This window comes from Pecten maximus, chromosome 8 (assembly GCF_902652985.1).
Source record: "Pecten maximus chromosome 8, xPecMax1.1, whole genome shotgun sequence".
Classification (NCBI taxonomy): Eukaryota; Metazoa; Mollusca; class Bivalvia; order Pectinida; family Pectinidae; genus Pecten; species Pecten maximus.
In genome coordinates this window covers 32,670,502-33,167,483 of record NC_047022.1, presented here as the reverse complement: position 1 = coordinate 33,167,483, position 496,982 = coordinate 32,670,502, and the positions used below count along the sequence as shown (strand labels likewise).

Below are 496,982 nucleotides of genomic sequence, written 5' to 3'. Positions count from 1 at the left end.
TTTGTTTACTCGCGGTACAGGTTTTCAATATTTTGTTTACTCGCGGTATAGATTTTCAGTACTGTGTTTACTCGCGGTACAGGTTTTCAGTATTTTGTTTACTCGCGGTAAAGGTTTTCAGTATTTTGTTTACTCGCGGTAAAGGTTTTCAGTATTTTGTTTACTCGCGGTACAGGTTTTCAGTATTTTGTTTACTCGCGGTACAGGTTTTCAGTATTTTGTTTACTCGCGGTACAAGTTTTCAGTATTTTGTTTACTCGCGGGACAGGTTTTCAGTATTTTGTTTACTCGCTGTACAGGTTTTCAGTATTTTGTTTACTCGCTTTTCAGGTTTTCAGTATTTTTTTTACTCGCTGTATAGGATTTCAGTATTTTGTTTACTCCCGGTACAGGTTTTCAGTATTTTATTTACTCGCGGTATAGGTTTTCAGTATTTTGTTTACTCGCTGTACAGTCCTTCAGTATTTTGTTTACTCGTTGTACAGGTTTTCAGTATTTTGTTTACTCGCGGTACAGGTTTTCAGTATTTTGCTTACTCGCGGTACAGGTTTTCAGTATTTTGTTTACTCGCGGTACAGGTTCTCAGTATTTTGTTTACTCGCGGTACAGGTTCTCAGTATTTTGTTTACTCGCCGTACAGTCCTTCAGTATTTTGCTTACTCGCGGTACAGGTTTTCAGTATTTTGTTTACTCGCGGTACAGGTTTTCAGTATTTTGCTTACTCGCGGTACAGGTTTTCAGTGTTTTGTTTACTCGTTGTATATGTTTTCAGTATTTTGTTTACTCGCGGTACAAGTTTTCAGTATTTTGTTTACTTGTTGTACAGGTTCTCAGTATTTTGTTTACTCGCGGTACAGGTTTTCAGTATTTTGTTTACTCGCGGTACAAGTTTTCAGTATTTTGTTTACTCGCGGTACAAGTTTCCAGTATTTTGTTTACTCGCGGTACAGGTTTTCAGTATTTTGTTTACTCGCTGTACAGACCTTCAGTATTTTGTTTACTCGCGGTACAGGTTTTCAGTATTTTGTTTACTCGCGGTACAGGTTTTCAATATTTTGTTTACTCGCGGTATAGATTTTCAGTATTTTGTTTACTCGCGGTAAAGGTTTTCAGTATTTTGTTTACTCGCGGTACAGGTTTTCAGTATTTTGTTTACTCGCGGTACAAGTTTGCAGCATTTTGTTTACTCGCGGTACAGGTTTTCATTATTTTGTTTACTCGCTGTACAGGTCTTCAGTATTTTGTTTACTCGCGGTACAAGTTTGCAGCATTTTGTTTACTCGCGGTACAGGTTTTCATTATTTTGTTTACTCGCTGTACAGGTCTTCAGTATTTTGTTTACTCGCGGTACAAGTTTGCAGCATTTTGTTTACTCGCGGTACAGGTTTTCATTATTTTGTTTACTCGCTGTACAGGCCTTCAGTATTTTGTTTACTCGCGGTACAGGTTTTCAGTATTTTGTTTACTCGCGGTACAGGTTTTCAATATTTTGTTTACTCGCGGTACAGGTTTTTATTATTTTGTTTACTCGCGGTACAGGTTTTCAGTATTTTGTTTACTCGCGGTACAGGTTTGCAGCATTTTGTTTACTCGCGGTACAGGTTTTCAGTATTTTGTTTACTCGCGGTACAGGTTTTCATTATTTTGTTTACTCGCTGTACAGGTTTTCATTATTTTGTTTACTCGCGGTACAGGTTTTCATTATTTTGTTTACTCGCTGTACATGTTTTCAGTATTTTGCTTACTCGCGGTACAGGTTTTCAGTATTTTGTTTACTCGCTGTACAGGTTTTCAGTATTTTGTTTACCCGCTGTACATGTTTTCAGTATTTTGTTTACTCGCTGTACATGTTTTCAGTATTTTGTTTACTCGCTGTACATGTTTTCAGTATTTTGTTTACCCGCTGTACATGTTTTCAGTATTTTGTTTACTCGCTGTACATGTTTTCAGTATTTTGCTTACTCGCGGTACAGGTTTTCAGTATTTTGTTTACCCGCTGTACAGGTTTTCAGTATTTTGTTTACTCGCTGTACATGTTTTCAGTATTTTGCTTACTCGCGGTACAGGTTTTCAGTATTTTGTTTACTCGCTGTACAGGTTTTCAGTATTTTGTTTACCCGCTGTACATGTTTTCAGTATTTTGTTTACTCGCTGTACATGTTTTCAGTATTTTGTTTACCCGCTGTACATGTTTTCAGTATTTTGTTTACTCGTTGTACAGGTTTTCAGTATTTTGTTTACTCGCTGTACAGGTTTTCAGTATTTTGTTTACCCGCTGTACATGTTTTCAGTATTTTGCTTACTCGCGGTACAGGTTTTCAGTATTTTGTTTACTCGCTGTACAGGTTTTCAGTATTTTGTTTACTCGCGTTACAGGTTTTCATTATTTTGTTTACTCGCTGTACAGGTTTTCAGTATTTTGTTTACTCGCGGTACAGGTTTTCATTATTTTGTTTACTCGCTGTACATGTTTTCAGTATTTTGCTTACTCGCAGTACAGGTTTTCAGTATTTTGTTTACTCGCTGTACAGGTTTTCAGTATTTTGTTTACTCGCGGTACAGGTTTTCATTATTTTGTTTACTCGCTGTACAGGTTTTCATTATTTTGTTTACTCGCGGTACAGGTTTTCATTATTTTGTTTACTCGCTGTACATGTTTTCAGTATTTTGCTTACTCGCGGTACAGGTTTTCAGTATTTTGTTTACTCGCGGTACATGTTTTATGTATTTTGTTTAATCGCGGTACAGGTTTTCAGTATTTTGTTTACTCGCGGTACATTTGATAACCAGATTGACGTGTTTGGATTACACAGATGATAAATGCATTACAAAGTGAAATATATTGATCAGGATTTTTCCTTTAACAACAGACATTTCCTATATCTTTAGCTTAAAAATATCGAACTTATCATACGTTTTAACAGGAAGTTGAATTAAGAAATGCATCATTCAACAGATTCGATTGTAATGTTAGATTGGTAAAAACGTTTCCTCCATAACTTAGATCTTGTCCGTAAAACCAAACATAACCACTTACTCTCCCAGCTGTAAACAAACTTTATCAAAATGTAAACGTCAATAAAAACGGACAAAACGCAACATCAGTAATTCTGATACGTATAAACCCAAAGATTGTTGATCGTTCCTTTTGTTAATTACTCAACGAATGTTCCGATTGCCGAAGCTGTCTGTCTGTAATGGTAAAAGGGTTTAATTGGTACCAATGTCGACTGCGACAAACGTATTACGCAATACAACACAAATCGTATCACGTGATAAGAACCAGTCGTCATTGATGCAACTTAGAAAATGTGTGTAATAAAACAATCTTAAAATCCGGTCACGTGATCAAACGGCGTGCGTTGCACACATCAAAGTGCTCCATAATTTACTTTGAATCAAAGAGTTGTTATTCTAAATGAAACACAATGAAAGCGATTGTCCCCTGTCAAGTTAACCTCTTTTGCAATGAAACAAAAATAGCTATTTGAATGAAATTAATTGAAAAAGATTTTTTTTTAATTATAGGATTCACTTTTAATCCTTACATCAGAAAATCTACCAAAAAGATTTAAAAACTTGAAGTGTGCGCAAGCTTGCGCGTGTATCAAAGACGTAGCTGGTGGGTATACGCCTGCGTATCAGTGTATCAAATACTTAACTGGCGTGCAGAAACACGCGCGTGTATAGAAGTAACTAGTGTTTACACGCTTGTGTCCGTGTATCAAAGACGTAACTGGTGTATACAAGCTTGTGTCCGTGTATCAAAGACGTAACTGATGTATACAGTCTTGTGTCCGTGTATCAAAGACGTAACTGGTCTGTACACGCTTGTGTCCGTGTATCAAAGACGTAACTGGTGTGTACAGTATTGTGTCCGTGTATCAAAGACGTAACTGGTATATACACGCTTGTGTCCGTGTATCAAAGACGTAACTGGTGTATACACGCTTGTGTCCGTGTATCAAAGACGTAACTGGTGTGTACAGTACTGTGTCCGTGTATCAAAGACGTAACTGGTGTATACAGTATTGTGTCCGTGTATCAAAGACGTAACTGGTGTATACAGTCTTGTGTCCGTGTATCAAAGACGCAACTGGTGTATACAGTATTGTGTCCGTTGATCAAAGACGTGCTGTGTACACGCTTGTATATCATTCGTTGATCTCTTTCCGTCTGATATCCCTTTTAGATATGAAGCGGACGGATTTCACGGTAAGACTGTATTTTTTGTCTTTACTGAATATATATTACTAACACCATTCCAGGGATGTTCAGCGACCTAGCATAATGTACAGGGATCGTTACCGGACACATCCGAATCACCGACTTTGTCTCCTTTCAAGTGTAGTCCGAATAAACCTGTCAGAACCATGTAAGATTACATCAAAGTGCTCCATAATTTACTTCGAATCAAAGAGTTGTTATTCTAAATGAAACACAATGAAAGCGATTGTCCCCTGTCAAGTTAACCTCTTTTGCAATGAAACAAAAATAGCTATTTGAATGAAATTAATTGAAAAAGATTTTTTTTTAGTTATAGGATTCACTTTTAATCCTTACATCAGAAAATCTACCAAAAAGATTTAAAAACTTGAAGTGTGCGCAAGCTTGCGCATGTTTCAAAGACGTAGCTGGTGGGTATACGCCTGCGTATCAGTGTATCAAATACTTAACTGGCGTGCAGAAACACGCGCGTGTATAGAAGTAACTAGTGTTTACACGTTTGTGTCCGTGTATCAAAGACGTATTCGGTGTATACAAGCTTGTGCCCGTGTATCAAAGACGTAACTGATGTATACAGTATTGTGTCCGTGTATCAAAGACGTAACTGGTGTGTGCACGCTTGTGTCCGTGTATCAAAGACGTAACTGGTGTGTACAGTATTGTGTCCGTGTATCAAAGACGTAACTGATGTATACAGTATTGTGTCCGTGTATCAAAGACGTAACTGGTGTGTGCACGCTTGTGTCCGTGTATCAAAGACGTAACTGGTGTGTACAGTATTGTGTCCGTATATCAAAGACGTAACTGGTGTATACAGTATTGTGTCCGTGTACCAAAGACGTAACTGGTGTGTGCACGCTTGTGTCCGTGTATCAAAGACGTAACTGGTGTATACAGTCTTGTGTCCGTATATCAAAGACGTAACTGGTGTATACAGTCTTGTGTCCGTGTATCAAAGACGTAACTGGTGTATACAGTCTTGTATCCGTGTATCAAAGACGTAACTGATGTATACAGTACTGTGTCCGTGTATCAAAGACGTAACTGATGTATACAGTATTGTGTCCGTATATCAAAGACGTAACTGGTGTATACAGTATTGTGTCCGTGTATCAAAGATGTAACTGGTGTGTACAGTATTGTGTCCGTGTATCAAAGACGTAACTGGTGTATACAAGCTTGTGTCCGTGTATCAAAGACGTAACTGGTGTATACACGCTTGTGTCCGTGTATCAAAGACGTAACTGGTGTATACACGCTTGTGTCCGTGTATCAAAGACGTAACTGGTGTATACACGCTTGTGTCCGTGTATCAAAGACGTAACTGGTGTATACACGCTTGTGTCCGTGTATCAAAGACGTAACTGGTGTATACACGCTTGTGTCCGTGTATCAAAGACGTAACTGGTGTATACACGCTTGTGTCCGTGTATCAAAGACGTAACTGGTGTGTACACGCTTGTGTCCGTGTATCAAAGACGTAACTGGTGTATACAAGCTTGTGTCCGTGTATCAAAGACGTAACTGGTGTATACACGCTTGTGCCCGTGTATCAAAGACGTAACTGGTGTATACAGTATTGTGTCCGTGTATCAAAGACGTAAGTGGTGTATACAAGCTTGTGTCCGTGTATCAAAGACGTAACTGGTGTATACGGTATTGTGTCCGTGTATCAAAGACGTAAATGGTGTGTACAGTATTGTGTCCGTGTATCAAAGACGTAACTGGTGTATACAGTCTTGTGTCCGTGTATCAAAGACGTAACTGGTGTATACAGTATTGTGTCCGTGTATCAAAGACGTAACTGGTGTATACAGTATTGTGCCCGTGTATCAAAGACGTAACTGGTGTATACAGTCTTGTGTCCGTATATCAAAGACGTAACTGGTGTGTACAGTATTGTGTCCGTGTATCAAAGACGTAACTGGTGTGTACAGTATTGTGTCCGTGTATCAAAGACGTAACTGGTGTGTACAGTATTGTGTCCGTGTATCAAAGACGTAACTGGTGTATACAGTCTTGTGTCCGTGTATCAAAGACGTAACTGGTGTATACAGTATTGTGTCCGTGTATCAAAGACGCAACTGGTGTATACAGTATTGTGTCCGTATATCAAAGACGTAACTGGTGTATACAGTATTGTGTCCGTGTATCAAAGACGTAACTGGTGTGTACAGTATTGTGTCCGTGTATCAAAGACGTAACTGGTGTATACAGTCTTGTGTCCGTGTATCAAAGACGTAACTGGTGTATACAGTATTGTGTCCGTATATCAAAGACGTAACTGGTGTGTACAGTATTGTGTCCGTGTATCAAAGACGTATTTGGTGTATACAGTATTGTGTCCGTGTATCAAAGACGTAAGTGGTGTATACACGCTTGTGCCCGTGTATCAAAGACGTTACTGGTGTATACAGTATTGTGTCCGTGTATCAAAGACGTATTTGGTGTATACAGTATTGTGTCCGTGTATCAAAGACGTACCTGGTGTGTACAGTATTGTGTCCGTGTCTCAAAGACGTAACTGGTGTATACAGTATTGTGTCCGTGTATCAAAGACGTAACTGGTGTATACACGCTTGTGTCCGTGTATCAAAGACGTAACTGATGTATACAGTATTGTGTCCGTGTATCAAAGACGTAACTGGTGTATACAGTATTGTGTCCGTGTATCAAAGACGTAACTGGTGTGTACAGTACTGTGTCCGTGTATCAAAGACGTAACTGATGTATACAGTATTGTGTCCGTTATCAAAGACGTAACTGGTGTATACAGTATTGTGTCCGTGTATCAAAGACGTAACTGATGTATACAGTATTGTGTCCGTGTATCAAAGACGTAACTGGTGTATACAAGCTTGTGTCCGTGTATCAAAGACGTAACTGGTGTATACAGTATTGTGTCCATGTATCAAAGACGTAACTGGTGTGTACAGTATTGTGTCCGTGTATCAAAGACGTAACTGGTGTATACAGTATTTTGTCCGTGTATCAAAGACGTAACTGGTGTATACGTGCTTGTGTCCGTGTATCAAAGACGTAACTGGTGTATACAAGCTTGTGTCCGTGTATCAAAGACGTAACTGGTGTATACAGTATTGTGTCCGTATATCAAAGACGTAACTGGTGTATACGTGCTTGTGTCCGTGTATCAAAGACGTAACTGGTGTATACAAGCTTGTGTCCGTGTATCAAAGACGTAACTGGTGTATACAGTATTGTGTCCGTATATCAAAGACGTAACTGGTGTATACAGTATTGTGTCCGTGTATCAAAGACGTAACTGGTGTATACAAGCTTGTGTCCGTGTATCAAAGACGTAACTGGTGTATACAGTATTGTGTCCGTATATCAAAGACGTAACTGATGTATACAGTATTGTGTCCGTGTATCAAAGACGTAACTGGTGTATACAGTATTGTGTCCGTGTATCAAAGACGTAACTGATGTATACAGTCTTGTGTCCGTGTATCAAAGACGTAAATGGTGTGTACAGTATTGTGTCCGTGTATCAAAGACGTTACTGGTGTGTACAGTATTGTGTCCGTGTATCAAAGACGTAACTGGTGTATACAGTATTGTGTCCGTGTATCAAAGACGTTACTGGTGTGTACAGTATTGTGTCCGTATATCAAAGACGTAACTGGTGTATACAGTCTTGTGTCCGTGTATCAAAGACGTAACTGGTGTATACAGTATTGTGTCCGTGTATCAAAGACGCAACTGGTGTATACAGTATTGTGTCCGTATATCAAAGACGTAACTGGTGTATACAGTATTGTGTCCGTGTATCAAAGACGTAACTGGTGTGTACAGTATTGTGTCCGTGTTTCAAAGACGTAACTGGTGTATACAGTCTTGTGTCCGTGTATCAAAGACGTAACTGGTGTATACAGTATTGTGTCCGTGTATCAAAGACGTAACTGGTGTGTACAGTATTGTGTCCGTGTATCAAAGACGTATTTGGTGTATACAGTATTGTGTCCGTGTATCAAAGACGTAAGTGGTGTATACACGCTTGTGCCCGTGTATCAAAGACGTTACTGGTGTATACAGTATTGTGTCCGTGTATCAAAGACGTATTTGGTGTATACAGTATTGTGTCCGTGTATCAAAGACGTAACTGGTGTGTACAGTATTGTGTCCGTGTCTCAAAGACGTAACTGGTGTATACAGTATTGTGTCCGTGTATCAAAGACGTAACTGGTGTATACACGCTTGTGTCCGTGTATCAAAGACGTTACTGATGTATACAGTATTGTGTCCGTGTATCAAAGACGTAACTGGTGTATACAGTATTGTGTCCGTGTATCAAAGACGTAACTGGTGTGTACAGTACTGTGTCCGTGTATCAAAGACGTAACTGATGTATACAGTATTGTGTCCGTTATCAAAGACGTAACTGGTGTATACAGTATTGTGTCCGTGTATCAAAGACGTAACTGATGTATACAGTATTGTGTCCGTGTATCAAAGACGTAACTGGTGTATACAAGCTTGTGTCCGTGTATCAAAGACGTAACTGGTGTATACAGTCTTGTGTCCGTGTATCAAAGACGTAACTGGTGTATACAGTATTGTGTCCGTGTATCAAAGACGTAACTGGTGTATACAGTATTGTGTCCGTGTATCAAAGACGTAACTGGTGTATACAGTCTTGTGTCCGTGTATCAAAGACGTAACTGGTGTGTACAGTATTGTGTCCGTGTATCAAAGACGTAACTGGTGTATACAGTATTGTGTCCGTGTATCAAAGACGTAACTGGTGTGTACAGTATTGTGTCCGTGTATCAAAGACGTAACTGGTGTATACAGTATTGTGTCCGTGTATCAAAGACGTAACTGGTGTATACAGTATTGTGTCCGTGTATCAAAGACGTAACTGGTGTATACAGTATTGTGTCCGTGTATCAAAGACGTAACTGGTGTATACAGTCTTGTGTCCGTGTATCAAAGACGTAACTGATGTATACAGTATTGTGTCCGTTATCAAAGACGTAACTGGTGTATACAGTATTGTGTCCGTGTATCAAAGACGTAACTGGTGTACACAAGCTTGTGTCCGTGTATCAAAGACGTAACTGGTGTGTACAGTATTGTGTCCGTGTATCAAAGACGTAACTGGTGTATACAGTCTTGTGTCCGTGTATCAAAGACGTAACTGATGTATACAAGCTTGTGTCCGTGTATCAAAGACGTAACTGGTGTATACAAGCTTGTGTCCGTGTATCAAAGACGTAACTGGTGTATATAAGCTTGTGTCCGTGTATCAAAAACGCAACTGGTGTATACAGTCTTGTGTCCGTGTATCAAAGACGTAACTGGTGTATACACGCTTGTGTCCATGTATCAAAGACGTAACTGGTGTATACAGTATTGTGTCCGTATATCAAAGACGTAACTGGTGTGTACAGCATTGTGTCCGTTTATCAAAGACGTAACTGGTGTATACGGTATTGTGTCCGTGTATCAAAGACGTAACTGGTGTATAGAGTATTGTGTCCGTGTATCAAAGACGTAACTGGTGTGTACAGTATTGTGTCCGTGTGTCAAAGACGTAACTGGTGTATACAGTATTGTGTCCGTGTATCAAAGACGTAACTGGCGTGTACAGTATTGTGTCCGTGTATCAAAGACGTAACTGGTGTATACACGCTTGTGTCGGTGTATCAAAGACGTAAGTGGTGTATACAGTATTGTGTCCGTGTATCAAAGACGTGCTGTGTACACGCTTGTATATCATTCGTTAATCTCTTTCCGTCTGATATCCCTTTTAGATATGAAGCGGACGGATTTCACGGTAAGATTGTATTTTTTGTCTTTACTGAATATATATTACTAACACCATTCCAGGGATGTTCAGCGACCTAGCATAATGTACAGGGATCGTTACCGGACACATCCGAATCACCGACTTTGTCTCCTTTCAAGTGTAGTCCGAATAAACATGTCAGAACCATGTAAGATTACATCAAAGTGCTCCATAATTTACTTTGAATCAAAGAGTTGTTATTCTAAATAAAACACAATGAAAGCGATTGTCCCCTGTCAAGTTAACCTCTTTTGCAATGAAACAAAAATAGCTATTTGAATGAAATTAATTGAAAAAGATTTTTTTTTTAGTTATAGGATTCACTTTTAATCCTTACATCAGAAAATCTACCAAAAAGATTTAAAACTTGAAGTGTGCGCAAGCTTGCGCATGTTTCAAAGACGTAGCTGGTGGGTATACGCCTGCGTATCAGTGTATCAAATACTTAACTGGCGTGCAGAAACACGCGCGTGTATAGAAGTAACTAGTGTTTACACGTTTGTGTCCGTGTATCAAAGACGTAACTGGTGTGTACAGTCTTGTGTCCGTGTATCAAAGACGTAACTGGTGTATACAGTATTGTGTCCGTGTATCAAAGACGTAACTGGTGTATACAGTATTGTGTCCGTGTATCAAAGACGTATTTGGTGTATACAGTCTTGTGTCCGTATATCAAAGACGTAACTGGTGTATACAGTATTGTGTCTGTGTATCAAAGACGTAACTGGTGTATACAGTATTGTGTCCGTATATCAAAGACGTAACTGGTGTATACAGTATTGTGTCCGTATATCAAAGACGTAACTGGTGTGTACAGTATTGTGTCCGTGTATCAAAGACGTAACTGGTGTGTACAGTATTGTGTCCGTGTATCAAAGACGTAACTGGTGTATACAGTATTGTGTCCGTGTATCAAAGACGTAACTGGTGTGTACAGTATTGTGTCCGTGTATCAAAGACGTAACTGGTGTATACAGTCTTGTGTCCGTGTATCAAAGACGTAACTGGTGTATACAAGCTTGTGTCCGTGTATCAAAGACGTAACTGGTGTATACAGTATTGTGTCCGTGTATCAAAGACGTAACTGGTGTGTACAGTATTGTGTCCGTGTATCAAAGACGTAACTGGTGTATAAACGCTTGTGTCCGTGTATCAAAGACGTAACTGGCGTGTACAGTATTGTGTCCGTGTATCAAAGACGTAACTGGTATGTACAGTATTGTGTCCGTGTATCAAAGACGTAACTGGTGTGTACAGTATTGTGTCCGTGTATCAAAGACGTAACTGGTGTGTACAGTATTGTGTCCGTGTATCAAAGACGTAACTGGTGTATACACGCTTGTGTCCGTGTATCAAAGACGTAACTGGTGTATACAGTATTGTGTCCGTGTATCAAAGACGTAACTGGTGTATACAGTATTGTGTCCGTGTATCAAAGACGTAACTGGTGTATACAGTATTGTGTCCGTGTATCAAAGACGTAGCTGGTCTATACAGTATTGTGTCCGTGTATCAAAGACGTAACTGGTGTACGGTATTGTGTCCGTGTATCAAAGACGTAACTGGTGTGTACAGTATTGTGTCCGTGTATCAAAGACGTAACTGGTGTACGGTATTGTGTCCGTGTATCAAAGACGTAACTGGTGTGTACAGTATTGTGTCCGTGTATCAAAGACGTAACTGGTGTGTACAGTATTGTGTCCGTGTATCAAAGACGTAACTGGTGTGTACAGTATTGTGTCCGTGTATCAAAGACGTAACTGGTGTGTACAGTATTGTGTCCGTGTATCAAAGACGTAACTGGTGTGTACAGTATTGTGTCCGTGTATCAAAGACGTAACTGGTGTATACACGCTTGTGTCCGTGTATCAAAGACGTAACTGGTGTATACAGTATTGTGTCCGTGTATCAAAGACGTAACTGGTGTATACAGTATTGTATCCGTGTATCAAAGACGTAACTGGTGTATACAGTATTGTGTCCGTATATCAAAGACGTAACTGGTGTATACAGTATTGTGTCCGTATATCAAAGACGTAACTGGTGTGTACAATATTGTGTCCGTGTATCAAAGACGTAACTGGTGTGTACAGTATTGTGTCCGTGTATCAAAGACGTAACTGGTGTATACAGTCTTGTGTCCGTGTATCAAAGACGTAACAGGTGTGTACAGTATTGTGTCCGTGTATCAAAGACGTAACTGGTGTATACAGTATTGTGTCCGTGTATCAAAGACGTAACTGGTGTATACAGTCTTGTGTCCGTGTATCAAAGACGTAACTGGTGTATACAGTCTTGTGTCCGTGTATCAAAGACGTAACTGGTGTATACAAGCTTGTGTCCGTGTATCAAAGACGTAACTGGTGTATACAAGCTTGTGTCCGTGTATCAAAGACGTAACTGGTGTATATAAGCTTGTGTCCGTGTATCAAAGACGCAACTGGTGTATACAGTCTTGTGTCCGTGTATCAAAGACGTAACTGGTGTATACACGCTTGTGTCCATGTATCAAAGACGTAACTGGTGTATACAGTATTGTGTCCGTGTATCAAAGACGTAACTGGTGTGTACAGTATTGTGTCCGTGTATCAAAGACGTAACTGGTGTATACAGTATTGTGTCCGTGTATCAAAGACGTAACTGGTGTATACAGTATTGTGTCCGTGTATCAAAGACGTAACTGGTGTATACAGTATTGTGTCCGTGTATCAAAGACGTAACTGGTGTATACGGTATTGTGTCCGTGTATCAAAGACGTAACTGGTGTATACAGTATTGTGTCCGTGTATCAAAGACGTAACTGGTGTGTACAAGCTTGTGTCCTTGTATTAAAGACGTAACTGGTGTGTACAGTCTTGTGTCCGTATACCAAAGACGTAACTGGTGTATACAGTATTGTGTCCGTATACCAAAGACGTAACTGATGTATACAGTATTGTGTCCGTGTATCAAAGACGTAACTGATGTATACAGTATTGTGTCCGTGTATACCAAAGACGTAACTGGTGTATACAGTATTGTGTCCGTATACCAAAGACGTAACTGGTGTGTACAGTCTTGTGTCCGTGTATCAAAGACGTAACTGGTGTGTACAGTCTTGTGTCCGTATACCAAAGACGTAACTGGTGTATACAGTATTGTGTCCGTGTATCAAAGACGTAACTGATGTATACAGTATTGTGTCCGTGTATCAAAGACGTAACTGGTCTGTACACGCTTGTGTCCGTGTATCAAAGACGTAACTGGTGTATACGGTATTGTGTTCGTGTATCAAAGACGTAACTGGTGTGTACAGTCTTGTGTCCGTGTATCAAAGACGTAACTGGTGTGTACAGTCTTGTGTCCGTATACCAAAGACGTAACTGGTGTATACAGTATTGTGTCCGTGTATCAAAGACGTAACTGATGTGTACAGTATTGTGTCCGTGTATCAAAGATGTAACTGATGTATACAGTATTGTGTCCGTGTACCAAAGACGTGCTGTGTACACGCTTGTGTATCATTCGTTGATTTCTTTCCGTCTGATATCCCTTTTAGATATGAAGCGGACGGATTTCACGGTAAGACTGTATTTTTTGTCTTTATTGAATATATATTGCTAACACCATTCCAGGGATGTTCAGCGACCTAGCATAATGTACAGGGATCGTTACCGGACACATCCGAATCACCGACTTTGTCTCCTTTCAAGTGTAGTCCGAATAAACATGTCAGAACCATGTAAGATTACATCAAAGTGCTCCATAATTTACTTTGAATCAAAGAGTTGTTATTCTAAATGAAACACAATGAAAGCGATTGTCCCCGGTCAAGTTAACCTCTTTTGCAATGAAACAAAAATAGCTATTTGAATGAAATTAATTGAAAAAGATTTTTTTTTAATTATAGGATTCACTTTTAATCCTTACATCAGAAAATCTACCAAAAAGATTAAAAAAACTTGAAGTGTGCGCAAGCTTGCGCGTGTTTCAAAGACGTAGCTGGTGTGTATACGCCTGCGTATCAGTGTATCAATACTTAACTGGCGTGCAGAAACACGCGCGTGTATAGAAGTAACTAGTGTTTACACGTTTGTGTCCGTGTATCAAAGACGTATTTGGTGTATACAGTATTGTGTCCGTGTATCAAAGACGTAACTGGTGTATACAGTATTGTGTCCGTATATCAAAGACGTAACTGGTGTATTCAGTATTGTGTCCGTGTATCAAAGACGTAACTGGTGTATACAGTATTGTGTCCGTGTATCAAAGACGTAACTGATGTATGCAGTATTGTGTCCGTGTATCAAAGACGTAACTGGTGTATACAGTATTGTGTCCGTATATCAAAGACGTAACTGATGTATACAGTATTGTGTCCGTGTATCAAAGACGTAACTGGTGTATACGGTATTGTGTCCGTGTATCAAAGACGTAACTGGTGTATACGGTATTGTGTCCGTGTATCAAAGACGTAACTGGTGTATACGGTATTGTGTTCGTGTATCAAAGACGTAAATGTTGTGTACACGCTTGTGTCCGTGTATCAAAGACGTAACTGGTGTATACAGTATTGTGTCCGTGTATCAAAGACGTAACTGGTGTGTACAGTATTGTGTCCATGTATCAAAGACGTAACTGGTGTATACAGTCTTGTGTCCGTATATCAAAGACGTAACTGGTGTGTACAGTATTGTGTCCGTGTATCAAAGACGTAACTGGTGTATTCAGTATTGTGTCCGTGTATCAAAGACGTAACTGATGTATACAGTATTGTGTCCGTGTATCAAAGACGTAACTGGTGTATTCAGTATTGTGTCCGTGTATCAAAGACGTAACTGGTGTGTACAGTATTGTGTCCGTGTATCAAAGACGTAACTGGTGTATACAGTATTGTGTCCGTGTATCAAAGACGTAACTGGTGTATACAGTATTGTGTCCGTGTATCAAAGACGTAACTGGTGTGTACAGTATTGTGTCCGTGTATCAAAGACGTAACTGGTGTATTCAGTATTGTGTCCGTGTATCAAAGACGTAACTGGTGTATACAGTATTGTGTCCGTGTATCAAAGACGTAACTGGTGTGTACAGTATTGTGTCCGTGTATCAAAGATGTAACTGGTGTATACACGCTTGTGTCCGTGTATCAAAGACGTAACTGGTGTATACAGTATTGTGTCCGTGTATCAAAGACGTAACTGGTCTATACAGTATTGTGTCCGTGTATCAAAGACGTAACTGGTGTGTACAGTATTGTGTCCGTGTATCAAAGACGTAACTGGTGTGTACAGTATTGTGTCCGTGTATCAAAGACGTAACTTGTGTGTACACGCTTGTGTCCATGTATCAAAGACGTAGCTGGTGTGTACAGTATTGTGTCCGTGTATCAAAGACGTAACTGGTGTATTTAAGCATTAAACTGTCTTTTTATGGAATATATGGTCTATATAGACCATATAATCCATAAAAAGACAGTTTAATGCTTATATTTACGTTTTCCATATTAGTTTCTTTTCGATTTCAACTTTAATTTTCATTATAATTTGAAATCTGAACTTTACCGACGTTTCCACTGTCAGAGGTCAACAAATTGAACAGCCTATTGTGATTCACGTGCTGATTGGCAATTTTTTTTTTTTTAAATAGTGCGTGGAAATCATTAAAAAAACAATGAAAACATCATCAGATATTTAAATAACAATATCAATAATATTGGTAGTCAGTATTTCAGAATATACGGGTGAATTATTCAGTTTGTTAACGATTTCGGATTTTTTTTTTAAATTTACCATCCGGAACAATTATGCGGATGGAAATTTCACCCGTCACCACGCGCACGCAACGGCTGACAGCATTGACAGAGTTTAGCTATGAAAGTTGAATGTGCAGTGGGAGAAAGTGGAATTCGCCAAAAAACCAGATGTAAACATGTTCTTTGATTGCATGGAAACCTGATTACAGTTTATAGTAGCTACAACAGCACCGGTGTCAGGGATACGACCAATGAGAGAAGTGACAGTGGCCGAGGGAGTTAGACGAGCTTCAGCGACAACGTTGCTTGTGACGGGTACCATGGCTGTTTCAAGTTTAGGATGCGTTAGACACGATAATGCACCACTTGATGTTTTCTTTTGTGAAGAAGAAACTGTTCTATTGTACGACCGGAGAGAAGCCTCGTTCTTATGATTTGACATAAACACGATGTGTCGGGTTTCAAATTTTTTGTCATTCAAACACTGGATGGCGGTGGCGCGCAAACAATGTGGTGTGTACTGATTTTCCACTCTGGCCCCGGAACAAATATCTGTCAACATATGTGTTTATTAAATCTTGTTTTATTTCCATTTTCGTGATTGTTAACCATTCTTACCTTTATTTTCGTTTTACATTTTAAGATTTGTTTTCTGGTCTCGTACTCTATCCGATAGCATGATGAGCAATGATAATATGCCATTTGTTTACATTGGTTGCAAGTAGTTCCGGGGGATCCCATCCGTAAATCCAGTCGCGTATGAATAACACCCGAATGCACGATTTGGGTGTCAGTTATGCATAGAATGGTGTCACGCTTTGGGTGTCAGTTATACTCTCATAGACTGCAAATTTGTTTAGTTTGTTTATATCATAGCTTTGCCATCCAAATGTAAATATACAGTATTGTGTCCGTGTATCAAAGACGTAACTGATGTGTACAGTATTGTGTCCGTGTATCAAAGACGTAACTGGTGTGTACAGTATTGTGTCCGTGTATCAAAGACGTAACTGGTGTGTACAGTATTGTGTCCGTGTATCAAAGACGTAACTGATGTGTACAGTATTGTGTCCGTGTATTAAAGACGTAACTGATGTGTACAGTATTGTGTCCGTGTATCAAAGACGTAACTGGTGTATACAGTATTGTGTCCATGTATCAAAGACGTAACTGATGTGTACAGTATTGTGTCCGTGTATCAAAGACGTAACTGGTGTATACAGTATTGTGTCCGTGTATCAAAGACGTAACTGGAGTATACACGCTTGTGTCCGTGTATCAAAGACGCAACTGGTGTATTCAGTATTGTGTCCGTGTATCAAAGACGTGCTGTGTACACGCTTGTGTATCATTCGTTGATTTCTTTCCGTCTGATATCCCTTTTAGATATGAAGCGGACGGATTTCACGGTAAGACTGTATTTTTTGTCTTCACTGAATATATATTACTAACACCATTCCAGGGATGTTCAGCGACCTAGCATAATGTACAGGGATCGTTACCGGACACATCCGAATCACCGACTTTGTCTCCTTTCAAGTGTAGTCCGAATAAACATGTCAGAATCATGGAAGATTACAGAGCTGTAATACAGTAAATTACCTTTTCTCAGTAGTAATATTTAAGCGTTCATTACGTATAGCAAAATATTTGTAACAGAGGTCATCGTTTTAAACCCCTGGTAGCTAACTAGCTAACGAGGGAAATTTCCACTAGCTTGGCTGAATCGGTATTAAAGTAAGCCGTTATTATTAACTTGGGTCAGGAATTGGTTACAAAGAGGTCAAGCACGCATTGAATAACAGTTTATTCTACAACTCGGATGTGGTCAAATTAACAGCATAACGACAATTCAGACGTGGTCATCAGACATCATGGAAAAGGACTTTTCTAAGTTGTTATGACATGTGCCAATTCCGTTTGAATATTTCAAATAAAACATGATTAGACCAAACAGACAAATCGGATGTTGTAAAAACGACATCATAACCGACAATTCAAACGTAATAGAACGGACAGTAAATGGTCAACTCAGACGTAATAGCACGGACAGTAAATGGTCAACTCGGACGTAACACACGCGACATAACGGTCGACTTGGACGTGGTAATACCGACGACATATCGGCCGTCTCGGCCGTCGTAACACAGACGACATATCGGCCATCTCGGACTTGGTTACATCGACGACATAACGGCAGACTCGAACGTGGTAACATCGACGACATATCGGCCCTCTCGGACGTGGTAACACCGACGACATAACGGCCGTCTCGGACGTCGTAACACAGACGACATAACGGCCGACTCGAACGTGGTAACACAGACGACATAACGGCCGACTGGAACGTGGTAACACAGACGACATAACGGCCGACTCGAACGTGGTAACACAAGCGATATAACGGTCAATTTTTACGCGGTGACACCGAGTATATTACGGCCGACTCGGACGTGGTAGCACCGACGACGTAACAACCGACTCGGTCGTGGTCACGCAGAGAATGTAACGGCCGACTCGGACGTGGTGACACCGACGACATAAAGGCCGACTTGAACGTGGTACACTGAGATATAACGGTCGTCTCGTCTGTTACCCACAACATGATATGGACGTGGTAACACCGAGAATATAACGGCCAGCTCGGGCGTTGTACCACGCGCGATATACCGGCCGACTCGGTTGGTAACGCGTGTTGAAACTGATATCAAAATAGACAACTAGGACGTGTCATATTCAACACTTCAAAGATAGTGGCGATACACTAGGATTTCTCCCGAGTGCCTACAATATTTACCGGGAAACTATACCTCACTTGTAATCATTGTCGCTCCGGTCTGTGTTAAGCCAGTTTCCCTTTTTCATTGGACATGCAGCACGTGCTTGCCTTTCCAATGCGGGGTTTAACGTTAATAGTCATCATATAGCTCGGGGACGTTTCTTTGACCAGGCATAGGTATAGTAGGGCCCCCTTTATTGTGGACTCGCCATCTTGTGTCATTTTCTTGTTTCACTCTGACTATCATGCCATAGCTATGTGATTTGTATTTTGATGGTAAACTTTGTATGTATTGGAGGTATAACAGTGAGTCATATAAGGCTTGTTGACACACATTTCAAAAGTTGTCAAACTAAACTGGGTTCACTGTATAGTTCCCTTGTGGTTCTACTAAAAATTTGGACATACTTAGTCCATTGCTTACGAGCTGATTTTTCACTTTTATTTTACCTAACATAATCTTACCTATTTTACAAACTTATATCTTAGTCTTTTGATCAATTGATATCATTCAAAGCAAGCTTTTGATACAGATTCAACTCTGCTCCTTGTAATTTTCCAATATAATCTTGACGTCATTAATCATTCGATTTCCCTTTGTAAACACATAAGGATTATCCTTATCTACTTCTCATAGTGCTCGTTCAAATAAAACGTCAGTGTGGACAAGATCAAGTCAAAGTTATTTGTTAGGTCTGTGTAGTTATTGCACTTACTTGTGTCGACAGAACCTATAACTCTACTTCCTGAATTCTACTTACATTTGTAGGTCTGTAGATCAAGAATTGAAGCTATTGAATACTTCCATATACGACATAGCGTGATTTTCTTCCCGACCCCACAGAATTGTATATAGTAAAACCGATTACATCTAGGAATTGTTAGACTGCTACTATCGTCTTATTGAAATAAATATTTAATGCCTTTGAAAATTGCACCTCGGAGAATATTGCCGTGGTAGGACGGAAACAATAACGGCACGCGTAGATGTACACAAGCTTCTGTGCAACATAGCAATTTAGAAAAAAAAAATGAATTTTACGTCTTTTACCAACACAAACGCAATTCACAACAACAACAACAACACACAGTTTGATGTTTCGTCCCCATGATTATCTTTAATTATCTTAACGTAGCTAAAAAAAAAAAACACTCGAACTTAATTCCTGCGTATGACTTGGTTTAGACGGTCCCCTGTCCATTTCAAGGATATGTCTAAATAAATGTCGCATTCAGACGGGCAATAATTTACAAAAACTAAGGGATGATGGTCAGTCTAAAACCACAGGGTCATTTGCCCACCTGTAATTTACAAAAACTAAGGGATGATGGTCAGTCTAATACCACAGGGTCATTTGCCCACCTGTACCGAAGTCCACCAACCACAGGAGTTCCCACCTGTATCAAACTCCTTAGGTTATTTATATTTGATGTATAGATCTGAAAAGGTGAGCTGATCAATGTACATGAGCAGTATAGTATGACAAGCATATGGCTTATTAAATTAACAACTAAATCAAAGTTTGTATATCTAACCATGTGACGTAGGTAAACTCACGCGCAGGCCATACCGCCCACCACGCACTCGGTACTTACTTTGTTTACTCTGGATCCTAGATTATACATAACCATTTATTTGTATGTAGACCTAAGTGCTGAGGTAAAGCTATACGATCCTTTGATTCGTGTGTAGGCGGAGACGGGAATCTTCATGGAGTCAGGAAAATGTTGTTTTTTTCTCTCTCTAGATAAGGAGCTGTATGTCCGGGTAGATTTGGTGAGATGACCGTGTTAAATTGTTAAAATTGAGTCCTTCTAGTGTCGCTGTGTTTTTCATTATATATTTATTTATTTATTTTCTACAGACCTGATTTACATAAGTCGTAGTATAGTTTGAGCTTTATCTTACAGAACTTAAGTCGTAATTTTGAGTAGATAATCTCGGGACAGTTTCACTCCTTGACACCTTATCGATGTTGTAATGTGGGGGTTGGTTTCGGTACACTTGATGCTGCCATTCAGGAACTTAAAAAAACACGTGCAGTATTTAGGCAAGGGAGATAGCTTGCCCCGAAGAGAATTTCTTCTCGGTCGCTTTGACATAAATGTCAAATGACAAATGGATAAGAAACACATTTGTTGGTCCTTGCAAAATATGCTTCACAAGGAGAACACAAACAGTAAAAAATCCCGTTATGTTTAACACTCTTGCTAACAAGGATAGAAATACTTGACCACTAGGTGGCGCCAGCGATTAGTCCAGAGCCAGTAGCCCTTTTCAATTTTCAATTCAATTCAATTCAATTTATTTCTCTTTAACCATACATAACAGTACAGAGAAAACATATTTACACAATACAAAAGTTATATACAGTTGTTCAGCCAGTGTATAAAGTATGCACACGCAGACTGTATCAATTAGTTTATCAAAACATCTGATATTTAACCATATCGTTACGCATGATACCATTTTATATAATTTCAAATCAACAAAACGAAAAAGATCAAGTCAAGATGAACATGATGTGTAACATCATGCTATGGAGGACACATTGCTAAAGATAATACTAATGAATTTACAGAGTTTTTTCAATGTATTTACGTGGTTTGAGTTCATAAGATCTCTAAATTTTAATATGTTCGGCCTTGTATAATAATATTTATTTAGATATAATTTTCTATGCGCAACTAATGACTGGCATTCTAGCAGATAATGGAATTCATCTCCTATTTGTTGACTATTACAAAAAGTACATATTCTTTCGTGGCGTTCAATATTATTCCACCTTCCAGTTTCAATAATCAGTCTATGATTTGTAGTTCTGAACTTACAAAAAGTATTTCTTTCTTTATCTGTAAGAACGTCTAGATAGCATTCAAAACCAAATTTGTTTTTAAAAATTCTGTAACAACCAGACTTAGAAGAATTAAATACATCATTATCCCACTGCTGTATAAACTGATCATGGAGTGTTTGTTTTACATATGACTTTATCCAAGAAGTATCTAATTCCTGGATATACTGGATATTCCACACATAGCTAATACCACATTCATCTAATAATTGTTGTATATAACGTATATAGGGAACATTATTATTACGGTATTGGTTTAGACATAACAGTTTATAAGTTATTACATTTAGTTTGTTTTCTTTTGAATTAATCAATTGAGACCAATAGGTCAACATTCTCGTCTTAACTGAGATATTCAAAGGATAAGCTCCAAGTTCACCATAAACCATAGACGTTGGTGTACTTCGTTTGACCCCTAATAATAACTTACAAAACTTTAAGTGCGCTCTCTCAATGACTTGTAGATTTGTAAAACCCCAAATCTCACATCCGTATAACAATATAGGTTTTACAATTTTATCATACAGATCATATATACACTGAACAGATAGGTTATATAACCTTCCTTTCTTTAAAACATCATACATAGCAATTGTTGCTTTTTTAACATTGTAATTTTTAGCTTCATTAAAAGAACCTGTGCGTGAAAAAACAGTGCCCAGGTATGAAAAACTTTGGACAATTTCTATGTCTTCAGTATCAAATTTGAATTGTAATCTGTTATTTAGACGACCTTTACTGAATATCATACATTTTGTTTTCTCACTGTTAACTTTCAGTCTCCATATTTTACAATATTCACTAAAAACATTTAGCTGCATTTGCAGGTCTTCTGGGGTGTCAGAAAATAAGATTGTATCGTCAGCATACAACAAAATAAATAGTTTAATATACATATGTAAATCAACTTCAAGTTGGTTTGTCAGGCACTGTAAACCGGTAACATTATTTCTAGTCATAAACTCCTCAAGGTCATTCAAATATAAACTAAATAAAAAAGGAGACAAGTTTTCCCCTTGCCTCAATCCATTATTGCATGCGAAGAATGCAGAATTCTGACCATTAAATGATATGTTAGATTTAATACCTTGATACATATTGTAAATAATTGTATACATTTTGCCATTTATATGATTTAACAACATTTTGTTCCACAGACCATTTCTCCAAACTTTGTCAAAGGCCTTTTCAAAATCAATGAAAATACAGTACAGCTTCTTTTTCATCATATTAGTAAGACTAATTAGGGAATACAGCACAAAAATATTATCTATAGTTGAATACTTCTTGCGAAATCCAGCTTGGTTTTCACATATTAGATTAACTTCGTCGGAATACTTTAATAGTCTTGCATTTAAAATACTTGTGAATAGTTTGCCGATGCAACTTACAATAGTAATCGGCCTATAATTTTTAGGGTCTGAGGGAGAACCCTTATTTTTATAAATAGGTACAATAGAGCCTCGAAGCCAGCTTTCAGGGATTTTCCCTGTGCTAAAAATAACATCAAATAATATAACATAGAGATCAATCATTTTAGAGGACGAATATTTAATATATTCATTAATGATGAGATCATCCGAGCAAGCCTTATTGTTTTTCAGTAGCTTAATAGCATGTTCCACCTCCTCTCTGGTTATATTACTATTTAATACCTTAGAGTACTTTAAAAAGTAACTCAATTAAATTCCATTGCGATAATTTATTTGTCACTACCCACCAATTAACTCAAAATTGACAGTCATGAGGAGAGTACAGCCCTATAATTACATTATGCTGGATTCACGAAAGTAAATCAAAGGAAATAACTCGAATTCGACAACAATTAATACCTTAAGAAAATCATCATATTCACGTCAAAGTGTCGTATGTTAATGGGGCACGTCAATGTAGTTATAAAGGATGTATGATTATTACGCCAGACTGAATGGCCATCCGCGACAGATTGGCCTTGGGGGTTCTTTGTTTTACACCCCTAATATACAGGACACATGACAATAAACAAGTCTGTTAGAGATTTAGTTATATGTGATATTAATTGATCTCTGTGAGGTGTAGAATTGGTTTGGTGATTTATGAGAATCCTTTCTAATTATCAGGTTTCATCTTTATGCGGGCAACTTAATTTATCTGCTGCCGTTTTCCAGGTCTCGCAGCAAATACGGAAGTGATCTGATCACACATCACATCCAAGAGTCCCCTAATAGTTTTAACTGTCAGAAATAATCACATAAATCATAAACCACGCAGGTTCAGATTATTTGATTTAATTTCTGATTGGTTAATAGTTAGGGTAGTTAGGGATTACAAACGGCTCACTGCTACTAAAATTGACGTCTTAATAGACGCAACAGAATTTGAAGTTACAACTTCCTAGCACAATATATCCCAATCAAAAGTGGCGCCCCCTTGTGGTGTAAAAAGACAGTCTCGTATTAATACCAAAATGAATTATAAAAACACTATTGACGGCTAAACAATATCTGACTAAGCCGAATTTATTGAGAATTAATTAAAATTCTTCCTTACTATTTTTATGTAGTAACCCTGCAGTCTTGTGATTACCGCCTTACAGACAAACGAACAGACAGTAAACATTAGACATGCGGAGTTTATTGTTTATTCCGCGAATACAGATAAAATGCCGATGCCTTTCGAGGATGGTGTGTGTTTACGACTGTTCTCTACCACTACTTCTATCACAGGAAATCACTTGAATTTAAAACACCAAGGTTTGAAAACATCGTTCTGTATAATTCACTCTTTGCATATACAGCGTTTCCAACTGGTGAAAATAATACACAACACGACTTAGCCGAAGGGGGACACATTGAGAAATCCGGAAAGACCCATCCAATCTCTGGCATCGAAAGGATATGATCAAGGCCTAGTGGTCAACTATCACCGTAGTGTAAGGGTATCAACAAGGCCTAGTGGTCAACTATCACCGTAGTGTAAGGGTATCAACAAGACCTAGTGGTCAACTATCACCGTAGTGTGAGGGTATCAACAAGACCTAGTGGTCAACTATCACCGTAGTGTGAGGGTATCAACAAGGCCTAGTGGTCAACTATCACCGTAGTGTAAGGGTATCAACAAGACCTAGTGGTCAACTATCACCGTAGTGTAAGGGTATCAACAAGGTCTAGTGGTCAACTATCACCGTAGTGTAAGGGTATCAACAAGGTCTAGTGGTCAACTATCACCGTAGTGTAAGGGTATCAACAAGACCTAGTGGTCAACTATCACCGTAGTGTAAGGGTATCAACAAGACCTAGTGGTCAACTATCACCGTAGTGTGAGGGTATTAACAAGGCCTAGTGGTCAACTATCACCGTAGTGTAAGGGTATTAACAAGGCCTAGTGGTCAACTATCACCGTAGTGTAAGGGTATCAACAAGGTCTAGTGGTCAACTATCACCGTAGTGTAAGGGTATCAACAAGGCCTAGTGGTCAACTATCACCGTAGTGTAAGGGTATTAACAAGGCCTAGTGGTCAACTATCACCGTAGTGTAAGGGTATCAACAAGGCCTAGTGGTCAACTATCACCGTAGTGTAAGGGTATCAACAAGACCTAGTGGTCAACTATCACCGTAGTGTAAGGGTATTAACAAGGCCTAGTGGTCAACTATCACCGTAGTGTAAGTGTATCAACAAGGCCTAGTGGTCAACTATCACCGTAGTGTGAGGTATTAACAAGGCCTAGTGGTCAACTATCACCGTAGTGTGAGGGGATCAACAAGGTCAAGTGGTCAACTATCACCGTAGTGTGAGGTATTAACAAGGCCTAGTGGTCAACTATCACCGTAGTGTAAGGGTATCAACAAGGCCTAGTGGTCAACTATCACCGTAGTGTAAGGGTATCAACAAGGTCCTAGTGGTCAACTATCACCGTAGTGTAAGGGTATCAACAAGGCCTAGTGGTCAACTATCACCGTAGTGTAAGGGTATCAACAAGGCCTAGTGGTCAACTATCACCGTAGTGTAAGGGTATCAACAAGGTCTAGTGGTCAACTATCACCGTAGTGTAAGGGTATCAACAAGGTCTAGTGGTCAACTATCACCGTAGTGTAAGGGTATCAACAAGACCTAGTGGTCAACTATCACCGTAGTGTAAGGGTATCAACAAGGCCTAGTGGTCAACTATCACCGTAGTGTAAGGGTATCAACAAGGCCTAGTGGTCAACTATCACCGTAGTGTAAGGGTTATCAACAAGATCTAGTGGTCAACTATCACCGTAGTGTAAGGGTATCAACAAGGCCTAGTGGTCAACTATCACCGTAGTGTAAGGGTATCAACAAGGCCTAGTGGTCAACTATCACCGTAGTGTAAGGGTATCAACAAGGTCTAGTGGTCAACTATCACCGTAGTGTAAGGGTATCAACAAGGCCTAGTGGTCAACTATCACCGTAGTGTAAGGGTATCAACAAGGCCTAGTGGTCAACTATCACCGTAGTGTAAGGGTATCAACAAGGCCTAGTGGTCAACTATCACCGTAGTGTAAGGGTATTAACAAGGTCTAGTGGTCAACTATCACCGTAGTGTGAGGGTATCAACAAGGCCTAGTGGTCAACTATCACCGTAGTGTAAGGGTATCAACAAGGCCTAGTGGTCAACTATCACCGTAGTGTGAGGGTATCAACAAGGCCTAGTGGTCAACTATCACCGTAGTGTAAGGGTATCAACAAGACCTAGTGGTCAACTATCACCGTAGTGTGAGGGTATCAACAAGGTCTAGTGGTCAACTATCACCGTAGTGTAAGGGTATCAACAAGGCCTAGTGGTCAACTATCACCGTAGTGTAGAGGGTATTCAACAAGGCCTAGTGGTCAACTATCACCGTAGTGTAAGGGTATCAACAAGACCTAGTGGTCAACTATCACCGTAGTGTGAGGGTATCAACAAGGCCTAGTGGTCAACTATCACCGTAGTGTAAGGGTATCAACAAGGCCTAGTGGTCAACTATCACCGTAGTGTAAGGGTATCAACAAGGCCTAGTGGTCAACTATCACCGTAGTGTAAGGGTATCAACAAGGTCTAGTGGTCAACTATCACCGTAGTGTAAGGGTATTAACAAGGCCTAGTGGTCAACTATCACCGTAGTGTGAGGGTATCAACAAGGCCTAGTGGTCAACTATCACCGTAGTGTGAGGGTATCAACAAGGCCTAGTGGTCAACTATCACCGTAGTGTAAGGGTATCAACAAGGCCTAGTGGTCAACTATCACCGTAGTGTAGGGTATCAACAAGGCCTAGTGGTCAACTATCACCGTAGTGTAAGGGTATCAACAAGGCCTAGTGGTCAACTATCACCGTAGTGTGAGGGTATCAACAAGGCCTAGTGGTCAACTATCACCGTAGTGTAAGTGTATCAACAAGGCCTAGTGGTCAACTATCACCGTAGTGTGAGGGCATCAACAAGGCCTAGTGGTCAACTATCACCGTAGTGTAAGTGTATCAACAAGGCCTAGTGGTCAACTATCACCGTAGTGTAAGGGTATCAACAAGGCCTAGTGGTCAACTATCACCGTAGTGTAAGTGTATCAACAAGGCCTAGTGGTCAACTATCACCGTAGTGTAAGTGTATCAACAAGGCCTAGTGGTCAACTATCACCGTAGTGTGAGGGTATTAACAAGACCTGGTGGTCAACTATCACCGTAGTGTAAGGGTATCAACAAGGCCTAGTGATCAACTATCACCGTAGTGTAAGGGTATCAACAAGGCCTAGTGGTCAACTATCACCGTAGTGTAAGGGTATCAACAAGGCCTAGTGGTCAACTATCACCGTAGTGTGAGGGTAACAACAAGGTCTGGTGGTCAACTATCACCGTAGTGTAAGGGTTTTAACAAGGCCTAGTGGTCAACTATCACCGTAGTGTAAGGGTATCAACAAGGTCTAGTGGTCAACTATCACCATAGTGTAAGGGTATCAACAAGACCTAGTGGTCAACTATCACCGTAGTGTAAGGGTATCAACAAGGTCTAGTGGTCAACTATCACCGTAGTGTAAGGGTATCAACAAGGCCTAGTGGTCAACTATCACCGTAGTGTAAGGTATCAACAAGACCTAGTGGTCAACTATCACCGTAGTGTGAGGGTATCAACAAGGCCTAGTGGTCAACTATCACCGTAGTGTAAGGGTATCAACAAGGCCTAGTGGTCAACTATCACCGTAGTGTAAGGGTATCAACAAGACCTAGTGGTCAACTATCACCGTAGTGTAAGGGTATCAACAAGACCTAGTGGTCAACTATCACCGTAGTGTAAGGGTATCAACAAGGCCTAGTGGTCGACTATCACCGTAGTGTAAGGGTATCAACAAGGCCTAGTGGTCAACAAGACCTAGTGGTCAACTATCACCGTAGTGTTAGTGTATCAACAAGGCCTAGTGGTCAACTATCACCGTAGTGTAGTGTATCAACAAGGCCTAGTGGTCAACAAGGCCTAGTGGTCGACTATCACCGTAGTGTAAGGGTATCAACAAGGCCTAGTGGTCAACTATCACCGTAGTGTAAGGGTATCAACAAGACCTAGTGGTCAACTATCACCGTAGTGTGAGGGTATCAACAAGGTCTAGTGGTCAACTATCACCGTAGTGTAAGGGTATCAACAAGACCTAGTGGTCAACTATCACCGTAGTGTAAGGGTATCAACAAGGCCTAGTGGTCAACTATCACCGTAGTGTGAGGGTAACAACAAGGTCTGGTGGTCAACTATCACCGTAGTGTAAGGGTTTTAACAAGGCCTAGTGGTCAACTATCACCGTAGTGTAAGGGTATCAACAAGGTCTAGTGGTCAACTATCACCATAGTGTAAGGGTATCAACAAGACCTAGTGGTCAACTATCACCGTAGTGTAAGGGTATCAACAAGACCTAGTGGTCAACTATCACCGTAGTGTAAGGGTATCAACAAGGCCTAGTGGTCGACTATCACCGTAGTGTAAGGGTATCAACAAGGCCTAGTGGTCAACAAGACCTAGTGGTCAACTATCACCGTAGTGTTAGTGTATCAACAAGGCCTAGTGGTCAACTATCACCGTAGTGTAGTGTATCAACAAGGCCTAGTGGTCAACAAGGCCTAGTGGTCGACTATCACCGTAGTGTAAGGGTATCAACAAGGCCTAGTGGTCAACTATCACCGTAGTGTAAGGGTATCAACAAGACCTAGTGGTCAACTATCACCGTAGTGTGAGGGTATCAACAAGGTCTAGTGGTCAACTATCACCGTAGTGTAAGGGTATCAACAAGACCTAGTGGTCAACTATCACCGTAGTGTAAGGGTATCAACAAGGTCTAGTGGTCAACTATCACCGTAGTGTAAGGTATCAACAAGACCTAGTGGTCGACTATCACCGTAGTGTAAGGGTATCAACAAGACCTAGTGGTCAACTATCACCGTAGTGTAAGGGTATCAACAAGGTCTAGTGGTCAACTATCACCGTAGTGTAAGGTATCAACAAGACCTAGTGGTCAACTATCACCATAGTGTAAGGGTATCAACAAGACCTAGTGGTCAACTATCACCGTAGTGTAAGGGTATTAACAAGGCCTAGTGGTCAACTATCACCGTAGTGTGAGGGTATCAACAAGGTCTAGGTGGTCAACTATCACCGTAGTGTAAGGGTTTAACAAGGCCTAGTGGTCAACTATCACCGTAGTGTAAGGGTATTAACAAGGCCTAGTGGTCAACTATCACCGTAGTGTGAGGGTATCAACAAGGCCTAGTGGTCAACTATCACCGTAGTGTGAGGGTATTAACAAGGCCTAGTGGTCAACTATCACCGTAGTGTAAGGGTATTAACAAGGCCTAGTGGTCAACTATCACCGTAGTGTGAGGGTATCAACAAGGTCTAGTGGTCAACTATCACCGTAGTGTAAGGGTATCAACAAGGCCTAGTGGTCAACTATCACCGTAGTGTAAGGGTATCAACAAGGCCTAGTGGTCAACTATCACCGTAGTGTGAGGGTATCAACAAGACCTAGTGGTCAACTATCACCGTAGTGTAAGGGTATCAACAAGGCCTAGTGGTCAACTATCACCGTAGTGTGAGGGTATCAACAAGACCTAGTGGTCAACTATCACCGTAGTGTAAGGGTATCAACAAGGCCTAGTGGTCAACTATCACCGTAGTGTGAGGGTATCAACAAGGCCTAGTGGTCAACTATCACCGTAGTGTAAGGGTATCAACAAGGCCTAGTGGTCAACTATCACCGTAGTGTGAGGGTATCAACAAGACCTAGTGGTCAACTATCACCGTAGTGTAAGGGTATCAACAAGGCCTAGTGGTCAACTATCACCGTAGTGTAAGGGTATCAACAAGGCCTAGTGGTCAACTATCACCGTAGTGTGAGGGTATCAACAAGACCTAGTGGTCAACTATCACCGTAGTGTGAGGGTATCAACAAGACCTAGTGGTCAACTATCACCGTAGTGTGAGGGTATCAACAAGGTCTAGTGGTCAACTATCACCGTAGTGTAAGGGTATCAACAAGGCCTAGTGGTCAACTATCACCGTAGTGTAAGGGTATTAACAAGACCTAGTGGTCAACTATCACCGTAGTGTAAGGGTATCAACAAGACCTAGTGGTCAACTATCACCGTGCTGTTAGGGTATGAACAAGACTCTTTCGATAATGTTGATAATTATTTGATTTCTAATTCCGCTAGGTGGCGCTAGGTTTGTGATAATGTTGATTATTTTATCAGACATCAGACCCTGCTAGGTGGCACTTTCTCAGATGTTTTCACGTGGTCATCTTTCAGAGTACAAACATTTCCATTTGTTTATCTTGTTCTGCATGATATCAAGTTCTAACCTAAATCTTCTGTCGTATTCATACTATACATAGTACATTATCTCTTAACGCAACAAATACTATCTACTGAAAATACTTTAAGGTTTGAGAGAAAAAATAAGCTTAATTTGATTTAAATATATTCTATTGTAAAATTTTATATACAAGGGAAATGGGCACAAGTTATCAAACTTATGTTAAGCCCTTTCCCTATATAATTTTACAACACATACATTCATTTATACAAGATGCCATATATTTACATATTTGAGAGAGAGGTTTTATTTAAATATAAATAATGATATAAATAATATTCATGGATGATTATAGATTATCAAATGAATAAACAATTCAAATAACCTATTCCGATGCTGATAACAGTGCTTATCTAAGGGGCATATGAACGGATTTTCCCAGATATTAATAATCCATGTTGATAGACGATTTCACACCATCATTCAGCGTTTAAGCAGGTAATTATGAGGGGGGAATATATGCCTCACTAACTTAGTAGGTAAAAATGACCGATATATCGTTATCTTTCCTGGTTCAAAACTTCAAATTTATTTTGATCTATAAGCAAAGTTTTGATATAATAGGTATCTTAAACAATAGTTGGTGATGTCCTTTATGCATAAGCGGCCTTCAGCTGACGATTCCATTGGCCAAATTATATTTTCTTAATTGCTCATGTTCTAACCTGTCACTTCAACGATAAAATAGAGATTGATCCCAAAATAAGCCGATTCTTAACTGATTATAGAAGTAGAACATGCTTTTTATTCTCCGTTATCATTTACATGTTCTTTTAATACACTCTTCAACTTGTGTTAACTCCAATGCTTCATTGTGCGTGCGTGCGTGCGTGCGTGCGTGCGTGCGTGTTTTTCTTTTTAGTCGGATTTGACAATTTCCTCGGGCGATCCGACATCCAATATAAAACTCCAAATTAAGAAGATGCCAATTGCAGTAATTTATGTATATTTATATATAGATCATGCATTTTTGATGCAGATATTCGAAAAGACATTTTATAATCGATCAAAATCATTCGTAGACGAGCGATGATTCATTGGCAGGTAATTCACCGAAATGAGACAGTGTCCATAGAGACGATATGGGTGATCTTTTTCGTATTGGTAGTTGCAATTGATGGTTAGTTAAGTGCCAAAATTCAGCGTACCAATATATCTCAAAGCTCGGTATAACCCGTCGTAACGTCCGGATCCCGGGTATACTATTTTCCCGTTTTATTATTATGTAACCAATTTTGATTTCAGTTTGTGTTCTTTGTTAAACATATGGACTTCAAGTCGCGTGACGCCGCTCAGTGGAACGCAAATAAACTGTCATAGATCTAGGCAAATGCAGAAAATTGAAATTAAGTAATAGATACGCTTGTCGTGTGTTGTGGTGTTATGCTATTAACGAGTAAATATCATGTGTATATGGTACATGTATATGGTCGTTCAACACAGGTAATGATAAAATATTTCCACATGAAACAAAATAAAATTCGCCAGTCTAGACATATTCATAAGATAGCGGTAATGGGGTTATATTCCTCCGCATTAACAAATAGTACACATTCGTCATCTTTCTATGATAAGAATTAAGATGGACTCTCGCGTGAGTTTATGGACACGTGGCACGACCTAACCCGTGGGGATATCGATTTTCACACATCAAAATAAAATCTGTCTGGGGTTAAACTAACCCTAAAACCGAAAACAGCCCGGACCTCGCTAACAAAGTGATAACAGTATCATTTGATGGGACAGATTTTATATGATGTATGCTGCGATAGATGTTAAGGAATAAGGGGAGAGTTGGTTGGTGTTATGATTCCATGTAGACGATACACGGGATGATAAGATTGGTAATCTCAGCGTCCACACTTGAATTGCGATATACAGTATAAAATATGACTACGTATACAAGCTCTAGGTATATGGGGTTTTAGATATTTTTACTTTACACAATTAGAGTCCAATCATGTGTTTCGATTGCCAAACCCTGGATATTCTCAGTTTCGTTTTACTGTACTGGTATATAAAGAAAACAACAACAAAAACATCTCGGCAAAAGTCCCTTGTGACGAGATTTGGGTCACGTGATTAGCTATGGTGGTAGCTTTGAAGTTCTCTGAAAACGAGATGGCAAAGTATGCGGACGGATATATTTAGTGAACAATGACCAGTGAGTAATATATGTATGTAAGCTTATAAAATGTTATCTTACCTTTTAATTGATGTATACCTTTTATGTGTCAGATTGAGGGGAAATGGAGTAAATGTTGTTCAAACGCCGACCTGAGGGTAGGTCAGAAAAATTGCTCATTTTCTGTATGTAGGAAGTTCTGACGTATCTACGTAGTAAGATCGTCAGAAAATTCGGACTACCATTACTCCTGTGTTAAAATGCAGCCCAGTTCACATGACGTCACTTCCGTCAGCGTCAAAAAAATGTTTGGCAATGCGTTGCGGGTGAATCAAACCTAGCAAGGATTTCGACTTAGAACAGTCGCGTAAATATGACGTCATTTTGGTGCTTTGTATTACACGTCACTTTGAATGCAAATCAAGCACTGCAATGAAATCGATTTCACATGTGCCGTTCTTTCAATTGAGCAAACAGGGGAATAGCTAAACTTAAACTACAGATTTAGCAAAAAGAAAGTGAAGTTAAACGTATCTTAATGTAAATATAGCAATTAAACGCTTGTTAGATTGTATTTATTGTCAGTATCAATGCAATCTGGGTGACAGATAAATATTCATGACGCCCTTTCGTCTTTCTATTTATCTGTCACCCAGATTGCATTGATCTTGCCAATAAATACAATATACCAAACGTTTAATTGTTAAATAAATCACAATTCTGGTGCAATGGAACAGAAGTAACTTGACGACCAATTGGTAATATGTAATATGCTAGCTATGGGTCTTCATTTTGACATTTAATATGTTAAGCTACTTTCAGCAAAGCATGCCTAAAATGCAGGAGAACACAGAAAGCTCATGTGGATCAGAGATATTGCACAAAATAGCCATGCCGTTATACTCACAAGTGTATATAGTAGGTAGTGCGAGCGTTTGTTTGACCAGATTCGACTTTATAAAAACATAAACATCGATTATCTTCAGAACAGTGATGTATAGGCTGTAAACTATCACTGGATTTGGTATATTTATAAACCTTAATCTCTGTCAGATATTAACCATATCAGACGCACACAATAAAATATGGAACATAATTGCTAAGACACAACCTGTAAAAAACAGACAAGGAAATGGATATTGGCGTAGGGGTAGATACATAACTTATCTTTATAAAGCACATTACTGAGATTAATAAGGCTAACCAAATTTTTGGACTTTTAAGAAGAACAATTTAGTTTCATGGATAATAAAACTTTCCTTTTACATGACAAAAGTTGGTACGATCACAGTTGGATTAAGCTAGTTCTGTCTGGGCTCCGTGGAAGGCAAAAGATATTGATAAATTAGAGGCAATACAACGAAGATCAACCAAATGTTTACCAGGAATGAGCGACCTATCATATACCGAAAGGCTTAGGAAATTGAAATTCCAACTTTATCATACAGACGGATTAGAGGAGACATGATCGAACTCTACAAATTGTTAAGCGACATTTATCACAAAGAATCCTGCAGTTTCATAAAACTATGGAAAGGCGTCAGAATACGGCACAGCGGCCGAGAAATCCCTAGGATGTTATTTCCACAACAACCAAGGACAACGCTGAGCAGCAAAACCTTCGGCATCATGAGTGTAAAAATATAGAACAGTCTTCCGGAAGATGTTGTAACTGCTGAGAATATAAACCCTTTCAAAAATAGACTATAAATATATCACAGAATGATGTCACATATCGAGGTTCTACTGTTGATATCAATTATTATTTCCCATGCCGTTATTTAGACTAGAGACAGTTAATACAGAAATCAACGTGGAATACGATCAGAAGCCCAGGGACAGTATACTGAAGGATTGCATTGGCAGGATTTGAAGAGAAATTGATTTCGCATTCACGTCAATTCGAAGAAAAATAAAATATTTTCCAGATTCTAGATTTATATATAGAAATGAATCATTATTGATAAAAAAAAAAACTCTTGAAAGTCAATCTTGGTGTGGACATTTGAAACACGTCATCATATCTGGTGTGCACGTGGGAAACGTCATCTCTCCCATTCTAGACATGTGAAAAACGTCATCAATTATGGTCTTGGTAAATGAAACACACCATCTCTTCAGATGTTGTCATGCAAAAAAAAAAAAAAAAAAACTCAATCCCTTCCAGTTTGAGCATGTGAAAAACACCAATCTTTGCTGTGTGGACATGTGAAACTCTTCATCCCTTCCTGTTTGCACGGACACGTGAGAAAATCCCAATCTGGACATGTGAATTCCGTCATCAATCCTTGCCTTGAAAAAACATAACACGCCATCTCTCCCGATCTCGACATGTACTTTTAGTACGGACAAGTGGAACACGCAATATTGTATCTGGTTTGGAGTCATTTCACCTCTCCTTGTTTAGACACACGAACAAGTATTGATAACATGTTTGTCGAAAGTGTAGCTGATGCTATTCCGTCACGAATACGATTTCCAAACGCAGAATCGAATGCGAAAACAATATTTACATTTAAAAGAACAACTACTTTAAGCTATTTAGCGTCTAACTATGTCAATTAGACCAGCGCTCGATAAGCCTTTCTTTTGTCCTTATTTACACAGGGCATGTGGTGTACATCGCCCTGAGCAGGTTTGTTTTGGCTAGTCCCGACAAAGCTTTACAGAACTGCTCGACCCGACCAACGTATTACATTTATCAAAAATAGACTAGAGACGGCAGTGTGTCTCTCTCATCCTAACACACTAGTATAATATCAAATAGTTAGGGTATTTTTGAACATACAGGGAACAGATTATTGAATTCCCCCCGAACAATGTTTCCGGCTCCGTTTAACTGGTGCGCAATGAGTCTGGTGTAATGGAAATCGATAATTACAGCAACATTGTCAGTATCCTTTACTATTTAACATTAATTTTTAACGCCGACAAACAAATGATACATACATCTGGGATGCTCCTGAATCCAACCGGTGCCAACGCTTTTCACTGACTGCCATTTTGTCTGACAATCTCGCCTCCAGTAACAAAGAGCAACATCCGGTAATCGACAAATACAGGATAATCAGCATTTACAAATAATGGTAATTTAAAGCAAATTAATGAATGCAAACGAACGCTCTCCAACTATATTGATTAATGTTTTAATGTTGACCATATATCACAGCCATTGTGATGAAACCATTGTAAGCTTCTTCTAGCTTCTCGGTATTGGTATTGAATGTAAAGACATGAAATGTTATGTAATTAGTCAGTGTTCTGTCGGCGTTAATTAGTTACTGGTTATAATTATCACCTACATAGCTCCAACTATAGCTAGGTTTTGACTCACTGACTATAATCGATATTCTGTCGGCGTTCGTTGGTTACTGGTTTACCACCTACATGACTCCACCTATAACTAGATTTCGTCTCACCGACTAAAGTCAATGTTCTGTTGCGTTAGTTAGGTACCGGTTTTACCACCTACATGACTCCACCTATAACTAGGTTTTATCTCACTGACTATTGCCCGTGTTCTGTCGGCTTTAGTTAGTTACTGGTTTACCACCTACATGACTACGCCTATTGCTAGATTTTGTTTCACTGACTATAGTCAGTGTTCTATAGTTACTGGGTTTCCACCTACATGACTCCATCTAAAGTTCAAGTTCTATTGCTATATTTCGTCCCACGACTATATTCAATGTCCTGTTGGTGTTACTGATAGTCTACAGACTCCTAAATAAGAGATACATCAGAATGTAATGTTTTATATATCATTTAATAAAACTCAGCGTATATTTTTTTTTAATTATGTCACATAGATTATAATTTTGAGTTGGGAAAACTGGAGTCATTTTTAACGAAAGTCGCATCGGTTGTGATTAAAACAAAGGATTGTACAGGAGACACACAAGACATCGGCACCTTTTACTGCTAATTGACAGTTAGATACATCAGGGGCATAAATAATTAACCTGCATCGTATAGCTGTTTCGTCCTTCTAGGACTCGTCAGTGCACAAGGTTTTATTACATAGGAGGCAACAAACGTCACTAATATTCAATAAATAATCTTCAATATTTTATTTCGAAAGAACAATACATAGGTATATTCTTAGCTCTGTCACTATTTAAATGAATTAGTTTTTTCTTCACGGGAGTCTCTTTTTTTCAATACTTTTCAATCTGCTTATCAGTGTACATCTTTCCATGCCATGTTCATCTCCCTAAATGTATTACATGTCGAGTTTGACAAGTGGCCAATCATATTCGCAACAAAGTGACTCGGTAACGCTGACTGGTCGAGCTATAGTGTTGTGACGGCGACAGCTATTTCTCCTACACATTGCATGTAGTATGTTAAAGTGGATCTCGACGTTTTATCTGACTTATGTTTATCTGATGCGGTAATATCACAAAAAAGAATGACGTCACATGGAGTTTGAGATGCCCGGATGATTGATGTACGGCACAGAGCCCGGAGTTAGACCACCGTCCCCGGCACGATCTTTAAGTTTGATGTAAAATATGGTAAATAATGAGTTATGTGTTGGAGGCAATATCCACTGATAGATGGCTGTTGGATAGTACGACACCGATAATATCTAAATGTTTACGTCGATCTCGTTCCCTATATTCCATGTACTTTAACAGGCATCATTGGCCCTTATTCAATGATATTGCTGCTGAACATTGAAAACTTTTATAAGAGAAGTGTAGCAGGCCGGGTTTTAAGTGTAAATACTGTACATAGTTGTATGGTCGCATTCTAGCTTCGGGCTAGGGGGAATTTCCCTTTAGCTCAGTCGGTAGAACTGCGGACCAGTTAGCCGTGGGTCGCGGGTTCGATCCCGGCTGGCTGCACACTACTACTCCTTGAACTTTTACATTGGTGCCGCAGACCACTCCAAGTGAAAGCAAGAGGCTTCCTTGGAGAGAGAACCTGGGTTGGTGTGTTCGGGGGCGAACACGTTTGAAGGAGGGAGTAGTGTAGCAGGCCGGATTTTAATTGTAAATCTAGCTTCAGGCTAGGGGGGATAGTTCCCGTAAGCTCAGTCGGTAGAGCGGCGGACCATTAAGCCTTGGGTCGCGGGTTCGATCCCGGCTGGCTGCATACTACTACTCCTTGAACTTTTACAGCTGTATACCACAGCTGTCTGTGTGAGATGTATACCATATCTGTCTGTATGAGATGTATACCATATCTGTCTGTGTGAGATGTATACCATATCTGTCTGTGTGAGATGTATACCATAGCTGTCTGTGTGAGATGTATACCATATCTGTCTGTATGAGATGTATACCATATCTGTCTGTGTGAGATGTATACCATATCTGTCTGTGTGAGATGTATACCATATCTGTTTGTGTGAGATGTATACCATATCTGTCTGTGTGAGATGTATACCATAGCTGTCTGTATGAGATGTATACCATATCTGTTTGTGTGAGATGTATACCATATCTGTCTGTGTGAGATGTATACCATATCTGTCTGTATGAGATGTATACCATAGCTGTTTGTATGAGATGTATACCATATCTGTTTGTGTGAGATGTATACCATAGCTGTTTGTATGAGATGTATACCATATCTGTCTGTGTGAGATGTATACCATATCTGTCTGTGTGAGATGTATACCATATCTGTCTGTATGAGATGTATACCATAGCTGTTTGTATGAGATGTATACCATAGCTGTTTGTATGAGATGTATACCATATCTGTCTGTGTGAGATGTATACCATATCTGTCTGTGTGAGATGTTTACCATATCTGTCTGTATGAGATGTATACCATATCTGTCTGTGAGAGATGTATACCATATCTGTTTGTGTGAGATGTATACCATAGCTGTCTGTGTGAGATGTATACCATAGCTGTCTGTGTGAGATGTATACCATATCTGTCTGTGTGAGATGTATACCATATCTGTTTGTGTGAGATGTATACCATATCTGCCTGTGTGAGATGTATACCATATCTGTTTGTATGAAATGTATACCATAGCTGTTTGTATGAGATGTATACCATATCTGTTTGTATGAGATGTATACCATATCTGTTTTTGTGAGATGTATACCATATCTGTCTGTGTGAGATGTATACCATATCTGTATGTGTGAGATGTATACCATATCTGTCTGTGTGAGATGTATACCATATCTGTCTGTATGAGATGTATACCATATCTGTCTGTGTGAGATGTATACCATATCTGTCTGTGTGAGATGTATACCATATCTGTCTGTGTGAGATGTATACCATAGCTGTCTGTGTGAGATGTATACCATAGCTGTTTGTGTGAGATGTATACCATAGCTGTTTGTATGAGATGTATATCATATCTGTCTGTGTGAGATGTATACCATAGCTGTCTGTGAGAGATGGGATTCCAGTGTCGATGCGTGCTACTTCTGAACGATGTTTGTCCAATGTTAACAATTGAAACTGACAACAAGCAATAATCGCCTAAGACATGTTTTCTTTCTCCTTTTTCATTTAATGTTATTCTACATTGTCTAATACACAGAATTGAAGTTTAATATCATCAGAGATCATTTGTATGATATGGAAGATATGATTGGATGATAACTGGTGTTACACAGTCCATCACGATCTTATCATTCGCTCAGTATTGCAACCAATCGCGAAGCGTGTTCGACAATTATCCAGGGCGTCCGCGTGACGTCATATCTAGTAACAATGAATACCGAGCTCCCTCGAGTTTTATTTTATTATTTATAACAGCCATTCATAACTCAATCTAAAGATACTTTCTGTAAATAACATAGCCCACACACCACTTGATATCGTATTAGGATATCCATCTTTCATATAAAATTTTGAAAAGCCGAAATACAAGGCCAAATTCAATTACTTATCCCATAAATGCACCACGAAATTGAAATATGATTTGAAATGATGCCCGTATTTCATTAAATTTTATTATTATTCATTAAAGGGCTCCGTGGAATTTAATTACCGTATGATAAAGCTTTTTAAAAGTCAGCAGAATAATTAATCTCCATTAATACTGAAGTTTATTTGTTTATTTATTCGTTTATTTATTTTTGATTTTCGTTATATAATTTCACAACGTCTGGGGCATTTGGATCTCGATCTGATGAGATTGTTCGACACTAGGATTTTTAAAGATGAAATCCGACCTTTATAGACGAGCTTATTACAGAAACTACAACAGAAGGCCCACAACAGAAGGAACTTTGTTCAAGTAGAGTCCATTACGCGAGCTGATGAAAGTCTTCGGGAAGCCAGTACGCCGAGAGTTCTTCTGTCAACAAAGGCCAAGACCAGGATAGGGGCCTGGAACATTAGAGCCCAATACGAGACCCGGAAAACAGCGCAAGTACATAGAGAAATGCACAGGTACAACTTCTATCAAGACTGTCCAGTGGAGATACCATTTTCTCTTACCCTGGACAGGGATATCCGCAGTTTTATCGGGGTGAGATTTTCTTATCTCACCATAGGGAAAAGACAGGCTACATGTGCTCTTTGAACGTTTTCTTGTTCTCGATAGGGTGACGTCACTATGACCTGACCCGGAACGTTTGAATGTTAAATATCAATATTATTCACAAAAGAAATTAAAATAAGATTGATTATCACAGTTAACTGAGTGTTTGGTGTCCTTTTTGACAAACTAATTAGAACTATATTGTGTATGAAATCAACATCGTAAGGTGTAAAGCGTCTGCTGCAGCCTTATTACAACAGTCATCCTCCGTCCACGTGCTGTTGTTTACATACGTTTGGATTTGGTTCACACTTCGATTGTAAAAACAGGATAAGAGAAACATAATCATTCGTCTCTTTTTGGGATGAGATAGGGGGATCTCAACCCTCGGGGAGGGATAGTTAAGTTCCCAAACACTCGGCAAGCCTCGTGCTGACTGACCAAACTCTTACACTCGGGTTGAGATATCCCTGCCCACGGAACAGACCCGTGATAGATTCTATTAATCTACTCTGGACAGGAAGAAGGCCAGCCACACACACACGGAGTAGCGTTGCTGATGACAACTGAGGTAAACGCTGCTGTCCTGGGAACCTGTGTCGCCAAGGAAGGGTAGGAAGGTCACCAACATTCAGTGCTACGCTCCAACAAACGCAGCCATGGCAGGAGACAAAGGTGAGGTTTATTATTAACTGCAGACAGCCATCGACAGAGCACCGAGGAGAGACATGAAGATCGTAATGGGTGGACATGAATGCAAAGGTAGGAGGAGACAACTCTGATAAAAAATGATTATAGATAAAAACGGTGTGTGAAAACAGAACAAGAGCGGGGAGTTTTCAACGACTTGGCCATTGGATACACAGTCTTTCCGCACAAAAAGATCCACAAAACAACATGGATTTCCCACGATATACGAACAGAAAATCAGATTGACCACATCACAAAGAGTGGCTATCACCAGACACATGGAACCTTATCACAAGTAGGAAAGAGCCGAAGGGGAAGACCAACCTGACTCAGAATCTAGAAGAGAAACAGCAAATACAGACACTCTACAGGGAGACAAACAACCAAGTGAAGAAGAAAGCAAGACGTGACAAGCGAGCCTTCATCCATGAGCTTACAGAAGAAACCGAAACAACAGCAGGGAAGAAAGACATGAAGAGACTCTACGAACTCACAAGAGCACTATTAGGAAAAACAAGCAATCCCACTCGTCCTGTCATGGACGAGAACGGTCGGTGAGATCATCACAAGAGGAGAAGCACAAAGAGTAAGATGGCCTGAGCACATCAAGGAGATCCTGAACAGACCATTATGTCCAATATAAATATCCAAATAAAGTTTAAAATCAATGTTTCTTTCCAATGATGAATGAAACATACCACAAAAAGTGCTATAAAGACCTAGTGATAACATGGAGGTGATGTCGAACTCGTCCCAGTCCGGAATTCAGACAACTCGACATCCCGCTTCTTGATGTTTTATTTTAGATGGAGAATTAAACTGAACTTGCCTAACATATAAGGATATATAATTCAATAGATTCAACGAACTGATAGTATTTACATGCTTGAGATGAAGCACAACGCGTCTGTGTTACGTTCCAAAAGTTTATAGTTTCCTTTAATTACCGAGTTGGACAATTCGTCCAACGTTCGCGACGGTGTCAGAATAAACGTAAAATAAGCACATAAAGCTGTGATTTTGACATTTCTATCATGCATACGTATTTTTATGTAAACGGACTATTTGGTACCATGAATCCTTGGTAAATCCAGATGGCAGTAAAACATTCCTTAGCTCATCCACTAACAATATGCCTATAGAAGTAGTATTGAGTAACAATGCTTAAGTTTATAGCCAAATGTTGAAGCTACACTTTGCCTTCCAAAATCAATTTGCGGGAAAAGATATGTTCTCAACTGACTCAAGGGACCGTAGTCGTTACGAACTGAACGTGTCGTACCTATCAGAGGGACTTCCGGTGGGGTATGGTGGACTGTTTACGTCATCTTCCCACAATTCAATTTTACTGACATCAACCACTCGATTGTGATCACCATCTGCTGAGAAAACAAATTAGATTTTTTGATCTCGGATTTACATCCATATTCAATAAAGTTTTCTGTAACAATATACAGATCCTGTTTCATCCTGACCTTAAGGTCTGTACAATTGTCTGATACCATTGTCGCGGATGTCTTTGAAGAATAAAGAAAAACAGTATATAACACAATGAACACCGTTCGCTGTCTCAGCCAAAACGACTAAAACAAATAACTGATTGTGTATCTAGAATTGACATCTATGCCCCCAGACCGAAGGACCAAACTACAAGTTATAAGTAACTGTTAGCTAGAAATGACCTTTGGCGCTCGCGTCTCTGATCTTCAGATATGAAACTAACACAGTCGTCAACAATAGAACTTGTTTTGATTCCAATTATTAAACTCCTCTAAATATATTGAGCGATGGTCATTTAGACGGATACCATCAGCGATGTCTAGTTTAGCAGACCTTAATCCCAAATATCGGCGCTGTTTCTGTTATTTTTATCATCTCTGAGTCTAGCGGGTATTTACACTTATTTCTTATTCAGAAGGAATACATGTTTTGTAAAATAGTTTTATGTCTCAGAGGACGAAATTACTTTTGTTTCAAATCATACATGTAGTATGTTATCCTTATGTCAAATTATACATGTATGTATAATATCCTGATGTCAAATTATACATGTATGTATAATATCCTTATGTCAAATTATACATGTATGTACAGTATCCTTATGTCAAATTATACATGTATGTATAGTATCCTTATGTCAAATTATACATGTATGTAAAGTATCCATATGTCAAATTATACATGTATGTATAGTATCCATATGTCAAATTATACATGTATGTATAGTATCCATATGTCAAATTATACATGTATGTATAGTATCCATATGTCAAATTATATATGTATGTATAGTATCTGTATGTCAAATTATACATGTATGCATAGTATCCATATGTCAAATTATACATGTATGTATAGTATCTGTATGTCAAATTATACATGTATGTATAGTATCCATACGTCAAATTATACATGTATGTATAGTATCCTTATGTCAAATTATACATGTATGTATAGTATCTGTATGTCAAATTATACATGTATGTATAGTATCTGTATGTCAAATTATACATGTATGTACAATATCCTTATGTCAAATTATACATGTATGTATAGTATCCTTATATCAAATTATACATGTATGTAAAGTATCCTTACATCAAATTATACATGTATGTATAGTATCCTTATGTCAAATTATACATGTATGTATAGTATCCATAAGTCAAATTATACAGGTATGTATAATATCCTTATGTCAAATTATACATGTATGTAAAGTATCCTTACATCAAATTATACATGTATGTAAAGTATCCTTATGTCAAATTATACATGTATGTATAGTATCCTTACATCAAATTATACATGTATGTATAGTATCCTTACATCAAATTATACATGTATGTAAAGTATCCTTATGTCAAATTATACATGTATGTATAGTATCCTTATGTCAAATTATACATGTATGTATAGTATCTGTATGTCAAATTATACATGTATGTATAGTATCTGTATGTCAAATTATACATGTATGTATAGTATCCTTACATCAAATTATACATGTATGTAAAGTATCCTTATGTCAAATTATACATGTATGTATAGTATCCTTACATCAAATTATACATGTATGTATAGTATCTGTATGTCAAATTATACATGTATGTATAGTATCCTTATGTCAAATTATACATGTATGTATAGTATCCTTATGTCAAATTATACATGTATGTATAGTATCCTTATGTCAAATTATACATGTATGTATAGTATCCTTACGTCAAATTATACATGTATGTATAGTATCCTTATGTCAAATGATACAGGTATGTATAATATCCTTATGTCAAATTATACATGTATGTATAGTATCCTTATGTCAAATTATACATGTATGTATAGTATCCATATGTCAAATTATACAGGTATGTATAGTATCCTTATGTCAAATTATACATGTATGTATAGTATCTGTATGTCAAATTATACATGTATGTATAGTGTCCTTACATCAAATTATACATGTATGTATAGTATCCTTATGTCAAATTATACATGTATGTAAAGTATCCTTATGTCAAATTATACATGTATGTAAAGTATCCTTATGTCAAATTATACATGTAGTATGTTATCCTGATGTCAAATTATACAGGTATGTATATTATCCGTATGTCAAATTATACATGTATGTAAAGTATCCTTATGTCAAATTATACATGTATGTATAGTATCCTTATGTCAAATTATACATGTATGTATAGTATCCTTACATCAAATTATACATGTATGTAAAGTATCCTTATGTCAAATTATACATGTATGTAAAGTATCCTTACATCAAATTATACATGTATGTAAAGTATCCTTATGTCAAATTATACATGTATAGTATCCTTATGTCAAATTATACATGTATGTAAAAGTATCCTTATGTCAAGTTATACATGTATGTACAGTATCCTTACATCAAATTATACATGTAGTATGTTATCCTTATGTCAAATTATACATGTATGTATAGTATCTGTATGTCAAATTATACATGTATGTATAGTATCCTTATGTCAAATTATACATGGATGTATAGTATCCTTATGTCAAATTATACATGTATGTATATTATCCTAATGTCAAATTATACATGTATGTATGTTATCCTTATGCCAAATTATACATGTATGTATATTATCCTTAGGTCAAATTATACATGTATGTATGTTATACTTATGCCAAATTATACATGTATGTATAGTATCCTTATATCAAATTATACATGTATGTAAAGTATCCTTACATCAAATTATACATGTATGTATAGTATCCTTATGTCAAATTATACATGTATGTATAGTATCCATAAGTCAAATTATACAGGTATGTATAATATCCTTATGTCAAATTATACATGTATGTATAGTATCCTTACATCAAATTATACATGTATGTATATTATCCTAATGTCAAATTTTATATGTATGTACAGCATCCTTACATTAAAGTATACATTTGTGAATATTACCCTACACTTACTACTAAGTATATGTAGATATTTTTTCCTGTTTTAATAGTCTGTTTGAAGCCTGATATACCCATTTATCAGCGTATCATTCCATTAGTGACTGAAATTGTACGATAGAATTAACATGTAACACTTGTTTGCTTAACGTTATTGAATTATTGTGTGTCGCAATAAATATCATAATTATTAGATGAGAAAATATCGACCCTTTTTTTCATGCCAGTTTAATTACCTTACATTTACATTATAAATCCAGACAGACTATCGAAATAATTCGAATGAGAGTTAACAATAAAAACAAAAATATTCAAATTAACACACAAAAAAACCCATTAAAAACGTTTTTAAAATGCATCACAAGTCTTTTTAACGTAAACCTAAAACATGATCTGGGAACCATCCAATGGATAGTTAATGTGTTTTACTGTGTAACAGGATGTTTACTAAGGTCTGGAGAAATTACCACCTCTGATTGATCATCCACTCATTAACAAAACATCGACACTTGTAAGATTCACACAGCATATATATGTAGCTAATCTCGTCATAATCGGAAGCGGTTTATTATGGTAAACTTTAGGAGTGATGGGATTATGGGGAGCGGAGACATTTGTCAGACACTTGGTCCATTATCGTTACAACCAACGGGTATATATTTACCCTGGACAAACCAATTAACATTGTTTTATAAACATCAATAACATCGGCCGATACCTAGCCTTATGAGACACATTCTATAAATGTTAGTTTGGTTTTTACGTCCCCTCAATATATCTCCTTGATTTGTTTGAATGTGATTCCTATCACAATGTGTGTTTTGTAATTAGTGTGTATGCTGTAATGTTGACTATTCTACCACCAAGAACTTGATGGTTAGCCATACATGTACATGTCCTTACCCAGTATAGCGTTTAGTAAATAAGCAAGTGATCCTTCATTGCCTTATACCGCATTAAGTAGATAAGCACGTGATCTGTCTATACCTGAATAAGTAAAAAAATCGTATTACCTGTTCTGCATTAACGATGCATATCATTTGTTAATTATCACGTGTATGCAAATCAGTAGCTAGAGCCAGGACAGTCTACACAATTGTTCCCAGTGTTCTCTGTGCTAAAAGGAAAATGGGGCATACTATCTATATCAGCTGTATGCCATGCACACAAGCTTTGAAACTTGCATTTCTATAGTGGTTGATATCGGCCATGTCGCAATGTCGCACTGACGCCCCCGTCAAGAAAAGAGCCATTGCGACATGCGAAGAGAGACAGTGCGTCATACGATGAGCGACAATGAACCGTGCGACAAAAGTACGCCGACATCGCGACAAAAGCACCTCACAAATGCGACAGGGCGACAGTTATATGTGACACTGTCGTGTAATTTTGTCGCTTTTCGCAGGGCGCACAATCGATATTCGCTTGGCGGGGGCGCCATGTGCGACATATCCGAAATCAGCCATACATTTCAGATGTCCATACCTTTTTATCGTTTTCCCAGCTTTGGGTTAGAATAACCTAAGTGATATCATCTAACCATTTTAATAACATAATAAATTATCTGAGTGATAGTCACGTGAATGGACACCACCCCACATGTACAGCTTGCCTTATTGTTTATGTTCGCAAAAATATGCAAGGTGGCGTTTAACTCACATCATCAACACCTCATCATCACATCGACATTTACTACGGACGTGCGGACTATTAGAAAGTGATCGGAACTCTTCATCATCCCCTACACTGAATCCATAATACTCTCAAATTATCCTAAATATGCGTGTCGCGGGATTTAAAACAGTCGCCATTGGATCATATACAAATAAATGCTTCTCTTTCTGTAGATACCTTCTAATCGTTTGTAAACAAAAGAGAATGGACATCAATAGCATGTGACATTTGTTTCATCCAATCAGTGAGATTGTAACATTAAACGTTCGGTGTATTCTCGTGGTGGAGGACCGAGCCAACACAGTGTCTATAGGGGAAGGATGCGATGACGCATATCAATGAGGAATGGTTTTGTACCAGTATTTCACGTGCTCTCGCGCCAGTTCAATTCTGTATTATATGATTACTTGCCGTTTGTCTGTTTGTACAGAGCTTACACATAAATGAAACACAGAATATACACCAATCAGCAGATTTACATTTCCGGAATGATTACAATGCAAACATTTATCGATATAAGAAACATGTATTTTGTTCGATACAATATTACCTTCCATATTTTGAACCACAAAATGACAGTATCAATACTCGCAACCCAGGTGTGGTGCGTTTGTCAAACAGGAAGACGACTTCGCCGTTTTGATTACAAAATACAATTACATGTACCTCTAAAATGAATAATAAATGTACTTTACAAAGCTAAAGTTGTCCATAAATCTGAATTATAATGACTTTAGGGATCCGAAATCTCGACATAATTATGTGTTTGCGACTTACGGTGGTCCGATATGTAAAAAGTCTCAACTTCCGGAGGTCCAATATACATGTGTGTTTGCGACTTCCGGAGGTCCGATATACATGTGTGTTTGCGACTTTCGGAAGTCTGGTATACATGTGTGTTTGCGACTTTCGGAGGTCTGGTATACATGTGTGTTTGCGACTTTCGGAGGTCTGGTATACATATGTGTTTGCGACTTTCGGAGGTCTGGTATACATATGTATTTGCGACTTTCGGAGGGTCAATTTACGTATGTGGTTGCGACTAACGGAAACCCGATGTACATAGGTGTTTGCGACTTACGGAGGTTGGATATACATATGTGCGAATTGTAACTTTCGGATATCCGATATCTATGTAGTCGCGACTTACGGAGGTCCGATATAGATAAGTGTTTGCGACTTTCGGAGGTTCGACATACATATGTGTTTGCGACATTGCGACTTACGGAGGTCCGATATACGTATGTGGTTGCGACTAACAGTGGCCCGATATACATGTGATTGCGACTTACGGAGGTCCGATATACGTATGTGGTTGCGACTAACAGTGGACCGATATACATGTGATTGCGACTTACGGAGGTCCGATATACATGTACGTATGTAGCTGCTACTTATGGAGGCCCGATATACGTTTGTGGTTGTCCGCTTACGGAGGTCCGATATACCTATGTGTTTGCGACTAACAGGGGCCCGATATACATTTATTGTTGCGACTTATGTGGTCCGATATGTATGCAGGCGCAAATTCCGGAGGTCCGATATGCGTAAGGGGTGGCTACTTCCGCTGGTCTGATATACGTATGAGGTCGCGACCTCCGCTGGTCTGATATACGTATGAGGTCGCGACTTCCGCTGGTCTGATATACGTATGAGGTCGCGACTTCCGCTGGTCTGATATACGTATGAGGTCGCGACTTCCGCTGGTCTGATATACGTATGAGGTCGCTACTTCCGCTGGTCTGATATACGTATGAGGTCGCGACTTCCGCTGGTCTGATATATGTATGAGGTCGCGACTTCCGCCGGTCTGATATACCTATGAGGTCGCGACTTCCGTTGGCCCATTATGCGTATGAGGTCGCGAGTTCCGGGGGTCCGATATTCATATGCGGCTCCGACAAGAAAATGTTAGTTCTTTGGTTAATTATAAGTAAACTTTATGGGCGATTTACGGAGATGGTTAAGTTTTAACATATTTTATTGTCTTACGACAAAGAGATTGGACACACGTTATTTCATCCCTCCCTAAAAGTAGTAATCGAACCTCGCTTAACATTGTCGTTGTCGCCCGATCACGTCGCTCCAACACATCCCTAGTCTACGGTTAAACTGTAAGACAGACTGCTAGATTTCAGAACGAGACACTTCCTTTGATGCACAAGATTACTTCTGATAATATGTGTCAGAAATAAAATAGCCAGGGTCAGTACGGCTATGTTCCCTGATAAATACTCGGTTTTACCTGGCCGTTTACTATGTTTACACCCATTGAGATATAATGACACTGACATGTCGGCCGAGGGGGCAGGGGAGGAGAAGATAATTGATGGGATTGGTCGGTAATTGATGGAGGTCACGTTTAGTCACCCCTCCCCTTGCTACAAAGGCTGACGTACAGTGGCCATTACTGTCTGATATACCGGATAACGGAGATATACAATCAATAAAAGTATCCAACACTAATTTGTTCTCCAAATTAGCGGACTATTTTCCTGGCTCGGAAGCTTTGATTCAAATAACTCACATAAAATGTAAGCCTTCAATTTCCTTGAAACAAAACTTGATTATTTGTGGCCAAATTATACTGGTTTGGATTTTCATAATTTCGCTTGAGATATTTTCGTTATTTAGTTCTGTCTCTTATAATTAATACGACGACAAAACATACATCAGGCCATATTCGGTACAGAAAAAAAAGGAAAATATTAAATGAAATAGGAATTCATTTTAACCAGACTGGTTGGTGGGAACCTGTTGAGACTTTGGACTTCTCTGACCGTCTCCATGACAATAGATAACCCAGTACTGACTCGGGGTTTTGTCTGATTTGTTTCCTCGTCGGTGTGCCTGCTTGGTCGACAGGAACGGATGGAGAGTAGAGCTTGGGTGTAACAAATGGTATTGTATTAAAGATTTATTGAAGTATGTAGGTTCCCCTTTTCTGGGTTGCAGAAGAAATCTAGTAGTTACTGTTTTCCCCTTAAAAACATTGAGTGTCCAACATAACCAGTACTGTATCCCACGGTGGTGTATGGTAAATATCGGATTTTATTTATACCTGTATATCGGTCATAACTCATGGCAAGTCTAAAACATTCCCTGGTAAAGACGCATGTGGTCATTGATTGGTCAGAAAAGCGAAAGATCGCTCGTGTTTTGCTATCTCCGCTGATTTATATCCGGATATAAATGGCCGAAATGGTCAGATTTATAAATACACCTAAAATCTAATCGGACCATCCAAGATGCAGATTGTACATATGTACATCCAAATACCATTAAGATAGATAGTCTGTAAGTTTCAAACGTGTTCCAGACATGATAGCGGTATATATAGTGTCATTAAATTATCATCAATGAGTGAAACGGTCAGCTTTATCAGCAACCGAAGCTTGAAGATAACATTGGCATGCATGATAAAGGTCAAAGGGCACATAAACCTAAATGTCATACAGTATTTATTTATCATAAGGTAATGTATCATCTCACAAAGGTCAGATGTCATCCTCACAAAAGTCACCTGTCATCCACATAAAGGTCACCTGTCATCCACATAAAGGTCACCTGTCATCCACATAAAGGTCATGTGTCATCTTCATAACGGTCAGATGTCACTCACATAAAGGTAACCTGTCATCCACGTAAAGGTCACCTGTCATCCACATAAAGGTCACCTGTCATCCTTATAAAGGCCATGTATCATCTTCATAACGGTCAGATGTCACCCACATAAAGGTAACCTGTCATCCACATTAAGGTCACCTGTCATCCTTATAAAGGTCACCTGTCATCCACATTAAGGTCACCTGTCATCCTTATTAAGGTCATGTGTCATCTTCATAACGGTCAGATGCCATCCCCACCAAAGTCACCTGTCATCCTCATAAAGGCCAGATGACATCCTCATTAATGTCATGTATCATTCTCACAAAGGTCCAATGTCATACTTATAAAGGTAAGATGGTTTGCTGTCATAATGGCCGCGTTTCATTCTCATAATAATCATATAGATCGTTCTCATAAAGACCAGATGATTCATCCTGATAAAGGTCAAATGGTTCGTTCTCGTAAAGACAAGATGTCATTCACATATTTGCAATATGTCAATCTCACAAATAAATTAAAATTCTCATAAAGGTAATATGTCATTCTCATTAGGTGAGATAACATAAAAGTCAGATCTCATTCTCACAGGTCAAACGCTATTCTCACAAGGTTCAAGTTTCATTCTCATAAAGATAAGATATAATACTCACAAAGGTCAGATGTCATTCTCATAAAGGTCAGATGTCATTCTCGTAAATGTCAAATGTCCTTTTCTCGTAGGTCAGATGTCATCCTCATAAAGGTCAGATGTCATTTACACTAAGGTCAGATAACATTATCGTAAAGGTCAGATGTCATTTACACAAAGGTCAGAGAGAAGTCTCGTAAAGGTAAGATGTCATTCTGAATAAATACATCATGATTAAAGGAAAATATACATTAATACAAGAATTACACGTAATTAAATGACACGTCTGTCCCGCTTTGCTAGCAAAGTAAGTTTTAAGAAAACACCAAAATTCACTAAAATTTCAGAAATTAAAAAAAAACAAAAAAACAACAAAAAACAACAAACAAATACAAAAAAACAAACAAACAAAAAAACACACACACACAAACAAATCCACTTAATAGTGTGAAAGCATCCTGTTACGTCACAGACATGTGTAAATCTTGATCTATTGTAAAACAAGTATAAAGTACAAAATTCTGAATATGTCCTTTTTACCACCCCCCCCCCCCCCCCCCCCCCCCCCCCCCCCCCCCCCCCCCCCCCCCCACACACACACACAAAAATGAATAGATCAATAAATAAATAAACCAATCTTTCTGAAAAGTGAGAAGAAGAAAATACATCCGATTTTAATGGAATTAATTCCAACTCGGCTATAAACTAATTTGTAAATCAATTGTAGAGGCAATAGAGATTATGTATATATATATTATCAACCCAAAAATACAGTAAAAAATTGTGTAATCGTTAGGGCGTGTTGAGATGTCCATACTGTAAAATACAACTGTATATTCAAGTTTATTTGAAATAGAATTTATATTTTTTTTTTAGAAGCTGAGCTAAACACAAATTCCCAGCATCCCTAATTTCTAGAGTCATTAGACCACGAAATCTGGATGATAGTCCTCTAAATGAAAGTTGTGTTGAGGTGCCCACTATGTGATCTCTGTCTGTCTGTCTGTCTGTCTGTCTGTCAGTCAGTCAGTCAGTCAGTCAGTCACGCAACAGTTGTCCGGACAACTCCTTCTAAAGTACTACTCCGATTTTAACGAAACTTGGTATACATGATCAGTATAACATGTAGTTGTGCATTCCACTTTTTTTTCGAAAAACCATTTTTCAAAATGGCCGCCGGCTTCTTATTGGTTGAGGCTTGTCCGGACAACTTCTCCTAAAGTACTACTCTGATTTTAACGAAACTTGGTATACATGATCAGTATAACATGTAGTAGTGCATCCCACATTCTTTTTCCAAAAACCATTTTTCAAAATGGCGACCGGCTTCTTATTGGTTGAGGCTTGTCCGGACAGCTCCTCCTAAAGTGCTACTCCTATTTTAACGAAACTTGGTATACATGATCAGTATAACATGAAGTTGTGCATCCCACTTTTTTCAAAAATCTATTTTTCAAAATGGCCACCGGCTTTTCATTGGTTCAGGCTTGTCCGGACAACTCCTCCTGAAATACTGCTCCGATTTTAACGAAACTTGGTATACATGATCAGTATAATATGTAGTTAAAAAAATGGGAAATAAATAGGTGCACTCCTAGCTCAGGCAGGGGACTTTGTATTGCTGTTGCAATACTATCCATCCTTGTTGAAGTTGGACTTCAAAGTGAAATGTTGACGATGACGACGGCGGCAGAAGAGTAACGCCGTAGTCTCTCTTCGCGACCTCGACGCAGGTGAGAGAAAATACATAGCATGTAAAACGTATCCGTGTTATATATATACTGTACAAATTATCTAGATGTTATATAATAAACGTATCCGTGTTATAAATATACTGTACAAATTATCTCGATGTTATATAATAAACGTATGGATCCGTGTTATAAATATACTGTACAAATTATCTAGATGTTATATAATAAACGTATGGATCCGTGTTATAAATATACTGTACAAATTATCTAGATGTTATATAATAAACGTATCCGTGTTATATATATACTGTACAAATTATCTAGATGTTATACAATAAACGTATCCGTGTTATAAATATACTGTACAAATTATCTAAATGTTATATAATAAACGTATCCGTGTTACAAATTATCTAGATGTTATATAATAAACATATCCATGTTGTCCATAGACTAACACTAAATATACTGTACAAATTATCTAGATGTTATACAATAAACGTATCCGTGTTATAAATATACTGAACAAATTATCTAGATGTTATATAATAAACGTATCCGTGTTACAAATTATCTAGATGTTATATAATAAACGTATCCGTGTTATAAATATACTGTACAAATTATCTAGATGTTATATAATAAACGTATCCGTGTTATATATATACTGTACAAATTATCTAGATGTTATACAATAAACGTATGGATCCGTGTTATAAATATACTGTACAAATTATCTAGATGTTATATAATAAACGTATGTATCCGTGTTATATATATACTGTACAAATTATCTAGATGTTATATAATAAACGTATCCATGTTATATATATACTGTACAAATTATCTAGATGTTATATAATAAACGTATCTGTGTTATATATATACTGTACAAATTATCTAGATGTTATATAATAAACGTATCCGTGTTATAAATATACTGTACAAATTATCTAGATGTTATATAATAAACGTATCCGTGTTATACATATACTGTACAAATTATCTAGATGTTATATAATAAACGTATCCGTGTTATATATGTACTGTACAAATTATCTAGATGTTATATAATAAACGTATCCGTGTTATATATGTACTGTACAAATTATCTAGATGTTATATAATAAACGTATCCGTGTTATATATATACTGTACAAATTATCTAGATGTTATATAATAAACGTATCCGTGTTATAGATATACTGTACAAATTATCTAGATGTTATACAATAAACGTATCCGTGTTATAAATACACTGTACAAATTATCTAGATGTTATATAATAAACGTATCCGTGTTATATATGTACTGTACAAATTATCTAGATGTTATATAATAAACGTATCCGTGTTATAGATATACTGTACAAATTATCTAGATGTTATATAATAAACGTATCCGTGTTATAGATATACTGTACAAATTATCTAGATGTTATACAATAAACATATCCGTGTTATATATATACTGTACAAATTATCTAGATGTTATATAAACGTATCCGTGTTATAAATATACTGTACAAATTATCTAGATGTTATATAAACGTATCCGTGTTATAAATATACTGTACAAATTATCTAGATGTTATATAATAAACGTATCCGTGTTATATATATACTGTACAAATTATCTAGATGTTATATAATAAACGTATCCGTGTTATAAATATACTGTACAAATTATCTAGATGTTATATAATAAACGTATCCATGTTATATATATACTGTACAAATTATCTAGATGTTATATAATAAACGTATCCATGTTATATATATACTGTACAAATTATCTAGATGTTATATAATAAACGTATCCGTGTTATAAATATACTGTACAAATTATCTAGATGTTATATAATAAACGTATCCGTGTTATAAATATACTGAACAAATTATCTAGATGTTATACAATAAACGTATCCGTGTTATATATATACTGTACAAATTATCTAGATGTTATACAATAAACGTATCCTTGTTATAAATATACTGTACAAATTATCTAGATGTTATATAATAAACGTATCCGTGTTATAAATATACTGTACAAATTATCTAGATGTTATATAATAAACGTATCCGTGTTATAAATATACTGAACAAATTATCTAGATGTTATACAATAAACGTATCCGTGTTATATATATACTGTACAAATTATCTAGATGTTATACAATAAACGTATCCTTGTTATAAATATACTGTACAAATTATCTAGATGTTATATAATAAACGTTTCCGTGTTATAAATATGCTGAACAAATTATCTAGATGTTATACAATAAACGTATCCTTGTTATAAATATACTGTACAAATTATCTAGATGTTATATAATAAACGTATCCGTGTTATATATATACTGTACAAATTATCTAGATGTTATATAATAAACGTATCCGTGTTATAAATATACTGTACAAATTATCTAGATGTTATACAATAAACGTATCCGTGTTATAAATATACTGTACAAATTATCTAGATGTTATATAATAAACGTATCCATGTTATATATATACTGAACAAATTATCTAGATGTTATATAATAAACGTATCCATATTATATATATACTGTACAAATTATCTAGATGTTATACAATAAACGTATCCATGTTATATATATACTGAACAAATTATCTAGATGTTATATAATAAACGTATCCATATTATATATATACTGTACAAATTATCTAGATGTTATATAATAAATGTATCCGTGTTATAAATATACTGAACAAATTATCTAGATGTTATATAATAAACGTATCCGTGTTACAAATTATCTAGATGTTATATAATAAACGTATCCGTGTTATAAATATACTGTACAAATTATCTAGATGTTATATAATAAACGTATCCGTGTTATATATATACTGTACAAATTATCTAGATGTTATATAATAAACGTATCCGTGTTATATATATACTGTACAAATTATCTAGATGTTATATAATAAACGTATCCATGTTATATATATACTGAACAAATTATCTAGATGTTATATAATAAACGTATCCATATTATATATATACTGTACAAATTATCTAGATGTTATACAATAAACGTATCCATGTTATATATATACTGAACAAATTATCTAGATGTTATATAATAAACGTATCCATATTATATATATACTGTACAAATTATCTAGATGTTATATAATAAACGTATGGATCCGTGTTATAAATATACTGTACAAATGATCTAGATGTTATATAATAAACGTATCCGTGTTATAAATATACTGTACAAATTATCTAGATGTTATACAATAAACGTATCCATGTTATAAATATACTGTACAAATTATCTAGATGTTATATAATAAAGACTTATTCTGAAAACAAATTCTTCTTCATTTCCGACTTAAAATTGCAAAACAAACCGGTTTTGGACAGTCAGTAATTGCTATGAATTCTTCCATTAATGAGGCATTCCAATAAAACAGTTTTTATCTATTTGACCATAAAAACCGGCGGGAATGAAATGTTTCTCATGTTATAACAAATCCATCTACACTCCAGGCTAGATATAGCTTAAAATGTATATACATTTCAGAATACGAAAAACTATCCAATTCTATTCGAGTTTGATTGAATTGGTGTATTTTACTCAGCTGGTCAAAGGGAGATAACTGTACTGGAGAGTAACAAACGGTAACATCTGAAATCGTACCTATGATAGATGATTTTTTTTTTAATCCAAAACAATTTTGTAACTGAAATAACTGCTATTTAAATCTGGACCAAGTCTTATTTCGTGTCTTTTTACAGTGGGGGCAAACATATCTCTCCCCCCCCCCCCCCCCCCCCCCCCCAAACATATCTCCCCCATTTCATAATGAGAGCAAGACAGAAACACAACATGGATAAGAATGCGCGGTTTTAACGTGAATAGAGTGATATAATTACCGACAGGTACGAGTAGGAAACACCGTATAACATGAAACGGCACTGGCAGCTGTTGTCGACAAATTAGCAGCATATAGGGTTCGCTTTAGATACACATTCTATCAGATTTGAAAAGTTAAAAACCTGTCAATTATTAAGGAAAAATAATAAGTTTTTAAAATGAATACATATTTTAGGTAAATTTTCCCTTTTTTCGGAGGAGGAAATTTTTTGTTATAGCCTTAAAAATGGAAAAAAAATTATTTATACTTTGAAGTATGTTGACAGATAAGCTATCTACCGTAATATTTTGTTCATGATGCAATGAAATACAGTGTCGCAATGCTGACTTGAAAAGTGTGAAATATCCACTTCTGTCGTGGGCTGTATTATTGTATTATATATCCATATATACGTGTACCATTTTCGCAGACTAATTGTCATTTTCTGCTCAACTATTGTGTTATCAAAGATAGATATAACATTTAGTCACTAAAACACATAAAACATTGTGATATATACGTCTATGATTATATGTATATGTTCAATATAACAGGTTTTTTCTCCATTTTTCTGAATAAATCCTTTAATTGATGAAATATTCATCAGCTGTTTGGGTAGTCATTTTCGCATCACTAAAATTTAGATATATATGTTTTAATTTTCACAAATAAATCATCTCAATGATGAATTATTTCCCTATTGTATCTTAATTTTTTCAAGACCTGATATCCATCAATTAGGTATTATTAGTATCGCCCAGCTAAAATGGTCAAAATTGCAGAATAATAGACAAATCACCGAGTTTTAGACAGCAAAGAGAGAATTAGACCGTATTCATCTTTTTTTTTAGACATTGAGGGAAATAATAGTGCCTGTTATAACCAGAGACATATATACATATATATATGTCTTTGTTATAACTTACAACATTTTAGACACTGAAAACGATCTTAGTGCCTATCACAATATTCTACAAAATTCGGCTTGAAGGCAAAAAACTAATCTTTGAATTTCATAATTTGGTATGTTTGTGAAAAAATAGTCTGTGCTGTGCTAAATTAGTGCTTATTTGGTAAAATTGGTGAAAAATTCTAAATTAGGAGAACATATGAAAAAACTAGGACATTCGTGTCTCCCAGTGAGGTACATTGACCGTGAACAAATTTTTTCCGCGAAACAAAAACTTAAGGGCAATGAACATAAAACGTTGATTGTTGAATCCCTCACAAAAAAAAGACAAACTGTTGTGAACGAATTGAATAAGCTGAGACATGCAGGTAAAATCAATTCATTTTGGACTCGAGACGGCCGAATATTTGCAAAAAAATCACAAGAAGACAGGAAATTCATGATTGTGTCATTGAAAGACATAGGTGAACTTCTACCCGGCTATGAATACGTCCCACACCGTCCAAATTAGTAGATGATGTCTTGTCACCAACTAACAATTGCTACTTTATTCAATTGAAATATGCATGGTGTTTATAAAACTAAATAATTATGCTATTTTAGCTGTTACACGTACAATGTATAACTATATTCCCATGTTTGAAGTGTGAGCGAATGTACACGTGAACACTTTTGAAGTCATGTTATTTTACAAAACCATACACGTGGTTAGACTACAAATGCTTCTTTCGGGCCTGAGTGACCCCTCGATGACCCTGTAATTTCGCATGATAGAAATGTCGAGGGGTGTCTTGCTCTCTCTCACTCTCTCTCGTGGACCTACACACTATTCATATATGGAGCCGTCAAATAGTTTGCTCCCCTACGTATAACTTGTTGTAGACTCTCCTATTCTATTTGCATATGAGTTGAACGATTCGACACACGCTCGCTGATCACCAGTCTCTTCAACACTAATAATTCTAAATGATAAGTTACAATCATATTCTTTGGTTCAATAGTACACTATATGATGCTATATCGACTACGTTCATGAAAAGAACATTATCATTTGTAATTTCAAAAAAAACATTCCTCATAAACAATGGTTGACGTTCCTATACAGATGTACTTTTATAAACTTTATTGTGCTAAATCTATCACTGCTCAAGTCACTGGAATTTCACGAGGAAGGAGAGATACATTGTACAGTTTATCTAAGTGTACAATTATTATATGTTTTTTTTTTTTTTTTTTTTTATTTAATTTTACGAACAAAGAATATTCCTCGTAATTTTAAGTCCTTCAATAATCAACTGTAATGAATTCAATCTACAACACGGACAGTGTAAGTGTACATTACCTACATTAGCTAGATGCTAGGTGTGTAGATACCTTTTATAAATTTATAAATTATGTTGTAATAAATTTATCCCTGTTCAAGTCACTCGAACTTCACGAGGAAGGAGAGATACACTGTACAGTTTATTCAAGTGTACAATTATTATATGCATTTTTGTTTGATATTTTTTCTACATCTTGCCTTATATGTTATCTTCTGGATATACATGTACGAGTTTCTGCTTATCTCTTGTGCAAATATTTACTGCGAGGTATGTTGGTATTATTATAATTATAAGCAGTGAGTCGTGTTAGCTTTGAATATATGTGTATAATATGTGTGTGTGGCAAAGACTGTTTTCTTTTCTATAGTAAGCATGAAAAATTTGTAGAGCGCGTGCATGTGAAATTTGTAGGGCGCGTGCGCAATGACGGAGCTGATTTAGTGGTGTGTGCGCAGTGAGGTGTGTTTGCAACTTGCCTGTGTGTATGTGTGTGGCAAATACGATGTATTCATATAGTATGCATGTGGGTTCCAGCGTACTTGTGTACTAAGTGTGTAGATATGTACTGATGAGTGTATGTACCATTTAACATTATTCTTGTTCTCTTTATCTCTTGAAAATATCAGTGTTCATTTATTTTTATTATTGTAAGCATCTCCGATCTTCACTTTCTCTCGATCAATTAGTTATGTCATTACATACTTCTGTTCCATTTTCTATATTTCTTCTCGCTTTATCCTTACTTGTATCATCTTTCTTTCTCTTTTATCTATCTGTCTACTGTTTACTAAACTTTGACCTTGACCGAAACCAATATGTATATTCAAGAGCCGTTTTCTTTCTCGGAATAGTTTATAATGCTATTATTGTGAATGTTTCCGATGGGATCACTGTGCGGTTGACTAATTTTGATAATGGTTAGAAGGTGATATATCCGCAATTTGGCACAGAGTTTCTATCGGAAGTTTTTACAATGTAGCTTATGGGGGACTAATTTTTAAGAAGATTCATTTTAAAGGTCACATCAGTGCTAAATTTTTTTTAGATATTTTATCTAGTTTGATAGCAAGTTTGATATCCTTCGTCTTTATGTGCATACAGTCACAATTTGACAACATATTTTATTACAATATTTTATTATTACTGTTGATATTGGACATGGATATAGAATCAAACCCTGGTCCCGCGGAAAATGAATTGTCTATATTTCATTTAAATACTAGGAGTATAAGAAACAAATTGGAATACATTGAAAATATAGCAGATGAATTTGATATCTTGTGCTTTACCGAAACCCATTTAGATCACCATGTACCATTTTCTGAATTAACTATACCGGGTTTTATGGAGCCGTTTCGAAAAGATAGAAATTTCTCAGGTGGAGGTTTATTAGTATATTATTCTGATTCGTTGAAATGTATTCGAAGATACGATCTTGAATTTGTACATGGAGAAAATATTTGGATACAAATCGAAATGGACAGGCAAATTTCATTACTGTGTACTTTATATCGACCGGAAGGTTCATGTCATCCTTTTTGGGAAAATTTTAAATATTCTATTGAGAAGGCCTTAGAAATTACAACGAATGTGGTAATTGTTGGAGATATAAATGTTGATTTTTTAACCATATCGCATAACCATATTTTAAATCAAATTATGTTGGAAATGGACTTAACCAATGTTATTAATGAACCCACTAGACACGGATTGACGAGACATAGTTTATTGGACCCTATTTTATTGAGTGATAATTCTAGATGTACAGATTCTCATGTTATTAAGATAGATCGTAATATAAGTGATCATGACGGATGTGTAGTATTTCTGTCTATACCCATTAGTCTATCCCGTAACTATACCCGTCAAGTTTGGTCATATAAAAATGCAGATTTTAATAAGTTAAATAATTTGATTAATACTTTTGATTGGGAAACATTTTTCCAAAATTTTGATTCTGTTGATATCGCCAGTGTTAGATTCACTGAACAGTTTTTATCATATGCTTCGGAATGTATACCAAAAAAATCAGTTGTTATTAGACCACAAGATAAACTATGGATGAATTCAGAACTCAGGAAAGCTATGCGGCTACGAGATAGACTCCGTAAAGTATTCAAGCGTGTTAAGTCCATTTCCAATCTAACAAAATATAAACAACAAAGAAATAAGGTCAATAATATGAAAAAGCATGCAAGGGAGTTGTTTTATGATAAAGTTGGGGACATTATTGATAAGCTTGACACTAGTAACCCTAAATCTTATTGGAGACTTGTTCGTAAATTATATAAACAATCTGAGTCGCTGGAAGTTATTCCACCACTTACGAACCCAGATAGTGGAAATATTGAACTTGGTGATATCGAAAAAGCCAATATTTTGAATAACTATTTTTGTTCTATTTCAACAATTAATGATAGGGAGGTTCCATTACCAAATTTTAATCTTAGAACTAATTCTTTCCTTGACTCCGTTGTAGTCAGATCCGACGAAGTTTGCGATATTCTGAAAATTCTTAAACTAGGGAAAGCATCTGGTCATGATACCATAAGTCACCATATGTTAAAATTTACTGCAAATTCCATATGTAAACCTTTGTCAATTTTGTTTAATATGTCTTTTAATCAAAAAAGTTTTCCTGAAATCTGGAAGAAAGGCGTTGTACTTCCCCTTTTCAAAAAGGGTGATAGACATTTAGTGTCCAATTATCGACCAATTACTCTTCTGTCTTGTATCGGTAAAGTTTTTGAAAGAGTTGTTTTTAAACACATTTACAATTATTTTCATGAAAACTCCCTTTTCTATGAAAAACAGTCTGGTTTCATGTCATGTCACTCTACAGTGCACCAACTTATCGAAATTTACCACAATATTTGTTGTTCACTAGAGGAAAAAAAAACACGCATGTCTTATCTTTTGCGACATCTCCAAAGCGTTTGACCGTGTATGGCACAAGGGTTTGTTAATTAAATTAGAAGCATATGTTATTAGGGGTGATCTTCTAGAGTGGTTAAAAAATTATATTTCTGATCGTCAACAACAAGTTATAGTTAAAAATGTGTACTCCAATACAGGTTACACGACTGCTGGCGTACCACAGGGAAGCGTTTTGGGACCCCTTTTGTTTTTAATATATATAAATGATATTGTTGATAATATGAATAGTATATCTCGTTTATTTGCTGATGACACTTCGTTAATGTATTCTTCATCATCTCTTTTAGACATTCAAAGATCTCTTAATAATGACTTGCAAAAACTCAATAAATGGTCTCAAGACTGGCTCACTAAATTTAACCCACAAAAAACTGATGTATTGCTAATAACAAATTCAAAAAATATTCCACCCTTGAACCTCACTTTTGGAGAAGAAACTTTGAAACTAGTTAGTAACCATAGACATTTAGGTGTGACTTTCAGTTCGGATGCAAAGTGGTCCCTGCACATAGCAGAAATAATAAAAACATGTATGAAAAAAGTATCGGTGTTAAGGAAATTCAAATTTTTGTTGAGTAGAAAAACTTTATTACGAATTTATAGAGTATTTGTGTTGCCTGTATTGGAATATGCTTGTGAGGTATGGGATGGTTGTTCTCTGGCAGATGTAAATAAACTAGAACAAGTTCAACTTGAGGCAGCAAGAGTCATTACCGGCATGCCATCTTTCTCTAGCAAACAATCTCTATATAAAGAATCCCAGCTCCAACCTTTATCTGAAAGAAGAAAGTTCCGTAAACTTTCAATGATGTATAAACTCCACAATGATTTAACTCCTTCCTATTTCAGCAATCTTCTTCCTCCAAGAGTAGGTGAACGTAATTCGTATAATGTTAGAAATAAAGAAAACTATACCGTTCCAAATTTTCGATTGTCTACTTCTTATGAATCCTTTATCCCATCTTCTGTTAGGTTATGGAATAATTTACCTATTGATATCAGAGAACAGCCATCCATTAGTAGATTTAAATCCAAAATAGAAAACAATCGTGATATATTACCTATTTATTATCTAACTGGAAATAGAAAATTAAATGTTTTACACACAAGGTTAAGACATGTTTGTAGTAGCTTAAACTATGATTTGTATAGAGTAAATATAATTAATGATACAACCTGTGCATGTGGTAATGAGTGTGAAAACGTGTATCATTATTTTTTTGATTGTATATTGTACAGAAGAGAGCGTGAAACTTTATTTGATAATCTCTCCCGCTATTGTAATGTGACTCTTAATGTTATTCTCTGGGGTTCTCCTAAACTATCTGATGAACAAAATGGCTATATTTTTCAATATGTTCAAAATTTTATTAAATCCAGTAATCGATTTTAGGTCATCTCTCTCTCTCTCTCTCTCTCTCTCTCTCTCTCTCTCTCTCTCTCTCTCTCTCTCTCTCTCTCTCTCGCTCTCTCTCTCTCTTTAAATTAACTGGCATTAACATATTTACTTTTCATTCTGTCCCTCATCTCTGTCTTTTCTTACATCATATACAAATTTTATATACTGTATTATATTGTAAATTCATATTATGTACATAATGATTATTGGAAGAAGGCGTTTTAAGTTGCGATAACTTGTGTCCTATTCCTGTTGTTATATTTAACAATAAAACTATGTTTAAATCAAAAGGAAATGCAAACGAACGCTGACTACAAAGCTCAAAAATGTTGAAGTGTTAGTCTAGGGATGTTGTAACTGTTACAGCGGATATTTTCTTAAGACTATCAATAGTCGGCGATCCTAATTAAGAAGTTGAAAGAAATATTAATGAAAGGTGGTTATTTATATAAAAATTGTTACATCTTCAATATAACAAATCTAATAACTAAAAAAAAAATCATCTTCCCAAGCGGGGAATCGAACCCCGGCCGCCGCGGTGAGAGCGCGGAATCCTAACCACTAGACCACTTGGGACATATCATACACTGCGAAATATTTTATATATATTCTATGTTAAAAGCATATGAAGTATTAGTAGTTTTAGTACAGTATTTAAACACATGGCATTTTTATTCATGCATTAGCTTTATAAGATATTGCTATATATAACTGTTCAATTTAAGCATTATCCACACGGTCTTTTTTTTTCCCCTTCCTCTTCTCAAAGATCGTCTTTGCGTTTGAATGTGAAGAGTTTCTCAAGCTTGTTTTAAACACAGCCGTTATTTTCATTATGGTCGCAGATGACAGCAGAATAATTTCAAAGTCGAAAGTGAGATCATTTCTAATCCAGGAAATGTCGAAATGGCGTATAAATGTACCAAGACATTGAATTAACAATGTCGGGTATATTTCAGGACAATTGTCAGTGGCTTTCCGTCACAGAAGAAACGCTGTTTCTGCACGACGGACTGATCAGGGTCACAGATTTGGTCGAACTTCCTCGTGATGTAAATAGTTCCTCAGAGGGTGACAATGAAGTCGTAACGTTTGATTTGAAGACACCGAAAGAATTAAGTGATAGATTACTAGCTGTATGTGGGACACAGAATAATGCTTACTCTAGATTGTTAGAGTATCGTTTGAATGCACTGAGGGGCTATTGGAATGCGCAAAGGCAGGTGTTGATCGACGAACAACAAGACAGGGATAGCTCCACGCATGAGGAAACAATAGCCCTGTTGAAGAAGCAGGGTATTTTCAAAGATCCAGAACAGGCTTCATTTTCAACACGAATCAGCGTTCTTTTAGTAATTCCACTTTTACAGTCTCAAAGTAGAGTTGATCCGAATTTGTGCGGAGTCACAGCAGAACTGCTCTTAAATTGTCTCAGAGATTGTGCCCCACTAACTTTGTTTAAGGAACCAGGAGATTGCTTGAGAGGTCTTGAAAATCTGCTCTGCACTTGGCTAGGAGAAGACACTAATGATGCTGACAATAAACAGTTGGTTAAAGATGCTTTTCAGCGTAAAAATACAGCTGCAGCACTTGTTGCGCTTGCATGTGCAAGGTATGTAAAAAATCTACAAATCTGAACCATAGAAGTGGACAAATATGAATTATCACTTAGTTAGAAATTGTAAGACATAGTGATCACTGGTATAGTTATTTTAGCACAATGTCTTTTCACACCAAAATCTTTATATCTCTCAAATGTTTTTTTGTTTATACGTATACCAAACCCTTTTCTGCAATGACTAATTATAATGATAAAGTGCCATTTTGCTTTGATATATCTATTCTTCCTAATGAGTATTAGTTGCTACATGTCAGTTTGATAACTAAAAAAAATGATTACTCAGTCACAATTCAATGTCAAATTTTATTAGAAACAACAGTGCGTGCAAGTATAATGTGGTTTTCAGGAGAAAGAATGATGATTTAAATATATCTTTACTATAGTTACATTTGTAATAGGAGTGGAAAAATGCACGGCCAGACCGGGGTTCGAACCCGGGACCTCCGAACACTAGTTGGATGCTCTACCGATTGAGCTACCTGGTCGCCGATGATCGACCCAGTCCAGTTCCGCTACATTCTTCCCTCCCTTTTTTTAAGTCTTCGGCCCCGAAGACTTCACAACCCAGGTTCGGGTATCCCATTGTCAAGTATTCACCTCACTTGAAACAAGGTTTGGTCACAGGCACCAAATGTAATAGGAGTGGAAAAATGCACGGCCAGACCGGGGTTCAAACCCAGGGCCTCTGAACACTAGCCGGATGCTCTACCGATTGAGCTACCTGGTCGCCGATGATCGGCCCGGTCCAGTTCCGCTACACATATACTACATACTGTATCTAATGCAGTGGAATTTTCTTAATATTTACATATTTACATAATTATCTACACTATTAAAAATGAATTAATAATCATTAATTATGTTACTTGTTGGTCAATGTCACATTCTACATGTATAAAAAATTTCTCAACATCTAGATGGTTTTGGTTTGGTTTATTTTGTTTAACGTCCTATTATATTAACAGCTAAGGTCTAGATGGAATGTTCCATAGTTTTCATTTGTTATTTTTATTGGATTTATTTCTCTTTCATCATCATATGATTATTTTGTAAATGAACTTGTCTGTTAATTGATAATTAAATAACCTATCCTGAATTTCTGATATTCTCTATTTTTCTGGCCTCATCATCAATAAATGAAACATATATTCATAATAATCAATTATGGATACAGTATTTAGTACTATTTACATCCTTCCTTAGTAAATACAGGGTAGGTTGAGAATTTCCTTGGAAAGTAGAGACAGTTTAGGAGAACTGTATATTTAATTATTGAGGGCATATGCCACTGCACTCTTTTGGAGCATAAATTTTGGGTTTTGGTATATATATCTAATTGATATCTGCACCTCTTTCAATTGTTCGAAACAACTTTTGTTTGAACAGTTTTTGTTCAGTGTACTGGATGCAAATATTATGATATGCCTCCTAGATTGATCAGTCTTCATTTTATAATGCAGAGGTCACCTAAAGACGTTTATACACACGGTGCACCTGCTTCAGTCGTTGTCTGACCTGGACAGTTTACCTGTCGTGGACATCCTCACACGATTGCTGGAGACTGAGGGTGGCCAGACACAGCCTACAGCCATCCTTGGCACTAAACATGTCCTGTGTTGGGGCTTTGAGGACTTACTAGGGGGGGCTGATAAGGAGGCGACCAATGGCAACAAGGATACTAAAGGTCAGTTAGAAATCTGGTCACTAATGTAGATAGTTGATTGAGTGTCTATTTGTTTTTTGTACAGTTTGATTTGTTGTTCCTTATACCATATTACATATTTTACACATATAATGATAGTTATGACAGCTTTGTGTGATAAAAACAGGGTCATTATAAGATAGATATACTACTTTCACATACACATGTATTTGATTTTTAAAAAAATAGAAAGATTGACATCATTCAATGAGTTGTTGAAAATGAAACTTTTTTTTTCATCTAAATATTAAGCTGTGAAATTCTCACCAAATGATATCCTGCCTATTCATTGATATCATAAAACCAGGATTTAAAGTATGTTTTCATCTGAGAGTTGCAGGTGTAATGTCTCATGTAGTTTATGAATCACGCGTGATTGGTAAAAAAATATTCTTCTTGATCCTTCACCTCATCAGGACTGAAGCCATATAAAAATCTATTGCTGTGCTTTTTCACTACTGTATGCTGAGTCTGTCGCAAGGTTAGAAGCAACAAGCCATTGGCATCCATATGACTTGTATAGAAATGTGACTGACATTTTGGTTGCAGTGTAAAGAAAATATACCTTTTATTTTACTGTCACAACAAAACTTGGTTGATGTATTGACATCTGCATGACAAACACCATTCAGGAAGATTATTTGATACACCAAAATTTTTCTTGAATAAGAAGCTGTTTTGAGCTGTTGGATTGGCCATGTCACTGACATATATATGGCCCATTGAAAATATTGAGGATATTATCGGGCAACACATTAGAAATGTCTAAATATTGCAACATAACATGTACACATAACACTTTACCTATTCTGTTTGGATCTCTTACCTAAAACATTATACCTGGGATGTTAGTAAGAGCTGAATTTTGAATTGATTTTATATTTTACAAAACATCTTGAATTACCTTTAAGAATATTATCAATGCTCTTGTACAATCTATCAGATGACAGAATAACCATTCTTTAAAATATTTTACAGCATCCTGAATGTGTAACTCTTTAGAAAGGTATTTAGATAGTGTATAGCCTTAAGTAACTTTGTCTCTTATCTCATTACAGACAGTGATGTTGGCCGCAGCATCACTTGTGATGGTGTGTTTCTGTACACAACTAATTCACAGGGTAAAGGCTTGGCCAAGATGGGAACAGGACTTCACGGCTCGCTAAGGTATCTACTCCTACAGGCAGCTTAGGCCTTTTGAATTTTATTCTTTTGATGAATTAAGAGGTTAGATATTGATATGTAATTTGCAAACTTGTTAAAAGTTAATGGCAGAATTTGAAGTGTTTATCCCCCCCCATTTTTTTTTTAATATCACAAAATATTTTGCTTGTCCCACCAAAAAACATTCAAAATCAAATCATTTCTTATTATCTCTAATGAGCTTGTTCCTGCTTCTTTCAGTTTTTGTCAGATAAAATGTCTGAAGAAATGAGCAATCAACCCCATTGATCATCATATCTTCTATGGAATATAAATATGTTTTGTGCATGTGAAATTATTATCAATTATCATAAATAGGATCCACTGTGCAATATTGAATACCATTGTGGTTTGTTTGAAGGGGATATGTGTATGCTAGAAATGCTGAATTAGGCCCGGGGAAGGTTGCCTTTGGTAATGGTGCACTACTATACAGACCACAGTCTTTTGACCAGGAGGCAAATCTCACAAACATGTGTCAGCTCATCGACATCAATACCTTACAGGTAAACTGGTTATATATCTAAATATTCGTTAGCATCCAGAATAATTCTTACAGGTAAACTAGCTACATCTTATTACTCGATAACATAATTTACTTTGATACATGTATTAAGGCTGATTATACATGTGCTATATGTGCTCAGTTACATGTATTAAGGCTGATTATACATGTGCTATATTTACTTTGATACATGTATTAAAGCTGATTATGCATATGCTATATTTGTTTTGTCATGTATTAAAGCTGATTATACATGTGCTATATTTGCTTTGTTACAAGCATTAAAGCTAATTATACATGTGCTATATATTTGCTATGTTACATGTATTAAAGCTGATTATACATGTGCTATATTTACTTTGTTACAAGCATTAAAGCTGATTATACATGTGCTATATTTACTTTGATACATGTATTAAGCTAATTATACATGTGCTATATTTGTATTGTTACAAGCATTAAGGCTAATTATACATGTGCTATATTTGCTTTGTTACATGTATTAAAGCTAATTATACATGTGCTATATTTGCTTTGTTACATGTATTAAAGCTGATTATACATGTGCTATATTTGCTTTGTTACATGTATTAAAGCTAATTATACATGTGCTATATTTACTTTGTTACATGTATTAAAGCTAATTATACATGTGCTATATTTGCTCTGTTACATGTATTAAAGCTGATTATACATGTGCTATATTTACTTTGTTACATGTATTAAAGCTAATTATACATGTGCTATATTTGCTCTGTTACATGTATTAAAGCTGATTATACATGTGCTATATTTGCTCTGTTACATGTATTAAAGCTAATTATACATGTGCTATATTTGCTCTGTTACATGTATTAAAGCTAATTATACATGTGCTATATTTGCTCTGTTACATGCATTAAAGCTGATTATACATGTGCTATATTTACTAGTGTGTGAAGACGATTCCTAAACCTGAAGAGTGCCTCCATGAGGGACCACAGACTACTATAGGATTTTGTAGTGATGCCACCTACTTCTACTGGCTATGGTGTCCTGGCCTCGCCTCTGACAAAAGTGTGAAAGGACTCAACGTGTATCTAGATGTCTTCTCACATCAGGTATATCTATATATTGCCTCCATGTTATTTGTCCCCTACCAGTGAAACAGGGGGAACTATATAGGTTTCCTCCCTATCTGTCTGTCTGTCCATTTACTCAGTTTTCTGTAATTTTCTCAGCCATGCTTCAAGGTATTTCGGTGAAAGTTAGTATGTAACTTCAGCATGAGTAGCTACAGATCAAGTTTGCGTTTCAGCGATTTTGGGTCAATGTCAAGGTCACTGTCACTGGGACAGGTACTACAGGTACTTTTTAGCCCACCATCATCAGATGGTGGGCTATTCAAATCGCCCTGCGTCCGTGGTCCGTCGTCCGTCCGTCCCTCCGTCCGTCCGTCCGTCCCTCCGTCCGTCCGTCCGTAAACAATTCTTGTTATCGCTAATCCTCAGAGAGTACTGAAGGGATCTTTCCCAAATTTCATATGTGGGTTCCCCTTGGTGCCTAGTTATGCATATTGCATTTTGAGACCAATCGGAAAACAACATGGCCGACAGGCAGCCATCTTGGATTTTGACAATTGAAGTTTGTTATCGCTATTTCTGAGAAAGCACTGAAGGGATCTTTCTCAAATTTCATATGTAGGCTTCCCTTGGTGCCTAGTTATGCATATTGCATTTTGAGACCAATCGGAAAACAACATGGCCGACAGGCAGCCATCTTGGATTTTGATAATTGAAGTTTGTTATCGCTATTTCTGAGAAAGTACTGAAGGGATCTTTCTCAAATTTCATATGTAGGCTTCCCTTGGTGCCTAGTTATGCATATTGCATTTTGAGACCAATCGAAAAACAACATGGCCGACAGGCAACCATCTTGGATTTTGATAATTGAAGTTTGTTATTGCTATTTCTGAGAAAGTACTGAAGGGATCTTTCTCAAATTTCATATGTAGGTTCCCCTTGGTGCCTAGTTATGCATATTGCATTTTGAGACCAATCGGAAAACAACATGGCCGACAGGCAGCCATCTTGGATTTTGACAATTGAAGTTTGTTATCGCTATTTCTGAGAAAGTACTGAAGGGATCTTTCTCAAATTTCATATGTAGATTCCTCTTGGTGCCTAGTTATGCATATTGCATTTTGAGACCAATCGGAAAACAACATGGCCGACAGGCAGCCATCTTGGATTTTGATAATTGAAGTTTGTTATCGCTATTTCTGAGAAATTACTGAAGGGATCTTTCTCAAATTTCATATGTAGACTCCCCTTGGTGATTAGTTATGCATATTGCATTTTGAGACCAATCGGAAAACAACATGGCCGACAGGCAGCCATCTTGGATTTTGACAATTGAAGTTTGTTATCGCTATTTCTCAGAAAGTACTGAAGGGATCTTTCTGAAATTTCATATGTAGGTTCCCCTCTGTGCCTAGTTATGCATATTGCATTTTGAGACTATTCGGAAAACAACATGGCCGACAGGCAGCCATCTTGGATTTTGACAATTGAAGATTGTTATCGCTATTTATCAGAAATTGCTGAAAGGATCTTTCTCAAATTTCATATGTAGATTCCTCTTGGTGCCTAGTTATACATATTGGATTTTGAGACCAGTCAGAAAACAACCTGGCTGACAGGCAGCCATCTTGTATTTTGAAAATTGAAGTTTGTTATCGCTATTGTACAGAAGGTACTGAAGGGATCTTTCTCAAATTTCATATGTAGGTTCCCCTTGGTCCCTGGTATTGCATTTTGGGACCAATCGGAAAACAACATGGCCGACAGACAGCCATTATCGCTAAATCTTAAATTTTATATATAGGTTCCCCTTGTTTGAAAAGTACTAGATCTAGAGGGCTGTTTCTGAATTTACACAGATTAGTAAGACTTAGAAGAAGGGAAAAGTAGAGAAAAGATCAATCTGACATTGAACCTATAAAGATCATTCAATGGTGGGCGCCAAGATCCCTCTGGGATCTCTTGTTTAAAATCCCATTTAACTGTAAGTGTATGTTTATCATCAGTCTGTTTTCTGGAATGCATTGAATATATATATAGGGGTCTAGTAAGTAATAATGACAATATGGTCCAATATAGGTACTGGATCCTAACAAACAGATGTTTTCTTGATGCGTATTACTAGAAATAGATAAGTCATGTAGTATTAACGACAGTGCAGACAGGTAAATTGTCCAATTATAGACTCATTTATTTATTTATTTTATAGTTCTATGTGGTGTGAAAATGCAACTCTCTTTCAAATCAACCGCCCTTTTTGTAGTTTACACCTGCTTTCTTACTGGAGGAAACGAATAATCTGTATTGGACGAGTCATCTGGAACATCCTGGCCCAAAAATAAGCCTTTTTCGACCATTCTCTGCATTAACTTTTAATGTTATGCTGTTCTATTTAAACACGTTTGAATTACTTCAAAATGTATTCAATTTACTTTCACCATTTTTAGTCAGGTACAGTCAAACCTGCTCTAACGACCCCCTGTATATAACGACTGCCTGTCTATAACGACCAGTTTTAAGATTCCCCGTGAGATTTTACTATATAACGACCCTCTGTATAGCGACTACCTGTCTAATGTGGCTAACGACCGGTGATTTCGGAACGGCAGTCGCTAATTTGTTTTCTATAGCGACCGATTTCTGTCAGCCATCTTCTGCTCTCGGCAGTCATCCCTCATAAAATCCCCGGAAAATTCAGACACATCGACCCTGGCTTGATTATACAAACAAAGGACCACCACAACCCTGGCCTGAGTATATAAACAAAAGACCCCTACCACCTGTTAGACTATAATTACTGTAGCTGCCCTGGCCTGGGGCTCGGTAAGAGAGGAGTCGGGTCACCATGCGTGTCGGTATTACATTATAACTGTGCACAGGTGGCTTCATTTGACACGGTCAGTTAATTTTGTGATTACAGCTAGGATACATCACTTCAATAACAAACACTGGTCATATCTGTCAACAAGATTTACTCACATGAAAGCCAATAATGCCTTTCTTAATCGTAGCTGTCGGTACTAGCGTTGGTACTGCCGCCATCTTTAATTAGTCAATACTAATAAAAAGTCGTAAACTGACACAAATATCCGGATTTCAATTTGGGTCAGAAAAAAAAAATGGTTTTAAGAAGTAAGACTATAACACAAAATAATTAGTAGTAACACAAATATAATTAATTAATTAATTATTGTGTATTCTTTTTCTTTATTTATGAAAGAAAGGGAGATAATTTGATAGATACATATAGCATTATTTCAGAACAAAATATTTTAAAAAAATTATCCATAAGACCATTTTGAGTTATATTTTGTGTTTGGGTCCACAAATCATTAAATATTAAACCCTTCAGATTTATAAAGTTTATGCATTTATTTAACTTCTGACTGGTCTTCTGAATGCCCTGTTCAATGACAATTTATTTATGGCAGGTTTAAGTAAATTGGTTGGTGCAATAATTTTGACCTGTCTATAAAGGCAACCTGTCTATAGTGACCGTTTTTCTGCCTCCCCTTGGGCGGTCGCTATAGACAGGTTTGACTGTATATTGGAATTTAATCACACTGATTGCCTCCCAAAATTGTCAATTTTGACTGAGTTTTGTTGGACGAAATGAACCAACGGAGGCAATAAACAAAATACATTTTCTTCATAGCACACACTGTCATTACATTGCTGGGCTGTTACTTTTTAAACCTTTCATTAGGCCATTTATACCATCTGTATATCACCTTAGATGTTTTCTAATACAAGAGGTCTTTGGCAAATGAATTATCGACTGAAGGGAACATTAACACAAACATACCAACATTGCTCGTTGATTATCTACTAAACTTGTGTAACTGTGTATGTTCTATGTCTGTATGTGATTGTTTGTAATTCACTTGTGTCTTGATAAAGGGGAAGATTGCCAAAAAAATTCCAACAATTTACTTGTCTGTACTGTCGTTATTACTACATGACCAATTATATCATATACAGTCAAACCTCCTTAACTGGAACTCATCGGGATCGTGAAAAAACTTCGAGTTATCCGAGTCTTCAAGTTAACTGAGTTTCAAGGTAGACTTGTTGGTACATTTGTATATATATATATCTTTTAAAAAAATCCTTAACAGAAACACGCCCATTTGATTTCACATAATAATAATAATAAAATCGTATTTATTATTTATACTAAAAATGATATTTCTAATAAATAAATTATAATTCATTTAATATTGTCTTATCGTTTTAAAATCAAGTATTTTTTGGGAGTCGTGGCCGACATGTCATTTCTAAGTGAGTGAAAGACGAGAAGATTACCACACAATTTCAGCACTTTAATATCTATTTGAATGATTTCTATCGTGGTACATAAATGCTATTATTGTTAAACATCATAAAAAACCAACATACGAAGTCTGCGGCAAATAATACATACACAAATGTATCGGCAAAGGCCACGTGTTGACAAGTGGAGTAGCATCCAGAAATACACAGTGTGTAAGTACACGTCAATCTTTTACAACAATCATGGATAGAGTTGAGTCACATAAATATGATCCAATAGTTTTAAAACCATAAACTTAAATCACTTATCATAGTTCGATCAGAAACGAAGTCCTGGAAATAATTTACGCGTTACCCGGCCATGGTTGTGATTTCAGGTGCGTCGGATAAGTTCCGCCCGATCACACATGGTGATCCAGACAATTTGACAGCGTAGTGAGCTTGGGTATATTTATCACACTACTTTAATCATCAAAGGGCTTATGTAAGTGCTGTTTGTCAACATCCATACTGTTGGATCTTAATAAAGACAGGTTTTACAGTAACAAGTCGGGTATGTTTGATGTAATTTAATAATAAACTGAAATAAAAACGGGGTATTTCCCGTGCTCGAAATTGTAAACAATTTAACGAGACGTACAATGAGAATTTTGTTGACACATTCTGTTTGAACATGAAAATAATGTTTTCACCTTCAGGATAACTGGTACATTTTACATAGGTTTTATAATATCGGGACCAACATTTTACTTCGGGATAGCCGAGTTTTTCGAATTATTTTTAGTTTTTATTACTAAGAAAAAGAAGGATTTTCTGCCGGGACCAGAGTAATACTGCGAGTTAAACAGGGTCTTCGAGTTATCCCAGTTCGTGTTAACGAAGTTTGACTGTCTATATATTAACAGCTATATGTCCTTTGTTTATCACTATTTTTTTCCATATTCGTTGGATGTATGAGTTTCAGTTTCAACACGATGTTGGTCGGGTGTTGCTGTAACTCCTTGTCTTTGTTTATTAGTCAGAGGAGGAGAGCATCAAGCTATTACAACCTCGAGTGATTCTGCAAAAGAAGGATGAAACTAGTGCGAAATCCATAAATGAGACACTGCTGTCCCGATTACGTCCCTTTAGAGGGAACTCTTCAGCTGCCACTCTTGTAGCACTCACAGGAGGGGATTCCACACCTGGACGAAAAGATGATTGTAAGTGTTTTAAGAATCTATGAGTAGAAAATTAAGAAGTGTAATTGGTTGCACACAGTATTTGCAGTTGAAATTGGAGATAATTTTATATGTGTCATGTCTGAGGAAGTATACAGCTTGTGATGTTCAACATTGTATATTGTGTAGCTACGTTGATGGTGGGTAGCACCTCGTGTGGAGTGTCTATGAAGAGTTTAGTGAAGGCCCCAGTCTACTGTGATGGAAGTACGTTGGTAGTGCTCACGCCCATGTCTGGAACAGGTGGTAACAGCTCTGCCTCCCGCTCTCTGTTTGGTACTGGAGGCAATCTCTCAGGATTTAGGTGTAAGTGTTTTTAATAGGTGTTCTATTATCTATTATTAATTTCAACATAATCAATTTACATAATATGAATAATCATCCTTATCTTATTGAAAGTTAATATAATTTCAAGTTCTCTTTATAGTGATATATATTTTCTAAATATAGGTCCATTTGTATTCATAATACTAACATTGCTACTTACCTAATTTACATTATAATGACTTTGAACATACAGATTTGGAATTCATTAATTAATTGATTAATCTATATAATAACGTATTTGAAGTTTTTGGAAAATACTGAATGGTATTGTCCTTATTTGAGGAATTTGAGTATGATGTATCCCCTATACCTTTGAAAGGTCTCTTTCAAAAACAGCTGACAGCAACCCTGGTAATGTTAAAGTCATCTATGGTTTAATTTAGTTTGCTGTTTTTATTGTAGTGTTGGCGAGTAACATGTGTTTCAACGTGAAGGATGGTCAGTTTAACACAAGGATAGACCTGAGTGATGCTCCGACCTGTTCCCTTGGAAGAGGTGCTCCCTTGGCTGGTCTTGGTAAGGCATCGTGACTGGTGTGATGGTGGAAAGGTTCTGTTCAATATTTTTATCTTAAGAAATAATTGATAAACTGAATCAGATATATTGTGTATAAACACTTTTTATTAATCTTTTTTCCAAAAAAATAAATAAATTATGTCTTGTCTTTTTCATGTCAAAATAAATGTAATGTGAATGACACTTGCCTGTTGAGTCAATGACTGGATTTGATCAGAAGGTCTTGTATCAAATATTATTTCATTTTGAACATAACATTTTTACAACACAGTTGTGATTTTAATGAGGTTTTCATTAAGAAGTATTTTCCTTCAGGTCTTTGTTTTGATGTAACCAACAACTCTATATGGATGTCCAGTAATGATTGGGTTGATCAATTCTACAACCACGGCCACCAGGCACCTCACCACATCAACCGCCGTCTCAAAATATCTCCACCTGGTCCCCTCCAGTCAGACGGTAAGTAAATTCCCCCACACTCTATCAACAACGGTAAGTAAATTCTCCCACACTCTATCAACAACGGTAAGTAAATTCCCCCACACTCTATCAACAACGGTAAGTAAATTCCCCCACACTCTATCAACAACGGTAAGTAAATTCTCCCACACTCTATCAACAACGGTTTCGAGATATCTCCCTCCAGTCAGACGGTAAGTAGATTCTCCCACACTCTATCAACAACGGTTTCGAGATATCTCCCTCCAGTCAGATGGTAAGTAGATTCTCCCACACTCTATCAACAACGGTTTCGAGATATCTCCCTCCAGTCAGACGGTAAGTAGATTCTCCCACACTCTATCAACAACGGTAAGTAAATTCTCCCACACTCTATCAACAACGGTTTCGAGATATCTCCCTACAGTCAGACGGTAAGTAGATTCTCTCACACTCTATCAACAATGGTTTCAATATGTGTCCCTACAGTCAGATGGTAAGTAGATTCTCCCACACTCTATCAACATCGGTTTCAATATATCTCCCTCCAGTCAGATGGTAAGTAGATTCTCCCACACACTATCAACAACGGTTTCGAGATATCTCCCTCCAGTCAGATGGTAAGTAGATTCCCGTACATTCTATCAACAACGGTTTCGAGATATCTCTCCTTGTTTCATTCAATTCATATGACATATCACCAAACTCCCTGCCTACAGACAATCAGATGTCAGAAACTCATTGTTAAATTAATAAATGCATGAAGAAATATCTGTACATAATAAATATCTTGGAAACTCATTGATATGAACTTTCTTCTCCACCCTAGATCTGTATCTGTTACCAGTAATGTATACTTGTATATTTTCCTTTACAGGAAACAACATAGAGACAGAGGTAGTAATCAAACACATCCTGCACCACGTAGGGAGTATGTGTCTTCATCAAATCAACAACGACCTGCTCCACACTCCACTCGGCTCATACATCCTCCAGCAGCACCCTGCTGATCTAACACACATGACTCGTATCTGTCACATCCTACAGCGCTCCATAGAGAGAAAAGATAGCCAGGTCGTCATCTGTACTCTCATCATACTACAGGTAAATAATTCAGGGTCATTCACGTACCTGAAGGGCAGAAGACAAACACAGTTTCAGTGCATGTTTACAGACTTTCTACACTACACAAAACATTTCAAGGTCAATCGGCACATATTTTTCAGGAAATGTTACAATATTTTAAAGTGAGAAATAGAGACATTTAATTTTTGTTTATTGTTTATGACACTCTGAAGCTGTATATTTTGAGGTCTACTTGTTATATACCCCATGTATTGTACTGGGTTGCCTGAGAAGCAAAATTAATTTTCAAGATGTTCATTGAAATTACTGAAGACAAGTTAATTTTCAAGATATTCATTAAAATTACTGAAGCCAAGTAATTTTCAAGATGTTTATTGAAATTTCTGAAGTCAAAGTTAATTTTTTCGAGATGTTGTATTGTTGCAGTTAATATTCAAGATCAGCATGTTCAAGAGGGAGAGAGAAGGAGAGGTACAGCTACTACAGAAAGCCAGGTATGTGTTTGGGCAATTTTGTATCAAGTTACAAAAATAATATTTACATAAAGAAATTAAAGTTAAACTAGAAAAGGTCATTTTGAAAGAAAATAAGGATGTTATCACAAAACATCTCTCAGCAACTGATGCTTGTTTTTGTTACAGCTCTTTAGTGTGGCACCTATTGACAGACTACCCACATTTATGTCCGGACGACCCAAGACTGACTGCTGTCCAGAACGAGGCATGTCAAGTCTTAACTTCCGGACTACATGTCCTCTACCCGGAACCTGATGACAAAAACAAGCTCCTCTTCCAGCTTCTGTCAGATGGTAACTATGTCCTCTGTTTCTGATGAATTGATCAGATTCCTTATATCGGGGTGATTAAATTATTATAAGAAATAAAGAACTTATTGAAGACTATTCCCTCATCATTCATTGATGAATGCAAAATAGAAATTAATTGCAGGATATATGTTAAATTGTAAATACAGGTATTATCAACAATCTGTATGATGGCGTAGAAATATGTGGTAAACTATTTTTTTGTTAAGCTAAATGTGATAAGATATATTTAACTAAAGCTACAACATTTGATTGTACAGGTGGTCAAAACCAGTCACTGGAAAAGTTGAGGAATATGATCCTGATTGACCTATCAGAAAAGCTTCGTGCCCAGTCTCTGTCACGGGACGAGATGAAGTATGTCCGACTGAAGGATGACCTTGTCAACTACATCCTGAAGACAGCGGTCAAGGAATCATGTGTGCTGTTACAGGACTCGCTGACGCTGGACAAAGCCCAGTTTGAGGTCCTCCAAGCCTCTGTCCCAGTAAGGACCCATATCATTCTGCTGTTGGCCATTTGGTTAAGGGAACGATATCAAATACATTTGATAAATATAGTCCAGAACTGTTACTTTTCTCCTAGAGGCTGCTTATACTACCATTGAACAGGAAATATCTATTTTATTATTTGACAAATAGAAAATAACATTCTTATTGGTCATTTATAAAATGTTTACTCTGGTATAAACATGTTATCATATTGATAGAATCCCCCAAGGAAAAAGAAGGTGAAATATGGTTATGGTTGTGTAATAGCCTGGTTGAATTGTGTTATTGTAAACTGTAGAGGGTGTCAACAGTGTATATGTGTCGGATGTACTGTGAGATACCTTAGGCTAACAGGGCTCAAAGTGGCACCTTAAATTCACCATTGGCAACCAGTTTTTAACCTATAATGCGCCTGTATGGCCACTAAAAAAAAACTATGTAAATTTGCGATTTGGTTAATCTTTTAAAGGTTGCAGTCAATGCTAAAATGACGTTCATAATGGAAAAAGTTACAGAGAGATGTTATATTGATCTAAAGAATTAAGATTTTTTTTTTAATTCAAGACAACTATATAGGCCAGGCGACTAACTTTTCCAATTGACACCTAGATTTTATGACTTGGTAGCCAAATAGGCCACCTGGTAAAAATATCCACTTTGAGCCCTGTAAAGGAAATTATAAATGGCATGATTTTTATCATTCCTCAGTTGTCATATTGTATTTTTTTGACAGAATTTTTTGAAGCCTGAAATGTGACGGATTGTAAAGAATATTTTTGTTAATTTTTGACTTGTTGCATTTTTATAGCATGCTTCGTCCTGCCTACGTTTTATGATGGCACTGCAGTCACACCTTCTTCGTGAAGTGGTTCTCCTGAAATCTCCAGATAACGGAGAGGAGAGTCAGGCGGAGTACGAGGCAGAACTCAGGGTAGGTTTCTTCTCCGGTTGTGTGTATACAAAGTTTTACTTCCGGTATTGCGCATCGGAAATCTTTATAATTTTACACGCAAGAAAATCTTATCCTCTGGTTTGTTAATCTATTATAACTAAAATTTACTATATTCGTGATTTTGTAAGCTTTTTACATCGTTTTTATTAGAATATAAGTAACATTTTCTATGTCTCGTAGTCCCGCGATTTATGATCCCTTCGATCCTCTCGGACTTTTTCATACTGCGTAGCGATGTAAACAAATGGTGGCCCAGTTGTGTTTTCCCCTGAGACACAACAAAATTTTCGATAGGGTAAGGAACATCCAATCATTTTGAATCAAACCAAAATTCTAGTATGTACATTGAAATCCCAGATAAACGTTCACTTTCAAAAATTCTGCATTACTGTACAGACCACGTAGGTTGCTGCTTTGAAAGTCGGCAGCTTCAAAACTCTACCTCTCCCACCCACCCTTTATTATAATTCTCTTATGTTGGAAAATGTCAGTTATTTGTATCTGTAGAGTAGATTAATGTGTGTTATGTAGAAGTAGACTTTTTGAACTACAATATAAAAGTATTGAAAAATGTTAATGAATTTATAGTATATATTATGAAAAGCCGAATACACGTAAATGTGTTTCTGACATCCATTATCCTTTTGTTTTATTTGCATTTTATGAACTTTTTAACTTGAAGAACTTATCCTGAAGAATTGAAATGAGCAAGAAGTTATCATTATTATTTAATAAGTGGTAGTAATTATTTATTTTTTTGATTTATGGTCGATTTTTATGAACATCTGTCGTACCATGTAAATCATGCCGATCTGTTGAACAAAGTCTGGTCGCTGTCGGTTCGGTAACTCGTCGTTCCGTTACAAAATGTCTGGTATTCATGTACATCAAATAGTGAACATTTGAATTGTAAATAGATAAAAAAAAATCATAGATTTCCTGAAAAAATCTCTTTCCGATAATTAAAACAAGCGGATCAGATTGGCTGCAGATGACGACCTCCGATCTAGGTTATTACCTAACCTGAATAATGTGTAGTGATCTCAATTATAGGCGCAATCATATGCTACAGAACGTACAGCGTAAATCCTTTGTGTTTACCTCATTATAATATGAAATGCGCGTCACAACTCTTGGTCAGTTAAATAAATAATTCATGTTTTTCATTTCTTCATTGAAATTGATTTTGAGATTGAATAATTATTCTTGCCTTTGTCACCGGGGTGTGGAAATAATACCAGAGACACAGAGGTTGTTCGTTTGATGGTTTAATCAGGTCCTGAAACCTACAAAGACGAGACAAACATTTACTCACAAAGTCTTCCAAATCGAACACACTCACCCAGTCTCGAACGCGAGTTCCACACACCATTCACCATTACTACTATGTCAACTTACCAGGCTTCTATATGGCGACAAATTCAGCTCGGTCATCTCACGATGACCAATGTGAGTGCTTTGCGCTGCTGGACCGCTTGCGCCGACCTCCAGCAATGGAATGATAGCTATAGGTAGAGAGATAGAAAGCCAGAAGGTTGTCAGGTGTCACTTCATCACTATCGCTTGTGCCACTAGTTTGCCTTTTAAAAAAGACGTAATTTTTCTAGCAGACGTATTTTCTACCATGACTAGACCATTCTGACAGATGCTTGTAACATTAGGGCTTCCAGCAAGTTTCAAACGTTTATGTGAATGTGCACAGGAGGACAAGTCCAACAAACATTTTTTCATATTTGACAAGTTACGATGTTGCGATGGCCAAAACCTTGATGATGTGTAAATATAAACACCTGCATTTTTTCACAAACAGCACTTATTTATTATTTTGTTATGATAGTTACATTTTGTATTCGACGAATCCACTCGCTGAAAAAAACAAGTGCATATTATTTCTACTCGCTAATCTCGGAATTCAGCTCGCAAATAGCGAGTAATTAAGCGTTAAATTTGAGGCCTGTCCCCGTAAAATTACGTTTTTCCGGTAGTGTGCTATTCCCGTAAAATTAAGATTTAGTCCCTCCATAGTCGAATCCCCACCTGAAGTAATCAATTTTGTAAAAAATAGTTAAAAATTACATTAAAAACTTACATTTGAAGTAAGTTTAGATTCCTATCTGCGTACACACTATACAAGAAAAACAAACTCGTAATCACAAGTGAGAAATACGGTCGTTTGTTTGGGAAACATGGTATTTGGGAGTATGTGGCTTTAATGTTAAGGCTTTCATTTATGGAGGGCCATGTACTTCAGGTTTGTAATCAATTAGCTGCCTTGAATTTGCCATAGATTATCTCCCTTGAATATTTCCAATATTACTTTTAGTGTTTTCAACAATGAAAGAAGTGGCAAATTAAAGTTGTTTGTTGTTTTAATTTCATTCTATATTTGATTTGTTAAAATTTTGTCACTAAATCAAATCCTTGAAGGATGGCAGAATTTCATGAATTTCTCTTTGTTATTTTTTGTTTACATGTTTTCATTTTGATCAAGTGCTTATTCAAATGGTCAAATCAATAATAAAAATGTAAAAAACCTGAACTCTCACACTCAGTGTGTTACAGGGATGCATCTGAATAATTTAAAACAATAAAATAATTGGAGTATAAAAATAAGTTAAATCTCAAACAATTCAGCACTGGCAGGTACCGAGGATGAAACAATGCAGCAGCTCTAGGGTTAATTGATATTATTTCTGTATCAATAATTAAAATGTACTGGATATAATTTGGGCCTAAAATGAAATGAAATATACTATTGAAATTATTTCTGTATCGATGATTAAAAATGTACTGGACATAATTTGGGCCAGAAGTGAAATGAACTATACTATTGATATTATTTCTGTATCGATAATTAAGATGTACTGGACATAATTAGGGCCAGAAGTGAAATGAACTATACTATTGATATTATTTCTGTATAGATAATTAAGATGTACTGGACACAATTTGGGCCAGAAGTGAAATGAACTAAACTATTGATATTATTTCTGTATCGATAATTAAGATGTACTGGACATAATTTGGGTCTGAAGTGAAATGAAATATACAGTTTTGTTTTATCATTTGTTATTTGCATTTCTAGGAGTTGCAGATGATGATAATTACACTGGCATCTAACATTTTTGATGGATCGTGTCAGGTAAGAGTCTAACCTAGTAATTAGCTGTATATAAAAACCGGTTTTCCTAGATCTGAGTGGAAGATAATTTTGACACAAAACAAACTGAGAAATCTAACATGCAACTAAACTTTAATGCTATTCTCTCTAACTCAAAATCGATTAAACGGGGGCAAAACTTGAACAAAGATTTAGATGGAGAACCTTGAAAACAGGTGTTTGAGGTGAGATCTGCATGTGCTAATATTACCTACAATTTAAATGTTAACCTCGTACAGGTGTTGGAGGTGCTGCTTGACACCTGTAACTCCATCATCACGCAGTACAAAGATGACTTGGAGTGTCGGCTTCAGGGATTGGAACGTATCTCCAAGGCAACTATCCTCGGACACCTCCTGCCTGTCCTCTTAACCACGATGACACACTCTAATCTACGTTGGCTGTCCCTGGCTGACACACTCATGCCCAAACTTGTTCACCTGGTTGTACTGACCAGCCAGGTAAAAACATCTGACTCTGTATTATGTTAGTGGTATTGCACTGTTGAGATGACCCCTCCTGTATTATGTTAGTGGTATTGCACTGTTGAGATGACCCCTTCTGATACTTTAAGGATTATTTTACATGCCCTCACCAATTGATAGGGGCGTTAGCGTGGGTACTTGTTCGTTCTTGTCCATGTTTATGTCTTCACTCTAGCAAATTCATTTCTTTGTGATTTTCATTAAACTTGATACAGTTTTAGGGTCAAGATTACTTAAAATATAATGAAAATAGTCATCAAAATTAATGCTTGATAGCTAGACCATTCACGTCTTACATCTAACATTTTCTTGTTTAACCAAATGTTAGTATTGTATCTTTAATTCAATATTTTGTTAGATCAATTTGGATGTAAAGATTTCTGTTATTTGCCCTGCAGGCGGCCTTACTGCTGAAAAGTCAGGTCCAGGCTGTCATACAAGAGGAGATGGATATGGATTCAGATATGGAAGTCATCGATCTGATTGGTCAGCCTATCAATATCATTGTGTAAGTCATCAATCTAATTGGTCAGCCTATCAATATCATTGTGTAAGTCATCAATCTGATTGGTCAGCTTATCAATATTCCTGTGTAAGTCATCAATCTTGATTGGTCAGACTATCAATATCATTGTGTAAGTCATCAATCTTGATTGGTCAGATTATCAATATCATTGTGTAAGTCATCAATCTGATTGGTCAGCCTATCAATATCCATTTGTTAGTCATCAATCTGATTGGTCAGCCTATCAATATTCCTGTGTAAGTCATCAATCTGATTGGTCAGCCTATCAATATTCCTGTGTAAGTCACCAATCTGATTGGTCGGCCTATCAATATTCCTGTGTAAGTCATCAATCTGATTGGTCAGCCTATCAATACATGGCTTTTTCTCCTGGCTTTTTGGGGCCGTTAATGGGCCCCATTCCCAATTGAAATTATTTTATATTTAAGCCAAATTCCCAAAATTTGCTGTTTCCTCCTGAAAAAATCTTTCCCAATTCATCAATTTTCTTCCCAAAATGAGACAAAAAGGTCCCTTCCTAAACCAATGAGAAAATTGCCCTGCAATATAAATGTGTTCATTCTGATTAGTCAGCCTATCAGTGTCACCGTTACAGTCATTTTGATCAACATTGATATACAGTCAAACCTGCTCTAACGACCGCCTGTCTATAACGACCGATTTTAAGATTTCCCATGAGATTTTACTATATAGCAACCCTCTGTATAATGACCACCTGTCTAATGTGACTAACGACCGGTGATTTTGGAATGACGGTCGCTCGTTTGTTTTCTATAGCAACTGATTTCTGTCAGCCATCTTCTGCTCTCGGCAGTCATCCCTCATAAAATCCCTGGAAAATTCAGACACTTTGACCCTAGCCTGATTATATCAGCAAAAGGCCCCCACAACCCTTACCTGATTAAACAAAAGACCCCTACCACCTGTTAGCCTATAATTACTGTAGCTGCCTTAGCCTGGGGCTCAATGAGAGGAGTCGGGTCACCATGCGTGTCAGTGTGTTACATTACAACTGTGCATAGGTGGCTTTCATTTGACACGGTCAGTTTATTCTGTGATTACAGCTAGGATACATGACTTCAAGGACAAACACTGGTCATATCTGTCAACAAGATTTACTCACATGAAAGTCAATAATGCCTTTCTTAATTGTAGCTGTCAGTAGGAGCGTTTGTACTGCCGCCATCTTTAATTAGTCAATACTAATAAAAAGTCGTAAACTGCCACTAATATCCGGATTTCAATTAGGGGTCAAATAAAAAAATCTTTTGGTTTTAAGAAGTTAGTTTATGTCACAAAATTATTAGTAGTAACACAAATATAATTGATTAATTATTGTGTTTTCTTTTTTTTTTAATTGAAGAAAGAAAGGAAGATAATTTGATAAATACATTTAGCATTATTTCTGAACAAAATATTTGAAAAAGTATCCATAAGACCATTTTGTGTGAATATGTTTAGTTTGTTCTGAAAGCTTTATTATAAATGTTCTGCTATGAATACACAGAAATGAGCTGAAAGACAAGGAAGAGCAGGGTTTTCTGGCCGGCCTTAAGATCCCTGCTCCCTGGGCGTCAGGCAAGGCTCTGGAGAGTATCCACCCTGTCCGGGACAACTACAAGTTTAAAGAGACTGTCCATATCCCTGGGGCTCGCTGTCTCTATTTGAGGTTTGACCCACGATGCTCATCGCAATATGATTACGACAAGGTAATCCCTCTTGAATAAATGTTGAAAATTGAAAAGAGTATTTTAAAGAAAAAATTATCAACATGATATATTTTCAGATATTTTCAACTGGTGTCTTTGCAAAATTTTAAATTGTCAACTTCAGGAAACATATCACTGTCTTTAGGTATTTGATTTTCAACATTATTTTTTTTCTTTGGAATATGAATTGGTCTAACAGTACCATTATGATAAGAAAAACAATCTTTGAAATGCCAAATCTGATAGATTATTTGCTGTTTTAAAGCTTGTACTGTATGCTGGATCAACCACCAGTGCTAAAAAGGTGGCCGAGTATGGAGGAAATACATTTGGCTTTGGCAGCAGAAGTGTGCTGGGATCTGGCTGGCCCAAAGACCTGGTTAAGGTAGAAATATTCCAAACATAGGGACGAGATTTTCAAAACCATACCCTTTAAACATTCCAGTATAATTCTCTTCCTCCCAACTCTCCTCTAATATGTCTGAAACTGTTGTTGTCAACTGATTTCAGTCTAATTAAATTGTACACTTAATATTTCTTCATCTTATATCTTTATATATTAGTGAAATGTTTGTGTTTGTTAATACTTGCATACTTGTTCATACACTCAACACAATTTTCTGTGTGTTTTAAGCACATGGACATCTCAGTGTTGTTTGATGACAAAAGCAAATTTTAACATATGTAATGAGCCTTCTATTCTGCTGTCTGCAAAATGAAATAAACATTTATAGCATTGGGAAATAAGTTGTCGGTGGCCTCATATACATCATACTGTTGCAGATTGACGGTGACAGTGTAACATTCTCGTTTGAGATGCGCAGCGGCCGTGAACACAACACTCCAGATAAAGCTATGTGGGGATTCCATGTTACGGTTCGGGCCCAGGAGTCGACGGAGGAGGTGTCCAATGGTCTCCCCTTCTTGGCAGACTTGGCCCTCGGCCTGTCTGTACTGGCCTGTACCATGCTACAGCTGTTATACCACGGACCAGAGACATCCCGTGAGGAGGGAAGCTGTGCTCACCTACTCAAATCCAAGTTCCTACAGAGGTCTGATTTAGATTCCATATCTGCCACATGTAAAGAATTTGATAACCGAAGTGTGAACCATTTGATAAAAGAAAATGATATAAACTCTGCTTTCTTTTATAAAAGTTAAATGAATGTGTTTCTGGAAATAGTTCTTCATCTCTACAATAAATATTCTGTAAAATCCATAACTGGTATAAACAATTCAGTATTTGTGGTATTTGGACACTTTCTCTTTGAAGCGCTAATTGATCTTGGTCACTAATATGTTTGTTCCTGTTGTTAATTTGCATCCAGTGTGAAATCTTTACTCAGTATAAAGTGACATGTTTGGATTGTGTTTGTGTGCTTCACATTGCTTTTTATTATGGTAGTGAGATTAATATATGCTGGCTTGTAATAAGTCAATATAGACTTGTGTCATCTTCATTAGTGCATATCTCAACATCATTATATAAATAGGTCATTAAATCTAACTCAATTCAAATCACCACAATAATATTTCTTCGAAAAAGTAAATGATAGGGTTTATTACCTTTGTTTCCAATACATCAGTGTTTTGTATTTATGCACACATTGATTACAGGTGCGTGTGGCGGTCCCCCTCTGTAATGACACTGTCCCCCTCCACCTCCCCTCAGGAGGCAGATACACAGTCCCCTCTCCCCAGGGTCAGACTTCCTTCCGAGGTCCTACATGGCTTCCGCAAACTCTCCAAGCGTCAGAAGGTGCCACTCAGACAAAGTATAAGGTAAGCTAGTCAATGACCAAATATTCTTCAGTAGCTGTTTGTTATACAAACTTACATGCTGCAAACATTTACTGGGTAATCACATTGTCCAGACTTTCAAAGACAACAAACTGTAGTTTGATATAATCAGTTAAAATTTTTGTTCTAACAGAATTTTTTTTTAAATTTATTGAGAAAATGTAAAAACAAATTAAATCTCTAAAATCTGATTCCCAATATTGAAATCAGTGATGAGAACTGGTTGAGAAAAGTTACTTGACCCCTCAGGGAGATCCTACAGCCAGAGGAGCTAGAGGAGAGGATTGTGTCAACTGTGATAAAACATCTCTCACTGGAGGATACTGTACACCACCTCATGTCCGAGGAACGAGAACACTCGGACGAGTTCTCCCTACTCTGTGTAGTGGTGGAGGAAGTGTATCGCCGATTCAACACTCTTATGAGGCAGCTACAGGTAAAATACACAATAAGCAGGAATCTACAGATGAAATATCCATTAGTAAGAGAGAGAGAGGTAAACATATCCAGTCTGGTGGATATACCAAAAGTATTGACCTTTCTAACTGTAAATCAGTACTGATAATCAAACGTAAAAACCAAGTCATTAATATATATGTTAATTCCATTGTATAACAATGACTTTGACAGTATGTGTGGTGACTGTTTTAGGGTCTGGCTGACCTGGAACAGAGATGGTACAATGAGGTACAGGAACATAAGGCCGACAGCCAGCAGGCTCCTCCATTCTTCCATGATTATCATCTACAGGAGGTTGGTGGCTATAACAGAATAATCAAATATCTTTTTATTAACTTGAGTAACCATGTCAACATAAGGAACAACTGCAACAAAAGTTACAATTTCGAATCTAAGTAACCATAACAATACTTGTCATAAAGTTCTTAGTTAGGTTTGGGAGCCTTTCTGATCCATTTGGTAGCCATAGCAGCACAAATAACCATAGCAACGTTGGTGTCTATAGCATCTCTAGTAGCCATAGCAACTCAAGTTATTATAATTGCAGTTTAAGGTACCTTTTATAAGTCAATATATATAAGACAAAACGTTGAACAACTTATTTAAATAAATCAGATTCTGTGTTCAGAATACAAACATCAAGTGTTAACAACTTACAGGGTAATATTAAGGAGCTGAACATGCTGTGCTTTGTCAAGGATGTCCTGTTAGATCCTGCTGAGGTAGAGGAGGCCATGAAAATGTTACGGTAAGTCTGAACTGGTTGAGACAGATCATTCTTTGTGGAACTGAAAAATGAATTGAATTTTTTACAGATTCAGAGTTCTTAAATGTCAGTTAGCAGTGATGTAGGGAGTTCAATTTTGTTGACATTCCTCTAGAGAGTATTATCAATTTGATATTTTAGTTCAAAATTTGATGTTTATTGATAGGTCCAAATTTGATGTTTATTGATGGGTCCAAATTTGATGTTTATTGATAGGTCCAAATTTGATGTTTATTGATAGGTCCAAATTTGATGAAGATGTAAGATCAAATGAGGTCGTCGCCAAAGAGATGTGTATGGTACGAACAAAGCACATTGTAAAGGGTATTCTATCCCGACTTGATCTGTTATTACAAGTGACCATTACCCCACACTACAGCGATATGATGACAAGGACTGTGTCTCACTACTCAGAACTGCCACAGACAGGTAGGTACTAATGTTATCTACTTACCAAATCTTACAGACAAAACAAGCAGCTTATGTAGCCGTTGTCACCTGTTCTCACCTCGGAAGTAAGTGTCGTCCCTTATTACAGCTGTATGAAGTAAGTGTCGTCCCTTATTATACCTCTGCAACGAAGTTAGGGGGGTATACTGGAATCAGGTTGTCCGTCCGTCTGTCTGTAGACGCATTTTGTCCGGATGCGGATTGCTATGGCAACTGGTCACTATAAACAGGTTTTCTGATAAGAACCATAACTTTAAGTTTGTCCGGACAACTCCTCCTAAACCGAAGGGCCGATTTCAATGAAACTTCATACAAATATGGAGGACCATGTGTAGATGTGCATGCCACTTTCTTTTTCTCAAAATTATGGTTGCTTTGGCAACTGGTCACTATAAGCAGGTTTTCCGATAAGAACCATAACTTTAAGTTTGTCCGGACAACTCCTCCTAAACCGAAGGGCCGATTTCAATGAAACTTCACACATATATAGAGGACAATGTGTAGATGTGCAACTCACTTTCTTTTTCTCAAAATTATGGTTGCTATGGCAACTGGTCACTATAAACAGGTTTTCCGATAAGAACCATAACTTTATGTTGTCTGGACAACTCCTCCTAAACCGAAGGGCCGATTTCAAGGAAACTTAACACAAATATAGAGGACCATGTGTAAATGTACATGCCACTTTCGTTTTCTCAAAATTATGGTTGCTATGGCAACTGGTCACTATATTACTGGGTTGTCTTAGTTGGCCTCTAATTAACAGTTCCAATTCACTATTGACTTGTGCAGATTTGGGGGGGGGGGTATTAGTCAGCCATCCTGGCGACAGTTCTAGTTACAGCTGTATGAAGTAGGTGTCCTCCCTTATTACAGCTGTATGAAGTAAGCGTCGTCCCTTATTACAGCTGTATGAAGTAAGCGTCGTCCCTTATTACAGTTGTATGAAGTAAGTGTGGCCTCTTATTACAGCTGTATGAAGTAAGCGTCGTCCCTTATTACAGCTGTATGAAGTAAGTGTCGTCCCTCATTACAGCTGTATGAAGTAAGTGTCGTCCCTTATTACAGCTGTATGAAGTAAGTGTCGTCCCTTATTACAGCTGTATGAAGTAAGTGTCGTCCCTTATTACAGCTGTATGAAGTAAGTGTCCTGCCTTATTACAGCTGTATGATGTAAGTGTCGTCCCTTATTACAGCTGTATGAAGTAAGTGTCCTCCGGCCCTTATTACTGTTGTATGAAGTAAGTGTCCTCCCTTATTACAGCTGTATGAAGTAAGTGTTGTCCCTTATTACAGCTGTATGAAGTAAGTGTCGTCCCTTATTACAGTTGTATGAAGTAAGCGTCGTCCCTTATTACAGCTGTATGAAGTAAGCGTCGTCCCTTATTACTGCTGTATGAAGTAAGTGTCCTCCCTTATTACTGCTGTATGAAGTAAGTGTCGTCCCTTATTACAGCTGTATGATGTAAGTGTCGTCCCTTATTACAGCTGTATGAAGTAAGTGTCCTCCGGCCCTTATTACTGTTGTATGAAGTAAGTGTCCTCCCTTATTACAGCTGTATGAAGTAAGTGTCGTCCCTTATTACAGCTGTATGAAGTAAGCGTCGTCCCTTATTACATCTGTATGAAGTAAGCGTCGTCCCTTATTACAGCTGTATGAAGTAAGCGTCGTCCCTCATTACATCTGTATGAAGTAAGCGTCGTCCCTTATAACAGCTGTATGAAGTAAGCGTCGTCCCTTATTACATCTGTATGAAGTAAGCGTCGTCCCTTATTACAGCTGTATGAAGTAAGCGTCGTCCCTTATTACAGCTGACAAAACTATAGCCAGGTGTTAAAACAGGCACACCTTAAGACTGATCCTCATCTGATACATATATATATATAGGTAAGGTTTTATGAGTCCCTTATTACAGCTGTATGAAGTAAGTGTCGTCCCTTATTACAGCTGTATGAAGTAAGTGTCGTCCCTTATTACAGCTGTATTAAGTAAGTGTCGTCCCTTATTACAGCTGTATGAAGTAAGTGTCGTCCCTCATTACAGCTGTATGAAGTAAGCGTCGTCCCTTATTACAGCTGTATGAAGTAAGTGTCGTCCCTTATTACAGCTGTATGAAGTAAGTGTCGTCCCTTATTACAGCTGTATGAAGTAAGTGTCGTCCCTCATTACAGCTGTATGAAGTAAGCGTCGTCCCTTATTACAGCTGTATGAAGTAAGCGTCGTCCCTTATTACAGCTGTATGAAGTAAGTGTCGTCCCTTATTACAGCTGTATGAAGTAAGTTTCCTTTCTTATTACAGCTGTATGAAGTAAGTTTCCTTTCTTATTACAGCTGTATGAAGTAAGTGTCGTCCCTTATTACAGCTGTGGTTTTAACTTTCATATTGAAGGAAAGTTAAGTTACAAATTTCAATGAAAGTGTGCAACTATTTGTTGTGAATTTCAGGTGGTTCCGTTAGGTCGGATACTGACATGGCACAGCCAGTCCATGTGTTATCAAGGAGTATGTCCGCTCCCACTGGTGTAGAGAGTATTTATGATGAATTTGTACTCGACATTCTTAAGATACGCAGGTAAGTTTTCATTTTGAATGGGAATAAATGAAGTAACCTTTGTCTCCAAGAACTACTTTTTTTCCATTTTGCCAATATCAGAGGAAATTTGACTTTATCCTAATATACCCACACAGATGATATACCAGTTACTAATATTAGCTTTTAAGTAAATGCTTTGACTGTGATGTTTGATTCACACTTCAGCAGAAAGCGCCATGGCCAGAGAAAAGGTCCAGCATCCGTACTGCAGGAACTTGTGGAGGATGATAACAAGGACATCCCACCACATGTGGTACTAGTGGATCAACTCTTCTCTTTTATAGGCAGTGACCCAGAGAAGGCTGTAAGTATCAAAATCAAACTGGGCTTTGTAGGTTTCATTTATACACAACATACAAGAAAAGTCATAGATAAAATTCGAATATGATTTATTACTTTTAGATTTCTCAGCAACATGAATTACAATCTTAATTTTGGCTCTTCTTGGGGGCTACTCACCATGTTGTATACATTTACTAAAATACAACCATAACTTCATATTAAAAACACATGATCCAATTAATTAATTTTGATATAACCTGTAAAGGTAGTTATTATCTGAATGGGGAAAAAGAATTCCCTGGAATTCTAATGGCCATTGAACAAGGCAAATCTCCACTAAGTAAGGTAACCTGGAACAGGTTACATAACTAAGCCCTGGAACAGGGTAAATCTCAACTAAGGGAGGTTACCTGGAACAGGTTACATTAAACTAAGCCCTGGAACAGGGTAAATCTCTAAGGAAGGTAACCTGGAACAGGTTATGTAATGAAAACCCTGGAACAGGGTAAATCTCAAATTAAGGGAGGTAACCTGGAACAGGTTACATAACTAAGCCCTGGAACAGGGTACATCTCAACTAAGTAAGGTAACCTGGAACAGGTTACATAACTAAGCCCTGGAACAGGGTAAATCTCAACTAAGGGAGGTTACCTGGAACAGGTTACATTAAACTAAGCCCTGGAACAGGGTAAATCTCTAAGGAAGGTAACCTGGAACAGGTTATGTAATGAAAACCCTGGAACAGGGTAAATCTCAAATTAAGGGAGGTAACCTGGAACAGGTTACATAACTAAGCCCTGGAACAGGGTACATCTCAACTAAGGGAGGTAACCTGGAACAGGTTATATAACTAAGCCCTGGAACAGGGTACATCTCAACTAAGGGAGGTAACCTGGAACAGGTTACATAACTAAACCCTGGAACAGGGTAAAGGAACTGGATGGTTATATATATATACTACAAAACTACAACAAAATAAACTAAAGCCGCAAGCTACTAGTGACTAGAATAGGTTGAAACAAAACATAATAAACCTGAACACAAACATAATATGTGGTGAGTAGCCCATATAACTGCATGTGTTAAACGAAACAAAAACATCAAACTAAGATAGAGATCCAACAATGACCTCAAACATAAAATCAATTACTATATGATTACAATTCTATGTTAAAAGTTACATGTTTACACCTGATCAAGATTTATTAAATACATGACTATATATATTGCTACCCTATGGTGATGACCTGGGGATGGTGGGTGGGTACGATTCAACGACAAATGTAATGCTTGTATAAATTTCACGTGCTGTCCCTTTTACAATTCCAATTTTAACTGTTCTATTATATTTACTTGGCTCTCATTGGTTGATTCTGGTCACGTGTTACCTACTTCTCTACTAAATTTGCATATGCGCAAGATGTAAACAAACCACTGTCTATTCATCAAGTAAGCCACTATTTATTTTCTAATATACTTGATCAGACTGATAGAGAATTTGATAATAAAATAACCTGTTAGTGGATAACCAGTAGCTAGCAATATATATATATATGTTGTGTATAAACTCAAATTAACCAAATTTCCATTTTATACACAACATACAAGAAAAGTCATAGATAAAATTTGAATATGATTTATTACTTTTAGATTTCTCAGCAACATGAATTACAATCTTAATTTTGGCTCTTCTTGGGGGCTACTCACCATGTTGTATACATTTACTAACATATAACCATAACTTCATATTAAAAACACATGATCAAATTAATTAATTTTGATATAACCTGTAAAGGTAGTTATTATCTGAATGGGGAAAAAGAATTCCCTGGAATTCTAATGGCCAAACGAATGAATTGTGCTGTGTGTGTATAGCAACAATGAATGAGAGCCCCAAGAAGATTTTCATTTACCTCAGGGTTGCATTTAGCTCAACATCTCAGAAATTTTAATTACTACTGTAACAGCAGCCAACCTTGGTATCAAGTTAGCTCACAGGGTGAACAACTTGAATCCTATGACAAATATTTAGAATTGGAATATTTAGATTGTAATTTTGGGTTTATGAAACATGAAATTTTTTTTTTATATGCTTTCACAAAATGTCAAATTGACTCTTAATTTCTTACTCACCTTCATTAAATAGTGTACTTCAACATACAATTTCACAGAACTCTAAAACTTGCTTCCATGCATATTTCCTTTTGTATCCAAAGTTTTGGCTTATTTAGGTTTTTTGAAGTGGCTAACACTATGTACCAGTGCAAATATTATATAAGTGTAAGGTGAAAACGGGTGAAAACAAGTAACCTTTAATTGAGGTGAAACAAAATTCAGGATGAATTACATATTTTACATCATGTATCAATTTGTTAAGATTTCATCTGTCAGCTATAATTCATCACTAGGTTATTGATAATGGAGCCCCACTCGATTTGCACTCTTCTCAGAAGAGAAGCCTTCTAAGAAAATCGCATTCCCTTATATGTAAATCGAATAAACCGGTAGAATATAACCCAAAACAAACAAGTTTTTAAGTTTTCTCAGACACTATGACACAAACATGTGCATGTATGTGTCATAAATCCTTCTCTAGTGAAACTCATCACTCGCACACTTAAACATGGTCGCCGCTATCTTGGAAGATAAATCTTCCAGCTTCGAGACGGAAGAGGAAGAAGAGCTACAAATCGAGTGGCAGGAAGATATATTCTAGAAGGAGAAGAGAGCAAATCAAGTGGGGCTTGTGTTTAATATATACTCAAAGTAAGTCTGTTTGGCCTATACAGATTTCCAGTAAGGACTTCCTGTCGGCAGCACAGACACGCTGGCGCCGAGGGAACACACGTAAACAGGCACTTGTTCATATGAAGGAGTTACTGACAGCTGCATCACGTGTAGGGAGGGGCCACACACCTTGTGGCCGCTGTCACAGCTGTTTTACAACACGGACCATGGTATGTCTGTCCATAGAATATGTGGTAAATTATTTAATAAGCATTGTGGGGGACATATCCATTCGATCATTATTTTATATTTCTCAGACTAAACATAGAATAAGAAATAAAAAAGTAATCTTTTTTTACAAACCAGAATTTATTTGCAGTTTTATATTAGTTAATATTGTTCTGTTATTTGTAATGAGCAAATTTAACAGAACGGAGAAGTTTAAAGTTAGTGTTATTGAAGTAAAATGAACTGATTGTGTTGTCATACACTCAACATCAAATAAACATCGGAGAGTTTGTGCTGACAGTGTTGAAGAGCTGACCTGTGGCGGGATGGTGAATCAGGTGAGAGAAGCCTTTGCGGAGACCATGACGTCTGTGGTACAGTTGGCCGCACGCTATCCTATAGCCTGCTGTAACAGTATCGGACTGCTCTGTATCATACCCTACACCAGGTCTGTAACTGTCATGCTAAATCACTTATATTTTGTAAATTATGAGATAATCAAATTTGAATTTTAAATTGATTTTAAATTTTAGAAGGTATTTTTAAAATCTTGCAGATGTTTGTACAGATACATTTAAACATCTAGCTTGTATCAAAATCCTCCCTTAACAGAGATTTAAAGCATAATTTTAAAAATCAGAAATTCCAAAAATTGATACTTTATAAACTTAAGGTAATTTTTTATGAGCTTATCTGCTGTGTAGTGTGAATTGAAAATGATAATCATATCATGCCGAAGGTGAATGAGAACTTGTACATTTATGCGAATTATCTTGTTCTAGGGCAGAGGAGAAGTGTCTGGTGCGATCTGGGTTGGTCCATCTGTTAGACAAACTGTGTAGCTTAGCCAATCATAGGACAGATAGCTCCAACACAGAGACTCAATCAACCAATCAGAAAGTGTCTGCCATGGCATGGGCAGGCTTTCAGGTCCTTGCCAACCGCTGTGTCATGTGGGAAACAGAGGATGGTAAGTGTTATGATAGGAAGACAAAGGAATGTCTTGATAGATGGGATAAGATCTTAGGCAAGTGTAAGGTATGATATTTAGCTGTTCTAATCAACAACTGCAGCAGTGAAAACAGGATTCGACTTATGTTTTTACATTTGTTCTTCCACATTGTAGCAGTGAGAATATAGATAGTAAATCTATCTGTCATGAAGACATTCTGTTAAGTAAATCTATCTGTGATGAAGACATTCTGTTAAGTAAATCTATCTGTGATGAAAACATTCTGTTAAGTAAATCTATCTGTGATGAAGACATTCTGTTAAGTAAATCTATCTGTGATGAAGACATTCTGTTAAGTAAATCTATCTGTGATGAAGACATTCTGTTAAGTATTTGTCACTGTTTAGGTTTACACCTAGAGCAGTTGGAACACTCGGGTCTAGCTCGCCAGGTATCTGTGTTGCTCACCAACCACCTAGCCCGTGCCACGGAATGTATTGGCAATGAGGCTGCAGGAACAGAGGCCCTACAGGACGTGCTCAGTCTCCTCAACAACCTGTCTCGTAGTCGGATGGGACGAGCAATCCTCAGTCAGCCAGCATGTGTCTCCAAACTCCTCTCCTTGCTGCTTGACCAGAGGTAGGATTGACAATGCATTTTCAGATGGATTAGTTATCTTGTCACCATGTAATATTTACAGATTAAACAACAAGTCCAGATGTATTTTATAATAACAAAATATAACTTAACTGTCACTGTACCAATCTTGTTGTCTTAGTTTATATTTTTGTATTTCCTTGTACATCAAGGAAAGAAATGTATCGAATAGAAACCATACCGTATGATATGAATAGTTTTGACTAAGTCAATATTGTATACAAACTTATCTCACTTTGGTGTTCATGTGACCATGCAACTATCTGCTTTGTGAATATATATATATTCAGTCAATAAACCATCTATTGTAGACCGTCACCGAAGCTAGTGCTAATCATACTACAGCTGTGCCGTGTGGCATTACCTCTGATGAGTACACTGGACTGTGAGACAGTAGAACTGCCGGCCTGGGGTCAACATCTCTACTCCAGCCACTGGAGCACAGCCAAATCCATCTCAGATCCTCCAGCTAAGATTGTCAGCCTCCTGCTGGCCAAACTCGGAGACTTTCTTGTCCCAGGTATAGTAGTTCTGTCAAATAGGAGGTTTTCAGCCTCCTGCTGGTCAAATTCGGAGACTTTCTTGTCCCAGGTATAGTAGAACTGTCAAATAGGAGGTTGTCAGCCTCCTGCTGGCCAAACTCAGAGACTTTCTTGTCCCATGTATAGTAGAACTGTCAAATAGGAGGTTGTCAGCCTCCTGCTGGCCGAACTCGGAGACTTTCTTGTCCCAGGTATAGTAGAACTGTCAAATAGGAGGTTGTCAGCCTCCTGCTGGCCAAACTCAGAGACTTTCTTGTCCCATGTATAGTAGAACTGTCAAATAGGAGGTTGTCAGCCTCCTTCTGGCCAAACTCGGAGACTTTCTTGTCCCAGGTATAGTAGTTCTGTCAAATAGGAGGTTGTCAGCCTCCTGCTGGCCAAACTCGGAGACTTTCTTGTCCCAGGTATAGTAGTTCTGTCAAATAGGAGGTTTTCAGCCTCCTGCTGGCCAAACTCGGAGACTTTCTTGTCCCAGGTATAGTAGAACTGTCAAATAGGAGGTTGTCAGCCTCCTGCTGGCCATACTCGGAGACTTTCTTGTCCCAGGTATAGTAGAACTGTCAAATAGGAGATTGCAGATCATGGCATGAAGGTGATATCATTAAAAGAAACCTTTCCATCTTGTTTGAAATTCAGGTTTTATTATAATAGTAATACTATGTACATGTAGTAATGGAATATTATTATAAAAAAAATATATAAAGTTTTGCTGATAATTAGAAAAAGTTTAAAGGATAGCTCAAAGTTTGTATGTGGATAAAAGGTAACTTACAGTAGAAAAGAATGAACATGTTTAATCAGAAGAAACCATTATAAAATAAATCAAGTCTTGACAGTGTCAACATTTTATACAATTATATATAATTTTGGAAATAATTAACTGTATTTTCTTGACTTGTTCGGTGCTCAGGTGACCATGCGACTATCTGTAGTCGACGCCCATCCACAGACAACCTCCATCGCGGAGCATCTAATGGGGGACTGGACAAGGACAAAGTGGAGGACAGTGATATACAGGCTGGTAGACTGTCAGTATTTATACACAAACGAGAGGACCAACTGTCTCACGAGGTCATACAGCCTCTTCTTAGGTAGGTCATGTCGTTAATGCCTTGCTTCATGTAGGTCAATGTCATACAGCCTCTTCTCAGGTAGGTCATGTCGTTAAAACCTTGCTTCATGTAGGTCAATGTCATACAGCCTCTTCTTAGGTAGGTCATGTCGTTAAAGCCTTGCTTCATGTAGGTCAATGTCATACAGCCTCTTCTTAGGTAGGTCATGTCCTTAAAGCCTTGCTTCATGTAGGTCAATGTCATACAGCCTCTTCTCAGGTAGGTCTTAACCTTAATGCCTTGCTTCATGTAGGTCAATGTCATACAGCCTCTTCTCAGGTAGGTCTTAACCTTAATGCCTTGCTTCATGTAGGTCAATGTCATACAGCCTCTTCTCAGGTAGGTCTTAACCTTAATGCCTTGCTTCATGTAGGTCAATGTCATACAGCCTATCCTTCGGTAGGTCATGACCTTAAAGCCTTGCTTCTAGCAGGTCAAGGTCATGCAACCTATTGGTATTTCTGATAGTGCAAGATCATACATTGTCTCCCCAGACTCACAATCTTTGGTCATACTGTGGCTTTATTAAGTAAGTATATCATACTTTAGCAGTTATCAGACACAGTGAGGATAGCAGACAAACAAGATACAAAAATGGACAGATAAAAACTGATCAGACATTTCTCTCTAACTCAATGTTTACTTTTTATCTTTTTCAGCTCGGACAATCGTCCATTCAGAATAGGGGGCACTGCCAACATGGAGAGGGTCGTACGAATGGACAGAGAAATGACAAAGGTCGGTCAATACAGCTTCCCTCCATCCATTATTAGACAGCAGTACAATCCTTTACACCAAGTTACATGTACAGATCATTTTGGTTAATACTAAATATACCTGGCTTATAATGAACTTTATATGAGATGGTGACTGACACCCATCTAAGTATCTAATGTGGTCAAATCAGTACCCTTGACCAACTAACCACGTCATGTAGATGAGATCTGTCAAATGCTTAGAAAAAACTTATAACTATAAACTTATAAACAATAAGAAATACAGTGATGATACATGGTGAATCACTTAATATCTAATTTCAATAATAAGTATATGTTCATCTGTACAATTTTATGCTCATCTTATTTTTTACTCTCTAAATGTAAATGTAGTTTTTAGCTCACCTGGACCGAAGGTCCGGTGAGCTTATGCCATGGCGCGGCGTCCGTCGTCCGTCGTCCGTCCGTCCGTCCGTCAACATTTGCTTCAAATCGCTACTAGTCAAAAAGTTCTTATTGGATTTTGACCAAATTTGGCCAGAAACATCCTTGGCATAATGGGAACAGATTTTGCATAAATAGTGACTCTGACCCCTGAGGGGCCAAAGGGGCAGGGCCCAATAGGGGAAATAGAGGTAATTCCTCTAAATCTCTACTTGTCATAAAGTTATGAATGGATTTGAACCCAATTTGGTCAGAAACATCCTTGGGGGAAGGGAAACAGATTTTGCATAAATAGTGATTGTGACCCCCGAGGGGCCAAAGGGGCGGGGCCAAATATGGGAAATAGAGGTAATTCCTCTGAATCTCTACTTGTCATAAAGTTATGAATGGATTTGAAGCCAATTTGGTCAGAAACATCCTTGGGGGAAGGGGAACAGATTTTGCATAAATGGTGGCTCTGACCCCGGAGGGGCCAAATGGGTGGGGCCTAATAAGGGAAATAGAGGTAATTCCTTTAAATTGCTACTAGTCATAAAGTTATGAATGGATTTGAACCCAATTTGGTCCGAAACATCCTTGGGGGAAGAAGAACAGATTTTGCATAAATGGTGACTCTGACCCTAAAGGGGCCAAAAGGGCGGGGCCCAGTGGGGGAAATAGAGGTAATTCCTTTGAATCGCTACTAGTCATCAAGTTATGAATGGATTTTGACCAAATTTGGTCAGAAACAGGGGAACAGATTTTGCATAAATGGTGACTCTGACCCCCGAAGGGCCAAAGGGGCGGGGCCCAATAGGTGAAATAGAGGTCATTCCTTTAAATCGTTACTAGTCTAAAAGTGATGAATGCATGTTCTATAAACAATTCTTGAGGTCTTTCAGACCTTTGAGAGTCTGGACTTCATTAATCTTTAAAGCAGTTCAGATTCCCACACTATAACCATATATAGCATTGTTAGAGTTTTACAAATAAAACAAATTGAATATGAACATTATTTCGACATTTGGTCTAATCCAACCAGGTGAGCGATACAGGCCCCATGGGCCTCTTGTTGTTGATTTGAAATGTAGGTCTATTAAAACAGGTGAACTGGGCTGGCCTAAAAATTCCTATATTCTTTGTCCTTAAGAAGCTAATGCTATACATCTCTAATCAATGTTACTCTTTTTATACTCTATAGTATGGAAAGGCAGAGGTGACTACAGAAGATGCTGGTAGTGCCTTGAAGAAGGCAGCCAAGTGGGCCCAGATGGGGCTGGTCGTGTCAACGGGGCCCCCCATAGATACACAGCAGCCAGAACCACCCACAGGGGACAAGAAAAAGACAGCCTTCGAAGTTGTGTGTAGGGAGAGGAACTCTGAACTAGCAAGGTACTATTAAAGTGCATAGGGAAGGATTTGTGATGTTACACAAGAGGTACTTTTAGTGAGAAAGATGAAAATTTTACTGGTTCAAATTTCATTTTAAATATTGAAATTCATAAAATTCACTTGATTGTTGTGACAGAACTGATCCGGTAAGACCATTTATCAGTGGACATGTTGCCAACAGTATGGCTGCAGAAGTGATAGCTCTCCTACACGGTTTACTGACCGCCCCTGAGACTAACACAGCCCAGTCCTGGGCCGAGGCCGTACAAAGGGTATGTATTGCTTCACACAGGTAAGATTTGAGTTCAATTGTACAACTGGATTTGTACTGACAGATAATGATTCAAAGCAGCAAGATAAACTAGTATTCTGATTCTTGTTTCACTTCGATATATCAAATTATTGCTTATAAAGCATAAAGCTTAACACAGTTTTAATAGCAATTTTTGTGATCATTTAGTCTGAATGTAGAATGCTTTTAGTGTCTTGTTTTCTCCTTTAAATGCAAATGACTATGAAGTATAATCATTGTATTTTTGAATGAGAAAAGATTTCTTGATATGGCTGTGTTTGTGTGACAACAGGTGTTGAACAACTCACTGACATGCCTGCCTCTACTGTATTCTGGACTGGATGCCCTCAGCTCCCCCCGGACCAGTTGTAAACAGCTTATGTCTATGGCTAAACTGGCCAATGCTGCGCTGTGTGCACTTGGTGGTTTCAAGGAGATAATAAAACCAGGCTGTAATGCCAAGGTGAGGTGTAAACTGTTAGACTGCTGCTCTTCTACATAAATCTCTCCCTCACTGCTACTAGCAACAAAGCCATTTTCACATTTGCTTCCATGTTTTCCAAGTTTTGGTCTCTGTACACGTCACTGCATCTTATGATTAATTCACACTAAGAGCCATTGCTAAAGAATAATGAAGCATCCTTTGTCAGTTGATTTTTGTCGGTAATTATTTGGTTCCGGGGGCTCTTGGGATTGGAATCTATAGGACAAACCGTTACCTATTGTGGCAAATTCCGTTCTCCGATGGATTGGATGTATCCATGATTGTAAATTTTAACTATTGCCATCACTATTGATACTGTTGTTAGATATGGTATACATTTTTAACGTCAGGGTGCCTTTGGCACCTGCCGTTATAGGCGTGGTGGGAAAATGTTGTTACTGACAGATCTGTTCCGGCTAACTATTCCTCTTTTCTGTCATACAAATGATATACATCCGCAGCCTAATATAGTTCCTATTTTGATAACAATTATTGACACAATTTAAGTGATGTAAACCGTGTTTACTGCAATTATTTAAAAATGAAATGTGAATGTTTGGTGTTCTAGACTATTTTAGAGTATAAATATTAACCTTTTTCTTCGTCAGTATATGCAATTTTGTTGGCGTAGGATTACGTAGTTCTGTCTCGATACTGCCTTGAAAATGAAAGTAGAAAAATCAGTTTGATCGTCGTGGAAATTTACATGCATTCACAGAGAAGCTATCCACATCTGTTCATCCTGAGTTCATATGCAGGAACATTTGATAGCTTAAAACCAATCCTATTTACGTAGTCAAATGCACCCGAGCATTCCACGAGATAACTTCAGCTGTCACGTGACTCATCACTAGTCAGCCAAAATGGCAGTTATGTCTAATGTAACTAAACCAACGACTGTTCGCAGTTTCATATTCATTTGTATGTCGCTAGAATACGCAAGAAATATGACCAGGAATTGAGGGCAAGTTGTAACAAACTACATTGCCGTTTTTCGTGAGGATTTTATTAAATAAGGTTATTATTTGTTGTTTGAAAAGAATCTAATGATTATGATTCGTGACTGATCATGATGTACTGGCGTCGGTGTCAAAACTAGATATGTCTCGTCGGACAACGCGACCGCAGTTTTCTATCGGAGTGAAAATGTGTTACTACGGGTCATAAAATAGATGTTTGATAGGCCTTATTAATAACTTATAGTATAAATAAAATAAAAAAAACTTCGGCTGTGTACATCTTGGATTTTATCTTTAGTTGTAGTTACTTGAACAACATGTTCTGTTAATAGACCGATTTTGTCGTTCAGTTGATTCTTTTTTTCAAAGTTTACAAGCAGCTTTACTGATTCAGGAGTATATCAATAATTTTCCACAAGCATTAAAGAAATGAGGAAAGAACTATACTCAGCTATTGTAAAGTTGTCAGCTGATATTATATGTTATACATGTTTTCTTGAATATATATAGAACAGGAATACCAGGGCCAGATGAAGACATTTCATCTGATACAAATGTAACTGTCTGACTATAAAATCCAATTTTAAATTTCTTATAATATGACCTCAGACCCTGACGTTTCTCAGGGCCTTTGGCCCTTTGATTGTTCTGGTTTTGGTAACATACAACATGTCCACATCCGATACCAGTAATTTTTCTTGGTGATCATTACATGTAACTGCTATGATCTGTATAGGTGGTCGGAGCAGGTATCCACAACACTACAGGCACTGTACTGAGTGTGTCAGAACAGACTGGTATGGCCACCCTACAGCTGGACACAGACTCTAACCTCATGTATACACCTCGCTACAGCGACACCATACAGGTCCCTGTCACACGACTACAGCCAATCAGAAATGAGGTAAGGGCATTTTACTTATCTAAACAGAAGCAGTATTTGAAATTATAATTATAGGATAAGTATTTAGGAACAAAGCTTCGATATTCCCAAAAGAAATCTATGAAAAAAATGATGTCAATAATATTTTGTAGTTTGTAGGAAGTTAGAACCATTAAGATAACTTTTGACATTTTCCAGATCTACACTTCCCATCAAGTTCCTGTAACAGAAGCAGTTGTCATGGCAATCAAAGCCATTTTACTGCCACAGGACGACAACCAATCCCTGATGCAGCAGTCACTGCCCATCAATGGAGATGGAAATAGCCTGAACAATGAGACATGTCGTGTGGTGGCCGAGCTACAGACACGGGCATGTATGGTGCTGGCTTCCTACCTACAAGACATTGACTTCACAAAGGAGTTTATACAACACTGTGGCTCTACCATAGATGTGCTGAAGTCTCTAGCCAAGGACTGTAGTACAGGTAGGTGTTCTACCCATAGGGATCTTATAATGGATCTCCTATTGAAAGGTATCCCTCCCCCAAACAGAGACCTGCCACTGATAGGAACACCACTGGTAGGAAGACTTCACATACTAATGGATACTCATCTCATACCATACTCCACTTATATGTGGAATCCCTGGGTTTAGGTGACTAATGGATACTCATCTCATACCATACTCCACTTATATGTGGAATCCCTGGGTTTAGGTGACTAATGGATACTCATCTCATACCATACTCCACTTATATGCGGAATCCCTGGGTTTAGGTGACTAATGGATACTCATCTCATACCATACTCCACTTATATGTGGAATCCCTGGGTTTAGGTGACTAATGGATACTCATCTCATACCATACTCCACTTATATGCGGAATCCCTGGGTTTAGGTGACTAATGGATACTCATCTCATACCATACTCCACTTATATGTGGAATCCCTTGGTTTAGGTGACTAATGGATACTCATCTCATACCATACTCCACTTATATGCGGAATCCCTGGGTTTAGGTAACTAATGGATACTCATCTCATACCATACTCCACTTATATGCGGAATCCCTGGGTTTAGGTGACTAATGGATACTCATCTCATACCATACGCCACTTATATGCGGAATCCCTGGGTTTAGGTGACTAATGGATACTCATCTCATACCATACGCCACTTATATGCGGAATCCCTGGGTTTAGGTGACTAATGGATACTCATCTCATACCATACGCCACTTATATGCGGAATCCCTGGGTTTAGGTGACTAATGGATACTCATCTCATACCATACTTCACTTATATGTGGAATCCCTGGGTTTAGGTGACTAATGGATACTCATCTCATACCATACTCCACTTATATGCGGAATCCCTGGGTTTAGGTGGTCATATAGCTTGTTGCAAAATGTTGGTTCTCATCTCAGTAGTTTTGGCAGGAATATGAATATAATCAATGTATAAGTGATGTTTCCAGGTGAAAGACCTTAAGTGAAGGAGTGCCAGTGTACACATTTGAGGCTACTTGATGCAGACTGTTAAACAGAAATATTTTTTTTTTTAAATGCTGTAATTATATTGTTTGATCAGGTGATCGACTTCCTGTGATAGAGTCCCACTGTACACGTTTGAGGCTCCTTTACCGCGACTGTGCCAAACCTCCACCACCACCAAGTAAGGTGGACACTAGAACTGTAAGTGTTTGAGAAATTAAATAATTCACATCATATACAACAGCAGCAGTCAATTTTGGTCAACTAGCTAGGTCCCTCAGATCCTCTGGGATATTTGGTTGACACTCCATATGTCCAGCAAAGCTAATTATTATATACCAATGCAATGTAGATCAATATCTGTACGAATTCCTGGCACAGATCATTATTTTGAAGCAAAATTTCTAGTGTGGTTGATGTTGTAAGTTTTGTTATTATCGAATTTTTAGTTTGAATTCTCAGTACAAAAGACTTTGAAACAAATAGGGGGATATTATAATCTCAGTGAGAGGTGAACAGGAATCCTAGGGTGACAATATTTAGTCTGTAGCATGCTGAAATGAACACTTATCAATTTGTATTCAAAGGAATGGAAGTGATACACTTTAAAGTGGGCTAATATACATGTGTTGAGAATTTAAAAGCCTGTAGTGTTAGATTCTAATCCTGAAAACAAATCTCCTAATTTTTTGTATTTGATATGTTACCATTCATTACCTTATGCTACCATGTTTTACTTTGCAGAACAAAGAAATGATGTGGGATGCAGTGAGGACCTACCCTCCTGTCCGAGCATGTGTCTTTTCCTCTGGGATGACTGGTATCACCTTCCTGGGCGACCCTAACACAGGCAGTGGACTACCAAGGGGCACACTGCTGTATGCTAATCTGCCCATCCCCCTGCAGGTAACTTATTCATGCTTAAAATCCTATTGAATTTTCAATGCACTGTTAGCTTCATTTGAAAAATACTTTAGTTCACTGCCTTACTTTGATGTGTGTCTGTTACTAGGCACCAGCCTTTTACTGGGAGTTGGAGGTATGTTCCTTTGGTGACAGCCAGGAGGAAGGAGGGGCTATTATATCATTTGGATTCGCTCCCTCTGCAGAGAAGAAGGATGGTGCATGGACAAATCCTGTTGGTACCTGTCTCTGTCTCAAGTAAGAATCCACATCTTTTTGTGTTCGGTCATACAGTAGTTACTGATGTCATAATAAACAATTACACATATTTAAGTTAGGTACATCAGTTTGAGAAACTTTCTTTAAATTGTTAAATAAATCACTCCTATTTTCATCTCTATAATTCGTTTTGTCCTAGTTAGTCAGTGAACTATGAATGATGTTTCCCCATGAGGTGAAAGGCCACATATGATTAATGAATTGTTTTCATTGATTCCACAGTAACGGTAAGGCTGTACACTACAATGGTGCTAGTCTACTTCAATGGAGGAGTGTTCGACTGGATGTTTTCCTCAATGCCGGAGACATTGCAGGAATTGGCTGGGAGAGAACTGGTGATGCTCCTGCCCATGGGCAGACTCCCCGGGGACGAGTTTACTTCACACACAATGGTCAACGTCTGACTGCCTTCATGGACGACGTGTCTGGGGCTATGTATCCTGTTGTACATATACAGAAGAAGGTTAGTCTTGTGTTATAGGGGATAGAATATAGCTTTATACAATCATCACTTTAATGTAAATGACCTGCTGGTAATTGATACAGTTAGGTCAGGGGTCGACATTAACTTTTTTCTGCACTTGTCCCTTCGGACTAGTGATAAGATAAATTCACTTGTCCGAATGACATAAGCACTTGTCCTACATGTGTTTCTACTTTCCGTCTGTTATGTGTAAACAGTGAGATGATTTATTATAAAGTAGAGGTAAGCACTGCAAGCCACAATTTCGACTCATAATAATTACTTACAACAATAAAACAGCAAGAAAATATTATTACAAGTTATTTAAGTTTTACTAAACCATCCTTTTTTTACCTAAAAGCAGATGAATGAAGTACTTTAAAATAATTAACTTTCATGAAGAACTGTTCGACTAAACTATAAACAAACTTGCTACTGTGAAAACATTAAAACATGTCACCGTTTTCTAGGGCACGGCAGTCTGCTTCATTTGTAGCCTCCTTAATTTTATCAAAACTGATTCATTTTTATTACAATTCCAGCAGACGGTATCTGTCGTAGTATCAAAGCTCTCACATGTACAGCATTCGCATGCGTTTCAAACATACTAGTGATACCGATTACATGTTTTCGAGAGCCCTCTGAAGTCTACCATCATTTCTATGTAGTTCCAAATGAAGCTTTAATAAGCATGATCAACTCACTTCCGTTCGATGGTTAACACAATTTAAAGGAGTTTTTACTCATTTTACAGTGAGTATTGAATCAGTTTTGACTTCAGAATATAGCATAAATAAAACACAAAGATAGATTTGTTACTTGTCCCGTCGTCTGGTACCGGACAATCGGACAAGCGTTAATGTCGACCCCTGTAGGTTTACATAAAATTATTTACTGTGGTTCATACATAAGAATGTGGTGCCCTCAAAACTTACCTTGTCCATCTGGCTCGGCTGGTTCTATTTCTGCGTAATAAAATTTATGAAATTGTCATTTGATTTCTTTCAGAATTAACTTAAAACTGATCATATGTCCTGGTCTGCTATGGTTGGTGATTCTGGAAGTTAAATGTTCTTGTTCCATGTAACCCTGTTAAATACTACAGCTGCAATATACCACTCGGCTAGAGAGATCTTCTCTTTAGCTCGATTGCTAGAGGGTTAGACTAGTAATCCAGAGGTCCCGGGTGTGATCTCTAGTGGAGGCAGTGATTTCAATTTATCATGCACACTGTTACATGAACAAATACACTGCTACATATAATGGATTTAAAATCATAACTTGTAGATTAATATATGAAAGTGTTTATTTTCTGCACTGAAATTTTCCAGAAATGTTGAATTTGCACTATTTTAATATGGTATACTGATAGGCTTATCAAAGTTGGTCCTAGGCCAAGAAAACTTATTAATTAGTGATTAAGTGGTACATAAAAATATAAAACATGTTATCATTTATCTGTGTAATTACCAGAATACCAGAATTCGTGCCAATTTTGGAGCGCGACCATTTGCTTTCGCTGAGGGCCAACAGCACAGGGATGCTGCTGATGCTGCTGATGATTTAACAAGAGAGATGAGGGAAAGCTTTGGACATCTGCCATTCCACTCTGCTTCTGACAGTGAGAGTGATAGCAGTCTCCCCAACACTCCTGAAGCCACTACGGCAGAGGTGGTTAAATCACCGACCGGCCCACCTTCCAAGACGGCTGTCATACCTAAACCTCAGAAAGGTAATCATTTTTCCCTAACTCAGTTGGTTAAAAAGTTCATTCATTTTAAGAAATGAAGTATTTTTGAAGTTTTTTTAAAATATGCGTTTAACAAAAAATACCGTTTTTCACATATACTCATTCCTCTAACAGAAAAAAAATTATGTGGTGTAATTGTGTTAATATTACTTGTCAGTGAGGAGAATGAAAAACAAAAATAAGACTTTCGAGTGGTGTTTGAAAGTTTAGGTTCATTAGGACTGTTATCAGACAAAAAACATAATCAGTGTAAAATATAATAAAAATCCTATATGACTTGTAGAGTATGAGCCCGAAGGTTGTCTGCAGTACAAGTTATTTAGTAGCTATGACACCTTTGTGACGACGGGTCCAGACCAGCGAGCTAACCCCGCCCCCCAGGATGATGAGTCAGATGACGATGTTGTGGAGGATGATCAGGGGTCTGAGGATCACTATGCTCTCCTTGTCAAGGCCTGGGAACAGAAAGTTTTCCCTGTCATACGACGACGCTTCAGAAATGAGGCTGAACGCAAAGATGGATTGGAACAAATCAGAGGAGCTCTACAGTTAGGTAGGTTGTCACAGAGAATGTACAGAATGTATCAGAGGAACTCTACAGTTAGGTAGGTTGTCACAGAGAATGTACAGGATATATCAGAGGAGCCCTACAGTTAGGTAGGTTGTCATGGAGAATGTACAGGATATATCAGAGGAGCCCTACAGTTAGGTAGGTTGTCACGGAGAATGTACAGGATATATCAGAGGAGCCCTACAGTTAGGTAGGTTGTCACAGAGAATGTACAGAATATATCAGAGGAACTCTACAGTTAGGTAGGTTGTCACAGAGAATGTACAGAATATATCAGAGGAGCTCTACAGTTAGGTAGGTTGTCACAGAGAATGTACAGAATATATCAGAGGAGCCCTACAGTTAGGTAGGTTGTCACAGAGAATGTACAGGATATATCAGAGGAACTCTACAGTTAGGTAGGTTGTCACAGAGAATGTACAGGATATATCAGAGGAGCCCTACAGTTAGGTAGGGTGTCACGGAGAATGTACAGGATATATCAGAGGAGCCCTACAGTTAGGTAGGTTGTCACAGAGAATGTACAGAATATATCAGAGGAACTGTACAGTTAGGTAGGTTGTCACAGAGAATGTACAGGATATATCAGAGGAGCCGTACAGTAGGTAGGTTGTCACAGAGAATGTACAGGATATATCAGAGGAGCCCTACAGTTAGGTAGGTTGTCACAGAGAATGTACAGAATATATCAGAGGAACTCTACAGTTAGGTAGGTTGTCACAGAGAATGTACAGGATATATCAGAGGAACCCTACAGTTAGGTAGGTTGTCACAGAGAATGTACAGAATATATCAGAGGAGCCCTACAGTTAGGTAGGTTGTCACAGAGAATGTACAGAATATATCAGAGGAGCCCTACAGTTAGGTAGGTTGTCATGGAGAATGTACAGGATATATCAGAGGAGCCCTACAGTTTGGTAGGTTGTCACAGAGAATGTACAGGATATATCAGAGGAGCTCTACAGTTAGGTAGGTTGTCACAGAGAATGTACAGAATATATCAGAGGAGCCGTACAGTTAGGTAAGTTGTCACAGAGAATGTACAGGATATATCAGAGGAACTCTACAGTTAGGTAGGTTGTCACAGAGAATGTACAGGATATATCAGAGGAGCTCTACAGTTAGGTAGGTTGTCACAGAGAATGTACAGAATATATCAGAGGAACTCTACAGTTAGGTAGGTTGTCACAGAGAATGTACAGGATATATCAGAGGAGCTCTACAGTTAGGTAGGTTGTCACAGAGAATGTACAGAATATATCAGAGGAGCTCTACAGTTAGGTAGGTTGTCATGGAGAATGTACAGGATATATCAGAGGAACTCTACAGTTAGGTAGGTTGTCACAGAGAATGTACAGGATATATCAGAGGAGCTCTACAGTTAGGTAGGTTGTCATTGAGAATGTACAGAATATATCAGAGGAGCCCTACAGTTAGGTAGGTTGTCACAGAGAATGTACAGGATATATCAGAGGAACTCTACAGTTAGGTAGGTTGTCACAGAGAATGTACAGGATATATCAGAGGAACTCTACAGTTAGGTAGGTTGTCACAGAGAATGTACAGGATATATCAGAGGAGCTCTACAGTTAGGTAGGTTGTCACAGAGAATGTACAGGATATATCAGAGGAACTCTACAGTTAGGTAGGTTGTCACAGAGAATGTACAGGATATATCAGAGGAGCCCTACGTTTTAGTTTACATAGGTTTGTCTTTGTGTGTGTAGGTATGACTGACATAGCACGACAGACTGTGGAGTTTCTGTATGAGGAGAACGGTGGGATCCCACGGGACCTACACTTGCCGACAATTGACGACATCAAGGAAGACTTGGCTAAGTTCACCATAGAGCGAGTTAAGAAGGGGACTGCCGTAGTGATTAGAAACACTGCAGAAACAAGTACAGCTGGAACCACTGTCCTTCCAAAGTTCGCCGTGAGGAGTATGTTGAGAACATTTGGCCTCACCGGTACTGTGCTGGATGTAGATAACGTAAGTTAATCGTATTAAGTCTTTGGGTGGCACAGGAAACTTCTTTTCAACAAAATGTTAGTTTCAATTCTCATACACATGTCAAAAGTTTGGAGAAAATAATTATAATATTACTGTATGAAAAAGGTACAGAATCTTTCTGAAATATTCTTATAAGAGAATGTATGAAAATATTGAATTGCAGCCAGGAGATGTTACATTTGTACTCTACATATACTGCTTATATATGTTAAGTGTGTATTAAAGAAGGATTGGCATTGTTTTGTTTAAGTAGATACACTGAGTGATCAAAAAGGGTTATAATTTCACCCCAGTGGTTCTCTTGATAAGCATTAAAAGAATCCAAAACATCCTTTATTGAACTTACTTATAGAGAAGAGAGCATACCTAACATAACAGAGTGATCCCTTGTTGTTATTTTCAGTCTAATGAGCTTGTACAGGTAGAGACATATCTGAGGAGTGAGGGAGTACTTGTACGTTTCTGGTATCCAATAGACATGCTAGAGCGCCCCGCCCAGGGGCTGCGTCGCTCCACCATCACTGGGGGCCAGATAATGGACACTAGTAATGTACACATCCACAAGGAACTGCTGCGGAGTGAGTCTGTACTGGTACGCATGTATTGTAGGACTGCTCTTCTCAAACTCATTGATCACTGTAACTCCCCCGCCATGGAACTTGGGTCCTGTTCAGCCAGTCTAGGGTCGGGAATGGCAGCGAGTGCTGCTCTGTTACAGCAGCTGGACATTGAGAATCTCCAGCTACTGTCCAATGAACTGCTGTGTCCTCCCCAACCCCACGGTACTATCAAGGCCTCCTCCCTCACCATGGCATCCTCACTCCAACAGTGTCTCTCCAGTCAGTCATGCCTGCTTACTCGCCTTCTCTACCGAGACGAAGATAAACTCAAGCGTGAGCTTGCTGTGGCCATTGCTCGGGCAGCCAATCAGGGTGAAGATTATCTCATAGAACTTACCAATCAGCTCTGCTTGTGCTTACAGGTAAATTGTGATTATATGTTATTTTTGATTTTGTGTTGATAATTAAAAGTAACAACATTAAACATTTGACATATAAATAAATGAAAGACCTATTAGATATTGATGAATTATGACATATTGTTTACAGACATCCCCAGAAATGTTCCCATATGAAGAATACACTGTCAGTGAGGCCAAGGTCAACACTGATATCGACTTTCCTGGGGCGGCTTGTCTGGTAGTGTCTTGTAAGACTGATCTCAAAGCTACAAAGAAGGAGTAAGTACAACTCATACTCGGGTTCTGATTGTCTAAATTCAATTGTCCATGTAAAATTATAAAACAAAATATTCAAATAGGTAGATGATTATTACTGATGTTGAATTTTCCTTCCTTACACAAATTTCATCCGTCCAATTAAAATTACATAATATTAAAGTTAAAAATGATTTGATGATCTTTTGACAGATTGAATCAAAGCTGTATTTAGGGTTACTCAAAGCATTTAGAAATTTGTCTTAAACACTTGATAACAATATATTTATGATGCTTTTTTCTAAATTATAATGGAAACTTTCTAAAATATTGTAGAGAGCCACTTTTGTATAGTAAACAGACTGATGCAAATCAATAATAGAATGTGAAGAAATGACATAATAAAATTTTTGTACTTTTTTCAGTACGTCTCTATACAAATCTCCCTGGGCGAGAGTGTTTTCCTACACGGGTCATCGGGTCAAGAAAACAGGTCAGGCCACCAAACAGGAAGTGGTCAGTTACCCAAGAGACACATCGTCCACCAGCAATCAAAACGAACAATACACACCAGCTATTGTGCCATGTGACCATATACATCTGAGAGTAGGAGTTTCCCCACCCCCAGGGGTACTGCTTACAATCCATGCCCTGCCCCCACAGTTCCTGCTGGCAGTGGCCTACATAGAGACCCTGATATCAGACCGGTATGGTTGTGGGACTCAGAGTTGTGGGGCACAAGACAGTGAGTCGCCTGAGGTTAGTAACAAATCTCTGGCAGGCAAGGATATGCATGAGAGTATGTGGAGTGTGGACAATATTGTGATAACTCCCACAGTGTTCAGGCATATCATAGAGCTTGTGTGTCGCCACCTGTGGACAAGTAACATCCCAGCACTGATCAAGGAGTACATGTTCCACTTACTGGCTCAGTCTCTTCGTATCCTTCACTACAGTGAGGGCACCAATGGATGCTTCCTCCCCACACCCCACCCTCACCTCAACCCTACTCAAGGGGTACTGGTTCAGCTTCAGGCAGAGCTTCAGCGATTGTACGAGGAGGAGACTAAAGGCTGGCCTTCTGCCACACACTCCAGTGGGCAGGGCATTGGCATTGGTGTCAGTGATAAAGGTCGCTTCTCGACTTACTTTCAGGGTTTATTAGAGGTCAATCTTGCCATAGCAGAGGTTAAACACAAAGACAATCCAAGGTCAGCATTTGGTCCCTCATCATCATCAACAGAGGCTGGAGCATCTAGCTCACTGCATTCTCTAGGTAGTCCTACTTCATCAGCCAAGAAGAAGAAGTTGAAGGCCAAGCGAGATAAGGAGCGAGGAGGTGCAGTGCCAAAGAGGACAGGAGGAAGTCCTCGGGTTAGTGAAAGTGACATTTCGACACCAAGTACCAGTGGATCCTCTCTGTCTACTACCGAGTCCTCTTCCTCCACTAGTACTGCTTCTGTCACACCCAGTACCAGTGGAGGAAGTCAGTCGGTCAACAAACCAGAGGACATGTTGTGGTTCCATCGTGCTCTGACTGTCTCTCAGATCCTCCGTTGTCTTGCCTTCAGGGAAAATCATGGTGAGGGTGCCCTGGCTGCGGCAGTGTCTGATGCTGCCCAGGTCCTGAATTCTCCTTCTGCCCACAACCGTCTCCTAGTCATCACTGGCATCAATAGTGAGGTGGATTCTGAGGTTATCAAATGTGCTATACGCCGGGCAAGTAAACCCAGTGGAGGTATTTATAAGGATGAAATTTTCTTACCTAAAGGACGTCCTGGTAGGAAGATTTCTGATGCTGAGTCTCTACCTGGTGCAAGTGATTCCTCCAACCAGACAAAGGAGGAAGATAAGACAGAAAAGGCAGAGACTTCAGTAAAAGAGGGAAGCAATATAAAAACTGACCAGGTACGAGGGTATGCGGTAATTAGTGTATTGTCTCGAGCAAAGGTGGAGGTGGTCCAGAAGGCCCTACTTAAGTGCAAGTCTCTGGTAGTGGCTACACTTCCAGACCAGGAGGATGTACAAGATATACCTGAAGAGATTCTATCAGTAGACACTGTGAATGCCTCCCTCCTGGCTGAGCGGGATGGCAACGACGCCTTGGAACACTATCTACAGTATATGTTCTTTAACAGTGAGGACCAGAAGGAGATTTCTGATGCAGCTACTCTCGCTCTGATAGAGATCTTCCACAGTTGTTTTATCATGGAACAAAAACATGGTACTGGGGAATACAAACAAGAGTCTGGCTTTCATCTGTCTTGGCAAAGACCAGATTTTACAGAATATGCCTGAGAACCTACTCTGTGTCTTCTTTAATCACATCAAACCACCAAAGAAATCCCTTCCTGAACAGGTGATGCAGGTGCTACGTCGCTATGGCATGATGAAATCTCCGGACAAAGAAATGTAAGTTTACAAATTATTTCAAACTTTTCATTTATAACTTGAGTAATTCAGTTGATGATAAAGGACAGCCTAGAAAGTTAACAAAACTATCCTCCCTGGGCTGTGAGCTAACCAGCCACACATGTCTTCTCTGTGAGATAGATGATGCCCTATTATAAGATCCAAGGGTTCTAAGTTTTACCTTGCCTTGGGTAGTAGGAATTATACTCATAGCCATACATTTTATGTTTGTCGTAAAGAGGTGATACTAAAACAGAACATCTACACATGTAAAGACAACTACCTATGAACCCAAACTGAGCTTAAACAAATAATGACACCTACTAAAGGTTAATATTTAATCTGGATTTTTTTTTTATTTCAAGACATAACTCATTTGAGGACCAAAAGGAAGTTAATGAAAGCTAGATATGTGTAACTCTGGTAAATACTAGCCGCAATATACCGCTCGGCTAGAGAGATCTTCTCTTTAGCTCGATCGGTTGAGCGTAAGACTAGTAAGCCAGAGGTCCCGGGTTCGATCCCTAGCGGAGGCAGTGATTTAAATTTAATTAATCATGCACTCTGTTACATTGGTGCCCATGTAACAGAGCGCCTGATTAATTAAAGAGAAGATCTCTCTAGCCGAGCGGTATATTGCGGCTAGTTTTTACCAGGGTTACATATGTAACCAGCAGAATATAATATGTTATCTTCAGAACTTGAAAATAATTGAAGGGTTACGAATTTCATTTTTTCTGGAAAAATTATCAACACACTCTTTCTACTGTAACAGTAACTGTAATTCTAAAAGGAAAGCTATGTTTAAATGATCTTTTTATAACACAATGTTTCATTGCCAGGTCTCCTGACAAGAATGGAAAAGGAAAGTCAGCCAAGAAATCTCCTCGCTCTTCAAAAGAGAAGCTGGTGATGGGGGTTGTTGAAAAGTGAGTACATTGTTTACTGGACAGATAGTAATGCCCGTATCAGTTTCATTACCAGTACTGCCTCAACATGCCTGAAATGTTTCCCAAAGTGGTACTGGCTTTTCTGCAAATAAATTAAAATTCATATCCTTGTTGTTTTAATTTGTAATACAATGTAGTTCTTTAAGTTGTTTTCATTTGACAAATTTCAGGCCAAGTCACCACAAGGACAGAAAAAGTAAGGGGAAAGATGGGCCAGAGAAATCTGCTAAGGATGCGGGGTCATCAGACTCGGCTGCCAGGGGTAGCAAGGTTTGTATAATAAGCCAATAAGGCTCCCAACCCTTTCCTATTTTATTCATTTCAATCATTTTGCTTTACTGTTTATTGTCAATTGAAAAAAGTGAATATGACATGGTAAAATAGATTTCATTCACCAGTATGACGTTTTATTTCAAAACATAGAGAAACAGGTCTTACAGCAGTCCTTTATTGAGATACATTGGAACCTCTATAAACCGAACATGCATGGGACATGGATATTTGTTCGGTTTACAGAGGGTTCGGTTTGGAGAAGTTGATAGAAAAATGACTGGTCAAATTCTGGATATAATTGGCCGGGACAATATTTTACACATCGAATAATATGAAAGGGTGTGAAGATATTTTGTTTCAATATTAATTACAATTAATCAGTTGATACTGGTCGTATTTCTGACATAGATATTGTCTAAAAAAACCATCACGGGCTTCATTTACGACCATGCAAAAACAACCCCCTTTGGGCCTCATTTAAATTAGATGCGAAACTCGCGATAGGGCTTCTACCTCTACTTGCATTGAGAAGGTTAACAAACCGCCGTGCTTCAATGAAGTGTGGCATTGTTTCATAATTGTCGTGTTTATTACCCCTCGGGGTATATATTGGATACCTGTACAAATCACCTACCGTATTTGACCTAATAAGGGCGCCCGCCTTAATAAGGGCGCCCCTACCTTTTTTCAAGGAAATAAATCTTTGACTGAGTGTCAAAATGGTGTTCAAAAGTAATAATTCATGTGAAATGTTTTGCTTCTTATGTGTTCAGTTTTCTTCAGCAAATTAAGGAACTGGAACACATGTTTTCGCCACATTTTGTGTATTCCTACAGGCTACAGATGACATGTCAGTGCAAAGAGCACCCAAAACTAACACACATACAAATAATAACTTACCATCTTTATTTGAAGATAAAGTAAAAGACTTCATTCTTGTTGATAAATAACTTTTGTTCAGAACAGAAAGCTAGTAAAAGACATTGTAAATCAATTATTAGGTCAAAGAAAACGATGTCTGATATGATCTGGGAAATCACCTGTTACTATAAATAGAACACAAAAGAGTTCCATTTGAACATCAATGGTGGACCACACGTTCTCTGGTCTAAAGATCAGCTGGCATGGTTTACAAGTTTACAGGAGTATTCAAGTGATGTTTAAGCTTAATATATGATAATGAATAGATATCTTCATCTGGAATATTTTTATGACTGAATATTTTACCGTTTCCACAACCTTGGGTATTCTGCTATAAGGTATAGTCTGTTTCATAAAACTTCAGAATAACTAATCTTAATAAGGGCGCCCCCACTGTCAATTACCTGCGCCCTTATTAGGTCAAATACGGTACATGTATACGCAGATCCCGAGACAATTAGGCTTCATACAATACCTGTCACAGGTGTTGTTTCACCGTTGACTGGCCTGACCTTGTGTCATAATTGCTCAGGTAAGGCCAGTTTTCAGAAGTAATTTTTTGTATGTTTTAACAGGAACCGGACACAAAATCAGTCCGGTGTTCGGAATTCAGTGGGATCGGTATTTGGAAGTTTTTTAATACTATAATAAGGGAAGGACCAATTCCGTACAATGACAATTTGTTCGGTATTCATAGGTGTTTGGTTTTTAGAAGGTTCGGTTTTCAGAAGTTGCACTGTAGTATGATTAAAGCTTGGTTTAATTTCAAGTCATTAATGACAATCGTGTTATAAACTTATATCTTGTTCTGTAGCCATGGTTACATGACGACTCTAAGTATCTGACATTAGACGGCTTCCTCCAGTACGTCCTAGAGATAGCCAAACAGGATGTCCGAGCTGTCTGGAGGGCATTCTTGTCTTGTGGATTTGATCTCAACTTTGAAAGGTACATTAAACATTGTATTTACATACTTGTCTTTCAGATTTATAGAAATAAACTTCCACAAATTAACATCAACCATAGTTCCTTTTAATCAATAGGAAAACCTTTATCCATTTCAAAAGTATAAACTATGACAGCACTTTGTACATTTATAGCAGCAGATCTGGATTCTGTCTAAGGATGAATACCTCAATCAGAAAGTGTTTTGTTATGACAATAAACAATAAGATAAATTTCTAATTGGGCTTAATGCTTCTTCCAACTTTAATGCTTTTAAACTTAACAGCTTCTGACTCACATATCAGCAGTATGGTGTGTATATACTGGTGTATATTGAGCTGGATATCAACTATTTAACATTGATCCCTGTACAGATGTGCCTGCCTAAACACTAGCTGGTGTATATTGTATATAGTGATGTTTATATAAGCAAGAGAACTGAAATTTTTAAATATTTTTATATCAATCTCTGTACAGGTGTGCCTGCCTAAACACTAGCTGGTGTACAGTGTATATTGTATATAGTGATATATATATTTAAGTGAGAGAACTAATATTTTTTATTAATCTCTGGACAGGTGTGCCTGCCTAAACACTAGCTGGTGTATATTGTATATAGTGATGTATATATTTAAGTGAGAGAACTAATATTTTTTATATCAATCTCTGGACAGGTGTGCCTGCCTAGATACTAGCTGGTGTACAGTGTATATTGTATATAGTGATGTATATATAAGCGAGAGAACTAATATTTTTTATTAATCTCTGGACAGGTGTGCCTGCCTAGATACTAGCCAGGCCCAGCAGATGGCCTCTCAGTGGTCACTAGACATGGATGCGTCCCTGGTGCAGTACATCAACGCCTTCTGTAGGAAACTCTCGGTAGCACCCTCTCGTCTACATCCTCACGAAGTACAGTTATCAGAGTCTGATCTCAGTAGTGGCATGTATAGCTGTCTCCAAGGTATGTAAAATACTGTCCATATCCATATCTGATTATATAACAATGTAGACATAATTATGCAGTTAAATGCTGGTGGATTAATTAAAAAAAAATATAATATGTACTTAAATACTTTGTTATACTGGTATCGTAATGAAGGTAAAAATTAGATAAAAATCTAGAGTCCTTCCCATCGATGAGGGAGAAAAATATCCATGTGGTACTTTTTAGGCTGTAGAAATTTTTAAGATTTGACGGAGTGAAATCATGCATATTGGTACTATTGATACAATTTTTATTCTAATATTATCTTATTTTATGGATGCAGCTGTGCTTATATGAAAATATTTTGCACTATTCATATAGTCAAAACAAGCCGTAAACAATCCTTTGTTACAGGCGTTCCAGTAGAGAGTATTCGACTCAGGTTTGCTCTACTACAGTCCCTAAACAACACTCTGGAGACCTTCTTCCTTCCCTTGGTTGACCTCCGACCTGCTAACACCTGTAACCGCAGTACTGCTGCTCTCCTCTCCAAGGTCAGACACCTCATATTCTATGACTCCAAGGTCAACCTGATAAACCGCGTCCTAAATGCCACAACACAAAGGAAGCCTGATCAGGCGGCACCAGAAATTGTACTGGACCCCCTGGAAACATTCAGTGGTAGGAATTGACAGAGATAACAAAAGTGTAGAATCCAATTTATTAATTCTTAATATCTAAAATTACACACATTGATTTTGTTCTGTGTATTTTACTGAATTTCATTATTCTGTAAATGTTCATATTTAGCAGTAACAATACAGTAACTGAATGAATTAGCACTTTCATGCGAAAAGCATTCTGCTAAATAATTATTATGCTAATTACACATTCAATACACTATTTCTATAATACAAAAAATAATGTGTGTGCCAATTCTTCATTGCAATAATCTGTTAGATTCTAGTAATGTAGCGAATTTGGGTATGTCAGAATTACATTCTAGTAATGTAGAAAATTAGGGTGTGTCAGATTTACATTCTAGTAATGTAGAAAATTAGGGTGTGTCAGAATTAGATTCAAGTAATGTAGAAAATTAGGGTGTGTCAGAATTACATTCTAGTGATGTAGAAAATTAGGGTGTGTCAGAATTACATTCAAGTAATGTAGAAAATTAGGGTGTGTCAGAATTAGATTCTAGGAATGTCAGTAGAAAATTAGGGTGTGTCAGAATTAGATTCTAGTAATGTAGAGAATTTGGGTGTGTCAGAATTAGATTCTAGTAATGTCAGTAGAGAGTTTGGGTGTGTCAGAATTAGATTCTAGTAATGTAGAAAATTAGGGTGTGTCAGAATTAGATTCTAGTATTGTAGAAAATTAGGGTGTGTCAGAATTAGTATGTTTACAGAATATTAGTTTGTCGACATGTTCAATGAGAGGAGCATTCTTACCTTGATATTCGTACATTACAATGTCATTGTATTGCTGTATGATTTCAGGCGAGGAGAAGACATCTCTGTCTACATGGCTGTGTCAGGCCTTCAGACAACTATCCTCTGTACCATCTAGTCAGTTCTGTGTAAGGCTGGCCTGCGGGGGAGATCCCACCTATTCCTTCAATGTGAGGCTCACCGGGGAGGAGGTACATGGAACAAGTAAGTCAAAGTATTGTGGTATTTCCTTGCTTGACATCAACAGTTACAGATTTTCCTGTTCTAATCTGTAACCCAGGAGTTCAGTTAATTTTCATATCTCTCATTGAGAAAGGTAACTCTGATATGAGGAAATGATCTCCAACTGCAAGATGAAAAGTGTTTTGTGACTATGGATTGTTAAAGATATCTTGTAAATGAGGTGTTAAAGATATCTTGTAAATGAGGCTAGAAAGAGGTTTGTGATTGAGATTAGTAATAGAATTTGTTTCCCCTTTGAGGGTAAGATATATAGGGACTTCAGTGTTCAGGGCAAGATAGAAAAAAAGACGAAAAATGGCAACATGGAGAAAAAAGGGGCATCACATGACAAGCATGTTTTAATCTGGTGTGATTTTTTTTCTACCCAAATTAAGCTTGTCAACAAAGGATGTTCTGCAAAGATTGAAATTCCCTAATGCCACTCTCAAGAGTATCATAAGAGCACAGAATTGATTTTTGCCTCATCTTGAGGTGTTATATCAGTGGATTGGTTTACCCTCACCTTGAGGTGTTATATCAATGGATTGGTTTACTGTCACCTTGAGGTGTTAAATCAGTGGATTGGTTTACCCTCACCTTGAGGTGTTATATCAGTGGATTGGTTTACCCTCACCTTGAGGTGTTATATCAATGGATTGGTTTACCGTCACCTTGAGGTGTTAAATCAGTGGATTGGTTTACCCTCACCTTGAGGTGTTATATCAGTGGATTGGTTTACCCATACCCTCACCTTGAGGTGTTATATCAGTGGATTGGTTTACACATACCCTCACCTTGAGTTGTTATATCAGTGGATTGGTTTACCCATACCCTCACCTTGAGGTGTTATATCAGTGGATTGGTTTACCCATACCCTCACCTTGAGGTCTTATATCAGTGGATTGGTTTACCCTCACCTTGAGGTGTTATATCAGTGGATTGGTTTACCCATACCCTCACCTTGAGGTGTTATATCAGTGGATTGGTTTACCCATACCCTCACCTTGAGGTGTTATATCAGTGGATTGGTTTTACCCTCACCTTGAGGTGTTATATCAGTGGATTGGTTTACCCATACCCTCACCTTGAGGTGTTATATCAGTGGATTGGTTTACCCTCACCTTGAGGTGTTATATCAGTGGATTGGTTTACCCTCACCTTGAGGTGTTACCCATACCCTCATCTTGAGGTGTTATATCAGAGGATTGGTTTACCCATACCCTCACCTTGAGGTGTTATATCAGTGGATTGGTTTACCCATACCCTCATTTTGAGGTGTTATATCAGTGGATTGGTTTTACCCTCACCTTGAGGTGTTATATCAGTGGATTGGTTTACACATACCCTCATTTTGAGGTGTTATATCAGTGGATTGGTTTTACCCTCACCTTGAGGTGTTATATCAGTGGATTGGTTTACCCATACCCTAACCTTGAGGTGTTATATCAGTGGATTGGTTTTACCCTCACCTTGAGGTGTTATATCAGTGGATTGGTTTACCAATACCCTCACCTTGAGGTGTTATATCAGTGGATTGGTTTTACCCTCACCTTGAGGTGTTATATCAGTGGATTGGTTTACCCTCAACTTGAGGTGTTATATCAGTGGATTGGTTTACCCATACCCTCACCTTGAGGTGTAATATCAGAGGATTGGTTTACCCATACCCTCACCTTGAGGTGTTATATCAGTGGATTGGTTTACCCTCACCTTGAGGTGTTATATCAGTGGATTGGTTTACCCTCAACTTGAGGTGTTATATCAGTGGATTGGTTTACCCATACCCTCACCTTGAGGTGTAATATCAGAGGATTGGTTTACCCATACCCTCACCTTGAGGTGTTATATCAGTGGATTGGTTTACCCATACCCTCACCTTGAGGTGTTATATCAGTGGATTGGTTTACCCATACCCTCACCTTGAGGTGTTATATCAGTGGATTGGTTTACCCATACCCTCACCTTGAGTTGTTATATCAGTGGATTGGTTTACCCATACCCTCATTTTGAGGTGTTATATCAGTGGATAGGTTTACCCATACCCTCATCTTGAGGTGTTATATCAGTGGATAGGTTTACCCATACCCTCATCTTAATGTGTTATATCGGTGGATTTGTTTACCCATACCCTCACCTTGAGGTGTTATATCAGTGGATTGGTTTACCCATACCCTCACCTTGAGGTGTTATATCAGTGGATTGGTTTACCCATACCCTCACCTTGAGGTGTTATATCAGTGGATTGGTTTACCAATACCCTCACCTTGGGGTGTTATATCAGTGGATTGGTTTACCCTCACCTTGAGGTGTTATATCAGTGGATTGGTTTACCCTCACCTTGGGGTGTTATATCAGTGGATTGGTTTACCCATACCCACACCTTGAGGTGTTATATCAGTGAATTGGTTTACCCTCACCTTGAGGTGTTATATCAGTGGATTTGTTTACCCTCACCTTGAGGTGTTATATCAGTGGATTGGTTTTACCCTCACCTTGAGGTGTTATATCAGTGGATTGGTTTACCCATACCCTCACCTTGAGGTGTTATATCAGTGAATTTGTTTACCCTCACCTTGAGTTGTTATGTCAATGACTTGGTTTACCCATACCCTCACCTTGAGGTGTTATATCAGTGGATTGGTTTACCCATACCCTCACCTTGAGGTGTTATATCAGTGGATTGGTTTACCCATACCCTCACCTTGAGGTGTTATATCAGTGGATTGGTTTACCCATACCCTCACCTTGAGGTGTTATATCAGTGGATTGGTTTACCCATACCCTCACCTTGAGGTGTTATATCAGTGAATTGGTTTACCCTCACCTTGAGGTGTTATATCAGTGGATTTGTTTACCCTCACCTTGAGGTGTTATATCAGTGGATTGGTTTTACCCATACCCTCACCTTGAGGTGTTATATCAGTGGATTGGTTTACCCATACCCTCACCTTGAGGTGTTATATCAGTGGATTGGTTTACCCATACCCTCACCTTGAGGTGTTATATCAGTGGATTGGTTTTACCCATACCCTCACCTTGAGGTGTTATATCAGTGGATTGGTTTACCCATACCCTCACCTTGAGGTGTTATATCAGTGGATTGGTTTACCCATACCCTCACCTTGAGGTGTTATATCAGTGGATTGGTTTTACCCTCACCTTGAGGTGTTATATCTGTGGATTGGTTTACCCAGCCTGCAGAGTACCTGTGACTGTGAGGTGAGAAATCCTGTCAGAGTACCTGTGACTTTGCGGTGAGAAAGCCAATCAGAGTACCTGTGAGGTGAGTAAGCTGGTCTGAGTACCTGAGACTGTGAGGTGAGGAAGCCTGTCAGAGTACCTTTGACTCTGAGGTAAGAAGGCTTGTCAGAGTAGCTGTGAGGTGAGAAAGCTGGTCTGAGTACCTGTGACTGTGAGGTGAGAAAGCCTGTTGGAGTACCTGTGAGGTGAGAAAGCTGGTCTGAGTACCTGTGACTGCGAGGTGAGTAAGCTGATCTGAGTACCTGTTGCTGTGAGATGAGATATCCTGTCAGAGTACCTGTGAGGTGAGAAAGCTGGTCTGAGTACCTGTGACTGCGAGGTGAGTAAGCTGATCTGAGTACCTGTTGCTGTGAGATGAGATATCCTGTCAGAGTACCTGTGAGGTGAGAAAGCCTGTCAGAGTACCTGTGAGGTGAGAAAGCCTGTCGGAGTACCTGTGAATGTGAGGTGAGAAAGCCTGTCAGAGTACCTGTGAGGTGAGAAAGCCTGTCAGAGTACCTGTGAAGTGAGAAAGCCTGTCTGAGTACCTGTGACTGCGAGGTGAGAAAGCCTGTCAGAGTACCTGTGACTGTGAGGTGAGAAAGCCTGTCAGAGTACCTGTGACTGTGATTTGAGAAAGCTTGTCAGAGTACTCTGCTTGACTGTTTACACTTTGTTTTCAGGTGGGTCGTTCCGTCAGTTCCTGTCTCAGGTAGCAAAAGAATTACAAGGCTCACTGGTCCGGATGCTGGTGCCATGTAGTAGCAGTAACAACATGGGCAAACATATCCTTAAACCTGGCCCTATGACATTCCCAGAGGAGCGCCTTCTACAGTTCTTCGGACAGGTAGCACTTTGACTTATTGCTTTACATAATAACAGGCTTTTAGTTCAATTAGTCTTTAATGATAGACTGAGTTAATGAAACATGAAAGCTGACCCAGGGATGCTGGAATGAAATGTAAATTTAATAATATAAATATATATTTTTGGGTTTTTGCCATTAAAAAGATTTAAATCGATATGTCACAAATGTTTTGACATACTAGATATGGATATGCATCAAGTATAATTGTATTTGCAGTTACTTGGGATCACAATGAGGGCTGACATCCCCCTAGGAATGGACCTACTGAGTTGTTTCTGGAAGGTATTGGTGGGAGTAAACCTTGATCCAGTCACTGACCTCCAAGAAGCTGACCAAATAACCTACAACTATGTCAAGAAAATAGAAATGGTAAAATCATTTTCTGAACAATTATCACCATGTATATAATAAAAAAATGAAAAGGTTTCACAACTTTCATTCAACACAATCATTGCCTCTATTATATATGTTTTTTTTAGATGGAAATGATCTATTTAAATGCTAACACATTCACTATTCCTTCCATTTGAAATGATAATACAATGTATTTCTTAAAAAATTGAATATTCAAAGTTTTGAATGTGATTTCAACAGAGTTTACAGATATCTCAAAAAAAATTGTTAGTGATTTCAAGGCAGTTGAAGATGTAAGTAAAACTTCCAGATCTGGAGACTGATATCTGTTACAATCTTTTTCAACATGTAGTGCGAGTCTGAATCTGAACTCCAGACCTTGTGTGCAGATGTCTACCCAAGGTTTGTGTTCAACTCTCTGACAGGAGATGAGGTGGAGCTGGTGTCCAGGGGTAACAATATCATTGTATGGTAAGTGTGGGAGGTCAAGATATGATCTGTGGAGGTCAATATCGGATCTGACAGTAATATAAGAAATCAGTTTACAAAGGTTCTTATAAAGAAATATATATAGTATATAGTTTATAGTATCCTATATTAAATGCAATATACCTGTATGAAATGGAGAAAACATTGATAGAATTGAGAACACAATGTGTTATTTGTGTGTTATGTAGCTGGGAGAACAGACAGGAGTACTTGGATGCTATCCGATGCCTGAGGATGCAGGAGCTACAGTGTGATGAGAGAGTGCTTGCCCTCCACTGTGGTCTGGCCTCACTCATCCCTATACAGTTGGTTGCCCTCCTGTCTCCCCTCGATATGGAGATTCGTACCTGTGGAATGCCAGCTGTCGACCTCGACTTCCTCAAGGTAAAGTTCCTTCAGAAAGATCCATCTTTAATAAAATGCTTTGCCAATCATACCACAAATAATCTTCAGAATATTTACTCATATTTTGTTGAATTACTCTGATGATATTGTTGTCCCTAGGCTCACACGATGTACCAGGTTGGACTCATGGAGACAGACACCCATATAGAGTACTTTTGGAACACCCTGGAGGGTCTTAGTCCTGACGACCTGTGTCGCTTCATCAAGTTTGCATGCAACCAGGAAAGGATTCCCCAGACATGTCCCTGTAAAGAGGGTGGAGCCGACTCCACACATGTACCTCCATATCCTATGAAGATTGCTCCTCCAGATGGAGCAGGTATGTGTAACATTGAGTTGGTACCCTGATGAATGTATTCACGGGTGGTCGGGTGGCACAGTTTGCCTTTCACCAAGCTGAGGTGCCGGTTCACCTACCTAACCACGTGGGTTTTCTTCGGGTACTCCAGTTTCCTCCAACAGCAAGATTGTGACATGATTGTGCAAGCATGGTTTTCCTAACAACACCTATTTCAAACTTCTTCTCAAATTCCATCAGTGGGATTCAGAAATGATCCTGAGATAGTCTTGATCAAGTGTTGCTATTTTTCGGGTTGATCCAAATTCCAAGATGGCCACCATGGCCAACAGTGCCACTATACTCACTACAGAGAATGCATACTACAATAGTATAAGGATCTTTAATTTAGAGTCAGATGACCGTTAAGGCCCTTGGGCCTCTTGTCTAGCTAATTTAACAGTTTTTCTTTTCAAACAGTGTGATGTATGTACCTTTAAATTAATTGAAACCTTAGCCTGCCTTTGTGAAAATTCCTGTTTTAATAGAAAATACACCAGATGAAGTATAAAAATTAGCCAACTTCTAACATTACTTATACCTTCAAGAATGTACATACCGTATTTGACCTAATAAAGGTGCCTGTCCAAATAAGGGCGCCCCTACCTTTTTTCAAGGAAATACGTCTTTGACTGAGTGTCAAAATGGTGTTCAAAAGTAATAATTCATGTGAAATATTTTGCTACTTTAGGTGTTCAATTTTCTTCAGCAAATTCAGTAACTGGAACACATGTTTTCGCCACATTTTGTGTATTTCTACAGGCTACAGATGACATGTCAGTGCAAAGAGCACCCAAAACTAAACACACACACAAATAATAACTTACCATCTTTACTTCAAGATAAAGTAAAGACTTCATTCTTGTTGATAAATAACGTTTGTTCAGAACAGAAAGCTAGTAAAAGACATTGTAAATCAATTATTAGGTCAAAGAAAACGATGTCTGATATGATCTAGGAAATCACCTGTTTCTATAAATAGAACACAAAATAGTTCCATTTGAACATCAATGGTGGAACACACGTTCTCTGGTCTAAAGATCAGCTGGCATGGTTTACAAGTTTACAAAAGTATTCAAGTGATGTTTAAGCTTAATATATGATAATGAATAGATATCTTCATCTGGAATATTTTTATGACTGAATATTTTACCGTTTCCACAACCTTGGGTATTCTGCTATAAGGTACATAGTCTGTTTCATAAAACTTCAGAATAACTAATCTTAATAAGGGCGCCCCCACTGTCAATTACCCGCACCCTGCGCCCTTATTAGGTCAAATACGATATTAAAAACTCTTTCCTTTGTGTTGTAGGTTCACCAGACTCGCGCTACATACGAGTGGAGACATGTATGTTTATGATCAAACTACCCCAGTATTCCTCACAAGAAATCATGACACAGAGATTATTGTATGCGATAAACTGTCGCGAGGACCCACTCAGTGGTTGACCCCCTCCCACCCACACTTAGCTGCTAACATGTTATTTATTGTATGGTAGAATGTGCTATAGATACCCTGTTTGTATAGGTGTTTTATATAGAGGCGTGTATATCTGTTTCCTGAGAAATGTTGTAATACATATTTTATGAGAGTAATTAACATGAAATGGATAATTTCTGTCGGAGGAGAAAATGTTGGCATTCAGTGTTAACCACTGGTATGTTGAAAGTGATGATGAGAAAATATTTGTGTATGTAGGAAGTGATGACAAGATCTGTGTATGAAGAAAGTGATTACAAGACAGTGTACATCTTGTACTAACTGGTATATGAAAATTAAATGTTTGTTATGTGATGCAACATGTGCTGCAGATTGAAATGTATGACTGTGAGAATAAACTTGACCACTCAAAGTGGAGGCATTTAAAAGATGAGTCACGGAGACACAATGTGTCATTCTGTTACAGAATTATGTGGACATGTATGACAATAGCATTTTTTCTTACATTTCTTTTTATGCTTTAAACTGCTGTTTGTTATAAATATTTTGTTTGTTCTTGCTTTATTTGACTTTATTATTCTAAGACACTGGAATGTGAACTATTCCAGACTTTAAATATTTAAGATATGTATGTGCATTTAAAAATGGAAAAACATTCAATCATAATTCCTGTTCCCCGAGATCAAAACATTTGTACTCTAGATCACACCTGAATTTCTGGACTAATAAAGACTTCTATCAGAAGAACTGGACCCACTAGTCTGGTTTTCAAATTGTAAAAAATGTTAAAACACCACAATGTGTTAAAACAGTTATACAAATTCTTGTTTTAATCATTTTCTTGTTTCTTGAATTGAAATCCGGCTTTATTAGTCCTAGAAATCTGTGATTAAATTGATATTAAAGTGCAAGATCTGTAGTGATACATTGGTGGATTACTACCCGTTATAACCGTTACCGCGACGACTTATAATTAATATTAAGTAATAAGGAAGCTTTCTGTTTATCAAATAGAAGATGTACTCCATTAAAGAAGGCTACATGTCAGGTGCTGTGATTGTGAAAAACATAAATATTAAAGGAAAACATTTGTTTTAAATAAAACATGTCCGGTAATATTAACAGGAAACGTGATATATTAATGCTATTAATTTGTAATTTTGTATTGTTCCTGGTAAAATCAGTCACAATAGATTATAATACCTAACTCTTGGGATTTCACTCTATAACAACCTGTGTATAAACACTTGTGATGATTACACTCCATAACAGCCGTGTAATAACACTTGTGATGATTACACTCTATAACAGCCGTGTAATAACACTTGTGAGGATTACACTCCATAACAGCCCGTGTAATAACACTTGTGATGATTACACTCCATAACAGCCCGTGTAATAACACTTGTGATGATTACACTCCATAACAGCCCGTGTAATAACACTTGTGATGATTACACTCCATAACAATCCGTGTAATAACACTTGTGAGGATTACACTCCATAACAGCCCGTGTAATAACACTTGTGATGATTACACTCCATAACAGCCCGTGTAATAACACTTGTGATGATTACACTCCATAACAGTCTGTGTAATAACACTTGTGAGGATTACACTCCATAACAGCCTGTGTATTAACACTTGTCACGATTACACTCCATAACAGCCCGTGTAATAACACTTGTGATGATTACACTCCATAACAGCCTGTGTATTAACACTTGTGATGATTACACTCCATAACAGCCATGTATTAACACTTGTGATGATTACACTCCATAACAGCCCGTGTATAACACTTGTGATGATTACACTCCATAACAGCCCGTGTATTAACACTTGTGATGATTACACTCCATAACAGCCTGTGTATTACACTTGTGATGATTACACTCCATAACAGCCTGTGTATTAACACTTGTGATGATTACACTCCATAACAGCCTGTGTATTAACACTTGTGATGATTACACTCCATAACAGCCCGTGTATTAACACTTGTGATGATTACACTCCATAACAGCCTGTGTATTAACACTTGTGATGATTACACTCCATAACAGCCTGTGTATTACACTTGTGATGATTACACTCCATAACAGCCGTGTATTACACTTGTGATGATTACACTCCATAACAGCCCGTGTATAACACTTGTGAGGATTACACTCCATAACAGCCTGTGTATTAACACTTGTCACGATTACACTCCATAACAGCCTGTGTATTAACACTTGTGATGATTACACTCCATAACAGCCGTGTATTACACTTGTGATGATTACACTCCATAACAGCCCGTGTATTACACTTGTGATGATTACACTCCATAACAGCCTGTGTATTACACTTGTGAGGATTACACTTTTCATAACAGTCTGTGTATTACACTTGTGAGGATTACACTACATAACAGCCGTGTTTTAATACTTGTGATGATTACACTCCATAACAGCCCGTGTATTAACACTTGTGATGATTACACTCCATAACAGCCCGTGTATTACACTTGTGATGATTACACTCCATAACAGCCCGTGTATTAACACTTGTGATGATTACACTCCATAACAGCCCGTGTATTAACACTTGTGATGATTACACTCCATAACAGCCCGTGTATTAACACTTGTGATGATTACACTCCATAACAGCCTGTGTATTAACACTTGTGATGATTACACTCCATAACAGTCTGTGTAATAACACTTGTGATGATTACACTCCATAACAGCCTGTGTAATAACACTTGTGAGGATTACACTCCATAACAGCCTGCACAAAGATAATACATAACGGTGTGGTTTATGTCAAAAATGGTGTACCATATATATGTATATGAATTTAATCGAAATAAGATATTAAATTAGGTATAAGAATCTTAAACCAATTGGCCATATGGAATGTAAACAACTTGTTCAATACTTTCATATGCCACTTGTCTAAAGGTTCATGGCAAATCAAATTACTACATTTGTTAAATTCCATGCGACATAACCACTCGAGTAAAAGCCTCTATACCCATATTAAGTATGTTTTGTATATATAGTACAAAAATTACTCGAGTGTTTTACCAACTCATTATGATGTTTATGTAGTGAGTAAGGACTTTATTGGGCTATTAGAAGTCTATGTATACAAGACTTATAAACAAGATAAATATCATTTTTTCTAATTCAATGTTGACATTACGAGACTCCTGTATGGGACTGACTGACCATTACAATTGGACATTCTGTTATAAGATGATTAAACCTGGTGTATTACTAAAAAATTAGTCCGCTTACTATTGGGCAAATATGTTTATTAATGTATTATTTATTAAGTCACAGAATGTCATGTGATCTGACCTCGGCCTGTTCAACTGAAAGGATATATCAACATAATTAAACCATTACCCTGAGTGGGAAGACATACTTCCTAAACTTTGTGCTATTTATAAGGTTTATTTTGGGCCCAGTGCTGTAGTTTATTAATTTGGTTGGCTGAACACAATAGTATGTTGTGATGTGGTTGATTGAACACAAAGGTATGTTGTATTATATCATTAGACGTATATTATGATTAGTTCTGTGTTCACACATTATGGTGTTGTGAAATATTAAGAATTATACTGATATGTTAGAATTAATTTATTTGTATAATAAATTCAGTGAAGGGAGATCACTCTATTTATATTACATTATTTGCATTATTATGAAGTTGTTTGCACTGCCAAGTTGGCATTGCTGTGGAAGTTAAAAGTAAGATGGGGTTAGCACTAAGCACCAATATTTTATTTAGACGTTACTGTTAAAAACACCTTTTTTTTTTTTTTATTGAATTTGACAATTGGTGTTATAAAAAGTATTTTATTTGAGTTATCTCTTCAACTTATCTTTACATGACTTCTGATGTCCTAATTTAATGCCCAGATGAATTATGTTCTGTATACCTTCAATGCTAAGTAAATACAGTATTACATTGTGAATACCTCAAAGTGTCTGCAGTGCATCATGTTTACATAAAGATCTTTGTTATTTTTTATTAAGACATTTTTGACTAGACTCAAATTTCCTTTTCTTAAAAAACATGTCAAAGAGCATACAGAACATAACTCACATGGGATTGCATTTACATTTCTTGCTCATGATTGCATTTACAAGCTTTGCATTTCTATGATATGTATACACATAATTTCACTTCAACAGATTATTTTGATATTCGGGGAAGCAACCAAAAGTCAGTTGTCTTTACTGATATCGGGAGACAGTCTGACAACCCAAAATCAGTTGTTTTTACCGATATCAAGGGAGATGACTGCAGATCACTTTTTTTTCATTGGTATTAGGGGAGGTTACTATAGATCAGTTGTCTTAACTGGTATTGAGAGATAACTACTGATCAGTTTTCTTTCTGATATCAGAAGAGGTAACAATATATCAGTTGTCTTTACTGGTATGAGGGGAGATAACTACTGATCAGTATCTTTCTTATATCAGGGGAGGTAACTACATATAAGTTTCATTATCAGTATAAAGGGAGGTAACTACAGGTCGATTTTCTTTCTGATATGGGGGGTGTAAGTTTACAGGTCAGTGAACTTTCTGATATAAGGGGAGGTAACTAAATGTCAGCTTCATTTATCAGTATAAGGGGAGGTAGCAACATTGAAGTTTTCTTTCTGATACTACATATCAGTTTTCTTCATTGGTATCGGGAAGTAACTACGGATCAGTTTTCTTTTCTGATATTGGGGAGATTACTACTGATCAGTTTTCTTTACCAATATCAGGGGAGGTAACTAGACGGTATTTAATTTCTGTCTTTTATACCTGTACTTTAACTCCCAAATTATTGTTGTCATTGTAATGCATTGCCATTATCAAAAGGTATTAAATATCTTACAACTTGTATAATTGTTTATATTTTATTCCAACATTCTATTATTGTGTTTTAATATATTGATACCTCCAGCAATCCCATTAAACAAATTGTAAATACATAGTGTTTATTTTACAGGCTTTAAACATGTTCCTCCAGCAGACATATGCAAAAATACAAATCACGACAAATAACATAGGTTAAGTACGTCGCCTTGTTTTACTTCTATAACAGGTCCTATTCTTCAGTGTATATATAATTTACAGGGGCTTTCATTTTTAGAGCAAAATCATTCCATTCTTAAATGATTTCTGGCTAAAAAGTTATTAGGCAGAATATGTTGTGGGAGCCTATATCTATATTTTCTTATTCACACAGCTTTGTGTGATCCTGAGGTAATGTTAACAGATAGCTATCAAACTATATACAGTCAACCTCTATTTACGACTGGACCCAACATATGAATAACTTACACAATGAATTGTTTAAAACCGTTGTCAACAGTTGTATGGTTAATCTGGTAACCTACAATATTTGTCCGTGACTACGGACAATCCTTCAGTTGTAAACATTGAGATTTCAGTCTGTCTTACTACAATTTCATGTCCCTGTCAATATCGACAATCCTTTGTTGTAAACATTGAGATTTCAGTCTGTCTTACTACAATTTCATGTCCCTGTCAATATCGACAATCCTTCTGTTGTAAACATTGAGATTTCAGTCTGTCTTACTACAATTTCATTAGAACGAATATTCATGCCCTGCGTACACTGCTCTCGGTCCGACGATGACCATCTGTCAGAAATTGTCCGTCCGTCATCCAGAGCTACGTTATCGCAGCTACAATTTCATGTCCTGACTACTGACAATCCTGTTGTAAACATAGAGAGTACAATCTATCTTGATATCGTCCTGTTAGTGTAAAATTTCCTGTCGACTAGTGGTAGGGCAAGTTTGAGTCTTAGTTTTCCATTTCTCCTTTCTGTTACAGATTTGTTAAGATTAAGACGCTATGTTGGAGCAGTATAGCTTAGGTTAATTTTCTTCTGAATCTGAAGATATTATTGAAGAGGATCACTGTAATTTCGCCTTGTAGCAATTCCGCTTTGGTCTTCTGGAATTATGAAACTCTCCCCTTACTTTGAATATGTGTTCAACAGTACATGTAAGTACAAATTAACCTTCAGAACTGACAATACAATATAGATTGAAAAACACAAACACAAGACTATTTTGAGGTAATTTAATCATATGAAAGTATAGTGTGACATCATCAGACAGAAGATAAACAATGATGGGTCCCGTCTTTTACAACAACAGGAATGGTGGAAATTGGTCCGAAGGTTTTGGTGTAAACACAGGGAAAGGCTTGTTGTATACAATGATCATGGTGCCTCTTGGGTCTTCAACATAAGACAAGAAAATACACTGACTAAATACATGTAGCGAGTGTCTAATGTATTTAGATCTATACACAACAGTGGTATTTATCTGACAATGTAATTCTAGTGTTAAACAATACACATGTAAATCAATGCACCAGTACACATACGAAGTGTGATATACATGACATTAATGTATACCATATCTAACATATATACATGTTTCTAATGTCACTGGTACCTAGTGTGTAATGTCATTAATGTCATCATAAATGACACACATCTGAAGATGTCTTTGGTAGTGTATACCGTACGTGAAGTACAGGCTACACATCTGAAGATGTTTGGGGTACTGTATACTGTATGTGAGGTACAGGCTACAAATCTGAAGATGTTTGGGGTATGTAAGATACAGTTTAAAGATCTAAAGAGGCCTGGGGTACTTAGTTCGTCAATGTGACTATAAATGATGTTAACTGCCACAGGGTATGTAATATATCACATGTCAACTGATGAACAATTCATTATTCTAATCTTCTTTTGTCGGAACCAATTCTTTTCTCACAGTTTGAAATTTATATATCTTAATAAATATGAGATATCAGTATGCATCCTTATCGTAAAATTAAAGGCACAATCAATGTCTGACTTCCCAGACTTGAGAGTTGTAGGACAACATGATACAGGTAAGCATGTGAGCTAGTGAAAACAAGTGCAATCAATGATTGCTAAAGCTCACCGGCGGTAGCAATCACACCATGCATTCATTTTTTATGTATGTATAAGCATGTCATTTTGAAATTGTATGTCACATAATATCGCTCCTAGACCTCTAATGGATGTATAAACCAAATAAGAAGGGTGTGGACTTACAAGCTTTCCAAAAGCTAGCCAAAAAAATTAAGTCCACTAAGTTGAACTTAGAAGCTTTCTAAAAACTGATCCCAAAAACTTTAAAGTGGATTTTGGTGCTAAGTTTAAAGTGAATTTTGGTGCTAAAAAAGTTAAGTCCACAAAATGGTAAAATACGACAATATCACTATTTTTTTCAGCATGATTTTGCCATAACATCATTTCTAGACCTCTAATGAATGTATAAACCAAATTAGAAGGGTGTGAGTTGTATACTTTTGGACTTAGAAGCTTTCCAAAAACTGATCCCAAAAACTTCAAAGTGGGGTGGGACGCCGACGCCGAAGCCGCGGGTACAGCATTAGCTCACGGTTACTCGTAACCGGTGAGGTAAAAATGAAAGATTTCCAAACCACCTTAGATATTCACGTAAGTAGATCTACATACAGTAATATAAGTATTTACTCTTCAAGATTGTGTCGGAAACAAACAAAACAAATAGCTGCTAAAAGTGCTGCATCATTAATAGTGCAGTGATATATTTTGTGAGTAATTACAAATAAAATATCCTTAACTGTTGTGTCAGATTTTCATCATTTCCATAAAAGATCTTGCTGTTCAAAAGTTTCAAATGCACCAAAATATTTTAAGATTTTCTCCAAGAGGGTCTATTTCACTACCAAAGCCTCTATCCCCTCAGATTTCCTTCCAAACAACCCCTCTATTTGATGAAGAATAATGATAACTGGCCTCATTTCATTCTCAAAGAACTAGAATTGGGTTTATTAACTCACGAATTTGAGTCTAACCATGAAAGGCTTCCAATGCAAATGCGAACACAAAAGTTAATTTATACAAGAAAATGAAACAAAAATTATCCTAGATAACACAACATCGACTTGGTTACTATAAACTTGATACACGACGACAAGCCATAATGGTCTCAATGATGATATGGAGTATATATAGTGATAATAGTACGGTTTATAAACAGTTGTGATACTTTGACATCACAACCGACAGGTCACTGGGTATATATAGATCAGGATAGAGAACTGTGATCCCTAGGAAGATTCTCTACAAAAGCAAGTACTTTATCATGTCTTATTCTACCCAGTTGAAAACCAAACATATCTGTTAAGGTGGACCATGGTGATTTACACTTTAAAGATTTCTAAGCTGCATATTATATATAGTCTCAACGGATGTTATCAGAATATTTCTAAGAATATTTCTAATCTGTTTAAATATGCCGCATGGGAACATCAGGTTTTTCTTGTCAAAATATGATGAAGACTGCCACATTGCAACACCAGTTTGTCCAGATCCGTTGTGGATATCAAATGGTAACACTAATTTGACCAATCAGTTGATGATGCCACATGACAACACCAGTTTGTCCAGACCTGTCGATGCCACATGACAACACCAGTTTGTCCAGACCTGTTGATGCCACATGACAACACCAGTTTGTCCAGACCTGTTGATGCCACATGACAACACCAGTTTGTCCAGACCTGCTGATGCCACATGACATCAGTTTGACCACATCAGTCAAGATCTGTTGATGCCATAAAGAAGTTGAAATTAGCAGGTACAGCAAATGACCGTCTGCTTGACAGGTGGCTTTAAGAAAGGCAGCAAGAGACACCACATGTGGTGATGCGGAGGTGATAAAACATGTGGCAGTTCTATCCTTCATAGGAAGCTATAATAATAGATAAATGCAGTTGTACAGTAGTCGGACACATACAGTATTATACAGCAAATCCAGTAACAAAATATCACAGTATTGTACGATAACAGAACGACAACAGCAGTATCATTACATACCAGTAGCAATCGCTTATCTTCTCTATATTGATAATATGATTGTTAGGTGTTCTCAAAATGTCTTCTAACCATATGTACAGTAAAATAAATGACACAATCAATCTAATGAATTTTAATTTATAAAATTCGTTTTATAAATCATTTGTAAGAAAATCATTAACATGTTGGACATGTAACATCAGAATCCTGATTTATGCCCTGGACAACTGATGTCAATTTTGGCCTGAAGTTTTAAAGGAGGCTATATTCAAAGGTATAGTCTAACAAAACATTAAAGAATATTGAGAAAGCCAAATTGAATGCAGTGTTTGTTATTTAAAAGTATCAGGTTAATATTCAATCATAAGCCATCTTAACTAGGACGTGTTTAGGTACCCACAGGTTGGCTTGGTGGTACAGTGGTAAATTTACTCGCCAGCAAGGCAACTGGGTTTGATTTTTAGATCAGATGTTGGAAGTAATGGAGGGAACCTCCATGACTCCTCACATGTTTCCATCAAAGAGTGATAAGTATAAGATGATATGGATAAATTGTTCTGTTGTAAAGTTTCTAGTTTAGATTTACAAAACAGTGAGTCTGGTCAGACCTATCAAGAAGATCAGAAGTTAGTGGTTTACATATTCATTTACAATGATAGTTACGAATCACAAAGTGTATAATAATATATTACAACTTGGTATTTACAAACAATAATACATAAAGCTAGGTACTTAGAATACTGCAGTAACAACTACCCACTGTATAAAATCAACCCATACATAGTACATGTACTACATTATACTCTTAAACAACATTACATAATACAAAGCATAGCTATATGTAACAAAGTATTACATTGTATATAGTATGCTCTGTCATAACTGATACAGTGTATCACATAGTATAAAATACAATGTTTCACACTTGCTACAGTGTATTACATTGTATATAGTAAACTGTGTCATACCTGTTACAGTGTATTACATTGTATATAGTACTTTGTGAGACACCTGTTAGTGTATAACATTGTATATAGTACTTTGTGAGACACCTGTTACAGTGTATAACATTGTATATTACAGTGTATAACATTGTATACAGTACTTTGTGAGACACCTGTTACAGTGTATAACATTGTATATAGTACTTTGTGAGACACCTGTTACAGTGTACATGTATAACATTGTACATTACAGTGTATAACATTGTATACAGTACTTTGTGAGACACTGTTACAGTGTATAACATTGTATATTACAGTGTATAACATTGTATACAGTACTTTGTGAGACACTGTTCGTGTATAACATTGTATATTAGTGTATTACATTGTATATAGTACTTTGTGAGACACCTGTTACAGTGTATAACATTGTATATTACAGTGTATTACATTGTATATTACAGTGTATTACATTGTATATAGTACTTTGTGAGAAACCTGTTACAGTGTATTACATTGTATATAGTACTTTGTGAGACACCTGTTACAGTGTATTACATTGCAGTCTTGAATAGTATTGATTGAATACACTATCACACACCAACAGTGTAAGCATTTTATGCTTAAACAATGGTACATTTACAATACAATACATTCCACACATTTATCATGCCATATCATACTGTATTTTACATAAGCCACACAGTATTTATAATGTTTTCACATTGTATCAATATGTGAAATGTTTTCCCATATTATACATTGTATCAATTTGTAATGTTTCCCATAAAATTAACCTTAAAACAAGGTTAAAACTGTATAATAAATAGGCTACATTAACATGACCCTTATGAACAGTACACATACTTTCTTGGGTATATCATTTCATAGTCTACTAAAACAGAATCATAGACTTCATCATTCTGATCAGTCATCTAGATCAGCCAGAATTCCAAAGCCTGAAATGATTGTTTGATGTTTAGAGGACACATCTCTGTATACTATTATCACGTTTCCTTGTACATTATATAGGAAGGCTATCACAAGTTCCATTATCCTCATTTTCATGGTACAGAGATCTTGATCATATATAGGCACATTCAAACAGGTTTCTCGCTTCTTACTGTTTGTTTCACGAATCTGTCATATGAAACAAAACTGCATAATTAATTATTGGTCAAAGACAAGTGATTGACAGTACACAAAGCATAAGCTTGTATTCCTCCCTATTCCAGGAGAGCTAGTGTGTTATTACAAAGCATGCAGGTCAAGCTGTAGAGGTGAGGAACACATAATCCTGTTAACTAAAGAACACCTACTTTACAACTGTAATATATTAATTTTGTATGATGTGTCAATCTTATTGATTTATAACTCATAACTCATGATCAATATACTCTGTCAGTATTAACCATTTAACATTACAGTATTGATCAAAACGTTTTTTCGTACTTTAACTTTATTGATCAACTCCAGGTCTTTATACATTATATGGCAGATGTTCACACAGTGACCTTCATTTTAAACATGTTGATGAAATGATTTACATTTAAAAAAAATATCAATAACTAAAGCTACTTTTAATTGGAAAATAAAGCACCAATTATATCAATATTACAATAGCACTGTATAATGTCTTGCGCATTGCCTGCTGAGCACCAGAAAGCCGACAAAGATCAAAATGCCCTATTTTTAAAAAGTAAAATATACATATACTTAGTTGATAGCCTTTCCGACTGATATATATCTAGTAACTTGAATAGTATGTAGTTTCATCCCTATCAGCTTACCTGTATACCTGGCTACCAATACCTGATACCTGATAAATAAAAGCGAGAATTGTGAGAAGTTTTAAGCTTGATGAGTTACGATATTATGTTGTATGACTAGTATGTTATTTGTTTGTAAAAGCTGGAAATTAGTTTATCATATAACTGTCATGTTCTACCATTTAATACGGCTAAGTCATAAATATTGTTAAAGGCAATTGTGTAATAATACCTATTGTGATGTCATAAATAATTCATGACATCACAATAATCCTTTGACATCACACAATTTTGTCTCTGCAGAGGAAAGCAAACGGTTGAAGCTCGACTCTCTTATACAGAAATTAATTTGACAGTTTTCACATTTACACATTAACAGAACCTTACACTCATGACTATGTCATACGGAATTTATTACCATAAATGAGTTCCATAATTTAGTATGTCACAAGTCTTAAAATATAATTTGCATAAATATGAGTTAAGTGATAAACAGAATCTTACACTCGTAGTTATGTAATAGAGAATTTATCAAACTCATTCTTATAGTATATGCCATTCACCTGAAAGCTCATTACATACCAAATTATTAAACTTGTTACATATAAAGTATGTATATGCCACTTGCCTGAAGGCTCATTACATACCAAATTATTAAACTTGTTAAATAAATTTGATATGACATAGCTACGAGTGTAAGATCCTTTATTACACCTACTACTGTGCTATTTTTGTAATGTAGATACACAGTACTGTAAGGTCATGGTTACATACACCCACGTGAAAGAAGTATTGTAGAGAGCCCCTAGGGGACATTTATTAATGATTTTGACATATAGATTACAGGCAATACGCAAGAAATTAAGATAATGACTATTTGTACTAAGCTTTTTCAAATATTATATTACCAAATGCATTTAGAGTTAACTAATTTTAGCTCACAAATCAATAAATACATTTTTATACTAGAACTATACGTAAAGGTAACATTATGTCTCTAGTACATTTCATACTTTGGCCTTTGTTTAGAGATGACATTGTCTGAGATCAGCATGTATAATGGTATATGTTCCTACATCCACAGTTATAGGACTCTGTCTGCTTACTATCTTGTTAACCTCAAACCATATTTTGAAATTCAGTTTTCTGATAAATACACCTGGAAGTTTTGTGTATCAGTATATTAACTGAGCATTTCAAAATTCTATAGAGCATATTTCATAAACACTTAATATATTTTTATAGTCATGAAAATAAAGTTTTCATATCTGCAAAACTAATATAGACCAAGTCTGGAACTCATAGGACAGAGAGCCTCATTGTTTATGAAATACATGAATTGTTTAGCCTGTCTCTAGTGTGTCCTTTCCTATTGCAGAGTTATCTTCTCTTGTGAGCAAGTAGAGATTGTAAGGTCATTAGTTTGTACGAGAAAATTACATTTTTTCTCACAAATTCATGACGGTACTCTCACAAACAAATGACCTAACAATCAATACCAGTTCACAAGAGCAGATAACTCTGCATAGGGAAAAGATGAAATAACACACACATCCCATCCCAGTCCCATCCAATTTAATACTTTAGCTATATAATATATAAATATAAAAGTGCCCTAAATTAAGTACAATAATATTATAGCACTGTATCTTTTGGATAGACTTTATGATTTGAGGAATGCAGGATTAAAGTGGTCTAATGGTGAGGGATTCCAGTAACACAACCAGCAAAGGCAGGGTATTCTACATTTAACATGCTTCTCCACAGTATAAGTAAGCACCACAACAACACATTTACTAGTCCCCTCCCTTCTTCCATATTGCACTCAAGTAAGTGTTTATTAACATTTTACAATATATCTTTCTTCATTATTCAGACAACTTACATGCTACAGTTAAGTTTATTTTTATCTATCAGTGTATACAGATACAAGTTTTATATTTTTGTAGCAAAATGAAGATAATATAAATATTGCCCTACATATCTAGCCGTTCTGTAGGTGTAAAAAGGCCACAATTTCATTAAAATTCAAAGGCTTTTCTAAAGAAGTATATCTACATACCGGACAAAACACTATCATAGAGCTCCTAGTAAAAAGTATATCCAAATGTTACCAGTAATCACTGTGAACACTTCCTGCAGCTGAAATTGTTTTTTGTTATGTTTCAATCAAATTCAAATTATGCAAATTCCTAATAAGACTTACTACTTTTACCCATGTTATCATACATATTAAGTCCCTCAGAAAAAAAAGAAAAAAGTCCCTCAGTGAAGGACCTCCCAGTAAAAGTGTAATAAAACTTTCCATGTATACCGTATAAGTAGCAACATAAATATAGGGAAAGCAAGCGTGCACCAGTACAATGTAAGTAATATGCTCTAGATTCTAGTCAAGCTTATTAGCTACTGTTTGTATAACAATTTTGATGCCATCAGATTTAAGCATCTTTTCGAAGTCAAACAGATGAGCATGATGATAAATTTGGCACCGATACTACTATTATAGAGAAACTGATATAAGAGCAGTCATAGTTTAGGATAATATTTATTGTTCTTGGCATGAAAAGCACTACATCTGTTAATTAGAATATACACCTACAGTACTTTGTTTTATCGGGGTATAACAAACTAGTGATATGTGTGAGGATAGATAACTAGATATGGCGAGGGATATGTAAACTTCGACAGAAAGTCCTTTACTACAATACCTTTTTATATCCAAATGGATGATCAGTGAAAATAATGAAATATAACTTACCAGGTGTATGATAACACAATATTTTTTTTCCCCTTTTAATTCAAGTAAAAGTGAAAATGTTTGAAGTGTTATAATATTCAAAGAGTGATTAAATCTATTTGACATCGTTAGTAATTCATACTATTTTATAAATCATAAACATGGGTTGAATTGAAACTTTGATTTAACTTTTTTGACAATATCTATCTATCTTAGAAAATCAAATTAAATTTTTTTTGATAATTGTTTACTTTCACAGTTTGATATCATGCAGAAAACATAAACAGCACTTATAAGGTCATGAAAGGTCACAAAAGGTCACAGGGATCACTGACACAACGGAAATTTATCACAAATAATGTAATTACATCTAGATCTCGCACAGGAACACATGATTCATTACAAAATCAAAAAAATAAAGTCAGCTTTCTTCAGACGTAATCAATTTTTTCAGTGATATGACATAAAAATATACAATAATTCATTTCATGATTCACAATAATATAATTAAAATCACATGTATTAGTGTCAATGACAGCATCAGCTATAACCATCATGTCTACAATAACAGGCAAACAATTATAGCACCTACAAGCAGCATTCACATCCTCTATTAACACCTTCATCTAAATCCAACCAATCACGACCTTTCTTATTGTTTAAACCAACTAATGAAAGCCCTTGTTACATCCATTGATTCAATAGTACTAAGAGTTTTATTGGTTGGTTTCAGATCTACAACTTTGCACATCAATGCAACTAAGAACAACACTGACCTTGGAAAATATAACTGGTTTTAAAGGGAAATTTTCGATTCAAATGACAAACAACTAAAATCTTTTGCTATGAAGAATGATTACTCTTTGTTCATGGAATGTTAAATTATTCTATCAAATTTATAGTTGTTGCTTTCTGTATTTAGAAACAACAAATTTATCCACAATTACAGGGGCTTTCATGTAATCTTGGCTACAATGAAATAAAACAAGAGGCCCATGGGCCTTAACGGTCACCTGAAATTTGAAATATTTCAGTTAATTTAATTGACCTTTTTTAGCCCTGCCCATCAGCCCCTAGGGGTCAGTCAGGGCCAACATGTGTATACCATTAAGCTGTCATCCAATGCTGATAATGTTAAGAAGATTAGAATGAATTTCAATAGAAATCAAACAAATCATAGTCAAAAATGTGATTTCCCTATATAAACTTTCGTAAAATTTACCCCCTCCCAAGGGGCAAACTTGTGATCCCAGGGTCATGAAATTCATAAATTTAGTAAAGCACCATAAGACTCTTCCATCTATGAAGAGTATTTGATTCCATCATATCTGAGAGTAGAGAAGAAGATTTTTGAAGTTTTAGTCAATTTGACCCTTTTTAGCCCTGCCCCTCAGGCCCCTGGGGTTAAGGGGTTTTGGAGAAGAAGTTGAAAATGTAAATTGTTTACGGACGGACGACGACGGACAACAGGCGATTAGAATAGGTCACTTGAGATTTGTCTCAGGTGATCTAAAAATGTCTTTATTTGCTCTTACCCTTAATACCTCCACTTGCTAACACCGAGTTCTGAGCTAGTTATCCTATGTATATTATTTAAGTTTGGAGCTCAGAAGGTGGAATGGTCAATCAAAAATCTGTGGAAAGATAATAGAGGATCAAAAATTTGAGCTTGATGAAAACATTTAGCGATATTGAATCACAGCAGGTCGGCAGCTCAAATCTTACATGTAAATGTACCAGAAGAAAAAAAATCAAGGTTAAAATCTGACCTGAAAGGTCAAGGTCACATTTGAGCTCAATTGAAAGTTTTAAATGGCATAGTTGTTGTATAAAAATGCTAGTCAACCAAACACAAAAGGTTTGATCAATGAGCATTAAGCTCACAACAAATGTGAGAATGGGAGCTCTCCCTAAGCTCAGCGTAAATGTTTCCTGAGAGGAATGATAGCATCAAAACCTCGTCATATAATACACCGGCGGTGAATCTTACCACACCTCTACACAGTACACAAGGGTAACAACATGTCCAAGCCAACACTGTTATCAGGAGATGTGTATTCTCATGATGTATATAAAACAGGTCCCTCCAGGTAATTGTCACTTCATCACACTGGCCACACGTGGCAAAATCCAAGGAGAAATTGTAGTTTTATCATACTGCCCCTGGTGGTGAAGTTTGAGGATGTGAATGACTGACAAGCCACTATCATGTCTTTCTAGATTTTGACTTGCTGCGGCCTGTGTCCTTAGCCTTGTCCTTAGCTCTTCGTCTCTGGACCTGTTTCTGATGCTCCTTCTCCATATCTCGCTCATTAATGTTTAGTCTCAGAGTCTAGGAAGAAATCAATGTAAATGGCTTGTGTAGCTCAACATTAATGTCAGATGTTGTAAAATGTATTAATTATTTTGTATTTCTGTGATAAAACTTCGCATAATAAAGCAAGGTAGAAAAACTGTTTTTCCATTGAAATCTCTCTCTTTGGTTTCTTTATTTGCCTCTCCTCTACTTTTTATATAAACCAATCCCATACTTACTTCCTGTATGCCCTCCCATACTTACTTCCTGTATAAGTCCCTCCCATACTTACTTCCCGTATGCCCTCCCATACTTACTTCCTGTATAAGTCCCTCATACTTACTTCCTGTATAAGTCCCTCCCATACTTACTTCCTGTATAAGTCCCTCCCATACTTACTTCCTGTATAAGTCCCTCCCATACTTACTTCCTGTATGCCCTCCCATACTTACTTCCTGTATAAGTCCCTCCCATACTTACTTCCTGTATAAGTCCCTCCCATACTTACTTCCTGTGTAAGTCCCTCCCATACTTACTTCCTGTGTAAGTCCCTCCCATACTTACTTCCTGTATAAGTCCCTCCCATACTTACTTCCTGTATAAGTCCCTCCCATACGTACTTCCTGTATAAGTCCCTCCCATACTTACTTCCTGTCTGCCCTCCCATACTTACTTCCTGTATAAGTCCCTCCCATACTTACTTCCTGTATAAGTCCCTCCCATACTTACTTCCTGTATAAGTCCCTCCCATACTTACTTCCTGTGTAAGTCCCTCCCATACTTACTTCCTGTATAAGTCCCTCCCATACTTACTTCCTGTATAAGTCCCTCCCATACTTACTTCCTGTATAAGTCCCTCCCATACTTACTTCCTGTGTAAGTCCCTCCCATACTTACTTCCTGTATAAGTCCCTCCCATACTTACTTCCTGTATAAGTCCCTCCCATATTTACTTCCTGTATAAGTCCCTCCCATACTTACTTCCTGTATAAGTCCCTCCCAGACTTACTTCCTGTATAAGTCCCTCCCATACTTACTTCCTGTACAAGTCCCTCAAATACTTACTTCCTGTATAAGCCCCTCCTCTTCGTGTAGGTGAAGTGGAAGCCGACGGAGGGCCTCCAGTGTTTCATAGAGTGAAGGACACTTAGATAGCGTGCCAGGTTCTCCGAGGGAGATCCTAATTAAGACCAAAGCCACACGGAACAACACCTTCACACCTGGGTACAAACATCACAAAGACAATCAAAATTGGATACAAACATCAAAAGGATGTATCATTAATGATGGCTGACCTTTTATAAATACCTCCACAAATCTAATTTTGTTAACCCTCAATGCTCCATTAATTACTCACAGTTCTGTTACTACAATGCTCCATTAATTACTCACAGTACTGTTACTACTATGTGATGTTGATAATAACAAGACATCCTCAAGAGGAACCTTTGTAACCACCATTAAAGGTTACATGATCCAATAATCATTTTCTTTCATCTTCAAAGTATAGTTTTGATTTCTGAGACCTTTGCTTCCATCATTTGATACCAGAGGTCAAAAGATATGCAATGTGACCTATATATGACCTTGAGATTTCACATCATGACCGTGACCTTATAACAATAGACCATGATACAACTTTTTGTTGATCAACACCAGATCTAAGTTTTATCCTAACAGCATTTCATCCATAACTATTTTATCTTTATCCTAGCATAGATATCATTGCTGTTGGCCTCACCTTCACAGAAGAACACATCCCACACGCGAAGCACACTGGACCAGGGAAGTGTTCGGGTGAACACACACATAAACCACTCTGTCATATAAAGGATTGGGTACACATCCTGTTTCTTCTGCAATTACACAAGCAAAACATCATCTTTATCCAGGGAACTGAACATCTTATGTACTAAATGTTTATATATTGTAGAAAATGTTCTCTTCCTGGGAACATCACATATTACTTACTAAATGTTTAAATATCGTAGGTGATGTTTACTAAATGTTTATATATAGTAGGCGATGTTCTCTTCCTGGGAACATCACACATTACTTACTAAATGTTTATATATCGTAGGCGATGTTCTCTTCCAAGGATACAGCACACATTACTTACTAAATGTTTATATATCGTAGGTGATGTTTACTAAATGTTTATATATCATAGGCGATGTTCTCTTCCTGGGAACATAACACATTACTTACTAAATGTTTATATATCGTAGGTGATGTTTACTAAATGTTTATATATCATAGGTGATGTTCTCTTCCAGGGAACTGAACACATTACTTACTAAATGTTTATATATCGTCGGTGATGTCCTCTTCACGAGTCCAAACAGCACATCCCCATCTACTTGTACAGCTTCCTGTAAATAAAGACAACTAGTTAATTAAAATCTACCCTGATAACAAGTAGAATTCAAGTTAAAAGTTACTCATAAAATATAATTTTTCAGAATCTTAATCGGTAAATTACTATTTTCCTCTGTTTTAGATAAAACAAATTAACTATCCCGCATATAGTATACATAATAAAGATTTCAACTTCTAATACACTTCATTTATTATATTATTACAAATCCTGTCTAAGTTGGACATGTTAAGGTTAATTTTATAACATAAAGGAACTAAAACAACTGAAGCGACTGAAAAGTATCGACATTTTAAAGAAATTTGAACATACAGTCATCTGATTAAGTAATCAGTCATTATATCAGAAATGCCATCTGATTATAACTGGAAGTCAATTATGGATTTTCCACATACATGTATGTCCTTTCACTTAGCCATAACCAGGTGAGTAAATTACTGTTTACTGACCAGTCCAGGACTGTAGTAACCAGGTGAGGTAATTACTGTATACTGACCAGTCCAGGACTGTAGTAACCAGGTGAGGTAATTACTGTATACTGACCAGTCCAGGACTGTTGTAACCAGGTGAGGTAATTACTGTATACTGACCAGTCCAGGACTGTTGTAACCCGGTGAGGTAATTACTGTATACTGACCAGTCCAGGACTGTAGTAACCAGGTGAGGTAATTACTGTATACTGACCAGTCCATGACTGTAGTAACCAGGTGAGGTAATTACTGTATACTGACCAGTCCATGACTGTAGTAACCAGGTGAGGTAATTACTGTATACTGACCAGTCCAGGACTGTTGTAACCAGGTGAGGTAATTACTGTGTACTGACCAGTCCAGGTGAGGTATTACTATATACTGACCAGTCCATGACTGTAGTAACCAGGTGAGATAATTACTGTATACTGACCAGTCCAGGACTGTAGTAACCAGGTGAGGTAATTACTGTATACTGACCAGTCCAGGTGAGGTAATTACTGTATACTGACCAGTCCAGGTGAGGTAATTACTGTATACTGACCAGTCCAGGACTGTAGTAACCAGGTGAGGTAATTACTGTATACTGACCAGTCCAGGACTGTAGTAACCAGGTGAGGTAATTACTGTATACTGACCAGTCCAGGACTGTAGTAACCAGGTGAGGTAATTACTGTATACTGACCAGTCCAGGTGAGGTAATTACTGTATACTGACCAGTCCAGGTGAGGTAATTACTGTATACTGACCAGTCCAGGTGAGGTAATTACTGTATACTGACCAGTCCAGGACTGTTGTAACCAGGTGAGGTAATTACTGCATACTGACCAGTCCAAGACTGTAGTAACCAGGCAAGGTAATTACTGTATACTGACCAGTCCAGGACTGTAGTAACCAGGCGAGGTAATAACTGTATACTGACCAGTCCAGGACTGTAGTAACCAGGTGAGGTAATTACTGTATACTGACCAGTCCAGGACTGTGGTAACCAGGTGAGGTAATTACTGTATACTGACCAGTCCAGGACTGTAGTAACCAGGTGAGGTAATTACTGTATACTGACCAGTCCAGGACTGTAGTAACCAGGTGAGGTAATTACTGTATACTGACTAGTCCAGGTGAGGTAATTACTGTATACTGACTAGTCCAGGTGAGGTAATTACTGTATACTGACCAGTCCAGGACTGTAGTAACCAGGTGAGGTAATTACTATATACTGACCAGTCCAGGACTGTGGTAACCAGGTGAGGTAATTACTGTATACTGACCAGTCCAGGACTGTAGTAACCAGGTGAGGTAATTACTGTATACTGACCAGTCCAGGACTGTAGTAACCAGGTGAGGTAATTACTGTATACTGACCAGTCCAGGTGAGGTAATTACTGTATACTGACCAGTCCAGGTGAGGTAATTACTGTATACTGACCAGTCCAGGACTGTAGTAACCAGGTGAGGTAATTACTGTATACTGACCAGTCCAGGACTGTTGTAACCAGGTGAGATAATTACTGTATACTAACCAGTCCAGGACTGTAGTAACCAGGTGAGTTAATTACTATATACTGACCAGTCCATGACTGTAGTAACCAGGTAGGTACTTCTCACAGATGGACACCAGACACCAGAAGGCCTGTTCTGCAGGCATGTGCATCAGTAGAACTGCCGCGATGGGTGCCTGTGCCTGACAGTATCCATCTTTTGGGTTGTGGATGGTGTACGCCTTCAGGATCTTAAACAAATCTTCTTGGCTGTGAAAGTACAACAAAGCAAAATTACATTTCATAAAGGTACATGTTTACATTGTAAATCATAATCTCAAACCTCCTGTCTGCAAAGGTAAATCATGGCAAAATTAAAAGTCATACAGGTATACAGTATATGTAAACCTAGGGTTCAACAGGTATACAGTGTATGTAAACCTAGGGTTCAACAGGTATACAGTGTATGTAAACTTAGGGTTCAACAGGTATATAGTGTATGTAAACCTAGGGTTCAACAGGTATATAGTGTATGTAAACCTAGGGTTCAACAGGTATACAGTGTATGTAAACCTAGGGTTCAACAGGTATACAGTGTATGTAAATCTAGGGTTCAACAGGTATACAGTATATGTAAACCTAGGGTTCAACAGGTATACAGTGTATGTAAACCTTGGGTTCAACAGGTATAAAATGTATGTAAACCTAGGGTTCAACAGGTATACAGTGTATGTAAACCTAGGGTTCAACAGGTATACAGTGTATGTAAACCTAGGGTTCAACAGGTATACAATGTATGTAAACTTAGGGTTCAACAGGTATACAGTGTATGTAAACCTAGGGTTCAACAGGTATACAGTATATGTAAACCTAGGGTTCAACAGGTATACAGTGTATGTAAACCTAGGGTTCAACAGGTATACAATGTATGTAAACCTAGGGTTCAACAGGTATACAGTATATGTAAACCTAAAGTTTAACATGATAAAATCATATACAGTGGAACTTCGTTAACTCGGAACTTGGAAAACTCGAATACCCCGCTTAACTCGAAGTACTTTGTCAGTCCCGGCCAGATTCTCTCTTTATCCTAGTAAAAATCAAAGTACTCAAAGTACTGGAAGGCTAAACATGTTGATAAAGAATATACAGTGCATAAAATCTTTGATAAGTTTCAAACATTTGCTAAGCAATAAAATGAAAATGCCATCTCATCATAGTATTTGCTTTTTCAGATATAAACTTAATACTACACTTATTGAAAATTTACATAACATATATGGGATGCAGATTATTCTTGTTCTATAAGACATAATCCAGATATATCATCACAGAATTATGCAAATGCATTGTATTATATTAAGCTACGTATGACAAACATACTGAAACACAACAAACAGTTGTTTCCTAATATTTATTGTTTCATGTTTGACAAGAAAACTAAGTTATGGTCTGATGCAAAAAGAACATTTGGCACAACATTATTCTTGGCCATCTTCTAATAAAATTTCATTAAGAATATAATATATATATTTCTTATTTTAATACATCATGGCATAAGCTTCGAAACTGACGCTGTAAATCTTACCAACAATATACAAAGTTTTTCATCCACACTAAAGTAAAAGACTTTAATCTTTGAAAACAAGAATCTGACCTGTCAACATTGATATTTTAATGAATTTCCTTTGACATTTAATCTATCTTACTGAATCTTCCAACCAATCAGAGGGCAGTATTTATTTGGTATCCCTAATTCAACTTCATACTTGTGAACCGATTTCAATGAAACTTCACAAAATTATATTATATATGTGTTTATGTGACCTTTATTTTCAATATTTTGGTTGCCATCGTAACTGGTCATTATGAACATGTGTTTCAAGTAGACATTTTTTCAACATCTCAACTTCTGTTTGAAGATATCGCCACTAGAAACCTACCGATTATATTATATGCTATTAATATAAGTGTTTAATAGATTAATTACTGGTAAACAAATTGTCTGTGGAATCTTATAACAACAACTCTTGGTCATAAAAAGTACTGCTTTACTTACATCAGACGGTCGCCGATAATAATTACACACTACAGTCAACAATTCATCTACCCACTCGCTCTAGCGAAACTGATTAAATCTCTGACATCTCTGGTACTTGGCTGATGTTTGTACAGGTGTAGAAATGAAACAGTTACCGCTGCCTATTAAATCTTTAAACGACTGAAACAATAGCGTAATAACTTCTGAGGTGTTCAGAGTACGTCTGTATAACAGTAACATTTTAGGGGCCGCGGTGGCCAAGTGGTTAAGGTGTCCCGACACTTTAACACTAGCCCTCCACCTCTTGGTTGCGAATTCGAAACCTACGTGGGGCAGTTGCCAGGTACTGACCGTAGGCTGGTGGTTTTTCACCGGGTACTCCGGCTTTCCTAAACCTCCAAAACCTGGCACGTCCTTAAATGACCCTGGCTGTTAATAGGACGTTAAACAAAAACAAACCAAAATGTCTGTATAAACTGTCACCGCTGTCTATTAAATCGGATAACGTGCAAACTCAGTAACAGTAACATTTTATACGCACATGCGCAGCTCAACTTCCTGTGCTAATACACACGGAAATGGTGTGGTTAATGGTAAAATGTAAGTAGACCTGTCAAACAGTATTATTATTATATCATTATATATATAATTATTGAAGTGACTAAGTGAAAGAAACTCTATCATGACTGTCTATCGGCAAAACTACACAAAATACGAGAGACAGAAGGAAATATTACATATACATGTACATGTATTGACCAGTCTTTACACTAAACTGATGAGTGACAGAGCGGAGTTATAATGATCATACAAAAAATGACAACTCGCTTAATTCGAACACTCAGATAACTCGAAGTTTTCTCGTGGTCTCGTCGAGTTCGAGTTAACGAAGTTCCACTGTACATGTACTTCATACAGGTATACAGTGTATGTAAATCAGAATCTCAAACCATTTCTCCTGTCACAGAAGGAACACAATTTATAATATCAGAATTCCTGTCACAGAAGGAACACAATTTATAATATCAGAATTCCTGTCACAGAAGGAACACAATTTATAATATCAGAATTCCTGTCACAGAAGGAACACAATTTATAATATCAGAATTCCTGTCACAGAAGGAACACAATTTATAATATCAGAATTCCTGTCACAGAAGGAACACAATTTATAATATCAGAATTCAAGAGATATGCAATGTAAGTAAATCAGTATTTGTCCAGGTGTAACGCAGGTAAATCTTTATCTTTTACCTATAAAAACACTTAAGATCTGTTGATCAATATTATGTGTAACAAGAGCACTGCAAACAGATACATTACCTGTCTGACCCTATCCAATGATTTCAAGTTCATGGTAATATGAAATGTAGGACAAATTCAGCATCTGCAACCTTGATTACCTGACCCATGTAAAGACTTGACCCAAATATTCTTGGACTTGGTTAAAATTGTACCAAAAAAGTAAAGTAAAAAATGGGTAAGAATATTGATGCAGACACTATACCATAGGAACATAATACATGCATCAAATTTCAATTTGATGTATATAATAACACTCAGGTAAACCATTACTTTGTCAAGGTGGGACACTCAGGTAAACCATTACTTTGTCAAGGTGGGACACTCAGGTAAACCATTACTTTGTCAAGGTGCGACACTCAGGTAAACCATTGCTTTGTCAAGGTGGGACCCTCAGGTAAACCATTACTTTGTCGAGGTGGGACACTCAGGTAAACCATTACTTTGTCAAGGTGGGACCCTCAGGTAAACCATTACTTTGTTGAGGTGGGACACTCAGGTAAACCATTACTTTGTCAAGGTGGGACACTCAGGTAAACCATTACTTTGTCAAGGTGCGACACTCAGGTAAACCATTGCTTTGTCAAGGTGGGACACTCAGGTAAACCATTACTTTGTCAAGGTGCGACACTCAGGTAAACCATTACTTTGTCAAGGTGGGACTCTCAGGTAAACCATTACCTTGTCAAGGTGGGACACTCAGGTAAACCATTGCTTTGTCAAGGTGGGACACTCAGGTAAACCATTACTTTGTCAAGGTGCGACACTCAGGTAAACCATTACTCTTTCAAGGTACAACACAAAGATAATTTTTTATATTGTCCACATGTGTAAAACATGAAAACCGTCACAAGTCAATGTGACTGGCATAACTGAAAAAATAAGAAACATCCTCCAACCATTATCAAATATTCTGGTGATGGACACAATCCTCCGGTAGGATAGCAGTTATAGCTAGCGTTTTACTGGTGGAACATTGTACTAACCCATATCCATCTTTACTTTTGAACATCTCGTGTAGGGGAAACTGTCGATGAAGGTCTTTTTTGATGTCATCCATCCACTTAGGATCTCCCGACTGTTGTAGATAATTCTGTGGACACAAAAAACTTAACACTGTAGACACTATTTATAATAAATATTTATAGATAATTGCCATTGGCATTAAATACATGGAGCAGGAGGTCTCACATAACTTGTCACACAATAACACTGCAAAATAAAAATCTAGCAAACAACGAAATATTAAAATGGCAGTAAGTTGTCTAGATATCTTACTGAAGCTGCATAAAAAAGTACATCTTTAAAATTATGAAATGACAATTTTGTTATTTGTTAAAACATTTTGTGCATTTATGTTATAGATTTTTTAATACCTTTATTTACTATGTCAATTTCCTCAACAAGATATGAGTTATATATGAATATGTTCTGGTACAGACAGCATTAGTATCAGCGTGATAGAGGAACACCCTTTACTACCCGGCACATACCGGTATTAGCATTTCTACCTGGCCTGATTGTACTTGTTTAAATCAAGCGTGACTGTGGGAACATCTATACAACATGTCCCATGTATTTTAACACTTTTCTGACTGAGAATGTAATGAGTTGGTATATAGGACGTCAAGGTGTGATCACACATATGCAGCGGTACATGTATGCAGATTATCTACTAGTCTCTATACTGGTATACATGTATGGACAGAACAGCTCTATAGGTAAATAATATAGGTAATGAAATCTCCACACCAGTGGATGTGTCACCTGTGTAGCTAATGACAGAGAGATTATAAGATACAGTTACAATCTCAGGAAAATGTTGTCTTTTTAAAATATAAGAAATATAGATTACCATAGATTATGGATTGATGCCATTTTGTTCTGTGTGTTAGCACACATGGAGAAATAAACTGGAGCTTCATGAAGCTTAATATGGACATAATATTGTAATAGAAGACCATGTCAGATGTGTTACTATGTAATGGACTTCAGCTTGGATTACAATGATTTCTGAATTTAAAAATTTCTTTTGTGAATGATATGTCTTGCTGATATTTGTAGGAATTTCAGGCATTAAAAACAATAAGTTAGGTTCTCAATACCAGTTTTGCAAATCCTAAAAAATCCACAAATATGAGTTCAGGGATGCAATGACTGTGTTCCTATTTTAAAAGGGTACTATATATTATCTATTGACATCTAATAATAATTAGCCTAGAAAGCTAACATATACACTTTGAATAAAAGTAGGGAGGACTTTGGCATTTGAAAGCATTTTTATTGCTCCGCAAAATATATTGATATAACCAGGATTATAATGTCAGATATAAACTGTAGAATATTGTCAGATATAAACTGTAGAATATTGTGAGATATAAAGTGTAGAATATTGTGAGATATAAACTGTAGAATATTGTGAGATATAAACTGAAGAATATTGTGAGATATAAACTGTAGAATATTGTGAGATATAAACTGTAGGATATTGTGAGATATATACTGTAGAATATTGTGAGATATAAACTGTAGAATATTGTGAGATATATACTGTAGAATATTGTCAGATAAAAACTGTAGAATATTGTGAGATATAAACTGTAAAATATTGTAAGATATCAACTGTAGAATATTGTGAGATATAAACTGTAGAATATTGTGAGATATATACTGTAGAATATTGTCAGATAAAAACTGTAGAATATTGTGAGATATAAACTGTAAAATATTGTGAGATATATACTGTAGAATATTGTGAGATATAAACTGTAGAATATTGTGAGATATAAACTGTAGAATATTGTCAGATATAAAGTGTAGAATATTGTGAGATATAAACTGTAGAATATTGTGAGATATAAACTGTAAAATATTGTGAGATATATACTGTAGAATATTGTGAGATAAAAACTGTAGAATATTGTGAGATATATACTGTAGAATATTGTCAGATAAAAACTGTAAAATATTGTGAGATATAAACTGTAGAATATTGTGAGATTAAACTCTAGAATATTGTGAGATATAAACTGTAGAATATTGTGAGATATAAACTGTAGAATATTATGAGATATAAACTGTAGAATATTGTCAGATATAAACTGTAAAATATTGTGAGATATAAACAGTAGAATATTGTGAGATATAAACTGTAGAATATTGTGAGATATAAACTGTGGAATATTGTCAGATATAAACTGTAGCAGATATAAACTGTAGAATATTGTGAGATATAAAGTGTAGAATATTGTGAGATATAAACTGTAGAATATTGTGAGATATAAACTGTAGAATATTGTGAGATATATACTGTAGAATATTGTCAGATAAAAACTGTAGAATATTGTGAGATATAAACTGTAGAATATTGTGAGATATATACTGTAGAATATTGTGAGATATAAACTGTAGAATATTGTGAGATATATACTGTAGAATATTGTCAGATAAAAACTGTAGAATATTGTGAGATATAAACTGTAAAATATTGTAAGATATAAACTGTAGAATATTGTGAGATATAAACTGTAGAATATTGTGAGATATATACTGTAGAATATTGTCAGATAAAAACTGTAGAATATTGTGAGATATAAACTGTAAAATATTGTGAGATATAAACTGTAGAATATTGTGAGATATAAACTGTAGAATATTGTGAGATATAAACTGTAGAATATTGTGAGATATAAACTGTAAAATATTATCAGATATAAACTGTAGAATATTGTGAGATATAAACTGTAAAATATTGTCAGATATAAACTGTAGAATATTGTGAGATATAAAGTGTAGAATATTGTGAGATATAAACGGTAAAATATTGTGAGATATAAACGGTAAAATATTGTGAGATATAAAGTGTAGAATATTGTGAGATATAAACTGTAGAATATTGTGAGATATAAACGGTAAAATATGGTGAGATATAAACGGTAAAATATTGTGAGATATAAACTGTAGAATATTGTGAGATATCAACTGTAGAATATTGTGAGATATAAACTGTAAAATATTGTGAGATATAAACTGTAGAATATTATGAGATATAAACTGTAGAATATTGTGAGATATAAACGGTAAAATATTGTGAGATATAAACTGTAAAATATTGTCAGATATAAACTGTAGAATATTGTGAGATATAAACTGTAGAATATTGTGAGATATAAACGGTAAAATATTGTGAGATACAAGGGCCCAATGGGCCCAAATCGCTCACCTGCAATGCAGTGATCTTTTCATATATGGATCCTGCAGTTATTTGAAAGCATGCTACAGGACCAATATAATGTCTCTCTGCACTTTGGCTTTTCACTTAAAGTCATTTAAAGATTTAAGCATACTTGATCGACGTGACCTTGAATGCAAGTCAGGGTCATTCATTTGAACAAACTTGGTAGCCCTTTACCCCAGCATGCTACAGACACAATATTAACTCCATGGGACTCTTGGTTATTGAGAAGAAGTCGTGTCAAGATTTTAGCCTTTTTGACTCCTGTGACCTTGAATGAAGGTCAAGGTCATTCATTTGAACAAACTTGCGAGCCCTTCACCCCAGCATGCTACAGGCCAAATATTAGGTCTCTGGGACTGTTGGTAATTGAGAAGAAGTTGTTAAAATTTTTAGCCTTTTTGACTCCTGTGACCTTGAATGAAGGTCAAGGTCATTCAATTGAACAAACTTGCGAGCCCTTCACCCCAGCATGCTACAGGCCAAATATTAGGTCTCTGGGACTGTTGGTTATTGAGAAGAAGTCGTTTTAAAATGTTAGCCTTTTTGACTCCAGTGACCTTGAATGAAGGTCAAGGTCATTCATTTGAACAAACTTGGTAGCCCTTTACCCCAGCATGCTACAGGCCAAATATTAGGTCTCTGGGACTGTTGGTTATTGAGAAGAAGTCGTTTAAAGATTTTAGCCTTTTTGACTCCTGTGACCTTGAATGAAGGTCAAGGTCATTCATTTGAACAAATTTGGTAGCCCTTTACCGCAGCATGCTACAAACCCAATATCAACTCCCTGGGACTTTTGGTTATTGAGAAGAAGTCGTTTAAAGATTTTAGCCTGTTTGGTCCCTGTGACATTGAATGAAGGTCAAGGTCATTCATTTGAACAAACTAGGTAGCCCTTCACCCCAGCATGCTACAGACCCAATACCAACTCCCTGGGACTGTTGGTTATTGAGAAGAAGTCGTTTAAAGATTTTAGCCTTTTTGACTCCTGTGACCTTGAATAAAGATCAAGGTCATTCATTTGAACAAACTTGGTAGCCCTTTACCCCAGCATACTACAGACCCAATATCAACTCCCTGGGCCTCTTGGTTATTGAGAAGAAGTCGTTTAAAGATTTCAGCCTTTTTGACTCCTGTGACCTTGAATGAAGATCAAGGTCATTCATTTGAACAAACTTGGGAGCCCTTTACCCCAGCATGCTACAGACCCAATATCAACTCCCTGGGCCTCTTGGTTATTGAGAAGAAGTCATTTAAAGATTTTAGCCTTTTTGACTCCTGTGACCTTGAATGAAGGTCAAGGTCATTCATTTGAACAAACTTGGGAGCCCTTCATCCTAGCATGCTGCAGGCCAAATATTAGGTCTCTGGATCTGTTGGTTATTGAGAAGAAGTCGTTTAAAGATTTTAGCCTTTTTGACTCCTGTGACCTTGAATGAAGGTCAAGGTCATTCATTTGAACAAACTTGGGAGCCCTTCATCCTAGCATGCTGCAGGCCAAATATTAGGTCTCTGGATCTGTTGGTTATTGAGAAGAAGTCGTTTAAAGATTTTAGCCTTTTTGACTCCTGTGACCTTGAATGAAGGTCAAGGTCATTCATTTGAACAAACTTGGTAGACCTTCACCCCAGCATGCTACAGACCCAATATCAAGTCCCTGGGTCTTTTGGCTATTTAGAAGAAGTCGTTTATTTTTTTTTAGCATATTTGACCCCTGTGACCTTGAATGAAAGTCAAGGTCATTCATTTGAACAAACTTGGTAGCCCTTCACCCCAGCATGCTACAGACCTAATATCAACTCCCTGGGACTCTTGGTTATTGAGAAGAAGTCGTTTAAAGATTTTAGCCTTTTTGACCCCTGTGACCTTGAATGAAGGTCAACGTTCTTCATTTGAACAAACTTGGTAGCCCTTCACCCCAGCATGCTACAGGCCCAATATTAGGTCTCTGGGCCTTTTGGTTATTGAGAAGAAGTTGCTTGAATGGAAAAGTTGACGCCGGACGGACGGCCGGACGGCCGGACGGCCGGACGGACGACGGACGCCGCGCCACGGCATAAGCTCACTTGCCCTTCGGGCAGGTGAGCTAATAAACGGTAAAATATTGTGAGATATAAACTGTAGAATATTGTGAGATATAAACTGTAGAATATTGTGAGATATAAACGGTAAAATATTGAGAGATATAAACTGTAGAATATTGTGAGATATAAAATATAAACGGTAAAATATTGTGAGATATAAACTGTAGAATATTGTGAGATATAAACTGTAAAATATTGTGAGATATAAACTAGAATATTGTGAGATATAAACTGTAAAATATTGTGAGATATAAACTGTAGAATATTGTGAGATATAAACTGTAGAATATTGTGAGATATAAACGGTAAAATATTGTGAGATATAAACTGTAGAATATTGTGAGATATAAACTGTAGAATATTGTGAGATATAAACTGTAGAATATTATAAGATATAAACTGTAGAATATTGTGAGATATAAACTGTAGAATATTGTGAGATATAAACGGTAAAATATTGTGAGATATAAACTGTAGAATATTGTGAGATATAAACTTTAGAATATTGTGAGATATAAACTGTAGAATATTGTGAGATATAAACTGTAGAATATTATAAGATATAAACTGTAGAATATTGTGAGATATAAACTGTAGAATATTGTGAGATATAAACGGTAAAATATTGTGAGATATAAACTGTAGAATATTGTGAGATATAAATTTTAGAATATTGTGAGATATAAACTGTAGAATATTGTGAGATATAAACGGTAAAATATTGTGAGATATAAACTGTAGAATATTGTGAGATATAAACTGTAGAATATTGTGAGATATAAACTCTAGAATATTGTGAGATATAAACTGTAGAATATTGTGAGATATAAACGGTAAAATATTGAGAGATATAAACTGTAGAATATTGTGAGATATAAAATATAAACGGTAAAATATTGTGAGATATAAACTGTAGAATATTGTGAGATATAAACTGTAAAATATTGTGAGATATAAACTAGAATATTGTGAGATATAAACTGTAAAATATTGTGAGATATAAACTGTAGAATATTGTGAGATATAAACTGTAGAATATTGTGAGATATAAACGGTAAAATATTGTGAGATATAAACTGTAGAATATTGTGAGATATAAACTGTAGAATATTGTGAGATATAAACTGTAGAATATTATAAGATATAAACTGTAGAATATTGTGAGATATAAACTGTAGAATATTGTGAGATATAAACGGTAAAATATTGTGAGATATAAACTGTAGAATATTGTGAGATATAAACTGTAGAATATTGTGAGATATAAACGGTAAAATATTGTGAGATATAAACTGTAGAATATTGTGAGATATAAACTGTAGAATATTGTGAGATATAAACGGTAAAATATTGTGAGATATAAACTGTAGAATATTGTGAGATATAAACTCTAGAATATTGTGAGATATAAACTGTAGAATATTGTGAGATATAAACGGTAAAATATTGTGAGATATAAACTGTAGAATATTGTGAGATATAAACTGTAGAATATTGTGAGATATAAACTGTAGAATATTGTGAGATATAAACTGTAGAATATTGTGAGATAAAAACTGTAAAATATTGTCAGATATAAACTGTAAAATATTGTGAGATAAAAACTGTAAAATATTGTCAGATATAAACTGTAGAATATTGTGAGATATAAACGGTAAAATATTACATTATAAATTTGACTATCCTTAACTCCGGCTCAGAAGATTACAATTTCTGTTGATATGATGGCCATATGTACATGTTGATTAGGAAAACCTTTCAACACTCAGACTCAAAATTAATCTCCAGCAAGCAATTTTAGTAAGGAACACCTCTATATGAGGGCACTTATATTAATTTACTACTCAAATAATGACAACTTATATAATTAGAATACAACAACTAAGAATACAATATGGAAAATAATGATAATTGATTTTGATGTGTTTCCATTTCAGGTATCACACAAAGCTATGCTGTATTTATATATGGAAACACTTCTATATAAAGACAATAAATGAAAGACAACTAATCAGACTTGAATTTATAGCCAACTTTATCTTCCAATGCTATGTTTTATATAATACAGCCACCTTTATCTTCAAATGCTATGTTTTATATAATATATTTCATTATGTTTTTACAAATGAAATGTCAGAAATAATCTACTTAGATATAAACAAACTTCATAATTTTGCCAAGTTTCTAATCTGTCTATAAAGACTATTTTGACATCTCTCTTGGGTGGTTGTTATAGACATCGACAGGTTTGACTGTACATATAGTGTCTCCCATCCTAAAGATATCCTATTTTATAAATAGAACAAAATGTATATTTTATGACACATCAGGTAATAAACACAAAATTTGCCCTTGGTCATGCTTTTGAAATTGTTTGATATATTACATGTAAAAATAAATTTAAAGGTAAGTGCATACCAATAATTCCTTATGTCGGGGTAGAATTTACAGGTAAGTGCATACCAATAATTCCTGATAAGACCCAGTGACAACTGTCTGTACAGTATACATCCCTACTGACAAGACCCAGTGACAACTATCTGTACAGTATACATCCCTACTGACAAGACCCAGTGACAACTGTCTGTACAGTATACATCCCTACTGATAAGACCCAGTGACAACTGTCTGTACAGTATACATCCCTATTGATAAGACCCAGTGACAACTGTCTGTACAATATACATCCCTTCTGATAAGACCCAGTGACAACTGTCTGTACAGTATATATCCCTACTGATAAGATCCAGTGACAACTGTCCGTACAGTATAATTATCCCTACTGATAAGAACCAGTGACAACTGTCTGTACAGTATACATCCCTAATGACAAGACCCAGTGACAACTGTCTGTCGATATACATCCCTACTGATAAGACCCAGTGACAACTGTCTGTACAGTATACATCCCAACTGATAAGACTTAGTGACAACTGTCTGTACAGTATACATCCCCATTGATAAGACCCAGTGACAACTGTCTGTACAGTATACATCCCCATTGATAAGACCCAGTGACAACTGTCTGTACAGTATACATCCCAACTGATAAAACCCAGTGACAACTGTCCGTACAGTATACATCCCAACTGATAAGACCCAGTGACAACTGTCTGTACAGTATATATCCCTACTGATAAGACCCAGTGACAACTGTCTGTACAGTATACATCCCTATTGATAAGACCCAGTGACAACTGTCTGTACAGTATATATCCCTACTGATAAGACCCAGTGACAACTGTCTGTACAGTATATATCCCAACTGATAAGACTCAGTGACAACTGTCTGTACAGTATCCCTACTGATAAGACTCAGTGACAACTGTCTGTACAGTATCCCTACTGATAAGACCCAGTGACAACTGTCTGTGCAGTATCCCTACTGATAAGACCCAGTGACAACTGTCTATACAGTATCCCTACTGATAAGACTCAGTGACAACTGTCTGTACAGTATCCCTACTGATAAGATCCAGTGACAACTGCCTGTACAGTATCCCTACTGATAAGACCCAGTGACAACTGTCTATACAGTATCCCTACTGATAAGGCCCAGTGACAACTGTCTGTGCAGTATATATCCCTACTGACAAGACCCAGTGACAACTGTCTGTACAGTATACATCCCAACTGATAAGACCCAGTGACAACTGTCTGTACAGTATACATCCCTACTGATAAGACCCAGTGACAACTGTCTGTACAGTATACATCCCTACTGATAAGACCCAGTGACAACTGTCTGTACAGTATACATTCCTACTGATAAGACCCAGTGACACCTGTCCGTACAGTATAATTATCCCTACTGATAAGACCCAGTGACAACTGTCTGTACAGTATACATCCCTACTGTCAAGACCCAGTGACAACTGTCTGTACAGTATACATCCCTACTGATAAGACCCAGTGACAACTGTCTGTACAGTATACATCCCTACTGATAAGACCCAGTGACAACTATCTGTACAGTATACTATACATCCCCATTGATAAGGCCCAGTGACAACTGTCTGTACAGTATACATCCCCACTGATAAGACCCAGTGACAACTGTCTGTACAGTATACATTCCTACTGATAAGGCCCAGTGACAACTGTCTGTACAGTATACATCCCTACTGATAAGACCCAGTGACAACTGTCTGTACAGTATACATTCCTACTGATAAGACCCAGTGACAACTATCTGTACAGTATACTATACATCCCCATTGATAAGGCCCAGTGACAACTGTCTGTACAGTATACATCCCTACTGATAAGACCCAGTGACAACTGTCTGTACAGTATATATCCCTACTGATAAGACCCAGTGACAACTGTCTGTACAGTATACATCCCTACTGATAAGACCCAGTGACAACTGTCTGTACAGTATACTATACATCCCCATTGATAAGACCCAGTGACAACTGTCTGTACAGTATACTATACATCCCCATTGATAAGACCCAGTGACAACTGTCTGTACAGTATATATCCCAACTGATAAGACCCAGTGACAACTGTCTGTACAGTATACTATACATCCCCATTGATAAGACCCAGTGACAACTGTCTGTACAGTATACTATACATCCCCATTGATAAGACCCAGTGACAACTGTCTGTACAGTATACATCCCTACTGATAAGACCCAGTGACAACTGTCTGTACAGTATATATCCCTACTGATAAGACCCAGTGACAACTGTCTGTACAGTATACATCCCCATTGATAAGATCCAGTGACAACTGTCTGTACAGTATACATCCCAACTGATAAGACCCAGTGACAACTGTCTGTACAGTATATATCTCTACTGATAAGACCCAGTGACAACTGTCTGTACAGTATCCCTACTGATAAGACCCAGTGACAACTGTCTGTACAGTATACATCCCTATTGATAAGACCCAGTGACAACTGTCTGTACAGTATACATCCCAACTGATAAGACCCAGTGACAACTGTCTGTACAGTATACATCCGAACTGATAAGACCCAGTGACAACTGTCCGTACAGTATACATCCCAACTGATAAGACCCAGTGACAACTGTCCGTACAGTTTACATCCCAACTGATAAGACCCAGTGACAACTGTCTGTACAGTATACATCCCTACTGATAAGACCCAGTGACAACTGTCTGTACAGTATACATCCCAACTGATAAGACCCAGTGACAACTGTCCGTACAGTATACATCCCAACTGATAAGACCCAGTGACAACTGTCCGTACAGTATACATCCCAACTGATAAGACCCAGTGACAACTATCTGTACAGTATACATCCCAACTGATAAGACCCAGTGACAACTGTCTGTACAGTATACCTCCCTACTAATAAGACCCAGTGACAACTGTCTGTACAGTATATATCCCCACTGATAAGACCCAGTGACAACTGTCTGTACAGTATACGTCCCAACTGATAAGACCCAGTGACAACTGTCTGTACAGTATATATCCCCACTGATAAGCCCCAGTGACAACTGTCTGTACAGTATACATCCCAACTGATAAGACCCAGTGACAACTGTCCGTACAGTATACATCCCAACTGATAAGACCCAGTGACAACTGTCCGTACAGTATACATCCCAACTGATAAGACCCAGTGACAACTGTCTGTACAGTATACATCCCAACTGATAAGACCCAGTGACAACTGTCTGTACAGTATACCTCCCTACTGATAAGACCCAGTGACAACTGTCTGTACAGTATATATCCCCACTGATAAGACCCAGTGACAACTGTCTGTACAGTATACATCCCAAATGATAAGACCCAGTGACAACTGTCTGTACAGTATATATCCCCACTGATAAGACCCAGTGACAACTGTCTGTACAGTATACATCCCCACTGATAAGACCCAGTGACAACTGTCTGTACAGTATACATCCCCATTGATTAGACCCAGTGACAACTGTCTGTACAGTATACATCCCTACTGATAAGACCCAGTGACAACTGTCCGTACAGTATACATCCCAACTGATAAGACCCAGTGACAACTGTCTGTACCGTATATATCCCTACTGATAAGGCCCAGTGACAACTGTCTGTACAGTATACATCCCCACTGATAAGACCCAGTGACAACTGTCTGTACAGTATACATCCCTACTGGTAAGACCCAGTGACAACTGTCTGTACAGTATATATCCCTACTGATAAGGCCCAGTGACAACTGTCTGTACAGTATACATCCCCACTGATAAGACCCAGTGACAACTGTCTGTACAGTATACATCCCTACTGATAAGACCCAGTGACAACTGTCTGTACAGTATCCCTACTGATAAGACCCAGTGACAACTGTCTGTACAGTATACATCCCCACTGATAAGACCCAGTGACAACTGTCTGTACAGTATACATCCCTACTGATAAGACCCAGTGACAACTGTCTGTACAGTATATATCCCTACTGATAAGGCCCAGTGACAACTGTCTGTACAGTATACATCCCCACTGATAAGACCCAGTGACAACTGTCTGTACAGTATACATCCCTATTGATAAGACCCAGTGACAACTGTCTGTACAGTATATATCCCTACTGATAAGACCCAGTGACAACTGTCTGTACAGTATACATCCCTACTGATAAGACCCAGTGACAACTGTCTGTACAGTATACATCCCTATTGATAAGACCCAGTGACAACTGTCTGTACAGTATTATATCCCTACTGATTAAGACCCAGTGACAACTGTCTGTACAGTATAATTATCCCTACTGATAAGACCCAGTGACAACTGTCTGTACAGTATCCCTACTGATAAGACCCAGTGACAACTGTCTATACTGTACTGTACACAAACTCATTGATCCTCCAGTTACGTCACCAGTAAAACACTTGCTACATGTAATATTTAGACGCACGGGACACAAGAGACAGATTATACCCTCCACACAATAATACAGGGTTTCATAATCTTATCTAGGAATGGAGAGTCATAAGGTGTCACCGGGCTGTAGTGTATTGAGGGCCACCTACCACAGGCCACTGATCTCTTAGGCAAAAACACATCAACTTGTTGTAATTAACTTTGGTATAAACTTTTTGTTATGAAATACACATTCTGACTTTGAGAATTAAATGGTTGTAGACCATCAACAAACAGAGCATTTTAGATATCATTTATCTGGGGACAAATTTAATTAATAAAATGTTTATTCAACATTGTCAGGATCCCGGCTATGCCATTCCTCTGAGGCCGAAGAGCTGGATATTGTAACCACCTGTACTCTCCACACTACATATGAGTCACAAGTCCAAATCTGACACATGTGATTTGAATTTGTACAAACATAAGAAGCAGTATGGGTCATCAAATAACATATAGTACTTCAGTAAGGTGTCTGTACCACAATGGAACAGGTGGCTCAGTAAAGAAAAGAAACAGACTTACTCCATTTTTACTGATAGATTAAACAACTGTTTACTTTTAAAGGAATTTTCAGAAATTATATATACGTGTATCTTTTGATAGCTACTGACAAAATAACGAAACTCAAGAAATGTCCATTTAAAAAATTATCCAAATCTATATAATTAAAAGTTGATTATTTCCTGTCTAGTCTTATGATGGCCTTGATATTGGAGGTCAATGACATCAGTGATTAATCTTTAAAGTTTGTTCTAGAATTGCTTAAATATAATTATTTTGGTAATTCAATATTTCAACACTACAGATTAACAACCACTGCCTTCTCAGTAAAGTCACTGACCTGAGATCATGAGTAACTCTGCCTCCAAAATAACACTCCAAAGTAAATGTGTTATCATTTCCTTGGAATTCTGCCATTAAACAAGACAAGACCTGATACTTTTGGCATTACAGAAATAATATTTCTTTTATTGAAACATCTATTGATTTTACAAAACAGCAGTAAGTTATGTATGTATCAAGGTTATAGAAGTGTCTGCCATTTTCCCCAGTCACAAGGGAAGCTACAGCAATGACCTTCACAAAATCTGGTCTAATTCCATTGTAGTCACTGATTGACCAAAGGTTTACCACATCTAACCCTGATGACTTTGAAAACAGGTCAAGGTCATTGATAAGAGGAAATGTTGTATCAGTCCATAGCAGGTACCTACAGGTTTAAGACCAGTACCCTGGCCTTTTAGAACTTGAGAATAATACTTTCAAATTAACTTTTAACTAATTGACCCCTGTTACCTTGTGAATAGGTAACGGTCATTTAAACAAGGAAACTATATACCAATCTGTCCAAGGTACATGCTAGCAAATATCAGGCCATTGGGTCTTTTAGAACTTAAGAAGATCGATCCTCAAAGTTTTCAATATACTTGACCCCTGTTACCTTGAAAATGGGTCAAGATCATTGGGATGAGGAAATTTCATAGCACTCCCTAGCAGGTACTTACTGGCCAAACATGAGTATCTAGAGTTTTTAAAAAGATGGGCAGAAGGTTCACTAAGAATTTTTAATTATTTGACCTCTGTGACCTTGAAAATATGTCCAGTTCATTAGTATGAGGAAATTCATAGCACTCCACAGCAGGTACTTACTGGCCACAAATGAGCACGCCGTGTCTTTAAGAACATTAGCAGCAGATTCACAAAGTATGTTGAAAATAGGTCAAGGTAATTTATATGAGGAAACATTATACCACTCTTTCCTAGATACCTGCTGGCATAGTATCAGGCCTCACGGTCTCCTGGAACTTAAGAAGAAGATTCTTGAAGTTCTTTACATACTTGACCCCTGTGACCTTAGAAATAGGTCAAGGTAATTTATATAAGGAAACTGTAATGTACTCTTCCCCCTGTACCTCCTGGTAAATTATCAGTTCTCAGTTGCTTATAGTTTACTAGAAGAAGTTAAAAGTTGATGAATGAAAGGACGAACAACCGACGCCCACTCATGTACCATACCATAAGCTCAGTGGCACTTTGTGCTATGAGAGCTAAAAATCTGCAGTTTATTTAAATAACTTTCTTTAATCTGTTTTTGGCCCTGCACTTGCTAAAAATGCGATGATGCATGCAGCTGTTTGTAATCACTATATATACACCTACACATCAACATATAAAGTGCATATTTTATGTAACTTTCGACCTTCAAACATACAGAAATGAAATGATTTTCGGCAAGGTAAAAATACGGTCTGAGATAAATGTGTTGAGAAACCAAGGAAAGTTAAAATGAACACACCACTGTCATACATGAACCCAGTTTATGATTGTTGGTTTCAGTCACAAAATACTACCGTTTTCTTTTTTTAAATCAAAATGAAACAGAATGTTTATGAACAGTGCATAGTTCAGTCACTTAAAAACCTACCAAATATTGAAAACAAAGTTAATTCCTATCTAATTACTTTTAATAACGATACAGGTACAGGAAGTGCTGCATTCTAGAGGGTGTATCAATATTTAAATAAAGGCGCATCTTTAATGACATATCTAAAGGTAAACATGTTTCTACCCTAATTTTAAAAGAGAGTTGGTGGCAGATGTTTTATGAAGAACAAGAGGCCCATGGGTTTTAAGTGTTATCTGACTTTAAAGCCTCTCTATATTTTTTTTCGTAGCAAAAAATTATGACAAAGATATGTTGAAAGATAGAATATGCATAGTGTATACCCTAATGATGACATTATGTGAGAATCAATACTGTATTTTTTCATACTTGCAATTAAAACTAGGAAACTATCCATTGATTAAGGGGAATCTCTGATGTGGTGCTCCACTCTCTATATGTAAATGAGCCAAGGAAAATATGTCATACATGCATGTGAAATCTGGTTTGTTTTGAAGAATGGTGAAGTGGCCATCAAAGACATGCACCAGAGGCCAAACGTTGATCAGACTGGTTGATGCCGAGAAGGCAAATAAAAGTGGACAATAACACATCATCACCTACGACATACAGTCAACTTGAGTCAGTCAGACAAAATAAAAGATAGATTAAACAAAAAAAAAAAGCCACCATGAATTGGCAGTGAATCTTCTCAGCATATGATGAACAAACCCATGTTTTTCTGTTGGGTCATGGTCTATTTTTAGATCTTAATCAAAGCCCTGAGAAACATCAGGGTCTGAGGTCATATAATAATAAATCTAAAATTTGATTTTATAGTCAGACAGCTACATTTTTATAAGATGAAATGTCTTAATCTGGTTATTCCTATTCTATACATATTCAAGAAAACATGTATAACATATATTTATCTGCTGATAACTTTCCAATAGCTGAGTATAGTTCTTTCCCTATTTCTTTAATGCTTGTGGAAAATTATTGATATACTTCTGAATCAGTAAAGCTGCTTGTAAACTTGAAAAAAAAATCAACTGAAAGACAAATCGGTCTATCAACAGTTACATGTACAACAAGAGATAAAATCCAAGATGTACACAGCCTAAGTCTTTTTTATTTATACTATAAGATGTTAATTAGGCCTAGCAAGCATCTATTTTATGACCCCTAGTTACATCGAAAATGCAAATATTTTACCTCCCGTAGAAAACTGTGGTTGCGCTGTCGGTCACGCTGTCCGACGAGACATATATAGGCCTACAGTTTTGACAAAGACTCCAGTACATATCAGTCACTGGTCATAATCGTTAGATTCCTTTCAAATAAACAAATAATAATCTTATTTGATAAAATCCTCATGAAAAACGGCAATGTAGTTGGTTACAACTTGCCTTTAATTCCTGTTGATATTTGTTGCATATTCTAGTGACATACAAATAAATATGAAACTCCAAACGGTCTCTGGTTTAGTTACATTAGACATAACCGCCATTTTGGCCGATTAGTGATGATCACGTGATTAGTCACGTGACAGCTGAAGTTATTCCGTGGAATGTTTGGCTGCAAAGCTATTTATAGAATTGTAAACACTACGTAAAGACGGTTGGTTTTAGGCTTATATGAAATGTTCATGCATATGAACTCAGGATGACCATATGAGTCCAAGACATGTGGACAGTTTCTCTGTGGACGCATGTAAATTTCCACGACGATCAAACTGAATTTTTTTCTTTCATTTTCGAGGCAGGATTGAGACAGAACTAAGTAATCCTACGCCAACAAAATTGTATATACTGGTGAGGAATTGTTTACATTTATAATCTAAAATAGTCTAGAACACCAAACATTCATATTTCATTTTAAATAATTGCAGTAAACACGGGAACCCTCAGTTAAATCGTGTCAATAATTGCTGTCAAAATAAGAACTATATTAGGCTGCAATGTATATCATTTGTGTATTACAGAAAAGAGAAGTTGTTAGCCGGAAACAAAAGTGTGACTAACAAAATTTACCCACCACGACTATAACGGCAGGTGCCAAAGGCATCCTGACGTTAATTACATACATAGCTTATGAATTGTTGACGTAACTGAGCAGATATAATGGAAATAGATAAAGATATAACTATAGAAAATTATGAAGTCTTGATTAATGAAGTTCTATATTTACAAAGAAAAAACATAGAGAGATTTAACAGACCACAGTACTATTGTAGTATACATATTCAGTAGCAGTACAGTGGTATTGACAACAATTTGTATGTTGGCCATGACAGCCATCTTGGATTACTGACCCATATGCTACTGAGCAAACAGAAAAATAACAACACTTGGTCAGAAACATCTCAGGATAATTTCCTAAAAGCTGAATCCCAGGGGTGGAACTTGAGACAAAGTCTAAAATAGGGGTTGTTCAGCAGTTATGGCTGCTATGTCGAATCTTTTAAGATTCCAAACAAGAGATCCCAGAGGGATCTTGGCACCCACCAATGAATGATCTTTATAGGTTCCATGTCAATTTTAGCAAGATCCCTTCAGTACCTTCTGTAGCAATAACAAACTTCAATGGTCAAAATCAAAGATGGCTGCCTGTCGGCCATGTTGTTTTCCGACTGGTCCTAAAATGCAATATGCATAACTAGGGACCAAGGAGAACCTACATATGCAATTTTATAAAGATTCCTTCAGTACTTTTTGAGAAATAGCGATAACAAAATTCAATTGTCAAAATCCAAGATAGCTGCCTGTCGGCCATGTTGTTTTCTGACTGGTCCTAAAATGCAATATGCATTACTAGGGATCAAGGGGAACCTACAGATGAAATTTCAGAAAGATCCATTCAGTACTTTTTGAGAAATAGCGATAACAAAATTCAATTGTCAAAATCCAAGATGGCTGCCTGTCGGCCATGTTGTTTTCCGACTGGTCCCAAAATGCAATATGCATAACAAGGGATCAAGGGGAACCTACATATGAAATTTAGAAAGATCCCTTCAGTCCTTTCTGGGAAATAGCGATAACAAGAATTGTTTATGGAGGGACAGATGGAGGGACGGACCACGGACCACGGACGCAAGGCGATTTGAATAGCCCACCATCTGATGATGGTGGGCTAAAAATAACAACACTTTGTTGGCTTCCCTTCCTTAACATTCCCACCCATTCCCAGCTCAATGGCACCTGCGGAACTGGAGAAGAAGCTTAAAATGTGTTTTTCAAGATGGCAACCATAGCTATTGGATCAACCCGGAAAACAGCAACACTTGGTCAGGACCATCTCAATTCCAGGAATGTTCGAATCCCATTTGCAAAGAGGTTTTACATGTTAAAAGTTTAAGGACGGCATATTGCACGAGGTGGATGACGTTGAACGAAGCATGATGGCTATCAGTCTGGAGTTAAGTTTTCAAAGTTTTCATAGGGCTCAGTAACAGAAAGTTGTGGTTCTTCGCAGATCTTTACTATTTGTGAATGGATGTTAATAGGTGTGGCCGTTATGTATGATTATGTTTAGCCTGATAAGAACATGCTTCTGATACCATATTTCTCAGACAATAAGCCCCTGTCTAGTAAGAAGCCCACCCTTATATTTCACAGATTCGTAGAAATGCCAATACATGTAATGTCATTGTTTTGTAATGTACAGCCCTCGTTTGAGTCAGAGATGAAGCATTGGTCCCCTGGGCATATTACAGGATAAATATAACAAATAATCTGCTTATCAAATTATTACCAATGTAGAGAAGTAGATGGATTTCTTGGTGGAGTTCTGAAGCATCCTCCTTTTGAGGATTTACCATACAACTGATATACAGTGGTCCCCCTATTTACGACCACTCCCAAAAACGGGAAATGTACTTTGGTATCCCTCTCGTGAACGACCAAGATTTTTGCAACGTTTCATTAAGACATTCAAATTATAGAATAATTAATAATAAAAGCATGTAACGTCCAGCTCATTGAAATTCATGGACCCAGGTAAAATTTGACACATTGGATTGACAGGTTGTTTACACTGCGATAGCCAGCTAGTGAGCTGTTTTGTCCACCAATGTTTTTACAAACAAGATAGTTACTCCTACCTTTTGTAGACAAATGGTTTGTTGTGATTTTCACAAATTTAATATATTGTGGAATTTGTAGACGATGTATCCATTAAACAAAGCTATTATTAAATTGTACGTACAACGTAGGCCTACAGTATACGACAATGTGATGAAATTCCATTAGAGTGACCTCCCTACCCTGTTACCTGTATGCGTGCGCATCGTTGTCGGTAATGAAAACAATTTATTACAAAGATGGCTGAACATCCTCAGCAGCCAGCAAGAAACGAAATTTTTTTACACTTAAACAAAAGATCGGTGTTTTAGAAATGATTCACAATGGTGGTAATGCAAGAAAGATTGCATCGGAACCAATGTCGGTAAAACGCCGAGGTCAGATCCCGAGCTTGGATTACTTTTTATTTTCTCTTCAACGGCTTAAATAATCCAAGGGTTCTGATGTTAATTGTATCTACGTAGTAAGATCGTCAGAAAATTCGGACTTACAATAACATATTAAAGTATTTTTTTCTATAACTAGTTTTGTTGTTGCTTTTCAGCTATTCGTACCTGCAAATTTTCTGTATTTTAACATTAGAGATCGACGTTTTTCAGGGATTAGGGGGGTAATTTTGTGTATCCTGCACTCAAGCGTGCCTATTTACGTTTTTTGTTATTATTCGAGATATAACGTTACACTTTAATTTTGTGAAATAATTTACACATGCAACAAGTAAACCAAATTCAAAACATTACTGACAGAGAACATTGAAAAACACATTTCAACTTAACCAGAGACTTGTATATTACAAGTCTCTGACTTAACACAATGAATTGTCTATGTATATAATGTAATATGTAGTAGCTTGTGTGATCATTGACCTCACTGACATCACTCAGATGACAAAACTCTCAACAAGGACCACCCCCGTTATAAGACCACCTGATGCCTGTCCCATAGGTGGTCTCATAAGAGGGGGACCACTGTACTGTTATTTTTCTGTGTAGTTGATCAACATATAGAAGATCAATAACAAATCACAGGTGAGAATAACAAATCACAGGTGAGAATAATACCTTGCTTGCTATGGTAAGAACATATTTAACCTCTGTAAGGATATTTTTAATTCCAGAAATTCAAAAATAACTTTTCAATTGTAATGTCAGTTCATAATTGAAGAACAATATGCAAATTTTGATTATTTTTTTCCGGTGAGATATCAGAGCCAGCATCATGTTCTGTCTGGGTATAAGGCGTCTTGATAGACACTGCTAATTACTGTCAAATACATTACAAATGTTCTACTGTATCCAGGGTTGCGGATCGGTAACAAGACAGATATAGGTTCCACTGTCCAGGGTTGCGGATTGGTAACTAGACAGATATAGGTTTTACTGTATCCAGGGTTGTGGATTGGTAACTAGACAGATACAGGTTCTACTGTATCCAGGGTTGTGGATTGGTAACTAGACAGATACAGGTTCTATTGTCCAGGGCTGTGGATTGGTAACTAGACAGATATAGGTTTTACTGTATCCAGGGTTGTGGATTGGTAACTAGACAGATACAGGTTCTACTGTATCCAGGCTTGTGGATTGGTAACTAGACAGATATAGGTTCTATTGTCCAGGGCTGTGGATTGGTAACTAGACAGATATAGGTTCTACTGTATCCAGGGTTGTGGATTGGTAACTAGACAGATTATGGTTTTACTGTATCCAGGCTTGTGGATTGGTAACTAGACAGATATAGGTTCTACTGTAGCCAGGCTTGTGGATTGGTAACTAGACAGATACAGTTTCTACTGTATCCAGGCTTGTGGATTGGTAACTAGACAGATATAAGTTCTACTGTAGCCAGGCTTGTGGATTGGTGACTAGACAGATTATGGTTCAAGCTGTGTGTAATTTTTCACAAAATCTGTGTTATAGTCTTTTCAGAACATGCATGGTTTCTATAAGGGTTTTAGCATATACTTCAAATTAATTTGACTGTGTTAATTAATTGAACAATGGTAACATTTTATGTTTAGCTGGGGTTTGAGCTTAACTTTTCTCCAAGTACATGTATGTCAAATCTGGTATATACTTATATCTATGCATGGGCATCCGATCATATTTCAGATTTTGCAATTTTGTCGTTTTTTTGCCACAACTATATTTCGGTGTGTCGAAATTTGGTTTTTCTGTCAACCATGTGTAAATTTTTGGTGTATTCTGACGTTTTTGTTGCAATATTGACTTCTGCCATCTGAGCTGAAGATAAAATTGTTTTGCCCAGCTGGGTGCCGTTGAAGTTTTTATCGTTGTCCCATGGCGTTACTTTTTGAAGTCATAGGGTTTTACAGACCGTGATATCTACTGTAACCCATACAAATGACTAACCTGATTTTTATAATACAAAAAGCTAGAAACCTTGCAAACTTACCTGAGCCACGTACATTTGAGAAGCATGGTACTCAATTTACATGTTTACACAATCATCATTTAAAATGAAAGTTAACAAAGTACAAACATTATTAACACAAATTTTAGGAACCATACCTTGATTAAAGAATGAAAAAACGGCACATTCTATGCAAATACACTGATGGAAAGTGCTCTTGTTTTCACAGAATTAAAGCCACATTACCTAACTATAGCTACTGATTCAGAAAACGGTGCTGGAATATTTGGCATTTTGATACCGATGACTTTATAATCAAGGGGTCCAACGTGTTTGGTATGATGAGCGCGTATTTTGGTATGAGAAGATCAATATGGCTGACAAACACCGCTTCAGACCCCGACCGGTGAGTACAAAATCCTTGATATTTCGTTAACATAGAATATGACAGATTAATGGAGATTGCGTTTCGGTGACAAAATGTTTGCAGTTTCCAATCATGTATGATATATTTGCTGACAGTATATGGTTTAGAAGTTATTGAGCAGTTAACGTGATATTTTGAGACAAAAATCAACACCTCGCACCTATTTTCCACTAGATTGAATAGCATTGTAGCACATATAATCAACTACTATCACTATCGAACCATAATCAAGCCAATTTGACTCGCTATATAAGTTGCAACTTGTACATTCTGATGACATCACATTGTTTACAGATCCCGCGTTGTGTCTGCACTGCCTGACACAAAGGCTTCTTTCTGTGTTTTTTTAGTGTATTTGTTGGTTTTCTTATATTTCAATTGATTAGGTATAGTAAAACAACCTCAATCAATATGAGGTCTGAATGTAGTTTTAAGAAAAAATGGCATGTTACGAATAAGACTTCAACTTTCACTTTGTCAGTGCATTCGTGATCGCAGCTTGGATCGGCTGTCATGTCAACGAGGAGAATGGTGATTTTACCACAGTGTTGAATCTACAAACTTGCATGTACAACCAAAAACTTCTAACTTCATGTATACCTTATGTCTTTAGAAATCATCTGTACATAATTAATTGAATTAATCCATTGCATTCGCCTATCAACGTCTGTTCGTTTCTATATCTTAAAACACTGAAAAGTTCCAATAATGAAGCATGAACATTAACACTTGCTCTATAAATTGTCCTAGAGCACCAGACTACCCAAAATCAATACTTATGATAAGATAAGAGCGTGAAGGTATTTGTACGAGAACAACAAAAAGTGCTGTACATTCTTACGAAAATGGCAAATATCGTCAAAATTATTACCAGTTTATAACGCCGTTATGTAACTGTACATGAATAAATAGAAGAATGTTCAGCACTTTTTCTCGGTTTCTAAGTACGATGAACAAGTGTGTCATGTTTGTTTGTACGGCAAAATACGTTAGTCAGGTGCTCTGGTCATATTTACCTACTAAGTGTTAATGTAGTCCTTCGCTGCGGTCACGTGACCATGCGAGAACACGAGGACCGACGAAAACATCCCGATAAGGACGTTGGACACTTAACATTAAAATCCAGTTGAGAAAACAAACAGAACTTACAGGGAAATTTAATAATAAATAATGAATTTATCTAAAAACAACAATTTTTGTCAAGTCAAGGGCTGTGGGCATGTAAATGGTTGTGGACAAGTAAAGGGTTGTGGGCAAATCAAGGGTTGTGGATTGTGGGCAAGTCAAGGGTTGTGGGCAAATCAAAGGTTGTGGGCATGTCAAGGGTTGTGGGCAAATCAAAGGTTGTGGGCATGTCAAGGGTTGTGGGCAAGTCAAGGGTTGTGAGCAAATCAAGGGTCGTGGATTGTGGGCAAATCAAAGCCAAAGGTTGTGGGCAAATCAAAGGTTGTGGGCATGTCAAGGATTGTGGTCAAGTCAAGGGTTGTGAGCAAATCAAGGGTTGTAGGCATGTCAAGAGTTGTGGGTTTATATTCCATGAGAATTGCACACTACTTGCTTACAGTTATACATGACTTAAAGTTTAAATGTAATAACTGCATCTTTCAGGAGTCAAATGGAGTAGCTTCCAAAACCATGTGATATTATTGATCAGATTATCAATGTAGCTTCCAATATATTTTCATTTTTTATTTTTATATTATAGAGCAGGTTATCAAAATTGCTTCTTATGTCAGTTAACATGGACACAAAGTTGTGTTAACATTTGTCACTTGTTAACGAACTTTCTGATAACTATAAAAGATATAACAGCATAATCTATGTAGACTGTCGAGACCTGTTATGTTATTAACCCAAAAGCAGTAAAGCCTATCATAGTTAGGTGATCATCTAAGTGTCAACAGGGTTATTTTTAGTATGTTGATGGAGTAGCTTGGGCAATTAATGTAGACCTGAAATAGGCTAAATACAAAGAGTCACTAGTCAAAATCTGAAGCATCGTCTTGAAGAGTATTTGATGCCTTTTTCTCCAATTAAAGGATGTCAGTAATGGAAAATATAGTCTTACCTCAAACCTGCCTTTGTTATTCTCCATGAGGAACCTACTACCACACAGGTACTGCCAAGCTCTGGAGCGTAGTGAGGGGGGAATGCCTTTACGACATCTTTCTTTTATCTATAATATTGAAGAGAGGATTTCACAAATTATGATTTCTTCAATTGTCTCATTAAAACAATATTTCTTATTGTTTATCAGAGCTGGTAAGTTTTCAGAATGCTTTTCCTGTAGGACTCGATCCAATCTTGAGTATACCCACTACATATAATTTTGGAAATGGTGTTCTGGACTTGAAAAAAATCCTTAAAAAATTACTGGGCTAATTAAACAAGAACATACATTGTATTTTTTATGATAAGTATTAACTCATAAGACCACATATATAAAAAATACATTACATATCGGTATTTGACAGTGTTTTTGACTCCAGAAAATTAATTTTTGGATACTTCAGATTCTAACAAAGACAATTTGACTTCTAATTTTGCTAAATGACAAGGGTCAACAGAAAGCCATACAGCTACCAGTCATTCAAAGCCATTTGTCTTTTGTACCAAAAAAAAAAGCATTGATGAAAAGCTTTAAAACCGAGAATTCAAATGAGAGTAAGGTTAAGGCTGTTTACAAAGTACAGTATATATATATATATGAAATGATGACATTACTACGAACATCAGGCAATGTATGTAGAATTTGATGCATGATTTTACCAGGTACATACCTTTTTAAACCGCTTACTCATCCATTTCTCCCAATTTTCAAACATATCTAACCATTTCAGTTCTCGTTTTCTTAAAATTTCTGGTGGCAATCGCCTTTCACTGAAAATAATGAATGAATATCACAATAAGCAATGTATACAAACAAAATATCCCCACTCAGTTAAGCTATTTATGTGACAAAATTGATGTACCGGTATTCATTTTCATTTTTATGTAATATATTCCAGAGTAAATTATCGATTGGGCACAAACGGGAGAAACACAAAATAATTGAATTCTAAGACATAACAAAAAAAATAAAATAATAATAATCTTTAATACTGGTATACATGTTCTTCAGTCAGGTGAGAGGCACAGGCAAATTATATAAATCTAAAGACACTGAAGTCCTGGAGTCTTGCTTTTCCTGTACATGTGCAGTGGTTAACGTTCTTCCCTAAATTTTGAAACCTGATCATGCTTATATACATGTTATAATATCTTGGAGTAACATGACTTAACAGCATTTTGAAAAGATAATATGTTTAGGATTTAAATTTGTCTGAAAAAAAGCCCACAAGTTTGGTTTGATCATGAGCCTCTTGGCTCAATTACAAAAAAAAATGTATTAGAACATAAAACTATGAAAAGAAAAAATACTAACTGAATGATAACAATCTAAACATAGCTAAGTACCATGGACAACAGACAGGACATATCACTATCAGTATATTTGTTTTAGAACATAATACTAATATGAACATTCAACGTTCTGCTACAGTGACATACTCATCAGGATCCGTGTATTGAGAGCCACCAATGAAACCATAACGATCAACATGGCTCATTGCATTTCCATTTTGTTTACTGGAGCCGGGACTGGGTTGTACATGATTTTCCTCCACTGGGGCAGTGGCCTGGCTCATGGCAGCGTCCTCATCTTCATCATCAGAGTAATAACGGCCCGGGTCAGCATTTGCCATGACGCCGATTTAAAAACTCATTCAAAGAAAGCGTACACCATTGACATCAAAATATGGACACATAAAAGGTAATTTTGTACTCATTAGTCATGTTCACCATTACAAGTATTTTCGCTTTTCATCATAACAGAAAAAAGTATCAAAGCTGTCTTGATCATGATTTCTCAGGTCAGTGGCTAGATATCCAGAGGAATGTTGAGGAACGGATCTAGGTTAACATACGGTCACATGGTCAACTATCTTCGTAAATAATCATCAGAGTGGACATATGTATTTATCGTCTGACAATTCACATATCGTTTCATATAATCCATTTCTGACAGATTTCCTGGGAGGTTCTTCTTCTTTTCCGGAAGAAGCAGTCCAGATTCCGGAAGTTTACCATTTTTTGGTAGCGCATGCCCAGTAATATGAAACCATCGAATTTTATGTCAAAATTACATAATCAATCATCAAATTGTAACTTAATTTGTCTTAGATTTCAAGAAAATATCCATAATCAATTGGGCAATAAAATTTTATTTTTCTCATTTTGCTTTTCTGCATAACACGTTTGCGGTGTTGCGGCAGGTTCGTGTGTGATGACCACCGAACCTAATTACATCGCATGACAAATTAAGGGCTCGCTGCAAAAAGTAGTTCATAGATTTAGCCCAATCATTTGTTTTATTTTGTCTATTTACATGTAGATACTACAATTCAAATCAAATATCATTATGATGTTAATATTTTTTAAAACAAAATCCTGTAATATATGAAATTTATCTCATTTCCTGTGTTGAAAAATAGTCCCCGTCTCCTCCGGTAGGATATCACAGCGCCTTCTACATTCTGAAGTAGGACCGTGAATACTGAAAAATCGACGTTTTAACCATCGTTCGAGTGAATTGAACATTTGTTTTGTTGTTCAGGACAAACATCAGATAGGAAACAAAACGTTTGCCGTAACGGTGTCAGTATGACCCGCACCTGATCAACTTTATTCACTCTCAAACATTCTTGACAGCCTGTCCTCCAAAGGCTACATGATGAGTACACAGAAGAAAAATAAGCGAGGGCAAACCCCTGGTGCAGCAAGGTTTGTAGATAATTGTTGTTTATTGGAACGATTTCTCCGCATTCTTTTCACAAAATGCTAAGTTTCCCCATTGTCGGAAATGCTCACGCGGTTGATCGAACATGTTTAGACACAAATTCTCGGAAGTTCATTTCAGGTGAATTTTTAGATCGGGGTCGAGATGATGCACCATGATGGGGTTTACCAAAATCTGTGAGGCACAGGAAGCTGATATTCCTCACTCATTATAGCATGTTTTATGAGTAGGCTATAACTTATTTGCATTTATCAGTTTTACACGGTTTTTTACCTTTCTTTTTTGCGCGTTTGTAGTGCTGACATGACGATCATTTATATCGTGTAGATGAAGCATTTTCATTGCTACTTTTGATAGTGTCATCAGTGTCCAGGATGTCTTGCTGCTAACATTTTCCAGTCCTTACATTCTATTGCTATGTATTATTTTCATTTATTTCAGTGAGTTATGTTTTTGGAGTAATTAACAATTCACTTTAGACGTGTGCACAAACATACAAAATGTAGTAGCTTTGTTTTTATAATGCTATTGTCAGGTTCTAGATTCAAATATCAGGTCTATAATATGGGAAGTTGTCACAAGACCACCAATTGGGAAATATTTCAGGCAGCATTCAACAGCTTTAGGAATTTTGATTGGTGGTTAACCGATATGCAAAGCAGGTATTGAGTAAAGACAAGTTTTCAATTGATAACTCAATTTTAACGACAGCTTAAAAATGTTTAACCTTATGGAGTAAATAGTACCTATGCATAGACAGTTTCTATTAATAAAAAAAAGAAACAGACAAATTTGTGCAATCAAATTAATGTCAGTTGATATGCCAGCCGAAGGTGGAAAACAAGTCTGTTTGATGTCAGAGTATTATTAACCAATCTTCGTAACCGAAGGAAAATGCAAGGCCGTCAGACTCAAATTCTAGACCACCATTATTACTATGCCTCTAACTGTATAAAAAACTATAGACATCATGTATTAGAGTATTTTGTCTGGTTCATCTGTTGTCCATGTTATTTTACTTGGTGGGATGTCCTGCTGGTTGTCTTTGGCCGTATGTTCAGTGAGGTAGCACTTTAAAAGTTGGTATTTGTTGCTCGTTATCACACGAAGACAGGCACAAACTACCCCAGCCTCCAAAAACGCACTCGCCTCTCTCAATTTTTCGAATGACAGATGACCTGATGTGACCCAAAAGTTGGAAATAAGGCACAAAAAGAAGAACGTCTGCCAAACAATTTAAACCAATACAAGTACAGTGGAACTTCGTTAACTCAAACTCGGAAAACTTGAATACCCCGCTTTCTTAGTAAAGAAAGCTCGAAAAACTTGGATAATACGGAGTGAAAATTTGGTCCCAACAATAAAAATCCTATTTGAAATGATCGAATAACTCGAAGTATAATTATCGTCGATCGGTGGTAAACGTAGACATTTTTAGCCCACCATCATCAGATGGTGGGCTATTCAAATCGCCCTGCGTCCGTGGTCCGTCGTCCGTCCCTCCGTCCGTCCCTCCGTCCGTAAACAATTCTTGTTATCGCTATTTCTCAGAAAGTATTGAAGGGATCTTTCTCAAATTTCATATATAGGTTCCCCTTGGTGCCTAGTTATGCATATTGCATTTTGAGACCAATCGGAAAACAACATGGCCGACAGGCAGCCATCTTGGATTTTGACAATTGAAGTTTGTTATCGCTATTTCTCAGAAAGTGCCGAAGGGATCTTTCTCAAATTTCATATGTAGGTTCCCCTTGGTGCCTAGTTATGCATATTGCATTTTGAGACTAATCGGAAAACAACATGGCCGACAGGCAGCAATCTTGGATTTTGACAATTGAAGTTTGTTATCGCTATTTCTCAGGAACTAATGAAGGGATCTTTCTCAAATTTCATATGTAGGTTCCCCTCGGTGCCTAGTTATGCATAACGCATTTTGAGACCAATCGGAAAACAACATGGCCGACAGGCAGCCATCTTGGATTTTGACAATTGAAGTTTGTTATCGCTATTTCTCAGAAAGCACTGAAGGGATCTATCTCAAATTTCATATGTAGGTTCCTCTTGGTGCCTAGTTATGCATATTGCATTTTGAGACCAATCGGAAAACAACATGGCCGACAGGCAGCCATCTTGGATTTTGACAATTGGAAGTTTGTTATCGCTATTTCTCAGAAGGTAATGAAGGGATCTTTCTGAAATGTCATATGTAGGTTCCCCTCGGTGCCTAGTTATGCATATTGCATTTTGAGAATAATCGGAAAACAAAATGGTCGACAGGCAGCCATCTTGGATTTTGACAATTGAAGTTTGTTATCGCTATTTCTCTGAAACCAATGAAGGGATTTTTCTCAAATTTCATATATAGGTTCCCCTTGGTGCCTAGTTATGTATATTGCATTTTGAGACCAATCGGAAAACAACATAGCCGACAGGCAGCCATCTTGGATTTCGACAATTGAAGTTTGTTATCGCTATTTCTCAGAAAGCACTCAAGGGATCTTTCTCAAATTTCATATGTAGGTTCCCCTCAGTTCCTAGTTATGCATATTGCATTTTGAGACTAATCGGAAAACAACATGGCCAACAGGTAGCCATCTTAGATTTTGACAATTGAAGTTTGTTATCGCTATTTCTCAGAAACTAATGAAGGGATCTTTCTCAAATTTCATATATAGGTTCCCCTTGGTGCCTAGTTATGCATATTGCATTTTGAGACCAATCGGAAAACAACATGGCCGACAGGCAGCCATCTTGTATTTTGACAATTGAAGTTTGTTAACGCTATTTTACAGAAGGTACTGAAGGGATCTTTCTCAAATTTCATATGTAGGTTCCCCTTGGTCCCTGGTGTTGCATTTTGCAACCAATCCGAAAGCAACATGGCCGACAAACAGCCATTATCGCTAAATCTTAAATTTTACATATAGGTTCCCCTTGTTTGAAAAGTACTAGAGGGCTGTTTCTGAATTTACACAGATTAGTAAGACTTAGAGGAACGGAAAAGTAGAGAAAAGATCAATCTGACATGGAACCTATAAAGATCATTCAATGGTGGGCGCCAAGATCCCTCTGGGATCTCTTGTTTAAGAGCTAAATTCTGTTTGTAATACTGAACATATCGGCACTACTAACCTACATGCTATTAAAAGTGTTTCATAAATTCATAAAAGAAATTGTCGGTTGTATCTTATAACAACAAGTCTTGGTGATAAAAAGTACTGCTTTACTTACATCAGGTAATTTCCTAAGGCGGTCGCCGATATTAGTACACACAATAGTCAACAACTCATCTACCCGCTCGCTAAAGCGGAACTAATCTCTGACACACCGGTAGATCTACCCGGCTGATGTTTTTACAGGTGAAGAAATGAAACGGTCATTGGCGCCTATTACATTTTTTTAAACTGCTGAAATAATAGCGTAATTACTGCCGAGGTGTTCAGAGTACAACTGTAACGGTCAGTGCTGTCTATTAAATCGGATAAAACACCAACTCAGTTACAGTAACATTTTATACGCACATGCGCAGCCCAACTTCCGGTGCTAATACACATGGATACGGCGTGGTTATCAATAAAAAGTAAGTAGGCCGATCAAACAGTATTTTATATGTCCAATAAAAGGTAATGGTTCTGTTACGTTTTGCATGCAATCTGTGTTAAACTTAAACGTTTATTTGATTTGACATGAATAACTTGTTATTTTGTCGAATTCCGTTTGTTTTATCGTTTACCTTTTGCAAACATGACTTGCACATCAGAACGTTATTGAAGTGACTAAGTGAAACTTTATCGTGACTGTATATCGGCAAAACTACACCAAATTACAAGTGACATAACAAAACATTACATATATATTTACATGTATTGACCAGTCTTCACACTAAACTGATGAGCGACAGAGCGAAGTTATAATGATTATATAATGTTGACAAATATTGACCAAACGTTTCACCAAAAATGATAACTCGCTTAGTTCGAACACTCGGATAACTCGAAGTTTTTTCGTGGTCCCGTCGACTTCGAGTTAACGAAGTTCCACTGTAGTTTCAATAGTTTCAACCTTCTGCTTCCGAGTAAAATTTTATCTCTTGTTCAACCAGATATTGTTCCTGCTTCAGCAGTTTTACTAGTGAGCCTGTCTCCTATTAATTACACAGGTCAACTGGCCAAGGGGGGTCATGGGAACAAGCAGTCAAGCTTGACATATGGATTATAATCAAACATCGCTAATTAATTAACACGTTGAGGATGATGGAACTCAATTCAGTAAGCTTTAGGCACTTCCTTATAAATTATAATATTGTAAAATGTAGTTCATACATGTATGTTAACTCTAGTCAAGTTCACATAACTTATTAGCTCACCTAGTCCGAAGAACCAAGGTGAGCTTATGCCATACCGTGTCGTCCGTCCGTCCGTCAACAATTGACTTCTTCTTCATAACCACAGATTGGAATTTGACAAAATTTGGTCAAAAGCATCCCTATGGGGTGGGGACTCAAAATTGTACAAATGGTGAGGCTGACCCCACCCCCCTCCCCCCCAGGGGTCTTAGGGGCGGGGACAAAAGGGGTCAATTTGGCTAAATTGATATAAACGACTTCTCCTCAATGGATATTGCTCATATTTGCCTGGTAGCATCCCCTTGGGGTAGGGATCAAAATTGTACAAATGTTGGGGCTGATCCCCTGGGGGGGCTAAGGGACGGGGCCAAACAGTGTCAATTTGGCTAAATTGATATAAACAACTTCTTCTCTGAAACTAAGCAATGGATATCACTCATATTTGCCTGGTAGCACCCCCATGGGATAAGGATTTAAAATTGTACAAATGACGGGGCTAAAAGGGGCCAGTTTGGCTAAATTGATATAAACAACTTCTCTGATGAAACTAAGCAATGGATAGTGCTCATATTTGCCTGGTAGCATCCCCTTGGGGTAGGGATTCAAAATTGTACAAATGGAGGGGCTGAGGGACGGGGCCAAACAGTGTCAATTTGGCTAAATTGATATAAACGACTTCTCCTCTGAAACTAAGCAATGGATATTGCTCATATTTGCCTGGTAGCATCCCCTTGGGGTAGGGATTCAAAATTGTACAAATGGTGGGGCTGAGGGACGGGGCCAAACATTGTCAATTTGGCTAAATTGATATAAACAACTTCCTCTCTGAAACTAAGCAATGGACATCGCTCATATTTGCCTGGTAGCATCCCCTTGGGGTAGGGATTCAAAATTGTACAAATGGTGGGGCTGAGAATCGGGGCCAAACATTGTCAATTTGGCTAAATTGATATAAACAACTTCTCCTCTGAAACTAAGCAATGGATATCGCTCATATTCGCCTGGTAGCATCCTCTTGAGGTAGGGATTAAAAATTGTACAAATGTTGGGGCTGACCCCCCAGGGGGCTGAGGGGCGGCCCAAACAGTGTCAATTTGGCTAAATTGATATAAACAACTTCTTCTCTGAAACTAAACAATGGATATCGCTTATATTTGCCTGATAGCACCCCCATGGGATAAGGATTTAAAATTGTACAAATAGCGAGGGCTGAGGGGCGGGGCTAAAAGGGGCCAGTTTGGCTAAATGGATATAAACAACTTCTCCTCTGAAACTAAGCAATGGATATTGCTCATATTCGCCTGGTAGCATCCTCTTGAGGTAGGGATTAAAAATTGTACAATTGTTGGGGCTGACCCCCCAGGGGGGTGACAGGCGGCCCAAACAGGGTCAATTTGGCTAAATTGATATAAACAACTTCTTCTCTGAAACTAAGCAATGGATAACGCTCATATTCGCCTGGTAGCATCCCCTTGGGGTAGGGATTCAAATTGTACAAATGTTGGGGCTGGACCCCCGGGGGGCTGAGGGGCAGGGCCAAACAGGTTCAATTTGGCTAAATTGATATAAACAACTTCTTCTCTGAAACTTAGCAATAGATATCGCTCATATTCGCCTGGTAGCATCCCCTTGGGGTAGGGATTCAAAATTGTACAAATTTTGGGGCTGACCCCCAGGGGGGCTGAGGGATGGGGCCAAACGGGGTCAATTTGGGTAAATTGATATAAACAACTTCTTCTCTGAAACTAAGCAATGGATAACGTTCATATTCGCCTTGTAGCATCCCCTTGGGGTAGGGATTCAAAATAGTGCAAATGTTGGGGCTGACCCCCCGTAGGGCTGAGGGGCGGGGCCAAACGGGGTCAATTTGGCTAAATTAATATAAACAACTTCTCTGAAACTAAGCAGTGGATATCGCTGATATTCGTCTGGTAGCACACCCTTGGGGTAGGGATTCAAAATTGTACAAATGGTGGGGCTGACACCCCGGGGGCTGAGGGGCGGGGCCAAAACGGATCAATTTGGCCAAATTGACATTTTTAGAATTTCAATAAAAGCAATGTTCATGTACCCATATAAAATGCTTATGATATATTGACATAGCAATACCAGTGACAAATATACTTAAGCATCATTCTTGTTTCATATCTCATGAAACCAGGTGAGCGATACAGGCCCTCTGGGCATCTTGTTGTTTTCATATTTGCCGCCAAAGTGTAACATGAATGATTTACGCTTCCCACCCTGTCTAGCACTGCAGAGGTCATGTACATGAAAGGTTATTCAGGTTAACAACAAAATGGCTGCCAGCTGTGTTGGCATGCTGCAAACTAGCCTGCTTACGATATCATTCTTGCACTACATGCCTTAGTCGTGCGTCAAATTAAATTTTGCTGCGTCATTGGTCGACACGGCATATTTGAAAGCAGACACGTTGATGTTCTGACCTAATTTTATCAGCATATTATATATCACCTATTTTTACAGTAGTGCTTTCGTAAACGCAACAGGTTAAAATTGCTTTCAATGCATTAAATATAATAATATAGCGATAGTTTCTGATTCAAATAAAAAATATAACCATGTGGAGACTAGATACTGTACAAATGTTAATTTAACTTTGGTGTCATAAATGAAACGTGTACTGTACTGTTTTGGGGTCTATAGCTACGAATTGCCCAAGCGGCTTTGCGCAATAACCATCATAATTATCGCGAAATGAAGAACGTTTAATGATCAATTAACATTGAATTAAATAAAATACTATCATTTTACTTATTTATAAATGTGCCATTGTTACATATCAGATTTACATTGAATGTGTTTGTGTCTAATGATTTTACTCTGTCAAGATTTTCGGCGATATCGTCTCGTATAGTTCGAACTCGCGCTTATTTTCTGAAGCATAATTTCGAATAATTCGAACAGGTTCGTCAATATTTATTTAATTTTGTTCGTTCTAACCGGAAGTTTACCGTATATTAAATATAACAAATATAACATGTTTATACTGTATACTAACTAGGATGTTACCAATAGCCAAATACTGCTTAGGTTTGATGATAAACCGAGTTCAAAAAATTGCATCTGGGTACGTATACCTGTCAAATTGGGAAACCACATGTCAACAATCCAAATGGTGAAAAAGAATACAATGTCTCAGTTATGTATTTCATTTTCACTTGCCGATGATATGCTTTATCAATCTCTTTACAGCATAGTTATATAAATTCTAATTTCTTAAACCATATTTGAAAGCTTTCACAAGGTATAGATAACACAAGAGGCAGTCCGAAAGAGATAATGCCATGCTTCTTGCTGTGCATGTGTAGTCAACATTTACACATGTTATAAGCCACCAAAGTTAACAGTACCACAATGTTTTGAACAAATTTTATGTATAGTTTAAAGTTACATGGGTTCGATTAATGCTAGGAAAAGAATACAATTACCACCAATGAAGTGTGGTTAAAATATGTTGATTTTATAACCTCTTTTCTGAGAGGTACATGTCTTGTACCGGGGTACAGGTCAGGTGTTAAATTTGGGTACCCAGGGTGAAATTCCTTACTTGTGACAGCCCCACTACTAACTAGGTAAATAATTTGTTTCATCCATATATGTTTTTTGCATTTTGTAGGGGTGGAAGACAAAGAAGTGGATTTGACAAGAACATCATTGTAAGTTTTTTCTTGTTCAGAACATGCAACTTGAATGCTATTTTATAATTGTATTGTGTTAATAGCACATGTTCACAATAGAGCAATCCAGAAATCTTTTCTTAGCTCTTCATAAGACCATGCCAATCTATGGATGTGGGATTATATATATTAGTGTATTAGTACTAGTAGTATTACATGTTTGCCAGCAGTACTAGTCCAATCCTGATTCATCGTCATCTCTTCATTGATTTCATTTATAAACAGATTTATCATACAGAAATTAATCATATATGACATTATTTCCTTTGAAAGTAAATGGGAGCATGGACATTTCTGGGCTTTTTCTCACTGGTTTGGGAAAGGACCTTTTTGTCTCATTTTGGGAAGTAAATTGGTGAATTGGGAAAGATTTTTTCAGGAGTTAACTGCAAATTTTGGGAATTTGGCTTAAATATGAAATAATTTCAATTGGGAATGGGGCCCATTAACGGCACCAAAAAGCCCTCAGAAAAGCCCTGCATTTATAGATCAAAATTTTCTTCTATCAATTGTTAAGATAATGATAAAAAAATACATACAGGTTACATATTGCATGTTGAAATATGGTTGTGTTCAGCTTTTCTTGAAAAGACTATGGTTAACTGTTCATTGATTTCTATGCACGATTTTCTTGCATGTTTCTAAATTGCTCTTCAACATTGTTAAAAGTCTAATCAGATTTAAATTGTTTTTGTTATATTGAATCTGGAAACATTACAGTATTAATTTTAGGATTTGGTGACCAATTTTGCACAAATATCCAAATTGAAAAACAGAAAGAAACCATAAATTAATTTATAGAATAGGCTGAAAACTGGCATTGAACACAAAATTAGGTGGAAGATGTTTTTTGTAAATTTCCCTAAATTAGGTTCTAGGAGACTTAAAAATACTGTATGTACCGTATTTGACCTAATAAGGGCGCAGGGCATGGGTAATTGGCAGTGGGGGTGTCCTTATTAAGATTAGTTATTCTGAAGTTTATGAAACAGACTATACCTTATAGCAGAATACCCAAGGCTGTGGAAACGGTAAAATATTCAGTCATAAAAATATTCCAGATGAAGATATCTATTCATTATCATATATTAAGCTTAAACATGACTTGAATATTCCTGTAAACTTGTAAACCATACCAGCTGATCTTCAGACCAGAGAATGTGTGTTCCACCATTAATGTTCAAATGAAACTCTTTTGTGTTCTATTCATAGACACAGGTGATTTCCCAGATCATATCAGACATCGTTTTCTTTGACCTGATAATTGATTAACGATGTCTTTTACTAGCTTTCTGTTCTGAACAAAAGTTATTTATCAACAAGAATGAAGTCTTTTACTTTATCTTCAAATAAAGATGGTAAGTTATTATTTGTATGTGTGTTTAGTTTCATGTCTCTTTGCATTGACATGTCATCTGTAGGAATAGACAAAATGTGGCGAAAACTTGTGTTCCAGTTACTTAATTTGCTGAAGAAAATTGAACACATAAAGTAGCAAAACATTTCACATGAATTATTACTTTTGAACACCATTTTGACACTCAGTCAAAGATTTATTGCCTTAAAAAAAGGTAGGGGCGCCCTTATTAGGTCAAATACGGTATATGATGAAGATATGGGGAAATAACCCATGCTGATTTAGCAATGAAATCAGATTGTAACTTCAACTTCATTTAATCCTTTTCAATGATGAAAGATAAATGTAACGAACAATAAAAACTCCATCAAGAATGGATGTAGATAGATTTTATTGGCCCTGTAATGTTTATGCCAAGATTGCTAGAGTGATCAGCTGTGTATATGCAATACTTTCAAAAGTATGAGTAATAGTTTGCTAACTTCACTCCTACACAACTCCTGTATTCCCTGTGAATCAAGGTATGTAGTACAAAATGTTGGTGCTGTTATAGTTCAAAAACAGGGTCACCCAATGTGATCACTGTTTAACTAAGTCAGAATCATCTTACTCATAACATTGAAGGTCAACTTGGAAAGGTATAATCATTTACCTTGGAAAAGTGTAAAGTCTTGACAGTGACAAACCCATATATAGGCTGTCATATTATATTGACAGAAATAATGTACTGACCCATCATGGAGGGGGGGGGGGGGCTAACTTTGTTTGGAAACTAGTTACTATTAAACAAATTAATTAACACATGATCAAAACTATTGGAAATATTGTGTTCTATACTGAGGATATAAAGCTCTGTGTGGTGTGTAACCTACATGTTTAGCCAGTGTATTGATCAGGAGAAAACACTACTGTGCAGAGACTTAGACCCATGTGATTGTGCTGTGTGTCAGACATGGGGCCACTGCGACCATGTGCAGAAGGACAGCATTGTTGATTGTATATGAACAAAAATCAATGATTGTCAAGTTGCCATGATATTCCACAAGTCCCTTCTGACATGCTATCAAGTCAAATCTGGACGTCTGGGAATTCCACTCTATGTTATCATACTCTAACAAAGAGTGAAAATTAAACAGGAATGTTGTTTCCTTATCTTGCATAACCTGAGCTCAATTATGTGACTTTGACAATCAAAATTCAGATTTCAACTTTGAAAAAGCTTTTATTTGCCATTCATATGCCATTCATATGTATCAACTGGTCATATTTCTGTTGTCAGTAAGTCATGTCTTGTATCATCAAAAATCAATGATTTATAAAGGAACTATGCAATGATATCAGCAGTATTACTGTTCATTTGTAAAAGACAAACATAGCTCACTTGTTCATACTCATAGGATATAATATATATATAGTTAGCTTCTTGCATGATTTGTGTTTCTTCTTTTTTTTATTTTGACAGATTAGCTTATTTCTAAAAATTAGATAAAAAATAGTAATTACATTTGTATAATAATTTTACATTAATAAATATTTATTATTGTTACTTTCTGGTCAAAGTCCTGAGTTTAATAGTGTGTCTTGGAAAAAGATTCTTAAACAGGTACATAGTAAATTGAAAAAGAAAAAAAATCAGCTCTTTTTTGTATGTCATTACCAAAAAGCACATTATGAATTTGGAGGATAGTCATTTTTTCATGCAGTGCATTTCTCAATTTTAGTCGAGGCTCAATGTTTGGTCCAGGATCATATCGCACATAGGGTTTGTTTTACTGTAATTCAATGCAGGAAAATACAATAAAAGTTCATTGTAAATTCTACGATAACTTACTTGAATGATAAGTTATGCGTGTCAAGGCAAGCTTAAAGAAAACTAAGTGACTTTTATTAGCTAGAAAATCTTCATTAGAAGAAAAAGGTAGTGTACATGTGTTAAAATGCTTTTTTCAAATAAGGCAGATCAATTTCATCCAATATTTAAGACATAGAAATGAGTATAATTATTATATTAGAATTGGACATAAAGGATTAAAATATAGGCATTGCCTGTTAGGTAATCCATTTGTATTACTTAATGGAATAAAATATGTTCTTTAAAAAAAAGGATTTAAATGTAATTGATGGCAAATTGATATAGGCAATGTTACTTTGCTTGAAATTTAGACCAACATGTAAGATATTAAGTTTTGTGATGTTTACTTCTGAGAATTTGACACTTAAGATTTAAATCAAATTTGTTACACATCACACTTAAGTGGTATAAATAGGGAGGATCACTCAGAAAAGGAAATTTTAACATTACATTCACACATTTAATGGAGTATAGTTATTTTGAGTCAATTTGATATCATGCGTAAGGAGTCCTGGGCTTACAAGTCATTTTTAGCTCACCTGCCTGAAGGGCAAGTGAGCTTATGCCGTGGTGTGGCGTCGGCCGTCCATCCGGCGTCAACTTTTCATTTAACAACTTCTTCTCAATAACCAAGAGGCCCAGGGACTTGATATTGGGCCTGTAGCATGCTGGGGTGAAGGGCTACCAAGTTGGTTCAAATAAATGATCTTTACCTCCATTCAAGGTCACATGGGTCAAATAGGCTTAAATCTATAAACAATAATTTTGCGATAGCCAAGATTCTCTGAAACCTGATATTAGGCAAATATTATGCTGGAATGAAAGACTAGAAAATTTATTGATATGAAAAACCCAGCATACACTGATATTTGAATAAAGAGGTAATCAGCATAGTATGTGTAGAAATGACGTCAATCAACTTCAAAGTTGCGGTAGAGCCAGGTGTTCGATACAGGCCTATTGGGCCTCTTGTTAGGTATGTGCTAGTATAGATAGTGTTCAGTTATTCATATGATAATGAAGGTGCATGTTTTACTTCATAACATGAAAAAATTCATAAAACAATGACGGGTCAACTTGTCATGTGGTTGCATGTATAATACCGGTTATGTCATTGTCGATAGATGTTAGACATTGGTACACAAATATGTGAGAAACACACACAAAATTTAATCCTTGAAATACTAAAGGATCAAGATAAAAGTCAGAATTCCTATATTTGTAAATAATACATATTGATTGTACCAGTTGTGTGTAGGGATAGCTGACATCAGCATTATCTGATGTTATTATTGTCAGCCTGTCTATGTACATGCACACTGATGCCAGTTGCTATCCCGATGTTGACTATCCAAAGAAACCACATGCTTTACACTATTTTTGGAAACTAGTACTATAATTATTTATACCCCAATAAAACACGCTTATTTGATTTTTGGTACTGTTGCTGATATTCATGATGTAGTTGCTGTTGTAACCTGATCCAGTTAATATCAGCATGCTGTAATTTTGGTGAACATTGTTCATTTTGTTTTACGATCAGTAGACATGCCAGTCCACATTAGCTTTAACATTGACTGTCAGAAGTGTTCATTTATCATCATAATACTGCAATGGATTATTATCAATTGATTTACTATTTCTGAAACATGTATATATTGCAGATATGCAGTTGATGCATTTGAAATAGTAAATAAAACCAGAGTATGATATTGTGTGAGCAGTGTATAGCCAATGTGTTATAACCCACTGGTAGAGTTGCTCAAGATCTGTGCATGCCGGCTTGACAGCCATTCCTGGCAAACTGTCAAGTCTGTATCAGCCCAGGCCAAGGAGATCTGCTTGAATACATTTTAAATGCATTGAGTTGTGAAAAGACTATTATATATATAATGCTATATATATACAGAAAGCAGATGAAAGTAGCCAAAAAGTTGATTTTGTTATCTTAGGTCAGGGAGCCAGTATCACGAACAATGACCAGAGGGAAACAGGCCGATGAGGTAATGATCTTGTAACTTGTATGCATTGCTATATATATATACCAATGTGTTGCTGTTCTTCATGTCAGATTTACCAATACCAATATTAAATCTTGGTTTTATGTCATCCAACATCAAAACAAAAATTTCAAGATTAAAAATGGCATTAATACCAAAAATAACATGAAAAAAAATCTTGTCTGGAAATTAAAAAGTTATTGAAATTTGAAAAAAGGATCTTGTTGAAAGTAGAGCTATCTGCTGTACAATGTAGGTGTTGTGTACTATAACTATTGTCTGACATGAAGGACTAACTATAGGTTATTCTGCAAAGTAGGGTATATGTTGTGGTGCCTCCAACATGATTAACATGCCAATGACAGAAGAAGTCGCAACTTCAAACACCACAGGAGGGTGTAGGTAATCACTCTGTTCATGTATATTTGTTTCTTTTCAGACGAATGAAGGTGTTTTTGCCAACCATAGGTTTACCCATTTTACAACATCATTAATTGTAAGTATTCTTGACTGATAATCACTTTTCCCAGCACCTGTTCCTCTTTCTGTTACATAATGAGAATTTCTAATCATGAAATATAGGGCAAGCAAACCTGTACTTGGTAACATACATTGCATTTGATCACCAGTCAGATAAAATACTAGTCACTACATATAATGGAATTTCATACAGAATCACCAGTCTTTATTGATCCAAAGATAATATGCAGTCCCTGACATCTAAAAATAGATGGAGTAATTTTCAAACCAGGAAGAATTGACTGAAGCAAAACAAATATATTAAAATCTACTTTGGAGGAGAATATTTTATGTTTAATAAGGTATTCATATGTGATCTACACTAGAATAAAGATCCACATAAAGCAGTTAGTAAAGACATTACAAACGTTATATGAGGATGGACATGTTAATCTTCCTTCCCACATTGATATCAAACTAGACAAAAAGTAAAGCTGATCTACTTAGATCACTTCAAGGTAAAAAGACAATCTGGATTCGAGAAATAACAAACATGTGTTTTACTCTTTGGTGTGATGAAATATGTCTTTGAGAGCCTGTAACAAGTATTTGCAATAGTGGAAGATGTCTTGGTAGACTGTATTTTAAATATTCACGGTAGTAAAGGATATCACTGGTGGTCTGCAATCCATCGTTAGACAGAACAAATATGCACAGACTTTTAACTCTTAAATTGGTCTGTCTTTATTCATTGAACAAAAACCAATAGTGTTTTACTGGGCACTACCACCACCAGCAGTACAATATTGTGATAGGAAAAATCCATATTGTGTTATGTTGATGAAGACATGTAGTATGCCTGTGTGTAGAGCTAGCATTGATCTGAGAGTTTATGGGGGAAAGTATATAGATGGCGTTGTAAGACCGGTGTGTGTGCCCACATCTGTTGTACAACAGGTGTACCCATAGACCTCAGCCACCATACTACACTATATCTCTCGTTCAGTTGGTTGTAATTTAGATATATGTAGAGTATTGCCATTTCTTTGTATTGAGGATCATAGACACCATAGTGAAAAACTGAAAGGAGTTTGACAGCATATGAGTTGATTGGGCTTCACTTTGCTAAGGATTCAAGAGTTCTAGATATAGATATAACATTTTGGTGAGAACCGAGATATACTTTTCTCTTTCTTAATTAAGATAATTGCTCTGTGACATTTACTATAGTTGTATGACATCACATCAACAATGCATCATGACTATGTTATGTCAACATTGCACATAAACTAAGCCAAGAGGACAAGTGGAAAAGACTCATTCACCTCATTAGTTTAGTAGGATGGGGAAACATGATTTTTTTTAAAAATTTTCAGATTGATAATGGGCAGCATATCCAATTGAAATTATTTTATCTTTTAAGCCAAATTCACCAAAAAAAACAGCAGTTTATTTCTGACAATTTCCTTCCCAATTCACTACTTTTCTTTTAAAAATTGGGCAAAAAAGACCCTTCCTAATCGAGTGAAAAAAATCTGGGAGTGCATCTCAGCCAGAAGGGAGTATTTTCAAGTTAACAAACATGACCTCTATCATTTCCAAGGAAATAAAAAAAATCCATATCAAGTTATTATTTTATATAACATATCATTGTCAATATTTCATGGTCAGACAAGTAAACGGGCTGTACCTCCATCTTAATTATTAGGACTTAAGCACTAAAACCTTTCTGTTGGACAACATTGTCCATAGATAAGGGGTTAGGAGACCTGTTTCCTTATCAAAAAAGTTGTTAATCAAATTGATCACTGACATTCGTTTCAAGATATTAAAAAATCTTCATAGAATTTTGTGGTTTTGGTATATTATATTCTAAAACCACAAAAGTCAATCAAGGTAAAATAGGTCTCCTCAATTCTAGTACGTTAGGAACCTAAAAATTCTAATTTGTGTCCTGATGAAGCCTCAAAAAGGCGAAACCGGGAGACCAATAAAGATGAACCATTGAGGTCTCCTTTGCCTGTTGTGATTGACCCTACCTACTTTGCATTATACCTTACTTCAATCACCCTGCATATCTCCGGATATCCAGCTCAGGGACCCAGGAACCCAGTACTCCAGCCACTAATAAACTCACTGGCGTTGGCTCTATACCCCTTTTCAAAAGATTTTTATATATCTTTAAATGAACATCGGTGATTAATTTTATTATTTATGCGTATTATGATTTTAATGTTACCTTTGTTTATCATGCCTAATTATGTAGTCAAACATAAATACCAAATTCATCAAAATAATTCTACAAACCCGCTAAAAACATGTGTTCAGGTGATTATCTAATTATAAATCATCATAAAATCTATCATAAAATGAAGGAAGGGCTGGGTGTATTACAAACCTGGTTTGTGGTTCTTTAAAACTGTTAGATTTCTGTTTCTAATATGCATGCTGACGACAGCAATCACTTTATATAAAAAAAAATGTCAATCCTTTCAGAATGGAAATAAACACAGCGTTAGATTTTTTCATGATTTACATATATCATACATTAACAGTCATCACAAAATACATTCAATTTGATGGTTGAACTGTGCAGTTGTGAAATTTTATTATTATTCCTGTCTGGAGATACAGATTAAGTTGAACAGCACTGGTTGCTTCTTGTTAAAAACTTGGATTCTATTGATTTATGATAACATCTGATGACCTTACATCCGGATGTAGACATGTGTTGGGAGGAGAATGTCTAGGAAGAGATAATAAAAGAGAAAATCCCCAAGCAGTATTTGTGTTTGGTTTATAGAATTCTCAATAGTCCTGTATTTGCTAATTACATCCAGTCTCTGCTGCTTCAAGGAGGAGGACTACTTGCGTACATGTTCTGCACCCATTTCACAGCAAACAAAAACTTTACATTAGGGATGTTCTGCATTATGATATGCAATCTTACAAAGGAAGATATTTAAAAAAAAAAAAAAATGAATTGAAAAAACAGATGTTTGAAATATAACATGCCATATGTCTTATGAGACAAAAAGGAATAGTATGAATATTTTTTTAAAGAAAGGTATTGACAATGTAGTATGAAGGAAACATGCTTTTAAAGCTTATAACTACTAAATGGACAGGCTTTTAAAATCACCAAGGACTGACTGAATCCAATGTATTCAGTGAAACTACAAATGTTGGGGATGTGATGAGGACAGATGTCCTCCAAATAATGATTATTTTGATTGATAGCCATTGTCTAGGTACTGTGATGTTAGCTATAAAGTCATATCCTATGAACCACACAACACAAACAGCAACAGTTGTTGTGGGGTTTATAGACTTAATGCACTGGTTGTTCTGGGAAAGCCCCTCTCCTGTCTGCTTTGTGGGACAGACAGGTAGTACACTGTTTATCTTTTATCTACACAAGCCTTATAGACACCACATCTTGCACAGACAAAATCTCCCATAGTCCAATCATAACATATACAACGCAAAATCCCTGTTACTTCGCAATAGTAGAAAGTTATTGGCAGGCCATTTTTGGGCTGGCTCCCCTCCAGGACTAATTGTGATGTATGTAATATTGGCAGTCTGATGCTATCAGTCCAGTTTTCAAACCAACTTTATTATGAATGGAGGAACAGTATTATGACTTTCTATTGTTCTGCAGACTGGTGAAATTCTGACATCTACACCCCAGTTTTTATTAGGGATCAGTGGTTTTTGTTATATGTCTGATCCATTTATCAAGTTTACTAATATATGCCATTGACATTAATGTTTACCAGTCTCTGTATAGGAATGATTGCAACAACTTTATCTCTATCACAGGGTTGTGTTGTACGGTTACAAGTGAAAAATGGAGGCATTTATGAAGGCATTCTGAAAACTTTTAGTCCAAAGGTAAGTACTTCATTTTTTCTGAAGTGTGAACTCTGTTCTAGATAAAAATAAATGAGATAAGACAGGTACTGGTAGTATTTATAGGTGAAAGTTGAGACACTTGTGCAATATGCCATGTATTGGTGTATAATGATTTCATCAAGTGTTTATCATTTAATGGGGCAGTGGTATGTGTTATGTTTACAGCCATAATGTACAGTTAATGTGTGCTTGGTTCTCCAATAGCATATGGAGCTAACTAATTAGCATGCTCCACATAGCAAAGGTACATCCTATCCAGATCTAGCTTCACATGTCTAGTGTCTTTATACATTGTAGACGACCCTGTTTTTGTTTGGTATTTCAACATAATGCTAAATGTGTATCAGTAGTTGAGACAATATTATCTAGCTGATACCAGAGATTTCAAGATCATGGGGGGAAAAAACCCATAAAATTCCCAGTCTGTTTTATGGTATATGACACAAAGTTGTGCTGCATGAATATTCATGATGTACAACAAGATGTGCTTTGCTTCAAGGTAATTGATTTGCATTACCTCTTTTGAATTGTTGATGATAGTGCTCTGCAACTTCTTTGATATTGATCCTTTATATTTGTTTTCTGAGATAGCATGAGAGATAAAATTATAAAAAGAAAATCTCTGGTGATGTCTGATACTTTATATATATTAGTCTGTAATCCCCTACTGGTGAACCCGGGGGACTACAGGTTTCTTCTCCGTCCGCTAGTTCATGTGTACATAACACCTAACGTTTGTTGGTGCTCTAGCAACTTTATTCCTTCAGGGTTTTTGATCAAACTTCATACAATGATATAAAGGATCATAATATCTCCGACAAGTTCGAGTTGCAGGGTTTTTGGGTCAAACAATTTCAGTTACTATTCATATTTGAAAACACATGATTTCTACTGAGTGGATAACAAAACTTCTTATGATTGTTTTTAACAAAATAAGTTTGTGATATAAAATACTTCAGTATGTATATATATATATATATATAATTAAAAATATATAATGTCCTTGTGATGGATATACATAGTAATAATAAAAAAAAAAAACACAAACCAGAAATTCACACTAGCGCTTTCACATGCTTTGAGAGCAAGCTCTTCAGGTGTAATGAAAGGATTCACATGCTATATAACCATGACACACAGTGATGACGTCACAAATAAATCCTTTCATTACACCTGAAGAGCTTGCTCTCAAAGCATGTGAAAGCACTAGTGTGAATTTCTGGTTTGTGTTTTTTATTATTATTACTATATATATATATATACCCAAAAAAACAAAATAAGTTTGTGATATAAAATACTTCAGTATATATATATACCACAAAATTTTGCTGTAATTTATTAAAAGAACACTAACTCCCAGAGAATTGAGTATTATAAATTTGTACCAACCTGTTACATTCTAAAATGTGACTGTTCTATTCCTTGGGTATGAATTCAGTGAGAGAATAATTTCTGTTGTATGGGCATCTGGACCTAATGTTTCAAGAATGCCTGGTGGACTGTCAGGAGTGAGTGATTTGCCACACTGCTGTCCATTGTTGTGTATTGTTTGTTAGTGGTGACGGCTATTCCTCCATCAGTGGCAGATGCTGCTACTACCTGCTGCATTCTTATTGCAGTCAGCTTATCTACTACTATCATGATGAAGATATCCTGTAACATAAGAAAATGTGTAACATTCAGGATACATTTGAACCTGACTGATTAGAATATTTTCATTCTAAACAAGTAAAGTTTCAGTGCTAATTTTCATTCTAAACAAGTAAAGTTTCAGTGCTAGCATGAATAAGTTTACAGGATGCGAGTTTCTTAAGTTTGGAACGAAGCCAACTAAACTGATATGAAAGTTTGGATTGATGCTCACCCGCTGATGTAATGTTTGTTTTCAGATGGATGTTGTACTGGAGATGGCCCACAAGTGTGAAGACCTCGGAAATAACAATCAGAATGCTGTATCTAGTGTACCCTCGCGGGAACGACTTATAGAGAAAATACTTTTTAGTGTTGGAGACATTTTAACTATTTGTGCTATGGATGTGGATATGGAGTATTCCGTGAAAGGTACCACCCATGATGACAATCTAGGTTGTGTTGGTATCCTGTTACATTTGGTCTCTTCCACCCAGTCATTTCATAATGGCTTCTCCCAGTCATTTCATAATGGCTTCTACACCAGCCTAATCACATCAGATGTGTTCCAGCTGCAATCAGATATCAGTTTTGCATCACTTTAACTTAGATTAAGTCCGTAATCTTGGACTTGGTCTTGAGAAATCAGTTTGATGCATAAATAAAGAATTTGTGTCAAGACCTGAGATTCTGAATATAAAATAAACTGAAGTTTTATGTATGATTAATTGTTTAATGATGTACACATTACTTCAAATGTGATCTGCAGACTATCTCAAGTATGTAAAACAAAAGATTTTCAAAAGTTTTGTTCACAAAACATATCTAGGTATTTTCTCGGCTTTTGAAATTCTTATTTAATTTGAACTTTTTTAATTGATTGTTAATTTATAATATTAGATTACACACAACAACATATAATGCAAACTATCATATAACTTGTTTTACAGATGCATTTACAGACAGTGCCATCAGTAAACACAATGGACAGACGGGAGAAAGTCCTCTACGTGAACTACAGCCCTGGGAGGGTGAGGACGGTGAAGAACTTGGGGGTCTAGAAGGTGGCGACCCAGCAGTAAGTCATTCTTCATGTAGATTGTGATAGGGAATAAATAAGCAGTCCTATGCCTGAGGAACTTTGAGGGGTCTCTAGGTTAGAGATATTATGACTGACCTGTACAATCTCTGACCTATAGTCATTATTGACAAATCTCTTGATTACCTGTTCTGGGTATTAATAAATCTTTGATAACCTGTACTTGGTAATTAGTGATTCTGCCTGACCTATTCTTCCTATTGATAATCCTGTCTGACCTGTATATGGTATTGGTAATCTTGTCTGACCTGTATTTGGTATTGGTAATCCTGTCTGACCTGTATTTGGTATTGGTAATCCTGTCTGACCAGTATTTGGTATTGGTAATATCCTGACTGACCAGTACTTGGTATTGGCAATCTTGTCTGACCAGTACTTGGTATTGGTAATCTAGTCTGACCTATATTTGGTATTGGTATTCCTGTCTGACCTGTATTTGGTATTGGTAATCTTGTCTGACCTATACTTGATATTGGTATTCCTGTCTGACCTGTATTTGGTATTGGTAATCTTGTCTGACCAGTACTTGGTATTGGTAATCTTGTCTGACCTGTATTTGGTATTGGTAATCCTGTCTGACCTGTATTTGGTATTGGTAATCTTGTCTGACCTGTACTTGGTATTGGTAATCCTGTCTGACCTGTATTTGGTATTGGTAATCTTGTCTGACCTGTACTTGGTATTGGTAATCCTGTCTGACCAGTACTTGGTATTGGTATTCCTGTCTGACCTGTACTTGGTATTGGTAATATCCTGACTGACCAGTACTTGGTATTGGTAATATCCTGACTGACCAGTACTTGGTATTGATAATATCCTGTCTGACCAGTACTTGGTATTGGTAATCCTGTCTGACCAGTACTTGGTATTGGTAAATCTGTGTGACCTATACTTGGTATTGGTAATCCTGTCTGACCAGTACTTGATATTGACAAACCTGTCCGACCAGTACTTGGTATTGACAATCCTGTCTCACCTATACTTGGTATTGGTAATCCTGACTGACCTATACATGATATTGACAATCCTGAATGACCTGCTCTTGGTATTGGTGATATCCTGTCCAATGTATTCAGTATTGGTAATTCTGTGATAACCTTTAGTCGATATTGATTAATTTGTCTGTCCAGACTTCAACTAAGCTATATATTTATATATATATATATATATTTATGTATTATCTTCAAATCCCCTCTGATTTATTTTACAGAATGGCTGGGATGCAAATGAAATGTTTAGAACCAATGCAGAGCAGTTTAATGTCAAGTCAACTTATGATGATACATTAAAAATGTACACGTAAGTAACATGGAATGATTCAGTATCTCAGGATATCATTTTAAAAATATGATTATTCCTATAAGCCAATTTGATCTAGGTGAGAAAAAAAGTTCATGATCCCCAAGAAACGAGAGACCAATTTTTTTCATTAACAGTAGCTACATGTTACAAGGTGTGACGGCATAACCTTAACTCTTTACGTACTCATTCAAAGTTCGCCGTCACTACCGGAAGTGAATGCTGGGTAGGTCCTTTGTGTATTGAAGCATATGGCTATCACATCAAACGTCGATAAAACTATTTTGTACTGTTGTGTGATGCTTAATATTAAATGAAGTTTATCGTATGGAACGAGTACTGGGTACGGAAACTCTTTTACCCAATTTTTCCTTTGAAATACGACTAAATCACCAGGCAGAATCGCAGGAAATGACGTGTCGCATGTGTGCAAGTAATCACGCAGCCAAAATTTCATTTTTTAGTTGTGTAAAAATATTTTACGTATTTCTTATTTATTTTGATGATAAACGTTACTCAATTATATATATTCTATCGTTTTTAATAGTTTTATTGTGTTGAACACCTCCAAAATCTCCCAGAAAACGAAAGTAAATTTGAGGCCGCCATTTTGTAGCTATGTAAACAACATGGCAAAAACCGGCGGAATTCTTTGAAATAGACAATCTTAACGCTGAATATGCTTCTGGTACATAAAATAATTCATCCATACAATATTTACATTGCTTATTATTTCTAAAAAAAACATCATTTCCGTGTCAATTCCTTCATATGACTATGCTGAACCAGCAAGTAATATCAACATCTTTCACGATGTTTTCCGACGATTTAAGTCATCACAAAGGATGGAAGGCATGTTAATTGCGACGTGTGTAGTCATCATGAAGGATACAAGAGCACGTTTTTGTGACGTGTGTCGTCGCCGTGAGTACGGAAAGAGTTAACTGTTCATTTTGCCACTCCAAACACTTGAAGGACTTTTTCTGATTTTCTGTCTTCGTTTATGTGAGAGTCATATTTCCCACTACTCAAATACCTTCCTTCACACCTCAAAAAATCTCTTGTGGCTTTCATTACTCTGGTACTCATGATAAATATGATACAGTGATATATTTTTTTCTCAGTTTTATGCATGTTAACTTTCTTTTTCAGGACCCCACTTGACAAGACAGATTCTACGGAGTACAAAGCGCGAGAAGAAAAAGCAGCAAAAATAGCATCTGAGATTGAAAAAAGTGATCAGTACAAGATTAGAAACGCATTAGAAAATGGTGATGAAATGAACGAGGAGGATAAATTTAGTTCTGTGAAACGGACACAAGATAATAACTCTTCCCAGTCTGGAAAGTGAGTAACCACATAAAGCTGGTTCCACTGTACACCGTATATAGGCTAACTAAAGCCTCAGTGTAGTTGTGTGATCATGTGTTGATGGTCTGTGTGACTGCCCAAAGGGGTCATTCTATCATTTGGATTTACATGATTTAAGCCAGCTCTACACAAACAGGAAATTTTCTATATTTATTCATAGTTTAACATCATTGATAACTAATTATTTTGCTATATGACATTTACTGTTCTGTTTTCAGTACTTTTTATGTCAAAGATATATTACAGATTTTACCTTCTAAGTTTGAATTACTATTTTTTCATGCACTTGCACTGTTTCATAGACATAAAGAATGAGTAAAGATTCATCAACCTTCTAACAATTGTATGCTGATAACAAAGCCTTCTTTACAGATATATACCTCCAAATAAACGAAGTCAACATCCACACCCGCCCAACAGGAATATACCAAGAGGAACAGTACAAAATCACCAATACCACAGCTTGCCAAACCGAGGAGGGGCACCACTACCACAAAGGATAACGTCTCCTCCTCAAACTGTACCAGTGCATAATCCTCCTCCACCAGTGATAGAAGAAACTAAACATAATCATATAGGTAAGAACCAGCATTACTCCAAGGAATGGCCATCACAATCTTTACTTTGGCTCTAGTAGTAAGGAAAGATAACATCAACTTTCATTGGTCGAGTAGTGAATGACTTCGCTTTGTTATGATAGATATTTACAGCCTTTAATACCCACCTACTGCACAAGCAGTCTCTTTATCATCAGTGTTATATAGTCATAATTATTTATAGATTGTGCAGAAACTATTAAATTATCTTTGCATTGGACATAACTTTTTATAGATTGTGCAGAAACTATTTAATTATCTTTGCATTGGATATAACTTTTACATTTTCAAATACATTACGGTAATACTGTAAAAGTACTTTATATAGCACACTTAAATTTGAGCACATATCTGAATTTTAGCAGATTAGCGCATTAATGAATTGGCAAGCAAAATTATTGTAATAAAAACAACATATTGAATGTGCTATTAGCACAATCATAATGTAGTGTTATGCCTCTTGCATGAAAATCGCTAAAATAAGATTACCAATAAAATGTGTACGTGTACTGTACTTCATGTTCTTTCAAACAGTTTTTATGAAATCTTCGTACACATCATCAGTATTTCAGGTATATGCACAATTGCAATTAATTTTTCATTCTAAAACTACCAACACAAAAATGTATTATTAATAATCTGCAATATATGTCTGAATAGAAAAAGAAGAAAATAGATGGGGAGATAACTCAGAACAGTCTACAAAAGCTAGTCCAGTCCCGGAATCAATAGATAAACAAGATAGACAACAACCACCACCTGTACATACATCACCAGTGTCAAACAAAGTAGACCGGAGGAACTCCACTCCTAAAGGTAAATAATGGACAAGTTACGGTATAGACTGGAGACTGATAGAGTTACAAAGTAGACAGGAGGGACTCCACTCCTAATAGTTACAGTACAGACAGGAGACTGTCAGAGTTACAAAGTAGACAGGAGGGGACTCCACTCCTAATAGTTACAGTACAGACAGGAGACTGTCAGAGTTACAAAGTAGACAGGGGGGACTCCACTCCTAATAGTTACAGTACAGACAGGAGACTGTCAGAGTTACAAAGTAGACAGGAGGGACTCCACTCCTAATAGTTACAGTACAGACAGGAGACTGTCAGAGTTACAAAGTAGACAGGAGGGACGCCACTCCTAATAGTTACAGTACAGACAGGAGACTGATAGAGTTACAAAGTAGACAGGGGGGACTCCACTCTTAATAGTTACAGTACAGACAGGAGACTGTCAGAGTTACAAAGTAGACAGGGGGGACTCCACTCCTAATAGTTACAGTACAGACAGGAGACTGTCAGAGTTACAAAGTAGACAGGAGGGACTCCACTCCTAATAGTTACAGTACAGACAGGAGACTGATAGAGTTACAAAGTAGACAGGGGGGACGCCACTCCTAATAGTTACAGTACAGACAGGAGACTGTCAGAGTTACAAAGTAGACAGGGGGGACGCCACTCCTAATAGTTACAGTACAGACAGGAGACTGTCAGAGTTACAAAGTAGACAGGAGGGACTCCACTCCTAATAGTTACAGTACAGACAGGAGACTGATAGAGTTACAAAGTAGACAGGGGGGGACTCCACTCCTAATAGTTACAGTACAGACAGGAGACTGATAGAGTTACAAAGTAGACAGGAGGGACGCCACTCCTAATAGTTACAGTACAGACAGGAGACTGATAGAGTTACAAAGTAGACAGGAGGGACTCCACTCCTAATAGTTACAGTACAGACAGGAGACTGTCAGAGTTACAAAGTAGACAGGAGGGACTCCACTCCTAGTAGTTACAGTACAGACAGGAGACTGATAGAGTTACAAAGTAGACAGGAGGGACTCCACTCCTAATAGTTACAGTACAGACAGGAGACTGATAGAGTTACAAAGTAGACAGGAGGGACGCCACTCCTAATAGTTACAGTACAGACAGGAGACTGATAGAGTTACAAAGTAGACAGGGGGGACTCCACTCCTAATAGTTACAGTACAGACAGGAGACTGTCAGAGTTACAAAGTAGACAGGAGGGACTCCACTCCTAATAGTTACAGTACAGACAGGAGACTGTCAGAGTTACAAAGTAGACAGGAGGGACGCCACTCCTAATAGTTACAGTACAGACAGGAGACTGATAGAGTTACAAAGTAGACAGGGGGGACTCCACTCTTAATAGTTACAGTACAGACAGGAGACTGATAGAGTTACAAAGTAGACAGGGGGGACTCCACTCCTAATAGTTACAGTACAGACAGGAGATTACTATTCGTGCTAAATGCATGCTCTGGCTTATGTTGTCCAGAGATGAAAACAAAGCTGTTTGGTAACAATAGGTCTTTTAACCTCAGATGACTTTAGTTATACACAAGTACTTCAAATTATAATTATGATTCTATGTTGAAATCTTACGATCATTTCATGATTTGCTTTTTTCCGAAGTCATTATGAAATATTGACCAGTTTGTTTTATTACTTTGATGAAGGAATCCTAATATTAAACTTTACAGAACTAGCCATACTTTAAAGTGGAACATTTTAGTTTGAAGTGCACATGTAAACAGTAGGTGTATTGTTGTATATTAAGGTGTATTTACTATTTAGGCTATATATATTGATGTTTTAAATCCCTTTTAATGTTTTACTGTTTCTGTTTACAGCAAGGGATGCTATAATTGAAGAATTGAAAGGTTTTAAGAAACAATTTAAGGTGAGTGAAACTAAAGAAAACTTAATTTGATTAAAAATATACACATGAAGTAGAATTGATATGACTAGGGCTGGATTAAATCTAAATATTCTTTACTAGACGTCAGCTATGGCCCTGTGTGATGATAATTGCAGATTTCTTTTCTTGTTTGTGCAGTGTCAAGACAAATTTCTGACAAAAACAAAATGTATCTGAAAACTGTATAATATTTTATGGTAGTTACTTGGCAAGCATGATAAAAGCAAACAGATATAAACTACCTTAATATATGTTATCCTTTCCTATTTTCTGATACCACTGATACTGTAAAATGGGATGTTATTGCAGATTAATCAGTGTTCTTGATATATTGGTAGTAAAAAAAAAATAAAAAAATCCAAGCTTCACTGAATGTAATAGGCATGTCTTATATATATTGACAGTACTGTATATCAAACATTACCAAAAAAAAAAATGGATTTAGTGATTATTATCATTGTTTTAACTTTTAACACAAAATAGTTAGAGGAATCAAAGGATAGAGAAGATGTGAAAGAAAATCAAGAAGTGTCAACAGAAGTGGCTCCAGAAAAACTAGAAGATAGCACAACACATGAACCTGACAAACAGGAGGAGAAAAAGAAAGATACTAGTGAAATATCTAATGAGTATGTATTGTACTAGAGCAGTTGTGTTAATCAGAGGGTTTTTACAGCCTCAAACTCTAAAAAAGTAAATCTGGATTTGCTGTAATCTGAACACCTGTCAGTTTAATCTAAACAAAAACTAACCTACTGAATAATATCTACTCTTATGTTTAATGTGAAGTAATACAATATCTACTGGTAAGATTGCTGAATATCCACTGGCGTAAAGTTTAAAGTAATTTTTAGCTTGTAGAATTTTACCTGTTGAAGCGAGTAGCATTTGTATCAGCAAAGTACAGTTGAATTTTTTTCTGTTTAAAAAAAAGTATGTTTTTTCTTTGTCTTTGTAGTCTTGTGAAAAAGTCAGAACTCAATCCACTAGCTCAAGTTTTCCAACCAGTAAGTACCAAAATTAGGTCTATAAAAGTGAATGTTGTAACATTTTCAACACTAACGTCCGGTATTACATGTTGTATAATTATCAGAAGATAAAAAAAAAACACTAAAGGGTTTGAATCTGTCTTACATTAAGGCCGGATTTCATAGTTACAAAAAAAATGATTAAATTTTGTGAAAATTTGTGTCTGTGAACTTGTATTTGATACAGAAACAGATCCGCCAACAGATCCCGACGCCACCGCGGCCTCACACCCAAAGCCCCATGGCTATGCCAGCTGCCATGCAAACTGCCCACACTGGTATGTTCCATCAGCAACAGCAGCCAACATTCATGTTGCCACCAGCAGTGGTCTCTATGCCAACACAGGCGCCAACATCGTCACCACAGCTTCGGCCAGCAAAACGAGGTATGTCAAACCACATAAGTCTGAATGTGACCGGAAGTGTTCATATGATGCCATGTCATGTATGGAAGGACATCTATAGTATTTTTCTAATGGTGCTTAATGAATATATTGCTTAATTATTTATGTCAACATTTGTGTATGCTTTTGAATTAACATAAAAACCAGTTATACTCATTACACAAATTCATTAGAAATATGCTTGTATCTTGTGCTTTTGTTTACGGGGCATTACTAGTGTAAGGAAGAAGATTTATAAGTTAGAAACTCGAGTAATGCACGGCCGAGTATCAGTGCTACGTGATTTTTCAGAAACTGTTACTGTTTCAGGACGAGATATTCCCCCAGGTGAGATAACAGACACATGTGTTTTTGGCGTGATTGATATTGTATAATTGAGTGCCTAATGTTCATTTCCTAATGTGTGGTTTTCAAATCTCTGTAGTAGAAGCGACTGAATTTGGGGTTTTCTAACCCAACAATGCCAGGTATGGCTATTGCCCTTCCCCCACTGAAGAAATACCATTTTTACTGTAAATAAGTTTGAATCTTAAGATATTTACATTGCTGATTTTGTTAACTGTCTTAACCACAGGTATTGCACTACAGATATTGCACACCAATTTTACACTGATAGATATATAATTTTACTGTCTCCTAGTGATAACAATTAATTTCACTTCTTTAATATGCCCCTGTCCTGTCGATCACACTAAATAGACATTGTATTCAGGTGTTTCACAGTCTTAAGGATACCAGTTATTTTCACATCCGCTTTTCACTAATCAGGACTAGAATGATCTCTCAAAAACAAGTAGCCAAATACAGCTAATGATTATATTGCGAAGTTGTCCTTGAGCCAAAAATATACAGACAGAGTTCTTAGTGACACTCTGTGTTCAGCTCCATTTCCCTGAAAGCAGACATAAGGCACAGATGCTACACAAACTTTATTGAGTTTTTGTTTTACTTGTCATTTGGTAATTATTGTCATTTATCTTTGATTTGTACCTGTAATATCTTTATACAGATCAGGTTAGCTTATTGTTGTCTATATACATTCAACACTGCAGAAAAAATTCTTGGGATGATCAGGTTATACCATAATTGTCCGTTTCAGTAACTTTTGTTGAAGCAAAAATTCTGCTATGAAATAGGTTGTTGAGTGTTGCAATCACACTTTCGTTTTAGACATTGAGATAGATATAGGATTCCTATAACTATTCATTTCAGTAACAAATCATTTCAGATCAAAGAGTATGGAATTTGATTTGCATTCTTTAAATGTGCGCTACATTATCTAATTCATCAGCTCATTTGGTCTGAATGACCTGTGAGCTTATCCTTGTGTTCTTTTATCGAGTTCGTACCAGCTGTACAAGATCGGTACGGTATCATATAATGGAATGCAATTGAATCTCCTAAGTTCCCAAGATGGCAGCCATAGCTCGCTTCGAACATAAAAACGATCATTTTCCTTTTTTACAGCATAAAGGATGTAAAAGCAATACTTAAATAGTTTCATCAAACACTGATATATATAATTCTTAATATTTCATTGCAAATGGAGTCCCCATCTCGTTTTTAACAAAAAGTACACTGAATTACAAGCGCAGAATCACAGTTCTGCCATCTTGGATCCAAGTGGTACATTTGAAAAAATAATGCATTAGAATAGGTTCGGTTCTGCTGGTACAGCGTGTTCCGTTATGAGTACAACAGATTGGTAAAGGTACAACTAGTACGAACCTGATAAAGGAGCACACGGTATGTCATGGTTGGACATCTGTCGTCCATCTATCAACTTTTCCTAAAAATTAACATTTCAATGGATTTTTAGGTCATCTGACCCAAAGGGTCAGGATGACCTATAGTCATCGTGCTTCGTCCGTCGTCGTCCGCCGTCCGCCGTGCGCCGTGCGCCGTCCGTAAACTTTTTCTTTCAAAACGCTACTCCTCCTTAACGCTTGGGTGGATTACTTCCAAATTTGGTTTGAAGCATCATTGGGGGAGGGCAATCATATTTTATATAAATGAGGCTGGTCTGACCCCTGGGGCCAGAAGGGCGGGGCCCCAAAAAGGGAACTTAGGTGAATATTGCTATAAAATCCTACTCCTCCTTTACCCTTGGGTGGATTACAACTAAATTTGGTGTGAAACATCATTGGGGGAGGGCGGTCATATTTTATATAAATGAAGTTGGTGTGACCCCTGGGGCCTGAGGGGCGGGGCCCCAAAAGGGGAACTTTGATGAAATTTTGCTATAAAATCCTACTCCTCCTTAACCCTTTAGTGGATTTCAACCAGATATGTTGTGAAACATCATTTGGGGAGGGCGGTCATATTTTTAGCCCACCATCATCAGATGGTGGGCTATTCAAATCGCCCTGCGTCCGTGGTCCGTCGTCCGTCCGTCCGTCCGTCCCTCCGTCCGTCCGTCCCTCCGTCCGTCCGTAAACAATTCTTGTTATCGCTAATCCTCAGAAAGTACTGAAGGGATCTTTCTCAAATTTCATATGTGGGTTCCCCTTGGTGCCTAGTTATGCATATTGCATTTTGAGACCAATCGGAAAACAACATGGCCGACAGGCAGCCATCTTGGATTTTGACAATTGAAGTTTGTTATCGCTATTTCTGAGAAAGTGCTGAAGAGATCTTTCTCAAATTTCATATGTAGGCTCCCCTTGGGGCCTAGTTATGCATATTGCATTTTGAGACCAATCGGAAAACAACATGGCCGACAGGCAGCCATCTTGGATTTTGACAATTGAAGTTTGTTATCGCTATTTCTGAGAAAGTACTGAAGGGATCTTTCTCAAATTTCATATGTAGGCTCCCCTTGGTGCCTAGTTATGCATATTGCATTTTGAGACCAATCGGAAAACAACATGGCCGATAGGCAGCCATCTTGGATTTTGATAATTGAAGTTTGTTATCGCTATTTCTGAGAAAGTACTGAAGGGATCTTTCTCAAATTTCATATGTAGGCTCCCCCTGGTGCCTAGCTATGCATATTACATTTTGAGACCAATCGGAAAACAACATGGCCAACAGGCAGCCATCTTGGATTTTGATAATTGAAATTTGTTATCGCTATTTCTGAGAAAGTACTGAAGGGATCTTTCTCAAATTTCATATATAGGTTCCCCATGGTGCCTAGTTATGCAAATTGCATTTTGAGACCAATCGGAAAACAACATGGCCGACAGGCAGCCATCTTGGATTTTGACAATTGAAGTTTGTTATCGCTATTTCTGAGAAAGTACTGAAGGGATCTTTCTCAAATTTCATATGTAGATTCCCCTTGGTGCCTAGTTATGCATATTGCATTTTGAGACCAATCGGAAAACAACATGGCCGACAGGCAGCCATCTTGGATTTTGACAATTGAAGTTTGTTTTCGCTATTTCTGAGAAAGTTATGAAGGGATCTTTCTCAAATTTCATATGTATGTTTCCCTTGGTGCCTAGTTATGCATATTGCATTTTGAGACCTATCGGAAAACAACATGGCCGACAGGCAGCCATCTTGGATTTTGACAATTGAAGTTTAATATCGCTATTTCTGAGAAAGTACTGAAGGGATCTTTCTCAAATTTCATATGTAGATTTCCCTTGGTGCCTAGTTATGCATATTGCATATTGAGACCGATTGGAAAACAAACATGGCCGACAGGCAGCCATCTTGGATTTTGACAATTGAAGTTTGTTATCGCTATTTCTGAGAAAGTACTGAAGGGATCTTTCTCAAATTTCATATCTAGGTTCCCCTTGGTGCCTAGTTATGCATATTACATTTTGAGACCTATCAGAAAACAACATGGCCGACAGGCAGCCATCTTAGATTTTGACAATTGAAGTTTGTTATCGCTATTTCTCAGAAAGTACTGAAGGGATCTTTCTCAAATTTTCGTATTTAGGTCCAATTGAAGTTTGTTATCGCTATTTTACAGAAGGTGCTGAAGGGATCTTTCTCAAATTTCATATGTAGGTTCCCCTTGGTCCCTGGTGTTGCATTTTGGGACCAATCCGAAAACAACAGACAGCCATTATCGCAAAATCTTAAATTTTATATATAGGTTCCCCTTGTTTGAAAAGTACTAGAGGGCTGTTTCTGAATTTACACAGATTAGTAAGACTTAGAGGAAGGGAAAAGTAGAGAAAAGATCAATCTGACATGGAACCTATAAAGATCATTCAATGGTGGGCGCCAAGATCCCTCTGGGATCTCTTGTATATAAATGAGGCTGGTGTGACCACTAGGGCCTGAGGGGCGGGGCCCCAAATGGGGAACTTTGATGAAATTTTGCTATAAAATCCTACTCCTCCTTAACCCTTTAGTGGATTTCAACCAGATATGTTGTGAAATATCATTTGGGGAGGGCGGTCATATTTTATATAAATGAGGCTAGTGTGACCCCTGGGGCCTGAGGGGTGGGGCCCCAAATGGGGAACTTTGATGAAATTTTGCTATAAAATCCTACTCCTCCTTAACCCTTTAGTAGATTTCAACCAGATATGTTGTGAAACATCATTGGGGGAGGGTGGTCATATTTTATATAAATGAGGCTGGTGTGAGCCCTGGGGCCAGAGTGACGGGCCCAAAAAAGGGAACTTTGATGAAATTTTGCTGTAAAATCCTACTCGTCCTTAACCCTTTGGTGGATTTCAACCAGATATTGTGTGAAACATCATTGGTGGAGGGTGGTCATATTTTATATAAATGAGGCTGGTGTGGCCCCTGGGGCCAGAGGGGCGGGGCCCCAAAAGGGGAACTTTGATGAAATTTTGCTATAAAATCCTACTCCTCCTAACACCCATAGTGAATTATTACCAAATTTGGTGTGAAACATCATTGGAGGAGGACAATCATATTTTATATAAATGAGGCTGGTTTGACCCCTAGGGCCAGAGGGGCGGGGCCCCAAAAGGGGAACTTTGGTGAATTTTTGCTATAAATCCTACTTCTCTCTAACCCTTGGGTGGATTAATACGAAATATGGTGTGAAACATCCTTTGGGAAGGGTGGTCATATTTTATATAAACGAGGCTAGTGTGACCCCTGGGGCCTGAGGGGCAGGGCCCCAAAAGGGGAACTTTGGTGAATATTTGCTGTTAAATCCTAATCCTCCCTAACCTTTTGGTGGATTACAACCAAATTTGATGTGAAACATAAGGTGACGGCAATCATATTTTTTAATGAGACAGGTTTGACCCCTGGGGAAAAAAGATGGGGCAAAAGGAGCGCTTAGGTTAAACATTTCTTAAAAATGCAATTCCTCCTTAATGCCTGAATTGATTACAACCATATTTAGTATGAAACATCATTGGGGAAAGGCAATCCTAATTGATATAAATGAGTCTTGTCTGACCCATTGGGACAGAGGGGCATGCCCCAAAAATGGGAACTTGGCTAAAATTTTGCTTTATGATGCTGCTCTTCCTGGACAAGCTAAATGGATAAAAACCAAATTTGATCTAAAACATAACTGGCTGCGATAAATAATTTATGGTAATAATGCTGGATTGGGGTGTGTGTCCCTGCTGTAAGTGTAAGTGTTTGTCAGATGACCGTTAAGGCCCATGGGCCTCTTGTTACCAAATTTGGTCTGAAGCATCCTTGGGTAAAGAGGAACAAATTTGGTATAAACAGTGGGCAATCCCCCATCCTCAAAATCCTTTCTCGGTAGTCACAACAGGATTTTTGTCTAAAGTTGGTGCATTATAGCATCTTTGGCAAAAGGGAATGAATTTTGTTTAAAATGTGGGTCTGACCTCCCTAGCAACTAACTTGTTTGAAATTTATCTTCTGTAGAAATGTGAAGTGTATTGTTATAATCACTGAAATATTTAGGTTAGTGATACAGGCACTGAGGGCCTCCTGAATGAGTGACTTCAACTAGATAGAAATATTATACATATACTGTTTACATGTAGTAATTTTTGATGAAGTTCTAGAAAAAAACTTGTCTCCCATGCTTTCACATTGCAAAATGATGAGGCTTTTTAGCTCACCTGGACCGAAGGTCCGGTGAGCTTATGCCATGGTGCAGCGTCCGTCGTCCGTCGTCATTTGCTTCAAATCGCTACTAGTCATCAAGTTCTTATTGGATTTTGACCAAATTTGGTCAGAAACATCCTTGGCAGTAGGGGATCAGATTTTGCATAAATGGTGACTCTGAACCCCAAGGGGCCTGAGGGGCGGGGCCCAATAGGGGAAATTGAGGCAATTCCTTTAAATCGCTACTAGTCATAAAGTTATGAATGGATTTGAACCCAATTTGGTCAGAAACATCCTTGGGGGAAGGGGAACAGATTTTGCATAAATGGTGACTCTGACCCCCAAGGGGCCAAAGGGGCGGGGCCCATTAGGAGAAATAGAGGTAATTCCTTCAAATCACTACTAGTCATAAAGTTATGAATGGATTTGAACCCGATTTGGTCAGAAACATTCTTTGGGGAAGGGGAACAGATTTTGCAGAAATGGTGACTCTGACCCCCAAGGGGCCTGAGGGGCAGGGCCCAATAGGGGAAATTAAGGCAATTCCTTTAAATCGCTACTAGTCATAAAGTTATGAATGGATTTGAACCCAATTTGGTCAGAAACATCCTTTGGGGAAGGGGAACAGATTTTGCATAAATGGTGACTCTGACCCCCAAGGGGCCAAAGGGGCGGGGCCTAATGGGGAAATAGAGGTAATTCCTTCAAATCGCTACTAGTCATAAAGTTATGAATGGATTTGAACCCAATTTGGTCAGAAACATCCTTTGGGGAAGGGGAACAGATTTTGCATAAATGGTGACTCTGACCCCCAAGGGGCCTGAGGGGCAGGGCCCAATAGGGGAAATTGAGGCAATTCCTTTAAATTGCTACTAGTCATAAAGTTATGAATGGATTTGAACCCAATTTGGTCAGAAACATCCTTTGGGGAAGGGGAACAGATTTTGCATAAATGGTGACTCTGACCCCCAAGGGGCCAAAGGGGCGGGGCCTAATGGGGAAATAGAGGTAATTCCTTCAAATCGCTACTAGTCATAAAGTTATGAATGGATTTGAACCCAATTTGGTCAGAAACATCCTTTGGGGAAGGGGAACAGATTTTGCATAAATGTTTACTCTGACCCCCAAGGGGCCAAAAGGGTGGGGCCCATTAGGAGAAATAGAGGTAATTCCTTCAAATCGCTACTAGTCCTAAAGTTATGAATGGATTTGAACCCAATTTGGTCAGAAACATCCTTCAGGGAAGGGGAACAGATTTTGCATAAATGGTGACTCTGACCCCCAAGGGGCCAAAGGGGCGGGGCCTAATGGGGAAATAGAGGTAATTCCTTCAAATCGCTACTAGTCATAAAGTTATGAATGGATTTGAACCCAATTTGGTCAGAAACATTCTTGGGGGAAGGGGAACAGATTTTGCATAAATGGTGACTCTGACCCCCAAGGGGCCTGAGGGGCGGGGCCCAATAGGGGAAATTGAGGCAATTCCTTTAAATCGCTACTTGTCATAAAGTTATGAATGGATTTGAACCCAATTTGGTCAGAAACATCCTTTGGGGATGGGGAATAGATTTTGCATAAATGGTGACTCTGACCCCCAAGGGGCCAAAGGGGCGGGGCCTAATGGGGAAATAGAGGTAATTCCTTCAAATCGCTACTTGTCATTAAGTTATGAATGGATTTGAACCCAATTTAGTCAGAAGCATTCTTGGGGGAAGGGGAACAGATTTTGCATAAATGGTGACTCTGACCCCCAAGGGGCCAAAGGGGCGGGGCCCCATATGGGAAATAGAGGTAATTCCTTTAAATCACTACTAGTCATAAAGTTATAAATGCATGTTGTAAACTCAGAGAGTCTGGACTTCATTATTTCTTTAAAGCAGTTGGGATCCCCACGCTATAACCATAAATAGCATTGTTTGAGGTTAACAAACAAAAGGAATTGAACATGAACATTATTTTGACATTTGGTCAAATCCAACCAGGTGAGCGATACAGGCCCCATGTGCCTCTTGTTCTGTCTTCTGATTAAGAGGCATTGAGGAAACTTGAATGATTCTGCTCTGCTACTTTGGGCCTCCATCTTCTGTTTTCTCTGTTCTTTTCAAATTGTTTCTCCCTTGGGACCTCTAGTTAACATTTTTATCAGAATAATATGGCCCGATGGAAGTTTCATGCAAACTGCCCTGATTTATCAATGAGATAGCTCTTGATAAGTGGCACCATCCTTTGGATATTGTCTTGATAAGTGGCACCATCCTTTGGATATTGTCTTGATATCACATTGGTTGTTGTGAAGATGCAAAATTTGGAACAGAGTAAACCAGAAAAGGGAGTTAAATTGTTTTTTTTTTTATCTTTTCAGCTGTTGTGTCAATTCAAGGTCACAGACCAGACATTTCTGCTGCCCAGGCAACAGGACAACCACTTTTGGCGGCTCATTCAGTCCATACACCTCACCCACAGTTCATCCTACAGATGCCTCCGAGCATGCTTTCTCAACACACAGGCTACCCCATTAGTCAGGTCAGTATCAAAACTCATCAGTCTAGTCGGCCAGTTCATCTTGGATGGCTGTGTTCATGCTATCGATCGCATTTAGTGAAATGTAATCACTAAATATAAAAATATAATTCAGCATTTTTACAACTTTTGCAAAACTGTTTTTAACCTAAGAAACAATCTAGACTGCAAATATATTCCTTTGTCTTTATTACGATGCTGTTGCAAATTAATTATCTTGCGATCGTACGGAAGCTGAAGTACTTAATGTAGTCCGATTCATTTGAGCATTTGTTTGATGGGTAATGCTCTGAAAAGTGTCTAGATAACTCGGGCAAAAATGCAACAGCTGTAACATCATATGTAGGTGTAAATATGCACTAAGGTGAGCAAATGTATTTAAATTCTGGCTTGCATTCCTAACCATACATTAATGTATTTGTTTAACTAAGAAGATATTCTTGTTTTTCTTGTAGGTGATGCAAATGCCATCAACGACATCAGCAGCACCCCCTCGTATGGTGACGCCCACATCACTACCCATGGTGCCTACCTCCCACCCGGGGGCCATCGACCACAACAGCGTGTCACACTCAGGGGGTGGAGGGGGGCACATATTTAGTAAGTCTCACTCGGGGCAGAGTGGAGGCCATATATATAGTAAGTCAAACCAGGGTGGAATCTTATATACTGTGAAGTGGATGAATTTCTGCAGGTTGAAATTTTGGTAGATTCAAAATTTACTTTCACTGAAGTTAACATGTTTTTGGATGAATGTAGAAAATTGAGCATTATAAAATTATCTAGTGTGATTATATTAAAACTTCCTGAATGAAATAAAAACACTTCACAGTATTTATACATTGCTAGCTAGATTAACTATATACCACCCCAGTCCTATTTGTTATTTATTCCATAGTGAAGCATCTGTCGTCTTCCAGCTTCTTATGGGACCAGGGTATCATTTCACAAAGCTTTGTAACTTATGAACGTTCGTAAATATTTACAAAAAAGTTATGCAAAACTTACGAGGTTCATAAGTCCGTTTCACAAAGGTTTTGTAACTTTTTTCGTATCTTAAGTCAAAATTGTACTTTCTACCGGTAAAAATATACCACTCTCTAACTTTGAGGTAAAAAAGGATGACACTTTTGAGGTGAAAATTGTACGCCGCTCCTATTGCAGAGTCCCGTACACAGACTATGAACTTTATTTTGTTCTATCAAAGTAACCGTATTATTGAGAGAAGATAAACATTTCTATAAAATTCCAATATGATGTTGTTTGTCATGCGGTAAAACAAACAGTAGCAATGCGATTTTCCCAGATTTTGCTCACTGCTCACAGATATATGTAATGCTCTTAAAATAGACTAACTGTTGGCACAGTCTGCAAATATGCGTACAATTAGTTGCATGACAAGGAGTATTTTGCCGGCATCCTTCCTCAACATTCAAACTCGATTTCTGCCTGGAAACAATCGCTCACAAGGCATAGCCGTTCTCTTATGCTAATTTGTAATTGAGTACTACGTCATTTTTTGTTCAAAAGGGCATGCTTGCATACGATTTAAAATTCCCAAGTTTCGTAAGTTATAAAATTTTTGTGAAACTCTTAGTAATTTGTAAATATGACTTACACAAAATGTGTAAGTTATGAAGCTTTGTGAAACGATACCCATATTTGGCTGGTATCGGGGATAAAGTTCTGGATGAATAAAATGAGTCCAGTCTGTCTTTAAGTCATTCAGTCCTAGAGTAAGGTTATCTAAATTCTGTAGCAGGATAGGATGTGTATTTACTAAAATTACTAAAAATTACCTTTTAAGTTTCAACTGGCCCTTGATTATAAGAATTCATAGAATTTTCAACAAGTAATATTCAGTTGTAGAAAAATGGTATTTAGTCTTCAGCTATAGTTTCCTACATAATTATAGTCATTTAGCCTTGATCACTTTTGAATTTTATTTGTAAGCAGTTGTAAATATAACAGATGAGCGATGCAGGTTTATTGGGCCTCTTGTTAAATATGTTTGTAATATTGGCCAAAACTCTTCAGATTATGAAATCGTATTGCCATAATTTTTGTCTTAAGTTTCAGATTTCCATTAATACGACAAGACAGAAAACAATTGGAAATAATTATCAAAGTAACATTTGTTAATATGATCCCTTTTCATGGAGTTGTATCTTAATTATCGTGAATTGTATCTTAATGGCTTACATCAACTGTTTTCTGTCATTACCATGTTGTTATATTTATACATACTTTTATTACAGTGAACCCACCTACAGGGCCAGTACCAGCACACATTCATCAGTTTTCACACACACAGCATCCACAGCCTGCACACATGGGGCCGCAGCAGAACCAGCCTGGTGGTCAGATGAACCCTCAGTCAAACACCCATCATCCGGCACCCAGCCCGGTCCAACAACAGGGTCCAACGGGCCAATCACACAACCAAGGACACCCGCCTTCCTCAGGCACCCCCCAACCTCACCCTAACTATCCACAGATGGGAATCCAACACCCTCCACTGCAGGCTAGCCCCCACAATCCCACCTCCCCTCAGACCATGCACACGATGCCACATGCACCATACCACTACCCCCACACGGCAAATGCACATGCCCAGCAGAACAATCAGCCGTATGGACTAAACCAAGGCCATAATTCTGGTAATTCCTCCCACAACATGCCCGGTCAGTCACCTCACATGCACAGTCAGGCCCAAATCGTGATGATGCCAAACCCACAAGTACAACAGAACTCCCAACAGCCTCAGCAACAGGCACATGGCCACCAGTTCCAGCAGCATGCAGTGCCACATCACATGGCAGGTCAGTTTTCATGAGACTTGTTGTTACAAAAAAACACACCTGTGAATCAGATTTTTGTCACCCAAGTCCTTATATTATTAGCTCACCTGGTCCGAAGGACCAAGGTGAGCTTATGCCATACCGTTGCGTCCGTCGTCCGTCCGCCTGTCATCCGTCCGTCAACAATTGACTTCTTCATAACCACACATCAGAATTTGACCAAATTTGGTCAGAAGCATCCCTATGGGTAGGGGACTCAGAATTGTACAAATGATGGGGCTGACCCCCTGGGGGCCTCTGGGGCGGGGCCAAAAGGGGTCATTTTTGCGCTATTGATATAAACGACTTATTCTCTGAAACCAAGCAATGGCTATCACTCATATTTGCCTGGTAGCATCACTATGGGGTGGGGATTCAAAATTGTACAAATGATGGGGCTGACCCCCCAGCATCTTCGCTAGCCAAGGCTTCTGATTACGTTACACTCCACGAACCCTTGGCGGTGACAGCAATGCCTGTCACTCATATTTGCCTGGTAGCATCACTATGGGGTTGGGATTTAAAATTGTACAAATGATGGGACTAACCCCCCAAGGGCGTGAGGGGCGGGGCCAAATGTGGTCTATCGGGCTATATTCATATAATTGACTTCTTCTCTGGAACCAAACAATGGATATCTCATATTTTACTGGTAGCATCACCTTGGGGTAGGAATTCGAAATTGTACAAATGACGGGGCTGACCCCCTGGGGTCTGAGGGGCGGGGCCAAAAGGGGTCAGTTTTACAGAATTGATATAAACGACTTCTGCTCTGAAACTAAGCAATGGATATCACTCATATTTACCTGGTAGCATCCCTATGGAGTGAGGATTCAAAATTGTACAAATGGTGAGGCTGAGGGGCGGGGCCAAGAGGGGTTAATTTGGCTGAATTGATATGAACAACTTCTTCTTTGAAACTAAGCAAGAGATATCGCTCATATTTGCCTGGTAGCATCCTTTTGGGTAGGGATTCAAAATTTTATAAAGGAAGGAACTGACCCTCACTACCCCTGGGGTGCAGAAGGCGGGGTCAAAAGGGGTCAATTGGTTTAAACAACTTCTTTTCTGAAACTAAGCAATGGATATCACTCACATTTGTGTGGTAGCATCCCTATGGGGTTGTGCCAAAAGTTAATTTTATTACATGGATTAATGCATTTTTTGACATCAAATCCTTACCTACCCATATAAAATGCCTATGATATATTGACATAGCAATACCAGTGACAAATATACTTAATCATCATTCTTGTTTCATATCTCATGAAATCCAGGTGAGCGATACAGGCCCTCTGGGCCTCTTGTTATTAATGGGGTTTTATTTTTTTTTTACAGTAAACATTGTAAAGTTCCTTCTACCCCTATTTGCCTCAAAGCAGTACTTGTCTCGAAAATGTCAAATAACATCAGCGAATATGTTTTTGAAATAAATAGCAACTATATTTAGTGACTGCATTCTTCAAGTCTTGATCAATATTAACAAAATTACTTTCACTTTCATAATTGCTGTTTTGATACAAATACATTGTTGTGAAGTAAATTTTTCTGTTAACATGGTGATATTTGTTCTGAACAGGACAAGCAGGACACATGAATTACCAAGCCGCAGGGATGCCAACCATGCAGGCCAATAACCACACAAACTTACATCAACAGATACCGCCCTTTGTCCCTCAAGGTAGGTTCCCCATCCCCACACATATCTACCAACAATCAGATTCAGGGAATACTAGTGTCTAAAAGCCTCATGTGAAACTACAGCTCCTCAAAATTAGGATAAGCTATATTGAAATCATGAAGTATCTAATGATTATAAAAGATAATTTGCATGTCATAACCTTGAAGTCGAGACTCATCAAGAAACCATTTTAAGAAATAGGAAATTATGTTAAGGATTTTTCTTCTTTTTTCTTTTTTCCTGAAAGATAGTTTATATTTGAGATTTGAATGCTGCAATGTTAGCAGAGAAACTTTTGATAACATGTTAAGTAGTAGGATTAACAGTAGAAGTACACTGGAGGACCTCTATGAGTTTTGACACCAGGCCTGTTGACATCATACACAATCTGTATTTAATGCCGCCGCTCTTTTTGAAATAAATTGTAGTACCGGTACACCTGGCAAGAAAGGCATGGATATACAAAGCCGGTAAATTGTTACTGCATCATCATTTATCATGAAATGTATGGAAACCTGTACTGCAGTAAAACACTTCCATACTTTTCATTGTTGAACCTGTTTGGACACGCTGCTCCCCCTCAGAATGTTCTCTACTAATACTAGGCTATTTTGTACGTGGTGTGTGTTATGGCTGAGTGATGCCATTTTAGTATAAAACAAACTATGGTTTCATTTGATATATGTGATCGATGATGAGTTTTGAAAACAATCTAAAGAAAGGAATTAAGAATTGATATGGTATTGCTTATGTTTATCTGATCTATGTCATTTATGTTTGTGATTTCTTCATATCTTGGATGATAACAATTTGTACATATCTGAATCTTTGGGAACAGTTTTTGTCCACAAGTTTTATGAAAGGCATTCTTGATTATCACTTAGTCTTATGGGAAAGTCATGTTTTTCAATTGTTAAGTAGATTTATTTGAAGCCTAATTGGATAGTGTTATTGTCTAGTGTATGTTGCCCCATCGTCAGTGACAAGCTGATAGAGGTCCTTGAGTGAAACTTTGAACCAGCATGCTCCCCACAAACAGTAGTCGCCCGACTCATTACCTTATCACCAAGTTCTGCAAGTTACTGCATGCTTGTTGAATCTGACCTGCACATAACAGGTCAAGTTGCATGGAATTAGGGTGGTTTACTCCACTCAAACATTTGTCAAAATCTTTATATTGATAGAAAATTACATGTTTTATATTTGTATATCTTCATATATTTTTACATTATATATTTTGTTACTGACAATTAACCACAACTTCTAAAATTTTCACCATACATAATGAACTCGCATTAAGGAGAGAAAAAAGGAACTTTCAAAACATTTCAGCTGTTGTATTACAAGTAGAAAATTTATCCAAACTTGAAGATTTTATAGAACAAAGGGGTAGTAACTCCACCTAGACAAGTAGGAGTGTATAATCATACACTGTAGTTGGTCACTTTATTGCTATATAGTTAGCTTGTGTATATTTCAGTGATGCGCTATATCAGTATCGGACAATAGAATATATAAAAGTATTCATGCAATACATCATAATTTGCATGGCAGATAAGTACATGCTTCATTGGTGCATGTAGTAGGCTACATATTATTTTGACCATAATAAATCATTTTAGGATATCCAACATCAACTGTATTATTTGCTCTACATTGAAACATTTCTGTAGTCAACATGATGCCTGCTTGGCTACAAGATTTATAATTAATGGTGTTTTAAAACCTGCTTAAGATAACTTTGCTATTATGTTTTATTGCTTTGTCAGATTTCTTGAGTATTCAAACAACTGCTATAATGTCAATAATGCCAGGCATTATTTTTATTTTTTTTTATTCTGATGACAATTGTGTTCACTTTGCAGCTTCTCTTAAATTTACTTACTCCACAGAAATACTCAAATCTCTCATCGACATGTCTGTCAAATGTATTTCTCCTAGTTGACATTATCATACTGAAAAAAATTCCCCTTTCTCCTGGTTGATATTATCATTCTGAAAAAAATTCCCATCAAAACATTGACTATAGTTTAATGTGGAACTCTTAAACATGCTTTTGCATGGAAGATGCATTTCCCATTTGCATGTTAAGTTATATAGGTAATCAGTTATTTTGTCCCTTTGTCTCTTACCATTGCATGTCGTCTATGATAGCACTTTATTATCATGGAAATCTATAAAATTATAAAGATGTAAGACTAGTAAATAGTTTATCTATTCAATAGAATTTAAATGTACTTGCTGTCTTACTGGACATCAAAATAGAAGCGATTATGAGACCTGAGATTAGGAATGATTATTCTGTTTGAGTTAATGCAGATATTACTGATATGAGAGAAGAAGAAGTGTTTCTGTGGAGTTTATTTTTTTTATCCTGCCCATTTTACTCGGGGCTCACCAAGGCATTCCGTTGCCAGAGTAAGCCCTGTATTGTTTCTTGCCTGTATCTATGCCTGCTTCCTTTGTTTTGCAGTTCATTCACAGGGAGGTCCCCCAGGTCCTGTACAGTCCTATCCACAAAACCATTAAACAGGACCATTTAATAGTGTGTTAATTTGTGTGTAAGTACCCAGTAACAGCATGATCTGGCTTGTGCTTGATGTTGTCATGTCTAATGGAACCTTGCTACACTCTGTCCACAGCATTTTTACAGTTTTCTGTAAAAATGTTGATTGTATTATAGAGCATATTAATGATGAATTATGTAATATTTTTATCAATAACAGGTTTGTGTGTGTCCCCCCCCCCCCCCCCCCCCCCCCCCCCCCCAGATGAAAAATTGTTATGTTTACCTAGAATAAATTCTTTGTCCCAAATTAATGATAAATTGTAAACTTTGTTAAGAACAAATTCTGTGTCCCTAATTGATGATATTGTGAAGTTATACCTGTAAAAAACTTTATTGAAATAAGATATTCAGGCCAATTGTTTATCAACCATACTTCCCATTAAAGCTAATAAAAACACTAAACTCAAAGAAAAGAAACAGCCTGAACTTTAAAGCAATATTACGCAAGAGTTAGGATTTCATATGATGAAATGAAATTGTGATCCAAGCAGAAACTATATAGTGAACAGCATACACAATCGTATATTTACCCAGTAGACTTCACATATACAGTAAAACTCAGATAAGTCGAAGTCGACGGGACCAAGCAAAATATTCTACTTATCCGATGGTTCGACTTATCCGTGTCCGATTGAATATGGAGACAAAATATACGAGTACCATCAGCTATATGCCGAACACATGCTTGATAATATGGTCGAAAATAAGCAATAAATAATAACAAAGAAATTAATTGTACAAAAATGATAACAATTATTCGTTTATATGTATATATTGTACTCACATTATTTCTCTTAAAATCCGTTTATATTGTTTTACAATTAAACAATAAACAGTTCAAGAAAATTTGATCAACAGTACGCGTGCAGATTTTGTAAAAGGTGAAGGCCGCGATCAGTATTTATCGGCTGCATGATTATGCATTGCCATGATGTTTTGTACAGATTAAAACAATCCCGCATACTATTATTGTTACTATCGCATCGGTGTATTCAGAATTTAGGCATAGATAAATAAATCAATGACAGTATTTTTACTGTGCATTTTTCGGGTGCAAGATACATTTTGTATGTAATTTATCGTTTATTTTTTCCTTAAATTTTTTGGCGGATATGTGTAACAAAACAGTAAACAGAACACAGTAGGTCATGATGTTATGGTTTGTAGACTAAAACGTGTACATTTTATTCTAAGTTATGTATACCCTAACGTTCTACTTTACCTGTATAAACAATAGGATGATGTGCGACCGACAGTCGGAAACTAACAATAGGCTCTGATAACACTGTTACGGCTGATCGGTCACACTTGGTCAATCAGGCCGATGTCAGCAAATTTTACCTGAGAAAGCATGACGCCTTTGATGTTTGACACAAAAATAGAAATTTTGGTATAGTTTAGAAGGGAGGGACCACAAAATATATTCGACACAACCGCAGTGTTCGAATCATCCGTGTTTAATTTACTAAGATAAAGAAGGGAAAAAATCGGGACCGAACGAAACATTCGACTCATCCGATGTATTTGATTCAAGCGTGTTAGACACAAGTGAGTTTTACTGTACATGTAATCAGTGATCCAATGACCCTTCAGTTCCAGTTTTCCCAATACACTTATGTGGATATGCAATATTATAAAGATATAACATAGAGACAGGATTTTAGTGCAACATATTCTGAGTGTAATGACAATAGTTAGTATTAGATTTTAGTAAATAGGACCTTCAGTGTTTAGCACAAGATTTAAGGGAAATAGTAATGTGTAATGATTTTGTTATCACTGTGAGTTTGTGTCTATAAGACATTCCCATGTAGTAACCTTTATGTTTAATAACACTGTTTAGAAACAATCATTAATCTAGTTCAACCATTTCCATTTAAAACCATTAACCACATTTTAGTTAAAAAGTTTTTAAAAAATAATATGTAGTTACTTGTTTAGGGTTGAGCCATCTATATTTATTAACACATTTAATGATACAGTATCTTGTCTTACCAAGAAAGCCTTGTCTGAAAAATTATCTGAACCAAGAGAAAAAGATAAATAACAAGAATGTGATATAGTAATTGTATCTTTCCTACCCTTTTCTATAACCACCAAATTAAAATAAATTTCTGATATTGAATAAATAAGATCTGCACAAGGTTAGGTATAACACTTGTTTATTTTGTTACTGGATTAAATATGTTGATAAAATGCATGCCATTCGATAGTAGAAAGTAGATAGTGGTTCAATGTTTCATTTCTGTAGATTCACACATGTCTAACAAGTATCTTTCAGCTTGAGAAATCAAAATTTTTTAGAAATGTGTTGCAATAACATCTGGAAACAAATTGAGAACTGCAGAGGATGCCCCAAGTACCGTATATGACCTAATAAGGGCGCAGGGCGCGGGTAATTGACAGTGGGGGTGCCCTTATTAAGATTTGTTATTCTGAAGTTTTATGAAACAGACTATACCTTATAGCAGAATACCCAAGGCTGTGGAAGGTAAAATATTCCAGATGAAGATATTTATTCATTATCATATATTAAGCTTAAACACCACTTGAATATTCCTGTAAACTTGTAAACCATGCCATCTGTTCTTTAGACCAGAGAACATGTGTTCCACCATTTATGTTCAAATGGAACTCTTTTGTGTTCTATTTATAGACACAGGTGATTTCTCAGATCATATCAGACATCGTTTTCTTTGACCTAATAATTGATTTACAATGTCTTTTACTAGCTTTCTGTTCTGAACAACAGTTTGTTAATAACAACAATGAAGTCTTTTACTTTATCTTCAAATAAAGATTTGAAGTTACTTGTATACACGTGTGTTTAGTTTCGAGTGCACTTTGCACCGACATCTGTAGGAAGACAAAATTTGGTGAAAACTTGTGTTCCAGTGACTTAATTTGCTGAAGAAAATTGAACACATGAATTACTACTTTTGAACCCCATTTTAACACTAGGTCAAAGTTTTTTTCCTTGGAAAAAGGTAGGGGCACACTTATTAGGGCAGACGCCCTTATTAGGTCATATACAGTACATATAGATTTTGCTTGTTGCTTCATTCAGAAAAAAACTAAATCAAGATTGTTATTGATTGTAAGAGGACCAAGAATTTGAGAAGACCTAAATGTTTTAAGAACAGATATATACTATAAAAACAGAAGTTTATGGAGTGCCCTAATATGTTATGTCTATGTATTTAATATGTTATGTCTGTATTTATCAGTGTTGTAGTTTTGCACTTGTCAAAATAAAGTTATAAAGGAATGCTATTACAGAAGATATACATGTTGTAATGATGAAACCAACTTGTGTGTTGTAGGTGTGACGACGTTGACACGGCTGTAATGTGACCAAGTGTCCCCCGGGGACAGACTGACCACATCGTGAAGCCAGTAGCGTACACAAGATAGATATAAAGCCATGTGCAAAATGGCTGTACAGCTCCGATCATTGTGAGGGAGCATAAAGACAACAATGATTGCAGGCCGACAGAGCCAGATCATGGTTATACAGCCCATCGTGGTACACAGCTGGCCAGCTGTGACAAATTCAAAGGATATGATGGAGTTAACGACAAACCTGTGGACAATAAAAAACTGCCTATTGCAGAAAGTAAATTTTAACAGGAATCGGAGGCGACTTTTTGTAGGCAATAAAAAAAAAAGACTTAAAAAACTAAAAGAAAAAAAACTTTAAAAAAAGACCAAAAAAAAGACTTAAAAAAAATAATAAAAAAAGAAACCTATCTTGATGTGTTGATTTTTCTGTCGAGAAATATGAAATTTTAAGAGAAGAATGACCTGTCACTTAGTACATTGAAAGTCTTGTCTTGATGAGTTTTTGTCAGTTGTAATGAATAAATCCCATTTCCACACAGCAACTGCAAATTAGGGCTATATCAGTATAATGTATATCCTACAGGAGGACTCTGGAAATAAAGATAAATATGTACAAGAGTAAATGTGGCCAGTAATATAGCACTATTGCATTAAATATCTTTGGTTAGTTAGGGACAGCAAGTTCAGTGTTACACTTAACAGGTCATTCATTTTTGTACATTCTAGAAGAGGAAAGGTACTAATACAAAGAGAGATGATTTCAGTACGTATAGCGTACTTGATTCAAATTACATGACTTTTAATACAGGGCATACAGGTTTTGTACACAACAGATTTCAATAGATTGGTTACCGCTGTAGGAAGGAATTCAAATATAGGGAGAAATTCAAGCAGATCTTAAAATATGAAAAGTGACAAAAGATGTCGGCTTTAATTCACGAAATAACACATGCTGACCATCTGATGTCCATCTGATGTCGCATATGAAGTATGTATTGTATAACCAGTACAAATCACAACACTACAAATTATATATTTATTTTTTCAAAGGTACATGTTCCTATTGCATACAAAGTATGGTATATATAAATAAAAATATACATAAGTGTATATAGAGAGCTCAAAAATGCTTCTAAAGAAATGCTTAAAAAGAAAAAAAAACAAAAACATCTTCATTCAACATAATTAACAAAACACTTGGAATAAAAGATATGTTCAATTAGCTCCTCCTGAACTTGCAAACATTTTCAGAAATACATTGTACATCGCTGCTTATCACCGATTTATTCACGTTCCTTGCATCAGTATTTTTTGCCTATAAACCCAAAAACAGCATAAGTCTGAAATGTACAGTTCCTGCTTTCAGTAAACCTTTACCACAATACATAACCTCCTTTTGATATGTCTGAAATACACAATTCATGCTTTCAGTAAACCTTTACCACACTACCACAACCTCCTTTTGATATACATTGTATCTACATCACAGTAAGTCTGAAATACACAATTCATGCTCTGGAAATCTTATGGTATGGACAAAGTCACGAGGTAAATACTGTAATATAAACCAACTCTAATGTTTGTGAAGGTTTAAAAAGGCCCTATATTACCAGTACTTCTTGCTTCGTAATACATGCACAATGTTTATAACATCAGATGGAAATTCCTGAGTAACTAAAATTTAAACAATTGCATGCTTTACAAATATAACTATGCTATTCTTAAATTAATTGCCCTCAATATATTTCGTAATATATAAGTCTGATTTCCATGTAATCATTCATGCATTACAATATTGTGTCTGATCTTCATCTAAGCATTCAGGCATTACAATATTTTGGAAGAAAAGTTACAGGTAGCAACACATGGTGACAATAAAAAACAACAACAGATGTTGAATTCAATTCTTTAAACTGAAGTTAACAAAGGGAGATAATTTTGAAAACTTAAAATATGAAATTGCTTCTGCAAAAAAGCAGCTAAAGTTGTGCCTTATTGCGGTCTACCTTGAAGGCACTTACATAACCATGGCTACTGGAATCATGAACATGGATGGTATTGCTTATTACATTGCAAATACAAAAAATATACATATATAAAAAAAATATTGCTTCTTCAAAATGTGGGCAAAATTCAGCTGAACTAGTCCTTTTACTGGTAGGTTAAATTTATTGAGCCATTTGTTTGTTAAGCCACTACATATCGTGTTGGTACTGTTGTTTTTGAACTGAGTAAATATAAGCATTAAACTGTCTTTTGGTGTCTGGTCGATATAGATGCCAGAGCTTTGCAAACAAATGTCATATTGTGCACTAGCACAATATGACACGTTTGTTTGCAAAAAAGACAGTTTAATGCTTATTAGCTCACCTGGTCCAAAGGACCAAGGTGAGCTTATGCCATACCGTGGCGTCGGGCGTCCGTCCGTCCATCAACACAATTGACTTCTTCTTGTGAACCACTGATCAGAATTTAACCAAATTTGGTAGGAAGCATCCCTAGGTGGGTGGGATTCAAATTTATACATATGATGGGGCTGACCCCCCAGGGGCCTTAGGGGCAGGGGCCAAAAGGGGTCCATTTGGCAATATTGATATTAACGACTTCTTCTCTGGACCTAAGCAATGTATGACATTGATATTTAAGTGGTAGCATCACTAGGTGGCTGGGATTAAAATTTATACAAATGATGAAGCTGACCCTGCAGGGGCCTGAGGGCGGGGCCAAAAGGGGTCCATTTTGCAATATTGATATTAACAACTTCTTCTCTGGACCTAAGCAATGCATGACATTGGTATTTCTAGCAGTAGCATCCCTAGGTAGGTGGGATTAAAATTTATACATGATGGGGCTGAATCCCCTAGGGGCCTGAAGGGCGGGGCAAAAGGGATTAATTTGACTATATTGCTATAAAGGACTTATTGCATTTTTGAAACAATTAAGATCAAAAGATGAACACAATCCTGATGTAAAAATAAGCCCAGGGGTCTTTCCCCACCCCAAGGGACTTAATTGGTGTCTTTAAACACAATCATGTTGAATCTTGACTTCGTTTCTAGATTATATCTTTGAAGCAGTTGAGATCTTCAGCCCATAATCATACATTTACAATGTAGCATTGTTAGACATTAACAAATACATTTGTATAACATGAACATTATTTTTGTTTGCTCAAATAAACCAAGTGAGCAATACAGGCCCTCTGGGCCTCTTGTATTTACATTCTCGACATATTTTTTTGTTATTTTTGAAAATAAAAATTGAGTTAGCATAAAAAATGGTTATATTCAGCGACTTTGTCAATGGGGTTCGACAAATGGAACAGCCTATTTTTTCAAAATTCATTTGTCAGGTGCAGATTAGCAAACAAAAAAGTGCATTGAAATAATACGGGAAAAAAAACAGTCTGTTCCATTCTTTTAATTATTTGTGTAACAATATTGTATAAAATTTCTTTTTGATACTTTTTAATTAACATAGAAAAACGACGTAGTTCTAGGCTTTTTTTACATGATGATGAGGCATGATTGTTAACGTTAGTTACAAGTAGTTCCGGTAGGGTGAATATATTCATGCGCGGCATGGATTGATGTCACGTTTTGGGTGTCAATTATGCTGCACATAGACTGCAAATCCTTTTACTTAGTTTATATCTTGGCTTTGCCACTAAAATGTAAATATGTATAAGTAAACAGTGTCTTGAACTTGAACTGGAAGGAAATATTCCTATAGCTAGAGAGCTTTGATAATTTTACAATTTTTCAAGAACTTCATCAAAATTCCCCTGACAGGTGACCAAATCTATGCCACATGAACTTCTTAAAATGTTTTAAATGAATGAACTACTGGACTCTAAGAAAATTGCAGGATTGTTTTGGCCGTCAAATTTGACAGGAGTATGATGGTATGGCGCCATAAATTGACCCTGTAATGAAAGGTGAGAATTATAGCATGCCACCTTCTTGTAAGGTGATGCAAATCTTCTTTCATGGCATTCGAACGGCACTTATTGTTCTACCCCATGTTACTCTTCGTTACATAGATGTGAAACAATTGTACAAGGTCTGATTTAAGAAATATTACAGTGATGGTCAAGGGGAGAAAGTCGTGTAACTTCCAGTGATGGTCAAGGGGAGAAAGTCATGTACCTTCCAGTGATGGTCAAGGGGAGAAAGTCGTGTAACTTCCAGTGATGGTCAAGGGGAGAAAGTCGTGTAACTTCCAGTGATGGTCAAGGAGAAACTGTTTTTAGCTCACCGGTTTTTGGGATCAGTTTTTGGAAAGCTTCCAAGTCGAAAAGTATACACCTTACACCCTTCTAATTTGGTTTATACATTCATTAGAGGTCTAGGAGTGATGTTACGGCAAAATCATGCAGAAAGAATTTGTGATTTTTTCGCTTTTTACCATTTTGTGGACTTTGGCACCACAAAAGCCACTTTTAACAGATTTTGGGGTAAGTTTTGGAAAGCTTGTAAATCCACACCCTTTTTATTTGGTTTATATTTTCATTAGAGGTCTAGGAGTGATATTATGTAACATACAATTTCAAAATGAATACATAGTATGATTGCTGCCACCGGTGAGCTTTCGCAATCATTGATTTCACTTGTCTAACATCAAATGATGGTCATGTAATGTCCAGCTATGGTCAAAGACAAGTAATGTCCAGCTATGGTCAAAGACACACTGTCATGTAAGGTCAAGGAGAGATTGTCATGTAACATGCAGCTATTGTCAAGGAGAGACTTGTATAACTTTCAGTTATGGTCAAGGAGAGACTCGTGTGATGTCCAGCTATAGTAAAGGCGAAACATCTGTAACGTACAGCAAGGTCAAGGAGATTGCCATTGAACGTCCAGCTGTGGTCAAGGAGATACTGTGATATAACATCCAGCAGAGGTTGAAGAAAGACTTCTGTGATGTCCAGCAAATCCAAAAAAAGATTTGTCATGTTATGTCCAGCGAAGTTTTAAGGAGGGACTGTCGTAAAACGTCCAGCTATTTTTAAGGAGGGACTGTCGTATAACGACTTTACGTCCAGCAATTTTTAAGGAGGGACTTTTACAGTATATACATCCAGAAATAGGCAAGGAAAGTAACGTCCAGTGATGCTGGTTGCCATGAATCATTGATTCAACATTACACATACTATGCAGTTTCCACTTGCAAGTTTCTAGGGTCCACACCATCCTTTAAGATCTTCAGTGAGAAGTCCACAGTTTCGTAGCCCTGTGTAAGTCGACTAAGTGACACCACATCTATATGTTTATCCAGGTAAGACAGAAGAGTCGTCTCTGTTATTCCACCACTTGCCTCCACAATCAAGTTTGGGAACTTCTCCTTTAGCTGTTTGGCTGCAGAAGGTATGGCCTTCAATAATGAAATGGGAATATATGTAGGTATTATCAAGGTAAGGCTACTTAATTATGTACCATTAATGTAGATAGTTAAATAATACTGTGCGACAGGAAATGATTGTGTAATTGTATTCTGCAGTTTTGAGGTTTCATTAGTTTCATGCATGATACAAGATTTTGTAGATACTTCATAAAAAACAAACAATGATCCAGTATGCACACCAATACTTGAGCTATTAGGATACATGTATTATAAAAGAAAAAAATATATATATCAGGATGTATTATAAAAGGGAAAAAAATTATATATCAATACATACACCATTGATTATAAATCAAAGTTGTTATGTTGTGCTTACATCACTTCTCAAAATATGCATAAAATGGCACCCATGCTATAGAAATATGTATATCTTAAATTGGGGGGGGGGGGGGGCATGTCCAGAAAATATTATATATAATTGGTACATACAATAATAGAGGCAGAGCATGATAGTATTTCTTTGGGAGGCAATTGATTACTTTCTGCAATATTCACTTGATTTTTAAATTCAAATGTTGTAGAGATGGATGATCGTAATAGTTTAATGTATGTATCTTTTGGTCTATATCAAAATATACAATATAACAGATAATAATAGTTACTCTTTATCGGAGATGTAGCATCTTGAAACTTTCCTTTGAAAAAATTGTAAAAGTAACAAACAAAAAAGTTTTTTATTAGGGTTTCATCTAAACGTGGCTGCTAATCTTCCAGTTTCATGATAATTTTTTTACTACCAAATGAGAGCCTACCTCTGGAGAGAAGTTATCCAGCATCACAACATCACTTCCAGCCTCTGCAGCTTCTACTGCATCCTTGACTGATCGACACTCAACCTCCACTTTTGTGGAGAATCCCCCGACAACACGAGCATCACTCACAGCCTGAAAACAAAAGACAAATGTAATCTACCAAAACGGTATTACAAATTTGATTATGACCTTAGACATACCAATGGGTATATGTAGGCATTGGTAAATTTGCTTGTACGTTTACATAATATGTAGTAAACAAAGATTCAGGGGAAATAATCCTGTCAAAAATCTGCTTCTTTAATCCAGTCATTCCACTAACTGGCCATGGATCAGAGGTGGCTGGATTAATTGGAGTGGGGCTTGGTAGCTAATTCTGGTGGTTTGAAATTATATGTTTATGTATATATATATCCTTGATATCAAGAGATATTGGTATAAACCCAAAGACAACTGATATCTGACTAACAACACTACCTTTGGTCACTTTCTCATTTATACTTGATACCACATACTTACAGTATCCTACTCTCCCTCAAATACCCTTTGATTAACTATAACGGAACTGGACTGGGATGAACGGCGGCGACTAGGTAGCTCAATGGGTAGAGCATCCCTTATCGTAAACCTAAGCCACTGATAGCTGTACATACATGTTTCATCACTGGCATTGTAATTGTTAATTGTAACAGACTCAAACGATTGAATGCAATGATCATTCACACACCCATACTTGAACACGGGATCTTTAGACATATTCTGGAACTAATTGAGCAACTTGGCCGCCAGCAATCAAAGAGACCAAGTATCGCTACATTATCAATAAGCTAATTTGAACAAACTCTTGCTTGTGAATAACCTCTACCTTTGTTATGTTTCCTGCAGTCCATATATGGTTGTCTTTTAGCATTATCATTGAAGATAAGTCATACCGATGTGTAGACACTCCCCCAACTAGAAGAGAATATTTTTCCACTAGTCGAAAGCCAGGTGTTGTTTTCCGTGTTCCTGCGATTTCTCCAGACCATCCTGCAGTTTCTGCAATCTTACGCATTCGTCTTGCAGCACTGGCAATACCACTTGCTCTGGACAGGCAGTTGAGGGCCACTCTTTCTCCCAACAAGAGTTGTCTCACCTTGCCCGTTACAGTGGCCACTCTGCTTACCGGTTCCACATAGTCACCCTCCTGGCTGCTCCAGGTCACAGTGCAGTCAAGCTCCTTAAACAATGCATCAAAGAAAGGTTTACCAGCTAGGACCCCGGCACTTTTCACTAACAATACTGCAGTCTCCTCCTTCTCGCCAACCACAAATCCCCCATAGTCAAAATTAGGGGCGTCTTCCTTCAGCCACTCTCGAACCATGTGCTGTAGGGTTACCGGGTGGAGAATGTGGGCCAGGTTAGGTCTGTAGATTCCATTTAAAACGGAATCTGCAGCTGACATGGTACTTAACTATTTCAAAATCTCTAAATCACCATATAAGTAAAGGATGTAGGTCTATTATACAAGGACAGTTGTAGCAACCGCATGGAAAGTGATCAGAATGTTTACCAATTTCGGTTTTCGGAATGTTTCTAAACTGTTCACTCTTTTGCATTGAACCAATACATTTAACTGAATATGAAAAACTGCGAAACGAAATTTAATGTAAAAAATTTATTTCATACGCATATTAATAAGATTATCTTATCTAAATTAATATTCATGAAAATTGTTGAAAAATTTCGCCTGTTAAGCCGAAGTGTTTTAACCTGTTCCATTTAAGAGTCATTATGTTTCCACATAATGTTATACCTTATTTATCTATTATGTTAACAATACCTCATAATCTGCAGTAATGTAAAAAAAATCTGACTATTTAAGCCTATGCTCTCTATTTGACGTTTTATCATTTAAAGATTAAAATGAAACTGAAGCCTGTCAAAAGAAAACATAGGCCTAATTGCTAGGTCTTTGGTTTTGAGATGCCCCCTCAATTTCAACCGGAAGCAGGTCGAGTTTATTTCCTGAATAGTCACCATTTTGGATGGTGTGCGGCTGGTCGATGGAAACAGGAAGAAGGTAAGCCCTGGTAGGGACATTTAAACGGGACATGAAGAATTGTTGACAACGACTTATTTTGATTCCTTATGCTCCGTGTGTACATTTTGGATTTTCTTAGCCTGGAAGCATTGTTCGCTGTTGGAAACGAAAGTAGGTTTGAGAAGGCGGGGTCCTCTCTGAACTCGATCTCCTTTCGTAGCGGTCACTGTACGAGATAATGTATATTGTGTCATAGATGTCCATTGCCAGAAGACAGTGATACATACACCTCTGCATTACCATGTGTTGAAATCCTGGATATATATAAAATAGCAAGTTGGCGTACTTTATCTTCACAACTGACAAGTACCCTAACAGTGCTTGTAATTTAAAACTGAACAATAAATATAAACAACCCTTTTATTACTATCTAGCATAGAACACAAACATGTTTAGTTTTATGAAAAAAGATAAAGACCAGAAAGATAAAGAGAAAAGGGAGAAAGATGACAAAAAGAAAGAAAAGAAAGACAAAAAGGACAAGGAGAAGAAAGGTAAAGAAAGAGAGCCAATGACACAAGATGATTTGAAACGACTTGATGAGGTAAAGAAAGGTGTTTTCCGGAGATTTAGTGACCGAGATCGTTCAAGGAAATCTGGCAGTGTTAAGGGGGCAACTTCTCCTGATGGTGTGCCCAGAGATAGCAGTGACAGCAGTCTGAGCTCAGGACGGCCAAGTCCAGTACGAGAGATACCACCCAAGGATAGAAAATTTGACATTCGTGACTTAAATAAACCAGAGCGAGTACCAAGTAAAGGTGCAGCAGATAAACCTAAACCTTCACCAAAACCAAGGAGTATCTTAAAGCCCAAACATTCTGGGCCTATAGCAGAGGATATAGATAGCTCAATCATATTAAAAGAAAATACAAGATTGAATCAGCTGACAGCACATATCGTAAACAACGGCAATGAACAGACTTATGAAAATGTACCCGTTCAGGAACCACCTAAAGAACCAGAAAAGTCCTATAAATCCAAGCTAAGACTGCCTTCTATAATTCCTCCTCAGCCCCCGAGAATCCGGGAGCTAGTTCTTAAGAGACAGCCTGCTGGAGATTTCGGATTTACTCTCAGAAAGGCTGTGCTGGTAGATAAAGGAGGGGGTGACAACCAGGAAACGAGACACACCGTTATTTTCGCTGAGCCTGGGAGTGGTGTGCGTAACTTACAAACAGGACTTATCCCGGGAGACAAACTCATTGAGGTCAATGGCACTAATGTTGAAAACACTAGCCGAGAAGAAATTGTTGAGTTGATTAAATCATCGGATGAGTCTCTATCAGTCAAGGTACAGCCAATCCAGGAACTGATCGAGCTCAGTGTCCGTCCAGCGCCTGATGGTGGGACAATCGAGGTACAGGATGAAGTGATCAAAGGAGGGACACTGAAGAGAAGTGGCAGCTTTCGACATAAGAAAGGGGTGAGTACATTCTTAAAACCCTTCAGACGAGAACTTTCAACCAGGCCCTGAATTATCCTCGCTGTAAAGATGCCCAGGTTTTATTTACATGAGTCCATTTGATAGTTTTATGATTGAATTAATGCATAACATGTTGCCTTGGTGCTGCACGACCCTGTCCTAACAATACAGAATGACATCACAGTAACAATATTTGATCTGATGAGATCAATATCACGGTAAGATTACATTGAGCTACCTACGATACAAAACTATTGATTATGACGTGATGACCAGGTGTCACAAGCTGTCGACCAGGTATAGACACAGCCAGAGATATTCATATAAACAGTACTGCTAGGGTGTACCAAGTGATAAACATTGTAATAAATTAAATAATGTGTAACTAAATTGGTTAAAAGCTTTCAGGCTTACTGAGTTGACAAACAAATGGGATACTTATATCATTAAGAGTTACTTAGTAGGGCAGAGTTGTTGAATTTATGGTCAAGGCTTTTTCTGCTGGCATTCCCAATTGAAGTTATTTCATATTTAAGCGAAAATTCCCCAAATTTGCATTTTACTCCAGAAAAAAATCTTTCCCAATTCACCTATTTCCTTTCCAAAATGAGACAAAAAGGCCCCATCCAAACCAGTAAGAAAAAAGCCTTGATAGTACTATAGAACAACACTTGTCATGGATTTTTTTTCACATTATACAATATTAGGTACCATTTCTTCTTTCCTGAAGTTTAGAATAAGATTTATTTACAGTGAGAATCAACAAAAGGAACTAAACCAGTAAATGTTTGTTAACCAAAGTTTTGACTGACCATCGTATGAATAAAACAGGAAGTAGTTAAGAAGAGAAGCAAGCTATAACAGTTATTCATCAGTTGCCTGTTAATTGTCCATAGCATAAATACCAGGAAATAATGTTCTTATCACAACATTGATTTCTTGTCTAGATCTAATTTCCTTAATTCAGCCACCAAGACAGAGTATTTTGAAGTGATATATCACATAGAATGTGCATTAAGACCGTGATGTTAATGATTTATACTGGTCTTACCAGATTCTGTAGAATAGTTTTTACATTGATTAGTCACCTGTTGAATCTTTTATAATGAAATTACATCGCTTCTTCAAGAATTTGGAGCAGTTTACTGATTTTTTTTTTACTAATATGAGAAATATCTTGCATGAAATTTTCAAAGTTTTACAGTGTAACTCCATTGTACTGTGTTGAAGCAGTAAATTAGTAGGGTAGGATAAAATGTTGATGTAGGAACTAGAAGTTTATCAGTACACATGTACCTAACATATACTGTAGTTGATAAGGATTTACGATATACTACCACATAAAATCCTCTTTGTAATGGTTAAAGTTGTGGGTTATTTTGGGTGTGTGTTAGACGCCATGTTTATGATGTATCTGTAATATTTATATGACTGCTATATAAATAGACAGCATATCATTGAGCCTCCAGATCAAAACAGACACTGACATCAGAGTGATAAAAATAAAACTATTTATTGACTTGAATGTTAGATACCAGCCACAGGTTCACTGGGAGAGTTGATGATCAGATCAGGGAGTGAGGTTTGGTATATAAAGTCTGTTGAGTGTAATGACACTGGAAGTGGAATGGTATCCTATTGATATTTTATTTAGCTTTGTTGGTTATAACTAATTTTCTCTCTTGATATCAACTAGCAATGGGAATCGGATGAGATTTTTGTAATCCAATAATGAGAACAATTGGATGACCTCTTCCGATCAACTATCGATTATAATCAAATTTTGCTACCTGATTGTAAATTTTGTGAAAACTATTCTTAGGTTAAATACAACATTTATGTACTATTATTTCTGTTTGTTTTATCATAATCAAGAAGTAAAAGAACTGTTGATCCCAAAGTAATGCCAATCTTTCAAAGAACTTGTACCAGGATGATCATGCAAATTGTTGCCGTTTGGACAGTTCGGGTCAGTTGATATGCTTGAATGCTATATAGGGTAGGCTGCTATTAAAGTGTCTGCAAGGCCCCATCACATGATAAGTTATGAAGAAACCAAACGACTTAGAGCGATTCTAGAATATGGAAAAATTCAGGATGATTTTTAACTGTTAAATTAGTGTATTTTATGATTGATGTTGCTAGAATTATTACCAGTTAATTAATTTTGACTCATAATTGATGATCGGCCAACAAATGATAGCAACATCTAATTTTTTATATAAAGTGTTACAAATATTTGGTAAGGAAAGAAATTAGTCTTCCCTTTCCATAGATGAATTTGTAAATGTTACTGATTGTAACAAACTTATCATGTAGAGTGATTGTCTAAAGTTCTTTTAAAGTGACAGATTGTAACCAATTTTATTTATTACTCTTTATAAAGGACACTCATACAACTGAGCCATGGAGATTAAATGGATTCAGGTGACTGTTGAGACTTTATCCTCAATGAAAACATTCTTCAAATTGATATACACAATATAGGATATGTGTAAAAATCTGTTCAAACAGTGATCAGTGTTATAGGTATGTAGTAATGTTCAATGATTCATCTTATTGGATTTTGGCAATTTTCTGGTATCTGTTCCACAGAAACAATCGCTATCAAAGTCCTTCTATAATTCAGACATGGACATTTATTGCCAAATGATATTAGGTAGATACTGTTCCCACCCAGATTGCAATATATAGTCCTTTAAATACACATATATAGTATTTACTGTCCAAATATATGTGTCCCTATCTGGCTCATATCATCAGTGATAGTATTTTCACACTTTTATTATTTCAGCCCTAGGGAACCATCTCCAAACACGATCACCTATTAGTGGTGTGGTCATTATTGAATGACCACCCTATATAGTGATGTCGGCCTCGAGGGGTCAACACTGACAGAGCCATAAAGTGGTCTGGGGTCCTGTCATTACTTACACCTCTAGGTAACTCTGTACTTTAGACGTCTAGTGGATGGTTTCACTACCCAGTCAGCTATACCCAGAAACAGCTAGAACAAAATCTTACTCAGATATATATGGTATAACTGTGAGAATATTATCATTGAAGACCGACAGAATATGTTAATTAAACAAGGGGCTACTGATACAATTACACGGGGCAGTTACTTATTAAAGGGAGGTAACTATACATAACCAGAAGTTACCATAGCTATTAAATCATCATTGTCTGAAGAAACAAGAAGCTTTAATTCAAACCATCTTTAAGTTGCCATACAGTTTACATTGGAAATCACGATCAGAAAGATGCTATAATCATTTGAATGCTTAGGCACGTTGGAATGTTCCAAGTCAATCACTAGTTTTGGCTGTTGACCAGCTTGTTATGATTTTTTAGCAGTTTTCCTGGGAAATAGTCAAACACATTTAATTACTTTTACATGGAGAGTCAAGTAGCAAAAATAAAACAGTTTGACAGTGGACGTCAGTTGACCTGATAAGAGGGAAGTCATTCTTTCATTGTAGATAATATTACTTATTAAAGGGAGATAACTGATAAGATAGGATATTACACTGTTATTATGTACAGAAAGAAGCTATAACACTGTACACCATGTATTGTAACATGCACTGCGTCACCTTGCCAGCAGATAATTGTCTCAGGTTTGGCAGTTGAACTGTTGAGTGTAGCCTGAGGGTGCTGTAATAAACAGGGACATCAGGACAGTTACAATTGTTACAACATAAAAGCTGTATGTTTGTGTTGCCTACTCTACAATTTCTCTGTAAAATGACAGACCTCCTCCCACACTTAAAACAAAATTAGATAGATTTAATGAGCATTTTGAACTAAGTGTACCATAACCTCAAATGCACATCTGTGTGTGGATGTTAGTCATGGAGTGCCAGGGAGATCCTGGGTGATCTATTTATAGAACATTGGTGTCAAAACCAGATGGATCTAAATGTAGATCTCAACATGTCAGCAACTCACAGAAAAATACTGATTCTAGAAGATGTTCTGTCTTTTAGTTCATATCCTTGTTTTTGAAACATGTGCAAACAATTTATTTCTAAAAAAAAGTTTTAATTGAATAATTTGGTATACGTAATTTGTTGATCAATACCAGCCAAGAAGATCTATTAATTTCAATGGAGAATGGTGTACTGGCTAAAGATTGAGTCGAGGTTAGATCTGAATTGCTAAACCGCTGTTGAGGTTATCTATCATAGGGTTTGGTGGTGACTCATTCACAATTTGTTACATCCAATGAAGAATGGAGCATGCTCCATAGTTACAACATGCTCTGTCATCTCTAGTGTAAAAATAATAGCTACTTATTGTCATTTCAGCTAGATTTGGTTTGTTTTTGTTTAACGTCCTATTAACAGCCAGGGTCATTTAAGGACGTGCCAGGTTTTGGAGGTGGAGGAAAGCCGGAGTACCCGGAGAAAAACCACCGGCCTACGGTCAGTACCTGGCAACTGCCCCACGTAGGTTTCGAACTCGCAACCCAGAGGTGGAGGGCTAGTGTTAAAGTGTCGGGACACATTAACCACTCGGCCACCGCGGCCCCCATTTTTCAGCTAGAGGAGAGGGAGATAAATATATAGTCAGTGTGAAACTACAAAATAAATCACATACCAGAGATTAGATGAAGATGTAACATGCTAGAATTGTATCTCAGTATTTCAAAAATAAAGAATAGTAATAGTGGATCTCTGAAATTTTCACATACATGTAATAATACTAGTGGTAGGCGGATTGAAAATTAGTCAAGGGGAAAAAAATCAGATCATCGATGACAATTTTTCATGTTTTTTGTAATGTTACCGAACCAAAAAGTAGTTTATCTGATATTTCATTGGTTGTTTACAAGCCATTAATTAAGATTTAAATAAATCAACAAACGTTAAATGCTATGTTAGTGATCAGTACTACCGGTTACAATATTGATAACAAAGGCTATGACGTATAATAAATTTACTTGAGATGTACATACATTTTTTACAAAAGGGCAATTCTGTGCTAAATTTAGAAAACTTGATTATAATCGATAATTGCCAGTCAATTTCAAGTTTCCACTTATCAATTCTTAAAGTGAAACCGATTACCATCACTAAATGATACAGTGATGATAGGTAATTGTGTTTTGATAGCTGTTTGTGTCATATATGTGATTCCATGTATGAAACATATCGCAGCTGTTTGTGTCATATATGTGATTCCATGTATGAAACATATCGCAGCTGTTTGTGTCATATATGTGATTCCATGTATGAAACATATCGCAGCTGTTTGTGTCATATGTGATTCCATGTATGAAACCTATTGCCCTATATAATATTTAGAATGTTTGTGACATTCTGATTGAGAAAAATCATCAAACTATGTCGGTCATGTCATGCTTTGGAGCAATGTTGACACTTACTACAGATGGATATCTCCACCCTTCCAATTTTGCACTTAATTGACATGTTTCATCAGTTGTTTAGATGTTGTCCATTTGTACAACCTAGTAAACAATGGATACTACTTCACATATCAATGTTGCTTTGCCGAGATTCTGAATGCATTGCATCAATATGAAGACTGAATATTTTTTTTAAAGGGAAATCACCTTTAGTCAGAAATAAACGTTCCAAGTTAGAGGGAAACATGTCTGAAGGAGATATCTTATAGGAGGTTATTATTTGGTTGTGGTTCTGAATTGCAGTGCAATGTAAAAAACTGAAATAATATGTACATTTGAAAGTGTCCTGTATCATCAATCACACTATCATAACTATAGCTACACTAATTATAACGCCATCATCACTGCAAGGCTAACTGCCAGTAAGACTAATTAGCTATTAACAGCTGGCTGCCAATAGTCTATGCTAGACGAGAATGTTATACAGATGACTACAAGTCTTGGTCGAGACAGGTTCGCCTGAGATGACCCAGGTCACCTCGACCTGCCTGTCAACAGGAGATAAATTGCCAATATGCAGCGTTGCTAATGTGTACATATGGTTGACAAGCCATTATGACCTAAATTTTGTCATAGCTGTCGTCTGGCCAAGTAGACTGATTATCATGTGACTTAGACTTTTAATTATCATTCATAATTAACTTGTGTTCATACCTTAAGGTAGAATTTCTGTTGAGAAATCAGCTTGTATCAGAATCTATCATTTAAAGTGTCAATATTCTCTAACACCATAGGGCCCCTTCTCATAATAATCTATATGCCAAGCCTTTTGCAATTTAAAGTAAGCTTTTTTTTCATTCAATGAATGATGTAAGAGTTTTTCTCATTGGTGTGAACCTTTCCTCATTGGTGTCTATATACCGATAAGCGATTATCGGTGTAATCTGTTTCCTAAATAACTTAAATTGGATCAATTGCTGGAAAAACAGTCCGTTTTCTGTTCCCAGTATCCCTATGTCGAGTCCAATGTAAACACATGGAAATACATGATTGCAATTTGTTGAGATGATTCATGATCGCCGCTCCTTAACTCTATGTGCATATAAAGGTTTTCACATTTTGTGACACAAAGCGTTTTTAACATTTAAAACCTGGTTCAATCACTAAGCAATGAAATATTTCCCTGACATGCTCATGCTGTAGTATACAAAATTTCAATTTTTCTAAAATGTTACATAATTATGTGTGTAACATGAGTCATAACTTGAAATCTGCATTGGAACTCTTCATTCATCGGAGGAAAGAAACTAGAAACCTGTTGTAAATAGGCCTCTACAGTTCATGGGCAGGGTCACGTCAATGATAAAATAATGGATTAGATTTAAGTTTGAGGTTATAAATGACCACCAGAAAAAACAAGTTGGTAGATCAGCTGCTGATGGTCCCTTGGAATGTGGTCAGATCAGTATATAATGGTGTAAGAATCCTCCCCTCACCCTCTTCCCCATGTTTTCTTCCACAAGCTTATTATGTCACGGAATACTGACAATACATTGGTAACATAAATCATTTTGAATGAGAGGTTGCAAATGATGTTTTTCCATTAACAACCATATCTGTTGTTATGCTGTAAAAATGTTACTGATAACAATTTATAGTAACTAGAGGAAGCTGAATAAGGGACCTGAACTCCGGTTGGTACCGGACAATGAACCAGACCCCTAGATATCATCAACCTTATCACCTAACACTAGAATCTCCACACGTGTCTTATGGTTGATAAACCATACACCTTGAAACAGATAAATAAAGGGGAACAGATAAAACACTACATTCAATAGGGCATTTCCTTCCGACATTCCACAGATAGCCTCGTCAGTCCCTGTATACTAACTGTGGGATAACCTCATGTCCTCTATATAATGTTTGTAAATAAAGTCTTCCCAATATTATCTAGACCCTATTTGTAAACCTCTGTACTTATGTAGGGTGTAATGTTTGTTTTTGTTTTAATCCTTTTTGATAAAGAGGGGGAGGTATAGCAGTTTTAAGATTTGGTTTGTTTTTGTTTAACGTCCTATTAACAGCCAGGGTCATTTAAGGACGTGCCAGGATTTAGAGGTGGAGGAAAGCCGGAGTACCCGGAGAAAAACCACCGGCCTACGGTCAGTACCTGGCAACTGCCCCACATAGGTTTCGAACTCGCAACCCAGAGGTGGAGGGCTAGTGTTAAAGTGTCGGGACACCTTAACCACTCGGCCACCGCGGCAGTTTTAAGGAAACTGTTTTATGATTTTAAACAAAGCTTCAGGAATAAGTTAAACCTGTACTTTACTACTCATCCGTCTGTGTGACTGAAGAACCTATTACACATTTTGTCCATTTGATCCTATTGTAATTAGCTGATCCCAATTCAATAAATGATGAACTAACTGATTGAACCAGTAAAATTCTCACACATCCTGTCACCAACATTATTGTACCAGATGCTGGTCTGGATCTACTCTCAGAATACCCTTTGTCTCCTTCTTCCATAACTCACCAATACAAGGGTGTATACAGGTATACAAAAAAAATAATACTTTCCACTAACATGCTAGACAAAAATAAGGAAGGCAGGCGGGGAAATCTTACATTTTCCAGATAGTTTTTACTAAGGTTATAATTATAGACAAGGAATTTTGATTTTAATAGTCCTTCCTAGATATTTGCCAAAAAAAACTTCAGGGTTGGCACAAAAATATAGGATCAATAGGTTAGTGGAAACAGGCCTAATGTTGTATCCTATAGGATCGATAGGTTAGTGGAAACAGGCCTAATGTTGATCCTATAGGATCGATAGGTTAGTGGAAACAGGCCTAATGTTGTATCCTATAGGATGGATAGGTTAGTGGAAACAGGCCTAATGTTGTATCCTATAGTGTATGATGTCTACACATCCACTCCCTGAACCCTCCCCTACTCCTGCTTCCAAAACCACTGAGCCATGGGTCTCCCATCAGTCTCCATCAGGACTGCTGACAGGCCTCCATCATACGATCTGTATCAGTGTCAGCACCTGTTAATCTCATCAAACTGACAATATTTGCTGTACCCATGGTGATCAGACTGATAAAACAGTGTGTAAATCTTCTATAATGGTTGTCAATTTTGCCAATACATTGAAAACCAACTGTTGTAACATAAAGATATTTAATGGTAGGAAAAATGGACTTATCATACTTCATGTGTGTCATTTGGTTGATTGGAAGTTTGTGATATTTGTGATAGTCTATAGATGCCTGGAGTGTGAGATAAGTTTGTGATATTTGTGATAGTCTATAGATGTCTGGAGTGTGAGATAAGTTTGTGATATTTGTGATAGTCTATAGATACCTGGAGTGTGAGATAAGTTTGTGATATTTGTGATAGTCTATAGATGCCTGGAGTGTGAGATAAGTTCCCTTGTTTATAGTTTATGGGGGAGATCACATTGAAGTAGCAATCAACATCAGAGTTTACAGGTAGGATAGACACCAGCCGGTGCATTTATTGTCAGGGACAAGTTATATTTACCCAAAGCTACCAGTTAGAGCATCAGTGCCTACATTTGCTGGCTTTACTAGCCCCCTATAGCTAGCTACCAGTGACATGTGTTGCTTTAGCAGAACCTAATACCTAGTATGCTTGTTTTTTCAGATTTTTTACAGAAACTTCTAAATCATTATGTACATAACCATGATAACTGGAGTGTCTCATTTATGACCACTTATAAAATGTTCAATCTTTTTAAGATAGTTTAAAAGAAATTAATATGTCTACAAAATTGAAATGTATCTTTATTGAAAATCCCACGAATATGGAAATTTTCTTTTTTCTTTTCTTTCATGAACAAAAATGACAATTCATGAGATATGTAATGTCTACAAGTTAAACAAATGTAATTGACAGAGATCATTAATTTCAAAATGATTTAAATTAAACAAAAGTATACCAAAATAAACCAATGTCTAGCAATAAGTCCACCATACTTGTTTGCAGTTTGGTAGAAATACTAACATATGCTACATAGAATTTTCTCTCCTGCGACATAAGTCCACCTTACCTCAAGTTGGAGTGTTGACCCCCTAGTGTTTGTTTGTATACACATGTAACACATGATCAACTGCATTTATTTCAAAGCTTCTGTTCGGGATCGAACCAAGGACCTCTGGCTTATTAGTCTCACATTAAATGGATCAAGCTAAAGAGAAGTTCTCTCTAGCCGAGCACTATATTAAACTGGGACAAGTATTTACCAGGATCACAAAAGCATCATTCTTGTATTTCAAATATTCAACTTGATAACAAGAGCTGTTAATAGAAAATTGAAATATTTCATACAAACTTTTACTGGTATGTAAAGAGCACCTTATCGTTATCTGGTGGTAATCTTATGTGATATAGGGATAAAGCTAAGGGATTGGATTTATATACCCGTGATATACATCTCTACTTTCTGATTATGGCCCTGATCTGTTAAAACATGGGGTGGCCTTAATTCTAAGTAAAATATGTTGTTTGTCATGTTGAATTGTTAAGTTGTTTAGCGTCCTTGTCCGTAACTCTAAAGTTTCCTTAATTAACTTACCTAATTGTTGAAAGTTGTTTTCTTAATTTTTCAACTAAAAGGGAAAAAATCTTAATGTTATGAACAAGTCAAGTTAATGTTTGATGCAAGAGCATGTTTGCAGTATAAAAATTGTCAGCTGTTAGAATCATGCTCATTCAGGTGTACATGTAGGATAGAAATATTACATAGAGGGGTCATCTCAAAAACAAACTTTAGACACTTGAAACACGAAGTGGGATTACAGCTTCTTGTGAGAAGAACATACTCAAATACTTTACTCTTCAAATTGTTTGCTAAGTGTTTTCATTGAAAACGAAAAAGTGAGTTTAAGTGGTTGAATTACAAGGGGAGTGAAGCATGGCAAATTTTCTGTTTTTACTGCCTGAAGGTCTGTAAGTTAGTAGGATGATGATGTAGACAGATCTAGACATTCCTGTCATTGTGATGTCACACACAGATAGGTAGTGTATCTAACTCTCAGTGACTACATTACTGACAGAGGTATTATAGTTTGAGTGTTGACAGTTACAGATAGACATCTCAACCCTTCCAATTTGGTACTATTTCATCATCAGTTTAGATGTTGTCCATTCGAACAGCTTGGTAGACTGGAGTCATTCAGAAGACTGGCATCTCAATAAAATCTAATAAAATAGAGTTTTGGTGTCTTAATGAAGTCTGAATTTAAGATTTATTTTTGCTGAGAAAGTTAGATTATCTTTAAATCCTGTCAGCATGTATCAATGGCTCTGTAGTTCAGAAATATTCAGAGTGGTAGAGATACATCCTACCTACTATACATTGGTTAGGACATTATAGATATACATTTATCTTTGAAGCAAAGGAATGTTAGCTATTTTTTGTAATGTATATATAACTATATTATGTTACCAGAGACCATAGAAAGGTGAGCTTGTTTTCTCTGCAGGTAACCTGCTACCTGTTACTACAGACATGATCACTGTAAACTTTTTATAACTGTGACAGGGTTAGATTGAAATGGAAGATATTCTTTCAGGAAGTTTAGGTTGTCTCTTAGCTCAAATAGGTTACCAGCCATGGATTTTAGGTAATTTGAAATAAGTGTGTGTTTTGGGAGACATTGATTCCTTCCAAAATAGCATACCTTGAAGTTTTGCAAGATTGGCAAGAAAATGGAAATATTTCCGTCAATGATCATTCCATTCTGGTTGGATTAGTATATAAAATAGTCTCGCTATGGCCTTATTAATGGAAACCAATTGTTACCTGGTCTTAAAACAATACTAATTGTACCAGGTTTTGTAAACAATACTAAAAGTTTGAGCATGTGTATAACCTAAACCATATGTAATCTACCATGTATCAGTTATACAACAATACACATCATGTTTACCTGTTGTTCGTCATTGTTTCCCATTGTAAACAAACACAGCGACATGCCTGATGGTACAATGAGGTCACGCCCAGGTGGGCAGCATCATGGTGGATTATCTCCCTTTGTCCCCTGTTAGTCATTAGTTAATATGGTGGAACAAACTACCTGTTGACCTGACAGGTCTTTTGATTTATGGCGTATTGACCGAGAAGAATTAAGATGACATGTGTTGTGGTGAATTTAAACTGTTGTAAAAATCTATAATGACAAACATTTCTGGCCTAAGGTGACCATGTACTAGTTACAACTGGAACAAACTTTTAAATTTCACACATCACAGTTTACAAATAATTGTCCTTAAGCAACCAATTGTCTATCAGGTGGGAGACACAGTAGTTTGTATATCACATTATTTCAGGCCATCGCTATATCAAAATAGAAAATTTCCGTTTCATGTAAAACTATGCATAATTCTTTCTAAATAAATGTAGAACAAAGCATTTTTACTTCGGTACTAACATTTTATCAATAATTTATCAAATTGTTCACTGATTTCCGTGGGTAAATACCTGGAAAATAGTATAAAAATCACAACACGTAAGTCCAAAACCTCGATGACAAACTGCTGATTATGTTTTAAAACTTTGTGGCCTTTTAAATCCTGACATGAAATTGTTCCATATAAGAATTATGAACAACTTCTTGTCATCCTGTTATTTTATCTTGTTTGGAGCTCTTCACTCAGATCTCAACCAATCTATATGGAAAGTGTTGTCTACACTGGCGTAGCTGTAGGGTCATTTCAAGACTCTGATACAATAGGTATAAAAGTGTTGATAGAGTTATCACCCTTTGTGCAGTGTCGTGTATGCTATATCAATTGTTGTTTTAAATCCTCTGTGGCTTCCTTACAAAGGATTATTCTCCTTTTCTGCTTTCACTTGAAATTATTTTTGAAGACTTGATACTATAGTCTGTATTTTCTCTTGACAGACAGTAGAACAGCTTTTCATATTGAATCATGATGTGCTGGGTTTGGTAATTTGTTTATTTAGGGAAAGTTTGTACGGACATTTGTCCGATATTATCCAAGCCACATGCTAGTGGTTTTATTAGTAAACTTCAAATTTCATGGTAGTTTTAACTTGAACATTTCTATGATTTGTTAATTCGTGCCAGATGTCTCTGATTTAATGGAGAGATTCACATTATTCTACACATGGTGGTGATGTCATAGGTCAAAGGTCATGCTCAAGTTCACAAGGTCATTTGTCTTTCCCCACTGCACAATGGTGTAATTGTGGAGTACTTGAACCAAATCACTGTCATATACACTGAACATCCTAGTCTGGTCACATCTTAGTCCCAGTCCTATTTGTGTATTTACTGACGGTGTAAATAACATATCCAGAAACGCATGGAGCGATTTTGTTCCCTGAGCAACATTTATTCTTCTCATGGAGTATATTATAACAAGTTAAATTTACCTTGATGTGTGTATTGTGAATTATCAGACTACAGTTAGGTGTATACATTGTAAATTAGATATATGTATAAAGTCTCTAAAAACTTAACATATCAATTACACAACCTTGTCATAATACTTCAGTAAAAAAGTTTTAAATAAATTTTCATGTAATCTTTATCACTCAAAATAATTCCTTAAAAAGTACACAGAATTTCCATTAAACGTGGTTCTTTTTATGTGAATATACATTGTTTGCCAAAAAACAAGATGTCTAAAGATAATTTTATTATTAAAGTTTATATCCTGTTCTGTTAAACATTGGCTTTTAAAGCTTCAGATTAAATACAGGAAGTGGTCTACAGAAAGGTGTTTGATGGGAAATAGAGAGATTCATTTAGAGCTATGGGAGATGACCTTGACACTGCCCTTGTGAAGAACATGACCTTGATCCTGCCCTTGTTAAGGATAGAAAGGCTTGATCCTGACTTACTTTAACAGGAATCCCTGATTAAGGAAGTGCAGACGAATTACATGTGATTACTAAGCCTGTGATGTAGTGTGACTTTATGTATGTGTAACATCAGAGGTTATAATTAAGTGTGAAGACTCCCCCTCCCCCTAAAATTGGGCTGTTATAAAAACTCTACGTCTATGATGGGGTAAAATTTGTGTCAGACACAGTTGTCTCCCTGTTCAATTTAACCTTCTGTTTTGGACAAAAATAGAATGAGGTAAAAAAAAAAGCTCGGTTCTACAGTGGTAGTGATTATCTGGTTTATGTGCCTACACCTCGGAGGACCAGAATAGCAGATAGTGGCCCATTTATATTTCTTCTCCACGCCTAGGTGAGATGTCTGACAAATACAAAATTCCTACTGAATAGCTCACACAAATGATGATGTGTTTCCTGAAATAACAGACAAGATTCTAGGTCTTAGTTCATCAGGGCCTGTTAAAGTGACAGTCATCCCCCATAACACATGTACTACAAGGAAACATCCAACTGTTGAAGTTTGCTGTCAAGGTCGTGTATTCAAGGTCAAAACTTATCCAGTGATGTGGGGAAGATGATTTATTTTGGCGGGGGTTCAGACTGTCTGTAACTCTGAGCTGCTGAGATGGGCCACATGGCTGCCACAATTTATCTGCAAATAATACTACAAATATTTAATGGGCGGTGAAGTGTGGGGAAGAAGTGCCGCCTCTGATAGACATACAGATGATACACCAAACTAATAGGATATAATATCTCTTAGGTTATTCTTAGATGTTCTTAAATGTACTTAATTAGGTTATTCTTAGATGTTCTTAAATGTACTTAATTAGTGTAGTTATATACTAGCTTTTGATGACACATCAACAGTGAAGAAATATGAAAGTTCTAATCTCTTGTTTAAGTTTTATTTGTAATGTATACAATATAGAGTACCCTTACTGGAGTAACTCATTATTTGGGGTGTACCAACCCCTTACTGGAGTAATTCAATATTTGGGGTGTACCAACCCCTTACTGGAGTAATTCAATATTTGGGGTGTACCAACCCCTTACTGGAGTAACTCATTATTTGGGGTGTACCAACCCCTTACTGGAGTAATTCAATATTTGGGGTGTACCAACCCCTTACTGGAGTAACTCATTATTTGGGGTGTACCAACCCCTTACTGGAGTAACTCATTATTTGGGGTGTACCAACCCCTTACTGGAGTAACTCATTATTTGGGGTGTACCAACCCCTTACTGGAGTAATTCAATATTTGGGGTGTACCAACCCCTTACTGGAGTAATTCAATATTTGGGGTGTACCAACCCCTTACTGGAGTAACTCATTATTTGGGGTGTACCAACCCCTTACTGGAGTAACTCATTATTTGGGGTGTACCAACCCCTTACTGGAGTAATTCAATATTTGGGGTGTACCAACCCCTTACTGGAGTAAATCATTATTTGGGGTATACCAACCCCTTACTGGAGTAACTCATTATTTGGGGTATACCAACCCCTTACTGGAGTAACTCATTGTTTGGGTGTATGTAATATACAGTACCAGCCCCTTACAGGATTGCACTCTTTATATATAAGTTGTATATAAGATTATTCACCATATTTTATGCTAAACTTCTACTTCACAGTGATGTACTCCTAGAAGTACAGAGATTATGACATGCCTGCAAAAACTTGGCCCGAAGAGATGTTTTTTGTGTAGGAAATAATAAACATCAAAACTTTAGATGATAAAATGTCAGTAAAGACAATTTATATATAACAGCAGTAAGAGACACAGCATGAAAGGCAAAGGCTGGATTGAAGTTTGGGAAGTTTTGGCCCCTCCCCAGGATTGATACAGTAATACCTAAGGACTGTATGATTGATTAGAGTTTATTCTATTGGTACAACAAAGACTGCATGTGGTACAGTCGGTGGTATGGAGCCTGCTGCTGGACCAAAGCTATTACCAGTGTACAGGGATGTTCTAACATGATGACTTTAACATATTTCATGTCTACCAAGCTATTTATTACAGTGATATGCTGTTCATTGAGTACTGAGAGCTGTTAAGGGGATGTCTCAAAACTAAATTTCAGGAATTTTACAGTCTGGTACTGCATAGATCCTGTAGAATTTTGACATGATTTATCACAATTACAGTCATTTAACCTTTAGGCTTTATCAAAATTTCTGCTTATAATAAAGTTAATTAAACCCCGTAATTGGCCCAAATCTGCTTTATTTTAAAATCCTGTGACATTTTTGGATACAACAAAATAATTCCTCCGGTCCAAGGATATTTGTTATGAGAAAAGTTTTATTGTATACACATTTTTCTCTTGGCATTTTGTTGAGAAACAAACCCAGTGTGTTTCCCCGACTCCAACCACTGAACAGGCATATTTTGGGAACAAAACAAAGTCATGTGACATGCATTTAGTTGGAAACCTGATTAAAATTTTCTACTATTCATCAGACTAAGATGGGAGTTATTTTGATCTGTTCATCATCAGAAAACAAGAGACAAGGTTTTGGTGATAACTAATGTTATAACTTTCGAGTAATTTAAGGTTTAAAATTATGATAAATCGTCACCAAATCTCAAGGGATTCAGTAATGGGTATTTTTGACATCATTTGAGATAGACTGACTTTGACTGTTATACACTGATGAAAGGGAATGACCTATGACTTTGACTGTTATACACTGATGATAGGGAATGACCTATGACTTTGAGCTAGCTACATATCCCGTGGCGCGCGGTAGCGCACCTCGGAGGATATGTAGCTAGCTACTGGTATTCATAGCCGCAATGAAAATTTAAAAAATCTATTCAATTCATATATTTACATAACCTTGATTTAAAAAATTTATATCGAGAAAACGTGAAATTTTATTAAAAGAAAAATTTGTCATGTATACGACGAAACGCCAAATTATTAGAACAGCCGGGAGATCCCGCCTATGCACCACACCATTGTTTTAATGTCGTTCCGCATTTTCCGGTCTTTTTTGTTTAATTTTGTATAAAAAAAAAAAAAGAAGTATTAAAGTAAAAATAATATTAAATACAATCATTCAATTCAAATCATATTTATTTTATGTGAACAAATTGCAACAAAAACACAATATTTTAATAATTGAAAGGCGGACTATTTTTTTGATGGCATATTAATATGACCCGATTAATCAGGTGATTTGCACGAGAGACAATGTTTTCATACAGTTTTCATAGTGTATTCATGGTCATATGTTTGTTGTTTTCACTTGGTATGTTCATATCAGCAAACCACATTAGGAATGTAAATATACACTGATGAAAGGGAATGACCTATGAGAGATCAATTATTTTGTTTCTGTGGTTTTAAATTTACTCAAATAACGTGATTTCTAATTAATTCCTATTTGTCTAAAATAAGTTTCTGCTCTCTAGGTAGTTTTATCAGTGCAGACATTTTCTGCACTCTTGGGTTTTATCAATGAAAGGGAAATAACTCCTTGATATTTGTTACATTCTGTTCCAACTTAGTCCTTTATAGAGGGGAGGTAACTCTGCTTGTCCTCGCCAGTACTGTTAACTCCAGATCTATATTAAGTTCAATCTTGATAACCTTTATGTTTTTATTAAAACAAAAATCACCCACTCACAGTATGTGTATCTCAGTTTTCTTGACATTCTTCTTTACCTTGTTTAAATTCAGAAAGAACAATTATGGAAAAGTATTTTTAATGTTTGGTTTGTGCAAAAAAAAATGGTTATTTAGCCCAGGGACTCCAAGACTTAGTCAATGAAACAAAAGGAAGTAAATGTATAATATGATGGTGTAGATGTAAAAATAAATGGTGGTGTCAAAATGACATTGATATAAGTGAATAGCCAATGTAGGGACCAGTCACTTCTCTAACATTGACTTAGGGACCAGTCACTACACTGACATTGACTTAGGGACCAGTCACTACTCTAACATCGACTTAGGGACCAGTCACTACTCTGACATTGACTTAGGGACCAGTCACTGCTCTGACATTGACTTCGGGACCAGTCACTACTCTTAACATCGACTTAGGGACCAGTCACTACTCTGACATCGACTTAGGGACCGGTCACTACTCTAACATTGACTTAGGGACTGGTCACTACTCTAACATCAACTTAGGAACCAGTCACTACTCTGACATCGACTTAGGGACCAGTCACTACTCTAACATCGACTTAGGGACCGGTCACTACTCTAACATCTACTTAGGGACCAGTCACTACTCTAACATCGTAGGGACCAGTCACTACTCTAACATCGACTTAGGGACCGGTCACTACTCTAACATCTACTTAGGGACCAGTCACTACTCTAACATCGACTTAGGGACCGGTCACTACTCTGACATCGACTTAGGGACTGGTCACTACTCTAACATTGACTAGGGACCGGTCATGACTTAGGGACCGGTCACTACTCTTACATCGACTTAGGGACCAGTCACTACTCTGACATTGACTTAGGGACCAGTCAATACTCTGACATCGACTTAGGGACCAGTCACTACTCTGGACATCGACTTAGGGACCAGTCACTACTCTGACATTGACTTAGGGACCAGTCACTACTCTGGACATCGACTTAGGGACCAGTCACTACTCTGGACATCGACTTAGGGACCAGTCACTACTCTAACATTTATCATACCTAGTATAATGTTCACGTTTACCTTAATACCAACCATCCAACTCCATTAATACCGTAATATGTGAATTATGCACACGGCTTTTAGTTTAAATGTTTTTGGCTATGTAAATTTGACATTTAATTAACATAAGCACTACAGAGCATTACCTGTGGTAGAGCATGGTATGCCGTTCATACAGTAAACCTGACATCATATGATTTATCTCCTAGGAATTGAGTTCTTTGATTATAGAAGCAGGACGATTTACACCACATTAGCATGAGAGGTTAAGGTGTACTGCTATACCTGTTCAGTTTACCTCTGATTGAAGAGCACTCAATCATAACTGATCCATTCATAACTGAATATTATTGATGAAATAAATGCAGATCACATAACTGAAAACATTCACCAGACAAGGATATGATGGTGAAGGAATGAACAAGAAACAACGGGTATGTTATTATGTTTTTAACGAAGAGTATCAAAGATTTACAAGTGATTTGCATGAACAGCCTTTTTACAAAAAACAACGAGATTACAAATACTTATTTAATGACAAGGTTCAAAGACATGTTATGTTCTGTAACAGTCATTTCGTCATGACTCTTTTACAGATAACCTTGTGAGTCAAAACTTAACTGTCAGATAACCTTGTGAGTCAAAACTTAACTGTCAGATAACCTTGTAAGTCAAAACTTAACTGTCAGGTAACCTTGTTAGTTAAAACTTAACTGTCAGATAACCTTGTAAGTTAAAACTTAACTGTCAGACCTTGTTAGTCAAAACTTAACTGTCAGATAACCTTGTAAGTCAAAACTTAACTGTCAGATAACCTTGTTAGTTAAAACTTAACTGTCAGATAACCTTGTTAGTCAAAACTTAACTGTCAGATAACCCTGTAAGTCAAAATTTAACTGTCAGGTAATCTTGTTAACCTTGTAAGTCACCTGTTAACCTTGTAAGTTACCTGTTAACCTTGTAAGTTACCTGTTAACCTTGTAAGTCACCTGTTAACCTTGTAAGTCACATGTTAACCTTGTAAGTCACCTGTTAACCTTGTAAGTCACCTGTTAACCTTGTAAGTTACCTGTTTCACCCTTCTTCTACTTCTAGAAAGTTTTGGTGTACAATGAAATACATAGGATATGATAGCAGGAATTACAGAGGTCAAAGTTCACTGTTTAAATCTAATTTCAGCATACATCACTACCACATATATTTCTAATATGTTCAATATTTATAAATGTATAGTCAATGTGAATGAGCTGTTCTCTCTTTTATTGTAATGGACCTGTCCAGAATGAATGGCAGGAGAGCTTATTGGTAAATTTGAGGGGTTAAAGGTGACAGGTGTACAGGGCAGATGATAAGTGTATTGTAATTGATCAGAATGGGTTTGTGTGTTTGTGTAGATATCCTTGAGTAGGGAGAATTATTGAATTCCGACCCAATCTGGTCGCCAAATTATCTCATTCTTATGTATTTAAGCTGAAGGAACTTTAAATAGCTCATGTAAGTGACTATGTATATAATTAAACCCTTACATATGCCTGATACAACACCATTGGCCCATTGAATGTCATCACTGATTCTGTCCCTTGAGTATTGTAAAGGAAACATAGAGGGGTTTCCATAATTCCTTAATAAGGGTTGGCTTTGTGTTCCCTCTATGAGAACTGGGAGTGACACACATTGATATCGTAGACCAGGAAATCTTTAGAGTACTTGTGAATAGCTTTCCTCTACACTTTAAAGCGGTTGACATGCAACATTTAGATTTTTTCTCAAACAGGTTTGACTTCTAGTCTACCTGTTGATAGAGTTCCCTTGAACGGAATGAGATCAAGTTTCACTGCTTTTTGCGTTTTCATTTGCACCAAGATACTCTCGGTGACAATGATGTAAAAGTATTGACATCAAAATGGCGAAAGTTTCATAAGATTTCTGGTAAATAAGACTAGCAGTTTTAGATATTATATACTGAAAGAAACTCTTCATAGCCTTAACATGCCTCGTACAATTATCCAAAATAGCCAAATTTGTGTGTCTGCCTAACAAAAGAGTAGCGTCTGTTAAGTCTCGCTCACATCATAGTCAATATGAATAGCATTAAAGTGTTACTTTGTCACTAGAATCCTGTCACTAAGATTTTGACATTTGGACCAAAACATTGTTTCAGGATGAGTTTAGTCTGGATTAATTTTCATGTGGAAACTTTGGTCAAGGTCAGAGCCTAGGTGATATTTAACAGTGTGTCATGCATTGTGATTAAAAATTAAATACTTTACTCAAAAGAGTAGAAATATTATCACAATGTCCCAAAGCAAATCTACAGAATGTTTTTCTTCATTAGAAAAGAGAACCTGTTTTGTATTAAGTTGAACCTGGTCATTGAACAACTCAAATGAGACATAGAATTTTATTTGTTTAGAATCTTATGAGATCTATTGTAATGAAAAGTGGAATACAGTGTCAAACAGACATACAAATACCACAGCCGTAACATGGAAATCTTTGGCCTGTAAACAGACAGACATATAATTCTGTGTTAACATTTTTAGCCTGGTAAACAGAAGGCACCTGTTTTTCATTTTCAAATTCTTTATTATTCCTGAGCCCCATTGTTGGACTGTCTCACCTAACCTGGAATTTAACATACATAAGAAGAGAAATACCTGGACTAATAGTGGTGTTTATCTTGTGTTATTTTCTACAGACAGGCATTATAACCAGATACAAGCTTCAGCACACATTTTTGTTTTGAGAAAATTGTAGTTTGAGCCGAGTTGGGCTGCCTGGAGACAGGTTGGGGTAGTATATATATATTGTATCCTTACATATGTTTTATACTTGTTGTATATATTTGCCATGGGGCGGTGATAATTTAAAAAAGGCTATGTTTAAGATGGAATTTATGGCTTTGATAAGGGAAGGAGAACAGGATGGGTGACGACAATGATGGGGCAGTGAGCTGTGAAGGGAATCGTACAGGTACACACATAGTAGTGGTGTGGTGGTGTCGTGTCACAGAGAGAGTGATCCACCTACCCCGCAGTACTTCTGACCACTGCAGCACTCCCAGTGGTCAAAACCTGTCCAGCCTGTAGGACCTATTGGACTGGACACTCCTCTGAAGACCGATCAGGTGTTACAGCGATACAGGATGTGTACAGGGAGGTTGAATCAGCTGACTGTATCCCCCACCTGTTGACACCTGTAATTCTATATCACAGTCTCCATGGTCAATGCCATCACTAAATCACTATCACTGGACCAGATTATTCCACTTTGAAGACGGTAATTCATACTTTCCAGCGAAATATTTTTTGTGTGTGTTCCGCAGAATTGAAGGTGACCGGGTAATGACAATGCTGGGTGCATATGGATAGGAAGTTAAATATAAATATTCATTGGAGGACAATTAGCTGACAGGTAAGGTAATAGGAATACCTGTACTGCTATAGATTGGATAAAGTTACCTTTAATGAGGCCCTGTATATACAAGAGAGACACTTCATCTAGAACATAGCCTGGTGACCAGTGTAAGATTCAGGCCACATATCGACAGATTATCCTCTTTAACCTGGACCATTGTCCAGAGCCAGGGATGTTGGTTCACCTTACAGTGTCTAATGGTCCTAAGCCCCCAGATGGAACGAGAGTTTTCTTCGTGACAGCCGATCAACCGGAATGTTCCACAAACTGATCTCTGAGTGTGTATTTACTCTGTAACCTGTGTCGGTCAGTTTGTATCACACAACCTAATCTCCTCTTTGGGAACTTGAGATGTTAAAGCGGTGTGGGAGATCTTTTTGTGGACAAAGTTACTCCGATGTTCCAGTTATCTTGTCATCTTACAGGAAGGGGAAAGTGGAAGGTCATGGCAATGAATAACTATATGATCAGACAAACTTTGTTTTAAAGTGAAGAATTTGTTTAAAGTTGATTTGACGGTCAGGAAACCACACATTCATGTTGTTTTGAGTTTGGAACTGAAGGAAGTGTTTACTCACTGTTAGGTAGGTTGTCTGGTTAGAGGCTGTGTTGACTTGTATGTTGATAGTCTGCCCAATTTGAGAGACGTTTCGAATTTAATGAGTGGTATATGTTACACACACATGGAAGTGGAAGGGTTTCGGAACGGCATCTGCAGCATCTGATCGCCTCAGAGATAAACAGCCCTATTGGAAATGAAAGTTTAAAACATCTTGAGAGTTTTGCGTTTTCGAATGTTTCAGATATCAGTTTGTTCTGGATGTATTCTTGGTGAATTGATTTTAATGTCACGATTGATGTGAAGTGAAAGTTTAAATCCGTCTGGAGTACTGCTTCATCCCTGGAAAAGTTATCTTTTATTCAATGGAAGTTTATTTATGAAAATGTGAAATGTGATCACTTGAGGGTTTTTTTCGTAATCACAAGCAAAATTTTATCTTTATTCTGCATAGGCCAGTGATATCAAAGCCTACAAGTGAAATGGTATTGAAAACCCGTTTGATAAAAAGGAGTTTTATAAACTATGAGGTTGTATGATAGTGTATTTATAATGAGATCTGGGATGGTACATATGTGGTGACCGAAGACAACACAGTTTTAAGAGATAGCCGCTGGGAATACTTGGAATAATTAATGCGTTCCACATTCGTACACATATTGTTTTATAAATTTGAAATGAATTCCATCTAAAGAGAATCAGGGAATGCCTTCAGTGAAGTGAATCTGACCATGGCAACAACTCTCACTCGTAAATTTAGCCCGAGGCAGAAGACAAATCCAGCAAATTTGAATCACACCAAGCGATTACGACGGGTGAGTAACATTTTTATCCCAGGTCAGACCTGACCTCATCAGTGACACAATGAATCCTAGTGTTCTCTACTCATCATCATACCTGGCCAGTTTCACCTTGTCAGTTTTACCTGGTCAGTTTCACCTGCCCTGTTTTACCTGGTTAGTTACACCTGGGGCTTATGTGTAATATGACATTAATGGGGCAGCATTGTCAGCTTCTGGTAGTGGTATAGATATGATAGATATTTACCATTGTACACATTATTATATCTGGTAGTGGTATAGATATTTACCATTGTACACATTATTATATCTGGTAGTGGTATAGATATGGTAGATATTTACCATTGTACACATTATTATATCTGGTAGTGGTATAGATATTTACCATTGTACACATTATTATATCTGGTAGTGGTATAGATATTTACCATTGTACACATTATTGTTGGGTTTTACATAAGCACATATAGAAATAAACAGCCTATCACTATTGCTCTTCAATCAAATTACCTACATATGTAATATCATGTTCCTACAATAAGCTCACCCCTCGGAGTCCGAGTCCCTTATTACAGGATGAATACTGTATTAGGTTTAATTGTTACTAAAAGTGGGTACAATATGTAACAAGAAATGTTAACAATGTTTTAAACCTGTTGTGGCTGTTACATCATTACCACCTGTAATGTGTTATAACAGACAGGTTACCAGTGTTTTATCAGTTACAACAGAACTGTGTAGCTTTCACCACAACTATATCTGTTAATCATCACTTATGTTGCTTCAGAATTCAGTTTCTATATATAAATGTTAAACACAAGTTTTTGTGAAACAATTCAAATTACCTTTGAGGATGCCCTTCACACTGATAAATAAACAGCTTTGTAATTGTAAACAGAGATGTGACCTACTCATGGGTTCTGTAATTACTTAATTAATTACAGGTATGAGTGGCCAGTAGGTGCTCTATTAGTACAGCTACAGTATCTGATAGGACTGAGATTGTTTGGGGATAACAGCAATGTGTTCTGTGTGTGTTTTAGTTGTCTATGTAGGTGTTCTCCAGTGTATCCTGTGTGTGTTTTAGTTGTCTATGTAGAGGTGTTCCCCAGTGTATCCTGTGTGTGTTTTAGTTGTCTTTGTAGAGGTGTTCTCCAGTGTGTCCTGTGTGTGTTTTAGTTGTCTATGTAGAGGTGTTCCCCAGTGTGTCCTGTGTGTGTTTTAGTTGTCTATGTAGGTGTTCCCCAGTGTGTCCTGTGTGTGTTTTAGTTGTCTATGTAGAGGTGTTCTCCAGTGTATCCTGTGTGTGTTTTAGTTGTCTTTGTAGAGGTGTTCTCCAGTGTGTTCTGTGTGTGTTTTAGTTGTCTATGTAGAGGTGTTCCCCAGTGTATCCTGGTGTGTTTTAGTTGTCTATGTAGAGGTGTTCTCCAGTGTATCCTGTGTGTGTTTTAGTTGTCTATGTAGAGGTGTTCCCCAGTGTATCCTGTGTGTGTTTTAGTTGTCTATGTAGAGGTGTTCTCCAGTGTATCCTGTGTGTGTTTTAGTTGTCTATGTAGAGGTGTTCCCCAGTGTGTCCTGTGTGTGTTTTAGTTGTCTATGTAGAGGTGTTCTCCAGTGTATCCTGTGTGTGTTTTAGTTGTCTATGTAGGTGTTCCCCAGTGTATCCTGTGTGTGTTTTAGTTGTCTATGAAGGTGTTCCCCAGTGTATCCTGTGTGTGTTTTAGTTGTCTATGTAGAAGTGTTCCCCAGTGTGTCCTGTGTGTTTTAGTTGTCTATGTAGAGGTGTTCCCCAGTGTATCCTGTGTGTGTTTTAGTTGTCTATGTAGGTGTTCCCCAGTGTATCCTGTGTGTGTTTTAGTTGTCTATGTAGAGGTGTTCCCCAGTGTATCCTGTGTGTGTTTTAGTTGTCTATGTAGGTGTTCCCCAGTGTATCCTGTGTGTGTTTTAGTTGTCTATGTAGAGGTGTTCCCCAGTGTATCCTGGTGTGTTTTAGTTGTCTATGTAGAGGTGTTCTCCAGTGTATCCTGTGTGTGTTTTAGTTGTCTATGTAGAGGTGTTCTCCAGTGTATCCTGTGTGTGTTTTAGTTGTCTATGTAGAGGTGTTCTCCAGTGTGTCCTGTGTGTGTTTTAGTTGTCTATGTAGAGGTGTTCCCCAGTGTATCCTGTGTGTGTTTTAGTTGTCTATGTAGAGGTGTTCTCCAGTGTATCCTGTGTGTGTTTTAGTTGTCTATGTAGAGGTGTTCCCCAGTGTGTCCTGTGTGTGTTTTAGTTGTCTATGTAGAGGTGTTCTCCAGTGTATCCTGTGTGTGTTTTAGTTGTCTATGTAGGTGTTCCCCAGTGTATCCTGTGTGTGTTTTAGTTGTCTATGAAGGTGTTCCCCAGTGTATCCTGTGTGTGTTTTAGTTGTCTATGTAGAAGTGTTCCCCAGTGTGTCCTGTGTGTTTTAGTTGTCTATGTAGGTGTTCCCCAGTGTGTCCTGTGTGTGTTTTAGTTGTCTATGTAGAGGTGTTCTCCAGTGTATCCTGTGTGTGTTTTAGTTGTCTATGTAGAGGTGTTCCCCAGTGTGTTCTGTGTGTGTTTTAGTTGTCTATGTAGAGGTGTTCCCCAGTGTATCCTGTGTGTGTTTTAGTTGTCTATGTAGGTGTTCCCCAGTGTATCCTGTGTGTGTTTTAGTTGTCTATGTAGAGGTGTTCCCCAGTGTATCCTGTGTGTGTTTTAGTTGTCTATGTAGAGGTGTTCCCCAGTGTATCCTGTGTGTGTTTTAGTTGTCTATGTAGAGGTGTTCCCCAGTGTATCCTGTGTGTGTTTTAGTTGTCTATGTAGAGGTGTTCCCCAGTGTGTCCTGTGTGTGTTTTAGTTGTCTATGTGGAGGTGTTCCCCAGTGTATCCTGTGTGTGTTTTAGTTGTCTATGTAGGTGTTCCCCAGTGTATCCTGTGTGTGTTTTAGTTGTCTATGTAGAGGTGTTCTCCAGTGTGTCCTGTGCGTGTATATGTAGAGGTGTTCTCCAGTGTGTCCTGTGTGTGTTTTAGTTGTCTATGTAGAGGTGTTCTCCAGTGTGTCCTGTGTGTGTTTTAGTTGTCTATGTAGAGGTGTTCTCCAGTGTGTTCTGTGTGTGTTTTAGTTGTCTATATAGAGGTGTTCTCCAGTGTGTTCTGTGTGTGTTTTAGTTGTCTATGTAGAGGTGTTCTCCAGTGTGTCCTGTGTGTGTTTTAGTTGTCTATGTAGAGGTGTTCCCCAGTGTATCCTGTGTGTGTTTTAGTTGTCTATGTAGAGGTGTTCCCCAGTGTGTTCTGTGTGTGTTTTAGTTGTCTATGTAGAGGTGTTCTCCAGTGTGTCCTGTGTGTGTTTTAGTTGTCTATGTAGAGGTGTTCTCCAGTGTGTCCTGTGTGTGTTTTAGTTGTCTATGTAGAGGTGTTCCCCAGTGTGTCCTGTGTGTGTTTTAGTTGTCTATGTAGAGGTGTTCCCCAGTGTGTCCTGTGTGTGTTTTAGTTGTCTATGTGTAGAGGTACATTGTGTTTTGTTTCAGTTTCAGGTTTCCAGATTTAGTTTAAATTAGAGAATATAGAACCAGGAAATTATTTATGTTAGTTCCATATAATTAACCTCAGGTCTTTTATACTGTCTTACATAATCTAACCTAACACATGTTGTAAGGAAGAAATGTTGATAGAGTAGGAGACTGTAGGACTGTCACATTATGTGGAAATTGTAATTAGAGACAGTACCATATTGCAATAATTTTTATGAAGCTCATTATTGTTGTTTCCGTGAGATGTTTCCTATACAGTATTATAGGGTCCCTAAGATATGTATACAACAGGCTGCTACTAGAAGTGACAGGAATCTGCAGAAATTGCATGCATAATGGTTCATCAGTTTCATTAAATGTTAAACCTTTATGACTTGTAATATCAAAAGTTATACTTCACAGTTAGGTTGTACTTCTCTCAAGCCACAAATTATAAGAGACTGTGGTCAGTTAGGTTGTATTTTCCTAAGTCACAAATTATAAAATACGGTAGTCAGTAAGGTTGTACTTCTCTCAAGCTAATAAGACACTGGTCAGTTATTCTCTCAAGCCACTAAGACACTGGTCAGTTATTCTCTCAAGCCACTAAGACACTGGTCAGTTATTCTCTCAAGCCAATAAGACACTGGTCAGTTATTCTCTCAAGCCACTAAGACACTGGTCAGTTATTCTCTCAAGCCAATAAGACACTGGTCAGTTATTCTCTCAAGCCAATAAGACACTGGTCAGTTATTCTCTCAAGCCAATAAGACACTGGTCAGTTATTAGGTCATCTGACCCAAAGGGTCAGGATGACCTATAGTCATCGTGCTTCGTCCGTCGTCGTCCGCCGTCCGCCGTGCGCCGTGCGCCGTCCGTAAACTTTTTCTTTCAAAACGCTACTCCTCCTTAACGCTTGGGTGGATTACTTCCAAATTTGGTTTGAAGCATCATTGGGAGAGGGCAATCATATTTTATATAAATGAGGCTGGTCTGACCCCTGGGGCCAGAAGGGCGGGGCCCCAAAAAGGGAACTTAGGTGAATATTACTATAAAATCCTACTCCTGCTTTACCCTTGGGTGGATTACAACTAAATTTGGTGTGAAACATCATTGGGGGAGGGCGGTCATATTTTATATAAATGAAGTTGGTGTGACCCCTGGGGCCTGAGGGGCGGGGCCCCAAATGGGGAACTTTGATGAAATTTTGCTATAAAATCCTACTCCTCCTTAACCCTTTGGTGGATTTCAACCAGATATTGTGTGAAACATCATTTGGGGAGGGTGATCATATTTTATATAAATGAGGCTGGTGTGACCCCTAGGGCCTGAGGGGTGGGGCCCCAAATGGGGAACTTTGATGAAATTTTGCTATAAAATCCTACTCCTCCTTAACCCTTTAGTGGATTTCAACCAGATATGTTGTGAAACATCATTTGGGGAGGGCAGTCATATTTTATATAAATGAGGCTAGTGTGACCCCTGGGGCCTGATGGGCGGGGCCCCAAATGGGGAACTTTGATGAAATTTTGCTATAAAATCCTACTCCTCCTTAACCCTTTAGTGGATTTCAACCAGATATGTTGTGAAACATCATTTGGGGAGGGCGGTCATATTTTATTTAAATGAGGCTGGTTTGACCCCTAGGGCCAGAGGTGCGGGGCCCCAAAAGGGCAACTTTGATGAAATTTTGCTTTAAAATACTACTCCTCCAAAACCCAAAAGTAGATTATTACAAAATTTGGTGTGGAACATCGTTGGAGGAGGACAATCATATTTTATATAAACGAGGCTGGTCTGACCCCAGGGGCCAGAGGGGCCGGGCCCCAAATAGGGAACTTTGGTGGATATTTGCTATAAAATCCTACTCCCCCTTTACCCTTTGGTGGATTTCAACAAGATATGGTGTGAAACATCATTGGGGGAGGGTGGTCATATTTTATATAAATGAGGCTGGTGTGGCCCCTGGGGCTAGAAGGGCAGGGCCCCAAAAGGGGAACTTTGATGAAATTTTGCTTCAAAATACTACTCCTCCTAACCCCCATAGTGAATTATTACCAAATTTGGTGTGAAACATCATTGGAGGAGGACAATCATATCTTATATAAATGAGGCTGGTTTGACCCCTAGGGCCAGAGGGACGGGGCCCCAAAAGGGGAATTTTGGTGAATTTTTGCTATAAATCCTACTTCTCTCTAACCCTTGGGTGGATTAATACGAAATATGGTGTGAAACATCCTTTGGGAAGGGTGGTCATATTTTATATAAGCGAGGCTAGTGTGACCCCCGGGGCCTGAGGGGCAGGGCCCCAAAAGGGGAACTTTGGTGAATATTTGCTGTTAAATCCTAATCCTCCCTAACCTTTTGGTGGATTACAACCTAATTTGATGTGAAACATAAGGTGACGGCAATCATATTTTTTAATGAGACAGGTCTGACCCCTGGGGAAAAAAAGATGGGGCAAAAGGAGCGCTTAGGTTAAACATTTCTTAAAAATGCAATTCCTCCTTAATGCCTTAATTGATTACAACCATATTTAGTATGAAACATCATTGGGGAAAGGCAATCCTAATTGATATAAATGAGTCTTGTCTGACCCATTGAGACAGAGGGGCATGCCCCAAAAATGGGAACTTGGCTAAAATTTTGTTTTATGATGCTGCTCTTCCTGCACAAGCTAAATGGATAAAAACCAAATTTGATCTAAAACATAACTGGCTGAGATAAATAATTTATGGTAATAATGCTGGATTGAGGGGTGTGTCCCTGCTGTAAGTGTAAGTGTTTGTCAGATGACCGTTAAGGCCCATGGGCCTCTTGTTCTCTCAAGCCACTAAGTTACAGTGAATTAAGAATAGAAAGGGTGCTTTATTTCACAACAGTATTATTTTCCAAGCCACTGTCTCTTAAAGGCAGGAGGAAAATTGCAGGCGCACTTCTTAAGCAACTGTCAAGATATAATCTTCTAAATAAAACTGGTTTGAAGATTACAGATTGAAACACCTCTATTGGAACACCCTTACCTATCGTCTCTATTGGAACACCCTTACCTATCGTCTCTATTGGAACACCCTTACCTATCGTCTCTATTGGAACACCCTTACCTATCGTCTCTATTGGAACACCCTTACCTATCGTCTCTATTGGAACACCCTTACCTATCGCCTCTATTGGAACACCCTTACCTATCGTCTCTATTGGAACACCCTTACCTATCGTCTCTATTGGAACACCCTTACCTATCGTCTCTATTGGAACACCCTTACCTATCGTCTCTATTGGAACACCCTTACCTATCGTCTCTATTGGAACACCCTTACCTATCGTCTCTATTGGAACACCCTTACCTATCGTCTCTATTGGAACACCCTTACCTATCGTCTCTATTGGAACACCCTTACCTATCGTCTCTATTGGAACACCCTTACCTATCGTCCATCAGCTGGTTTGTATCTGATTGTACACAAGGGGGCACAAGTGCTATGAATTGCTTCTCAACAGCTTATGAACCTAGATGATTTGGATAACAAGGGCTCCTCAAGATCAACAAGAGTCTACATGATCAGGATGCTAGAGGTCTTCTCAATGTTTGTTCACAGCACACTTAATAACATGTCTTTTTTGTTGGAGATTTTATAGTTAATTTCAAGATAAAAATTCTTAAGATTTTGCTGGATCATTTCATACATGTGCCTGACTTAGAATTATTGGTAATATCAGATCGGGGGCCACATAAATCTGGATTAATGTGGTTTGCCTTTTCAGCATATTTCATACCATAAAAGGTTCATTAACTACAATCCATTGTTATACAAATTCAAGTCATGATCTATGACGGAATTATCACATAGGTTGGATTAATTAACATATTTTAATAAATTGTTTTATTATCTTAATTGAATGTACCTGTATCTTTGGGAATGATAATCTTAATGAGATTCCACTTTTTAACATAACCATAAATCAGAGTGGTGGTAAATTGTTGTTACTGAGTTGTAAAATACAGATTAGGGATTTTAATTTGTTTCCAATGTACCTTTGCCTTGGTCTATGTGAACTTGATTACAGGGTTGAATAGGACACTGAGAAACCTGATATACTACAAAACAGTGGGCACTAGATCTTCATAATAAACTGTTAAAATACATAGCACCCTGATACAGCAAGACTGTTATATAAAAGTTATATTTGATCAATTTGGTGAACAGTTTATACTATTTTGACAATAATGGAGTAGTACACAGTGACCTAATCGTGTTTGATCTCTGGGATGACCTGGTCCATCCCCCGATGTAAAAGGAATGTCAGACATCTGTTGGTCCTGATAAGTTAATCCCCCATCAGTAACTTACAGTCAAATCATAAGACAAGCGTGACCTGGTTTTTTTTCTTGTTCACAATAAAAACAAATTGTTGTGTCAATTTAATGTTGATCTATCATCATGCGTAGGAACTAAAGAGGAGATTCTTGTACAGGTGTAAACACATGTGTACAGGTGTGTACAGACTGACAATTATCTACGGGTATAAACACATGTGTACAGGTGTGTAAAGACTGACAATTATCTACGGGTATAAACACATGTGTACAGGTGTGTACAGACTAATGAGTATATCGTCGTTGTATTAAAACAAATATAATTAGCTCCTGTACATCACACACCAGTCCTCAGCTCCTGTACATCACACACCAGTCCTCAGCTCCTGTACATCACACACCAGTCCTCAGCTCCTGTACACCACACACCAGTCCTCAGCTCCTGTACATCACACACCAGTCCTCAGCTCCTGTACATCACACACCAGTCCTCAGCTCCTGTACATCACACGCCAGTCCTCAGCTCCTGTACATCACACACCAGTCTTCAGCTCCTGTACACCACACACCAGTCCTCAGCTCCTGTACATCACACACCAGTCCTCAGCCCCTGTACATCACACACCAGTCCTCAGCTCCTGTACATCACACACCAGTCCTCAGCTCCTGTACATCACACACCAGTCCTCAGCTCCTGTACATCACACACCAGTCCTCGGCTCCTGTACATCACACACCAGTCCTCAGCTCCTGTACATCACACACCAGTCCTCAGCTCCTGTACATCACACACCAGTCCTCAGCTCCTGTACATCACACACCAGTCCTCAGCTCCTGTACATCACACACCAGTCCTCAGCTCCTGTACACCACACACCAGTCCTCAGCTCCTGTACACCACACACCAGTCCTCAGCTCCTGTACATCACACACCAGTCCTCAGCTCCTGTACACCACACACCAGTCCTCAGCTCCTGTACATCACACACCAGTCCTCAGCCCCTGTACACCACACACCAGTCCTCAGCTCCTGTACATCACACACCAGTCCTCAGCTCCTGTACATCACACACCAGTCCTCAGCTCCTGTACATCACACACCAGTCCTCAGCTCCTGTACATCACACGTCAGTCCTCAGCTCCTGTACATGAAACACCAGTCCTCAGCTCCTGTACATCACACACCAGTCCTCAGCTCCTGTACATCACACACCAGTCCTCAGCTCCTGTACATCAAACGTCAGTCCTCAGCTCCTGTACATCACACACCAGTCCTCAGCTCCTGTACATCACACACCAGTCCTCAGCTCCTGTACATCACACACCATTCCTCGGCTCCTGTACATCACACACCAGTCCTCGGCTCCTGTACATCACACACCAGTCCTCGGCTCCTGTACATCACACACCAGTCCTCGGCTCCTGTACATCACACACCAGTCCTCAGCTCCTGTACATCACACGCCAGTCCTCAGCTCCTGTACATCACACGCCAGTCCTCAGCTCCTGTACATCACACGCCAGTCCTCAGCTCCTGTACATCACACGCCAGTCCTCAGCTCCTGTACATCACACACCAGTCCTCAGCCCCTGTACATCACACACCAGTCCTCAGCTCCTGTACATCACACGTCAGTCCTCAGCTCCTGTACACCACACGCCAGTCCTCGGCTCCTGTACATCACACGTCAGTCCTCATCTCCTGTACATCACACACCAGTCCTCGGCTCCTGTACATCACACACCAGTCCTCAGCTCCTGTACATCAAACGTCAGTCCTCAGCTCCTGTACATCACACACCAGTCCTCGGCTCCTGTACATCACACACCAGTCCTCAGCTCCTGTACACCACACACCAGTCCTCAGCTCCTGTACATCACACACCAGTCCTCAGCTCCTGTACATCACACACCAGTCCTCAGCTCCTGTACATCACACACCAGTCCTCGGCTCCTGTACATCACACACCAGTCCTCAGCTCCTGTACATCACACACCAGTCCTCAGCTCCTGTACATCACACATCAGTCCTCGGCTCCTGTACATCACACACCAGTCCTCAGCTCCTGTACACCACACACCAGTCCTCGGCTCCTGTACACCACACACCAGTCCTCAGCTCCTGTACATCACACACCAGTCCTCAGCTCCTGTACATCACACACCAGTCCTCAGCTCCTGTACATCACACACCAGTCCTCAGCTCCTGTACACCACACACCAGTCCTCAGCTCATGTACATCAAACGTCAGTCCTCAGCTCCTGTACATCACACACCAGTCCTCAGCTCCTGTACATCACACACCAGTCCTCAGCCCCTGTACATCACACACCAGTCCTCAGCTCCTGTATATTTTATCATATGTCAGTCCTCATATGTTAAAGAGTCTCCCTGAACATTCTATTCTGCTCTCTGCAAAATGTGTTTCATATATTTTAACATGATGATTTGACCTTAGAATAATAAAATCAGCCAATCTCAACAATTAGATCTTTACTGAAAAGGAACAGAGGCCAAAACATATATTCTATACTTAATGAATATTTCAATAGGTTTAGAATCTGTTGATTGAACTGCTTTTTTGAATCAAATATCCTTGAATCTTTAATAAGTTTATCGATTCTACCCAAATGTTGAAGAACCAGGAATGAAGAGACTAGAATTGTTAGTAGGTCGATATAAAGATCTACCTGAGTAACTCCCCCTATAATCAAGTTTTTACCGACCAATAAATCTGCTTGTATGGTTTATGAGGGGGTGTTATAGTCAAGTGTTTTGTCACTTTATTTAGTTACCCTTGCTGACCCACTTCTGTGTGTGGTCAGTCCCCGAAAATACCAAACATACACTGGCCTGCTGGACAGGGACAGAAAGGCAGTGACCAAACCCAGGAGGGGGCGTGTAGACATTGTCGACCTCGATGGGGGCGTATATTGGCAGAAGGTCTCTCATGTTGGTAGAGGGTTTTACAAACTTAAGCACATGTAAAAACAGTGACCTTGCTCCTGAGAGAATCTGTGTTAGGTAAACGTTTCCATTGATAGGCACAATGAGGGGACTGGTCTGATATTGATACTTGGTACAGTATCGTATGTCCCCAGTATAGGGAAGGACATAACTAGGCGCACCTGACCCGTGTGACAGGTAAAAAAGTCTTCCTACTTACCATTGTGTACAGGTATAGATAAAACTATCCGATTGCTTTGCAAGCTACTGGTCGGGTCAGAGAGACATTCTGATTGTCACTGCTGCATACTCCGTGATACTCATAGGCCAACCTCACCTGGAGTGGATGTTTGGACGATTTCATTGACAAGTTTGGTGTTAGCTGATTTTGGAAGTGGTTTTTATTTACCATTAATCCCAGCAGAAAGTTTGTGTACACAGTCCTGTTCTAATCCACATGAATTGAAGGGTAGAGCCTTGGCCAGGCAGGTAAAACAACATGGAACACGTACCTACATATTCATGCACAATCTTAACTCACCTGGAGCTGATTTACATAGGTTTTTAATTACAGGACATGGTTTGATGTCGTTAGTGGCCAGATAGCTTGGTATGATGCTGGTCCTATCATTGATATCACCAAAACTACTTGTCAGTTTGAGATAGACACCTGCCAGTCCTACCTGTAACGAGTATTGTGTACAGACAGGTAAATAATATACCTGTAGATGTTAATTTGTTGAGATGGATAGACTATCATTTGTACCTGAGTGTTATACCATGGCAGATTATCAGTTTGTGGAGTCCTCTTAATGCAAAGGATTATCTTACCTTGAGAATTTTTACCTGCCAAGGATTATTCTAATGGAGTGTAGTGTTGTAAGTGAAAGCATTCGTGGGTGATTTCTCGGAGCTTTGGAGTTTATAAATGATTGTGTTTCGTGTGTGTAATGTATATGTTAAAGATGGAGAATGGCAGATTGTAGTCAAACAAACACTGCTGCACATTGTTATCCACATTAGGCCTTAGAACCACACAGGTTCAGTTTGTGACTGTGCATGTTGGTTCAAAAACAGCGGGAGCACACTTGGGGCAAATTATCATGGAAGGAGAACGATCGTCTCCTAGAGGTGGTACCTCTATCCCCCAAGCCAGGTTTGGGAGACGTCGGTCAAGTCTGGATGACAAGGCAGGCTCTGATAATCATCGTTCATCAAATCGAAATTCTCAATCTACGGCATTGAAGAGACGTGGGAGTAATGCAGAACTTAAGACCACACAGAAAGTTAGGGCAGAACGTGAGTCTGGTACAGACATTCGTAAACTCCAACGAAAACGAAATTCTTCAGGAGAAAAATCAGGAAACCCCCAGGCTTTGCCAAGACGTGGCAGTGTTCTGGAGTTGGAACGGGTCATAGAAATCACTAAAATAGAGGAAGGCCTGGACCTACAACAGGTAATGTCAGGCCACTGTAATGTTGACGACACTTTCTCTAGCAACACACATATTGTTGTAAGGTTTCACGGAGTTAACTTCTGAAATTTTAGCATTTTTTGAGAAATTCAAACATGGATAGAAATTAATTTTTTCCCTAGCAATTGTTATGATAGCTTCTTTCATGAAATGTCACTCTTTTTGAGCATTTTAGAAATAATGTTAGATGAAAATCTTTTGAATGAAGAGATTTCTGCAGTAAGGTACCTACAACATGTTGATGGGTTTGTGGTGTGTCAATAGTATATAACTACATAATCATATGAAGCTCACAGAAAGGACAGTCTTATGTACATTAATTTTAATGATGTAGTATGTTAAAGAAACATCTGTACTTTCTCACTATACATATAGAGATTCCAGGGAGTTGGCAGGTCAATGGGTTCGTTAGCGACCTGTTTGTGGTTTAGTTTGAATGCTACCTGCGTGACAGTGTGTGTTTCACTAGTTGTTATTATGTGTGGTAAGAACAGGTAATTGTCAGGCCTCACAGACGGAGACAGAAGGAGGACCGTCATTGTCATGGTCATCACACGCGGGGGATTTTGTAGGTCAGCCTTTCCGAATGCCTTCACCAAATACAAAATGGAATCTTTGTGGGATAGAAAATTTAATCGGTGATCTGAGGGGCTGATATAGGCACAGTACCTACATTGTTATACCTACTGAGGTCATAGAAGCTGTAGGTTACATACCATTTTACCTACAACACAATGGGATCAAATGTTGCCTGTATACTTAAAAATAATAGAAGGAGATTAATTAATGGGGTTTGCTTGAGATGAATGCTGAGTAGGAAGAAATCTATGTGACTAGACTGTTTACATTCAATCGAGGAATCAAAACTGTCTTATAAGTGACCAATCATGTGACAGCTAAACTTTTTATTGACCGAGATTCTGTGAGAGAATTTTAGACATTCTCCACGAGGCAGAATTAACAGTCTTACTCACTTGATATACATCAATCACTGTAATGTAATTTAATGCTAAAATTATCTGTGATACATGTACTATGATAACCTGTTTTGTGTATACACTAATATAAATAAAGATGTGTGTCCTTGAGCAGTGTACATCAGATCACCATTCAAGGTTGATCCTAATACCTTGTGTAATAAGAACAGGTAAATTATTTTACTTTAATCACGTTTTAGGGCATTTACTTTGTATTACAACAATAAGAATCAGGTAAATTGTTTTACTGAGTCAAAACAGGTATGAATGCTTTGTGTTAGAATAAGATGTTTTAGAATAAGAACCAGATAAATTGTTTTACCTGAGTCAAAGCACATATGAATACCATGTGTTATCATAAGAACTATAGGTAAATTGTATTACCCGAGTCAAAGCTAGTACAGATTGATACTTCAGACTTTTCTAACCAGATAATGGGGATAGTCATCTGACATGATAGCAATATGGATACTCTTTGGAGGCAATCAATGAAAATAGGAAACAGTGTTAAGGAGCTCACTGATAACACAATGAAGATAGACTTTGGTGTCAGACCTGTGTAGTTTACAGTGTTTGAACTATTACAGGCACAAATTATGTTCAGCATTCAGATTTGGGGAAAGTTACTATAATGAGGACTGATATACATGTTGTATGGCCCCAATATATCATGTGGTCCCTGAAGGACCTATATACATGTTGTATGGCCCCAATATATCATGTGGTCCCTAAAGGACCTATATACATGTTGTATGGCCCCAATATATCATGTGGTCCCTAGAGGACCTTTATACATGATGTATGGCCCCAATATATCATGTGATCCATATAGAGGACCTATATACATGTTGTATGGCCCCAATATATCATGTGATCCATATAGAGGACTTATATACATGTTGTATGGACCCAATATATCATGTGATCCATATAGAGGACCTATATACATGCTGTATGGCCCCAATATATTATGTGGTCCCCAGAGGACCAGCTATATACCTGTTGTGTGACCCCTATAGTACCTATAACATGTTGTGTGGCCCCTATAGTACCTATAACATGTTGTGTGACCCCTATAGTACCTATGACATGTTGTGTGACCCCTATAGTACCTATAACATGTTGTGTGGCCCCTATAGTACATATAACATGTTGTGTGGCTCCTATAGTACCTATGACATGTTGTGTGACCCCTATAGTACCTATAACATGTTGTGGGGCCCCTATAGTACCTATAACATGTTGTGTGACCCCTATAGTACCTATAACATGTTGTGTGGCCCCTATAGTACATATAACATGTTGTGTGGCCCCTATAGTACCTATAACATGTTGTGTGACCCCTATAGTACCTATAACATGTTGTGTGACCCCTATAGTACCTATAACATGTTGTGGGGCCCCTATAGTACCTATAACATGTTGTGTGGCCCCTATAGTACCTATAACATGTTGTGTGACCCCCTATAGTACCTATGACATGTTGTGTGACCCCTATAGTACCTATAACATGTTGTGTGACCCCTATAGTACCTATGACATGTTGTGTGGCCCCTATAGTACCTATAACATGTTGTGTGACCCCTATAGTACCTATAACATGTTGTGTGACCCCTATAGTACCTATAACATGTTGTGTGACCCCTATAGTACCTATAACATGTTGTGTGGCCCCTATAGTACCTATAACATGTTGTGTGACCCCTATAGTACCTATGACATGTTGTGTGGCCCCTATAGTACCTATAACATGTTGTGTGGCCCCTATAGTACCTATAACATGTTGTGTGACCCCCTATAGTACCTATAACATGTTGTGTGACCCCCTATAGTACCTATAACATGTTGTGTGACCCCTATAGTACCTATAACATGTTGTGTGGCCCCTATAGTACCTATAACATGTTGTGTGACCCCCTATAGTACCTATAACATGTTGTGTGACCCCCTATAGTACCTATAACATGTTGTGTGACCCCTATAGTACCTATAACATGTTGTGTGACCCCTATAGTACCTATAACATGTTGTGTGACCCCTATAGTACATATAACATGTTGTGTGACCCCTATAGTACCTATAACATGTTGTGTGACCCCTATAGTACCTATAACATGTTGTGTGGCCCCTATAGTACCTATAACATGTTGTGTGACCCCCTATAGTACCTATAACATGTTGTGTGACCCCTATAGTACCTATAACATGTTGTGTGACCCCTATAGTACCTATAACATGTTGTGTGACCCCTATAGTACCTATAACATGTTGTGTGACTCCTATAGTACCTATAACATGTTGTGTGACCCCTATAGTACCTATAACATGTTGTGTGGCCCCTATAGTACCTATAACATGTTGTGTGACCCCCTATAGTACCTATAACATGTTGTGTGACCCCCTATAGTACCTATAACATGTTGTGTGACCCCTATAGTACCTATAACATGTTGTGTGACCCCTATAGTACCTATAACATGTTGTGTGACCCCTATAGTACATATAACATGTTGTGTGACCCCTATAGTACCTATAACATGTTGTGTGACCCCTATAGTACCTATAACATGTTGTGTGGCCCCTATAGTACCTATAACATGTTGTGTGACCCCCTATAGTACCTATAACATGTTGTGTGACCCCTATAGTACCTATAACATGTTGTGTGACCCCTATAGTACCTATAACATGTTGTGTGACTCCTATAGTACCTATAACATGTTGTGTGGCCCCTATGGTACCTATAACATGTTGTGTGACCCCCTATCCTACCTATAACATGTTGTGTGACTCCTATAGTACCTATAACATGTTGTGTGACCCCTATGGTACCTATAACATGTTGTGGGACCCCTATAGTACATATAACATGTTGTGTGACCCCTATAGTACCTATAACATGTTGTGTGATCCCTATAGTACATATAACATGTTGTGGGACCCCTATAGTACCTATGACATGTTGTGTGGCCCCTATAGTACCTACAACATGTTGTGTGACCCCTATGGTACCTATGACATGTTGTGTGGCCCCTATAGTACCTATAACATGTTGTGTGACCCCTATAGTACCTACAACATGTTGTGTGACCCCTATAGTACCTATACCATGTTGTGTGGCCCCTATAGTACCTATACCATGTTGTGTGGCCCCTATAGTACCTATAACATGTTGTGTGACCCCTATAGTACCTATGACATGTTGTGTGGCCCCTTTAGTACCTATGACATGTTGTGTGACTCCTATATGTCGTGTGGCCTATACAACACCCCTCTGTATATGTTCGGTATGTTGTATGTGTGAAGATGGCCGATAGCCGTCCATTCATTGTTACCAACAATTAAATCGCTGTACAGGCCATTGTGTTTCGCATTGTTGTCACCCTGAGATCGGTAGACAATCCGTGCAAAACATTTGGCAAAAATTCCATAGTTATGTCTGCCCGTGTTAACATATAACAGTTGATGTTGGTATTGTACTAGGACACTGGTGCACACAGGTACGTGTTACCACCGGCAAATTGAGTGATTGTCCAGTTAACACTCATTAAGGGATTAACGCCGGCTAATCCTCAATGTCCAGTATAGAAGCTTCATTGGACTGGTGCCTTAACCAGTAATTGGACGGTATAATTAGGTGTGATTGTAGTGTTTGGATTAGCCTTGGATTACCGGCACTGGACATGTCACATGGACATTCTCAACGCCAACATCGGCCAATCAAACACATCTCATTTCGTAAAAACCAGGTAGGTTCCAAGCTTAGTCATACCTGTAAAGTAACGATCGTGTTTCACCTGTACAGGTTTTCGTTGTAATCATTTCACACCTGAAGTGCACAGGTAAATTGGGAATCGAGTTACATCTGTACCTTTTGATAATAGGTAAAACTGACATCCAAATTGGATGTAGTCATGTTAAAAATTGGACCAGTTTAAAAAAAAATGACTTTATATGTGAAGAATTACATTTAGTGGTGTCAATATCTAGACTATAAGTAGAGGTTAAAGCCTGATGATGGCCTCCTCCCAGGTAGGAAATATCACAGGGTGATCTGTTATATTATTACCCTATAGGTGAGAGTTGATTGCTGAAACTTTATAGTCAGTAACTTTTCTTCGCCTGTAATAAATCACCTGGGACATTTTAATACTGTAGAAATCAACTAATTGTGCTGATCGTAGGACCATTCAATAACATTATGTTTACACAGGGAGGGCAGTTTGCCAAAACAGTGTGGTTTTATCCATGTGTACAGGAGTACTACGGCTTGTCAGGTAGCACTCCAGCACTCTACCTGGAATCTCTGCAAGTCCCATATCACCAAACTGGTATTTTACTATATTGTAGTGTCAGGTTATCCTAAATCTGGAATCCAGTACACAAATCAAAGTTCTCTTTGGTGTTGGATATATAAAAATCCATGCATGTCAAGTCAAACAAATGGTTGTGAATCAGATATGGAAGCAAGCTGGGGCTATTACATTGATAGGTCGGGTGTACAATGTGTCAAATCAAATAGGGCCAGTCCTATACAGGAATCGCCAGGATCAGATATGTCAGGTCAAAGGTCCTATGGCACCATATGCAAGGTTTTTGGGTACACCTAAATTCTTTCATTGGAAAAGTAGGTCAATACCAATATTTGCTTTGAGTTGTCTTTATAAGGTTGCAAACATGCTTTGAATATCACTATAAATGACAACCTGTCAACAATTGACACATACTGTAGATTTGAACTTTGGTTATAGCCTTCTTTATTTATAAAATTTGTTCGCACGATCTAAGGTCTACTTTCACTTTACAAGCAGATGTTATAGTAGAGGTCTACTTTCACTTTACTAGCATAAGTTATGGTAGAGGTCTACTTTCACTTTACTAGCATTTAAGTATTGTTAGTCAACAGAAGTTTGATTGCTATAGCTGGTGGAGTGTAATGTTGATGGCATTTGGTATACATAGTTAGAATACATGGAAAGTGTCAACTAGTTAGAATACCTGGAGAGATAAAAGGAACTCCATTATTTTAGACTTGGGTTACAAACACTACATGCCTGCTACATGCAATTCCACTTGAGTGAAAATACAGGTACCAGCCTGCATATAATCAATAAAAAATACCCTACAGGTATGTTAGCCATGTCTCTGCAAGTAACACTTTAGAATTGATATCTTTTTATTTACTTCAAGTGCTTTCAGTCCTTTGTAGATTTTACGAACAGCTAGAATGCCTATATCCTGTTATACTGTTACCTGTAGGTTGTGTAATATGACAAGTTAATGTGATATGGCATGTCATTTGTACACCTGTCTGTAATGGACCCTATGTATCTTGACATGTAGGTAGGATTTGTCACTGTATACATTACAAGGAATGTGTCGGTATAATAGCTCATCCTAAAATGCATTTCTAAAATTATTCTGTTTCTTGGTTATTAATTATGTGAGTGTTATATACATATACATTTTTCGAAGTGAAATGGTAAAAAATATCACTAAAAAATTCCAGTAATTACAACTAGGGATGTTTATAATACAGACAGAAGCCAAAAGTTCATAGATTAACATTACGTGAAAACTTTCGGCAATAGCCTCTGCTGTTTCATGTTTTTAACGTCAGGATGCCTTTGGCACCTGCAGTTATAGTCGTGGTGGGAAAATGTTGTTAGTGACACTTTTGTTTCCGGCTAACAATTCCTCTTTTCTGTCATACAAATGATATACATCCGCAGCCTAATATAGTTCCTATTTTGATAGCAATTATTGACACGATTTAACTGATTTAAACCGTGTTTACTACAATTATTTAAAACGAAATATGAATGTTATGTGTTCTAGACTACTTTAGAGTATAAATATAAACATTTTCCTCGTCAGTATATGCAATTTTGTTGGCGTAGGATTACATAGTTCTGTCTCAATCCTGCCTTGAAAACGAAAGTAAAAAATTAGTTTGATCGTCGTGAAAATTTACATGCATTCACAGAGAAACTATCCACATGTCTTAGACTCATATGTTCATCCTGAGTTCATATGCAGGAACATTTCATATAAGCCTAAAACCAACCCTATTTTACGTAGTGAAATGCAGCCGAGCATTCCACGAGATAACTTCCGGTTATGTCTACAGTAATGTAACTAAACCAACGACAGTTCACAGTTTCATATTCATTTGTATGTCGCTAGAATACGCAAGAAATATCACCAGGAATGGAAGGCAAGTTGAAACAAACTACATTGCCGTTTTGCGTGAGGATTTTATTAAATAAGGTTATTATTTGTTTATTTGAAAAGAATCTAATGATTATGATCCGTGACTGATGTACTGGCGTCGATGTCAAAACTAGATACATATGTATGTCTCGTCGGATAACGCGACGGCAATTTTCTATCGGAGTTAAAATATGTTACTAGGGGTCATGTTTGCTAGGCCTAATTAACATCTTATAGTATAAATAAAATAAAAAAAACTTAGGCTGTGTACATCTTGGATTTTATCTTTGGTTGTACAACAATAATATTGTTCCGTTAATAGACCGATTTGTCGTTCAGAAGTTGATTTTTTTTCAAAGTTTACAAGCAGCTTTACTGATTCAGGAGTATATCAGTAATCTTCCACAAGCATTAAAGAAATAGGGAAAGAACTATACTCAGCTATTGGAAAGTTGTCAGCAGATAAATATGTTATACATGTTTTCTTGAATACATAGAAAAGGAATAACCAGATTAACATATTTCATCTGATAAGGAATAACCAGATTAACATATTTCATCTGATACAAATGTAACTGTCTGACTATAAAATCCATTTTTAAATTTCTTATTATATGACCTCAGACCCTGATGTTTCTCGGGGCCTTTGGCCCTTTGATTTCCATTTGCCGAAAACTGAAGTTGGTAAACCTGTTTTGGAACCAGGCCTACATTCAGCAATAAGCCCTTAAATCCCTTTATTCCCTACAAGGAGTGGGGGGCTTATTTCTGGTCAAGTATGGTATAGTCCTTAACCAAAAAGATAGCACAATTTGTATGGATAAGCTAAACAAACAATAACAATTCTTGTAGGAACTGGTAAAAACGATACAAAAATTGAACCCATGGCTTGGAAGTACCCAGTTCTCTTAGTTTGGCCATTAAGAAGCATGCTCCATAATCTGAGTGACAGAGACACTATTAGTTCTAAACACAAGCCACCAACCCTGTAAATGACAGTTCCACATAGTCATAAGACAGAGGAGTGTTTTACATGTACCTGTTGTGAGTAATGGACATTGCTGTGATGTCAGTATATGTCAGACAGTCATAATAACAGTTTGGTGCTCCTTTTTGTTGAAAGTCTACTTTTAAAAAAAACTTAAGGACAAGTCAGGTGTAAAATTTAAAAGACGTTTTATTGTCAATATCTAATTTAATTTGGTAAATATGTTTGTTCTATGTTCTTCTCAGTAAATTAGAATTTTATCTGATAAATATGGTTTAAAATGGTGTATTTACTGGGACTGGTCAACAGGTGTATCACAATATGACTAATTTTATAAATAAAGCTAGGCCTAATGGCTGATGTCTATTGTAAACAGGAAAAGTTGACCACTAATGATACAAGCTTCACTGACCTGATGGCAGATATGCATTTCAAATAAGGAAGCTTTGACCAGTGGTGGATGTGTATTTATAAACAAGTAAAAGAGCTTGACCAGTGGTAGATGTGTATTGTGTCTACCTGAGTGAATTAAGCCATTTATAGCCTGGAGATGACCATTTTTTCCCCCCCTTTTTTTTTTTAAAAAAAAAAAAGGGGGGAAAAAAAATTAAAAAAAGAAAAAAATTTGGGGGGGGGAAAAAAAAAAAAAAAAAAAGGGGGGGGAAAAAAAAATTTTTTTTATTCAAAGGCCCCAAAAAATTGGGGAAAATTTTTTTTTGAAAAAAGGCCCAAAGAAAAAAAATTTTTTAAATTTTAAAATTTTGTTTTTAAAACCCTTTTTGGGGTTTTTTTTAAAAATTTTAAAAAATTGAAAGGGGAAAAAAAAGGATTTAAAATTTTTAAATATTTTTTTTTTTAAATTATTTAAAAATTTAAAACTTAAATTTTAAAAATTTTTTTTAAAACTACTTTTTTTTGGGGTTTTTTTGTTTCCCCTTTAAATTTTTGGGGTTTTTTTTTTTTTCCCCCTTCCCTTTTTTTTTCCCGGCCTTTCCTTTCCCTTTTAACCCCCAAATTCCCTAAAACTTTCCTGAGGGGATAGTTTTCAAAAGGGACGACCATTGTTTTTGGAAAATTTTAAAAACAATAAAACTTGAAGGAATGGTATTTTTACCGAAATTCCATCCCTTGGAATACCATGTTCCTGCTGGGCAAAGAGTCTATAATGGGCCCCCAACACATGTTCTACGCCCACCTAAATTGGCACCACATGTAAAGCCCCAAAGGGGTCTTCCTGTGTTAGGGAAATGTTGGGGCCAAATCCCACCATAAAAGGGGGGGTCTGTTTACTTTTAAATTAGGGACAATCCACCAAAAATTTAGGAGTTTTTTTTATTTTTTATTGTGGAAAAGTTTTTTTGTTTTCAGTAATTTTTTTATGTTGTTTAAATGGTTTATTATGGAAAAAGGGTTACATTTTATGTTAGCTATGGTGATGTTTTTAACAAAATTTTTTACTTTTTAGTTGTTCAACTATGGTTTAAATAGGTTAGTTTGCCCTGTGGTGATTTTTGAAAATTAAAAACTGAGGGTTTTAATTGAGGTTCCAACTGAGGAAGTTATTTAACAAATGGTTACAGTTGGTGCAACTATTTCCGGGTGTTGTTCAACGGGATTTTTAAAGTTAGGCCAACGGGTACTTGATATTCAGATGATGGTTACAATTTGAGTGTTCGACTGGGTTTTACATTAGGGGGGTCGACGATGTGATAGTGGAGTGTTTTCCGACGATGTTATAGTGGAGTGTTAGAATGGTTTAATTTGAGGTTCAACTGATGGTTCATTGAGTTTTTCGACTGATGGTTATGGAGGTTCAACTGAGGGGTTACGTTGAGTTTTTTCAGATGAGGGTTATATTGATGTTCAGATGATGGTGCAGGGAGTATTCGATGAGGGTTCGTTGAGGTTAACTGACGGTTAAGTTGAGTTTCAATTGAGGTTAAGTTGGGGTTTTCAATGATGGTTACAGTGGGGTTCAGACTGATGGTTATTTGGGGGTTCGACTGATGGAAGTTGGGGGTTTCAGATGAGGGTTACAGTTGGTGTTCAGATGAGGGGTTAATTGAGGTTCGCTGTGTTAATTTGATTTTTTCAAATGATGGTAATTTGGGGGTTCAGATGATGGTTACAGTGATTTTCAGACTGGGTTAATTGAGTTTTCAACGATGGTGAGTTAGTTTTTCAGAGGGTTTACATTGAGTGTTCAGATGATGGTCAAGTTCAGTGTCGGAGTTAATTAGTTTAAGATGGAAAGTTTCAGCTATTGGAAAGTTGTCAGCAGATAAATATGTTATACATGTTTTCTTGAATACATAGAAAAGGAATAACCAGATTAACATATTTCATCTGATACAAATGTAACTGTCTGACTATAAAATCCATTTTTAAATTTCTTATTATATGACCTCAGACCCTGATGTTTCTCGGGGCCTTTGGCCCTTTGATTTCCATTTGCCGAAAACTGAAGTTGGTAAACCTGTTTTGGAACCAGGCCTACATTCAGCAATAAGCCCTTAAATCCCTTTATTCCCTACAAGGAGTGGGGGGCTTATTTCTGGTCAAGTATGGTATAGTCCTTAACCAAAAAGATAGCACAATTTGTATGGATAAGCTAAACAAACAATAACAATTCTTGTAGGAACTGGTAAAAACGATACAAAAATTGAACCCATGGCTTGGAAGTACCCAGTTCTCTTAGTTTGGCCATTAAGAAGCATGCTCCATAATCTGAGTGACAGAGACACTATTAGTTCTAAACACAAGCCACCAACCCTGTAAATGACAGTTCCACATAGTCATAAGACAGAGGAGTGTTTTACATGTACCTGTTGTGAGTAATGGACATTGCTGTGATGTCAGTATATGTCAGACAGTCATAATAACAGTTTGGTGCTCCTTTTTGTTGAAAGTCTGCTTTTAAAAAAAACTTAAGGACAGGTCAGGTGTAAAATTTAAAAGACGTTTTATTGTCAATATCTAATTTAATTTGGTAAATATGTTTGTTCTATGTTCTTCTCAGTAAATTAGAATTTTATCTGATAAATATGGTTTAAAATGGTGTATTTACTGGGACTGGTCAACAGGTGTATCACAATATGACTAATTTTATAAATAAAGCTAGGCCTAATGGCTGATGTCTATTGTAAACAGGAAAAGTTGACCACTAATGATACAAGCTTCACTGACCTGATGGCAGATATGCATTTCAAATAAGGAAGCTTTGACCAGTGGTGGATGTGTATTTATAAACAAGTAAAAGAGCTTGACCAGTGGTAGATGTGTATTGTGTCTACCTGAGTGAATTAAGCCATTTATAGCCTGGAGATGACCACTGTCCTGACTGGACTAATAGAGTCTATAATGACCCATCCATCAACAGGTGTGTCTATCTGTCCATTCCTATCTGGTCAGCCATCAGTGTAAACAGTCTACCACACTGGTCATCTCCTGACTGATGTCCAGGGAATGATTAGTGGACAGTACACTCCACCATATAGGAGTTGGTCTAGTTACTATAGATATTAGTGGACACTACACTCCACCATATAGGAGTAGGTCTAGTTACTATAGAGATTAGTGGACACAAAACTCCACCATATAGGAGTAGGTCTAGTTACTATAGATATTAGTGGACACTACACTCCACCATATAGGAGTTGGTCTAGTTACTATAGATATTAGTGGACACAAAACTCCACCATATAGGAGTAGGTCTAGTTACTGTAGAGATTAGTGGACAGTACACTCCACCATATAGGAGTAGGTCTAGTTACTATAGAGATTAGTGGACACAAAACTCCACCATATAGGAGTAGGTCTAGTTACTGTAGAGATTAGTGGACACAAAACTCCACCATATAAGAGTAGGTCTAGTTACTGTAGAGATTAGTGGACACAAAACTCAACCATATAGGAGTAGGTCTAGTTACTGTAGATATTAGTGGACACAAAACTCCACCATATAGGAGTAGGTCTAGTTACTATAGAGATTAGTGGACACAACTCCACCATATAGGAGTAGGTCTAGTTACTAAAGAGATTAGTGGACACAAAACTCCACCATATAGGAGTAGGTCTAGTTACTGTAGAGATTAGTGGACATAACACTCCACCATATAGGAGTAGGTCTAGTTACTGTAGAGATTAGTGGACACAAATCTCCACCATATAAGAGTAGGTCTAGTTACTATAGAGATTAATGGACACTACACTCCACCATATAGGAGTAGGTCTAGTTACTGTAGAGATTAGTGGACATTACACTCCACCATATAGGAGTAGGTCTAGTTACTATAGAGATTAGTGGACACTACACTCCACCATATAGGAGTAGGTCTAGTTACTGTAGAGATTAGTGGACATTACACTCCACCATATAGGAGTAGGTCTAGTTACTGTAGAGATTAGTGGACACAAAACTCCACCATATAGGAGTAGGTCTAGTTACTATAGAGATTAGTGGACACTACACTCCACCATATAGGAGTAGGTCTAGTTACTATAGAGATTAGTGAACACAAAACTCCACCATATAGGAGTAGGTCTAGTTACTATAGAGATTAATGGACACTACACTCCACCATATAGGAGTAGGTCTAGTTACTATAGAGATTAATGGACACTACACTCCACCATATAGGAGTAGGTCTAGTTACTGTAGAGATTAGTGGACACAAAACTCCACCATATAGGAGTAGGTCTAGTTACTGTAGAGATTAGTGGACACAAAACTCCACCATATAGGAGTAGGTCTAGTTACTATAGAGATTAGTGGACACTACACTCCACCATATAGGAGTAGGTCTAGTTACTATAGAGATTAATGGACACAAAACTCCACCATATAGGAGTAGGTCTAGTTACTGTAGAGATTAGTGGACACTACACTCCACCATATAGGAGTAGGTCTAGTTACTGTAGAGATTAGTGGACATAACACTCCACCATACAGGAGTAGGTCTAGTTACTGTAGAGATTAGTGGACACAACTCCACCATATAGGAGTAGGTCTAGTTACTGTAGATATTAGTGGACACTACACTCCACCATATAGGAGTAGGTCTAGTTACTATAGAGATTAGTGGACAGTACACTCCACCATATAGGAGTAGGTCTAGTTACTGTAGATATTAGTGGACACTACACTCCACCATATAGGAGTAGGTCTAGTTACTGTAGATATTAGTGGACACTACACTCCACCATATAGGAGTAGGTCTAGTTACTATAGAGATTAGTGGACACAAAACTCGACCATATAGGAGTAGGTCTAGTTACTGTAGAGATTAGTGGACACAAAACTCCACCATATAGGAGTAGGTCTAGTTACTGTAGATATTAGTGGACACTACACTCCACCATATAGGAGTAGGTCTAGTTACTATAGAGATTAGTGGACACAAAACTCCACCATATAGGAGTAGGTCTAGTTACTGTAGAGATTAGTGGACACAAAACTCCACCATATAGGAGTAGGTCTAGTTACTATAGAGATTAATGGACACTACACTCCACCATATAGGAGTAGGTCTAGTTACTGTAGAGATTAGTGGACACAAAACTCCACCATATAGGAGTAGGTCTAGTTACTATAGATATTAGTGGACACTACACTCCACCATATAGGAGTAGGTCTAGTTACTGTAGAGATTAGTGGACACACAGTTGGGTATTTCAGACTGATGGTTACAGTTGAGTGTTCAGACTGATGGTTACAGTTGAGTGTTCAGACTGATGGTTACAGTTGAGTGTTCAGACTGATGGTTATAGTTGAGTGTTCAGACTGATGGTTATAGTTGAGTGTTCAGACTGATGGTTATAGTTGAGTGTTCAGACTGATGGTTATAGTTGAGTGATCAGACTGATGGTTATAGTGGAGTGTTCAGACTGATGGTTACAGTTGAGTGTTCAGACTGATGGTTACAGTGGGGTGTTCAGACTGATGGTTACAGTGGGGTGTTCAGACTGATGGTTACAGTTGAGTGTTCAGACTGATGGTGACAGTTGAGTGTTCAGACTGATGGGTACAGTTGAGTGTTCAGACTGATGGTTACAGTTGAGTGTTCAGACTGACTGGGTACAGTTGAGTGTTCAGACTACTTGGTACAGTTGAGTGTTCAGACTACTGGGTACAGTTGAGTGTTCAGACTGATGGTTACAGTTGAGTGTTCAGACTGATGGTTACATTTGAGTGTTCAGACTGATGGTTACAGTTGAGTGTTCAGACTGACTGGGTACAGTTGAGTGTTCAGACTACTTGGTACAGTTGAGTGTTCAGACTGACTGGGTACAGTTGAGTGTTCAGACTGATGGTTACAGTTGAGTGTTCAGACTGATGGTTACAGTTGAGTGTTCAGACTGATGGTTACAGTTGAGTGTTCAGACTGATGGTTACAGTTGAGTGTTCAGACTGATGGTTACAGTGGAGTGTTCAGACTGATGGTTACAGTTGAGTGTTCAGACTGATGGTTACAGTTGAGTGTTCAGACTGATGGTTACAGTTGAGTGTTCAGACTGATGGTTACAGTTGAGTGTTCAGACTGATGGTTACAGTTGAGTGTTCAGACTGATGGTTACAGTTGAGTGTTCAGACTGATGGTTACAGTTGAGTGTTCAGACTGATGGTTACAGTTGAGTGTTCAGACTGATGGTTACAGTTGAGTGTTCAGACTGATGGTTACAGTTGAGTGTTCAGACTGATGGTTACAGTTGAGTGTTCAGACTGATGGTTACAGTTGAGTGTTCAGACTGATGGTTACAGTTGAGTGTTCAGACTGATGGTTACAGTTGAGTGTTCAGACTGATGGTTACAGTGGAGTGTTCAGACTGATGGTTACAGTTGAGTGTTCAGACTGATGGTTACAGTTGAGTGTTCAGACTGATGGTTACAGTTGAGTGTTCAGACTGATGGTTACAGTTGAGTGTTCAGACTGATGGGTACAGTTGAGTGTTCAGACTGATAGTCGTTGTTGTTAGGTCAGTTCTTTATGTACTACCATAAAAGAAAAAGATACTATCACATTTTCGGTAGATGACTTAAAGATAGCTGTTTATTTATGTGGTAAATCACCATGAACTCTGTTGGTAGTAATTGTTATCCTTATTTTAACCTTCTCTGAACTAACAAGTTGTATATACTTAGCACTCTACTGGTTGGTTAGACAAACTAAGTAATGCTGCCTTCTACTGGTTAGTATAATAGATAACTCTTTCAAAAAAGACAGTGCTGCCCTCTAGCTGTTAGTAAGGAGATATTTAAACTGGTCTCTGCTGATTTGTTAGAAAACTTTGTCAAAGTAGATAGTGATATCCTCCAGTAGTTGATTAACTGACAAACCAAATAGTGACACCGAGGGGTACCCCCAGCAATTAATTAAATGTTAAACTAGATAGTGCTGCTCTCTAGTGGTTGATGTAATTGATTGTCAAACTAGATAGTGCTGCCCTCTAGTGGTTGATGTAATTGATTGTCAAACAAGATAGTGCTGCCCTCTAGGTGTTGATTTAATTGTCAAAGTATATAGTGCTGCCCTCTGGTGGTTGATTCAATTAACTTTCATAGCAGATAGTGCTGCCCTCTAGTGGTTTAATTAACTGTCAAACTAGATAGTGCTGTCCTCTAGTGGTTTAATTAATTGTCAAAGTAGATAGTGCTGCCCTCTAGTGGTTAGTCAAGATATTTTTTTCAAACTGTATATTGCTGTCAATTAGTGGTTAATTCAAGCTTCTGTTTACAAACTATAATGCTGGGTTTAATAGAAAACTTTATAGCTTAACAGTAACATAAAAATAAGGAGACTGAATCTTGTTTACATTGTTTGGTTTGGAAGTGAAATTTTCAGAGTAATTTTGACAATAAATGTCAATCAGTATTGCCTGACATTTATGGTAAGCTGTCGGTCTGAGTGACATTGTGTGTCAGTATACCTTGAACAGGTGAACCTGAATAGGTAAATGACAGTTGTATGTAAATGAGATATTGAAAGGTATTTTGTGATCTTCTATGAAACGTCCTAGCTCCAAGGAATTTATTTTTTCATTCAATCAGAAAATTTAAAATTGTGATATCTTCAGGGTGTTATTTTAACTATGATGGTAAAGATATTTATGGATCATAAAAAATTGCTTTGAATTATACATGACCAAGCAGTTCATTGTTGTATATAAATTACATATATCATATTGAAGGTTAGGGTTCTCACCTTCAGATGAGATCAAACTTATGTGGTGTCTGTGTATCCTCTGACCCTGCTGCCCTGTGTTACCTGTAGAAGTGGTTAAGTTTACATTAGTGTTCTGTGTATCCTGTGACCCTAATGACCTAGTTATCTGGTGTCTGTGTATTCTGTGACCCCTCTACCATGTGCTTCCAGCAGATATGGTGCATTAGCATGTCTCTGTAAAAGCCCATTATTTACAAAAGACACATCCATATAGTCTCTAACCACTCAATCCTCTCCATTTTACCAGGCAATTGTTTGTCTCAGTCAATTATGATGTAGATGGCAAATGTTTCAGAAAAGCCAGAGGTAGTTTGTATTGACACTACCAGACATTACAACCTTACACGGGTGTTATATAGTGTTAGCATAGGTAAGCCTGACGTTATAGAGTTTTAGGAATGCTTATGTTTCCTCTCTATAATAAACAAAATTAAGACCAATACTAAAGTGGTGAATTTAATAAAAAAAATGTATTAAATCTGGATGGAAAAAAATGCCAATTTTTATACCCCGCCATGAAATGGGGAGGCATATACATACAGTGTTACCCATGTCTGTTCCGTCCAGTTGTAATATATCTAGCTAATCTCACGAACTGCTGATGCGATCCTCACCAAACTGTGTTTGTGGGTGTTAAGTGGCATTAGGTTCATTTATGTCTCACAGACATTTTCTAGTTTTTTCAATCATTTACATATAATTATGTATGTAGTGAAACAATCTTGGTTAAAAGACTAATGATTACATTGTCAGATCAGTGACGAAAGGAACTTTTTATATATTTCAATTAGCACTGCACCCATCCTCTTTTACTGAAAAAAAAAATTGAGGTGCACTAATAGGGACAGGTGTCCTTATTAGGTCGAATATGGTATATTGAATAACAATTATTAGGTCACGGGGCCCAATCTTAGTATTCTGTGGAACCCTAGAGCACCTGTAGGTTTATCCCTGTGTTCCAAGGACAAGATAAATGAAAATTACCATTAAAAATGTTGCTTAAAACTGTATTGTTTGCTGGGACATCATAGACTAGTTCCGTAATCTTAAAGGGACGTAATCTTACAGGTAGCACAGTGAATATAAATGAGCTATCTTATCTGCCCCCATCTCAATTGAGATGTCTTTTATCAAACATGTCAATTTCACCTGATAGCAAGACAGTGTAGCTATGTTATCCCTCCCACAACATTTGGGCATTCCAGTCAACAGGGGAGATTACTCTGATTGTATAACTAGGTATTAGATAGGTCGATGGTTACCTGTGGTATGATATAACGGTAACGAGAGGTAGGTAGGTAATTACAGGAGCGACCCTGATAACCAGGTTACTGAACATTACCCTGATATAACAGTCCAAGTATTAACACCAATACATACTTGGGTTGTGTTTGGTGTAGGCTAATGTGTATCAGCGGACCGGGATTCTGTCAGACGGTCTACTTACACAGTGTACCTACCCAGTACAGGACATAAATATCACCAATAGTATTCAAGTCTACTCACAAGGTACGTTGTGAGGTTTGAGAGGTTGAAACCTCAAAACAAGGCTTTATTGATTGGTTTTAATTCTTAGACAGATACAAAAAATAATTCAAATCTCAAAACTGAAAAAAATATTCAAATCTCAAAACTGAGGTAATATGTAAGTTGTCTCTCTTTAATAGGTCTAGAGTTTCCTATATAAATCAAAATGTGACCTTTTACCATCAGAATCTATGCCCATTGAACCTGGGGTCCAATGGTATGGAACAATCAAAAGTCATCTGGGTGGGGAAAAGCACCATTTACTGACATATTCCGTGACTTTCAGCATTAAAGACCAGTTGTCAAAGCCACACAAAACTGAGTTATATTTTACAAGAGTGTTTTGTGTTGGGGTTATTTGTGAGTTGGGAAATCTCCAGAATGATTGTAAACATCAATCACTACATTGTATTAGGTAAAGCTATAAAAAAACATTAGTTATGGCCCTCTGTTTGTAAGTTTACCAACAATTAAGACTTTAGTTGTTAATAGTTCTGTAGATATTGTTACTTCAAGAGTATCATTTCTCTACAGTCCTGCTGCTCAAATCCTTCTGTTTTTTGCAAAATTTTAAAAACCTCTAGACCCAGATAAATATACATTATACGGTAGGTATAGATCGCTTATATATTTCAAATGTGTGACCAAAGATGATCAGAGATGACCATAGCCTGACAAGTTTTATTGACAGCAACAAACATATATATATATATACATGTATAAATGATATCTAAGCTATTGTATTATCCAAGAAGATATGTATTTCCTTATCAATCCTGTCTCATGTTTTCCTAACTTTTTTTGTTTACCATGGAGAATTTCAGTTAGACATTAGCAATTGTCATGATCTGGCCGACTGAGAAATCGTGCTGTACACAGGGGACAGGCAGCAAGTCATTTACTGTTTTAAAATTAATCAAGTTCATTACAAAAATAATGGAGAGAAATACTACAAATAAATATTGATTATATTTTGGTTATATTTTGTTTTGTAGGCACGGTCAGAAACTGAGGTCCAGTCTGAGAAAGCATGGCTGGAAGCAGAGAAGATATGGCTTGTCCACAAGGGAGGTTTCGCCTCAGCCTGTGTTCTACGTGCCAATGGCATGTCCACCCTCCCAGAGGGGCGTGCTCGTATCAAGCTGGACCATGGGGGTGACATCCTTGAAGTAGATGAGGATGATGTTGAAAAGGTAGGTATATTTAAACAAATTTACAGAGACTGTTCTCGTGAGTGTCATTAGTGGTGGTATTTGAATTTCTTATCTTTATTGTACAGCTCTAAGCCTTTGGTAGATTCATTATGTCTAAGGATTTTACTTGCATAATAATGAACTTTAACTTGGTATTATCAAAAATACAATAGGAATACATAATTGTGGATATTTGCATGCTCACCTACCTGTGTATCTCGATATCTGTATTGTATGGTGTGTTGTATGTGTGGGTGTCTTATGTTATATTACTTACCAGTCAATGTCAAATAGATGGACAAAACAATCACCCCAGTCCTGACCCCCACCTTGACCCCTGTGATAGTGATGGCATTTACCTGTCAATGTCTGTCAATAGACACCTGTATCAATCAGTGTGTCAATGTTATGGAAGGTCAGCTATACCAGAGTCGCACCTCGGATACCATGAACCAATGTTACAGTTAAGGAAATGAAAGTTAGTCTTGTTGATGATTGCTTCATTTTATTTACAACAGTTGAATTATTAAATTATCTAAATGGGTCTGCTAGTAATTGTCTAAATTCAAGAACTAGGAATGGTGTTGAGCTTGTGATTTATGTATAGTGACCCTGACCGTTTCAGGCAAACCCTCCACAATTTGACCGAGCAGAAGACCTAGCATCCTTACGTTACCTGAATGAGTCCAGTGCCCTGCACAGTTTCCGTCAGAGGTATGGAGGAAACCTCATTCACACGTACGCTGGACAGTGTATGATTGTGGTGAATCCCATGCATCCTATGGCCATCTACTCTGAGAAGGTGAGTGAAAAGTTCTGGTATATTCAACAGACATCTCTGAAAGATAAAACAGAAAATAGTGTATTGCATAGTTACTGGGTACTTAGGTCCAGAGCTACAAATTAAAAAAAAAAAAAAAAAAAAAATTTTTACCACGGTATTGGGAAACATTAAAAAAACAAAGATGAAGGTTACATTGAAAGTCAAATGTACTCTCAGTAAATAGAATAGCTACAGTGTCACTAATGATTTTCAATACCTAAGATATCATTTTGATGGTAGTATGTACATCCTCTGTGTTTATCCTCGTTAACAGGTAATACAGGTATTCCGTGGATGTAAACAGGAAGACATGCCTCCCCACATCTATGCCACTGGACAAATTGCTTACCGTGAGATGCTCAACTCTCGTAACGACCAGTCGATTGTGTTCATGGGGCGCAGTGGTAGTGGAAAAACTACTAATGGCCGACATGTCCTTCACTACCTAGTGGCCTCGGCCGGGAGTGTCAATAACATCCTGACAGGTAGGTTTTGTAGAGGAGATATATCTACATAAAGACTATTGTGAAAATCTTAATAGCCTAATGTAACGGGAAAGGGGAGACAATCAGCATGGATTGTTCAGTTTAGCGAGCTTTGTTTGAAAAGAAAAAAAAATGCCTTCTAACTATCTCAGCTGAAAATGTCAAAGAAAGGCTGTAAGAGATTAAGGGGAGACAACTCAACACAGACTGGGCTGGTTTTTCCCCTCAATGCTGTCACAATAAGGTGTTATAGATGGTAGGGGAGACATTCAGTACTTATACTACCTCTAACCTACAGGTGAATTAGGGATAGTTTAGGATAGAAACCAGTAATAGATTTATTATATGAACTTGTGTCCAAAGTCAAACAATAGACTTCTTCCTGATATTTGAAAAGATACGGTTTCTCTGTTTCCCAGTGGATAAGTTACATGCTGTGTCAACCCTGCTGGAAGCCTTTGGTAACAGTCGAACTATACTTAATACAAATGCCAGTCGGTATGCCCAACTGACCACACTAGACTTTGACCATTCCGGACAGATCACATCAGGCTCTGTACAGGTAAGTACAGACATAAGCCTTCTTCCTATTTTGATTTATTTTTGTGCTTACAAAACTGTACGTTACACAGTGTTAGATGGTGTTTCCCCATGTGTAGCATATAAACGTTATATCTTCTTCAGTGTGAAATGTAGTATCTATTATTTCATTCGCAAAAATTTGAAGTAGAGAATGGTTATTAAATGTTCTATGAATATTGAGTTTCTAATTGAGGCGATGGATTTGTTTGTTTGTAGATATTTTTGTTTGAGAAGACACGGGTGGTGCGTCGCCCTGAGGGGGAGCCCAGTTTCCATGTATTCTATCAGATGTTGGCAGGGATCGACTCAACACTGAGGTAAGAACACTCAGTGACACACACTTGAGTCAATAGACTGGACAATGAGATAAGACCACTCAGTGACACACTTTTGAGTCAATAGACTGGACAATGAGGTAGCTCAGTGACACACATTTGAGTCAATAGACTGGACAATGAGATGAAACCACTCAGTGACACACTTTTGAGTCAATAGACTGGACAATGAGATGAAACCACTCAGTGACACACTTTTGAGTCAATAGACTCAACTTTGTTTTAGCTTAAATTTTAGTTAATGTTTGTGAATATCAATATTTAATGTAGATTTGTGTATGTGTAAAGGGGAGACATAGAGGATATCTAACAGTGTTTTCAGTAATACCAAATATATTTCACGAGTGGGGCTAATACTTTGATATTTTTCACGAGTGCACAGCACTCGTGAAAAATATCAAAATATTAGCCACACGAGTGAAATATATTTGGTATTACTGAAGACACTGTTAGATATTCTGTTTATTACATTTTTTATCAACGAAAAACCTACCCGGTATGCTAACTAGGCCTACAGCGAATGTTTGCATACAAAAAAAAGTAGTTCTCCCTGTCCAGGTGCTGACATATATGTCGGGCTTTCTGATTGGTCAATTATTGTGGTATTTTCTAATCATTAATTTGATTGGTCAAATCAGCAAAAGTGATATTTTTCACTAGTGAAAAATATGATATTCTTCACTAGTGAAAAATATCACTTTTATAGAATGAATAATTTTTGATATTTCACTGGTAAAAATGTAATAAAATCATGTTTCTTTTACAGAAATGACCTACAGTTGAACTCGCTGAATGAACCAAACCTATTCATGACGCCGTTACAAAGGGTATGCTATTTCATACAAAATTTAATCCTATAATAAAAATACTAGAAAACAGTATAGTTATCTTTTTACATGCTTTCAATTCTTGTTTTCAAAATAATTAAAGATTTTTGTAATATTATAATATTTTGAAGCCATCAAAAATTTGAACCCAGATTCTGTGGTTTTGGTATTATATATTTTTATTGCATTTGACTTCAATATGATCTTCACTAATGATAAAAAATGATGGGATGAAAGGAAAGAGATCAAATTTTTATTGATTATCATGAAAATATGTTATAAACAGTCAGAGGATCGACAGCGAGCCTCAAGTGCGTGGGCCAAAATCTACAATGCGATGGACCTAGTGGGCATCAGTGATGAGGAGAGGAAAGCTTTGTGTTTTGTACTAGCAGCTATATACCACCTGGGTGTGGCCGGGGCTGTTCGGGGTACGTATGACACACTACATACCACCTGGGTGTGACCTGGGCTGTTCGGGGTACGTATGACATGCTATATACCACCTGGTTGTGGCCGGGGCTGTTCGGGGTACGTATGACACACTACATACCACCTGGGTGTGGCCGGGGCTGTTCGGGGTACGTATGACACACTATATACCACCTGGGTGTGGCCGGGGCTGTTCGGGTTACGTATGACACACTATATACCACCTGGGTGTGGCCGGGGCTGTTCGGGGTACGTATGACACACTACATACCACCTGGGTGTGGCCGGGGCTGTTCGGGTTACGTATGACACGCTATATACCACCTGGGTGTGGCCGGGGCTGTTCGGGGTACGTATAACACTATATACCACCTGGGTGTGGCCGGGACTGTTCGGGGTACGTATGACACACTATATACCACCTGGGTGTGGCCGGGGCTGTTCGGGGTAGGTATGACACGCTATATACCACCTGGGTGTGGCCGGGGCTGTTCGGGGTAGGTATGACACACTATATACCACCTGGGTGTGGCCGGGGCTGTTCGGGGTACGTATGACAAGCTATATACCACCTGGGTGTGGCCGGGGCTGTTCGGGGTACGTATGACACACTATATACCACCTGGGTGTGGCCGGGGCTATTCGGGGTACGTATGACACACTACATACCACCTGGGTGTGGCTGGGGCTGTTCGGGGTACGTATGACACGCTATATACCATCTGGTTGTGGCCGGGGCTGTTCGGGTACGTATGACACACTATATACCACCTGGGTGTGGCCGGGGCTGTTCGGGGTACGTATGACACGCTATATACCACCTGGGTGTGGCCGGGGCTGTTCGGGGTACGTATGACAAGCTATATACCACCTGGGTGTGGCCGGGGCTGTTCGGGGTACGTATGACATGCTATATACCACCTGGGTGTGGCCGGGGCTGTTCGGGGTACGTATGACACACTACATACCACCTGGGTGTGGCCGGGGCTGTTCGGGGTACGTATGACACGCTATATACCACCTGGTTGTGGCCGGGGCTGTTCGGGGTACGTATGACACACTATATACCACCTGGGTGTGGCCGGGGCTGTTCGGGGTACGTATGACACACTATATACCACCTGGGTGTGGCCGGGGCTGTTCAGGGTACGTATGACACGCTACATACCACCTGGGTGTGGCCGGGGCTGTTCGGGGTACGTATGACACACTACATACCACCTGGGTGTGGCCGGGGCTGTTTGGGGTACGTATGACACGCTATATACCACCTGGGTGTGGCTGGGGCTGTTTGGGGTACGTATGACACACTATATACCACCTGGGTGTGGCCGGGGCTGTTCGGGGTACGTATGACACACTATATACCACCTGGGTGTGGCCTGGGCTGTTCAGGGTACGTATGACACACTATATACCACCTGGGTGTGGCCGGGGCTGTTCGGGGTACGTATGACACACTACATACCACCTGGGTGTGGCCGGGGCTGTTTGGGGTACGTATGACACACTATATACCACCTGGGTGTGGCTGGGGCTGTTCGGGGTAGGTATGACACACTATATACTACCTGGGTGTGGCCAGGGCTGTTCGGGGTACGTATGACGCTATATACCACCTGGGTGTGGCCGGGGCTGTTCGGGGTACGTATGACACACTATATACCACCTGGGTGTGGCCGTGACTGTTCAGGTAACGTATGACACACTATATACCACCTGGGTGTGGCCGGGGCTGTTTGGGGTACGTATGACACACTATATACCACCTGGGTGTGGCCGGGGCTGTTCGGGGTACGTATGACACACTATATACCACCTGGGTGTGGCCGGGGCTGTTTGGGGTACGTATGACACACTATATACCACCTGGGTGTGGCCGGGGCTGTTTGGGGTACGTATGACACACTATATACCACCTGGGTGTGGCCGGGGCTGTTCGGGGTACGTATGACACACTACATACCACCTGGTTGTGGCCGGGGCTGTTCGGGGTACGTATGACACACTATATACCACCTGGGTGTGGCCGTGACTGTTCAGGTAACGTATGACACGCTATATACTACCTGGGTGTGGCCGGGGCTGTTCGGGGTATGTATGACACGCTATATACTACCTGGGTGTGGCCAGGGCTGTTCGGGGTATGTATGACACACTACACTTACGTCCATTCAATAGGTGTGACCGGGCTGTTTGGGATATGTATGACACAACACTAGCACCCATTCAATGGGTGGGACTTCCTTACAACATTAGTATCAGTCTACAAGTATATAGTTTTAGGATTTAGTATAAATGATAAAACACATTGATAGGCTCAGCTAATTTACTGAGACCAGATGTGTCGCATGCATATATCAAAATAAACATTGTCTGGAAGCTAAGGAGTTCTTTAAAACATTTTTCTAGCACTTGATACCAAAAATCTTGGATGTATTTTTATCAGTTTGATAAAAGCGTCGAAGATAAACACATCAATGATGCTTTCTTGAAGTGTTCTGCTCACATCTTTTTAGGATATTTTCAAAAAGTGTTGTAAGAATGATGTCAATGTCCTTCCACTATTTAAAATGTTACGTTTTTTTCAGGCCAGAACAACAAACCCCAGTTTGCTCGACCGGCAGCTGCCCAGAAGGCTGCTGCATTGCTAGGGTTACCCGTAGAGGAGCTCTCTAGACAAATCTTTGCAAGTGCTGGATCAGGGACACTAACACGCAACTCCTCTGTCAGGTATGTCAGTATATTCTTCAGACTGAAGATTTTGTACACGTTTAAACTCCATTTGTAGACACATGACCTATGTGTTGTTCTCCTTAAATGCCTAAGCTTACATATCCATGGTACAAAAAGTAAAAGGTCAAGGTTACGATGGTATTTAGTGATATTTAAGTGATTCAAAGATAGAAGCTCAAGGTCATGAAGATTTAATATCATATTCTTGGTTATCATGTCTATCTAATTTTGCTTTTTGAAGTACTTAATTTAACCTGTAGTTTGTGATCATATAACTTTACAGAAACAGCCCAGCTGACAAAGGGGCCAGCGAGGCTCACCAGAGTGCCATGGATGCTCTTGAAGGCTTTGTCATTGGTCTCTACTCCGACGTGTTCAATGCACTAGTATCTCTTATTAACAGGTAGGTCATGGTTACTATGTAATCTTTATATACAGCTGTAAGGTCTCTAACTAAATCAGAGTTATCTCTCTTTGATTGAGTAGAGAGAATCTGTCACAGAGTTGAATGATCTTATTATCCATTACAATATCTGTCATCAATCTGAAACAGAGTTTTTTGTGTGTTGCCAGATCTCTGTCATCTACGTACCGGACAACGGCATCCATAACCTTGGTGGATACACCTGGGTTTCAAAATCCTACCACCTGTGGACGTCAATCAGGCGCGACTTTCGAGGATCTCTGTCATAACTACACTCAAGAACGTCTTCAGCTGCTATTCCATGATCTCACATTTACCATACAGCAAGATAGGTATAGCCAGGTAAGTTGATCAGGGTAACTAAGGTGTAAAAGGTAAATTAGGTGTTAAAGGTAAATTAGGTGTTAAAGGTAAATTAGTTGTTAAAGGTAAATTAGGTGTTACAGAATGACAGGTATAGCCAAGTAAAATAATCAGGTTAATTAGGTGTTACTGAAGGACAGGTATAGCCAAGTAAAATAATCAGGTAAATTAGGTGTTCAAGGTAAATTAGGTGTTACTGATTGACAGGTATAGCCAAGTAAAATAATCAGGTATATTAGCTGTTAATGGTAAATTAGGTGTTAAAGGTAAATTAGGTGTTACTGAATGACAGGTATAGCCAAGTAAAATAATCAGGTAAATTAGGTGTTTAAGGTAAATTAGGTGTTACTGAATGACAGGTATAGCCAAGTAAAATAATCAGGTAAATTAGGTGTTAAAGGTAAATTAGGTGTTACTGATTGACAGGTATAGCCAGGTTAGTCACAGTGTTAATCAGGTTAGTCAGTGTTAATCAGGTTAGTCACAGTGTTAATCAGGTTAGTCACAGCGTTAATCAGATTTGTCACAGTGTTAATTAGGTTAGTCAGTGTTAATCAGGTTAGTCACAGTGTTAATCAGGTTAGTCAGTGTTAATTAGGTTAGTCACAGTGTTAATCAGGTTTGTCACAGTGTTAATTAGGTTAGTCACAGTGTTAATCAGGTTAGTCACAGTGTTAATCAGGTTAGTCAGTGTTAATTAGGTTAGTCACAGTGTTAATCAGGTTAGTCAGTGTTACCTTTATGGTAATCATGTCAGTCAGGTGTAAATTTAGTAATCAATACAAGTAACTCAGGTATGAATCTGTCAAACAAACTGATCATGATGGCCTAAATCACTTTGTTAATATCTTGAACTGATGATGCTGAACCAAAGCTTCTACTTTATCAAAGACTTACCTGTATGTATGTATTTTGCAGAACCAAACTTCAGATGTAATTTCAGCACCAATAAACTTACTACATGTTTTATGGTGAAACAGTATCATAAAGATATAGACTATCAGTACAAACCTATATATTGATGGCCAATATTCACAGATTCTTTATTACGATTTAGTACTGATGAATTTATGTTTTACTACTACAGGAAAACATTGACTGTGATTTTGAGTTTGTGACGACCAGTCCTGCAGCCATGGTGTCTCTGATAGACAGACAGGCCCAACAGTTACTGGTAAGTAAGAGGGGAGGAGGAGAAGTAGGATAAGAAAGTCAGCTCCCGGGAGAGGTTTAGAATGAAGTTAATTACTGGGGAGGTGAAGAAGGGCAGGCATCTATGGAAGGCTTGATAGAGAGACAGCCTGTTGTTATAGGAGATTATTGAAGGTTTTTTTTTTTTTTTTTTTGTATGTTTGAATATAATTTTTAGATTTGAGCAAATTATGCATATATAAATTTGTACAGAATATTATACACAAATTCTATATTTATGAAGATCATAGCTTCCCCCTGAAGTTTCCTTGAAATATTTGCTAGATCAGCTGTTGCCATAGATACAGCTGCGATTGTTTACATATTTACACTGTTTATCAGCTGTTGCCATGGATACAGCTGCGATTGTTTACATATTTACACTGTATATCAGCTGTTGCCATAGATACAGCTGTGTGATTGTTTACATATTTACACTGTATATCAGCTGTTGCCATAGATACAGCTGTGGTTGTTTAGATATTTACACTGTAGAACCACTGTTGCCATGGATACAGCTGTATGGTTGTTAACATATTTCCCTGTAGAACAGCAGTTGCCATGGATACAGCTGTTATAGATACTGTAGAGTCCTTTTCTATCTTCTGCCTTTATCGCTCTCAGATTTTTAGCCCACCATCATCAGATGGTGGGCTATTCAAATCGCCCTGCGTCCGTGGTCCGTCGTCCGTCCGTCCCTCCGTCCGTCCCTCCGTCCGTAAACAATTCTTGTTATCGCTATTTCTCAGAAAGTACTGAAGGGATCTTTCTCAAATTTCATATGTAGGTTCCCCTTGGTGCCTAGTTATGCATATTGCATTTTGAGACCAATCGGAAAACAACATGGCCGACAGGCAGCCATCTTGGATTTTGACAATTGAAGTTTGTTATCGCTATTTCTGAGAAAGTACTGAAGGGATCTTTCTCAAATTTCATATGAAGGTTCCCCTTGGTGTCTAGTTATGCATATTGCATTTTGAGACCAATTGGATAACAACATGGCCGACAGGCAGCCATCTTGGATTTTGACAATTGAAGTTTGTTATCGCTATTTCTCAGAAAGTACTGAAGGGATCTTTCTCAAATTTCATATGTAGGTTTCCCTTGGTGCCTAGTTATGCATATTGCATTTTGAGACCAATCTGAAAATAACATGGCCGACAGGCAGCCATCTTGGATTTTGACAATTGAAGTTTGTTATCGCTATTTCTGAGAAAGTACTGAAGGGATCTTTCTCAAATTTCATATGAAGGTTCCCCTTGGTGCCTAGTTATGCATATTGCGTTTTGAGACCAATCGGAAAACAACATGGCCAACAGGCAGCCATCTTGGATTTTGACAATTGAAGTTTGTTATCGCTATTTCTGAAAAAGTACTGAAGGGATCTTCCTCAAATTTCACATGTAGGTTCCCCTTGGTGCCTAGTTATGCATATTGCGTTTTGAGACCAATCTGAAAACAACATGGCCGACAGGCAGCCATCTTAGATTTTGACAATTGAAGTTTGTTATCACTATTTCTGAAAAAGTACTGAAGGGATCTTCCTCAAATTTCACATGTAGGTTCCCCTTGGTGCCTAGTTATGCATATTGCGTTTTGAGACCAATCTGAAAACAACATGGCCGACAGGCAGCCATCTTGGATTTTGACAATTGAAGTTTGTTATCGCTATTTCTGAGAAAGTACTAAAGGGATCTTTCTCATATTTCATATGGAGGTTCCCCTTGGTGCCTCATTATGCTTATTGCATTTTGAGATCAATTGGAAAACAATATGGCAGACAGACCGCCATCTTGGATTTTGACAATTTAAGTTTGTTATCTCTATTTCTCAAAGTACTGAAGGGATCTTTCTCAAATTTCATGTGTAGGTTCCCCTTGGTCCCTTGTATTGCATTTTTGGACCAGTCTGTCCTGAAAACAATCTGGCAAACAAACAGCCATTATCGTTAAATCTCAAATTTCTTATATAGCTAGGATTCCCTTGTTTGAAAAGTACTGGAGGGATGTCTCAATTTGCACAGATTAGTAAAAGGAAGGGAAAAATAGAGAGAAGATAAATCTGACATAGAACCTATAAAGATCATTCAATGGTGGGCGCCAAGATCCCTCTGGGATCTCTTGTTCATAAATGTTGTCGGCTTTGTTTTTAGTCTAAAAAAATATTAAACCTGTTAAAGGACTTTATCCGCAGGTGTAAACTGTGAAAGGCTGTTTAATTTCCTAAATGAGAGATAAACTTGTATGATCACACTAACTATAATGTAATTTAGTGTAGTCTCATTTAATGAATGAGAATTTAACATGTTGATAAGGTAGTATAAATGTTTAGGTAAGCTATTTATCTTGTTATTACACAAAGTTCATTTTGAAATCATGCTTAATTGATATTAACTGTATTATTACTTTATGAAATTTTTTCAGAAAATGAATTGGGTATAGATTTTTATTGATAACTTTGCTTTGCTGGAAATTATCTTCCATTTTCATACTTCATAAATATGTTATGCAGGACAGCAAGCTTTTTATTAAAAAAAACTTTTTTCAACAGTTTACAACTTCATGCCATTTCTTGCTACTGGTATATTTTCTACTAAACAGGATATAACATTCTTCTTTTGTTTAAATCTTCATTTTAATATTTAACCCACTTCATTTGATTTCCCACTCTTTGGAACTATTCAACCAATCTGCATAAGTCTTACTATCCCTCATTTATTCTACAAGTCAGCCTGTCTATTGTATATTAATTTTCTGACTGTCAAAGGATTGTAAATCCTCTACACTATGTATGCTATCAGAATAAATTTATGTAACTGTATGCATCTTTTACCTGAGAAATAAAGGGATTCAGGCAAACAGGCTGGTTGAATTATGTCAAAAATTTTTGATTTTAATAACTGGTTGGATTTCCATTGATACTCAAAACCTGGGAAAGAGAATTGAGTGGGTTAGGCCTAATGAAATTTCCCTACGGCATAATAAATGGTTGCTTTTTCTAATTTATTTTTTTATATATACAGTAAAACACGTTTATAGCGAATCTCTGGGGACCAAGGAAATTAGTTTGTTATAAGCAAAGTTCACTATACCTGTATAACGATATTTGGAAAAAAATCATGCAAAATTTGCTATAGGAAAAATCAATACCACTAACGATAGACTTATTTCTAGATAATATTATAGAAATAAACAGCTATAAACTTCAGTCTACAAATTTTCATGGGTAGCACTTCGATGACGTTTCCTGCTTGGTGATGAATTCTTGGCTGAGTATTGCTTAAACATTTCAGTGCAATTTTTCAAAATGGTACTAAGTGATGTGGCTGGACTTAAGCCCGAATTCCATTCTCTTGACAAATAATTTGATATTTTGTCTCAAGTGTAACGCCTTTCTCTTACGAGATGGCGACGACGAAGCCATTTCCGTAATGAACATAACTAGAATGGAACATAATTTGTTCATTTGATGAAAAAGTTCAGTAACTCAAAAGACTATTAATAGAACACCAGGTACGTATAACAACTACTGAATCTTACCTGTGTTGGACACTTAGCTGGACATGGATACGACTCACTATTGTGTAAGTAGTCGGGCTTCACTCATGTTTGGCGATTGCCTGAGGCCAATATGTTATATGGTTACAATAATTAGCGTTGATATTTACCTGAGCGGCCCTAGGAAATGCTTCGCTATAGGCATTAATTTGTTATGTGAAATTCGTTACATATTTGCAATTTTACATACATATAATAGGGCACCTGGTGGGGAATGAAAAACATGACGTTATAGCCTTGTGTGTTCGTTATAAACATGTTTTACTGTATTCATGAAGCAAATTGTTTGAACAAAAGTTTGTATTTGTAATTGTTTGTATTTTGTCCTAAAGCCTCACGGGCGTCCCAGTGCCACTAAGCACCATAGTGGCTCAGCCCACCACCACCACAGTGGCACATCCCATCACAGTGGTGGCCATCACGGTGGCACAACCACTGTCGGTGACATCAGTAAAGCTGAGCACGCCCACTCAGTCGCAGACGAGGTATCCATGGTGATTTCTTTGGTTTAGGTTTTTGATTTGCTTTGTTACCTGTAGTTATGTTGTAGCCTTGTCCAGTTTGTCAAACAAGTCTTTTAATTTCTTCTTGTCTTCTCTAAATAAAAAATTCTTTCTGAAAAAAATCTACTGGGACATTACAAATGAAAACACTATCTTATAAATGGATGTGTTGATTTCAATTCTCTGATCAAACTTGCTTTTTTTTAGTGGGTTTTTAAAGCAAGCATGGATTTAGTGTCTATTATTGGGACAAAAAGTATCTTGCTTAATGAACTAATTAATGGAAATTCAAATAATATTTTTTTATATTGAAACATGAAACATATATATACAGGTATATATATTATATATATAGCTTAATGATTTAATATAAGGCTTCCTGATGCCTGTAAACATGGCTGATGACACAACTGGTCAGAACTGAGAAAATTCAACACAATCCTGATTCATTCTATGAAATCTTATGATGCATATCATATTTTCCACCCTAGTTTGGTAATAAATGTGTATCTTATTTGAAAAAGTGTTTATCACAAAATAAAGTCTGATAAAAAGTAAAAAATATATGTTTACAAGATGAATAGAATGGATCATGATACTAGAGATGGCACGGAACTAAAGCCAAGGATATTAACCAAAGGAAAGGTTTCAATATGGATGCCAAGTGTTTTGGGGGAAAGTGTGGAAAGTCATTTTGTCATTTAGTGAACTAGTTTCCACAATTAGCTGTATATTCACTGTTTTCTCTTGTAGGGAATTATCAGCATGTCTCATAAATTTTAGTTCACAATCTTATTTTCAAACTCATTCTTCACGTCACAGGCAAAACAAAATTTCTATTCAAAATTACCACCCAAAACCCTTTTACACATTTCACACTTCACCAGTGCTGTTGCTTACAAAATGGAAACTTATAAAAGTGTCGTCAAAAAGAGGCTAGCTATGGTCAGGTTTCCTAGGTGATGGTTAACATTGTTTAAAAAGGCTTTACGTCCATTGTGTATGATCATCTTAGCCTGGATATCCAATATTTGTGATTGTCCTGGCCCTCAGAATCCTATATTTGTGGATAATGAAGTTTGTGTTTGATGTCCTGGTAATGGTTAAAAAGGAAAGCAAAGCTCCTGTAACCAAGATGGCATTGGGCACACTAACAACTAATATATATACTCAGAAGAAAGTGTGCTGCTAGTTCATGCCAACAAATGTATGTGGTAGAAACAAATCAGGTGGAGTTGATGTTTGTCCTGTCTTGTGATTGGTACAGACAAATCAGGGGGTGGGGTTGATATGTGTCCTGTCTTGTGATTGGTACAGACAAATCAGGGGGTGGGGGTTGATCTGTGTTCTGTCTTGTGATTGGTACTGACAAATCAGGGGGTGGGGTTGATATGTGTTCTGTCTTGTGATTGGTACAGATAAATCAGGGTGTGTGGTTGATATGTGTCCTGTCTTGTGATTGGTACAAACAATTCAGGGAGTGTGGTTGATATGTGTCCTGTCTTGTCATTGGTACAGACATATCAGTAGGTGGGGTCGATGTTTGTCATGTCTTTGTTTGGTACAGGCATATCAGGGGTGGGGTTGATATGTGTCCTGTCTTGTGATTGGTACAAACAATTCAGGGAGTGTGGTTGATATGTGTCCTGTCTTGTCATTGGTACAGACAAATCAGGGGGTGTGGTTGATATGCATCCTGTCTTGTGATTGGTACAAACAATTCAGGGAGTGTGGTTGATATGTGTCCTGTCTTGTGATTGGTACAGACAAATCAGAGGGTGGGGTTGATATGCATCCTGTCTTGTGATTGGTACAAACAATTCAGGGAGTGTGGTTGATATGTGTCCTGTCTTGTGATTGGTACAAACAATTCAGGGAGTGTGGTTGATATGTGTCCTGTCTTGTCATTGGTACAGACAAATCAGGGGGTGTGGTTGATATGCATCCTGTCTTGTGATTGGTACAAACAATTCAGGGAGTGTGGTTGATATGTGTCCTGTCTTGTGATTGGTACAGACAAATCAGAGGGTGGGGTTGATATGCATCCTGTCTTGTGATTGGTACAAACAATTCAGGGAGTGTGGTTGATATGTGTCCTGTCTTGTGATTGGTACAAACAATTCAGGGAGTGTGGTTGATATGTGTCCTGTCTTGTCATTGGTACAGACAAATCAGGGGGTGTGGTTGATATGCATCCTGTCTTGTGATTGGTACAAACAATTCAGGGAGTGTGGTTGATATGTGTCCTGTCTTGTGATTGGTACAGACATATCAGTAGGTGGGGTTGATGTTTGTCATGTTCTACAATTGATGGAATGCTTTGATATATCTGGTTATCTGTAACAGTTTGCTTCCTATTAGAAATTGCTTTTGTTTGCTGCCTATTTTCTAGCTAAATGACTTATTTGTGGTAAATTACATGCATTAAAAAAGTTTTGCATGAAGCTTTATATAATAGTTATTATTTATGTTATTTGTTTAACATGAAAATCTTCCTTTAAAGTATTAGGATAGTTTTTCCTAAAGTTAAAACATTTATTTTGAATGATTGTTGATCCACTGTGTTATGTAGAATTAGTGCTGCCTTCTGTAACTTCAAATTTTACCTTTTCCTACCTGTCAGTACAATGTTCCTATATTGTTATACATACTAAATACAACGCCCCAATTACGAATTTCAGTCTGGATTACCTCTCCTTAATAATCTCTGTTTCAGCGAACCTCCTCTCAAGATCTCAAAGATGCTGATAAAAAAGGGTTGCTATGGATACTAGATGAAGAAGCTATCTTCCCTGGAGCGACAGAAGATTCTTTCATGGACAGGTTCTTCAAAAACCATGGCGAACAAAAAGTCAGAAGTAAGAAAATCCTTATCTTTTCATTAATTACATGGTAGATTTATTTGATAGAACTTATGTCATTATTTTTATCAAATAAATAAATTTCAGTATCTTTTGTATTGTCACACAGTGCATAAAGCTACTTTGTTTTTTCTGTCTTTTGCAGGAGACAGCCTTCTGAGGAAAGCATCATCACTAGGGAACACCTTCATTTTGAACCATTTCCAGGGTACCAACCCAGTACAGTACAACGCCAGTGGCTGGCTCAAAGTTTGTCGGGAGAACCCACAGATTAAAGTGGCAACCCAGGTCCTACAAGACTCCAAAAAGTAGGTCATACCTATCCCATCATGCATCTCAACTCTTTCTGCCCTTAACAGATATTTGTACTGTACAGTTATAAGAAATATAAGAAGTTCCATATCTGCATACAATTTTATTTCTTGGTAAATTCGGTTATATAGTGAATAAGTATTGTTGTAGGTCACTTTGGATTTTCGAAACGAATAATTTTGACACTAATGCACAAGGAGGTTGATGGGCAAAATCTTTCACTTATTCAGATTCCTCTGAGAAATTACTATTCAGGTTGAAATAGGATCATATCGGGGCCAGATCAAACTGTTTGTTAATAAAACCTGCAGGCCTTATTTGTGTAATAATGTTCTCATAACAACAAAGAATTGGTAAACACCAGAAAAGTACATGTCATAAATCACATTTGTTGGTAATTCTACTGAACACCAATAGATATGAATGGGCTTAGTACTAGGAATGGACAAAGTAATAGTTACCCAGGTAACCAGCCCGTAGTATCCAATATACAAATCTAACTTAATCAGTTATCTTGGTATAGATATCTGATGATGAATTTAAATATCTTGGTATATCTGGTGATGAATTTAGATATCTTGGTATATCAGGTGATAAATTTCAATGTCTTAGTATAGATATCTGATGATGAATTTAAATATCTTGGTATATCTGATGATGAATTAAAATGTTTTGATATAGATACCTTATGATGAATTAAATGTCTTGGTATAGATATCTGATGATGAATTTAAATATCTTGGTATAGATATCTGATGCTGAATTTAAATGTATTTTCAGACAAAGTATAAACCAACTGTTTAACAATGTGAAGGCCCCCGTGGCTGGCATGGTGAGCGGATCTATTGTAGGAATGGAAGGCACCACTTCCTTACGACGTGTTGGCAGCATGAGGAGAACGTTCATGTCTGGCACGGCCGGGATTAAGAAACGCTCTCTTTGTCTCCAGGTCAAGTTCCAAGTGGTGAGTATTAGAGGGAGAATGACGTTTCTGTAAATGTAGCATATTGTTAATGTTGTGATGCTTTACTGAACTTTTACAAACAGACAGGTTGTAACTAACATTGTCATAACCATCTTTCCTCTCAGGACTCCATCGTCGAGACAATCAGAAAGACCAAATGTCACTTTGTCCACAACATCCTGCCACAGCACAACGCAGGCCTGTGGGAGCTGAAACCTCTCCCCTCACCCACTGATAAACCTGGCACTCCAGACGAGATTCTCATGAATGTACCACTGGTACGAAGTCAGATCAGGGGCAGCGAAGTGCTTGACTCAGTCAGGATATACAGACAAGGTAAGGGGTCAAATGTCATTCTGAAAACTTTGTGATTAAAGGTTGATAAGGTTTTAGGTTAATGGAAGATCTCATATACTAAAGTCCAAACCAAAGTCACAAGGGCATGGAGCTAGAGAGCATAGGTTGCATGGACATGGATAACAAGAGCAAAGGTCACAAAAAACATAGGTCACAAGCTAAAAGTCACGAGGGAAAAGGTCTCAAAAACATAGGTCACAAATCAAAGGTCATAAGAGATAAGGTGAAGAAAACATAATTTTAAATTACAATTGCCAAGGTCATAAGAGAATAGGTCACAAAATCACAGGTAGAAGTCAAAGGAAAGATATAAGATAAATAAAAACCATAATTAAAAACCAAAGGTCAAAAGAGAAAAGGTCACCAGAGCATTTGTCTACATGAGTAAAGGTTAGAAAATAGCAATGCAGTGCATTTCTGGTGAATATGGTCAGATGTTACAATATGTTGTGAAAACCAGTAATCTGGTGAATATGATCAGATGTTACAATATGTTTTGATAAAACCACTTCTCCGTAGAGTCAGATATCACCATATAAACATGTTTGGTGGTATTAGTGGTCCGTAGAGTCAGATATCACCATATAAACATGTTTGGTGGTATTAGTGGTCCGTAGAGTCAGATATCACCATATAAACATGTTTGGTGGTATTAGTGGTCCGTAGAGTCAGATATCACCATATAAACATGTTTGGTGGTATTAGTGGTCCGTAGAGTCAGATATCACCCTGTAAACATGTTTGGTGGTATTAGTGGTCCGTAGAGTCAGATATCACCATATAAACATGTTTGGTGGTATTAGTGGTCCGTAGAGTCAGATATCACCCTGTAAACATGTTTGGTGGTATTAGTGGTCCGTAGAGTCAGATATCACCATATAAACATGTTTGGTGGTATTAGTGGTCCGTAGAGTCAGATATCACCATATAAACATGTTTGGTGGTATTAGTGGTCCATAGAGTCAGATATCACCATATAAACATGTTTGGTGGTATTAGTGGTCCGTAGAGTCAGATATCACCATATAAACATGTTTGGTGGTATTAGTGGTCCGTAGAGTCAGATATCACCATATAAACATGTTTGGTGGTATTAGTGGTCCGTAGAGTCAGATATCACCATATAAACATGTTTGGTGGTATTAGTGGTCCGTAGAGTTAGATATCTCCATATAAACATGTTTGGTGGTATTAGTGGTCCGTAGAGTCAGATATCACCATATAAACATGTTTGGTGGTATTAGTGGTCCGTAGAGTCAGATATCACCATATAAACGTGTTTGGTAGTATTAGTGGTCCGTAGAGTCAGATATCACGATATAAACATGTTTGGTGGTATTTTTTTAGGATTCCCGGACTCTATGAGGATGTCAGAATTCCGTCACAGATTTGAGGGTCTTCTCAACCCGACGAGTCGTCCAGCACCTGACATGGAGGAGAAATTGGTATGTATAGCAAAACACTCATACGTCTTCAGACATGGTATGTATAGCAAAAACCTCATAGGTCTTCAGACATGGTATGTATAGCGAAACGCTCATACGTCTTCAGACATGGTATGTATAGCCAAACGCTCATACGTCTTCAGACATGGTATGTATAGCCAAACGCTCATACGTCTTCAGACAGTGACTGTAAAAACTAGTAATCACAGAAACAAATATAAAGCTGAACTTAACAGCACAGGAAGGATGTTACTATTAGTTTAGTTACCTGTCATATTACATAAGAGATGAATTTCTAAGTAGTGGGCACTCCACATGGAATTTCTTAGTTATCATTCCACAAAAATTAACAAACAAAAAAAATGAAATACAAAATTTCAAAAATCCTTCAAGTGTAAGCACCAATAGAATTTCAAAACTGAATCTTGTTTTCTTCTAGAGATAAATATTCTACATGTTTGCTGATTTTCAATCTTTAAAACCTAATTAATAGTTTTAATAGTTTGTCCTAGTTTCCATACAGACAGTTGATTACAGTTATCAGTTCTGACAGGGGTAACCTACATGCCAATATGTCAGCATTGATTAGATCCAGGAGAATGTTAAATTGATAATTACAATTCGACATCCTGTTTGTACATTTATATTACATAGTCTAGGTTGATATGGAAGCATGTGGGTTTGTGGCAGGCAGAGTTTTTATTACCTTGTTCAAAAATAACAGATAATTGTATATAATGTAATTACCTCATTGGAATACGGAAGTTATCAAAATGCGAAATTCTATTTAATGGGGGATTAGGGGTACAGGGTTGCTAAGCAGTAATGTAGGTGTCTCACAGGGTCTGTCTGTTTTCTGGATGCTAAATAGAAGATGATGGTCACAAAAGGCTCACACTTGGTGTGTGGGTTGCCCTAAAAGGGACAGAACCCCATGGACTAAGAGCATGTTTCAAAAAAAAAAAACAAGGTCAATTGCTCGAAATAAAGTTTCAAGTTTTGCTTATCAGAATGGAAAGTTGAGAATGAAATTTGGGTCAAGATCACCATCCCACTAAAGTTCAAAGTTCAAGGTTATTGTTACTGAAAAAGAATGTGTTGATTATGATAAGTTCAAAGCCTAACGTCATATAGCTAGGGGGGGGGGGGGGGGGGGGGGGGGGGCTCTCACATTCATTGATTGTGTATATATAATCATCCATATGGTGATTCTGACATTTTAAGTAGAAAACATCTAGCAGTACATGTGTGTTTATTTTGCTGTTGTACTTTTCACAGGCAGTGAATACGATTCTGGATCACCTGGAAATAGAGAAACTCAACTACAGAGTTGGACTTAGCCAGGTAGGATTTCACTTTACATGTTGTCATTAAGACAGGTAGCCAGGTAGGATTTCACTTTACATATTGTCATTAAGACAGGTAGCCAGGTAGGATTTCACTTTACATGTTGTCACTAAGACAGGTAGCCAGGTAGGATTTCACTTTACATGTTGTCACTAAGACAGGCAGCCAGGTAGGATTTCACTTTACATGTTGTCACTAAGACAGGTAGCCAGGTAGGATTTCACTTTACATGTTGTCACTAAGACAGGTAGCCAGGTAGGATTTCACTTTACATGTTGTCACTAAGACAGGTAGCCAGGTAGGATTTCACTTTACATGTTGTCATTTAAGACAGGTAGCCAGGTAGGATTTCACTTTACATGTTGTCACTAAGACAGGTAGCCAGGTAGGATTTCACTTTACATGTTGTCACTAAGACAGGTAGCCAGGTAGGATTTCACTTTACATGTTGTCACTAAGACAGGTAGCCAGGTAGGATTTCACTTTACATGTTGTCACTAAGACAGGTAGCCAGGTAGGATTTCACTTTACATGTTGTCATTTAAGACAGGTAGCCAGGTAGGATTTCACTTTACATGTTGTCATTTAAGACAGGTTAGTCTTTTTCCCACCCTATGCATTCTCACTTTAGACAAGTATGACTTTTTAGGTCATCTGAGCAAAGCTCAGTGACCTTTTCCAATCCGGCTTTGTCCGTCGTCATCTGTCATCCATAATTAGCTAACATTTTCACATCTTCAACTTCTCAAAAATGATGACGGTGAAATTTTCAAGCTGAATTGAAGAATTAATAAACCATAGTACATTGGCTAAGTGTAGTCGGATCACAAACATACCCTTTTACTTTTCAACTGTAAAATCACGTACTAGGCTTAGCATTTTCAATTAAAAAACGATACGAAGTTATTTTTAAAAATTTAAAAAAAATAAAGCAAATTTGTTACTGCCAAAAGGTCACGGGTCAAATAATGAAAAAATAAGAACAATTAAATTCTTTAAAATAGTTTATTATGCCTAGGTCAAATGTTTTTCTGCCTAAATTCAAAATTTTATTATTCTTTCATTATACATATACACTTGATAATTAGCACATCTTCAGCATGAGTTTCTTGCTGCAATAGTTATGCTAATAGTTGACCTTTACCTACATAGTTCAAGGTCACAGTAATCAAATGTATAGCATATGAAAGCAACAAAGTTCCACTGTATTGTAAATACATAAAAGATAGTTATATGTTTGACTCAGGTGACAGTTAAGGCCCATGGGCCTCTTGTCATCTTACAAATTATTATTGTCAGTTTAGCCAGGTAAGACTTTAGGCTTTTCAACTAGTCTAAATATCTCCTGAAACAGAATGAAGCATGTTGCTGATACCTTATAAAGCTAACCAGCCATCTGAAGATGATACCTTTAAGCTAACCACACATCTGTAGATGGTACCTTATAAAGCTAACCACACATCTGTAGATGGTACCTTATAAAGCTAACCACACATCTGTAGATGGTACCTTATAAAGCTAACCACACATCTGTAGATGGTACCTTATAAAGCTAACCACACATCTGTAGATGGTACCTTATACAGCTAACCACACATCTGTAGATGGTACCTTATAAAGCTAACCACACATCTGTAGATGGTACCTTATAAAGCTAACCAGACATCTGTAGATGGTACCTTATAAAGCTAACCAGACATCTGTAGATGGTACCTTATAAAACTAACCACACATCTGTAGATGGTACCTTATAAAACTAACCACACATCTGTAGATGGTACATTATACAGCTAACCACACATCTGTAGATGTTACCTTATAAAGCTAACCACACATCTGTAGATGGTACCTTATAAAGCTAACCACACATCTGTAGATGGTACCTTATAAAGCTAACCACACATCTGTAGATGGTACCTTATAAAGCTAACCTTATAAAGCTAACCACACATCTGTAGATGGTACCTTATATACCTTATAAAGCTAACCACACATCTGTAGATGGTACCTTATAAAGCTAACCTTATAAAGCTAACCACACATCTGTAGATGGTACCTTATATACCTTATAAAGCTAACCAGACATCTGTAGATGATACCTTATAAAGGTTACCACACATCTGTAGATGGTACCTTATAAAGGTTACCACACATCTGTAGATGGTACCTTATAAAGCTAACCAGACATCTGTAGATGGTACCTTATAAAGCTAACCACACATCTGTAGATGGTACCTTATAAAGCTAACCACACATCTGTAGATGGTACCTTATAAAGCTAACCAGACATCTGTAGATGGTACCTTATAAAGCTAACCACACATCTGTAGATGGTACCTTATAAAGCTAACCAGACATCTGTAGATGGTACCTTATAAAGCTAACCACACATCTGTAGATGGTACCTTATAAAGGTTACCACACATCTGTAGATGGTACCTTATAAAGCTAACCAGACATCTGTAGATGGTACCTTATAAAGCTAACCACACATCTGTAGATGGTACCTTATAAAGCTAACCTTATAAAGCTAACCACACATCTGTAGATGGTACCTTATAAAGCTAACCACACATCTGTAGATGGTACCTTATAAAGCTAACCTTATAAAGCTAACCACACATCTGTAGATGGTACCTTATAAAGCTAACCACACATCTGTAGATCATACAGAACTCACCTTGTGGAGGAGTCGGCCATCACTGCCCCAATGTTACATTCAGCCTCTGTGACAGGATCACTGCGTCTCTGTCTAAAGATCATTCTAGTTACCTAGGCGAATTTCCTCTGTTGTAAATCTCCACACATTGTGCAGCACCTGCATTCCATACATACCATACATACCAGTCCTAGGTACCTCTCAAATTCTCCTCAAACTTAAGTAGCTGACGGCTTCATTAATCAACAGATTAGGCTTCTTACTTTAAAAACCATTTATGCTGAATAATGAACATTTCTAATCTCTTGAAAGAATTCATTTTCTTACCTTAGGTTAAGGTACTTTTATAACTAGCCCTCCACCTCTTGGATGCGAGTACGAAACCCACATTGGGTAGTTGCCTGGTACTGACCATAGGCTGGTGGTTTTTCTCTGGGAACTCAGGATTTCCTCCACCTCCAAAACCAGGCACGTCCTTAAAAAACACTGGCTGTTAATAGGACGTTAAAAAAAAGAACTAACCTTTGGTTTTGGGATAATGTTAATGAGGAAAAGTAAGGACTCCTGTCAACTTAGAAGTGTAAATGTTATAACCTGATGGTATGGAATTGTTTTCTTTTCATTAATTAAGATAAGACAATAAGAGGTAGTTTTTGATGTTCTTTAGTTTCCACCCTTGAATCTCCAATGACTTGTCAGATCAGTCCTGTTGCCCTGTAGTGAAGTATGATACCATAAAACCAGTTATTTTCTTTGGGTTGATATTTTCACTATTTCACCGGCCTTTGTCGTGAACGCGAACATTTTATCCAGGAAATGATAAGAAACAGGTCAATATTATTCACGAAATAAACTGCAATTAAGACTGTTGTCATTTTGTACTGTGATAAGTAAGCAACTGAGATAAGGGCATGCCAAGGCATGTTGTCTGTATTGTGACGGGAACCATACTGTCCACTACATACTAGGCTTTGTGATGTAATGATATAACAACCAGAAGCTAGTGACATAATACACACAAGTTAGGAACATAATACACACAAGTAAGTGACATAATACACACAAGTTAGTGACATAATACACACAAGTTAGTGACATAATACACTCAAAGGGATTGAGATAATAGTCTCTTTAATTTACACCTATAGATTACCTACTCCTTTAACTCTTTCCGTACTTTGTCTTCTTTCCGGATTCCGTACCAGAAGTAGTAAATAGGCTCACCCCCAGATGTTTAAACAAAATGGCAGACTATATGTGCATTTTTGGTGTGTTGTTTTTTCATATAGAAACATAAAGGTTAGTGTTATCTTTGTTCATGATTAAGAAATATTTAACTAAATAAGATCTAGATGTCAGATTGAACACTCTGAAACGTCCTAGACAGTGATATCTAAAATGCAAATGTAGCAAGCCGCCATATTGTTTACATTAACAACATATTGAGAAAATATCACCTATTGCTCTAACGGAAAAACTTGTTACCCAAACAAAATAAAAACGAATTTGTCAACAAAAATGTTTGTTTCAAAAGTTTTGACCACCTTTTATATGTCATTACATCGGATGATTGTATATGTTGGGTGATGGCTTCAACAAATCAACACTTCAATAACGTCAACTAAGCCTGTCCACTATAGTCGACAGCGGGGAAGAGGGAACACATTTTTATGTCGACTATAGTCGACAACGGTACTGAAAGAGTTAAGAGTCAGTATTGATAATGTCTTCGTACCTTTATCTTTAAGTTGATGCCTTGGTTTGTACATTATGTCCTGTACTTTCTCTGACCTTTGACCTGGCCTCAGAAATATGACAATTACATTATCATTACAAGGTTATGGTATTAGTAGCTCTGTACCTCCAGTACTTTGACTACATAGTGGTACTTCAGACAACATGGAAACCTCGGATACCTCCATAAATCTGTAGCTAGGAGCACTTATTTAAGTCAGTATGCTGAGCTTTATTGTGGGTAGTGTTAGCCTTGTGGTATAGTTTAGGACTCCCATGACCCCCTTTAGTAATTGACCATAACTGTATATATAACTGATAAATTCCTAGCCTGACGTAGGTAGTCTGTGGTAGGCCAGCTTCCTCACCATTCAGAAAATTAACATCTGCACACAAAACATTCATTTTGGAGGTCTGATTAAGAAGGGTCCCGACAGTTACAGTTTACAGAGGCAGATTACACCTGTATACCAGGTATGTGTAGTAAGTGTCAATACATGGGTATTCAGGGTTTGTAATAGGAGTGACATCTTTTATCTACCTAATATCTGTTTGTATGTCTGTCAGTATATCTGTCTAGATTTTATATTTTACCTGTCTAACTGTATACCTATACATCTGTTTGCTTATCTACATATCTACCTGTATACCTGTATACCTATCTACCTGTATACCTGTCTACCTGTATACCTAAATTACCTGTATACCTAAATTACCTGTCTACCTGTTTGCCTGTATACCTGTATACCTGTATACCTATCTACCTGCATACCTGTCTACCTGTATACCTAAATCACCTGACTACCTGTATACCTGTTTGCCTGTCTATCTGAATACCTATACACCTGTTTACTTATCAACCTGTATACCTGTTTACCTGTTTGCCTGTATACCTGTATACCTATCTACCTGTATACCTGTTTACCTGTTTACCTGTATACCTGTATACCTATCTACCTGTATACCTGTTTACCTGTATACCTATCTACCTGTATACCTGTCTACCTGTATACCTGTATGCCTATCTACCTGTATACCTGTTTGCCTGTAGACCTGTATACCTGTCTACTTGAATGCCTGTCTACTTGAATACCTGTTTATTTATCTACCTGAACCTGTATACCTGTCAATCTAAATAACTGTCTAATTGAATACCTGTCTACCTATATACCTGTATACCTATCTACCTATCTACCTGTATACCTGTATACCTGTTTGCCTGTATACCTGTATACCTGTCTACTTGAATGCCTGTCTTCTTGAATACCTGTTTATTTATCTACCTGAACCTGTATACCTGTCAATCTAAATACCTGTCTACTTGAATACCTGTCTACCTATTTACCTCAAATGTATGGCTCAAAGCAGGTTGCAATATACTTATCTGTTGATGATCATATGTATGTTTTTGCTGCTGGTTTTAATCACTGTACGGTATATATAGGGAGTAGGCCTGATGATGATCCAGGAGATACACCAACTAATGTCTCATTATATAGAGAGGTGACTTCAGTCAGGGTGGAGTCTAACAACCACCTCTGTTGATAAAATGGAATTACATTGTTATCTTAGGCAACTAATAATGCTGCATTCTAAACCTGTGTGGAATATTAGTCGTAAAACTTGTTTGATTTTCCCAAGAGCAATATGAAGCCACTTTGATCTGATGCTGTTACTTCTCTTCAGTGTGTTTCTGTAATTCACAGTTTCCATCCTGGTAAAGGGCTTCCATAAATTCATTTAAAAACCATTTACATCTGGTTGTGTACAGGAAACAAACACTGCTATGATCAGAAGGGAAGGATTACATGTGTAGAATCTTATACTTTATCATAATACAAATATGTATATACCTGTACAATAGTTGTGGAAGGTTTCCTAACAAACAAGCTGTTGTGTGCTCTAGTTATGATAACCTTACAGATGTATTTATATACAAAAATCAATGTTTGCTTCAATGTTGAGATAGCTTACCATTTCCTCCAGTTACCAGCCAGGCTAGATATACTCAGTAAATACACCCAACCGTCTCTAGATTCCAGCCGCTACCCCCAGGAACTAGCTAGATCGGATACATACACTCGACCCTCCCCTCCCCTCCCCCAGATAACTAACTAGACTAGATATACACTAGCTCTGCCTGTCTTCTCTTCTTCCCTTCCTCCTATCTTCTAGCTGGACCGAATACATACACTCCACCTTCTCCCTACTACACCCCTTACCGCCCAGGTATCTAGCTGGACCAGATATATACATTCCACCCTCTCCCTACCCCCAGGTATCTACCTAGACCATGCACCCTCTCCCTACCCCCAGGTATATACCTAGACCATCCACCCTCTCCCTACCCCCCAGGTATATACCTAGACCATCCACCCTCTCCCTACCCCCAGGTATATACCTAGACCATCCACCCTCTCCCTACCCCCAGGTATATACCTAGACCATCCACCCTCTCCCTACCCCCAGGTATATACCTAGAACATCCACCCTCTCCCTACCCCCAGGTATATACCTAGAACATCCACCCTCTCCCTACCCCCAGGTATATACCTAGAACATCCACCCTCTCCCTACCCCCAGGTATATACCTAGACCATCCACCCTCTCCCTACCCCCAGGTATATACCTAGACCATCCACCCTCTCCCTACCCCCAGGTATATACCTAGAACATCCATCCTCTCCCTACCCCCAGGTATCTACCTAGACCATCCACCCTCTCCCTACCCCCAGGTATCTACCTAGACCATCCACCCTCTCCCTACCCCCAGGTATATACCTAGAACATCCACCCTCTCCCTACCCCCAGGTATATACCTAGAACATCCACCCTCTCCCTACCCCCAGGTATATACCTAGACCATCCACCCTCTCCCTACCCCCAGGTATCTACCTAGACCATCCACCCTCTCCCTACCCCAGCCCCTACCCCCAGGGAACTAGCTAGACTAGATACACTCCACCCTCTCCCTACCCACCCCCATCCCCCTGATATCTAGCTAGACCGGATACATACACTACACCCTCTCCTTTACCCCACCCCCTACCCCTAATGAACTAGATAGACTTGATACACTACACCCTCTCCCTACCCCAGCCCCTACCCCCAGGTATCTGCCTAGACCATCCACCCTCTCCTTTACCCCACCCCTATCCCCAGGGAACTAGCTAGACTAGATACACTCCATCCCATCCTTACCCCACCCCTACCCCCAGGGAACTAGCTAGACTAGATACACTACACCCTCTCCCTACCCCAGCCCCTACCCCCAGGTATCTGCCTAGACCATCCACCCTCTCCTTTACCCCACCCCTTACCCCCAGGAAACTAGCTAGACTATATACACTCCATCCCCTCCTTACCCCACCCCAACCCCCAGGAAACTAGCTAGACTATATACACTCCATCCCCTCCTTACCCACCCCCTACCTCCAGGGAACTAGCTAGACTAGATACACTCCATCCCATCCTTACCCCAGCCCCTACCCCCAGGGAACTAGCTAGACTATATACACTCCATCCCCTCCTTACCCCACCCCTATCCCCAGGGAACTAGCTAGACTAGATACACTCCATCCCATCCTTACCCCACCCCTACCCCCAGGGAACTAGCTAGACTAGATACACTCCACCCTCTCCCTACCCACCCCCCATCCCCCTGATATCTAGCTAGACCGGATACATACACTACACCCTCTCCTTTACCCCACCCCCTACCCCTAATGAACTAGATAGACTTGATACACTACACCCCTCTCCCTACCCCAGCCCCTACCCCCAGGTATCTGCCTAGACCATCCACCCTCTCCTTTACCCCACCCCTATCCCCAGGGAACTAGCTAGACTAGATACACTCCATCCCATCCTTACCCCCCCCCCTATCCCCAGGGAACTAGCTAGACCATATACACTCCATCCCCTCCTTACCCACCCCCTACCCCCAGGGAACTAGCTAGACTAGATACACTCCATCCCATCCTTACCCCACCCCAACCTCCAGGGAACTTGCTAGACTAGATACACTCCATCCCCTCCTTACCCCACCCCTTACCCCCAGGAAACTAGCTAGACTATATACACTCCATCCCCTCCTTACCCCACCCCAACCCCCAGGAAACTAGCTAGACTATATACACTCCATCCCCTCCTTACCCACCCCCTACCTCCAGGGAACTAGCTAGACTAGATACACTCCATCCCATCCTTACCCCAGCCCCTACCCCCAGGGAACTAGCTAGACTATATACACTCCATCCCCTCCTTACCCCACCCCTATCCCCAGGGAACTAGCTAGACTAGATACACTCCATCCCATCCTTACCCCACCCCTACCCCCAGGGAACTAGCTAGACTAGATACACTCCACCCTCTCCCTACCCACCCCCATCCCCCTGATATCTAGCTAGACCGGATACATACACTACACCCTCTCCTTTACCCCACCCCCTACCCCTAATGAACTAGATAGACTTGATACACTACACCCTCTCCCTACCCCAGCCCCTACCCCCAGGTATCTGCCTAGACCATCCACCCTCTCCTTTACCCCACCCCTATCCCCAGGGAACTAGCTAGACTAGATACACTCCATCCCATCCTTACCCCACCCCTATCCCCAGGGAACTAGCTAGACCATATACACTCCATCCCCTCCTTACCCACCCCCTACCCCCAGGGAACTAGCTAGACTAGATACACTCCATCCCATCCTTACCCCACCCCAACCTCCAGGGAACTAGCTAGACTAGATACACTCCATCCCCTCCTTACCCCACCCCTTACCCCCAGGAAACTAGCTAGACTATATACACTCCATCCCCTCCTTACCCCACCCCAACCCCCAGGAAACTAGCTAGACTATATACACTCCATCCCCTCCTTACCCACCCCCTACCTCCAGGGAACTAGCTAGACTAGATACACTCCATCCCATCCTTACCCCAGCCCCTACCCCCAGGGAACTAGCTAGACTATATACACTCCATCCCCTCCTTACCCCACCCCCTATCCCCAGGGAACTAGCTAGACTAGATACACTCCATCCCATCCTTACCCCACCCCCTACCCCCAGGGAACTAGCTAGACTAGATACACTCCATCCCCTCCTTACCCCACCCCCTACCCCCAGGGAACTAGCTAGACTAGATACACTCAATCCCCTCCTTACCCCACCCCCTACCCCCAGGGAACTAGCTAGACACTATATACTCTCTAGCTCCCTCTGTTCCCTTCCTACCATCTTCCCCAACCCCCTCCCCAGGTAAATAACTACACTCTCTGCTATCTTCCTCCTTTTAGACTGGTCGTTCCCCAACCCCCTCCCCAGGTAAATAACTACACTCTCTGCTATCTTCCTCCTTTTAGACTGGTCGTAATGTTAAGCTTCCGATACTGTTCCAGACTGTAGTGTCAAATGCTTTATTTCTAAATCTATATTAGTCTCTTTGTTATACCCCACCATAAAGTGGGGGGTGGGTGGGGGGGGGGCATATAATGTTACCCATGTTTGTCGCGTCCTGGTCGTGTCGTGTCCCAATGCAATGTAACTAGCTTATCTCAGGAACTGCTGATGCGATCCTCACCAAACTGTGTTTTTGGGGTGTCAAGTGGCAGTGGAGGCATTTATGTCTTACAGTCATTTTCTAGATATATTTGATGTTTCCTAATTCGGATGTGTCTTTGTTGTTAAACTGTAATGTTTTTATTATCATTTTTCTTTTCATGTTTGTAACATTCTTTATTGTACAGCTGTTTATTTCCACAATCATTCTGTTATCTTGTTTCTGTTTTATTGCTTCCCTTTAAATTGACAATACAGTTTTATCACTTGGAATCCTTAGGGATCAAATGTTGTTATTCCTGTGAAGAAAATTGTCCATTTTTGTCCATATTTTATGAAAAATAAACATTAGAAAACTTCAAAGATGGTTGATTTTCACCAGGCCTTTTTTTGAAACAATAAAACCAGAAAAAACACTCTGGGACATTAATTGGACAATCGGAGCAGTCTGAGAGGTGAGAAGAAATACAGTCAATCTGACTCGAGGCATTGAAAGGCTTAAAATTAAGCCTATTGCAAGGTCTGCCAAGTTTTGTGGACTGGTTAACTTTATACAAACTTGCTGTGTCAGGGCGATGGTTTGAAACTCCCCTGGAGGTGGTCCATCTTCTATCTCTGTTATAACATCTGTCACAGCACACCTATCAGCTATATATTAAAATGGAGAACTGACCATATTTGTTAATTATATTCAGATTTAGAATTATGGGACGTGTTGTTGATTTTATGCCCCCGACATAAAATTGGGGGTGCATATAGTATCACCCATGTCCGTCCCATCTTGTCGCGCCGCCTTGCGTTCCATATCCCATCCCGATGTAATGTAACTAGCTAATCTCAAGAACTGCCTCACCAAACTGTGTTTCAGGGTGTCAAGTGGCAACAAGGGCATTTATGTCTTACAGACATTTTCTAGTTTTTACAATTTTTAGACAATATGAGGATATACACCATTTTATTTTAAGAAGTTTTGAAACTTGGAACATCTGAGATTATCACAAGAACAGTTACTGAAATGTCCTATACACCAGCATGGTAAACAACTAAATGTTTAGATTGTTTTGGTCGATAAGTGACAACCTCCACAGCTGTTGGGGATGTTACCATACATACAACACATAGGGGTTTGGTTTTCTATTGTTTAATGTCCTATCAACAGCCATGGTCGACACATACGGGAGTTATCGGGAGTTATCGTCCTAGCTGGTACAGAGACCTGTTATATACAGATCCTACTTGATGTGGAATACTTCCCATTCCCCTCACATATCACATAAGGATTGAAGCCATCGTCTCATTATTATTGTCAATGTCACTGTCATGGATATCACTTCAGAGAATGGGTAAACTGGCTATAAAAAATAAGGTAATCATACATACATACATACACACATACATACATGTACATAATGTGCTAATATCGAATGTAGCATTGGCGAGTTATTGGTGACTGGAGGCATTAAAACTGGTACATTATTAATGACACAACACAGTTAGATGTTTTAGTAAGCCTACAGAGAGGTCAATGTCAAAATAAGAAAGGATTTACTGTTTACACAGTCAATAAATTGATTTTTGAACTGTTGAAGTAGCAGACGGCAGGTAGTGCTGACTGCTGGTGAGATAACAGAGTAAGGATCTACCCCTGAAGAATTGTCTGGTCAATACTAATTGGTATCATTGTTTTAAATTACAGGTGTTCTTCCGAGCAGGTGCTCTCAACCAGTTAGAGGCTGCCCGGGATGAGAAGATAACCGGGACGGTGATTGGGCTGCAGGCTTGTTGTCGTGGCTACCTCGGCAGGAAGTACTTAGAAAAGTTACGGGTAAGTACACTCACCATGCTGATTAAGACCTGTTGTGTTAATTTGTTAGATTCTTAGAATTTCACGCCTGACATTTCATATAGAAGATTGATTCAATTATATATGTATAAATATGACTGTCAGGTCTGAAGTGGATTTGTATCAGTGAGTCCCTGATCTCTGTTTTGCCAAGAGTGGTATATCAATATAGCACTTTTTTTTCTTTTCTTTTTTGTGTGTTTTTGTGGGGTTGATATGTGGTTTTAATTCTGACATTGCAGTAAGATTCTGGTCTTTAATGACATTCTGACATTGCAGTAAGATTCTGGTCTTTTATAACTTTCTGACATTGTAGTAAGATGCTGGTCTTTAATGACTTTCTGACATTGCAGTAAGATTCTGGTCTTTTATGACATTCTGACATTGCAGTAAGATTCTGATCTTTTATAACTTTCTGACATTGCAGTAAGATTCTGATCTTTTATGACATTCTGACATTGCAGTAAGATTCTGGTCTTTTATAACTTTCTGACATTGTAGTAAGATGCTGGTCTTTAATGACTTTCTGACATTGCAGTAAGATTCTGGTCTTTAATGACATTCTGACATTGCAGTAAGATTCTGGTCTTTTATAACATTCTGACATTGCAGTAAGATTCTGGTCTTTAATGACATTCTGATATTCAGTTATGTGAGGGTTTGGAAGAAATTTATTTGTCATTCAATTTGTTGATAGTTAACAATGTGATAATGTATTGATATGCGTTATTAATGGTACATTGTGGTATGACAAGACTCTTCAGCATTAAATAGCCACCATAGTGTGTGCTAAGATTTGACTAAATATACAGATTCACCTTTAGTTCACACTGGAGAAGTTCATTGTTAGGGGACATGATAAATGGTATTATCTTTTCATGGTTTTACTTTTTTAGTCTTAGATGCAATTTATACTGATGTTAGTGAGATAAAAAGATCTGCTTCTTTTTTCTTTTTTCTTTCTTCTTTTTTTTTTTTGCATATTTCCCTGTAGCTGTTGAATTGTAAATTTTCACTTCAGGAAAACAAAACTTAGCCACTGCCAAGCGATTGATGTGATATCCACAAAATTATTTATCTTTCTGCCTAGCAGCTTATTTATTACGTGTGGTTATTTTTGTCTGTTTAAAAAAATGTTTATTAAAGATAAAATCTTTTTTCCTGATAGGTAAAACACATTGCCATTAGCTGTATCCAAAAGAATATACGGAAGTTGATGCTGATCCGTGATTGGCCGTGGTGGAGGTTATACACAAAGGTCAAGCCTCTATTGGATGTACATAGGACGGAGGAAGAGCTCAAATCAAGGGAGGTCAGTATCACCAAGCTTATTATTAATTCATTATTTGTGTATTTGGACCGAGACCACAATTAGCTTCACTATATGTTTCATTGTAACATTAAAATTCATAATAAATTCCCAAAATCTCATATTCAACTTTCCATCTCACCTGGCCAAGACAAACATCTGAGAAGCAAAATATAAAAGTTTCAATACAGCATGTTGGGTATTTTGTGGAGATAACTGTCAGTTAACATGTGTCACCAAAGTGGATTATTTACATCCAGGTTGCGGGTAGAGGTAAAATCAGGACTTTTCACACAAGATCCTGGCACACAAAATACATGATCAATATTAATATTTTACATCACATAATCTAGCTTGACATTTTTACTATAAATCTACATTAAATTCATAGACAAAAATCAAGTTCACAGAGGCGTTTGATTTATTTTTCTGAAATACATACATTTTTAAGGGGACTTCATTTGTGTGGTCTGAACCTGGAAGTAGATAATTGTGGTCTCAGTCCTATTATATGAGATGTAGAGAAAGAGCTCCAACCAAGGGAGGTAATGTCGAAAAAAATATATTATCTTTATTTGTTAAGTGTATAAAAACAGGAATTGGACATTTGAGTGATTCAGACTGGGGAGGATATCTGTGAAATAGGGTTAGGTGAATTTCACCTGTTGCTGGTATTTACTCAGATACAAAGGAACTGGAGTTGTCTTCACTTATAACTAGCCAAATACAGTCTGTAGATAAAACATTGTAAGTTTAATAATGTAAATACAAAATTCTCCTACAATATGTTAATATTTATAGTACATTTAGAATGATAATGATAATACTCCATTGTCACCGTTTGATTTGAAAATAAGAGATCAAAATTTGAATATTCCAACTATATATTAATCATATCTATAAAGAATACAGAAAGACTGTGAAATACTGATAATTTCGGAATTACATGTTTATTTGTGTACAGATTTGTAAATACTGATGTCTACACCTAAATGTACTGTGATGGTGTTGACATGTTTATTGGGAGATTCAATTTTTGTTTAGTTATGATTTAACGTCCTTTCAACATTTGAGGTGATGTAAATAAGACTAGGACAGATTGTCAGTGACAGCTGTGTTAAACTGTGTAACACAGGGGGAAAGTGTGTCAGAGAAAACACATGGTGCAGCTTTCAACATCAATTACTTACAGTATCACAGGGATGATTTTTTTAAACTTTTATGAGAATATTTTAGAATCTGAAACTTTTTAGGATTTTTCTGTAAAGAAATGCTTGTCTATGTGCTGAGTATTTGGACAGGACGGTGTAATTGTTGATGGTGTCTAACTCTGCTGTGTCTGTACATTGTTTGGACATGACGGTGTAATTGTTGATGGTGTCTAACTCTGCTGTGTCTGAACATTGTTTGGAGAGGACGGTGTAATCATTGATGGTGTCTAACTCTGCTGTGTCTGTACATTGTTTGGAGAGGACGGTGTAATCATTGATGGTGTCTAACTCTGCCATGTCTGTACTTGTGTCTGAACATTGTTTGGACAGGACGGTGTAATAGTTGATGGTGTCTAACTCTGCTGTGTCTGTACATTGTTTGGACAGGACTGTGTAATCATTGATGGTGTCTAACTCTGCTGTGTCTGTACATTGTTTGGACATGACGGTGTAATAGTTGATGGTGTCTAACTCTGCTGTGTCTGTACATTGTTTGGACATGACGGTGTAATTGTTGATGCTGTCTAACTCTGCTGTGTCTCTACATTGTTTGGACATGACGGTGTAATTGTTGATGCTGTCTAACTCTGCTGTGTCTGTAATCGTGTCTGAACATTAATCTGATAGTACAGTAACTATAGGGAAAGGTAGGTTGACCAGGAAGCGTGGGACCATGTATATATGTAGGAAGTGACTTCCCTCTGACTAGTTATCAATACACATGTCAATAACTGTATAATTATAACATCCATGTAGATAACAAATATGTATATATGTACATTTGTTTTACAGAAATAGATTTAAAGGTTGACGATTCCTGAAACAGAATTATAGAATATATTGACTGTTTCTGAGACAGATTTATGGATTTGCCATTTCTTCAACAGATCTGTAAGTGGCCATTTCTGTGACAGATCTGTAGATTGACCTTTCTGTGACAGATCTGTAGATGAACCGTATCTGTTATGGCGATCTTTGTGTTCCCTAACCGTCAGTGTCATTGTGTTTTCCAGTATGAACTGGAGCAAATGAAGACTAAGTTGGAGAGGATCGAGCGAGAGAGGAATGAATACAAACAGCAGAGTGAGAAACTGGAAAACAGGGTAAGTATCAGACCAACAGCTTTATGTATATTTACCCAATGGTTGAAATTCTTTCCTGTTCCATATTTCTATTCAGGATTTCAGTTCTGTATTGCTGAACAAGCTTTGTAGCACTAACTTCCACTATTCCCTTTCCGAGTACCAGGTATTTTCCTACAATTTTGTAACTGAGTCCAGGGTCCATTGAATGTGAGAATTTCTATGTGACAAAATGTGTTATTGGGAAAATAATAAAATAGTGAAATTCATACAAATTTCAGTTTTTTAGGTCACCTGAGACAGCGTCCGTAAACAATTTACATTTTCAACTTCTTCTCCAAAACTGCTGCACCAAATTCAATGAAATTTGGCAGAAAGCTTCTATGGGTAAAGGTCAACCAAAATTGTGAATTATATGGTCCCCATCCCCCAGGGGCCTGAGGGATGGGGCCAAAAAGGGTCAAATTGACTAAAACTTCAAAAATCTTCTCCTCTACTCCAAGATATGGTGGAATCTGACATTCTTCATAGATGGAAGGATCTTAAGGTGCTTTACCAAAATTGTGAATTTCATAACCCTAGGGTCTCATGTTTGCCCCTGGGGAGGGGGTAAACTTTACTATAGTTTATATAGGGAAATCACATTTTTGACAATTAAACTTAACTATAGTTTATATAGGGAAATCACATTTTTGACAATTATTTGTTGGATTTCTATTAGTATTCATTCTAACTTGGTTAACATTATCAGTGTAGGATGACTGTTTGTTGGTATGCACATTTTAGGCCTGACTGACCCCCAGGGCCTGAGGGATGGGGCCAAAAAGGGTCAAATTGACTAAAACTTCAAAAATCTTCTTCTCTACTCTCAGATATGGTGGTATCAAACATTCTTCATAGATGGAAGGGTCTAAAGGTGCTTTACCAAAATTGTGAATTTTATGACCCTGGGGTCAAATGTTTGCCCCTTGGGAGGGGGTAAATTTTACTATAGTTTATAAAGGGATATCACATTTTTGACAATTGTTTGTTGGATTTCCATTGGAATTCATTCTACCTTGGTTAACATTATCAGCATGGGATGAAAGCTTAATGTTATGCACGTGTTGGCCCTGACTGACCCCTTTAACTGAAAAGATGGGTTGGGCCAAAAAGGGTCAATTAAATGAACTGAAATTATTCAAATCTCAGATGCCCATGGGCCTCTTGTCTTTGATGAATATTGCCTTTATATTATTTTGATTTCATTTTGTTATCTATAGCTGTTTTTTATTTTTCAAAAGTACCTTAATATAGGTCTTTGCAGATAAAACTTACTTAATGATTCAAAATGACTTCAAAATTGGGAATTTTTCAGTGGCAAATTGGGAATTTTTACAAGATTCTTATAGGGGAATGGGTCCTTTTAACGGACCATGTTTCTATTGTAGGACAATCCCTGAGTACACACATCCTTCCCTGATTTCTGTTTCCCTTTCTCTGGGAACACAGACATCCTTCCCTGATTTCTGTTTCCCTTTCTCTGGGAACACAGACATCCTTCCCTGATTTCCGTTTCCATTTCTCTGGGAACACAGACATCCTTCCCTGATTTCTGTAACCCTTTCTCTGGGAACACAGACATCCTTCCCTGATTTCCGTTTCCTTGTCTCTGGGAACACAGACATCCTTCCCTGATTTCTGTTTCCATTTCTCTGGGAACACAGACATCCTTCCCTGATTTCTGTTTCCTTGTCTCTGGGAACACAGACATCCTTCCCTGATTTCTGTTTCCTTGTCTCTGGGAACACAGACATCCTTCCCTGATTTCTGTTTCCCTTTCTCTGGGAACACAGTAGTGATGGGACATCGGTTGAAAATCTGTTTCGATTATCGGATCGCATCGGATAGGACAACCGATGTAGTCAACCGATTAATAATCGGTTAAATCACAAGTGTTTTGTTTCAGTTATTAATCATCACTTTGTTATGTAATGTGTATCAATAATTATCTTTTGTAAGTGTAATTATTCCTATTTCTTAGTTGATGGTGCACATGAATGTATGATTGAATGATTAAGACAGTTACAACTGTACTTTTGGTCAACAGCTATGACTTAAAAAATAGATATTAATGATCCAAGAAGAATGAAGTCCAGTAAAAGTATCTGGATTTCACAGATTTGTTTATAAAACATGAAATTGTCCATGATTATATACTTTTGTTAATAAATTGACATTTTCATTTTCTACATGGTCTTTGTAACTTTTGTTCGTTGAATTCTAGATGCAAAAGTAGTAGAATACAATATGAGCAGGTACACATATAAAATCAAGTATTACAAAAGAGCAATGATGCGATGCCATAGAGCTTATATCCCATTGAATATGCATTGATGGATATTGCCATTATTTGCATTGGATATTTACATTGTAATTGTACCAGACTACCAGTGTTGTTTTTTTTGTTTTTTTTCATTAATCATGCATGAAAATGCAATTATTAGCGCTTTTAATTTGTCTACCAATGGCCAAATAGTTGGGACTTCCAAAGTTTCAGAAACCTATTTATGAGAAAAAATATAACTAGCAAAGTTTTATTCAACAGATTAAGTAACAACTAATTAACAAATCCACTTTCTTTGATTTAACAAAAATGTAAATTGGAAACATAACTTATAATTAACAGTTCAGTGAATAAATGTTAATTTCAAATATTGTGGTAAACCATAAATTTATCTATTAATATTACAGTATGCAATTACAAAATATAAATAAAAATGTGCTTCTTTGTAGAATGTAGATTGTGTATTGCCTATTGCGAGATTATATAAGTATGCAGGGATTGAGCAATGTGGCTGGACTGTTTCCCTTATACCTAGCAGAAACATACCTCATTACTCAGCTAATATATATAAAATATGCTAAAACTTATCATGAAGGAACCAAATGATTCCTCCAGGGCTACTTATTATCGAAAATAATAAACAGATGGAGTCATTTTATAAGTCTTTCACTATCTAATACTATCAAATACCGAAATGTAGCTACTTGTATTTTTGTAACATTTCTTACAAAGGCGGCAAACAGCGACCGTCATGTCAAGGTTTTTTCTAGAAGGACCCCATTCTTTTTTTTATTTTGCGGAATGCATATATATTCCATACTTTTGACTTTGCCTTTCCAACCCCGGGTGGTCGAATTATAAGCTCTGTATCAGTATCCGTTGTAGTGGCAATTGCAACGGAGTCGTCGACGACGAGGCAGCCGTCCGCCATCTTTATTCTAAGGTTATAACATTAGAGTGACTTCCCTTGATTCGGGCGCGTTCGATGATCGATTCTTGAAAAACGGAAATCGATGGTCGAAATCGAAGGTGCATTCGATTCGTCAACCGATTATAATCGATGATCGGCGCACCACTAGAACACAGACATCCTTCCCTGATTTCTGTTTCCCTTTCTCTGGGAACACAGACATCCTTCCCAGATTTCTGTTTCCTTTTCTCTGGGAACACAGACATCCTTCCCTGATTTCTGTTTCCCTTTCTTTGGGAACACAGACATCCTTCCCTGATTTCTGTTTCCTTTTCTCTGGGAACACAGACATCCTTCCCTGATTTCTGTTTCCTTGTCTCTGGGAACACAGACATCCTTCCCTGATTTATGTTTCCCTTTCTCTGGGAACACAGACATCCTTCCCTGATTTCTGTTTCCCTTTCTTTGGGAACACAGACATCCTTCCCTGATTTCTGTTTCCTTTTCTCTGGGAACACAGACATCCTTCCCTGATTTCTGTTTCCTTGTCTCTGGGAACACAGACATCCTTCCCTGATTTCTGTTTCCCTTTCTCGGGGAACACAGACATCCTTCCCTGATTTCTGTTTCCTTTTCTCTGGGAACACAGACATCCTTCCCTGATTTCTGTTTCCTTTTCTCTGGGAACACAGACATCCTTCCCTGATTTCTGTTTCCTGTCTCTGGGAACACAGACATCCTTCCCTGATTTCTGTTTCCTGTCACTGGGAACACAGACATCCTTCCCTGATGGTATCCGCACTTTATCCCTTAGAGTCTCACGCTCTGTTATGGTTTTACTAAAATTTATATTTACTTTGCATGCAATTATTTAACAGATGTTTCTATTGGTCAACTGCATTATAGTGGTGAGATTTATCTGTTGGTCAGTTGTCCACTATGTCCCCAGGCTAATCTGTACCTCAATCATACTTGATGATACCAATCTTCCTTAGTCTTTCTTTACAGCAACAGTTTCCTGTCTTTTCTTTTACATCATATATTATCTCATGACATTTTCACTTTGTCTGACTATAAAACATACTGCCTTCACACTGTTCCATACCCATCAAAAAGGACCACCTTTCTCATAAGACTTCTATAGACATATTTTCTTAGTACCTTTCAGATGTCCAGGTTTTGAGTCTTTAAGATGGCTATATTTTCTGAGAATCTTTAAGATGGCTATATTTTCTGAAAATCTCTTAAGATCCTTATATTTCCTGAGAATCTTTAAGATGTATATGTTATCAGAGAATCTTTAAGATGCCCATTTTTTCTGAGAATCTTTAAGATACCCATATTTTCTGAGAGTCTTTAAGATGAATTTGATTTCATTCCACAATATGGCGGGGGCTGCGGTGGCCGAGTGGTTAAGGTGTCCCGACACTTTATCACTAGCCCTCCACCTCTGGGTTGTGAGTTCGAAACCTACGTGGGGCAGTTGCCAGGTACTGACTGTAGGCCGTTGGTTTTTCTCCGGGTACTCCGGCTTTCCTCCACCTCCAAACCTGGCACGTCCTTAAATGACCCTGGCTGTTAATGGGACGTTAAACAAAAACAAACCAAACCAAAATCCACAATATGGTATAGGTTGAAATATCTACAGGGAATAGTCATTGAGATATAAGAAGGAATAGTACAAGGCTTTGAAGGTAGTCTATTGTACAAACTTTTTCACCATATATCTAAATTACAATTTTTTGTTTTTATCTGGACTGCTTTTAAATGCCTTATTTCCTTTTCCCTGCCATTATGGATTTGAGCCGGGCTTCACTCTTTAAAACAAATCAGTCATATTATATTGCACAGCTGTATATACAGTACATTGGATATAAATTTGACAGACCTATAATCCGACATGCTCTTGTAATACAATTCCTTGTGTATGTACAGCCATATGTGTGTACTAGCCCTTTCCCCATCACAAGGTACATCCATTGTTTATAAACGAGGACAGGCCAGACGCCCCAGGTACAAACAATATTGAGGTTAATGGTTCCTTGATTCTTTACTTTATTCATCAGGACAGGGTTATTGTTTACAATGTGACTTTTACCCTGCCTGATGTATCTACCATACCCTCATGATAGATTGCTACAGCCATCCTTTGGTTTGTCCCACACCAAGCTAGCTTCCTCAACATCCCCTTAATAGCCAGCTGCCTCAACCCTCAGTGTGGCCCACCCCCTTAGTAGCCAGTTTCCTTAACCCTCAGTGTGCCCCATCCCCTTAATAGCCAGCTCCCTTAACCCTCAATGAACCACCCCCTTAATAGCCAGCTCCCTTAACCCTAAATGTGCCCCACCCCATTAATAGCCAGCTTCCTCAACCCTCAATGCGCCCCACCCCCTTTATAGCTAGCTTCCTCAACATCCCCTTAATAGCCAGCTCCCTTAACCCTAAATGTGCCCCACCCCATAAATAGCCAGCTTCCTCAACCCTCAATGCGCCCCATCCCCTTTATAGCCAGCTTCCTCAACCCTCAATGCGCCCCACCCCCTTAATAGCCAGTTTTCTCAACCCTCAATGTGCCCCACCCCCTTAATAACCAGCTTCCTCAAACCTCCATGTGCCCCACCCCCTTAATAGCCAGCTTCCTCAAACCTCAATGTGCCCCACCCCCTTAATAGCCAACTTCCACAACCCTCAATGTGTCCCACCCCTTAATAGCCAACTTCCTCAACCCTCAGTGTGCCCCACCCCCTTAATAGCCAACTTCCTCAACCCTCAGTGTGCCCCAACCCCTTAATAGCCAACTTCCTCAACCCTCAGTGTGCCCCACCCCCTTAATAGCCAACTTCCTCAACCCTCATTGCGCCCAACCCCCTTAATAGCCAACTTCCTCAACCCTCAATGTGTCCCACCCCTTAATAGCCAGCTGCCTCAACCCTCCATGTGCCCCACCCCCTTAATAGCCAACTTCCTCAACCCTCAGTGTACCCCACCCCCTTAATAGCCAACTTCCTCAACCCTCAGTGTGCCCCACCCCCTTAATAGCCAACTTCCTCAACCCTCATTGCGCCCAACCCCCTTAATAGCCAACTTCCTCAACCCTCAATGTGTCCCACCCCTTAATAGCCAGCTGACTCAACCCTCCATGTGCCCCACCCCCTTAATAGCCAACTTCCTCAACCCTCAGTGTACCCCACCCCCTTAATAGCCAACTTCCACAACCCTCAGTGTACCCCACCCCCTTAATAGACAGCTTCCTCAACCCTCAGTGTGGCCCACCCCCTTAGTAGCCAGTTTCCTTAACCCTCAGTGTGCCCCATCCCCTTAATAGCCAGCTCCCTTAACCCTCAATGCACCACCCCCTTAATAGCCAGCTTCCTCAACCCTCAGTGTACCCCACCCCCTTAATAGCCAGCTTCCTCAACCCTCAGTGTACCCCACCCCCTTAAAAACCAGCTGCCTCAACCCTCAGTGTACCCCACCCCCTTAATAGCCAACTTCCTCAACCCTCAGTGTGCCCCAACCCCTTAATAGCCAACTTCCTCAACCCTCAGTGTGCCCCACCCCCTTAATAGCCAACTTCCTCAACCGTCATTGCGCCCAACCCCCTTAATAGCCAACTTCCTCAACCCTCAATGTGTCCCACCCCTTAATAGCCAGCTGCCTCAACCCTCCATGTGCCCCACCCCCTTAATAGCCAACTTCCTCAACCCTCAGTGTACCCCACCCCCTTAATAGCCAACTTCCTCAACCGTCATTGCGCCCAACCCCCTTAATAGCCAACTTCCTCAACCCTCAATGTGTCCCACCCCTTAATAGCCAGCTGCCTCAACCCTCCATGTGCCCCACCCCCTTAATAGCCAACTTCCTCAACCCTCAGTGTACCCCACCCCCTTAATAGCCAGCTGCCTCAACCCTCAATGTGCCCCACCCCTTAATAGCCAGCTTCCTCAACCCTCAGTGTGGCCCACCCCCTTAGTAGCCAGTTTCCTTAACCCTCAGTGTGCCCCATCCCCTTAATAGCCAGCTCCCTTAACCCTCAATGCACCACCCCCTTAATAGCCAACTTCCTCAACCCTCAGTGCGCCCCACCCCCTTAATAGCCAGGTTCCTAAACCCTCAGTGTGTCCCACCCCCTAAAAAACCAGCTTCCTCAACCCTCAGTGTGCCCCACCCCCTTAATATCCTTTTTCCTCAACCCTCAGTGTGCCCCTCTCCCTTTCAGCCAGCTTTCTTAAACCTCAGTGTGCCCCTCCCCTTGATGCCCAACAAACTTCCTCAAACCTGGGTTAAGCCCACCCCATCCTATATCTAGCTTCCTCAAACCTGGGTCTTGGCCAAGCGTTCCAATATCCAGCTTCCTCAGACCTGGGTCTAGCCCACCCCATCCTATAACTAGCTTCCTCAAACCTGGGTCTAGACCACCCCATTCTATATCCAGCTTCCTCAAACCTTGGTCTAGCCCACCCCATTCTATATCCAGCTTCCTCAAACCTTGGTCTAGCCCACCCCATTCTATATCCAGCTTCCTCAAACCTTGGTCTAGCCCACCCCATTCTATATCCAGCTTCCTCAGACCTGGGTCTAGCCCACCCCATTCTATATCCAGCTTCCTCAGACCTGGGTCTAGCCCACCCCATCCTATAACTGGCTTCCTAAAACCTTGGTCTAGCCCACCCCATTCTATATCCAGCTTCCTCAGTGAAATATCAAAAATTATTCATTCTATAAAAGTGATATTTTTCACTAGTGAAGAATAATTATCATATTGAAAAATATCACTTTTGCTGATTTGACCAATCAAATTAAAGATTAGAAAATACCAAAATAATTGACCAATCAGAAAGCCCGACATATATGTCAGCACCTGGACAGGGGAAACTACTTTTTTTGTTTACAAATTATCGCTGTAGTCCTAGTTAGCATACGGGGTAGGTTTTTTGTTGATAAAAAATGTAATAAACAGAATATCTAACAGTGTCTTCAGTAAAACCAAATATATTTCACTCGTGTGGCTAATATTTTGATATTTTTCACTCGTGCTGCGCACTCGTGAAAAATATCAAAATATTAGCCCCACTCATGAAATATATTTGGTATTACTGAAGACACTGTTAGATATCCTCTATATCTTTTTTTATCTGTCTGTAGCTTGCTGAGGCGACAGCAGACCTAGCGGAGGAACATTCAGCATCCACACAATCCTCAGAAATGTTGGAGGCTGAGACATCGGAGAGGATGAGGCTGGAGAAAGACCTCAAAGATCTACAGGTATGTCTCATATATAGGTGTGTTCCCAAGGGTGATTGCTGGGTGTATAGGTAGGGTCGATGGTATACAGGTGTGTCAAAGGTGTACAGGTGTGGCAAATGTATACAGGTGTGTCAAAGGTGTACAGGTGTGTCATAGGTGTGTCAAAGATGTACAGGTGTGTCAAATGTATACAGGTGTGTCAAAGGTGTACAGGTGTGTCATAGGTTTGTCAAAGATGTCCAGATGTGTCATAGGTGTGTCAAAGATGTCCAGATGTGTCATAGGTGTGTCAAAGATGTCCAGATGTGTCATAGGTGTGTCAAAGATGTTCAGATGTGTCATAGGTGTGTCAAAGATGTCCAGATGTCTCAAAGATGTTCAGATGTCTCAAAGGTGTCCAGATGTCTCAAAGGTGTACAGGTGTATCAAAGATGTCCAGATCAAAGATGTTCAGCTGTCTCAAAGGTGTCCAGATGTCTCAAAGGTGTACATGTGTGTCAAAGGTGTACATGTGTGTCAAAGGTGTACAGGTGTGTCAAAGGTGTACAGGTGTGTCAAAGGTGTACAGATGTGTCAAAGGTGTATAGGTGTGTCAAAGATGTCCAGATGTCTCAAAGATATTCAGATGTGTCAAAGGTGTCCAGATGTCTCAAACGTGTCCAGATGTCTCATAGGTGTACAGGTGTGTCGAAGGTGTACATCAGCATGTATAGGTGTGTTAAATTGCATCAGATGTGTACAAGTGTGTCAATAATTTCAGTGTAAAAAGTACAAAGGTGTCCCAATGTGAACATTTATCTGTATAAAGATACATAATTAATTCTAAACTAAGCATTCCTGTGATTATGTTGGATATAAACAATAGCTGAGAATCTGTTTGAAGAGGATCTGATATCTAAAATACAAACCCAGTGAGTCACTGCAATATTTCTACTTATAGTCCAAGTACACAGTGTTGAAGCGGCACGGGGAAAAGATTGAGATGGAGCTCACCCAGGTCCACCTGTGGCAGGCTCAGTCGCTGGACGGGGAGATGGATGGGGAGGACATGGATGGTAAGTAAAGGTGTCCGGGGTGTGGTGCAAGGTGTGTCTGGGGAGGGGCAAGGTGTGTCTGGGGTGTTGAACAAGGTGTGTCTGGGGTGTTGAACAAGGTGTGTCTGGGGTGTTGAACAAGGTGTGTCTGGGGTGTTGAACAAGGTGTGTCTGGGGTGTTGAACAAGGTGTGTCCGGGGTGTGGTACAAGGGGTGTGGGACTAGGTGTGTCTGGGGTGTGGAACAAGGTGTGTCCGGGGTGTGGTACAAGGGGTGTGGGACTAGGTGTGTCTGGGGTGTGGAACAAGGTGTGTCCGGGGTGTTGAACAAGGTGTGTCCGGGGTGTGGTACAAGGGGTGTGGGACTAGGTGTGTCTGGGGTGTGGAACAAGGTGTGTCCGGGGTGTGGTACAAGGGGTGTGGGACTAGGTGTGTCTGGGGTGTTGAACAAGGTGTGTCCGGGGTGTGGTACAAGGGGTGTGGGACTAGGTGTGTCTGGGGTGTGGAACAAGGTGTGTCCGGGGTGTTGAACAAGGTGTGTCCGGGGTGTGGTACAAGGGGTGTGGGACTAGGTGTGTCTGGGGTGTGGAACAAGGTGTGTCTGGGGTGTTGAACAAGGTGTGTCCGGGGTGTGGTACAAGGGGTGTGGGACTAGGTGTGTCTGGGGTGTGGGACTAGGTGTGTCTGGGGTGTGGAACAAGGTGTGTCCGGGGTGTGGTACAAGGGGTGTGGGACTAGGTGTGTCTGGGGTGTGGGACTAGGTGTGTCTGGGGTGTTGAACAAGGTGTGTCCGGGGTGTGGTACAAGGGGTGTGGGACTAGGTGTGTCTGGGGTGTGGGACTAGGTGTGTCTGGGGTGTGGAACAAGGTGTGTCCGGGGTGTGGTACAAGGGGTGTGGGACTAGGTGTGTCTGGGGTGTGGAACAAGGTGTGTCCGGGGTGTTGAACAAGGTGTGTCCGGGGTGTGGTACAAGGGGTGTGGGACTAGGTGTGTCTGGGGTGTTGAACAAGGTGTGTCTGGGGTGTTGAACAAGGTGTGTCCGGGGTGTGGTACAAGGGGTGTGGGACTAGGTGTGTCTGGGGTGTGGAACAAGGTGTGTCTGGGGTGTGGGACTAGGTGTGTCTGGGGTGTGGTACAAGGGGTGTGGGACTAGGTGTGTCTGGGGTGTGGGACAAGGTTTGTCTGGGGTGTGGGACTAGGTGTGTCTGGGGTGTGGAACAAGGTGTGTCTTGGGTGTGGGACTAGGTGTGTCTGGGGTGTGGGACTAGGTGTGTCTGGGGTGTGGGACTTGGTGTGTCTGGGGTGTGGACTAGGTGTGTCTGGGGTGTGGGACTTGGTGTGTCTGGGGTGTGGACTAGGTGTGTCTGGGGTGTGGGACTAGGTGTGTCTGGGGTGTGGGACTAGGTGTGTCTGGGGTGTGGACTAGGTGTGTCTCGGGTGTGGTACTAGGTGTGTCTGGGGTGTGGGACTAGGTGTGTCTGGGACTAGATGTGTCTTGGGTGTGGGACAAGGTGTGTCTAGGTAGGGGTGTGTTGGTTGGGGTAATGGGTGTGTGTCTGAGACTGAGAGAGTGGCTGGATGGGTAGGGGGTGTCTGGATGGGCAGGTTGTTTGTGTATGAGGAAGTGTAGAGGTTGAGTAGAGTGCATTTGTATGGGTTGGGGAAGGGGTACTCAGGTAGGGCAAGATGTGTGTTCAGGGTAGGGCAGTAAAATATGTCTAGTGGCAGAGCAGGGTGTATGTGTAAGGGGCAGGGGAGGGACGGTTGGGTAGGGATAGATATGTGTCCAGGTAGGACAGGTTGTGTGTCAGGGTAGGACTGGTAGTGTGTTTAAAGAAGGACAGTTGTATGCGTCACGGCAGGACAGGTAGTGTATTTAAGGTAGGACAGTTGTATTTGTCAGGGTATCAGGTGTGTCTGGGCCAGGGTATTAGTTGTGTCTTGGCAGGGTATTAGGTGTGTCTGGGCCGGGTTATTAGGTGTGTCTGGGCCGGCCAGGGTATTAGGTGTGTCTGGGCCAGGGTATCAGGTGTGTCTGGGCCTGGGTATTGGGTGTGTCTGGGCCAGGGTATTAGGTGTGTCTGGGCCAGGGTATTAGGTGTGTATCGGCCAGGGAATTGGGTGTGTCATGGCCAGGGTATTGGGTGTGTCTGGGCCTGGGTATTGGGTGTGTCTGGGCTAGGATATTGGGTGTGTCTGGGCCAGGGTATTAGGTGTGTCTGGGCCAGGGTATTAGGTGTGTCTTGGCCGGGTTATTAGGTGTGTCTGGGCTAGGATATTGGGTGTGTCTGGGCCAGGGTATTAGGTGTGTCTGGGCCAGGGTATTAGGTGTGTCTGGGCCGGGTTATTAGGTGTGTCTGGGCCAGGGTATTAGGTGTGACTGGGCCAGAGTATTAGGTGTGTCTGGGCCAGGGTATTAGGTGTGTCTGGGCCAGGGTATTAGGTGTGTATTGGCCGGGGTATTAGGTGTGTCTGGGCCAGGGTATTAGGTGTGTCTGGGCCAGAGTATTTGGTGTGTCTGGGCGGCCAGAGTATTTGGTGTGTCTGGGCCTGGTTATTAGGTGTGTCTGGGCCAGGGTATTAGGTGTGTCTGGGTCAGGGTATTAGGTGTGTCTGGGCCAGGGTATTAGGTGTGTCTGGGCCAGGGTATTAGGTGTGTCTGGGCCAGGGTATTAGGTGTGTCTGGGCCAGAGTATTAGGTGTGTCTGGGCCAGAGTATTAGGTGTGTCTGGGCCAGGGTATTAGATGTTTCTGGGCCTGGGTATTGGGTGTGTCTGGGCCAGGGTATTAGGTGTGTCTGGGCCAGGGTATTTGGTGTGTCTGGGCCGGGTTATTAGGTGTGTCTGGGCCGGGTTATTGGGTGTGTCTGGGCCAGGGTATTGGGTGTGTCTGGGCCAGGGTATTAGGTGTGTCTGGGCCAGGGTATTAGGTGTGTCTGGGTCAGGGTATTAGGTGTGTCTGGGCCAGGGTATTAGGTGTGTCTGGGCCAGGGTATTAGGTGTGTCTGGGCCAGGGTATTAGGTGTGTCTGGGCCAGAGTATTAGGTGTGTCTGGGCCAGGGTATTAGGTGTGTCTGGGCCGGGTTATTAGGTGTGTCTGGGCCTGGGTATTAGGTGTGTCTGGGCCTGGGTATTAGGTGTGTCTGGGCCAGGGTATTAGGTGTGTCTGGGCCTGGGTATTAGGTGTGTCTGGGCCTGGGTATTAGGTGTGTCTGGGCCAGGGTATTAGGTGTGTCTGGGCCGGGGTATTAGGTGTGTCTGGGCCGGGTTATTGGGTGTGTCTGGGCCGGGTATTGGGTGTGTCTGGGCCAGGGTATTAGGTGTGTCTGGGCCAGGGTATTAGGTGTGTCTGGGCCAGGGTATTAGGTGTGTCTGGGTCAGGGTATTAGGTGTGTCTGGGTCAGGGTATTAGGTGTGTCTGGGCCAGGGTATTAGGTGTGTCTGGGCCAGGGTAATAGGTGTGTCTGGGTCAGGGTATCAGGTGTGTCTGGGCCAGGGTATCAGGTGTGTCTGGGACAGGGTATTAGGTGTGTCTGGGTCAGGGTATTAGGTGTGTCTGGGCCTGGGTATTAGGTGTGTCTGGGCCAGGGTATTAGGTGTGTCTGGGCCAGGGTATTAGGTGTGTCTGGGCCAGGGTATTTGGTGTGTCTGGGCCAGGGTATTAGGTGTGTCTGGGCCAGGGTATTAGGTGTGTCTGGGCCAGGGTATTAGGTGTGTCTGGGCCAGGGTATTAGGTGTGTCTGGGCCTGGGTATTGGGTGTGTCTGGGCTAGGATATTGGGTGTGTCTGGGCCAGGGTATTAGGTGTGTCTGGGCCGGGTTATTAGGTGTGTCTGGGCCGGGGTATTAGGTGTGTCTGGGCCTGGGTATTAGGTGTGTCTGGGCCGGGGTATTGGGTGTGTCTGGGCCAGGTTATTAGGTGTGTCTGGGCCGGGGTATCGGGTGTGTCTGGGCCAGGTTATTAGGTGTGTCTGGGCCAGGGTATCAGGTGTGTCTGGGCCAGGGTATTGGGTGTGTCTGGGCCTGGGTATTAGGTGTGTCTTGGCCAGGTTATTAGGTGTGTCTAGGCCAGGGTATTAGGTGTGTCTGGGCCAGGGTATTAGGTGTGTCAGGGCCAGGGTATTAGGTGTGTCTTGGCCAGGGTATTAGGTGTGTCTGGGCCAGGGTATTAGGTGTGTCTGGGCCAGGGTATTAGGTGTGTCTGGGCCAGGGTAATAGGTGTGTCTGGGCGAGGGTATTAGGTGTGTCTTGGACCCTGTTTGTAACACTGATTTCTATGGATTTCTATAGGTGATGGTTCTATCTACAAAGAGAGGTATGAGAGAATTGTCCGAGAACTCAATTTCACCAAGAAACGCATGAGTAAGGAGCATGAGGACGAGATGGAGCTGGAACACAATGCTAGGAAAGCTCTGGAGAAGAGGGTGAGTTATATTTACTTATAGATATAGGTACTGTTTGTATAAGGACCGAAATACTGTGGCCAAGTCTGCCAGTACAAGTCAATCCTGGTAAAGGGGATTGAATGTAAGATGTGTTAAGAGTCATTAGTTTCCATGTCTGGGCAACACAAATTATTAAGTATAGAATAGTAAGGTGTCTTATTAATGAAACAGCCCTTCATTACTTCCTAAATATGATGCCCCTATAGGTTATTACTGTAGTGTAAACCTCAGTATACATCCTCTTAAATGAATCCCAGGTATAGTTAGTTCGCATTTACCCTTAACTTTAACAAACATCACATACTTGATATGTAAGGTTGCATACATTCTTAACCTTATTCAAATCACAGGTTTAATGTGTAAGGTAGGATACATCCTTAACTCTAATACACATCACAGGTTTAATGTGTAAGGTAGGATACATCCTTAACTCTAATACACATCACAGGTTTGATGTTTAAGGTAGGATACATCCTTAACTCTAGTACACATCACAGGTTTAATGTGTAAGGTAGGATATATCCTTAACTCTAATACACATCCCAGGTTTAATGTGTAAGGTAGGATACATCCTTAACTCTAGTACACATCACAGGTTTAATGTGTAAGGTAGGATATATCCTTAACTCTAATACACATCACAGGTTTGATGTGTAAGGTAGGATACATCCTTAACTCTAGTACACATCACAGGTTTAATGTGTAAGGTAGGATATATCCTTAACTCTAATACACATCACATGTTTGATGTGTAAGGTAGGATACATCCTTAACTCTAGTACACATCACATGTTTGATGTGTAAGGTAGGATATATCCTTAACTCTAATACACATCACATGTTTGATGTGTAAGGTAGGATACATCCTTAACTCTAATACACATCACAGGTTTAATGTGTAAGGTAGGATACATCCTTAACTCTAGTACACATCACAGGTTTAATGTGTAAGGTAGGATATATCCTTAACTCTAATACACATCACAGGTTTAATATGTAAGGTAGGATACATCCTTAACTCTAGTACACATCACAGGTTTAATGTGTAAGGTAGGATATATCCTTAACTCTAATACACATCACAGGTTTAATGTGTAAGGTAGGATACATCCTTAACTCTAGTACACATCACAGGTTTAATGTGTAAGGTAGGATACATCCTTAACTCTAATACACATCACATGTTTGATGTGTAAGGTAGGATACATCCTTAACTCTAATACACATCACAGGTTTAATGTGTAAGGTAGGATACATCCTTAACTCTAATACACATCACAGGTTTAATGTGTAAGGTAGGATATATCCTTAACTCTAGTACACATCACAGGTTTAAATGTGTAAGGTAGGATATATCCTTAACTCTAATACCCATCACATGTTTAATGTGTAAGGTAGGATACATCCTTAACTTTAGTACACATCACAGATACAAAATATAAGGTAAAAAGTGATGACAAAATGTTTCAGTCCTGATATATTCAACCCATGTTTTATACTTGTTGTAGTCAGTTCAGGTGAGTCTTGACAAAGGTCAGAGTAGCTGCCCACATGGTCACCAGGTGTCGCTGCAAAATCATGCAAATACACAGGGTCAAATATTACAATTCCACTGCCAGGGCAAGCATCACTTACTGGCCACAGATAGGGTTGAGAGGTGGCACACACTGCATGTTACTGTAGTCTGCTTGTACTTTATATGTGGTATGGGCTGGGAGATTACGTCATTAACACTAGGGACCTAAAGATGATGTCATTTTTCCTAGCCTTCTCATATTTGTGATTTGTGTGTCTCTGTAATTGATTGACTGTATACAGAGAAGATGGGTAAGATTGTAATGTTTGGATGTTCTTTGTAATGTTAGGATGTCCATCATAATGTTAGGATGTCCATTGTAATGTTAGGATGTCCATTGTATTGTTAGGATGTCTGTTGTTATGTTAGGATGCCCATTGTTATGTTAGGATGTATATTGTATTGTTAGGATGTCCATTGTTATGTTAGGATGTCCATTGTTATGTTAGGATGTCCATTGTTATGTTAGGATGTCCATTGTTATGTTAGGATGTCCATTGTAATGTTAGGATGTACATTGTAATGTTAGGATGTACATTGTAATGTTAGGATGTCCATTGCAATGTCAGGATGTCCATTGTTATGTTAGGATGTCCATTGTTATGTTAGGATGTACATTGTTATGTTAGGATGTCCATTGTAATGTTATGATATCCATTGTAATGTAAGGATGTCCATTGTAATGTTAGGATGTACATTGTTATGTTAGGATGTCCATTGTTATGTTAGGATGTCCATTGTAATGTTAGGATGTCCATTGTAATGTTAGGATGTCCATTGTAATGTAAGGATGTCCATTGTTATGTTAGGACGTCCATTGTTATGTTAGGATGTCCATTGTAATGTTAGGATGTCCATTGTAATGTTAGGATGTCCGTAGTAATGTTAGGATGTCCATTATTATGTTAGGATGTCCATTGTTATGTTAGGATGTCCATTGTAATGTTAGGATGTCCATTGTTATGTTAGGATGTCCATTGTAATGTTAGGATGTACATTGTTATGTTAGGATGTCCATTGTTATGTTAGGATGTCCATTGTAATGTTAGGATGTACATTGTAATGTTAGGATGTCCATTGTTATGTTAGGACGTCCATTGTTATGTTAGGATGTCCATTGTAATGTTAGGATGTCCATTGTAATGTTAGGATGCCCATTGTAATGTTAGGATGTACATTGTAATGTTAGGATGTCCATTGTTATGTTAGGACGTCCATTGTAATGTCAGGACGTCCATTGTAATGTCAGGATGTCCATTTTTATGTCAGGATGTCCATTGTAATGTTAGGATGTCCATTGTAATGTTAGGATGTCCATTGTAATGTTAGGACGTCCATTGTAATGTTAGGATGTCCATTGTTATGTCAGGATGTACATTGTTATGTTAGGATGTCCATTGTTATGTTAGAATGTCCATTGTAATGTTAGGATGTACATCGTAATGTTAGGATGTCCATTGTTATGTAAGGATGTACATTGTAATGTTAGGACGTCCATTGTTATGTTAGGATGTCCATTGTTATGTTAGGATGTCCATTGTAATTTTAGGATGTCCATTGTAATGTTAGGATGTCCATTGTAATGTTAGGATGTCCATTGTTATGTTAGGATGTCTATTGTTATGTTAGGATGTACATTGTAATGTTAGGATGTACATTGTTATGTTAGGACGTCCATTGTAATGTTAGGATGTCCATTGTTATGTTAGGACGTCCATTGTAATGTTAGGATGTCCATCATAATGTTAGGATATCTATTGTTATGTTAGAATGTCCATTGTAATGTTAGGATGTATATTGTAATGTTAGGATGTCCATTGTAATGTTAGGATGTCCATTGTTATGTTAGGATGTCCATTGTTATGTTAGGACGTCCATTGTTATGTTAGAATGTCCATTGTTATGTTAGGATGTCCATTGTTATGTTAGGATGTCCATCATAATGTTAGGATATCTATTGTTATGTTATAATGTCCATCATAATGTTAGGATATCTATTGTTATATTAGAATGTCCATTGTAATGTTAGGATGTCCATTGTTATGTTAGGATGTCCATTGTTATGTTAGGATGTCTATTGTTATGTTAGGACGTCCATTGTAATGTTAGGATTTCCATAGTAATGTTAGGACGTCCATTGTAATGTTAGGATGTCCATAGTACTTCTCTAATAACCTATCACTAAATGTACTTACAAGCTGTGTGCTGCATGCCTTATAGTCCTAACTAATACATCACGGGTAACAGATGATAAACAGGCCCATTGGGACTGTTGTGTTGGTACTATCAGTATGTTTTATATGCCCTCACAATGAATTAAACTATTGGAAGTAACAGATGTTCCCCTCGACTGTCCGTCACCAATTTTGGCAAAAAAGTTTTGCAGAGTTCGCCATGTACTCATTAATAGAGATAGGATGTTGATTTTAACGTGAAAGTTCTTTCAAGGTCATTCATCAACGCCATGCAGTGAAATTGGATTTTTTTTTTTTTTTTTTCAAATTTTCGCATTTTTCAGATTTTAAAATTAATTAAGCATTTACGTGGCTCTGTTTCCATCAAAGCCAGAGATGAAGGAGCATACATGTTTCACAAATATATTTCTAATTTTTTTTGGCATATTTTGACATGTATGTAATTAGTTATAGGAAGTAGCTGTGAATGTTCCTGCTTAGTGTGACATACTCCATCATTGCAGTTTTTAACACTACACATACCATCATTGCTCTTTGTTTCAAAGCTTTTTAACATCTGCGGGATTTTCCGGTCAGAAAATTTCCCACACTTTTGAAGAAAACAACAGTTTATAGCAATAAAAGTCTATCTGATTTAAACCGTGGTTTACAGTAAAGAATTGCATCTGGTAGTTGTATTTTGTGAATTATTTACTGTGCAGCAAGGATGTGACTTTATCCTGTAGTGAGGTTCCTGTAAATTATAAAAAAGACCTGAGATTCACAATAATGCTAACACTGAAGTGAGAGATGCTCCACATGTCTAAAAGCTGTGGCATACAGTTGATATCAAAACTGGCTACTTACCAGGCGTCAGACATGATGGATAGCTACGAATATGAGTTATGATATATTAAGGAAACTGCTATATATACCCACACTTCTAGATGATATTGTGATTATTTTGGTAATATGCACCAGTGAACTGTTCAATTTAATATGTAACACTTACTCTACACTTACGTACATTGTAGAGTTATCAGGAAGTCGAGACAGAATCGGTGTTAGTAACCAGGTTCATTCTGTAAAATAATTACGTTCAGTTAAATGGTTTGTACTGGTCAACCTTTTAAATTTAATCAGCAGTACTTGAAATGAACTCTAAACTAAAGATTTCTTTGCATATTTGTTTTTTGTTTCCTTAAATTGTGTAGGCGTAGCAAGTTGTCAGTGTTGATCCAGAAAACTGACGGCTTTATCTGATTAGATAATGAATGCTGATTGTGGTAATGAATGCCACTATGGTGTCATCAGTAGGAGCTCCCTTCTCCACAGCTGACCCCAGATAACAGGAACTGCTTTGTAAACTTAAAGGTCACAGGTCATCAAACCTCAGTTTGTTATTGTTATGTCAACACCAGTTAGGTTCACCCAGGTGTATCTGTTCATCCAGGTGTATCTGTTCACCCATGTTTGTTTGTCAAGGTATATCAATTCACCCATGTGTGTCATTCAACTCGGGTATGAGAGTTAACCCATGTGTATCAGTTCACCCAGGCATGATAGTCCACCCAGGTGTGTCAGTCCACCAGGTGTGTTAGTCTACCCAGGCATGAGAGTTCACACAGGTGTGTCAGTCCACACAGGCATAAGAGTTCACCCAGGTGTGTCAGTTCACCCAGGCATGATAGTCCACCCAGGTGTGTCAGTCCACCCAGGCATGAGAGTTCACCCAGGTGTGTCGGTTCACCCAGGCATGAGAGTTCACCCAGGTGTGTCAGTCCACCCAGGCATGAGAGTTCACCCAGGTGTGTCAGTCCACCCAGGCATGAGAGTTCACCCAGGTGTGTCAGTTCACCCAGGCATGAGAGTTCACCAGGTGTGTCAGTTCACTCTGGTGTATTCACCCAGGTGTGTCGGTTCACTGATCTGTGATCAACTCCTCAGCCAGAGGATCTTGTGATGTGTCTATTCACTAATGAATCTGACACATAGGAGATAATTTCCTTCTGTAAATCAATCATCTAGTCTAAAGAGGAAGTAATTATGTCTGCCCCTCCCTATCATCATCTGCTACTCTCAGTGTGGGCTGATTACACACACCTGCAGTCAAAACTTTTCAGTAAGAATGAAAGTCAGCAAACTTATATATAGGTACTTACTGACAAATGATACAGGTTAATGATTCCAAAAACTGGTGTCTGAGGTATAATCTTAAGATCAGAAAACATTGCCAAATCTTGAAACTTTCATCAGTGCTACTGGTGACATGCTTAAGGTCATTACAAAAGAATAAAGATTGAAGTTGATAAGGTCGCTAGTCCACAGCATAAGTCTGGTGCTTTTTGTCTGACCCCAGGTGCACTAATTGTGCAGGTGTACCTGACCTAACGAGATGTGGACAGGTGTGGCCTGGGGATGTTTGCTGACAGTTACGTACACAAGTATTAGTGTCTCAGGAGAAAGTGAAGAATTAAGTAATCAAAAGATGTAGTCTCCTCCAGGCTGTCCTTCTTATATCACCAATGACAGAACCCATAGGGGCCAGTTAGGGGAAGTCAACAAAATTAATTAGGGATTTGATAATTAAAAACTTGTTCAAAATGACATATCAAAGAAAATCTCACATTAGAAAACAAAAGAAAAATTCTAAAACATATTTAATAAGATTATTATTTAACTAACATCAAATGTTATCAAAAGAAATAAATGTTTAATTCCCAGCTCAGTACAAGTACATGAAAGTCCCCTTGGGTGGGCCTCAGTATTGTACCTGGTTTACACACTAGTGGTAGAGCACCAGATCTGATCGGATGTAGTTATTGAGAGGAAAAGGAACTTGGGTGAACTGTGAAGGATTGTAACTGTCAAAGATGAAGGACGAAGTTAAGCTTGAGAAACAGGTATTGGTAATAATGTGATTACTTCTTCATACCCAGAAAAAATTAACTTTGAATAGTTTGTTTTGGAATTATGATGATATTTGACTTCTAAGTTGTTGTTTTTAGTTGAGATTTTTTTCATATGCAGTAAGACCCAACTTCTATATCAATGTTTTCAGGAGAGATATGTTATATTTCCTGTACAACCAGACTTTAGCTCCATGTCTTTACTGAAGATATTTTCCATTTCCTGTACAACAGGACTTGTGACTTAATGTACTAGAAATATTTTCCATTTCCTGTACTACCTGACTCTTCATTACAATATGAAATCTGACTTCTAAATTCAATAGAAATATCTATTTTGTTTTTAAGAAAATATTTTTCATTCCTTAATTCTAAATTGATTTCTTTGGTAGAGATATTTTTTGTTCTCTATTTAGAAGAAATTTTTCATAAGACCGACTTCTGAGTTGTATATTTTCTTAGCTACCTACATGTACAAAAGACCAGAAAGTTTATATAGATCTATTGTGACTTTGAAAGAGAAGATTACGTGAGATCTGTAGGATACAACATGTAGGGGTTTAGTACAGCTGTAAGTGCTGACTTATTGATATAAGGTGTGGAGAACATCTATATATTGATATAGCTATTTATACCAAACCAATTCATCACCAATACACAGCCCACAAGTCTCCCTACCTATACAAACCTTGTCACACTTCTGATATGTTGTCTGCTGTAGTTTTTACATACATGTACATTGGAGTGTTCAAATGTCAACCAGCTTAACCATCTTATTTAAATAGCACATTAAGGTTTGGATCTTATTAATTATTTTAATTTAACATATCTAATTGTCTTATTAAATTAAAACAGGATTGGTCTGTAAGGTTTGACTTCAGCTTATTAGCAACTTCTTACAATCTTATGCATATATTTTTAAAGTTCTATTCAATATTTTTACAACTCGTTGACATACATTGAAAAATTAGCTGTGTAGTAAAGTAAAGAATGTCAGAGAGAGTATTTCCTATTTGGCTGGGTATATTTATAAAGACCATTTAAACCTATTCTGAATGAAATTTACATGGCTATATCTTAATTATACCACACTGTCAGCTGTTACATTGTTATCTAAATGGCTAAATACAACATGTGATTGAGTAGCTATGTAATCTATAGTATAGAATGTCTCAGACAAACTCTGATAGTCAGACATATAATGGAAAAGGCATTTAGCTCACTAATGGGACAGTATGATTGGTTTATCAGGCTCGGTTTAATATGGAAGTGTATCAAAAGTAAGAAAGTGTAGTATAAAGTGAGAAAGTGTAGCAAAGTAAGGAAGTGTAGCAAAGTAAGAAAGTGTAGCAAAGTAAGGAAGTGTAGCAAAGTAAGGAAGTGTAGTGAAGTAAGGAAGTGTAGCAAAGTAAGGAAGTGTAGCAAAGTGAGGAAGTATAGTGAAGTGAGGAAGTGTAGCAAAGTAAGGAAGTGTAGCAAAGTGAGGAAGTGTAGTGAAGTAAGGAAGTGTAGCAAAGTAAGGAAGTGTAGCAAAGTAAGAAAGTGTAGCAAAGTAAGGAAGTGTAGCAAAGTAAGGAAGTGTAGTGAAGTAAGGAAGTGTAGTAAAGTGAGGAAGTGTAGCAAAGTGAGGAAGTTTAGTGAAGTGAGGAAGTGTAGTGAAGTAAGGAAGTATAGTGAAGTAAGGAAGTGTAGTGAAGTAAGGAAGTGTAGTGAAGTGAGAAAGTATAGTGAAGTAAGGAAGTGTAGTGAAGTGAGAAAGTGTAGTGAAGTAAGGAAGTATAGTGAAGTAAGGAAGTGTAGTGAAGTAAGGAAGTGTAGTGAAGTAAGGAAGTGTAGTGAAGTGAGAAAGTATAGTGAAGTAAGGAAGTGTAGTGAAGTGAGAAAGTGTAGTGAAGTAAGGAAGTATAGTGAAGTAAGGAAGTGTAGTGAAGTAAGGAAGTGTAGTGAAGTAAGGAGGTGTAGTGAAGTGAGAAAGTATAGTGAAGTAAGGAAGTATAGTGAAGTAAGGAAGTGTAGCAAAGTAAGGAAGTATAGTGAAGTAAGGAAGTATAGTGAAGTAAGGAAGTGTAGTGAAGTAAGGAAGTGTAGTGAAGTGAGAAAGTATAGTGAAGTAAGGAAGTGTAGTGAAGTGAGAAAGTGTAGTGAAGTAAGGAGGTGTAGTGAAGTGAGAAAGTATAGTGAAGTAAGGAAGTATAGTGAAGTAAGGAAGTGTAGCAAAGTAAGGAAGTATAGTGAAGTAAGGAAGTGTAGTGAAGTGAGAAAGTGTAGTAAAGTAAGAAAGTGTAGTGAAGTAAGGAAGTGTAGTGAAGTGAGAAAGTGTAGTAAAGTAAGGAAGTGTAGTGAAGTAAGGAAGTATAGTGAAGTAAGGAAGTATAGTGAAGTGAGGAAGTGTATCAAAGTAAGAAAGTATAGTGAAGTAAGGAAGTGTAGTGAAGTGAGAAAGTGTAGTAAAGTAAGGAAGTGTAGTGAAGTAAGGAAGTATAGTGAAGTAAGGAAGTATAGTGAAGTAAGGAAGTGTAGTGAAGTAAGGAAGTGTAGTAAAGTAAGGAAGTGTAGCAAAGTGAGGAGGTGTAGTGAAGTAAGGAAGTGTAGTGAAGTAAGGAAGTATAGTGAAGTAAGGAAGTATAGTGAAGTAAGGAAGTATAGTGAAGTAAGGAAGTGTAGTGAAGTAAGGAAGTGTAGTGAAGTAAGGAAGTATAGTGAAGTAAGGAAGTATAGTGAAGTAAGGAAGTATAGTGAAGTAAGGAAGTGTAGCAAAGTAAGGAAGTATAGTGAAGTAAGGAAGTATAGTGAAGTAAGGAAGTGTAGCAAAGTAAGGAAGTATAGTGAAGTAAGGAGGTGTAGTGAAGTGAGAAAGTGTAAGGTCATGACCAGACGGCATGGTTACTGATGATTTAGGTGTGTATACTACAGCAGATGCTGTATCTTCCATGACCAGCCTGAGGCATATCTGAAAATCATGTTTTAATCTGACATGTACATTCTGTACAATTAAGATTTATTTAACTGTGTCCTATCAATTAGAACCAGACTGCACCAAGCTATAAACACTTGAGGGAGAGATGCTACTGTACTTAGGTTATAACTAGCCTCCTGTGGAGGTAATGGAGAAGTTTACACAAGGTTATCAGACAGATATACAGAATGTTTAAATGATTAAGTCATTGAATAGAAAACCTTGTATAAAATGTATTCTCATATATTTCATCCATTTTGAAATTGAATATTGATATTTGTTTTAATTGCTGTTGCAATAAAAAAAATTGTGAGTTTGAAGCAGTTAAATTTAAACATTGTATACTTGGACTGGGAAAGAGGAGCATATTTATTGCAAGTGTCTGTCTAGTTTCTGTAGTAAACTTCCCCTTCTCGTCAGACATCAGACAGAATTAAAGGTTCCGGTCTCCATCAGCTTCTCATAGTGTTATTGTGACTGATGTCGGCCATGTGTGATTTCATACTTCACTACAGTTTTATACCGACAGATTCTGATCCTTTCACTGTCTATTTAACCTTGTTAGTGGTACACTACTCTTACCGATGTGGACCAGCAGGTTTTTGACCATGAGGTGGACAAGCAGGGTTTTGACCATGAGAACAGGTTATTTTGCTATTCCCTAAGTGGTCAATTATCAACTGTTCATGGTTTATAAATTTGACATGTTTTATTGGTTGACACATATTTATGTTAAATTGACAGAAATATTTATATATCATTTAAATACCATTATATACAATTTATGTAGTTTTATTTCAAATAATGACCAAACCCTAGCCCTACTTCAGTATTCTATAGAAAAGCACTACAGAACAGAAAGTTTAATAAAGATTTTCCATTATAGCAAGGGGCCGCCGTGGCCGAGTGTTTAAGGTGTCCCGGCACATTATCACTAGCCCTCCACCTGTGAGTCACAAGTTTGAAACCCACAGTGGGACAGTTGCCTGGTACTGACCGTAGGACAGTGGTTCTTCAATTTAAGGAGCATTGTTGGTGTCTGGGAACAATTAAATCACTTGAATGATTCCTGTAAATCTGAAGCTCCCTAGGTTCCTGTAAAACTTGAGCTCCCTAGGTTCCTGTAAATCTGGAGCTCCCTAGGTTTCAGTAAATCTAAAGCTCCCTAGGATCCCGTAAATCATAATCTTTCCAGGTTCCTATAAATCTGGAGCTCCCTAGGTTCCTGTAAATCTAAAGCTCCCTAGGTTTCAGTAAATTTAAAGCTTCCTAGGATCCTGTAAATCTAAAGCTCCCTAGGTTCTGTAAATCTAAAGCTCCCTAGGTTCCTGTAAATCTAAAGCTCCCTAGGTTCCTGTAAATCTAAAGCTCCCTAGGTTCCTGTCAATCTGGAGCTCCCTAGGTTCCTGTAAATCTGGAGCTCCCTAGGTTCCTGTAAATCTAAAGCTCCCTAGGTTCCTGTAAATCTGCAGCTCCCTAGGTTCCTGTAAATCTAAAGCTCCCTAGGTTCCTGTAAATCTAAAGCTCCCTAGGTTCCTGTCAATCTGGAGCTCCCTAGGTTCCTGTAAATCTGGAGCTCCCTAGGTTCCTGTAAATCTAAAGCTCCCTAGGTTCCTGTAAATCTAAAGCTCCCTAGGTTCCTGTAAATCTAAAGCTCCCTAGGTTCCTGTCAATCTGGAGCTCCCTAGGTTCCTGTCAATCTGGAGCTCCCTAGGTTCCTGTAAATCTAAAGCTCCCTAGGTTCCTGTAAATCTGGAACTCCCTAGGTTCCTGTAAATCTGAAGCTTCCTAGGTTTCAGTAAATCTAAAGCTCCCTAGGTTCCTGTAAATCTGGAGCTCCCTAGGTTTCAGTAAATCTAAAGCTCCCTAGGATCCCGTAAATCATAATCTTTCCAGGTTCCTATAAATCTGGAGCTCCCTAGGTTCCTGTAAATCTAAAGCTCCCTAGGTTTCAGTAAATTTAAAGCTTCCTAGGATCCTGTAAATCTAAAGCTCCCTAGGTTCTGTAAATCTAAAGCTCCCTAGGTTCCTGTAAATCTAAAGCTCCCTAGGTTCCTGTAAATCTAAAGCTCCCTAGGTTCCTGTCAATCTGGAGCTCCCTAGGTTCCTGTAAATCTGGAGCTCCCTAGGTTCCTGTAAATCTAAAGCTCCCTAGGTTCCTGTCAATCTGGAGCTCCCTAGGTTCCTGTAAATCTGGAGCTCCCTAGTTCCAGTGTTCTTATAACCATCTGTTAGGAAAATCATCCAGCCTCACAAGGTTATATTCCAATTTATAAAAAAAAATGAGACAAAGTTTCTGGACTTTTTCAGTCTGGCTGTTGTTTCTTTATAGATTTAAATTGATCTTATGGTAAAATTGCTGAATAGCAAGCATCTTCTTTTAAATCCCATCATTAATGTAATCAGTTGAAGATGTTTTTAATGAAAATCATGTGTTTATGTAAATGTTATCTTAAATTGTGTGGAGTTTATTGTTTTAAATCAACAGTTTCCAAATTAAAAATTTTTTAATACTGTATATAATATAATATCATATCTTTGTAATCTAACTTTGATTAAGAAGTTAGAACCTTATTCCGTAGTCTGTGATAATGTAGGAAATGTCTGATGGGATACGGTCGACATTAAATGTGTTATATGGTGAAGGTGAGGAGTGATTTCTACCGTTAATCTGTATGTAGCCATACCTTGATCAATAACATGTGTAGCCTGTAGCAGGGGAAATGAAAGTAAAATTGTCAAAGTGCCCAATGGCTGGAGAGGTTCATTAGACTGCAGATCACAGGAATTCAGTATTACCAAAAGACTGTTAAATGTTAAGGCGGTATACAGTGAGGCTTAATCAAAGATCGTAAGACAAACATGTAAACATGTAAAACATGTAAACAAAAGGTTATACAATTATGTTGGTACACAGAGCAACTTACAGATCACAGGAAATAGGTAGAAATAAAACTTAACAAGAGGTAACGGTTCTCGACTTGTTGTAGTACAGAAAAGGTAACGGTTCTCCACTCCTTGTAGTACAGAATAGGTAACAATTCTCCACTCCTTGTAGTACAGAATAGGTAACGGTACTCCACTCCTTGTAGTACAGAATAGGTAATGGTACTCCACTCCTTGTAGTACAGAATAGGTAACAATTCTCCACTCCTTGTAGTACAGAATAGGTAACTGTTCTCCACTCCTTGTAGTACAGAATAGGTAACGGTTCTCCACTCCTTGTAGTACAGAATAGGTAACGGTACTCCACTCCTTGTAGTACAGAATAGGTAACGATACTCCACTCCTTGTAGTACAGAATAGGTAACGGTTCTCCACTCCTTGTAGTACAGAATAGGTAATGGTTCTCCACTCCTTGTAGTACAGAATAGGTAACGGTTCTCCACTCCTTGTAGTACAGAATAGGTAACGGTACTCCACTCCTTGTAGTACAGAATAGGTAACGGTTCTCCACTCCTTGTAGTACAGAATAGGTAACGGTTCTCGACTCCTTGTAGTACAGAATAGGTAACGGTTCTCGACTCCTTGTAGTACAGAATAGGTAACGGTACTCCACTCCTTGTAGTACAGAATAGGTAACGGTACTCCACTCCTTATAGTACAGAATAGGTAACGGTACTCCACTCCTTGTAGTACAGAATAGGTAACTGTACTCCACTCCTTGTAGTACAGAATAGGTAACGGTACTCCACTCCTTGTAGTACAGAATAGGTAACAGTTATCCACTCCTTGTAGTACAGAATAGGTAACGGTTCTCCACTCCTTGTAGTACAGAATAGGTAACGTTTCTCAACTCCTTGTAGTACAGAATAGGTAACGGTACTCCACTCCTTGTAGTACAGAATAGGTAATGGTTCTCCACTCCTTGTAGTACAGAATAGGTAACGGTTATCCACTCCTTGTAGTACAGAATAGGTAACGGTTCTCCACTCCTTGTAGTACAGAATAGGTAACGGTACTCCACTCCTTGTAGTACAGAATAGGTAACGATACTCCACTCCTTGTAGTACAGAATAGGTAACGGTTCTCCACTCCTTGTAGTACAGAATAGGTAATGGTTCTCCACTCCTTGTAGTACAGAATAGGTAACGGTTCTCCACTCCTTGTAGTACAGAATAGGTAACGGTACTCCACTCCTTGTAGTACAGAATAGGTAACGGTTATCCACTCCTTGTAGTACAGAATAGGTAACGGTTCTCGACTCCTTGTAGTACAGAATAGGTAACGGTTCTCGACTCCTTGTAGTACAGAATAGGTAACGGTACTCCACTCCTTGTAGTACAGAATAGGTAACGGTACTCCACTCCTTGTAGTACAGAATAGGTAACGGTTCCTCACTCCTTGTAGTACAGAATAGGTAACGGTACTCCACTCCTTGTAGTACAGAATAGGTAACGGTACTCCACTCCTTGTAGTACAGAATAGGTAACAGTTATCCACTCCTTGTAGTACAGAATAGGTAACGGTACTCCACTCCTTGTAGTACAGAATAGGTAACGGTACTCCACTCCTTGTAGTACAGAATAGGTAACGGTTCTCCACTCCTTGTAGTACAGAATAGGTAACGGTACTCCACTCCTTGTAGTACAGAATAGGTAACGGTACTCCACTCCTTGTAGTACAGAATAGGTAACGATACTCCACTCCTTGTAGTACAGAATAGGTAACGGTACTCCACTCCTTGTAGTACAGAATAGGTACAGCATAGGCCAAGATACCTTCAATATCACAGGGTTCTGTAATAATGTCAGCACCCACCTCTAATGTCACAGGACTTTGTAATAATGTCAGCGACCTCCTCCAGTATCACAGGGTTCTGTAATAAGTAAACTATTAGATTGTTTACATAACAGTGTGTTGGCTATAGTGGTAACATCAGTCCTGTTGCCTGTACGGAGACTTTTCCAGTAGTACCTCTCAACTAGCTTTATATAGGATGGAGTTGATATCAAGGTCAGCTTCTGGCTGAAACTGAATTTAATTACATATAGGGGACAGGTATATACTGTCTAATGGAAATGGGCATGTCTATATAGGGGGAGGTATGTGTGTGCCATTCCTGTCATCTCTATTAGAGAAAATTGTTGACTTATAATGAAATATTTAAAATGCAATGCATTGATAGAGAAATGGTTATTATGTATTGATTAAAAACACATTTTCCTACATTTTCCAACACATAAAGTTGTTAATATTCATCAGGGTATAGACTCTTCCTCATGATGATATTGACCTGGATTACTTAAGCTGTCTAAATTTAAAATCTGAATCAACTGATTATGTATACTCGGTAATCTTTCAAACATTTACAGGTAGTAATTTTTATGGAATTTGAAATATTGTATAGGATCTAGTTGATATTTGATTATGGCTAATTCAACATCTACCATCTGTTGATATTGTTGGAAATGATCACTTGTAACCACATTCCATGATTTTTTTAAAGTTTTTAAAAGCATGCAGATCTCAATATGTTAAAATTGTTGCCTAAGTTTGTAGAATATTGTACAAAACTATGATCTAGGTCTGTTTGAGCTTGTATGTAGTAATCTTGATCTTTCTAATGCTTGTATATTAAAGTTCTTGATCTCTAATATATTCTTTTGTGTCTCTCAAAGCATGTTCAGTTGACATCTGACCTTTCAGCCTGTATTTCCATGTCAGTATCTGAACTACATTGTAGTTCAATTAATTCTTATTTCAAAACATCTTAGAATATAATTTGTGTTTCATTTTGTGTCAGGTCCATGAGGCACTTGAGGATGGGGAAGATCTGAGAAGACAGCTCACTGCAGCTAAGAAGAAGTCCTCCAGACTGGCCACAGAGATGCAGGACATAAAGCTCCATCTGGAGGAGCAGATTACCAGAAACAATGAACTGGAGCGGAAACAGCGCAGGTAATGTCAAGGTCATGTGTGATGTAAGGTAGGATCAAGGTCATGTGTACTGTACAGGTTAAGTCAAGGTCATGTGTGATGTAAGGTAGGATCAAGGTCATGTGTACTGTACAGGTTAGGTCAAGGTCATGTGTGATGTAAGGTAGGATCAAGGTCATGTGTACTCTACAGGTAAGGTCAAGGTCATGTAAGGTAGAATCAATGTCATATGTACTGTACAGGTAAAGTCAAGGTCATGTGTACTGTATAGGTAAGGTCAAGGTCATGTGTGATGTAAGGTAGGATCAAGGTCATGTGTACTGTACAGGTAAAGTCAAGGTCATGTGTACTGTACAGGTAAGGTCAAGGCAATGTGTGATGTAAGGTAGGATCAAGGTCTTGTGTACTGTACAGGTTAGGTCAAGGTCATGTGTAATGTACAGGTAAGTTCAAGGTAATAATTTCCCAAAGACGAAAATATTAGTGTTGTACAGACTGGATTTTTGTAGCCTCCACTACATCTGTGTGAGAACTCACACACTTTGCTTTTATTAACAGTGTTGACAGTTGCTGGCTAGTTTTCACTAAAGTTATTGGTTTTATGACTTTATTATAGCAGTATATGTTTTTGTTTGACAGGTTTGACACAGAACTGAGTAAGGCTAGTGATGAAGGGAAGGATGAGCGGACCAGTCGGGAGAAGTTACAGCGCGAGAAGGATCAATTGACCACAGAACTGTACACCAAAGATCAGGATATAGAGGTCAGTTTAAGGTCAAATTAGGACACTAAGGGTCAGGATATAGAGGTCAGTTTAAGGTCAAATTAGGACACTGAGGGTCAGGATATAGAGGTCAGTTTAAGGTCAAACTAGGACACTAAGGGTCAGGATATAGAGGTCAGTTTAAGGTCAAATTAGGACACTGAGGGTCAGGATATAGAGGTCAGTTTAAGGTCAAATTAGGACACTAAGGATCACCTCTGTAAATAGGGAGGTATATAAAATACATATCTAGGGTATCACCTCTGTAAATAGGAAGGTATATAAAATACATATCTATCATATCACCTCTGTAAATAGGGAGGTATATAAAATACATATATATCATATCACCTCTGTAAATAGGAAGGTATATAAAATACATATATATCATATCACCTCTGTAAATAGGGAGGTATATAAAATACATATATATGGTCTTTTGGATCAATTAGTCAAGAAGATTTCAGTACGTATATCATTTCTTTGCAATACAGAGACTTCGACATGATCTGGAGTCACAGACACAAAAGGCATCTCGCTTGGACCGTGAGCTGATGGATATTAGCCTTACAAGTACCAAGGGCACAGACAAGGAGGTAGGAAAAAAGGCACCAGGAATGTCTGGATAATGAAACTCATTAAAATATGTGAAATTTGTTATGTGAAACCTTTGGTAACCCATGTCATGTAAAACTTGTACAGTAAACCAAAAAATGTGTAATGTGATATTTGTTTGTTGTGATTTTATTCAAATTCAACAATATATGTATAAATGTATTGGAATTGGATTTTTTTTTATAAAACACAGTTTAATAATTTCTATACATCAATCTAATTTTAGTTTCTACAAGCTTCTGTTAGATAAATAATGTGAGCCTCTATCATTGTGTTGTAACGTTCTGATCAATATGATTTTTTTCGTCCATTGAAGGTGATGTCCCTAAAGAAAAGTAAACACGAGCTTGAGATGAAGGTCAAGGACCAAGAGGAAGAGCTTGATGACCAGGCTGGCCAGATACAGCAACTAGAACAGGTAACCATAGCAGCTCTTTTTCATGATAGCTTCACCTCAGAAACTTTAAAATTGAATGGTAACATTTGGTGAATTTCGAAGCGATGGCAAGAAATTGATAATTTATGTGAAATATATAAAAATATTTATCACTGCTGTGCCCTGTTGCTTTAACCAGTGTTTTTGTTTTCGAACACAGACCAAGACAAGGCTTGAGATGAATCTGGAACGATTACGTCAGACACACATGAAGGAATTGGAGGAGAAGGAGGAGGAAATGCAAGAAAACAGATACGCTACGCAGAAAAAGGTCAGCTATTATCATCGTCATGGCAAATCCTTGATGAAGAATGAATGTATGTCAAACAGAAACCTATGAGTTATAATAGTCATTAGGGATTACATGAGGAAGGATAAAGGACAGGAAAATAGTGTGGAGTAAACAAATGGATTTACCCTTTTGATAAATTAATGTTTGTATGAAATGATTTTATCTGTGTTACTTTCCCTACAGTTAAAACATATGGAGAACCAAATGGAGGAAGAATACGAGGACAAGAAACGACTACAAGCTGAAAAACGGGACATTGAAAGACAGCTACAGGAGATTAATGCTAACAGATCTCACCATGACAAAGGTCAGAGTTCATATAGGGACAAAAGGTCAAATGATGAAAGGTCACATAATGAAAAAAGTCATATGGTACACAGCCACAATAAATGGTAGTTAAGTAGGGTCAAAGGTCAGATGTTATGATAGTATATGTTGCACTAGGAGAAAGGTCACTGAAGTACAAAGGTCGGTATCAGACATCCTATAAATATCACATAGAGTTAAATCTGTCGTATGTGACCTTCCAAGGGAGGCAATAAAAAGGTCACATGACAAATGGTCTCTTAACCCAGGTTCAGGTAAATGGTATTAGTAAATAATATTGGGAGGAGAAAAAATACTCACGTGGACAATGAGAGGGAGTCACTCAATTCAGGTGGTCCCCAAGGCAGGTTTCATGTTACATGTAGCAACAAAAACATATTTACAGAGGCTAAACATTTAAATCATCAATTTCATGTCACAATAGCTTGTTCTACAGCACACTGTGTTTGATAATCTGACTGATCATTGTACAGTCAACACACACAACTCAGAACACACTGTTACTGTATTTCATTCTCTCTAGAAATATGATAGTGTAGCCATTTATTTAATTGTAGATGGAGAGAAGCGTCTGAGACTTGAGCTAAGGAAAACCAAGGCCTTGCTCAGAGATGCTGAAACTGTCCTTCAGAAGATGAGAGGCTCGGAGGGAACTAAGGCCATCATCAAACAACTGAGGAACAGGGTAGGTACAGGAATAGATTTAACACTGAGATGTTTACAATTTAGAGTAACATTGTAAAAAGTCAAAGCCATGATCACAAGGTCTACATTTTTAAATTAGATTCAAGATTGTACATTTTCTAGTTTTTATTTCAAATCAATAAGGTAAGGGGGTATGGGGTATACTGGAATCAGGGTGTGTTACCCAGCATTAAGGTAAGGGTGTATGGGGTATACTGGAATCGGGGTGTGTTACCCAGCAATAAGGTAAGGGTGTATGGGGTATACTGGAATCAGGGTGTGTTACCCAGCAATAAGGTAAGGGGGTATGGGGTATACTGGAATCGGGGTGTGTTACCCAGCATTAAGGTAAGGGGGTATGGGGTATACTGGAATCGGAGTGTTACCCAGCATTAAGGTAAGTGTGTATGGGGTATACTGGAATCGGGGTGTGTTACCCAGCATTAAGGTAAGGGTGTATGGGGTATACTGGAATCGGGGTGTGTTACCCAGCAATAAGGTAAGGGGGTATGGGGTATACTGGAATCGGAGTGTTACCCAGCATTAAGGTAAGGATGTATGGGGTATACTGGAATCGGGGTGTGTTACCCAGCATTAAGGTAAGGGTGTATGGGGTATACTGGAATCGGGGTGTGTTACCCAGCAATAAGGTAAGGGGGTATGGGGAATACTGGAATCAGGGTGTGTTACCCAGCATTAAGGTAAGGGTGTATGGGGTATACTGGAATCGGAGTGTTACCCAGCATTAAGGTAAGGGGGTATGGGGTATACTGGAATCGGGGTGTGTTACCCAGCATTAAGGTAAGGGTGTATGGGGTATACTGGAATCGGGGTGTGTTACCCAGCATTAAGGTAAGGGTGTATGGGGTATACTGGAATCGGGGTGTGTTACCCAGCAATAAGGTAAGGGGGTATGGGGAATACTGGAATCAGGGTGTGTTACCCAGCATTAAGGTAAGGGTGTATGGGGTATACTGGAATCGGAGTGTTACCCAGCAATAAGGTAAGGGTGTATGGGGTATACTGGAATCGGGGTGTGTTACCCAGCATTAAGGTAAGGGTGTATGGGGTATACTGGAATCGGGGTGTGTTACCCAGCAATAAGGTAAGGGGGTATGGGGAATACTGGAATCAGGGTGTGTTACCCAGCATTAAGGTAAGGGTGTATGGGGTATACTGGAATCGGGGTGTGTTACCCAGCAATAAGGTAAGGGGGTATGGGGTATACTGGAATCAGGGTGTGTTACCCAGCATTAAGGTAAGGGTGTATGGGGTATACTGGAATCGGGGTGTGTTACCCAGCATTAAGGTAAGGGGGTATGGGGTATACTGGAATCGGGGTGTGTTACCCAGCATTAAGGTAAGGGGGTATGGGGTATACTGGAATCAGGGTGTGTTACCCAGCATTAAGGTAAGGGTGTATGGGGTATACTGGAATCGGGGTGTGTTACCCAGCATTAAGGTAAGGGGGTATGGGGTATACTGGAATCGGGGTGTGTTACCCAGCATTAAGGTAAGGGGGTATGGGGTATACTGGAATCAGGGTGTGTTACCCAGCATTAAGGTAAGGGGGTATGGGGTATACTGGAATCGGGGTGTGTTACCCAGCATTAAGGTAAGGGTGTATGGGGTATACTGGAATCGGGGTGTGTTACCCAGCATTAAGGTAAGGGTGTATGGGGTATACTGGAATCGGGTAGTGTTACCCAGCAATAAGGTAAGGGTGTATGGGGTATACTGGAATCGGGGTGTGTTACCCAGCATTAAGGTAAGGGGGTTGGAGGAATACTGGAATCAGTGTGTCCTTCTTTTTGTGGACAGAAGTTTATCCACAGTAATATCTCTTCAATTTTTCTGGAATTTCTGCCCTATTAGTAATTTTGATATATACCTACAAACTATTGTTGTTGTTGGGGACACCAATTTGTTTATTTATACATCAGTTATTTTCAATAAACAGCTTGAGGATTCAGAGTTTTCTGCAGCGACAGCCATCAAAGCCAAAAAGACAATGGAACTAGAGATACAGGATCTACAACAACAACTAGACGATCTGTTTAAATCTAAATCAGAGGTAATAATACCCCAAATTATCTGAGGTTTACATCAGTTTTCATACCCAACATTTGATCAACAGTTTGTTTGTTTAATGTATGGTTTGGTTTGTTTGTCCTCGTTACTTACAAAAGTTATCTATGACCCTGATATAATGTATTTTGTTGATCCTCATCATACTTACAAACGTTATGTATGACCACGATATAATGTATTTTGTTGATCCTCATCATACTTACGAACGTTATGTATGACCACGATATAATGTATTTTGTTGATCCTCATCATACTTACAAACATTACCTAGCTCAGGTTTCATCAACATTCCTTAACTTAAGGAAATTCTTTGAGTTAAAATTTTCCATAAATTGGAAAGCATTACAGGATTTAAGGGAAAAATCTTGGTTGTATTGACCAATCTACCCTCAACAGTGATATATTTTGTTGTATTGACCAAATTACCTTTGACAGGGATATAGTTTGTGGTATTGACCAATCTACCCTCAACAGGGATATAGTTTGTGGTATTGACCAAATTACCTTTGACAGGGTTATAGTTTGTTGTATTAACCAATCTACCTTTGACAGGGATATAGATTGTTGTATTGACCAAATTACCTTTGACAGGGATATAGTTTGTTGTATTAACCAATCTACCTTTGACAGGGTTATAGTTTGTTGTATTGACCAAATTACCTTTGACAGGTATATATTTTGTTGTATTTACCAAATTACCTTTGACAGGGATATAGTTTGTTGTATTGACCAAATTACCTTTGACAGGGATATAGTTTGTTGTATTTACCAAATTAACTTCGACAGGGATATAGTTTGTTGTATTGACCAAATTACCTTTGACAGGGAGACAACAAAGCCATGGTGTTAATGCGTGAGAAGTCCGACTTACAGAGCCAACTAGAGGAAAACGAAGAAGACATGAATGAGATAATGAAAAAATACAAAGCTGTGGTCCACCAAGTAAGTCTGTTAATACACCCAATAGGTCATTAAATATCGGGCTGTAGTACACCAAGTAAGTCATATTTACGGAGTTATCTACTGTATATTTACATCATTCTATCAGAAGTTAGTCTGCCAAATTATCAAATTATCCTTCAAACATATTTGAATTAAACCAGCAATATCACTTTAAGTTCCAAGAATATTTATTTCCTAAATTCAAAATTCTAAAAGATACAGACCTGATGAATGAGATATACGTATTCTGTCCAAATTATGTCATTTCAGTCAGATTATGATATTGATTTGTTTGTTTTTATTCCTTTAGAATTCCATTTGTTGTTCTGTTTTCAGCAATCGGTAGACCAGGTAACAATATCTGACCAGCTTCAACAGATCGATGAACTGACGACAGACAAGGACAAGTTAAGGCAGGAGGTAAGTCGCATGTCCAGTTCAACAGAGTTATCTCCCCTGAATAATATAAGAATTGTTGAGAAACTTGACAAAAATAGATTAAACAACTCATATTAATAAGATTTTGTTGACTAGCTAATTTACAATTTTATAATGACATGTACCCGTATTTGTTGAATACCATTAAAGACATTAAATGGTTTTTATCATGTTTATTGTAACACATGACATGACATTTGACATTTTTAGCCCACCATCATCAGATGGTGGGCTATTCAAATCGCCCTGCGTCCGTGGTCCGTGGTCCGTCCGTCCGTCCGTAAACAATTCTTGTTATCGCTATTTCTCGGAAAGTACTGAAGGGATCTTTCTCAAATTTTATATGTAGGTTCCCCTTGGTACCTAGTTATGCATATTGCATTTTGAGACCAATCGGAAAACAACATGGCCGACAGGCAGCCATCTTGGATTTTGACAATTGAAGTTTGTTATCGCTAATTCTCGGAAAGCACTGAAGGGATCTTTCCCAAATTTCATATGTAGGTTCCCCCTGGTGCCTAGTTATGCATATTGCATTTTGAGACCAATCAGAAAACAACATGGCCGACAGTCAGCCATCTTGGATTTTGACAATTGAAGTTTGTTATCGCTATTTCTCAGAAAGTACTGAAGGGATCTTTCTCAAATTTCATATTTAGGTTCCCCTTGATGCTTTGTTATGCATATTGCATTTTGAGACTAATCGGAAAACAACATGGCCGACAGGCAGCCATCTTGGATTTCGACAATTGAAGTTTGTTATCGCTATTTCTAAGAAACTAATGAAGGGATCTTACTGAAATTTCATATTTAGGTTCCCCTTGATGCTTAGTTATGCATATTGCATTTTGAGACCAATCAGAAAACAACATGGCCGACAGGCAGCCATCTTGGATTTCGACAATTGAAGTTTGTTATCGCTATTTCTAAGAAACTAATGAAGGGATCTTACTGAAATTTCATATGTAGGTTCCCCGCGGTGTCTAGTTATGCATATTGCATTTTGAGACCAATCAGAAAACAACATGGCCGACAGGCAGCCATCTTGGATTTTGACAATTGAAGTTTGTTATCGCTATTTCTGAGAAAGTACTGAAAGGATCTTTCTCAAATTTCATATGTAGGTTCCCCTCGGTGCTTAGTTATGCATATTGCATTTTGAGACTGATCGGAAAACAACATGGCTGACAGGCAGCCATCTTGGATTTCGACAATTGAAATTTGTTATCGCTATTTCTAAGAAACTAATGAAGGGATATTCCTGAAATTCATATGTAGGTTCCCCCTGGTGTCTATTTATGCATATTGCATTTTGAGACCAATCGGAAAACAACATGGCCGACAGGCAGCCATCTTGGATTTTGACAATTGAAGTTTGTTATCGCTATTCCTCAGAAAGTACTGAAGGGATCTTTCTCAAATTTCATATTTAGGTTCCCCTTGATGCTAAGTTATGCATATTGGATTTTGAGACTAATCGGAAAACAACATGGCCGACAGGCAGCCATCTTGGATTTCGACAATTGAAGTTTGTTATCGCTATTTCTGAGAAAGCACTGAAGGGATCTTTCTCAAATTTCATAAGTAGGTTCCTCTTGGTGCCTATTTATGCATATTGCATTTTGAGACCAATCGGAAAACAACATGGCCGACAGGCAGCCATCTTGGATTTTGACAATTGAAGTTTGTTATCGCATTTCTCAGAAAGTAATGAAGGGATCTTTCTCAAATTTCATATGTAGGTTCCCCTTGGTACCTAGTTATGCATATTGCATTTTGAGACCAATCGGAAAACAACATGGCCGACAGGCAGCCATCTTGGATTTTGACAATTGAAGTTTGTTATCGCATTTCTCAGAAAGTAATGAAGGGATCTTTCTCAAATTTCATATGTAGGTTCCCCTTGGTACCTAGTTATGCATATTGCATTTTGAGACCAATCGGAAAACAACATGGCCGACAGGCAGCCATCTTGGATTTTGACAATTGAAGTTATCGCTAATTCTCATAAAGCACTGAAGGGATCTTTCTCAAATTTCATATGTAGGTTCCCCTCAGTGCCTAGTTTTGCATATTGGGACCAATCCAAAAACAACATGGTCGACAGACAGCCATTATCGCTAAATCTTAAATTTTATATATAGGTTCCCCTTGTTTGAAAAGTACTAGCTATAGAGGGCTGTATCTGAATTTACACAGATTAGTAAGACTTAGAGGAAGGGAAAAGTAGAGAAAAGATCAATCTGACATGGAACCTATGAAGATCATTCAATGGTGGGCGCCAAGATCCCTCTGGGATCTCTTGTTTGTATCACGTTTTGTGTGTCACATGACATGACATTTGACATGATTTTTTTTGTATCACATGTTTTGTGTGTCACATGACGTGACATTTGACATGATTTTTGTATCACATGTTTTGTGTGTCACATGACGTGACATTTAACATGATTTGTGTATGACATTATGAGTTTGCTGTATCACTTAACATGACATGATTGTTGTGTACTAGGTGACAGAACTCCAGATGAAGGTCCAGACCCTTGAGGAGACGAGTGTGGATAAGAACACAGTACAACGGTTGGAGAGTAAAATACGTGACCTTGAAAATAGACTCGACCTTGAACAGACCACTAAACACAGGATTGAGGTGAGCACCTAGCAATGGTTTTATCAATCATGAGTCATTTTATGGATGAAGAATTTTTTATTTGAAACTGAAAAACAAAAATCAAGATGTCTCTCATACCGTATACACACATTGTATGTGTAGGTAACAGGGGGGGTGTGTTGTATCATACCGTATACACACATTGTATGTGTAGGTAACAGGGGACGTGTGTTGTATCATACCGTATACACACATTGTATGTGTAGGTAACAGGGGATGTGTGTTGTATCATACCGTATACACACATTGTATGTGTAGGTAACGGGGGATGTGTGGTGTATCATACCGTATACACACATTGTATGTGTAGGTAACGGGGGATGTGTGGTGTATCATACCATACACACATTGTATGTGTAGTTAACAGGGGATGTGTGTTGTATCATACCGTATACACACATTGTATGTGTAGGTAACGGGGGATGTGTGTTGTATCATACCGTATACACACATTGTATGTGTAGGTAACAGGGGATGTGTGTTGTATCATACCGTATACACACATTGTATGTGTAGGTAACAGGGGACGTGTGTTGTATCATACCGTATACACACATTGTATGTGTAGGTAACAGGGGATGTGTGTTGTATCATACCGTATACACACATTGTATGTGTAGGTAACGGGGGATGTGTGGTGTATCATACCGTATACACACATTGTATGTGTAGGTAACGGGGGATGTGTGGTGTATCATACCATACACACATTGTATGTGTAGTTAACAGGGGATGTGTGTTGTATCATACCGTATACACACATTGTATGTGTAGGTAACGGGGGATGTGTGTTGTATCATACCGTATACACACATTGTATGTGTAGGTAACAGGGGATGTGTGTTGTATCATACCGTATACACACATTGTATGTGTAGGTAACGGGGGATGTGTGGTGTATCATACCGTATACACACATTGTATGTGTAGGTAACAGGGGATGTGTGTTGTATCATACCGTATACACACATTGTATGTGTAGGTAACAGGAGATGTGTGTTGTATCATACCGTATACACACATTGTATGTGTAGGTAACGGGGGATGTGTGTTGTATCATACCGTATACACACATTGTATGTGTAGGTAACAGGGGACGTGTGTTGTATCATACCGTATACACACATTGTATGTGTGGTTAACAGGGGATGTGTGTTGTATCATACCGTATACACACATTGTATGTGTAGGTAACAGGGGATGTGTGTTGTATCATACCGTATACACACATTGTATGTGTAGGTAACAGGGGACGTGTGTTGTATCATACCGTATACACACATTGTATGTGTGGTTAACAGGGGATGTGTGTTGTATCATACCGTATACACACATTGTATGTGTAGGTAACGGGGGATGTGTGTTGTATCATACCGTATACACACATTGTATGTGTAGGTAACAGGGGATGTGTGTTGTATCATACCGTATACACACATTGTATGTGTAGGTAACTGGGGATGTGTGTTGTATCATACCGTATACACATTGTATGTGTAGGTAACGGGGGATGTGTGTTGTATCATACTGTATACACATTGTATGTGTAGGTAACGGGGGATGTGTGTTGTATCATACTGTATACACATTGTATGTGTAGGTAACGGGGGATGTGTGTTGTATCATACCGTATACACACATTGTATGTGTAGGTAACAGAGGATGTGTGTTGTATCATACTGTATACACATTGTATGTGTAGGTAACGGGGGATGTGTGTCGTATCATACCGTATACACACATTGTATGTGTAGGTAACGGGGGATGTGTGTCATATCATACCGTATACACACATTGTATGTGTAGGTAACGGGGGATGTGTGCCGTATCATACCGTATACACACATTGTATGTGTAGGTAACGGGGGATGTGTGTTGTATCATACTGTATACACATTGTATGTGTAGGTAACAGGGGACGTGTGTTGTATCATACCGTATACACACATTGTATGTGTAGGTAACGGGGGATGTGTGTTGTATCATACCGTATACACACATTGTATGTGTAGGTAACAGATGATGTGTGTTGTATGATAAACAATGTGTTTGTGTGAGGCAGTGTGATGAATTAGGTGTAAAGGATGAATAAACAGAACAGGTTGTTATAGCAAAGTGATTCAAAGGATTTCTTGTTTTAATCTGAATCATTACATAGTTAAATTTTCGTAATACAAACAAATGAATAAACCTAAGTGTACTCTAGTCATTCTGTATTCTATCCCTGTATCTGTGTTATTTCCACTGGTCTTTCTTACAACCAATTACAAAATAGTAAGTCTGAAAATTCCATTACATCTACTCGAAATGAAATGTACATAAAGTATATGACCTTGACCTTCAGGTTCAACTCAACCGAACTAAAGAGTCCCTGGATAAATCAAATGAGGACAAGAGAGTTTCATCTGCGACAAAACAACAGTTGGACGAAAATCTGAAAAGAACCCAACGCCAGCTTCGTGACCAACGAGAGGAGTTTTCTGATGCTCAGAAACGCGAATTAGAGAGCACACAAAAAAGCAAGGAACTGGAGAATAAGGTGACTGAGTTAGAATCTGACTACGAACAAAACCAGTCTGACCTAAAGTTAGCCTTCAAGAGGATATCAGATCTACAGGCTGCTTTGGAGGAGGACCTGGACAGTGGTGACAGTCTTCTGGGATCTGATGAGGAGTAAGTTGGGGAATTAGGTCCTCAGGGCCTCAGAGACTAAATCCTATATTTTAATATATCATTAGAAATAACACCACCTTGTGACATGAAGGTCACTGCGACCTACAGTTTCTACTGCAGGTTCTCTCTATTTCCACCAAAGCAGGGATATGTAAATGTATTTGAAGTATGTACTTGTTTGATAATTGGAAAATTTTGTTTTTATAGCGAGGATTCTGATGCTGATTCTGATCTGGATTCCATGTATTTAACCAATCATAGACCTCCTTCATTAATACGTCACCATGGTATCGGCAGTCCACGTTCCAGTTCTCATTCCGCAGCCAGTAGTATAGGCAGTCCCAGATCACCTAGTGTTTCTGAATCATCAAGTAAGTTCTCCTGAAGAATTTATAAGTCATGTGTTTCTAATACTTAAATTGACCATCAAGATGACTCACATAAAATAGTTATCGTGTTCTTCAGAAATGAACCACATATGCATGCTTGCAATTCCCGAGGGAGGGAGAGCCCCTTTATTTTAACCTAATCCCCTAAAGAGGGAGATCGGGACCCTTTATTTTACCCAAATCCCTTACAGAGGGAAGGGTCCCTTTATTTTACCATGGCAAATCCCCTAGGGAGGGAGAGTCCTTTATTTTACCGAAATCCCCTACAGAGGGAGGGTCCCTTCATTTTACCCAAATCCCCTAGGGAGGGAGAGTCCCTTTATTTTACCTAATATCGACACATTAAATATGAGTGACATCTTTTTTATTGCATGTCATTCAAAAAAAAAATGTCAGAAAAAAAGGCAGATTTGTTGAATCAAGGTATTAGAAGTAGTTTGTCAAAATGAGGTCTATACATTTTTTTTTTTTTTTTCTTAAAGTTGAAATTTTGAGCACCAGCAATTTCCCAAATGGAAATTCCAAAAGATTGGCAGTCTGCATGTTCATGAAGAGTTCAGATAAAATTGTATTATTTTTAGTTCTTTTGTAGTTTCCCAAGTTTTGATTAATAAAACCACTTTTGTTTGTTTCCAGGTCACGCGTGACATTAACTAAGAAATGTCCGAGGGCTATGTGCAAACCTACCAGCTTCACCTCAGCTTGTGTGAAGTGGAAGATGTTAAAGGTCAGCATAGGTCAGAGGTCAATCACCTCAAGGTCACCTGCTTGTGGATTTATTTCCTGACCTTGACATGGAAAAATGGCTACTTAACTGTGATATAGAGTTGGTGATTGGGCAGGCAGATCTTACCTGTCTCAAGTGGAAAGATTCCTGCTCCAGCTCATCTGACAGGAAATTATGTGTGATACAGAATCAGCTCCGTGATTGGTTCTACCTGCCAGCGTCTTGACCAATGAGTGATGCATGGATTTGTTTTAGTTCCAGGACAGTATTTAAATACCGAAATAGTGGACAATTCTCTGGATCATTTCTGGACAGTGTTCACCTACCTGGATACATTTTGTTTATGTGGCAGCAAATTAGCTGGATATGGAGTTTAGCAGGACAGTTACTATACCACACATGATATGGAGAGAAACTCCATTTCTGACTGTATAACCGCAGCCACGTGGTCAATGTCATTCTTACAAAATGTCTTATTAACTGTGTGGTCTGTGATCAGGTTCTACAAAAAACATATCTCTCGAACACTGCCAGACATGACTTCAATATTATCTACTGTAGGCAATATTAAAGATATGGGCAGGATTAAAAAAAAACAGGAAGGAAGGAAAAAATGAAATACTTAACTTGAGTTCCAGGATTCGTCCATCTTAATCTATGTATAGAGGTTTCACTTCAAACACTTGAATAATCAATTTTACCAGTAATTTAAACATTAACTGAATATTTAATATTAATGAGGGACTTCTACATTGTGACTGTGTGCCTTCCTCACCACAGACACGTATCTCCCTTAAGGCTATAGCAGTGTAATGCGAGATTTGATCGGGCTGACTTCCCACAAGTTTGATTTTCCTGCATAAAACAAATGTGTTGACAGAAAAGATAACTAGGGAGATATCGTATCTACCATCCATTTCGCCAAATATGATAATTGTGTTATTTTGATCTCCGTTACATTGTGATGTGTAATAAGAATTTCTGGACTCCAAGAGTCTGTCTGTGACTGTTTAATGTCGGATAAAATGCAACTGTTGCCAACAGGAACAGGTTTATCCATACTGCTGCCGACAGTCATGTGAAAGTGCTATATGTAGATTTAGGTTGTAGATGAGTTGGGACCAATCTGTTTCCTAAACTTCTCATCTCTTGCATGTGTTAGTTAGATAGTTCTGTGTTTCACTTTCAACCAGTTTCAAGTTAATTTATAAAAGAATGTTTCTATAGATTTACGCTCTATATATCTGTGTTCATTAAGAACACTAATCCAATTAATCAAATGTAGCTGAAAGTGAACTAATTATTTTTTTGTAGTTATATATAAAATATTATAAAGTTTGTGTGTTTGTTGACATAAATCTGTTGTATGGTGTGTACTAGGTATAATGTATTAATATGTACCAGTGTTTAGATACTACCACTTACCTATGACCTGTATCAAAATTTTCCTACTGCCAATCTCAACACAAGCCTGATATCTACATAACAAAGTAACAATTTGAGTGAAGGCCTTTAAGTCTGATTCTTAGGTCCGTGAAGTTTATCATTCCCTCAGCTCCAGAAGGTGTTTTGTTGAGCATTGTTGATACCAAAACCGGTCCAGGAAAAAAAATCAGATTTAATGACTGTTTTTTTCTTGGTCATTCAGATGTTTGACGCTGTCCCCTTAATAGATGCTTGATAATAACATCTTCATCAATGAAATGTTTGTATTGTTACTGTAATTTCATTGCGTCACAGAATGACAATAAAATGGTACAAAAGATATAGTGAATTAACCAGATTTTCTATAAATATTATAAAAGATAATATATTTTTAGTAGAAATTAAAATATTTTATTCTGTTTAATAAGTAATCATCATCTAATCACACAGCATATTGATTTTAATTGAAATATATTGTTGTAAAATATGGCAAAGGATTTTATCCAATTTGTTTCGATATTGCTGTTATGTTCATCTGTTATTCAATATAAAATTTAATGTTAGATTATCAAGTTTTTAATGTATTCTAGCTTTACAAGGATAGTAATGTTGCTGAATAATGGTGGCTATATACAGAGATTATATTGTCAATAATATTCTATTATATATCAATCTATATGAATAAGGACATACATTTATTCTTTACACCTCAGTTTAGTGTAATTGTGGATGAAATGCATAGGTTTAAACGATGCTGCAGTTGTCTCCCTTACATTGTTTAAGGGATGATTTTTCAATTGCTAGCATATAATATGAATAACCCTAAAATAATGTTTTAATAATTCAAATTGCTCGTGCTTTTGAATTCAAACAAATAATGTGTTATATTGATAACAACAATCCAGTTAGTATTATTAGATGTAAAAGATATGAATATTGATTCCAGTAAAATCAGCCAATCAAAAAACCACTATCTTATTATTATGTCAAATAAAGAGACGTTTGATTGGCTGGTATTGTAGAATGTGTACCTTTACCATCACTGACACAAAGTGTTAGACACTACAGGGATTAATGTATTGATTCATTTATCATCATTCATATGTGTTCAAATCAGACACGACTCTCACACATTCTGTTTAAATCTCATCATCTTTCATCTAATTATCAGATGTAAATTGTTTTTTAAAGTTAATTATTTGATATGCATTTAAATAAAACATAAAATACTGAACATGATGTTGGTTTTTGTATGTAGAGCAGCTGAATGACTGGGGAAAGATGACTTCTAGCCAGATCTTTGATTCACTGACAGTCTGTGTTTGTCTAATGACTGATGTTGGTCAATACTATAAATAGTATAAGATTTACACTCTGACCATGTTACATCTGATCATATATGACACACTTGTTTATGCACAAGGAACAGGAAGTTTGAGTATAGAACATCAACGTTAGATGGGATAAGACATTCCCCTGGTTAGATATACTTTTTAAATTGGTAAGGCATTACCACCTTAAACAACTGGGTTTGAATTAGAGAACATTTCATATCAGAAAGCCAGGTTTTTGTCCAGAAAATTCTATCGGACACGGCTAAGCTTTTGTCCAGAACATTCTGTCGGAAACAGCCAGGTTTTTGTCCAGAACATTCTGTCTGAAACCGCAAGACTTTGTCAAGAAAATTTTTTCGGAAACAGTCGGGCTTTTGTCCAGAACATTCTATCAGACACAGCCAGGCTTTTTTCCAAAACATTCTATCGGAAACGGCCAGGCTTTTGTCCAGAACATTCTATTGGAAACAGCCAGGCTTTTTGTCCAGAACATTCTGTTGGAAACAGCCAGGCTTTTGTCCAGAACATGGTATCGGAAACAGTAAGGCTTTTGTCTAGAACATTGTATCTGAAACGGCCAGGCTTTTGTCCAGAACATTCCAAAGGAAACAGTCAGGCATTTGTCCAGGTTATTCTTTCGGAAAACGGCCAGGCTTTTGTCCAGAACATTCTAAAGGAAACACTCAGGCTTTTGTCCAGAACATTCTAAAGGAAACACTCAGGCTTTTGTCCAGAGTATTCAATCGGAAACAACCAGGCAACAGCCAGGCTTTAGACCCGAATATTCTATCGGAAACAGCCAGGCTTTTGTCCAGAACATTCTATCAGAAATCACCAGGCTTTTGTCCAGAACATTCCATCGGAAACAACCAGGCTTTTGTCCAGAACATTCTATGGGAAACATTCAGGCTTTTGTCCAGAACATTTTATGGAAACAGCAAGGCTTTTGTCCTGAAAATTTTAACGGAAATAGCCAGGCTTTTGTCCGGAAAAATTTAACGGAAATAGCCAGGCTTTTGTCCAGAACATTTTAACGGATACAGCAAGGCTTTTGTCCAGAACATTCTATCGGAAACAGCCAGGCTTTCGTCCAGGTCATTCTATCGGAAACAGCTAGGCTCTTTCATGAGCAGCCAGGCTTTCGTCAAGAGAATTCTATGATCAACAGCGTGGAATTAATTTACCAAATTCTAAAACAATCGTGCTTTCTTCGTGAAAATTCTATGATAAACAGCTACGATTTCGTCCCGAGAACTATTTTCCATTTCGTTTAGGAATTTCTTTTGACAAAAAACAAGGGCAGTCTTTGATAAACGCGTACGGTTAACAGGTTTTTTTCAAGAGAAATTTATGATATATTGCGAGTTTTATTAGTCCCCTGCCGTTTGAAAAACGGGGGGACTATAGGTTTACCCTCCGTCCGTCCGACTGTCTGTCACGCAATAGTTGTCCGGACAACTCCTCCTAAAGCACTGCTCCGATTTTAATGAAACTTGGTATACATGATCAGTATAACATGTAGTTGTGCATCCCACTTTTTTTTTTTCGAAAAACCAATTTTCAAAATGGCCGCCGACTTCTCATTGGTTGAGACTTGTCCGGACAACTCCTCCTAAAGTACTACTCCGATTTTAACGGAACTTGGTATACATGATCAGTATAACATGTAGTTGTGCATCCCACATTTTTTTTTTTCGAAAAACCAATTTTCAAAATGGCCGCCGACTTCTCATTGGTTGAGACTTGTCCGGACAACTCCTCCTAAAGTACTACTCCGATTTTAACGAAACTTGGTATACATGATCAGTATAACATGTAGTTGTGCATCCCACAATTTTTTTTTTCGAAAAACCAATTTTCAAAATGGCCGCCGACTTCTCATTGGTTGAGACTTGTCCGGACAACTCCTTCTAAAGTATTACTCCGATTTTAATGAAACTTGGTATACATGATCAGTATAACATGTAGTTGTGCATCCCACATTTTTTTTTTTCAAAAATACATTTTTCAAAATGGCTGCCGGCTTCTCATTGGTTGAGGCTTGTCCGGACAACTTCTCCTAAAGTACTACTCCGATTTTAACGAAACTTGGTATACATGATCAGTATAACATGTAGTTGTGCATCCCACATTTTTTTTTTTCAAAAATTCATTTTTCAAAATGGATGCTGGCTTCTCATTGGTTGAGGCTTGTCCGGACAACTCCTCCTAAAGTACTACTCCGATTTTGACGAAACTTGGTATTCATGATCAGTATAACATGCAGTTTTGCATCCTACATTTTTTTTTTCGAAAAACCAATTTTCAAAATGGCTGCCGACTTCTCATTGGTTGAGGCGTGTCCGGACAATCCTAAAGTACTACTCCAATTTTAACGAAACTTGGTATACGTGATCAGTATAACACGTAGCTTAAAAAATGGAAAATAAATAGTTGCACTCCTGGTTCAGGCAGGGGACTTTGTATTGCTGTTGCAATACTATCCATCCTTGTTTGTCAAGGAAGTGCTATCAGAATAATTAACGTTTTCACCAAGGAGTGATTATAATAAACAGTCAGACTTTTGTAATGGGAATTCTATGACAAATAGATAAGATTCCAGTAAAGCCAATGTATAACACACAACTATGTCAGTTTTCATAAAGGAAATTCTTTCGATTAAAAACCAACAGGCTTACGTCAATGATAAACTGCCAGGCTTCGTCGAGGATATACACAGGTTTTCATCAAATAGCCTGATTTTCATGAAGGAAAGATTATGATAAACAACCATGCTGTCTTTAAGGAAAGACCGATAAACAAACAAGGTTTTCGCCAAGGAAAGTCTTTTGATAAATAGCTAGTGTTCGAATATATCTACGATTAACAGCCAGGTTTGTCATCAAGTCGGCTTTCATCAAGGAATTTACATATTGTATCTGATAAGCAGGCTCTCACCGAGGAAACTTTGTGATAAACTGCAATAAACAGGGAAAGTCCTCGTTCCAAATCATCTTTTTCTCAATGAAAAAGTCAAGTTGCAGTTTAAAAAAATATAACTTGATGTTTGTCCAACATCCCTTTCTGATATTGCAAATTGTGTGTCTCCGATTCCGCGATTTTACCTTCATTTCTGACTGACTAATTACAGTAATCACAAGAAACCAGAGGTTCATTTACATTGTATTCATCTGAGATACAGTAATACCCCTTTAGTGCGAGTGTCCGTTACAAGGTTTCTAAAACCGGTTTCCTATTTAAAAGGCATCACTTTAATAGTCCCTTAATGGTTTCTGTGGTTTCCATAGCATCAACTGGGTTGACTTGGAATTAACCAGCACAATCTCGGTGAAGCAATGGCGAGTCTACTATCATTCATTGTTATTCAATCTCGGTGAAGTAATAAAAATGGCAAATGGAAAACAGTAGTCGTTTCAAGATGGACAGAGCACTTTAAAGATGTGTTCGATAGAGAGGACCAGACGAATCCTGTAACGGACCAGAGTGAAGTAGATTTAGATGAAATGATGGAGGATATCTCGGTAAACAAACCATCAATAGAAGAAAAGTACGAACAACCATTGGAAAGTAATCGGGAATCGATCCCATCACTGCAGTTTTCTGGACCAAGATGCATGATATGCTGGAAGCGATATGGAAAGAAGACAAAGTCCCAGATAGTTTGACGACTTATCACCAAGCTGGCAAAGAAGTGGATTCTTAAGGAATGTAAAAATTGTGGAGGAATCACACTGTTTTCTGTAGTGAAAAACTACTGGGAAGGAGCGTTCTTGACCAGATAAGAGGGTAGGGGTTCGATTACTTCGATAACAGGCTAAGGAAGGGTATGAACGAAGGGACACCACAGAACAGGTCTTTATACCTCAGAATATCATAGAGCAAGTAAACAAGTGCCAAGAAATACTATATATAAACTTTAAAAACTAAGAAAAGGCTTCCAACTCCATCAAAGATGAAAGCCAGTGGACCATCATGAGAAAGGGAGTATGGAATACTGGACAAAATTGTAAAGAGTAGTGATGTATTCGGTTATCAGTGTTTTGTATAAGGCCAAGGGGAAGTGAAAAAGTAAAGCAGGAATGCAATATGCCCCTTCATTTCAACATATTTTATTGACATTCGATGGTATAAGTCAAAAGGATAGAATAACAGGCCAAGTTCTCTCCTTAGGTGGCAAGTGGATAGCATAAATATAAATATTAGACATATAAATTTACTATGAAATAAAAAATTACATGAATAACAAACATTTAAGGGGGTAACTCAAACATAAACATTCACACATCATTCATACATTTTGATTATACATACAATATTTAATATAAACTATATCTACAATAATTAGTTATTGACAGGCATTGACCAAAAATTCATGTGCATTTATGCATAGGTCGTGCTTGTCAAAAATGTAAGAGAAATTGTCAGAAAAATTACTATCAAGCATATTTTTTTAACAGATGCTATACTTCACATATATACAACAGGCTGAGCATACTCAGCTGATGATACATGTGACCAATGAGGATGGAGGGATCTTTCAGAACATTTTATATGTATGCTTATGTCCTGGCTTATAGTTTCCATTTTTATGGATTGGTTGATGAGAAAAGCAGCTGGCAATGTCGAGAACGTCATCAGACGGAGATCAACATAAAGATGGACGATCTAGACTTTGCAGATATCCTATTCTCCTCATCCAAACAACAAATACAGGACAAAACAAGTCTAGACGCAAGAAGAGTGTGACTTAATATCAATATCTTGAAAACTAGAGTGATGAGGATAAATGCAGGAAATCAATACAAAATTAAAACAAGAATGTGAGAAAAGGCAACCGATTAGAAAGAGCACATCCGAGACCATTGAGCGAGAAGATAAAGTGGCATTGATTGATAGGACACATTATGGGGCATTTGGTTTGGTTTATTTTGTTCAACGTCCTTCTAACAGCCAGGGTCATTAAAGGACGTGCCAGGTTTTGGAGGTGGGGGAAAGCCGGAGAACTCGGAAAAACACCACCGACCTACGGTCAGTAACAGGCAACTGCTCCATATATGTTTCGAACTCGCTCCCCAGGGATGGAGGGCTGGTGATAAAGTGTCGAGATACTTTAACCACTCGACCACCGCGGCCCCTATGAGGAAAAATAAGAACATTGCCTGCTATGTGGCTATGATATAGACCTGGGAACCGGAAAAGGAGACGGCCAGAGACGATGTGGAGACGAACGGTGGAGAAAGAGAGGAAAGAATCGGGTAAGGCGTTATAAAGAATGAAATGAGGACAGTGACAACAGATATGGAAAAGCTCTTTAAAAGCTTTATGGGTCTCAACAATCTAATTAAAATCTAGATTGTAATTATCACTACATTACATGACCATCTAACGATATCGCATAAGGGGTCACGTCAGGATGACCTTTGTGATCTTAATATTTCACTTTTAGGTCGAATTGACAATTTTTCAAAGTCATCGATCACACCAATTCGTCAGACCAGGCGTCTGAAGGTAACCATTTCGGTACAACATAAATATTACTATATGCTTTGTTTGCCGAAATGCAAGTCATATACGGAATTCACTTCCAAGATTCTGTGAGTAGTAATTTGATTAGTTAATCCAAAAGGTCATCCTGACGTGACCCATTATACGATGTTGTTAGATGTCTATGTAACGTAGTTAGAATGACCATCTAGATTTTAATTAGATAAGGACAAATTGGACTTGTTGCAGGTAACTTTGATCATCAAAACTGATGAAATTTCACGTGTACATTAAAGAATTGAAAAACCAAAATAGACATAGCATTTTATTAGAACATACGTACATGGACTGGACATGATAATATATACAATATAAAATCAGAGCAATCATATCATAATAGTATATAATAATTATCATTATTTATTATGATATAAGTTACATGATAGTGATGAGAATTTGATACTAAATCGCATGACGATGGTGATAGTTGTGCCAATATATTCATTATATAAGCGGGGTGAAAATGTTAAAAACTTCTTTCGAGTTATAGTCAAGAGCAACAGAATTTATATATATTTATTCTCATTTTTTACGATTGGCGCAGACCTATCTTTAATCAGTTACATGTTGAGATAGTTGGCTTTTAACTTTGATACTGCACAAACTTTATTTCTTCGTGTTAATTCAGGAAAATCTTTCCAGTTGCAAAGTGGTTTAAAAGGCCTCGTATCTCTTTTCTCATACATATTGCATCACTCCTACGATAAATTTCGTTTGTCAGACAATAATTTGGGATTCATTCCATTCTCCGCCGTCCTCGTCCATAGTTTCTTTGAATTAGAAATTATTTGAAAATTACTAATTTCTCAGCTACTGGCTACTTTTGAATGAATCCTTTATTTTTGAGATGCTTTGTAAGAAACTCATCGTATGTAACGAATCCGTCTCTATCCGCATCAGTTTCTTCTATTGCCTTTGTCATCGCTTCGTCCACTTCAAATCCCATGACCAGTAGCCTTCTTTTGATCTTTGACTTTGAAACCTTCCCTTCGTTAGTGTCATCAAAGTTTCCAAAAATAACTCGCAGTTTGCTCGTTCTGGATAAATTAAAACAGATATTTTAACTTCTATATTCATCGACCTATGTAGCTGTAGTCTATTGAACATGATCATTTAATTTTATAGTAGCGACCTCCAGAAGGTATAGATGAAGTATTCGACAGAATTATGAAGTAGGCTGGAGTCATATTTCGTTTTTTTCCCCTTAAACTAAATATTCAGATACATTTTTGTATATGAACTCATACCTTAGCGAAAAGAGAGAAGAAAAAAAAAGAATTGTCTTAAGCGTCCATACGATACAAGTTTATGGTAAGTTCTTAAATACATGTACAGTCATACTTCACAAAGATTTCCTCGTTGGATTTCACGGCTTCGACATATTCCTCCTCGGAGAGTGTATCTTCTCTTTCCTTGTTCATTCCTTTCAGCAGCATCTGAATAGACATGCAACGATCATTTTATTAATATTTTGTCCAAAAACCGACTCGAGCCTGTAAAGGTCGCCGATAGAAACCACATAAAGAATACCCATTTGCGTTTTGAAATGTCTACAGACTCTTCCCTTCAGTAATATTTATGGAAAGTTATAAATACCTCTATAGGAACATAATCAAATATATGTTAACAAAGACATTTTACGAATAACAAATGAATTGGTAAAAGTATGATGATAAACTAATGATAAATACCCTGCAGTATAAACATGTATATCAACTTAATTGTTGATTAGTATACATTATGATATTCCTTCTAAATGCACCGCAGTATAAACATGTATATCACCTTAATTGTTATTTAGTATACATTATGATATTCCTTATAAATACACCGCAGTATAAACATGTATATCAACTTAATTGTTATTTAGTATACATTATGATATTCCTTATAAATACACCGCAGTATAAACATGTATATCAACTTAATTGTTAATTAGTATACATTATGATATTCCTTATAAATACACCGCAGTATAAACATGTATATCAACTTAATTGTTAATTAGTATACATTATGATATTCCTTATAAATACACCGCAGTATAAACATGTATATCAACTTAATTGTTAATTACTATACATCATGATATTCCTAATAAATACACTACGGTACAAAATGTATATAATATATATATCATCAATGTACTCGTACTAAATACACTACAGTATATATATACATGTATCAACTAAATTAGTAAATGTTATACATTACTGTATTGTAATAAATTCACTGCAGTATACATAAACGTTCTACAAATGTTATCGCTGTAAAAAAAAACAAGCAATGTTAAAGTCTTAGTTGATATTCAGTAAAGCAGAAACGTAGACATAGTTCTCCTACCGCAGTTGAGCTTTCATATTTAATATCAATTTAACAAACAGTTAAACGTTATCCCTGTATATGGCAAGATAGTTTTTAAATTTCTACCATACATTTTTACTTTATTTCCATTTCCCGATTTTCCTATAGGACGAAATTCATGTGTTGAATTTTTTTTTTTTCTGTTATATAGAATATTTTACATATCGTCCTTGTGATGACTTATATTTTGTGTGATATATTTACATTTGCTCCGCATTTCCCCATTGACACAATGCTAAGAGGCAGTCGCCACCATACGCCTATAACACCCAGTGCCTCTGCAGGCTATAACACCCAGTGGGTCATGTGACATTAGAAAATGCGGGATTTTTTTTTGTTGGTTCAGCTTTTTTTCAAAGTTGACGGAAATGGTAAGACAATGTAAATATAAAGTGTAAGTATTGAACAGTGGTTTTAGTGGGCAAATGTAGCATGGGAACCCTAACGGGGTTCCCATGCCATTTGCCCACCATACATCTTGCTGTCATATCGACAATAACAACATTAAAACCACTGTTCATTGTTTAAATAATCTCTGTCAAGTGCGTGTTATGCCTTATATAGAATATTTTACACATCGTCCATGTGATTTTGTGTTGCACGTGATTGACCACTTGTGATGTCTGGATATAATCTCTATCATGCGCGTTGATATACCCTACATAGATTAACTGATTACTTGTTATATATGTATCACGTGAAAACATTACTTATCTTAATCTTCGCCTTTACAAATCCATTTAATTTTCCAAAAGAAAACCTTATAAAATTATTTCCAGAAGGATTCAGTATACCCTACACATGACGATAACAATATACAGGATAGATACAGTTTATGACAGACGAGAAAATACGTCATGAATTAAGGATTGTAAAAATATTCAAGGGAAACGCAGAAAAACGAAAGTGCAATAAGGTCAATATAATGTTGCTTGGAATAGCCAGGGGGGAGGGGGGGGGGGGGGGATGGAGGCAAAACAAAAACAAAAAACAAAAAATGAGAAGGGATAACAGACGAAAAGAGAAAATGACAATTCTGCAAATTATAACCTCCCACCCAATATAAACTAATATGCCAAGAACGGGAATTTGGATTTGGTTACACATATTCATTATTTGATTGCATTTGAATTGTCTAGTAATATCACTAATTTTATAGCAGGCTTCCGGTGTGAAAACGAAAAATTCAAAGAGGCAAAGCGACTAAGTTAATAAATTATCAACAGTCCAATTACGGGATGAAAAATCAACCGTGTTTATCTGAACATAAATCTTAATTATTATTTAAATTTGGTATTTAACCAATTTAATCATATTGTGTTACTAGTAATACTGCTTTCTGAATAACTGAACTGAAATATTTAATACCTAAATCCGGTAAATTGTATTTAAGAGAAACTATTACACCCTAAAAGTGCATAAAGATGCAGAGTGAACAACTTTTGGTACGAGACACAAAGCCTCATTTAGGTGCACCCGTGCCCCAAATATGAAGTGCGTGTGTAAAGAATTGTAGGAAATAGAGCTCGACAACATTTTTCTTTGATGTAGGTCAATGGGCACAATACAGGTGTGAGTGACCTACTTTTTGTACGTATTCGTGAACGTTTAAGTCGAGATTGTTAATCCTAACTTCCAAACTGGAACTCCCCGTAATCCAGAGGAATACAGAGGTGAACAGTTATTAGATATTATGGGTACATAGAGGTGAAAAGTGATTAGATATTATGGGTATAAAGAGGAGAACAGTTATTAGATATTATGGGTACATAGAGGTGAAGGTTATTGTATAGTATGGGTACATAGAGGTGAACAGTTATTATATATTATGGGTACAAAGAGGTGAGCAGTTATTAGATAGTATGGATACATAGAGGTTAACAGTTATTAGATATTATGGATACATAGAGGTGAACAGTTATTAGATATTATGGATACATAGAGGTGAACAGTTATTAGATATTATAAACAAAGAGGTGAACAGTTATTAGATATTATGGGTACATAGAGGTGAACAGTTATTAGATATTATGGGTACATAGAGGTGAACAGTTATTATATATTATGGGTATATAGAGATGAACAGTTATTAGATATTATGGGTACAAAGAGGTGAACAGTTATTAGATATTATGGGTACAAAGAGGTGAACAGTTATTAGATATTATGGGTACAAAGAGGTGAACAGTTATTAGATATTATGGGTACATAGAGGTGACCAGTTATTAGAATGTAAAGTACTCATTACTTGATATGCAAGAAAATAGAGTATGAAAGGAAAACAACTCGAAGGAATGAAAGCTACAAACAATACAGATACATGTTTGATACTTTCTAGGGCAATATTAACTATTAAAAAGCATGGCAGATTTCAGAGAAGACAGTGTACAACAAATATATTCATGTACGATTTCCAAGTCGTTTAGAATATGTAGAATGCGTGGCACCCACAAAATACCTCTACTTAAAATATTAAGAAAATAAGAAAAAACTGAAATATGTAGACATGCGATTAATAAAAGCAATAGTTTTTTTAAATTTCTATAGCAACATGTAATACACAAATGTAACATGTATAATCATTTTCTTTTGCTTGCCAGTGTTTCAGTTAAGTTCTAGTAAAGTAGAAATTCCCTACAGTCCCGGGTACATAAAACACGTTGTATATGTTTTCTTCAAGATATACATCTTAAGTGAAACACATGTGCCCAGAAGATTTTATGATAAAATGTACATAAATAAATTTCAGAATGTTGAAAAAGAAATGCATTTCATCAATTTTTTTCACTTAACTACTGTAAACTAACTTATTATCACGTGCGATTATTTTTGCGTAATTTGCTAGCGATTAAAATTCGCGCAATAGTTTCAATAACAGGTACAGTAGGCCTTTTATGACTGTAAATTGCGAAATTTAATCGCCGCAAAAAAGGCATTAAAGACAAAATGAAGTCGCCGCGAAAATAAGTTGTTTTACAGTAAGAAATAATATAGAATGCCAATATGTATGATGAAGTATTGTTGTTATGTTGTTCAGTAAACTGAAGCAAGCATTGATGCTTAACACAACAGCGATGTTCATAAAAGTATTGCCACACGCCAGTCAAAACCTGTATACACATATAAATACACGGTACACCGATAACAGGGAGAAATACAACACCAATTTACTTCTTATCAACACAACAGGCAAGTTATGATGCAAATGTTCACACTTGAGAACATATACATATACACGAGGCATGTTAATAGTTCTGTCAATACTACCTCAGTCTGTGCTTCATCGCCTCCGAAACCAAGAGCCAGAAGTAGGTTTGTCAACTGTCCTGTTGACAATAGTCCGTCATTGTCTGTGTCCATAAGTTTAAACTCTGTTTGTAGGTAGCGATCATCTCCTTCCCAGCCTCTGTAGTATATACACACACACACATATATATATATAACATGTACACGTATATCAAAATAGCAAGTTAGCTTTCTATTTAGACTCACGTATCTTATATACATTTATAGGTCAATAAAACGACGGTGTTTACAGATATCACGCCAGTAATGGACTTGAAAATGGATCTGTTACAAGTATCAGACACCTGTTTCATGAACGGTTCTCAACTTAGAAAAATCCCCTATTAACTTTCCTTGAATTCTACATTGCTTTACTATGGACATTTTTCAGCTAGGGACTTTTCTTAAATTGATAAGGAATATATTGATGAAACTGGGGTCTGGTTCACTTCTTGTATGATAATGCTTTCGGCAATTACACATTTATTCAAAATCACTTCAGGGTAGGAATATTTAACAACAAATATGCTAAAACATACGTTACCAATTCATGGTTACGAAAGAGCATGGTTCTATGAAATAATAGCTCCCCTGTATGTGTAACGCTAGAGTACACAGATATACTGATGCAGGCCTGTCGACCAGGACTTGTTTACAGTGGGTGTACGTTTGGTAAACATAACCTGATGTGACCTAACAGATGCTTCAATCACAATCTCAATATATTAGTTATATTCCCTCATACTCAAACGTGTTCATGTCCTAAAGATTGTATAGCTTACCCCGACTTCTTTGGCATGAAGTTCCCCATATCGTCCTCCTCTCCTCTTCCTCTCGGATATAAATATAATGCACTCTGCTCTGGATCACATCCAAAACTCTCCGTTCACCCTCCGAGCACACACACACATAGATATAACAATTTCTTGTTATTATGAATATTCATTCAAGCGATGCGTACTGTGTATTCAAACGACTTAAGATATCTATGTCTGGTCGATCAATGGGTCAACTATTTATAGAGCTTACCTTAACCTGGTCACATACCTATCAAGGCTGTTTTAAAAGTTTAAAAAGAATTTAAAAACATATCCACCATCATAATACATCTGTTGCTCGTTTGATTGACCTGTTAATCGATGGTGTTGATAGGCGTGTCTTCTGTGTAAATAGGTTTTTATTTTTCATCTTAAAGGCTATAATAGCATAACTATATATCGTATTTGCTGTTAAGCAGTTCTCCGTTTAAGGTTGATCCAGGTAATTAGTTGTTTTACTGTTTCTGTACCTAGGAAAAATTATCAGTGTCAGTAATTCCCAAAGAGCCCATTATCATTCAGTCACACTAGCCTGAATTCATGATTCCGCGACTTTCGTTTAATTGGGCAGATTGAATTAATGTTTCCATGACTTGAGTTTAATTAAACATCTTGAATTCATGCTTACGTGACATTAGTTTAATCAAGCATCTTGAATTCACTATTCCATGACTTTCGTTGAATTAAGCAGCTGGAATTCATGATTCCTTGACGTTCGTTTATCAAGCAGCTGGAATTTATGCTCCAATGACTTTTATGGTTTAATGAAGCAGCTTGAACGCATTATTCCATGATTTTGGTTAATTAAACAGCTTGAATTCATGATTCCATGACTTTAGTTTAATTGAACACCTTGAATTCATGATTCCATGTCTTAAAGCTTATTTAAGCAGCTTAATTCGTGATTCCATGACTTTGGTTAATTAAACCGCTTGAATTCATTATTCCATGACTTTAGTTTAATTAAGCAGCTTAATTCATGATTTCATGGTTTTGGTTAATTAAACAGCTTGAATCCATGCATGATTCCATGACTTCGGTATAATTAAGCAGTTGAATTCATGATTCCATGATCTTAGTTTATTTCAACAGGCTTGGTTCACGATTCCATGGCTTTAGTTTAATTAAGCAGCTTAATTCGTGATTCCATGACTTTGATTTAATTCAGCAGCTTACATCAAACTCCTTAAATTAGTAGCCGATTCCAGAAACTGATATTGCACCATGCGGCTGTTCTGTGCTTTCAGGACTCTTCAGTGATGCTAGAGGCCAGAAGTAGGAAATCCAGAAGGGGAGTTTGGAAAACCAAAACCAAAAGAAGTATTAGAAAAAAGAAGGAGGCGTGCACTTGTGTCGTCAAAAGAAATAGCAACATGACAATAATTGAAAACGTTTGATGAACTGAATATCGAATGTCTATTTCCAGATAGTTCATTAAATGAATGTATAATTCTTGTTGTTAAGGCGACCACGTTATCAAAATACATGTATATGAAAGTGGAGGACTTGACAAGGTCTTTGTTTCCTGTCTGGAAGAGTTCCCAGATGATGAAAAGTCTCTTATGAAAAGAAAAACAAGTCAGTTGACAGAATTTTTATCCATGACAATGTCACTCCAGCAGCATTCGTACAGCATCTTCTTGGAAACTTGTGTCTCCTTCATCTTTCTTGTAAAAGGAAGCATCCAGAAGGACGATATCGAACATTCATTTCAGTATGCGGCATGGAGTGTTCAGAGTTAGAAGTCAAGTCATTTGATAAAAGAAACATTTCAAAAGAAAATATGTTCAATTTGATCAAAGAATCAAAACAACATCACGCCTGAAATCCAGTTTCACAAAACTTTGTATAGCTACCAACCTAAACAGACAAAAGCTTGAGAGGGCATCTACAGTTGAGTAAGTATGTCATGAGCGTTGTTTGTTGTTCTACATGCCACGTTTATGGCATACTCTATACAGGTATCCAATAATAGTATAGATAGAGGGACAAATCGACATACGAAGGGTTCAAACATCACTGAGGAGCCCTATAGAAGAACGAAGCACCTTTATGATGCCGTCTTATATATACTCATTCGGCATTTCATCTGTTACTTATCATACGAATGTTAAAATGCTATTAACCAGTGTGTTGCACAATTATTAATTAGGAATCTTGTGTGATTGCATGACCTAATACTTCAGCATCATCGGCCCCAAGTGGAAATCGCACTATCGCTTATTTTCATTCTCGCTACTAGCGAAAATCGCACTTCATCCTCGGCTCCAGGTGAAAATCGCACTATCACTTATCATTATCACAAAAACACTGAAAGAACATAATTAGCTGTTGTTCCATTCTTAGAACGCTTTAATGTTCAAGTCTTGTTCCGAAATAAAATTTACTTAAGAGTTAATGCTTAAAATTCACAAAGGTGTTTAGTCCCTTTATATGGTATTAGTGAATAGCTATATTGTCAATATTTTACTTTTACATGTGGAAAACCCGAAAAATGAAGATGGGCTTAAAAAAATGTTAAAATATACATGATCAATTCAGCAATTTTAGATATCGGTTGAAGAACATGAAAACGCGACTATGTATTGTGGAGCGGTGTCACTGTTCATGGATCAAGTGGGTATAGACACTTTCGCTGCCGACACCATCACAAACTCGTGTCGATCATCTAATGGTAAATCATCATGCTTCAAACTATTTCTAGTATCATGGTCTGCCCATTTTCCCTTTGAAGTTGCACTGCTTGTACAATACATCTCAATACCCAGTTAAGAGGGGGAGCTTAGCTGTCCAATAGCTTCCCGTACTCGAAAGCTGTTGTACACTAACTCCCCAAGTTGGGTATACAACAACTTATGATTTTTCTAAGTGACTGGACTGTTTAAGGCCGTGCTTGTTGCAATCTGATTAACATCCTATCTTTATCTGTGTTCCCGTCCCGTAGACCGAAATATCTCGTCCAACACTCGATTAAAGCATTCATGCTGAAAAGGGAATATAGAATAGCGCCATAACGTGTCAACGGTGATGCTAGGAACCAGAAATATGGAAATCTATAATCACTGTGGAGTTCGAAAGACTATTCGGAAAAAACCATGATTCCGTATAAGGCTAAGTGTATCAGTGAAATTATTAGCACGGGTAAATTGGATCTAAATTTGCCAAGTTCTCAATTTCACTTTCACATCTACCGATGACGAGCTTTCACTTGGTGACAAATTAAACTAACTACTGTGTGATATGTAAGCAGACGTTATCTTGTATGATATGCCTACTGGTCCCATTGTCACCATCCTAGTTCTCCATTTGAAAACTTGACTTAATCGGCTTTGTCCAAGACTTGCATAGTGGGTGTGCCGATGAAGCAGAAGACGATTATCCTTCCAGAACGCAGTCTTATTATTCTTGGTACAATTTCAAAGGTTTCCATGCCAATCAATTAAAATTGGATGTTCATACGGAGTTTACGGAGTGTATAATGAACATCTAGTTTTAATTTGGATGCATGCAAATCCATACTTTTGCTCCTATTTTCTCACCGTTTTACCGATTCTTAGTTATGAGATAAGTATGCTTTGATTATTATGTCATCACTCTGTTGTTTCAGTTAATTTAGAAATATTTAATATAATGAAATCGGTTTCTGAGCAGGCAACAAATAAGACTTCTATATGTTTGACCTCCACGTAGGCAAAATGACCTACCGGTATTTGGACTTCCATATTTCCCTTTGGGGCTTGATCTTTCTTTAGAACTTTCCCTATCCTCTATGCATGCTTCCTTCCGAAAACTTCCAATTGCCATGCAATTCCTTGCGAGGTGCTGTTAACAGACATTTAAATATAAGTCTTATCACTTATGGATGCTTTCTTCCAAATTTTGATTTGAACTTGATCTGTAGCTTCTTGTGAAGTGTTGTTTAAAGGCACATGGTCAAATTACTCCTTTGGTCCAACTTGATGTACCACAATGGGAGGTAGTTTGTTCCATAACTTCAGCTGCGCAATCTTTCTTTTTAATATGGTTGAAATGTGTACACTAGTTTATGATGAGACAGTGTGAGGCAGTTAGACTTTATTTTTTTTACAACAATTGCGAAACAAGGTATATTAACTTTTATTAATCATGCTTGTTGGCCTGGATGGAAGCTTGCAAGGGGTCTTACGGTGGGAGGAAACTAGAGTACACGGGGAAAACCCATGTGGTCGGGCAGGTGACCCATACCTTTTCACATCCGATCGGGGAATCGAACCCCGGTCGCCTAGGTGAAAGGCAAGTGTGTTACCACTGTGCCACCTGACCACCCAGATTTCGTTTGAACAATCTGAATTCCACATCTCCTAAGAAGCAGTACTATCACACCAATTCTGTCCAAATGCCTGCTGGGAGGTTATCTACATAGATTTTATTTATGAAAGTTTGAATTGTCATTTCATTACAAAACTGACAAATCTATTCTAATATGAAAAGTAATTTCAGAGAGATAATTTTCACATGTACGGTCTATTTGGTCTCTTGTCACTTTTCACTCTGCCCACCTGTCTTCTGGGGTATCGGAGAAACCCATCATGAAAGACTGCTTACTGCCTCAGTATTCGGTTATAATCCATTTTTAAAAGTAAAGTTGGTGGATGCTGCATAGTAATAAACCTAACTAAGCCTTTTGTTCAGGTGAGTAAATAATTCTTAAAAATTAACGTATCCTTTATTTAGGCCAATAAGGTTGCCAATTTTATTGGACCACTATATATATATATATATAGCAAACTTTAAAAAGTTGATGTATTCATTTAGCAGGTTATCCTTCAATACAGGCTCTGTTTACAAAAGGTTAGCTTCATCAGCTAGAAAAGAGTGTTCTCTTTACATAGGTAATTTAAAACGTACAATGTGTAGTTCTAGAGCAGATTTACTCAGGTAGTTGTTTTCTTTTAAGCTATACAATTCAACTGAAAAACCAAGAACAGCAAATACTTTTATCTTTGTTTATTTGAGATGAATTCTACATCCTCTTCCTCATAGCGAGGCTCTGAAGGGCTATCCCAGAATTCTTCAGGAGCATTTCGGAGTTTGTTGGCAGGAAAACTGTGAATGGCAGTATCGTTAAAAATGTCTGTGAACTTGAAGGTCGTGGGTAAGGGTACCTCTGTACAGTAGGGGTACAACTGTATCTGGTGAAGGAATACAATTTTCTTTATTTCATTAAGATCAACACAAAAAAACTGAAGTCAAAATTAATAGATCTCTACCTAGTTCTTTCCCTTTGGTCAGTAGAGCGTAAGGTAGCAGACCACAGTAGGATAGCCTGCCCATGGGTATTTTTTGTTTGTTATGCAGATAACATAAATGTACACTATAATTTGAATATTCATTATGAAGTATTATAAATACAGGCTTCACATTTGATAACAAAAAATGGGTTAGAGAATATAAATTTCCGGATTTTCCGAAAGTGTTTACACAGTAAATTCAGATTTTCCTGCAGCAAAAATTGTAGTGCAAGATAGCAGAAAATCCTAATGATGAACATATGTCTAAACAAGATTAATTCTGTGTTTGAGATAGAGATATTTAATTTTAAATAGGTTTCAGAAAAAAAATGTAACTAAATTTGGGATACTGTATTTTCATTCCTTATGTCTCTCTTAACACTGCCTCACTTTTGACCTTTAGTTGACCAGTTGCCCCTGTGAGGGTAGGCTTTGGTTCTGTCTCCTGGTTCAGGCATACTAGAGTCTAGAATAAATGGAGGTTTGCTGGTTCTGCTAATGGTCAGCTTTTTTGCTGAGTGGGACTACTGGTTTGCTTGAATGCAGAGAAAGTATAAAAGTTTTTCTCAGTTTGGGAAAAATTTGAAATTGTTTTTCAAGTAAATCTACCAAAAATTGTATCACTTTATTATCTAAACTGTAAATCAATGTACTCTTTAATTAAGGTTACAATACAAGCGTTTTCTAAAGTCAAATGATGCAAAAGCACCCCAGACAATGTCCTGACTGAAAAATAAAATTGATACAAAATAGGATATATGGTTAATTTTAAGAGTAATTGAACCAGATCTTAATAAAGAAAAAAAAAATACATGGGGCTCTAGAGTTTAAATGAGAAACCACACTGACATAGTGACATGATATGTATAACTGAAACCAAAATCGAAGTTGAGCTGTTTTGTAAACAGAACTGGAATCAGTTCCCGGCAGTTTGAAGTTTAGAAGGATACACGTTGAATATAGCCACCAGTTTTCTCCAGAAGTCTGCTTGGAGTGCTAAAAATGGAAAGAAAGAACTTTGTAGTAGTATTTTCAAAACACTAAGCTCTTTCTAATTCACCAAAATAGAAGAATTATGAGAACAGGATACCACCAAATTCTTATCTCTTTATTGAAATGCTCTTCAAACACTTTGACGAAATAAGGACTGCTTAATAAAATTCATCTTACTTGTCAATGATGCTGGTAAAACTGTTGCCAATGACAACCATGTTGGATAAGTGCTGTCTGCTCCAGTTAGCCCAAAGGAGATTGTTACATAGACTCTTTCCACAGTGAGGCATGTAAAACAGTGTCCTCGTATCCAGGGAGCATGGCCGCTTACCCTCCTATGGACATAACATCATATATTGATACAGGGCAGATACTCAAACATTTACTGGGTATCTACCAGTACATGGCACTTGGTAGCTAGTACTTCAAAGATAAAGATAAAATGTATATACAAACACCTACCCTCCTGTGGACAAAACCTCACAAATCAGTATAATACTAGGGAGCTTGCACTTCAGAGGCAAAACAAATAGAAATTCATCTGATACCTTAGTACATCACTCATCTGTTCAGAGATGAGGAAAACATATTGAATGATTTATGACATGTCTACTAGTACAGTGTATTTATTCAGGAAGTATCTTTTGGTAAGAGTCAATAGTCTGCTGATATTTAAAGCCCTCTTGACTCTTAAATTGACATCACATGACTGCTAGGACAAAACTGACTAACAAAGTAGGAAATTTAAGACTTGACCAGATGACTCAAACCAAGGCAATTAACAACCAATCACAATGCTGTAACAGATCAATCAGAGCATGGCAGCAAGACACTAACCAATCAAAGTGTTACAGGATACTGACCAATCAGAGCATGGAAACAAAACATTGATCAATGAGAGCATGACAACATAATACAGACCAATCAGAGCATGGCAGCAAGATACTAGCCAATCAATGTTTTACAAGATACTGACCAATCAGAGCAATGCAACAAAATACAAACCATTCAAAGCATGACAAAAAAGAACTGATCAATCACAGAGTGACACCAGAAGAAAATTTGAAAAGCTAGAAATTGAGATGTAAATATTAGTAAACCACTTACTTCATTTTTGTCAATCACATGGAAACCAAGATTATTTAGGATATGTTTTTCCTCATCCCTGAACTTTGGATCATACAGGAGGCACTCCCTGGCATTTATCTGTGGATTGTAAGGACATGAGATGTTAATACAGTAACATCCACCAGAAATCTATAAAAAAATATCTGAACACTGCACTAACATACTCGGGTACAAGAATGGCAATTACCAGAACCAGTAAAGAAGATGTTTGTCAGTCTCATAAGTTAGATGAAAGAAAATTATGCCTTTATTGTAATCAAGATTAATGATAATTTTATTAGTTACTAAAAAAAAAAGAGAAGAAAACTGATTTGTCATACATTTATTGAACAGAATATAATTGTTATTGAAATAATTACTTTGTCACAGTTATTATTATTATACACTTTGCTGAATAGACATATTGATTACAAATCAATAAAATCAATTAAAGAAGACAATGGTGGTCTATAATACATTTTGAGAAGTACCCCAATCAACATAATTCTGAAATGTACCTTGAGATGTTCCCTCAGCGCCATTAGAAGACAAAGTTGGTATCTTGCTATAACACATTCTGAGAAATTTCCCAGTCCATAACAGATTGCCTGAAACAGTAGCCCTCCAGTGTTTTTGTCACCTTCTTCATCGTGAATCACCTTTCCAATCAAATCTGTATACAAGACTTAGAATGAATCTGCTGTTTATCTTCCACTATTTAGATTAATAAATTTTGGACAGACCCAAATGATGCCTGGGGCAGCTAGCTATATATATATAGTCCTATGGCTTTTTTCAGTAACAACAGCTATAATCATCTTGACCATGTAGAATGAATTTGAAACAGAAATGATACAATTCAATACCGAAATGCCACAGATTTATCAAGTCTGTAGCTTCATGAAGTCACAAATCAATTGAAATATCAGGATGCATTACTTACCTTGAACAGATGAATAAAAGTCTGAGCTTGTCAAATCATACCTACAAAACAAAGATATCATGATCAATTATCATGACTTACAAATCGCTTGAGTATGTTGCAGTTATTACTCCCTTCTTATATTTAATTATTTATTCTAACTGCCTGGCATACCTATAGGGTATCCATACTCAACGCGAAGTACCACACCGAGAAAACCCACTGATTTCCAGCTGACGTTGGCTCCTTTCTCCTCCTTTATGTATTGAATAAGCCATATTGAGGTAGTTGAATGCTTAATCATTTTGCTGTTGTTCACATGGTCCGACAACAATGACGAACAAATCATTATTGCCAGCTAAGAAAATTTTGTTAAAAATATGATATCCATCTGTGGATCTGACTTTCCATGCATATGGTCTTAGTGAGAACTTAGCACTTCATTTCAGTTTTTATTCCCTCACTAATATTGCAATAACATTTGCAGGTGGAAATACAAAATTGTATACACTGGGTACTTACAGTGTCCTACCACAGAACCAAATACTCAAACAAATGAATGCATTTATTAACATTAAGATGCCATACACACACTGGTAAAGGGATGTAAAAGAGTGAATAATATTTGCAGAATCAATGTGGTTGTAAAGATGGTAAGTAAATTTAGTAGTCTAGGGACATTTCGCCCTTGGTTCACAGCAACTTCTTCTGGTTTTAAATTTAATTGTGGGCATTAAAGATTGGTATATCCGCCATTCTGTGTGGTTATTCATGGTCATGATGTCACGAGACATTCAGAAATGTGCATAGGCCTGTCACTTTCATCTTAGTTTAAACAGTATTTTATTCAAAATATGGCAGTGACAAAATAATACAAAAACAACAAAAAGGATTCGAAAACAAGTACAAAAGTACTTATATCAATTCGTCTCCTTAGAATCTTGACCCTTTGTCACCATTGTTGACTATAGAATGTGAGTTGGGGAACCATGCACAGTCCTGGGTTGGAATCATATAACTGCTGATGCTTTTCCCTTTACCTGTGTAGTATAGAGCCACAAAGACAGACTTTAAGTCTTTGGAAATATTTTTATCCATATTGTATATGTTACATTCCTGCAATATGCTATGTGGATTTAAGATATAATTCATATGAGCTGATAATAGGCCTACAGCTTTTTTTGTGACAACAATGAAATAATTCAACATCACAGTTTTTTAGGCCTTCAGTCTATAATCTATAATATAAGCTGATGTTTAAATAACACAGGGCATTGAGAATTCATGAGTCTAAATGTGTCTTGACTTTCCTAGTGTGTATTTTTTATTACAGAATTCTAATAAACTAGTCCCTAAAAGATTGAAAATGTTCTATATATATTTTTTCAATAGTACGATAGGTCCAAATACACTCTGTCGGTAGACTATAAACTGTGGTTTTCATACTGCAAGACCCTGTTGAAATTTCCCCGTCATATTACCTTGATTCTGTAATTTTCCGCAAGGTGTTTGCAATATCTATCTCCTGGTTTGATTGTGTGCCTGGATCCGGTAATGCGTCAGTATTATACGATGTCTTTACTTTTCTGGACCTCTTTGATTTCACAACTTGGAACCCGTCTGTCATTTTCACTAGTGAAAAATCAGTGCGGCAATACTAAACGTTGAAACGGAAGGTCGTCAAATAAAATTGGAAAATGGGTTGCATATTAATTGAAGTATTTTAAATAAGATAGTACTTTGTCAAATTCAATTGATATTATACAGATACAATCGAAAATGAAATTTACGAGAGAAAATATATCAGTCATCTTTTATTAAAATCGAAATAATCACCTCTCGGAAATGTGTTAGGCCTATCCGCTTTCCGTTTTTAAATTTAGTCATATTTTCAATATGTCAGCCTCCATGGTGAAGAACGAGAGCAGACGAAGTCGTTTGGAATAACTAGCGTTATCTTAATTTACTTATTGTGACAACGATAAATTTAGGTGAAAAATATACCAGTTCACAAACAATGAATTCGAATTGGCTGAAATTTACCAAAATAAGTAAACAAATAGCAAATAGTCACCAAGTCAATTTTCACGTTGGGAAGAGTCTAAATTGTGACGGTCTACGGACCGTAAAGTTGAGGCGTGTGGTTGTGACGGGTTTAGGGATTGTGTCTTGTCTTGGTGTTGGATCCAGACATGTGTGGGATAGAATTATCAAAGGCCAATGTGGAATCGGCACAATCAATGGAGAAGGTACACGTCATTTTAAAGATTTTCTTTTTTCAAAACCACTGAAAATCATCAAAATGATGTAAGAATAGGGCTTTCTCCGACATAATGTGAAGTCATGATCTAAAACAGTCAAATCAATTACACAAATCACATTGCTACGACCACAATTAGAGTATGCATCATCTGCCTTGGATCCACACAAACAAGTACTATACACGTGACCAACTTGAACAAATCCAACGCAAAGCAGTTCGCTATATCTTTAACATACACTGACAGATCTCCAGGCACCTTCAACAACATGTTAAAATCATCGAACTTGGATTCTTTAGAAATAAGACATACGATAGCTCGTCCTACGCTCTTGTGAAACAGGAGAGGAGAAAATGTAGCGGCCAGACCAGGGTTCGAACCCGGGACTTCCAAACATTAGCCCGATGCTCTACCAATTGAGATAACTGGTCACCGATGATCGACCCAGTCCAGTCCCGCTACACTTGCACAAAATTAAATGCTCCGAAATGTCTATTAACAGAACATATTTTGACACAATCTGACAGAAGAACATGAGGGTCATATTAATTCAAACAAATACAATCGCTTACATATCCTTTTACATACTTTCCACGCAGCATCATTGGCTGGAATAACCTAACCACCAACACAGCTGCTTACAACACTCTCATTTTTTTTAAAAACCAGAGTAGTTAAACATGTTCACCAGCTTCCATAACAATTCACAACAACCATCCTCTTCTTTCAAATTGTACATGTTGAATTTTTTATATGCAATAAAAAAAATTCCCCTAAAAAATGTCAATATATACATTTATTGCATTTTTGCCAGTGAAATATAGAGATTTATCAAACTAATAAAACTTATATTTTCACTGCAGCGATGAGCAGTGAAAATATAAGATTTGCAGTGAAAATATAAGTTTTGCAGTGAAAATATAAGTTTTCCATTTTTGACAAATCAGAGCGGACCTTTGTATTCACCTCGTTGAAACTTGCCGATTTTTTCAATCAAAGCGGAGATAGATAAATTGGTTATTTTGCTGTATTTCTAAAATATTCTGACTAGTTATTGACAAAATACTCACTTGGCGTTAGCTATTCATGCACAGATTCTCCTTTAACAGCAGAAAATGCTTAAATTGCATTGATCAGTCCTTTCAAAATGGCGCCGTCAAGTTGACGTGGGGTGACATCACAAAGAGATGACGTCATTACTGATTCCCGCACTTTTTGACTATTTATTTTTTGATGTTTTTAATTTTGTTTTTAAGTTTATGAAATGCAATAAACAGAAAATTGAATGGTTTCCCTTTAAATATAACATATATTTCACTCGTATGACAGAATATTTCAATATTTTTCACTCGTGCTTCGCACTCGTGAAAATATCAATATTCTGTCATACTCGTGAAATATATGTTATATTAAACGGGAAACCATTCAATATCCTCTATATACTTTTTCTGCATTGCGCCCAGGAGGGATGTTACACACTCTTTTTTAAGAGTCTATTCCCTAAACAGAAGAAGAAAAATAAGACCTGCTACAGTGACAATCATAACTCTTTTGGTTATAATTTCCCCACCAGGAACTAGGGGAGGGGACTATAGTTTTGTGTTATGCCCTTCCTTCCACATGTCATCTTTTCTGGGCTCCCTCTACATAGCTAGAAACTGCACTTCATGCTTGGAGCATAGGCTCACCTAGGGTAGGCAGTGTGTCATGTATCAAAATTAGGTCACTTTGACCTACATTTTAACATTTGCCCTACATCAAAAAAAAATTGTTCAGGCTCTATCTCCTAAACTACTTGATACTGAAACTTTATACTTGTTCATTGGCATTATAATTTCACATCTGATGAGGGTGGGGACTGCAAATCAACTAAATTGTCTAGTTATAAACAACTTTTTGTAGTTTTTATGCTGTGGTGCAGCATCCATGTGTCATTACGTCTGTTTGTCTGGTGTCAACGTTTCCATTAACACAATTAGCCTCTTCTCAATAAGCAAGTGTCTTGAATTCATCATTACTGGGCCTGCATGAGTAGCATGCTTGGATAAAGGGCTATCAAGTTTGTTCAAAATGAACGACCTTGGCTTGTTTTCAAGATTACAGGGGTTAACTGTGTTATAGTCTAATCAACTTCTTCCCAATAACCATATTATATGTTTTTTGGTATTCAGACTCTCGGACCAAGATTCTGGAAATCTCATGAAAACTGGGGTACATGTAGTACCGAATAGTATAAAAGAAACTGGTTGGTTTGGCTTTTACAAAGTCTGTCACTCAGCTGATGGTGAATGGTTCTTTAGCTCAATTGGTAGGGTTAGGAATTATCAAGTTGGAGACCTTCATTCAATTCCTGCAGGAATTCCTTTTTTTCCTGATCTTTGCTCCTTTCTTTTGTAAGACGAAATAATAACAACCAGACAGGGACTGGAACCTCCAAACTTCATACTAAACAGATCTAGATGCTCTAACTGTTTGAGATGCATGCCCTCTTTTATTAAATATTTTATTTTTTACTCTTCAACAAAGTCTTTGACCCCCACAGACTTGCACAAGACCATCTGTGGGTATACTTACATTTAGTTGGTTGTCATATGTCCAGGGAGGAAAAACGACCAGTTAGGGACTGGAACCTGGGACATTCAAACTCTAGATGGACCATTTGTACTATACCTGGCCACGGCATTCAGCCGAGTTTAGTGCACACATTTGGTACTACATGTATTAGTGTTGACTGTTCCAAGTGTATTAAATAGGAGATTGTGAGGCTTTACTTTTACTGAATGAAGAACTTGGATTGTGGTTATTTTTAGGGTGAAGAAGAGTGTATTAGTGTTAGTTGAGAACACAGGTCACTTTATTAACCATGGCTACATGTAGTTGTGATTTCCTGTTAGCTGGAGGTAGGGCATCCACTTGTAGAGATTAAGACCTGTAGGGTCAATATTATTGGTCAATATTGTTCATTACTCATTTCAGTTACAGTACGACCCAGTGACATCCAAATGTACTTGTGTGTAATTATAATATCATATTTGTTTATTACCATATCCTTCCTGCTATAAGCTTAGGGCCATGCAACTAAAATTTTGACTCACAGTAGATGGGCTTTTTGCAGGACTGTAGTAGTACATATGCAAGCCTATATTTCATGAACTGCAATATTAATACAAATGCAGAACGTATATGTTGGCTTTTTGCTATGCAGACTTATAGGATGTTTATAAGCTAGTCTAATTTGACTCTGTTTCAACATCAAAGTTTTCTTTAGATTACCCTGATAAATTATAAACATGTTAAAATTGTTAAGATATTAGAGAGATTTACTAGATTTTCTGACATTGATAACCATGGAATATAATGTCACACTCAGCCCAACCCTTAATTTGTTCTGCTGTTTGTTATTGAGGAACATGTAACATAAATAAGCTCTCCCCAAACGTTAATACTAAACTTCATACTGTGAGAGAGGGATAATTAGAGGGTAAATACAGTATTCTTTCCGTGAGATTCCAGAGTGAAAACTGACGTTATGTCATAGAGAATTCTAATTGGTAGTAGTCCTGTCTCTTTTTTAGCATGATTTAAATAACTTAAATTTGTTTTAGGCTTTGAAGGTATTCCCTGTAAGGTAGCTGGTCTTATTCCAAGGGGAGATAATCCTGGAGAATTGCAGCTCAAAGATTACATGTCCGTCCAAGAGCAGCGCATCATGTCCCAGGGTTGTGCATACGCACTTGCTGCTGTTGAGGAGGCACTTACAGATGCAGGATGGAAACCCAAATCTGAGGATGAAAAAAATTCTACTGGTACGCTTAATTTACTGCTTAGTATCAAATAAATCAAGTGAGGCCACTGTGAAATCTTTGAAATCATAATAATTCAGATGTCTCTGAATTCACCCAAAAATGTCATTGTCAGCAATATCCTTGCTTTATGAAATATCAATAGAACAATATCTCTATAAAACCTGAAGCATATTTATACCAATGGTACGCAGTGCGATGTATCACATTTACATCTATATCAAACGTCGAACAATTAAATAAAAATCTGTTAAACTAGTCAGGGGAGATAATTATCATGTCATACCAGTACCCGTATGGAAATATTTGATCTTTTCATCTGTCATCCCTTAAGTTTATCTATTCATTGTTTTGTGCTTTCCAGGGGTTGCTATAGGTATGGGAATGGTAGGCATGGAGGAGATGTTCAACACTGGCCTCGCACTACGGGATAGGGGTTATACTCGGGTCAGTCCATACTTCATGCCAAAAATTCTCATCAACATGACAGCAGGCAACATCAGTGTCAAACATAGCTTACAGGTAAGTAGTGTGATCTGTGTGGCCATCAGTTATAGTAATGTAAATGCTAGATCTGGTCATCTGATACTCAAATATCGTCACGTCATGTTCGGTTCTTGTCATGTGATAGCTAGATTTAGTCATGTGATTGAAAACTGTGGTCATGTTGAACATAGTCTTTCAACCAGTTCTTTTTTTACTAAACTTTTGAGACATCATCTTTACCCAAGGCCAGTTCTACCTAAGTAGTTCTATTTCTCAATAAGTATTAAGACTTGCCTAAAATACCATGTACTGTAAAAGTGGATATTTTCGCGTGTGAAAATTTTCGCTAAGCCAGCTTCCAAAGTGTTCGCGGTGTGGATATTTTCGCGCCGTCAAGATATTTTTGCGCTAACTTGTATCTTTTATATTTAGTATTTTTATGTGTTAATATATTCGCGTGTGAAAATTTTCGCGGAGATTTACTGATAGCGAAATAAACGAAAATTTCCACACCGCGAATATTTCCACTTTTACAGTATATGCTTCATTAATCCTTTTGTGCCGTGTTTTCTGACTTATGAACATCATTGTGATATTGTTATTGCTGAGAATATATACTGAAAACATCCCTTCTTCCTGTTCTGTACTCCAGGGCCCTAATCATGCTGTGTCCACTGCCTGTACCACAGGACTACATGCTGTAGGGGATGCCTTCAGGTTTATTCAGCGTGGGGATGCCAAAGTGATGGTAGCTGGTGGATCGGAGGAGAGTCCCAACCCTATGTCTGTGGCTGGCTTCTCCAGGATGAGGGCACTAAGTACAAAATTCAATGATAGTCCTCAGAAGGCCTCCAGGCCATTCGACAAAGACAGGGATGGATTTGTTATGTCAGAGGGATCGGGCATCTTGGTGTTGGAGGAGCTTGAACATGCATTGGATAGAGGGGCAGACATATACGCAGAAGTTTTAGGTTATGGTCTGTCAGGTGATGCAAATCACATGACCGCTCCACAGGAGGATGGTTCTGGGGCCTACAGGTGTATGAAAGCAGCCCTAAATGATGCTCAATTCTCTGAGACAGACATTGGGTATATAAATGCTCATGCAACCTCGACACCATTGGGTGATTTGGCAGAGAGCAGGGCCATCTGGCGGCTGTTTGGAGAGAAAAATCCGGATGTTTTGGTGTCCTCTACTAAAGGTGCTACTGGACATTTGTTAGGTAGTGCAGGCAGTGTGGAAGCCATATTTGCTGTAATGGCCTGTTATAGTAGGAAAATACCCGCCACATTAAATCTGTGTGAATCAGACATTGACCTTCCACTGAAGTATGTTAGTCAGAACTCTGTAGATTGGCCATCAGGGTCAGCAAGACGTTTAGCTCTCACAAACTCTTTTGGATTTGGAGGTACAAATGGCAGTTTGTGCATAGGAAGTTTTCATCAGGGCTAATTTAGTATATGATATCTGTAGAGAACTACATTGAGTGTCAATATATGGTTACTGTTATATTTTATACATCCTTATTGTAAGGATAATAAATATTCCAACACTATTCTGCTTTATTAGGAGAGCTAAATTATAAGGCATTATCTATACATGGTCATTGAAATTACAAATAGTTTTCATTTTTCATTCAGACAAATATCCCATATGGAAGTTTGGTATTAACTAAATTGACTGGTTGTCAAGGTGATACTAGATGATGTCAACAAACTGGTCATGAGTGTCCAATGAAAAGATGGCTGTTAACAAGACATAAATATCATAAGTTTAGACATTTTTGTGGACTTTCCATAATTTTACATTTATAAACAGATAACCAAAACTAACAATTAATTTCACAATTTATTCCATGGGTACAACAAGTTATTTGGCATCAATATGAATATATAAAAAGTTATCACATTGAAAGCATATCTAAGCAGTGTATCACAGATCTTTATGTATATCACAACATTATAAAAATATAGTTTCATTGGAATCATTCTGTGGAAATGACTTGTGAAATTAAGCACTGATAGCATGTGGTCAAAGGGCATTATAGTATACACTAGTTACCGATAGATACCAGGGCATTATAGTATACACTAGTTACCGATAGATCCCAGGTAGTGATATATCCTACACTTACAATCTTCAATAGACATTGATTTAACAGTTATTCTATCCAAGAAATTACAATATTCTAATTTCCTAAGACATAGAATTTTTTAGCAATATGCTATTCTGGTAATATTGTTTTATTCTAGTTTTTCTCTTAAACATATGTTCAAAATCTCCACACAACTTCTATAGAGTTTTTGAAATAACAGTAACATAAGCATGTTTGATATGTTTTCAGCAGTAAACATGTAACAAACTACTCCTGTCTGATACTAGTTCTTCATCCTTGATAACAGAACATAGGATTCAATGTTGTGTTAGTTTTTTGAGTTTTGTCAGTTTTGGTGACACATTGTGATAATGAGACATATGAAGATTTATAAAAATCATAACCAGACATAACAAACAATAGAAATGTATCACGACTGTAGGTAAGTCTTTGTTTAAGCTAATACTGGGGGAAAACTTATACATATACTTTCCAAATAGTCAACAGAATTGCACAAACCTACCAGAATTGAAGTGCAAATACAATGTTTGATGAAGGATATAACAGAAGAACTTATGGGAAATGACAGACACAAATACTTCAACTAATTCACCCATACTTAACGGTACAGAAACATAGCCAATATCACAACATATTAAAATATCACATTGTATAAATATTATTGAGTAAACAAACATGTTAATTAGACCAAACAGTTATCTTAGTTCCTCAATAGTTTCCACTGAAGGTTGATGTTTAAATATCTACAAGGATATTGAGATAAAATCTTTCTAAACTTGTCTATGACTTTTTGAATGTATAAGAATATGTGGATGGCTCATCCAGTTTTCTTTGAAACCACTTTCTCTAGATTGCAGATTCTCACCAATGAGATAATAATTTATTTCAAATTAAAGTTCCCTTGCTCTGACAGTCTAATTAAAGTTCCCTTACTCCAACAGTCTTGTGACAGTCTTGCTTTGTGTAAACTTTATAGAGGTTTTAGTCTATGTGATCCTTAGTAAGTTACACCTGTTGCTGTTGTTGAAGAGCCCTGTTTTTCTCTTCCTCCTCCTTGAGTGAGTCATGTGCAGTACGCCAGTGATGGAGTTTGATGGATATCTGAACCTCGAGGGGAGGAGGTGGGGCTGGCTCATCTCCCTCCTCGTCTACAGTAGTAGGGGCTGCTTTAGCTCCCTTCCCTTTGTCGCCCTTCTTGTCATCCTTGCCACCCTTGGCCGCACTACTCTTCCTGCTCTCTGTCAACAAGATAAATTCACTTTTTTGTAGTTTATGAATGGGAAGTTATTTTTCTGTAATAAAGCCTGTGATAAGCTGCTAAACATACAAGTTATAGGCCAGTGTTATATGTAGACTGGCAGTATACACCTCCACAATTCCATATGTCATTACCATTACAGAAACTGACACTATGGACAGCTGACAGGTAGACTGAATATTCAGTTTTCGAGATCATTCTAGTTGGTGGAGTGTCTGTTTATCATCCTACTGTAATATTATCTGAGGCCATACCTTTCCCTCCTTTCCCCTCATCTTTCTTCCTTGGTGATCCTGGCTTCTTTTTGTCATCCTTTTTACCAGCCTGAATCGAGAAAGGATAAAGTAAGTACAGAAGGACATCTATACAAATGTCCAAAGTATTACAATTATAGCTACAGGTACTACACAGATCTACAGACAGTCCAGGACTGATCAAAGCATCAGACATAATGAGTATTGATCCTACCCACAGATTGTCCATAAGATGATACATTGATTACGAATATTCCTTAATAACATGGATATGTTTATTTGCATGGTCTTCCCTGAAAACGTCTTTAAACAATGTAAAGGAAATATATATCTATATTCTGGATCTTTTGAACTTAAAGATGTTTGACTCATTACCTATATTTCACACATTGAATATTTAATGTCAGATTTAGTGGTGATGCAGTAGTAGTGTATTATACATTTATTCTTACCCGGTACATGCGTTTCACATATGTCCACATGCATGCAACATTTTGTTTAGAGCTAAATAATTAGATTCTATCACGTATTTCACAGTGATTTAAAAATAAAAGCCATCATTATTAATAGCCAAATCTTTGAGTTAAATCATCTTGATCAAAGCATTATATTTAGCTACATATTCTGTTCTCAATAAATGTTTCAAACTTGTCCCGTATTGTAATCATAGATACATTGATTTAAACTAAACGATGCATTTCTGATAAAATTATTGAAGTTTTCTTAGGTAATTATATTAAAAAGAATGGCAACTTAACAAAGAAAAACTGAACAATGTAATGAAGGTTGGTATAGTATGACCAGAGAAAGTTAATGACGGATGACTAGTGAAAGTACTCTATCACCTTCTAATAATAGAGTAACTAGAACACAGGTCAGAAACAGTCCACATGTGTCCTAACATAATCACTAATTAGATGCTACAACGGGATGATTTTGGATGTAATATATACTTTTTATTTCCCAGTTCTATTTTTAAAAACAATCTTAACTTTAAAACTCCTATGTACAGCTAAAACCTTTATTTTACAACAACTTCAACCTCTATTACATACAGTAACAGTGCTTCAGAGGTTTTGAACTCCTGGATTCTGAGAATTTCCAGAACGAGTGTGTATGGACAGACTGATAGACCAAATGCCTCCTATACAATACTGTACAGGGCACCAGCATCTCTGATGTGGGGTCTGTAGTTATAAGAATCACACAAGATATAAAAAGTGGCAGGTCCACAACAGAATATATACATTCACACAATAAATATACAATAAAAAGTCAGTATAATGCTGACATAAGCAAATATGTGTCCTGCGAAAACTGCAATACAACTGGTGTTGTAAATATGAAATGAATCGACACTCAGAATATTTAATATACATCGTATAGTAGGGTGTTCATGCAACATTATCACACTGTAGACAAAGCTTGTTTGGTAGTGGGTTAGCCGCCGTATCTACTCATGTTACTATAATACAGATCATACTTCCTCATCACTCATCGATTCATCTATCTCCTCCTCATCCTCCTCCTCTTCCTTCAAAGGCAAATGTCATAACACAAAACAGAATAATCACATCTGATGTTAACAACATCAATGATGGCACAATATATTATTTTGGGATAAATTGTTTTGACCTTTATGCCTTTTTTCGCTGGAGTTATCTCCCCTTGATATTACTCCCCTTTCCCGCTGAGTTGCTGCCATGCTTCCAATTGCACACCACTGGGTGCTAACACAGTCCTACCATTTTTTTACATTGGAAATTGGAAAAAGTGTTCTGATAAGTATTCTCTTGCTTTCTGTGTCATGATTACCACTTACCTTCAAGTCAGTTTGTCCACTATTTTAAATCAAAACATCAAATTCTTACATTCAGTAATTTTATTTTCTTCTTATAATTATGAAACAAGTTTTATCAAATGATATCAATTATTTGCTGAGGCTGGTGGAATAAATACAGAGGAGTCTTAATTTAGGAAAAAATTGTGTTACCTGGAGAAAACCCATGTGGCCAGGTAAGTGACCCAAATATCTTTACCTGAACCTTGTTTGATTGGAGAATCAAACCCTGGTCACTTTGGTGTGTTATTCACTGTCACCCAATCAAAAATATATATCAGTAGTAATAGTTGTACAGTGTAATGTTAAATGATGATGATGATGATGATGATGATGATGATGATGATGATGGTGATGATGATGATGTTATATATATATGTGAAATGTAATCTGTGTATTGTTATAATCGTGTATTATATTGAAAATCTTGAAAAATAATGAAAAACAAAAATGTTTAATTTACCAGAGGACAAAAAATCTATATCAGCATATCACTAGCAAGTCATACACTCTGATGATGTAAGTACTATTGGTAAAATTTTTAATGGCGGAGTTACTACAATGTATATGGTATGAAATGTTCATGGTATATCACCATTCTGTGGTTTTTGCCGTGGCTGATAAAGAACCATGAAAATAATGACAAAAAATTAGACAAAATTTTAGACACCTACATGGGGTACCATGGAATTTTGAGCCATGACATAGAAGTATTTCTTGTTACCCAGGATATACAATATTGCCTTAAGCATTCTGGCACCTACCATTTTGATGCTCGATTTTCTTATTTTATCTTAATCAATGCTTGTGGTTTTATCGGTAGAGCCATCGTATACCAATGAGGTACCTACCTTTTTGTCTGTGTCAACACTTTTGACAGTGGAGGCAGCCTCTATACCACCCTGTGTGTAGACCGCAGTCATTTGATATTCTCCCTCCAGGAACTCCTCCAGAGGCTGATGCCATGTGGCCAGTGTTGTGTATGTGGGGGGCATACGTTTCATCTCAATCTCTGGCTCCTTCTTCCCTTTCTTCTTCTTGTCATCCTTACCACCTCCTCCCTGATAGTCAAAACTCAAAGTTATCATACAGCTATGTCACCATTTTGCATTAAGGTCTCTCATTCCTGACATTAGCCTGGATTGTATTCACAGGGCTGTAGATACATTCTAGGTCACATGACAATAATTACATTTTGGAGCCATATAGACATGTGGACACTTTTCATGGTCACACAGGTAAGACATATTGCAGCTTTCCATCAATCATATTGTTGGTGATGATTTTCACAACTTCTTCAAGTACCACCATTTATCAGAAACACCTTTTTAATGACGAAATTAGACAAATTAAGAAAATTGTATAGCAGTCTATAAAATTGAAATCTAAACACTATAGTTTTCAGATTGTATTTATTTAATTGTAAATAGAAGTCATTCTATTTATCTGTCATCTGGATTGCATTCATATTGACAATGAATACCGCCCAATTTTAATGTAAACAGGTAGGCTATACTGTATAAGCTAGCTGTGATAAAGTCGGTCTGGATGATGGAAGATTTCTCACAAATGGTCGTGGTCTGCTGGAGAGTATTGAAGGCAGAGATTGAATATTGGTTCTATATGTGTAAGCTTGTATACTAAATTGTTTTTGTAAATGTACATGTATACCAGGTCCAATAACCTGTAATTAGTATGTAATTAATAAAGCAAATGGTAAATAAACCCATCATCACATTTCAACATTAACATCAGAGGTTACCTACCCATTGTAGCCATTATTTCCGATTAGTTAATCTTTAATATCAGTATTTCTACATGTTATACACTTACTAAAGACATATATCACAAAGGTTTATTTGACTACTAATTAACTATGTGAAATACCTATATTATATTGATAAACAGAATCTTACACTTTGGGTGTCTCAATCTGTTCTGACATGATAAAAAGAATATTCTACTGAATCATTGTTGTATGATAAATAGAATCTTATACTTTTAATGTTGACTTAATGCAGTGTCCTCTGATAAGTAGATCCTTGTATACTTATAATTTGGTTTGTAACATACAAAACAACTAAGTGTAATGCAGTAATAATTCTAAAGCAGTCAGTTGATATTTTTGCAGTCTCCTTGACCTTTGACTGACCTATGACCTCTGTCTTACTTTAGCTTTGTCATCCTTTTTATCCTTTTTCTTGTCTTTTTCCTTGTCTTTTTCCTTTTTGGTGGGTGTGCTACACTGTGAATCTTCTTTAGGGAAGCACATCACCTGTAATGGCAGAATGTTAGCTAGCTCACGCCACACCTCGGCCTCCACAACACACCCTCCATCCTACCCTGATCACGTCCTTTAGGTAACAAATGTGCTCTGTATTCTGACAATGCATTCTTGACAAAATTCCCTATTTTGGACATTGTTTCTAAAAACTTTCTTAAAACTTCATCAGTCCACCTGATAGAGCATGGACATTGTAATGTACATATCAATTTTGCCAATAGGAGGTAACAAATATATAGAAATAATTTTCTGAGGCTTCAGTTATTTGATATGCTTCATCTCCTATGAACATTCCAAAAAGGTGGCAAGTACAGGAATGAGTGCTATAATTAAATACTCAAATATTGGTAATAACCTGTGACCTGATCAGGATATGGTATTGTAGGGTCACTAAATATGTAGCAATAAAATATTATATACCATCTTAGCTGCCAAAGTCCCAGACATTCAACAGAAAATTTCTGAAAAATAAGTACAGTAAGCAAATGCCAACAGACTTCTGTGTACACTTCATTGTAAATTGGAGAAAAATTACAACTACATGTATTTGGTTTAGATATACATTTGATCATTTAGGATGGTGGTAAAACATTTCTACAGATTTGGAAATGTTTTTACAACACCACAAACTGTCACACGTTTAAGTACACTGACAAAAATAAGTTTTTTTTCCCCTACCAATGATAGGAAGCAACAGAAGTAGGTTGGTACCAATTAATATATCTATCATAGCTACAGCGTGTAGATCAGCCCAGAATGCTGAATGATTAATACAAGCACAATAAGCAACATCTAAACAAAAATACCACATTAATGACAAACAAATGTTAATTGTATCAACTCATGGCCACCACAGAAAATGTCCACACCAGTCTGTCACTTCTAAATAAGGCCAAAAATGTCCACACAACTTAGTCATTTCTAAAACAAAATAAAGCCAGATCTCCATGGAAACATAACCTTTTTAGCAGACGATGCTGACTTCTGTGACTGGGAAACAGGGGTACCCACAGGGGATTGTGGGAAAAGTTCCGTCTGCAAGCGACAAGACATACACACTATGTTCAGCAATGTATACAATGTACAACCCCTCTCCAACAAAGGAGAGGTCAGAGGGCACTGCCATAAAGGTCAAGGACATGTTATCAATCATATTTATCAAGGACCTGGCCATGAAACAAGTAGGATTCAAATGATTCAAATTCAAGATAGGATTAATGTAACTGTTGTATGAACATAATCTGAAACAAAAATGTATGAATTGGAAAAATGTGATTTGAAAAAAAGCTGGATTAATTGATCAAACTTTTGAATTCTACAATGACACAAACACCTTGAATGTATTCACTAAAGACATGACAAACTGAACGAAGAATTTATTTAATTGTGTAAAGATTATAATGACCTTGAACTTGAAACATATCCTGGCAGACTAGCAGTTTAAATTAGAGTTGACAATTGGTCTATATATAAACAATAACAAGCTAGCCTCCTCTTCAACAGTAGTATAACAAACCTTATTCCTTATTTACATGTAACAGACATCTCACCTTGATCAGGTTCTTTGGTTCTTTTTTAAATGTTTCATCACCACACCCATAAAAATACATGAGACAATGCCTTCCTTAGAAGAAAGCTGTCATTTATTTAATTGAAAAAAAAAGTACTTTGAATGAAATAGTTTGCAAAGGCAAATTTTTTAACAAATCAATGTCTTTATTTTGCAAATACAGTCAAACCTGTCTATTAAGATCATTCAAAAAGCAGTGAAAATTGACCTTTATAGGCAGGGCGCCTTTATATAGAGGTTCAAATACAATTTATCATCTTATCTCAGGGACAATAATAGATGGACTTTATAGGCAGGTTTTGTTATACAGAGGTAGTCTTATGGCAGACTTGACTACTAAAATCAAAGGTGCAATAGGTAGGAAACAATAAAAGTATCAGACTTAAATAGTCAAACCTAATACATTTTACAAATAGGTGAAAACTTCAGACAGAATGTATGAAATAAAAGGTGCATTCAATTTGATTCAAGAACCTGCTATGAAACAATGTTTTCTACAGCAGACACTGAAACTAAAGTTAAAACAGAAAATCAAAATAAACAGATTAATTCAAAACAAACCTAGCAGACCATGGGCTGTACAGCTAAACTGGTTTTTATAACTAGTGGGCCATAGGCCTGAATAGCTCACTTGTGTTTACAACTAGCACAACATGGGTCTGAAAGATCCTTAGGATCTTGTGAACATTAGATGTTTCTACTAGCATTGTGCTGGCAGATATAGATTTTCACAATTAAACCCACTTGACCCAGTTATCACTCCATCTCTGGAATGATCTTTTACAACTTACTGCCAATGTTTCTATAGGACTTTTGTTTCATGGAGCCTCTGCCTTTATATAAATATCACTGCAGATGCTTGAACTATAATTGAAGCGGATTTATAGTTTTGCATAAAAATCTTAAGGAAAAGTTAATGTTTTGTATCAATTTGAATAAAAATCTGCTCAACAGTTACATGTATTTTGAATTTCAAAATAAATTTAAGAAAAACAATTTATCCTAATCACTGCTGTTGATCTGAATATGTCTGAGGTATAAATGTGAAGGTCACCTAGTCACACATGTGACCTGAGCCTTTTCAGATTTGATTTGAGAATCGTACCAGTGAATGTTAAATGCACTAACCTCTGGACCAACTGACCAATGAACAAACAGGAAATATTTGACTAATGACTCGGTATCATGGCAACAAGTTACATTCCCAGTGATGTAACAAAAACTAAAAATATTTCTACGATAAATCTAATAGTGAGCCACAGGCTATACAATCTAGAGGTGAGCCACACAAACAAGAACCTTTCTGCTGCCTGAGGATTGGAGTGAGGGCCGTGACCCCCGGGAATTTCGGGAGCTCCGTGACCCTCGGGATGATGCTGACCCGGGGAAATTTGGGGACAGAACTGGCTCTAATAAGGTCTGAAAAGTAATGCTGTATTTAACACAAAACACTGACAACACTTTACTGTTATAACAATTACAGGTGTGACAACACAACATTTACAGGTGTAACAATAGAACAATACAGGTGTGACAACACAACATTAACATATGTGACAACACAACAATTACAGGTGTGACAACACAACATTTAAAGGTTCATGTGACAACATTCACAGATGTGACAACACAACAATTACAGGTGTGACAACACAACATTAACATATGTGACAACACAACATTTACAGATGTGACAACATAACATTTACAGGTGTGACAACACAACATTTACAGGTGTGACAACACAACATGTAAAGGTTCATGTGACAACATTCACAGATGTGACAACACAACAATTTCAGGTGTGACAACACAACATTTACAGGTGTGACAACACAACATTTAAAGGTTCATGTGACAACATTCACAGATGTGACAACACAACAATTTCAGGTGTGACAACACAACATTAACAGATGTGACAATACAATATTTACAGGTTCATGTGACAACATTCACAGATGTGACAACAAAATATTAACAGGTTTGATAACAGAACTTTTACAGGTAAAATAACACATGGTCGGTTTAGGCTGAAGAATGAAATTTTGGTAGAAATTTTCATAATTTACAGCAACTGAGTGACATTCACTATCTTTATAATAAATGTGACTAACTCAATTTCACAAAATTGAAACAATTTACAGTAACTGAGTCACATTAACTATCTTTACAATAAATGTGACTGACTTAATTCCATAGAAATTATCACAATATACAGTAAGTAACTTAAATTCACTAATCTGCTACCAAAAGTTGTAATTTGACATCATATGTTTAAGCAATTATGTGTTTTTTTAATATTGTACAGTATACCATTGGACTGAAACCCTTTTACCTACCATTTCCTCCACAACAGAGAACTGCATTCCCTGTTTGAAGAAGTTGCGGAGGTCAAGAAGTTCATCCCGGACAACAAGCTGTGAGGCGTCAAGCTCCACCTCTTCTGCCCAAGTGGTGCCCCCTAGTTTAATGGCTTCCAGTTGGAGTTCTTGTGTCTCCTCCTCCACCTGCTCCTGTTCTTCCCTTTTGGGTGTTGAGGACTTTGCCGGCGATAGCTTCTCCTGCTCCGTAGCTACAAAGTCATACAGCAGCAGATTCAAGGGAAATAACTCATAGCACTACAACTTTAAATCAGATTGAAATCTAAGGCTATGAATCAATGAATTAGCATAGAATTCCAAAAAATTTCTGACCTCTATGTAATGAACACTCTACTAATCCATGTGAACTATAACCTACTGACCCTGTAACCCATAACTACTGACCCCTGTAACCTGTAACTTAACTGACCCCGTGTCACCCGTAACTACTGACCCCTGTAACCCGTAACTACTGACCCTTGTCACCCTGTAACTATCAACCCTTGTCACATACAACCTACTCATTCCTTTATTGCCTATAACTTACAGACCTATGTGACCTATAACTTAAAGTGATTTTTATCTGAAGAGTTTCACCCCTATAACCCCTATATGACCTTTGACCTACGAAATGTGTGACCTCTACCCAACCTTTGTGTTTATTCAACTGACCTGTCTCTGTGGGATCTCTTGCTATGACAACTTCAGGCTCGGCTGTGAAGTTCACATTTTTAGCAGCCTCAGCTGGTGTGGAATTTTCCTCTGGATCGTCAGACATAAGGGCACTGATCTGTAAGTACCAGTAGTGGTATAGACATAGGTCCTAAACAGGTACTCCCACACGGTGGATATACATCAGGTAGTTCGGTACTAGCATACTACATGTACTCGTTGATATAATGTGAAAATGTATTTTGTACGAAAGATAATTACTTTGGTACTAATGAACTAACATTGATATATAGCCTGGTAACATCTATCTGGTAACATCTATATATAGAGCCTGGTAACATCTATCAGGTAATATTTATATATAGTCCAGTAACATTGATATATAGCCTGGTTACATCTATACATAGTCTGGTAACATTGATACATAGCCTGGTAACATCTATATGTAGCCTGGTAACATCTATATATAGCCTGGTAACATCTATATGTAGCCTGGTAACATCTATACATAGTCTGGTAACATTTATATATAGCCTGGTATCATCTACATGTAGCCTGGTAACATCTATGTATAGTCTGGTAACATTGATACATAGCCTGGTAACATCTATATATAGACTGGTAACATCTATATATAGCCTGGTAACATCTATACATAGTCTGGTAACATCTATACATAGTCTGGTAACATTTATATATAGCCTGGTATCATCTACATGTAGCCTGGTAACATCTATATATAGTCTGGTAACATTGATACATAGCCTGGTAACATCTATATATAGACTGGTAACATCTATATATAGCCTGGTAACATCTATATGTAGCCTGGTAACATCTATACATAGTCTGGTAACATCTATATATAGCCTGGTAACATCTATATATAGCCTTGTAACATCTATACATAGTCTGGTAACATTGATATATAGCCTGGTAACATCTATATATAGCCTGGTAACATCTATATTTGGTCTGGTAAAATCTATATATAGCCTTGTAACATCTATATATAATTATAATCTGGTAACATCTATATATAGTCTGATAACATCTTTATTTAGTCTGGTAACATCTATATATAGTCTGTAACATCTGTATAATATAGTCTGGTAACATCTATATATAGACTGGTAACATCTATATATAGTCTCGTAACATCTTTATTTAGCCTGGTAACATCTACATATAGTCTGGTAACATCTGTATTTAGTCTGGTAACATCTATATATAGTCTGGTAACATTGATATTTAGCCTGGTTACATCTATATATAGCTTTGTAACATCTATACATAGTCTGGTAACATCTTTATTTAGACTGGTAACATCTATATATAGTCTGGTAACATTGATATATAGCCTTGTTACATCTATATATAGCCTGGTAACACCTATATATAGCCTGATAACATCTACATGTAGTCTGGTAACATATATGTATAGTCTGGTAACATCTATATATAGCCTGGTAACATCTATTTATACATGTAGTCTGGTAACATCTGCATATAGTCCGGTATCTAAGAGTTTAATTTCTTATTAAACATGTCATTCATAGGTTCCATATGAAATTAATAAACAAATTCAATAACACATGAACAGGGGTATGTATCATAGGTGTCAGTTATTCTATGTAGCTACAAAAGACAGATTTACAAAGATGTTTTCCCTTTATTGGGTGAGTATTGATGGAACATACACTACCGAGACACAATGGTGTTAAGAATAAAGGATCTCACATGGGTGGCTATGTTATATGGAATTTAATGAATGAGACATATCAAATTATTTAACAAGTTTAATAAATTCCATATAACATAACCACAAGTGTAAGATTCTATTTATCACATAACTTGTATAGATATCTATAAGAATAGAAGTAAAAACATTCAAATTCTTTACAGGCCAATTTTGATGAGGATGTGGTATGATCTTCTCTGCACAGAGGATTGTACAATATCACAAATTCATTAAACATCATAATGTATTTGTGGCATCACAAAAGTTTTAATAGTGTTGTCTTATGATATTGACATGGCCCTATGAATGGTAGAATGCGCCTCAGTTATGTGATAATATGTGTGCTATCTTTTTTATAGAATCACAAATATATCACAACGCATTGATATATGGTACATACAGCTTGGTACTAATGTACTAATATCAGGGAAATAAATGAATGATAATATTGGTAATAATCTTGATATCAAGTGTAACATTTTTGTCATAATCAAATATTTGATGAAAAGTATGTATCAAGATACAAACAAGGTGTGGAAAGATAAAAATAAGCATAAAAACAAGAGAGTATCTACTAGATAAACAGCTAGACCACTGATGTAAAGTGTACTCTCATCAAACTAATTGACAGCTGATAAACAGTCTGAAATGTACCATAGATAAACAGATAGACAGCTGATATACAGTGTAAAGTGTACCCTAGATAAACAGCTAGACAGCTGATGTACAGTGTAAAGTGTATCCTAGATAAACAGATAGACAGCTGATGTACAGTGTAAAGTGTACCCTAGATAAACAGCTAGACAGCTGATGTACAGTGTAAAGTGTATCCTAGATAAACAGCTAGACAGCTGATGTGGTGTAAATTGTACCCTAGATAAACAGATAGACAGCTAATGTACAGTGTAAAGTGTATCCTAGATAAACAGCTATACAGCTAATGTACAGTGTAAAGTGTACCCTAGATAAACAGTTAGACAGCTGATGTACAGTGTAAAGTGTACCCTAGATAAACAGACAGACAGCTGATGTACAGTGTAAAGTGTACCCTAGATAAGAAGATAGACAGCTGATGTACAGTGTAAAGTGTACTCTGGATAAACAGATAGACAGCTGATGTACAGTGTAAAGTGTACCCTAGATAAACAGACAGCTGATGTACAGTGTAAAGTGTACCCTAGATAAACAGACAGACAGCTGATGTACAGTGTAAAGTGTACCCTAGATAAACAGACAGACAGCTAATGTACAGTGTAAAGTGTACCCTAGATAAACAGATAGACAGCTGATGTACAGTGTAAAGTGTACCCTAGATAAACAGTATGACAGCTGATGTACAGTTGTAAATGTACCCTAGATAAGAGATAGACAGCTGATGTACAGTGTAAAGTGTACCCTAGATAAACAGCTAGACAGCTGATGTACAGTGTAAAGTGTACCCTAGATAAACAGCTAGTACAGTGATGTACAGTGTAAAGTGTACCCTAGATAAACGAAGAGCTGATGTACAGTGTAAAGTGTACCCTAGATAAACAGATAGACAGCTGATGTACAGTGTAAAGTGTACCCTAGATAAACAGTAGACAGTGATGTACGTGTAAAGTGTACCCTGATAAACAGCTAGACAGCTATGTACAGTGTAAAGTGTACCCTAGATAAACAGATAGACAGCTGATGTACAGTGTAAAGTGTACCCTAGATAAACAGATAGACAGCTGATGTACAGTGTAAAGTGTACCCTAGATAAACAGATAGACAGCTGATGTACAGTGTAAAGTGTACCCTAGATAAACAGTCAGACAGCTGATGTACAGTGTAAAGTGTACCCTAGATAAACAGATAGACAGCTGATGTACAGTGTAAAGTGTACCCTAGATAAACAGATAGACAGCTGATGTACAGTGTAAAGTGTACCCTAGATAAACAGATAGACAGCTGATGTACAGTGTAAAGTGTACCCTAGATAAACAGATAGACAGCTGATGTACAGTGTAAAGTATACCCTAGATAAACAGACAGACAGCTGATGTACAGTGTAAAGTGTACCCTACATAAACAGATAGACAGCTGATATACAGTGTAAAGTGTACCCTAGATAAAAAGCTAGACAGCTGATGTACAGTGTAAAGTGTACCCTAGATAAACAGATAGACAGCTGATATACAGTGTAAAGTGTACCCTAGATAAACAGTCAGACAGCTGATGTACAGTGTAAAGTGTACCCTAGATAAACCGATAGACAGCTGATGTACAGTGTAAAGTGTTCCCTAGATAAACAGATAGACAGCTGATGTACAGTGTAAAGTATACCCTAGATAAACAATCAGACAGCTGATGTACAGTGTAAAGTGTACCCTAGATAAACCGATAGACAGCTGATGTACAGTGTAAAGTGTACCCTAGATAAACAGATAGACAGCTGATGTACAGTGTAAAGTGTACCCTAGATAAACAGATAGACAGCTGATATACAGTGTAAAGTGTACCCTAGATAAACAGATAGACAGCTGATGTACAGTGTAAAGTGTACCCTAGATAAACAGTCAGACAGCTGATGTACAGTGTAAAGTGTACCCTAGATAAACAGATAGACAGCTGATGTACAGTGTAAAGTGTACCCTAGATAAACAGATAGACAGCTGATATACAGTGTAAAGTGTACCCTAGATAAACAGATAGACAGCTGATGTACAGTGTAAAGTGTACCCTAGATAAACAGTCAGACAGCTGATGTACAGTGTAAAGTGTACCCTAGATAAACAGATAGACAGCTGATGTACAGTGTAAAGTGTACCCTAGATAAACAGATAGACAGCTGATGTACAGTGTAAAGTGTACCCTAGATAAACCGATAGACAGCTGATGTACAGTGTAAAGTGTACCCTAGATAAACAGTCAGACAGCTGATGTACAGTGTAAAGTGTACCCTAGATAAACAGATAGACAGCTGATGTACAGTGTAAAGTGTACCCTAGATAAACCGATAGACAGCTGATGTACAGTGTAAAGTGTACCCTAGATAAACAGTCAGACAGCTGATGTACAGTGTAAAGTGTACCCTAGATAAACAGATAGACAGCTGATGTACAGTGTAAAGTGTACCCTAGATAAACCGATAGACAGCTGATGTACAGTGTAAAGTGTACCCTAGATAAACAAATAGACAGCTGATGTACAGTGTAAAGTGTACCCTAGATAAACAGACAGACAGCTGATGTACAGTGTAAAGTGTACCCTAGATAAACAGATAGACAGCTGATGTACAGTGTAAAGTGTACCCTGGATAAACAGATAAACAACTGATGTACAGTGTAAAGTGTACCGTAGATAAACAGCTAGACAGCTGATGTGGTGTAAAGTGTACCCTGGATAAACAGACAGACAGCTGATGTACAGTGTAAAGTGTACCCTAGATAAATAGATAGACAGCTAATGTACAGTGTAAAGTGTACCCTAGATAAACAGCTAGACAGCTAATGTACAGTGTAAAGTGTACCCTAGGTAAACAGATAGACAGCTGATGTGGTGTAAAGTGTACCCTGGATAAACAGACAGACAGCTGATGTACAGTGTAAAGTGTACCCTAGATAAACAGATAGACAGCTAATGTACAGTGTAAAGTGTACCCTAGATAAACAGATAAACAACTGATGTACAGTGTAAAGTGTACCGTAGATAAACAGCTAGACAGCTGATGTGGTGTAAAGTGTACCCTGGATAAACAGACAGACAGCTGATGTACAGTGTAAAGTGTACCCTAGATAAACAGATAGACAGCTAATGTACAGTGTAAAGTGTACCCTAGATAAACAGCTAGACAGCTAATGTACAGTGTAAAGTGTACCCTAGGTAAACAGATAGCTAATGTACAGTGTAAAGTGTACCCTGGATAAACAGACAGACAGCTGATGTACAGTGTAAAGTGTACCCTAGATAAACAGCTATACAGCTGATGTACAGTGTAAAGTGTACCCTAGATAAACAGCTAGACAGCTGATGTGGTGTAAAGTGTACCCTGGATAAACAGACAGACAGCTGATGTACAGTGTAAAGTGTACCCTAGATAAACAGATAGACAGCTAATGTACAGTGTAAAGTGTACCCTAGATAAACAGCTAGACAGCTGATGTACAGTGTAAAGTGTACCCTAGATAAACAGACAGCTGATGTACAGTGTAAAGTGTACCCTAGATAAACAGATAGACAGCCAATGTACAGTGTAAAGTGTACCCTAGATAAAGGGATAGACAGCTGATGTACAGTGTAAAGTGTACCCTAGATAAACAGATAGACAGCTGATGTACAGTGTAAAGTGTACCCTAGATAAACAGATAGACAGCTGATGTACAGTGTAAAGTGTACCCTAGATAAACAGTCAGACAGCTGATGTACAGTGTAAAGTGTACCCTAGATAAACAGATAGACAGCTGATGTACAGTGTAAAGTGTACCCTAGATAAACAGATAGACAGCTGATGTACAGTGTAAAGTGTATCCTAGATAAACAGACAGACAGCTGATGTAGTGTAAAGTATACCCTAGATAAACAGTCAGACAGCTGATGTACAGTGTAAAGTGTACCCTAGATAAACAGATAGACAGCTGATGTACAGTGTAAAGTGTACCCTAGATAAACAGCTGATGTACAGTGTAAAGTGTACCCTAGATAAACAGATAGACAGCTGATGTACAGTGTAAAGTGTATCCTAGATAAACAGACAGACAGCTGATGTACAGTGTAAAGTATACCCTAGATAAACAAATAGACAGCTAATGTACAGTTTAAAGTGTACCCTAGATAAACAGATAGACAGCTGATGTACAGTGTAAAGTGTACCCTAGATAAACAGATAGACAGCTGATGTACAGTGTAAAGTGTACCCTAGATAAACAGATAGACAGCCAATGTACAGTGTAAAGTGTACCCTAGATAAACAGATAGACAGCTGATGTACAGTGTAAAGTATATCTAGATTACTCCTATAACATAAGAAGGCGTTGGTCGGCCAATTTATTTGTCTATTTTTCCACGGTATTGTGTAGACTGCGACAAGGCAACTGTTAAAAGTATCTCTCCATGTTGAACCTCTAACATTGAAGGAGTCACCCTAGATACCAGGAGCTAGGTTTACATCATCAAGGATCAAAGGTCAGAGTTCAACAAAATGTTTAAAATTTGTAACAGTGCTGAAAATGAGCAGGTAGTCAATTATATTGACTCTGAACTGAAAAAAAACAGGTTGGGTTTATTTTTTAGCCATGCTGAGATATGAACAAAAATGGGATGAGGGAAGAAGTGGAGGGATGGATGGATAGTGGATATTTTTACTGAATATCTATTCAATTATCTTCTGGATTGAGTTTATTAACTTTCATTCATGCATAACAAACAAATGATTTATAAAAGTATGGGGACTGCGTTACAAACTCTGGTGGAAATAAATGGCATCCTCATAACTCTACAAATTTTTATTGTATCAGCATAAAGCTCTCTCTCAAAGAAAAAAAAGCAGCACTTTAAAGATACTTGATATACAAATGTATCTGCTTTGAATTGGTATTAAAACTACATTGCGTTAGAAGCTGACTAGAAAATGTGATAATTAAAAATAGAAAAAAAATCAAAAAAAAAAAAAAATAAGTGTAAAAATATGTGCAAAAGAATTAAAACAGTGAATTAGGATGATTACCAATTTTTTCCCCTGAAATCAAATCCACAAAAAATGTGATTTTGAGTACACAGATGTGATGGGTCATTGTAACAAAGTTATCATAGGTATACCAGGTGACTTTTCATTTAAGATTTCTCAATAGCTTTTTTATCATAGATGTATCCAAGTTCCTTTTTCTTAACATAATTATATATTAAATATTACATGAATCAGAAAAATGTTCAAAACAACATTTTTTAAGTGTTTGAAAAAATCATTTATCAGAAATGTATCATGATCAATCAAAGAAAGTTTATTGTTTTCTAAAATAGGAAATGATGAAACACCACACAGAGGAAATGAAACACTCAACAATGAAGGGAAAGTTTTACCCTTTGGCGAGCTTTTTTCTACAAAGCAAATTCATCAAAAACAATAAAATCCAAAATCCAGAAAAGACATTATGCACACTGATACAGAGTCTTTAGTGTAAAGTTAGACTACATTTTCTCTGATTAATTATCTTATAAACACGCCAACAGTTTCTCAGATTAATAATCTTATAAACACGGCAACATTTTCTCTGATTAATTATCTTATAAACACGCCAACAGTTTCTAAGATTAATAATCTTATAAACACAGCAACATTTTCTCAGATTAATATACTTGTCCCTTCTCCCAGTTATTGGGGATATTACTGATATTTTTTATTTGAATTATATATATATTGTTATCAGAATTTTTTACTAATCATTATATATAAGAAAACAAAATAAATGACTCCAACAGAAAAATAAAAAGTTCAAAATAATGGTATTTCGAGCTTATAGATTTTCAAATAGAGGTCTATTTTTAATTATTTATTTTTTTAATTTATGAATATTACAATAATATAGTTACAATGTATTTACAATAAATAAGTTATTAATTTAAAACCTATCTGCACATAAGGAAGATTCCTTTTCGTACCACTACTTTTAAAGCATTAGAAGTAACCCAGAACACACAAATTTGTTAATCAGGTTTTCCTTGTTGTTAATATTTAACTGACAAATAAAACACCCAACAGCAGTCTGCATGCCCCATTCTGTAAATTCTAAAACTATACAACATTTACTTGTCAGGATTAAAAAGCCTTTAGTTTTCTGGTTCACCCACATTGACACAACAGAGACTTTTCAAACAAACCTCATCGAAGAAAAAATTATCAGCATCAGGACTTCTCCATGCCTGGTTAAAAGTTTGTTGTTTTATAGGACAATTAGGAAATCAAGTCATCCAAGGTATACAATAAGTAGATATAAAATTGTCATGTCATACACAGTTAAGATAGAGACATTGAAATTGTATACCTATGTTTACGTTTTTGTTCATAAATTTCATGAATTTTGTGTCACAATGACTATTTCACTTCAACTGGATAGGAATTAACCAGTGAAGAGTTTTTCAGTGTTAAAGCAGTTTGATTTTATGACATTAATATCAAAAACTGGGCTGGATTTTGATACCTATCTGACTTCATAATTTGCCTTAAAAATTCTATATTATATTATTCATGATTTTAATATCTTTATTACAGCCTAAGGTCGATAAAACATTCCATGTCTGTTGTGTCTGTTCAGTATCAGAATTCTTACTGACTAGCCACTTACCGCTTCTTCTGAATAGACAGATTGTTCCTCGCCAGGAAGGGGAGATAACTCTACAATTTCATCGTGGGAAATCTCCAGGACATCCCCCTTGCCTGCAGTATCATGCAAAAACATAAATTGCACATAGTATTTCCTCTCAATGACTGGGAACTCGGGCTGTTCTTCAGGGTTCTGTCAAGAAAAAATTTCATAAGGCAATGTTAAATTTGAGAACATGGAATACCTGAACAAGTGGTGGTAACTTTATAGAATACACCATAATTATGTAAGTGTGACAAGATCGCTGATTTGGAGGGCTGATTTGGAGGGGCTGATTTTGAGGGCCGATTTGGAGGGCTGATTTGAAGGGCCGATTTGGAGGGGCTGATTTGGAGGGGCCGATTTGGAGGGGCCGATTTGGAGGGGCCGATTTGGAGAGGCCGATTTGGAGGGGCCGATTTGGCGGGGCTTACTTGGAGGACTGAATTGGAAGAGCAAATTTGGAGGGCTGATTTGGAGGGCTGATTTGAAAGAGCAAATTTGGAGGGCTGATTTGGAAGAGCAAATTTGGAGGGCTGATTTGGAAGAGCAAATTTGGAGGGCTGATTTGGAAGAGCTAATTTGGAGGGCTGATTTGGAAGAGCTAATTTTGAGGGCTGATTTGGAGGGCTGATTTGGAAGAGCTAATTTGGAGGGCTGATTTTGAGCACTGATTTGGAGGGATTAATTTAGAAGGGCTGATTTGAAAGGCTGATTTAGAGAGCAGATTTGTAGGGTTGACTTAGAGGGCTGATGTGAAACTGCACCATCCAAAGATAAGCAAGAGGGTACACACAAAGTTTAGCAATGATGAGTGAAAGAGTCTGAAACAAGCTCCACACAAAGTGACACAGATAGATGGACAGACCAAAGGATGGAGTGCTAAACAATAGCCTATCTGGTATTACAAGTACGAGACTAAGACCCCAAAACTAACTAAGGCATATGGTACATATAAATAGATAAGCATGTATACATTAAGAGAACTATATTATCATTGTCACAAGTACCATGGGGTGGACCAATATAAGTCCATCCTATACCAACAGAAATGCATTATTGCATCAAGTGAATACAAATAGTGAAATGCAAGAATGATTGTCTAATCCAAATACCACTATAAGTACTATTTTAAGTAAGATAAAAGTCTACAAAGTTTGAAAGAGACTAGTTGAAAACCAAGGGTGAGGATCTACAGAGATAAATGTGTAAGGGGCAATAACTCTGTCAATGATAGCTAAATCAAAATACCATTCAGGGAAAGACAACTACATATCATGATGATAAAGCATACTAAGTTTCAATGATATTGATTGAAAATTTGAGCTTTTCTAGGACTAATAACCTGATGATCTCCTACTGTAAACTGACCTTGACCTTTTCTAGGACTAATAACCTGATGATCTCCTGCTGTATACTGACCTTGACCTTTTCTTGGACTAATAACCTGATGATCTCCTGCTGTATACTGACCTTGACCTTTTCTAGGACTAATAACCTGATGATCTCCTACTGTATACTGACCTTGACCTTTTCTTGGACTAATAACCTGATGATCTCCTGCTATATACTGACCTTGATGTTTTCTAGGACTAATAACCTGATGATCTCCTGCTATATACTGACCTTGACGTTTTCTAGGACTAATAACCTGATGATCTCTTGCTGTATACTGACCTTGACCTTTTTAGGACTAATAAACTACCTTGACCTTTTTCAGGGCTAATCACTTGAAGATCTCCTGCTGTATACTGACCTTGACCTTTTCAAGACTAATTACCTGACTATCTCCCACTGTATACTGACCTTGACCTTTTCTAGTACTACCCTGATAATTCTACACTGTTATTGATCTTGACCTCCCCTGAGTCTAATAACTTTGGTTATCTTCTACTGTATCTACTGTATTCTAGACTTATTTACATACTGACCTTGACCTCTTCTGGGACTGGCAGACCTTTGATATAGCTGACCTGTAGTGTGACCTTAGCTTCATCAAGAATGTACTCTAAAACATGCCAAATACACATAAAAATGGCAGGAAAAGTACAACCGTTAATTTAACACAGATAAATAGGATAAACAGCAATATTTATAAAAGAGATACAAACAACCTTAACAAAATACAGATCATCATTATACACTACCTAATGACGATATGACAGTGGCCGGTAAGGGGTCATGTTCAGCTTACCTAAATACTTACCATACAATGGTATATTTTTAGCCAATCAAAAAGCGTCTCTTATATGCTTGTTTGGCAGTGTGCACAAACTGAACAGGCTATCAAAATGGCATTGAAAATGTTTGTTTCTTCATTTCCTTCCAAGGCACTATCCATTACAATAATGAACAAGAGGCCCATGAGCCTTAACGGTCACCTGATTGATGAATATATTTAAGCACAATTGGTCCCTGTGACCTTGAATCAAGGTCAATGTTATCCATTTGAACAAACTGGATAGCTCTTCATCTAAGCATGCTACATACCTAATATTGGGTCTCTGGGCCTTTTAGTTATCAAGAAGAAGTCATTTAAAGATTTTAGCATATTTGATCCCTGTGACCTTGAATGAAGATCAAGGTCATCCATTTTAACAACTTGGTAGCCCTTCATCCCAGCATGCTACAAACCTAATATTGGGTCTCTGGGCCTGTTGGTAATTGAGAAGAAGTTGAAAAAGTAAATTGTTTACGATGCACAACGCATGACGCCAGACAAAAGATGATTGCAATAGGTCAACTGAGACTTCGTCTTGGGTGACCTAAAAATAAAAAAAATATGCATCCTTTGTCCACTAAATATGTCAGTTTAGACATGGAGTGGTCGGCGCCGGACACAACATCTTAATTTGGTTGACATTAGGGACTCTCATATAAACCCCTAATTGCCCCTGCTAAAAATAGTAATAGTGACCTTGACATTAACCCAAAAACCATGAAACTCATACTGAAGTTACATACCAACTTTCATCAACATACATTGAAGCATGGCTGAGAAAGCCAGAAAACTGAGTGTACGGAGGATGGATGGACGGGGAGGAAACCTATATTACCCCTGTTTCACCGGTAGGGGACTATTAAACGGTGAGGTTGCCGAGGGAAAGTAGATTCAGGCAGTAGCCAGTTGTGCTATAATTGGTTGGTTGAAAGGTCATCTGAACATGAACCCTAAATAGCCACAATCAGATCATCTTTATTTACTGTATATATACACTGTATATGAATACCAATCAAGCAGACAGATCAATGATGGTCACACAGATAAATACCACTACTAATGCAAATACTGTTATCACACAAATACCAAAACTTTGTCAAATGTCTGACAAAGACTAAATAAATATGAAGCATATGATATTACATTCCACAAAGATTTTGTTGAATAAATGCAAGTATAAGCTGTTTCCTTTAGTAAAGAACACTACATAGAGATCTTTATTCAGTTCCTTTTATTGGTCATGAAATTAATTGGAGAAAGTATCTTATTATATTATATCTTAGTGAGCTCAAGTTTACCTCTCCTCTTGGCCAGGCCTTTGTAGTGGTGACGTTCGTCTGCTGATATCATGATGTCATCAAGAACACTCAGTTTCCTCATGCTGTCAATTGTGTAGCCGCGGTAACCAGCAATCAACTGTTTAGAAACAAGAGGCCCATGGGGCCTGTATCGCTCACCTGGTTGGATTAGACCAAATGTTGAAATAATGTTCATATTCAAGTTGTTTTATTTGTAAAATTCTAACAATGCTATATATGGTTATAGTGTGGGAATCCCAACTGCTTTAAAGATTAATGAAGTCCAGACTCTCTAAGGTCTGATAAGATATCTCTGACCAACTTGGGTTCAAATCCATTCATAACTTTATGACAAGTAGCGATTTAAAGGAATTACCTTAATTTCCCCTATTGGGCCCCGCCCCTTTGGCCCCTCGGGGGTCAGAGCCACCATTTATGCAAAATCTTTTCCCCCTTCCCCCAAGGATGTTTCTGACCAAATTGGGTTCAAATCCATTCATAACTTTATGACTAGTAGAGATTTAGAGGAATTACCTCTATTTCCCATATCTGGCCCCGCCCCTTTGGCCCCTCGGGGGTCAGAATCACCATTTATGCAAAATCTGTTCCCCTTCCCCCAAGGATGTTTCTGACCAAATTGGGTTCAAATCCATTCATAACTTTATGACTAGTAGTGATTTAAAGGAATTACCTCTATTACCCCTATTGGGCCCCGCCCCTTTGGCCCCTCGGGGGTCAGAGCCACCATTTATGCAAAATCTTTTCCCCCTCCCCCCAAGGATGTTTCTGACCAAATTGGGTTCAAATCCATTCATAACTTTATGACTAGTAGAGATTTAGAGGAATTACCTCTATTTCCCATATCTGGCCCCGCCCCTTTGGCCCCTCGGGAGTCAGAGCCACCATTTATGCAAAATCTTTTCCCCTTCCCCCAAGGAGGTTTCTGACCAAATTGGGTTCAAATCCATTCATAACTTTATGACTAGTAGCGATTTAAAGGAATTGCCTCTATTTCCCCTATTGGGCCCCGCCCCTTTGGCCCCTCGGGGGTCAGAGCCACCATTTATGCAAAATCTCTTCCCCTTCCCCCAAGGATGTTTCTGACCAAATTGGGTTGAAATCCATTCATAACTTTATGACAAGTAGCGATTTAAAGGAATTACCTTAATTTCCCCTATTGGGCCCCGCCCCTTTGGCCCCTCGGGAGTCAGAGCCACCATTTATGCAAAATCTTTTCCCCTTCCCCCAAGGAGGTTTCTGACCAAATTGGGTTCAAATCCATTCATAACTTTATGACAAGTAGAGATTTAGAGGAATTACCTCTATTTCCCATATTTGGCCCCGCCCCTTTGGCCCCTCGGGGGTCAGAATCACCATTTATGCAAAATCTTTTCCCCTTCCCCCAAGGATGTTTCTGACCAAATTGGGTTGAAATCCATTCATAACTTTATGACAAGTAGCGATTTAAAGGAATTACCTCTATTTCCCCTATTGGGCCCCGCCCCTTTGGCCCCTCGGGGGTCAGAGCCACCATTTATGCAAAATCTGTTCCCATTCTGCCAAGGATGTTTCTGGCCAAATTTGGTCAAAATCCAATAAGAACTTTATGACTAGTAGCGATTTGAAGCAAATGTTGACGGACGGACGGACGGACGGACGGACGACGGACGACGGACGACGGACGGACGGACGACGGACGCTGCGCCATGGCATAAGCTCACCGGACCTTCGGTCCAGGTGAGCTAAAAACCACAATAGATTTAGACAAATTTATCCTGAAAAAAAAATTAGTGGGTAACCCTGTCAATAGCCTATACACTTACAATGTAGTACCCTGTAAATAATATACTTACCAACAGTGGGTAACCCTGTCAATAGCCTATACACTTACAATTTAGTACCCTGTAAATAATATACTTACCGACAGTGGGTAACCCTGTCAATAGCCTATACACTTACAATGTAGTACCCTGTAAATAATATACTTCCCAACAGTGGGTTACCCTATCAATAGTCTATACACTTACAATGTAGTACCCTGTAAATAATATACTTACCGACAGTGGGTAACCCTGTCAATAGTCTATACACTTACAATACCAACAGTGGGTAACCCTGTCAATAGTCTATACACTTACAATGTAGTACCCTGTAAATAATATACTTACCAACAGTGGGTAACCCTGTCAATAGCCTATACACTTACAATGTAGTACCCTGTAAATAATATACTTACCGACAGTGGGTAACCCTGTCAATAGTCTATACACTTACAATACCAACAGTGGGTAACCCTGTCAATAGTCTATACACTTACAATGTAGTACCCTGTAAATAATATACTTACCGACAGTGGGTAACCCTGTCAATAGTCTATACACTTACAATGTAGTACCCTGTAAATAATATACTTACCGACAGTGGGTTACCCTGTCAATAGTCTATACACTTACAATGTAGTACCCTGTAAATAATATACTTACCGACAGTGGGTTACCCTGTCAATAGTCTATACACTTACAATGTAGTACCCTGTAAATAATATACTTACCGACAGTGGGTAACCCTGTCAATAGCCTATACACTTACAATGTAGTACCCTGTAAATAATATACTTACCGACAGTGGGTTACCCTGCAGTATGAGGTTCCGTAGCTTTGGTAGTGTGCCTAGTTTCCGTACTACGTCTAGAAGGTCAGTGAGATTATTGTGGCTTAGGTCTAGAGACAACAGCTGAGGCCTGAAATACAACAAATATATATAGGTGTCATATCAAGTGAAAATCAAAATTCAGCAAAAATAGTCAATACAAAAAGTACTAAAAAAATAAATTTAATGATATGGAATAAATCTGCGGTCATAAATTTCCAATCTAGTGTTAAATTTTCACATGACATATTGCTGCTTGTTATTCAACATTGTTTATCTTTTATTCAAAATATAAAATACATGATGTCATGGTAGTGTATGACATTTTCTATAAATGTAAGATATTTTGTTGAAGCTCATCAGCTGACTAACTAGTACTCCTCTGTCAGGTTGTCTCCCTTGAAGGATCTTTTGTTGAAGCCTAGTTGACTTACCAGTAATCCCCTGTGAGGTAGTCTCCCATGAAGGATATTTTTTTGAAGCCTAGTTGACTTACCAGTAATCCCCTGTGAGGTAGTCTCCCATGAAGGATATTTTGTTGAAGCCTAGTTGACTTACCTGTAATCCCCTGTGAGGTAGTCTCCCTTGAAGGATATTTTATTGAAGCCTAGTTGACTTACCAGTAATCCCCTGTGAGGCAGTCTCCAGTGAAGGATATTTTGTTGAAACCTAGTTGACTTACCAGTAATCCCCTGTGAGGTAGTCTCCCTTGAAGGATCTTTTTGTTGAAGCCTAGTTGACTCACCAGTAATCCCCTGTGAGGTAGTGTCCCATGAAGGATATTTTATTGAACCCTAGTTGACTCACCAGTAATCCCCTGTGAGGTAGTCTCCAGTGAAGGATATTTTGTTGAAGCCTAGTTGACTTACCTGTAATCCCCTGTGAGGTAGTGTCCCATGAAGGATATTTTATTGAAGCCTAGTTGACTCACCAGTAATCCCCTGTGAGGCAGTCTCCAGTGAAGGATATTTTGTTGAAGCCTAGTTGACTTACCAGTAATCCCCTGTGAGGTAATGTCCCATGAAGGATATTTTATTGAAGCCTAGTTGACTTACCTGTAATCCCCTGTGAGGTAGTCTCCCATGAAGGATATTTTATTGAAGCCTAGTTGACTTACCTGTAATCCCCTGTGAGGTAATGTCCCATGAAGGATATTTTGTTGAAGCCTAGTTGACTTAAATTACCAGTAATCCCCTGTCAGGTTGTCTCCCATGAAGGATATTTTATTGAAGCCTAGTTGACTTACCTGTAATCCCCTGTGAGGTAGTCTCCCATGAAGGATATTTTATTGAAGCCTAGTTGACTTACCTGTAATCCCCTGTGAGGTAGTCTCCCTTGAAGGATATTTTGTTGAAGCCTAGTTGACTTACCTGTAATCCCCTGTGAGGTAGTCTCCCATGAAGGATATTTTATTGAAGCCTAGTTGACTTACCTGTAATCCCCTGTGAGGTAGTCTCCCATGAAGGATATTTTATTGAAGCCTAGTTGACTTACCTGTAATCCCCTGTGAGGTAGTGTCCCATGAAGGATATTTTATTGAAGCCTAGTTGACTTACCAGTAATCCCCTGTGAGGTAGTGTCCCATGAAGGATATTTTATTGAAGCCTAGTTGACTTACCAGTAATCCCCTGTCAGGTTGTCTCCCATGAAGGATATTTTATTGAAGCCTAGTTGACTTAAATTACCAGTAATCCCTTGTGAGGTAGTGTCCCATGAAGGATATTTTGTTGAAGCCTAGTTGACTTACCAGTAATCCCCTGTGAGGTAGTGTCCCATGAAGGATATTTTATTGAAGCCTAGTTGACTTACCAGTAATCCCCTGTCAGGTTGTCTCCCATGAAGGATATTTTATTGAAGCCTAGTTGACTTACCAGTAATCCCCTGTGAGGTAGTGTCCCATGAAGGATATTTTGTTGAAGCCTAGTTGACTTACCTGTAATCCCCTGTGAGGTAGTCTCCAGTGAAGGATATTTTGTTGAAGCCTAGTTGACTTACCAATAATCACCTGTGGGGTAGTCTCCCATGAAGGATATTTTGTTGAAGCCTAGTTGACCTACCAGTAATCCCCTGTGAGGTAATGTCCCATGAAGGATATTTTATTGAAGCCTAGTTGACTTACCAGTAATCCCCTGTGAGGTAATGTCCCATGAAGGATATTTTGTTGAAGCCTAGTTGACTTACCAGTAATCCCCTGTGAGGTAGTGTCCCATGAAGGATATTTTATTGAAGCCTAGTTGACTTACCAGTAATCCCCTGTGAGGTAGTCTCCCATGAAGGATATTTTATTGAAGCCTAGTTGACTTACCAGTAATCACCTGTGAGGTAGTCTCCCATGAAGGATATTTTATTGAAGCCTAGTTGACTTACCAGTAATCCCCTGTGAGGTAGTCTCCCATGAAGGATATTTTATTGAAGCCTAGTTGACTTACCAGTAATCCCCTGTGAGGTAGTCTCCCATGAAGGATATTTTATTGAAGCCTAGGCCTAAATGTATCATTGACTGAGGTGGTCGCACACACAGAGCAGACAAATCGCTGATCTTGTTCGCACATAACTCCAATACCTAGCAGTGGAAAGGTTCATATATGGTCACACGTCACAGATATGACCAAACATATAAAATACATGTACACGTATGTAATCTGGTATTTATTTCAAATTCTGTTGTTATCCTGTTGTAATTGAACTTATGACAAATGAGAAATTATGAATTGATAGTTTCTTCTTAGACACCCCCTCAGCAAAATTGGCTAGAAATTTTTGTTCTTTTCCTTAAAGTTTAATAAAATAATTATCTGAAAAGTTTGTACATAAGGAACTGTTTATATTCATGTACATGATTAGATGTTAGCCAATGAAAACCAGCTGTTACCTTAAGGTTAGGTGGCAGGTTTTTAGAGTTGACAGTAACAAGATGGTTAGCACTTAGTGTGAGCTCGTTTAAATTCCTGAAGCGTAGTAAATCACCATCAACTTCTGTCACACCTTTATCTACAATTCTTAATGTCTGAAAATGATTCATGATGAAGCTGTCATCTAGAAGCCATGGGGATTTAACAGCTATTTCTCGTAACCCTTTAGCCTCAGAACTCCAGCTGTAGTCCAGGTGCCATGGCGAGTATTTTGAGCCAACATATTCCTCAAGGGTCTCAGTTTTCTCATTCTGAGCACCATAATCTGTAAATTTAACAATACATTTCATTTTTATGCATTTAAATTTATTACAGCATATTATTCTCATTACACTGTCTCATACATACAATTTGATAAATGTGTAATTTCTAACATCATGATGGGAATAGTTTTCTAAAATAGTCCCAAAAATCATCTTGGAATTTTTTTTACAATAGAGGCCTCTTAGTGGCAAAATATAAATTTGTGGAAGATAGCATGATTAACGACCAAAATGCTGCTTCAAAATGTAACCTAAAATCTGGAAGGAGAATATATCCCATTAAGTATTTGAATTCAAAACAAAACAATTACAACAGGTAATTTAAATCTTTAAACCTTTGGATCAACAACACATAGTGTATATGACACATTGTGTTAATATTTAGATATATAACATAGTAACACAAATGATGAAGGAAGACAACTTTATGTGTCCTACACTGAATGGGCCACCATGCCAACTCATGATCTACAGCACCTATTTGCTTTGTGTAGGAGATTTTATATTTACATTCATCATCACATTGTCTCTTTAATGTTAAGATAATAAAGTGCAGAGTAAAAAATACCTTTCAGAGTGATAGAATACTTGGAATCCACATTTTCACTCGCTTTTAGCTGCTGAATACTTTTTGCTTTTGTTTCCCTCTGAAAAACAAAAAGCACTTATAAAGATATAGAATACTATAATAGATCATCCTAATTTATGTAGTTTGTTCTAAAACCTTTTAGATTTACCATACCAATCTTTAACTTGTTCTACAAGGCCTTTTACACAAGCTATGTTTCAACATGTACTTGATGTTTATGCTAAATATTAGGAATGACTGAGCATAGAGTTTACTATATATAGACTATGCAATTGTACTGACTGGGTAAATTTGAGTGTTAGCAGAGCATGCTTAATGTGCGGGGATTGAGCTCAGACAAGGCTAGGAGAGTAGTTTGCCATTTCACTAGACTGTAATAAGTGTTCTGGGACATTATTACTTTACATAAAAATCAATGTCACACTTCCTTACATCAGGAATTTGGTACAGTCATGCACTACACATTGTATAGCATCATTATTTAACATGTACAACATGAACTCAAACTCAGAAGCCGTCCAGTAATAATACAGCAACATGCTTACTGGTAAATGGAAAGTTTGACAGTGGTGCTCCCAACAATGGAAAATGAGACATACACAGTTATAATTACCACATGAGGGAACAACACCAATTTAAGGCATACAAATTTATTTATTTGGTCATCGCAATTAAAAGAGATGCCTAACTTTTTATGTTTTGAATATGAAAATTCAGTTTACAATGGTGAACCTCGTAGTTACATATACTGTAGTACTCTGGTGTCATTGTTGTTAGTGTACCAGGAGAAAGATAAAAAATATAGCGGCCAGACTGGGGTTCAAACTTGGGACCCTCTGAACTCTACAGACAGACACTCTACCAACCGAGCTACCTGGTCACCAATGATCGACCTTGTCCAGTTCTGCTACATTTCTCTCTCCTTTTCCCAAGTGATCAACCCAAATTCCTTAAATTTGGGTATCCCCTTGCTAAACATACTTATAATGCTTTAAACAACGGTTTGCAAGCTTGCCAATTTTGTAACAGGAGAAAGAGAAAATGTAGCGGCTAGACTTGTGTTTTAACATGGGAACACACCGAACTCTAGATGGACACTCTACCAACTGAGCTATCTGGTCGTCGATGATCGAACCAGTCCAGTTTCATTACATATGCATAGTATTTAACTGAAAGACAAAGTAAATATAAATGATAGTATCATTGAAGAAACCATAAGTAACTGTTGAATACAGCTTAATCATTTGTTTACAAATGACTTAACAAAAAACACTCATCATTCTTTGACCATTTTTCATTAACCGTGAAAATTGGGAAAGCGCCGCCGTGACATTAGGGGGACATGGCATTCTGTGCTGATTCTCCAGTATGAAACTGCCTGTTCTCAGAGTAAAAATAAGTGCATTATTACCCAATTTCCAGCTCCACAGGGAAATTCCTTTAAGCAAAGAGTTCTTAATTGCTTTTGAAAGGCAGCATACGCTGGAAAAGTGTCTATCTCCATCATTTTCAACTTATTATCATTTTTACGTTCGCTGAAATGAATGTTTTGGCAACACGGCCGCCATATTGACGCTGTAGAGTTTCTCTTCGATACAAAGTATGTATAAAAATAAGATCATTTGAAAATAAGCATACGAAACGCAGTTATAATTTCGGTCATCTTTTGCAACAATATTTGATATAGAGATAATATACGGGAGATAAAGATAAATGAGAAAACTTTCTACCCATAAAATTAATTTTAATCACGACAAAAATAGGGTTTGCATTTGCGTTCCGTTTTTATTACCGTATTTTATAAACCAAGATGTCTGCGCCCATAGGGAACTGTGGCAATACCCGGTAGCGTTCATTATTTTCAGTTTTGCTTCGTTAAATGCTGTTTTGATGAATAAAAATAATGGATTTGATGAAAAAGCGCTCAAGATATCACTCAAGTTCCCCTCCAAGAAAACACAGAAAACGTTCAACGTCAGGTAAAAAAAGACACAAATCGGGCAAATCGAGATATGACAGTTCAGAATCTTCCAGTTCGTCGTCCGACACTTCAAATACAGATTCATCTTCATCTAGTGATGATAGCAGAACTCGTCGAAAGAAGAGAAAATTGAAAAAGGAAAAAGCAAGTCGCAAAAGGTAGTGGTATTTTTCTAGTAGGTCCTAGGCATATAGTGTAGCGCGAAAACGCTCGGCGAACTCAACAACCGTGTTACAGTTCCGAAGTCACTCGGCAAAGCCCTCAGTGGTAGCGTCGGGCACTCGCTACAATGTCCGAGTTTTGAATAATTTAGTATACGTGGGCCGTTGAGAACATCACAAAACAACACCGTCTCCCGGAGTCCCGGTTTCAGACTCTTGTATTCAGAATCAGGGACAAATAGCTGCGATAGCGTAGCTCTGGACGACGGGCGGACAATTTCTGACAGACAGTCGTCGTCAGAGAGCAGTGTAGGCAGGGTATGAATATTTGTTCTAGTATAACTATTACACAGTTTGAGGTAAATCCCTCTCAAACATATCCAGCACAATCCAACATAGGAACACCTAGGCACCTCGAATTCGAACTCCCCGAGCTCTCTCTCACTCTTCCTATATACTAAAGTCTGTCGGGCAACGATTGCCCGATGGGGCAAACGTGTCCTGAACTGACCTTATGACATAAGTTGACTAAATCCTGTCGGAGCAGGCGGTCTGTTGACCTAGATATGTGGATACACATATATATATACACGTAAACATTTAGATGGTAATTAGGGATGAGTATATGATGACCATAGGTAATATAGACAGAGGACCTATAAAGAACCCCCAGAGTGATCTCCCAAAGCCATGGGACAATAAATCCCAAACAGTGTCAAATGTAGACCAGTAGCCACGGATCAAGGTAATTAAACGTTATCAGTGAATGACCGGTGTATTACGTTGCCTAAAATCTCACGGTCAGCATGTTCATAATTAAGTCGGGCAATGTAGGGCAAATAAGGCACCCCATCTAATTACTCATGGTCAACACAAACATGAACAACTAAAACTACTAACTATAACATTTCTAACTAAATACAATAGAATAACGAAATATACTACACTAGTATCATAATTGTTGGTGTCTAGAAGGGACCCTCGAAGCTCCCTAGCTTATTGTACAGGAGAGGAAAAGTGCAACGACCAGACAGGGACTTGAAAACGGGAATTCCGAACTCTAGACTGACGTTGCATTTACAATTTGATATACAAGACCACAATCTAGATTCTATGGTTGTAACGTAAATGCATTCAACTCTTTTGACTCGGCTTTTCCATGTAGTCAAAAGTGTCAAATCCTTTTCTGCGAGGACAGTGGTCAGTAGTGACCACCAGATTAACCCAGTCCAGTTCTACTACATTCATCTCTCCTTCAACAATTTAGTCTTGTCCCTGAAGACGCACATGACATCCTACTCCACCTTCCATAGGTACTTATAGCTAGGTGTCATTAATAATAAAACAGAGGCAGACAAATTCAACACCAGGTCGTGACTCAAACTTGAGACCTCAAACTCTAGACAGACATTCTAACATTTTGAGCTACATGGCCAACAATGTTCATTGACCTGCTCATCTTGACGGTTAAAATTGACCTACTTTTCAAAAGTTTTAACTGTGGCTACAGAATAAAAACTGCAATAGATATGGCTTTCATATTTGACATACAGTGTATGTGTTCCTTGTCACAAAATCATGGTACTACACTTGTAACCTGCAGAACTGCTGACCTTGACTGTGACCTTTGACCTACTTTTCAAAAACTTCAAATAAATTGGCTGCAGTATATTTACCGTACAAGATAGAGCTTTCATACTTTTCATATCCTATGCATGTTCCTTGTGAGAAGACATTTCCATTGGTACTACTTTTTTTGTACCTGTTGACTTTGACATGAATTTTGACCTACTTTTAAAAAATGATTATGAATTTCAACCAATTGCACAAGCTATTTCTGATAAATCTTGATCTACTTTATGATTGTTATCAACCTCAACAGATGGTGAAATGCTTTTTTGTAGTACTAGTATATTGTATACAAATTAATTAAACTACCAATGTAATATATATACTGTACTTGTTGTAAAGATAATATGGCAGGTTATTGAATAAAACATTTAGAGAGAAAATGCTTTTGTAGGGAGAGTTCCTCAGATTCATCATCACAAGATAGAAAGAAAAGGAAGAAAGAAAAGAAGAAGAAGAAAAAAAAGAAAAAGAAAGCAAAGAAAAAAATTAAAGAAGCAAAGAAAATACAAGAAAAATCTAATAATGAAATCCAAGGAGCTTCAACAAGTAATCTAGGTATTAGTAAACACAAAGAGGAAGGAAAAACACAATCAGGTACTGTATTGTTTTCTTTTGCAAAAGGGATTCCATGTATGAGGTAAAGTGGTGGGGCAAAATTGTGTTCTCCTTTCTTCTGGTGGGTGGACTTTAACTTCAGTTTAATGAGGAGACAGATTAGTTTGTAGTCACATCAAATTAAATATGCCTGGTATGAAACTGTTTTTTAACTAATATATATCAGGTGTTTGTAATATTTTAACATTGTTCTTGAATAAATTAAATGCCCACAGGACCATCACCAAATATGAGGGTACTGAAGCCAATGACAAAGGAGGAGTGGGAGAAGCAGCAAAGTGTTGTCCGTCGGGTGTATGATCCAGAGACAGGCAGAGACAGGTAAAGATTTACCTACAAGGTACAAAAGTCTGCTCTCCTTTCTCCTGGTATGTAATGTGAAGTTTTTATTAAATCTATGACATGGAACATAATATTTTTGTATGTTTTACAGGTTAATCAAAGGTGATGGTGAAGTAATAGAGGAAATTGTCAGCAGGGAGCGACATAAAGAAATTAACCAGGTATGTGGCACTGATACAAGGACTGACAATTTAGGAAGATTTTCTTGCTTACTGGATATGACAAGGTTTTACTGGACAGTGACAGTATGACGAGGTTCTACTGGACAGTGACAGTATGACGAGGTTTTACTGGACAGTATGACAAGGTTTTACTGGACAGTGACAGTATGACGAGGTTTTACTGGACAGTGACAGTATGACGAGGTTTTACTGGACAGTGACAGTATGACGAGGTTTTACTGGACAGTGACAGTATGACGAGGTTTTACTGGACAGTGACAGTATGACGAGGTTTTACTGGACAATGACAGTATGACAAGGTTTTACTGGACAGTATGACAAGGTTTTACTGGACAGTGACAGTATGACAAGGTTTTACTGTACAGTGACAGTATGACAAGGTTTTACTGGACAGTGACAGTATGACAAGGTTTTACTGGACAGTGACAGTATGACAAGGTTTTACTGTACAGTGACAGTATGACAAGATTTAACTGGACAGTGACCGTATGACAAGGTTTTACTGGACGGTGACAGTATGACAAGGTTTAACAGGACAGTGACAGTATGACAAGGTTTTACTGGACAGTGACAGTATGACAAGGTTTTACTGGACAGTGACAGTATGAAAAGGTTTTACTGTACAGTGACAGTATGACGAGGTTTTACTGGACAGTGACAGTATGACGAGGTTTTACTGGACAGTGACAGTATGACAAGGTTTAACAGGACAGTGACAGTATGACAAGGTTTTACTGGACAGTGACAATATGACAAGGTTTTACTGGACAGTGACAGTATGACGAGGTTTTACTGTACAGTGACAGTATGACGAGGTTTTACTGGACAGTGACAGTATGACAAGGTTTTACTGGACAGTGACAGTATGACAAGGTTTTACTGGACAGTGACAGTATGACAAGGTTTTACTGGACAGTGACAGTATGACAAGGTTTTAATGGACAGTGACAGTATGACAAGGTTTTACTGGACAGTGACAGTATGACAAGGTTTTACTGGACAGTGACAGTATGACAAGGTTTTACTGGACAGTGACAGTATGACGAGGTTTAACAGGACAGTGACAATATGACGGGGTTTTACTGGACAGTGACAGTATGACAAGGTTTTACTGTACAGTGACAGTATGACAAGGTTTTACTGGACAGTGACAGTATGACAAGGTTTTACTGGACAGTGACAGTATGACAAGGTTTTACTGGACAGTGACAGTATGACGAGGTTTTACTGGACAGTGACAGTATGACGAGGTTTTACTGTACAGTGACAGTATGACGAGGTTTTACTGGACAGTGACAGTATGACAAGGTTTTACTGGACAGTGACAGTATGACAAGGTTTTACTGGACTGTGACAGTGTGACAAGGTTTTACTGGACAGTGACAGTGTGACAAGGTTTTACTGGACAGTGACAGTATGACAAGGTTTTACTGGACAGTGACAGTATGACATGGTTTTACTGGACAGTAACAGTATGACAAGGTTTTACTGGACAGTATGACAAGGTTTTACTGGACAGTGACAGTATGACAAGATTTTACTGGACAGTGACAGTATGACAAGGTTTTACTGGACAGTGACAGTATGACAAGGTTTTACTGGACAGTGACAGTATGACAAGGTTTTACTGTACAGTGACAGTATGACAAGGTTTTACTGGACAGTGACAGTATGACAAGGTTTTACTGGACAGTGACAGTATGACAAGGTTTTACTGGACAGTGACAGTATGACAAGGTTTTACTGGACATTTTACAGTATAAAATAAATATAAGTTGTCTGATGTTTCTGAAATCCTACTGGAAAGTCTTCATGCCTTACATGTACTGACGAAAGCTGCCTTTAAAACACAAAACTTTAATTTTTCCAGCAATCTACAAGGGGAGACGGCTTGTTCTTCCAGTCCAAAATGGGATTATTACCAAAGTGATACCTTGTCTTCACATTCCTGTCCTGATGAATTCTACACAAAGATCAGGGTTTATATATCAAGTTGGGACAGACAAATAATCTACAACAGATTTGCCCTACTTGGAACATACATTATCTACAATAGTAGCTACTGGTAGTGTTACAGATTGGTCATTGGAGTGTTTTTTTTTTGTCTGCTTAAATATTCGGTTGTGAAAAAGAGGTTAAACTAAAGCTACACGAGCACTGTTTTGTATGAATAATGTCCTGTGTTTTCCATACATCAGGTTAGAAGTTGCCTTCCTCGTTCCTTCTTCATATTTATTAACTATTATTAACTCACCTGGTCTAAAAGATCAGCAAGCTCATGTTACGATACCTTTTCCATGAATAATTTTCCTTGAAAATGCTATTTCCCAAGAATGGCTGAGTGTACTTTAACCAAATGTGGTCTTGTGAATGGAGTAATGGAGACTTTAAAGTTGTATAAACAGAAGGTGTGGAGATAGAGGGTGGAGTTCAACAAGGGAAATAGATTTGAACCTTTAAATGTGTTTTCCTTGGTTGAGAACTTGAGGTTGAAGGGGTTGGAGCCCAATTTTGAAGGCATCCTTTGATGAAAGGAATGTAGTATAAACAAAGGCATCCTTCAGTGAATGGAACTCATTTCTTCAAACACAAGAGAATTATGATATATACCTATCCAATCAAGGCAGAGAAATAGGATACATATCAAGAATTCAGGGTATTAAGTCTTCAATCTTGTGGTGAGTGGAAAGGGACCCAATACAGTGGATTAAACAAAATGTTATTGTGAGCAGTGCTGGGCTATTGTATGAGTGTTGTATAAATGGAGCATTGGCAACCCCTCGGGACAGTTCAAGTGGAGGTGGGGCTTACCAGGTGAAATAAAGGAATTTGTTGAAATACAAAAACTTTCATTTGAATCCAGACATTGTCATTAATCAAGGGTGAACTGATGATTCTGTGAAGCATTGTAAATACATTTATGATTAAACGCTTGTCATTAATCAAGGGTGAACTGATAATTCTGTGAAGCATTGTAAATGCATTCAAATGATTAAATGCTACTATGCAAATTTTCTTTTTTAGCCCATCATCATCAGATGATAGCCTATTGAAATCTCCCTGCGTCCATGGTCCATAAACAATCCTTGTTATTGCTTATTTTTGAAATGTACTGGAGGGATATTCCTCAAACTTCATGTGTAGGTTTCCCTTGGTCCCTAGTTCTGCCTATTAAATTTCAATTTTTGATCAGAAAAATGAAATCGCTGACAGACAACCATCTTGGATTTTGAGCATTGAAGATTGTTATTGGTATTTCTAGAAAAGTATTGGAAGGATATTCCTAAAACTTCATGTTGTTCTTGTTATCAGATTATTAAGAGGAAAATAAAGGAGAGAGATCAGTCTGACGTAGACCCAATAAAGATAATTCAGTGTTTGGCGCAGCAAAGATCCTCCATGGGATCTCCTATTTATTAAAGCTTTGTGGATAGAGTTTTTAACTGTGTGTTCTATTGTAGTTATGGTGTCACAGAATTTTTTTTTTTTTTTTTTTTTGAAGTTATGCTTGGATGTGTTTAAGGATATAGTTTTATCTTTTCATCAAATTTCCATATCAGTAATGGTTTAGTGAAAAACATGAAGAGACTGCATTTTCCTGCTGGAAAGGTATTGAATAGTTGTTTTCATGTAAATTATGTTAAAATATATTTATATTGATAAAATATCCTGAAGATTTTTTAATCAGTATGAATAAATTCACTTTTAAATTTTCATAACTATTTTGTTCTTTATAATTCACCGACTGGTACTATTAAATTGGACTTTGTATTTTAATTATGTGTGGGGATCACTTTGTTTGCAAGATATTCCTGCCATAACTGCCAGATTTTGAATGGGAGTACATTTCTGGAATGTAATAACCAGGTCTTCCTTCCTACCAATATATCTGGTACTATAGTAGGAAATGTTGAAGGGTTAGTTTTTCACAGAACCCAATGTTTTATTTTTAAGATGCATTTTTTGTATCTTTATTTTGAATTTTTCTTTCCTCAAAAACAGTGAAAAATCACCATTTGAAAATAACGACCAATATCTCAACCCTGGAATTTGATATTCAGGGAACATATAATTGAGAGCTAGCACACTCAAGGTCAACAATCATTTTGACAAGCATGGTCGCTCTCAATATAAGCCTGCTGATGGCCCATTTTTATGTCTTTGGGCCTCTTGGTTATTTTTTTTCAAATTGAATTTTTCTTCCCTCAAAAACAGTGAAAAAAAATCACCATTTGAAAATAACAAGACCAATATCACAACCCTGGAATTTTATATTCAGGGAACAAATAATTGAGAGCTAGCACACTCAAGGTCAACATCAATCATTTTGACAAGCATGGTCGCCCTCAATATAAGCCTGCTGATGGCCCATTCTTATGTCTCCGAGCCTCTTGGTTATTTTTCAAATTGAACTCATTTGACCCTGTGACCCTGAAAGTAGGTCAAGGTCGCTCACTCAATTAGGCAGACTTGATATTCCCCTTCATCCCAGCATGTGATGTCAGGACCCCCTCCCCCGGAGGCTCCTTCCCTGTTTATTAAAGTCTTTAACAAATTGGTAGACCTTTTAATCTGTGCATGCCACTGGCCGATTATCTACCAACCAACACGTAACCATTTACATGTATGCCATAAAGTAACATTAACAGTAAGATAATGATTTTGTAAAATGGACTTGTTTCTTTTCACCTTTTGATTAAGTTTGTGTAAGACACAATCTAATGTATTATTATAATAATACATTGAAATTATGGTAACATATTTAAAACACTACATGAGATAAAGAGGGAAAATTTATTCACAAAGACAAAATTTACAAAACAAATCATCTTTGGTAATTAATCATATATTTCTCATATATCATGTCAAACATGAAATGATATCTAATAAAAAAAGCTTTTTTCTTTGACAATTTATGTACTGTTAATTACAGAGATAAAACAATTTAATAAATTAATAAATTACATTGACTACAATGAATTGGAGAAGTAACATGTGTACGACGAGGTTAAACAGATATATTCCTCGTTACATAATTTAATTCACCGATATCTCCTGCACAAGGACATGCATTTTTTTTTTGTGGATCTGTGCCATGCCCATGTTTCATGCGTTAATGCTGCTACATCTCTGACAAAGAGTTACCATCATTGATTGAAAACAAGTATAGGCTGTTGTACCAGTATATTGTTTTGTAAATAATACATACTTTATACAATTACTACCCTTTAAAAGTTTGAGCTTCTAGTTTTATTGGTTTTACTCACAATCATTATCGGGGCACTGTTGTTTTTTTTTTACTATTATCTGGCAATGTTACTTAAATGTAATTCTACAGCATTTAAATTTTATTAGTTTTTGATAAATCCCCATTTAATATTTTTTTGTGAGAAGCTGTTGGTGATGTAGCATCTTTAAGATGGTTTCAGTTTCAGCATCCAACATTTGTATATTATTAACATATATAGGACTCCATCAAGTCCACCTGCTATCCATTACAGAAAGTTGTGTAGTGAAGAACATGACCATTCTGTTGTCTATATTCAAAACCCACCTTTTTTTCACCGGTATCATATAAATTGTTTCCATCAACTCATATACACCAGGTTTTGATGGAAGTATATTCACAAAATAAACTGTAATATTTCACACTCTCCTAACAATAACTGATATAATAGATCTACAAGCCTTCCCTTAACAGGTCAAGCCCAACGTTCTGTGATCTCAAGAATCATATCTCAGATATACTGCCTATAATTATAACATCTAAATTAAAATTAAAAACAATCTTAATAATCTCAACAAAAACAGTAACAGAACAGTATATATGATATCATATTTGGTCCAGTCAACTGATTTTAAGCCACAATTTTTAAAGTGTGCCTGGTTTGAAAATGGAAGCTCACAACCACTGTTGGAAAAATAATTCTTAAAAAGATTCAAAGACTGGCCTCCCTTTGGACATTTCAAAGTTTGTAGGCTTAAGACTTTTTATATTTAGGCAAGTTTTTTGAAATTTTTTCTGTGTTGTATTATTCAGAAGAAATTTTTTTTTTTAAAAAAATTGATGTACATTTGGTAACAACACTTTGAAGTCAGTGACTTGCAAAAACTAAGGTGTTTAAGTCAGAAAACTGTATACATGTATATTCATCCAAACACTGGCCATGTCAACATTTTGAGTTAATAAGTGTGTCTTCTTTGGAAAATCAAAGAGATGATCAACCAGAATGACCTCTATAAGAGGTGAGTATACATACCATATAGCACATATCCTTACTCTAACAAATACATGCACTTTTCACAATAAAAAAATACAAGTAAACATAAAACAATTACACTCATTAACAATCTCCCCTAACTTTACTTCAAAACAAGATGTCACAGGGACCCCTGGAAAATTAGGTTAAGTTGAGTTTAGCTCATCCTTATTTCCCAAAATTAGGCTAGGAATTACATTAAAATTAGTTCATCTGTACCAGAATGGTTGAATTTTCAAAGCTAAGAAATATTTAGTCATATCTCTCTGTTGTAATGTGGCCAAACTCTTAAGTTATAATGGAGAATTCTCCAAGCCAGAAAATACTAAACAACATATATGAGGCCAAAAGTACTTTAGCTTTTTGGGATTATAGCATTCCAGAATAAAAAGTTTACAGATCGAGCACCCATGCTGTGCCATGATAAAAGCTTAGAAGCCCTTCAAGGGATTAAGATTTTCGTCTCACTGACTACTGCCCGTGTTCTGTCGGCTTTTGTTACTGGTTTACCACCTACATGACTCCACCTACAGCTAGGTTTTATTTCACTGACTATTGCCTGTGTTCTGTCGGCTTTAGTTAGTTACTGGTTTTAAATTTACCACCAACATCACTCCACCTATAGCTAGGTTTTGTCTCACTGACTATTGCCCATGTTCTGTCGGCTTTAGTTAGTTACTGGTTTACCACCTACATGACTCCACCTACAGCTAGGTTTTATTTCACTGCCTATTGCCTGTGTTCTGTCGGCTTTAGTTAGTTACTGGTTTTAAATTTACCACCAACATCACTCCACCTATAGCTAGGTTTTGTCTCACTGACTATTGCCTGTGTTCTGTCGGCTTTAGTTAGTTACTGGTTTACCACCTACATGACTCCACCTATAGCTAGGTTTTGTCTCACTGACTATTGCCTGTGTTCTGTCAGCCTGGTCCTTTAGAGGAATGTATCTTCCCTATTCATTCTGACCATCCTGTACTGTTATATACCCTAGTTGGTATCCTCAGCTACAATATTACAAATCACACACTCACTAACAATCTAACAACCTTACTACACTCACTTGAATGCACAGTAAACATATAAGTCACCCTATCACATAACAGCTAACATCCAATGAAACGTTCTACAGGAATATATCTATATACATAGATTAACAATGAGTATACACTGGACATTTGTCACTTAAATACAGCACTTGATTAAAACACTGTCAACTGGTAAATCCACCAGTTCACGCACTACTAAGGGAATAAGTAGTCATCACAGACGATAAACGAGTCTGATATTTCAGCAATATTCAGGATGTTCAGGATTGCACTGGTTCTGGTGTTATTATATCAAATGTGGGATTTCAGTAATGTACTTGTCATTGTAAAACAAAGGACAAAATAGACAACAAAAAAGTTCATTCATCCTGCATATTAACAGGAGGCCCACCATACAAAACAAAGAAATAGAATTAAAAGACACAAGCCTGAGATTCTTTTTATCACAAATGAAGCACTACAAAGCACTTTCAAAGAAGGATCATAAAAATCTCATTTTAGCTACAGGATTTGTCAATAGAATTCCATAAGTAACTTCTTCAAAAAAGTAACAATACTTTATTTATTGTTCCAAGTACTTTAAACTTTATAAGTGAAGCAGAACATCTTACAAATATTGCTGAAATATCACCTCTATATACAAAGTAAGTATCTCCCTAAGAGCCAGTAGTTGTCGGAATACTGGGGGCCGAAGTAGTGGCCACAACACTTGGTACCGTGACGACTACGAAGGGCTTGACAACAGGCTGACCAATCATCTGTCCCCCTTTGAGCAGGCCTGGTGAGAAGATGGGAATTTGTTGTAGCAGTGGTTGTGAAGCTAACATACTGATCTGCGACTGTGACAGCCCCGAGTTGGCTGCAGCTAGCTGGACACTTGGCGACATCACCATTGGTGACACGAGATGTGCTCCACCAGCCTGACCCATCTGAGCCAATGATATGAGTTGCTGCATGGATGTGTGGCCCACCATGTTGCTTATACCCGACAGGCCACTAATAGTGGTCCTTGGCACTGTCTGTGGCATCAACGCCGCCAGCGGCGCAGTCATGATTGCATGGTGTGGTCCTGCTCCAATAATGGTTGGGCGAATGCTGTTAATAGCAGCAGCATTGACCGTGGATTGTGTGACTGGCGACACTACTGAAGTTGCCAAACCATTCTGCATGGCCGCCAGTGACATGAGTGATGCTGATGCAGTAGTTGTAGCAGAGGAGATCTGGGATGAGGCTGTTGTTACTGATGTCACCATCGGGGTGGTGAGTTGTAAGCTGGGAGACATCAATATGGGTTGGTTCAAAGCCTTAGTAAGGGGCGTAAGGTTGGCTGAAGCACTGGACATGGGTATGGACAATGCTGCTGTTCCAGCCAGTTTGTTCAGGGCAGCTAGCTGGGCAGCATTAGCAGGACCTCCAAATGAACCTAGAGTCAGTGGTGCCCTCATATGGGTAATGGATTTCATCTGATTCGGGTGAAGCTTGCCAGCACCAGTAGCACTTGTGGTCGCAGTCGAAGATACTGTAATAAATTTTTTTTTACATTATACAACTAGAATATGAATGTATGAAATTTAATTGTAACATTTTAACTACTTTATAATTACTTATAAACTTGATTATGTTTCAGAGAATTTAATCAATACATTTCTGTTATATCTATAGTATTTGTATATGTCAAACAACAAAGATGTCACTCTAAACAGCAGTGGTTTATAGTTTCACTTTGACCTTACCATGCACTGCCCCTTGGGATGTACCACTCTGTTGTCGCTGAAGCAGCTGTCTGGCCAGAATCTGGGTAACTGGGGGGCGTACGGCTGCAGCCAGTGTCTGCTGGATCACACTACCAGTTGTCTGAATGGTCGGCATGGAGACCGGTGAGGTAGTCATGGGAACTTTGCTGGTAGTGTTGTTGCCAAGGGTACGAGTTGGAGCAGGGCTGGGATTGGAGACCTTGAGGACTGTCATAGAGGCTTGGCTCACGACTGGGTGTGGCAATGACTTATGTACAGTCTTGTTGATCTTCACCTCATGTACTACAGAGAAATTACAATTGTTAGTTCTGACAGCAGTAATATCTTACACTTTATTAATACAGTTTTTAGAATATTGATAATCACCTGAATTGCACTTCAATTTAGTGTGTATTTAATGAAGTAACTATATGTGTGTCAATTAACATATATATCAGTAAAGTGAAACCAAATATGCCATACCATGTGTGGACTAAATGTAACTGATCATTTCTCTATGGGAACAATGATAACATCATTATTTCGGATAGGACAAAATATAGGAATTATCATGTCCAAGATTAAACAGTCTGAATAATCAGGAGTGTGATTAGACTGGATGTCAAAATGATCAGGGTTGGGAGTTAAACATGATATCAAAATGCACAGGGACAGTTAGACCAGACAGGACACAGTTTGCACACTAAGGGGTAAGGATCCTCAATGCCAAATATCATGTGTCGAATGAAAGAAAATATCAGAATATATTTACAACAAGAGGCCCAATGGGCCTGTTTCGCTCACCTGGCACTACAGCAACTTTGAAGTTGATTTAGGTTATTTCTGCAGATACTATGCTGATAACCACTTTATTCAAATATCAGTGAGGCTAACTTTCTTCCTGTCAATAAATTTTCTAGTTCTTCATTCCAGTACACAACTGGCCTAATATCGGGTCTCCTTGCTAACGAGAAATCATTGTTTAAAGAATTCAGGCTATTTGACCTTGAATATAGGTCAAGGTCATTCATTTGAACAAACTTGGTAGCCCTCCACCCCACATGCTACAGGCCTAATATTAAGTCCCTGGGATGCTTAGTTATTGAGAAGAAGTCGTTTGAAGATTTTAACCTATTTGACCCATGTGACCTTGAATGAAGGTCATGATCATTTTGAATAAACTTAGTAACCTTCACCCAAGCATGCTACAGGCCTAATATTAAGTCTGTGGGCTTCTTGGTTATTGAGAAGAAGTTGTTTGAATATTTTAGCCTATTTGACCCATGAGACCTTGAATGAAGGTCAAGATCATTCATTTGAATAAACTTGGTAAAAGCCCTTTGCCCTAGCATGCTACAGGCCTAATATTAAGTCCCTGGGCCTCTTGGTTATTGAGAGTTGTTTGAAGATTATAGCCTATTTGACCCATGTGACCTTGAATGAAGGTTAAGGTCATTCATTTGAACAAACTACGTAGCCCTCCACCATGGCAAACTACATACATAATATCAAGTCCCTGGGCCTCTTGGTAATTGGTTAGAAGTTGTTTAAAGATTTTAGCCATTTTGAGACATGTGACCTTGAATGAAGGTCAAAGTCATCTATTTGAACAAACTTGGTAGTCCTTCATCCCAGCATGCTACAGGCCCAATATCAAGTCCCTGGGCCTCTTGGTTATTGAGAAGAAGTTGTTTGAAGATTATAGCCTATTTGACCCATGTGACCTTGAATGAAGGTCAAGGTCAATTATTTGAACAAACTTGGTAGCCCTTTACCCCAGTATGCTACAGGCCCAATATGAAGTTCCTGGGCCTATTGGTTATTGAGAAGAAGTTGTTTAAATGAAAAAGTTGACGCCGGACGGACAGAAGGCCGGACGGACGGACAGACGGCCGGACGCCGCACCATGGCATAAGCTCACTTGCCCTTCGGGCAGGTGAGCTAATAATAAACCTAATATAACTAATAATAACAGAATAATTTAGATTGTAGTAAGAGATCAGGTAAGACAAGATATCTACTCTAGGGACTATGTATGGTGTCTGAATGACAAGGTGTCGGATTAAACAGGATATTTGGAAATTTAGGGATTAACTAGAACACCGACGGGTCAGCAAGGGCTCAGTCGTAGCTATATATATTTCCCATAATCATCAAGAAGTCATCTCCCCATACTGCTGAGGCTGAAAATTGATATTTGGATATGTTTTCATCCACCTCCATATTTGAAAACACTGGTATAACTCATTTGTTAGCTTTGATTTGTTTTATCTAAACATTAAACACCTCACCAACTAATGGCCAGGGCAGGGTCATAGTGTAAAGATCCACTTTGTCCTCGACCTATGAACCCAAATGACCTTTGATTTTGACCTAGTGACCTTGATCTTTGGTCAGTTGACTTCTGGTATAATTCTGACCAACTTTGCTTAATATCGCTACAAAATATTTATCGGTGAAAAGAAACAAAATTTGACTTTGACCTTAGATCCAGGAACCTTTAGTCAGTAGAATCCCTTTTTAATTCCAACCAACTTTGCTTCCTCATGTCAAAACAAAATTATCTTGACCTTTGACCCTGTCACCTTGACCTCTGATCCAGTGATCTTAACCTTAAGTCAGTTGACTGCTTTTAATTCCGGCCAACTTCACCTCATCATGTCAAAACAAAATGACCTTGACCTTAGACCCAGTCACATTTACCTCTGATCCAGTCACCTTGACTTTAAGTCAGTTGATAGCTTTCTTAATTTTGACCAACATTGTTTCTCTTTGTCATAACAAAATGTTCATTCAGTGAAAATAATCAAAATTTGACCTGGACCTATGGACCAAATCATCATAACCTTTGACCTTGATTTTTTACTGGGGTATGTATTTTTGTGAACTGAACATCTTGACCAAATTTCATGTAAATCTGTTAATGAATACAACTGTACTTAAGTTATCAGTCAGGGGGCCAAATTGTAGACAGACCAGGGTGATTACTTTATTCCTACTATTACTATGGCCCTAATTAGGATGTCCAACACCTGGTTAAGATTACAGTCCTTACAGGTATAAACTTACGATGAATACCCTTTCAAAGTTTTAATTGGTGATACATCAAATTTTGTAAATTGACAGATGCAAACAGGTTTAGTTTCTCACCAGTGATGAGTGAGCGAGCCATATCATCATCGTCTTCATCCTCACTGCAGATTGGACTACCTTGCTCTGAAATACAGAGATAGGATTTAACACACTACCACAGGCATCTGAAACATGTACACAATGTTCCTTATTTTCTTTCAGTAATATTAATTGGTGAATAAATTGTAACCATGACAACACTGGCTACCCTCAATTTTTGTATGGGATCACTTGGTAGGTACTAGAATGACAACCACAAGACCTGTGGCATTGAATAAGTTATCATCCCTAGCTCCTGGTGTATATTTCCTGTCATGATGATATAACTGATAAGAACTGATATTCTCACATACTTCACAGGGTTATCCGGCTGTTGCTAGGGAAAAGATTAATAGAATCTATCATGGGTCTGGTCCGTGGACAGGGATATCTCACCCGAGTATAAGAGTTTGGCCAGTCAGCACGAGGGCTTGCCGAGTGCTGGCCAGTCAAACTCTTACACGAGGGTTGAGATATCCTTGTTCGTGGAACAGATCCATGATTGATTATTTTTCAAACATGCTTGCAACCAAACGTAAGTTTTTATGAAAGTTTGTCATCGAATGGAATGTGCGTCAAAATTGATGACGTTACGTTATTGTGAGCACCATCATATAGCGCGTACCAACTGTCTTTACCCCCCCTGTGTAAGATAGATTTATCTTTTCCCTAGCAACCGCCGGATAACCCTGTGAAGTATGGGAGAAAAAGCTATCTTACACAGGGTGGGTAAAGACAGCTTTCACACGCCATATGATGCTGCTCACAATAATGTAACTTCATCATTTTACTTTGAGTAATCAAGTCGTAAATGATGACGGGTTGAGATATCCCTGTCCAGGGAACAGAGCCAAGATAGATTCTATTAATCATTACAACTACCCTCATCTTTGGCTAATTTCAGTAATTTGGAAGGGGTTTGGTAACCATGACAACAGACAGCTTTACCTGAGGTTGTGGATGAGTTTTTGTAACCCTAACAGTAGCCTTACCTGTGGCTGTGGACAAGATTTGGTAACCCTAACAACAGCCTTACCTGTGGCTGTGGACGAGGTTTGGTAACCCTAACAACAGCCTTACCTGTGGCTGTGGACGAGGTTTAGTAACCATAGTAGTAGCCTTACCTGTGGCTGTGGATGTGGAATTGCTATCTTGATCATCAGGGATAACTGCCCATTGGTTGATGTCTACCTCTATATTCATCCTGACAAGTTCTGACTTGAGCATTGCCATTCTCTCCTGGAGGCTGATCTTTTCTCTTGCGAGGCGCTGCATCTCCAGTTCATATTCCTTCTCCTTCCTGCGGAGGGCCTGTTAAACACCAAAACATTCTATTAGAATAGCAAAATCCAAAAAAATAATAACAAAATCAATGACCATGGAGAATATTTTGATACACCAGTACCAGACCAAGATGACACATTCTCGTATCAAAATACATTAATATGGAAATGTAAATCTTCCAGATAATGTAAATATTATGGTAAAGCTATTTCTGAACAATGCTAAGGATATACACTGAAATTTTAAAGTGAATCACAACAAGCCAACAATGATAACACAAACCTGGGTATACATTCGGAAGCAAGTGTGTATTTTCAATTGTCTCAATGCGTATTTTGAACAGCAAATGTGTATTTTACATGATCGACCAAGTTACTGTTCGAAGCAACATGCAGCACTTGATTATGATAATTACAGTGTAAAAAAGTTTCATTGTTATTTAATAGATATGCCGCTCTACAGCGTATATCAAAATAGCAAGGGCCCAATGGGCCCGAATCGCTCACCTGCAATGCAGTGATCTTTTCATATATGGATCCTGCAGTTATTTGAAAGCATGCTATAGGGCCAATATAATGTCTCTAGGCACTTTGGCTATTCAGAAGTAATTTAAAGATTTAAGCATACTTGATAGACGTGACCTTGAATGTGAGTCAGGGTCATTCATTTGAACAAACTTGAATTGGTAGCCCTTCACCCCAGCATGGTACAGACCCAATATCAACTCCCTGGTACTCTTGGTTATTGAGAAGAAGTCGTTTAAAGATTTTAGCCTTTTTGACTCCTGTGACCTTGAATGAAGGTCAAGGTCATTCATTTGAACAAAGTTGGTAGCACTTCACCCCAGCATGCTACAGACCAAATATTAACTCCCTGGGACTCTTGGTTATAGAGAAGAAGTTGTTAAAAGAATTTAGCATTTTTTAACTATGTGACCTTGAATGAAGGTCAAGGTCATTCATTTGAACAAACTTGGTAGCCCTTCACCCCAGCATGCTACAGGCCTAGTATTAGATCTCTGGGCCTTTTTGTTATTGAGAAGAAGTTGCTTAAATGGAAAAGTTGACGCCGGACGATGGCCGCCGCGCCACAGTATAAGCTCACTTGCCCTTCGGGCAGGTGAGCTAATAAAAAAATTAAATTCAAATACCTTCTTTTAATTTCAAATAGCTATGGAACATAGTATATTGTTATATCCAGTTAGGACATTCGAACTATAAACAGGTGACATGACAAAATAATTTGAGCTCACACGATGCCTTTGATAGTTGTACCTGTGTCACATATGGAACAAAATAGTAGTTTGTTTCTCTCTGTGACTGATGAAAAGGCCACTATTCACTGTATTTACCTTTATACTGTTGAATTTGTTTACATACTACAAGGATCAAGATGATCACCTTCAGTTTTGGTGAATTTTCCTTGCGCCAAAACATTTTTGAGATCACATCTACATCCCTCCGACACTTTATTTTTTAATACAAATTATTGTCAGATTTAAGCGTTCAATAGACGCTTCATAGTAATAGGAACTCCTCACCATTTTTCCATTGGCGCCATACGAGGTGTTCCGATGTAGTGCTTATTGAAGCAGACAGAGAGCAACGTAAATAAAGACGAACTGAAAACATCGGTAAGCGATTTTTGAAGTCTTTTATCAGAAATGCGTAGAAAGTCGGGTCAATGCGTATTGCGTATTTAGTACCTCAATTTTCGTACTAAATACGCCGAAAGTGTACATATACCCAGGTCTGATAACCAAGTTGGTCATATGTTGTTAGACATGGGACTGAAGAGGACTGCCTACCTTAGATGTTGCACCAATGTCAAACCTAGCTAGGGAGCTGTCTAGCCCTGAGAACAAACCTTTGGAAATAACTACTGTAAACGTGGTTATTTTTGCAGATTAATTTTGTGATTTCGATAAACTATACGGGTAATTTTCACAATCAATCCATCTTCGCTTGTGGTTCCAGATTACACAAATTGATATCTAAATAATACTTGTTGAGGAAATGTTCACAATTGAAAGGACAAACAAGTGAACCAAAACATGGCCTAGGAAACCTGTCAACCAACAAACAAGTGAACCAAAACATGGCCTAGGAAACCTGTCAACTGACCGACAAGTGAACCAAAACATGGCCTAGGAAATTTATAAACCTGTCAACCGACCGACAAGTGAACCAAAACATGGCCTAGGAAACCTAATCGACCGACAAGTGAACCAAAACATGGCCTAGGAAACCTAATTGACCGACAAGTGAACCAAAACATGGCCTAGGAAACCTGTCAACCGACCGACAAGTGAACCAAAACATGGCCTAGGAAACCTGTCAACTGACCGACAAGTGAACCAAAACATGGCCTAGGAAACCTGTCAACTGACAAACAAGTGAACCAAAACATGGCCTGGGAAACCTGTCAACCGACCGACAAGTGAACTAAAACATGGCCTAGGAAACCTGTCAACCGACCGACAAGTAGATCAAAACATGGCCTAGGAAACCTGTCAACCGACCGACAAGTAGATCAAAACATGGCCAAGGAAACCTGTCAACTGACCGACAAGTGGACAAAGCATTCCAATAAAAAAATTGGACCATCGAAAAAACCTCTGTGTTTGGCATGCTGTTTTACCCACATGAAAAAAAAAAGAGAAGTTATTTCCATCCAGATTCCACATAGTTCACACTTAGATTTATTACCCAGTTTGGGTAAACACATACGTACATCATGTTTGTGATTTTGTAAGCACACACAGTGCACTTATTAGGTCGATTATGGTATTATCTATCATTCAACGTCACAAACAACAGCTTAGATCATGATCAAAACAATATGTATCAACACTGTTGTAATGATGACTGATCAATTGTTTACGTAAAATTAATGACTTTTACATAGATTTGTTAAGAGTTTACTCTAATAAACACTTAATGCTTCACTCTTAGCCATGATAAGCTATTTCATACATATATAATACTTACTTTAGATAATAGTGAAGATATAAATAACCTAAGGAAAACAACCTTGGAACTCAGTAACAATTTTATGGAGCTATGTCTCGTATGTAGTTTCATTCATTGATACAAGTACATTGTTCTGTCTAGATCTGTTTCTGTATTTTTAAAACAAAACTGAACAGTTTATGTAAAAGGTTTGTTACAATTTGAGATTTTCCCCGTGTACAATCCACCATGAATATTAAAGAGTATATTACGCAATTGTATGTACATGTAATTTAAATTTTTCACACGTGTAGTCCCTATATACTCTGGATACTTGCATCTATATATATATATAGCTAGCTACCAACTAGATCAGATCTGAGTATTGGTACACACATGTACATACACTAAAATCTTATGTAAACAAGTTGTAGAAGTTCAATCAAAATTACAGATTCAATATCACTAGCCAACATCCCATGTTCCTATATATATATACAATTAACGTGTTAAGGTCACCTGATATAATATATTTGGAGATAGCCAATCAGATCCAACCATGTGCCAGCCTGGTACAAATCAAATGTAGTATATACAATCATTATGATAATGCATGACCTAAATACCAGTCTACCAAGTTTGATGGCTCTAGGCCCCGCCCACATTATACACAGATCTATATTTACACTTGTACACACAGCAAGCTAGAAGTGACAACCACCATGAAACATGTTTGAGGCAAGATGACAACATTAAAAGTATTTTTTCAATTTGAAAACTGAAGTAGTACTTTACATACTTTCTCCTGGATTATCTGGTTCCATAATAATCAATGATCATCTAATATCTGTGTTTACAGAGTAGTAATGTTGACTGTATACGTAAGTGACCTCAATTGAATGGATTATAAATATATAGTTAACTGTTAATGTACGTGGACTGTAAAGTCTGAATGACCCACAAAAGTAGTCGTAATACATTTAATCACTCATTTTTCAATTAGCATGGGCATTAAAGAGCTGTACTTTACTTTGTTGTAAATAGTTCCCCATGTGTATCCAAGAGGTTTAAATTTCTCATCAATAATACCAACATATCGATATGAATTCTATATAAACATACTTACTTCCTGATTAACAACTTATTGGTTAATATACTTTTTGGTAAAACCAAAGATGTCATATATTCAAGCTAAAACATTTTAAAACAGGGAAATAAGATTAAAAGAGAGATTATAAAAAAAATTCAATAACTCACGTAACGATAAAATAAACCCTATTAGTGGTCTGAACCTATAAAAATTTTGTGATATCAATTGATAATAAGAAACTTCCTAAACATATACTTAGGGACTCAGGATTTTGTTTATTGTTCACTAATACACATGTATACATTCAGTTTCACACGTGGTAATTAATAAGACAACATATACCCCGGTAGTAGCTGATGGACCCTAACAAACAATGCCTCCAAAATTCAAAGCAACCTTATAATTAGGCCTCCACACACACACACTGGAGCTCTTTCGTTTGTGTTAAACATAATTTTCTTTTTTAAATTGGATTATTTTTTCATTTTTCTTTGTACCAAATGAAACATATTGAATAAAATTGAAATTTTGAATAATTTTTGGATACTTTACAACAACAAATTGATACACTCCAATGAAACATTGCCTGATGTTGGAGTATCTTAGTATTTCTAGGTATCCTAAAATGGAATGATAATTAATTCACATCATAAACCAACTTAACTGCTTTGATAATTAACAAAGTACTATACATTTTTTCTTCTTCTCATTATTTATTCACAACATATCTGTAATTATTGTTTAAAGATCTGTAAGACTAGATAATTAATTATATGAAAACAAGTGCTCTGCTAGTCACTAAGAAGCCATCTGCTCCCTGCTTCATAGAGGAAGACAGTACTCCACAGAGGAAGACAGTACTCCTCAGAGGGAGACAGCACTCCTCAGAGAAAGATACTACTCCTCAGAGAAAGACAGTACTCCTCAGAGAAAGACAGTACTGCTCAGAGGAAGACAGTACTGCTCAGAGAAATACCGTACTCCACAGAGAAAGACAGTACTCCCCAGAGAAAGACAGTACTCCTCAGAGGAAGACGGTACTCCTCAGAGAAAGACAGTACTCCTCAGAGAAAGACAGTACTCCTCAGAGGAAGACAGTACTCCTCATAGAAAGATAGTACTCATCAGAGGAGGACAGTACTCCTCATAGGAAGACAGTACTCCTCAGAGGAAGACAGTACTCCTCAGAGGAAGACGGTACTCCTCAGAGGAAGACGGTACTCCTCAGAGGAAGACAGTACTCCTCAGAGGAAGACGGTACTCCTCAGAGGAAGACAGTACTCCTCAGAGGAAGACAGTACTCCTCAGAGGAAGACGGTACTCCTCAGAGAAAGACAGTGCTCCTCAGAGGAAGACAGTACTCCTCAGAGGAAGACAGTACTCCTCAGAGAAAGTCAGTTCTCCTCAGAGGAAGACAGTACTCCTCAGAGGAAGACAGTACTCCTCAGAGAAAGTCAGTTCTCCTCAGAGGAAGACAGTACTCCTCAGAGGAAGACGGTACTCCTCAGAGGAAGACAGTACTCCTCAGAGGAAGACAGTACTCCTCAGAGGAAGACAGTACTCCTCAGAGAAAGTCAGTTCTCCTCAGAGGAAGACGGTTCTCCTCAGAGGAAGACGGTACTCCTCAGAGGAAGACGGTACTCCTCAGAGGAAGACAGTACTCCTCAGAGGAAGACGGTACTCCTCAGAGGAAGACGGTACTCCTCAGAGGAAGACAGTACTCCTCAGAGGAAGACGGTACTCCTCAGAGGAAGACAGTACTCCTCAGAGGAAGACAGTACTCCTCAGAGGAAGACGGTACTCCTCAGAGGAAGACTGAACTCCTCAGAGAAAGACAGTACTCCTCAGAGGAAGACAGTACTCCTCAGAGGAAGACGGTACTCCTCAGAGGAAGACAGTACTCCTCAGAGAAAGTCAGTTCTCCTCAGAGAAAGACAGTACTCCACAGAGGAAGACAGTACTCCTCAGAGAAAGACAGTACTCCCCAGAGAAAGACAGTACTCCTCAGAGAAAGTCAGTTCTCCTCAGAGAAAGACAGTACTCCTCAGAGGAAGACATTACTCCTCAGAGAAAGACAGTACTACTCAGAGGAAGACAGTACTCCTCAGAGAAAGTCAGTTCTCCTCAGAGAAAGACAGTACTCCTCAGAGGAAGACAGTACTCCTCAGAGAAAGACAGTACTACTCAGAGGAAGACGGTACTCCTCAGAGAAAGACAGTACTAGTACTAAGAGAAAGACAGTACTACTCAGAGGAAGACAGTATACATATTTCTCAGAGGAAGACAGTAGACTCCCTGAAGGAGGAATGTTTCTCCTAGGAAGACAGTATATCTCCCTGAAGGAAGACAGTGCTCCGGTCCCTTGAAAAAGACAGTGCTCTTTGGAGGAGTGTACAGTGCTCCTCAAAGGAATATAGAGTTAACGGACCCGGGAATTCAGCATTAACAGCAGCCATTCTCACCAGTGTCCATACATTGTGTCACGTGTGTCTGCCGCTGCATCACACCACTACATCTGCCAGACTAGGCTGTGGTTTACACTTATAACTTACTCTTTCAATTTTAAACTTGTATTCAAATTCAACTGGAAAGTTGTCTCCAGGACACAAATATGTCCCCCAGGTACTTGTATACAAAAGACGTGGCTATAAACCTGTTTCCTTTGATAACTGTATAAAACACATGCTTTTTGTGTAGTTCCTAGCTTAGACACATTTATATATTAAAGAAAAGTACTTTTTTGCATATGTTCATGGTTTCCTGAATACAAAGAGAATATTGAATAGTTTCTAATTAATATCGCATATATACTTAACATCTTTATTAGTGCAAATTACCAGTAAATGATATTGGATTATTTTATTTATTCAGTGAAATATTGCATTTTTAAAGAAAATATGTAGAAAGTACTCAGTGCTGGGAATATTCACAAGCAGTGTATTTCTTGATACTGTATTATGATGACGTCATCACACTTGACAAAGAAACAACTATTTGGATGGGCTGTTCAATGCAATTTCAGATATTTCTGGTATTACCTTGTATATTTTGTTTAAATGAATTTGTCAAATGGATACTTAATTTAAAACTAGAACTGTCGCCAGGATGCCTGACTAATACCCCCGCAATCTGCACAAGTCAATGGTGAATTGGAACTCTTAATTAGAGGCTAACTAAGATAACCCAGTAATATAGTGACCAGTTGCCATAGCAACCATAATTTTGAAAGAAAAGAAAGTGGCATGCACATCTACACATGGTCCTCTATATTTGTGTGAAGTTTCATTGAAATTGGCCATTTAGTTTAGGAGGAGTTGTCCGGACAAACTTATAATTAAAGTTATGGTTCTTATCGGAAAAACCTGTTTATAGTGACCAGTTGCCATAGCAACCATAATTTTGAGAAAAATAAAGTGGCATGCACATCTACACATGATCATTAATATTTGTGTTAAGTTTCATCGGAATTGGCCCATCGGTTTAGGAGGAGTTGTCCGGACAAAATGCGTCTACAGACAGACGGACGGACGGACAGACAACCTGATTCCAGTATACCCCCCCTAACTTGGTTGTGGGGGTATAAATATACAATTGTGCAGCAAAATTAGAGTGAATTCCTAATTCTTTTGTATCTGTACATACTAAAACAAAAACCTATTTCTCACAAACCCATACCAAAACCATATCATCTAGGGATGCTATCAGTAGCTGTGATATTAACAATTAATGGCCGATATATATATGTCAATGTATAAAGTGTGAATATAAATTGTGTTGACAGACACTGCCACAGTCACTCTCTGATTACACTGGCCATCCTCCAATTACCTTGACAATATCACATCCTAATTACCTTTACACTGAACCTCTGATAACCTATGACCTTGAAACTGATGACCTTGACACTGTCACATCCTAATGGCCTTGACACTGTTCACTTATATTGACTTTGAGACTGCCACCCTCTAAATGGCCTAGCTTGGCACTGTCACCTCTAATGGCCTTGACAATGTCATTCTGTAATGACTTGACACTGTTGCCTTCTAAGGAATTTAACACTGACAGACTCTAATGACCTTGACACTATCACCCCTAAAGACCTTGACACTGTCACCCTCTTATGACCTTGACACTGTCATCCTCAGACTTTGACAATGTCACCTTCTAATGACAAAATTCTTTGCCACCTTCCCATAGGGATCCAAGTAGAAAAATCATATCACGTGTGTTGATTGAATTCCTTGAAAATAATCATGCAAATAATTTAGCAATTTGTGGTCTATTGTGTAGACTGAAATACTGATTTTTGTAATATTTTGAAGGCAGTTCCAGGGACTAATGGAAATATCAATATTCATCAATGTATGAATTGCTTCCACATCCTTTGGTGTATCGTCCATGATTATTAACAGACTTGTTCATCTTTATCTTTGACAGTAAGTCTTACCTGTATGTAACGAAGTGAACCTCTGAGAATACTCAAATTGGAGGTCCTCTTGTCTTCAAGGGTTGGGATTTGATTTTTCAGAAACTCGAAGCATTCCTTCAAGTGAGCTCTCCTACAAGTAAACAGATAAAATTCAATGCAATATTGGAAAATAACACTCAGATATGTCTGTCCTAAGGAAACTTATACTCAGATATGTCTGTTCTAAGGAAAATCATACTCAGATATGTCTGTCCTAAGGAAAATAACACTCAGGTATGTCTGTCCTAAGGAAAATAACACACAGATATGTCTGTCCTAAGGAAAATCATAATCACATGTGTCTGTCCTAAGGAAAATAACACTCAGATATGTCTGTCCTAAGGAAAATAACACTCAGGTATGTCTGTCCTAAGGAAAATAACACACAGATATGTCTGTCCTAAGGAAAATAACACACAGATATGTCTGTCCTAAGGAAAATCATAATCACATGTGTCTGTCCTAAGGAAAATAACACTCAGATATCTGTCTTGAGAATAATAACACTCAGATATGCCCGTCCTAAGGAAAATAACACTCAGATATATGTCTGTCCTAAGGAAAAATAACACTCAGATATGTCTGTCCTAAGGAAAATAACACTCAGATATGTCTGTCCTAAGGAAAATAACACCCAGATATGCCTGTCCTAAGAAAACTTATATATAATTATACTCAAGATATGTCTGTCCTAAGGAAAATCACACTCAGATATGTCTGTCCTAAGGAAAATCACACTCAGATATGTCTATCCTAAGGAAAATAACACTCAGATATGTCTGTCCTAAGGAAAAATAACACTCAGATATGTCTGTCCTAAGGAAAATTACACTCAGATATGTCTATCCTAAGGAAAATAACCACTCAGATATGTCTGTCCTAAGGAAAATAACACCCAGATATGCCTGTCCTAAGAAAACTTATACTCAAGATATGTCTGTCCTAAGGAAAATCACACTCAGATATGTCTGTCCTAAGGAAAATCACACTCAGATATGTCTGTCCTAAGGAAAATCACACTCAGATATGTCTGTCCTAAGGAAAATAACACTCAGATATGTCTGTCCTAAGGAAAAATAACACTCAGATATGTCTGTCCTAAGGAAAAGTACACTCAGATATGTCTATCCTAAGGAAAATAACACTCAGATATGTCTGTCCTAAGGAAAATAACACTCAGATATGTCTGTCCTAAGGAAAATAACACTCAGATATGTCTGTCCTAAGGAAAATAACACTCAGATATGTCTGTCCTAAGGAAAATAACACTCAGATATGTCTGTCCTAAGTAAAATTACACTCAGATATGTCTGTCTTAAAAACTCTGAAAGAATTTGTGTCCTTTGTAAAGACCTTAAATTTAAAGTGACCACTAAAACAAAATGGAAAAAATAAACGTAAATAAAACTAGTTCATAGTTAAAACCTGTTTTATTTTTTCAATATAATTCAAAACTGACATCCGATTCTCTATCTAACACCAACTGGATTTCTGGTCCGAGACATACCTAGTAGGCAGGGTGAATTTTGTTACATAAGTCAATCCCGGTTATAGAAATCAAATATCATATCAGAAGTACTTAAAATGAATTATGGTAAACCTCCAGTTAGTTCGAACATGCGGATAGTTCAAACACATATTTTTTTTCTAGAATTTTTTTTTTTTTTAAGCTAGTAATAGTTGGAACTCTGGTTGTTTATAACCGATACTATTTCGGATAATTCAAACTTGTCAAATGAAGAATGTAAGTACGATTTTTTTACGGCAAACTCCACTGAAAACTTGCGACGACCGGCCCAGAAAAAATGCTTAAAAAGACTTAAATTTGATCAACAGGTACGTTTAGGTTATTAGATGGTATGCGTGATCATTGGAGTGCATCTGTGATTTAATATACCTGTCACATTTTTCAGCGTTAATTCAGTTTTTTACATTGCAAAATACACCACACAGGAGACAGCTGATGGCAAATTTAGGCCCCGACAATGTATTAATATATACAGTGTGTTTGTTTGGCCCGCTTTACTGCCGAATATTGGCTGTTTCCCCTATGCCAAAAATGTTATATTTCCCCAAAATTTCAATGAAATTTCCCAATTAATAAAGTTGAAAAAAAATTAAAAAAATTGTTTCTTTTACCTACTTTCTGACATTTTGTAAATGATAAGTGATTTCCGAAGCAATAAAGTATTTTCCAAACCTAACTAATATGAACGCTATCACTTCAAACATGTAACATCATCCCGTAGGTCTTGATCATTAAAACGCTTTGTAATAGATGTCAGTGATTTCAAGTGCTAAAATGATACAGGCTGAAGTCTATATATAGTGTCCATGTACATCCAGTGGTCATTTGATGTTGTGTCTAAATTAAAGGGAGCGTTCTCTGTTTACCTGCGAAGTCTATATATAGTGTCCATATGCATCCACTGATTATGTGATGTTGACTTTAATATATTTCTCTGTAAAAGGTCTGTTCGTCCAGGTATGTCAGAGAGTGAAGTGCATGCATGCGAATTTGAATGCAATAAGTGGCATGTCTGTGAGTGTTTGTAGATAGACATTCCTTCGCGGGCATCTACAGGGCATAACTACTATGACAGACTATTATCTCTGGGCGACATGTTACCATGTTAGTCAAAGTTATGTTATGAATATGTATCTGTGAACGATCTAATATAATTACAACGCCGAACATTTATAACTATACACGACTACATATTATATCAGATTGTCAATTATACAAAGTGACTTTTGTATTCACAGGAGTTTTATTTCCCAGTGTGACGCTCCTGACAAAATAAAACAATAGAAGGAAGCAATGTGTTGTTGGTTCTTTCCAACTATCAAAGATAAAACAGGTGATTTTCTTAACCCTGGGAATTACATCTTTTTTTTATTATGCAGCCCATATTAGCCAAAAATGATAATGTATATGTAGGAAATTGTGCCCAAGTTGTTACTACACAGTATATATTATAATTGTTCTTTGCAAGCACTGTACTACTTATATAATTATTGTATTATTACCTGTTCTTTTCCAACTTATTATGGACTTCACGTGTTCCAGCACTGCAAAAATAAATATTGCGATTCAAAATAAAATATAACTCAGATGCAATAAAAATTAAGAGTGGATATTTTTTAGGCAATTTCACAAAAACAACACACTTCAGTACATGACACGGTGTCGAACCACACGTGACGTAGTTTCGTCACAGAACACGTGAAAATTGAAGGTCGGTCATGTTTACTCACCCGCCCGCTCGGCGCTTGTCTTTGCCGTCTTCGTTCCCAGATAACTTTCCCGAATTGCTAGATTCGGGTGATCCATCGGAATCGTTTGTAGATAACACAGAATAACCATGTGGATCCCTGGGGCTTGAGTCAACTTAAAATAAAAATGAAACAAAATACAAGTTGGCACAGCGTTCCCGGCACGTAGAACCAGCTCATAAATATGCAAATTAGCATCATCTCCAAAGAGAGACCCCGACAGCAAATGTGTATACATTATCGAATAATGTACCAACTCTCCATACTATCAAATAAATCCAATGCAAAAATGACTTCGAACGAACTATCAATGGAAGACGTTGCCAAAAGAACAAAATTGGACACGTATAATAGACGCCATAAACATGAATTTTCATCAAAAATAGGCCATGTGCTAATCTTACCACGTGTTCTGGAATGGTTACGCCATTCCAAAAATTCGGCCGCTTCCAAAAGCGTTTCCAGGCTCATATCCCTTGCCGATCTGCTTGAAACGATTACAGGATTGTTCCTTAATCACACTAACTGGTAGTTGTCTTTATCGTCCACCTCGTTATGTTTCAACATTCAATGTTTTGTCGAGCCACCAACATAAGATGGCGGTGGCTAGACCAAAACACTTGGCCCTGAGAAATAATTGCAGTACCACGTGGCTTTTGATTGGCACCTGTCAAATTTTGACCAATCAAAACGACGAATTTTGACGTCATGATGCTACCACGTTGGAAATCACATGGTTTGTTTTGGCAATGTTAATATCTTTGCATTTCAGTTTTGGGCAAACAACGAAACGAATTATATCTAAATTTTGTAAAATTTTCACCCATCAGCTATTAAAATGACCTGCAGTTAAATATACGATGATTATAGGAACGTTGTTCTGCAAACAAATGCGTGTTTGTTGTAAATAAGCCAAGTGGGTGTTTCCCCTAGTGATGATGACATACATTTGCTAAAATCGCGGAGGTTGTCGCGAGAAAACGTGAGATAATTACAAAAATGGCGTCCACCCCGTTTTACTACGTGGATAATGTCAAAATGTAACGAAGAAGTATGTAACTAATAACAAGCCCGACATCACTTTAAATTTGGTGAGTATCTGTCATTGCGCATAACTATTCCATGTTATCAAGTAGTCAAGCTGCCGAACCCTCGTCTTGTCACACAAATTTGACAGTCGTGTGCACGTTGCTTTAAAAGATAAAATATAGATCTAGGACTATGCTAGGACTAATACGAAACAATTTCACTTGATAGGTTGCATTGAATGCAATTGACCCTTTAAGATCACGCATACACGGGAACATGCCTAGTTTTAAATGATGATATATATTAGCCAGTATCAATACAAGGTGACGAGGTATAACCACAAGGTATTTCTGGCTAATTTTACCTAACGCTTTAAGACTAGGGGCGAATTTGTTCTCCTAAAACCAGTTTTAGTTTCGAACCGGTTCTGTAAACTCTCCATTTGTTGAGTAAACCAGTTTCAAACCACATTTAAACTGAAACCGGTTCATTCATTTGTTTCTGATAAACCTAAACTAGTTTATTAAACCATTCAAACCACCACCGGTTGTGGTTTGGAAGGTTTCGTTTCTGAAAACAAGATGGCGAATGTTGTCAACATGCAGAATGTGCTCTTGAAGTGCGCTACGTACTCCAAACTTGTCAGCTATGGCTTGTAGTGTCATTTGACTGGACAAATAAAATATAAATTATAAATATTAATAATTGTTTTCCCATTGGTATGACAGTGTTCCCTTGTGTTTGTCATTGCATTGAATTGTGGAAGTATGTCTTCAACATAATTTGGGATTCGGGGAATTTTTGTGCGTTCAGGAGGTATCAACGTTTCAAATACTGCTCTGAAGCTTTTTCTCCCAAAGACACCATATTGAAAACTAGAATTTCGCATTTGTTTCTCAAGAGCAAACCAGTTTTAGTTTACAAACCGTTTTGAAAACCAGGTTTAAACCATAAACCCAAACCTAAACCAGTTTATTTGCAACAAATTTGCCCTAGGTGATCTACTTAATAGAATGTCACTGATCGTTGTAATACCGTAGGTAACAATTAACATGCACAAGGTGCGTGATAGAAGATTTGTAAGGATTTTACTCTATCAAGCTTTCATTGACCAGTTTAGAATCTGGTAGCCATGTTCCATCAATCAATAGTGTAAGAAGAAAGAGGGGAAATGCCGTTATCAAATCAAGACTCGAACACAAAACCTACAAATATTTTACTTGACACTAGGCTATTGACATCGTGTCAGACAAACCTTTACCTACAGTATTTGTTGATGATGTACATAGTTGTGGGATGAATGTCAGAATTCCCTACTTTGTCGAAACATGAAATTGAGCTAACTTGACCTAGTTTGATTTGCACTGTCATCATGTTTCTTTAGCTGTCGTGTGGTTCCATCACCTGAAGACACTCAATATTAGGTCATCTGACCCACAATTAGGATAACCTATAGCCATTGCACTTTGTCCGCTGTCCATCTGTCCAACGTCAACTTTTTCTTTCAACCAACTTCTTCTAAAAATCAGTGAGGCACAGAGACCTGATATTGGTCATGTAACATGCTGGGGTGAAGGGCTACCAAGTTTGTTGAAATAAATTACCTTGATCCACATTTAAGGTCACAGGGGTCAAATATACTAACATCTTTAAACAACTTCTCAATAACCAAGAGGTCCAGGGACTTGTTATTGGGCCTGTAGCATACTTTGTTGAAGGGTTATCAAGTTTGTTCCAATGAATGACCTTAACCTACAGTCAGGATCACATGGGTCAAATGGGCTGTAACATTTTAACAACTTCTTTTTAATAACCAAGAGGTCCACGGAGATAATATTGTGTTTGTAGCATGCTGGAGTGAAGGGCTACCAACTTTGTTCAAATGAATGACCTTGACCTGTATTCAAGGTCACTGGGGCCAAATAGGCTAAAATCTTCAAACGACTTCTTTTCAATAACTAAGATACTCAGGAACTTGATATCGTGCCTTGGTGAAGGGCTACCAATGTTGTTCAAATCAATTACCTTGACCTCCAGAAAAGTTCACAGGGGTCATATATGTTGAAATCTTTAAACAATGATCTTTCGATAGCTAAGAGAGTCCCAAGATATGATATTGGGCAAATAGTATGCTGGAATGAAGACTTACAAAATTTACTTGCATGAATAAACTTAAATAGCCTACTCTGATGAGTGGTAATCAGCACTAGTTAATATCTACATATGAATGACCTAGATCAACTTCCAAGTTGCTCTAAAAGCATGTGAACGAGTCAGGTCCATTTGGGCCTCATGTTTTTCATACACAATCACACTAGTATCTCTTTCTTATGATATTATACCTGTTTATGATTAATAGTATACAGAAATCTTCCATGGAAAAGAATTGACATGGATAATGGAGCACTATGTAAAACTGGTTGTGTTTAATTAGGTGTAAATGTACTTAATGTACCAGGCTATCAGATGTATAATGGATGTCACAGAACCATAGGAATGTGTCATCAGAAACTAGTAGTGTTGGGGTATGCACGGTACTCTGAAACAATATAATGGATGCCCATTACTTTTTGTCTCTGACTGGTAAAGCAATGTTGTATAGTGCACTGATCAATATACTGCCAATTACTGTAGTTTTCAGCTCACCTGTAGCTGGTTGAAAGCCAATTTAAAGTCTTCTGCCTCATTTATTTAGATGGTCTGATTAAATCTATTTTGGTGTAAACTCTCAAATTATAGATTTACATGTACAGGTCACAATTGCTTCCAATGATGAAAAATCAGTTAAGATCTGGTTTGTGGTTTGGGAGAAGATATTATTTATTACAAAAGTTCAGAGACAGTCAAGTTGTCAAAAGACCCTACCATGGTCACCACATAAGGTGACATACAGGAGTCACACATGAATGAACTGATAGAAACACATGGAATACATATATTGTACATGAATCAAAATGACTATATACATTGATTACATATAAAATTTGATATTTTTGCAGTTACTAAACTTTAATTAAATTTTGTATACGCCCATGACATCAAATTTGACAGGGGTATTATGTTGGTATGCCATGGCCATTGTCTGTCTTTCCGTTTGGCATACACTTTCGTTTGTCTTGCAAACACCTATATTTTTCAACATTTTTTATCAAATCTACATTTTTCAACGACTTCCTTTGAAACTTGGAATACATTATGATTCTGATATGTTTGTGTATTTCCGAGAAAAGAATTTTGATTCAACAATTTTTTTTCAAATGTTATTGCCTTTTGTTTATTTAAAACTTGAATGTATTAGTGTCATGATATAACGTAGGTTGAAGTTTTTATAAAACAGTGTTGTGTCAGTACTAATGAGAGCTTAGGACTTGTGGTTTCCTGGTGACAAGGCCTTTTCATTGGTACTACATTTGTGGACCTGCTGACCTTGACTGGGACCTAGTTTTGTCAGGTCCTAGGGGCCAAATGGTTCTAAATTAATTTGCAAATCTTCTGAAGTTCCAGAAGACCCAGCTACAGAGGCCTGAAAATTTGTCGGTACCTAGGACTGAGCCATATTATGTTTCCTCATATAAATGACCTTGACCTATTTTAAAGGTCATATAAGTCAAATATGTTGAAAACTTCATGAATCTTCTCAAGTTCCAAAATGGTTGATATTTTGCAAGCTAGTAACTATGACAGTGGTATTTAATTTCTTCATATAACCCAAAGTTATTAAAAATTAAAAAATTAATTGCCGCCACTGACTATCAATATGAGCATGCAAAGACAAGTTCATGTAGCAATTAGCTAATGCCAAGTAATGGGTCATTAAAATCGGAATCAGCGAGAAAATGAGGATAAGACAAGATAGAAAACATCATAAGTCATATAAATATCAGCAACCAGATGGAAAGATGGAAGAAAGCGGAGGCCGCATCAGTTGAGTTGAATGAGGAAATCTCATTGCATCAGCAGATACTCAAATCGACAGCTATACAGGTTTGTAGTGAAGTTATGCAGGACGTTACACTTGCTACCTTGCTGAAAAATTACTGACAATAAAACTAAATATTACCTCATCAAAGCACAATAAATGATTTTACAAGTATATTGTGTATTTGTCTTATCTTGGTACTGAATCTGTAGCCATTCCTTCATTTACTTGCATGCCACACCTTTTGTTACATTGTGATGTTCATATTTATACTTTGTTCATGAGTAAGTTCATTTTTGTGTGTAACATTTAAAATGTTTTTGAAATTCTGAACTCATTTACTAGTTATGCATGTTATCATAACATAAGTAATTGAGGAAAATGGCTATAGTTGGGGTTAATCATCACAGCAAAAACAATACATTCTTCATCTGTTTAAGGGTGTCTGTGATGTCATGTGATATGATAATTCCAGTGTGGATGCACAGCGGCAGAGTTTTGGGGATTTTCTGTACAAAAAAAAATTTATTCCACAGTCACAAACATGAGTGAACCTGTAAGCTTCTTTCATTTATAAATCTTATAGATTACTATGCAACTCATATCTGCATTTCAAACAAAGGAATGCCCCTTTAGGTCACATAGTTACACATTCCTTTGCAAATCTTCTAATGTTCTAAAAGATCCAGGGTACTCATCTTTGGCCAATAGGTACCTACTTTTTTAGTGTTACGAAGTTTACTTATACTAATGACCTTGACCTATTTCCAAAGTCACATGGGTTAGATATGTATGTTAAAAACTTAAACTTTAATTATTTCTTTTCAAGTTCCAGAAGATGCATGTGCCTAATATTTTCAGTACTTGGACATGTTCAATTCTGGGGTTATTTAAGTATTGATCGGCTATATAGCTAATATAATTAATCTTTGTTGGTTCAATCACTCTCAAATCCTTCAAACACTGAGAGGTCTTCCTATATTGATATTATTTCCATGGTTGACTTTGACTTCAGAGATATGGTGACATTTATTTGAAACATTATACCTTGATTAACCTTTACAAATATTATATTGATGCACAAGGAACTATGGCTTAATTGGATACTCTTCTAGTGGTTATGATATTGAATTCTGCTATTATTGAAGTGTAAAAAGGTTGTTCAGTTTATGATCAGGTCATTTCTAACCCACACACCAAATTCATTGAAACTTGGGATTAAATGAAGGCCGTGCTCTAGGAATTGAAGTTGCAATATAGCCAAATATGCACATTACACAACTCACTTGACACCATCAACACTGTCTGTAATATACCTGGGGTATATGTACTTTTACAATGTATCTACCAAGCAAGGCTCCTCAGGGGAAGTTGAAAATACCAATTTAATTTTCTTTTGTGATGTAATATTTTATGGTCTTGAAAGTATCTATGAAAAAACAAACTTATCAACCCACATTAAAAATATAGTGAGTACCAGTGCAAAGATTATACAAACGTAGATATTGACTAATTTATGACGTCATGTTTAACACATCAGTACTAATGCATTAAATTTGACCTTATTTATTAATTAACTGTAAGCTTATGGCTTAATTAGCTTGAATAGCATGTTGCAAACAGATCAATGCATATTTTCTGATATGCATGGTGCTCTGAAAGGAAATTCTACACATATGGTGTTTATAAGGTGTTATGTTCTTGTCTACATACGGGCCATTGTTGCTATGGTGTATATTGTACACCCATTTTGTATTTTATTTCCTTGAGAGTTGGGTTACACATGTACCACTAGTCTGTTGTGTCCAGAGTATATATCATACATAATATATGACTTAATGATAGCTTCCTACATTGTACCTATTAATTTTTGAAATAATATTTTAATGTGGGATTGTAAAACAGATATCATATGAACTAATAAGGTACTTGTAGAACTAATCAATGTCGGATTGACAGGAAGTTTGATTTAGGACGCAGAGCTTGGGATTGGGTTATCCAGTTAATGTTAGGGGAGGGTAATGGAAGGTATGACAGGTGTAAATGATCTAATATATGGAAAGAAACTTTAATTTAGGGATGAACGGCATCAACAATTGTTTTATATTGGAATGTTTCTAGGGTACAACAGCAAGCACCCGCACAATTAACTGTCCATATGTACTGTGGGTTGGGAATTTGTGTCAAGACCCTGTGTATGATATGTCTAGATTGTGTATGTGTATGATGTGTCTAGATTGTGTGTGTGTATGATGTGTCTGGATTGTGTATGTGTATGATATGTCTGGATTGTGTATGTGTATGATATGTCTGGATTGTGTATGTGTATGATGTGTCTAGATTGTGTGTGTGTATGATGTGTCTAGATTGTGTGTGTGTATGATGTGTCTAGATTGTGTATGTGTATGATGTGTCTAGATTGTGTATGTGTATATGATATGTCTGGATTGTGTATGTGTATGATATGTCTGGATTGTGTATGTGTATGATGTGTCTAGATTGTGTATGTGTATGATGTGTCTGGATTGTGTATGTGTATGATGTGTCTAGATTGTGTATGTGTATGATGTGTCTGGATTGTGTATGTGTATGATGTGTCTGGATTGTGTATGTGTATATGATGTGTCTAGATTGTGTATGTGTATGATGTGTCTGGATTGTGTATGTGTATGATATGTCTGGATTGTGTATGTGTATGATATGTCTGGATTGTGTGTGTATGATATGTCTGGATTGTGTATGTGTATGATATGTCTAGATTGTGTATGTGTATGATGTGTCTAGATTGTGTATGTGTATATGATGTGTCTAGATTGTGTATGTGTATGATGTGTCTGGATTGTGTATGTGTATGATATGTCTGGATTGTGTGTGTATGATATGTCTGGATTGTGTATGTGTATGATATGTCTAGATTGTGTATGTGTATGATGTGTCTGGATTGTGTGTGTGTATGATATGTCTAGATTGTGTATGTGTATGATGTGTCTAGATTGTGTATGTGTATATGATGTGTCTAGATTGTGTATGTGTATGATGTGTCTGGATTGTGTGTGTGTATGATATGTCTAGATTGTGTATGTGTATGATGTGTCTAGATTGTGTATGTGTATATGATGTGTCTAGATTGTGTATGTGTATGATGTGTCTAGATTGTGTATGTGTTGATGTGTCTGGATTGTGTGTGTGTATGATGTGTCTGGATTGTGTATGTGTATGATATGTCTAGATTGTGTATGTGTATGATGTGTCTAGATTGTGTATGTGTATGATGTGTCTGGATTGTGTATGTGTATGGTATGTCTGGATTGTGTATGTGTATGATGTGTCTAGATTGTGTATGTGTATGATGTGTCTGGATTGTGTATGTGTATGATGTGTCTAGATTGTGTATGTGTATGATGTGTCTGGATTGTGTATGTGTATGATGTGTCTGGATTGTGTATGTGTATGATATGTCTAGATTGTGTATGTGTATGATATGTCTAGATTGTGTATGTGTATGATATGTCTAGATTGTGTATGTGTATGATGTGTCTAGATTGTGTATGTGTATGATGTGTCTAGATTGTGTATGTGTATGATATGTCTGGATTGTGTATGTGTATGATGTGTCTGGATTGTGTATGTGTATGATATGTCTAGATTGTGTATGTGTATGATGTGTCTGGAATGTGTATGTGTATGATGTGTCTGGATTGTGTATGATGTGTCTAGATTGTGTATGTGTATGATGTGTCTAGATTGTGTATGTGTATGATATGTCTAGATTGTGTATGTGTATATGATGTGTCTGGATTGTGTATGTGTATGATGTGTCTGGATTGTGTATGTGTATGATGTGTCTAGATTGTGTATGTGTATATGATGTGTCTAGATTGTGTATGTGTATGATGTGTCTGGATTGTGTGTGTGTATGATGTGTCTGGATTGTGTGTGTGTATGATGTGTCTAGATTGTGTATGTGTATGATATGTCTAGATTGTGTATGTGTATGATGTGTCTGGATTGTGTATGTGTATGATGTGTCTAGATTGTGTATGTGTATGATGTGTCTGGATTGTGTATGTGTATGATGTGTCTGGATTGTGTGTGTGTATGATGTGTCTGGATTGTGTATGTGTATGATGTGTCTGGATTGTGTATGTGTATGATGTGTCTGGATTGTGTGTGTGTATGATGTGTCTGGATTGTGTGTGTGTATGATGTGTCTGGATTGTGTGTGTATGATGTGTCTAGATTGTGTATGTGTATGATGTGTCTGGATTGTGTATGTGTATGATGTGTCTGGATTGTGTATGTGTATGATGTGTCTAGATTGTGTATGTGTATGATGTGTCTGAATTGTGTATGTGTATGATGTGTCTGGATTGTGTATGTGTATGATGTGTCTAGATTGTGTGTGTGTATGATGTGTCTGGATTGTGTATGTGTATGATGTGTCTGGATTGTGTATGTGTATGTGTATGATATGTCTGGATTGTGTATGTGTATGATGTGTCTGGATTGTGTATGTGTATGATGTGTCTGGATTGTGTATGTGTATGATGTGTCTAGATTGTGTATGTGTATGATGTGTCTGGATTGTGTATGTGTATGATGTGTCTAGATTGTGTATGTGTATGATGTGTCTGGATTGTGTATGTGTATGATGTGTCTAGATTGTGTATGTGTATGATGTGTCTGAATTGTGTATGTGTATGATGTGTCTGGATTGTGTATGTGTATGATGTGTCTAGATTGTGTGTGTGTATGATGTGTCTGGATTGTGTATGTGTATGATGTGTCTGGATTGTGTATGTGTATGTGTATGATATGTCTGGATTGTGTATGTGTATGATGTGTCTGGATTGTGTATGTGTATGATGTGTCTGGATTGTGTATGTGTATGTGTATGATGTGTCTGGATTGTGTATGTGTATGATGTGTCTAGATTGTGTATGTGTGTATGATGTGTCTAGATTGTGTATGTGTATGATATGTCTAGATTGTGTGTGTGTATGATGTGTCTGGATTGTGTGTGTGTATGATATGTCTAGATTGTGTATGTGTATGATGTGTCTGGATTGTGTATGTGTATGATGTGTCTAGATTGTGTGTGTGTATGATATGTCTGGATTGTGTATGTGTATGATGTGTCTGGATTGTGTATGTGTATGATATGTCTGGATTGTGTGTGTGTATGATGTGTCTGGATTGTGTATGTGTATGATGTGTCTGGATTGTGTATGTGTATGATGTGTCTAGATTGTGTATGTGTATGATGTGTCTGGATTGTGTATGTGTATGATGTGTCTGGATTGTGTATGTGTATATGATGTGTCTGGATTGTGTATGTGTATGATGTGTCTGGATTGTGTATGTGTATGATGTGTCTGGATTGTGTGTGTGTATGATGTGTCTGGATTGTGTGTGTGTATGATGTGTCTAGATTCTGTGTGTGTATGATGTGTCTAGATTGTGTATGTGTATGATGTGTCTAGATTGTGTGTGTGTATGATGTGTCTGGATTGTGTGTGTGTATGATGTGTCTGGATTGTGTATGTGTATGATGTGTCTAGATTGTGTATGTGTATGATGTGTCTAGATTGTGTATGTGTATGATATGTCTGGATTGTGTGTGTGTATGATGTGTCTGAATTGTGTATGTGTATGATGTGTCTAGATTGTGTATGTGTATGATGTGTCTAGATTGTGTGTGTGTATGATGTGTCTGGATTGTGTATGTGTATGATGTGTCTGGATTGTGTATGTGTATGATGTGTCTGGATTGTGTATGTGTATGATGTGTCTGGATTGTGTATGTGTATGATGTGTCTAGATTGTGTGTGTGTATGATGTGTCTGGATTGTGTGTGTGTATGATGTGTCTGGATTGTGTGTGTGTATGATGTGTCTGGATTGTGTATGTGTATGATGTGTCTGAATTGTGTATGTGTATGATGTGTCTGGATTGTGTGTGTGTATGATGTGTCTGGATTGTGTATGTGTATGATGTGTCTGGATTGTGTATGTGTATGATGTGTCTGGATTGTGTGTGTGTATGATGTGTCTGGATTGTGTATGTGTATGATGTGTCTGGATTGTGTGTGTGTATGATGTGTCTGGATTGTGTATGTGTATGATGTGTCTGGATTGTGTGTGTGTATGATGTGTCTAGATTGTGTGTGTGTATGATGTGTCTGGATTGTGTATGTGTATGATGTGTCTGGATTGTGTATGTGTATGATATGTCTAGATTGTGTATGTGTATGATGTGTCTAGATTGTGTATGTGTATGATATGTCTGGATTGTGTATGTGTATGATGTGTCTGGATTGTGTGTGTGTATGATGTGTCTGGATTGTGTATGTGTATGATGTGTCTGGATTGTGTATGTGTATGATGTGTCTGGATTGTGTGTATGATATGTCTGGATTGTGTGTATGATATGTCTAGATTGTGTATGTGTATGATGTGTCTAGATTGTGTATGTATATGATATGTCTAGATTGTGTATGTATATGATGTGTCTGGATTGTGTATGTATATGATATGTCTAGATTGTGTATGTATATGATATGTCTAGATTGTGTATGTATATGATGTGTCTGGATTGTGTATGTATATGATATGTCTAGATTGTGTATGTGTATGATGTGTCTAGATTGTGTATGTGTATGATATGTCTAGATTGTGTATGTATATGATGTGTCTGGATTGTGTATGTATATGATATGTCTAGATTGTGTATGTATATGATGTGTCTAGATTGTGTATGTATATGATATGTCTAGATTGTGTATGTGTATGATGTGTCTAGATTGTGTATGTATATGATGTGTCTGGATTGTGTGTGTGTATGATGTGTCTGGATTGTGTATGTGTATGATGTGTCTGGATTGTGTGTGTATGATGTGTCTGGATTGTGTATGTGTATGATGTGTCTGGATTGTGTATGTGTATGATATGTCTGGATTGTGTATGTGTATGATGTGTCTGGATTGTGTATGTGTATGATGTGTCTGGATTGTGTGTGTGTATGATGTGTCTGGATTGTGTATGTGTATGATGTGTCTGGATTGTGTGTGTGTATGATGTGTCTGGATTGTGTATGTGTATGATGTGTCTGGATTGTGTGTGTATGATGTGTCTGGATTGTGTGTGTATGATGTGTCTGGATTGTGTATGTGTATGATGTGTCTGGATTGTGTATGTGTATGATGTGTCTGAATTGTGTATGTGTATGATGTGTCTGGATTGTGTGTGTATATGATGTGTCTAGATTGTGTATGTGTATGATGTGTCTAGATTCTGTGTGTGTATGATGTGTCTAGATTGTGTATGTGTATGATGTGTCTAGATTGTGTATGTGTATGATGTGTCTAGATTGTGTATGTGTATGATATGTCTGGATTGTGTATGTGTATGATATGTCTAGATTGTGTATGTGTATGATGTGTCTAGATTGTGTGTGTGTATGATATGTCTGGTTTGTGTGTGTGTATGATGTGTCTGGATTGTGTATGTGTATGATGTGTCTAGATTGTGTATGTGTATGATGTGTCTAGATTGTGTATGTGTATGATGTGTCTGGATTGTGTGTGTGTATGATGTGTCTGGATTGTGTATGTGTATGATGTGTCTGGATTGTGTATGTGTATGATGTGTCTGGATTGTGTGTGTGTATGATGTGTCTGGATTGTGTGTGTATGATGTGTCTGGATTGTGTATGTGTATGATGTGTCTGGATTGTGTATGTGTATGATGTGTCTGGATTGTGTGTGTATGATGTGTCTGGATTGTGTGTGTATGATGTGTCTGGATTGTGTATGTGTATGATGTGTCTGGATTGTGTATGTGTATGATGTGTCTGGATTGTGTATGTGTATGATGTGTCTGGATTGTGTATGTGTTGTTGTGTATGATTGTATGTGTGTATGATGTGTCTAGATTGTGTTGTGTATGATGTGTCTGATTGTGTGGTATGTGTATGATGTGTCTGGATGTGTGGTATGTGTGTTGATGTGTCTGGATTGTGTTGTGTATGTGTATGATGTGTCTGGATTGTGATGTGTATGATGTGTCTGATTGTGTGTGTGTATGATGTGTCTGGGAGGATGTGTTATGGTGTTGATGTGTCTAGATTGTGTGTGTGTGTGTATGATGTGTTGAGATGTGTGGTGTGTGTGTATGATGTGTCTGGATTGTGTATGTGTATGATGTGTCTAGATTGTGTATGTGTATGATGTGTCTGGATTGTGTATGTGTATGATGTGTCTGGATTGTGTATGTGTATGATGTGTCTGGATTGTGTATGTGTATGATGTGTCTAGATTGTGTATGTGTATGATATGTCTGGATTGTGTATGTGTATGATGTGTCTAGATTGTGTATGTGTATGATGTGTCTAGGATTGTATGTGATATGATAGTGTCTGGATGTGTGCTGTGTATGATGTGTCTAGATTGTGTATGTGTATGATATGTCTAGATTGTGTGATGTGTATGATGTGTCTAGATTGTGTATGTGTATGATGTGTCTGGATTGTGTAGTGTGTATGATGTGTCTAGATTGTGTAGTGTATGATGTGTCTAGATTGTGTATGTGTATGGATGTGTCTAGATTGTGTATGTGTATGATGTGTCTAGATTGTGTATGTGTATGATGTGTCTGGATTGTGTATGTGTATGATGTGTCTGGATTGTGTATGATGTGTCTGGATTGTGTATGTGTATGATGTGTCTGGATTGTGTATGTGTATGATGTGTCTGGATTGTGTATGTGTATGATGTGTCTAGATTGTGTATGTGTATGATGTGTCTGGATTGTGTATGTGTATGATGTGTCTAGATTGTGTATGTGTATGATGTGTCTGGATTGTGTATGTGTATGATGTGTCTAGATTGTGTGTGTATGATGTGTCTGGATTGTGTATGTGTATGATGTGTCTGGATTGTGTATGTGTATGATGTGTCTGGATTGTGTATGATGTGTCTGGATTGTGTATGATGTGTCTGGATTGTGTATGTGTATGATGTGTCTGGATTGTGTATGTGTATGATGTGTCTGGATTGTGTATGGTGTGTCTGGATTGTGTATGTGTATGATGTGTCTGGATTGTGTATGTGTATGATGTGTCTGGATTGTGTATGTGTATGATGTGTCTGGATTGTGTATGATGTGTCTGGATTGTGTGTGTATGATGTGTCTGGATTGTGTATGGTTCTGAGGTGTCTGGATTGTGTATGTTGTATGATGTGTCTAGATTGTGCTATGTGTATGATATGTCTGGATTGTGTGTGTTGTATGATGTGTCTGGATTGTGTATGTGTATGATGTGGTCTGGATTTGTGTATGTGTATGATGTGTCCTGGATTGTGTGTGTATGATGTGTCTGGATTGTGTATGATGTGTCCTGGATTGTGTATTGTGTATGAGTGTCCTGGATTGTTGTATGTGTACGATGTGTCTGGATTGTGTATGGTGTGTCTGGATTGTGTATGTGTATGATGTGTCTGGATTGTGTATGTGTATGATGTGTCTGGATTGTGTATGATGTGTCTGGATTGTGTATGGTGTGTCTGGATTGTGTATGTGTATGATATGTCTAGATTGTGTATGTGTATGATGTGTCTAGATTGTGTATGTGTATGATGTGTCTGGATTGTGTATGTGTATGATGTGTCTGGATTGTGTATGTGTATGATATGTCTGGATTGTGTATGTGTATGATGTGTCTAGATTGTGTATGTGTATGATGTGTCTGGATTGTGTGTGTATGATGTGTCTGGATTGTGTGTGTATGATGTGTCTGGATTGTGTATGTGTATGATGTGTCTGGATTGTGTATGTGTATGATGTGTCTAGATTGTGTGTGTGTGTATGATGTGTCTGGATTGTGTGTGTATGATGTGTCTGGATTGTGTGTGTATGATGTGTCTGGATTGTGTGTGTATGATGTGTCTGGATTGTGTGTGTATGATGTGTCTAGGATTGTGTATGTGTATGATGTGTCTGGATTGTGTATGTGTATGATGTGTCTAGGATTGTGTGTGTGTATGATGTGTCTAGATTGTGTGTGTGTATGATGTGTCTGGATTGTGTATGTGTATGATGTGTCTGGATTGTGTATGTGTATGATATGTCTGGATTGTGTGTGTGTATGATGTGTCTGGATTGTGTATGTGTATGATGTGTCTGGATTGTGTATGTGTATGATGTGTCTAGATTGTGTGTGTGTATGATGTGTCTGGATTGTGTGTGTGTATGATGTGTCTGGATTGTGTGTGTGTATGATGTGTCTAGATTGTGTGTGTGTGTGTGTATGATGTGTCTGGATTGTGTATGTGTATGATGTGTCTGGATTGTGTATGTGTATGATGTGTCTGGATTGTGTATGATGTGTCTGGATTGTGTGTGTGTATCATTTTCAGAATATTTAATTGTTCAGATCTGTAGAGAAATATTATGAGATAGTTGTCTTTATCTAGTATACACTGTTGAATAATGTTCCACGTTGTAACTGCATCTATATTAACTCTGAAAATCTTAATATAAAGGACATTGTACAGTTTGTAATACATGAGTAGATTAAATGTAATAAAATATTATTTATAGTACAATATTGTGAATGTCACATTTTATTACATTTTTACCAGTGAAGTGGTGCCGACAGGCAGCCATCTTGTGCATGTAACAGAGCGCATGATTAATTAAATTTAAATCACTGCCTCCGCTAGGGATTGAACCCGGGACCTCTGGCTTACTAGTCTTACGCTCAACCGATCGAGCTAAAGAGAAGATCTCTCTAGCCGAGCGGTATATTGCGGCTAGTATTTACCAGGGTTACATACTCCCCCTCCAGGAAAGAACTCGTCCTCGAGTTTTCAGGGGTAACAGCGATGCTTTCGCAAGCAGTGAATGAGTATAATTCCCGAGTCCCTACATGGGCGCCAATGTAACACAGGCAGGCAGCTCTCTGTCATGTTATATGACGTCATAATGCAAGATAGAATACATAACGTCACAATTTGGCGTACATTTCTATGATTTGTGAGCCCTTGACAGGGGAACACAATGAATTCGGAGAGAGATTTAGCTGCCTCGGTATATTTTGCTATAAAATGTAAGAAACAGAAATCAGTAATACCAAATATATTTCACTCGTGTGGCTAATATTTTCACACTCGTGAAACATAATTACTAAAGACACCGTTAGATATCCCCTATATATTTTTGCTATGTACAATGTGTATATATAATGTGAATGCCCAAAATCCATACATGTAAACCAATAAGTGATTTACAGACTGACTGGCAAGTTATCATTTCCATTTCATATTATGTATGCTTTTGTGATTTATGGCTGACAATAACCTTTAATGATTTGTGTGACTGGTCTTTTATAGGCTATTGCTGATGTGTGCCATGCCTCCCCCATCGGTTGAGAACGTGAAGGGATTCGTATCCAGCAAGCCTCCACTTGTTATTTTTATGATATGTCTCGGAGGCTGCGCAGTCGTTCTTCTGACCTTGGCCTACATTGTGAAGGTCAACGACCAACTTATTAATCCTGATTTAACAAAGGTTAGTGTTTTATTTGATTAGATCTGTTTTATTGATCTAGATAATGTTCCAGGAGAATCCATTTAAATGCTCATATAATGATTGTGTAACAACATCCAGATGATCTTATAAAAGCATTCTGATGAGTCCATTTGGGAGGAAATATACCAAAGAAGAAATGATTTGCCAATCTTTATATAGTAACAATTGCTTCTGTGTGACTTTGTTTGGAAATAAAGCAATAATAATGAAAAGGAAATATTACTAGCAAACACAACAAACATTTTATATAGTTCAATATGTGTGAATAAAGCAAATTGGCCAACAGGTGGCCATCTTGGATTTTGACAGTAAAAGTTTGTTATCATTACTTCTTGAAAAGTATTGGAGGGATATTGCCCAAACTTTACATTTAGGTTTATTTTGGTCCCTAGCTGTGGCCATTGAATTTTTAGCCTGATTGGGAAAACAAAATGGCCAACTAGCAGTCATCTTTGGAGTTTGTTAGTGTTATTTCTTGTTCTTCTCCTAGTTTTTAGATCTTTCTTAGACTTCAAGTAAGTTCCCCATGTTGTCAAATAATTCAGGGGAAGAGAGGACAGAAGGGAAAAGTAGAGAAAAGGCCTGTCTTTCATAGGACCAATAAAGATTATTCAATGGTGGCTACCAAGATCCCACTGGGGTCTCTTGTTTTATGTTACTGTTTAATTTCATACATGCACAGATACAGATTTGTTAATGTATTGTTTTCTAACATGGCAGGATTGGAATAAGTTCCTGGATAATTTTGCTGAGCTGGAGTTTTGTATGATTGGAAACTCATCAACATATTCTTATGAAGTTTCACCTGGATCTTCAAGGTTGACTGACAAATTAAATGTTATCAGCAACAAGCTAGTGGGGTCGCCGACTACCACCGAGAGGTCACCACAAACTGGAGATGATGTTGTGTAAGTTTTGTGTATGTCACTGCTGATTATAATTATAAGCTCTGGGTACTGTTTCACAAAACTTCGTAACTTACAAATTTTCATAAATAATTACGAAAACTTTAACGCAAAACTTTTGAAGCTCATAAGTCCGTTTCACAAAGGTGTTTATCATTTTTAGCTCGTCTCTTCAAAGAAGAGTGAGAGCTTATGTTGTCACTCGGGCATTGGCGTTGGCGTTGGTTTTCAAATGCTACGTTTTTGGTGCAGGTGTTGAAAGGCATAGTAATTTATGGTAATATGGTCCCTGTGGGGGTTAAACTATCCCCTGTTGGAGTTTAACCCTTTAAGCCCTGATGATGCATTAATGCATCACCGTGACGGGGCCGAATGATGCATTAATGCATCACGGAAGTAGATTTGAAAAAACTAAAAGATTTTTTTTTTTTTTTGGATTCTGTGTAAAATTTTTGGTGCAAGTGTTAAATGGTTTTAATACATCATTTTACAATTGTACTAGGGTGCTGATATTTGGCAATAGAGTCCCTATGGAGTAAGACAATTCCTTCCTGGAGTAAAACTTTTTAAAAAAAAATTGGATTTTTTCTTTTTAAATCTTTTTTTTTTTTTTAAATCTTTGAACTTTGTATTAAGTTTATGTTGTGAGTGTTGAAAGGCATAGTAATACATGGTATTAGGTTCCCTTTGGGGGTTAAACTATCCCTTGCCAGAGTTAAACTGAAAGATTTTTTTGGGGAAAAAGCAGATTTTTAGCCCACCATCATCAGATGGTGGGCTATTCAAATCGCCCTGCGTCCGTGGTCCGTCGTCCGTCCGTCCGTCCCTCCGTCCCTCCGTCCGTCCCTCCGTCCGTCCGTCCCTCCGTCCGTCCGTAAACAATTCTTGTTATCGCTAATCCTCAGAAAGAACTGAAGGGATCTTTCTCAAATTTCATATGTGGGTTCCCCTTGGTGCCTAGTTATGCATATTGCATTTTGAGACCAATCGGAAAACAACATGGCCGACAGGCAGCCATCTTGGATTTTGACAATTGAAGTTTGTTATCGCTATTTCTGAGAAAGTACTGAAGGGATCTTTCTCAAATTTCATATGTAGGCTCCCCTTGGTGCCTAGTTATGCATATTGCATTTTGAGACCAATCGGAAAACAACATGGCCGACAGGCAGCCATCTTGGATTTTGACAATTGAAGTTTGTTATTGCTATTTCTGAGAAAGTACTGAAGGGATCTTTCTCAAATTTCATATGTATGTTTCCCTTGGTGCCTAGTTATGCATATTGCATTTTGAGACCTATCGGAAAACAACATGGCCGACAGGTAGCCATCTTGGATTTTGACAATTGAAGTTTGTTATCGCTATTTCTGAGAATGTACTGAAGGAATCTTTCTCAAATTTCATATTTAGATTCCCCTTGGTGCCTAGTTATGCATATTGCATTTTGAGACCAATCAGAAAACAACATGGCCGACAGGCAGCCATCTTTGATTTTGACAATTGAAGTTTGTTATCGCTATTTCTGAGAAGGTACTGAAGGGATCTTTCTCAAATTTCATATGTAGGATTCCCTTGGTGCCTAGTTATGCATATTGCATTTTGAGACCTATCGGAAAACAACATGGCCGACAGGCAGCCATCTTGGATTTTGACAATTGAAATATGTTATCGCTATTTCTGAGAAAGTACTGAAGGAATCTTTCTCAAATTTCATATGTAGGTTCCCCTTGGTGCCTAGTTATGCATATTACATTTTGAGACCTATCAGAAAACCACATGGCCGACAGGCAGCCATCTTGGATTTTGACAATCAAAGTTTGTTATCGCTATTTCTGAGAAAGTGCTGAATGGATCTTTCTCAAATTTCATATGTAGGTTCCCCTCGGTGCCTAGTTATGCACATTACATTTTGAGACCAATAGGAAAACAACATGGCCGACAGGCAGCCATCTTTGATTTTGACAATTGAAGTTTGTTATCACTATTTGTCAGAAATTGCTGAAAGGATCTTTCTCAAATTTCATTTGTAGGTTGCCCTCTGTGCCTAGTTATGCATATTGGATTTTGAGACAAGTCAGAAAACAACCTGGCTGATAGACAGCCATCTTGTATTTTAACAATTGAAGTTTGTTATCGCTATTTTACAGAAGGTACTGAAGGGATCTTTCTCAAATTTCATATGTACGTTCCCTTTGGTCCCTGGTGTTGCATTTTGGGACCAATCCGAAAACAACATGGCTGACAGACAGCCATTATCGCTAAATCTTAAATTTTATATATAGGTTCCCCTTGTTTGAAAAGTACTAGAGGGCTGTTTCTGAATTTACACAGATTAGTAAGACTTAGAGGAAGGGAAAAGTAGAGAAAAGATCGATCTGACATGGAACCTATAAAGATCATTCAATGGTGGGCGCCAAGATCCCTCTGGGATCTCTTGTCTAAATTTTTGGTGCAAGTGTTGAAAGGTATTAACACATCACTTTATAATTGTATTGGGTGCTGATATTTTGGTAAAAGAGTCCCTCTGGAGTTACACTATCCCTTCTTGGGGTGAAACTGGAAAAAAAAAAAATGTGAAAATGCTCACATTAGACAATTTATACCGGTCCACATTTTTCAAGGGAGACAACTCTCATAAGGATAATATTTTATCAAAAAATTGAAGAAATAGGCCCAAAAGCAATTACATACAACAGCATAGCTTGTCTCCCGAATGTTTGTCAATAAACAATTTTTATACATTTAAATTGGTATGGTTTTGAAAATTGCATGAATTCACAAAACACAATCTGATCAAGTAAACAATATAAATATTATTAATGCAATTTGCGAAACCATACAAGTTAATATATTTCAATTATTTATTGACAAACATTTGCGAGACGAGCTATGCTGTTCTCCAACAGCTCTTGTTTTAGCCCACCATCATTAAATGGTGGGCTATTCAAATCGCCTTGCGTCCGTGGTCCATCGTCCGTCCGTCCGTTTCCCAGAAAGTACTGAAGGGATCTTTCTAAAATTTAATATGCAGGTTCCCCTTGATCCCAAGTTGTGCATATTGCATTTTGGAGCGATCGGAAAAGAACATGGCTGACAGGCAGCCATCTAGGATTTTGACCATTGAAGTTTGTTACCTCTATTTCTCGGAAAGTACTGAAGGGATCTTTCTAAGATTTAATATGCAGGTTCCCCTTGGTCCCTAGTTATGCATATTGCATTTTGGAACAAATCTGAAAACAACATGGCCGACAGGCAGCCATCTTTGTTTTCGACCATTGAAGTTTGTTATCACTATTTTACAGAAAGTACTGAAGGGATCTTTCTCAAATTTCATATGTAAGTTCCCCTTGGTCCCTTGTATTATATTTTGGGACCAATCTGAAAACAACCTGGCCGACAGACAGCCGTTATCGCTAAATCTCAAATTTTATATATACGTTCCCCTTGTTTGAAAAGTACTGGAGGGATGTTTCTCAATTTACACAGATTAGTAATTAAAAGGAAGAGAAAAATAGAGAGAAGATCCCTCTGGGATCTCTTGTTGTATCTTACGTCAAAATACGCAAAACTCACGAAGCTCCGTTTCACAAAGGTGTTCATAACTTTTTTTGTATCTTATGTCAAAATTATACATTCTCCCGGTATTTTATACTGCTCTCCAACGTAAAGGTAAAAAAGGGCGACACTTTTGGGATGAAAATCGTATGTAGGTCCTATACCCAAGTCCCGTATACAGACTATGAACTTTATTTTGTTCTATTGAAACAAAGATATTATTGAGAGAAGATAAAAAATTTTCATAAAATTATTATTTCATATTGTTTATCATGTGGTAAAACAAACAGTAACAATGCAATTCCCACAGATTTTGCTCACTGCACACATAGTTACTTAATACTCTTAAAATAGACTACTGTTGGCACAGCTAGTCCACGCATATGTGCACAATTAGTTGCTTGACAATGAGTATTTTGCCAGGAACCCTCCTCGACATTCAAAACTTGGTTTCTATCCTGAAGCAAGCATTCACAAGGCATAGTCGTTCTCTTATGGTAATAACATTTTCTGTTCAAAAGGGCATGCTTACGTTCAATTTTAAATTGTTACGACAGGGTGAATATGGCGTAAAGTTACGCAACGTTTTTGTGTAACTTACAAACATGTGCCAGACTTCGGACTAGCGACCTCTTGCTGTTCAAAGGGACATCCTACCACTAAAGGCTAAAGGGAAATTCTTGCTTACCTGAACTTGTAAAGTGACATGTTCTTACACTTGTCCCTCTTTCAGTCTTTGCCCCTACCCCCCCACCCCTAAAAGACAACCACATTCCAGGCTCTGTGGCTCCAAGGGATCTCTTAATATATTTTATGATTTACACTTGGAGTGGTCAACGGCACTAAATCTGCAATAAGAAGGAGTAATGAAAAAATCCAGTGACCCCGCTGGGCCTCAAACTAGCCACCTCTTGCACTCCAAGCAGACATCCCACATGCACCACTAGGCTGGAGGGAAAGATTGTCTAGCCTTAGGTTATAAGATGACATATACTCTCCACTTTTACATTTAGTTAAAGATTATATTGATTAACACAATGACTGTTTGGAGTTGTTGAAATGAATAAGTACAACATCCGAAAAAATATTACCTCTATGTTACAGTAACACATCACTGACGATGATGGTGGAAATGAGGCCAACACCCCACTTTTACGGGATCACACAGAATGTGACATTCCTGTCGTCCACAGTAACGGGTAGTCAAATTGGATTATCAGGTATGCAATCGCAATAATACTGCCAACAGTTTTCAAGACAACGCAACTCTTTAAATCTTCAAATGTTAGTTTCAGACAGCCACTTACAGCAGAATATATTAGCCTAGAATAAACATCAAGATACTACATATGAATTACCTTGTGGATTTTCAGGGCCAGCTGCTGACCTTGAGATGAATGTGACCATGAACTTCCCGTTTGATTGGAACAACACTGAGTGTTCTGGGAGCACTTGTCCTTCTGTACATATCCTCACATGTATCAACTTACAGGCCCCTGTGGCTTTTTTTCCCAGTACAAGGTAAGTCTGGTGACATCAACATGCAGGCCCCGTGGCTTTTTTTCCCAGTACAAGGTAAATCTGGTGGCATTATCAATTTACAGGCCCCTGTGGCTTTTTTTCCCAGTACAAGGTAAGTCTGGTAACATGTATCAATATACAGGCCCCTGTGGCTTTTTTTCCCAGTACAAGGTAAGTCAGGTAACATGTATCAACATACAGGCCCCTGTGACTTTTTTTCCCAGTACAAGGTAAGTCTGGTAATATGTATCAATATACAGGCCCCTGTGGCTTTTTTCCCAGTACAAGGTAAGTCTGGTAATATGTATCAATATACAGGCCCATGTTTCCCTTGTCTTAGTAACCAGTATGTTTTTTTATGGCATGCCCTTACTTGATGCATCAGTTTACAAGTCCCTTTATTCTCCATACACTGTTGGTCTTTCTATACCGTATATATCATCGTGTTTAACAACTCACAGGCCCTTGGTTCGATTGAACTTGAGTTCATATTATATGACCTTCACAACCACACAGGTTTGCTGTAGAAGCAGTTAGCCAACAAGAGTGATTCATTAAGTTGTTAGATGATGTTTAGTACTTACCACAGTAAAATAGAAAAGTTTATGGTAACAGTACAGTTATATACATGTATATAACAGTTATATACATGTATATAACTTATGTAAACTTTGATATGACCTGCAGTTTCTACTTTGTATGTATAGATTATATTTTTTACCATGTTGTACTATATAGCCAGTTATTTTCACAGAGATGAAATTGTTTTTTGCTATTTCGCTGGCCAATGACAAAGTCATGAAAATGTTATCGGTGAAATAATAAGACACGGGTAATTATTATCCGTTAAATAGACTTTGGGTAAGGTTTATTAGTTGTACCATCATTAGCCAACTCAGCCATCTCAAATCATCCAAGGTTATTTTGACTATAACATTTGTTCAGAATGTATTATATATGTTACTTATGATCGATGATTTATTATTACATAGTATAACGAAAATTACATAGTATAGCGAAAATAACATGGTTGTACACAATACTTGGGTTTATAACAATAACAGATCTCATTAAATCATACTGTTGTTCAATGCTACATATTGTATAGGCAAATATACTGTAAATGATTTGGAACAAGTGTCTATGGATTTGCGAAAAAATAGATTTCCGCCTATGGCCAAATCTTTATTTGTAGAAATTCTTTTGTTTTAAAATCAAGAAGTTTTTTACCTGCATAAATAACTGGCTGTACAGTATTTTGTATACCAGTTCAAGAGTGAGTTTTCTACAGTTCGTACATTGTATATCTTCAGACAAGTGGGTGCATGCTACAATTTTGCTAATGAGTCAAACAATGAAGTGCACACGAGGATGCAGAGTTACCAGGGAAACCAGTTCACTCTCCTACCAACAATAGCATCACAGTGTCAAGATACGCCGGTCATCAAGGTCAAACACAAGGTTGACCCCAGGTTCACTATGATGTTGACTTTGGTAAGCACTGTTGATATGTCTATTTCTATGGAATAATTTTTTCTCTAGTGACTTTCAGAATATAGTAGTATGTTAAAAATGACACTAATAGGCATTTCTTAGATTAACAAAGTGTAATCTGCATAAGTAAAAATTGAATGATCTGAATATTACTGTGAAGTACAGACTATCCAGCTGTTTATTCTTTAAGAGGAAATTGGATTGTTTCTTGATATTTATTGGTATGTATCAGTTCCTCAGATGAATATGTATGACTCATTTCTCATGTTCCCTGCAGTATTTATTTTGTTTGCTTTACACTCAACAGGAGGACAGATCTGTCATCAATCTCCACCTCATGCACACAAGCTATTTTCTGTTTGTGATGTTCATCACACTCTTCTGTTATGCAATCATCAAGGGCCGGACAAGCAAGATCAAAACCCACAACTACTCCGAGGTGAGTCATTTAGAGTCATTTATTGTTGATTTGGGTTTGATCTGGTCCAGGGTTTGTTGTAAGTGTGAAGAGAGTCAAGATATCTTGTCTGTTTGCTACCATCGTTGAATGTCATACTTCGAGTGTAAATGATCTTGAAGCTGTCTACAGACCAATTTATACCACCTACTCTTCCCAGGATAATGCATGGATTTCAATGAAACTTTGTACACATGTTATTGTGTCCTGTTTCCCTGACAACCATTAAGTTCCATATCTTGTGTGGCTTACTCTTCCAAACATAAAACAATTTCAATAAAACTACAAAGGAATGTTATATATATACAGAATATGTGAAGACATGCATGTGTCCATTGTTAGTTGTCGTCCATCTGTAAACAATTCTTGTAATCACTATTTCTTGAAAAGTAATTGTTTGAGATTTCTCAAATTTCATGTGTAAGTTCCCCTTGGACCCTGGTTGTGCCCATTGAATTTACAGTCTGATTGGGGAACCAGTCTGATTGGGGAAACAAAATGGCCAACAGTCAGTCATCTTGGGTTTTGCCAAGTGAACTTTATTATCGCTATTTCTTGAAAAGTATTGGAGGAATATAAGAAGTCAACTTTCCAAGGTCAAGGTCACTGGGTCAAAGGACATTTAGTTACTAAGATATTGGACAAAGTGGATATCTGACTATTTAAAAAAAATCAATTCCAACAAAAGATTTTATTATCTGTATTTTCATTTCTGTTAGCCCAGCAAATATGGAGGTTGATGTTTATAATGTATATTTTATTTCATTTCCACATGATGGGCCCTTCTTGACCTGTCAGTGTTTGAATTAGAGTCTTATCCAGAAAACAAAATGGCTGACAGTTAAAAAGTTCAGTACAGTAAAACACGGTTATAACGAATCCCAGGGGACCAACTGAATCAGTTCACTATATCGATAGTTTGTATTACGCGTATTACAAATTTTATTGTTTTTTCCTAAAAACTTCGCTGTATGAAAATATTAAAATAAAATTACAAGTAAGTACAAATTAGAAGCGATGCAATTATTTTAAGTCAGTTATAACTTTCTGCCGAAACTTTCGTGTGAGGCAAGTGTGTACAAAGTACTAAAAGCATCTGACGTATCATTTTGGGACTCCAGAAAACGGCCTGTCTCATGTAAATAATCACTCGCCGTAGCACCACTGATTACGGAATGTTCCTCCTCTGTCTCTATTTTCTCCTTGTCTTCACTGTCCAAAAGGTTCATAACGTCTTTTACAGCATCTGCATCAGTCATTTCCGTTGCGGTGACTTTTACCCCTGAAGTCTCGTTTTCATTAGCTCTAAGTCGCTTTATGATAAAGCCATTGCCAAACATACATGTACTGTGTACACACTAAGACATCTAAGAATGGATTAACAACTTAACATAACATCGACAAAACAACTCACTTTATTCAGAAGTCATCGAAAACATAACTCACCGATTCAATAGCTGTACAAATACATACCCTGAAACATGCCCTCGGGTGCCTGTCTATGACGCGGTCGTGATCACCAGGGCATGACTTACCTACTTCGGAAGATGGGTTCGTACTATAGTGTTAAAATAACACGGAATTTCAGCCGACGGGACCGCTAAATTGGTTCGTTATAGACAATATTTCGCTATGTGAAATTCGCAATATAATTACAAAATTACATAGAAGTAAGAGGGAGAATAGCTGGGGAATCGGGAACAGTTCGCAATATCCGTAAAATCGCTATAAGCGTGTTCGTACTAAACGTGTTTTACTGTATTATGATTTCTAACTCACAAAATTTAAAGTTCTTTTTAAATATCTTTTCGATTTTATATGTACTATGGTCTGTAGTTCTTAAATATCTTTTAGATTTTTAGCTCGTCTCTTCGAAGAAGAGTGAGCTTATGTTGTCACTCCGGCGTCGGCGTTGGTTTTCCAAATGTTAAATTTTTGGTGCAAGTGTTGAAAGGCATATTAATTTATGGTAATATGGTCCCTGTGGGGGTCAAACTATCCCCTGCCGGAGTTAAACTAAAAGATTTTTTGGAAAAAAAACAGATTTTTGAAAATTTTTGGACTTAGAATATTTCTGCGTTAAGTTTTTGGTGCAAGTGTTGAAAGGTATTAATACATCACTTTATAATTGTACTAGGGTGCTGATAGTTGGTAATAAACTCCCTCTTGGGTTAAACTATCCCCTGCCGGAGTTAAACTAAAAGATGTTTTTAGGAAATAACCAGAATTTTTCAAATTTTTGGACTTAGAATATTTCTGCGTTAAGTTTTTGGTGCAATTGTTAAGAGGTTTTAATACATCACTATATAATTGTACAAGGGTGCTTATATTTGGCAATAGAGTCCCTATGGAGTAAGACAATCCCTTCCTGGAGTAAAAATTGGATTTTTTCTTTTTTAAATCTGTGTTTTTTTGTTTTTGTTTTTAAATCTTTGGACTTTGTGTTAACTTTATATTGTGAGTGTTGAAAGGCATAGTTATACATGGTATTAGGTTCCCTGTGGGGGTTGAACTATCCCTTTCCTGAGTTAAACTGAAATATTTTTTTGAAATTTTCGTGCAAATGTTGAAAGCTTTTTAACACATTACTTTATGATTGTACTAGGGTGCTGATATTTGGTAAAAGAGTCCCTATGGAGTTACACTATCCTTTCTTGGGGTGAAACTGAATATAAAACAATATGAAAACGTCACAATACACAATTTATACCGGTCACATTTTTCAAGGGAGACAACTCTCATTAGGATATGTTGTCAAAAAATTGAAGAAATATGTCCAAAAGCAATTACATTTGTGTTTAATATCTTCATTTAATCTACAACAGCATAGCTTGTCTCCCAAATGCATGAATTCACAAAACATAATCTGATCAAGTAAACAATATAAATATTATTAATGCAATTTGCGAAACCATTCCAATTAATATATTTGAATTATTTATTGACAAACATTTGCGAGACGAGCTATGCTGTTCTCCAACAGCTCTTGTATATGTACTATGGTCTGTAGTTCTTAAATATCTTTTAGATTTTATATGTACTATGGTCTGTAGTTCTTAAATATCTTTTAGATTTTATATGTACCGCGGTAGGTTCCCTTTGTTACAAGCTTCATATATAGGTTTCCCTTGGTCGGTAGTTGTGTCTATTTGATTTTGAGTCTGATCCAGAAGTCACAATGGCTTGCAGTTGAAGTTTAACTTTGCTGTTTCTAATTCATAGAAAATTCTTCTCTAATATCTGTTAGATTTCATATGTGTGTTTGCATTGTTATCAGGTCATTGAAGTAGACAAAAGATCACACATAGAACAAAATTAGTAAAGGTCATTCAATGGTGGGCACCAAGATCCCTGTTGGATCTCTTGTTTGAGAAATTTTGGTTGTCATGGTAACAAGGTCAGAATTGGTCAGAATTGAGATATTATCTCATTAAGCTGAAATTGGTATAGTATGTACAATGCTGCTACTTTCCAAAACAGTAGTTGTCATTTGGTTGCCATGGTTTCCAATGAAGGGTAGGGGTTAGTAATAGTCATTGGCTTACAGTTCTAGTCAGGTCTAAATGTATAATACAAGTGTTAGATGTTGGATTCAATTAAAATGTGGAAGGTACATGTATATAGAGGTCCTATCTGGGTAATTCATATCTAAATTTGGTGAAATTCCTTGGAATGACAGCTATTAAATTAAAAGCAAAATAAAATTAAATAAATAAAAAGAGAGAGAAACACTGTTGATTCACATATTGTTTCATTGTTTATCGGGAGAGAATTTTATATGAAAATGCTAGCATAGTTGTTTCATAGTAAATATCTTCACTGTAAAATCATTGACAGGGGTTGTTATTGATTTCAGAGATAGTAGACTGTAACTTTGAAACCAGGAAATGCTAAATAAACTTTTTTCCTTTGACATTGTAGGTAAATTCTTATGCATAAAGTGCAGAGAGGCTTGCAGAAATTGACAGCAGTAGTTTCCTGGGTCTCCAGTGTACAACCAATCTATAGGTGATCCTCGTGGACAGGGATCAGCTTCTGTGTTACACCAACACCTAAAGTGGACATCTACTGTGTATGGTTTGACTGTGTTAAACCAGCACATTAGTGTTAAATTAAAACTTTGATATAAGGTGATCCTCCTGGACAAGCACAAATATCTGTTACACTGACACCTTAATATTGACATCAGTGTGAGGCTTGACTCCTATGTTAAACCATCACTTTAGTATAGATGGTCTCCTGGACAAGGACCAATATCTGTGTTACACCCACACCTAAATGTTAACGTTTTTGTGAGGCTCGACTCCTGTGTTCCTCCTGGACAAGGATCAATATCTGTGTTACACCGACACCTAAATGTTAACGTTTGTGTGAGGCTCGACTCCTGTGTTCCTCCTGGACAAGGATCAATATCTGTGTTACACCGACACCTAAATGTTGACATCGGTGCGAGGCTCGACTCCTGTGTCCTATTGGACAAGGACCAATATCTTTGTTACACCGACACCTAAATGTTGACATCGGTGCGAGGCTCGACACTGACACCTAAATGTTGACATCGGTGCGAGGCTCGACTCCTGTGTCCTATTGGACAAGGACCAATATCTGTGTTACAGAACACTGACACCTAAATGTTGACATCAGTGCGAGGCTCGACACTGACACCTAAATGTTGACATCGGTGCGAGGCTCGACTCCTGTGTCCTATTGGACAAGGACCAATATCTGTGTTACACCGACACCTAAATGTTGACATCGGTGCGAGGCTCGACTCCTGTGTCCTATTGGACAAGGACCAATATCTTTGTTACACCGACACCTAAATGTTGACATCGGTGCGAGGCTCGACACTGACACCTAAATGTTGACATCGGTGCGAGGCTCGACTCCTGTGTCCTATTGGACAAGGACCAATATCTGTGTTACAGAACACTGACACCTAAATGTTGACATCAGTGCGAGGCTCGACACTGACACCTAAATGTTGACATCGGTGCGAGGCTCGACTCCTGTGTCCTATTGGACAAGGACCAATATCTGTGTTACACCGACACCTAAATGTTGACATCAGTGCGAGGCTCGACTCCTGTGTCCTATTGGACAAGGACCAATATCTGTGTTACACCGACACCTAAATGTTGACATCAGTGCGAGGCTCGACTCCTGTGTCCTATTGGACAAGGACCAATATCTGTGTTACACCGACACCTAAATGTTGACATCAGTGCGAGGCTCGACACTGACACCTAAATGTTGACATCGGTGCGAGGCTCGACTCCTGTGTCCTATTGGACAAGGACCAATATCTGTGTTACACCGACACCTAAATGTTGACATCAGTGCGAGGCTCGACTCCTGTGTCCTATTGGATAAGGACCAATATATGTGTTACACCGACACCTAAATGTTGACATCAGTGCGAGGCTCGACTCCTGTGTCCTATTGGACAAGGACCAATATCTGTGTTACACCGACACCTAAATGTTGACATCAGTGCGAGGCTCGACTCCTATGTCCTATTGGACAAGGACCAATATCTGTATTACACCGACACTTAGATGTTAACATTTGTGCGAGAATCAACTCCTGTGTTCCTCCTGGACAAGGACCAATATCTGTGTTACACTAACACCTAAATGTTGACATATGTGCGAGGCTCAACTCTTGCGTTACATAATACTGTAAATGATCCCCTTTGGAAAAGCTCTCAGCAAGATCCTATACTATGCTCACAACTACCTGGAAGACTCTGCTGAGCTTTTCAATGGAGAGATGTGCAATTTAATGGCATTTAATTGTCAGCAATTCTTGTATATATCAGTACTTGTCACTGAACGAATATATTAAATGTACCATGTATTGCAATTTAGATTAAATAAACAACAGACAGATTCTCAGTATGTCCCAAAATATTATGCTTTGAGTGATTTGAGGTGGTTTAGAAGACCAGATTAAATGGTTATAGATATTTACCGGTACCATGTGGAATTTATTATGACATGAACTGAGTGAGAACATAAAGAACTGTTAGTTTTGAGTAAAATAAGGATTCAACTAGTTTCTTGTACATTTATACTGTCATAGGAATTACATCTAATTCACCTTGTAATGGTATGATAAACCTAGTGCTGCTGTTATTTATAGTTCATTATACACAGTACTGGTACAGAAGTGTACTCACACCCAACACCCACATAGGCTTAGGACCATCTCACACCTACACACCTCACACCCAACACCCACATAGGCTAAGGACCATCTCACGCCTCATACCTCGCACCCAAATAGGCTTAGGACCATCTCACACCTACACACCTCACACCCAACACCCACATAGGCTAAGGACCATCTCACACCTACACACCTCACACCCAACACCCACATAGGCTAAGGACCATCTCACACCTACACACCTCACACCCAACACCCACATAGGCTTAGGATCATCTCACACCTACACACCTCACACCCAACACCCACATAGGCTAAGGACCATCTCGCACCTACACACCTCACACCCACATAGGCTTAGGACCATCTCACACCTACACACCTCACACCCAACACCCACATAGGCTAAGGACCATCTCACACCTACACACCTCACACCCAACACCCACATAGGCTTAGGACCATCTCGCACCTACACACCTCACACCCACATAGGCTTAGGACCATCTCACACCTACACACCTCACACCCACATAGGCTTAGGACCATCTCACACCTACACACCTACACACCTCACACCCACATAGGCTTAGGACCATCTCACACCTACACATCTCGCACCCAATACCCACATAGGCTTAGGACCATCTCACACCTACACACCTACACACCTCACACCCACATAGGCTTAGGACCATCTTGCACCTACACATCTCGCACCCAATACCCACATAGGCTATGGACACTGTACAGGTATACCACCACAAATTTCGAAGCACAATAGTGTTTTGTTTGAGTTCTTTTACAAGTTTAACCTAGAAAAGATGTGTATTTGTTTGTGTTTTGGTTAGTTGTGGTAGAGATGTGTTTTGGGGACCATTTTTGATTTTGTGTGAAGCTAGTCCATTGTTGACCTTCAAATTGAACGTTTATTATAAAGTGATACTTGTAAAGGAGTTGTCATAATGGAGAAGCCAGACATGGGATTGTGACCTTCTGTCATATCATAGTGTTCATCCTAATAGTAATACAGAACTTCTAACAGAAGTTTGTCAAAGTTGCTTTCAAAGGTAATTTCGCAAATGAATTCAAGCACAGCATTCACCGTAGACGATTTGTTGTATTTTGGTTGGATTCTGTAATTGCTTGAGCTTTGTATTGTAAAGACACAACAGGCTTGACATGTTCCTATGACCCAGAATGAAAATTACCGTCCATTCCCTAGATCACTTGTCAATAATGAGTGATCTAGATGTCAGGCCCTGGAGCTAATTTTTTCATTCTAGGTCATAGAAACATGTCAAGCCCCTGTGTGTAAAAGAGTCAACTAAGGAACCATGTCTTAAGATATTTACAGCATATTGATGTTTTGAAAATCAACTTTACATTGAGATAAATTTACATTGTATATACTATGGAAAAAAAATTATATTCAAGCAATGCTTCAGTAAATGTAACATTCTGCTTAATATCAAACAGGACAGGAAGTACTACTTTGATATGTAACATCATTTAACCTGAACTCGGTTGTATTATAGGTATGGAAAGTCAATGTGCTGTAATTTTACCATAAATGTTGCATTTAATACTCAATGAACATATTCAATTTTCATTTAGATGAGCACTGCTTGTCCAAGGTTAAATACATGTTGGAAATTTAATGTTAATTATATGAGTGTAACATGTGATTTTAATCCATCACCCATTCATTGTGAAACTAGAGTTGTTATTTTGTTTAATGAAATGTTTTGTTTGTTAGAAATTTAATTATTTTGAGATGTTTAACTTTTTTGTTATGTATTCTAGAGTTATTGTTGTCATTTTAGTTCATTCACTGCTGTAAATAAGATCAGGAATTTATTTCTCAAACAAATTGCTGTAAAAAAAAAAAAAGATTTTTAATTTTTCTTTTTTATTATAATTCACTGCTGTCAAATGAATATTACCCGGTATTTGTTATTTGGTTTTTGGGATTTTGTTTTCTGAAAACTAAGATATTTCTGTTATCTTTCCAAGAGGAGCTATACATTCAACAATGCAAAAAAAATAAAGTCTCCCTCAACATATGATGTTTATGATTTTAAGTTGATAAAATCATTGCATAACGTTGCATTTATGACAAGGGAAGTCTCATAACAAATGCTGCCATGTATATAAGCATCCTTACTAGTAGTACATATGTATGACAACATTTGGCTTTTAGGACAAAGATCTTGAGTATCACATACATCTTATAATACTGAAGCAGATTATGTTATTGATCTCTGTTCATACTGGCAAGGATATTACAATAGTGTTGTTTTATGATATAATATATGTGTTTATTCACATTCTAAACTTGTCATCAGTGATCTCAATATTAGAAATCATACATGTATTCAATGTCTTCAGGATTTTCAGGTTTGTATCCAAAAGGGCAGACAATATTCCTTTGACAGCCTACTGTCATTGTACTAGTGTTTTCTTCATGTGGTGGACGGTCTCAAGCTAAGTGAGGCAGAAGGAGACCTAGATTCCATCTCATCACCAAAATGTTTGTTCCCTATGATGGACTGTCTCAAGCTAAGTGAGGCAGAAGGAGACCTAGATTCCATCTCATCACCAAAATGTTTGTTCCCTATGATGGACTGTCTCAAGCTAAGAGAGGCAGAAGGAGACCTAGATTCCATCTCATCACCAAAATGTTTGTTCCCTATGATGGACTGTCTCAAGCTAAGAGAGGCAGAAGGAGACCTGGATTCCATCTCATCACCAAAATGTTTGTACACTATGATGGAATGTCTCAAGCTAAGAGAGGCAGGAGACCTAGATTCCTTCTCATCACCAAAATGTTTGTACACTATGATGGAATGTCTCAAGCTAAGAGAGGCAGGAGACCTAGATTCCTTCTCATCACCAAAATGTTTGTTCCCTGTGATGGACTGTCTCAAGTTCACAGGAAGAACCACAGATTCCAATGTGTTTGTAGCCTTAGATACTTTCATAACATTCCATTCTCTCATTAAAGTTAAGTAGACAGACATATTACAAAATAACTACCTGGTATGGTTATAAAAGGGCTTCTTTTTTAAGAAAGATTGTTAAAAGGGAAAATAAAATTAGTGATATGAAATGACTTAATTCTGGTCTAATATGAGTGTATAGATATCTGCAATTTTATTCTGTGATAGAAACTTGTACGTGAAAACCTAGTATGCTTGCCATTAATGAAAGAGAAAGTATTGTATCTGATATCAATATCGGTGTGATATTGTGTGTACATCAGTCACTGTTTTACCTAGTGATCTTGGTTGAATAATGTATACTGCATAGTTATTAAATTACATGGGCTAATATTTTGCAGTTGGCCCATTTAGCTCTAGTTCATGGGAAATACATTTTTACTATCATGCCTTGTTAACATTCTGTGGTAAAAACTTCTATACATTTGTTTGTATAATTTTTATATACTTATTCCCTCAGTATTATTTTTTGCATGTACCTGTAATGACTGTGAATATATCGAAATTAAATTCCTCACAAATAATACCAACTATGAACTATGCAGAAGTGTAGAACTGTCATAGGTTAATGATACTTTATATGTAATACATTAACTTACTCATGATGACCTGATGCTCCGTAACAACCCCACCTTTGTAAAACACAGAATCACAGATAGAGAAAGAAAAGGGAGAAAAGAAAGAAAAAGGGGGAAGAATTGGTAAAATGAGTATTATCTAATATATACATTAGGCTGATAATAAGGTTTTTGAAATCAGGCTTTTTAATTCAATTTTAAGTATTTTTCTGTTATCTGATTTTTTCTTCTTTCCTTTTTGAACTGTTTTCTTAAGTTCCTGATTAAATCATACAATGCACAATACAAAGACTCAGCAAAGTTGTTATTAACAGTAAAAACTAATTTCAAAATCATTTTCATTAGTACTAGTGATGATATAACCTTATCCTTTACCATGTTAATATTGATGATATTTCACAGGTAAGAATGTAATAGTATTACTATTTCTATTTCACAGGTAAGAATGTAATAACATTACTATTTCTATTTCACAGGTAAGACTGTAATAACATTACTATTTCTATTTCACAGGTAAGAATGTAATAACATTACTATTTCTATATATAGGCATAGTCAGTATTGGTACAACAGGTCTCCTTGTCTTTTGTTACATGACTATCAGTGAAGTAAGCCCCATTAACAAATAACCAATCAATACAATGCCTATTGTTTATATGGTATTAAATACTAGCCAGTAAGTATTGTTATTATTGCTGCAACAAAATCTGTGTATATGATAGTATCCTGTTTGTATTGTGAACACCATTTATTTGAAAGCTTAATTCATGCTACATTGGACCACATTTAAACAAATATTCCAAATAGTAGTTCAACCAGATTTATTTAAAACACATTTTTGAAGTAACTCGAACAATGAAGGAAGGGATTGTGGACTATGGCAGACATTCAGTTGGTTGGTTTTTTTTATTTCTTGCTTACCCCAGTATATTATAAAACCAAATATTGTAAAAATCCATTTCACTATCTTGGTCTCAAAAAAAAATTTGTTTCAAGTTACAATAAACACAAATAAAAAACAGGCTCATTACAGCTTTTTGTTGCTTCATGTTGGTAAAGCTCACTGTAATACCTACATGTTGGTGAAGTTCACTGTAATACCTACATGTTGGTGAAGTTCACTGTTTACCAACATGTTGGTGAAGTTCACTGTAATACCTACATGTTGGTGAAGTTCACTGTAATACTTCATTGTGTAATACCTACATGTTGGTGAAGTTCACTGTAATACCTACATGTTGGTGAAGTTCATTGTGTAATACCTACATGTTGGTGAAGTTCATTGTGTAATACCTACATGTTGGTGAAGATCATTGTGTAATACCTACATGTTGGTGAAGTTCACTGTGTAATACCTACATGTTGGTGAAGTTCACTGTAATACCAACATGTTGGTGAAGTTCATTGTGTAATACCTACATGTTGGTGAAGTTCATTGTGTAATATCTACATGTTGGTGAAGTTCATTGTGTAATACCTACATGTTGGTGAAGTTCATTGTGTAATACCTACATGTTGGTGAAGTTCACTGTAATACCAACATGTTGGTGAAGTTCACTGTAATACCAACATTTTGTTGAAGTTCACTGTAATACCTACATGTTGGTGAAGTTCATTGTGTGATACCTACATGTTGGTGAAGTTCACTGTAATACCAACATGTTGAAGTTCACTGTAATACCTACATGTTGGTGAAGTTCATTGTGTAATACCTACATGTTGGTGAAGTTCATTGTGTAATACCTACATGTTGGTGAAGTTCACTGTAATACCAACATGTTGGTTAAGTTCACTGTAATACCAACATGTTGTTGAAGTTCACTGTAATACCTACATGTTTGTTAAGTTCACTGTAATACCTACATGTTGGTTAAGTTCACTGTAATACCTACATGTTGGTGAAGTTCACTGTAATACCTACATGTTGGTGAAGATCATTGTGTAATACCTACATGTTGGTGAAGTTCACTATAATACCAACATGTTGGTGAAGATCATTGTGTAATACCTACATATTGGCGAAGTTCACTGTAATACCTACATGTTGGTGAAGTTCATTGTGTAATACCTTCATGTTGGTGAAGTTCACTGTAATACCAACATGTTGGTGAAGTTCACTGTAATACTTCATTGTATAATACCTATGTGTTGGTGAAGATCACTGTGTAATACCTACATTATGGTGAAGTTCACTGTAATACCTACATGTTGGTGAAGTTCACTGTAATACCAACATGTTGGTGAAGTTCACTGTAATACTTCATTGTATAATACCTATGTGTTGGTGAAGATCACTGTGTAATACCTACATGTTGGTGAAGTTCACTGTAATACCTACATGTTGGTGAAGTTCATTGTGTAATACCTACATGTTGGTGAAGTTCACTGTAATACCTACATATTGGTGAAGTTCATTGTGTAATACCTACATGTTGGTGAAGTTCATTGTAATACCTACATGTTGGTGAAGTTCATTGTAATACCTACATGTTGGTGAAGTTCACTGTAATACCTACATGTTGGTGAAGTTCACTGTAATACCTACATATTGGTGAAGTTCACTGTAATATCTACATGTTGGTGAAGTTCATTGTGTAATACCTACATGTTGGTGAAGTTCACTGTAATACCAACATGTTGGTGAAGATTATTGTGTGATACCTACATATTGGTGAAGTTCACTGTAATACCTACATGTTGGTGAAGATCATTGTGTAATACCTACATGTTGGTGAAGTTCACTATAATACCAACATGTTGGTGAAGATCATTGTGTAATACCTACATGTTGGTGAAGTTCACTGTAATACCAACATGTTGGTGAAGATTATTGTGTGATACCTACATATTGGTGAAGTTCACTGTAATACCTACATGTTGGTGAAGATCATTGTGTGATACCCACATGTTGGCGAAGTTCATTGTATAGTGTCTGTATATTAGTAAAAATTCCCCATGTAATACCATACCTCTGATATCATATTGATAAGTATGTATTAAGATTTCACTGTGTGTAGTCAGAGCAGAATAACCTGTCATCTTGGACTGCAATTTAAGGTTAATCAGTCATTTTTGTTGAGAATGGTAACCAAGTAAACAATGTGCACAGAGGCTTGTATACTCCTACAAATGAGCATGTGTGCATACTTAAACCACACATTTAGTTAATTATTATGTCCTGGTTCAAATGAGTTTACTTCATGTTTTATGATTAATGTAAGTTTTCTAAAGTGTTTTGCATATTTGCAATATGCACAGCAATGTATGATGTTCAGATTGCAATTAAAGTCAATATAAAACACTGTCCTGTGTTGTTAACATGTATTCAGTTTTCAAGTACTCAAGTACTGCTGACCTTGGTTAACTGTGGTGTCTAATAAACATCTCAAGTACTGCTGACCTTGGTAAACTGAGGTGTCTAATAAACATCTCGAGTACTGCTGACCTTGAAAAACTGAGGTGTCTAATAAACCTCTCGAGTACTGCTGACCTTGGTAAACTGAGGTGTCTAATAAACATCTCGAGTACTGCTGACCTTGGTAAACTGAGGTGTCTAATAAACATCTCGAGTACTGCTGACCTTGGTAAACAGGTGTCTAATAAACATCTCGAGTACTGCTGACCTTGGTAAACAGGTGTCTAATAAACATCTCGAGTACTGCTGACCTTGGTTAACTGTGGTGTCTAATAAACCTCTCGAGTACTGCTGACCTTGGTAAACTGAGGTGTCTAATAAACATCTCGAGTACTGCTGACCTTGGTAAACAGGTGTCTAATAAACATCTCGAGTACTGCTGACCTTGGTAAACTGAGGTGTCTAATAAACATCTTGAGTACTGCTGACCTTGGTAAACTGAGGTGTCTAATAAACATCTCGAGTACTGCTGACCTTGGTAAACTGAGGTGTCTAATAAACATCTCGAGTACTGCTGACCTTGACAAACTGAGGTGTCTAATAAACCTCTCGAGTACTGCTGACCTTGGTAAACTGAGGTGTCTAATAAACATCTCGAGTACTGCTGACCTTGACAAACTGAGGTGTCTAATAAACCTCTCGAGTACTGCTGACCTTGGTAAACTGAGGTGTCTAATAAACATCTCGAGTACTGCTGACCTTGACAAACTGAGGTGTCTAATAAACATCTCAAGTACTGCTGACCTTGGTAAACTGAGGTGTCTAATAAACATCTCGAGTACTGCTGACCTTGGTATACTGAGGTGTCTAATAAACCTCTCCAGTACTGCTGACCTTGGTAAACTGAGGTGTCTAATAAACATCTCGAGTACTGCTGACCTTGGTAAAATGAGGTGTCTAATAAACCTCTCGAGTACTGCTGACCTTGGTAAACAGGTGTCTAATAAACATCTCAAGTCCTGCTGACCTTGGTAAACAGGTGTCTAATAAACCTCTCAAGTACTGCTGACCTTGGTAAACTGAGGGGTCTAATAAACATCTCGAGTACTGCTGACCTTGGTAAACAGGTGTCTAATAAACATCTCGAGTACTGCTGACCTTGGTATACTGAGGTGTCTAATAAACATCTCAAGTACTGCTGACCTTGGTAAACTGAGGTGTCTAGTAAACCTCTCAAGTACTGATGACTTTGGTAAACTGAGGTGTCTAATAAACATCTCAAGTACTGCTGACCTTGGTAAACCGAGGTTTCTAATAAACATCTCAAGTACTGCTGACCTTGGTAAAATGAGGGGTCTAATAAACCTCTCTAGTACTGCTGACCTTGGTAAACAGGTGTCTAATAAACATCTCAAGTACTGCTGACCTTGGTAAAATGAGGGGTCTAATAAACATCTCAAGTACTGCTGACCTTGGTAAACAGGTGTCTAATAAACATCTCCAGTACTGCTGACCTTGGTAAAATGAGGTGTCTAATAAACATCTCAAGTACTGCTGACCTTGGTATACTGAGGTGTCTAATAAACATCTCGAGTACTGCTGACCTTGGTATACTGAGGTGTCTAATAAACATCTCAATTACTGCTGACCTTGGTAAACTGAGGTATCTAATAAACCTCTCAATTACTGCTGACCTTGGTAAACTGAGGTATCTAATAAACCTCTCAAGTACTGCTGACCTTGGTTAACTGAGGTGTCTAATAAACCTCTCGAGTACTGCTGACCTTGACAAACTGTGGAGTCTAATAAACCTCTCAAGTACTGCAGACCTTGGTAAACTGAGGTGTCTAATAAACATCTCGAGTAC

General features: G+C 37.6%; 12 protein-coding genes, 6 long non-coding RNA genes and 1 other non-coding gene across 44 annotated transcripts; 9 read left to right on the top strand and 10 right to left on the bottom strand.

Annotated features, from left to right (window-relative positions):
• Nucleotides 1-63,570: 63,570 nt before the first annotated feature.
• On the bottom strand, nt 63,571-63,642 carry Trnae-cuc. Its single transcript has one exon. It is a non-coding gene; the product is annotated as a tRNA-Glu (tRNA).
• Nucleotides 63,643-63,910: 268 nt separating this feature from the next.
• LOC117333252 (probable E3 ubiquitin-protein ligase HECTD4) lies at nt 63,911-131,710 on the top strand. The gene is given in 63 exon segments (XM_033892466.1): nt 63,911-64,678; nt 66,148-66,371; nt 67,448-67,556; nt 67,954-68,098; nt 69,030-69,197; nt 74,449-74,632; nt 74,780-74,956; nt 75,380-75,493; nt 75,809-75,952; nt 76,809-77,035; nt 77,444-77,511; nt 77,659-77,825; nt 78,101-78,327; nt 79,140-79,262; nt 82,369-82,425; nt 82,683-82,904; nt 83,327-83,436; nt 84,962-85,163; nt 85,429-85,548; nt 85,947-86,215; nt 86,781-86,945; nt 87,213-87,399; nt 87,615-87,716; nt 88,082-88,170; nt 88,430-88,617; nt 91,085-91,211; nt 91,398-91,536; nt 94,304-94,414; nt 94,416-94,471; nt 94,771-94,917; nt 95,252-95,439; nt 95,829-96,060; nt 96,390-96,598; nt 97,531-97,711; nt 98,392-98,470; nt 100,073-100,263; nt 100,400-100,535; nt 100,848-101,018; nt 102,735-102,902; nt 103,080-103,368; nt 104,476-104,579; nt 105,123-105,284; nt 105,391-105,539; nt 105,783-106,023; nt 107,497-107,755; nt 108,057-108,326; nt 110,072-110,337; nt 110,762-111,340; nt 111,468-111,598; nt 112,000-113,808; nt 113,810-113,986; nt 114,829-114,915; nt 115,107-115,206; nt 116,945-117,078; nt 117,849-118,039; nt 118,418-118,684; nt 119,503-119,658; nt 123,600-123,763; nt 124,001-124,153; nt 124,491-124,609; nt 124,816-125,011; nt 125,132-125,351; nt 126,685-131,710. Coding segments are annotated over 63 exon segments (12,954 nt in total). The 5' UTR covers nt 63,911-64,007; the 3' UTR covers nt 126,822-131,710.
• LOC117333253 lies at nt 91,791-92,395 on the top strand. Its single transcript, XR_004533861.1, has 3 exons — nt 91,791-91,873; nt 91,934-91,978; nt 92,282-92,395. It is a non-coding gene; the product is annotated as an uncharacterized LOC117333253 (long non-coding RNA).
• Nucleotides 131,711-133,980: 2,270 nt separating the features above from the next.
• LOC117333251 lies at nt 133,981-142,249 on the bottom strand. Its single transcript, XR_004533860.1, has 3 exons — nt 137,170-142,249; nt 135,433-136,779; nt 133,981-135,395 (listed from the first exon to the last, which is right to left on the bottom strand). It is a non-coding gene; the product is annotated as an uncharacterized LOC117333251 (long non-coding RNA).
• Nucleotides 142,250-142,607: 358 nt separating this feature from the next.
• On the bottom strand, nt 142,608-177,731 carry LOC117333249 (TBC1 domain family member 10A-like). Its single transcript, XM_033892465.1, has 9 exons — nt 177,167-177,731; nt 176,398-176,497; nt 175,686-175,793; nt 152,128-152,234; nt 147,888-148,068; nt 145,771-145,845; nt 145,215-145,329; nt 144,539-144,693; nt 142,608-143,509 (listed from the first exon to the last, which is right to left on the bottom strand). The coding sequence occupies exons 1-9, from the start codon at nt 177,358-177,360 to the stop codon at nt 143,384-143,386; spliced, it is 1,161 nt and encodes a 386-aa protein (XP_033748356.1). The 5' UTR covers nt 177,361-177,731; the 3' UTR covers nt 142,608-143,383.
• LOC117333250 lies at nt 146,806-147,343 on the top strand. The gene is made up of 3 exons (XR_004533859.1): nt 146,806-146,840; nt 146,888-147,013; nt 147,251-147,343. It is a non-coding gene; the product is annotated as an uncharacterized LOC117333250 (long non-coding RNA).
• Nucleotides 177,732-178,154: 423 nt separating the features above from the next.
• LOC117333248 (ataxin-2-like protein) lies at nt 178,155-225,522 on the top strand. Of its 7 annotated transcripts, none has more exons than XM_033892461.1 (23): nt 178,155-178,438; nt 186,440-186,479; nt 191,662-191,712; nt 192,149-192,205; nt 195,994-196,065; nt 197,976-198,147; nt 198,666-198,793; nt 200,025-200,113; nt 201,266-201,460; nt 201,857-202,062; nt 202,741-202,896; nt 204,740-204,789; nt 205,291-205,436; nt 205,766-205,814; nt 206,023-206,221; nt 206,549-206,566; nt 214,581-214,741; nt 215,194-215,338; nt 216,997-217,560; nt 219,158-219,259; nt 219,688-219,729; nt 221,733-221,820; nt 225,152-225,513. In XM_033892461.1, exons 1-22 carry the CDS (start codon nt 178,386-178,388, stop codon nt 221,786-221,788), a joined length of 2,751 nt encoding a protein of 916 aa, XP_033748352.1. In that variant the 5' UTR covers nt 178,155-178,385; the 3' UTR covers nt 221,789-221,820; nt 225,152-225,513. The 7 variants fall into 7 exon arrangements, with proteins under 7 accessions (XP_033748352.1, XP_033748347.1, XP_033748351.1 ...); XM_033892456.1 differs by having other exon boundaries at nt 178,156-178,438; nt 215,194-215,377; nt 225,152-225,522; XM_033892460.1 differs by lacking the exon at nt 221,733-221,820 and having other exon boundaries at nt 178,156-178,438; nt 215,194-215,377; nt 225,152-225,522.
• A 2,889-nt stretch (nt 225,523-228,411) lies between these two features.
• LOC117333247 (nicotinate-nucleotide pyrophosphorylase [carboxylating]-like) lies at nt 228,412-232,967 on the bottom strand. The gene is made up of 3 exons (XM_033892455.1): nt 232,191-232,967; nt 231,326-231,457; nt 228,412-230,543 (listed from the first exon to the last, which is right to left on the bottom strand). Exons 1-3 carry the CDS (start codon nt 232,767-232,769, stop codon nt 230,322-230,324), a joined length of 933 nt encoding a protein of 310 aa, XP_033748346.1. The 5' UTR covers nt 232,770-232,967; the 3' UTR covers nt 228,412-230,321.
• Nucleotides 232,968-233,322: 355 nt separating this feature from the next.
• LOC117333246 (unconventional myosin-XVIIIa-like) lies at nt 233,323-369,042 on the top strand. 5 transcript variants are annotated; one of them, XM_033892450.1, is made up of 39 exons: nt 233,323-234,831; nt 288,739-288,936; nt 289,562-289,738; nt 290,034-290,244; nt 290,664-290,806; nt 291,043-291,143; nt 291,928-291,988; nt 292,275-292,419; nt 295,012-295,153; nt 295,440-295,559; nt 295,730-295,922; nt 297,031-297,117; nt 301,024-301,176; nt 303,911-304,052; nt 304,201-304,363; nt 305,148-305,331; nt 305,457-305,667; nt 307,036-307,133; nt 308,412-308,477; nt 320,133-320,261; nt 321,448-321,591; nt 323,813-323,902; nt 332,263-332,382; nt 333,305-333,419; nt 337,686-337,819; nt 353,202-353,356; nt 353,975-354,098; nt 354,593-354,694; nt 355,030-355,131; nt 355,310-355,420; nt 355,625-355,748; nt 356,326-356,453; nt 358,413-358,526; nt 359,369-359,485; nt 359,822-359,905; nt 362,436-362,573; nt 364,939-365,267; nt 365,475-365,638; nt 366,293-369,042. In XM_033892450.1, the coding sequence occupies exons 1-39, from the start codon at nt 233,797-233,799 to the stop codon at nt 366,301-366,303; spliced, it is 6,165 nt and encodes a 2,054-aa protein (XP_033748341.1). In that variant the 5' UTR covers nt 233,323-233,796; the 3' UTR covers nt 366,304-369,042. The 5 variants fall into 5 exon arrangements, with proteins under 5 accessions (XP_033748341.1, XP_033748342.1, XP_033748343.1 ...); XM_033892451.1 differs by lacking the exon at nt 301,024-301,176 and adding an exon at nt 299,558-299,569; XM_033892454.1 differs by lacking the exon at nt 233,323-234,831 and adding an exon at nt 255,799-257,582.
• A 4,187-nt stretch (nt 369,043-373,229) lies between these two features.
• LOC117333245 (neo-calmodulin-like) lies at nt 373,230-381,250 on the bottom strand. Of its 2 annotated transcripts, XR_004533858.1 has the most exons (5): nt 381,118-381,250; nt 380,318-380,456; nt 376,028-376,122; nt 375,403-375,723; nt 374,938-375,372 (listed from the first exon to the last, which is right to left on the bottom strand). XR_004533858.1 is itself a non-coding variant. In XM_033892449.1 (4 exons), the coding sequence occupies exons 1-4, from the start codon at nt 381,144-381,146 to the stop codon at nt 375,504-375,506; spliced, it is 483 nt and encodes a 160-aa protein (XP_033748340.1). In that variant the 5' UTR covers nt 381,147-381,250; the 3' UTR covers nt 373,230-375,503. The 2 variants fall into 2 exon arrangements, 1 of the variants encoding a protein (XP_033748340.1); XM_033892449.1 differs by having other exon boundaries at nt 373,230-375,723.
• A 4,874-nt stretch (nt 381,251-386,124) lies between these two features.
• On the bottom strand, nt 386,125-394,476 carry LOC117333244 (SRR1-like protein). 2 transcript variants are annotated; one of them, XM_033892447.1, is made up of 7 exons: nt 394,281-394,476; nt 389,467-389,507; nt 389,042-389,196; nt 388,524-388,622; nt 387,594-387,751; nt 387,374-387,419; nt 386,125-386,318 (listed from the first exon to the last, which is right to left on the bottom strand). In XM_033892447.1, coding segments are annotated over exons 1-7 (690 nt in total). In that variant the 5' UTR covers nt 394,283-394,476; the 3' UTR covers nt 386,125-386,129. The 2 variants fall into 2 exon arrangements, with proteins under 2 accessions (XP_033748338.1, XP_033748337.1); XM_033892446.1 differs by lacking the exon at nt 394,281-394,476 and adding an exon at nt 390,927-391,102.
• Nucleotides 391,327-398,562, top strand: LOC117333243 (3-oxoacyl-[acyl-carrier-protein] synthase, mitochondrial-like). Of its 2 annotated transcripts, XR_004533857.1 has the most exons (5): nt 391,461-391,694; nt 395,312-395,512; nt 395,874-396,031; nt 396,648-398,052; nt 398,091-398,562. XR_004533857.1 is itself a non-coding variant. In XM_033892445.1 (4 exons), the coding sequence occupies exons 1-4, from the start codon at nt 391,463-391,465 to the stop codon at nt 397,446-397,448; spliced, it is 1,392 nt and encodes a 463-aa protein (XP_033748336.1). In that variant the 5' UTR covers nt 391,327-391,462; the 3' UTR covers nt 397,449-397,551. The 2 variants fall into 2 exon arrangements, 1 of the variants encoding a protein (XP_033748336.1); XM_033892445.1 differs by lacking the exon at nt 398,091-398,562 and having other exon boundaries at nt 391,327-391,694; nt 396,648-397,551.
• LOC117333242 (leucine-rich repeat-containing protein 43-like) lies at nt 397,832-428,931 on the bottom strand. Of its 10 annotated transcripts, XM_033892434.1 has the most exons (18): nt 428,760-428,931; nt 427,328-427,406; nt 426,457-426,761; nt 426,014-426,147; nt 423,555-423,675; nt 420,936-421,053; nt 419,348-419,424; nt 417,399-417,569; nt 416,935-416,976; nt 416,137-416,154; nt 415,784-415,795; nt 408,354-408,471; nt 407,661-407,893; nt 406,618-406,737; nt 403,635-403,739; nt 402,316-402,525; nt 399,625-399,694; nt 397,832-399,350 (listed from the first exon to the last, which is right to left on the bottom strand). In XM_033892434.1, exons 1-18 carry the CDS (start codon nt 428,853-428,855, stop codon nt 399,118-399,120), a joined length of 2,262 nt encoding a protein of 753 aa, XP_033748325.1. In that variant the 5' UTR covers nt 428,856-428,931; the 3' UTR covers nt 397,832-399,117. The 10 variants fall into 10 exon arrangements, with proteins under 10 accessions (XP_033748325.1, XP_033748333.1, XP_033748334.1 ...); XM_033892442.1 differs by lacking the exon at nt 403,635-403,739; XM_033892443.1 differs by lacking the exon at nt 406,618-406,737.
• Nucleotides 428,932-429,147: 216 nt separating this feature from the next.
• On the top strand, nt 429,148-435,203 carry LOC117333241 (ADP-ribosylation factor-like protein 6-interacting protein 4). Its single transcript, XM_033892433.1, has 5 exons — nt 429,148-429,487; nt 431,514-431,716; nt 431,953-432,058; nt 432,171-432,240; nt 434,132-435,203. The coding sequence occupies exons 1-5, from the start codon at nt 429,252-429,254 to the stop codon at nt 434,189-434,191; spliced, it is 675 nt and encodes a 224-aa protein (XP_033748324.1). The 5' UTR covers nt 429,148-429,251; the 3' UTR covers nt 434,192-435,203.
• A 1,838-nt stretch (nt 435,204-437,041) lies between these two features.
• On the bottom strand, nt 437,042-458,172 carry LOC117333236 (max-binding protein MNT-like). 2 transcript variants are annotated; one of them, XR_004533851.1, is made up of 9 exons: nt 457,948-458,172; nt 457,526-457,658; nt 457,298-457,339; nt 454,247-454,358; nt 445,599-445,785; nt 444,454-444,519; nt 441,304-441,606; nt 439,304-441,089; nt 437,042-439,211 (listed from the first exon to the last, which is right to left on the bottom strand). XR_004533851.1 is itself a non-coding variant. In XM_033892430.1 (8 exons), the coding sequence occupies exons 1-8, from the start codon at nt 458,012-458,014 to the stop codon at nt 440,227-440,229; spliced, it is 1,773 nt and encodes a 590-aa protein (XP_033748321.1). In that variant the 5' UTR covers nt 458,015-458,172; the 3' UTR covers nt 437,042-440,226. The 2 variants fall into 2 exon arrangements, 1 of the variants encoding a protein (XP_033748321.1); XM_033892430.1 differs by having other exon boundaries at nt 437,042-441,089.
• Nucleotides 458,173-458,292: 120 nt separating this feature from the next.
• Nucleotides 458,293-486,307, top strand: LOC117333237 (transmembrane protein 248-like). The gene is made up of 8 exons (XM_033892431.1): nt 458,293-458,634; nt 473,881-474,058; nt 474,800-474,987; nt 479,642-479,757; nt 479,911-480,058; nt 481,372-481,552; nt 481,860-481,991; nt 485,931-486,307. Exons 2-8 carry the CDS (start codon nt 473,891-473,893, stop codon nt 485,946-485,948), a joined length of 951 nt encoding a protein of 316 aa, XP_033748322.1. The 5' UTR covers nt 458,293-458,634; nt 473,881-473,890; the 3' UTR covers nt 485,949-486,307.
• Nucleotides 486,308-486,318: 11 nt separating this feature from the next.
• Nucleotides 486,319-487,367, bottom strand: LOC117333240. Its single transcript, XR_004533856.1, has 4 exons — nt 487,256-487,367; nt 486,987-487,217; nt 486,675-486,828; nt 486,319-486,516 (listed from the first exon to the last, which is right to left on the bottom strand). It is a non-coding gene; the product is annotated as an uncharacterized LOC117333240 (long non-coding RNA).
• Nucleotides 487,368-490,095: 2,728 nt separating this feature from the next.
• LOC117333239 lies at nt 490,096-495,062 on the top strand. 2 transcript variants are annotated; one of them, XR_004533855.1, is made up of 2 exons: nt 490,096-492,162; nt 492,274-495,062. It is a non-coding gene; the product is annotated as an uncharacterized LOC117333239 (long non-coding RNA). The 2 variants fall into 2 exon arrangements; XR_004533854.1 differs by having other exon boundaries at nt 490,096-492,236.
• On the bottom strand, nt 492,661-495,055 carry LOC117333238. Of its 2 annotated transcripts, none has more exons than XR_004533852.1 (2): nt 492,963-495,055; nt 492,661-492,918 (listed from the first exon to the last, which is right to left on the bottom strand). It is a non-coding gene; the product is annotated as an uncharacterized LOC117333238 (long non-coding RNA). The 2 variants fall into 2 exon arrangements; XR_004533853.1 differs by having other exon boundaries at nt 492,661-492,861.
• Nucleotides 495,063-496,982: the final 1,920 nt, after the last annotated feature.

Bases quoted from the DNA above. Each gene is read 5' to 3' on its own strand.
- LOC117333247 (XM_033892455.1), bottom strand. From the start codon at position 232,769: ATGTCAGCTGCAGATTCCGTTTTAAATGGAATCTACAGACCTAACCTG. The intron at 231,458-232,190 runs GTAGAGGTTATT...TTTTGTTTTCAG, and splicing joins CTGCAGGAAACATAACAAAG to GCTGTGAGTGATGCTCGTGT. The intron at 230,544-231,325 runs GTAGGCTCTCAT...TCATTATTGAAG, and splicing joins TGGATAACTTCTCTCCAGAG to GCCATACCTTCTGCAGCCAA.
- LOC117333246 (XM_033892450.1), top strand. From the start codon at position 233,797: ATGTTTAGTTTTATGAAAAAAGATAAAGACCAGAAAGATAAAGAGAAA. The intron at 295,560-295,729 runs GTAGGTCATGGT...GTGTGTTGCCAG, and splicing joins CTAGTATCTCTTATTAACAG to ATCTCTGTCATCTACGTACC. The intron at 304,364-305,147 runs GTAGGTCATACC...ATGTATTTTCAG, and splicing joins GTCCTACAAGACTCCAAAAA to ACAAAGTATAAACCAACTGT.
- LOC117333236 (XM_033892430.1), bottom strand. From the start codon at position 458,014: ATGAGCCTGGAAACGCTTTTGGAAGCGGCCGAATTTTTGGAATGGCGT. The intron at 457,340-457,525 runs GTGAGTAAACAT...TTATTTTTGCAG, and splicing joins GACAAGCGCCGAGCGGGCGG to TGCTGGAACACGTGAAGTCC. The intron at 444,520-445,598 runs GTAAGGCTACTA...TCTGTATTTCAG, and splicing joins TTCCACATCCACAGCCACAG to AGCAAGGTAGTCCAATCTGC.
- LOC117333237 (XM_033892431.1), top strand. From the start codon at position 473,891: ATGTGTGCCATGCCTCCCCCATCGGTTGAGAACGTGAAGGGATTCGTA. The intron at 474,059-474,799 runs GTTAGTGTTTTA...CTAACATGGCAG, and splicing joins TTAATCCTGATTTAACAAAG to GATTGGAATAAGTTCCTGGA. The intron at 479,758-479,910 runs GTATGCAATCGC...GTGGATTTTCAG, and splicing joins TAGTCAAATTGGATTATCAG to GGCCAGCTGCTGACCTTGAG.
- LOC117333245 (XM_033892449.1), bottom strand. From the start codon at position 381,146: ATGGGGAACTTCATGCCAAAGAAGTCGGG. The intron at 380,457-381,117 runs GTAAGCTATACA...TATATACTACAG, and splicing joins TTCATGCCAAAGAAGTCGGG to AGGCTGGGAAGGAGATGATC. The intron at 376,123-380,317 runs GTAGTATTGACA...ATGTCTATTCAG, and splicing joins GCGATGAAGCACAGACTGAG to ATGCTGCTGAAAGGAATGAA.
- LOC117333242 (XM_033892434.1), bottom strand. From the start codon at position 428,855: ATGATGGAGATAGACACTTTTCCAGCGTATGCTGCCTTTCAAAAGCAA. The intron at 421,054-423,554 runs GTAAGTATATTA...GTTTCTAAACAG, and splicing joins TGCAGGGTAACCCACTGTCG to TTGATTGCTGGTTACCGCGG. The intron at 406,738-407,660 runs GTAGGTAAAAGG...ATTACTTTTCAG, and splicing joins TCTCTGTTGTGGAGGAAATG to ACCTTATTAGAGCCAGTTCT.
- LOC117333243 (XM_033892445.1), top strand. From the start codon at position 391,463: ATGAATTCGAATTGGCTGAAATTTACCAAAATAAGTAAACAAATAGCA. The intron at 391,695-395,311 runs GTACACGTCATT...AATTTGTTTTAG, and splicing joins CGGCACAATCAATGGAGAAG to GCTTTGAAGGTATTCCCTGT. The intron at 396,032-396,647 runs GTAAGTAGTGTG...TCTGTACTCCAG, and splicing joins GTGTCAAACATAGCTTACAG to GGCCCTAATCATGCTGTGTC.
- LOC117333241 (XM_033892433.1), top strand. From the start codon at position 429,252: ATGGATTTGATGAAAAAGCGCTCAAGATATCACTCAAGTTCCCCTCCA. The intron at 429,488-431,513 runs GTAGTGGTATTT...ATGCTTTTGTAG, and splicing joins GAAAAAGCAAGTCGCAAAAG to GGAGAGTTCCTCAGATTCAT. The intron at 432,241-434,131 runs GTATGTGGCACT...TAATTTTTCCAG, and splicing joins GACATAAAGAAATTAACCAG to CAATCTACAAGGGGAGACGG.
- LOC117333248 (XM_033892456.1), top strand. From the start codon at position 178,386: ATGATGAGTACACAGAAGAAAAATAAGCGAGGGCAAACCCCTGGTGCA. The intron at 204,790-205,290 runs GTGAGTGAAACT...AACACAAAATAG, and splicing joins GTTTTAAGAAACAATTTAAG to TTAGAGGAATCAAAGGATAG. The intron at 219,260-219,687 runs GTAGGTTCCCCA...AATAAATTGTAG, and splicing joins ACCGCCCTTTGTCCCTCAAG to TACCGGTACACCTGGCAAGA.
- LOC117333249 (XM_033892465.1), bottom strand. From the start codon at position 177,360: ATGGCAAATGCTGACCCGGGCCGTTATTACTCTGATGATGAAGATGAG. The intron at 152,235-175,685 runs GTAAGACTATAT...TTGTGTCCACAG, and splicing joins ATAACAAAGGCAGGTTTGAG to AATTATCTACAACAGTCGGG. The intron at 145,846-147,887 runs GTCAGTATATAG...CTTTATTTACAG, and splicing joins GTTACTACAGTCATGGACTG to GAAGCTGTACAAGTAGATGG.
- LOC117333244 (XM_033892446.1), bottom strand. From the start codon at position 391,072: ATGACAGACGGGTTCCAAGTTGTGAAATCAAAGAGGTCCAGAAAAGTA. The intron at 389,508-390,926 runs GTAATATGACGG...TTTGTTTTGTAG, and splicing joins CGGAAAATTACAGAATCAAG to GTATGATTTGACAAGCTCAG. The intron at 387,420-387,593 runs GTAAGATGAATT...TTCCATTTTTAG, and splicing joins TTTACCAGCATCATTGACAA to CACTCCAAGCAGACTTCTGG.